The sequence below is a fragment of the Nycticebus coucang genome, chromosome 3 (genome assembly GCF_027406575.1).
Source record: "Nycticebus coucang isolate mNycCou1 chromosome 3, mNycCou1.pri, whole genome shotgun sequence".
Lineage (NCBI taxonomy): Eukaryota > Metazoa > Chordata > Mammalia > Primates > Lorisidae > Nycticebus > Nycticebus coucang.
The window spans coordinates 123135187-123629740 of NC_069782.1; the positions used below are offsets into that span (position 1 = coordinate 123135187).

The 494554-nt window shown below is 41.3% G+C and overlaps 5 protein-coding genes, 1 non-coding gene and 3 pseudogenes across 12 annotated transcripts; 6 read left to right on the forward strand and 3 right to left on the reverse strand.

Annotated features, from left to right (window-relative positions):
* Positions 1–15980: 15980 nt before the first annotated feature.
* On the forward strand, positions 15981–27422 carry SLC35G1 (solute carrier family 35 member G1). Its single transcript, XM_053585179.1, has 3 exons — positions 15981–16242; positions 21132–21312; positions 24930–27422. The coding sequence occupies exons 1-3, from the start codon at positions 16065–16067 to the stop codon at positions 25666–25668; spliced, it is 1098 nt and encodes a 365-aa protein (XP_053441154.1). The 5' UTR covers positions 15981–16064; the 3' UTR covers positions 25669–27422.
* Positions 27423–57396: 29974 nt separating this feature from the next.
* On the reverse strand, positions 57397–58350 carry LOC128581109 (KATNB1-like protein 1; annotated as a pseudogene).
* A 37312-nt stretch (positions 58351–95662) lies between these two features.
* On the reverse strand, positions 95663–96702 carry LOC128581645 (interleukin-23 subunit alpha-like). Its single transcript, XM_053584735.1, has one exon. The coding sequence runs from the start codon at positions 96549–96551 to the stop codon at positions 95979–95981; it is 573 nt and encodes a 190-aa protein (XP_053440710.1). The 5' UTR covers positions 96552–96702; the 3' UTR covers positions 95663–95978.
* A 37508-nt stretch (positions 96703–134210) lies between these two features.
* Positions 134211–444765, forward strand: PLCE1 (phospholipase C epsilon 1). 6 transcript variants are annotated; one of them, XM_053583635.1, is made up of 33 exons: positions 134211–134231; positions 165625–167152; positions 266919–267207; positions 298775–299091; positions 347548–347693; positions 352246–352504; positions 354584–354789; positions 362559–363231; positions 368724–368906; positions 369862–369979; positions 370458–370611; positions 374889–375011; positions 375106–375242; positions 377572–377810; positions 379279–379340; positions 379426–379591; positions 384598–384705; positions 385733–385849; positions 387591–387749; positions 393280–393409; positions 397746–397867; positions 402242–402359; positions 407144–407275; positions 412080–412370; positions 418837–419000; positions 421463–421724; positions 424326–424444; positions 427389–427517; positions 430894–431103; positions 436623–436781; positions 439383–439601; positions 439936–440148; positions 443129–444765. In XM_053583635.1, exons 2-32 carry the CDS (start codon positions 165950–165952, stop codon positions 440122–440124), a joined length of 6903 nt encoding a protein of 2300 aa, XP_053439610.1. In that variant the 5' UTR covers positions 134211–134231; positions 165625–165949; the 3' UTR covers positions 440125–440148; positions 443129–444765. The 6 variants fall into 6 exon arrangements, with proteins under 6 accessions (XP_053439610.1, XP_053439609.1, XP_053439612.1 ...); XM_053583634.1 differs by lacking the exon at positions 134211–134231 and adding an exon at positions 134407–134546; XM_053583637.1 differs by lacking the exon at positions 134211–134231 and adding an exon at positions 134567–134773 and having other exon boundaries at positions 440051–440148.
* On the forward strand, positions 184960–188469 carry LOC128582538 (NADH dehydrogenase [ubiquinone] 1 alpha subcomplex subunit 9, mitochondrial-like; annotated as a pseudogene). The gene is made up of 2 exons (XR_008379066.1): positions 184960–185016; positions 187281–188469. The product of XR_008379066.1 is annotated as an NADH dehydrogenase [ubiquinone] 1 alpha subcomplex subunit 9, mitochondrial-like (transcript).
* Positions 216328–216774, forward strand: LOC128581198 (40S ribosomal protein S24-like). Its single transcript, XM_053583640.1, has one exon. It carries the CDS (start codon positions 216365–216367, stop codon positions 216728–216730), a length of 366 nt encoding a protein of 121 aa, XP_053439615.1. The 5' UTR covers positions 216328–216364; the 3' UTR covers positions 216731–216774.
* On the forward strand, positions 341185–341310 carry LOC128582895 (small nucleolar RNA SNORA51). Its single transcript, XR_008379315.1, has one exon. It is a non-coding gene; the product is annotated as a small nucleolar RNA SNORA51 (small nucleolar RNA).
* A 174-nt stretch (positions 444766–444939) lies between the features above and the next one.
* NOC3L (NOC3 like DNA replication regulator) lies at positions 444940–480534 on the reverse strand. Its single transcript, XM_053583639.1, has 21 exons — positions 480411–480534; positions 479194–479404; positions 476931–477063; positions 475752–475909; positions 475097–475153; positions 472309–472439; positions 469831–469992; positions 469496–469589; positions 467877–468052; positions 467000–467128; positions 461227–461358; positions 460141–460221; positions 459734–459834; positions 457891–457963; positions 457741–457804; positions 457572–457643; positions 456757–456938; positions 455264–455392; positions 454410–454507; positions 451804–451888; positions 444940–451468 (listed from the first exon to the last, which is right to left on the reverse strand). Exons 1-21 carry the CDS (start codon positions 480417–480419, stop codon positions 451337–451339), a joined length of 2409 nt encoding a protein of 802 aa, XP_053439614.1. The 5' UTR covers positions 480420–480534; the 3' UTR covers positions 444940–451336.
* Positions 472665–472824, forward strand: LOC128581199 (60S ribosomal protein L39-like; annotated as a pseudogene).
* Positions 480535–494554: the final 14020 nt, after the last annotated feature.

Consider the following 494554-nt stretch of genomic DNA (forward strand, 5'->3'; position numbering starts at 1 on the left):
ACAAGAGATGCTTGTTTACACAAAGTGTTCCTTTTCAGGAAAATCCTCCTGTGCACTTCTTACTTATTTGGAGATTGATTTTTTAGCTTCACCAAAAAATGATTATTTGGCTAATATATTTCACGTAATGTACCACAACTGTTACTTGTGAAGCTTTTGAGAGATGAATCAATTTTACTATGAAAGTTTAATTACTGGACTTTGGGTAGTATTTAGCTACACTATATATTATACTAAAAAGAAGAAATGTAACTTTGTTTCAAAATGGCCTGCTTTCCTGCCTTTGTATGTCTTCCAAAGATGCATTTTATAATTAATTAACAAAATAAAATATACTGGTGCGGCGCCTGTGGCTCAGTGAGTAGGGCGCCGGCCCCATATACGGAGGGTGGAGGGTTCAAACCCAGCCCCTGCCAAACTGCAACAACAACAAAAAAAAAATAGCCAGGCGTTGTGGCGGGCGCCTGTAGTCCCAGCTACTCGGGAGGCTGAGGCAAGAGAATCGTGTAAGCCCAAGAGTTAGAGGTTGCTGTGAGCTGTGTGACGCCACAGCACTCTACCTGAGGGCCGTACAGTGAGACTCTGTCTCTACAAAAAAAAAAAAAAAAAGGTTAATGTCAAAATAAAATATACTGCTTTTGAAGATCTTCACTTGTTTCTCCTCCTGGCCTTTATTTCTCCCTCCCTCTTCTTTAGCTCCAATCTGTACCACTCTCAGCTATTCTCTATCCATTTTCCTGCTGGAAACTTCATAATATTTCAGTAAGAGATAATGGCCCGATTTGTGCATATGAACCTGAAGAGAGATGATGGGTCTATTTTGATGTAATCTCTCATCTCATTTGATAGTAACTGTGTGATAGTCATTAGGGCTGCTCGAAATATCTAGCACTCTTCTTTCTGGCACATGGTAGGACTGTGTCTACCACCTCCCTTGAAGTGAAGTCTGATCATGTGACTTGTATTGGTCCATAAAATATGAGAAGTAATATGAATGTATTAAAAGCGTGCATAGGGCGGCACCTGTGGCTCAGTGATTCCACTCCTGGGTACACACCTGAAATAACTGAAAACAAGTATTCAAATAAAAACATATACACAATTCTCCATGGCAGCTCAGCTCACAATACCCAAAGATGGAAACAATCCAAAGTCGATTAACTGGTAAGAGGATAAACAAATGTGTATATACATACAATGAAATATTATTCTTGGCTTGGCATCCACAGTTTAGTGGTTATGGTGCCGGCCACATGCACCGAGGCTGGCGGATTCAAACCTGGCCCAGGCCAGCTAATCACCAATGACAATAGCAACAAAAAGTAGCCAGGCATTGTGTCAGGTTCCTGTAGTCCCAGCTACTTGGGAGGCTGTGGCAAGAGAATCGCTTAAGCCCAAGAGTTTGAGATTGCCATGGAACTCTACCGAGGGCGACACAGAAAAAGAAAAAAAGAATCATTCAGCCATAGGTAGTAATGAAGTACTGATTTGTGTTATAATATAAATGAAACTTGAAAATAATGTGTTAAGTGAAAGAAACCAGACACAAGACTACATATTGTGTGATTTTATTTATACGACATGTTTAAAATAAGCAAATCATAGAGGCAGAAAGATTAGTGGTTGCCAAGCTTGAGGGGGAGGGAATAGAGAGGAACTGCTTAATGGATAGGCATTTCCATTAGGGGTGAAAAAAAATTTCTGAAACTAGATAGTGATAATAATTGTACAACATCATGAATATATTTAATGCCACTGAATTGCACACTTGGTTAAACCATATTTTATCACAATTTTTTTCTTTTTTTTGAGACAGAGGCTCAAGCTATCACCCTGGGTAGAGTTCCATGGTGTCATAGCTCACAGCAACCTCAAATTCTTGGGCTTAAGTGATTCTCTTGCCTCAGCCTCCCAAGCAGCTGGGAGTACGGGCACCTGACAAAATGCTCGCCTATTTTTTGGTTGTTGTTGTAGTTGTCATTGTTGTTTTAGCTGGCTGGCCCAGGCAGGGTTCGAACCTGCCAGGGTTCAAACCTGTGGCCAGCGCCCTTCACACCGAGCTATGGGTGCCACCCTTTATCACGAATTTTTTTTTTTGAGACAGAGCCTCAAGCTGTCGCCCTGGGTAGAGAGTGCTGTGGCATCGCAGCTCACAGCAACCTCCAACTCCTGGGCTCAAGCGATTCTCTTGCCTCAGCCTCCCAAGTAGCTGGGACCACAGGTGCCCACCACAACACCCAGGTATTTTTTGGTTGCAGCCATCATTGTTGTTTGGCGGGCCTGGGCTGGATTCGAACCCACCAGCTCGGGTGTATGTGGTTGGCGCCTTAGCTGCTTGAGCCACAGGTGCCGAGCCTATCACAAATTTTTAAAAAATAAATACGCACACACATACATAAATGTGTGTGGTGCTCCAAGGTAGCCATAGAAGTGTGAGTTGATATGGAGCATCTATCAACCTAATTATAGCATCACTCAGAATTAACCTTTTATTGTTACATTACATGTTATAAGACTATAACCTAGTCCATCTGGACTGATATAAACTATTATTTTGTACTTGGTTTGCCTAATCTTTTCTTGAGCCTCCTTTGTGCCAGGCACTGGAGGAACAAAGATCACCACAAGCAGCTTACAAACAAGCAAATGGATCAACATGGTAACCGAGAGACGCTCTGCGGCACAGTGACGCCATTATAAAGGTAGATTATGAGTTAACAGTGAAATCACAAAGACTGGGAATGCAGAAAATCCTACTCAAGACGACAACACCAGAATTAAATTTTAAGAGATACATAGTTTGCCAGGTAAAAGAGAAGCTCATTCCAGACTGATAGAAGAGCTTGCCCTCTGTGTAACATATAGGCATGAAACACTTGGCAGGTGACAGGAAATGACACTTGTCAGATAATAAGGTGTCAGGTGATGAGGGCTGGAGATGGGCTTGAGAAATTGTCAAGAGCGTCCAGTGTGGCTTAAACCTGTAGCTAATCCTTTCTAACCTTTGCATCAACCCCATACATGGAAAATGAAAATGCATATGGTACCCTGGGCTGCAGCAGGCCTGCTTAGCCTTGGCTATGCTTGGCACACCTTAATCCACTCTAGCACAAACCTTGTGGGAAGCACTGCTACTGGTAATGGAGAGTCAGTGAAGATCTTTAATCTATGGAACAATATATCAGATTCACATTCTAAATCAGGAGTGTCCAGCCTGTGGGCCTGAGGGCTGCATGCTGATTTTTGTTTTGTTTTGTTTTTGTGAGACAAAGTCTTACTTTGTTACCCTTGGCAGAATGTCATAGCTCACAGAAAACTGGAGCCCTTAGGCTCAGAGGTTCTCAACCTGTAGGGGTCGACCCCTTTGTAACAATGAAAATACAGCTAGGCAATAGGAAGGTTGAGAACCACTGGCTCAAGCGATCTTGCTTCAGCCTCCCGAGTAGCTGGGACTACAGGCACCCGCCACAACACCTGGTTATTTTTAGAAGGGAGGTGTCGCTCTGGCTCAGGCTGGTCTCCAACCTGTGAGCTCAGGCAATCCACCCACCTTGGCTTCCCAGAGTGCAAGGATTACAGGCATGAGCCACCACATCCAGCCTGCATGCTGACTTTGAAAGAACTCTTTTTGCATATCTGTGGTGTTGATATTACCAAAAGTATGCATGGACTTTTTTTTTTTTTCTAATCAGCTTTCATCAGTATTTCTATATTTAATGTGTGACCCCGGGCAACTCTCATTCTTCCAATGTGCAGCAAAGAAAAAAACGAGTTAAAGAAAGATGGAGACTTTACCTCTTTCATGTTTACATGGATGGAGCTGGAACATATTATTCTCAGTAAAGTATCTTAAGAATGGAAGAAAAAGTGTCCAATGTACTCAGCCCTACTATGAAACTAAGAATATGGGGAAGGGGAGAGGGAAGGGAGGGAGGGGGGAGGATGGGCGGAGGGAGGAGGATTGGTGGGATTACACCTGCTGTGCATTTTACAAGGGTATATGTGAAACTTAGTAAATGTAGAATATAAATGTCTTAACACAATAACTAAGAAAATGCCAGGAAGGCTATGTTAACCAGTGTGATGAAAATGTGTCAAACGGTCTATAAAACCAGTGTATGGTGCCCCATGATTGCATTAATGTACACAACTATGATTTAATAATAAAATAAAATAAAATAAAGAGGTTAGACACCTCTTTATCTATATCATGGTTTGGAAGATAGAACATTATGAACAATAAGGTTGAAGTCATAAATATCTGTGAGGAGGCACTGGCAATAATCCAGAGAGAGATGGCAGGAGCCTAAATCAGAAGAGGAGGTATGAAATTAAAGAGAGTAGACAGATTCAAGATACAGTTGTAAGGCAGAATTAACAAGCCTTATGACTGGCTGGGTAGAGGGTGATGGAGATAGAGCCTAAAAAAGCTCCCAGCCTGAGCGAATGGCAGTGGTTCCACTGGGAAGGAAACAGAGGGGCAGCAGTCAGTTCAGTCGGGAACAGGCCGAACTGATGCCAGTTGGGGTATCTGATTGGTGGTTAAAACTGGGGAAGTGAAATATTGGCTCAGAGAGAGGACTGGAGTAGAGCTGAAGATATTCATATCATGGGTGGAGACTAGTGGTAGTTAAGGCCAGAGAATGGCGAAGTTGGCTGAGAGAGGACATAAATAAGACTTGGAAAGGGCTAAGGGCACTTAAGGGGAACTCTGAGGCAAGAAAGCCTGTGGGAAATAGGACTGGCATTTCTTTGATGCATTATAGGATCTTCTCAATTGACTCAGCACTGAGAACCTTGAAGAGAATGACTCTTTTTAATCTTTCTAAATCTGTCTAAATGATCTATAAAGGCACCTCTGGGAATTCTGGAAAATTAGTCCCCTAATACAGGCTGACTTCTTTTGTGAAACTGAATATTTAAAAAAAAGTGCATCAGGGTGGTGCCTGTAGCTCAGTGAGTGGGGCGCTGGTCCCATATACCAAGGATGACAGGTTCAGACCCAGCCCCGGCTGAACTGCAACCAAAAAATAGCTGGGCGTTGTAGCGGGCGCCTGTTGTCCCAGCTGCTCGGGAGGCTGAGGCAGGAGAACAGCGGAAGCCCAAGAGCTGGAGGTTGCTGTGAGTCCTGTGATATCATGGCATTCTACTGAGGGCGGTAAAATGAGACTCTGTCTCTACAAAAATAAATAAATAAATAAATAAATAAAAATTGCATCACTTAAAGTAATTTTGATAGAGTCAAAATCATGGCTCTCTCTAATATATATATATATATATATTTTTTGTAGAGACAGAGTCTCACTTTATGGCCCTTGGTAGAGTGCCGTGGCCTCACACAGCTCACAGCAACCTCCAACTCCTGGGCTTAAGCGATTCTCTTGCCTCAGCCTCCCAAGTACCTGGGACTACAGGCGTCTCTAACATATTTCTACAATGTATTTTCTACTTACAAATCCATGCTTCTCCCTAGTCTGAAATCTTCAAGGGCCCTGCAACCCTACTATCTAGCAAGGTACCTGGAGCACAGGACATAGTTGATAAATATTTGTGAATTAAAATGAATTTGAGGCTATGTCTCTTGGATGGTGTGGGTCCATGCCCTACTCTGCGTATCTCGGTGCCTTGCCTCGGAAAATTGAGGAAATCAAGCACTTTCTGCTCACGACCAGACAAAAGGATGTCAAGATCAAGAAAAAATAAGGGTAATATGAAGTTTAAAGTTCAATGCAGCTGATACTTTTATACCTTGGTCATCACAGACAAAGAGAAGGCAGAGAAAATGAAGCAGTTTCTGCCTCCTGGTTTATCAGTCGAGGAGCTGAAATGAACGAGACATGCTGATCTGAACTGCATTTAATTTTTTTTTTTTTTTTTTTTTTTTGAGACAGAGCCTCAAGCTGTCGCCCTGGGTAGAGTGCTGTGTCATCACAGCTCACAGCAACCTCCAACTCCTGGGCTCAAGCGATTCTCCTGCCTCAGCCTCCCAGTAGCTGGGACTACAGGTGCCTGCCACAATGCCCTGCTATTTTTTGGTTGCAGCCGTCACTGTTGTTTGGCGGGCTCAGGCTGGATACGAACCCGCCAGCTCAGGTGTATGTGGCTGGCACCTTAGCTACTTGAGCCACAGGCGCTGAGCCTGAACTGTATTTAATTTTTAAAAATTAAAAAATTATATATGAAGTTGAGTTTTAGAGTTCAATATATACAGAGTATTACATAACGCTTTTGAAACTCAAGTCCAACAATATCTCTGAGGTTTTGCAATGGAAATATGTTAAATGGGCAAGAGATACTACAATTCTAAATGTGGTGGTGCCCTTACAATAGTCAACATCGATAATGATGCATGATATATTTGTACAATACAGTGTCATAGAGAATGAATCAACTAAAGGTATAGTCACGGGGCTGAATCTCACAAGTATGTCAGTGAAAGAAGCCAAACAAAAAGAATGCATATTGTAAACTTCCACCATATAAAGATCAAAAACAAGCAAAACAAATATCTGGTTTAAGGAGTCCAGATAGCAGTCAGCTTTGGAGGGATGTAGCGATGGGAACAAGAGGGACGTTTCAGAATCGGTTACCTTCTATTACCTGATCTGGGTGCTGTTTACATGGGCATGTTCATGTTGTAAACATTTACTGAGCTGCACACTTACGATTGTTATACATTTAGAAAACATTTACTTCACAAAAATAATTATGGAACATGATACTACAAGATAAGTTATAACATCAAAGAATAATCTCTAACTGTAAAGTAGGAGTATAACATTAAAAGAAAGCTGTTGGACTACACTAACTGACCAATAAGAAAGGAGAGTGAAAGGAAGAAGTCAGTGGGTTTCAGAAGATGTGTTATTGGCTGGGCGTCCGTGGCTAAAGCGCCAGCCACATACACCTCAGTTGGCGGGTTTGAATCCAGCCCGGCCTGCCAAACAATAATAATGGCTGCAACCAAAAAATAGGCATTGTGGCAAGCACCTGTAGTCCCAGCTACTTGGGAGGTGGAGGCAGGAGAATCGCTTGAGCCCAGGAGTTGGAGGTTGCTATGAGCTGTGATGCTACGGCACTCTACCCAGGGCGATAGCTTGAGGCTCTGTCTCAAAAAAAAAAAAAAAAAAAAAAAGAAGAGGGAAACGCCATCTTCCAGTAATTCACCAAAATGACAAACACAAAGGGAAAGAGGAGAGGCACCAGATACATGTTCTCTAGGCCTTTTAGAAAACATGGAGTTGTTGGGTGGTGCCTGTGGCTCAAAGGAGTAGGGCGCCAGCCCCATATGCCAGAGGTGGCAGGTTCAAACCCAGCCCCGGCCAAAAACTGCAAAAAAAAAAAAAAACATGGAGTTCTTCCTTTGGCCACATATATGCGCATCTACAAGAAGTTGATATAGTAGACATCAAGGGAATGGGTACTGTTCAAAATGGCATGCCACACAAATGTTACCATGGCAAAACTGGAAGAGTCTACAATGTTACCCAGCATGCTGTTGGCATTGTTGTAAACAAACAAGTTAAGGGCAAGATCCTCGTAAAGAGGATTAATGTTCGTATTGAGCATATTAAGCACTCTAAGAGCTGAGATAGTTTCCTGAAACGTGTGAAGGAAAATGATCAGAAAAAAAAGGAAGCCAAAGAGAAAGGTACCTGGGTTCAACTGAAGTGCCAGCCTGCACCACCCAGAGAAGCCCACTTTGTGAGAACTAACGGAAAGGAGCCTGAGCTCCTGGAACCCATTCCCTATGAATTCATGGCATAATAAGCATATAACATAGCACACAGGAGCACCAGTGGACCCATGTTTTTAGGTGCAAGAACCTATTTATTCCCCATGAGCTCATGGCATAATATGTGTACAGCATAGCACGCAGGATAACCAATAGTCCCCATGTAACAGTGATACAAGGTGCTGGAACCTATTTCCCACGAATTCAAAAGTCAATCAACACTTTGTCACAGGGTGGCGCCTGTGGCTCAAGGAGTAGGGCGCCGGTCCCATATGCTGGAGGTGGGGGGTTCAAACCCAGCCCCGGCCAAAAACCACAAAAAAACAAACAAACAAACAAAAAAACACTTTGTCACATTCAATGGCAAGGTGCCTCCCTGAGCTACTGGAACCTCTTCCCCTATGAATTCATGGCATGGTAGATACAAATAATAGCGTAAAAATGTTTCTTGTTCATTCACTACAAGTGTGTGTTTTTTTCCCCCAAAGAAGTATTAAAGCAAATTTTAATGTGTCCTAAAAAAAAGAAGATGTGTTATTTATAGGCTGAAGGCTTGAAGGGTTGCTGATAACTTGTACATCTGAATAGAATCAAAACCCACAGTGGCCATACTGTTTGATAACAATTCAATTTCTGAGCTTTCAGTGCAATGATCACCAGAGGAATCTTCCTTTCATTAGATCAAAACTCTGAGGATGGAGGACTTCTACTTTGTTCATAATGGAGTAACTGCCACTAGATTAGCCCCTGCGTCACAAATGAAATATAGAGAGATAAGAGCAACCTATTTAAAAATGTGTGCGTGTGTGTGTACATATATATATATTTTTTTGAGACAGAGTCTCACTTTTTCACCCTTAGTAGAGTGCTGTGCAGTCATAGCTCACAGCAAACGCAAGCTCTTGGGCTCAAGCGATTCTCTTGTTTCCAATTGGTTTTGCAAAATCTAAGACTGTGAGCAAGACCTCTGCCTCTAGTATCAGGAGATCTTTGGAATCTAGAGAATCTTTACCATAAAGATTAGGCCTGGAATTGCCACACCTTATATATACATTCTCCTTGGAGGACAGTTTTCTGATCTCCTGCACATACAAAACTCACATGTCATTCTCATGATTCTCCAGGTCTGTCAAGCAGAAAGCAAGACTTATGCTAAAGATCAGGGCTCAGTTTCCTCTACAGTGGAGAGGCCTCATTAAATACCCAGGACATTCATTAGAGACCCCAGAAAGTACAGGTACTACAGATAAAAACAATCTAACCATAAAGTAAAAACTACCCTAGACCTATCCTAGAAGAGCTTAAATTTAAGCTTTGAAAAAATCATACTAATCATACTGATCTGCAAGTAAATTAACCATACGCCCAAACAAGGCTCAATACTCCTTAAAGGAAGAACACAATCTAGACTCTATCCAGCAACTAATTTAAGAAAATCATTAGACATTTGAAGAAGTAGAAAAAGGTGACCCGTACCAAGAAGGAAAATTGGTCTTGTCTTGGGTCCTGTAGCTCAGTGGCTAGAGCGCTGGCCACATACACCAAGGCTGGCGGGTTCTGGCCCTGCCCGGCCTGGGCTAGCTGAACAACAATGACAACTACAACAACAACAAAAAATAGCCGGGCATTGTGGCAGTCGCCTGTAGTCCAGCTGCTCAGGAGGCTGAGTCAAGAGAATTGCTTAAACCCAAGAGTTTGAAGTTGCTGTGAGCTGTGACGCCATGGCACTCTACTGAGGGTGACATAGTGAGACTCTGTCTCAAAAAAAAAAAGGAAAAAAAAATTAGTCAGTATGTAAAGATCCAGAAATGATAGAATTAGCAGACAAGGATTTTAAAACTATTATTATAAATATATCCAGTGATTTCACGGAAAACATGAACACAACAAAGAAACAGAAAAAATATTTTAAAAGATCCAAATGGAAGCTCTAGAATTGAAGATAATAGTTTCCGAAATGAACACGGGAAACAGAAACTATCCAAACTGAAGCACAGAGAGAAAAGAGGATAAAAAAATAGAGTTTCAGTGATCTGTGAAACAAAATCAGTTAGTTTAACTTTTGTATGACTGTAATATTGGAAGGGAGAGGGGAGCAGAGAAAATACTTGAGGAAACAATGACTGCTAATTTTCTACATTTGATGAAAAATAGCAATCCAGAGATCCAAGGAGCTCAATGATACACAAAGATATACTACAAACCGATACATATTGAGGAAAACCAATCATAAAAAGCTGCCAGAGGAAACAGGGAAACCGAGATACTGATATTACTGACTTCTCACCAGAGACAAGTCTAGTCAGAAAAAAATAGAACAAGATTTTTTTGTCTTGAAAAGGAAAAATATTGCGTAAGCCCAAGAGTTAGAGGTTGCTGTGAGCCGTGTGACGCCACGGCACTCTACCCGAGGGCGGTACAGTGAGACTCTGTCTCTACAAAAAAAAAAAAAAAAAGAAAAGGAAAAATACTGTTAACCTATAATTATATATATAACAAATGCATTCCTCAAACATAAAATAGAAATACTTTTTTTTTTTTTTATTGTTGGGGATTCATTGAGGGTACAATAAGCCAGGTGAAATAAAGACATTTTTTACACAAACAAAAAGCTCACAGAATTAGATGTCAGTAGATCTGCTCTACAATAATTTTTTTCTTTTTTTTGAGACAGAGTCTCACTTTGTCACCCTCAGTAGAGTGCCATGGCATCATAGCTCATAGCAACCTCAAGCTCTTGGGCTCAAGCCATCCTCTTGCCTCACTCTCCCAAGTAGCTCAGACTATAGGCACCAGCCACAACACCCAGCTGTTCTTTTGCCTGGTTATTATTATTATTATTATTTTTTTTTGTAGAGACAGAGTCTCACTGTACTGCCCTCGGGTAGAGTGCCGTGGCGTCACACGGCTCACAGCAACCTCTAACTCTTGGGCTTACGCGATTCTCTTGCCTCAGCCTCCCGAGCAGCTGGGACTACAGGTGCCCGCCACAACGCCCGGCTATTTTTCTGTTTCAGTTTGGCCGGGGCTGGGTTTGAACCCACCACCCTCAGCATGTGGGGCCGGCGCCCTACTCACTGAGCCACAGGCGCCGCCCTGCCTGGTTGTTTTTTACAGAGGAAGGTCTCACTCTTTCTCAGGCTCTCAAACTCCTGAGCACCGGCAGTCCACTTGCCTCAGCCTCTCAGAGTGCTAGGATTGCCAGGTGTGAGCCACCACGCCTGGTTTTCTACAATAATTTCTTTTTTTATTTATTATTGTTATTTTTTATGGCCGGGGCTGGGTTTGAACCCACCACCTCCAGTATATGGGGCCTGCACATACACAACTTCCTACCCCTTTAAGCCACAGGTGCTGCCCTTCTACAATAATTTCTAAAAGTTATTTTTATTTTTTAGAAACAAGAGTGTTACCCTGTCACTCACACTGAAGAGCAGTGGACCAATCATAGCACACTGCAGCCCTGAACTCCTGGATACAAGCAATCCTCTTGCCTCAGCCTCCCACGTTGCTAGGACTACAGGCACATGCTGTCACACCTGGCTAATATTTTTATTTTTATTTTTTTGTAGAGATAGTCTCTTGCTATGTTGCCCAGGCTGGTCTCAAACTGCTGGTCTCAAGTAACCCTGCCACCTTGGTCTCCCAAAGTGCTGGAATTACAGGCATCAGTCACTACAACCAATCCAAGAAATGTTTTGAAATTCCTCAGGCTGGGCAGGGCAATATGGCCCATGCCTATAATCCTAGCACTCTAAGAGGCCCAAACTGGTGGATTGCCTGAGCTCACAGGCTGGAGACCAGCCTAAGCAAGAGTGAGACTCCCGGGCGGTGCCTGTGGCTCAAAGGTGTAGGGCGCCAGCCCCATATGCCGGAGGTAGCGGGTTCAAACCCAGCCCCGGCCAAAAATGGCAAAAAAAAAAAAAAAAAAAGTGAGACTCCCTCTCTAAAAATAGGTAAGTGTTGTGGTGGGTGCCTGTAGTCCCAGCTACTCGAGAGGCTGAGACAAGAGAATCTCTTGAGCCCAAAGAGTTTAAGGTTGCTATGAGCTGGGCGGCACCTGTGGCTCAGTCGGTAAGGCGCCGGCCCCATATACCGAGGGTGATGGGTTCAAACCCAGCCCCGGCCAAAATGCAACCAAAAAATAGCCGGGCATTGTGGCGGGCGCTGTAGTCCCAGCTACTTGGGAGGCTGAGGCGGGAGAATCGCTTAAGCCCAGGAGTTGGAGGTTGCTGTGAGCTGTGTGAGGCCACGGCACTCTACCGAGGGCCATAAAGTGAGACTCTGTCTCTACAAAAAAAAAAAAAAAGGTTGCTATGAGCTATGCCACACAGCACTCTATTGAGGGCAACAAAGTGAGACTCTGTCTCAAAATTGAAAAAAGAAAAAATTCATCAGGCTGAAGAAAAGTGATACCATATAGAAACTTAGATCTGTACCAAAGAATGAAGACTATCAGAAGTGGTAAATATCTGAGAATATGTAAAAGATTTTTCTCCTCTAGCCGGGCATTGTGGCGGGCGCCTGTAATCCCAGCTGCTCGGGAGGCTGAGGCAAGAGAATCATGTAAGCCCAAGAGCTGGAGGTTGCTGTGAGCCGTGTGACGCCATAGCACTCCACCGAGGGCTATAAAGTGAGACTCTGTCTCTACAAAAAAAAAAAAAAAAAAAGATTTTTCTCCTCGTTTTTTAATCTTTTTAAAAGATAACTGACTTTCGGGCAGCGCCTGTGGCTCAAAGGAGTAGGGCGCTGGCCCCATATGCCGGAGGTGGTGGGTTCAAACTCAGCCCTGGCCAAAAACTGCAAAAACAAAAACAAAAAACACTGACTTTCTCAAACAATATATTACAATAACAATGTATACGTTTAAAGAACCTTAAAACCTGCTTTCCCCCTCCCCCATCCTTTAAGCTATTGCTATAATTGGAATATATTTATATACATGTAGTATAAATATGAATACACATATACAACATGGAGGATGAAGGAAATATCGACCCTGGCAAAATCAGACTAGCTTTTAGGCATTTATTATTTTGCAAACAGTAGTGGTAATCAGGAGTCTAATTCCTCCTCCCATATTTAGAAGTCTCCTGCTGCTGCCAAAGTGATGGTGAGGATCTTGGACTTTCAGCTACTAATGGGGACATGTAGAACCTACCTGTCTTCCACTTTCAGCCTTCTTCCTTCTTGACACTAGAACTATGGGACAGCCACCCCCACTGTGGTTACGTGGCATCACAGTGAGAGCTCCTGTTCTCAATGGAAGATTAAATCACTTCAGAAGCAGCATAGGTTCAGGTGGAACACTACGTGATTTTGCATACAGAAGCAATGTTCTTTCATGTCTTGTCAACAAGTTCTGTCCATTCCATCTCCTATCCACCTCAAAGACAATCCTCCCCTACCTGGGGGCCAGAATCTCATCTAGACCACTGAAATGGGCTCTAAGCTGGTCTGCCACATTTCAGAATTTCTGCCTCATTCTTCATACCACGGGAGGGAGGCATCTACTCTCACCAACTTTATGTCATTATCACCAAAGTTCTGAAATAACAATGTTCAAGGAAGATCTTTTTTTTTGTTTTTTTTGTCTCACTTGTGCCATGGCATGGCGTCATAGTTCACAACGATTCTCTTGCCTCAGACCCCCAAGTAGCTGGGACTGTAGGTGCCCACCACAATCCCTGGCTATTTTTTTAGAGACAGGGTCTCACTGTTGCTCAGGCTGGTCTGGAACCTGTGAGCTCAGGCAATCCACCAGCCTTGTCTTCCCAGAGTGCTAGGCTTACACACGTGAGCCACCCCACCCAGCATGTTCAAGGAAGATCTTATCCATTTCATCTCTGTTAGGTGGTGCAGTAGAGCCTGACTTCTAACTTCTAGTCTGATCCATACTTTCTTATTGGTTGCCTTTTATGTCTACAAGGCTCTTATTGGTTTAGCTAAGCTGAGAGAATGCATATGACTGATACTATTCATATATCAAGGTCAGCAGTGGAGGGGAATAAAAGGGATGATTTTGGTTTTGCAGTTTATTCACTGCAAAACCAAAATCATCCCTCTACCCTCCATCACCACAATCAACCCTGGCAGGGTACTCAGTGTCTTCTCTTACTCTTCTTTTTGAGGACAGTACTGAAAGTGGAATAGTCAGAGTACTTCTTTCTCAAACCATCATGCTTCTTTCTTCCTTACTATACTTCTAGCCACCATCTTCACCACCTGAAGAGGAAGACTCTTCAAACCCTCCCCATATCTAAATCTTAGAATGTAATAGGGAAACTTGACTTTCCAAACATTTAGAGAAGTTTCCTGATTCCTTCTTATTACAACTTACCACCCTGCCCTGAAATTTCTCCACCTAAAACACAACCACAAAAACTGTTACATATATTTTTGTAAGCAGTGTAAAATTCTTTTTCAGACAAGGTAAAGGTATATGTTGATTAAGTTAGAATTCAGGTGGCCATCCGTCCCAGTATTACCAGGACAGTCCTGGGTCATGCCTATCACCCTGCATAATTTTTTTTTTTTTTTTTGTAGAGACAGAGTCTCACTGTACCGCCCTCCGGTAGAGTGCCATGGCGTCACACGGCTCACAGCAACCTCCAACTCTCGGGCTTACGCGATTCTCTTGCCTCAGCCTCCAGAGTAGCTGGGACCACAGGCACCCGCCACAACGCCCGGCTATTTTTCCGTTGCAGTTTGGCCGGGGCCGGGTTTGAACCCGCCACCCTCGGCATATGGGGCCGGCGCCCTACTCACTGAGCCCTAATTTTTAAAAGAGCTCCCTTTTTCAATCTTAACAAAAAAAAAAAAAAATAGAGTTCCAGCCTGGAGGATAAAATTATATGTTCACTTTTGTTAAAAATACACTTTGTGGCCGGGCACAGTGGCTCATACCTGTAACTCTAACACTCTGGGAGGCCAAAGTGGGAGAATCACTTGAGCTCAGGAGTTTCAGACCATCCCGAGCCTCCTCTACCAAAAATAGAAAGAAATCAGCCAGGTATGGTGGAGGGTACCTGTAGTCCTAGCTACTCAAGAGGCTGAGGCAGGAAGATCACTTGAAACCAGGAGTTTAAGGTTGCTGTGAGCTAGCATGGCACTTTAGCCTGGGCAAAGACTCTGTCTCCAAAAAAACCCCGAAAAACAAAAAACAAAAAAAACCCTTTATTTTCCAGGTGATGTTATGCTGTTGCCCTCATCACTTCATTTTGTTTGCATGACCACTCTGAAAAGTAGGAAGGGAAACATCTTATCTCTGTTAAAGAAAGGAAGTAATCAAGGCTTCATGGGTACAGTGGTAACAGAGGTCACACACTCAAGGCCAGAACCTAGGGTTCCTGACTTCAAGTTCAGTGCTGTTTCAGCTGTGAACTATTATGTGCAAATACCTGAGTAAAGACAAACTTGACCCTCTTGTTGGGTAATGTGCTTGCAATTGGACTTAGAACAGTTTAGCCATATTCATCCTTTCCCATATTTAAAGCAAGCAGAGAGCTGAAAGAATTACCTAAACATAAAGAAGCTGTTAGTGAATCCTGGGGCCAAGTAGTATACATCTTCGATTTTACCAAGTCTAACTACATCAGATTATTTGAATCTTACATTTGGCCAAATTAGGATGTCCCCGTTAACAAAACAAGAAAACTGAAGATCAATAAAGCTATCAACTATTGCAAAGAACAAATAAATGGGTTCTGCCTATTTCTCTCTGATGACACAATAATTCAATAATTCTTCTTGTTTTTTTCAAAACTTCTAAAACTAGAAAAATATACCCTCCTTGGCACACGGGGTGGGAGTGGGGCCTTAATCATTTAAAGATAGACACGGTGCTTTGTAAGGATCTCCAGGGAGTTCCAGAGGTGCTGAATGTGGCGCCAGGTAAATAGTCTGCCCCAAGAAATGGCCACCGGACCCCGGGAAGCTTGGATTTGGCGCCCAGCGTCCCACCCTGTCTGTGCAAAGACAGGGAGAGGTCCAGTCTGCCTCGGAAAGAATGACTCCAAGCCTCTCGCCCGCTTACCCTGGCTGCAGCACAGGAATAGCCGTCTTTAGGCCGGCTGTGGCTACCGCGGCCTCACCTGGGAGGCGGGGTAGGAGGCTCCGCTAGCCGAGGTAGAAACCCCCGCAGGCTGTAGGAACGTGAGCGGCCCCGGCCCCCACCCTGCGGAGGGGAGGGTTGGGGAGGGCGCGCCGGCCGCGTGCGCATGCGCGGGGGGTGTGCATAGGCCGGCGCCCGCCGGAAGAACTGCGCAGCCCAGCAGCTGCTGCTGGCGCCAGACGCCGCGCCGGCAGCCAGGAGAGCGGGGGCTGTGAGATGCAGCCCCAAGACAACGCCGGGGCCGCCGATCCGCGGGGTCCCGGGTTGCTGATGACTGACGATGCATCCCCGGGGACGAGCGAGGAGCCGGCGGCCGCCGAGGCGGCGGGGGCGCCCGTCCGCGGCAAGTGCTGGCTGTGCGGCTCCTCACCGTGCGGCTCGAGCGCCGAGCCGGGTGAGTGCGCGGGTCTAGCCTCAGGGGCCGGCGGGAGCAGTGCCCGTCGCACCCCTTCTCTACCCTGCGCTGAGTTCGGGAAAACCCTGGAGCGCTCTCTCGGAGGGCTGCAAACTAAAAGTCCCGGCGGCCCCGCCGGCACCAAGACGGGAGAAAGTTTCTGATTGTGTTTGCAACCCTTTGGGGATTCTAAGGCTACTTCTGTAATGAATGCTGTGGGCAGGGGACTGAGGAGTCAGATTGCAGCCTGGTGTGTCCTCCCCGAGGTCGTAGGTAGGGGGTCAGTGAGAGAGGACTGTCCGGCAGTCGTCCCGAGGTTGAGAGTAAGATCATGAAAAGTGGTCTTGCTGTTAAACTGCTTTCCCAAGAAGGAATCGAGTCTAGAAAAATGTTTGTTCCAGAGCCTTAGAAACTTGGAAAGGCAGAGATGAGAGGGACCACACTGATTCTTAACCTTTTGAGGGAAGTAAGGACTTTTTCGCAACAGTCGCAAACCAAGGCATACCTTGTTAAAGGGTTCACGGTCCCGTCCCCAGAACTAGGGAACCAGCACGAACCGAACCCGGATCTTGTTCAGCCCCATCCCTCGACAGATGGGGAAAGTGAGGCCCAGAAAGGTGAGGGCTTTTTTTGGTTTTGTTTGTTTGTTGTGGGGGTTGGGGGGACGCAGGTCCAGGGAGAACCAGGGTTAGGATTCCAGCTTGCCAGAGATCGGCCCCAGGGCCCTTTCCACTGGCCACAGTGCTGCTTCAAGCACATTCCTCCTTGAACTTGACCGCCCACCTGGAGCAGCTTCCTGAAAGAAGAGGGGAATAGGCCGATCTCCTTTTAAGACAGAGTTACAGTCTGTACTCTCTTCCTTTGAGTTTCCTGCCCTGGATTTCTATGCCTCTCGCTTCATCCAGTTTTCCTTCCTCCCTTTATGCGCTTTCCGGATTTAGAGAGACAACCCTTAGGAAGATGACTTTTGCTCCATTTCTGTACTAAATGCAGAGATGATCAGCTTTCTGATCATTTAGGCTTGGGCTAGTGACCCCTGAGCAGGGGTTATCCCAAGCTGGATTGACCAGATATGCAGCCTTTGAAGAGGTCAGTTTCTCACCTATCAACCTGTGGCTGAATGTCATTCTGGTGGCATACTGAGTCACTCCATGCAGACTCTTAAAAGTTTCCCCTTTTTATGAACCAAAGAGGAATATTGCACACTCAGTGCATGGCAAAATGACACACCCGTGTAAGGAAGTGCAGTTAAGAATCTTGTGGCTTGTTTTAATTTCTTTTTTTTTTTGAGACAGAATCTCACTATGTCACCCTCAGTAGAGTGCTGTACTGTCACAGCTCACAGCAACATCTAACTCTTGGGCTTCAGCAATTCTCTTGCCTCCGCCTCCCAAGTAGTTGAGATTACAGGTGCCCGCCACAATGCCCGGCTATTTTTTTGTTGCAGTTGTCATTGTTGTTTAACTGGCCCAGGCTGGGTTTGAACCCACCAGCCAGTATGTATGCGGGCGGTGCCCTACTCACTGCTATGGGCACCTGCCTGGCTTGTTTTAATTTCAAAGAAAGTTACTAACAGTAAGACTCAGTAAAAGTGATTGTATTTGATTAGATAATGTTCGGAAAAGAAGATTGCCATAAAAACATTGAACTATTGTACTGCTGTCATCAAACTTAGTGAAAGTATCGTTTTAGCCTCTTATTTTAACTGGTTATCAAAACAAAGCTCATTTTCAAGTTCAGGTTGAAACTGTTACCCGTTTTTCTTACATTCTTGGATGGCTTTAACCAACAGGGTACAGCTTTCCTAAGACATCTATTTATTTTATACAGGAACAGTGTGGATATTGGACTCAAGCTAAGAGATGCTGTCTTAGGCTTATCCCTCAAAACCTCACGAAAGGTAGTAGTGGTTTTCGAACCAGTGGAGCTTTTTTTTTTTTGAGACAGAGCCTCAAGCTATTGCCCTGGCTAGTAGAGTGCTGTGGCATCACAGCTCACAGCAACCTCAACTCCTGGGCCCAAGTGATTCTCTTGCGTCAGCCTCCCAAGTAGCTGGGACTACTCACAACGCCTGGCCATTTTTTGGTTGAGTTGTCATTGTTATTCGGCAGGCCGGGCTGGATTCTAAACCACCAGCTCTGGTTATGTGGCTGGTGCCTTAGCCGCTTGAGCTGCAGGCATGGAGCCCAGTGGAGCTTTTTTAGAGTTACAGAGATTCTGTTTCGGTGGGTCTGATTTAGGGCTTGGGAATTGAATTTGTAAAAATTACAGAGGTGATTCTAATTTCTCAGCCATGCCTGTGAATCACCAGCTTAAAGCAGAGGATAGAGAAGCTAAGCAACTTTTCAGTTTTCATCTAAGTCAGGAAACAACACTTAATTTGAGTTAGAGTTGCCAAATTATTAGATATTCTTACAGTGAGATATAAACATGGAACATAAACAAATTCCTCTTTGGATTATACTAATCTCTGGTTCATCTCCTTTGATAGAATTGAAATAATTATCCAGTAAGAGACTGAGGTTTGCCTAAGTAGAACCCGCCCTCACCCTCATTAACAAATCATCAGCTAGGCCTTCTAACTGTACCATTAGGCCTTCTAACTATACCATTCTGAAAGCATGAACCTTAAGTGTTTATAGGCAAGAAAATATGGGCGGTACCTGTGGCTCAGTGAGTAGGGTGCCAGCCCCACATACCAAGGGTGGCAAGTTCGAACCTGGCCCAAGCCAAACTGCAACAAAAATATAGCCGGGCGTTGTGGCGGACACCTGTAGTCCCAGGTATTGGGGAAGCTGAGGCAAGAGAATCACCTAAGCCCAAAAGCTGGAGGTTGCTGGGAGTTGTGATGCCACGGCACTCTACCAAGGGCGACAAAGTGAGGCTCTGTCTCTAAAAAAAAAAAAAGAAAGAAAGAAAACATGCACATGTTTTAAGAGAAAGATCAAGGTCAACAGTGTAAAATTACATTTTAAAGTTAAAAATCCATCTCAGAAAATAGGTTTTAAAAAAAGTAAATATATCTTGTTCAGTTAAAATATTCTTGGAGAAAAGTTTAGTTTGGAAAAGATACTTAAATATAGACCAGGGAGATGTTTTCTGTCCTTGATCTTCTTGTTCTATCTGAGGGTGGAGGTTTTATACATGGGTTGTTTTTTTAGAAAAACTGTTTTATTTGGAAGTGAATTCTGAAATTTCAGAGGCCAAACTCTAAGGTTAACCACAGCCTAGGCATGTATTTTGTGGTGCTTAATATGAAAGTCTTCTAAATCTTCTTTCTCAAGAGCTGAGTGGGTAGATGTAGTTTTTTCCTGCAGCATCTGAGCACATAGGTACAGAACAGAATGCAGAAGATTCCAGCACTTACATTAGAATGAAGAATGCCAACTCCAAAGCAGTCTCTTCAGCTATGCACCTAGGACAGTGGTTCTCGCCCTTCCTAATGCAGCAAACTTTTTAATACAGTCCAAAGGGTCATGACCCACAGGTTGAGAACCCCTGACCTAGGAAGAGGTGAAGACCTCTTCACCAAAGATGCTGAAAATGGCATCTTTGACTACAAAGGCCAGGCTGTAAATGGTCCCAGCTATGTATCATCATACTTTGCTCCTAATTTGCAGTGATTTGTGGGCAAAGGTATCTCACTGACATGAGGATATTAAAATATATTACCTGGTGTTTACATTTATCAGAGAATAGCATTCAAAAAACATTATTAAGCCATACTGTTTATATCAGAAGAACATCAAAAGCCCTCAGGTTGGAATGATAATCCTAGTTTTCCTACCATTGCTCTTGTCTGCACATCTTTTGGTTCCGCTGTGCTCTTGATCAGTTGTGTTTCCCTCTTATCCTCTTTTAGTTCCAAAAAGAAAAAATATATGTACGTGTCTATTCCTCAGTGTGTGGCCTTTCCTTCACAGAGTTCTCAGTTTACCCTGGTCTGCTTTGCTGCCTTCTGTGTGACAGGGGAGGAGGATTGAAGCAGGTTCTATTCCTTTCTAGGAAACTAAGCCATAGGAAGTGAGTAAAAAAAAGTTTAAAGCTCACACAGATTGTCATTAACAGATTGAATACTTGATGCACTATTTTGTTCGTTCACATCAAGCCAAGAAGTAGGGATCAGATGGCAGCGCTAGAGAGGTAGATGCCCTTGCCCCTGCTCTCAAGGTTTGTGCCCTAAACGGGAAGACGAGTCGTGAACAATGAAAAGTTAAAACACAGATTTGATTAACAGTTCAAAATCGCAAAACAGAAAGCCTTCCCAGATTATGGTATTGCCAATAGCATTAGACTTTTGCAGCTTTCAATGAAGTTCTCATATTCTTTTTTCATTCATCGAATGTTTATTTAGGATCTTTGATAGATCAGGCACGGACAAGAGCAGCTGAGGTCCTAGCTGTGGAAGTTTGTGGGAGAAGTCAGATAACGAACACATAACTATGTAACACAGAACTATGTTCTGTTCTTTCCAGAAAAGCACACTTTTCTTCACTTTCCCTATTGAGGTAGTGTAAGATATTATCATTTGAAAGTATTTTTCACTTGCCATCTCGACAGATGTTTCTTAAAAATGGTTCTTGCCATCTTGGCAAGCTTTCTACTTCTTGACATATAAATGAGGGATGATTCTTCAGGGAGCCAAAGGAAAATCTAGCTTATAGGGCAAAATAGCATTTTTAAAATGTAGGTTTAAATTGTTGCCCTTGACTATGGTTCCTCATAATTCATGGGCAGGATGGTACAGGTCCAGAGAATGGATATGCCTAGGAGGTTACACTTGTTAGTCTGTTAGTCTTTGATACTGTTCCATTTTTCTCAATTTCTAAGTGAAAATGACAAAACGTACACTTGGAAGCAAGGACTAACCAGAATTTAATCTTTTTCAGAAGCCAAGAAGAAAGCACCCTGTCCTGGACTTGGCTTGTTTTACACATTATTGTCTGCCTTCCTTTTCTCATTGAGCTCTTTATTTGTTAAAAAAGTGCAAGACGTCCATGCTGTAGAGATTAGTGCGTTTCGATGTGTGTTCCAAATGCTAGTTATTATTCCTTGCTTAATTTACAGAAAGTAAGTATTTCTTAACTACAAAGTAGAAGATACTAATAAATGTGTGTAAATCTTGACCTGCCTAAATCATTTACTCTACAGTATCTAATTTAACTCTGTCATAGATTGGCCAGGCCCTATACCCCTTGAATCTGCTCAATGAAAAGTCACAAGGGTCCACCCACAGAAAATTCTACCGTAAGCACAAACCACATGCCCAACAAAGGGGGAAAAAGAAGTTGAGTTATTTACCACCCCTGTTTTAAAAATAGAGCTTTCTTTGTTTTATTTATTTATTTATTTTTGGAGACAGAGTCTCAAGCTGTCACCCTCGGTAGAGTGCTATGGCATCATAGCTCACAGCAGTCTCCAAATCGGGCTCAAGTGATCCTCTTGCCTCATTTTTTTCCCTATTTTTAGTAAAGATAGGGTCTCGCTTTAGTTCAGGCTGGTCTTGAACTTGTGAGCTCAAGCAGTCCACCTATCTTAGACTCCCAGAGAGCTAGGATTACTGGCCTAAGCCACCTTGTCCGGCTTATTAGAGCTTTCTTTGAATAATTTCCCACATCTTGTACCACCCTCCCTCCTTTCCTTTGGTATAACTAGCGTTCAGAAGGAAAAAAGTAAATGAAAAGAAGTAATAGTGTCTCTAGTGTCAGAGGTATCTTTAAGTAGAACAGGCTGTTCTTTTACCAGAGCAAACAGAAGGTTACAGTAATAATATTTAGGTCTTCCCCAGAATGTGAAAGTGTAACCTTAAGCAAGGCTTTTTTCACTACTGTAATATTAAGTTTCCTCGTCTGTAAACAGAAAGGAATGATCTTTCTGTCCTCTATCCTGCATGCTGGTTGCAAGGGTGAGATGACATTTATTATAGGGCAGAGTGCCTTGTATAGAATGTAAAAAATATGAAAACTATCTCTATTCCCTTCTCACTGTTTTCCTCTTCTCCTCCCCTTTGCAACCCTTTACCGTCCCCAGGTTAAAATTATGCCTCCCTCTACCATTATAACCTCCACGTATCTCAGTGGACTTAGAACCCTGGTAGGAAAACCAGTTGGGTCCCTGACTCTTTGGGCAAAGAAGCTTAAATCCCAAATTGAAAGTTTTAGTCATTTGCCACCAAAGTCACCTTTAAAGTTACCCATAACATGGTATAGATTCATTTAGAATAGTTTCATTCCCTATCCTGAGGATTTGGTGGAAGAAGTGCAAATCTGCTGAGATTAATGTTGTCAGAAATTCTTTTATAAGTCTGGACATATCACAGTATTCTAGAAAATATGGTAAGACTTTAGAAGTTTCTAAGGTTGCCAATAGAATACTGATGCTAAAGTCTTTCTGAGGGTGGCAATAGAACATTGATGCTAACATAATCCATAATCTTCTCCCCCATTTTGCAATAAAGGTATTGTCAGAGGAAGGACATTAAAGAATTTTTCTTTTTGAGACAGAGCCTTACTACGTTGCCCTTGGTAGAGTGTCGTGATGTCACAGCTCACAGCAACTTCCAACTCTTGGGCTTAAGCGATTCTCTTGCCTCAGCCTCCCAAGTAGCTGGGATTACAGGCGCCCGCCACAACGCCCGGCTATTTTCTTGTTGTAGTTGTCGCTGTTCAGCAGGCCCGGGCCGAGTTTGAACCTGCCAGCCCTAGTGTATGTGACCAGCACCCTAGCCGCTGAACTACAGGCACTGAACCAGTAAAATTTTTCTTAAAATCCCTGGTCCTGGGCGGCGCCTGTGGCTCAGTCGGTAAGGCACCGGCCCCATATACCGAGGGTGGCAGGTTCAAACCCGGCCCCGGCCAAACTGCAACCAAAAAATAGCCGGGCGTTGTGGCGGGCGCCTGTAGTCCCAGCTACTCGGGAGGCTGAGGCAAGAGAATCGCTTAAGCCCAGGAGTTGGGGGTTGCTGTGAGCTGTGTGAGGCCACGGCACTCTACCGAGGGCCATAAAGTGAGACTGTCTCTACAAAAAAAATCCTTGGTCCTAATCTGTTTTGACCCTTTTATGTTTGACCCTTTTTGACTATTTTTCTTAAAATCCTTGGTCCTAATCTGTTTGACCCTTTTATGCTATTGTAGAAGACTCTTAACTTCTCAAAGTATGGGCCAAGCGTGACTGTGCTTTCATTTCGAACTCCAGATACCCAGGGGTGTCCATGCCAGGCCTAGATGATATCCTAAAGAAGTCCAGCCCTGGCACAGATCAGCAGGTTGCACCTAGCCAGGAAAATTACCCAGAGTAGGTGTTTAGTTAAATATTTAATTGAAAAATATTTGAATAGTATTAATTACACTTTTCTAAACACTGCATATTCTTTTTCAGTGTTTTTTTTGTTTGTTTGTTTTTTAAGAGATAGAGTCTCACTTTGTCATCCTCAGTAGAGTACCATAGCATCATAGCTCACAGCAACCTCCAACTCTGGGGCTTAAGCCATTCTCTTGCTTCAGCCTCCCGAGTAGCTAGGACCACAGGCGACCACCACAACGCCTGGCTATTTTTTGTTGCAGTTTGGCTGGGCTGGGTTTGAACCTGCCACCCTGGGTATATGGGGCCAGTGCCCTACTCACTGAGCCATAGGCACCACCCCTTTTCAGTGTGTTTTAATGAGAATAATGAGAAGTCTCACATTCAGTGGCTAAAATACATTTTAGCATTGTTTCAACTTTTTTTTTTTTTTGCTGTTTTTGGCCAGGGCTGGGTTTGAACCCTCCACCTCTGGCATTTGGGGCCAGCGCCCTACTCCTTTGAGCCACAGGCACCCCGTTGTTTCAACTTTTACAGAAAAGCTCATGACATTGAGAATGCACATTAGCCAGGATCAAGTTTCCTTATCTAGGACAGCTAAATCTTGAAATTGTGCCTATTATAAAAATGATACATTTTCGGGGCGGCGCCTGTGGCTCAGTGAGTAGGGCGCCAGCCCCATATACCGAGGGTGGTGGGTTCAAACCCAGCCCAGGCCAAACTGCAACAAAAAAATAGCCGGGCGTTGTGGTGGGCGCCTGTAGTCCCAGCTGCTCGGGAGGCTGAGGCAAGAGAATCACATAAGCCCAAGAGCTGGAGGTTGCTGTGAGCCGTGTGATGCCACGGCACTCTACCGAGGGCAGTAAAGTGAGACTCTGTCTCTACAAAAAAAAAAAAAGATACATTTTCATCATAGAACATTTGGAGAAAATAAATAGAAGAAAAATTACCTATGAATTTACCTATTAAGGTATAACCATTATTAACAGTTTATTTTCTTTTTGTCTTTTTTGCAAGCATAAATATACATAGTACAGAAAATAGTATCTATATTAATTATAATTATGCTATTTATGTAGTTCTCCTGTACTGGTTTTGCTTTTACTGTGAGCACTTTAATGTCATTAGCTATGTTTATAACACTTTTTAAAAGGTATATAATATTCAGTTGTAGATACTATAATTTTCTATTCTCTTTTTGGTACTTTTAATATAATGTTTAATTAAAAATTGTAATTTGCCCAGGAGGTGGAGGTTGCTGTGAGCTGTGACTTCATGGCACTCTACCAAGGGCGATAAAGTGAGACTCTGTCTCTACAAAAAAAAAAAAATTGTAATTTAAAAACAAAAATTTCATTTAATGTGCATTTCTTCATTTGAATTTACAGAACTGGGTTTATTGGCCCAAAAGATCGACGAATTTTCCTCGTTCTCAGAGGAGTCCTTGGTTCTACCGCCATGATCCTTATATACTATGCTTTCCAGACAATGTCCCTCGCTGATGCCACAGTTATCACATTTAGCAGTCCAGTGTTTACATCTATATTTGCTTGGATATTTCTCAAGGAAAAATATAGCCCTTGGGATGCCCTTTTCACCCTGTTCTCAGTCGCTGGAGTGATCCTTATCGTGAGACCACCATTTTTGTTTGGCTCCAGCTCTTCAGGGATGGAAGAAAGCTATTCAGTTCACGTTAAGGGAACGTTCGCAGCAATTGGACATGCTGTACTTGCTGGAATGACGCTAGTTATCCTAAGGAAAATGGGAAAATCTGTGGACTACTTTTTGAACATTTGGTATTACGTAATATTTGGCTTCTTTGAAACCATCATTGTTCTCTTTATATTAGGAGAATGGAGTTTGCCTTACTGTGGGTTGGACAGGCTGTATCTCATACTAATTGGCCTCTTTGGTTTAGGGGCTCAGGTTTTTCTTACAAAAGGACTTCAAATAGAAAAAGCAGGGCTAGTAGCAATAACGAAGACAATGGATGTAGTCTTTGCTTTTATCTTCCAGATTATTTTCTTTAATGATGTGCCAACATGGTGGACAGTGGGCGGTGCTGTCTGCCTAGTAGCAGGTAGTACCGGAGCAGCCCTTCATAAATGGTACCAGAGTTCCAAATGAACATCATTGCTGGAATAACATTTTTTTCATGTATATCATCACCTAATTCAGACACACCTGGGATATTGTCATATACTTTGATTATATTTAATAAATTTCATAAATAATGTACCATTTTTTAATATGGTATGTCTTTAGCTAAGAATAGCTAGTCTATTTGGTCTAGTAAATTTGGGGATGGTAGCTTTTTTTTTTTTGTAGAGACAGAGTCTCACTTTACTGCCCTTGGTAGAGTGCCATGGCGTCACATGGCTCACAGCAACCTCCAGCTCTTGGGCTTAGGCGATTCTCTTGCCTCAGCCTCCCGAGCAGCTGGGACTACAGGCGCCTACCACAACGCCCGGCTATTTATTTGTTGCAGTTTGGCCGGGGCTGGGTTTGAACCCGCCACCCTCGGCATATGGGGCTGGTGCCCTACTCACCAAGCCACAGGTGCTGCCCAGCTTTTATTTTTTTTTTTGGAGACAGAGTCTCAAGCTGTTGCCCTGGGTAGAGTGCCGTGGAGTCACAGCTCACAGCAACCTCAGACTCTTGGGCTTAAGTGATTCTCTTGCCTCAGCCTCCCCAAGTAGCTGGGACTACAGGTGCCCACCACAACAGGGGCCCCCGGCTATTTTTTGTTGCAGTTGTCATTGTTGCTTAGCTGGACCAGGCTGGGTTTGAACCCACCAGCCTTGTTGTATGTGGCTGGCCTTGTAACCACTGTGCTACGGGTGCCGAGCCAGGGAGGGGTAGCTTTTGTTTTTATTTTTTGTTGGGGTGGCATTGGTGAGAGAAGAGCTCAATGTTTGAGAACAAACCAAAAATTTTAATGACTCTAGTAATTTTTTAAAATCTATTTTTGGTACTAATAGATTACGGTGGGGAGGAAATTATTGATACTCTTAGCATCATAAAGTCTTAGAATCTTACTGATGATGCTGCTATAATAGGTATTGTGTTGATAATTCATTTGCAACATAATTCCATTTAGGAGGCCAAAGCTGAAACTTGTGATAGGTGCCTATAATAATATAAAAGAATTGGCCTTATTTTCAAGGATTTTATAAATGATTATAATATTTGTAGTTCATTTGTGCCTTTTCATTTTAATGCTGGAATTTTTATTATAAAACCTCTTTTAAAAGTCTTTAAAACTGCCAAATTTGGCTAGTAATTTTCTGGTTTAGTGGTATTAGCAACTGTAGTAATTACCATTCTGTGATTTTAATTGTCCTGTTTTTTTGAAACTGCACTAAATTTTTCTTAACATTCCAAGATTTCAGATCTTTTAAATCACAAGGAGAAATCTTGGCATGACCATAGTGCACATTTCTATCCTGAAGGATTTTATCTTCACTAGAAATGTGATTTTCTATAAATTCTCTTTGAATTTATAGTGTGTTGCCAAATAAAATTTTCTCAGGATCTTATTAGGTTGAACCATATGAAATACCCAAGATTTTACCATTTTAACTTAACAAAAACCATCGTTTCATATGGTTCACCCTAATAGATGCCTCCCTTTCCCTCTAAATCAGATACTTAGAGGACTGTGGACTGTATGTTTTTCAAATAATGTTTAAAGAACAAAAATGCTATTTTAAGATTATTTTTATAGTTATGGAATTACATGTAATAATGCTTCATGTTATACATTAAATGGAAAGATATCTGAATCCATGTTTGAATGTCATAGTTTCTTATATAAAAAAAATCACTATTCTAGTATATCAGCATGATGTTAAATGTCAGTGCTGCATCATGATACTAACATCGTGAATTCAAACAACACATTTTATATCTGGAACTTCATCAGGCCAACACTTCTGCAGTTAGAATTTAATATTTAAGAAAGCTTGGGAGGTTAGGACTTAGGGAGTACAGGCAAATGATTCTTTGGCACAGTGAACCCTTTTGAGACAGAATCTCAAGTTGTCACCCTGGATAAAGTGCCCTGACATCATAGCTCACAGCATCCTCCAACTCTTGGGCTCAAGAGATCCTCTTACCTCAGTTTTTCTATGTTCAGTAGAGACAGGATCTTCTTTTTGCTCAGGCTGGTCTCGAACTCGTGAGCTCAAGCAATCCACCCACTTGGGCCTCACAGAGTGCTAGGATTACAGTGTGAGCCACCACGCCCAGCCTCATAGTATCTATTATTATCTTTTTTTTTTTTTTTTTTTTTTGAGACAGAACCTCAAGCTGTCATCCTGGGTAGAGTGCTATGGCATCACAGCTCACAGCAACCTCCAACTCATGGGCTCAAGCGATTCTCCTGCCTCCACCTCCCAAGTAGCTGGATGTACAGGTGCCTGCCACAATGCCTGGCTATTTTTTTTTTTGGTTACAGCCGTCGTTGTTTGGCCTTCCCTGGCTGGATTTGAAACCCCCAGCGTGGCTGGCGCCTTAGCCGCTTGAGCCACAGGTTCTGTGCCTTTTTTTTTTTTAACCTGTGCCTTTTTTTTTTTTTAAGTCAGAGTATCAAGCTGGTGTCACAGCTCACAGCAAACTCAAACTCTTGGGCTTAAGTGATTATCTTGCCTCAGGCTCCCAAGTAGCTGGACCACAGGCGCCCACCACAGTGCCTGGCTATTTTTTGTTGTTGTAGTTGTCATTGTTTTTTTTAGCTGGGTTTAAACCCACCAGCCTTGGTGTATGTGGCAGGCACCCTACCCACTGAGCCACGGGCGCCACCATCTATGTTTTCGTAAGCCTGATGAGTTGAAAGGTTATAGGCTCTTTTCCCACCTTCTCATCACAATTTTTCCAAAGCAAAAATGAACTTGGCTTTTACGATTTATTTCTTGTTGAAAAAGAATCTTTTCCAGTAGTTCCAAGGGGGGATTTTTGGCTTGCCGATTTTTATCAAATGCTATACACCTGCCAAATTCTAAATGAAGTCTATTTGGGTGAGTCCTCTCTATCATAACTTTGAACTAATTTGTGATAATGGAATTTAGACTTGCAAAGGCATCATTCAGCATATATCTTAGATAATTAAAGAATTAGAGGCTTTACAACTCAAAGTATTTTAGAAATCATGTTGTAGAGCAGTACTCCATAGGAGGGTTGATAGGAGGAGATGTGCCTTTTCTGGATTTCCTTGGCCTTCTTCCCTCCCTTAGTTCATGATAAAACATTGAAAGTAAACCACTCCTTGAGCTACCTAAGGTGAATTAACTTTCAGGAAACCATCTCCCAATTCTTTTTTTTGCAGTTTATTTTTTGGCCAGTGCTGGATTTGAACCCACCACCTCTGGCATATAGGGCCAGCGCCCTACTCCTTTTAGCCACAGGCACTACCCTTGCACAACGAAAGAACATTTGGAACTTGAAAGTTAAATCCCTTTAGGCCTATACACTAGAATTTCAATAGTGTGGTTTAAATACTTGAATGTCACAGTATATGACTAAGGTTGGAGAAAATGTTTCTTCTCCCAACTGTTACAGGGTATGATTCTTTTTTTTTTTTTTTTGGCCGGGGCTGGGTTTGAACCCACCACCTCTGGCATATGGGACCAGCACCCTACTCCTTAAGCCACAGGCACCACCCTACAGGGTATGATTCTTAAACACTTATAAATGTCCAAGTTATATACAAGGATGTGTATCACAAAAACTATGGGCATGTATATTTTGCAAACATTGTAGTTTCTATATCTTGAAACGTAAAATATTTTCATTAATTGTTTTTATTTTATAATTACTAATAAAATAATATGAAAGAAACCAATATGTTTGCTGTGATGTCATCTCAAGGTTTAAACTGTTTATCTGGGGCTTCCCACTTGGGTTACTCCCTCTTCCATTTATCTATCTCTTTGATCTTTTTTTTTTTTTTTTTTTGAGACAGAGCCTCAAGCTGTCACTCTAGGTAGAGTGCCATGGCAGCAACCTCCAACTCCTGGGCTCAAGCGAGTCTCCTGCCTCTGCCTCCCAAGTAGTTGGGACTACAAGCACCTGCCATAACGCCCGGCTATTTTTTGGTCACAGCAGTCATTGTTGTTTGGCAGGCCCAGGCTGGATTTGAACCCACCAGCTCAGGTGTATGTGGCTGGCACCTTAGCCATTTGAGCCACAGGCGCTGAGCCTGTCTCTTTTGTCTTTCAATAAACTCTGTCCTTTCGCTTAAAACAATAAATATAAACTGTTTATCTGTCCCTCTTACACTGTCGCATCAAGTCAAACCTCTCCAACATAAAGGCACTAATCAGTTCCAGTGAGCCCTTCATTCTTCTAGCCCATTCTTGAGCCCATTCTTGAGCCCATTCTTCTCAACCTGTAGGCTGCAACCCCTTTGGACTGTATTAAAGGTTCAAGGCTTTAGGAAGGTTGAGAACCACTGTTCTAGCCCCTCAGAGCTTGGAGCAGCTTTGAACTCTGTCCTTTTTGTTCCCACAGCAAATCTGTTACTAAATCCTGGAGTGTCTGTCTGGTCTCGTGGATTTGTTCCTTCCTCACTGTTTCTACACTGCCCTCTTCATCTAAGACATGCCGTCTCACCCGAATTAACACAACAGTGTCCTGGTAGAGTTACCTTCTAGACTTTCCTCCACTCCGATTTTTATCTCAGTGCCAGATTAATCTTCCTAAGGCCCTGCTTTCATAATTACCCCAGTTCTCATAATTCTGCAGTGAGCCTATTACACACTACAATGCATCCAGATTATCCATCTGGCCCTATTCCTACTTTTCCCACTTCTCCCACATTCCAACACAAATTTGATAGATCAGTCTTTAACTCCTACATTTGCCAATAGAGCCGTTCTTCTTTCTTCCCCTGGCATCTTTTTATTTATCCCCTGTGGCCTGTTAGTCTCAAATGGCTCAGCTTTAGCTTTTATTTTTTCCAGTCTCCAGCTTCTTCCATCCACATAATCCACCTTGGAAGAGTGGATAAAGCATTGGATTGGGAGTCTGAAGGTCTAGTGTGGTTTTATCATTTCCCAGCTGGGCAAGTCAGTTAATGTACAAGAGTCTATATTTTTCATTTGTTAAATTGAACAATAGTACTTCTCTCTGGTGGGCACCTGTAGTCCCAGCTACTCAGGAGTCGGAGGCAAGAGAATCAGTTGAGCCCAGGAGTTTGAGGTTGCTGTAAGGTATGACACCACAGCACTCTACTGAAGGTGACAAAGTGAAACTCTGTCTCTAAAAAAAAAAAAATAGTACTCCCATCCATCTTACAAAGGAATGCCATAGAAGGACTTGTAGACCACAAAGAAGGATAGAAGTATGACAAAGAATTGTGGTCAGTACTGTAGAACTGAGGATTCACTCTCCTTTTCAAAATGATGCGTACCCTTAGGATCCTTACTCTGGAGCAGCCTCACTGGGAATTGTAGGAACATGTCTTTCAGAGTGCAACCCCCATTTGGGCTCTTCCTACTAGCATGAAATTCTTTTGTTGGACAGCTTTCATTTCTTGACTGATATTACTTGGGGCTGCCAAGGGTCTCCAGTACTTTTATGCATAGGTATTACCATTTTCTAGTTCTGGCTCTGGCTCTGGCCCTATGTGGGTCTTACACTTGCTTATGGTAATGGTCTTACAGTTGGGTAATGCACCTGATTCTCTGCATTTCCCATGTCCTGTTCTCTATACTCAGCAAGATTTTTCTAGTCTCCTATCTATTCACCCAATAAGTGTAATTAGTCTCTTGAGGGGATTCTAGTGAGAAGAGAGTCAGACGTCCTTGATGACACTTTGGCCTTTGATCTAGGTTTTTATGAATCTAGGTCAGTAGCGGTCATAAGAATTTGGTTTTTAGGCTACAGGCTAGACAAAAGAAGCCTGGATACTACACTAAGCAAGCCTTTTCTTTCGTCCTTTCCTTCCTTTCTTTTTTGAGACAGAGTCTCAGCCTGTCTCCCAGGCTAGAGTGCCATGGCCTCAGCCTAGCTCATGGCACCTCAAACTCCTGGGCTCAAGCAATCCTCCTGCCTGAGCTTCCCAAGTAGGTGGGACTACAGGTACACACCACCATACCTGGCTGATTTTTCTATTTTTTAGTAGTGATGGGTCTTGCTCTTGGTCAGACTGGTCTTGAATTCCTGAGCTCAAGTTATCCTGCCTTGCCCTCTTAGAGTGCTAGGATTATAGGAGTGAACCACCTTGCCTGGCTCCAAGTACACTTCTGTGGCCTATTTGGTGCCTTAAGTCAAATTCAATACACCTATCATATTCACTTAGAATTCTGCAAGATGCTTTGATTAACAGAGATAGATCCAAGTTTTCGCCTTTGTTTGTTCTTTTGAGACAGAGGCCAAGTTTTAGCCTATTTGAACACTAAGTTTGGAGCTAGACTTGGGGAATAAATTCACAGAAAGCCCATAAACCTTGGCACTGCCCATCATATGGAAATTGAGGGGTGGGGTTTTATTGCTGGAGGGTAAGGATCAAACATACCTGGTAGGTATCAAGGCAGGGCAGGAAATGTACCACAGAACACTAGTCCACAGGCAAAGGTTTCACTGAGTTCAGGAAATAACACTACTTGGGAAAAGAGCTGGAGCTTTTCTACTAAACATTTGTTCACTCCATAATCCACGATTTTTTTTTTTTTTTTAGACAGCCTTAGGCTGTCGCCTTTGGTAAAGCCTCCAACTCCTGGGCTCAAGCAATTCTCCTGCCTCCGCCTCCCAAGTAGCTGGGACTACAAGTGCCCGCCACGATGTCCAGCTATTTTGGGGCTGACAGCCAGCACCAGCTTGTCAGTGACATGAGTATGCACGTGGGAGTAGCCCCTCCAAGCTGCGGGGTGAGCTGCCCCAGCTGATGTTGTGTGGGACAAAGGCAAGGCTCCCCCACCTCCACATCCTGAGCTCTGCTCAAATTGTAGATACAATTTTATTGTTTTTAAGCCACTAAAATATAAATAAAAATACAAAAGACATACTCATCTTGAATATGTATGTAGCAAATCGCACATGATCAGAATTACATAAAGCAAAACACCTCAAAATAACAAAAATCAACAAAAGGTAGTACCCTTTCAAGGGCTTAACTCTGACTGTGACAGATAAAGTTGTCAAAAATTAAATGTAGAGAAGATACAAATTAAAAACATAATGAGGTTAATCTAATCTGACTATTCTCAAAATATGGTAAGAGACCTCTAGGAGTCCTCAAGACCCTTTTAGATATTCCCAGTATCAAAACCCTTTAATGATAATACTAAAAATGTTATTTGTCTGTTTCATACTCATTTTCTCATGAGTTTACAGTTTTCCAGAGGTTTGAATACAGAAGCAGATAGAAGAATCCAGCTTTTTTTTTTTTTTGTAGAGATAGAGTCTCACTTTATGGCCCTGGGTAGAGTGCCGTGGCATCACACAGCTCACAGCAACCTCCAACTCCTGGGCTTAGGCGATTCTCTTGCCTCAGCCTCCTGAGTAGCTGGGACTACAGGCGCCCACCACAACACCTGGCTATTTTTTTGTTGCAGTTTGGCCGGGGCCGGGTTTGAACCCGCCACCCTCGGTATATGGGGCCGGCGCCTTACCGACTGAGCCACAGGTGCCGCCCAGAAGAATCCAGCTTTGATCCATTAAGCCAGATTTGCAACAATATGAAATATTTCCACTTTTCAGGGCAGCGCCTGTGGCTTAACGGAGTAGGGCGCCGGACCCATATGCTGGAGGTGGCGGGTTCAAACCCAGCCACGGCCAAAAACAGCAAAAAAGGAAAAAAAAAAAAAAAAAAGAAATATTTCCACTTTTCTCACTAGTTTTTTTTGAAACTAGTTATTTTGGGGAAAATAGTTATTTTTTATTAAAATGTTGTTTATGTTAACATATAATGGAATTATTTCTTAAATAAATTTTTAAAAATTCAATTTTGCTTTTAAATATGTCAGATATCAATATAACCCACACAAACAAAAGCTCTTTGGAGTCTTCAATAATGTTTAAGAGGCCAGGCATGGTGGATTGCATCTGTAATCTAAGCACTTTGGGAGACCAAGGCAGGAGGATCTCTTGAGGCCAGGAGTTTGAGATCAGCCTGGGCAATTTAGCAAGACCCCATCTCAAAAAAAAAAAAAAAAAGAAGAAAAAAGGTTACCCACATGCAGTGGCATTCACCTATAGTCCCAGCTACTTTGGAGGCTGAGGCAGGGGAACCACATGAACCTGGGTGACAGAACATCCTGTCTCTAAAAAAAAAATGTTTAAAAGTGTAAAGGGGGGGGCAGCACCTGTGGCTCAGTGAGTAGGGCACTGGCCCATATACTGAGGGTGGAGGGTTTGAACCCAGCCCCGGCCAAACTGCAACAAAAAATAGTCGGGCATTGTGGTGGGCGCCTGTAGTCCCAGCTACTCAGGAGGCTGAGGCAAGAGAATCGCCTAAGCCCAAGAGGTGGAGGTTGCTGTGAGCTGTGATATCACAGCACCTAACCGGGGGCAACAAACTGAGACTCTGTCTCTAAAAAAGAAAATGTAAAGGGGGTTCGGCTCCTGTAGCATAGTGGTTATGGTGCCAGCTATTTGCACCCAGGCTGGTGGGTTCGAACCCGGCCCAGGCCAGGTAAACAACAAGGACAAGTGCAACAAAAAATAACTGGATGTGTGGCAGACGCCTGTAGTTGCAGCTACTTGGGAGGCTGAAGCAAGAGAATCACTTAAGCCCAAGAGTTTGAGGTTGCTGTGAGCTGTGATGCCAGAGCACTCTATTGAGGGCGACATAGTGAAACTCAGTCTCAAAAAAAAAGAAAAGTGTAAAGGGGTATAAGACCAAAGAGTTTGAGAACCATATACTTAATATTAAATATTAATATTTAATATTAATTAAATAATTATTTTAATTAAAAAAATTATCTGCCTCAAAGAGCACAAAGAAACAAAAAGCATACTAATTGGTCCATGGCCATAGAAAGTTGGCTGTGTTATTATGCTTCCTATTTATATGCTTTTTTTCCCCTATTTATATGCACTTTTTTTTTTTTGCAGTTTTTGGCCAGGGCTGGGTTTGAACCTGCCACCGCTGGCATATGAGGCCGGCGCCCTACTCCTTTGATCCACAGGCGCCAGAGTGCTATTTTCTTGTTGCAGTTGTCATTGTTGTTTAACTGGCCTGGGCCAGGTTCCTACCTGCCAGCCTCAGTCTCTGTAGCTGACACTGTAACCACTGTGCTATAGGCTCTGATCCTGTATGCACATTTTAGAAAAGTCAGAAGACTTTGATACATTGCAGCCTATGGGCATCAGTACAAATTCTATGAAGGGCAATTTGGCAGCATCTATCAAATTTACAAATGCACACATTTTTTTCACCCAGAAATTCCATTTCAGCAAATTTATTTATTTTTTAATTTTAATTTTAATTTTTACATATACATGTGTTAATTAGGTTTCCATTTTTTTGCCTCCACAAAATTAAAAAGACTTAAAATTTAATAACAATAACAATGCTTAAGATAAGGATTAGAAACAAAAACCTTGTAAAGAACAAACGAAGATAAATACATTCAGAAAAGGAATCAGACGATTGCTATTTCGATGTAGCAATTGTCAGCAATTTATTTTATACACATACTTGCTGATGTACAAAATGACATGTTCAAGATTCTTCATCATAACCTTATTTGTAATAGCAAAAAAAAAAAATAAAATAACCGACCTGAATGTTTTTTTTTTTGTAGAGACTCTACAAAAGTGAAGGCTCACTTTATGGCCTTCAGTAGAGTGCCGTGGCCTCACACAGCTCACAGCAACCTCCAACTCCTGGGCTTAAGCGATTCTCTTGTCTCAGCCTCCCGAGTAGCTGGGACTACAGGCACCTGCCACAACACTTGGCTATTTTTTGGTTGCAGTTTGGCTGGGGCCGGGTTTGAACCCGCCACCCTCGGGTGGTATATGGGGCCAGCACCTTACCGACTGAGCCACAGGCGCCATCCGACCTGAATGTTTCTTAATAAGATACTGGCTGAGTACATATCCCAAATAAAATATAATGCAATTAAAAAATAAATTAAGGAAAAGCAAGGAACTCTCCCTGCAGGCATATGGAATAATCTCAAAGACTATTAAGTGAAAATTCATGGTAAAATTTGTGCTCATTTGGATAAAAGGGGGTAAATAGAATATTCCAGGAGGATCCACAGCAACTGTCAACACTGTTGCCTTTGCCAGCTGAAGGGCAAAGTGGGAGATTTTTCCCTGAATCTTTTGACAAAGTTTGAACCATGTGGATATATAACCTAGTCAAAAGTAAAATGGAAAATAAACTTGGAAAAAAAATTAAAGATTACTTGACAAAAAGGGAAGAAGAGGCTCGGTGCTTGTAGCTCAAGCAGCTAAGGCACCAGACACATACACCAGAGCTGGCAGGTTCAAATCCAGCCCAGGCCTGCCAAACAACAATGACAACTACAACCAAAAAATAGCTGGGTGCGTTGTGGCAGGTGCCTGTAGTCCCAGCTACTTGGGAGGCTGAGGCAGGAGAATCACTTAAGCCCAGGAGTTGGAGGTTGCTATGAGCTGTGAGGCTACGGCACTCTACCCAGGGCGACAGCTTGAGGCTCTGTCTCAAAAAAAAAAAAAAAAAAAGAAAAAGAAAAAAAAAGAAAGAAAGAAAAAAGAAAAGGGAAGAAGAAAAGGAGTAAAGGAGAGAGAAAGATCCAAAGACAGAGGGATGTCCATACATACACACAGAGAGAGGTTTACTGCCGCAGTCCAGGCTATCGGCCTGGCTCACCTTACTGACTTCTTTTGTTGGCTCTGCTTTCGTCTCATCCCATCTACAGACCACACATTAATTCCTGTATACTCCATGATTGGAGAAAATACAAAACACAGAACTAAATATTAGTTTTCTTGTTTTTTTAGACAAGAGTCTCACTTTGTTGCCCTTGATAGAGTGCTGTACCATCACAGCTCACAGCAACCTTCAGCTCTTGGGTTTAGATGATTCTCTTGCCTCCACCTCCTAAATAGCTGGGACTAGAGGCATCTGCTACAAGGCCCAGCTATTTTTTGGTTGCAGTTTGGCCAGGGCCAGGTTCGAACCCGCCACCCTCGGTATATGGGGCTGGCGCCCTACTCACTAAGCCACAGGTGCCACCCTGAATTTTAGTTTTTTAATAGAAATATGTCCTCCAAGATTCCAGAAGCACTGCCTGGCCCTGATTCAAATGTTTGCCTTTCCACAGCACCAAAACAGTTTTTACTTGGAAAGGACACTAACATTTACTGAGTAAGTCCTATTCAGGCCAGAAGCTCTATGTTTGTTTGTTTGTTTATTATTTTTGAAACAGAGTCTCACTTTGTTGCCCTCAGTAGAGTGCTGTGGCATCATAGCTCACTGCAACCTCAAAGTCTTGGGCTCAAGCGATTCTCTTCCCTCAGCCTCCTGAGTAGCTGGGACTACAGGCACCTGCCACAATGCCTGGCTATTTTTAGAGACAGGGTTTCGCCCTTGCTCAGGCTGGTCTGGAACCTGTAAGCTCAAGCAATCCACCTACCTTGGCCTCCCAGAGTGCTAGGATAACAAGCGTGAGCCACCTCGCCAGCCCCTCCCCCTGCTTTCCTTTTATTGATGGGGATTCATTGAGGGTACAAAGAACCAGGTTACATTGATGGCTTGTGTCAGATAAAGGCCCTCCCATAATAGTGTTCTGCCCCCAAAAGGTATATCACCCCCCTTTATTTTTAACATTAAAAAAAAAAAATCAATAGATTTAGGCATTACAAATGTTTTTTTTTTGGAGTTTCTGGCCAGGGCTGGGTTTGAACCAGCCACCTCTGGCATATGGGGCTGGCGCCCTAGCCCTTTGAGCCACAGGTGTCGCCCACAAATGATTTTTTTTTATTACAAGAAGATTGATTGCCTTGGACTTCACCCCAAAGGTTATGGATCAGGAAAGGGCCCACAAAGCTCAGAAGAATGGCACTAATCCCAGCTGTAAGGTGTGCAGCTGAACCAGCCCTTCCTCGTAAAGGCAAGAAGCATTTAACACATTGATTAGAGAAGTGGAAAGAAGTTGTTCATGAATTGCCCCAGCCAAAAAATTCTTTGAGAAGCAATGATGTGATGAACAAAGTGAAAGCAAAAATCAAACTACAGTAACCAGAAAGATAAGCGAGTTTGAATATTAACAAAGGGCAGAGTTGGTGATATGACAATAATCATAAACTTCTCAGATAAACACGTGCTTTCAATAAAGTGAGTGGACGTGGGTGCCACAGGTCTCACCTGTAAGGTTGCCCTTGGGAGGAGGAAGAACTGGAGCCTGGAGCCAGGTCATTACTAACCTGGATAGACTTGGCAGCGCCCGTAGCTCGGTGGGTAAGGCGCCAACCACATACACCCAGGCTGGCGGTTCCAATGCAGCCCGGGCCTGCTAAACAACAAGGACATCTGCAACAAGAAAATGGCAAGGCGTTGTGGCAGGCGCCTGTATGTAGAGGACGCCAAGAGCCAGACGACCTCTGAGCAAGATGATTTGCAGCTGGGAGGCAGACCCTCAGGCGATTCGTCCGCAGGTGCTCCTTGTGGAGAAAGAGCCCGAGCCCATGGTGATCCTTAGTCATTATCTAATACTCCCCTCACCTGTCTTGTGCTGTCTCAAAAGGCTACTGCGGAGGTTGCTCGGGGCTATCCTGCAGTCAAGATTAGCGCGCCTCCTGCAAGCTTGTACTTCTAATTGGAGTCATGCCTGGTTCCTGCCTGCTGCGATGGAGACCAGGGCCATAGGGGCCAGTAGAGGCTGCGACAATTGTAGGCCCAGCTACTTGGGAGACTGAGGCAAGAGAATCGTGTAAGCCCAAGAGTTGGAGGTTGCTGTGAACTGTGACCCCAGGGCACTCTACCAAGGGCAACATGTGAGATTCTGTCTCAAAAAAACAAAAAACAAAACCCTGTATAGACTATGGGGAAAAAGGGAAGTAAACTAGTGCAAAACCCAGGGTCACAGCGGAGGAAAAGGATGTTGCAACCATTCATAGGATTGGAACATTCCTCTCAGCAGAGCTTTGCATGAGTTGCTAGGGAGACTCAGCTGCTTATAAGTGTTCAGCTGGCACTAACCCAAGAAAACTAGAGTCCAGATGAGCATATAAATAATCCTCGGTAAAATAAGGACACCTGCTTGAATTTATTTAGTGTTTATATTATTCCTTTTCTGTATTTAGTGTTTACCCTTATTTATGAAAGCCATTATTTGGGTGGCTTTGTCTGCGTGTGTGAGTTTTCTTCAGTGTCTTCACTTGGCAAATATAAAAGTGAACAACTTTGTATTGGTCCCCCAGTTTTATTATTTAAAAAAATTTTAGTGGCGGGCGGAGCCTGTGGCTCAGTGAGTAAGGCGCCAGCCCCATATACGGAGGGTGGCAGGTTCAAACCCTGCTCCGGCCAAACTGCAACAACAAAAAAATAGCTGGGCATTGTGGCGGGCGCTGGTAGTTCAGCTACTGGGAGGCTGAGGCAAGAGAATCGCCTAAGCCCAAGAGCTGGAGGTTGCTGTGAACTGTGACACCATAGCACTCTACAGAGGGCAACGGAGTGAAACTGTCTCTAAAAAAAAAAATTTAGTGGCATATACAATAAAAAAAAAAACTGCTTAAGATCCCATTTGTTTCTCTCTGGTATAATTTCAACTACTTGCTCAAACTCAGCTCTAGCCCCTCAGCATATAAATATACACAGATTCCTTCCTATTAAATCAAACAAAACAAAACCTTCCTTACACTTTGCTCCCTTCTTTTCTAGGTACACTTGAGCCCTTGTTTCATCTTTATCAACCTTTCTTCACTATTTTTCCCCCCAATTTTTCACACTGGCAAGTTAGTATTAAATAACTGTGCCATATTTTTTATGCCCAAGTAAAGATGAATTAAAATCAGTTATATTCAGTTTTAATGTTTTCTCTTCTGGTTGAGTAACTACGAAAATAGTCTTGCTTTCTTTCTATTTAATCCCCTTGGGAGGGCACAGTAGTTCAGCTTCATTATGTGTTAAATGGGCCTTTGTTGGCTACTTTGGGGACATGGCCAAGTTTATATGCTTCTGTATAAGAGAAAAGCTCCGTTCCAAACTGGCTTACAAAACTTCGCTTTTCTTTTAACTTCTTATTTGACATCATTTCAGAATTACAGAAACACTGCAAGAATTGTACAAATAATTCTTCTTATCTTTCACCCAGATTCCTCAAAAGTTAATATGTGAGAGTAGATTGAAACCATGCCATTTACTCCTGTATTAGGGTTCTCCAGAGAAACAAACAAAAATTTATATGTGGTATACAGAGGATGCCAAAAAATGTATACATACACATTTTAAGAAAGGAAAAATATGTATGAAGATTGTAATACATATTGACTTCTGCAATTACAAGAGATATAAAATACATTATAGAAGATAAAAATGTTGAGCGGAGCCTGTGGCTCAGTGAGCAGGGCGCCGGCCCCATATACCGAGGGTGGCGGGTTCAAACCCCGCCCCGGCCAAACTGCAACAAAAAAATAGCCGGGCGTTGTGGCGGACGCCTGTAGTCCCAGCTACTCAGGAGGCTGAGGCAGGAGAATCACCTAAGCCCAGGAGTTGGAGGTTGCTGTGAGCTGTGTGAGGCCACGGCACTCTACCGAGGGCGATAAAGTGAAACTCTGTCTCTATAAAAAAAAAAAGAAGATAAAAATGTTACCAGTATATATTGAATAGTATAATTTTAGTATAGTTTTTTCCTTTCTTAAAATGTATATACATTTTCGGCACCCTCTGTATATGTGTGTATGTATATATTTACACACATATTTACACACACTTATATGTGTATATATATATATATGAATGAAAGAAAATCGGGGGAGGAGGAGGAATATAGATTTATTTTAGGTACTGTATTTTATGGGATCAGGTTATGGGATTGTGCTGGCAGGTTGGGAATTCATAGGGCAAGTTGGAAATTCAGGTAGAAGTTAATGTTACAGTCTTGAGTCTGTTGCAGTTTTGAGAAGTCCTTCTTTTTTTTTTCTTTTTTCTAATTTTTTTTTTAGAAGTCCTTCTTTTTCAAGAAATCTCAATCATTGTTCATAAAGCCTTCAACTGATCAGACAAGGCCCACCAGCATCATAGAGGTAATCTCCTTTACTCAAAGTCTACTGAGTTAAATATTAACTCACTTCTTCAAAAAAAGTCACAAAAACCTATCCAGCAACATCTAGACTGGTGTTTGACCAAACTGGGTGCTGTAGCCTAGCCACATCAACACATGAAATTAACCATTACACTCCTATGTGTGTATATATGTATATTCTTTAAAAGAACATCCCCTCAATAATCACAGTAAAATTTTCAAAATCAGGAAATTATCATCAATATAATGCTATACTGACCTTATTCAGAGTTTACTAATTTTCCCAATAATGTCATGGAGAACCACTCCTTGCAATCTAGACAAAGTCAACAAGAAAAATGTTTGAAAATCAGAGACCACAACCAAGAAAAGAATTTCAATTGTAATACAAAGTAACTATAATTAAGAATTGTTGATTTTTTGGGCGGCGCCTGTGGCTCAGTCGGTAAGGCGCCGGCCCCATATACCGAGGGTGACGGGTTCAAACCCAGCCCCGGCCAAGCTGCAACCAAAAAATAGCTGGGTGTTGTGGCGGGCGCCTGTGGTCCCAGCTACTCGGGAGGCTGAGGCAGGAGAATCGCTTAAGCCCAGGAGTTGGAGGTTGCCGTGAGCCGTGTGAGGCCACGGCACTCTACCGAGGGCCATAAAGTGAGACTCTGTCTCTACAAAAAAAAAAAAAAGAATTGTTGATTTTTTAAATAAACTTTTCTTTCTTTTTTTTATTGTTTGGGATTCATTAAGGGTGCAAAGAATGAGGTTACACTGATTGCATTTGTTAGGTAAAGTCCCCCTTGTAACTGTGTCCTGCCCACATGAGGTGTGCCATAATCTGTGACCCCATCCCCCTCCTTACTCTCCTCTCCCCATCCCTCATTCCCCTACCCTCACTTTGTATTAGATCATCTACTGACTTCATATTAAGAATTGCTGATTTTTAAAAAAGGTTTCTAATTAAGGAAATAAAAAGTTGGCAATTTTCTGATGGACACTTTTTCTTTTTTATTTAGAGACAGAGTCTCACTTTGTTGCCCTCGGTAGAGTGCTTAGAGTGCTGTGGCATCACAGCTCACAGCAACCTCCAGCTCTTGGGCTTAAGTGATTCTCTTGCCTCAGCCTCCTGAGTAGCTGGGACTACCGGCACCTGCCACAACGCCTGGTTATATTTTTTGTTGCAGTTTGGCCAGGGCCAGGTTTGAACCCGCCACCCTCTGTATATGGGGCTGGAGCCCTGCCCACTGAGCCACAGGCGCCGCCCTTTTTTTTTTTTTGAGACAGTCTCACTATGTCGCCCTCAGTAGAGTACCCTGGCATCACAGCTTATGGCAACCCACCACAACACTCAGCTATTTTTTGTTTGTAGTTGTCGTTGTTTGGCAGGCCCAGGCTGGGTTCGAACCAGCTCTGGTGTATGTGGCCAGTGCCCTAGCGGCTGAGCCTTGTTTTTTGTTTTTAATTTGGTCCTTCAGTCTGGCACCTGGCTGGAGATTCCATTTTTTCTCATCTGCTCCTGGAACTTGTTTTTCTGATTCTCAAATTCTTTATTTTTACTGAGCTCACCTCTACTTATAAATAGGGTCAGGTCTCTCCCATCTTCAAACCAAACAAAATCAAACAGACCCTTCCTTAACTCCAGCATTTCTCCTTTGTTGTCATCCTACTTTTTCCCATCAAACCTAGGTTTCTAGAGACCCACACCTGTCTTATTTTCCTCCCCTGCCATCCATTTCTCAAGAGTACTAGACACTCTTAGCTGTTTACCCAAGTCCATCTTCCTCCCCAATGTTTGGAGAAAGTGACCCCAGCCCAACCTGAACGGCCAAGGTAAGGGTAAATTTCAATTAGTGTCTAAACCATCCATGTTATCCAATTCTCTTGCAGTGATTGGCTTAGAAAGGAGCAAAGAAGCCAATTCTGGTCAGTGAGGCAGGAGAGAGAGTATGCAGGCAACACCTCTGGGAAAGAATTCCTCCTCACAAAGAGGTTTCTGACAAGAATGTTTCCTGTTGGTAGAAGGAGGTAATGCTAGAGGTGTTTCAACCTCCTGAAACCAAGAGGACATGTAGCCAAAGGCAGCCGACTGATAAAAGTCAATTGCACAGGCAGACATGGTTAATCAACATTTTGCAAGCTAGCAGCCAGTTAATTGGAGAATTATATAGTTATTTCTCCCCCCAGAATTCAAGGTAATTAAAAACTTTATTTTCAATTAAAAAACTTTTTGAAACTAATTTTATAAAAGCATTATTTCTTACTTATTCCCTTCTGCTTTGCTATTCTTTGCAAATGCACAGTATTTGTTACATAACTAAAGTTATGTAAAAAGACATACTGATGGATACCTTGAGAATTTAGCCACTGAACACCATAAGTAAAATAAAATTCCAAGTAGGCACAGAAATGAACTTTTAAACAATAATTCATTTGCAAGCTGAAAATGCCCTGGAATTTATCAGTTAATGGCAATGCTAATTTAGTTGTGACTCCCAACCATTCAATTCAGTATGAGTGCCTTTAATGAAATATCTTTGCAAGCTTTTGAGCACTTTCTTAAATATAGTCCTTTTTTTTTTTGTGTGTGTGTGGTTTTTGGCTGGGGCTAGGTTTGAACCTGCCACCTCCGGTCCCTATTCTTTGAGCCACAGGCGCCACCCTAAATATAGGCCTTTTAAAGGCTGCCCAGCAGGTTGGTCTATGATTTTTCAGCAAAGATATCAATAATAGTTCAAACAGAAAAGTTTTTAAGATTCAGAAATCATTAACAGGAAAGTGATTTTAATGAAATGGTTAAGTAGTTCTCATTATCAAAGAATGTTGATCGGGAAGTCTGCCTGGACTACACTTAGGCAAAAATGAATTGAGGCTAGTGGTAGTGGTGTAGAGCTCAGTTTTCCCAGTAGGTGTCGCTATAGTCAGACAATATATTTTAGAAAATCAAAAAGAAAAAGGTGATCTACCCCAGAGTCTAGGATATGCGGGCGAAAAAAGCAGACAAGATCTTCTACGTCTAAATATGTGCTTTTCATTTTAACCTGATAAACGTTTGCTGAGTAAATTAATGAATAATCAATGTATATTAATTATTCTGCCCTGAAATCTTTGTGATTGAGTTACATTCTTAGAAGAGTCAGAGGAATCTTTAGAGTTTGCGGAATAAAAATGGTCTCTAAGATGTGAGCAGACAAGTGCAGAAGCAAACAACTCTGTCCAGATTCTGTTTATGAGAAGGGGCATGAGGATTCCAGCACCTCAAATGCACAAACAAACACACCCTACCCCTTGCCAGGCATGAGCTAGGTTCTACTAGAAACAGGAGTGGTGTGGAGCCCATGGCCATGTGTCCTGGCCTCCATCATGAAATGGGAGGGGCAGGATTTCTTGGCACCAGGATAGATAAAAGTTCTAAAATCAGGGTAAAGGGCCTGAGAAACACTTCCCACTAGCTCTCATTCAACCTTTACCTTCCTTGTCTTAAAACTGAGGTTGGCCTACATGTGACATAAAGAGATTAGGAAAACAGTTTGCAAACCTGGCAAATTAGAACATGTTTCTTTCTCTATTGTACCTTAAAAGGCCTGCTAGAGAACTCTACAATATAACCCAAATGTTAGCATGCTTTCTCATAAGCCATTTTCTTTCCTTGAGCAAAAGCATGGAACATTTCTTGAAAGCAGCGTTTCTCAACCTGTGGGTCGCGATCCATAGGAACTGTATTAAAGGGCCACGGCATTAGGAAGGTTGAGAACCACTGCTTGAGAGGTTTGATATGCTGATTATATATGACAATCCGTATTATAGCTATTTTGAGCACTTATTAAGTGGCATATTCTGTGCCAAGTTCCTACTTTGATTTAATCCTCCCAAGAACTCTGTGAGGCAGGAATTTTTATTATCCTCCTTTTTAGAGATGAAGCATCTGAGGAATGGGGACAGAGAGGTGAAAAGTTAAATAACTCGTCCAAGAGTTAATGAGTGGTAGGACCAAGTTCAAAACTAGCCTGTGGGCGGCGCCTGTGGCTCAGTGAGTAGGGCGCTGGCCCCATATACCAAGGGTGGCTGGTTCAAACCTGTCCCAGCCAAACTGCAACAAAAAAATAGCTGGGCGTTGTGGTGGGCGCCTGTAGTCCCAGCTACTCGGGAGGCTGAGGCAAGAGAATCACCTAAGCCCAAGTGCTGGAGGTTGCTGTGAGCTGTGATGCGACAGCACTCTACTGAGGGTGATAAAGTGAGACGCTGTCTCTAAAAAAAAAAAAAGAAAGAAAAAAACTAGCCTGTATGGGGCACTTTGCCGTGCTCCTTTCTTTGTTCATTATTCCAAGGCACTGACTCTAGTAAGGTTCTGACTGCTAATAAAGTCTAGAATCCATGTTTAAGTTAGAAAGGTTGATTTTTGCCTCAATCACTCACTTTTTTTTTTTTGTGAGACAGAGTCTCACTGTGTCACCCTCGATAGAGTGCCATAGCATCATAGCTCTCAGAAACCTCAAATTCTTGGGCTTAAGCGATTCTCTTGTCTCAGCCTCCCAAGTAGCTGGGACTCCGGGAGCCCACCGCAACTCCTGGCTAGTTTTTGGTTGGAATTGTCATTGTTATTTGGCAGGCCCCGGCTGGGTTTGAACCCGCCAGCTCTGATATAGGTGGCTGGTGCCCTAGCCGCTGAGCTACAGGCACCAGGCCAATTATTCACTTTTTTTCCCATTTCTTTTCCTTTTGGTAGAGATGGGGTCTCACTACCTTATCCAGGTTGATCTCAACCTTCTGGCCTCGATCTTTCCCGCCTCACCCTCCCAAAGTACTGGGATTACAGGTGTGAGCTACCACGTTTGGTTTCTTTTAGTATCTTAATTAGTGAACCATTCCTATGAACCAGGCACACTGCTTTGGGCTAGGACAGTGGTTCTCAATCTTCCTAATGCCAGGAGCCTTTAACACAGTTCCTATAGGTTGCGACCCACAGGTTGAGAACTGCTAGGCTGGGAGAACATAAAGGCAAGAAAGCTGGCTGTCCTAAAAGCATATATAATTGACTGGGAGCAGACACTGGGGCATTTGGACATGGGAGGAGCTTGGACAGGGAAGGTCACCCAGTATCTGTCTTCTCTGTACGGTTTAGGAGCCTCTGTGGAAAATGGAAACGATTTGGAACAGCTGCTGTGAGGAATGTGCTAGGTTAAATAACGTGTCTGGAGAAGTGAGGGGGTATTTCAGGATCCTTCTTTCCATGCCTCAGAATTAATGGAGCTTATTTTCTCAGATTTTCCAAAATAAAGTTCCCCTCTGGCTAGAGCTCAAGCTTGAAGAATTTCAATACAGAATTGAATCTATCTAGTCTCTTGAAAAACAGTCAGCACTTGGGTGGCACCTGTGGCTCAAGGAGTAGGGCACCGGTCCCTATATGCCAGAGGTGGCAGGTTCAAACCCAGCCTCAGCCAAAAAACCACAAAAAAAAAAAAAAAAAAGAGAGAAAAATAGTCAGCACTTAACATTTTTTATCATTGAGGAGGAGGCCAAAACGCTTACGTGATCACTGTTGATTATTCAATTTGATCTTTGTTAATGTTATCCTGTTTCTGAAATAAGGAGGCAACCAAGTGAGAAATGTTTTCAAAGCCACAATTCGGGAGTCTCTCTGAACTCATTCTGGTGTTGGTGGTTGGGGGCACCCGATTTAAGAAACAAAACAAAACACCACAATTTGAACTCCAAAGACAAAGCTACAATTAGGGACATCTGCTGTGTTTGTTAGTATCGCTAGGAACATGGGTTATATTGCCCTGACCCTTGCATTTTGAACAGTGTCATTTGCTCGCTCTGAGTTTCTTCATAAAAGGGTAGATATTTTCTGGCTCCGCCAGCATGTTTTCATTTCTGCCTCCATTCCACATAAAATATTTTGTTAAATTATCTCATTGCACTTTATGTTTAGAAATCTTCTCTTTAAGACATTCCATCTTCCCTCTAGCGAGGGAGGTAAATTTGGTTGAGTATTAATTACTAGAGACTCAACTCTTCCTCTATACACTTTGGCAAAGAACAGGTAGAAAATATTACTCTGGAGAAATTACAGGATAAATATCTCTAAATCAAAGGTTTAGTAACCATATTTACAACCAGCATATTTTTCCAGAATAGCTGTCAAAAACTGTATAAATTCATTATTAAAGCCCCAAACAAGGAGAGAAACTGTACCAAAAAGAAAACATAAATGGCTAGTAAATATAGGAAAACATTCAACTTTATATGAAGAAAGGTAAATTAATCAAGCAATGAATTCCTCTTTTCTCTTTACGTCAGTATTCGAGGTTTGTTTTTATAAAAAGTGTACTCAATGTTTGTAAATGGGTTCAAATTACAGATGGCAATGTGGTTAGGAGTATAAATGTTTTTGAAAATAAATTTGCAATACATATCATATTCTGTAGCCCAGTAAATCCATTTCTAGAACTGTTTTCCTAAAAAAAAAAGAAAGGGCAGTGCCTGTGGCTCAGTGGGTAAGGCACCGGCCCCATATATCGAGAGTGGCAGGTTCGAACCCAGCCCCGGCCAAACTACAACAAAAAAAATAGCCAGGTGTTGTGGCGTACGCCTGTAGTCCCAGCTACTTGGGAGGCTGAGGCAAGAGAATCACCTAAGCCCAAGGATTTGGAGGGTGCTGTGAGCTGTGACAACACGGGACTCTACCAAGGGCTAATAAGTGAGACTCTGTCAAAAAAAAAAAAAAGAAAGAAAGAAATTTGAGACACAGAAAAGAAGTTTTACATAAAGGCAATCCTTTTAGGCTGGGTGTGCATGGTGGCTCACATCTGTAATCCTAGCACTCTGGGAGGCTGAGGCAGGCGGATTGCTGGAGATCAGGATTTCAAGACCAGACTAAGCAAGATCGAGATCCTGTCTCTACTAAAAATAGAAAAATACACTGGATGTTGTGGTGGGCACCCATAGTCCCAGCTACTCAACAGGTGGAGGCTCATTGAACTTGAATTAAAAAAAACAGTCTTTTAAATAATTTAAATAATAAAAATATAAATATTCCCTTATTTAGTATATTGGGTTAAAAAAACTACCTTCATGGATTAGAATCTCAGCATCTCTTTTTTTTTTTTTTTTTTTTAAGAGAGTCTCACTTTGTCACCCTTGGTAGAGTGCTGTGGCATCACAGCTCACAGCAACCTCCAGCTCTTGGGCTTAGGCAATTCTCTTGTCTCAGCCTCCCAAGTAACTGGGACTACAGGTACCCGCCACAACACCCGGCTTCATGCATCTTTTCACAAGTATGTTTATAAAGATAGAAGTAAAGAGAAATCTCCTGCAATCCCATTACTGGGCATCTACCCAGAAGGAAAAAAATCCTTTTATCATAAGGACACTTGTACTAGACTGTTTATTGCAGCTCAATTTACAATTGCCAAAATGTGGAAACAGCCTAAATGCCCACCAACCCAGGAATGGATTAACAAGCTGTGGTATATGTATACCATGGAATACTATTCAGCCATTAAAAAAAATGGAGACTTTACATCCTTCGTATTAACCTGGATGGACGTGGAAGACATTATTCTTAGTAAAGCATCACAAGAATGGAGAAGCATGAATCCTATGTACTCAATTTTGATATGAGGACAATTAATGACAATTAAGGTTATGGGGGGAGGAAAAGCAGAAAGAGGGATGGAGGGAGGGGGGTGGGGCTTTGGTGTGTGTCACACTTTATGGGGGCAAGACATGATTGCAAGACGGACTTTACCTAACAATTGCAATCAGTGTAACCTGGCTTATTGTACCCTCAATGAATCCCCAACAATAAAAAAACAAAAAAAAGGAAAAAAAAATAAAAAAAGGAAGAGAAATCATTGTGATATTATATTAAGTGGAAAATCAGAAAAATAAATATAAATATATATAAAGTATCTGTGCACACATACACACATATACATGTATATACATACATGTCTTATAAAATAACTAAATGATCTCTGAGGACCCATGTAGGATTCTATAAGAAGAGAGAGTTATGTATCTTTACCAGTGTATTGTCATCACATAAGTTACCACTGTCCAAAAACTATAAAACGATGCCAGTGCCTCTTGTATTGGGGAAGATTCCTCAGAAGCTGAGCCTGAGACAGAAGTTGGCTATGTGTGGTTTACGGAGCATTCTCTTCCGGAAAAGCTTATGAGAGAAACAGACTAGGGAGTGGGGAGAGGTAAACAAGGACTGATTTCGGGTAAAGTCTAGTCTTGGCGTGATCTTAGGGGTGCTCTGGAGCATAAATCATGCCCCTACATTGTCAGTGATTCCCGTCCCCAGAGCAATTCTGGGAGAAGACTGGGAATTTGTAAGCCATGAACAACCCAGCATAGAGGCTTGAATTTCTTCTCTGAATGGTGTTTTCCTGGGTAAAATGAAGGGATTGAATTAAATCAACAAAGTGTCCTTAACCTGGGCCCGGGAATCTCCAGGAATCATATCCAAAATTCAGCCTTCCATTCAGTTTTTTAGGATGAAGATGCATAACTTTTGTAATATTCTGTAAGGAGAGGCTGAAACAAGAATCTGGCTTCTAAGTTTCTTTTTATTCCGGCACCGATTAGGAGAGTGAGATGAGATTCCCGTCAAAAGAGGAAATTAAAAACATCTGATTCTTTGTGCTCATTTTAGAAATATAATAGAATTCATTAAACAAGGATTCTTTGGTCATACTTTATCCCAACCCCTATTCAGTTTAGAAAAATTAAAGGCAAGCTGCCAGGACCCGCTCACTTTCACAGCTCTATCTTGTCATCTCCACCAGTGACAGGTGAGGGATGTTATCCTCTTTTGAAAGAGGAGGAAGACGAGGTGCCTGTGGCTGACTCATTCAAGATCCCACAGCACCCTCTTGTGGTGTGCCAAGTGGTCAAGACTTGCTATGGAAACCAATGTGTTTCAAATGTCTTGGGAACATTTCTTGAAATATGTTTTGTTTTAAAAAACATGCCCAATTTTTCTCTTTCAAAAGTGATACTTTAAAATTCATCAAGCAAGAACATGGAGAAAAACACCTGTACACTGTTAGTGTGGAAACAAATTGGCCTGCCACTATGGAAATAGTTTGGAGGTGTCTCAAAAAATTAAAAATGAAAGTTCCATTGTGATCCAGAAATCGTACTTCTGGATATGCATGCAAAGGAGTTGCTACCAGATTGCAGCGTTATTCACAGCAACCAAGACATGGAAGCAACCTAAATTTCATGAATAAATAAAGAAGATGTGGTGTGTGTGTGTATGTAACACCCAATGGAATATTATTCGGTCTTCATAAAGAAGGAAATCCTGCCATTTGTGATAACATGAATGGACATGGAGCACATTATGTGAAGTGGAGTAAGCCAGACACAGAAGGACAAACATTGCATGATACCACTTATGTAAGGTATCTAAAATAAGCAAACTTACAGAATCAGAGAGTAGAATGGTGGTTTCCGGGGACAAAGGTGAAGGGAGGATGTGAAAGCATTGGTCAAAAGGTACAAAGTTTCAGTTATACCAAATGAATAAGTCCCAGACATCTGTACAGCATAGTGCCTATAGTTAATACTACTGTATTGTGTACTTAAAAATTTGCTAAGAGGGTGGATTTTATGTTAAGTATTCTTTTTCTTTCTTTTCTTTTTGAGACAAAGTCTCACTTTGTGGCCCTTGGTAGAGTACTGTGCCATCACAGCTCATAGCAAACTCAAACTCTTGGGCTTAAGCCATTCTCTAGTCTCAGCCTCCCAAGTAGCTGGGACTACAGGCGCCCACCACAATGCCCGGCTAATTTTTTAGTGACAGGGTCTCACTCTGACTCAAAATGGTCTTGAACCTAGGAGCTCAGGCAATCCACCCGTCTCAGCCTCCCAGAGTGCTAGGATTACAGATGTGAGCCAGCACGCCTGACTGTGTGAAGTATTCTTATTACAAGAACAACAACAACAATAATAATAATAATAAATAAGGACAGGAGGAAACTTTTGGAGGTGATGGATATGTGTATGGCATAGATCCTGGAGATGGCTTCATGGATGTGTATTTATCTCCAAACTCATCAAGGTGTATCCATAAATATATACAGATTTACAATAAATAAATCACAGCAACAGTCATAAAGGACTATACCTATGTGTATTTCAAGGACTGCAATTACATTTCTCTCTGATCATATTTTCAAACCAAGAGTCTGTATAAGGCACCAATATCTGAAGTTTTGATTCCTTTCTTGTACGTCAATCAGAGATTTCATCATTAATAAACTTCCATATAGTAAAAAAGAAACAGCAATGCAGAAATGTATAAAATATAAATGGAAGGCTCAGCCCCCAAATTTATATTCCTAGACTTTTTAAAAACTTGAATCCTATAACAGATTAACATCCTTAGACTTTAAATAATAGGTACACATAGATATTTTTGTTTGATTGGTAAAGTTTTATAAAAATGTAATCATATTGTATCCTCTGTCCTTAAACTTCTGTCCCATTAAATAGTGTATCATGGGTGGCACCTGTGGCTCAAGGAGTAGGGTGCCGGCCCCAGATACGGGAGGTGGTGGGTTCAAACCCAGCCCTGGCCAAAAACTGCAAAAATAAAATAAAAATAAACAGTGTATCATGAAAATTTGCTCAGTTAGAAAATACATACCTCACTCATTTGAAAAGAGTAATAAAAACAACCTGTGTGTATGTTACAGAGTAATATGTTAATTTGAACCACCAGATTAAATCATTTTTGTAAACAACGTGGAGTGAAACTTCTTCTGCCATCTTGGAGCAATTATTTGAACTGCCTGTAAACTGATTACAGAGGTTGTGGCTTTGCCCTGTTCAAAAAAAACCTTTTTTTCGGGAGCTTTTCAGAACTACTTCCATAAAATTGTTCAAACGAGCATGCTCCCTGAGCCCTGGGGCTGTCCTCTAGTAAATGTGGGACAAGGTTTGGGACCATCTGCTTCGTGCAGGTGCTTCTCACATCATAATTATAAGCTGAGCAAGAGCAGCAGAATACACAAGCTGCTTTACCATGACGGTCATGTGTGTATGTAGTTTTAGCTCTTATAATTTTGGTATCTTACCTGTCTGATCTTCTATACTTATTACAGAGTTTTTATAAGGTTTAAGTGCTTATGGTTTAGTTTTAATTTTTTTTTTTTGAGACAGAATGTTACTATGTCACCCTGGGTAGCATGTCGTGGCGTCATAGCTTACAGCAACCTCAAACTCTTGAGCTTAAGCAATTCTCTTACCTCAATCTTCCAGGTAGCTGGGATGACAGGTGCCCACCAGCACACAAGGCTAGCTTTTCTGTTTTTAGTAGAGACAGGGTCTCACTCTTGCTCAGGCTGGTCTTGAACTCCTGATTTCAAGCAATCCTCCTGGCTCAGCTTCCCAAGTAGCTGGTCCTACAGGAGCACATTGCCATATCCGGCCAATTTAAAATTTTTTTTAGATCTGGGGTCTTGCTATGTTGCCCAGGCTAATTTTGAACCCTTGGCTTCAAGTGATCCTCCTATTCTGGCTTCACAAAGTGCTGGGACTATAGGCTTGAGCCACCACATCTGCCCAGATTTTAATTTTATAAATGTTATTATATTGCTAGAGAGGTGAAATAAGTAACCTAAGAACTAGAAGCCAAAATATCTATATAGATAGACATATAGACGTATCATTATTTAACAAATCCCATTAAAAGCAAGAAATTTAAATAGCTTCAAATTGAGCTAACTGAGTTCAACTTGGCAATGCAGAAACATAATTGTACCAAACTTACAGTGCAGACAATATTCCAGGGCTGAAATTTCAAACATTACATTATTTTATTTAACGAGTAAAACATATTAAATGTGGTGGTTTTTACTTGACTGTGACAGGCACTGAGTATTTGAATATTTTCAAAATGGGTTTGTTGAATGTCTCATCCTGTTTCAATATATATCTAACCAGTGCATCAGATCAAGCCGAAACAGTAAAGCACGGTAGTTAATGGTTCCAACTCTAGAGTCAGACCAACCTCGGTTTGAATCCTAGCTTGATCACTAATTACCTGGGTGACCCTTGGGCAGATAATCTCACCTTTCTAAGCTTCAGTTTCTTTACATGTGCAATGGGTTTATTAGCTCTCATTTTATAAGGACGTTACAAGAATTAAATAAGATAATGCAGTAAAGAGCTTAGCACAATGCCTGAAGTTGACTAAGTGTAAGGATTATTAGTGTTTTAAACAAAGCAGAAGCAAAGGCCACCCAGGACCGAAGTGAAGGGCACTCTTTCCTGAGGTCTTGCCAAGCCACAGGAGCTTGTCAGGACCTCCTTGTCACATCCACCTGACCCCCATGTCCTGTGTTCTCAGCCTCTTCAGTGTGTGTGCCCACTCCCAGGGCATATCCCCTTCTAGGAAGGAGAGGTCCCTCATCGTACTGTTTCTTTCTTTTGTGACATCTGCATGAGAAAGGGCAAGAAGGGCTTCAGACTGAAGTACAAGAAAAGCCAGTAGTAACCGAGAAGCATCCTGCTATGGTCTCTAAAGAAAGCGACCAGGGGGCCCCTGATGCCGACCTGACCTGAAGAAAGGTCTTAATTTCTAGGCTAAGAATTTAGAGAGAGTTTATTGTTTTATTTTTTTTATGAAAGTGATATGTATATCTGGTTTTAAAAATGTACAGTTTAGAGAAATGAAATGTTATCTCCTATCCCCAAGTATTGTGAGTCCCAGTTCCTTGCTACTTTTTACCTGCTGGTTTCTAGGGGTCTTTGATGGTCACCTCCATTGGAGTTGGATTCGAATGGAACAATCTGATTAAAGCTTTTGTAAAGTCTGGAGTCAGGATATACTGAACGCTGGGGAACAAAAGTATTCTGTGTCCTGTGAGACCACTGTCAGCATCAGGAATGAGGAGAAATCATCCCAACAGAATTTGGAGATGAAGTTCTGAAATAAACAATAAGCATGCCACAGTCGAAGGAGCTAGAAGGACCAAGGGAACTTCTTAGTTTACATCATCTTACCTCAAGCACCCCCAGCATGCTGGGGTACAGCAAGCAGAAGACCATCAAAAACAGGACAAATGGGGCAGCACCTGTGGCTCAAAGGAGTAGGGTGCTGGCCCATGTACCAGAGGAAGTGGGTTCAAATCCAGCCCCGGCCAAAAAACGGCAAAGAAAACCAAAAAAAGGACAAACACCCACAGCTGGTCCAAGGACAAGGCTTGGACACCAGACCAGGAACTGGATCTCTTCACAATCAGGCACCTGGGATGGTGACAGAATGAATTTGGCTCTGAATGGTCCAGACCTGGCAGCCAGACAGATCCTTTGAGAGGAAAGATAGGGAAGAGTCTACCTGGTGGAATGCAGGCTTCTCCCAGCCAAGTTAGCCACATGCTAACTGGGAATAAACCAGGACTCCATTCCTCTTTCCGTAGACATACCAGCCAACTTGTGACTTACCTAGCAGGAATCTGGAAGCTGATTAAGGAAATGAAAGCAATCCAAGTTTATTTCATTATGGCCCTATGCTAGCAAAATAAATCTAGATTATCATTATGCATTCCTACCCACAAGGGGGAACAACTTGGCATGGATTGCAAGGTATTTAATTATAATCTAAACATATTATGACATTCAGTGTTTTGTTTCATTATGCCTTCATTTATTGACATGCCAACATAACCAGAAAATGTTTAAAATCCCTGCCAGTCCTTCGTCTCAGCTTCCTGTATTTCTAGGAAAAATGAAAATTAGCTCCACAGGAAAAAAACAGTTCACTTGTAGAAGTAGCTTACATGTGATATAGAAAGCATAGTAAATACATAGGAGGAATACTGAATCTCTGTGATTCTAAGTGTTTTTCTAAGCCTTTTGCTTCTGGTTAGGGTTTCTTCCCCTTTCTCCTTCTGGACAGCCCTATTCTTACTTAAATAATTGTACTAGGGATGTGTTCTAATTACTAGCTTAACTGTCTGTTTCTCCCAGTGATCAGTGAGCTCCCCCCAATAGCAAAAGACTGCAAGAATTTCCTAGTGATGGCACATCCTCACAATGAAGATGACTGTGCTGCGGTAAAAGAGAAAAGGAATCATCAGGCATCGGGGAAATAAAAATGAAATCGACATTGCTAGGCTGCCATAATCAAAAGGTCAGATAATAACAAGTGTGAATGAGAATGTAGAGAAGTCAGAACCCTCATATGTTGCTGATGGGTTTGTAAACTGGTGCAGCCACTGTGGAAAACAGTCTGGCAGTTCCTCAAAAGACCAAATGTAGAGTCACCATAAGATCCAGATATTTTCCTAAAGTATACACCCAAGAGAATTAAAAACACACACCCACATAAAGACGTATGTGTGAATGTTCATAGCAACTTTACTTATAACACCCAAAAAGTGGAAACAACTAACCAATGAATGAAACAATAAAATGTGTTATATCTAGACAATGGAATATTATTCAGCTATAAAAATAAATGAAGTCTGGCTCGGTGCCCTTAGCTCAATGAGTAGGGCACCAGCCACATACATCGAGGCTATCGGGTTCGAGCCTAGCCTGGGCTTGCTAAAACAACAATGACGACTGCAACCAAAAAATAGTTGGGTGTTGTGGTGGGCGCCTATAGTCTCAGCTATTTGGGAGGCTGGGGCAAGAGAATTGCCTAAGCCCAAGAGTTTGAGCTTGCTGTGAGCTGTGACGCCACAGCACTCTACTGAGGGCAATGTAGTGAGACTCTGTCTCAAAAAAAAAAAATGAAATAAATAAATAAATAAGTAAATAAAGTCTGAAACATGTTACAACATAGATAAACCTTGAAAATACAATAAGTGAAAGAAGAAAGTGGCAAAGGATGACACATTGTTATGATTTCACTTATATAATAATAAAAGGTCCAGAATAATATTGGATCACTGTTAAATTTCCTGAGTTTGATAGTAAGACTGCCTTAATTCTAAGGAGATAATACTTTAGGGGTAAAATTGATCTTTTCAACTTACTGTAAAATGTCTCATAGGAAAAAGTAAGAATAAGTGTGTGTGTGTGTGTGTGTGTGTGTGAGAGAGAGAGAGAGAGAGAGACAGACAGAAAGCCCAGATGTGTGTGTGTGTGTGTGTGTGTGAGAGAGAGAGACAGACAGAAAGCCCAGATGTGTCAAATGTTAATAAAAAGTGAAGTTTTCAGATTTTTAATTTTTTCTGTTTTTTTTTGTTTGTTTGTTTTTGTTTTGTTTTGTTCTTTGAGACAGAGTCTCATTCTATTGCCAGGGCCAGAGTGCCATGGCATCAGCCTAACTCACAGAGTTAGGCTCAATCTCACCTCAAACTCCAGAGTTAAAGCGATCCTTCTGCCGTAGCCTCCTAAGTAGCTGGGAGTAAAGGTGCCCATCACAATGCCCAGCTGATTTTTTTTCCTGTTTTTAGTACAGACAGGAGTTCTTCCTTTTGCTTAGGCTGTTCTTGGACTCCTGAGCTCAAAGGATCCTCTCGCCTCCGTCATCCAGAGGGCTAGGATTACAGGTGTGAGCGACTGTACCCGGCCTCAAATTTTTAATTTGTAAAGAAAAGAAGTTACCCCATTCAAAACTGTATCTCCATCACTTCTTAGTATGGTTAGTCCTAGAACATAATTGATGCTCTCTCTATATTTTTTAAGTGCTTAAATAACAAATTTCAATCAGGGCTTTTTAAATTGCAGGTGATAAGATATCCAGGTCAAATTGCCTACACAGCAAAGGAAGTCAGTACATTTAACTGCAAAATCAAAGCGCATACTTGCTTTGGACATAGCTGGATCCAGGTGCTCCATCAATGCGATCAGGATCTGGACTCCTCTCTCTCCCTCTTTCTCTCTCTGCCCTGTTTTCCTTTGTGTTGGCTTTACTTTCTGCTGTGGTTTGAACGTGTCCCCCAAATTTCATGGGTTAGAAAATTAATCCACAAATTTTTTTCCAGTGTGGACAAAAATGTTTAAGACTAATTTTTGCTATAATGTTTTTTTTTTTGTAGAGACAGAGTCTCACTTTATCACCCTGGGTAGAGTGCCATAGTGGCACACAGCTCACAGCAACCGCCAACTCCTGGGCTTAGGCGATTCTCTTGCCTCAGCCTCTCTTGCCTCACCTGGGACTACTGGCAGCCACCACAACACCCGGCTATTTTATTTTATTTTATTTTTGTTGTTGCAGATTGGCCAGGGCCAAGTTTGAACCCGCCACCCTCGGTAAATGGGGCCGACGCCCTACCCACTGAGCCATGGGCGCCACCCCTGCTATGTTTTTAACTTTCAGTCTTTTCAATGTAAGAAAATAGCTGCACACAATTGCATGTTTTTTTGTAAAATAAATTTTTAAAAAAGTGAATGATTGGTCTTTGTGGTTTCTAGTAGTAAGTTCTATCCTTTTTTTTCATATAGTATAAATCGTATTTTTATGCAGGATAACATTAAGATCTGGTAGTTCTTCCATGTTACCAAATAACCACATAAATCCCAAATGCAGCAAATGTGAACCAACTTCCTAGTGCACCTTCATTCACCTCATTGAAGTTGAAGTTGCTCCTTTTGATATTTTTGAATTTCAATATGAAGCAGATTGGTAGGGTTTCATTAGTGGTTTCATTATGAGGCTTTTAAAATGAAAAATAGTTCACAGTTCTCAGAGGAGACCTTTTTGTGTAAATCATGGTCTAGGGACGTTTCGAATAACCAAGTGTTCTTTAATAGGTGAAATCTCTTCATGCAACTATAATAAATAAGCATCTACATCCTTGGCTATATTACCAGAATATCCTGGAATCAAAGTGAGATGGTTTTCTTGTTCCCATAATCCATTTAATTGTTGTTTTAAAATTTGAATGTTTCCATCATTTGTAATTTCTGTTTCAGATGACAGTTCTGACCACCATCTTTTTATGACTGCTTGAAGCCAGTTTGAACCAACCATTACACATTTTTCAAATTTTCTTTTAAGCAGTGACTTTATTAGAGGCAACAAATCTACACGGCAGCCAAAGGAGATACGTTGTTTTACTTCCTGTAAACTATTAATGAGCACAGGAAGGCAATCAACCACAACTCCAAGGTCGTCTATCCTCACCAAATAAGCTACAAGTTCATAAACTCTTTTTCCAGAAAGTTAAAACTACATTTAATCTCAAATTCCTCTGAGCAAACCAGAGCCATTGTTTCATAACCCTGAGAAACGTCAGGAAAAAAACCCACTGTATTTTGATGATGGACTTTCTGTTTGTGAAGAACTAGAATCACTGGGGTTAATCAGTTATGTTCGACTATCATGGCATAATTTTCAGGCAAGTGGCCTGCATAAGCCAGTTCATTTTCTTTATGTTCCATGCCACAGCCCCTACTTCAAGGGGATTGTTTTTTCTGTAACAAAGACTTGGAAAGGGATGATGAACTTTCCTTTCTGTGATAAATCACCTTATGCAGTTTATCCGGGTGTTTCACAACTGTTCTATTTATGTAAGCAGCCAACTGTTTTGGAGATTTCTTAACTTACTTCATGTTCTTTTTAGTGAAATTAGAGAACCCATTTTCTAGGAAGATCAATGGAATGATCCTCAAGATTATTACAGAAGTTCTGTTTTTTAACATTGTAGGTTTCAGAAGCCATAATCTCTTAAAATATAGGCACTTCATGGTACCTCCAGCCCTCAGGCTACCCCTTTTGGCTAAGACCCACTCAGACTCATTCAAACGCTGCTTGATGAGAATAGCTACCTCTGTGATCTTAATCCTCAAATTTATATGTTGATGGTATTTGGAGGTGAGAACCTTTGGGAGGTAATTAAGTTTAGGTAAGGTCATCCGGGTGGGGCTCTATGAGAACAAAAGAGAGACCTGAGCTGACACACTCACTGCTGTCCTTTCTGTGTGTGACACCTTCTACCATGCTGTGATGCAGTAAGAAGGCCCTCACCAGATTCAGCCCCTCCACATTGGACTTCCCAGCCTCCAATTAATTTATTAATTAAATTTTTTTTTTTTTTTTTTTGTAGAGACAGAGTCTCACTTATGGCCCTCGGTAGAGTGCCTTGGCCTCACACAGCTCACAGCAACCTCCAACTCCTGGGCTTAAGCGATTCTCTTGCCTCAGCCTCCCGAGTGGCTGGGACTACAGGCGCCCGCCACAACGCCCAGCTATTTTTTTGGTTGCAGTTTGGCCGGGGCTGGGTTTGAACCCGCCACCCTCGGTATATGGGGCCGGCGCCCTACTGACTGAGCCACAGGCACCGCCCTAATTAATTTATTTTTGAGACAGAGTCTCAAGCTGTTGCCCTAGGTAGACTACCATGGCATCATCATAGCTCACAGCAACTTCCATCTCTTGGGCTCAAGTGATCCTCTTACCTCTGTTTTTTATATTTTTAGTAGAGACTGGGTCTCGCTCTTATTCAGGATGGTCTTGAACCCATGGATGCAAGCAATCCACTCGCCTCGGCCTCGCAGAGTGCTAGGATTACAGGGGTGAGCCACTATGCCCAGTCTCAATACAGTTATTTATAAATTACCCAATCTGAGGTATTCTGTTATAGCAAAAGAAAACAGACCAAGACTCTCTCTCTTAAACTAACTCGCCATATGTGGCGCCCTGTAGCTCTCTAGTGCAGCAGAAGCAAAGATTTTTTTTTTTTTTTTGAGACAGAGTCTTACTTTGTCGTTCTGGGTAGAGTGCTATAGCATTATAGCTCACAGAAACCTCAAATTCTTAGGCAGTGCCCATGGCTCAAGGAGTAGGGCGCTGGCCCCATATATCAGAGGTGGCAGGTTCAAACCCAGCCCTGGCCAAAAACTGCAAAAAAGAAAAAAAAGAAACCTCAAATTCTTGGGCTCAAGCGATCCTGTTGCCTCAGCCTCCCAAGTAGCTAGGGCTACAGGCACCCATCACAATGCCCAGGTAGGTTTTAGAGAGCAGGTCTTGCTCTGGCTCCAGCTGGTCTTGAACTCATGAGCTCCTGCATTACACCTGCCTCAGCCTCCCGGAGTGCTGGGATTACAGGCGTGAGCCACTGCGCCTAGCCAGAAATAAACTTTTTTGTTCAACTGTTTCACCTTCCCCTACTAATCTCATTGCATTGACTTGTCAGAGAAGATGAAAAATGCTAATGGGCAGATCAGAGCCCTGTTACCTTCACCCAATCCACTTGAAGTAAGAGGAGAGTGAGTGTAATTCTAGTGAAATCAGGGGCAGAAGGAGAGAGATTACATGCTAAGCCAGCAAGGGCCAGAGATATCTACGTTGGAATCATTGTGTGAACCAAGACACAAGAACCCAAACACTTCAGTTGCTTGTCTGAGCTATCTTGGGTCAGGGCCAAAGGCTAAACCAAAGGTAGGCAATCACTAGTTCCCAGGCCAGACCTGCTCTTCATCCTCCAAGAAGCTTTGAGGGGATGGTGTTTGCAAGTGCAATCTGCAAGCCTTGCAGAATGAGCAGCCTCAAATCCTCTTGCAGAAAGACAAAGTCACACAGCGCCTCAGAGCATCATCACTGAGAAGAGAAGCACAGCCCATTCTTTCTTCTTCTTTCTCTCCTTTGCTTAGCTTCTCTATGAGGCTTATGACATGAATTTGCCAGTCACTGCAAATTCTAGGCACAAAGTGAACTTCTAAAATCCAAGCTATTTCTTCTCTGAGGTGGGTTAACTTATACTTCAAAACAAAAGGTTGCAATCTGAAAATCAAAGTAAAGAAAGTTTCTTTATTCTCCTTTCAAAGAACAGTGATGAGAAGTGATTACTTAATCTAATGCTCTCCATCCTATTGGTTAGAATTAAATCAGTTTAATCCAACTTGGGACATATTTAGATACTTACTGTGTTCAAGATCATTTGGGGGGATGCTGTGGGATTCTGAGAAGTAGACAACCTGTCTCTTTGTCATCAGGAAGCTCTTCATTTTAGTCAAGAGGAGAATTTCCATGCTGGAGACATTCACTAAGGATCTATTAGGTTAACAAGTAAGAAATGTCTGAGTTCGACAGTTAATATCTCTGATATTTCACTTCGACAATTCTTGTTTTATTTTTTATTCTGAAGATACATCCTGATTCTTTCAAGCTTATGTTTTGGCTAGTGATTATACATTTCAAAATTTTTTTAGAGCAATTTTTGTGAAACCGTGGAAAGGTCAAAAATTCGTGTTATTTTTGAATGAGTTCCATTATGGAACCAATGCAGTGCAGACAGATTGAAATATCAATGAAGTGTTTGGGAAAGACGTTTCATATTTAATGACTTATTACTAGACTCTCTAGGTGCCAGAGGTGTGGTGAAACTTCTGAGTTCCCTGCAATTGTGTGAATTCAAGGGAAGTAAGAATCGAGGAAGATTAGAATGTGAGCTCAAAAGGTCAGGGATTTCTGCCTATGCCGTTCACTGATACGTCTCCAGGCTTAGAAGAGTGCCTAGCAGAAAATTAGCTTTGATAAATATGTTTTTTTTTTTTTTTTTTTGTAGAGACAGAGTCTCACTTTATGGCCCTTGGTAGAGTGCCGTGGCCTCACACAGCTCACAGCAACCTCCAACTCCTGGGCTTAGGCGATTCTCTTGCCTCAGCCTCCCGAGTGGCTGGGACTACAGGCGCCCGCCACAACGCCCGGCTATTTTTTTGGTTGCAGTTTGGCCGGGGCCGGGCTTGAACCCGCCACCCTCGGTATATGGGGCCGGCGCCTTACCGACTGAGCCACAGGCGCCACCCGATAAATATGTTTTAAGTGAAAGAATGGGCTGAGGAAAAAGCCCAGAAAAAGTATCAGAGAAAGTGGGAGGGAAAATGAAGGTTGGGTACGATTTAATGAGGAGGAATAGTGACAGAAAGGGTTTGGGGAAGGCTTAAGAAGACATGAGCTGGCAGGGTGAGGCAAATCCAAGCCACTTTGGAACAAATGATGATTCATAACTGGCACAGAAGGAAAGGTGAATGAGCAGCAGGTGCTACAAACACAGAAAATAGTTCAGGGCACTGGGGACAAATCACCAGCCTATGGGCCAAATCCAGCAGACAGTGTTTTGTTTGATCTTCCTGCTGTGGTTTGAACCAGTCCCCTCCAAAATTCAGGTGTGGCCAAGGTGACACGATTAAGAAGTGATTAAGCCACGAGGGTTCCTCCCTTCAAATGGGATCATGGCCTTTATAAAAGAGGCTTCACGCTGTCCCCAGCTTGTTTGCCCTTCTACCTTCTGCCATGTAAGGATCCAGTGTTGCTCCCCTTTGGAGCGTTTAGCAGCAAGGCACCATATTGGAAAAGGCAGCAACTCTCGTCTGACAACTGAACCTGCTGGTCCCTTGATCTTGGACTTCATAGCCCCTCACGCTATGAGAAAATAAATTTCTATTGTTTATAACTTACCCAGTCTCAGCTGGTTTTGTGATAAAAACACAAAGGAACTAAAACTTGTTACTATGTTGTGAAAACTGGGAAATTGTATATGGCATCTAGATTTTTAGCTTCTATTGAAAATTAAAAAAATATTGGCCAAGCACGGTGGCTCATGTCTGTAATCTTAGCACTTTGGGAGGCTGAGGCAGGTAGATCACTTAAGCTCAGGAGTTTGAGACCAGCCTGAGCAAAAGCAAGATCTCTGTCTCTACTAAAAATCGAAAAACTAACCAGGCATTATGGTAGGTGCCTGTAGTCCCATCTACTCAGGAGGCTGAGGCAAGAGGATCACATGAGCTCAAGAGTTTGAGGTTGCTGTGAGATATGATGATGCCACGGCACTACTCTACCTAGGGTGACAGAGTGAGACTCTGTCTCAAAAAAAAAAAAAATCTGGCAACACTGAGCCCACATTCTCACGTGGACAATTGGTTTGGCAAGAGCTAACCTTGCAGAGAGGGAACATCCTCTTCAGTTCACTGCAGCACCCACCACTCCCAGTTTTCTTACACTTGGCCCAAGTCTTTCATTCACATGATCTGTGGGTTCTGTGGGCACATAAGCTGTGGCCAGTAAAGGGGAGCTTGAGTACTTCCCACAGGTTCCTCTGAAAATCCATTTAGCAGCTCCCTCTTTCTTGGTTTTTCACACTTTCCTCCTTCTGTCTTTCTGTGTTGCTTTCTATTGTCAGAAAACTTTTTAGTAAAAATTTAAGTAAAATCTTATTCATTTTTTATAGAGACAGAATTTTGATCTATTGTGCAGGCTGGGCTGGAACTCTGGGGCTCAAGTGATCCTCCTGCCCCAGCCCCCATGGTAGCTGGGACTGTAGGCCTGTGCTACTGTGCCTGCTATAAGAAAATGTTTAAAAATAAATAAACTCAGAAATGTGGCAAAATAAATTTACATTTAAAAACTGTAAAGAGGAGAAGAGCTGCGCACGACCGTGACCTGCGCCTGCCTGGACCTTGGTAACAGCTGCGCTGCGACCCCCGACCTGCGACCTACATCTGTCGGGCCTCCACACGCCCTGACCAGGAACTGCAGGAGCCATGCAACCCCGCATCCTCCTCCCTATACCCTCCCTGCCTCCACACGGGCCTGCTCGTCTGGCCAGGGACTCTGGTAGCCACGTGCCCTCCAGAGCCCTCCCTGCCTCTGCCTGGAGCCCTTCTCCTGGCCAGAGACTGCTGGAGCCTTGGGCTCTCTGTGCCAAAGTCACTGGGTGCCAGGCACTCCCAGAACTGTGTGCACCACCCCTCGCCCTGTTTCTGGATCCGGGTGTGTCACACTCCGTAGCTGCTCCCACAACCAGAACTCCCTGGCTGGGGCAGCCCCAGAGGAACTACACAGGGTCACTCCCTACAAAGATCCAGCAACAATAGAGTGATCCCGCTGGGGTCTAATCTTGGAGAGACACCTCCCCAACTCTGAGGACAGCCAGAGGCAACGGTGAAAAACATTCATGAGGCAAAATCAACAGAAAAACTCTGGCAATATGAATAGTCAGAATAGATCAACTCCCCCAAGGATCAATGGGGCAGACACAGCATAAGATCTCATGTACAAACAAATAGCTGAGATGTCAGAAATCAAATTCAGAATCTGGATAGCAAATAAGATCGAATTAGAATTCCAAGCAGTAACCCAAAAGATATCTCAAGAATTCAATGAATTCAAAGACCAAATGACCAAAGATTTTGACACATTGAGACAAGAAGTTGCATCCCTCAAAGATCTGAAAAACACAGTAGAATCCCTTAGTAACAGAATGGAGCAAGCAGAAGTAAAGATTTCCGACATTGAAGACAAAGCTTTCCAATGCTCCCAAACTCTCAGGAGGGCAAAAACAGATCACTCTCTCAGAGAGCTCTGGGATAATTCAAAGAAAATCAATATTCATCTTATAGGGATCCCTGAAAGCAACAAAGTGGCTTCACAAGACACAGAGTCTCTTCTCCATGAGATTATGAAAGAGAACTTTCCAGACATGCCATGAGATTCTGAAATTCAGATAGCAGACAGTTTCAGAACTCTAGCACGACTCAACCCAAATAAGACATCCCCCAGACACATCATAATCAATTTCACTAAAATTAATATGAAGGAGAAAATTCTGAAAGCAGCCAGACGAAAGAAAACCATCACCTACAAGGGCAAGAATATTTGAATAACTGCAGATCTCTCTGCTGAAACCTTTCAATCTAGAAGAGGATGTTCATCGACTTTTAATCTCCTAAAACAAAATAACTTTCAGCTAGGATCCTGTACCCAGCTAAACTGAGTTTCATTTATGATGGAGAAATTAAATACTTCAATGACATTCACATGTTAAAGAAATTTACCATAGCTAAACCAGCTCTCCAGGATATACTCAGACCTATCCTCCATAAAGACCAGCATAATCCTCCATCACAAAAGTAAACCCATCCAGAAAATTTTGATCAAATTCCAACTTCCACAGTTGCAAAAGGATTAAAAATGTCCACTGGACTCTCGAAAGGCTTATCAATATTCTCATTAATGTGAATGGTTTAAATTGTCCTCTAAAGAGGCACAGATTGGCTGACTGGATATAAAAACTCAAACCAGATATCTGCTGCATACAAGAATCACATCTTACATTAAAAGACAAATATAGACTCAAGGTGAAGGGATGGTCATCTATATTCCAGGCAAATGGAAAGCAGAAAAAAGCAGGCATTGCAATCTGTTCACAGATGCAATAGGCTTTAAACCAACCAAAATAAGGAAGGATAAGGATGGACACTTCAGATTTGTTAAAGGTAATACTCAATATGATGAGATCTCTATTATTAATATTTATGCACCCAACCACAACACACCTCAATTTATAAGAGAAACTCTAACAGACATGAGCAACTCGATTTCCTCCACTTCCATAGTAGTTGGAGATTTTAACACCCCTTTAGCAGTGCTGGATAGATCCTCCAAAAAGAAGCTAAGCAAAGAAATTTTAGATTTAAAGTTAACCATTCAACATTTGGACTTAACAGACATCTACAGAACATGTCATCCCAACAAAACTGAATACACAGTCTTCTCTTCAGCCCACGGAACATACTCCAAAATCGACCACATCCTAGGCCACAAATCTAACCTCAGAAAATTTAAAAAAATAGAAATTATTCCTTGCATCTTCTCAGACCATCATGGAATAAAAGTTGAACTCAATAACAACAGGAATGTGCACACCCATACAAAAACATGGAAACTAAACAACCTCATGCTGAAGGATAGATGGGTTATAGATGAGATTAAGAAGGAAATCACCAAATTTTTGGAACAAAACAACAATGAAGACACGAATTATCAGAACCTCTGGGATACTGCAAAGGCAGTACTAAGAGGGAAATTTATAGCATTGCAAGCCATCCTCAAGAAAACGAAAAGAGAGGAAGTTAATAACTTAATGGGATATCTCAAGCAACTGGAGAAGGAAGAACATTCCAACCCAAACCCAGCAGAAGAAAAGAAATAACCAAAATTAGAGCAGAATTAAATGAAATTGAAAACAAAAGAATTATACAACAGATCAATGAATCCAAAAGTTGGTTTTTTGAAAAGATCAATAAAATAGATAAACCTTTGGCCAAATTAACCAGGAAAAAAAAAAGTAAAATCCCTAATTTCATCAATCAGAAATGGTAATGATGAAATAACAGACCCCTCAGAAATTCAAAAACTCCTTAACGAATAGTACAAGAAACTCTACTCTCAGAAATATTAAAATTTGAAAGAAATCGACCAATACCTGGAAGTACACCAACTACCGAGCCTTAGCCAGAACAAAGTGGAAATGTTGAACAGGCCTATATCAAGTTCTGAAATAGCATCAACTATACAAAATCTCCCTAAAAAGAAAAGCCCAGGACCAGATGGCTTTACGTCAGAATTCTACCAAACCTTTAAAGAAGAACTAGTACCTATACTACTAAATCTCTTCCAAAATATAGAAAAAGAAGGAATAGTACCCAACACATTCTACGAAGCAAACATCACCTTGATCCCCAAACCAGGGAAAGACCCAACAAGAAAAGAAAATTATAGACCAATATAACTAATGAATATTGATGCAAAAATACTCAATAAGATCCTAACGAACAGAATCCAGCAACACATCAAAAAAATTATACACCATGACCACGTTGGATTTATCCCAGGGTCTCAAGGCTGGTTCAGTATATGTAAATCTATAAATGTAATTCAGCACATAAACAAACTAAAAAATAAAGACCATATGATTCTCTCAATTGACACAGAAAAAGCTTTTCATAATATCCAGCATCCTTTCATGATCAGAACACTTAAGAAAATTGGTATAGAAGGGACATTTCTTAAACTAATAGAGGCCATCTACAGCAAACCCACAGCCAATATCGTATTGAATGGAGTTAAATTGAAATCATTTCCACTCAGATCAGGAACCAGGCAAGGTTGCCCATTGTCTCATTGCTCTTTAACATTGTAATGGAAGTTTTAGCCATTGCAATTAGGGAAGAAAAGGTGATCAAGGGTATCCACATAGGGTCAGAAGAGATCAAACTTTTACTCTTCGCAGATGATATGATCATATATCTGGAAAACACTAGGGATTGTACTACAAAACTTTTAGAAGTGATCAAGGAATTCAGCAATGTCTCAGGCTACAAAACCAAAACCCATAAATCTGTAGCCTTTATATATACCAACAATAACCAAGCTGAAAAAACAGTTAAGGACTCTATTCCTTTCACAGTGGTGCCAAAGAAGATGAAATATTTGGGAGTATACCTAAGAAAGGATGTGAAAGATCTCTACAAAGAGAACTATGAAACTTTAAGAAAAGAAATAGCTGAAGATGTTAACAGATGGAAAAACATACCATGCTCATGGCTGGGAAGAATCAACATTGTTAAAATGTCTATACTACACAAAGCAATATATAATTTTAATGCAATTCCTATTAAAGCTCCATTGTCATATTTTAAAGATCTTGAAAAAATAATATTTCACTTTATATGGAATCAGAAAAAACCTCGAATAGCCAAAAAATTACTCAGCAATAAAAATACAGCAAGAGGAATCCCGCTACCAGACCTGAGGCTATACTATAATTTTTTTTTTTTTTTTGTAGAGACAGAGTCTCACTGTACCGCCCTCGGGTAGAGTGCCGTGGTGTCACACGGCTCATAGCAACCTCTTAACTCTTGGGCTTACGCGATTCTCTTGCCTCAGCCTCCCGAGCAGCTGGGACTACAGGCGCCCGCCACAATGCCTGGCTATTTTTTTGTTGCAGTTTGGCCGGGGCTGGGTTTGAACCCGCCACCCTCGGCATATGGGGCTGGCGCCCTACTCACTGAGCCACAGGCGCCGCCCCACTATACTATAAATTGATAGTGATCAAAACAGCATGCTATTGGCACAAAAACAGAGAAGTAGATGTCTGGAACAGAATAGAGAACCAAGAGATGAATCTACTTACTGTTATTTGATCTTTGACAAGCCAATTAAAAACATTCAGTGGGGAAAAGATTCCCTATTTAACAAATGGTGCTGGGTGAACTGGCTGGCGATCTGTAAAAGACTGAAACTGGACCCACACCTTTCACCATTAACTAAGATAGACTCTCACTGGATAAAAGATTTAAACTTAAGGCATGAAACTATAAAAATACTTGAAGAAAGTGCAGGAAAAACTCTTAAAGGAATTGGCCTGGGTGAATATTTTATGAGGAGGACTCCCCAGGCAATTGAAGCAGTATCCAAAATACATTACTGGGACCTGATCAAACTAAAAAGCTTCTGCACAGCCAAGAACATAGTAAGTAAAGCAAGCAGACAGCCCTCAGAATGGGAGAAAATATTTGCAGGTCATACCTCCGATAAAGGTTTAATAACCAGAATCCACGGACAACTCAAACGTATTAGCAAGAAAAGAACACATGACCCCATCTCAGGTTGGGCAAGGGACTTGAAGAGAAACTTTTCTTTTTTTTTTGGTTTTTGGCCGGGGCTAGGTTTGAACCTGCCACCTCCGGCATATGGGACCGGCACCCTACTCCTTGAGCCACAGGCGCCGCCCCTGAAGAGAAACTTTTCTAAAGAAGACAGATGCACAATCTACAGACACATGAAAAAAAGCTCATTATCCTTAATCATCAGAGAAATGCAAACCAAAAGTACTTTGAGATATCACCTAACCCCAGTAAGAGTAGCCCACATAAAGAAATCCCAAAACCAGAGATGCTGGCGTGGATGTGGAGGAAAGGGCACACCTCTACACTGCTGGTGGGAATGCACACTAATACATTCCTTCTGGAAGGATGTTTGGAGAATACTTAGGGAATTAAAAATAGACCTGCCATTTGATGCTATAATTCCTTTACTAGGTTTATACCCAGAAGACCAAAAATCACAACATAACAAAGACATCTGTACCAGAATGTTTATTGCAGCCCAATTCACAATTGCTAAGTCGTGGAAGAAGCCCAAGTGCCCATCAACCCACAAATGGACTAGCAAATTGTGGTACATGTATACCATGGAATATTATGCAACCTTAAAGAAAGATGGAGACTTTACCTCTTTTATGTTTACATGGATGGAGCTGGAACATATTCTTCTTAGCAAAGTATCTCAGGAATGGAAGAAAAAGTATCCAATGTACTCAGCCCTACTATGAAGCTAATTTATAGGTTTCACATGAAGGCTATAACCCAACTATAGCACAAGACTACGGGGAAAGGGCCAAGAAAGGGGAAGGGAGGGGGGAGGTTAGGGTGGAGGGAGGGCAATGGGTGGGGCCACACTTATGGTGCATCTTAGAATGGGTACAGGCGAAACTTACTAAAGGCTGAATACAAATGTCTACATACAATAACTAAGAAAATGCCATGAAGGCTATGTTGAACAGTTTGATGAGAATATTTCAGATTGTATATGAAACCAGCACATTGTACCCCTTGATTGCACTAATGTACACAGCTATGATTTAACAATAAAAAAATAAAGAAAGAAAGAAAGAAAAAAAAAGTAAAAAAAAAAACTGTAAAGAGGAAAAATGGAGACTTTACAGCTTTTGTATTAACCTGGATGGAAGTGGAAGACATTATTCTTAATAAAGCATCACAATATGGAGAAGTATGAATCCTATGTATTCAATTTTGATATGAGGACAATTAACAATTAATGACATGGTGGGGGTTGGGGGAAGGGGAGAGCAGAGAAAGAAGGAAGGAGGGAGGGTGATGGGGAAAGGAAGATCAGAGAGAGGGAAGGAGGGAGGGGGTGGGGTCTCAGTGTGTGACACACCTTTTGGGGGCAAGATACGATTGTAAGAGGGACTTTACCCAACAAATGCAATCAGTGTAACCTAGTTTCTTGTACCCGCAATGAATCACCAACAATTAAAAAAAAAAAAACTATAAAGAGGTGGGAAAAAATGTTTTACCATGATTGGCCTCAAAGAATTCTCTTGGTTGTGCATTAATTGGAATACTTTTAAAGGAAAGACAATTGATTATTCTCCCCTGGTCACCCCCTACCTCCAAAGTCCTACAAAGTCCTTTAGGGACTTTGGTATGAATATTTTTGTTATCTTCCTTCTCTAGTATTTTCAGAAACTTAACACATGCTGGACATGGCAGGTGCAATTCTAATTTTAATGTGAGTGGGAGTCTGCCTAGCCAACTATTTCAGAAGGGCTTTGAGAATTGTATCAGAGCATCAAGCTGGTCTGGGAATTGTGCTGCCTTAACAGCAATCCCTCTGGGCATAAGTCCATTGAATGTCGGCCTCATCCTGGCTGGGTAAATCCCTATGAGCTATGAGTGATTAAAAAAAGAAAAAAAAAAGTCAGCACCTGCTCCAGCTTTGGCAAGAATCCTAAAATAGAGCAACCATCTCCCATGAAAGCTGACTGTCAGTGTTCGCAGCTGCTTGCTTCCTTATCAAAAATCAATTTCTGTCATTTATTTATTATTTAATTAGAGACAGAGTCTCACTCTGTTGTACAGGCTGAAGCACAGTGGTGTGATCACAGGTCACTGCAGCCTCAAACTTCTGGGTTCAAGTGATCCTCCCACCTTAGCCTCCCGCATAGTTAGAACTATAGGCACATGCCACTATACTCAGCTAATTTAAAAAAAAAATTTTAGAGGCTCAGCACCTGTAGCTCAGAAGCTAGGGCACCAGCCACATATTCTGGAGCTGGTGGGTTTGAACCCAGCCCAGGCCTGCCAAACGACAATGACAACTCCAACCAAAAAATAGCCGGGCGTTGTGGTGGTCACCTGTAGTCCCAGCTACTCGGGAGGTTGAAGCAAGAGAATTGCTTAAGCCCAAGAGTTTGAGGTTGCTGTGAGTTGTTATGCCACAGCACTCTACTGAGGGCGATACAGTAAGACTCTGTCTCAAAAAATAAATTTTTTTTTTTTAGAGATAGGGTCTTGCTATGTTGCCCAGGTTAGTCTCAAACTCTTGGTTGAAAGCTATCTCCCACCCAGCCTCCCAGAGTGCTGGGATTACAGGCATGAGCTGCCATACCTGGCTAATTTCTGTGTCTTCTATTAATATAACATAAATAGGATGGCTTTTCTCCCTTTCTAATTCACTTTTCTTCTTGACTGAAAGAATCTTTTTGAACATTTTTGTGTCAATGTGAAGCTAATGGGGAAGATTTTATTTTGTTTTTCCCTGTCAAAAGCTGTTGACCCACTGGAAAAAAAAGGAATCCACTTGTAAAATAAAACTTTCTTCAGTTGGCCACTTTTTTTTTTTTGAGACAGAGCCTCAAGCTGTGGCCTGGGTAGAGTGCCGGCCATAGCATCACAGCTCACAGCAACCTCCAACTCCTGGCCTCAAGGGATTCTCTTTCCTCAGCCTCCCAAGTACCTGGGACTACAGGCGCCCGCCACAATGCCTGGCTATTTTTTGGTTGCAGCCATTGCTGTTTGGTGGGCCCAGGCTGGATTCGAATCCACCAGCTCAGGTATATGTGGCTGGCTCCTTAACCACTTGAGCCACAGGCACCGAGCCCAGTTGGCCACTTTTAAAAGTTAGCACAGAGCTTACTATTTCTTGTTTTTGTTTTCTTTCGAGGGCAAAAATATACACAGAAAGGTAAAACTTTTTTTTTGGAGATACAACAATAGATAAAAACGGGCATCATGGCTCAGCGCCTGTTGCTCAAGCAGCTAAGGCGCCAGCCACATACACCTGAGCTGGCGGTTTCAAATCCAGCCCAGGCTGCCAAACAACAATGACGGCTGCAACCAAAACATAGCCAGGCATTGTGGTGGGCGCCTGTAGTCCCAGCTACTTGGGAGGCTGAGGCAGGAGAATAGCTTGAGCCCAGGAGTTGGAGGTTGCTATGAGCTGTGATGCCACAGGACTCTAGCAGGGTGACAGCTTGAGGCTCTATCTCAAAAAAAAAAAAAAAAAAAACGGGCGTCAGTTTAGTATATTGGTACACATAAAGACAGAGAGTGAGAGGGAGGGGAAAGTGACAAGAGAGAAGAGAAGAAAATGGAGTTAATGAGGGTGTAGTCACAGACAAGAAAAGATGAAAGCTGAGCCCTGTTCAGACCCCTAGCATAACCCTTGTCCCTAAATTCATCTTATATCCTAACTCTGCAGATGCCACATTTCCTCACCTGGTCCTTGAGCCTCCAGAACAACTAGTTTATTATTCTTTCTGTTCTCTGATGCCTCAATAAAGCCTATTCTGGGATCTTCTTTCCCCAAATTTGTTTCCATTCCCTCAAGAATAATGAGCACACTCCAGGAGAAATCTCCCTACAGTAGGTTATTCATCTGAATTGTCCATATTTTTTTCTAGAGTGTGTATAATTTTGTTGGTTGCATTTTGGATGGCTCATTTTTAGGAATCCAAAAAAGTACATTTCCTAGCACTTTAAATTCATCCATTCAACTAGCATTTCCTGTTTTCCTGTTGCCTTCTGAGAACCTGAGGACAAACGGACTTAGGAGGGCATTTCTCACCTCCCACAACATCATTCTCTAGGAATCAGACCACTAGCCATTCTGTCAAAATATCTTGCATGTTCCCCTGTTATGTCTTCTATTAAGCAAATGCAAGTTGTCAATAGTGAAGTTAGCTAAGCAGAACACTTTAAAGGGGAAAAATAATTGTTCCTTAAACTTCACTGTTTTTTGCTTGAGAACTTTTTAGAATGTGTGTGCTTTTCAAGTAGTTTGATTTGAAACGTAAAGGGAGAAACAAATATTTAAAAATTCGTTCTGAAAAACAAGTCAGCATTAAAGTAAACTTCATCACTTCCTTCCTCCCACCTCCCTTTCCACCCTCCTCAATTCTGCAGTGTCTCTTAGCACAAAGCGCTGTGTGGAGAGCGAATCTAAGAATAGATAAGTGAATTTCAAAGTCCGTGAACTCTGTAACTTATTTTCCCTCCGTCTGTCCTTTGGTTTAGGCAGGGACGAGAAGTCGGCTTCCAGTTCGTCTCTATCACTGGTCTCAGAACCTTCCAGTTATATTAGATAATCCTCTTAGGGCCTGGCATTCTTAGTGTCAAATACAATTACTGGTTAATATGACAGCTGTCTCTTGTCTTAAAGAAAGTTTTTATAAGATTTGCCAAGACCGGATGAAGACTAGACCCAGCAGCCCTGGGCCTGAGAGCACTCGGCTCCTTCCTGGCCCTTCACAAGTTCTTATTTTTATTTATTTATTTATTTATTTATTTATTTACTTTTTGTTGTTGTTGTTGCACTTTGGCCGGGGCGAGGTTCGAACCCACTACCCTCAGAATATGGGGCTGGCACCCTGCCCATTGAGCCACGGGCGCCACCTACCTTCATGAGTTCTGATAGTAACACATGGGCAATGCTCCCAGCAGGCCTGGGTGAAGGGTACCCCTGCCCTGGTTCGGTTTGTATTCTGAACCTTAAGTTTAGCAGTAAAGACAAAAATCCCTTAAAAACTCTTATGAAACCAGTTAATTTTCTAATCTATTACAGGGACAGTAGAGTGAAAAATCATGCCACGGCTCTGCTCAAAACCTTTAGTGGCTGCTCACCTCATTCAGACCAAGGCCCCAGTGCAGTGGCGTTCAAGTCTCAGTGTGTTCCTATCCCACCTGGCTAACTCTCTAACCTCCCACTGCTCTCTCTATAGCCATGTGACCTTCTCGCTTTTCCTCTAGTACAGTGATTTTTAACCTGTGTGCTGAGAACATTTTTTTTTTTTTTTTTTTTGCAGTTTTTGGCTGGGACTGGGTTTGAAACCACCACCTCCAGCATACGGGGCTGGTGCCCTACCCCTTTGAGCCACAGGTGCCGCCCAAGAATATTTTTAAAGATCATTCATTAAATTACCTTTTCTTATTTATTTATTTGTTTGAGACAGAGTCTCACTCTGGCACCCTGACTAGAGTGCTATGGCATTATAGCTCACAGCAAGTTCTTGGGCTCACGTGGTCCTTTTGTCTCAGTTTTTCTATTTTTAGTAGAGAGGGGGTCTCGCTATTGCTCAGCCTGGTCTCAAACTCCTGAGTTCAAGCAATTGCCCACCTCGGCCTCCCAGAGTGCTAGGATTACAGGCATGAGCCACTGCACCTGGCCTCATTAATTAAATTATTATTGAAAGAAGTTCAAAGCACAGTATATTCTTTTTTTTTACTCTTTTTTTTGATCAATGTAAGCATGACACAGAAGTTTAACTATAGGTTCAAATGTGCCATGAGATTAAAAAGTTTGAAAAATCCTGCTCTAGTAACTCAATATTTATTATTTATTTATTTTTGAGACAGACTCTCACTATGTCACCCTGGGTAGAGAGCTGTGGCATCACAGCTCACAGCAACCTCAAACTCTTGGGCTTAAGCAATTCTCTTGCCTCAGTCTTCCAAGTAGCTGGGATTATAGGCGCCCACCACAATGCCAGGGTATTTTTTGGTTGGAGTTGTTATTGTTATTCAGTAGGCCTGGCTCGGGCTCGAACCCACTAGCTTTGGTGTATGTGGCCAAAGCCCTACTCACTGAGCTATGGGCACCAAGCCTCTAGTAACTCAATATTAACGGGTTGTAAATGTTTTGTTACTAGGATACCTTGTGTAATGCTGAAGTCAGGGATTTTAATGTGCCTATTACCAGAATAGTGTTCGTGCAGTTGGGTAATGTGATGGCTTCAGATTTGTTCTTTTTGCTTAATATTGCTTTGGTTATTCAGGCTCCTTTTTGGTTTCAAATGAAGATTAGGATTATTTTTTGTAATTTGTGAAATATGCTGTTGGTATTTTGATGAGGATTTCATTAAATCTGTAAATAATTTTGGGCAGGATGGACATTTTAATGATGCCATGAGCATGTTATTCTACCTGTTTGTGTCATCTACAATTTCTTTTTCTTTTTTTTTTTTTTGTGACAGAGTCTCACTTTATTGCTCTCGGTAGAGTGCTGTGGCGTCACAGCTCACAGCAACCTCTAACTCCTGGGCTTAGACGATTCTCTTGCCTCAGCCTCCCAAGTAGCTGGGACTACAGGTGCCCACCACACACCCAGCTATTTTTTTGTTGCAGTTTGGCCGGGGCTAGTTCTAACCTACCACCCTCGGTATATGAGGCCAGCGCCCTACCCACTGAGCCACAGGTGCCGCCTTTATCTACAATTTCTTTAACGAGTGTTTTGCAGTTCTTCTTGTAGACAGCTTTAAGTTTTGGGTGTTTTTACACTGGTGAGTATCTGTTCTGCTTCTGCCATGTATAATGAACATTTGAGTATTTCCTACAGGGCAGGCCTATTGGTGACAAATTCCTTTAGGGTTGCTTGTCTAGAAAAGTCTTTATTTCTCCATCATCTATGAAACTTAGTTTTGCAGGATACAAAATTCTTGGCTGGCAGTTGTTGTCTTTAAGAAGACTAAAAATGGGCCAGGGCTTACACATGTAATGTAACAGAATGTATACACTATCCAGGTGTCTTATTTGGTATGTCAACCTTTACACATGTAATCCTAGCACTCTGGGAGGCCAAGAAGGGTGGATCACCTGAGCTCATGAGTTTGAGACCAGCCTAAGCAAGAGTGAAAAAGTAGCCAGGTGTTGTGGCAGGTACCTGTAGTCCCATCTTCTTGGGAAGCTGAGGCAAAGGATCACTTGAGCCCAAGACATTGAGGTTGCTGTGAGCTATGATGCCACAGCATTTTACTGAGGGTGACAGGGTGAGACTCCGTCTCAAAAAAAAAAAAAATGGGGCCCTGATTTGTTCTGGCTTATAAAAGTCTCTGCTGAGAAGTCTGCTGTTAGTCTGATGGGTTTTCCTTTATAGGTTAATTGTCAGCATCTCAATCTTTTACTCATCTCAGGACCTGTTCATTTGCTATCTCCTCTCTCTGGAATGCTGTTCTCCCAGGTGTCCATAGTCTCACTTACTCAACCCCTGCAGTCTTTGCTCAAATGCCACTTTATCCGTGAGCTTCTCTGACCAACACTTCTACCCCACTATTCCCCATTATCCTAAAAATAACTGTATTGAGCCATAATTCACATCCCATACAATTTTCCCATTTAAAGTATAATCACAGAGTTGCGCATACATACATCACTACTCGATTGCAGAACATTTTCATCATCCCAAAAGGAAATTCTGTACTCTTTGGTCATCATCACCCCCCACATATGAATTACCCTGGTCTCCCAACCATAACCAACCACTCTAATGTATTTGCCTATTGTGCACTCTTTGTATAAATATAATTATACAATATGTAGTCCTTTGTGACTGGCTGCTTTCACTTAGCATCATGTTTTTAAGAACATCCATGTTGTTTGTCTTCTTTTTTTTTTGAAACAGAGTCTTACTTTGTTGCCTTTGGTAGAGTGCTGTGGTGTCACAGCTTGCAGCACCCTCAAACTTTGGGGCTCAAGCAATCCTCTTGCCTCAGACTCCCAAGTAGCTGGGACTATAGGCAGCCCCCACAACGTCTGGCTATTTTTATTTTTTTTTTAGAAAAGGGGTCTCAATCTTGCTCAGGATGGTCTGGAACTCCTAAGGTCAGGCGATCCACCCTCCTTGGCCTCCCAGAGTGCTCGGATTACAGGCGTGAGCCACTGCGCCCAGCCTTCCTTGCTTCTTCTTGGCAAATAATATTCCATTGTATGGATATACCACATTTTATTTTTTCGTTCATCAGTAGATGAACATTTGAGTTGTTTTCACTTTTTGGCTATTATGAAAAATGCTGTTAAAAACATTTGTGAACAAATTTTTGTACAGATATATGTTATCATTTTTCTTGAATAAATAACTAGAAGTGGATCTCCATTATTTTTATTTTGCTTTATTTGAGCACTTGTTAGCACCTGATATATATTTCCTTATTTCCTGGTTTACTGCCTACCCATCTCCCAGTAGAATATAAACTCTATGAATATAGGATCTTGGTCTATTTTGTTCACTGCTTAGAATAGTGCCTGGCACATAGTAGCCATGCAACCAATATATTTTTTGTGAATTATTCAAAGAATGCTGACATTAGGGCAGATTAGTCAAGTGACTTCCCTTTGACCTCCGATCTTCCCCTGTAAAATTTTGTATCTATGTGAAACCAGAATGTATACACTATCCAAGTGTCTTATTTGGTATGTCAACCTTTACAGTCTGTTTGGACAACAACGGTGCCATTGCTGATTTAAATTTCTTTCCCTTTGTATTTTATCAGATATAGCTAGGTTGGGCTTTTAAAAACTGAAAACCATCTCTTAATTACTTTACATTTTTTATGATATAGGCATTAACTAGAAGACTAAAATAAACTATATCAACATAATATTTATTTATTTTATTATTATTTTTTTTTTTGTAGAGACAGAGTCTCACTGTACCGCCCTCGGGTAGAGTGCGGTGGCGTTACACCGCTCACAGCAACCTCTTAACTCTTGGGCTTACGCGATTCTCTTGCCTCAGCCTCCCGAGCAGCTGGGACTACAGGCGCCCGCCACAACGCCCGGCTATTTTTTGGTTGCAGTTTGGCCGGGGCTGGGTTTGAACCCACCACCCTCAGCATATGGGGCTGGCGCCCTACTCGCTGAGCCACAGGTGCCGCCCTATTTATTTATTTTTAGTATGTTCCCGTTTCACATAGACACAAAATGTATCCATTAACTGACTTAGAGAAAGGATAAGTAAGGTGGGGGAGAAAAGCCTCGCAGAAAAGCCTCGCTCAGACTCCGGCTGTACCTTTTACAGTAGGGAGCCACAGTCTACATTTCAAGTGCTCACCCTTAGAAGCTGCTACCTCTTCTTGTGTTTTCCCTAGTCTGCATATACTAGGGTTGCCTGAAATCAGATAAGTTTCTCTATAATTTTTTTTTATCCATAGATAAGATGGCTCACGCCTATAATCCTAGCACTCTGGGAGGCTGAGGTGAGTGGATTACTTGAGCTCACAAGTTTGAGACCAGCCTGAGCAAAAGCAAGACCCCCGTCTCTACTAAAAATAGAAACACTGGAGCAAGAGGATTGCTTAAATCCGAGTTGGAGGTTGCTGTGAGCTATGAGGCCACGGCACTCTACTCAGGGCACCAGAGTGATACTCTGTCTCAGGAAAAAAAAATTGCATTTTGGCTTGGCACCTGTAGCACAGTGGTTACAACTCCAGCCACACACACCGAGGCTGGCAGGTTAGAACCCGGCGCCCGCCAGCTAAACAACAATGAAAACTGCAGCCAAAAAATAGCCAGGTGTTGTGGCAAGCACCTATAGTCCCAGCTACTTGGGAGGCTGAGGCAAGAGAATTGCTTAAGCACAAGAGTTTGACGCTGAGAACTCAAATGTATTAGCAAGAAAAGAACAAGTTATCCCATTTCAGTGTGGGCAAGGGACTTGAAGAGAAACTTCTCTGAAGAAGGCAGATGCGTGGCCTACAGACATATGAAAAAATGTTCATCATCTTTAATCATCAGAGAAATGCAAATCAAAATCACTTTGAAATACCATCTAACTCCAGTAAGATTAGCCCACATCACAAAATCCCTAAATCATGGATGTTGGTGTGGATGTGGAGAAAAGGGAACACTTCTGTACTGCTGGTGGGAATGCAAACTAATACGTTCCTTTTGGAAAGATGTTTGGAGATCACTTAGGGATCTAAAAATAGAACTACCATTTGATCCTTCAATTCCTCTACTAGGTGTATATCCAGAAGACCAAAAATTACTTTATAACAAAGATATTTGCACCAGAGTGTTTATTGCAGCCCAATTCACAATTGCTATGTCATGGAAGAAGCCCAAGTACCCATCGACCCATGAATGGATTAATAAATTGTGGTATATGTACACCATGGAATATTATGCAGCCTTAAAGAAAGATGGAGACTTTATCTCTTTCATGCTTACAAGGTGGAGCTAGAACATATTCTTCTTAGAAAAGTATCTCAAGAATGGAAGAAAAAATATTCAATGTACTCAGCCCTACTATGAAACCAATTCATAAACACCCACACTTTCATATGAATGCTATAAACCAACTACAGCCCAAGATGAAGGGGAAAGAAAAGGGGAAGGGAATAGGAGGGGAGAGGATGGGTGGAGGGAGGGTAATTGGTGGGACCACACCTATGGTGCATTTTACAAGGGTACATATTAAATCTACTAAGTGTAGAATATAAATGTCTTAACACAATAACTAAGAAAATGCCATGAAGGCTATGTTAACCAGTTTTATGAAAGTATTTCAAATTGTATATAAACCAGCACATTATACCCCATAATTGCATTAATGTACACAGCTATGATTTAATAAAAAAAAAAAAAGAAAAAGTTTGAAGTTGCTATCAGCTGTGATGCCACTGCACTCTACCGGGGGCGACACAGTGAGTATCTCAAAAAAAAAAAAATTATTTTATTTTATTTTATTTTATTTTTTTGAGACAGCCTCAAGCTGTCACCCTGGGTACAGTGCTATGGCATCACAGCTCACAGCAACCTCCAACTCCTGGGCTCAAGCGATTCTCCTGCCTCTGGCTCCCAAGTAGCTGGGACTACAGGCACCCACCACAATGCCTGGCTATTTTTTGGTGGCAGCCGTCATTGTTGTTAGGTGGGCCCAGGCTGGATTCGAACCCGCCAGCTCAGGTGTATGTGGCTAGCGCCTTAGCTGCTTAAGCCACAGGCACCAAGACAAAAAAAATTATTTTTAACCAGGAAGTTTATTCCTTGATTTGGCATAATTCCTCAAGTGCTGGGGAGCAGTGTAATAAGAGAGCTAAAAGTCTCTTTCTTCTCCTACTTTTTTATTTTGTTGGTTTTGCTTTTGAGACAAAGTCTCACTCTGTCATCCAGGCTGTACAGACATTGCTCACTGTAACCTTGAACTCCTGGGCTGAAGCAATCCTCCCGCCTAAGCCTCCTGAGTAGCTGGGACTGTAAGTACAGACCACCATGAGCTGGCTTCTTCTCGCCTTGATGTTAATGGGCAAGCTGCATGCCTGTCTCCCATGTATCTTAGTTTCCTCATTAGGAAGATAGTAGGTTTAGAGTTTAGACCCCAGTTTCTTCCCAGCTTAAGCTTGGCTGTCTGCAGAAGTTAGAGCAAACCAAAGTAGACAAGAAGCCAAAGGAATGAGAAGTTCTTTTGTACAGAGGCCTTGTTTTTGCTGGAGAGATATGCTTGCAAAATCACTGGCTGTGTTCCTGGACCAAATACTCCAAAATGTACTTTGTCAGGAGAATTTTCTATGATTAAGTCCCAGGGACAATAATACATAATCTGCCTGCTACACGATTTTAAGAAAGCACTTAAAAGAGAGAGCAAAATGGACCTGGGAGGTAATACACAAATGCCTCACAGGTAAATGTTTGCCTCTGATGGGCCAGGCTCTGAGCAGGAGGGGTTAACGTGTTGTCACCTAACTTGCTCTGGGTCTCAATGAGATAGGTGTCCCTGGCTTGGTTTCTTTTACAAATGAGGAAATGTAGACCCAGAGATGTTAAAAAAATACCTTGGCTAGGTATACAGCTACAAAGACTTGACATTCTTTTGACCTGATAAAAACTCCAATTACAGGCTCGGCACCCGTAGCTCAGTGAGTAGAGTGCCAGCCACATACACCAAGGCTGGCAGGTTCGAGCCTGGCCTAGGCCTGCTGAACAACAATGACAACTGCAACCAAAAAATAGCCAGGTGTTGTGGTGGGCACCTGTAGTCCCAGCTACTTGGGAGGTTGAGGCAAGAGAACCACTTTAGCCCAAGAGTTTGAGGTTGCTGTGAGCTGTGACGCCACAGCTCTCTACCAAGGGGGACATAGTGAGACTCTGTCTCAGAAAAACAAAAACAAAAAAAAAACTCAAATTATATAGATTATATTTGTGATGGATCGAGAACGTTATCTTGGGCAGTGAAGTGTACATATGTACTGTGAGATAATAGATGCTAATAATTACGATAATTCCTTTCAGAACCCAAAAAGAAGACACTTTCTCCTCCTGTGACTGTAGTATTTTATGGGAAATTGAAACATCCAAACTAATTCCTTCATTTTCAATTACTGAATATAAATCAGACAGCACTTTATTTATTTATTTATTTATTTTTGAGACACTATGTTGCCCTGGGTAGAGTTCTGTGATGTCATAGCTCACAGCAACCTTAAACTCTTGGGCTCGAGCAACCCTCTTGCCTCAGCCTCCCCGGCAGCTGGAACTACAGGTGCCTGCCACAATATCTGGCTAGTTTTTCTATTTTTTTTTTTCTTTAGTAGACACAGGGTCTTGCTTTTGCTCAGGCTTATCTCAAACTCCTGAGCTCAACAATCTTTCTGCCTCAGCCTCCCAGAGCGCTGGGATTACAGGCATGAGCCACCCTGCTCTGCCCACACAACATTTAAAAAAAAAAACACAAAAAATCTTGTGACATTTGGAAATTCTGAGAGGTGGTTTCAAGAACATTTAGGTAAATAAATCATCCACATTTTTTACAGGATGGGGGAGGTTCCAAATGTTGAAAAAAATGCTCTCTTCCCCATTCATCCATAACTACCTCATAGACAGTTTCCTTAGTATAAAATCAGTAAGTAGACGACCAGGGCACTCACCGCATGTTACCTAAATTCCTGAGCTCTCAGTTTCCTCAGCTGTACACGCAAGGATAGAACGGAAAGGTCTGGGAGCTACTTCTCCACAGCTCTTGAATGCAATTCTGTGATGTAAATCACCCTTATAAAATAATTCTGTAAAATCTGTCAGAAAAGGAAATAAAAGCTGACTGTGCACTAGGTGAATCTATTAGTCACAAACAATAGAACCAGCTTTTGGTACTATAAAAAAATAAATATATAAGTGCTGAGAATTGAAGAAAATGTAGAATGAAAGGATAAATCTTAGAGAAGAACAGAGAGTTCAGAGGCTTTAGGGGGTAGAAACAAATAAGCATTGCCCTGGGAGGTAAGTAGGTTTGGCTGTTTAGATGTATTTTAACTTTTCCTGCTCTGCTCCACTCAAGTTTCAAGAAAGTGTTTGATTTACCCTCAGACTTCTGCTCAAGCCTTGGTCAAGGGAGGGACACTCTACATGTTATGATGAATCAATGCTATTTCTAATTGGAAGCGAATATTGGTTTCCCCAAGCAAAAATTTGGTATGGTTACCAGGAGGGAGTGGAGGCTGCACAGGCAAAAACAACAGATATCTATGAACCTGATGTCTGGAATTTGGCCTCGGTGTCCCCTTGGAGGGATCTATGATATGGGTTTGAGGCTCGGGGCAGATACAAACCATGAATAGACATGAAGATAAACCCTGGATCAAAGCTGTGACCCAAGTCAGGAAGGGGCAGGCCTGAGCCAAGGGAGGTGGATGACAGAGAGGGCACTTGGAGTTCCAAGGGGTTAGCAGCTGTATTTTCTGATACACACTTCATCTAGCTGCTTGCACTAAGAATGCACCACACGGTCAGTGGAATGGAATGTGGGGCAGCACCAGCCCCTCAGAAGCACACAGAAACCTGATATAATGGCTTCGGGCTAATGTGCAATTCCTTATGACTCTGGGACCCTGGATTCTGCCCTCCAGAGCTCTATGTCCTGCAGAATCAGGCTGGCCAGGCCAGGTCAGAGGATAATACCAGCCAAGACAGAGTGGTCAGGTCCAAACTGCACATTTAGGTGAGATCAGAGAAGTTAGTTGAGGCAGGGAGAAACTGCCCCATTCTCTTTCCTAAGTGGGGGCTCACTCTGCTGTCGGAGCACCTGAAAGGGGAACTGGTCTAGGCTGGAAAGCGGTGGTGTCAGAGGGGGTAGAGGTAAGGACTGTGATAGATGCATGCAGTACAAGCATATTAGAACCAATGTCTGGGCCAAAGGAGCAATCTCCTATTCAAGTTTGAGACTGGTCAAAGTGAGGCAAGAGACTGGAAGCTGAGATCAGAAACAGGGCTGGAAACAGTGGGAAGCAGGAACTTGAGCAAGTTCAGGATGTGGACTGTATGGCTCAGGGGACAAAAGCCTTGTTCTCATTGGGTGCTGGTCACCTGACAGGAGCAAGACAGCCAATAAGATTATTTAATAGTATAGAGTTGGGCTGGAAGAAAATAGGCAAATATTTTCCTGGGCACCTGGCCCAGAGAGGTCAGTCACCTGAAATGAATTGCAGGCAGGACATAGAGATGTGGAGGGCAGAATCCAGAGTCCCAGAGCCAGAGAGCCACCCAGATGGGCACCAGCCAGGAAGACAGACCTTTATTTTCAGTGCAGAAATCCTCTGAGTTGGGATACCGGGTCACTGGCCTTGGTGGTAATGTTTATCAAATGTGAGCCATTGTCTAACTGGGCAAGTGTAGATGCTTAAAAGATAAGAAAGCTTTCCATAAAACAGGAGTCCTCAGCCATGGCTATGCTTTGGAGTCACCCAGGATTTAAATAGGTTGATAGTTCACCTGCACCAAAAGCCTAGTTTATTTAGTCCGAGGTGCAGCGTGGACATCAGAAGACTTTAAAAGTTTCCCAGGTGGTCCTGATGAGCAGTCAGGGCTGAGAAGAACATTGCTTAGGACACCAGGACTTCATTGAAAACTAGGTTTCTTACCCAAAAAAATCTTGGAAAAATACATAATGTGTGTAACATTCTTTTGGAGATTTAATAAATCCTCAGCAGTTTTTCAGTAAAATACCCTTTTCTCCGCTTTATTAGGATAACATTTACGCCCAGTAAAATCCTGGATATTAAGCGTATCGTTCAATGAATTTCGATAAATATATACACCTTACAGTTGGTGAATCTGGATAAAGAGAGTGCAGAAGTTCCTTGTCCTAGCTTTGTGACTTTTCTGTAAGTTGAAAATAATATATGTCAAAATTAAAAGTTACCCAAAAAGTGTACACTTGTGTTACCATCACCCAAATCAAGACAGAACATTTCCAGCACCCCACCAAGTTCCCTTGTGCTCTTTCCAGTCCTCCTGGCCCCTTTTCCAGAGGCAATCATTATTCTAAGTGATTTTGAACACCACACCTTACTTTCACCTTGTATTTTATATAAATAGTATCATATACTAAGGACTAATGTGCGCCTCCTTCTTTCCCTGAATATAATATTTCTGTTGTTTTGTGAATTAGTAGTTGGTGTTTGTTGTGTGAACATTCTTTGTACCAGTCTTTTTGTGGATATGCTCTTTCATTCCTCTTAGAGGCAGCAAGGTTTTCAGTGTGTGGTATTAGATAATATATATAAATACACAGACACTGAAAAGTCCATCTATGAGTGGAATTAATGCTGCCAATAAGTTTAGCGGCAAACTCTTTCCCAAAGCAATTACAGCATTTTATATTCACAGCTGGCTCTTATCTTTGTGGATGGTTGGTATTTAAATCTTTTCTTTAGTCATTATAGTTGATTTGATGTGGCACCTTACTATATAATGATTTTAATTTGCATTTTCTTGATTAACGATGATGTTAAGCACCCTTTCATGGGCTTATTGACCATTTATATATTTTCTAATGTGAATTATCTCTTCAAATATTTTGCCTAATCTTTTTTAGTCTGGGCCTTTTCAATTGTTTATCTTTTTATCATTGATTTATTGGAGTTCTTTATATATATTGTATATATGAGTATTTTGTTAGATATATGTATCATGAATATTTTCTTATTGTCTGGAAATTGCCTTGTCATTTTCTTTCTTTTTTTTTTTAAAAACTGTCTCTGAAAAAAATAAGAAGCCTGTTTTTTAATTAGTTGATGGTTTTTTTTTTTTGGTTTTTTTTTTTGCAGTTTTTGGCCAGGGCTGGGTTTGAGCTCACCACCTCTGGCATATGAGGCCGGCTCCCTATTCCTTTGAGCCACAGGCACAGCCCAATTAGTTAATGGTTTTAATTTTGCTAATGTCAAATTTTCCATATTTTTTATAGCCTGCTAAGAAATCTTCGCCTACCTCAAGGTCATGAAGATATTTTCCTACGTCTTCTTCTAGAGGTTTAACGGTTTTAGCTCCCATGTCGAGGTAAATCACCCATCAACAATGAGTTTTGCATTTTGTATGGTTGTTGGGCCATAAAATCTATTTCCGTATATAACATGTATCTCTATCCTCCAAATCTAACATAAAACACATTGAGAAATGAATATTTCCCTAGGGGAATCTGTATAACAGCCCCAACTAATAAATATGTCTGTGTACCCATCAAATCCACTTATTTCAATCTGGCCCAAATAAACAGGACATGAAAGACCAAGATTGTAGTAGACTCAAAGAGGTTGGAGGAGACTTTGACTCACCTGAGACAGAACTGTTTTCAAGAAGGCTTTCAGCCATAAATATTCAAAACATCAAAAATTAGCAAATATCAACACTTCTCCTAGCTCCTGATCAATGTTTTATTTGTGAGTCCTGAGACAAAGACTGTGCCTCATTCAGCTCTCTTATTTCTTAACACTCAAAACAGTTCTGGACATATGTTAAACCTTCAAAAAATATGTTTTCAATGAAATATAATATTTTATAAAGAGTATACATCAGAATTCCAAATTGTTCCTTCGATGGTGGGACTTCAAGTGACTTGTTTTCATTTTTTTAGTCTCCATTTTTGTTATTTTTTAAGCAGTGAATATGAATTACCTTTAAATTAAAAAAAATTCATATACATATCTGTATATATGTGTGTCTGAGACAGAGTCTTTCTTTTGTCCTGGAGAGTACAGTGGTGTCATCACAGCTCATTGCAACCTCAAACTCCTGGGTTCAAGTGATCCTCCCACCTCAGCCTCCCAAAGTGCTAGGATTGATCCTGTAATCCCATTACTAGGCATCCACCCAGGAGGAAAAAAAATCATTTTACCATAAGGACATTTGCACTAGACTATTTGTCGCAGCTCAATATATAATCACTAAAATGTGAAAACAACCTAAATGCTCACCAATCAGGAGTGGGTTAACAAGCGGTGGTATATGTAGATCATGGAACACTATTCAGCCGCTGAAAAAGATGGAGGCTTTACATCTTTTGTATTAACCTTGATAGAGTTGGAACATATTCTTCTTAGTAAAGTATCACAAGAATGGAGAAGCAAGAATCTAATATACTCAGTCATAATGTGAAGCCAGTAGACAATCTAATTCATACCCATATAAGAGAAAAACTTAAATTGATTCCAGGTGAGGGGCAGGGGAAGGAAGGCGCAGGGAGAGGGAGGAGGGAGGGGGGATGGGGGGTTATGGTGTATGGCACGCCTCTTGGGGGTGGGACACAATTATAAGAGGGACTTTACCTAACAAATGCAAACAGTGTAACCTAATTCGTTATACCCTCAATGAACCTGAAACAATAAAAGAAACTTTAAAAATGTATATTAAAATAAAAAATAAATAAACCAAAGTGCTAGGATTATAAGCACGAGCCACTACACCTGGCTGTAAATATATATTTTAATTCTTACTGGAAAGCACTGTTAAGTCTACAGAAAAGAAGGAATATTTAGTCTCATCATTTCTTTTTTTTTTTTTTTTTTTGTAGAGACAGAGTCTCACTGTACCGCCCTCGGGTAGAGTGCCGTGGCATCACACGGCTCACAGCAACCTCTTAACTCTTGGGCTTACGCGATTCTCTTGCCTCAGCCTCCCGAGCAGCTGGGACTACAGGCGCCCGCCACAACGCCCGGCTATTTTTTGGTTGCAGTTTGGCCGGGGCTGGGTTTGAACCCGCCACCCTCGGCATATGGGGCTGGCGCCCTACTCACTGAGCCACAGGCACCGCCCAGTCTCATCATTTCTTAAGTATCCCCCAAGTAAATAATCTGTTTTAATATTAACACTAAGACCTTTAAGGTTCTGCCTGAATTTAAGAAACTAACAGTTGATGGGACTAAGAGTCATCAAGTATGTTGTGCAAATGTTTACCAGCAGCAGACAAGGAAGTGTGTAACTGAGTGCTTTATAAATGGATGTGAGATACTGAATATTGCTAGTTAGGAACATTTGAATGTTTGATCAGCTTCAATATCTAATTTATCTTCAAACATCAAAAAACTTAGCTTCTAAAGTGATGGGTAAAGAATACTAATGGAGTTCATTGAAACTTTCCCATCTCAAGGAACTCCTTTTAAAAGTCTAGAATTTGAAAAAAAAAATGCTTAGCATTTCTTTTAAAAAACTTTATAATCTATACTGGCTCTAAGGTAACTAAATCACGTCAACATATTCTTCACGTTCAATCTGTCACTGTCGTAAACTATTTCAAATGTTATTAGATTTGGGTTTGCTTTTTTTGTAAGGCACTTCATATTATACTTATACTAACTACAAAACCCCGAGCTATCAGAAAATGCAATATAAAGAGGGTGCCCACAGAAAAACCTCAAACCTCAGTTAATAAGGGTGTTATTCTACAGGGCAGCTTATCACCATAAATGAAAGTTTTACAACCACGTGAGAGAGGATTTATTTTCCCTTTAGAATATTAAGCAATTTTCCTTACTTATTTATTTATTTTTTTTGCAGTTTTTGGCCAGGGCTGGGCCTGAACCCACCACCTCCAGCATATGGGGCCGGCGCCCTACCCCTTTGAGTCACAGGTGCTGCCCTCCTTACTTATTTTTTTTTTTTTTTTTTTTTTTTTTGTGGTTTTTGGCCGGGGCTAGGTTTGAACCTGCCACCTCCGGCATATGGGACCGGCACCCTACTCCTTGAGCCACAGGCACCGTCACTTATTTTTTTATAAACAAAACACACTTATAAATCTAAAACGAGTGTAGTAAGAATATGTATTTATCTGTCATTCTACTTAGTAAACTATATGTAATATAATCATTATTGGAATAGCTAAATGGTTGCTTTTTTTTATTAACATGAAAAATGAAGAGAGAATACTTTTAGATTCGAAAGGAATATTGCAGATGACAGATTTCAGTGATTGCTCCACCAGATCACAAAGGGCCAGTTCTACAGCAAGAAACTTGGGATAACCGGACAAATGTTTCCTTCCTATGATCCGGTGGATTAGAGGCAGGGTGACTGGGATCCACCGGGCTTGGGGTTACGTTCTCCCTCTTAGCCTGACTCTGTGACAGAACACCCTCCTGGTGCCCTGGGCTCCACTGTGGAATTTGTGGTCTTGCCCCTCAGGCCTTGACTATCTTAAAATGGCAAGAATAGCAGTAATATGAAGTCAGACATTTAAAAAGAGGACTGGCTGGCCCAGGCTGCTGGCAGAGAGAGAGATGAAGATGTTCTTGTCAAAAGCAGAGCAGGGGCGGCGCCTGTGGCTCAGTCGGTAAGGCGCTGGCCCCATATACCGAGGGTGGCAGGTTCAAACCCAGCCCCGGCTGAACTGCAACCAAAAAATAGCCAGGCGTTGTGGCGGGTGCCTGTAGTCCCAGCTACTCGGGAGGCTGAGGCAAGAGAATCGCTTAAGCCCAGGAGTTGGAGGTTGCTGTGAGCTGTATGATGCCATGGCACTCTACCAAGGGCCATAAAGTGAAACTCTGTCTCTATTAAAAAAAATAATAATAAAGCAGAACCAGGATCTTCTCCTGTTTCATGACTGTTAGTGCCCTACTAACATGACTGTTAGGCATCCTGTTAGGCATCCTATTCCATCCAGTGGAGTGGGTATGGGGAGCAGAATCGAGGAAGAATGCAGAGTGCTGAGGACCAGACTGGGGAGAGTTTCAGGATATACTTTCTCTGGATTGCAGCTCCCGAAAGGAGCCTTGTTTGGGTTCGACAAGCTCACCCAAGAGATCCATATACACGTCTTCTATAGTCTTTTGAATGCTCGACAAAAACACTGTTTCTCTGTATCACACAATACTTCTGACACCAAGATGTGTCAGAGAGTAGGCGGTGCCTGTGGCTCAAAGGAGTAGGGTGCCGGCCCCATATAGCGGGGGTGGTGGGTTCAAGCCCGGCCCTGGCCAAAAACTGCAAAAAAAATAAAGGTGTGTCAGAGTTTTCCCCACATCAACCAATTCTCCAATTCACTGGATACCAGAAGGGTGTCCTATGATGTAATTCAGTTCTGACACTATCTACCGAAAGTGAGAGGCTCAGTGACATACTTCAGATACGATAATGTCCTGGGCCTTCGCATTTACTCACCACTCATTCTCTGACTCACCCAGACCAACTTCCAGTCCCGCAAGCTCCATTCATGGTAAGTGCCCTATACAGGTACACCATTTTTTATCTTTTCTACTGTATTTTTATTCTACCTTTTCTATGATTAGGTATGCAAATACTAATCTTTGTGTTGCATTTGCCTGTAGTACCCATCATAGTAATAGGCTACGCAGATTTGTAACTTAGGAGAAATAGGCTATAATATGTAGCCTAGCTGTGTAGTAGGCTGCACCATCTAGGTCCTTGTAAATTAACTGTTTATGTTCACACAAAAAAACAAACCAACACCACTATTTATCAGAACATATCCCTAAGTGATGCCTAAGTACTTTCATTCTCAAATTACAGAGGAAGAAAGTCAGTTAGAAGGATATTAAGAGATACGCAAAATGATAAAACTAGTAGGTGGCAGAGTTTAGACTCGAATCCAGATCTTCTGATTCCAAATCCAGTGCTCTTTACTCTTTATCACAGGTTTTTTTTGTGTGTGTGTGTGTGTGTGTATGTGTGTGTGAGACAGAGTCATATTTTGTCACCCCGGCTAGAGTGCAGTGGCATCAGCCTAGCTCACAGCAATCTTAAATTCCTGGGTTCAGGCCAGGCTCAGTGGCTCACGCCTATAATCCTAGGGAAGCCAAGGTGTGTGGATTGCCTGAGCTCACAAGTTCGAGACCAGCCTGAGCCAGAGTGAGACCCCCATCTCTAAAAATAGCTGGGAGTTGTGGCAGTTACCTGTAGTCCCAGCTACTCGGGAGGCTGAGACAAGAGAATCACTCAAGTCCAAGAGTTTGAGGTTGCTGTGAACTATGACGCCAGGGCACTCTACTGGGCGACAAAGGGAGACTCTGTCTCAAAAGAACAAAAACCAAAAAAACCCAACTGGGTTCAAGCCATCTTCTCACCTCAGCCTCCTGAGTAGCTGGGACTCTGGGCACCAGCCATAATGTCCAACTAATTTTTCTATTTTTTTTTTTTTTTTGGTAGAGACAATGTCTCACTCTTGCTCTCAAACTCCTGAGCTCAAGAGATTCTCCCGCCTCAACCTCCCAGAGTGCTAGGATTACAGGCCAGAGATTTTATTTTTAATTAGAAAAATATGAAGCAGTACTATAGGGCAACAAAACTAGTTTTCATCCATACCTCATCATCTTGCTCTAAAGGCAATTCATGAAGAGAATTTCCAAAACATTTTTGAGCAATGGCAGCCTCATTAGAATGAGTGTGTGTTTTCCTAAGAAGTAAGTGCATGATTTTCCTATCTTTCCAGATGCATGGTTGGATTTTAAAGTCTCATTATTTTATTGCCACAACTGGTAAGACTTTAAAATGCTTACTAAGTTAACTTCCACAAAAATCATTAAGCAAGAAAAAATAGTGAAGGCATAAGCGATTTAACAGCTGTAAAAGGGAAAATTGTAAAGAACACCTAATGGGTATTAATATAAGAGAAAACCAGACTTGTGGGATACTTTATCTGGGAAAAGAAAAAAATGCTAACATAATCATATTGATACTTCCATGTTTACAGAAGCACCTCATCATACTTGGAGGTTGTATGCTAGAAATTACTCTCCTGTATAAAGAAATTTGAGAGGAGTGTCTGTTCATCTAATTTATTTTTTCTTTCCCATTTTTGGCCTTGGGTCATTTGTTCCATTATACACATCTTTCTGTGAGGTACAGTGACTAGATGCATGAAATCAGCCTGCAATAGGATTGTATCAAGATAAAAGTGTCATATGGTGTCATAATTGGTCATTCAATGGCTTGACATTATGGGTTAGAGAAAAAGTCAATTGTTAAATATTCAGGAATTTTGTGAGCCAGTTGTTGAACTGTTGATACTGGAAACTGTTCATAGTGGGAGTATTTACACCATGGAAATTAGCAAACATTACAGATGAGGGTTTCTCCTTACTCCCACCCAAGCCAATTTACCAGCATATGGTGACTTGGGGTAGGAGGAACTTCAGAGGGAGGCTGCTATTTAGAACCCTACAAATGTTGGAAACCACAAATTGTGATTTCTCTGTACCAGCAGAGAAGACCAAAGATTATGCCAACTCTCTGGTTACTTTGGATTTGATTTATAAATAGAGCTTTACTAAAGCTGGGAGAATAGGGTTGCATTTAAGGACATTACTATAGTGCTACACAAACGTTTGCAGCTACAAAAGAAATCCCAGTGCTCACGGTGAACTATTTAATTTGCCTTCCGGTTAAAATAATGTAAGATGATCACTGTGTGTGTGTAGGAGAAAAAAGACAAGTTACAGACTCCATATATACATATACTGTAATCAAACTTTAATGAAGAAAAATCGTTTTAGACATATATATTCTGGAAAAAATAGGCACTAAACAAATTATTTCTTAGGGGAGTGGGGATGGGAATTAGTGGGAATGTTTAATATCTTTATATCTGAATTGTTCTTTGTTCCATTCTTTTTTAAAATCAACATTTAATTTTCTTACTAAATAACTCTTTCAAAAAGAAATAAAAGAACCAAACGACGTCAGGTAAATTTTGGTTGTGCCAATCGTTTGATAATGGCCTGTTTCAAAGCTTAAAACTTATTTTCAAGTCTTAACATATTTTCTTAACTGACTTACCCCCACCAAAGATAAATGCATTAATTTTGGATAGAATTCTTAATTTTCAGTTATTGTATTTGTTTCAAAATGCTTTCTAATTTGTTCTTGTGTTGCATTTAGAGACATATCAATTGTACTGTAGGGATTGGTTAGGTCTTGGAAGCCCACCACTGTGTCCATTCGTGGGACCACTAATTCCAAGAGCTGAAAGCAGAGAGAGCTGGTAAAACTTAGTTCTGACAAACTGCTTTGTTCTTGTCAAGTAAATTTGTCAGTAGAGAAGCTTCTGGAGAACTTTAGTATCAAGGATGCTTGGTTATGATTTCTGGCGTATGATGAACCCTATGACTTTGGGCATGTCACTTAATCTTTTAAAGCCTCACTTGAAAATAGGGATAATACCATGATTGTGCAATTCATAGATATACATTTTCCCCTGAAATGAAGTGCGTCTATAACAAATGTGTCAGCTTCCAAGCTCAGGGTGGATACCCCAGTATAAGACATAAGTGACCTTTGTGAATATAGCTAGACTTCGACGGTTACATAGAAGGTATCTGTTCATTTGATATCATGACGTGAGTCATTTGCACTGGCAACACCACATGTTTATTTGTATTTCATTTTAAATAGCACTAAATGTACATTTACTTATTTATTTTTTTATTGTTGGGGAGTCATTGAAGGTATAATAAACCAGGTTACAGTGATTGCATTTGTTAAATAAAAGTCCCTCCTACAATTGTGTCTTGCCCCCAAGAGGTGTGTCACACACCGAGACCCCACCCTCCTCCCTCCTTCCCTCTCTCTACTCCTCCTTTCCCTCACTCCCCTAATGTACATTTATTCTAAGTAAAGTAAACCTTGTCTCTGGAGAACTGATGAAATCTTTATATTTTCCTATTAACTCACAACAGACGCTCTCTAACAACTGTTATTAAATTGATAGTCCTCGATTGATGACATATTATAATCAAGGAAAAGGGAAAATCATACGCAGAGGCTAATGTTGTTGAAGATGAAATGAGATTATGCTCATGAAATGTTTACCATAGTGCCTGGTACTTAGGAAACACTCCAGAAATGTCTTCATCGTTGTTATCTTCATCATCACACTTTACAACATACGAGTTGACAATAACTTTCCATATGGGTATTTTATTAACAGCCCCTGTGGTCAGGAAGGAAGGAAGGTCTGAGATGATGGTTCTCAACCTTGGCTGAACTTCAGAAGTACCTGCTGAGCTCTTGAAAAATATTAGCACCCTTATTATAAATTGTATCTATTAAATTAGAATCTCTAGGGTTGGGTCCAGGTATTTGAAATGTTATTAAAGCTTCCCTGGTTATTCTAATGTGCGTTATTTAACATTAATTGTTCTCAACCATAGCTACATAGGAGCAATAGGACCAGCATATCAGCATTTCAGGGGATGGAATTTAAGCTCCCAAATTTCTTTTCTAAGTGGTGGATCCTAAATATTAGAATCATTTGGGGTACTTATAATTTAATGCAGACTCATATGCCTCAGTCCCCCAAATTCTTGTTTAAATATGGAGTGCGTATTCTGCAATCTGCATTTTTAACAAATTTCCCTGTTTTTGCTATGCTGTGGAGTTTGGGAATTGCCAACTCTACATTCACCTGACTGGCAGTTAAAAGGCCAGAGAACTAGTCTTGGTACTGCTAACCAGTTCTCTAAAGATAGCTCCCCACTCTTGAAATGAGGAAATTGGACTGGATGTTCTTGGAGATGTCTACTGTCCCTTCTGGCTCCAACTTGACATTTGAATCATTAGTCCCTTGTAGGGACATGTGTTGCTCTGTCTGCTAAAGGCAGAATTCTAATGGAAACTGCCAGTCTGCTCATAGAATTCATCTCCTGGGCCACCGTAACTAAAAATAAGGTTGGATATTTTATCCAGCTGAAGCCATTCCATAGGAGTTTTGAACTTCAGGCCAGAGAACCAAATACCCTGGCTCTTCTCTGTTAACAAAAGATAAATTGTGTGTTGGGAGCCTGACCACAGATACCCATTTCCCCTGGCACAATTAAGGGATGACAGTAACATTCAGAAAAATCAAGATGAGGGATGGAGAGAATTCAGGACCAGTAAGAATCTCTTGTTCTAGAGCCTATAGCATCCTGTGGTTTGGTTACATGAATTAGTAAATTCTCAAGGTAGGTTTCTATTACTTGCATTGGACACCCCTGTCCCCCCAAAAACCAAATAGAAAATAAACCTTCCCAACTAAAACAACTTATCCTCACTAAAAATGATGCTTTCTAGTTTTGCAAAGTCTTTTGTGTGTATTGTATATGTATAACCATTGCCCTGTGAAGCAGCACCTACTACTTTCTTTAAAGATTGAGACATCATTTATTTGCCATAAAATTTACCATTTTAAGGTGACCAATTCAGTGGTTTTTAATATATTTTGCATTCACAAGGTATGTAGCCATCACCACTAATTCTAGAACATTTCATCACCCCAAAAGGGAAACCCCATCGTGGCCCAGCATGGTGGCTCATGCCTGTAATACTAGCATGCTGAGAGACCAACGTGAGAGGATTGCTTGACCTCAGGAATTTGAGACCAGCCTGAGCAAGAGCAAAACTCTGTCTCTACTAAAAATAGAAAAATTAGCCAGGCATGGTGGTGCACACCTGTAGTCTCAGCCACTTGGGAGGCTGAGGCAAGAGGATCACTTGAGCCCAGGAGTTTGAAGTTGCTGTGAGCTCTACCTGGGGCAACAGAATGAGACTGTATCTCAAAAAAAGAAAAAAAGAAACCCCACAGGCAGACCCTCATCATTCCCCCCATGTTCCCACCCCTTAGCAACCACTCATCAACTTTCAGCCTACTCTCATTCTCCATGTAAAGGTGAGGAAACAAGATCTAGAAATTCTAGTGGTTTTCTTTCTTTTTTTTTTTTTCTTGCCAAGGATAATAAGAAATTTAATGCTTATTTGTTGCTCAAATTTAAGCTCTGACATTCTCATAATGACACATAAAAACGGGCGGCGCCTGTGGCTCAAGGAGTAGGGCGCCGGTCCCATATGCTGGAGGTGGCGGGTTCAAACCCAGCCCCAGCCAAAAACCACACACACACAAAAAAAAAGACACATAAAAACATACAACAACAATAATGAACACCAATAAGCAAGACACTATCACAGATCTAAAAGAATACGGCTATGAGATGCAGATATACCAAGGTTATGAAACCTTCCTAAGTTATTTTTGTAGTGCTGCTAATGTCAGCACCCAGTGGCAAGTTTGCAAACATGGTTTTCAGAACACGTGTAATATCCATTTTTGTCTATCTTTACTTTTGCTCCTTTAAAGTCAATGGTATCTGCAATGAGAACTGCAACTCCCAGTTTCTTTGGGTTTTCAATGGTATAAAATAATATTGTTCTCCAACCTTTTACCCTGTGTGTTGGTTTCTTTTATTTTGGAGGTTAGATGCATTTTCTGAAGATAGAAGCTACTCAGCTTGACTTCTTTTTGATCAATCAGCCAGTGGGAAGTTCAAGCTGTTCACGTTTATTGAGAGAATTGACAAGTAGGCTGGATTTCTATTTGTCTTGTTATTGGGGACTTTGTTTCATTGTTTCACCACTTGAGTCATTAACTATGAAAAGCACACAAACACATGAATTATAGGTATCACCAAAGGAGGTAGTCTTTTCCTTTGTCTTTTAGTTACTAGGTAGCTTTACTTTGCTGGGAGTCCATTGTATTAGTCTGTGTATAGTACAGATCCCTTCCTTCAGGGCAGGTCTAGTAATCACAAAGTTTGCATGCCAGGAGAAGATTTGATTTCTCCATCAAATATGAAACTTAGTTTACATGATAATGAATGCTAGGTTGGCAGTAGTTGTGTTTAGGAGGATTGAACATAGGAACCCTCTTCTGGTTTGTAAAATTTCTGCTGAGAAATCAACTCCCAAGTAGAGGGGACTACAGGTGCAGCACAGATGCTAACCTGATAGGGTTAGCCTTGTAGATCAGGTAGTGCTTATGCTTGACAGTTTATAGAATTTTTTCTTGCATTTTGACTTTGTCCAGGTTAATTCCAATCTGTCTACAAGATGCTTTACTTCATTTGAGTCATCCTAGAGTTCAATAGTCCTCTAGTAGCTGTATGTCTAAGTCTCTGGTGAGGCTTTGAAAATTTTCAACTATTATAAACTTTCAACTTGAGCTTCCATGTTTTTGGCACTCATTTGTTCTCCTTTGTTCACACACTTGCACAACATCCACAGTCATGTATCTCTCTTCAAGATTGCTCTGCTTTTGCTCTTCCCTTTTGTGCCTCTTTGATTAGGTTAGCTCAAGAGTCTTTTTTTTTTTTTTTTTTTTAGCCACATAAATAAATCTTTATTGAAAAAAATACACCATCCAGAATAAATATAATAAATAATCCTCCTCCCCAAACTGCTCCCATTGGGATAAATAATCCCAAAATTTCCCTTCCCATCTAATAAATATTCAACCTTGTCAGCATCATAAGTCAGTCAGTATTGGTAATTTTTCAAATATGCAAGTCCTATTATAGTTAATGGACTAATTAACTGGTTGGCTCACAGGGGTCTGGGATGGTAGGTTTTATCTTGGCATTGCTGAGCCATGGAAATCTGAGTGCCATCCTTAAGCTGCTGGCTTCAGGGACTCAGGGTTGCTGCTCCATGGGCAAAGACCCGGGCAGCTACAGCCACAAAGGCCTGGAGGCTGCGAAGGATCTTGAAGTGGAGAAGGAGACGCTGCCATGGTTTGCTACGAATGGGGCTTGGAGTGTGCTGAGGCTCCCAGTGGTGACCTTCAGGCTGCAGGAGTTGGCTGAGACCCAGTAGAGAGGCATGAAGCTGGCCCACAGGGCCATCAGGGAGCAGAGGAGGCTCCCCTGTGAAAATATCTGATCCTAGTAGCTTCTCATAAAAAAGCAGAGCTTGGTGAATCCTTTGCAAGCAGAACTGACTGTTGTCCTTGAGTCCTTGGGGATCACAACCATCCTCACACTGGATATGGGGAACATCATTTGTAGTCTCTTCATCTCCCTCTTCTCTAAGTAGATCCATGTGTCCCACAGGTGGATGTGCACTCCAGGCCAGAGTGCAGAGCTTCTGTGAGAGCTGCTGGCCTTGGGCCCAGGCAGGGCTGCTGCCCCCAGGCATAGCCCGACCCTGAAGAGTCCAGGGCAGCAGCAATAGCAGCATCACAGCTCTGCTTCCCAACATCTTGTTGCCTGCTTCTCAAGTCTGGATGGCTCTCTGCCTTGCAGCCTTTAGAATTTCTGCCCACTTCAACTTGCTCTGAGCCTGATTCTCTGTTCTGTGTCTCTGGTTTGGTTCCCCCTGTTCATGGAGAGTTTCTGAGCTGCTTCCTGTTTTTCTCCCTTTAGCTCAAGAGTCTTGTCTTCAATGCATGGCATTCTTTCTTCTCCCTGATTTTAATCTGTTGTTGAAATACTCTGTTGTATTTTGAAATTTCCTGAATGCCTCTTTCAATTCTTTAAGATCCATGATATTTTTCCTAATTTTGTCCAGAAATTGGATTTTACAAAAATCCAGAAATTACAGAAAAACAGAGTGATTGTGTGGGATACCAGGAGCAGAAAAGAGAAGCAGAAACAGAAATCAATAAAGAAAACAGGGTCAACTCAAGCCTCATATCCTGGGGTTAAATGATGGAAAGTGAAAGAAAAGAAAGAAATAATAAATAAGGAAACCACGCATCGGAGAAATCAGTTAAAGAACCCTGAAAACATGAACAAACAGGAGATAACAGCTCTTCCAAGACATCACAACAGAGCTACTACAGGGAATTCTAACCATAATGAAATGGTTGAATGATTTTTTACAAAAATCCAATTGGTGATTTTGTTTTTAATTTCTTCTTCTTTTTTTTTTAATCCAAGTAGCAGTAGTTTATTTTGTTTCTTTTTTTTTTTTTTTTTTTTGTAGTTTTTGACCGGGGCTGGGTTTGAACCCTCCACCTCCAGCATATGGCGCTGGCGCCTACTCCTCTGAGCCACAGGCACCACCCCGATTTTGTTTTTAATTTCACTTGTTCTGTGTGACATTCTTTTGATTTTTGCTGGTTTTCAATTTTCTCTCCAAATCCCTTAATTTTATTCGGCATCTGTATTCTGGATTCCATTTCTATCATTTCAACCATTTCATTATGGTTAGATTCTCTGTAGTAGCTCTGTTGTGATGTCTTGGAAGAGCTGATATCTCCTGTTTGTTCATTTTTTCAGGGTTCTTTAACTGATTTCTCCGATGTGTGGTTTCTTTATTTATTATTTCTTTCTTTTCTTTCACTTTCCATCCTTTAACCCCAGGACGTGAGGCTTGAGTTGACCCTGTTTTCTTTATTGATTTCTGTTTCTGCTTCTCTTTTCTGCTCCTGGTGTCCCACACAATCACTCAGTTTTTCTGTAATGATATCTCTGGAGTGGTCTAAATGGTGGCAAATGTTTTTTCCCTCTTTTCTTGAGAGAGGCTGCAAAGGAGCTTCTACTAGACTACCATCATGGAGGCTATATTTTTCATGCCTACTTTTAACTTTTTTTTTTTTTGTGGTTTTTGGCCGGGGCTAGGTTTGAACCCGCCACCTCCGGCATATGGGACCGGCGCCCTACTCCTTGAGCCACAGGTGCCGCCCCTTCATGCCTACTTTTAAAAAATTAAATGTTTTCTCCCAGGCCTTTATTCCTCATACAAGATATCCTTGTCTTCTCAGACAGCAATGTCAGACTGTTTTTACATAAGACATGCTTCCTCTAGGACTGATTTCTCTAAACCACGTGACAAGACAAATCTCATGCTTTATTAAGGAAAACTTCTTATTACTTAAGTGACAACTTTTGGGGCATAAGATTTTTGTAAAACTGTTTCAACAAAGAGAATTATTTTGCTGCCCCAAGCATTAGCAATAATTATCCTTAGAATACATTTCCCAGGTATCTCATGCAAAGGGATCATCATAATTATTGTCTTATGTTATTATTATCCCATTTCCTTTTTTGTGGACATGAGTTTCTTATTGTGGTTAATGTCTTTTATTAAATGTTTATCCCCAACATTGTAGACAAGTGTGGTCCTCCGTTGTAGACAACTGGTCATAACCTTCACAATTCAAGAGCTGGCTGAGGCTTTTTCACAAAGTAGAGCATTGGAAGAATACTGGATATCATGCTCTTCTTCCTCATGCAGCTCTATCCACAGCTTAAGTCTGCTTTCCACTAGGCTGGATCAAGGGCCACAATGTCCTACTGTGTCCTGGCAGAGAGAATAACTACACCACTAGGCCGACTGCACAGCTTCCAGTCCCTTCAATGCCCTTAAGGCGTTGTTCTGTTTCTCTTCCAGTGAGTTTTCTTCTAAAATAACAGAATCTCTTGGAACCATCTCCAAGTGTCCTTCTACAGAACTTCTTTTCTTTTCTTCTGATCTGGCTGCTTTTGCTTTCTTTTTGAGGGACCACCGATTTCTCAACCACATGGTGGATTGATGAGTTACAGAATCTATTTGCAAATCCCACTTTGGGTGTCCTTTTTTGTATAAGCCAAGTGGCTGCTGGCCTGCCCCTGTGAGGAACCAGGAATTCCATAAAGGCCAGACTTATTATATAATAAGAAAGCTTTTTCATTTCTTTTCTTTCTCTTCTCTTCTCTTCTCTGCTCTTCCCTTCCCTTTTCTTCTCTTCTCTTCTCCTTTAGCTTGAAGCTTGCAATCAGGATAGAAAACTTCAGTGGATATAAGCATAAAGTATTCACAAATATGAGAAAAAGCACTGTCCAAGAAGCTCACTGGGATATCCAATGGGTAGTACCTGGAGAGGATGAGCCAGAATAGCTAGTCCTTGGGCAAAGGTTTAATCTTGAGGGTAAAACTTTCTCAGTGTTTTGGTTTGTGGTGCTACTCCTGTCCACTTTAATCCTCATGATCAAACTCTGATGAATAAGGTTTTGTCCCTCTATTTGCAAAGAGTTATACAGTTTTAGACAATCCTCTTCATCCCAGCCAGCAGATTCCTGCACACTAAGGTTAGACATGTTAACCTTAACAAATTCAAAAGAATAGATATTATCTGGTTTTCTGAAGGTCTTCTATCAGGCCAGACCTGGACTTAGAACCTGCTAAATCATTCTGCCTCCCCTTTCTGGACATATTTATGCCCAGTTTATTTCCCCAAGTTATTATGTGCACTTAATACTATAGATAGGGGTAGAGATCAAAACAGCCACTTGCAAATTGTTGTAGTCCTTTAGAAATAGTTGGTTTGTTCTGAGAGATTAGTTCACTCAGATGTAAATCCTTTAATTTTGTTAATGTTAGACTTTCTTTTTATCTTTTTTGAGACAAAGTCTCACTTTGTCACCCTTGGTAGAGTGTCATGGCATCACAACTCACAGCAACCTCCAACTCTTGGGCTCAAGCAATTCTGTTGCCTCAGCCTCCCAAGTGGCTGGGACTACAGGTGCCCACCACAAGGCCCAGCTGTTTTTAGAGAAGGGGTCGCACTCTGGCTCAAGCTGGTCTCAAACCTGTGAGCTCAGGCAATCTACCCACCTCGGCCTCCCAGACTGCTAGGATTATAGGCATGAGCCACCGCACCCAGCCAATGTTAGACTTTTTTTTAAACTTTATTCAAATTAATAAGAAGGTACATTTTTTAGGTTACATTGTTCTCACTTCCAGGGTAAGGTCCATTTGTAGAAGAGCCCCTCATTCAGGGGGTGTGTTATACGCCCTCATAATGTGCACATTAGGTGAGATCCCACCTCAAGCCCTCCCTCCTTCTGCCAAACGTCCTCCTCTTCCTGCATCCCTCTACCCCCGAACTGGACTACATTAGTGTTTTATTATTATTATTATTATTATTCGCAGTTTTTGGCTGGGGCTGGGTTTGAACCTGCCACCTCCAGCATATGGGGCCAGCGTCCTACCCCTTTGAGCCACAGGCGCCGCCCAGTGTTTTATCATTTTTATGAACATGTAATTATTTATATATTGATTTCATATTAGTATGGAGTACATTGGATATTTATTTTTCCATTCTTGTGATACTTTACTAAGAAAAAGGTATTTAAACTCCATCCAGGTAAATGTGAAAGATGTAAAGTCTCCATCTTTTTTAATGGCTGAATAATATTCCATGGTGTACATATACCACAGCTTGCTGATCCATTCATGGGCTTCCACGAATTGGCAATTACGAATTGAGCCACAATAAACATTCTAGTGCAAATGTCTTTGTGGTAAAATGATTTTTGTTCTTCTGGGTAGATACCTAGTAATGGGATTGCAGCATCAAATGGAAGGTCTACTTTTAGATCTTTGAGGATTCTCCATACTTCTCTCCAAAAAGGCTGTATTAGTTTGCAATCCCATCAGCAGCATAGCAGTGTTCCCAATGTTAGACTTTCTTAATGAAAAAAGATCACTTTTGTTTAGTTCTTTTCCGATGGAAACCCACTTAACTTCCCAGGAAAGAAAAAAAAATGGCTTTTGAAGTTAAACCAATTGAAATGAAATTGACTTTCTGGTAAACCTAAGGAAGAAAATAAGTTTTAGTCCCCTTCAGAGCCATGTATCTTAAATATAGTAATTCTGCTTTAGTCTATTAAGCCTCTGATCAAGACAAATAAACCTTACACAAAATTAAGACAGACTTCAATAGGATTAGAAAAGGGAAGTCAGAGAGGATATGTGGATATTATATTCTGAATAATTTGGAGTTCAAACCAACCTGAAGGCTTTCCTTTTAGCAGATACTATTTTAACAAGAATAATTGCCTATGACTGCTTTAATGTAATTCCAGAAACCAATAAATGGCAACCTAATTGGTAGATGATGAAAGACAATGACTTGGGGAAACTAATTTGTTTACATGCAGCTTTTGTCCAAGTTTAGCTTTATGGAAAGCAGTCAGAAATACTCAGACTCTACTTTAGGAGTAAAAATTCATTTAGGGGTACACACCCATATAGTTGGGCATATGTCTCCCTTTGTGGCCCCTCTTTCTATGCCGGGGCATCTATTTTTGTCAATGTAGATAATACCAGGCTTGCACACCCCAGCCTTCAGAGGCCCTCAGGGTAAAGGGCTGGAGAACAGCACGTCCCCAGAACAATTGGGGAGCCTGTTCACAGTTTTGGCTGCCTGTGTAGCTGCCCTGCCAGTCTGTCTGAAGCATTTAGGGAACACCCAGTCTTTGCAGAAGCTTGAACTTGGTTCTAGAGAACAAAAATGAATAACAAATTTTTCCTGAATCTGAGAACAGGGGCCTTCACTCTCCTGTCTAATTTTCCCGCTGCATCTGTACCAGGTCACTGCTCTTTAGCACCCAGCAGACAAATGTGCTGGAAGGAGGGGAAAGGATAGACTCCTTGGCACCCCAGCCTGGAGATGCTGAATCCAGTGGTCTCATTAACTACTAATAGTTAAAATATGGTCATCTTCTGTTTGTTTCACAAAACCACAGGGGTGGTCATGCCTCTGTGCTTGGTCCATGCTATGGCTCTGCTGGAACATTCACATCTCACATCTGCAGGGCTGACTCCCTGTTGGTCCTCTAGACGGAGCCTGTGCTGGCCTTCTGGAAAGTCTTTCCTGACTCCTTCATCTGCAGTCTCAGTTCAGTGCCCTCCTCAACGCTCCTCCTCTAGTGTTCACCCAGTCACTCAAGTCAGTTTTGCATATTCCTATTATGATAACCGCTGTGCTCTGTTGTTGTCTTAAAAAAAAAAAAAAGACTCCATGACTCCTGGCCAGGTGTGGTGGCTCATGCCTATAATCTTTGCACTCTGAGAGGCCAAGGTGGGAGGATCTCTTGATTCAGGAGTGTGAGACCAGCATGAGCAAGAGCACGACCACATCTCTACCAAAAATAGAAAAACTAGCCAGGTGTCACAGAGGGCAACGTCATCCCAGCTACTGAGAGGGCTGAGGATCACTTGAGTCTAGGAGTCTGAGGTTGCTGTGAGCTAGGCTGATGCCACTGCATTCTAGCCTGGGTGATAGAGTGAGACTCTGTCTCAAAAAAATAAAAATAAAAATAAATTTAAAAACATGACTCCCTTATTAGACAGTTTCTTTAGGAGCTGCCCTATTGTATTCATCTCTCTATTCCTTGGACCTGGTCTCAGACTTGGCTTATAACAGGCATTTCATTGACTCAAAAATATTTACTGGGCACCTACTGTGTGTCTGGTACTATGTACGGTGCTACAGGTAAACAGCATACAGTGTTTGCTGAATGAACAGTCTCCCATCTCCTGGCTGTTTGTCATCTTCTGCAGTGCAGTGGGAACGGGAGCTTGCCAGGTAGGTTAGGTACCAAGGCCTGAATGCAAAAGATGAGAGTCCCCCCCCACCATTAATTTACATTTATAGACTGCTCCTCTGTATGCCATGTACTGTGCTTAAGGAATCTGCACACTTATCCTTTGGTTCTGGTATCATCTTTACCCCATTTTATAAATAAGAAAACTAAGGTTTCTTGTACCCTCAAGGAATCCACCCTCCCAAAAAAAAAAAGAAAAAAATCATTTTATCATAAAGACATTTGTACTAGACTGTTTATTGCAGCTCATTTTACAATTGCCAAAATGTGGAAACAACCTAAATGCCCCCAACCCAGAAATGGTCTAACAAGCTGTGGTATATGTATACCATGGAATACTATACAGCCATTAATAGATATGGAGACTTTATATCTTTTGTGGTAACACCTTCTTCTTAGTAAAGCATCACAAGAATGGAGAAGCAAGAATCCAATGTGTTCTATTCTAATATGAAGACAGTAGATGAACTGATACCTGGTAGGGGGGAGGGGAATGAAGGAGAGGGAGAGGGGAGGAGGAAGGGTATGGGGGGGGTCACAGTGTTTGACACACCTCTTGGAGGCAGGATGCAATTATAAGAGGGATTGCACCTAACAAATGCAATCAATGTAACCTAATTCTTTGTAACCTCAATGAATCCCAAACAATAAAAAAACAATAAATAAATTTAAAAGAAAAAAAATAAGAAAACTAAGATACAGAAGATGTCACTTGCCCTAGGTCACGGGGCTGGTACATGTAGCCAGAATCCAAAGCCAGGCAATTGTTACTAAATACTGCATTACTGGTGGGGCATGGAGAAGAGGTTGTCTTTTTCTGATCCCCATGAATGGAACTTCTTTTTCTTCCTCAAAGTGGTGTCTTTCCTGGGCTCTGAAAGCCAGCCCCAGCCCGCCACACTGTGCCATGGAGCATAGTAGCTACATGGGGCTCTAACCCATTTAGTAGGTGGCATAGCATGATGGTTAAGAGCTCAGTCTCCAAACTATTCTGTATGTGAGCCCTACCTCTACAGTGTCCTAGCTCTAGGACTTTGAGTGAGCCTTCTAACCTCCATTTTCTCATCTGTAAAATGGGGAGAGATAAGCCTTCCCAGCTTGCCAAGGACTGCCCCAGTTTTAGCTAAAAGTCCTACATCCTAGGAAACTCCTTAGTTTTAGGCAAATCAGGGCAGTGGATCACTTTAGGACAGCTGTTTTAATTCAGGGTTCATGAGACCCAATCAAGTTCAACATTATCAAGCACGGCCATTGAGTAGTCTCATGTGATAGCTCTCACACGCTAGCCTACAGAAGAAACAGCTGAAGGGCTTCTTAAAACACACATTGCTGGTTCCTACCACCAGAGTTTCTAATTCAGTAGGTCTGAAGTGGGGCCTGAGAGTTTGCATTTTAAACAAGGTCCCAAATCACACTGATGTGGCTGTTCCTGACACCACACTTTGAAAAGTACTAGGTCTGTGCATTTAAAAATCAACATATTATTAGCAAAGATAACTGTACTTAAATAAAATTTAAATTTTAGCTCTCATGATGAGAAAAGGTAAGATTCTATAAATATTTTGGTTTATCTGTGCTCAACCTCAGGGCTATTTAAATGCCTCAGGGCATTTAAAAATCAACATATTATTAGCAAAGATAACTGTACTTAAATAAAATTTAAATTTTAGCTCTCATGATGAGAAAAGGTAAGATTCTATAAATATTTTGGTTTATCTGTGCTCAACCTCAGGGCTATCCAAATACAATTCAAATTTTAGCTTCCATGAAGAGAAAATTCTATAAATATTTTGGTTCATCTGTGCTCAACCTCAGAGCTACTCACATCGATGTTAATACAAAAATATTGCACAGAAAGATATGTTAATGGTTGTACTAAGAAAATAAGCTCGCAAGTTTAACCAATAAACATAATGAAACAGGTTCCTTAGAGTTAATCTTTAACATGGTAATATGAGATATAAATTTCAGAGAGAGATGTTGCGCTTCCCAAACTTCTTTTTTTTTTTTTTGTGGTTTTTGGCCGGGGCTAGGTTTGAACCTGCCACCTCCGGCATATGGGACCGGTGCCCTACTCCTTGAGCCACAGGCGCCACCCATTCCCAAACTTCTTGACAACAGAAATCTTTGCTCTCCAAAATCTGGAAGATATTGTTTTTTACAATAGAGAAATCATTCTATCAGTATTAAGGCAACATTTAAAGCCCTGATTTCTTATGAACTAAGTAAAATCAAATTAATAGCACATGTTTTTGAAAGTAGTAAATCATTCTTTTTTACATAGTTTCTATAAATCACTATATGCTTCAAATTTTACATGAGTTCTTGATACATATTTTTTTCATTGCCAAAGAAGGCCTTTGAAGCAATCTTCACTCCTGCAGAGGATGCCCTTTGGGATGGCTGTATGACTTAACGCAAATCTGCCCTTCTCTGAGAGTGGTACCCAACGGCTATCATGTCACCATACCCTCATAGCAGCCCTAGTCCAGGGTGGTCTCCTGAACCAAGGTAGGCTGATCCAGCCTGAACTGGAATTGAGTATGAGAAATTGAATTTAAAAAAATTGTGAATTATGAGACAAAGGCAATGAAGCCTTTGGAGCTTCTCATATCAAGGGCAGAGTTCTGGTAAGACGTTCTCTGTGTCTCAGTTTCTCCATGTGTAAAATGCGGCAGGTAACAATACTTACCTCGTGTAGCTGATGTGAGGGTTGAATGAATAAACAACACAAGTGGAGTTCTTAAGCAGTACCTGATGCGTAGTAAGAGTTTCCTAAGCATGTTGTTCCTTACTCTGAGTGTTAAGGTTCCCTAGAGATAACTAGGCTCCTGGCTTCCCTGAATCTTGATGGTTCAACTTCTCCTTGGCTTTCAGAATATAATGCAGTGTCCTTTCAAAATATTTCTCTATGGCATGTGATAGGCACAATAATGACCTCCCAAATATATCCTTATTCCAATCCCCAGAATCTATGAATTTGTTATATAGCAAAAGAGACTTTGTAGCTGTGCTTAAATTAAGTATTTAAACATGAGGAAACAATCTCAACTAATCTGGGTGGACCTAATGTATGTTATTTATCAGGGAATGAGGGAAATGGGAAAGTCAGAGAAGATATAATGAGAGCAGGGTCAGAGAGAGATTTGAAGATGCTGCACTGCTGGCTTTAAAGATGGGGGAGGGACCACGAGTTGAGGAATGCAGGTGGTCTCTAGAAGCATAAAAGATAATGGAGTGGCTTCTTCCCTAGAGCCTCTAAGGAAAGCATCACTGCTAACTCTTTGATTTTAGCCCGGGGAGACTGATTTTGGGCTTCCGATCTCCAGAAATTTAAGATAATAATATTGTGTTGTTTAAGCCACTGAGTTAGTGGTAATTTGCTATAGCGGCAATAAGAAACTGATACACTGCATAAACTCGCCAAAGCTGAGTTCCGTTGCTCATAAAATAAACAAACAAAAGCTTTCCCACAGCACTTCTGCAGTCACTGGAAGAGGCTGAGGCCTGGGCGGAGCTTTAGCAGGTGATTCTTCGGATCCCTCCGGCATCTCCTGGAATCATTAGGCGGTATCCTACTCATGGCTGGGCTGGTTTGGAAGATGACTTTACTCAAATACCTGGCACCTTACCTGAGATAGTTGGAAAACTAGGTCTTTCTTCCTCTCCCTGTAGTTTCAGGCTCTCCCCCAGGATCTTCCTAGCAGCCTACATGGAAGCTCTGAGCTCCAAGAGTGAATGTTCTCTGAGAAGCACGTTAAAGCTCTAAGGCTTCTTATGAGCTAGTCTTAGAATTCTCAGGTCACTTCTGCCACATTTTACTGGTTAAGGACTATAGACTTGTCTCTCCAAAAAAGGAGAAACTAAGGATGGAAGAGGCCAGACTGGAGATGCTGTCACCAGTGTGGGGAGAAAAGATGCTAAGATCAAAACAATAGGAGCCTCCAAATGAAGGTGTAGAAATCAGCAAGTTGAGAGATGAGAGAAGAGCAACCTCCATACCCAACCTACTCAAAAACCCCTGCATTAAAGTGTAGGTATATAGCTTAAAAGATAGTATCTTTTAAATATGTCAAGCAGGCTCAGCTCCTGTAGCTCAGCAGCTAGGGCGCCAGACACATACACCAGAGTGGTGGGTTTGAATCCAGCCCGAGCCTGCCAAACAACAATGACAACTACAACCCGAAACTAGCTGGGCATTGTAATGGGCACCTGTAGTCCCAGCTACTTGGGAGGCTGGGGCAAGAGAATCTCCTAAGTCCAAGAGTTTGAGGTTGCTGTGAGTTGTGATGCCACGGCACTCTACCCAGGGCGACAGCTTGAGACTCAAATAAATAAATAAATAAAGCATTGAATGAATGGTAACTATGAGTTTCATTCTTTATTGTTTAAATTTTTTTAGCAGTGTACTGATAAAATAACAATATCAAGAGAAATAAAAACATTCAGGATCCCATCGCCACTAGCACATAGTTTTGAGCTTTCTCATTTCCTCCCAGTCCATGTCCTTGGCACACATATTTTTCGCATGGTTAGCTAATTTGTCATTTGATCTTTAGAACATATCCTTAACCAGCATATGCTAAAATATGGTTTCCTGACAAAAGTTTATGCAGAAATAAATTTAACTCTGTGGAGATTTTTTTTTCCTTATTGTATAAACTGGAACAGTTTCATATGACTTTAAAGAAATCATCTATACTTCTGACAACTTAGTGCAGTGAATTAATGTTTACATATTACAGGTTAGTCTTTCTTCATATGTATTCATGGTTTTATTTTCGAAGTTGGAATCACACAGTTTTGCATTTATTTATTGTATTTTTTTGAAGAACTAAATGCTAGCCATAAACTGTTTTTATTTTTGTTTTTTATTTTAGGAAGTCTTTAAAACCCTTGTTTAATGCTTGCATCATGGTGGAGCATCATTCCTAAGCCGAAGCTTCATTGTTAGACACTTACATGGTTTTCATTTCTAATTTTCAGTTTTTTACTTTTGTCGGCCAAATTCCTTGAATAATAACTATGCTCAGGAAAATGACCACGTCAGCCAAAATGTAGGTGTTGTTCTGGTTGATAAGCACAGCTGCAAGCCAGCCCACATAGGTTGAGCCGGTGGCCATGCTACAGGGCTACAGGCAGTTTGTCTGTACCAGCTTCCCCATGACCTTGGCAGTGATGAATGTTATTTTTTTAAAAAACCACACTGAGGTGGGAAGAACTGGTTTAATAAGTGTGAAATGGTATTTGTTTTTCTCAAACTGTTTACTTTTCTATTATTACTTTCCCCAAATTTTATTTTGAATTTTTTTTAACTTATAGAAAAATTGAAAGAGCCTCGTATCCTCTTTACCTAGATTCACCCTTGGTTAATACTCTGCCAAATTCATTTTCTCTCTTCCTTTTTCTCTCAGCATACACAACACACAATTTTTTCATGCTGAACTACTTGAAAGTTGCATGATACTTTACCCCTAAATATGCTGTCTGTGTCTCTTGTGTAACCTGAATAGCTATTATCAGACACATCATATACAAGAAATTTAACGTGGATATAAAACAGTATTGAATATATAGTATATAATATGCAAATTCCCCTAATCATCCCAAAGTGTCTTTTACAGTTGTTTTAAATCTCAATTCAATCAGGATTCACATTTCTTCACGCTCCTTTTGCCTGGAAAAGTGCTCGGGTGTATTTTTAACTCTTTCATGACACTGACTCTTTTTTTTTTTTTTGGCTGGGGCTGGGTTTGAACCTGCCACCTACGGCATATGGGACCGGTGCCCTACTCCTTGAGCCACAGGCACCGCCCTCTTTTTGGAGAGTCCTAGCCGATTCTTTTATAGTATGTCCCACATTCTGGGCTTGCCACATTGTATTCTGATAATTAAATTCAGGTCAAACATTTTGGTCAAAAACACTATAAATGGGCCAGGTGCAGTGGTTCACACCTATAACCCAAGCACTCTGGGCGGCTGAGGTGGGAGGATCCTTGAGCTCAGGAATACAAGACCAGCCTGAGAAAGAGTGAGGCCCCATTTCTACTAAAATTAGAAAACTTAGCTGGGTGTTGTGGCAAGCACCTGTAGTCCCAACTTGTCAGGAGGCTGAGGCAGGAGGATCACTTGAACCCAGGAGTTTGAGGTAGCTCTGAGGTAGGCTGATGCCACAGCACTCTAGCCTGGGCAACAGAGGGAGACTCTGTTTCAAAAAAAAAAAAAGAACGCTGTAGATGTGCTTCTAATTGTACTTCCCATCACTCCTTATCAGGAGGCATGCAATGTCAAGTTGTCCAATTATTGGTAATGCTAAATTTTATCCCTGGGTTAAAGTGGTATTAAAAAGCACCTTTTCCCCTTTGTAATTAAAGAGACCCTTGGAGACTGAATATCATGCTCCCCCAAAACATTTCATTCCGAGAATTTTGCAATCTATTGATGAAAATTCCTAATTAATTATTACATTATTTGGGGCACACATTAAATGGGGCACACATTATTTGGGGGCACACATTAAATTATTACATTATTTGGGGCACAAAAAATGATGATTTCTAACTTAATTATGATTCCTTTTTATATAGCAGCAGATAGTCATGTGTATAAATGAGCTATATCCGCCTTTAAAAATATCAATGTGAATTCATGGATTCTTTTTTAGATACAATATTATATCCATTAACATTTTACTTCCTTCTGAAGCCCAAATTGTCCACAATTTGGCCAGTAAGTGCTCCTTCAAACTGACCCCTGTGTCCTTTTGACATGTCCCCATTAGTCTTTCAACACTTCTTTGGTTTTTGGCATAACAAGATATTCCAGGCTCAGCTTGTTCTTTCATTAACCTAGACCTGGAGTGAGCAATTTGCCCAAGAAAACCTGGTTCCTTTTAATGGGAAATAGTAGTTAGTAACTAAGACCTAGTTCAGGGGCATCTAACCTGCAGCCAGTGGGCCACATGCTGATTTTGTGAGGGCTTTTTTGGGTTATTTGTGGTGTCAGATATTATGAAAAGCATGCCCAGAACTATTTTTGCTGATTAGCTTTTATTAGTGTTTGTGTATTTAATGTGTGCCCCAAGATTGCTCTTGTTCTTCCAAAGTAGAAAAAAAATGTTGGACACCACTGACCTAGGTGGTCATCTTCCTCATTCCCTCAGGGTTTGATTGCTTTTAGCCCTGTCTGTGGACAGAGCTAATGTTTGTGTGTGTGTACGTGAGTGCACGTGTGCATAAGCAGCTGGGTATAGCAATAGATACAACCATGACTTAACACTGATACCTCTAATTCAATACAGCATCACAAGGTTCATCCTCACTGTCCTATACTCCATATTTGTATTTCCCTTCTATCATAGTGAGAGTCCTGGTTCTCCAAATTGTCAATATATTTACTTTGTCATACAATATACACTAAATAATTTCAGTTATTATATCCATACTACTACCAAAATAAAACCTAATAAGTAAAATTGAAGTTTTTTTTTTTTTTTTTTTTTTTTTAGACAGAGTCTCACTTTGTTGCCCAGGCTATAGTGCCATAGCATCAGCTGGTCTCAAACTTCTAAGCTCAATCGATCCTCCCACTTTGACCTCCAAAGTGCTAGGATTACAGACATGAGCCACTGCGCTTTGCCAGTTGAAGATTTTCTTTTTTTTTTTTTTTTTGTGGTTTTTGGCCGGGGCTGGGTTTGAACCTGCCACCTCCGGCATATGGGACCAGCACCCTACTCCTTGAGCCACAGGCGCTGCCCAGTTGAAGATTTTCTTGAAAAATATTTATGTCCTTAGAATATGAGGTATGACAATTAAGTTCGCAAACTCATCCTAGAAAAAGTGCTACATACCTCATTGCTGAATATCACTATAGTTATGTCGAAGTCCTCCCCTTGGGAAGCTATGCACTGAAGCCAGCCTAGTCCACTCCTCAAATCAAATTTGGAACTCTTTCTGGAATGGCCATCAAAGCCATTATGGTCATATATGGTCATATTATCTTTGATGTCCTGAATGTCATTAAAATGTCTTCTTTTCAATATTTCCTTTCTCTTCAAGTAAAGAAAAATATCAGTGGGGGCAAGATCACATGAATAGGGAGGGTGTTCCAATACAGTTAGTTGTTTACTGGATAAAAACTCCCTCCCAGTGACGTGTAAGCTGGTACATTGTCGTAATACAAGAGCCACACCTTTCTCATGCTGAGATTTGTGGTTAAGATTTTCCTAACTGTTTTCCTATCAGTGTTTACTTGGTCTGTTATGCTTCTCACAGTCAGCTGAAAATTTTGACACACAATTTGATGAATTTTTGCAAGGTTTTGGTCAGTTCTCCTCACTACTGGGCACCCTGAGCTCTCTTCATCAGTGACACGTTCTCTCCCTTAGAAACATTTTTAATGCATTTGTACACTGCCATTTTCCTCATGGCAGTGTCCCCATAAATTTGGACTGACAGCTTTTACTTCTGCTTTTACTTCTATTCTTGCTAAATTTAATGAGCAATTTACAAATGTTTGTTTGTTGCTCTAATTCTAGCCCTGATATTCTCACGACCATAAACAAATACACGAAACAACAATAATGAACGTCACTCAGCAAGACACTGCCACACATTGACACAAACACAACTGTGAGATACTGATACACCAAGGTTATGAAACCTTATCAAGTTGCAGGGACAGTGCTGTCAACATAAGCACATGGTGGTAACTTAATCGTCAGCCCTCGTATAGCCCACTGACGGTCTACTATTACAGTATTATGTTCAAAAGTTTTTTGGATTATTTCCTTTTGTGTGTGGCTATACTATCAATTTAGCATAGATTTGAATTTATTTATATCCATTTGTATTCAATTTTATAGTTTGTGTTTTCCACCACGTTTACTTCGTTTTATTTTTTAAAAATGTAGACCATTTATATGATTCAAAGGTGGAAAACCATATACCAAGTATGATGGTTAAATTGGTGGCTATCAGTGAACCATGCCTTCTGGCATTCCTACTGTGCTGTTGTCTCTCACACTGACCTGGATTTGGCCATGGGACTGGCCTTGATCAGTGGGACACCAGCAAGCATGATCAAGTAGAGGCTTGATTAGCTCTTGCACCGAGGCTTCTCTTCTGGGAATTCTTCCTCTTGGAACCCAGCTGTAGGGAATCTGGGTGATCCCGCTGGAGATGAAGGCCTAGTAGAGAGACTAGGGAGAACGGGACAGCCATGGAGAGAGAGGCAAAGTGAAGGCCACCGGAGGCACCGCAGCTGGAATGTCCACTGAAGACAGCCTGCAGGAGGGATTCCAGCTGCCACTGCATGGAGCGAGAGCACCGCCAAGAATGTGAGAAGGTACAGTCACTAAGCCCCTAAATGTGGGGTAGTTCATTACACAGTCACGGATAATAACTAAAACAACGGATAAAGAATTCTCAACCTTGAAGCAGGAATCCTATGTACTCAATTTTGATATGAGGACAATTAATGACAATTAAGGTTATGGGGGGAGGAAAAGCAGAAAGAGGGACGGAGGGAGAGGGTGGGGCCTTGGTGTGTGTCACACTTTATGGGGGCAAGACATGATTGCAAGAGGGACTTTACCTAACAATTGCAATCAGTGTAACCTGGCTTATTGTACCCTCAATGAATCCCCAACAATAAAAAAAAAAATTCTCAACCTCATCTGTTTCATATTGGTGCCTAAACCATTATCACAAACCTTAGAGGCTTTCAAAATCGAAACCATGCAACAAAACTTTAACATGTCCCCTGACCAGCCTAGCCTATCCCTATCTCCTCACCCAATTCATGTCACTGCACAATCTTTCCTAATCACTAGGCTTGAAGTTTCCAGGAACCTCTCTGAATGCTTAGTTTTCCAGCTCATCCAATGGGATAGGGAAAGCATGGTCTCTGGGGGCTGTTCACACAGGTGCTGCTGTCTGGGGGGAAATCTGCTTCAGAAGGATTGACGTGAATTCAGAGGGGGATTTACCTGAGCTGTGTGGGGAGCAAGAATTATTGCTGAAAGAGCCAAGATCACCTTTGTAGAAATTGTCCTAAAGGTCAATTCCAAAGATGAGGACATGAACTGAAATGGAAGAGTGAGCAGCCAGGAGAAAGGGATTCAGAAGTAAAGTAGCAAATAGCAAACTCATGTACAGGTAACTCCCTGCTTGGGGACAAGAGATTTGAAGGGCTTCAGCGGTCATAGAGTCTTGTCTCCCTGGTGCCATGTTGAAGGAACACCAGATGCCTTTTCTGCTGGCTTGTTCACACATGCCAAGTAGACACCCAAGGCCAGGAAGGTGGCTGTGTGCAGCAGCCTTCCTCTGAGGAGAGAACACTGCCACTGTCATTGCTGTGGGCCCCTGACACGGGACTCATGAGGGTTCCAATCCCCTGCCTTCAAACTATGAATACTTAGAACAGACCATTGTCCCGATAAGTGAGACTAATTGCCATGTATTTGTGATTTCACTTGCCTAGTGAACTAAGAACACCACAGAGGACTGAGCAATGACAAAAATAATCATCAAAATAGATATTATCTTCTGTGTGAAGGTGTTTTAACACTAATATTCCCTCTGTCTCTTTTTTTTTTGCTCTAGAAGGACAAATAAGTTAATCTTCAGAGTTCCAGAGTTGGGGGATGCTCCAGGTTCTACTTAGGTCCTCTCTTTGTTCCATGCTAAGGGCCTCACAGATGGAAGGCATTTCTCAGGATGCCTCCCTATGCATGGTTCAGCACAAGGTGATTAGTAAGGAGTTTTTAAAGTTTATTTCTTTTCAACTATATCACCCTATTTTAGTTTCTTTATAGTCATTTTAACAGCCTGATATATTTGCCTGTGTATTTGTTTATTGTCTGGCTCCTGTTGTGTTGTTTTCCTGTCTCCTGGGATAGAGGAATGAAATGTCATCTCCACAAATGTTGGTTGAAAGAATGAATGTGGGAATGAGTGAAGACCAAGGTGGAATCTACAATTTAAAGGCTCATTACATGTATGCTCCCAATTAAACCTACTCCACGTCAGCCTCTCTTCCTGGCATGCCGACCTGTCAACGCATTAAATTCTCACCACCTGCAGTAGGAGGCAAACATTGTTACATGCATTTAGGAAACTGAACCTCAGGTAAATGAAGTTGCCTGAGGTCACACAGCAATTAAGAGCAGAGCCAGAGTTTGGGCCGAGGCAGTGAACGTCCAGGCTCACCTTAACTATGATTCTGAATCTCTTTATCAAGGATTTGTTCTGTGCCAGGCACTATTCTAGTTACGGATACCAGTGAACAAGCAAAGTCACTGACTTCATGGTGCATTCAATAAGAAAGAGAGACAGAAAGTAATTGAAACAATAAATCAATATATGCTACTGGTAATAAATGCTATAAAAAAGTAAAATATAAAATAAGGAAGATAAAAGAATGCTAGGGAGTGGAGGCTGTGGGGGTTGCCATTTTAAAATTTAGCATGGAAGAGTGCACTGATTAGGCCACATTTGAGCAGAGACCTGGTGCATGTGGGATGAAGCTATGGAATTATCTGGGGGAAAAGTAATCACAAAGGCCAGGAAGGAAAAATAAAAGTCCAATGTGTTCAAAAACAGCAAGTAGGTTTGGCTGGAGCATAGCAATGGAGGGAAAAGCAAAAGAGACGATGAGAGGGAGGCATCAGGGGAAAGGTCATTTAGGACCTTGTGGGCTGAGAGTGACTTCAGAGCAGGACAGGAGCCCCTGAATGGTTCTGAGTAGCATGGTGCCATGATTGGACTCACACTTTGAAAAGATCATTCTGGCTACTCTCTGGGGAAGAGATGATAGGGGTAAGCGTGCAACAAAGACCAGAGAGGATGCTTGGCAGTAGTGTAGGTGAAGTGCTGCTCTGGTGAATGCTCTGGTCTCAACGTGGGTGATCCCCAAATCCACATGTTAGAAACACAATTATTTTTATGCAACAGGGGGTAATGCAAGAGGTGGGAACTTTATGGGGTGATTAGGTCATGCCCTTATAAAAAAACTCAAGGGAGGTAGCTTGTCACTTCTGCCATGTGAGGAATGACCCTCACTACATCTGCATGCATGTTGACTGTGGACTTCTCAGCCACCAGAACTGAGAGCAGTGAATTTCTGATGAAGTACCCAGTCTAAAGATTAGTTATGGCAGCCTGAATGGACTAAGACAGTGGCTCTACCCAGGGGAGGTGGTGAGTAATAAACACCATCTTTGGAGCACATAACTGAGCCTCACTGCTTGTTTGCTAGTGTATCTTTAGTCTTAAAATGCATCACTGGGGCAGCGCCTGTGGCTCAGTTGGTAAGGCGCCGGCCCCATATGCCAAGGGTGGTGGGTTCAAACCCAGCCCCGGCCAAACTGCAACCAAAAAATAGCTGGGCATTGTGGTGGGCGCCTGTAGTCCCAGCTACTCGGGAGGCTGAGGCAAGAGAATTGCTTAAGCCCAGGAGTTGGAGGTTGCTGTGAGCTGTCTGAGGCCACGGCACTCTACCGAGGGCCATAAAGAGAGACTCTGTCTCTACAAAAAAAATGCATCACTGACCAACAGGTGCATCCATAGAATACATGAAGCCTACCTGTAGACTTCTCAAGTGCCCATGGCAGGAGTAGAATATCCTAGGTCAAGGGAAGTATATAGTCAGAGTAGTATCTGTATATTGGCTGACTTACTAGACTGTGTTTAGCTTAATTAATACAGATGAATAATGAAAAACTTTAATGAACTATGGCAGAGCCTCTAGCCTCTAATAAATCTGAGCAAGACTATTCTTCTAACAGTGGAATTATGTCTGGCGTTCAGATCAAATTGCATTAACTGTTGCCTCCGTGTACTCAATGAAAAACAGAAGCATGAATCACATTTCCATTTGCAGAAGTAATACTTTTTGGTACTGTAGTAAAGCCTGTGTCTAGCTAGACCTCAAGAACTGACTCCTCTTAGAATTACCACGGTCAAGAACTGATCCTTGGTTTTTAGGGTTCAGAGATTCAATGTGGTCAGTTGACCTGACGCCATTCAGGGGCTGAAGGAGGCTCCTGTCCTCACTGAGGGTGTATAAGGCCCAAACCAGAAGCCATGATGGTGTATGCTTGTGGGAGCCAGAGTCTGAAGAGAATGTTGTGAGATGTCAAATTAGCTTAACCAAGGTGCTACAATCAGCACCGTGGTGCTCAGGAGACAGTGGGGTGATCGAAGAGACAAGACAGTGTGGTCACTAACTTAGGGAGTAACTTCCTGGTTCAAATCCTGATTTGAACTGCTTACTAGCTGGGGAAATCACTTATTTTTCTGTGCCTACATTAAGAGAGCTAAAATATATGAAGTATATAAAGTAGTGCCTGGTATATGGTGTTATATGACAGCAATAACTTACGTAAGGAAAGAACAAAAGTAAGGTAAATCAGGACAGCTACCAAGGGATCTGATCAGAAAAGAACTTGGTATTTTACAAGGCAAGGCCTGAGACTAACTCTCCCTGGTTAAGGCTTGTCTGAATAGAGGCCTCCTATCCCTGGAACCTGTGAATATGTTCTCTTACCTGCCAAAAGAGACTTTGCACATGTGATTAAATCAAGGATCATGAGGTGGGGAGATTATCCTAGATTATCCACGTGGGCTGAAGATCATCACGAGGGTCCTTAGAAGAGGGAGACAGGAGGGTCAGAGGAGGAAATGTGACAATACACGCAACAGTTGGAGTGATCAGGGTCATAAGCCAAGAAATGTGGGCAGCCTCTGGAGGCTGGAAAAGGCAAGGAGACAGATCCTCCCCAGAGCCTCCTCAGGAGCCAGCCCTGCTGACACCTCAACTGCAGCCTAACGAGGCTGAACTTGGACTTCTTATCCCTAGAACTGCAAGATAATAGATTTGTGTTGTTTCAAGCCACTAAGTTAGTGGTAATTTGTTATATTGGCATTAGGTACAGTACTTCCATTTTGCCTTGGGTAGGAGTGGGGGGTACTTCCTGAGAACACAGAGTGAGGCGTCCAAATCACCCCAGCAAGCTTTGTCCAAGGAGCTAGGGCCACGCCTGGCCACTTCAGTCATTGAGGATGGTGTTTGTTTTACTTTATCCATCAATTAAATCAATAGTAAAGACCCTACCAAAAATATCACTGATTAAACAAAGGAAATTATGTATTCAGAGTATATTTAAGTATATAATAGTTTATGCAGTAGCTATAGTCCATCAAAAATGTATACATCAGTGTTTTGTGAAATGTCATTTTTGGGGTACTTAAGTCATGTTTTTAATCATTAATGGAACTAGTGATTTAAAAATATCATGCAGTGAATCCTTTTGAAAAGTCTGTATTAGCAGTCTACCATTCTTTTTTTTTTTTTCAGACCATGTCTTGCTCTGTTGCTCAGGCTAGAATGCCATCACATCACCCTCACTCATGGCAATCTCAAATTCTTGGGTTGAAGTGATCCTCATGTGTCAGCCACCAAGTAGCTGGGACTATAGGCACCCACCACAATACCCTGCTAATTTTTCTATCTTTCGTAGAGATGGGGGTCTCACTCTTGCTCAGGCTGTTCTCAAACACCTGAACTCAAGGATCCTTCCACCTTGGCCCCCCAGAGTGCTAGGGTTGCAGGCGTGAGCCACCACACCTGGCCCAGTCTAATTTTCTCAATTTACTAAAGTCAAAATTTTAATTGGTTGAATTGGGAGCATGCTGGGAATGAGCCTTTAAGTTGTAGATTCCACCTTGGTCTTCACTCATTCACACATTCATTCTTTCAACCAACATTTGTGGAGATGACATTTCATTCCTGCCTCCAGCCTAGGGGACAGGAAAACAACAGGATAGTGACAGGAGCCAGACAATAAACAAATGCACAGGCAAATATATCAGGCTGTTAAAATGACTATAAAGAAACTAAAATAGGGTGATATAGTTGAATAGAAATAAGCTTTAAAAACTCCTTACTGATCACCTTGTGCTGAACCATGCATAGGGAGGCATCCTGAGAAATGCCTTCCATCTGTGAGGCCCTTAGCATGGAACAAAGAGAGGACCTAAGTAGAACCTGGAGCATCCCCCAACTCTGGAACTCTGAAGATTAACTTATTTGTCCTTCTAGAGCAAAAAAAAAAAGAGACAGAGGGAATATTAGTGTTAAAACACCTTCACACAGAAGATAATATCTATTTTGATGATTATTTTTGTCATTGCTCAGTCCTCTGTGGTGTTCTTAGTTCACTGGGCAAGTGAAATCACAAATATATGGCAGTTAGTCTCACTTACCGGGACAATGGTCTGTTCTAAGTATTCATAGTTTGAAGGCAGGGGATTGGAACCCTCATGAGTCCCGTGTCAGGGGCCCACAGCAATGACAGTGGCAGTGTTCTCTCCTCAGAGGAAGGCTGCTGCACACAGCCACCTTCCTGGCCCTGGGTGTCTACTTGGCATGTGTGAACAAGCCAGCAGAAAAGGCATCTGGTGTTCCTTCAACATGGCACCAGGGAGACAAGACTCTATGACCGCTGAAGCCCTTCAAATCTCTTGTCCCCAAGCAGGAAGTTACCCGTACATGAGTTTGCTATTTGCTACTTTACTTCTGAATCCCTTTCTCCTGGCTGCTCACTCTTCCGTTACAGTTCATGTCCTCATCTTTGGAATTGACCTTTAGGACAATTTCTACAAAGGTGATCTTGGCTCTTTCAGCAATAATTCTTGCTCCCCACGCAGCTCAGGTAAATCCCCCTCTGAATTCACGTCAATCCTTCTGAAGCAGATTTCCCCCCAGACAGCAGCACCTGTGTGAACAGCCCCCAGAGACCATGCTTTCCCTATCCCATTGGATGAGCTGGAAAACTAAGCATTCAGAGAGGTTCCTGGAAACTTCAAGCCTAGTGATTAGGAAAGATTGTGCAGTGACATGAACTGGGTGAGGAGATAGGGATAGGCTAGGCTGGTCAGGGGACATGTTAAAGTTTTGTTGCATGGTTTCAATTTTGCTTTTTTGATTTTTGACCTATAAAAATCCTATTTGTTCATTATATAGCAAATTACATAGTTTCTGTGTTTTTAATTGTTTATGATGCTTTATTCTGCAGAGATTTTAACAATTTCTCTATTTTCAAATTTCACTCAAATTCCTTCTATTGCTCTTAGAAAGCCCCTCCATGCGATTAGACAAGTTAGCAGTAAATACCATTTTATTTTGCATTTTTATGCTAATGGTTTCATTCTAACATTTCGCTATTAATTCTGAAATTCATTTAATGTGTATGTGTGTGCGAGGTGAGGTTATTATTTGATACTTTTCTAAATAGCCAGTTTCCCAGTGCCATAGTTTAACAATCTATTTCTTTCCAATTGGCTTGTAATATTTATTTTATTATTTATTATATCTATAGATATTATATGTTCACTTATGTGTGTAATTGGGTCAGTTTTAAATTCATCTTTTCTATTATTTTATTCAGTTTATCAGTATTGTGAAAGTTTCAAACATACAGAAAGGTATAGAAAGTAATGAATACTATATACGCACCTCCCAGAATTAACAAATAATTAGCATATCTACCTCAGATACTTTTAAAATTATTGAACTTCATTCTTCAATAAAGCATAAGATAGAGCAGTTCACAGGAAAATTGAATGGAAGATACAGAGATTTCCCATTTATTCCCTGTCCCTACACATGAATAGCCTCTTTCACTCTCAATGTCTCCCACAAGCATCGTATACTGTTTACAATCAAGGAACCTATATCAACACATTGTTATCACCCAAAGTCCATTGTTTGCATTAGAGTTCACACTTGGTGTTGTACATTATATAGATTTTACAATAAATGCATGACATATATCCACCATTATTGTATCACATAGAGTAGTTTCACTGTCCTAAAAATCTTCGGTGCTCTGTTTATTCATCCCTCACTTCACCTTAAATCTTTTTTTGTTTTTTTTTTTCACTTTTTTTTTTTTTATTGTTGGGGATTCATTGAGGGTACAATAAGCCAGTTACACTGATTGTAATTGTTAGGTAAAGTCCCTCTTGCAATCATGTCTTGCCCCCATAAAGTGTGACACACACTAAGGCCCCACGCCCCTCCCTCCATCCCTCTCTCTGCTTCCCCCCCATAACCTTAATTGTCATTAATTGTCCTCATATCAAGATTGAGTACATAGGATTCATGCTTCTCCATTCTTGTGATGCTTTACTAAGAATAATGTCTACCACTTCCATCCAGGTTAATACGAAGGATATAAAGTCTCCATTTTTTTTAATGGCTGAATAGTATTCCATGGTATACATATACCACAGCTTGTTAATCCATTCCTGGGTTGGTGGGCATTTAGGCTGTTTCCACATTTTGGCGATTGTAAATTGAGCTGCAATAAACAGTCTAGTACAAGTGTCCTTATGATAAAAGGATTTCTTTCCTTCTGGGTAGATGCCCAGTAATGGGATTGCAGGATCGAATGGGAGGTCTAGGTTGAGTGCTTTGAGGTTTCTCCATACTTCCTTCCAGAAAGGTTGTACTAGTTTGCAGTCCCACCAGCAGTGTAAAAGTGTTCCCTTCTCTCCACATCCACGCCAGCATCTGCAGTTTTGAGATTTTGTGATGTGGGCCATTCTCACTGGGGTTAGATGATATCTCAGGGTTGTTTTGATTTGCATTTCTCTAATATATAGAGATGAAGAACATTTTTTCATGTGTTTGTTAGCCATTCGTCTGTCATCTTTAGAGAAAGTTCTATTCATGTCTCTTGCCCATTGATATATGGGATTGTTGGCTTTTTTCATGTGGATTAGAGTTCTCTATAGATCCTAGTCATCAAGCTTTTGTCTGATTGAAAATATGCAAATATCCTTTCCCATTGTGTAGGTTGTCTCTTTGCTTTGGTTATTGTCTCCTTAGCTGTACAGAAGCTTTTCAGTTTAATGAAGTCCCATTTGTTTATTTTTGTTGTTGTTGCAATTGCCATGGTAGTCTTCTTCATGAAGTCTTTCCCCAGGCCAATATCTTCCAGTGTTTTTCCTATGCTTTCTTGGAGGATTTTTATTGTTTCATGCCTTAAATTTAAGTCCTTTATCCATCTTGAATCAATTTTTGGGAGTGGGGAAAGGTGTGGGTCCAGTTTCAGTCTTTTACATGTAGACATCCAGTTCTCCCAACACCATTTATTGAATAGGGAGTCTTTCCCCCAAGGTAAGTTCTTGTTTGGTTTATCGAAGATTAGGTGGTTGTAAGATGTTAGTTTCATTTCTTGGTGTTCAATTCGATTCCAAGTGTCTATGTCTCTGTTTTTGTGCCAGTACCATGCTGTCTTGACCACTATGGCTTTGTAGTACAGACTAAAATCTGGTATGCTGATGCCCCCAGCTTTATTTTTGTTACTAAGAACTGCCTTAGCTATATGGGGTTTTTTCTGGTTCCATACAAAATGCAGAATCATTTTCTCCAAATCTTGAAAGTACGATGTAGGTACTTTGATAGGAATGGCATTGAATAGGTAGATTGCTTTGGGAAGTATAGACATTTTAACAATGTTGATTCTTCCCATCCATGAGCATGGTATGTTCTTCCATTTGTTAATATCCTCTGCTATTTCCTTTCTGAGGATTTCATAGTTTTCCTTATAGAGGTCCTTCACCTCCTTCGTTAGGTATATTCCTAGGTATTTCATTTTCTTTGAAACTATGGTGAAGGGAGTTGTGTCCTTAATTAGCTTCTCATCTTGACTGTTATTGGTGTACACAAAGGCTACTGACTTGTGGACATTGATTTTATATCCTGAAACATTACTGTATTTTTTGATGACTTCTAGGAGTCTTGTGGTTGAGTCTTTGGGGTTCTCTAAGTATAAGATCATGTCATCAGCAAAGAGGGAGAGTTTGACCTCCTCTACTCCCATTTGGATTCCCTTTATTTCCTTGTCTTGCCTAATTGTATTGGCTAGAACTTCCAGCACTACGTTGAATAGTAAAGGTGACAGAGGACAACCTTGTCTGGTTCCAGTTCTAAGAGGAAAAGCTTTCAGTTTTACTCCATTCAGTAAAATATTGGCTGTGGGTTTGTCATAGATAGCTTCAATCAGGTTTAGAAATGTGCCACCTATGCCTATACTCTTCAGTGTTCTAATTAGAAAAGGATGCTGGATTTTATCAAATGCTTTTTCTGCATGTATTGAGAGGATCATGTGATCTTTATTTTTGCCTCTGTTAATATGGTGGATAACGTTTATGGACTTGCGTATGTTAAACCAGCCTTGCATCCCTGGGATGAAGCCTACTTGATCATGATGCATGACTTTTTTGATGATAAGCTGTAATCTATTGGCTAGGATTTTGTTGAGAATTTTTCCGTCTATATTCATGAGTGAGATTGGTCTGAAATTCTCCTTTTTGTTTGGGTCTTTTCCTGGTTTTGGTATCAGGGTGATGTTTGCTTCATAGAATGTGTTGGGGAAGATTCCTTCTTCCTCAGTTTTTTGGAATAATTTCTGCAGTACAGGAATAAGCTCTTCCTTGAAGGTTTGATAGAATTCTGGAGTGAAGCCATCTGGACCAGGGCATTTTTTAGTTGGAAGCTTTTTTATTGTTTCTTTGATCTCAGTGCTTGAAATTGGTCTGTTCAGGAGGTCTATTTCTTCCTGGCTAAGTCTAGGGAGAGGGTGTGATTCGAAATATTGATCCATTTCCTTCACATTGTCAAATTTCTGGGCATAGAGTTTCTGGTAGTATTCAGAGATGATCTCTTGTATCTCTGTGGGATCAGTTGTTATTTCCCCCTTTATCGTTTCTGATTGAGGTTACTAGAGATTTTACTTTTCTATTTGTAGTTAGTCTGACCAATGGTTTATCTATTTTATTTATTTTTTTCAAAAAACCAACTCCTTGTTTCATTAATTTTCTGAATGATTCTTTTGTTTTCAATTTCATTGATCTCTGATTTGATTTTGGATATTTCTTTTCTTCTACTGAGTTTAGGCTTAGATTGTTCTTCTTTTTCCAATTCCATAAGATCTCTTGTGAGATTGTTGATGTGCTCTCTTTCTGTTTTTCGAATGTAGGCATCTAAAGCGATGAATTTTCCTCTCAAAACTGCTTTTGCAGTATCCCACAGGTTTTGGTAGCTTGTGTCTTCATTGTTGTTTTGCTCAAGGAAGTTAATGATTTCCTGTTTTATTTCTTCCTGCATCCATCTGTTATTCAACAGAAGATTGTTTAATTTCCATGCCTTTGGGTGGGGTTGAGCATTTTTGTTAGAGTTGAGTTCCACCTTTAGTGCCTTATGGTCTGAAAAGATACAAGGTAAAATTTCAATTCTTTTGATTCTGTTGATATTTGTTTTGTGTCCCAGGATATGATAAATTTTGGAGAATGTTCCATGAGGTGATGAGAAGAATGTATATTCTTTATCTTTGGGGTGGAGTGTTCTATATGCGTCTATCAAGCATAGTTTTTCTAGGGTCTCATTTAAATCTCTTATATCTTTGTTTAATTTCAGTTTAGAGGATCTGTCCAGCTCTGTAAGAGGTGTGTTAATGTCCCCTGTTATGATGGTATTATCAGATATCATATTGCTCAGACTGAGTAAGGTCTGCTTCAAGAATCTGGGAGCATTTAAATTGGGTGCATAGATATTTAGAATTGAAATGTCTTCTTGTTGTATTTTTCCCTTGACCAATATAAAGTGACAATCTTTGTCTTTTTTGACTTTAGTTGCTTTAAATCCACATGTATCTGAAAATAAGATTGCAACTCCTCTTTTCTTCTGAATTCCATTTGCCTGAAAAATTGTCTTCCAACCCTTGACTCGGAGGTTTAATTTGTCTTTTGAAGCCAGGTGTGTTTCTTGCAGACAGCAAATGGATGGCTTGTGTTTTTTAATGCAGTCAGCCAATCTATGTCTCTTCAGTGGGGAATTCAAGCCATTAACATTTATTGAGATAATTGATAAGTGTGGTAGTATTCTATTTGTCTTATTTGGTAAGAGTCCATTGCTTAGTTTTATCTTTTGCATCAGTGTGGAGATTAGGTTCTGTCCTTTGATTTCTGAGTTCTTACTTTGCTGCTGATCCATTGTGGTGGTCAGTGTGCAGAACAGGTTGAAGTATTTCCTGTAGAGCCGGTCTTGTTGTGGCGAATTTCCTCAATGTTTGTATATCCGTAAATGATTTGATTTCTCCGTCAATTTTGAAGCTTAGTTTAGCAGGGTACAGAATTCTGGGCTGAAAATTGTTCTGTTTAAGTAGATTAAAGGTAGATGACCATTGTCTTCTTGCTTGGAAAGTTTCATTAGAGAAGTCTGCGGTCACTCTGATGGATTTGCCCCTGTAGGTCAACTGGCGCTTACTCTTGGCTGCTTGCAGAATCTTTTCTTTTGTCTTGACTTTGGACAGGTTCATCACAATGTGTCTTGGAGAAGCTCGGTTAGAGCTGAGGCGACCTGGGGTCCGATAGCCCTCTGAAAGCAGTGTGTCAGAATCTTTGGTGATGTTTGGGAAATTTTCTTTTATAATATTCTCAAGTATGGCTTCCATTCCTCTGGAGCATTCTTCTTCCCCTTCTGGAATTCCTATAACTCGTATGTTGGAACGCTTCATAAAGTCCCATAATTCTGACAGTGAACGTTCTGCTTTCTCTCTCTTCTTTTCTGCCTCTTTTACTATCTGAGTTATCTCAAGAACTTTGTCTTCTACCTCTGAAATTCTCTCTTCTGCATGGTCTAACCTGTTGCTGATACTTTCCATTGCATCTTTAAGTTCCCTAATTGACTGTTTCAGTTCCTTCAGCTCTGCTATATCCTTTTTATATTCTTCATATCATTCATCTCTTATTTGATTCTGTTTTTGGATTTCCTTTTGGTTATTTTCCACTTTATTAGCAATTTACTTCATTGTTTCCATCATTTCTTTCATTGTTTTCAACATGTGTATTCTAAATTCCCTTTCTGTCATTCCTAACATTTCTTTACAGGTGGAATCATCTGCAGTAGCTACCTCATGGTCCCTTGGTGGGGTTGTTCTAGACTGGTTCTTCATGTTGCCTGGAGTTTTCTGCTGATTCTTCCTCATGAGTGATTTCTTTTATCTGTTTCCTTGCCCTAATTTTCCTTTCACTTCCTCTTGCTCTTTAAGTTCTTGTGCCTGTGGAAGTTGTGGGCGGGTTTAGACGGATTGAACACACGCGACCACTTGCCGGTTTTCCACTGTTTTAGTCCTCCTCTTGGGGTCCAGAAGTCTCTCGCTGACTCCCTGTATCCTCATAGGAGTGATGATAGGCAGTTCCCACCAGCCAGAGATGCGTGGAGTCCTATCTCCCCAAACTCACAGTGCCCAGATGCAAGGAAGCTGTTACTCGGCCGCCATCTTGCTCTGCCTCCTTTTTTTTTTTTTTTTTGAGGCAGAGTTTTGTCACCCTTGGTAGAGTGCTATGGTGTCACAGCTCATAGTAACCTTCAACTCTTGGGCTTAAGCCATTATCTTGCCTTAACCTCCCAAGTAGCTGGGACTACAGGCACTGCCACAACGCTGGCTATTTTTTGGTTGTAGTTGTCATTGTTGTTTGGCAGACCTGGGCTGGGTTCGAACCTGCTAGCTCTGGTGTATGTGGCTGGTGCCCTAAATGCTGAGCTACAGGCGCCGAGCCCCTTCACCCTAAATCTCGACAACCACATATCTTTTTACTGTTTCCACAGTTTTACCTTTCGTAGACTGTCATATAGTTGGAATCATGCAGTATTTCACCTTTTCAGACTAGCTTCTTCACTTAGTAATGTGTATTTAAGCTCCCTCTATGTCTTTTCGTGGCTTGAGAGCCCATTTCTTTTTAGCACTAAATAATATTCCATTGAATGCATGGCTGTGCCACAGTTTATTTATCCATTCACCTGTTGAAGGGACGTCTTTGTTGCTTCCAAGTTTTGACAGTAGTGACTAAAGCTACAGACATCTGTGTGCAGGTTTTTGTGTGGATATAAGTTTTCAGTTTATCTGGGTAGATATCAAAAGTGTGATTGCTGGGTTATATGGGAAGAGATAGGCTTAGTGTTATGAGAAACCGCCAAACTGTCTTCCAAAGTGGCCGTATCATTTTGCATCCCTACATGGCTGCATTTTTCCCAGAAATTGATAAGCTGATCCTAAAATTCAGATGGAAATGCAAGGGACCCAGATAAACCAAAATAACCTTGAAAAAGAAGAACAAAGTTGAAGGACTCACATGCCCTGTGGCAGCCATTAAATACATTTGTTTAAAAAAGAAATAAAAAAATCAAGTTCCATTTCATCTCTTTTAAAAATTGATGGCATAAAAATTATTACTGTATCACCATGTGATCTTTCACTTTCTACTGTAATTCTAGTTATGTTCACCTTCCCTCATTTAATTCACATAATAAACCTATGAAATATATACTATTGTAATTCCTACTTACACAATAAGAAACTGTGGCACAATTATAACTATTGTAATTTACTCAAATTTCATGACCAGTTGTAAAAAAAATGCAGGCCCCCAGGCATTCTGACTCCTAAATCCCTATTCATCACCACTACTACTCTAAAGCAAGTGAACAGCAGCCCAATAATACAATAGTATTATGTACGTACAATAATAATAATAGAATGGCTTGTAGTGGTAATAATGGCGGTGTAATACAATAATAATAATAGTAATGCCCCTGTACTTTAATAATAAGTTATAGAAACTATTGTGCTCCTTCTTTTAATGCGTAGATTAATAGGAATGGTATGGTTATTTTGACCTTTTAATCAAATCAGCAACCTTTCCATTTTAATAATTAATCCACTACACTGCTTAGCAATAACTGGAGCTTTCATTAGAGCAATGCCTCCCGCGAGTCCCATTATTCTCACTTTATACTTGTTCTGATAGCTGAGTAACTGAAGCCTAATGCTTTCCGAATGAATGGTGGCATCTGGCCTTTCTCTGAATGCTCATTTCTACTTGTGTTGCTATCATAATCACCCTTCCCTTTGCTGCAAAGCCACTTGGGCATGCAGTGGACTTTTGCTTTGGAGGCATGGTCATAAGGGTGAACACAGACTCACAAAATCAAATTAAAAAGTTAAGACAAAAGTGACACTGTGTGTAAGAGACTACATAAACAGTAAGACCAGTGGCTAGTATAAAGATGCTGTGCCAAAGAACTGCTCATGCTCTGCAGGTTTGTTTACCCGTGTGGAAGAAACTGGTTTCTGAATTATTAATTTAATTATTTAATTATAAATTATCCTTATGGGGAGCCTTGGAAGCCTGTTCCTAAGTACAGAATGCTGAAAGTTGGGTCATCTGTAACCCATGGACTGCCTATATTAGTAAATCGTGAATAAAGTCAGGCTGAGAGTTTAGTTGTACATGTAAAAACAGATGTAAGAGGTAGTGATTTGGAGGAAAGAAGAGAAATTAAAGTACATAGAAAGGGCTAGAATAGTAGTTCTCAACCTTCCTAAAGCCACAACCCTTTAATACAAGTTCCTCATGTTGTGGTGACCCCCAACCATAAAATCATTTTCATTGCTATTTCATAACTGTAATTTTGCTGCTGTTATGAATTGTAATGTAAATATCTAACATGCAGGATGTATTTAGGCGACCCCTGTGAAAGGGTCATTCGACCCCCAAAGAGGTCTCGACCCACAGGTTGAGAACCGCTGGGTTGGAAGGGTATGAGGAAAGATGAATGGAAGAGAGAGGCGGAGTCAGAATAGAAATAGGATTTTAGGTGCTCAGGAGGACAGGTTTAGAACACATTTTGCAAATGTTGAGCTCCGGTTGACAGAGACATTCTTTTATACGCTGCTTGCAAAGTCTTTGTCAGGTGAGATAGAAAGCACAGGGTTAGAAGCTAAGTGAGAGTGAAAACGATGCATCCACCTACAAATGAAAGCAGAAGAAGAGAAGATTATGGTGAGTGAAGGGAATGTCAGAGGTGAGACCTTAGAGGGCTAAGGTGTTAACCTCATCTGAAAACTAGCTGCTGAGTTTGAGTAGAAATAAGAGCACTGAGGCAAGAAGTTTCTGGATGTACTGAGAACCTGTCCTTCTGCAGGTCCTGTTTTCCACCCTGGGATACCACGTATACAAGTCCCTGCCCGCGTGGAAGGCACTGTATGTTCCCAATGTTGGAAGGGAGCGTGGACATGGAACTCCGTTAGAATAATGCCAGAAATAGCCCAGAGAGGAAGGTAAGAGGTAGGTAAAGTCTTTGGTGGAGACAGAAAGAAACTGAAACAGGCAAGTGGCAGAAATTTTGAAAGAGGAAGGCAGTGAGAATAGTGGTGGTGACAGCAGCAGGAGAACTAGCCAGCCCTTCCTCCGGCCTTGTTAACTGAAGGAAAAAATATAGCTTTCCCCGTAGCAGACTCAAGAAATGCTGTGGTATTAGATAGAGCACGGGTGTCCAACCATTTTATTTCTCTGCCACACACTGAAAGAATAAGAGTCGTCTTGGGCCACGCATTAAATACACAAACACTAAAGCAAGCTGATGAGCAAGAAAAAAAGGGTCTGTGCATACTTTTTGTGATATCTGACACCACAGATAAGCAAAAAAGTCCTCACAAAATCGGCAAGTGACCCACATGGGAACCTCAGGGTGGAAGGAACTATTCTGGTGTCCAGGGAAGGCTGGGGTCAGAGTGATGACTCTGGAACCTGAGTTCAATCCAGATGCCTGTGTGACCTTGGGCAAGTTACTTAACTTTTCTGAACTTCAGTTTTTCTCATCTCTAAAATAGAAATGATAATATTATCTACTCACAGGTTTTTTTGTGAAGATAGCTACAATAATATATAATGTATAAAACATTCAGCACAGTGCACGGCAAACCTTCATTGATTCTCACCCTTCTCAGATCTTCACTGTCTTCCTTTCCTGGTTTAATTCTATAATTTAATTTATATCATTATAAACACCCCCTTGCATATATCCTAAAACCTTGACCTTTTCTTGTTTTGTTAACAACCCTGGATAAAACCAACTCTCTATTTCTTTTTTTCTTTTTCTGTACCTATTCAGCTAAATCTGGCTGAAGAAAAATGTATTCTACAGTTACAAGACTGGGTTGACTTTACACTGATGACCAAAATTGAGCACTTAATGCCTGGGATTATATTTTCTCTATTCCTACTTTCCTAGATGATAATTTCATACCTTTTCTCTCAAACTTTCTGCACTTCGTACCCTACCTTCAGTCTCACCTGATGACTTTGCTTACCATTTCATTGGGAAAATAAAAAGCAAGCAAAAGAAAACTTTCATGAGCTTCTACTAACTCTACCTACCTCCCAACATCCATAACTGTTGTTCTAGTTCCTAAGGCTATGTAATGAACAACCCCAAATTGGGTGGCTTTAAAGACTGACCATTTATTTTGCTCCCAAAACAGCGATCTGGGCAGGGCTTGGCAGGGATAGCCTTGGCCTCTTCCACTTACTATTGTGGTGATGGCTCAAATGTTAGTGATAGGAACACCTTGAAAGTGGGCTCACTTTCAAATCTAGGGTTGACACTGGCCGTCAGCTGGGGTGCTAGCTGGAAACATCAGCTGGAACATTACATGTGGATTCTCCGTGTGGCCTGGGCTTCCTCACAACATGGCATCTGTGTTCTTAGGGTGAGAGTTCTGGAGAGAGAAAGCCAAACAAAAGCTGCCTCTATTTCCATGACATAGCCACACAGCAGCCCTCTACCTCATTGTATTGGTTAAGAAGTGTGTCACTGGCCTAGGGTGGTGTCTCATGCCTGTAATCCCAGCACTCAGTGAGGCTGAGGTGGGAGGAGCACTTGAACTCAGAAGTTTGAGATCAGCCTGAGCAACGATAAAATCCCATCTCTATAAAAATAGAAAAATTAGCAGGGCATATGGTAGATGCCGACCATCCTAGCTACTTGGAAGGTTAAGGCAGGAGGATGTCATGACACCAGGAGTTTAAGGTTGCAGTGAGCAGTGCCATAGACTGAGACCATGGCACTTTAATCTGGGTGACAGAGTTAAAAAAAAAAGAAAAAAAAAGGAAGTGAATCACTGAGTCTGCCCTGTGTTCAAGAAAATTAGACTACACCTATCAGTGGCAAGGTAAGGTTCTGGAATAAGATATGGGACTACTGGTCACTTTTGGAAAATACGTTGTTTTCTCTCATGTTTCTTTCTTTTATTTTTGATATACATATACATAATGAAATGATTATTGCAGTCAAGCCAATTAATTTGCAGATCATCTCACAAAGTTTACCCCTTTTGTGAGTGTATGTGTGGTAAGAACATCTAAATTCTACTATCTTAGTATATTTCCAGTATTTTCCTAATTATTAATTAAAGTCCTTATGCTGTGCTTTAGATTTATAGATTTATTCATCCTGTAGAATAGCAACTTTGTACCCTTTGATCCCTATCTCCCCATTTTCCCAAACAAGATGATGTTTCTCAACCGAATACTCTTTTCCTTTATGTTCCATGACATTTTAGGGGTCCCTTTCTTTAAGGAACATTTTTGATGCTGAAGGACAATATATAACCTTAAAATCTACCTCAGAAGCTGGATGCAGTGGCTCACACTGCAGCAAATCCCAGCACTTTGGGAGGCTGAGGCAGGAGGATAGCTTGAGACCAGGAGTTCAAGATTAGCCTGGGCAACATCTTGAGACTCCATCTTTACAAAAAATTAAAAAATTAGGTGGGCATGGAGGTATATGCTGTAGTTCCAGCTACTTAGGAGGTAGAGGTGGGAGGATTGCTTGAGCCCAGGAGTTCTAGGTTACAGTGAATTATTATCAAGTCACTGCACTCCAGCCTGGACAACATAGTGAGATGCTATCTCTAAAGAAAGAAAAAAAAAATTCAAAACCACACCTAGAGAAGCCTCCAGCTCCAGTGATTTTGCTTTGAGATTTCGGTGTAGCTGAAACTTTTTTTAAAAATTTGTGCTATTATATCTTTTCAGAGTGGTTCCTTCAAACAATGTGAGCCGGACCTTCCTTTTGCTAACAGTAACTCTGAACCTGGTATTATGACAAGATTTCTGAATGTTTCAAGAAAAAAAGGACATGATTGCAAGAGGGACTTTACCTAACAATTGCAATCAGTGTAACCTGGCTTATTGTACCCTCAACGAATCTCCAACAATAAAAAAAATAAAAATAAAAATAAATAAAATAAAATAAAATGACACAGATTATCTGGGCAAAAAAAGAAAAAAAGGAATGGGTTTCTGTCAAAACATCAACAAGATATTTGGAATATTGAAAAGAGAACATGGTGTTTAGATATCATAAGCATAAATAAAAATAAAGTTCTGGATTTCATTTCTTTAGTTAACAAGTCTTATACGTTCTAAGTGCTTCACATACATTGGTTCATTTCATCCTCAAGATCACCCCGAGGAGGAGGTAGAATTTACAGCAGAGGAAGAGGCGGCACAGAGAGGTAAGTCATTGTCTGAGGGGCTCATTCTTGGGGAGTGGATCTGAGATTCTGACTCCAGTGGTCCCACACAAGGTCTGTACCCCGGCACAGGCTTTGTGGAGAGAGTATGTTAAGGATGGTCATTTCTCGCTTTGCTGCTTACCATTCCATTTCTTAAAATGATTTATGACTTACATCCCCTCAGGATCTCCTTCACCCTTGCTCCCAACCACTTCACACAGGTAGAGGTACCTACTGCATTACCAGGCTGGTTGTCTTTCCTCAACCACAAACTACCCTAGGACACCTAATCTCATGTATGAGATAACACCAAATAGCTTGTTTTGGCTCTCTCCTCACTGTCTAAACTCACTAGCTTATTTGCAGAGAGCTAGTAAGCCTGGTATAGTCAGATGCATTGACTTTGAAAGGAAGAAAATGGTAACTCTGACAGCTAAGCTCTGGCTTGTCCTTTAATTCTTCCATGGCTTTCGAGGATACCCAGACGTCTACTGGAAAATTCCCGTGCTTGACAATTAGCAGCTATTTAACAAGGATCAATGTAGTAGTCAATGATGCCTGTACTGACTCCTCAGTTCCCAGCCTAAGGGTTTGTTTATCCATGGGTTAACTGATGGCTGGCTTGTTGAGTGTGGCAAAAGGCCAATCCTTTTTCTGTACTATGTGCAGCAGTGGGTGTGGGGCCTCCTATTGGCAGCCACAACCATGAAGTCAGAGACCACCCCCTCATCTGAAAATTACAGAATAGGGGAGGCAGAAAGAAAGAGGAGAGATGATTCCATTTCTTAAAATGATTTTATGACTTAAATTCTCTAGTCCCAACATTTATCGCATATAAATCAATTTCCATTGAATGGAGACTATTATATAACAAGCTCAAAAGAGATGTGTGCTTTCTTCTGAAATTTCAAACATAGATGCGCTATATTTAAATAAAGTTTCCACAGCATTGTGTGTTGGGGCTGTTGTTGACTATGCAGAATGGTCTTGTGTAAAGAGATGCATAACTTAGTTTATTGAAGCTGAATTTTCCATGGAAATTATCCAGGGCTCCCCCAATTCTCAGGCGCTTTATCTGACAGTCTTTCTTCCTGGAGATAATGGCTGGCAGCAACCCACAGCATGGAGGTTCTATGGTGCACTTTTGAAAAAGTCTTGAATGGAGCCATTGTTCCCCGGAGATGGTCTGTGTGTTTCACTGAACAGAGAGCAGGGTGTAAAAAAGGCACCTTGTGTGCAACTGTTGGCGAGGTTGGGAAGTGAATTAAAATCTCCAGAAAGTCTGGGCAGTGCTGTTCAGAAGAGCAATGAACCCTCTGCAAGTACTGTTAGCTCAGACATTCCAATGCGGTGAGACAGCCTCGGGACACGACTCCCTCGACTCCCTCCGGTCTCATTCAGAGAGGGAACAAGGGGGCCAGCAAAGGCCATTGGTCTGAACTTGCTCTCTTCCCAAAGATTTAGGGAAAGCACCCCTTTCAGAATTGGAGCCACGCTGATTATGACACTCAGATAACTTTCCTACTCAAGGAACATAGATTTGCTGTGGTTACTAACGGTGCAATGACTCATTTGGAGGATTCAATGTTAACTGCTTGATCATCCACCAGTTTGTAACCATCTAATTCCCATGTGCCAAATTGAAAAAAAAAATATGTCTTTGGGGGCTCCAAGTCATTGATGATGTTTGATATTACTGGCTTCATTAAATGAATTATAAAACCATAACATAATACTGTATATTAAGTAAATAGCCCACCATTTTTATTGTTAATGATGCTACTTTTCGCCTTTCTCTCACCTGTCCAGGTCAGTGTAGACTCAGGGTCCGGAGTAAACGACCTCTTCTCTCTGCTCTAATGCAGTGATTTTTCAACTAGTTTGCCATGAGAGGACCTTAGGTGTGCTGTGAAAATTTTTAAAGATCATAAATTATTTTCAAAAGAAGTTCAAAGATCAGTAAGTATATTCTTTTTTTAGCTCCTTTTTTTTAATCAACATAATCTAAGTGTGCCACAGAATTTTAACTATAGGTTCGAGTGTGCCATGATACAAAAAAAAGGTTGAAAAACACTGCTCTAGTGCTAAGATCCCAAATTGTTAATGAACAAAGAATTTTCGTAGAGCCCTCTGCAGAGACCCTTTGGAAACTAGCTCTCAAGAAAGTCGGTAATGTTATTTTATTTCATTGAAATTCTAGTGGTGAGAAAATACAAAACAGTTTAAGGACCAGGCTGGCAGATTTTTCTTATAGGCAGAATTCTTTGGCCCTCCTCTGCATTCTTGCTCCAACCTCTCCTGTGCTCTGGAGGCTCCAAGGAGGGGGATCACTTTTAAGAGAGACCTGAAAGAAAGGGTCAAACTTGAGCAGGAGGAAAAGTGTGCGGGAGCAGGTGATAGGGGCTCAGCCTATAGACTGGAGTGGGGGAGACAGCCTGCGGGGTGGTCCATATCGGCCCGGGCACGGTGGGTTCGTACAGCCACAGAGAGTTACTCTGGAGGGCAATAGGGTGCCCATGAAGTTTTCTGCCTGAAGTCTGTAGAAGAGGATGAATAATATAGCTGTGGTTTGAAGGATTAATTTGGTCTAAGGGCGCGGACAGATAGGAGGGGTTATGGGCCACAGAAACGAGTCCTGATTGGATGAAGGAGAGGTCAAGCCCTCAGAAGGGTCTTCCAGTTATAACAAGTAAAAAAAGAGGGAGGCCCCGGCTTAGGGGCAAGGGGGGAGGAAGAGGAAGATTTGATTTCTCCACGTCCCAAAAACGGCTCCGGGAGCTGAGGCGGCTCTGGGCAGAGTCTGTAGTTTCTGGAGTCCGTGAAAACGTCTAGGGTTGCTTCAGCAGTGAGAGAGGGCTGGATTTGGAGCCCACAGACCTGAATAGCTACTGTATTATCAGCAAAAAGCGTCTCTCGGGAATCTGGCACGGCGAATGAATGAACTGACATGTGACTTACTGTCATCTACTAGAGTGACCTTGGTCGTGCCATTTAACCGTGGTGATCCGCAGTTTCCCTATCTGTCCACCAAGGATGGTCCCCTGGGGGTAACGTGACATTAAATTGCAGAGGTGTGCAGAGTTCCTGTCCTCCCCGGAGCCGGGAGACCCAGGCTCTCCAGCTCCCGCGCAGGTCTGAGCCAGAGGACCGCTCGGAGGGGCCGGGGTCAGGGGGCTGGGCGGGGGCGGGGGCGGTGGCCGGGTCCTCCCTCCGCGTCCTCCTTCCCCGCGCGGCCGGAGCCAGGGGCGGGCTCGGCACAGGCCGCTCCCCCCGGCCGCCCGGAGGCCCGCGGCGGCGCTCGCGGCCTCTCACCGGAGCGGGCGAGTTCTGGGAAAGCCCGGCCCAGGGCGGGGGCCCCGCTGCTGCCCGCGCCGCCACCGCCGCCGCGGTCCGGGCAGCGCGTACAGCTCGGCCGGCGCGGAGCGAGGGACGGAGCGGGCGCACCCGGTACGCGGGCGGGCGGGCGGCGGGGCCCGGCGGGAGGGCGGCGGCGGCGCGGCCCGGGCTCTGCCTGCGGGCGCTCGCCTGGTTATCGCGCTCCTGGGCGCCGGCTCTGCTGCTGACACATAGTAGCGGGGACACCCGACGCCGCCGCTAGCTACAGGCGCGCGGACGGCAGGTCCCAGAGGGGCGCTGCTCTGGGGGCCACCGGTGCAACTGGCCGAGGAGGAAAGGTGAGGCGGCGGCTCAGTAGCTCGTTTCCTGAGGACTGAGACGGGGAGAGATGGGCTGTTTCTATCAGAGGGCTGTGGACCCGCCACGAGGAGCAGCCTAACTCCGAGTACCTGGCAGAGGAGCGTCCTCACGCTCCCAGGGGAGACCCGAGGCAGGCGACCCCTAGGGGAGGCAGGCCAGCCTCCGCAGGGGCTGCAGGACACCCTGAAGTGTGTTCCTCACTCTACAGATAACGAGTCTCAGGTCGCCACTTCACGTGGTGTGCACGGTGTAGAGGCGGCACAAAGAAAAAAATATAGTCTTTCTGTGGCAGTACCTGGCAACAGAATTTCAAAGAAAGTTCTCAAGAGATTGTTCTTGGAGAGATTTGTGTACATCAAGTCCTAGAAAATACTGGAACTGGTTCCACTCTAACTGGTAACTGCAAGAATGGCCACGTCTTTTCCTTGAAGTCCTTTAACTCTGCACTATCTGGAGCTGGGAGTCCTGGGTCATGGCTAATGTTAAGTGCATGGTGTAAATTTATTGCACCCCCCCTTGCTCTGTAAATAAGCCCTGAGGCAGTTAAACTGACTCAACCAATTATTCAGCATAAGAAAGATCCCTCATTTAGTGATTAATCAGCCTTATTTTAAATAATGAGCGCTCTGAATAGATGTGAAATAAGATTTACTTCATCTTGAAGTTTGTAATTTCAGTTGCATTCTGCAACATTTGCCTGTAGGTCATTTAGATCCCTGCAGAATTGATGTGGTTCTCTTAGGAACCTTACTTGGTAGGGGTAAAGGTGGGGCCACTGCCACAGAATACAGACAGCCAAGGCCAAGAATGCTGAACTCCACTAGGGAGATTTTTTCTTTTAAAGGCAGGGTCTGACTTTGCTGGCCTGGCTGGAGTGTAGTGGCATAAGCTTACCGCAGTCCCACCTCAGCCTTCCAAGTAGCTGGGACTACAGGAGCCTACCACCATGCCTAGCTAATTTTGTTTGGTTTTATTGTAAGTTTTATTTCATTCATAGCTATGAAATCTAGCTGTGTTGCTCAGGCTGGTCTAGACTTCACTCCTGGCCACAAGTGATCCTCTTGTCTAAGTCTCCCAGAGTACCTGGAATACAGGCGTGAGCCCACCCTAAGGAGAATTTTTGAGAGCCTGAGTTGGGTGGCAGGAGCAGTTCCCCGTAGATACTTGTCCCGGTGCCCAGTTGTCACTGGGGTGAGAGTGGACTATCTCTAGGTTATTGTATGTAGCCATGTCTGCACGAATACTTTTCTAAGAATTAGAAAAGTGAGGATATTTGGCATCTAGAACATCTTTTCCTCTTCCTAATGGCCCACCCTCCCCACGTTCACTAAATTCTAATCATCCTTCAAACCAAGTTATGGTGTTGCTGGAAGGCCCTCCCTGAACCCCCAGTCTGTAATAGCCACCTCCACCTCTGATTCCTGCAACATTTTGCCTTGAGAGGCTTTATCTGTTCTCTGCCTTCTGTGAGAGTTAATTATATGTGGACTTCTCGTTTTGCCTACTGAAGGCATTACTGTGGCTTTCTCGGCACGATACTTCACCGAAAAGGCTCTCTAGTAAATGGGGGCCAGTATTGAATGTTAAGACCTTGGCTCTATAACTTAAATATCTATTTTGGAGAAGCAAGGGACTTAGAGGAATGTATAATATTCACCATTAGTGTTATCCCTCATTTACAGCCCTGTAGATGAAATTCTGTTTATAGCCAGGAGCCATGCCTAATACTCACCTTTGGTCCATGTCTTCGGGCCAAATAAGAGGTGAGATTGAACTAGAAGGACATTCTTCCAGTCCTTCTAATAGCATCAGCTCTTTGGATGATCTCCAAGTTTGATCTACATTGTTAAAAATTATGTAGGGTTGTTAGAGAAGCTAGAATCTAATGAAAGTGGCTCCCTCCCTCCCTTTCTTTATTCTTTTCTTTCTTGTCTTGCTTTGTTACTCCAGCTAGAGTGCAGAGGTGTCATTGCTCACTGCAACCTCTAATTTCTGGGCTCCAGTGATCCTCCTGCCTCAGCCTCCCGAGTAGCCAGGACAACTAACGCTTGCCATTGTGCTTGGCTAATTTTTCTACTTTTAGTAGAAAGCTGGTCTTGGCCTCCTGAGGGTTTTCTTTTTCTTATTTGAAACTATTATTAGTCATATTCTTGTCTGACCTTTGTTGTATACTTTGTAAAATGAATTTTATGTGCAATTTATTACCTACAACTTTCTGAATGAGTAAGGGAAGATTAATAAGAACTGTGCATGGTGGAAGAGTTTTCTAAAGCAAAGAGCAGGGAATGTTTCCTACACAACAGGAGGCATTTTCCCAGAGCAAGGCCATAGTGTTTGTGTGTATGGGGGAGGCAGTCTCTTCTTTCCACACTTGGCTGACAAGCAGTCTATCTAGGACAACAACTGCTTCAGTCCTGGATCATTCTCTGTCCCCCTGGACTACTTCTGCTGTGGAAAAACAACAATAACAAAATATTCAGAGCTTCTGGGTTCAGAAGAAGAAGCCAGAAAAAGCAGAAACAGTTAAGAGTGTGAATTTGTTTGTTGAAGTTGCTTTCCTCCCGATGTCCAGTGGAGCTGTCTGGACAAGTGGTGGTTTGATTGAGGGGAGTAAAGGTAGGTGATTGGAGAGCATGGTGCTGTTGGAGGAGGGCTGGGAACTATTGAGAGGGCTTAGGGAAACATGTGACCCCGATGCGTGGGGAGCAGAGAAGGAGAAGAGAGTTGGAGTGGAGACTAGAGAAGGAGAGGAAGAAGATTTCAAAGATACACTTTGCCCTGGGCCAACCATGGCGCCTGAAAAGGTGAACAGAACTCTCTCTAGCATTTTATGTTCCTCTCCGCTCCCTGGGTGCAGACTGCAGCCTTGTTTTTATTGGTGCTGTAATTCTGCTGTCTTATGACTTAAGTAGATTTTCATGGGCCAGATTGGGAACCCAGCCCCCTACAGTGGCACCGTCCAATATGGTAGCCACTAGTCACATATGGCTATTTAAATTTAAATTAGTTAAAATGAAATGAAATTAGCCATATTTCAAGTGCTCAGTAGCTACAGTGTAGATAAAGAACAGCTCCATTATTTGAGAAAGTCCCACTCTAGAGAACTTTTCTAAAGGATTAATGCCTATTAATCTCCAAAGTGTACTGGTTTGCAAACCAAATTTACTCATAAATTTAAAGTTTCTTGTTGATGATCTCCTATTATGTCTACTTAGATGGAAATAAAAGTAGAAGTTGTTGTTGGTGACACTCGTATGATGCTTCCTACATGCCAAGCACTTTATGTCAACTCACTTAATTCTTACCTGTTAGGTAGTAAGTGTGAGAGCTCTTTTGTCTTATACTTTTAATTCCAAAATCAAAAAAGCTCTGAAAACAGTGGTTTTAATAAGTTTGGCTTAGTTTGAACTGATGTGGGGTTAGGATAGTTCTTATTTTTCTCACTTGGTGAGAACTACTCATACCTTTTAACTTCAGAAACAATGGCCGTCTTTGACTTGTTGCAGATCTCATGGAGGGGTTATTTAATATACGGCATATTCATTCTCTTACCATCACAAAATTCAAAACCCTGGCTGGATGCTGTAGCTCAAACCCATAATCCCAGCACTCTGGGAGACCAAGCCAGGAGGATTACTTGAGATCAGGAGTTACAGACCAGCCTGAGCAAGAGCAGGATCCCATCTCTAAGAATAGCCGGGCACTGTGGTGGGTACCTGTAGTCCCAGCTGCTCATGAGGCTAAGAGAAGGGAATTGCTTGAGCCCAAGAGTTTGAGGTTGCTGTGAGCTATGACGCCATGCACTCTACAGAGGATAACATAGTGAAACTCTGTCTCAAAATAAAATAAAATAAAATAAAAACAAATTAAAAAATTAAACAAAAAAAGAAAGAAAAAAAACCAAAATCCAAAACCCTTCTGAATTACAGTTGACTCTTCAGATTTTGGATACAGAACTATGGAATAACATTGTTATGCCCATTTTGAAGATGGAAAAATAAGGCATTGAAAGGTTAAGTACCTTGCAAACAGTCACAGCAAGAAGGTGCCAAAGCCAGGATTCAGTCTAAGCCCCTGGCTCCAGAGTCCATTCTCTTGTCTACTGTGCTATGGATCCTGCATCAGCCTCTGGGCTGATGACCCCAAACAAATGACTGGCTTTTTTTTTTCTTTTTTTTGACTGAGTGAAGCCTAATAGCTTTAACTCAGCTCGTTAGAAAGTTTCAGATAGACCTCTAGCTAAATTGTTTAGCAGTGGAAGTTTTGAAATTCTACAGATACTTAAATCACCATGATAGGTGTGCTTAGCAATCACTTACTTTGCCCCTTTCCACTCTGTGCCATTCACTGGATTTCGAACTATTCACTGTGTAAGAACTGGTAGGAAAAGAAACCATTTAAGTGGGCACTGGTGAAACCTGTGGCACATGGGGACTTGTGTATTCATAACTGCTGTGGGGTGGAGGGCGGGGGTGGCTTGGTCTTGGTGTAGACTAACTGTTGAGCTATAGGTGGGGCCATTCTGGTGTTCTATCAGGGTTCTGAGCCTTCCCAGCAGGGTTTCTGAGTGTCTGCACCAATCTGTCTCAGAAGTCTCGCCAGGGAAACTGAGAATCCCTCTTTTCTTTTGGGAGGTTGACTGGAACTGTAGGTCTGGTCTGGGCACAGGAATGGACTTTTCACTTTCCCTCCCTAAGCAGTGGCAAGCCTAAGTGGTGTCTGTTCTTGGCTTTTTCATCCAAACCTGCTTTTGAGGGAATTCTTGAGTAAACCCCAAGCTTTCTTCTTTGAATATAAAAAAGTGGTCTGCTGTCTCTACAAAAAAAAAAACAAAATGTGGTCTGGATGCTATGCCATCCTTTTAGCATGGCCTCCATAGGAGACCCCCACCCCCCGCCCCATCTCTGTAGCAGGGGAGCACACATACTTCTTGTGGCACAGTATCCAAGGCCCCTAATGGCCTTGGTGCCCACCCCAACTCCAGTTGTTATGTCTTAAGGTATAGAGCCCAGACACTCTATTGGTCAAACACAAAGGCTCTAGAATCAAATTTACCTGGGTTATATAGACTCTGCCACCTGTTAGCTATACCGTTTTGGACAAGCAATTATCCTTACTGTAAGATGGTAATATTAAATAGTAATTTTACAGGGTTGCTATGAGGCCTGAATGAGATAATTCACCTAAAGTACTTTGCTTAGTGCCAGATACATCCTAAGGGCTCAAAAAGTTAGCTACTAATGTTACTGTTTTCTTCCCCAAGTCTCTCCATCTGCAATGTTAGGCATTAGGGAGGTATGTGTGGCAGGGTGGGTAATAGCCTCCTAAAGCTGTCTAAATCTGAATCCCTGCAACTTGTAAATATATTATTTTACATGACAAAAAGAACTAAGCAGGTGTGATTAAATCGAAGATCTTGAGATGGGATTATGCTGGATTAGCTTGGTGGCCCAGCCTCATCTGGAGGGTCCTAATAAGAGAGGGGCAGGAGTCATGGGCCACAACTCTGGAAGCTGGAAAAGGGGAGATGATGATTCTTCCCTGGAGCCTCTGGAAGGAGGATGGCCGTCCTGACCCATTTTAGACTTCTAACCTCCAGAACTGTTACGATAACAAATTTCTGACTAAACCACTGGAAACTAATACAGTGTGGAAGAGAAGAAAGTAGTCAGGAGTGAAATTAAAGCTAGCAAAAGAAGAATCCAGTAGGCAACATTTAGTGAGAACTTTGGGCTGGGTACTTTGTACTAGGTGCTGTTTGTAAGTACTTTGTACTAGGTGCTGTTCTAAGTACTTTATAGGTACATGTATTAGCTTGTTTGATCCTCACAACCATCTTCTGGGCAAGGTACTTTTATTATCTGCATATCACACATGAGGAAACTGAGGCACTGAGAGGTTAAGTAATTTGACCAAAGCCATACAACTAGTACGTGGAGGAGCTTGGAGTCCAAGCAGCCTGGTGCTCCTCTCATCCGCACAACCCCCAAAGGCAGGCATCTCTGGCTGTTGAGTCTGAAAGGTCACCCGCTGAATGGAACGTGACTGCATGCAGGGGAAAGGCAGTATTGCAATCTGTGAGAAGGAGGGCAGCGTGGTGGGGTCCCCCCAGCCCTGTTTTCACTATTGCCCTCTCCTAAGGCTGGGGGAGCAGTTCCTGCAGGCCTCCCTGCTCCCACCTCTGCTCCTGCAGCCTGGCTGCTTGCTCACCACAGACCGCTTGCCCCAGCGCCTGCTGGCTCTGATTCCCACTCTGCCTGTTTATTGGATTTGCCTCCTTTCTGACTCTCTGCTCCAGCACTGAATTCCACCTCCTCAGGGGCCCTCCCGGGCTCAAACTTGAGCTGGTTATGTCAGGGTCCAGATTGGGAGAGCCTGGTGGGACTGCCCGTGGGGTTATTCTTTTGTCTTTTTCCATTGATCTTGTTGGCTGTTGTCGGTGTTTAAGCTGGGATTCTTCTGTCTCTCAAGCACATAATTCAGGGTTGATATTGGTTTGGATCAGAGATTTTCAAACTGTGTTCCAGCAGTGTCTGGGGCCTCTGCAGGGTGAGGGAGGTGCTGAGAAATGAAGTGCTCAGCCTTTCACTCCACTTTTACCAAGCAGCCCTGCCGTTACCTGTCTTATGTACTGAGGCTCTGGCTTAGATTGTGCATGAAAGAGCAAAATCCAAAGCTGGGCACTAAATGTATGATTTTTAGCTTAGAGACTGGAATGTACAAGAAGTATAGCTATTTTTCCCCTCATTTTCTTTTACTAGTTTCAGATCTGGAGTCACATTGCTCGGATTTGTTTATATATGGCCTCCACATAACCTGGTGATCTTGTGCAAGAACCTTGGCCTGAGGGGTAATTGTAGTACCTACCGAATAGGTTGGTGTGAGAATTAAATGAAACTATTCATGTAAAGGGTTTAAAAGAGTACCTGATATAAAATAAGCATTCAACATATATTAGCTACTTTGATGATTCTTCTTGTTACTGAGTCTCTCAATTGAATGACAGAAAAAGAATTTTGCTTCATCTCTTCTTGGGGTTCTCACATAACCTCACCCCACCCCTGTACCCCAAAGCAGTGAGCCTAAGGCCACTTGCTTACATGGGGGAAGAAGCACATACCTGGGGAGAATGAAAAGAAGCATAAAGAAGGTGACTAATTGCTACAAAAAAAAAAAAAAAAAAGAAGGTGACTAATTTTGACAGGGCTATTTGTCAACATTACCAGACAGTGTCATCAGTGATGCTTGCCCCAAACCGTCATCTCTCTCCTTCATAGTGGTATTTGTTGCTGGCTCTGTGGTTATATGGTGGCCCCAGGGAAATGTGCTCTATTTGTAAAAACTGAGAGATCTCCTTCAGATGGGGGTGATCAGGGGCGCATACAATCCAGAGCTGAGACAAAACTTAGCTAGCATTTGTGTATTTTGTTTTGTAGAGCATTGTAATAATAAAACAGTAAGGCTGCTATAGTCAGAATTTAAAAAGGGGCAGAAGCAGGGGAGACTGTTTTGATGACTTCATTTTAGGTTTATACTATATAATATTACTGACTATGGAAAATCCAGGGAATGGAAAAAAAATCATTTGGGAAAAAGCATGTGACCAAGTACATGCTGTATACATCTGGGATTAAAATATCCTATAACATGGTATAATTTGGCTATCGCTGGAGTTGTTTCAAATTATATCATTTCTAAAGAGAGTTTTGATTGATTTGTTATTAACAGCATGAACTCAGATTTCATTGATTGAACATATTTTCGCCTATAAAGTGGTTGCCTGGCAGAATTGAAGCCCTCTATATTAGCCCGTTTTGTCAATCTCAGAGCAGTAGATTGTAATTGATAGTAAATTCAAAAGTTAAATACTTTTGGCATGAAGTTGTATCCCCCACCCCCGGCCCCACCCCTCACCACCACCAAAAGGCAGAATGATTTTGGATGAAAGGTCAGAGTTTGAGCAGTTTTGTTAACTGCTGGGGTCTGAGCTGATACACTTCTCCCCTGCTGCAGGCTAATTTGTTCCTGTCTCCAGCCAGGCTTACTGTGCTTCAGGTTTTTCTTTCATCGTGGGGTTTTAAAATTCACAGAGGTAGGGATTGCTAGAGCTAGAGGTAGTTGTGAAAGAACTATGCTCCATTATTGTTTGAATCTAAGAAAAGAAGTCAAGAACTTCTCAAGCTATGCATGGAAGCTGTGTATGGCTGCAGAAAGAACTCCAAAAATGAATTTCCCATGCCGTCAGTGCAACATAACAGTCAGACAATCTTGTGGATTCTCCTGTGACATTTCTTGGATCTAGGCCTCTTGGATCTACTGCCCTTTGCTTGCTGAGAATGGTCCGGACATCTTCAATGCCAAGTCATAGGATGGCTGACAACAGGTGAAGGGTGTTCCTGTCACAAGTAGACAAACTCAGATCAAATTAGTCACAGAGGATAAGAGAGAGTGCTTATTTCTAGCTATGCTATCTATTTCTAATGAACTATCACTAGCTAAGCAGTCAGATTTAAAATATGTCACCTATTTAGGAAATATTTGAAAAAAAGAATCTTTAAAACAAATTTGTTTTAACAATTAAAAGGTCTATACTTGATTTTTAAATTATTAATGAAACACACATATGTTTATAATTGGTTTATTAACTTTTTGATTGTATGCTATGTCATCTAATAATTAAAACTGGGAAATAGAAAGGAGAGGGTCTGTTTGGCCCTCTTATTTTTGGAGTTGAAGAAATTCATCTCCTAAGACACCCAAGGATTTGTCTAAAACTACCTAGCTGGGAGCAGCAGAGCCTGGACTTTTGTTTTCCTAAACAAAATTGAGATCATACCATAAATACAGGGTAGCCACAAAGTTCTTGTGCAATTTAAATAATTAAATATTTAAATTATTATTTAATATAATATTAATTATTAATTATTATTAAATAATTAAGTATTTAAATTGCACAAGAACTTTGTGGCCACCCTGTAGATCATACAGTTTTGGATCCTGGGTTCCTTGCTTAACATCCCATCATGAAGATATTCCCAAGCCATTGAACGTTTCCTAACCTTGATTTCAGAGGCTGGGTCTTCTTCATGTAGTTCCATAGAGGATTACCCATTTCCTTGTCTGGACTTTCAGTTGTTAGTCTCCGCTTTTATTTCTATTAAAATAACTCTTCATAGCCCAGCTCTTGTTCTTTCTTTACAGAGTTGCATAAGAGAAATTACTAGGTCAAATGGTAGAACTTTTTAAAAGACTCTTAATATTGCCAAAATGCTCTTTAAAAATGTGCCAATTTATTGTTCTTCTAACATTGTACTTACTAGAGTGGTCTCTCTATGCGGTATCTCCATGAGAGACACTAGTTTTGTGATATCTCTTTTTATTTTTCATTTTGCTAGTTGGTAAGCAAAACTTCATATTTCAGAGTTTGAATGTGCATTTCTTTGATTAATAGTAGTGAAACATTTTTAAATAAATGTTAAATTTTTACATTTTAAAATGTCTTTATCATTAATTTGCTTTTTCTTGGTTAATTATTTAATTATGTTCTTTGCCCATTTGTCTTTTTTTAAACTTGGAACCTCTTAAAGAATTAAGGATATAATATTGTTGTATCATATTTTTTGACAGGTATTTTCCTATTTTTGTCATTTGATGCTTTTTTCCCCAACTAACATTTTTCCCCAGCTAATATTTTTGCCTGATTACAAAATAAAATAATACAAGTTAATTTAGGATAATTTTGGAAATAGAGAAAAGTATAATAGAGAAAAAATTAAAAATCACCTACAGGCTCAGCACCTGTAGATGAGTGAGTAGGGCACAGCCACATACACTGAGGCTGGCAGGTTCGAGCCCAGTCTAGGCCTGCTAAACAATAATGACAATTGTAACCAAAAAAATAACCAGTGTTGTGGCAGGTGCCTGTAGTCCCAGCTACTTGGGAGGCGGAGGCAAGAGAATTGCTTAAGCCCAAGAGTTTGAGGTTGCTGTGAGCTGTGACGCAAAGGCACTCTACCCAGGACGACATCGTGAGACTCTGGCTCAAGAAAAAAAAAAAAATCACCTACAATTCTACCATCTAGACCAGGGGTCCTCAAACTGCGGCCCGTGGGCCACATGAGGCGGTGTGATTGTATTTGTTCCTGTTTTGTTTTTTTACTTCAAAGTAAGTTATATGCAGTGTGCATAGGAATTTGTTCATAGTTTTTTTTTTTAAACTGTAGTCCAGCCCTCCAATGGTCTGAGGGACAGTGAACTGGCCCCCTGTTTAAAAAGTTTGAGGACACCTGATCTAGAGTAATTACTAACATTTGATGTGTAGCTTTCTAGGTTTTTTTTTTCTTTTTTCTTTTCCTTTTCTGTGTGTATTTGTTTATTCTCAAGTTGGGACCAGGCTGTCATATTTTATAACTTGCTTTTTTACCTAATATTATTCATCATAATATAGCAGATTGTGTTTATCGCTGCTATAGGATACTAAATATAAATATTAATAATCATTTTTAAAATGTTTATCATGCTTCTTAATGTATAGAAAATTTTAATTTTTGTGTGGCCAGATAGATGTGTGTCCTCTCTGATGACTACTTCCATGGCCCCTAAATTTGTATTCATTATCCACTTTTTTGGATCAACTATATTTTCAGCTTTTTAGACTTTCAAGTACATTAGTCTTTTGTCCATATGTTATAAGTTGAAGACCAAACTTATTTTCTAAATACTTAACTAATTTTCCTATATTACTTACTGAATAATCTGACATGATTCCTAATCATATATTGTATATTCTAAAGTCACTTTTAGATCCAAGGTATTCATCAGTAAATTTGTGAGTACCACACTGTTTTAGTTATGTTAGCCTTATTACATGTATTAACATCTCACAAGGCAAATTCTCTCCCACAGTATCTATTCAAATTTTCCTTTATTTTCATTGTTTATTCTTGCAAATTAAATCTTAAGACATTTTGTCAAAAATGTCAGAAATCCATTGAAATTCTGATTGGCATTAGAATACATTTATATGTTGTTTCAAGAAGAATTTATATAGTTACACTATTTAGTCTTTTTATTCCAATATGTTTATTGATTTGCTTAAATGTTTTTATATCAGTCAAGTTTTATAGACTTCTTCATATTAATTTTCTATTTTTTACTAAACATTTTATATTTTTTATTTAATCTTAATTTTTTTAGTAGATTCTTCTGGGCTTTCTAGGTAGAAAATTATATGATCTACAAATAGTGATTATTCCCCCTTTAAATCAGGAATTCCAGAACATTAATAATGAAGGGTGAGGATAACAGACTTATTTTATTCCTGATTTTAATGGAAATACTTTTCATATTCATTTATATATAGGCATTAATATGATGTTGGCTTTTGGTTTAAAATGGCTTAAATTACTTTAACGAAGTAGTCATATATTCCTGGGTTTGAAAAAAAATTAAAGGAAGTTGAATTCTATCAAATGCCAAAAGGTGGTCTGAAATGATTGTATGCTTTTTCTCATACTTGACCTACTGATGTGTTATATCATGTTAGCCAATTTCCTATCATTAAGCCATATTTGCAATCTTGTGGAAGTTTATTATCATTTCATTAATTACATTTCTAAAATAGAGATGTTACGCTAGAATTCATTTAGGTTTTACTTTGGATTTTTTAAAAAATTAGGCGTATTTTAGCCATGATCATCAAAGGCCAAAATTAAAATTAGCCTGCTGCTCCTGAATGTGCACAGATTGAATTTCAGGAGACCCCTTATGCTTTTCTAAGAGTGACAGGGGCAGCTTCAGATGTGGTAAGGAGCTAGAGACACTATTCCTGTGACTAAGGAAAATAAAGTACACACCATGAGTTAGTTAATTGGAGCTTATGCTCTTGTGACAAGTTTTGGTGTTAATCACGGATGGCCTCTAAAATTGCCTTCCTGCAAGATAAAAATAGAATGACTTCTTTTTTTTAGAGACAGAGGCTCACTTTATCACCCTCAGTAGAGTGCTGTAGCATCACAGCTCACAGCAACCTCCAACTCCAATCGTTTAGGCAATTCTCTTGCCTCAGCCTCCTGAGTAGCTGGGACTACCGGTGCCCGCCACAATGCCCAGCTATTTTTTTGTTGTTGTTGCAGTTTGGCCGGGGCCATGTTTGAACCTGCCATCCTCAGTATATGGGGCCAGCACCCTACTCACTGAGCCACAAGTGCCACCCAAGAATGACTCTTCTCTTCTCAGAATCTTTTCTTTTTTATTTTCTTCTTTCGTGAGGACTCACTTTGTTGCCCAGGCTGGAGTGCAATAGCAGAGACATGGCTCACTGCAGACTCTGACTTCTGGTCCTCCCACCTCAGCCTCCCAAGTAGCTGGGACTACAGATGTGTGCTATCACACCCTACTAATTTTTTTTAAACTTTTTGTAGAGGTGGGGTCTTGCTGTATTGTCCAGATTGGTCTCAGACTCCTGGCCTCAAGCTATCCTCCTACCTCAGCCTCCCAAAGTCCTGGGATTACAAGCATAAGCTACTGCACCTGGTTTTCTCTTCTTTTTAGCTTACATGGGACACTCTCATTTTTGTGCTCCCCTCAAGATAGGCAGAATTGGCGCTGTATTAAAAGGCATAATCCTTGAGGATTCCAGCCACAGAATGTGGACCTCCTTTTCTGGAGTGAAAAAATGTTAATAACCAGTAGCAAACCTGAAAGACAAACCTGTAAGCAAAGCTTGGGCCTCCTCTTTATTTTAGAATTAGTTAAGCTCTAAGTCAAGTTTTAGATAGGTAAAAGGTTGGGGGTGGAAGTATTCCTAAAGCATATTGAAAGGAAACGTGAAAGCAGGCATAAGACTTTAAAAATGAAATGCAAATGTGTGAAGACCGTGTTTGGCAGCATTAGGACTCAGAAACTGACCCAAAGATTTGCCTACTGTGTGGGTATATTTGTAGAGAAGCCAAGGGAAGGAAGTCTGAGCCTCAGAAAGGAGGAGGTGGCTGGTTGCCTTCTGCACATTCTTGTTTCTTTACATGTGACCCCACACTCCCTGTCTCCTTGTTTTTTTTTTCTCAACAATCTTTTCTCACCCATTCAACATTCATGCATTTGACAGTCACTTTGAGTCACTCCTCTGTGTCAGGCATTGTGCTAGCTGATGGGGGACTGGAGAGCAAAATCCCTACAGTGACTGCCCACCTGAGCTCACCTGAGCCAGACAACGCAGGTGAGAACCTAACAGTTTCTGTAATTTGTGAAAGAAGCCGGCCACATACACTGAGACTTGTGGGTTCAAACCCGGCCCAGGCCAGCTAAAACAACAATGACAACTGCAACAACAACAACAAAAGAAATAGCCGGGTATTGTGGCGGGCGCCTGTACTCCCAGCTACTTGGAAGACTGAGGCAACAGAATCGCTTAAGTCCGAGAGTTTGAGGTTGCTGTGAGCTGTGACGCCATAGCACTCTACCCAGGGCGACAGCTTGAGACTCTGTCTCAAAAAAAAAAGGAAAAAAGAAAGAAGGTGTTGCTAACTCTTTGTCTTTCTCAATATTTCAGACATTAATTCATTTATGGAAGGGCAGCATAAAGCATTGTAAGCGAGGACTTGTTTAATACTGTAAATTTTGACAGTATTTTGTTTAAAACTCTGTAACATCACTCATGAGAAAGAAACTTCTTAGTTTCAAAGTGGCATTTTCTTTTGTAAGACATTTCTATCTCTGTTCCTTCCTTTCTGAACAAATGTCTTTTTAATTTGAAGAATTCTGTAAGCAAGGACTGCCGGGACTGAGGCTACACATGCCCAGGAATAAGCATCAAATGTATGAGACGGGCAGGAATGCTCACCTTGTGACTGCTTCTATTCAGTGCAAAGGCTCAGGGGACTACGTGGGAGACTGCTCAGGACATTGGTTGCTGTTGTGTACTAAGGAAGCCCTTCAGGTTCATCTGGAGTAACAAGTTCACATAAGTGCTTGCTCTACGATTGATTTATTGCTGTTATTCTTTTTGAGATTGAGTACTTTGGTTCATTCTGTAAAGAGGGCATTTACTGCCTCCTAATTATATACCCAGGATTCCCCTCAGAGATCTTTCTATCCAGACTGGGCATGGTGGCTCATGCCTGTAATGCTAGCACTTTGGGAGGCTGAGGCAGGAGGATCACTGAGGCCAGGAGTTCAAGTCCAACCTGAGCAACATAGCAAGTTTCTATCTCAACAAAAAATTTTTTGAAAAAATTAGGTCAGTGAGATGGTGTCATCTGTAGTCCCAGTTACTTGAGCTATTTGGAAAGCTGAGAAATGAAGATCATTTGAACCCAGGAGTTGGAGGTTCCACTGAGCCATGATCTTGCCATTGCAGGGCAGTAGAGTGAGACCTTGTCTCAAATGAAAGAAAGATAAAATGAGAGAAAGAGGAAGAGAGAAAGGGGGGGAGGGTGGGAAAGAAGGAAGGGAAGGAAAGGAAGAAATAGAGCATGTAAAATTTATTGTTGTGTTTGACACTGTGATATAATCTATAGTTGCAAAGGCAAATTTGGAACTAGAATGTGAAAGGTCCTTAGTGCAGATTAAGAGGCTCCTTCCCTTCCTTCTTGAAAAATAAATCAGCAATTGCTTTTTCATTAAAGGATTTTTCTTTACAGATATATTCAGGATAATATTTGTCCTCACGTAAGCTGCATTTTAAAGGATTCAATTTATAAACAATCGAAAAAATTTCATATTATAATTATTACACATGCCAATAATAACAATAGCAGAGAATCCTATATCCCAAGCACTGTTCAAAGTATTTTATGATATTGTTCATTTAATTAATTCATAATAATGCTACGATGAAGGTGTTACCTTTACACTCAGTTAAAGATGATGGATTGCACAGCTAGTAAATGATTATTTTGGTCTCCATGACCCAGCTCTTACCCACTTTTCTTTTTTGTTTTTTTTTGTTTTTTTTTTTTCTTTATTGTTGGGGATTCATTGAGGGTACAATAAGCCAGTTTACACTGATTGCAATTGTTAGGTAAAGTCCCTCTTGCAATCATGTCTTGCCCCCATAAAGTGTGACACACACCAAGGCCCCAGCTGTGAGGTTCTTTAGAAGTTATCTGGCCATTCTCAACCTTAGTTTCAAAGTCCCTAAAATTTGGGGGTAACATACCTCTTTCCAAGAGGGGTTATTGCAAGGAATAAATGAGAAGGTATCTTAAAAGCATCTAACACTAATTTTTTTTTTTTAAGTTACTTCCTTTAGTGTTAAGGCTTTGGAAAGAGATCTGTAGTCACAGCCTTGTTCTTGGTTCGGCCAACTTTCACATTTTTATCAGATACTTGGAGGAAAGCATGAAGCCATATTTCCCAAATTTACAGATGACTCAAAACTAGTAAGATAGCTAACACAATAGATGGTGGAATGGAGACTCACAGTGACCTCAAAAGGGGCTGGTATGTTGGTTCTTCTAGTAGGTGGACCAAAGCAGCCAAGAGTAAGGAGACCACCTGAAAGTGATTTTGCTAGTCCAGGTGATGTATAGGAAAGATCTGGACAGGGATAGTGTCAGCAGCATAGAAAAGTCTCCAGAATGTGACAATTGACTGAATGTTTAGGGGTGAGGGTATGGATAAAGAGGGCCAGAGATGACTGGAAAATGTCTTCTCTGGGTTTCTGGGGGAAAGAGCTGCTAGTTCATAGGAAGGAGGAAGTTAACTGGAAGAGGTGAATTAGGGAGAGTGGTTTATAAAGGGTGTGTTGGTGCTACTCAGCAGAAAGTGGAAAAGTCAGGACTGTAGCTCAAGGGAGAGGCTGTGTCTGGAAAGAGCTTTGGAAGTCATCCACATAGAGGTGATAGTTGAAGCCTGGGTGGGAGGGTATGGGATGGCCAAGGAGTGGCCGGTGCTGTTCAGAATCATTAGCATTGTTGGCCCTAACTTGAGATAAGCAGGATAAACAAACCCTTGCCCTAGTGGGAACTAGTTCTGCTGCCTTCCTAGTGCTAGTATTTAACTCATGAAAGCAAAGTCCTACAGGAGGAAAAAAATCCCCTATAATAATTTCAGGTTTTTTAGAAAAATCTCATTTCTGATATATTTTTAATTACACAAATAATATGCAAATACATTCTTGTTTGTAAGGAATGTAAACACTATGGATAAAATAAAAGTCCCCTATTAATCCTCATCAATTCCTACTTTCTTTTTCTGAATAAATCACAGTTCCTGGGTTTGGCGGGTACTCTTACAGACATTTTTTCCTGTGCATTTACATAGTTACACACATATATCCCATCACACATAAAGATAATACTTTTGTTTTTGTGTCTGTGGTTTTGGGTTTTTTGGTATAAATGGGCTTATACTGTTTTGTTCTTTTAAATGGTCTGGAAGTCTTTCCGGGTAAATTTCTCTAGATCTAAGTTATAAAAACAATAAAATCTATTTTCCAGGATATGAATGTACCATCTTCTATTTAATCATTCCCCATATTGATGGAATATACCTGGTTTCCAACTTTTGCGTCCATCCATCCTAACAAGGATCTATTTCTAGGAGGCTGATGAGCAGAGGCTGCAATAGTTTAGTAATCAGTAAGCCAGGAGTTTACAAGCTATCTGTGGCAACAACAATCACCTAAGGAAGAAAGGAGGCAGAAAACGCTACTTCTTAACACTAGTGTTGTGGTTTACAGGAAGGAGCACTTGCTCATTTGGGGGATGCAGAGTAGGTGAGAGAGGCTGAGCCATGTGTGCTCGGATTTTGCGAGTGGAAACATGGTGTGGGCTGGAAATGAACTCTAAGAACTGCCTCTTGGTGCCCTAGTCCCATCATCCCCAGGGGTCAACTACTAATATGCCATTGACTGCTTCTGATTGGACATTCTGTGTCCTGCTCAGCCGCCTGCTGGGCTCAACCTTGCCAGGATCCTCTCTGGGCCATCAAACTGAAGACCTGGAGACTGGGCAGGAGGAAAGTCATGTGCTGCTGACATGGGACTCTGTCCTCCTGTTTTCCAGCTTTTGCATCTGTTCATCCTAACAGGAATCTACTTCTGGGAGACTGCTGAGCAGAGGCTGCAGTATTTTAGTAAACAGTAAGCCAAATCCCTCTGGCCAACACTGGAAGGATTGATTTGGGTTTGAGAACATTTTTCTTTTATAAATATCACCTAAATCAGCAGTCCCCAACCTTTTTTGGCATCAGGGATCAGTTTCATGGAAGACAGTTGTTCCACAGACGGGGCTGGGATTAGTCTCATAAGGAATGTGCAACCTAGATCCCTCGCACAAGCAGTTTACAGCAGGGTTTGCGCTCCTATGAGAATCAGTGGGACAGGAAGCGGAGCACAGGCGGTGATGCAAACCAGGGGAGCAGATGTAAATACAGATGAAGCTTTGCTTGCACATCAGCTCCTCGCCTCCTGCTGGGTGGCCCAGTCCTAGCACAACACCGACTATTACCAGTCCACAGCCCAGGGGTTGGGGACCAAGGATCTAAATGAATATGCAAAGATTACAATTCTCACTTGGGAGCTCCTGAAAATATATCCCTGTGTGAGACATTGGCATACTATTCCTTTTTTTTTTCTTGCGTGTATGGGATTGAGGCAGCCCCTCTTCAGGACAGCTGGGAAAGGGAAGGAAGTATACTCACTCTCTCTGTCTCATATCTTCTGAGCAAATTTGGGGCTTGGGTATTTTATGTAAAACACCAGGGCTCTACTTTTCCTTCTCTTCCTTTCCACGGCCTCACTCAGGGCCCAGAGGAGGCTCCACTCCGGGCTAAGTGCCTGGCGTGGAGCTGGTTCTCCTTTGTCTTTGTACCTCTCTGTTCAGCACCAGGGCAGCGGCTGCACGGCCCTGCCAGGAGTTGAGGAGGCTGCACCTTCCCAAAGCAAAACTGCCTGGTGCACAGCCCTCCAGGCAATTCTGCAACTCCATGAAGTAGCCAATGTTCTCCAGCACATAAATTAGTCAGGCTACAGTTTCTTCCCTGGGTATCTCTCTCAGTTCCTCAAGCCCAGCTCCTCACAACTCAAATGCTTCTTGCTTGCAACACTGCAGTCTGGTTTATATGTTTAGGTTCACCTATTTCTGTTCCCAGCCCAGCTGGACTGGCCCTCTGGGCTACTGGATTGAGGAATGGACTCTCCTTTGCAGGGCCTCTGTGGACTGGTGTTTGAAGCTCAGCCTGCAGGAGGGTGGCCACCACTTGCCTCTCGAGGTGCATCTCCTAATGCTCTGCCTGCCTCCATCCTCTTCCCAGCACACTGGATGCTCCAGCCCCAAGGCCTTCAGGACTTGGAGCTCCCAGTGTGCTATCTTTCCATTGCACACTTTGCAACAGGCTGGTCACTCATCCCCCAGCCCTCTTTCCTCTGTCCTTCAAATTCAGCACAGGCATCTTCCCTCTAGAAAGCCTTCCGTGGCTAGCCCCAGGAAGGGGGGCTAGAGTCAGGACATTGAGTTTGAGTTTCCAGTTTAGTATCTTTTTCCTCCCTCCACTGTGGAGTCTCCTCTCTTCCCCCAGGGCTGAGCCCAGGCCCTGGAATATCCTGGGCACTCAATGGGTTCATGCTTGTTGAACCCACCTGAGCTGGAACATGGGTGTCTTTGTGGTTCTTCCCCTAGGTTTGCCTTCCTGAAAGATCGTTAACTTCATAAATGCCATCTTCTTATTTGCATCCCATAATGTGAAAATTCCCTGAGAGGCTGCTGGTTGTGTTCTGTTTGAATAGAGTACCATCATTTTTAGATTTTGTGAAATCTAAAATGTGAAATGTGAAATTTAAATGGTTGTGTTCTGTTTGAATAGAGTACCATCATTTTTAGATTTTAGACACCTCTTTGCCTAGCAGTGGTGTGGAGAAGTGAGGAAGGAGCACACCCCGTGCCAGGGTCTCAGAGGGGGCTTCCTAAGGCCCTCGGGCTCTTTGAATGGATCTTCCCAGCCAAGCCCCACCCTGTATGTGACACCTTCCCTCTTCCAAGGCCCTTTAGCATAACCTGATCTCATTTGACCCTCTTGCAGATCACCTTGTGAGAAAGAGCTGATGATACAAAGTGAAACAAATGAGGCAGATTCACTTAGTGATTTACAAATATTTATTGATTTCTTACAATGTCTCAAGTGAAGAGGCCTTGAGAATAGAGCAGCCGGTTTTCAGCTCCAGGAAGTTCTGATTCTGGTCAGGGGAGGCAAACAAGTAACTAGTGTATGGATACCACATGAGTATGATTTCCAGAGGTGGTGCATGCTAAGAAAACAAGCAGGCGGGGTGATATTACAGGAAGTTGTGGGTGGCGTGGAGGTGGGGCTGATTTCAAGCAAGCGAACCCTTTCTAAGGAGGTAACATTTGAGCTGCACTTGGAAAGGTGAGACAAAACCAGCCAGGCTAGGGATGCCTGAGGTTCTAAGGGACTATTGATAGTCCCTGGAGAGGGCTTTTTCCTTCCTTCTCTATCCTGTCCACAGACACCCAGGAGTTATGTCAGGGACAAGAAGTTGCTTGCTGAACTCTAGGCAGGCAGGGCCTGAGGCATATTATTGTGTGCTGGGAACCCCACCTGTAGCAAGCACGGGCTCTGTCCTCTCACCTTGAGTATAACAGGAGGGACCGCTGAAGACCAGCTCTGTACTACCTTTTAACTTTCAGGAGTCCCTTTCTTTAGAGGTCCCTTAGGATGAAACTTCTCCTCTTTCTAGGTCAGTCGGAGTGGTATCAGAGACACCTTCCCCAAGACAGCTAAGAGGTTAGTGTCCTGCCATTTTAAAAATTGTGGGAAAATATATATAACATAAAATTTGCCATTTTAAACTATACGGTTCAGGCTGGGTGTGATGGCTCACACTTAAAATCTCAGCACTTTGAGAATCTCAGGTGGGAGGATCACTTGAGGGCACTAGTTCAAGACCAATCTGGGCAACATAGCAAGATCCTGTCTCTACAAAAAAACTTTTTTCCCTAGCCAAGTGCCATGATATGTCTCTGTAGTCCCAGCTACTCAGGAGGCTGAGGCAGGAGGGTCATTTGAGGCCAAGAGTTCAAGGCTGCAGTGAGCTATGATGACGCCACTGCCTTCCAGCCCTGGCATCAAAGTGAGACCCTAACTCAAACAAAAAAGTGTTTTATCTTTAGATGTCATCACGTTTCAGGAAAGCAACTGAAGCCTATTAGTCAGGGTAGAAAAGAAAATATGCCTGCAGCAATTGAGAGGGAATTAAAAACTCTTTTTAAAGGTAGATTCAGGTAGAGAAGTTCCTGAGATGAAGTAAGTGATTAGTAGTATGCAGTACATCTGTTGCTTAGCTATGGGAAATAAAAAAAATGAGGCTTAGGTGCCTGTCCCAGATATTTGTCACCACCCAAGTTGGAAACAGGTCAACCAGTGTTGTCTAAAGAATGTTCCGCATGGTCAGTGACCTGGGATTTTGAGAGTGTTGCTTATAGATACTGGTCATCAAAGCTTCCTGAATACAGTGGCTCAATAGAAAGGAAAGTGGAGGGGTCTTGAGAATGATAAAGAGGACACAGAAGTGGAAATGAATAGGCCAAGTTTAGGGAATAGGGAGCTACACTGCCCCGGCTGAGGTGGGTGTGAAATTGGTGGATTGGAGGGGCTAGTGTTCATCAGGTCAGCCTCACCTGACTCTGTTTAGCTTAATTAAATATAAAACATAACTTAAACCTTGCAAATTTCCTTTTAATAGATATCAATTAGATCCATTATAGTAGTTTTATGGACCCTTTATACTTGGAGCTCAGCACGGGTCTGGCACATAGTAGATGTTTAAAAATTATTTGCTGAATAAATGAATGACTCATACCCTTTGGTTGACCAGCTTTTGGAAGACAGATTGAGCAATCTGGAAGTTGTTATATGTCCAAGGATGAAGTAGTGTTTACAATACATAAAACAGGTGAGAGTATGTGTGATTTCAGAGGGGCAGGACTGTATGCTTTTCCATGATCTTCTTTTTAAAATAACATTGAGAACCTTGAGAAAAAGATCGTTGCTGTTTATATAGGTTTCATTATGTCCAAAAGTTATTCCTTTAGACAATATATTATTATGGATTGCTATATTTAGACAATACAATACAATTAGATTGAGTGTCTCTATCCAAAAATGCTTGGGACTAGAAGTATTTTGGATTTTATTTTATTTTTTTCAGATTTTGAATTATTTGCATATGAGATATCTTGGGAATGGGACCCCAAGTCAAAACATTCTTTATACACATAGTTTGAAAGTAATTTTATACAATATTTTAAATAATCCTTTGTATGAAACCAAGTTTTGACTGCATTTTGATTGTGACCGATCATATCAGGTCAGGTGTAGAATTTTCCACTTGTGGTGTCATGTTGTTCAAAAAGTTTTAGATTTTGAAGCATTTTGGATTTTAGAGTTTTGGATTAGGGATGCTTAATCTGTATTTGATCTAAAGAAGCAGGATAAAAATGGAATATGCAGTATAATTTTAATTCTGTAATTGAAATTGTGGGGGGGAAATTTGGAAAGAAGGTCTAACAAAACTAGATCTTACTGATGGTATCGTTTCTTTTATCAGCCTTTTCCCTTTTCCCCCCATATTTTCTACACTAAATGTATTACTTTTATAATCAGAAAAATATAGCATGTGTTATTTGTTAAAAAGTTAGTGTGTAGATCGGGGGTGGAGACAGGTTGGGGGAGAGGGGATTGGTGTGCTCCCACCCAACAGTAGTCACAGTGTAAGAGTATATGACACCTCCTGGGTGCAGGACACAACAACGGGGACTTTACCTAACAAGTGAAAACATTATAACATGTTTGTACCCTCATATTAATTTGAAAAAAAAAAAAAAAAAAAAAAAGTGTGGGGCAGTGCCTGTAGCTCAGTGAGTAGGGCGCCAGCCCCATATGCCAGAGGTGGCAGGTTCAAATCCGGCCCCAGCCAAAAACTGCAAAAAGAAGAAAAAAAAAAAAGTGTAGATTATGGTACAACACTTTTACCAAAGCCTGCTTTTACTTTTAAATCTCTGGCATCCATAAAATAACTGATATTTGAAATAATGACAATGATACCAAAAAATGTACTTAACCAAGTATAATACTACACCCTCCAAGTCCTGAGATTTGCTCCCCCAACAACACCTGTATATACCTCAACATCCCTGGTCCCTCCCACCCTCTACCCCTTCCAGAGTCTCAGGAATGGCCTGATGACAGACGAGGTCAGAGCAACCCTGTTTACCTCAGACTGTGAACTGTGCAAAGAGCTCTGTGTGTTTTCCTTGCGGTTACACCATCCTGAAAAACAGCAGACACACGAAGGTATTGGCCTACAGATTAAACAAATTAAAAAACAAAAAACAACACCCCTTGTTGGCTTTATTTTTCTTTCAATCAGGTAAGAAGTGTGAAGAATATTGTATCTCTCCTTTGGTGAGGACCTCTAAGTGGGTAAATCAGAGGCACAGCTCAAATGAACTTTGAGTTGGAACCAGGTGTTCTATTTGCATTTTCAACTCTACCCAAAACAAGCCAGTAGAATGACATCAACTGTTTGAGTCAGCTGTTGGCTTGGGCATGCACCCAGAATTTTATGTCATGGGTGGGCATCTGTGAGGAGCAGGAATAATTTTTTAAAGCCTTGTTGACTGTAGGGCCACTGAAGGCCTTTGTGGGTGCTGGTGTTAAATCCTGTATAAAAAAGAATGTAAAGATGTAGAAAGAAAATGGCTAGAAATGATCATCTTATACTTTAAGTGTGTGGATTTAAAAATGCTTCCCATATGCTAGGGCTTTGTCAGAGAATTACTATGAGACTGGAGAGTTATTTAGTCTGGAAAAGGATCTACTTGGTATGATGATGCAATATAGAGATATCAGATGTTGGGATCCCAAGCGGAGGGCTGTAGCAGGCACAGCCATGAAGAAAAGAGTTTGCAGAAGCTGAATCATATCTTCTTTGGATTAAGTCAGGATCATTTTACTGAGAAACTGTAACGTGAGAATGTGTTACGGTAGTAGAGCCGTTCTATTATGTTTATCTCATCCAGAGTGAGTTTTCATCACATGTATTTTTAATTCTTTGGAAAGATAATTACATTAATTGAAGAAACATTTGAAAAAACATTTAGCAAATAGATGAGTTGATGTTGCCTATCAATTAATTTAAAAATTTCTGGTAATGTGAGATAGACTTTAGTTACCCCAGCTATGTGATGGTAATTAAGTGTTCAGGGAAGGTTGGTTGTATTTTTAATGGATGGGATGTGTAACGCAGGCCTTCCCACTTTTCCCTTCCCCTTCCTTGCCAGGCTTCCAGAACGTGCTGCCTTGACCTCGTATGACAACTGTCCTGTGCCTGTTCAGGATGATTCTACTGCTTCTGCTGAGGTTATGCTTAGCAAGGGCAGACTAGCTTTCATGAGCCAGGGCCAGTCCGTGATCTTCCAGCTCAGCTCTGAGAAATGACCCAGCCTCTTCCACTGCTCTGTTTTCTCCCAGCCAGATCCTTTTTTACAGACTATGATCTTCTCTGGGAAGTCTTCACTGATGGCTTGAGGTCATGCTGATTTCTTTCACCTCTATCTGCGTTTTTGATCTGCTGCACAATCAGTACACACACTATTCAATGATTTCCCCACCTTTTAACTGCCTGCTATTGAGTATTTTATGGTATTAGTTTATTTCCTAATTTTTTTCTTTACGTCTCTTTATTAATAACTATAATAATGATTTCCCTGTGGGCAGGGATGGCGCCTTTCTCTTCTTGAGAACTCATGTGCTACCTTGCACATGGGCTAAACCGACAGTAAACCCGTAGGATTTTAAGAATCATTTAGCTGCCTGCACTGGGTAAAGTAAGTAAAATGATCATATACCAACATACCAATAATATTTTACATAAAGCAATAAATGTACAAATATATGAGTCTTTATTATTACAGTCCCAGGGGGTGATTTAAAAGAAATAGTCATGATCCTACCTCAGGAAGTAATATGTGATGACTCTGGAGAGGTTAAGATACTTTTTATAAGAAATTACTATTTCATAGGAGTATTGTGAGAATTACATGAGAAATTATTTTCTCCCACTTTACAGATTGGGAAACTAAGCCTTAGCGAGACTGGATTGTCTCAGATGAATCCGTTAAGTGGTGGAGGTAGGAGACAGATGGAGTCCTCCATCCTGGTACTGCGTGTATTCCTTTGAGATTTTCAGTATCATGTTCAGTTGAAGGCTGTTCACCACTCAGAGGTGCCCATCTGAGGGAGCAAGTTCGACTGAAATGCAACCTGTGGTCCACTTAAAAAGCTGATATGGAGTAAAGTATATAGTTGGATGGTTGTACATCTGTGGAACCAACTCAATCAGGAGAGAGAGCATTTCCAATGTTTCTCAGAAAGTACCTTGGTGACATTTTGTAGTCTTTCTACTCCACCCAGCCTATCTCCAGTAACATGTGAACTGATTCTTTGAACTGATTCTTTCTCCGTAGCTTAATTTCACATGTTTTAGAACAGTGCCGTTCTTCAGAACTTTATGTAATGATGGAAATATTCCCCATATCTGGACTGTTCAATATGGTTGCCACTAGCCACCTATGAATCTTGGAAGACTTGAAGTGTGGCTAGCACAACAAAGGTGCTGAATTCTTTTTTTTTTTTTTTTGAGACAGAACCTCAAGCTGTCACCCTGGGTAGAGTGCTGTGGCATCACAGCTCACAGCAACCTCCAACTCCTGGGCTCAAGCGATTCTCCTGCCTCTGCTTCCCAAGTAGCTGGGACTACAGGCGGCTGCCACAACTCTTGGCTATTTTTTGATAGTTGTCATTGTTGTTTGGCAGATTGGGAAAGGGTTGGATTTGAACCTGCCAGCTCAGGTATATGTGGCTGGCGCCTTAGCTGCGTGAGCCACAGGCACCGAGCCTGAATTCTTAAATTCTACTGGCTAGTGGCTACTGTATTGGATAGCACAGGTCTACTTCAAAGAAAAGGAATCACTCAGTGTCTGGCTTCTTTTACGCAATAGGATGTTTCTGAGATTCATCCACGTTTGTTACATAACCAGGAGATCATTAAGAATATTTTATGAATATACTGTAAGTTGTTTATTCATCTATTGATAGAATTTTGGATCATTTCTAATTGGGGCTATTATGAATACAGTTGCTGTAAACATTTGTGTACAGATCTACCTGTGGATGTATGTTTTTATTTTTCTTCTACAAGTGTAATTTTTAGATCATAAAATGTATGTAACTTGTGTTTTACAAGAAACTTTCCACCTGTTTTCCACATCATATTCCTACTTGCAGTGTTACAGTTGCTCCACTTTCACACCAACTTTGGCATGGCCAGTTATTTTCATTTTAACCATTCCCGTGAGTGTGAAGTACTAGCTCATTGTGATTTTAATTGGTGTTTTTAATTGGTATTTGTGATGACTAATGATGTTAAACATCTTTTCATGTGCTTCTAAGACATTTGTATTTCTTGCTTTGTAAGTATCCAAATTTTCGCCTGTTTTAAAAAATAGCATAGTGTCTTATTATTTAGTTGTAGGAGTTACTTGTGTATGCTGGATGCATATTCTTCATTAGAAGAATTATTTGTATTACAAATATTTGTATTACAAATATTTTCTGCTGGCTCTGTGCCCGTAGCACAGGGGTTACGGCGCTGGCCACATACACTGAGGCTGGCAGGTTTGAACCCAGCCTGGGCTAACACAGCAGTGGCAACTACAACACAAAGTAGCCGGGCGTTGTGGCGGGCGCCTGTAGTCCCAGCTACTCGGGAGGCTGAGGCAGGAGAATCGCTTGAGCCCAGGAGTTTGAGGTTGCTGTGAGCTGTGACACCACAGCACTCTGAGGGCAACATAGTGAAACTGTCTCCAATATATATATATTTACCATTCTATGGTTTCCCCTTTCAAGAGCAGATGTTTATAATTTTGATGAAGTTCAGTTTACCAATTATTTTTCTTCTGTGGTTTATGTTAAGCTTTTGTGTTCAGTCTAAGAAATTTCTTTTCTTTTCTCTTCCTTTCTTTCTTTGAGCCGGGATCTCCCTCTGTCGTGTCAGTGTAGAATCATCATCCCAGCTCACAGCACCATCATGCCTGGCTTAGTTTTCTATTTTTTGTAGAGTTGATCCAGGCTGGTCACAGACTTCTGGCCTCACCAATCCTGCTGCTCTGGCCCCCCCAAATGCTGAGATTACAGGTGTGAGCCACAGGCCCAGCCCAGTCTAGGACATTTTTGTTTATTCCAATACTGTGAATATTTCCTCCTGGATTTTTTTTTAGAAGTTTTGTAATTTATATTTTACATGTAAGACAATGGTCCATTTTGAGTTAACTTTATGAGTGTGTGAGGTAGGGATTGAGGTTCATTTTTTCACACAGAAATTTTTTGGATCCATCACAATTTGCTGCTAGGCCATTTACATACATTATTTTGTGTGAAATGTCTCTTGAAGTGTTTTGCTCATTTTACATTTTATTTTATTGGTCAATTGAGGCCTAAAAAATACTTTCTCTTCATTTTTAAAATTTCAAAATATTAAAGGGATCCAAATGTTTATAACTCTGAAGGATGTCTTTTATAACTCTGATGGATGCCTTTTATAACTCTGAAGTGCACCCATCACCCAAATTGCCCATTTAAAAAAAAAGAAAAACTTGTATTGCTCACTTGAGTTATAAGTTTTTATATATATATATAAATATATATATAAAAAAGTTATATATATATATACATACACAGAGTTTTTATATATATATATATATATATATACATACACAGAGGGTGCCCAAAAAATGTATACACATTTTAAGAAAGGAAAAAACTACATTAAAATTGTAAAACTCAATATGTTCTGATAACAAGAGATGAAGACAAGTTACACTGAGTACCTCTTGTAATTGCAAAGTCAAACGTGACTTGAGTCTCGGAGCTGTTCCAGGAACGTAGAGTACGGAGTACCTGTGAAAATCCTTCAGTTTAAAGCTTTATGTTCTTCAGGGCCTCTGGATCCATGCAGGGGCCATGATGAGCTGGGGGGGCGGGATGTAGGAAGAGCTCCAGGAAAGGCTGAAAGAAAGTAATGGTGATGGGCAGGTGTCGGGCAAAGGAAGGCTGCAGAAGGAAGATGCCACATCAACCAGTGATGAGTCCGCAGGTTAGTCAGAAAATAGTGGGAAGGGAAATGCATGAAGGAATTCCATGCTAGGCTGGCTCGATAAATGGCACAAAATCCAGTGTGGCTGGATAACTCTTCCTAGTGGATTGGTCAGAGATGAAACTGGAAAAAATAGACTAAGACTCAATCCTGGAGGGTCTAATACCTTCTTAAAGTCTCTGCTGCCCAATCCCTGTTTTCATCTTTTTTTTTTTTTTTGTAGAGACAGAGTCTCACTTTATGGCCCTCAGTAGAGTGCCGTGGCCTCACACAGCTCACAGCAACCTCCAACTCTTGGGCTGAAGCGATTCTCTTGCCTCAGCCTCCCGAGTAGCTGGGACTACAGGCACCCGCCACAACGCCCGGCTATTTTTTGGTTGCAGTTTGGCCGGGGCCGGGTTTGAACCCGCCACCCTCGGTATATGGGGCCGGCGCCTTACCGACTGAGCCACAGGCGCCGCCCCCCTGTTTTCATCTTATAGAAGATATGCATCTATGTGTGGATGAAGTTACATATGCATAACTTTAAGGTCTCCATATTGTTGTACTATAACGAAGGAGAGGGAGTCCTGTGAGTATCGCACCATCACAATCCTATCTGCCTCCACTCATGGCTTTGTCTATGACCCATATTTCAGGGAGAGATGGGGCGATTTGCATGATGATTAGAGTCTGTTTTCAGGGAGGATCTTTCCTTGTGGGAATAACCCATTATGGACAGACGTTTTGGTGATCCTCCATTTTGCTATATTGGCAGCCTTATAAATGAGTTAGTCAAAAAATATTTATGTAGCTTTTCATCCATATATCCGTCAACTCCTGATATATCTAATATACACAGAGTATGAAGATTAGGATGTCTGAGTTTTCTACATCTGAAGTCCAGCATTTTGGTCTCAGAAACTTTTCTAATAAAGAGAGTTGAAGGCCCAAAGGGTTAAATCTTTGTGGTCTTGGAAACAGACTCAGATGAGTACACCAGGGCCTTTGGGGAATGTTTTAAGAGGTTTGTTTCCTTGTGAGTTATGGAATTTCCATCATAATAGTTCAGAGAAAGGAGGTCAGGAGGGAGTGGAGCAGCAGATACTCAGAAGAAGAAAAAGTGAAGACTGACTCATTACGTACGGTTTATGTGTGGGTGTGTGTGTGCACACCATGTGCGTGTGATAAGGAGAAAGGGAGGAAAGGATTGTGTAGGCAAAACATTTTCTTTTAATCCCTTTTTAGAGTGGGCTTGTGGAAGAGAATGCATACCTAAGTAACTGGTGGTTGGTTGTCATACACAGGTACTGGAAAGGATTCTATAAAACTCTAAAGACACAAATAGGACTATTAAATTCTATTCCCAGCTTTGATGGTTACTTCAGTGCTTCTTTTCCATGATGGTGAAATTACTGAGCAACTTTTACTTTTGTTTGGACCAAATCTTCTCCCAAGACCTCAGTTTTTCTACTTCTTCATCTTTTGTTATACTGTTTCCCCTACCCAAAGACTCTTTTCCTCTCCATAGATATGAGTAACTGCCACCTCACTGTAAAGTCTCCACTCAAATTCTCCATCCTTCAGAGCTTTACTGATCTCTGGGCCCAGAGCCCACAGTCAAGGGGAGAGGATTTAGGTTCTACCGTTTGAAGGGAGGCATATCAGAATTTGTGGACACATTTTAAAACCATCACACTATCTTGTAGGGTTGAGTGAGCATTATATTTAGAATAGAACCTGTACATCAACAGAATGTTTCCCTCCCTTCATCTACCTTGAATTACTTAGCTCATGGGTGACAAAGGACAGATTAGCTGTCAATCAGAAGGCTTGGGCTTGAAAAATGTCTAGAAAAATAGAGCAAAGATATTGAACTCAGGTTAGTTCCGTTCATTATTAAAATTATCTGTGTAATTCTTGCCATGAAAAGTTGTTAATGGGACACTTGGAATTTTAAAAAGCAAGTTAGAACAGCACATTCACTGTGTAGTTATATACCTATATCTCTATGTGTATTGATACATAGGGAGTTTGGAGGAAGTTCTTCAAGGTATTGAAAATAGTTATCTCTGGGTGGTGTGATTTGTGTTAAGTTTAAAATTTTTTTCCCCTTGTTTCTCCATTGTTTGAATTTTTTTTACACTGAGCATATATCTTTAAAAATAATAGAGTCATTTTCCAAAGAAAAGCAAAAAGAAAACAAGTTGCGAGGAAGACATGAAAGGTAGAAAAGGTTAGGATGTTGAAATAGGACATTGCTGCTGTATGTGGGCTGATTGCTCCCTGTAAAGAATCTGATTGCTAGAGTGTCCTCTGATCCTTCAGGGTGGTTGTGGAGACCTGCATATGCTAGCAGCAGGAAGAGACTGTGTTTGTACTTGAGGGAACATATATTTAAGGGAAGAAGGGGAGGTTGATTGCTCTTTGGGAACTGAAGGTACAGGAGAAGCAAAGGGGAAGGGAGACATCCATTTGTGTGGTAAAGGGCAGATGCAAGGCAGAGCTGATGCTGACAGCAGAGCACAACTGCTGCCCAGGCGCCTTGGGAACAGCCATACCTACAAGGAATGGAGCACTCATGGTCCCATAGGTATAATGGAACTTCCCACATTGGATGGAAATGTCTTTGATTTCTCCTATGAACAGAGCTACAAGCAGCTACTGGCTATTTATCCCATAACACAGAGCCCAACATAGAGCAGGTTCAATAATTTGTTTGGAGAATAAATGTGAGCTAAACTAATTTTTTTTTTTTTTTTTGAGACAGAGTGAGACTCTGTCACCCTGGGTGGCATGCCATGACGTCATAGCTCATAGCAACCTCAAACTCTTTGGGCTCAAGCAGTCTTCTTGCCTCAGCCTCCCGAGTAGCCAGGACTAAAGGCATCCACTACGATGTCAGGCTTTTTTTTTTTTTTTTTAGTAGAGACAAAATATTGCTCTTGCTCAGGCTGGTTTCAAACTCCTCAGCTCAAGCAATCCACCTACCTTGGCCTCCCAGAGTGCTAGGATTATAGGTATGAGCCACCACACCCAGCCTAATGATGAATTTTTTCAATTTGGTGTGTGTGAAAAAGTTTTTACTTCATTTTCATTTGCAGAAGACTTTTTGTTGGGTGTAGAATTCTAAGTTGACAGTACTTTCTCTTTTAATACTTTAAAGATTTTCTCCACTCCCTTCTGACTTACATTGTTTTTAATGAGAGGTCTGCTGTCATTGTTATCTTTGCTCCTTGTTACTTAATATGCCTTATTTCTGCAGATTCTGTGGCCTCTCCGAAGTCTCAACTTTTTCTCTCTATTAAGTAGGCTGTTGGGTTCTAAGTTCCCTTTCCTTGCCCTGTGGCCTGGAAACTTTCTAAGCAGTAAGCTAGCACATTTATAGAGATTTATTTTGTGCAATGTCTAAAAAGCCATTGTTGCTTTTTCTTTCTGATTTTTATGTTTTTTTAGTTATTTAAGGTGGGACAATACTTCTGGACCCTGTTACTCCATTTTGTCTGCAAGCAGAAGTTCTAAAATATTCAACCAGAAGCACAAATGCTTAAGACATTAAAAACTAACTTCTAACTGTAAAACTCCTTTCTCAGAATTGGTCTATAGCTTAGAATTAGGAGTTCATTTTTTTAAAAAGTCATTTTCTGCCAGTGTTTGACATTGTCCCCTTTTTTACAGGGAACTGGAGACACATTCAAACTGGATTTTTGAATATTGCAAGTTAATGATGAATCAGAAGTTTCAGAATGCAATCCTGAATAAAAGTCTTCCAAAAAATTTGCTGCAGATGACAGAGGAAAGAAAATCGATCTAGCACCTTAAAATCCTGGTATAGAAAAGAAATATTCATGATAGGAGTTACGACGAGGAAAGTTTATTTGGTTTTTGATGGACCTGAATTGGATGTGCAATTATTTTTATAATCATCCATGTTATAAAACCTTGACATGATTGCCAGGAAGGAGAAACAGAGCAATTGCTAAAACCTGTGTGTTGGTCCAAGATGACTTCTGAAGAAATGGCCGCTTCTGTTCTCATACCTGTGACTCAAAGAAAAGGGATTTCTGTCCAGTCAGCTGCAGATGAAAGTAATGGAAAGTTCTCAGACATCACTATTCCAATGGCACATACCGTCAGGCAGAGCCGACCGACTTCTACTGTCTCACAACTGAACAAACTTGAAGAGGAATCTTGCAGCAGAAACTTGCCCAAGCTTCTCTCAATAGCAAGGGAGAAAATAGTGAGTGATGAGAACAGTAATGAAAAATGCTGGGAAAAAAGCCTGCCAGATTCTGTGACAAACCTTAACATTAAGTGCAGCAACATGCTGAGAAACCATCAGTGTGGCCTTCCTCAGAGCCAGTTTGATGAAAGATGCAACTCTGTCCCAGAGGAAGGCCTGTGCTTGGAAACTGGAAGTCCTTGTCCACTGGAAAGAAAGGTGATCCCTGAAATTCAACTGGAAATAGATGGACCTCCCATGGGTGTTAGTCCTTTAGGAAATCAGTCTGCGATCCTAGAGACTGGCAGAGCCCTCCCTGACAGCAGCGTGGCAGTATTGCATTTTCATTACGAAGCTGACAGAGGAATGTCAGACACTTTCTGTACCCTATCAGAAAACTTGATTTTGGACAATTGTGGAAATTGTGTACCACTGCCTAGTGTCGGTGGAGAGCAAACGAAAAACTACATGGCATATACTTGTCAACTAATGGAACTGGCCAGAAACTGTGATAATAAGAACGGGCAGCAGCAGTGTGATCCCTGTGACACTCTGAATGACAGATACTTCTGCTTCAAAGGTTCTTGCCCGAAGGTCGGCACGATATGCCCAAGTGATGGCTTGTGTAGGGAAGGCTTTACTGACAGTCCATCTGCCAAGACCTTTCTAAGCCAATTTGAGGATTTCCCTGATAATTGTGAAGATGTAGAAGATGATTTTTTAAGAAGCAAAAAGGAGCGGTCCACCTTGTTAGTCAGGAGATTCTGTAAAAATGACAGAGAAGTTAAGAAATCGGTGTATACTGGGACAAGAGCCATTGTGAGAACTCTGCCTTCTGGCCATATCGGGCTGCTTGCCTGGAGTTACATTGATCAGAAGAGAAATGGTCTGTTACTGCCTGGTGGGAAAATAATGGAACCCCTGTCAATGGTGGAGATGAGGAAAGGTGGGAGCTGGCGTCTGTCAGAGCCCCAGTGGTATCCGGTAAGAGTTCAAGTTTCTTTTCATCATTTCTTTAAACATTTTTTTAAAATCCAAATTTATCTTCTTGGAAAATTTTAAGATTTGTTAAGTTATTCATGAGGTAAGCATTTGTAGTTATTGGAAGATAGACTCTTAGTTCATATCAAGGTTAAGTTGATTCTGCAACAATATAAGTAAGTCATAAAATACATGTAGATGTGTTATTGGGAAGGGAAGAATTAGGAGATTTTCTGGGAGTAGAGAATGGCTCCATCTATTGTGTGTGTTCTTTGGAGATAAATGCCTCGATTCTCTTTATGGTGTAGTTCATTATTATTTTTAGGTTTCCAGACTTAAAGGAACTTAGTTTTGTAACCAATGGTCTCAGTTTTCTTCCCTCTTAAACTTCTTTTGCCACAAAGCCCTTTGGCAAGTGAGGAAGCCTGTGGACTTAGAATAATGCTTTTAAAAACATCAAGTGAAATAGAAAGCATTATAAAAGGGTTGATTGTGTTGATATACATTCATCAAGACATCTTTTGAAATTGTGATATGGCAATTTAAATGCTTCTTTCATTAACCCACTGAATTATTGGGATCTAGAAATATTGATAACTACCCGTCATTTCAGTTGGCCTTCCATATTCATGAGTTCCATGTCTAAGGATTTAAAATAATCAAAAAGTAGTAAGAGCAAATAACAGTGCAACAATAAAAATAATGCAATTAAAAAACAGTACAGTGTAACACTATCTACATAGTATTCACTGTATTGGGTGTAAGTAATCTAGTGAAGATTTTAATATATACGGGAGGATATGTGTCAATTTTGTGCAAATACTATGTTTTCTCATACAAAGGACTTGAGCAGCCTCAAATTTTGGTATCTGAGAGGGGGAGGTCCTGGAACCAATCCCCTTCAGATGCCAAGGAACAACTATAGTGATAAATGTAGGTAGGGAATGGTTAGCCTGAGACTTTCTCAATTTTAGCACTGTAAATCCCACGTCCTGGGCAACCCATCAGTCCTGCAACCAAGGCAAACCAATGCAGTTGGTCAGCCTTGAATATTAATATTTTATGAGATCTACCACAACTGTTCAAGACCACAGCTGCTACTACTGCTGCTGAGGTTTGTCACCTATATTCATAATCAAAGGAAATGCTAACCTTCCATTTGAGATTAATGAAAATAAAGATTCCTTTTTCTTCTCATCCAAATGTCCAGGCCCTCTGAATGCCATCCACAGTTCCCCCTTGTTAAGAGTCCTGTTCTAGAAAAGCTTTATCAGGCCACCTGCTCTCAGACCTGATCTTTGTATCTGAAGACAGTACCAAGTGTCCTCTCAGTATTTTTCTCATCCTGGCTAAATGCTCTGGCATCCTTCAGTCATTCCCTATCTGAAACTCTTTTTAGGACTCTTAACATTCTGGTTCTTCACCATTTCTTTAAAAGCTGGTACTAGAAATAAACTCCCCATCTAGGAAAATATCTCCTTTATTGAAATATAACTGATATATTTTTACTCTCACCCTCCTCACCATTGATCATGATAGCTAAAATTTATGGAGCATTTAACATGTGCCACATATTGGGCTAAATAGTCTATAAACTCGATGTCCTCCTATCATCTCAGCTACCTTATGATGTTGTTGTGATTATTAACCTCATGGTATTGCTAAGAAAACTGATTCCCTAGGAAGTTATGTACCTGCTCCAAGGACACTTAGGTAGTAAGTCATGTAACTAGGGTTGTAATACAGGAAGCCCATACTCTTTGGTATTTTCTAAAGATCTATAAAGGAATAAAATTTAGAGTAACCTTTTAAAAGAACAGAACAATTCTGTTCATATCAGCTTCTGTTGATGGAGTAGCCCCAGTCTTTGACCATGGTGCCTCCAATTGGGTCAAGCGCAGTACAGGGATTATAACTTACAGTCGGCATCCAGACCCTTGCCCGGATGCCTTGAATCCCAGTTGCTGGTGTAGAGCACAGTGTGAGTGTGTTTTCAGGGTTCCCTGATGATTCTAAGGACTCTGTGGAGTTGATATCATTAGCTAAGAGTTTAAACTGAGCTCTTTGGGTTTTGATCAGGACAGTACAGGAATATTTGCTCCGCCCTAAAGACCTGGACACTGCCTGGGTTGTCAGGAGCATCATGGCTGCCCTGGGATTGAACATGAAAGCCTACGAGCCCCTCTCTGTACTGTGAACCCCTCACCCTAGCCAGTGTCTGCAGATTCCTTTCTGTATCTCCTCACCTGATTCCATCTGAAACCTGAATCGCAGACAAGGTGCTTGTCACAGGCCTGCCTGTCCTGTTCTGTGCTGTGATGGCTTGTCCAGTCCAGTATTTCACAAAGCTGCTGCTGAGAGCAGATATTATCTCACTTAAAAATGCTGCAGCTTTTAGATCATGTATATGTGAACATTAAAAACACAACAGATGTAAATATAGCAAGGTGAGTGGAATTAAGCCATTTCAGAACCCTTGTCATAGTTTCCCAGTAAGGGATGAGAATCTGGGATAAATTTCAGGATAATTTTTGGCATGCCCCTGCTTTCCTCCAGTTTATGCTTTCTGCTGTGCTGCTGCTGTTTCCTCCGAGTACGTTCACTAGTCCCCAGAACAAACCTGTTCCTTCCTATTAGTCAGAGGCCCTGACTGGGCTGGTTAACTTCCAGTGAAAAGGACCAAAGTCATGATGCAAATGTCTCCTGCCTACTTCTTTATCTCTGGAGGCTGGGAGAGGTTGGCACACCTTTGCCAGAGTGGGCTCCAGCAATTCTTATTCCCTCTGCTGACCAGGCTAGGAGGAGGCTTTTGCAGCTGGGGACAGGCTGACTGTCCTGTCCTTTCTTGAGGGGTATTTCTGAAAGAGAGAGGCCTTTCTGAATGTAAAAACGATACCATAACAAATTAATCAGTATTTTCTAAAGTATGATATTCTGTACATTGTTTTTTTAATTTAGAATCTGGTGGAAATTTTCAAAAGTTGCACAGATGAATTTTGACCACTTCCCCCAGCAACTACTTTCAAAAATGCAGAACTTAATAGTGTGCTTTTGACTCTGTGCTCTAATTATTTTAGGTGTGTCCCTCTTGGTTTCCCAATCAGATTATTTGTTTGTTTGTTCATTTGGTTATAGAACTGGGGTTTCGGTATGTTATCCAGGCTGGTCTCATATGCCTGGCCTCAAGAGATCCTCCCACCTCAGCCTATGGAGTAGCTGGGATTACAGACGTGAGCCACTGGTTCAGATTATCAATGAAGGGTTTCTTTACTTTATGATGCAAGCATAAGGCCAAAAATATACACAGAGCAAGGACAATTTCATGCTTAGAAACACAGTTTCCAAAGTTAGTCACCCTGAATTTAAACAGTGACCCTGACTCTGCCACTGACTGGCCACTGAACTCTGGAAAGTTGTTTGACCTCTTTGTTCCTGATTACCTGATACATAAACTGGGGATAATGGTGTGATCCTAAGCATTAGATGAAATGCTACCCTCAGCACAGTGCCTGCAAGGAGAGAGCACTGCGGTCCTCACTCTGGCCATTCATTTTATGCTTTGTCATAGACATGTTCCCACCTTGTTCTGCTCTTTGGTGGCTCCTCACTCAGGTTACACAGGTACACATTTGCATTCACGTCTCCCAATCAGTCATGTGGTAGCTTGAACAATCCTTCCCACGCCTTTAAAGAATGTGTTATTTGTCCAATTAATTCCTTGGCCTCACATTTAAATTTTTTTTCTTGAATATTTTGGTTGAAATGACCCAATTAATTGATATTTGCACAGCTGTGTAGAGGAGAGAGGAATGGAAGACGTTAATGAGGATTAATGCTCGCTGACTATGTTCATGTCTTCCTCCTCCTCATGAAAAATTAAAACTGTACCTCTTGTCCAGTTACACTCATCCTCCCTCTCTTCAGCTTTCTATTTATTTGGCTCAGTAAGACAGGCTATTTTGGCAAGTGGCTAAAATCTTCAGATTAAACTTGGTTAAGGGTGTTTTTACTTTTAAAAACGTCTCACCCTGTCTGAATTTTAGGGAGTTTTGATACCTAGAGTTAACTTAAATATGTGAGAAGTTCCTGCTTCTGCCCTGCTGGAATTGCTCATAACACCCGAGTTTCACGTGAACTCAGAGAAAGAGGGCCAGGGCAGAAATTTCACCAGCTTCTGTGTTTATACTTTATATATTTACCTTCCTTAATCCTTAAGAGATTTTACTATGTAAGAATATGGATAGCAAAATTAAAAAAATACATTTCAGATAAAATAAAAATTTTTTAAAATGAATTAAAAATAAAGATTTTTTTAAAAACCAGAATAGAAAAACTAAATTAAAAAGATCAGAAGGAGCTTCTAGATTGCTGCTTCGTATTCTTCCTTCTAAAATGTCTTTCTTCTTTATACTTTACTCACAAGTATAGAAAATTGAGCATAAGGAGCAATGATAGTTTTTTTTAGTGTTTCACAAACATACCCTTATTGGTGTATATGTCCTTGATTCTATATCATCTCTCTTTGAAATGGAACTTAGGAGAGAGATAATAGTTATGTGCAACGGGACTAACAATAATCGGTTTGTCTTCTTTTATGGAAGATCAAACATCCCCGCAGCCCCGCTGTCCCATATTGTAAGGGATGGCGGTTGAAGTAGCAACATATCTTATTTTCTGGTCTAGAAATTTGATTGCCCTGGAGCTCAGATACAATTTGGACCTTGAAATAATTAAAATTTGTGAGTGCTTAGTCTCAGCTCGAAGCCCATACTTGGTGACATGCCAGGCCACTTCTTCCATTACAAAGGGACGGATTGAGTTCGTGACATGGGTATAGGATGATTCTGGCCCCTTCCTGCTGAGCACAGTAACAGGGAATCGAGTTCCTACTCAGCTCCTATGCAGTTTAGTCACGTCTAGTGCATCAGTGGAAAATGTGACGCTGTCAGAGGCCAGCTCTTGATGTCTGGACTACTTTTCCTCATTAGCTGCATTGAGGCAGTGTGGGATACGCTTCCTTCCACCTCTCTGTAGTTATCCCAGCTCTGTGGCTAGGATTTGGTATGGAATGGAATGACTGTCGCTGGCCCTGGACTCTGGAGTAAGGCTGAGTGGCCACTGTTATTCTTGTGGAAGCCTTGGGACAGTATCAGTATTAGGATAATTAATCTTTTCTTTTCCCCAGGTGTTCTGTATAGTGGGAACCAGCAGCTGCAGAGGTCTAATCCCTCACCGTGGGCCACGGTTAGTACGTGGCCTGGAAAGAATCAGAGCCAGTGGTAAGGATAAGACCACGAGCTGGAGCCCTGATCCTGCCCACACCCTGCATTTGACAGGGGAGGGACTTGGCTGCCCAGAGAATGACCTCTGCAGAGTCATGAGCTGTAGGGGTGTTCTCCTTTGTGGGTGTTGATTTAAGTACAGTGACCCTGTAGGGCTTTTAGGCATCCTAGGGTGGTGAGAGGTTTCGCCCCTGGTGACCAAATGATTCCCCTTCCCAGGATTTGAAGCATCAGTGTGTGTGTATGGTGGGGGTATCTGGTGACCGCTATGTCTAGATTAACTGGTAGCTCAGGCAGAGCCCTCCTTAGGAAAAGCTGCTCTCAGGCAATGGGCTTATTTTCTGGTCCTAAAGAGCTCCATGACACCCAAATGGTGTCCCTTTCAGTGTCCTTTGTTCTAGTGGCTGACCTGGGCATGTTCAGAGCCTCACATGAAACAGCTGCTGCAGAGCTCAGGTATCCAAACCCTAAACCCCAGTGCTCAGTCCCCTTCCCTGAACCCTAGGCCCCCTCTCATTCAGGCCAGCACTCCTCAAACCCTCAGAAAGCTCTGCACAAAATTACACTAGCCTTCAGCAACACAAAGCCTTGCAATCATTTTTCAGGAATAAGGAGAGCCGGTCCTTTGAAACACAGTAGCAGATCTCCTTGGAGAGGAGGAGAAATGCTTTGATTTCTTTTTCTTTTTCTTTTTTAATAGGTTTATTGATATATAATTCATATACCATACAATTGACCTGTTTAAAGTGTATAATTTAATGTTTGTTATATATTCTCAGATATGTGCAAGCGTCCCCACAGTCAATTTTAGAACATTTTCATGACCCATACCCTTTAGCCATCACCCTCCACCTCTTCACCCCTTCCCATTTCCCCAGCCCTTAGCAATGGCTAGTGTTATTCTGGACTTTCATATGAATGGACTCATATATAGGATGTGGTCTTTGCAACTGGCTTCTTTCACTTAGCATAATCTTATATTGTAGCATGAATCAGTAATTCCTTTGTACTGCTGACTAATATTTCATAGTATGGACATGCTACATTTTGTTTATCTATTCATCAATTATTGGACATTGGGCTGTTTCCACTTTGGGGCTATTGTGAATAATGCTGCTGCAGGCATTTGTGAGGATATATGTTCTCATTTCTCCTGGATATATACCCAGGAGTGGGATTGCTGGCTTATATGATAACACTGATCTTTTAAGGAACTGCTACATCGTTTCCCAAAGCAGCTGCACCATTTTACATTCCCACCAGCAATACAAGAAGGTTCTGATTTCTCCACGTCTTGACCAACATTTTTTATTGTCTTTTTGCTTACATCCATCCTACTGGGTGTGAACTAATTTTTCATTGCCTTTGTTTTATTTGCATTATCCTGGTGGCAAATGACGTTGAACATCTTTTCATCTGCTGTTAGCCATTTGTATATCTTTGGAGAAATGTCTCCAATAACATTTATTTATGAGAAACCCTTTGTCCACTTTTAAATTGGGCAAATTTTTAAATCAAAAATATTTTTATTTTTGAGTTCTTTATATATTCTGCGTTTAAGTCCATTATCAGATATATGATTTGCAATGTATATTTAGAGATAGGTATCACTATAGATATAATGAAAGTCAAGAAAGTCATAAAGGATGTTTAATTTTCCTGCATAGTGAAACCTGTTAAACGTGTTCATTGGACACTGATCTCAGTCTTTCTCATGTTAATGCCAGCAACAACTTTCTTTTTTTTTTTTTTTTTGGCCGGGGCTAGGTTTGAACCTGCCACCTCCGGCATATGGGACCGGCGCCCTACTCCTTGAGCCACAGGCACCTCCCGCCAGCAACAACTTTCAAATACAACTTCTTACCTTCTTTTTCTTGCATATTTTCCCCAGGACTTTAGTCTGTGTAGCTTTTCTGTTTCTCCCTTTCCCCTTTCCACTTAAATGTTTTATTATATGGATTAATTTTCTTCTTATTTGAATTCAGCACCCCAGAGCAGTAGCTGGGAATCAGATTGTCAGTCTGCAAACTTGTGCATCACAAGGAAGGCATCCAACACAGTGATGGCCGAGGAGGAGGTCAACACCTCACAGTAATGTGCTCCATTCTGCCCAGGAGCAAGCTGGGCCAGCACTAGGGTAAGACCCCTCAGGATACCAAATTTAAGGGGGCACGCTCTCTCTCAGTGTTTCCCAAGGGCCAACCCTGTACTTATTAGTGAGTGCCTCCTTAAATTATGAGCACTGGATCCTAGCCCTAGACTTGGGTACAGGGGTCTAAGGGAGTCTGTGGTTTAGAAATGAATATCATCTTCCTAGTTGAGAAACAGCCTTGACTAAACCTTAACACAGATGCTCTTAAAAATACAAGCTAAGGATGGCTTCTGCATTTTTAAATGGTGAAAAAAAAAAAATCAAAAGAATATTTGATGACATGGGAAAATTATATACAAGTCAAATTTCAGTGTTCATAAATAAAGGTTATTGGAGCACAGCCTCACTCGTTGCTTTGGGTATTACCCATTGCTGCTTTCACACTGTAACCGCAGAGTAGCTGCAACAGAGACTGTGGGACCTGCAAAGACTGAGGTATTTATCATCTGGTCCTTTACAGCTCAGAAGATCCCTCTCTACTTGGCTAACGCCTATCCAGCCTTTAGGCCTGAGCTTAGTTCCGCATTCTCTCAGTGGTCTTCCCTGCGAGCCCCCCACTTGCAGCCTGAACCCCACTCCAGAGTTCTCTGACATTCAGTACTTCCTGAATGACTCCCTGAATGATTAATGAAGGAAGTCCATTTCCACCCACTCCTATGTCACCTTCTTTCCTTCCCTAGACCCAAGTGCAGGCTCATTCGCTGTCCTCCCAGACTCTCAGAACTTAAAACCAGCTGTTTTATGTAATACCAAGGACAGAATCAGGGGGTTCCTTTGAAATTCAAAAGTCTTTTATCAGAGATCCATGACTGTCACCTCCACAGACTTGGCCTGAATGACAAAGAAGGGTCATGTTTGCATCTCCTTATCTCAGTGCCCCACTTCAACTGGCTGTTACAACCCTTGGGAAGTTTCCAGACATTTTGTGAACAAGGGAGGCCTGAGACTGTCATGTGCTGCATTGGGCCAGGGAGAAGGAAGTGCCCCCTCCAGACCCTAGAGCTCATCCCTGCCTTTCAGAGCCCCAGTCCTTCCCTGGCAGGGGTGTGCACATGAACCAGAGGGAATCTAGCCTCTGTCTCTCAGTGGCAGTCAGGGCTGGAGGTGAAAGGAGGGGGACAACTTGCTGTGGTTGTAAATTGGGAGATTGTTCATGGGGTTTGGGAGGTGTTTGGCCAGTTCCTTTGGACCATTTGATCCCAATACTCTCCACAATAGATCGAGACAGCACCCCCCCCTTTCTAAAAATACCCAAGTACCAATTCCAGCTCTGCCATTAAATGATTGTGTGATCTTGAACAAGTCACTTTAGGTTCAAGGATTTTTAGTTCCTTTGGGTGTAAGAGAATGAGGAAAACATATTCATTGCCTACTATGTGTCAGACACTGGGTATATGCTATGCAGAGTCATTTAATGAATTAGGAATTACACATTTCCTCTCAACTCTAAAAGCCTGCCAGTCCATGGTTTCCTGATTTAAATCCTGACCCTGGATTTTGGGTTGAGTGACTATTCTACCTACCCCAGCAGTACCTCCTGAGATTTGATTTGGAGTGAATCTTCACCTGGTGTAGCAGGAGGGCAGTGGAGAGATGCTCTTTCACCATTGGCCAACCCCAGAAATGCCTGTAGAAGTCAAACTAATGCCCTTGCAGGGCACTTACTGGGCAGCAAGCACTTGGCTTCCCAGACATCTTGTCTTTCCTTTCCTCTCTTTTCTTCCTAATAGCAGCTGTGTACAAGGCACATGCTACAAACATCCCCATTTCATACTCGGAACAAGTAATGTGAGCAAGGTCACCCCGTGTCTGGACTTGAACCTGGTCTGTCTTCCTCTAAAGTCCGTGCTCCTTAGAAGTTCCTCTGGAACGGTCTGATGCAACTCACCCCTATAACTTGGCAGAGGTGCTGTTCTCTTATTAAATGTGCAAATGTTGAGCTGGATGAGTCCTCGAGCTCTTTCTCTCTTCAAATGTAAGCTGGGTGTGACTTTTGGATGAAATGAGAGATGTGGGGAACAATACCAATTCTTAATGCGAGGGGTGTGTTGTCTATTGAAATGGCTGAGACTTATTTTTATGACTCAGCCTGCTAGGAGGAGGAAACCAAGCCCAGAGGTTTGAGCTTTTTACAGAATTGCTGTCAGTTAGAAGTACCGTCAAGAAGTTTTATTAGTAAGTAAGCGGGAACAAAGTCCAAAGCAAACTGCACATATCTAAGTCAGAATGCACAGCTTATTCACAATGATGCTGAAATAGGCCCCAAACGACTAGGAACAAAAGTGAGTATTTTTCTATTTTAATTTAAAGTTTTCTGGGATCTTCAAGAGTTCTGACCAACTGACCTGAGTATGAAAAACATGACTGTTTCTTTCCACATTCACACCATTAAAAGGAAGTTTTCGCTGACTTCACAAGGTCATGAGGCAGGAGAAGCAAAATTGAGCTGGTTGTATTCAAACTTGGCAAACGTTATCAAACCTCCCTGCAGTTAGAGCTTTTCCCCTCCCTCCATACTCTAAGGATTCAGAGTGAGCTACCTGGAGGAAAAGGATACACAAAATTACTGGGAGGCAGCGAGACAAATCTAGAAGCAACCTGATTCCCTCAATGCTGTAAGCATCGAGTTGGACCTGCTTCCTGAAACCCAACTCTTTGGTTTCCCTTTCGTGGTGCTGGCATGAGTGAATAATAACTTCATTTTCAATTTGGGATTAGATAAGTTTTATCACTGACACCTACTTCGTCTTATCCCTAGGTTTTAATAGAATAAGGAATCAATTTGTTAGTAGACCATGCTGAGAAGCTTAGCTTCAGAAAGATTTAGCACCAAATTATAAATGGTGACACTTTAACAGTGAGTGTGAGGTGCCTTGAGAGCCAGCCTGTGGGAGTTTGGCAGCTAGAACGCCCCATGGCTTCAGTTTTTCCAGACTTCATTTCCATCAAATAGTAATTCCTTTGCCTTGAAAAACTGTTCCAGAGCAAGGGAAAAATTCATTTGAGTTCTAAATTGTTTAGTAGCAAATGCATTATTTTTCTCTTTAATGAGACCAAGAAAATGGTCTCAGGACCAGCTAGTTCTCTTCATGGCCACAAACCGAATGTGGGCGCTGTAATAATGGTGTGACTCTGGTCTGGCTGAGGAGGATGCAGTTATTATAGTGACCAGATTTTCCAAATAAAAAAATTGGGACCTTTTTATTCAGAGGAAAGAGGGGCAGAATATTTGAAACTAATACTGATCCAGGAAATCCAGAGTGAGTGTTCACAATATTAAAGAAAAAGTTCGTGAACTAACCAGTGCAAATCTGATTGTTGTCTTAGCATGAATGAGTTGATAGTGGTGGCAAAGAGCCATTGTCCACATGTAATGACAACACGTTATGTGAGTGTTTCTCTGAGTGGTTTTTTTTTCTGTATTTTTACCAAATACATTTAGTAGCTACCATCCTGTGGAAGTGTGAAGATGAGATAGATTTATTTTAAATACCAAGACATGCTCAGCTAAATAAGGGATACTCCTTTCCAAGGAATCACATTGCAAGGCAGCCCCTATTGTCCATTTATGCTGCCATTATGCAAAATGTCTTAATCTTTTGAGGTTGGATTGAGATTTTAGAAATAATTCAAAGATCCTGGTCAATGCTGGTTTAGGTCAGCATTGATGTGTGCTCTTAAGAGGATAGGACTAGTTTTACTGGGGATCTTCTAAACTGACTGGAGGTAAAAGGAGTTAAAATTGTAAGTTCTGTATTCAATTCGAACTTGAACACAAACTCAACCATTGCTTCACAGTCTTGGCCACTGCTCTCCTTTAGTGTTGATGGACAGTTCAGAGGTGCCCACAAACTCATGCTGACACTTTGGTTTAGACTGAGCCCCATGGGCACAAAGCTCATGCCAAAGGGCAGGTAGGAATCGGCCCCATCTCCCACACCTTCCTTGGCTAGGTGGCCTTCTACAGGACACAAGGTGCCCAATCATATGTGGTGGTCCTAGGTCGTATGACATGGAACAGAAACAGTAGAGCTACTGAAGCCCAACACTATGATTGTTTTTGTCTTGGATTCATACATTTTATGCTCAGTAGAGTCTGTTGAATTTCAATGGTCTGAAATACAAACAAATTAAATTGTGACTGTAGACTAGTATAGCCTCTATGTGAAGCAGTATGGAGATACCTCAAAGATCTAAAAGTAGTCCTACCATTTGATCCAGAAATTCCACTACTAGGTATTTACCCAAAGGCAGGGGAGGGGTCAAAAACATTTTATAAAAAAGATCCTGGGCGGCACCTGTGGCTCAAAGGAGTAAGGTGCTGGCCCCATGTGCTGGAGATGGTGGGTTCAAACCCAGCCTTAGCCAAAAACTGCAAAAAAAAAAAAAAAAAATCCTTACACTTGAATGTTTATAACAGCATAATTCACAATTGCAAAGGTTTTTTTTTTTATTAAATCATAGCTGTGTACATTGATATAATCATGGGGCATCATTCACTAGTTTCACAGACCGTTTACCAAGTTTCATATATACCCTTGTAAGATGCACCGCTGGTGTAATCCCACCAGTCCCCTTCCCTCTACCCACGTCCCCCCTCCCCACAATTGCAAAGATTTGGACACAACCCAAGTGTCCAACAATACATGAGTGGATTAATAAAATGTGGTATATGTATACCATCGAGTACTACTCAGCCATAAAAAGAAAAATGATTTAATATCTTTTGTAACAACCTGGATGGAATTGGAGACCATTTTCCCAAGTGAAGTACCGTAAGAATGAAAAAAACAAACACCATGTGTACTCAATACTAAATTGAAACTAGTTGATCAACACTTACGTGCACATCTGGAGGTAAAACTTAATGGAAATCAAGTACGTTGCGGGGAGGCAGAGGAGTTGGGTTAATTTACACCTAACTGGTACAACACACATTCTGGGTGAAGGGCACATATAATTTTAACTTAAAATGTACAAAAGCAAATTATGTAACCAAAATGTGTGTACCCCTGTAATATTCTAAAATTTTAAAAAATAAATGAGTCTAAGTGAATGATTTTCTAGGTAAATATAAAATAAGTACTTGGTAATTATGAACTAAAGTTTTTGAGCTGGGCCGTCTTTTATAACTTTATTCATCCCCTCATTTTATGGGTAAGGTGCCAAGGCCCTAGACAGGTAAAGTGACTTGACCAGGTTCACATAGCTAATGATGGAAGACCCAGAACTAGAATCTGGATCTCTATACTCTGTCTCCTCATCTCTAAAGTAGAATTTAAAAAATATATAATTTTCACACAAATAGCCATGTCACCTGGAAGGTGCTCTGTTAAAGTCAACTGATTCTGAACCCTAATGCCTTTAGGCCTGGGATGCATAGATTCCTAAGACACAGCACCAGCCTGGAAGGAGTTCTTGGTGGATGGACGCAGACATGCTGGAGATGCCCCTCCTTTGCTCCACCACCGTCCCAGATTATAAATAATCTTGGCTCTGGGGTGGAGAGTTTATCAGATTTGTCTCGCTTGCTCTGATCCGTACTGGTTTTCATGGCTTATCCTGTCTTCAGTTCTTTAAGAAGCTGGCTCATCTTTTTGCAGTAACATTGTCAGTTCTTTAAGTACTCAACAATGCCCTTTTTAATTGGAACGTAGCCAGGCTTTGTGAGTTCATTTCTCCCTTTAGTCTAGTTTCCATCCTTCATTTGGCAGGAAATTCTCTCTAGTTAATGACTGAAAGTTCTTCAAAGCGTACAGAGCAGCCGTGGGATCCCTCCCAATCTCTCAGGAGGATATTTTTCCCTTGTTCTTTTTCTCTTATTTATGGCAAGCAGAGCCAAATGCAAGACATTGAGCCCAGCAGGAAGGGCCAGACCTGGCCCAGGAAGGTACAGTCTGGACTGCAAGGAATTGAGCCAGGAATTCTAGGCTCATAAAACATCAGCACTGGAAGGGCCTAGACACCATCAGGTCCAACTATTCATTTTACAGAGAGGGAAACTGAGGCTGAAAAAGAGATGATGGTTTTGTCTGCTTAGGTGTCAATTTTAGAGCCAAGCTTAGAATCTAGGTTGCTTGCTCTCAGGCCACTTTCTTGCCCTATGCCAAGATGTCAAACACTGTTTCCAACCCACAGGGTGTGGAAGTGAACTGATTGAATTGTAACAGCTAAATAATTGAGGACTTAAGGCTTTATAGTGGTTCGGTGTATGAGTTTAGGAGCCAGCCTGCATGGGTTCAAATTATGACCCTGCATTTACTACTTTGTGACCTAATTCAAGTTTCTTAACCTCTCTGTGCCTTTATTTCTAATGGGGGGATAATAATTATCCTACCTCTTAGGGTAGTTGTAAAGATTAACAGACTTTTAATTTTTGTTTTAGTATTTAATTTTAACTTAATTTAAATATTTTTAGAGATAGGGTCTCACTCTGTTGCCCAGGCTGGAGTGCAGGCGTATGATCACAGCCTTACATACCCGGGTTCAAGAGATCCTCTCACCTCAGCCTCCAGAGTAGCTGGGATTATAGGTATGTACCACCATACCTGGCTAATTTTTTGTTGAGATTGGGTCTTGCTGTGTCACCCAGGCTGGTCTTGAACCCCAGGCCTCAAGTGATCCACTTGCCTTGGCCTCCCAAAGCACTAAGATTATAGGCATGAGCCACCACACCCAGCCACACTTGGCCTATTTTTGAACATTATGTAAATGAATTCATAATAGGTAATATTTTGTTCATCTCCTTGTACCCAATATGTGTGAGATTCATCCATGTTATTGCATGTTGTTGTAGTTTGCACATTCTCATTGCTACTTCGTGAAATCCTTCTCCTTATCCAGTCTATTGTTAGCAGTCATTTGAGGTTGTTCTGTTTGAGGCTATTATGAATAGTGCCATTCTATTTCCTACCAGCCTCTACATCCTTGTCTGAGCTGGATCCCTCTTCCTGTCTTGCCACCATTCATTCCACTGTTTAAGATCCTGGCCGTTTTAGAAAGCCTGGATATGTATGTCCCATCCCTTTTGTGAAGTGTGCTTGGACTATCCCCATCTACCATGTTCTTCTCTATCAGGGCATCTAATTTTGTAGTTTATGAGTTGAACTCTAAATGCAATACTCAGAAGTTTTTCTTGCAAAAAACGTTTCACAAATAATTATCTAATTATTAACTAACAAATAAGACCTAAAGGTCTCTAACTACTTGCCAGGAAGGAATTTGAGAAATTTTTTCTAGACATACAAACACTGAGTTTACTTCAATTCAAAGAGATAATTGGGGAAACCAACTTCCATTTTCTTTTTTCAGAAGAAAGTGTAGGCAAGATTCATAGCATGATGTGATGGAGAAAATGATCAAAGTTGTTGACTTATGTTATGCTTCTGCCCTTCACTGTTGCCAGTTTATGGGCTGGGATGCTTGGAAGAAGCTGAAGCAGAATATTAATACCTGGTTTATTTTAATGCCATCAAATCACTAGGCAATGGAAACTTGTTGACAAGATCTCTCCCCAACTGCTTTTTCAGATTAAGGACTTTGGGAGATCAAAGGCTCTTTGAATTAACAGTGGTTTGAAATGAATCATTTTCTTACTAATTGGGCAAGATATCTGAATATACACATTTTGAATTAGAAAATATTAAGGCAAAAGCAAAATCCAAACCAAACAAAACTTTCAGAGTTACTTATAAGGTATTGAAATTGCAAAGAGATTTGCAGTTTTTGATGAATAAGAATTATACGGAAAGGCTCAGCTCCTGTACCTCTGCAGCTAGGGCGCCAGCCACATATACCAGAGTTGGTGGGTTCAAATCTGGCCCAGGCCTGCCAAACACCAGTGACAACTACAACCAAATAATAGCCGGGCCATTGTGGCAAGTGCCTGTAGTCCCAGCTAGTTGGGAGGCTGAGGCAAGAGAATTGCTTAAGCCCAAGAGTTTAAGGTTGCTGTGAGCTGTGACGCCATGACACTCTAGTGAAGGCGACATAGTGAGACTCTGAAAAAAAGAACAAAATTATGCTGGAAGATTGTGCCACCTGCTTTGGTCAAATTAGATGATCAAACACCTGCTTGTTCATTGTAGCTTATTGTTAAGAAAAACTGTTCCATCCAAAAAGAAACTATGCTCGCCAGAAGGATACATCATTCCATACATTTTGTAGATAAGCATAGACATCCCAAACTAGCAGATTTCTGATTATGTGGTCAAACACTGGGTGATGTTGGAGGCCAGCAGCCATTATAAAAGTGGATCTAATAAAAAAATAAATTAAAAAAAAGTGCATTCTTTGTCCTGAGATCACAAAATCTGAAACTTAAAGTCACTATGAGTAAAGCAAGCCTGGATTCAGAATTGAAATGTGCTGGGACCAAACATAATTTAGAGTTCCTGAGCCTCCTAAACGTGAGTGTTCTCATCAGCAAGATGAAAATCGAACAATGACAAGCAGCCTGACTACAGACCCTACAGGCAGGCTTTGGATCGTCCAACTCACTACTTGGATAATTTTTTTGTATTTTTAAAACCTTATCTCTTTAACGTGGCTTTAGAAAAAAAACAAATAACAACATACTTCTTATAAAGAAATGTTGGTATCTAAAATTTTAAAAGTGATCACTTTCTCCCTTCCTAATTTCTCCCACACCTATACCAACCCAAGTTAATTGTTCACTGGCTCTGGTTCCACACCTTTTCCTATGAATTTTTTTTAAGTTTCTTGATGACATGAGTTTCTTATTTAATTTTATAATCCTTTCTATCCAGAATAGTGTGTTGCCCAAAACAAGTTCTCAGCACATACTTACTTGACTCATGATTGATTACATAGGGATTAGAGGAGAGAATGCCCAAGTTGAAACCAAAGACTGGTGAGAAACCAAAGCCATGTTTTCAAAGTTCCAATTCAGTTACATTTGATGAGAAATATTACTAGTGACCTTTAAAGGAGTGCTCTGATTGCTATTTTTCTATTTCCCCCTTCCTCTTAAATACCAACTCACAAAGAAATAATAAGCAAGTCCTTGAGAAAAGATAAGCTTGTGTCCTTTGCCCCCTCCTTACGGCATGAGGGACATGTGGGCAGGGAAGGCTGGGGAAGGCAGGAGAGGTGCCCTAGCAAAGCAATAGATAAATCTGTTACTTCGTATTGCCTCATTGTAAATTTTGCTGTCGAGTATTTTTGTTGGCAATTTCTTTTACAGATGTTTTTGGAAAAAGTTGAGATTATGCTGGTAAAAACATATCTAGATGCCACATTGCAATTTAAACATATATTTTATTTCCTTATGCACAAAGACAGGGAACTCGTTTTCTCTCTTTCCTTTTTTATTGGAAAAAAAAAGAAATGAGGAAAGCCCAATGTGTCTTTTTCTACTTGGTTGGACTGAAAAATTAAATATTGCTTCGGGAGTCAGGGTAGTGAGTATCGTATCTCATTTCAAGTTAACCGATAGTTGCCTTTAAACGTAAAGAACAATGACTTTTTTAAGAATTAAAAAAAAATGTACAGTCTTAAGGTTTGCTTCATTTTATTTCCCCAGGGTTTCATTTTTATTTTATTATTCTCTGACTCCATGACTAAATGTCTATTTGGTGCTTGAAAATTAAAAAAATTCTGGACTAGGATAAGCCACTTGTCTTCTTTGATTGTCTTAGATATGCTTTTATATCCTCCTGGTGAACCTGAAGCGTACTGTCCCAGAGAGCACTTTTTGAAGGGAAAACTTTTGGAAGGCCCTTCATTTCTTTGAGTTTTCATAATAGTGGAATGTGTTAGGCAGCCTAGTAAGCAGTTAAGAGCTGGGGTCTGGAAGGAATCCCGGCTCCATCGTTAACTAGCAGTGGAGCCTTTAGCACTTTATTTGAGCTCTCTAAGCCTGAGTTTTTCTCACCTGGAAAATAATAATGAAAATAACACCTCATCCAGAGAGTCATCAGGATTGGGTATCTGAAAAAGCACTAAACATGGCACATAGAAACTAAACAAATTTTAGCTGCTGCTATTGTCGTTACGATCTCTACGAGACTACTAGGAATAATGAATGGTGGAGTTCTGTAGTACAGGGACATTGTACACATTATCACAGTTTTTATTTACCAGCACACATGATGTTTCACTTTGCTAAATGGTAGTTGTTTATAGTCGCCTGCTCTTCTATGTTAGTCTTTACATGGATTAGTAGACGCTCAAGCTGCCTTGCATCTCTTTAACAGCCCTCCAGAAAGGTTTATCAAATGGTACTGGGAAGTTATGGGTGGAGGGCTTGGATCCAGCCAGCTCCAGAGTCAGGGGTTGGTTGAAGGAGAGCTGGGGCTAGGGTTTGGGATTTTGCGTTCCACCCAGGAATGGGAGCTGCCAAGGTTCTAGTCCCGATGGTAGGAGCCAGCCTTCTGGTCTCTGAAAAAGTAGAACAGATTTGGAAAACAGAAGTTAGTCCATATTACAGGGTGGCCAGAGTAGTTTCACTTTTTTTTCTAGAAACTATTTTAAATTATGAAAAGTAGAAAGTTTAGAACTTGAGATTTGGATCTGTAAAGTACCAGCATCCAGGTCAAAGAAACAGGCAGTAAGAATGTCAGTACAAATTATCAGAGCACCAATGGGAAAAGGCAAGTCTGAGAGTTGGGACATAGGTAAGAAAGTCTTACAACGTGAGAGGTGGGGATAGTCAGCTCTGGGGCTTCAGCTGTGGGTGAAGTCAGCATTGCTGACCTTCCAGCCAAGAGGATGAAATCACTAAGCAAATTGAAAAAAATGCAGGTTCTCTGTACAGTTCTGTAAGTGAAAAGATGGCAGATCCTCCTGGCTGAGCTCTGGGCTCCAGAAAGGGTTTGGAACAAGAGAAGCCAACATGGAATCCAGCCCCACCGTTGCTCCTCCTCACCTCTGCTGGTCAATGCTATCTTTACCTGGCTTATCTTTACTAACTCTTTAGTTCCTTTATTCCCCCCCAAATCTCTGCTTTCCTTTGATTTCAGTGAAGAATTCCAGATGTCTCCATTATCATCCTCAAACATAACTATTCAATAATGTTGACTGAGTCTGGGCACAGTGGCTCTGTCGATGACCCCAGCACTATGGGAGGTCAAGGTGTGAGAAGCACTTAAAGCCAAGAGTTAGAGACCAGCCTGGGCAAGGTAGCAAGACCCCCATCTCTAAAATAAAAATGACAATAGTGTTGACTTAATACCTTCTGAATCTCTAGCACTTGGATAGGAAGGCTGATTATGATCTTTGTTCACTGCATCAGGCACTTTTGAAACCCTTCCCCATACCCTATAAAACATTTAAAATAGCACTCTTGCGTTATAGTTCTGAAGGGATTTTGATAATTTGGAGTTATTTAAATAAGTTATTTGGTTTCTGTGATTTTGATTGCTAAGTTTCTAAATAACCACGCGAGAAACTTACAATTAAGTAGTTCACATAATGTTGTCATGGGGGAAATTTCATCTATTGGTCTTGATATTATAGTTTTTCTTTCATATTTCAGCTAATAAGTTATTTCTTTGATTCTTAATTTTTCTTCAAGCCCTTAAAAAGTATTTTTTTTTTTTTTAGTAGGAGTACTTTGCTGAACAAGACAAAACAATCACTGTTTTCTGAGGTAGAACTGATGGTCTAGGGGGGGCTATTCTTTTGTCATGGTAATTAAGGACATACCAACAGGAGAGAAAAGATGATCAGGAAATATCCATAGAGAGCCCCTCATCTCTCCATACTCCTGTAAAATAGCAGAAAATGAAAAGGTACATTCGTGGGGGTCTGTTTGGTGAAGGAGACAGGGTAGCAATTACCTGTTTTTCCTCTCTCTTCAGTATTCACCTAAATATAAAAATATATTCATCAAAATGAAAAGAAAAGAAAAGCAGTCCAAAAATGGAAGCAGTTTTCCTACAACTTAATGAACTAATCAAGAAACAGTTACTCAATCCAGGGGGACTATAGTAATAATTCCCATGTCAGGTAAATGAGAATAAATGAACTCAATGTCCCTCTCCCCCCACAGAAAAATTAAATATCTGTTCAAGGCATTTCATATGAATGCTTATATTCCTGTTGTAGTCATCTATCAATTTGAATTATCCAAGGACCTTTGAATCCTTCTTGAGATGCTGCCCAGCTAAATAGTGTGCCTTCCAGTGGGTTCTGTAGCCGGACCATTGTGTGGACATCTGCAGAGTAAGGTCGTTTTTTGTAGTGAATTCTTCCCTATGTCCTTGGGGTCGAAACTCTCTGAAAGCTAAAGATTTATTCTTTTGGTTTCACTTTGTAAAAACACCCTATGCTTCCACTTTATATCAGTTCTTCTTAGATTTTATCAATGTTGAAAAGAGAGGGTTAGAAAAAGAGAGAAGGTTGGATTAGATAAGTGGTTTTCAAACGGGGCTGCAAGAGCCCCTAGAATTTATGGTTTTCTTTGTCATACACCGTGAAATTCTGTTCTTTGAAACATAAAATAACTAGACGTATCATTACATACTAAATTAGATACCTCATTATTCGTTTAAAATTTTTTTCAGACTTTAATATTTTATACATCCATTCTAGAAAATTGAAAAGACAAAAAAGGCTGGGTGGCGCCTGTGGCTCAAGGAGTAGGGCGCCAGTCCCATATGCCGGAGGTGGCGGGTTCAAACCCAGCCCCGGCCAAAAACCACAAAAAAAAAAAAAAAAAGAAAAGACAAAAAAGGAGAAAAACTCTTGGGTTGTTCTGAGGCTGCCAGTGTCATATTCTGCCATCACTGCAGTAGCCACATCCGTGTTTCATGGTCCACCCAGGTGCCATCTTCATTATGCCCTCATACCTCATGGGAAAGGAGGGCGTTCCTCGGTCAGTGGCATTGTGGCAACTGTGTTTGGAGCAACAGGATTCCTGGGTCGATATGTTGTCAACTACCTTGGACGTATGGGATCACAAGTGATCATCCCCTATCGGTGTGATCCATATGACGTCATGCACCTTCGTCCCATGGGTGACCTGGGCCAGCTTATCTTTCTGGAATGGAATGGAAGAGATAAAGATTCTATCCGACGAGCAGTGGAGCACAGCAATGTGGTCATCAATCTTATTGGACGAGACTGGGAAACCAAGAACTTTGATTTTGAAGATGTTTTTGTGAAGATTCCCCAAGCCATTGCTTCCAAGGAAGCTGGGGTTGAAAAGTTCATTCATGTTTCCCATTTGAATGCTAATATTAGAAGCTCTTCTAGGTATTTGAGAAATAAGGCTGTTGGAGAGAAAGAAGTGAGAGATGCATTTCCAGAAGCCATTATCATAAAGCCATCTGACATCTTTGGAAGAGAAGATAGATTCCTCAATCATTTTGCAAATATCCATTCCTTTATTGGTGTACCTCTTATTTCCTTGGGCCGGAAGGCACAGAAACAACCAGTATATGTTGTAGATGTATCAAAAGGAATTGTTAATGCAGTTAAGGATCCAGATACCAAAGGGAAAAGCTTTGCTTTCTTTGGGCCAAATCAGTACGTCCTTGTTGACTTGGTGCAGTATGTCTTTGCTGGGGCTCACAGGCCGTTCCTCCCGTACCCTTTGCCACGGTTTGCCTCAATGGATAGCAAGATTCTTTGAAATGAGCCCATTTGAGCCTTGGACAACGAGGGACAAAGTGGAGCAGAGTCACATCTCAGACATGGTATTACCTCACCTGCCTGGCTTAGAAGACCTTGGTATTCAGGCAATACCACTGGAACTCAAGGCCATCAAGGTGCTGCGGCGTCATCGCACTTACCGCTGGTTGTCTTCTGAAATTGAGGATGTGAAGCCACCCAGGACCATCAACATCTAGTACCCCCTGAGCACTTGGCATTGGTGTCATTTGGGTTACCTGGCCAGTGGCCAGCCTATATTCTTTAGAAAGTTCTGTACATAGGGAATAAGTTCTTCCCTCTATTAAAACATCTGAGGATTAAAAAAAAAAAAAAAAAGCTGAGGCAAGAGAATCGCGTAAGCCCAAGAGTTAGAGCTTGCTGTGAGCCGTGTGACGCCACGGCACTCTACCCGAGGGCGGTACAGTGAGAATCTGTCTCTACAAAAAAAAAAAAAAAAAAAGGAGAAAAATGTTTATAAGAAAATCTATAATCCAACCACCAAAGGATGCCCCATGTTAGTATTTAGTAAACTTCTTTCCAGTCTTTATTCTATGCATGTACATTTTCCCCACAGAAGTTGAGTCTTTTCATGTTTTTCTTAGCCTTAAAAATAACATTATTGAGATAATTCACATAGCTTAAATTCACTCCTTTAAAAGTATACAGTTCGGTGATTTTTAGAACATTGGGTCATTATGTAAGTTTTGAGATACACAGAAATCAAGAAACGTAAAATCCATGTAGACAAAAACAAATGAAGCCCTCCCAGCAACCCCAAGCAAGTTGAAACTTGCATGGATGAATCAGAAAAGACACTGTCAGCTGTGTTCCTTAGAACTGAAATAACGCACCATAACACCGTCTCAAAACTTTGGCAGTGACCCACATATTCAGAGTTGTGCAACTATAACTGTAATCAATTTTAGAACATTTTCTAAAGAGAAACTCAATACCCATTAATAGTCACTCCTGTCCTCCCCTCCTAGTCCTGGCAGACGCTGACCTGCTTTCTGCCTCTGTGGATTTGTGGATATTCTGGACGTTTCGCATAAATGGAATCACATAATATTGGCCTTTTGTGATAGGCATTTTTCACTTTGTGTGTTTTACAAGGTTCACACGTTCCTAGGTTTTATCCATGTTGTAGCATACACACAGTGTTAGTGCTTTATTCCTTTTTATGGCTTAATACTATCCATTGTGTAGATATACCACTTTTTACTTATCTACCTGTTTCTTCCTTTTGGCTATTATGAATAATGTTGCTGTGAACATTCACGTACAAGTTTATGTGTGGATACATGTTTCAATTCTCTTAGGTATATATACCTAGGAGCAGAAATGCTGGGTCATTTGGTAATTCTATGTTTAATATTTTGAGAAATTACTAAACAATTTTCCAAACTGGCTATCCCTTTCTTGTAATGTTTCATAGGCTTCTTTTTCATCTAACATTATATCACAATCATTTGTATATGTTATTGAATTTTCTTTGGACACATTTTAATATTTGACCTATACTCCATCCTATGGTTATGTAGGCAAATTAATCATCTCCCTAATGTTGGACATTTTAAATTATTATAAATGATGATACAATGACATCATTTGTATGTATCTCTTTAAGAGCAGTGGTTCTCAACCTGTGGGTTGCAACCCCTTTGGACTGTATTAAAGGTTCGCAGCATTAGGAAGGTTGAGAACCACTGTTTTAGAGTAAATTTGGTCAAAGGGTATACACATATTTAAGATTCTTGATATTTAATGCCACATTTTTTCTCTGTGCTTCTACCAAACTGTGTCCGTGGCCTTTGTCATGTCCTTTGTTTTTCTAGTGAGAACTAAACAAAACCTGTATTAGTTTTCTATTGCTGCATAACAAATTATCACAAGTATAGTGGCTTTAAACAGTAGGAACTTATTATCTGAATTTATGAAACAGTAGGAACTTATTATGCTGTCTGTGAAAGAGAAATCTGCCTTGGTGGGACTGTATTCTCTGCTCAGAGTTAAAACCAAGGTATTAGCCTGGGCTGCAGTTCTCATCTGGGGCTCAGGGTCACCTTCCAAGGCCTGGTTATTGGCAGAATTCACCTCCTTCTCATGCTTTCTATTCATTAAAATACTGTCTTTTTCTGAATTATGAAAAGACACCCTGTCATTTACGTTTAGTGGTTAAATTCCTAAATTCTGTAGGAATGACATTTGAGAACCAGTGAAGTAGATTAAGTTTAAGATTCTTGTAAACATATTTTATAATTCCCCATCTGTATGACTATGGTTTTGCAACAGAAAACTACTGTAAACTGAATTGGTGTAACACAGCCCTTCAGAGAGAATCTCTCCAATTGACAGTGACAAACAGACTTTTTTTTTTTTTTTTTTTGTAGAGACAGAGTCTCACTGTACCGCCCTCGGGTAGAGTGCCATGTGACGCCAGCAACCTCTAACTCTTGGGCTTAGGCAATTCTCTTGCCTCAGCCTCCTGAGCAGCGGGACTACAGGCGCCTGGCTACAAACAGACTTTTTTTAATGGAGTGTTAACACTTTCTTTGCTGTTACTATGTGTTAAAATTCTTCTTAAAATTGTCAAGTGCTACATAAACATTAGCTATTATTATTCTTATTGTGTGTATTTGGGGGGAGCTTGGTGTAATCTCTCAGCTCCCTTCCACTTTCAGGATTGCACCTGTCCCTGGAATTAGAAACTTCTCCAGCAGAGATGACAATAGCTATAACAACCTGTCACAAGTGTTCTGTGGAAATGTAGGCCTACATATTTTTTGTTGTTGTTGGGTTTGGGGTTTTTGTTTTTAGATTATGTTTTACACTCCCTCCATGCCCCTCTGGAAAGTCATGGGCATGCGAAGAGTTCTTCAGTAAAAAAACTTGTTTCAGGGCAGTGCCTGTGGCTCAAAGGAGTAGGGCACTGACCCCATATACCAGAGGTGGCAGGTTCAAATCCCGCCCCGGCCAAAAAAAAAAAAAAAAAAAACTTGTTTCAATTAGCAGACCAAGTTTTCCCAGACCACAGCATGAGCATTCTGATTTATGCATCTCCCCCACCCCCCAATCCCCCTGCCTTCATTAATCAGGTTTCAGGTTAAGCAGAGTTGAGTCATCCAACAGCTAGGTGATAACTACAAGCCTGACGGTGTGAATTCTGCTGGTCCTGAACAGATCATCTAATGTGCCTAGGATGCTAGCTCTGCCTTGGTGAAATGAGAATGGGGAATAAATTGTGTTTTAAAGCCACAGTTGTAACATTCTGGGATTCTGTCAATTCCTTTATCATTAAAATATAAAGGAAAAATTTCTCATAAATACAAGCTTGCCAAAAAATAAAATAAAAACCATTCCAAAACAAAAAAAAAATTAAAGTTACCTGCTGGACCTCTTGGAAACAATTGGATTGTGGGACTCTTTCCTTGAGAATTTTTCAGCAGTCATGTAACATGACCATATGCACATATGGGCATATAGCTTGTGTGGTCTGTCTAAAGGACGATTCCGATATGTTCTCCTATGTGTCAGGCCCACAAGGTTAATGACAATATGGAAAACAAAGGGAGAGAAGTTTGTACAGATAGTCATGATGGAAAGGGAGAAGATTAGACGTGTAAAGAGAACAAGTGAGAGCCTTGAATGACATGGGGTGACAGGCAACTCTTGTTAGTTCACGAGGAGAGGAATGACGTTATGAAAGGTGTGATTTTAGACCAGTTGCTTGGGCTGTGGTGCACAGGATAGACCCTAAGAGAAAATTGCCCCCAGGGCCGGGACTGAGGCATTGACAGCAACATGGGGCGGTGCCAGGTGCCAGATTGACATCTGGAGAAATGTAGAGGAAGGGATGTTGGAGCATGGTGACTTGTGAGGTCTGAGTGTTGGGGGAGGAGGAATAGCAAGTGACATCTCTGGAGACTGCAGAGGAGGAAGGTGGTATAACTGGAGGAACAGGGGATGTATGCAGAAATAATTTAGAGGCAAAATGACAATTTTCACTAGTTACGTTAAGAACTGGAGGGGCAGCAAGGCAGCCAGATATAGCCGGCTGGATGAGCACTTTGGGAAGTAGCCGAGAAAATGATCAGAAATGTGTGTTATGTGCTAATCTTATTTGCTCATGTACGATTGCACTGGGCAGTGCCCGCGTGCTTCCTTTAACACAACTTCTACCTTCTTTGAGGGTGAGTTTTTGCAGTGCTTCAAAATACTGACATTCGTATTGCTTTTCTAGTTGCATTCTACAGAGTATTCCCAAAGGTCATCATACATGGGAAAATTAACAAACTCATATTTTATATATTCACATATATTTAATTTCAGGTGAATACAAGGGTACATACAATTAGGTTACATTAATTGCTTTTGTAGGGTTAAAGCCTGTTGTAGTTGTGTCCTTCACCTAGGCCGTGTGCTATATACCCAGGAAATAAACTCGGAATGGACCCAATCCCTTTCCCCAGTCCCCCTTGAATTAGTTTCTCTCTCATGTGAGGATGTAATTTTTAATCTACTAGTTTCAAACTGATACTGAGCACATGTGATGCTTATTTTTCCATTCTCGTGATACTTTTTGCCTAGAATATTCTCCAAATCTGTCCACATTGTTACCAAAAATACAAAGTCTCCACCTTTCTTATGGCAGAATAGTATTCCGTGGTATAAATATACTACAGTTTATTAATCCAATTATGTGTTGGATGACGCTTAGGTTGTTTCCACATCTTTAAGATTGTGAATTGTGCTGCTATAAGGATGTTTGGGTGCAAATGTCCTTAGTTTTTATATTTTATTTATTGGTCAACAAGTGGACAAATGTTATATTTTGTAGAATTTTGTGATGAATATTTTGTAAATAAAGGTGCATTTAGCTACAATCCCCGTTTTCCTTGTGCATGTATGTGTGGTGACCGTGGGACACGCTGTGTTTATCTTTCCGTGGACACAGTCAGTGGTCCTTGTTTCAGTTCACGTGCTCTATATTCACTTCCTGCTCCTGGATGGTGTGTTTGAAGAAAGGGCTTAGTATGGTGAGATCTGGTGCACTGTTAAATTAGGCCAACTTATAGTGGGAGTGTTATCCATGCTTTCTGTTTGCTTTCATTAAAGGGCAGCAAAAACCAATATCCTCCCGGGCGCCTCTTTGATTTCCATGATTTAATGGCATGTGGTGTGTGGGTCAGAGCGCAGGTGGCGTGGAAGGCAGCGTAGCTCTGCAGGGAGGCTGCTGTGGGCTGGTCTTGGTCAAGTTACTTTCCTGTCTAAGCTACATCATTCTCAGCTGTGAGTGGAGATAATTGTGTGCTACCTCTTTCCTTATAGGTTTGTAGGGTTTGCGTGAGGTGATACGAGTGAGGGTTTAGCACAGTGCACGGCACCTAAGTTATCAATAAGGAAGGATTGCTATTATTGGAAATGAGACTACGTGAGGTCTATAATTGATAGAACTGGTTAGAAATTTTAATTATATAGAAGAGAATAAAGACATAAAAATAAAAGAATGTCAGAAGGGCGGCGCCTGTGGCTCAGTCGGTAAGGCGCTGGCCCAATATACCGAGGTTGGCGGGTTCAAACCGGGCCCCTGCTGAACTGCAACCAAAAAATAGCTGGGCGTTGTGGCGGGCACCTGTAGTCCCAGCTACTCCAGAGGCTCAGGCAAGAGAATCACTTAAGCCCAGGAGTTGGAGGTTGCTGTGAGCTGTTGAGGCCACGGCACTCTACCGAGGGCCATAAAGTGAGACTCTGTCTCTACAAAAAAAAAAAGAATGTCGGAAATAAGATTAGCTTGCTTTAAATATCTGTTTCTTAGTTATGGGAGCTTGGCAAGACTTTACTTCCCTGAAGAAATGAGTACTCTTGCGGCTTGCCTTACAAGAAAATTACAAGGATTAGTGCATTCATACTGAACTTCTGGACTCTGATTGCAAAGTAGGAAATAGTTTTTGCAGCTGTGATACATTAATGTTAGCATGAGCTCACATGTGATACATTAATGTTAGCATGAGCTCAGGCACAATTACTGGACTTAGTTTTATTTTCTGTCAGTTTTTAACTTTTTAACTTTCAGTGTTCAGTTTTTAACTTTGTGTTTTAGTCTCTGTGTGAGACAAAAATCAAAATGGTAAAGAACTTGCCTCCTAAAGATTGAATGGGGAGGAAACTGGGGGGCAGGGCGCTGGGTGCTAGCATGTCAAGTTTCAAGAAAAGCTTGTTTTTTGTTTTGTTTGTTTTTCCTGGTCTGAGCAAACTTTCCACAAAAACTTGTTTCTCACTAAGACAAACTTGAGAAACCAGTTGTGTAGAAACTTTCTAACAGGTTGCTGATACAAAGGAAGCTCCTCTATTGGGGATGGAAACTTAGCTTACGCAGGTGATCGCCAGGGAAAGGGAAGAGATGACAGCAAACCAGCATCGCCTGGAACTGCCGATGGGGACTGAAGTTACTGAGGACCGGGGCCCTGAAGGAAGGTATGCAGCACCAGTGAAAAGCAGTGATTAACATCGCATCAAACAATGGCCGGTTTTCTCACGATGAGCATACAAACAGAAACTGGCTTCGCGTGATCAAGATTTCCCCCAGAATTTTCTAACTATTTTCTGATCAGGCAAGTAAGGGAATGAAAGTTTTAGGCAATAGTATCTAAATTGTAGCACATTGAAAGCTCAAGTACAAAAATTAGTTTTTTTTTTTTTTTACATGCCTGTGACACCATTGGAGGGACAGCTCAGAGTCACAGACTCCTGAGCCAGACTGCCCGAGATTGAATCCAGGCTCAACCTCACCATAGCTGTGTCTTTGGTCAAGTTTCTTGACCTTTTGGGGCCTGTTTCCAAATCTTTGAAATGGCAGAATAGTAACATCTACCTCGGAGGAGTTGTTGGGATTAAAAGAATAAGTGTGGGGGGTTGGTGAGTTCCCACGTAATGGATACAATGTAGGGGTATATGGTACACATCCTGGGTGAAGGACACAACCACAACCCAATTTGCCTTACAAATGCAAATAATGTAACCTAATTGTATGTGCCCCCATATCAATCCAAAAAATAAAAGTTAGTAGAGATGTGATGCCAAGAAGGCCACCTGATGTACAGAGGAAGCGCTTGGTGCCGCTTAGCTATTACTATTTTGATAGCTGTTGGTTAAAGTTAGGGGTGTTGGGCTCAGATGGCCTGAGTTTGTGTCCCAGCTCCCCTGCTTGTGAGCTGATCTTACACAAGTTACTCAACTTCTCAGTCTTTATATTTATTTCATGGTGAGACTTCTTATACCTACTTTATTAGACTGCTGTGAGAATGAAAGGAGAATTTTCAGAGCACTTCATAATTCACATGGTGCCTGGCAACACTCCATAAGTGTTAGCTATTGTTTTCTTGATTTTTCTTGTCTTTACATTTCAAAGACAACATGATTAGCTCTCAAGTAGAAAGTTGGAGACTCTGAGCGACAGCTTCTGAGGGCTTATCTCCACCTTCCATTGCTGGGAGAACTTTCTTGGATTTTGTGTTGGTAACTGAACAGTGAGCCCATTATCGTCTTTCTGAATTCCCTTTCCAGACCATGGTGTTCTATGGCTGATCTTGGCAATACATCAAGTTCCAGGAAAGTACATGAATCATCATGGGACTCTTTAGTCTGTTCCTGAACTTCATACAAACATGTGATTCTGTTAGCAGATCTCTTCCCTGCTAACAGAAGAAGGTATCCATCTTCCCTGATGCTTTCTCTTCCTTTCTTCTCACATCTCACCCCCTGGTATGTCCTTCCATGGCTTCCTCATCACCCCCACCACCCCCACCATGCCCAAGGCTCCCCTGCTGTTGCCTTTGGGCCAATCCCCAAACATATCCCACCCTTTCCTTCCTGGCTCCTCTCCCAGGCACTTCTTTTTACCTCTTTTTCCTGTTCTCTTCAGAACACCTGCTTGGCCACGAGCAAACCCTGCACACCTGTGCCTGTTCACCGACCTCCCTTCCTCCTTCCCTTACAGCAGTTCCTTCCTATACTCGGCTGTCTTCACCTGAGGCGGCCCCACCTCCTACACTGGGAAAGGAGAGGATTTGGCTTTCTCTTTGCCCTGTGCTGGGAGTAGATGACTGAACTGCCAACTTCTCCTTGACTCTCACAGGACATTCATGTCACCTGAGGTCCCTGCTATGGTATTGCCACACCTCATTTCCACCATCCTAGACTGAATACCTGGAATAGAGCCTGGATCAGAACAGGCATTCTAATACATGCCAAGGAAACAGAATGAATGAGCACTTTCTACCTGCTCTGACCTCATTTTATTAGGCTTATTTATTGATTCACTGAATAGACTTTTATCCAGGTGCTTGGGGTGACTTGCCACGGGAAGTACAGTGGTGAACAGGAAGAGGTGCTCCCTCCCCTCTTGCAACGTCTCATTTAGTGGGAGGAAGATATATTGCAGAAATAAGTTAATTATAGTTATATGTGTTTGGGGGAAAAAAGGCAGGGTTTTCTGGGGCCTCACCTGTAGGAGATGAGGGTAGTCGGTAAGGGCTTTTGTAAGGGGAGAGGTTAAAATCTGTACTAGGAGAAGGAACAATTAGTTAAGTCAAAGTAGGTGGGAGGATGAGGGGAAAGGGTTTTCCGGGTAGCATTAATAGCACGTACAAAGGTCCTGGGGAGGGAAGGAACACGGCACATGTTGAAGGGAATGAAGGAAGACCAGAGGCAGAGGTTCAGGAGCAGGAGTGGGTGACAACAGGTGAGAGGGCTGAGATGAGGGCGAGGGCCAGGCCTGGGGGCTTCCACACATTTTGTCAGCCTTGATATTTCTTGACATCATAGCTATCAACTCTACAAGTGCTTTCTTGCCCTGCATGTCTCTGTACATTATACATCTCTATCCCTATAAAAACTCTGTCCCTTGTGTCCAACTCAGAGTCATCACACTGATAAGACTGGAAGAAAATAAGTCATGGTGAGGCAGGCCTGTTGAATGATTAAGAACATGAGTTGGCCAGGCATGGCCGCTCAGGCCTGTAATCCCAACACAGGAGGGAGGCCAAAGCAGGAGGATCACTTAAGGTCAAGAGTTTGAGACCAGCCTGGGAAATAGAGAGACCCTGTCTCTATTAAAAAAAAAAAAAAAATTTGTTGGGCCTGGTGATGTGCACCTGTAGTCTCAGCTACTTTGGAGGCTAAGGCAGGAGGATCACACAGGAGTGGAGGCTGCAGTGAACAGTGACTGTGCCATTGTACTCTAGCCCAAGCAACAGACAGACCCTATCTCAAGAAAAAAAAAAAAAAAAAAAAGAGCATGAGCTTTCTAGTCAGAGCTGTGGTTCAGATCTCCAAGGCTTGTCACCTTATTGCTGGTGATCTTGGGCAATTTACTTGACCTCTCTGTGCTTCCATCTGAAAATGAGGATAATAATCTTTACCACATGGATTTGGTAAATATTAAATAAAGTGAATGCAATAAAAGCGCTGAGAACAAAATTGGGTTGTATGACTTGCTCACTGCATGACTATGCATGTTGAAGGTCAAGGCGCATTTAGAGCCCCTGGGCAGTAAGTAAGAAACAAAGTAGCCCCAAGCCCTTTTTCTGTGGCTTCTTGCCCTTTCTTGGCAGAGCCCCAAGCAATTCTGGGAGAGAAGAGTTCAGTTTTCTTTTCCATTTTTTTTCCTTTTTTGTGTTTTATTCTGTGACTGCTTTCTAAGGATTTGTTCCAAAGACTTTCTCATTCTTTGTTCTCCTCTTAAGAGTATTTGACATCCATATTCAGTGCTGGCCTCTGCTTCTTCAGCCAACATTCCTGAGGGAGACTCTAGTCTGGTCTTCTGCTGGCTTGTCTCCCTATGTTTTCATTTCCCATCCCAGCTTCTCATTCAACTCCTGCCCTTATCTGCCCTGAATTCTTTTTTTTTTGGTTCTTGACTGGGGCTGGGTTTGAACCCGCCACCTCTGGCATATGGGACCGGCGCCCTACTCCTTGAGCCACAGGTGCCGCCCAAGGGATTCTGGATTCTCATCTGCCCTTGTGACTGGGATCTGGTTGTCTTGTACGGCTTGCTCTCCCTGTGACCTCCTGGCTCTGGAGCTGCTGCGCCTTCCTGACATTTGCTATCTGAGAAAACCCAAACCCTATTTTCTAGACCTAGGCCCAGACTCAAATCCAGTCTTCTGTTGGCCTCATGCTCTATAAATAAAGCCTCATGCTATTGCTACCTTTATTTCTTCCCAGCTAAGATAGGAAGCTTGGATTACCCTCATCAACTCTGGTTCAACATACTGAAGACAGTCCACCTCGACATGCTTCATTCTCTCTGTACTTTAGCTTTTTCAGGCATAAAAATTATTGCATTGTATTTGCCTGCCCCATGAAATGATGATATCTTGTAAGACAGCAATTGTCCTTAATTATTTGCGTCTCCTGCACTTGTTCAGTCCCTGCAAAATAAAAGAAGACTTTTATTTATTTTTTTTTTGTAGAGAAAGAGTCTCACTGTACCGCCCTTGGGTAGAGTGCCGTGGCGTCACATGGCTCACAGCAACCTCTAACTCTTGGGCTTACGCGATTCTCTTGCCTCAGCCTCCCAATCAGCTGGACTACAGGCGCCCGCCACAACGCCCGGCTATTTTTCTGTTGCAGTTTGGCCGGGGCTGGGTTTGAACCCACCACCCTCGGCATATGGGGCTGGCGCCCTACTCACTGAGCCACAGGTGCCGCCCTAAAAGAAGACTTGTAATCAATGGTTTTTGAAAGTAATTGGAAACTGTCCTGCCAGAAAAGATAAGCTCAGCCTGCACCATCAAGGAAGAGTAGGACCATCAGCTGTTAGAAAGGGACAAGGACCTTAGAACAACTCCACAGATGTATTTCAGCTTCAGATGACGTTTCCGTGGTCAGCTGATAGAGTCAGTGAGGTGTCCTCCTTCTGCTTCTAGATACCATTACGGCACAAAAATTCTTATGTTCACAGCCTTTCCCCTTCCTTTAACCTGATAAAGTCTATGTTTGCTTTTTTAGTGTCCTATTTGCTCTCTCTTTTTTAAAATGTAGTATTCAAACGTATTAGCAAGAAAAGAACACGTGATCCCATCTCAAGGTGGGCAAGGGACTTGTAGAGAAACTTCTCTAAAGAAGACACACGATCTACAAATACATGAAAAAAAGCTCATCATCCTTAATCAGAGAAATGCAAACCAAAACTACTTTGAGATATCACCTAACCCCAGTAAGAGCAGCCCACATAACAAAACCCCAAAACCAGAGATGTTGGCGTGGATGTGGAGAAAAGGGAACACTTCTACACTGCCAGTGGGAATGCACACTAATACGTTCCTTCTGGAAGGATGTTTGGAGAATACTTAGAGACCTAAAAATAGACCTGCCATTCGATCCTATAATTCCTTTACTAGGTTTATACCCAGAAGACCAAAAGTCACACTATAACAAAGACATCTGTACCAGAATGTTTATTGCAGCCCAATTCATAATTGCTAAGTTGTGGAAGAAGCCCAAGTGCCCATCGACCCACGAATGGATTAATAAATTGTGATACATGTATACCATGGAATATTATGCAGCCTTAAAAATGGAGACTTTACCTCTTTCATGTTTACATGGATGGAGCTGGAACATATTCTTCTTAGCAAAGTATCTCAGGAATGGAAGAAAAAGTATCCAATGTACTCAGCCCTACTATGAAGCTAAATTATAGCTTTCACGTGAAGATTACAACCCAATTATAGCACAAGACTATGAGGAAAGGGCCAAGGAAGGGAGGGGGGAGATTTTGGTGGAGGAAGGGTAATGGGCGGGGCCACACCTATGGTGCATCTTAGAATGGTACAGGTGAAACTTACTAAAGGCAGAATACAAATGTCTACATACAATAACTAAGAAAATGCCATGAAGGCTATGTTGAACAGTTTGATGAGAATATTTCAGATTGTATATGAAACCAGCACATTGTACCCCTTGATTGTACTAATGTACACAGCTATGATTTAACAATAAAAAAAAAAAAGTAGTATTCTGGCCAGTATTCTGGCTCACACCTGTAATCCTCTCATTCTGGGATGCCAAGGCTGGAGGATTGCTTGAGGTCAGGAGTTCAAGACCTGGTGCCTGAGCAAGAGCAAGAGTGAGACCCTGTCTCTACTAAATATAAAAAATTGGTGGTGCCCGTAGCTCAGTGAGTAGGGTGCCAGTCACCATACACCAAGGCTGGAGGGTTCAAACCCAGCCCGAGCCAGTTAAAGCAACAATGACAACTGCAACAACAACAACAAAAATAGTCAGGCATTGTGGTGGGCACCTGTAGGTGCGCACCAGCTACTTGGGAGGCTGAGGCAAGAGAATCGCTTAAGCCTCAGCGATTAAGAGTTTGAGTTTGCTATGAGCTGTGACGCCCCGGCACTCTACTGAGGGCAACATAGTGAGACTCTGCCTCAATAAATAAACAAACAAACATAAGAAAAATTAGCTGGGTCTGGGGGTATGCGCCTGATCCCAGCTACTTGGGAGGCTGAGGCAGGAGCATTGCTGGAGTCTAGGAGTTTGAGGTTTCAGTGAATTATGATGATGCCACTACACTCTAGCTGAATGACAGAGCAAGATTCTGTCTCAAAAAAAAAGGCAGTATTTGTATTCTGGCTAGCTGAGAGAGAAGCTAAGCTCATCTGTTGAATAATAGACTCCCAAGAGAAAAGAAGAAATACAGGCATCACAAAGATCTACAAAGAGATCTTGTCCTCCTCTTGAGAGACAGAGCAAACCTGGGGGAGGTCTTTTGCAGAGAGCACTCTACAGTAGCTAAAGGGTCAAAAGCAATTGAAAGGGGAGGGAATGTGCTCCTCTGTTCTCCTCTGTTGTTCTCTAAGAAAATCAAATAAAAGTTTAATTTGTGAATAAACTTCTTTTTTATTGCTTTATCCCTTGCACCTGCCATAATATTTAGCATATAGAAAGCTCTCAATGTTTATCAAATTAGTTCTTAAATATTTGTTAGAATTGTATCCTTCAGCACATGATACGCCCAGATTGCAGGCCCTGTATTCACAGCATTCACAATGTTATGAGGCTGGAGGAACTATTGAAATCTAAAGTCTAGTCTGGTGGAGGTATTAATGAAGAGACAGGGGAACACATAGCAGCCTACCCCCGACTTCACAGTGAAACAGCCGTGCCCTCATGGGCAGCGTTAGTTCAGGACCAAGGACAGCATCCCTTGGCTGCTCCCCTCACATTTTAGCGCTGCTACTCCCACACTTGTGTGGGATTTCAACATCCTAGGCCCCTTGTCTTTCTATGACACCTGCTCTGTACCCTCCCAACTGGGGTCAATCCAGTTCCTGCCTTCTCCATTTCTAGACACAGCCTGCCAAGTACTGCTGGAGGGAAATGACAAAATGAGGCCCTTGGATGACACGTGGCCTGTTGTCCCAGTTCCACCAAGCAGTCCTAAAATGCCCCTTGTCATGACTCTCTGCTTCACGTCCACGTGGCTATGCCAAACCTGTGTCAGTCCAGCTGCCCACTCCTTTGTTTTCCTGTTTAGTCTCCATGTATGATTTTGCCTCCTATGTCCTTGAGCAATGGAAGTTCTGAGGTAAGAATTTCTTTAACTTCCTTTTTATATTCACTTTGCTTTCTTTGTCCACCCTCAAAGGAAAAGGTGACCTTTGTACTCTTTAAAGCAAATCCCTCTACCTCTGATTCTGATTGCCTTTCCCAACCCTCCATCCCCTTGGACCGGACCTTGTTCCATTAGATGTTCTGCCCCTTCTTCTGGATCTCTATTGGGTTCTGTCCAACATGCTGGTCAGTGCTACTGGACAACTGTGAGGTTCCATCATAGTCACAAGGAGTCCTATTTAAAGGTATAGATTTGGGGGTCTTATTTCTAGGCCTAGTGAATCAGTCTTTGGGGCCCTAGAATCTATGCATTTAACAAGGGTTCCTGGTTTGGGGAGCATTGTTAAAAGCTCTGCCTTTATTCTTGCTAATCTAAACCATCCTCCACCCAAGAACCAGGAATACTTCTCCATAATGCAAATCTGTTCGTATCATTCTCTAATAGAAGCTCCAAGAGTTTTTTTTTTGTAATTTAGTTATTTTGAAATGTACTCTTGGTCCCAGGTTACAAATGTCTTACCACAAAAAATAATTGAGGTGATGATTACAATAATCAGTTTGCTTTAAGCATTCCACATTGTATACCTTATCATCACATAGTGTCCCATAAATGTATGATTTAATAAAAAATTAAAGGTTTTTTTGTAAGTCAGTCTCAGGGCAGGATACACAGGGCATATCAAAATGGACACTTTGAAAAGAGTTTAATAAAGGTGATATTTACAAATGAGGGTCTCAACAGTACCCAGGCCCGCAGCAGGGAGCCGGAAAGGAGAAGTGAAAGGTGTAGTTGCTTCTCCAGAGTTAGCGGGCTGCCCACCCAGACCTGTAAGTAGTGGAAAGAGGCAGCCAACCTACAGCAAGTGTCAAGAAAGGACGGAGGAAAAGAAGTACTCCTCCCCCTTCAGAACCGGCCACTGCTGCGCACTGGATGCGGGTCCGGAAACCTGTGACACAGCACGTATTGCTCAGTCACCAGCATGTGGAGCAGGCAGAGGCGGCGGCGTGTGGGTCTTGAGAGGGGGAGCATGGTTCTAACCAGTGCTCATAGGATATGGGCTAAACCCTCCTGCTGGCATGTACTTCCTTTTCCGTCAGGCTTCTTCCTCCTGCCTCACGCCCTCCCTGCAGCCTGTGCAGATACAGGGCTGTCCCAGACGGCTTCCTTGCTTGTGCCTTTGCTCCATCCCTTTGCTCATGCAGCCTCCTCCATCTGAATGCCCACTCTGCCTGCATGTCCACTGACAACTACCAGACTTTCTGCAAACCTAAACCGAAGTTACCAGGGTAATTGCTCCCAGCCTACCCGACATTTATCCATCATCCTAATACAGTCAGCTCTCAGTATCATGGGCCCCACATCCATGGATTCAGCCAGACATGGATAGAAAATATTCTGGGGAAAGACAAACAATAAGAAATAATACGACAATAAAAATAACAAATGGGGTGGCACCTGTGGCTCAAAGGGGTAGGGCGCTGGCCCCAAATGCCAGAGGTGGCAGGTTCAAACCCAACCCTGGCCAAAAACTGCAAAAAAATAAAGTTTAAAAAATAAATAAATAAAAACAACAAATGGATAATATATTTAACTATTTAAAATGGCATTTACATTGTATTAGGCATTATAAATCATCTAGAGATGATTATATGAGTATATGGAGGGGTCAAGCACATTGGCTTATGTCTGTAATCCTCAGCTATTTTGTATGTAGCTGGGAGGCCAAGGCAGGTGGATTGCCTGAGCTTAGAAGTTTGAGATCAGCCTGGATAAGAGCAAGACCCTATCTCTAAAAATAGCTAAGCATTGTGGTGGGCACCTATAGTCCCAGCTACTCAGGAGGCTGAGGTAAGAAGATTGCTTGAGCCCAAGAGACTCAGGTTGCTGTGAGTTATGATGCCACAGCACTCTACCAAGGGCACAGAGTGAGACTATCTCAAAAAATAAATGAATAAAGTATATGGGAGGATGTGCATAGGTCATAAGCAAATAGCTATTTTATAGAAGGGACTTGAGTATTTTGGATTTTGGTATCCTTGAGGGTCCTGGAACCAGTGCCCCGTGGATATTAAGGGATGACCATTACCACATATGAATTCCTCCTATGTGCCTGGCTCTGAGAAGTTTGCATGTGTTAATACAATCCTCATAACAACTTTATTATCCCCATTCCACAGATGAAGAAACTAAGGCACAGAGTGGTTAAGTAAAGTTGCACTGGATTACCTAATCATTGGTGAATCCAGGATTTGAAGCAGGCAATGTGGCTCTACACTGCTTAACTGCCCTGCCACAGAGTCTCACCTGTGGCATCAGTGCCACTAGACTATTAATTTGTGACATGTCTCTCCTACTAAATCATAAACTCACCAAGGATAGGATGGGTTTTTTTTTTTTTAAGCTTTTACTCACCACCCCGCTCACCCTGCCCCCATGCTTAGCACAGAGCTTGGCAAACAGAGGATATTCAGTAGAATGAGGGGCATAAAAGAGTGAAAGAAAAGTATTCTTTCATAAACATCCCCTCTTTCCAATTGAGAGGGTTATAACTCAGAGAAGCCCAGTCACTTAATAGCTTAATTTCAATCCAGGGTCTGCCTGACTACAAAAACCTACCTTTTCCCCTGACCACATCAGGCTGTTTTAAAGAGGAATACAAAAGTTTTAATGCTATACAGTTGCTCCCAAACAAAAATATGACAAGACACTTGGTTCATCTCATGGAACTTAAATAACTCAGATAACCTGAGAGTGAATGCTATTGGAGGTCAAAAGCCAAAATAGAAACTTTGTCCAGGAATAAGAGGTGAGAACAGGGGGTGGGAGGATAGGGGACAGGGAGAATGTTCTGGTCAGACTTCCAGCTAATTTCCAAAGAGTTGGGAATTGAAGGACCAGGGTTCTGGAAGAGAGGATAGACATTTGCAGTAAAATGTTTTGACAGCATCTGACCTAATCCTTTGCCTTTTTAAAGCCACACTTGAATAAAAGAGGGTGGCTGTGATTTAAGGAGTGTATCTTCTGAGGAATGAGTGGGGTCTAACCAAAGCCAAGTCCATAAGACAGTTCTACAAGGGTACTAAAGTATTACTAGAATGTATTGGAAATAAAGTGGCAGTGAACTCAGTATCCATAGGCAACTCCTAAAATGACCAGGGAGGGAGGATTTTATCTTTCTCAGGAAGTCTCCTTCCTTCCAGTAAAAACAGTTTTAAAGCATGCCCATCGGGGCTGGCCAGCCTCCAAGGAGTGAGGGTGGCTACAGGATGTACACTGTAGCCACAGCATCAGCATCGACACAGCAAATGATCAGCTGTCACCAGTAGGTACTATCACCCAATTTTGAAACTGAAAAATACATGAATAATGACATATCTAAATTTAAATCAGCTAAGTTGACTAGCTTAGAAGAATGTATGCAATCAATAATAAATCCTTTATTTTTAAACAAAGTGTGAGGTGTATATCTTCTCATTACTAGAGGAGCAGTTTGTGTTGCAACAGATAAACGTCGAGTGGATATGTTAAGAGCATCAGTGGAAGGGCTGCCCAAATGTCTGGTCTTCCTTTCCCTGAGCCCACACCCTCTGCTGGGGCTCCATCCCCAGGAGGAAGAGCTGGCTCCCCTCTCTTTCCCAGGAATGTTGAGCCCCCGGCAGGCTAGTTTGTTCTCCTTCCAGTGCCTCTCAGCCATTCCCTCCATCCCCTTTCCCACTTTCCTCTCTTACCTTTTTAGCCTAGGCTCTAATTGCTGACTCAATTAGTAAGTCAGTTGCCTCTGAGGCATTTTCAATGCAATCTTTACTCAAAAAAGATTTGCTTTTTTGAGTAAAACTTCCAACCCTGTTCACAATTCAATGCCCCTACACATTAAGCATTTTCCCTGACTATTCCTGCTACTCCTTTAATTAGGGGAGTTTCCTCCCTAGTCTCCAAACACAGAGGATCTAGGCTCACTGTTGAATCTATGCTTTTAAGCCCTGACTCCTCAGATTCCATCCCTCCACCACCACCCTCAGGTTTGGAGGAGTCACCGGGAAACATGCCTTTTACCCTTAGGTTGGTTCACTGAAAAGATCAACTCACAGTTATGGTAGATTGATAAGAGAAAGCATTATTTCCAAATACCATGCGCGGGGGGTGGGTGGTGGGTGGTGGTGGTATCATGGTATAATACCATGGTATTGATACCATATCAATATCAGTGATAGTCAGTGGCTTTTAAAGATGCCTTTTAGAAGGGAGGGGAAAGAGTGGGAAAGCATAGGTGCAGCATTTGGTTGCTGGGGGAATGTGTGTTGATGGGTGGAAACTGATTTGCAGATTAACCTGAGACAGGTCTTGTGCTTCAAATGACCTTAGGGCCAGGTCTATGTGATAAGGAGTCCAGCAGCCCCTTTTCTGATTCTAAATCAGGTTACTGAGGTTTTATAGAGGAGAGGCCGGTGCTTTCTAATCAAAAGTGGCCTTTTCACTGAAAATATTCTTTATACCAAGGAATCATTTTGGGGTGAAATTTCCTTAGCTCCTTCAGGTTCCATTCCTTTTTCTCTGTTTTCCTTTAAATCCTCCCCATCTTTAGGACCCTGTGTTTCTATATTGCATTCCTTGACTGTACTGGCCAACATCAATCCTTTCCTCCCCATGGTGACTGTGCACATACTGTGTGCCAGGCACCATGCTGGACACTTCATACCCACTGATACTCTTAATCTGGCCCACAAGTCTAGAAGGAGATATTACTGTCCCCTTTCACAGATGGGCAAAGTCAGAGTTAGGGATACTAAGCAGCTTGCTCAAGATCAGATAGTGAGTGCTGGAGCTAAGACCTGGGCTAGGATTTAGTCCTGTGAAACTAACACCTCTTCTGCCAGGACGTAGCCAGCCAGCTTGGACATGCCCAATTCGCAGACTTGAAGGGCTGGAAGGGGGGTTGTTCTCACCTCCTGCTTCCCTGTACACTTTGAGGCTGTCCTGGCTAGGGATGGTCTCCTCTGTGCAGTGGCATCACTTTGAGTCTGGCTTGTGGGAGTGTGTTACCTAACTCCTTCCTCTCTGCCCACTCACCTGAGGCAGTCTTTCGGCAGTGTGAACCCTCCCCCAGGTACACTCACACCCTCATTGCTCTCCTCCTCTCTTTGTGACCACTTTGACTTTGCTCTCTCCTTTGCATTAACTCTTGCCTTCGTATTTTTGAACCCTCTTTTCCCTTTCTCACTTCACTCCTTTGAGTAGCTTAAAAAACTCCAGTGGTGGCTGAGCAAGAGAGCCGTGCTCCCAGGGCGTTCAGGGTCCCTGTCATTCTATCTGGCTTTTGCTCCCAGGGCTCCCACTTTCTTGCCCTCCGGCAAGTGGCTAAAACTCTCCTCAACTCCCTCATCTATGAAAGGCACATGAAAGAAGTCAGGGGCTGAAATGCAACACTCCTTCAATGCTTGGCTGTTATTATTTGAAGTTGAATCTGACCATTCTGAGACAGGGTCCATGGACTCTGCACTGCCTCTCCTGTTTACACCACTTCACCCTTATTAACTTCTCAGTTATCTGTGTGGCATTTCCATTTTTTTTTTTCTATTCTCCTCCAAATAAAGCAGTATTTTAAAGTATCAACACGGGCGGCGCCTGTGGCTCAGTGAGCAGGGCGCCGGCCCCATATACTGAGGGTGGCGGGTTCAAACCCAGCCCCGGCCAAACTGCAACCAAAAAACAGCCGGGCGTTGTGGTGGGCGCCTGTAGTCCCAGCTACTCAGGAGGCTGAGGCAGGAGAATTGCTTAGGCCCAGGAGTTGGAGGTTGCTGTGAGCTGTGTGAGGCCACGGCACTCTACCGAGGGCCATAAAGTGAGACTCTGTCTCTACAAAATAAATAAATAAATAAATAAATAAAAAGTATCAACAATGACACTACTTGTATTATTATTAGGTTACATTTTTATCCCTAGAATTGCAATAGAGTTTACTGTTTTCATTCTTATGTTATGATGAGGATGACTGTGACTGGGGTCACCCAGTGGCCCTCTTTGAGCTCTCTCCACCATATCCATCACCCAACAGAAGCATCATGAGCAACATGGACATTAATGAAGAGCCCGTAACCCTGATGGGGAGGGCGCTTATACCACCTTCCCCTCAGTAGCAACTTAAACTCCTCCTCTGGCATTTCCACCGGCAGAGTCTCCTCTGCCAGTGAGCACCAGGAATTTTCGTTTCCTGACCACCGCCAGCCTTCCTGCCCCAGCTCATCTCCCATATCCAGCTCCCCTCCCCTCCCAAGACTTTTTGAGCATTTTTTTTTTTTTTTTTAGACAGAGTCTCAAGCTGTCACCCTGGGTAGAGTGCTGTGGCGTCACAGCTCACAGCAACCTCAAACCCTTGGGCTTAAGCAATTCTATTGCCTCAGCCACCCAAGTAGCTAGGACTACAGGTACCTGCCACAATGCCCGGCTATTTTTTCATTGCAGTTGTCATTGTTGTTTAGCTGGCCCGGGCCAGGTTCTAACCCCCCAGCCTCATTGTATGTGGCCAGCCCCCTACCCACTGACCTACTGGAGCTGCCCATTTTTGAGCATTTTGTAGGAGTATAACCTCTACCCCTACCCCCAAGCAGTTCATCCTAGTTTATCTTTAAATGACCATCCTGGAAAAATCGTTTTTTTCCCGTATTATTTAGATGTTTTATAGACTAGCATAGGTTACTAATCAACATTTTATACGTGTATTGCCTTTTCTCCAGGCAAACGTGTTCTAAATGTCAAGTAACCGACTGACTTATAAACTTCTAAATCATGTGCCTCAAGTCACGTGGAGCTCAGTGATGACTGGACATTGTCGGAAAGGGCTTCATGGAAAGCGGGTCTTTATTAGACCTTGAGGAGTTATGTACCAGATGGGACAGGCCGATTCTAGCTGAAAGAGTGAAGATACAGAGGCAGAATGGAGAGCAAAGAGTGAAAAGAGGCATTGAGAAGAAAACACACTGGGAGAGTTTTTATTGCACAATAGATAGAAATCAATTCACTGGTTCGCTTTGTTTCACCCTTCCCTTTCACTTTAGTGTTTAAGTCAGGGGCAGCATCCTGGATACACGAGCAGCCAAACTACCCACTGCGCCCACGGCAGATGTCACCAATCACCACGACATGGGCCACAGATCCCTAACAGCATCTCAAGTGGTTCTACCAGTTAGTTGGTCAGAGTTGGCATGTAGTATAAAATCCATTTACTATTTGTGTCCTGAGTTTAGTCAGTCTGGTAATTTTTGTCTCTAAATGGGACTGCTTTACTAAGTAACTTTATTAAGAAATGTAAATAACCATTTGTAACAGCATTAATGTAATTTGTTCAAATATTTTTGATACATTCTTGCCAGGATATGCATCTCATAGTGATACACTAAAACTCTAATGCTTAAATATATTTGCTTTTAGGAGGTGAAACTAGTATAGTGATGTTAATTGCTTTATTTCTTCAGTTCCCCCATTTTGCATGAATCCATTTTCCAGAGCTTGGTATTGACTTTATAATTTTTTTTTTTTTTTTTTGTAGAGACAGAGTCTCGCTGTACCACCCTTGTGTAGAGTGCGTGGCGTCACACGGCTCACAGCAACCTCTAACTCTTGGGCTTACACGATTCTCTTGCCTCAGCCTCCCGAGCAGCTGGGACTACAGGCACCCGCCACAACACCTGGCTATTTTTTTGTTGCAGTTTGGCAGGGGCTGGGTTTGAACCCGCCACCCTCGGCGTATGGGGCCGGCGCCCTACTCACTGAGCCACAGGCGCCGCCCCATAAACAATAATTTTTATAATACTAAGTGAGACAGCTATATCAATCTGTTCTGGTCCTATCAAATGGACAATGTGCATTCACAACATGGGTTCACACATCATGTTTTCTGTTGACATCGGTAGGATCTCAAGTGTCTGGTCTTCCTGCCCATGGATTCCCCTCTCTGCCTGCCTTCATCCCCTTCTTTCCTGGGCTTAATCCTTATCTTTGAAGAACTGGAGCAAGAGTCATCTTTTGTGTGAGCTCTCTCCTGAATCCCCACACCCACCCTCATGGTTAGCCTCTCTCCTCCCTGTTCTGTAGCACTTTGTTTTTGCACCTGTAGCTGACTGGCTGGCTAGTTGGAGATCTGCCCACCTCTCTGGCTAGACTAGGAGCGTCTGGAGGGCAGCATGTGCCTTGTCACTTTCTTCTGCCCATCATATAATACCACGCAGGCACCAGATAAATCTTTTCCTAATGATTGACTCCCAGTGAGATGTTTTTGTTAAGAGCACTAAACCATTTCAAAGTAGCAGGCTAGTAGAATTTTCGTTTTCTTTGAATATATTCATGTCTATGCTGATTTACTTAAGAACGTATAATTGGTATAAAATTAGGTGACAAATCCATAAATGTGGATTTGGGGAGTTACTTATGTTGGAAGACTGAATTTCACTCCCTGACTACTTCTACTGACTCAGCTGCTGGCATTCTGTTATTTGAAATAATCACATGAAAGCACTGGAATTGGTGTCTAGCTGTTTCCAGCTGAGCCTACCCTTCACCTCCTGAGTGAAGGGAGTATTTGGATCATCTGGCTGAAAACATGCCTGTCATGAGACAAATATGCGTGCCTCTCAGTTATGACAACAGATGGTATCCTCTTCCTGAGGGAAGAGGGATAGGCAGGGAGTTTTGGGAGGCCTGCACCATGACCTGGGGTGAGGGAGTGGCGCCAGATGTGTCCTGCTGTCCAGCTCTCTTCCTCTTGAGCATCAGCCTTTGCCTTGGTTTTCCATACAGGGCATGGGTGGAAGTCAGTAGAATTGTTGAGTAATAAAAATAGCTACTATGGAATCGAGCACTGTGCAGAATACACTAGCTCCTTTAATCCTGACAACAGCCCATATTGGAGGTGATACCATATAGGAAGAAGAAATGGCTGCTTGGAGAGGTGAAATGACATGCTCAAGGTCAACTGCTAGTAAATGGAAAAGTCCGATATTCGAATCCAGGTCTTTCTGACCACAGGGCCATCGTGGGTTTTTATTTGTCCTCCATGCAAAGCTGCTTTGGTCATAGCTCTGGAGGCCCTCACACACAGGCTAAATTTAAAAAAAAGGGAGAAGATAACCTTATTAGAGACAGTGTTTAGGAGGATGTTAAAGTACATGATGTATTTTCTTGAGAGAATTCTCAGCCCAGAGTAAAGGCAAATGCTACAAAAACTACACAATGGTTGAACTGATCAGTATGTTGAGATCTTTTAAATGCAATTATGCTTATCTACTCTCAGGTGATTTCTGTGATGTTACTTTATTGCCCTACAATTCAGAGAACAAAGGTCTTACAGGGTTGGAACAGTTCAACGTGAACATTTGAGGGCTGTATTGCCTTTTCTAAACTGTGCCTTGTCGTCTTTTTTCCTACCAGTAGGTGGAAATAGAACTGAATCTTTCAGCTCTTGGCTCTTGCAGTTGAATCCTGGCAGGATTCCCTTAATTTCTGCCTCAAAGGAAAAAAAGGAAGAAACGAACCCCCAGATCAGAAGTTAGGAGTGTGCAGTTGAAGGACTATTACGTGTGTTTTGCCGTCAGACTGTGGTACTTCCAGTGTGATGGTCAGATAATGGTTTCAGCCTCTCAGAGGGCCCGGATGCTGCAAGCTGCAAGCAGCCGCCAGTTGCCATGGGTGCCCCGGGGACAGTGCTGGACACCCCTGTTGAGTGGGGGCTTCTCCCCAGCCTGACCACATATCCTCTTCCAAGACTTTTTTTCTAGTTTTAAACCTTGCCTTACTGTCAAATTGTGTAGTATATTTTCAGAAACTACATTTTTGAAATTAAAATGTACCAAATGGAAACAGCACATAAATGGATGAAATAGAGGAGTTCCCCCCCCCACCCCACGGTCTCCTCACCTTCCCGGTATGCTCACTGGCATATTTTTGCATGGCTATCTAGGCTTTTTCTATAACATAAACAATGACTTATCTCTATTTAAATAAAACCAGCATCCAGTAATAAATGTTACTCTGCCTCTTGCTTTTTACACTTATGATGTATCAGGGCTGCCGCGAATGCGATTAGCCCAAGTGGTTCCCGACTAGGTGCAGTTGTACCCCCAGATCACACTTGACAAGGCCTAGAAACGTTTTTTGGTTGTCACAACCGGGCTAAGAAGATGCTACTGGCATCTAGTGGGTAGAGGCCAGAGACGTTGCTGAACATCCTACGATGTTCAGTACAGCACCACTCCTCCCCTCCCCCCGCAATGAATCATTTGGCTCCTAATGCCTGGTGCTGAGGTTGAGAAGCCCTTTGCGAGGTAACCTCATTCTTCCAGGGGGAGCAATTCTATAACATGAATTTCTCATCCTCTCTTAATTTGTTTTCTTACTGGTAGTCACTTAAGGTTTTTTTCCAACTCATTGGTATTCAAAGTAATGTTGCAACATACATTGTTTTACCTGGAAATTTTATGTCTGCAAAATAAAGACAAAACATTTGAGTATAGGGCTTTATTTTTTAAGTAAAAAGTGGCTTTTTCTACCCCCACCCCCTAATTCATAGGTCTAAACAGCAAAAGACCTAAAAACCAAAGTTTAAAATTCACAAGTACACATTTTGATGGCAAAACCTTATTTGAACTTGTGTGAGGCTATTTCATCTTTATGCCATTTGATAGAAATATTTAGACATCTTGTTGCAGAAATATTTACTGGATTATGGCATGCTACCTCAGTCTCTGATGGTATTGTTACATAATATGGGGATAAGCACCTGATTTTTTTTTTAATCTGAAAAAATTTGAGTTCCTTTAGAACTTTTTAGGTTTTTGATAAACATTGGCATCTGATAAAATTATTGGTGTTATAATAACATTTTGCTCCAGGGGTCTAATATAGTGATGTGCAGCATTTAGTCCTTAATCATCCTCATGCATTGGAATGAACAGATTGTGGTGACTTCAATGATTTTTTTCAGCATCTAAAACCCCCTTTCTTTTCTGGGACTCACTTTGTCACCCTTGGTAGAGTGCTGTGGTGTCACAGCTCACAGCAACCTCTACTCTTGGGGCTTAAGCAATTCTCTTGCCTCAGCCTTCCAAGTAACTGGATCTACAGGTGCCTGCCACAATGCCCGGCTATTTTTTGGTTGCAGTTGTCGTTGTTTGGCAGGCCCAGGCTGGATTCAAACCTGGCAGCTCCGGTGTATGTGGCTGATGCCCTAGCCGCTGAACTACAGGTGCCGAGTCCTAAACCGCCCCCCTTTAAAGGTAATTTTAGTTCTGGAAAGAAAAGCTACATGTTTTCAGGTTATGATCTTTGCCTTGTGATTTTTCATGCAAATTAGTCCCTAGGAAAACATGAACTATTGTCTTGAAAATCAGTTGTTGCTATTTAAAATATTGGTAATAGCTACAACTTACTGTGTGCTTACTATGTTTCATGCTTCGCACATTACCAGTGCTAACCTTCACAACAAGGCCTCTAGGAGGCAGTGTTTTTATCTTCATTTATCTTAAGAGAATGGGCTTCTGGAAATTGAGGACTTGTGCAAAGTAACGTCTCTGGGAAGAGGTAGAGGACCCAAGCCTGCAGTTGTATGTGCTGCAGCCCTCCCTGGTGTTTTTCCAATTAACTTTCCCCCAAGGTGGAGAGTTTTAGTATTTCTATGTTGGTGGCACTAAAATATTTGAGAAAAAAAAAAAATTAGTCCCAAGTTGCTTTTTCTGTCAAGGGGCTGCACTTGGATTAGAGGGCAAATAGGCAAATGTCCCTCAAGTGAAGTAGATGTTTTCATCACTACATTAGGAGAAAGTGGCTGAAGCAAATCCGAGGTCACAAAGCTCTCCCACCAGAGAACTCCAGCACCGAGCGTCATTTGAGATGAAAAAAACGTGAATGTCTTCCGTAGAGCCTGGATTTGATGTGCTATTAGGAAAAAGCTTTCAATTACATTTATTTCTTTTGGTTTTATCCCAAGATGATGTCAGTTTTCATTAAGAAAATTGCAGGTGTAGAAACTATTATCTTCTTTTCTCTATAGCGCAGCCAATCCAAGAACCCTCAGGAAAAATTCTTGCCCCAAGCCAACTGGAATGTCTGACTCCTGAATTTTGTGTGTGTGACCAGCTTAGGCAGAGGTAGTGTCCAGGAAGTATGTTTCTAGGCTAATTTTTTTAGCTGCCTCTGACATGATCTGCTTTGCCGCATCCTGGCTCAAGCGATTTCTCTAAGCAGCGGTTTCGCAAGGAACATTCCTAGTCCCCGGCACAGCCTCCAATGTTCCTGCCCCACTGTATCCTCTGCAATGCAATCTAACTGACTTGTTTTTAGATTATATACTCAAAACTTTTAAAATGGATTTACTACAGTAACAGGGAATCCCAGGCTGAGACTAGGCACAGACCAGTTAAGTACTCCACTTCCTTTGCTTGCCAGGCTTTTATTGTTGCTTTCAGATATCTTCCAACTTTTCACCCATGGTCCTTCACCTTTGGTGAGTTCTCTCTGGTTCCTTGGTCTTTGAGAAAGATGTAAGTACACAATCCTTGATCCCCCATTGAAATGCCCTTTCTCTCAGCACCCCCAAACGTTTCCTGGAGGTTGCTTTAGATTCCACACTAACACGTTTGAGGTCCAAGCTCCTTTCTGTCTCAGCCCTTTGCACATGCTGGTCCCACTGTCTTGGACACACTTCCTTACCTAGCAGCCTATTTTTACCTGTCATTAACTTCAGTTTATGTTCTTAGGGAAGCCTTCCTAGACTACCACACACCTTCCCCTAGCCAAGGTCAGCTGTTAGTTGTGATTATTTCATAAGTCTGTCTCTACCATGGGATTGGACATGTGGTTAGTCCAGGAACCAGATAAACCTAATTTGTGCAGTGAATGAGTAAACAAGGCCTAAACTTCCCAGTCAGCTCCTCTGCTTTAGACTTTTTTTCTAGACCAACATTTTCTCTAGAATTTATACATCTTTTGACAGTATTCACTGTCATTTCTGCTAGTTCCCATTCTGGGCACTGCCTGCCCTCTCAAAACCTGACTTATTCAGGCACTTCTCTGTTCTGTTTTGCCTCACTATCTAATCTCTCAGATGAGTGAAAGATTGAAATTTGAGATTACCTAATATGTCTAAAACAGGTTTTAGAAACAGCTGTTATGGATATTTCAAGAATACCACTAAATACAGCTACAGCTTACAGTAGCCACTTACCCAGTGCCCAGACCTTCAAGTGTCAACATTTACCACATTTGCCTCAGATACTTTTTGGAAAGAAAGAAAATGTTACAGAGACAGTTGAAAGCCCCACCCTTTTCTCTCCCCTCAGGGTAACCACTGTGGATAATTGCCAATTGCTGGAAAACATAACTGGAATGAAATAGAAAATTTGGCATTTTGGCCAGTATTATGGGTGGGAAATATTTTCTCTTGATTTTGTTTATGTTTTCCTCATTATTAGTAAGGCTAAAGGTTTTTCATGTTTATTGGCTACTTGGGCTGCTTCTGCGAATTACCTTTTATTTCTTCTGCCGCTTATCTATTTGGCATTTATCCTTCTTGGTTTATAAAATTTCTGTATATTTGAGTTATTGTTTGGCTAGCTGTATGTGTTGCAAACACCAATTTTTTTTTTTTTTTTTTTTTTTTTGAGATAGTCTCACTACGTTGTGCTCGGTAGAGTATTGTGATGTCACAGCTCACGGCAACCTCAAACTCTTAGGCTTAAGAGAGTCTCTTGTCTCAGCCTCAGCCTCCAAGTAGCTGGAACTACAGGCGCCTGCCATGACACCCCGTTAGCAAATACCAACTTCCAATCCATAACCTGTCTTTTCACTTTATATTATCATGTGTTATATAGACATTTTAAATTTCAATGTGATCTGATTAACATTTTCCTTTATAATTTATGCTTTTTGTATTTTAAGACATCCTTTCTTATGCTGAAATTATAAGGACACTTTCAAAGTGTTTTGAATTTTTTGTTTTCACATTCTGATCTTTCATTTGTGTGGAATTTACTTTTGTAACTTGGTAAAAATCCAATTTTAACCAAGCTACCACCTATAAATAAAGTTATATTTATTCCTTTGCTATCTTTATACCTCATTTGTTTTTTCTTGTCTTATTACACTGCCTCATTTCTCTGGTGTAGTATTAAATAGACAGGTCCTCCAGCATATGCCAAATCCTTTTAAGTTGATTACACTAATAACCAATAATGTAGGTGTGTGGCAACTTTATAGCTGGGGTGACTGGAACTAAGGGCAGTTAAGTAGCCTTTCCAGAGTCACACAGCTAAGAGGCAAGTAACAGAGCCTGAATTTAAACCCGTGTCTGAGTGACTTCAAAGTCTCAGCTGCCTGTACTGCCTTACAGATGACTTGGGGGAAAGGTATTCCTTCCCACCTTGCCTCCTCATGTCCTGATCTTTTATTTCCAATGAGGAAAGAAAATTTTATTGATGCCAAAGAAGCACTTGCATTGGCCCGAGGATCGCCCGCCATCATGAACAACACAGGTAACTATCCAGACCAGGAAGTTCATGACTAACCGACTACTTCAGAGGAAACAAATGGTCATTGATGTCCTTCACCCTGGGAAGGCAACAGTACCAAAGACAGAAATTAGAGAAAAACTAGCCAAAATGTACAAGACCACACCTGATGTCATCTTCATATTTGGATTCAGAACTCACTTTGGTGGTGGGAAGACAACGGGCTTTGGCATGATTTACGATTCTTTGGATTATGCAAAGAAAAATGAACCCAAACATAGACTTGCAAGGCATGGCCTGTACGAGAAGAAAAAGACATCAAGAAAGCAGCGAAAGGAGCACAAGAACAGAATGAAGAAAGTCAGGGGGACGGCAAAGGCTAATGTTGGTGCTGGCAAAAAGGCGAAGGACTAAAGACTCTACAGTGATGTTATCTGCAGCCATTGTATAGATGTTTTCACAAGAGGATTAATAAAGACTTTTCATGTAAAAAAAAAAAAAAAAAGAAGCACTTGCATTGTGTCTTGAACAAAACTAAGACTTTGTTAAGACCTGCTAAGAGCAGATTAAAGAACCTTATAAGTGAAACAGTTCTTATTCCAGATGTTATAAGCATCCACTTAGGTAAAATAATCACATCTTGGTGGAACTCAGAAAAAGGGAGTAGATCTTCATTGTAACGTAACATTCAGAGCAATATTAGCAAGTGACGGAAATATCTTCTCTTCCCTGGCACCCCCCTTTCTTCCCAGCCTTTCTTCATATAAAAAAAAAAAAAACAAACCCAAGGCCATGTACAAAGATCTGCCCAAAACAAGGTAAAATAAACAGATGAAAAAAATCAGGGCAAAGAGAATAAATACGGTGAAATATAAAATAATTCTTACATTCGTGTCATGTGCTAGAGTTTGGCCACAACATAACCTTAAGCTTCCTAGCAACTGAAGCAAGAAAACCTGTCCAGTTACACAATTCACAGTGGGCATGAGATGAAAATAGAATAGTTGCCAAGGGGACACTCAGTGTTTCCTGATTCTAAGACTGGAGAGATACTTCTGCGGCGGCCCTCTGTGATGAAGTGGACAGTGTCCACCAGCATCTTCTCCTTGGTGGGAAGTGCACCTTGCCTAACCACGCACCCCCATGCCACCCTATGCTCCCCAAGTAGCCACCATATCTTATTTATTCACCATATACCAGATCCCAGCACAATTCCTGAAACAGACTAGGCTTTGTAATGTATTTCTTGAATTAATGAATGTTATTCGCCACACCCACCAATAAAAACCAATATCTGAATGCAAAAATCATTTTTCTATGTATCAGCAAAGAACAATCTAGAAGTGAGATTTCTAAAAGTTCTATTTCCAACATCAACCAGAAACAAAATACTTGTGAGTAAACTTATCAAAAGATGCAAGACTTAGGTACTGAAACTATAGAACATTGTGGAAAAGTCAATGGCAAAACCTTTGAGCAAATTTATTAAGAGCAATTCTATGAAGTAACAATCCTAGATTCTTAGGTTTGTGGCTTTTGATCATCTGACTTGATCAAAACCTATAATTTAAAATTTTAAGAGGAATCTTTGGGCTGAATATACTTATGGCAATTCTCTATGATTATTTCTTTTTGCAACCAAGCTCCTGAAAAGGATTGGTAGAGAGTGAGAGTTTATGTTATCAGTCAAGAATCTGGAGTATGTTTGTTACATGTTGCCAATAAAGAGTGCTGCTAGGAATTAAGGTGGGCTCAGATAGATAGCATTGCTTTGTGCATTGGAAAGGTCTATATTGTGTAAAACATCAGGATATATGTGAAAGATAGGAAACTGCCTCAACTGTTTAGCGGTATATAATTCATATTAAAGACCCTTAATACTACTCATTCCAACCATTAATCTGTATTCTAATATCTAAAAAAATGTGATTTTCGTCAGCTAATCTTTATTGACCCCATACTATATGCCTGCCACTTTTCTGAATAACTCTATAAAGAAGATAATAATAGTATCTTCTTTTATAGAAGAGGAAACGGATGGCTGGGAAGGTTAAGCCACTTGCCCAGCATCACAACTACCATGTAACAGAGCCAGAAACTGCACCCTGGTCTGGATACCCACCTGCCCTGCTGTGCTGCCCCTTGGTAGCAAAGAACAGTTTCCTGTGATTGGCTAGAAGTATTTTCTCCCTTAGATACGGTATATGGATGGACTTTGGGGACCTTGTGTTGATTCTGTACTCAGGACGCAGCATTTAGAGGATTGTCCCAATTTCAAGATCATCTTTCCAGAGAATCTCCCAGAACGTGAGGCTAACCAAGTATAATCTGTATGACATTTGCCAAGTGCTGGCCTCAGAAAATTTATTGCGTCAGCAGGGGCCTAGACACAAGCACAATAGCCATACTCTGTCCCTGCCTAGCAAAGACTTAAGTTCTGTGAAGGTAACAGTTTGTTGTTAAGAAAATTTGGACCCTGGACTCAGTGGACATGATTCAAGTCCTAGTTTAATAAGAGAATTTTCTGCATGGTATTATTGTAAGGATTAACGGAGGCTATCACTTGGGGCACTTAGCACACCCATGGGGTGCTTGGGAAGCTTTTAAGAATGGCAGCTGTTATATTTGCATCCCTCTGTGAGTTGGCAGCTTCCTGTCAGGCTGGTCTCAAACTCCCAGCCACAAGCAATTCTCCCACTCCAACCTCCCAAGTAGCTGGGACTAGAGGTGTTGCCAGCATGCCAGCTTAGCCTCTAATTCTATTTATCCTCTTCAACTTTGTTGTAACCGTACATGATATGCGTATTTAATTCAACACATTCTCCTTCCCATGAGAATGGCTTTGTATAATGTGTTTAATCTGCCTATTGTACTGCAGTCTTCAACAGTAAAATTCAATTCAGCCTTCAAAACTTAGCCATTCGTAATATGTTATAGCCCTTCCTAGCTCTATATTTTAGGTGTCTGTGGCCCAAAATAAAAGCTTCTTTACTTGCTTTAAAAAAAAAAATAATAATAGCTGTTAAAACACACAATCTTTTAACAACGGTCTTGGTGGGTAAGGAGTGCAATTTGACAAGCAGCAGTAGCCGCCAGCAGTTTACACTGAGACCGGCTCTGTGCTGCAGCGCTGCCTAAGGCCACCTGGAAGCTCTCCAGTCCGGACTTTGAAAATTTTAAACATTTTTCAAATTTATTTTTAACCGAACTTAAAGAAAAGGGATTCCCACAGTGTGAAGGAGGCTGCTGCAGCTTTGGCATTTCCCATGGGGAAGAGGCTGAGGAAGCTTTTTGTTGTGGAAGAAGAGGGAAGAGGGGAGTTTGAGATGGAGGGAGGACTGGACTGGACGCTGAGTCTGGGCTTCAGCCAACTGTCCCTCTAGCCCTCCAGACCACTCTTTCTACTTCCGAAAAACCAGAGGGATAGACCAAAAGTCCTTTCCAGAGCTGACCTTCTATGTAACAATTTAATGTAAGCCTTCAGCCTGGGGCCATTCAAGCCTGGAGCTGTGGGAAAGAGGTTTCTTTGGTTTTGCAGTTTTTGGCCAAGGATGGGTCTCAACCTTCCACCTCCAGTATATGGGGCCAGCACCCCACTCCTTTGAGCCACAGGGGCCACCCGAGGTCTCTTTTTTATACAAGTTGAGGGTAAGGCTTTGTCCTTTATGTTACTGGGTGCCCTGATATCCCACCTTTAAATTCTTCTTAAAACATGGAGCCCGGGAAAAAGGTTTTCCTGCTGTCTGAACCCTTCCACTCTTTCTCACTGGATGTCAGTGATACACCTCAGGATATTTTCTCTCATCCCATTCACCAAGAACCTCAGAGCTAAATGCAATGATCAGCAATGGTGGCTTCCCTCAAACAACCTTAGAACTGAATGTTTGATTTTATGCACTTTAATATAGAAGCTACATCAAATCCTCTTGTGGCATTAAACAAGGGAGAAGTCATCCAGGCAGAACGACGAAGTAGAAGCAGACACGCGTGAATACTCCCCATTGTCAGCTACACCCTTCCCCATATCAGTGGCTCCTTCTCCACTCCAGCAAGTCTGAAATTATAATACAACATTACCAACTTAATACATCTTAAGGGCCTACTCTCCAGACACTGTTCTAAATGGGTTATATGTGTTTCCTCACTCAATGATTTTGTGTTTGGGGGGTACTATGACTATTTAAAAATGAGGACAGTGAGGCAGGCTAAGTAAACTGGCAAAGTCTTGCAACTAGGGAGACGCCGTCTTCTCCCTTCACTAGTGATGGACGGGCAGAATGGGGGGAGGCTTTAGACTCCCAACTTCCTTTGGCCATTGCGATTCTTGTGGCAGAGAGGCCTTGTTCATCTTGTATGGGCTTGTTTATGTGGCTAATTAGTGAGCCAAGCACAAGCAAACAACAACTAGGGAAAAGACAAGGCATGGGAGGGAGAAGCAGTGGCCATAAACGACTGGAGAAACCTCTCTGGCTTCTGACTGTCCTGAGATCTACTCTGAATTCCAATTGCTTCTACTGATTTAAGGAATCTGGGGAGTCTCAGAGGCATCAGCCCATTTTTTTTCGAGTGTTTATGGGGTAGGGAGATGGTTGGGGGAATCTTGCTGGGGCATCCCAAGTTCCTGCACACTTAGGTCTGTTGTGTGGCCATACTGGCTACAGGGCACTCAGCGTGTCCATCGACGTGCCCTGCCCACCAGATAAGGTTGTAAGGACATCCTCCATTGCCTGACTTCCAGAGCTGGCACTAAAGGAGAAACAAGTCAGCCCATTTGGCCACAAATCCTAAGCAGTTCCCATGCGGTGGAGTCTTCAGGACCTTCTTACTCCTCTCAGTGCTGACTGCAAGAACGGCCACGAGTAGGGGCAGGATGGGAAATTGTGGTAGCCAGTTGTGTCTGGGCTGATCGCCCAGGGCCTAGGCTGGCCTGGCAGACACACTGGGTAAGCTCAGTCTTAATCTGGCCATTGGGCTCGGGTGGGAATCTGTCCACAGTATCGAAGTATAACCAAATGCAGGTATCTCAGTATATGCAGGTGTCTAAGTAGAACCAAATGAGTAAGACAGTTTTCAAAACCATGTAGCTTTGGTACATTCAAAAGTAACTCTCAGTCAACAAATATTTGTTGAGCCTCCCCGTGCCCAGCTCTGTGCCAGATGCTCGGGGCACAGCACGAGGAATCTAATCAGGGACCTGTTGATAGGGAGCTCACGGCGAGCAGGCAGCCCACGGCACTGCAGGCTGTGGCTTCTGCTGGGAGCAAGTGCTGTGCTGCAGAAGTCTTGTCTCTTAGAATCGCTTTGGGTGGCTCAGCCTTTAATCTTGAGATGGTATCATTGCTCAAAACATTTTTCAAACTGCCCTTTAGGAATTGCCTTTGGAGCTGGTCGGGGCCACACAGGAATATTCATCTTACTGTTTTATTTTATAGCCACACCTAGCTTGTGACCAAAAATGGCCCTCTTTATTCCCAGACTTGGCTCTGATTGACTTGTCTGTGAGCCAAAATTACATCCACCCTCTAAGGATGGATATTACCACCACCGAGCATATTAGCAATAATTTCTCACTGTTGTCCTTCGTATCTCTGTTTAACACTCTGCCCATTCCCCCTGTGGCAGAATTACCTCCTTCTGTCTGTTTTCTCTGCTGGGCTGGGGAGCTGGACCACATGGCTACCCCCTCCGCAGTACCCAGCATAGAGCAGATGGTCACAAATGTGTACTACCTATAACTGAAAACGCAGGTCCTGAGCAATCTAAAGAGGGGCCGCGTAACGGGCTCTGGAATCTGTCAGGCTAAGCTCCAATCCCTTTTTGTCCTCTTGTCCCCAGGCATGGCCCGATGCAAATCCTTCATTCCCTCTGATCCTCCATTTCCTCATATGTGGAATAGGGATAATACTTGTTCCAAGCCATGGGGGATTGGGAGGATTTTATCAGGAGAAATGAGAATGTAGTGCCCAGTGCCTAAATGGAAGTGATTATTTTTATTGTCATATTAGGATGAATTCTCATTTGGATGTATAAATTCTGATTTAAAAAAATAGTTCACCCAGCAGTTTGCATAATTTAAACATCATTTGTGATGGAGAATTCATGCTGGAAGGAGCCCTAGAGTCTGGCTGAGCCCAACCTCCTAATTTTATTGTGATCTAGAAAGGGAAGTAGAGTGACTGAGGTCACCTGCCTGTTTCATGACAGAACTGGGCCAGGCCAGAGCTCCTTTTACATGGCATTTGATTCATGCCCCTCCATTATTTGGAGATCCCATCTTTCTGGTAAAAGCCTTGCCTTGGGGCCAGGAGCTCTAAATCCTAGCACGCCTGGGCAACAGTACCCAGGGATCTGGGGTATGCCTTTGGGGAAGTTATAAGCACATGCTTCCCCACACCTTTGTGTTGTAGCACTGTGCCTCTCTGCAGAGTGCAGAGCACACTGTGGTTGTGTGTGCAGAAAGCTGATGCGTGGTTAAGGAGCAGGCCAAACGAGCCTGGTGCCATTACCTACCAGCTTACCTCTTCCCAACCTCTGAGCTTTACTTCCTCCTCAGGAACAATCATAGTATCTACCTCACCCGGTTGTGTTGAGAGTTAAGTGAGGTAATGCATGAAAGTGCTTACACTTTCATATTTACTGTGTGCCTGGCATGATAAATAATTTTTTTTAATTTTTTAAATTTAATATGATCAGTAACACATCCCAAACCAAACAACCTACCTTTGGCATCCCCACCAATCAGTCTCAAGCTAACCCCCAATCTGCCAGAAAGCCTTCCCTGGTCTCAGTCCCCAGCAGGTACTATTGACAGACTCTCTGCCTTAATCCTGTGTCATCCAGCAGCAACTTTCAGATCTTATGTCACCCCCAGTCAGAGACCTGATAGCAGGTGCCCATCAGGAACGGGGCTAAGAATTCCTGCAATTTCTTGTTCATTGACAATTGTAGAAGAAAAGAGGGGCAGTGCCTGTGGCTCAGTGAGTAGGGCGCCTGCCCCATATACTGAGGGTGGTATGTGCAAACCCGGCCCTGGCCAAACTGCAAAAAAAAAAAAAAAAAAAAAAAAAAAAATAGCTGGGTGTTGTGACAGACACCTGTAGTCCCAGCTACTCGGGAGGCTGAGGCAAGAGAATTGCCTAAGCCCCAAAGCTGGAGGTTGCTGTGAGCTGTGATGCCACCCTACTGAGAGCGATAAAGTGAGACTGTCTCAAAAAAAAAAAAAAGTAAGAAAGAAAAGGTGACCACTGGCTTAAACGAACACTGCCTTTCTTGGGAGTTGTCTTTACTTTGAAGGCATTAGACCTTTTGGGGGCTCTGGGGTCCTGTAGCATGGCAGGAGCCCACATTCCTGGAGGGCTGCCTTGTTTTATTACCCCCTTGATACTAGGTTCTTTTGCACATGAATTACAGTTTGGGTTCTGTTTAGTACTTTTTTTTTTTCACTTGACTAAAGCAATGGGTATTTGGGAAGTTCTGAGTTTCTATTTGGAAAACATGGTTCTCTTGATGAGTCAAGAATAATCCAAATAAGCCTAGATTTACAAAAGCCTGATTAATAAAAAAACCCAAGGGCAGTTTTTCTTTTCATGTAGAAAAGTTGTATTTCACAGTGGCGCTTGCAGTGCCCCGACTCTGGATCTCAGCCCTCCCTTGACTCTGGATATTACATCATTTCATTTCAGCTAATGTAACTCTTGGCACCCTGCATGTTGCAGGATCTTTCACTATGATTTGAGATTGGGCTTCGTTTGGTGGGCTGTTGTGGTGATTGATGGTTTCATAAGGAAGTGCAGGAGGAAGAGGCTTTGCAGGAATGGAAGAGGTGAGGCAGCTCCATGTGAGATTCTGCAAAAGGATTAAGATTTGGCACTGGGCTTGGTTTCTGTGCAGCCTCTTAGGCAGAGAGCCCCAGGAGAGGGAAGCAGGCTGTCAGCTGTGGCTTTGCACACTCTCAGCCTGCCTTGAAGGTTGGTTGGCTCTTCCCTCTCTCTGAGGTACCCAATTTTACCTTGTTAAAGGATGGATGTGGATGCTGGAGGCTTACGGAAGACCAGGTAAGGGTTTTTGTCTAAGAAATCCCCGTTTTCTTAATGCATGGGATCCTGGGGGCCTGTGCTTTTACTAGAACCATTATGCAGTGTTAGCCAAAATATAATTCCTCTGAGACATTTTACAAAGAAGATCAGAAGTTTCTTTTCTTAAATTTCTAAAATGTTTAAACCCAAAATGTTTAACTATAGAGATGCAGAGTTTTCTTCCTCTGAAATGACAGTTTTGAGATTATGTTTTGCATTTTAATCTACAAGATCTTCAAAAGTATCTCGAGGGTTTTACATGTTTTTGTTCCTTTTGAGATGGCCTGTAGTATATTATGCATCAGCATTTAGTGTAAATAAAACTTCTAATTCATTGTATTCTTCTGGATACTAGCTTTTGACCAAGTCGCTCTTTTTTACCTTGTGGCTTTTGTGAATATGATAGTGGTAAGAAATATCTGAAAGTATAATTTTTAAGAGAAAGACTATACTCAGAAGTATATTTGATAGCATCTCAGATTGAAATAAGCTACAGGGTTTTTGGTGTTTCAAATACACTTTAAGATTTCGATGTAAATGGCTGTAGTTTATAGGAAAGGTGATAGTTTATCTGCGTGATTATTTACTCACAAGCATTAAAAGCATATTAGACTTTTAGTAAGGTCAGCTCAAGAAGAGATCTCTGAAAGAGTAGTTTTCTGCCCACCACCAACTCAATTGCAAATTGTTTCTTTTATGGAAAAAAATAAATCTGGAGTTAAAAATAACCAGAATAAAACTTGAAAACTGTTTTGTTTCTCTGTATTTGGCTAACTTCATCGCAAAGTACTGTGTTTAAGGAATTTAAGCTATGAAGACTACTCTTGAAATGGCTCACACAATCCTATCTGTGAATTTTCATAACTGAGAGCCTGTGATGTTTTATGAATATAAGGATTAAAATTTTCAATTAAGTGTTCATTCCTTCTACAACTCTAAAAGATGGATAACAACCCTGAGAAAATAACATGAGAAAGTGTGTTATTTTTTTGACACAAACGCATTTTTCCTGTATCCAAAGTAGCATGGGAAGTGGGGCATTTGGCACATCTTATTTCATGCGGGTGGGGGTGTCTCGGCAGCAGTGAATAGCTGTGACTGTTGTGGCAGACAGGTGGATGCAAGGATTCCTGAGCACTTCCATTTACTGAAAGTAAAATGTTTTCCTTAAATGGAGGAGACTCTGGCTACAGAGTGGGTGAGAGGTCTATACATCCAGTTCTTACTGATTTTGTTCAATGAACCCTTTTGGTTCATGTAGTTCTTCATTTTTCTTTAGGGAAATAGACTGGCGGTAGAGTCTCTCGCCATTTTGACCATTACATTTTCTTTTCATAGGATGGCTAATAATAATGGGGTTTTTTAAAACTTTTTTTTTTTTTTTAGTGGGAGACTTTCAAACTGAGCCTCAAGCCCAGCTTATTAGAGTATGGAAAGAATGATTTCTTTAGAAAAAGCAAATCATTCCAAGGGTTAAAACATGCAAACTCTTAATTGTTCTGTGTCCATTCTCTACTGTTGAAGAATCTAGACAAACTATTGTTAAAAATGTTTTTCATAGTTGAACTTTAGTGTGGTAATAGGAACCCATGATGTTGGCTTAACTTTACTCATTGTCACACAGTATTGATAGATATCAATCCTCAATATTTTTAGAAGACTGAAAATATAATAATGACCTTATCCTCATTCTACTTCTTCCCCCTTATGTGTCATTTTGGAGAGAGGGAAAACTGTGCAAGTAAACATTTGTAGACAAATTGCCAGGAATTATTCTTGCCATGAGTTATTCTTTCCTTCTTAATGGGTTCTTGATAAAGGCTTTGTTTTTATTTCTACTGAAATAGCAAGAGGTACACAAAATTGAAAAAAAATTCAAACAGTACAAAGAGGTGAACTATGAGGTGTCCATGGATTCTAGACACCCAGTTCTTCCCTTGGCAGTAAATGGTGCTTTAGTACTGTGCTTTTCAAACTTCAGTGTGCACAAACAGCAACTGCAGAATTGGTATAAACATAGCTTCCTGGGCTCTGCCTCAGGGAGAGAGAAGGAAAAGAAAGAGGTAGCTGTGGTCCGTAGCACCCAGAGACAGGTGGACCCACCAGTCCTAGTGAGAGCAGGAGACAGAAACAAGGAAAAAGACGACTTTTGAGTTTCTCAGGAATTGAAGCTGGCAAAAGAAGAGTAAGATGCCGGGGTCATGAAACATATCATTACAATAGTAGAGAAATCCAAGGAGCCTTAGTATGAAAATGCCATCAGGAAAGGCCCAATGCAGGGCAGTAGGGAAATAGTCAATAGAAAACATTGCAGTAGAAAGGGGTTATGGGCCACCTGACAAGGATAATGAGATTGAGCTGAAATAGGACTGGCCAAGCTAAAACAAATCAGGCCAATTAGTAATAATGAGGGTGTTTATTCATTTGTAGATTGGCAAAATACCTCCCTGGGATGAATTAGGACAAATGATCATTTCCTCCGTTAATGATTTTTATTTTAAAAAAAGGAAAAACACTGTAGAAAGTGCAGGGGAGTATTTGTATTTGAGCTGCTGTAATTATTGACCCTAGGAAGTGTAAGATTAATAGTCTGGTACAAGAACAGCAAACCAAGATAATGTATACATGATGAGAATCGAAAAAACATGAATAGTGATTATGAAAAATGTCAATAGGTCAAGGATCTTGACAAACTAATTTTTTACAAAGGTAACTACCAAACACCTTTTCAGAAACACAAGTTGTGACAAGATAGAAAATGTCATTTCTAGAGGTATGGCTGAGAACGAGGTTCTTTTCCCTACCCTGCTTTCTTTCTCCAATGAGAACAAACAACTGATTGTTCAAAACCCTGTACATGCCTTAATTCCTTTTACCCTATGGCTCTGGAGGTTGGGATAATAATTGTTAATTCCAGATACAGGTCAAAGAGGAAAGCTTAAGATGAAGATACTTCCTAAGAAAGACATCTTTAAAAAAAATAGGAATTTCAGTTGGAAAAACAGAAACCCACCTAGAAAGCCCAATAAAATGACCTACACATAATTTAAGGGGGATTCAGTAAGAAATTTATATGAAGGCAAAAGTAAGAGGGCCTTTTAAAGTAATTGAAGTGAAGGAGCTAGCCAAGGACTGAATAGAACTTTTGTAAATGATTAAAATATTCCTTGGAGTACATGAATAGAAGCCAGCAGACATAATGAAATATTTGCCTTAGGCTTTTCAGTAAAATATATTAAGATCATTTTTAGAAGTAGAGTTACTAGATCAAATAGTAAATGCACAGAATGTTCTAGATCTAGTGGACACTAGATATGGCTAACTCACAGGGACAGGTTGGCCATCATCCAAGAATTCTTAAAGGAATTCAAGGGTGAAATCATGGGGCCGATGGTGAAAGCAACTAATTTTTACTTTCAAAAGTCTAGCAACCCCCAAAAGATTGGTTGCCTGGTAAAATTGTTTTGGCTCCATCTCTCTATATTACATTATTTGAACATAAATCACAATATATGTGTAATATAATATAAAATAGGTTTTTGATAGCAGTGATTTTGAATCCCCAAACCCTGTTGTGTCACTGACTTGAAAGTCCGTGTAAACATTTCATTCTTGAAATTGTTGAGAATTACCAGCTCTTTACAATCATGTAAAACAAGCTTATTATAATTCATGTGAACTCAGTAGCAAAAACACAAAGAAACAAATGGGCAGTGACTTGGTGTTTCAAGAAAGTATTCATCTTACAGTGCTGCTTCACTAGAGTGGGAAAGAATCCCTGCAGCCTCAGAAACAGAAGCTCACTGTCCATTAATTAAATAAATGCCATGTGGAAGATTTGAAAACTAATCAGCTTTTGAGCTCCTACTGCACAGTCCTGCTGCCCGATTTGCCCGGTGGTCTGGCCCTACTCCCAGTTGTCACAGGCCTTCTCCCCCCCTTTCATGACCAGCCCTGCAGCCCAGGCTCTCTGATCGCTGCTTTGCTGCAGGTGGCCCCAGCTCCCCATCACCTGTGATAGCACTGCATGTAACGGGAGCAGAGTGGTGATGGGGCCTGGCCCAGTCAGAGGAAGGTGCAAATTTGTGCTGGAAAAGACAGAGCTCAGTACAGGGAGCTGGTCAGGGTCAACAGCTAGCAGGAGTAAACCAGAGACATGGAATGGGGGTGAAGGTCATTCGATCATTTAGCAGTTATTTTCTGAACTCCTAGAATGTGCCAGGCATTGTACTGTGGATACTAATATGAACAAGATATCCGTTATGAGAGAAAGAAATAAGTAAATGACAGCTGAGCAGAGTTTCTCAGCCTCAACACTAGTGACGTTTTGGGCCAGGTACTTGTTTGCAGTGGGGGTTATCCTGGCATTGCTGGGTGTTTAACAGCACATCTGGCATCTACCATAGATGCCAATACTGTTCCACCATGTGTGCCAAAAGTGACGACCAAAAGTATCTCCAGACATTGCCAAGTATCCCCTGGAAGCAAAATCGCCCCACTGGAGTAGGATAGGTGCCCAAACCAAGAAAGATGAGAGTCTGTAGCAGGTGCCTGAGGCAGACCAGTGGGGGAGGGGAGGCTTCCAGAGAAGTCATCTCAGAAGACAGCCATGGGGAGTAGCCTGTAGGTGAGAGCTGGGGGAGGACAGCTGAGGAAATGTTCCAGGCTGACCAGGCGCTGGCGTCAGTGCACAGCTTCCCAGAGGAGTGCTTTGAAAGTGATAATGATATTCAGCAAAAAGGTATGTAGCACTTTTTCTAGGATGAGTTCACAAACTTAATTGTCACTTCATATTTAGAGGAACTACCCAGGCCAGTGGGCCTTCCTATGGCCCAGATCCCCAGCCACTAGGATAAGCTTTTTAATGCTACAAGGCAGATTTGGACTTGAGTGACCTCCAGGTCTAAAAGGTAGGAGTGTCCAGCCTGCTACCCACAGGCCACAGGCTGATTTTGTGAGGACTTTTTTTGCTTATCTGCTACACATGAGAAGTATGCTTGGACTTTTTTTTCAGTCAGTTTTAGTTATTGTCTATGTATTTAATGTGTGGGCCAAGGCAACTCATTCTTCCAATATGTAGCAGGAAAAAAAAGGTTAGACACCCCTGCCCTACCATCTCTTATCTAGATTTTCAGATAAATTTGATTAGGTTTCCCTGCAAAGGTGCTTAAAGATTTAGTCAAGGGCTCCTGGTATACTGTGTTGAAAGATTAGGACCTGAGCTAAGGAGAACATCTCATATATTGAGGGGAAAGTGAAGCAAAAAATGATTTGTTTTCATAGTATTTGTTCATAAATGAATCTATTCATTCTTTAAATCAAGATTTACTGAGTACCCACAACAATGTGCCAACCACTGTGCTAAGTGCTGGGATATAGTGGTGGGCAGACAAGTCCCCTTCCCTTTGGCACCTTCAGTCCAGCTATAACCAGACCTATTCTAATGTGATTAGGAAAGGTATTCAAGGAGCTGTTAAAGGTGATAGGGTGGAGCTCAACCCTAGGAACTCCTGAGAGGGCCGTGTAAGTGGACAGGGACGTAACAAATGGTTTTCAAAATGGGCGATTCCAAGTAAAAACATCAAGCTTGGTAATCAGGAGTTTGCACAGAAAGGAGAAAGGTGAAAAGAGGGAAACTGTGAGAAGGGTGTTGCAAGAGTCCAAGTGTGCAGTGAGCGTGTACTTTGAGTCATGTTCCAAAGTACCAGTGGCTGCCTGGCCTGGGAACTGAGGGAGGGGAAAAGAGGCAAAGGTGATGCTGAGGTTTCTACCCTACGAGAGTGGGCGGGAGACAGCAGCAATGGTAGAGCTGAGACTGGAGGCAGCTTGTCGAGTGGAATGTGACACAGTTTGGAGCAGGCTGACCGGGGAGGGATGGCAGAGTGCCCCGGGTGAGTTGTCCTCACACTAGGTGCTTAACTCACTTGGACAAGTGCATTGAGGAGCCTGAGCAAGAGGATGACTTTCCATCTCAGTGGGGAAATGGAGCTCTCTTGGAAAAGTCATTGCAGAACAAAATAGGAGATCCTTTTAAACAAAACCTGGAAGCACAGGGGAAGTGGAAATGCCTCTGCTTGGCCCTGAGGAGGTTATCATGCAGTTGGAAGGACTTATGCAAATTTTCAAATACAGAAATAGAATCGTATAATGCACCTAACTTTAACCTTTCTGAACATTGCCAGTAATATTCCATCAGTCTCCTCCCAGGTGTATTTTCTTCTCCTGCTAGAGTATTTAAACCCAGATTTTGTATCATTTCATGAATACTTCATTACTTTTTTTTTTTTTGAGGCAGAGCCTTAAGAGTTGTTGCCCTGGGTAAAGTACCATGGCATCACAGCTCACAGCAACCTCCAACTCCTGGGCTTAAGTGATTCTCTTGCCTCAGCCTCCCAAGTAGCTGGGACTATAGCCATCTGCCATGATGCCCATCTATTTTTTGGTTGTAGTTGTCATTGTTTGGCAGCCCTGGGCTGGATTCGAACCCACCAGCTCTGGTGTATATGGTTGGCGCCTTAGCTGCTTGAGCTACAGGCGCTGAGCCTTCATTATGTATTTTTAACAGATAAAGACTTTAAAAAACATTATCATACCTAAATAAACAATTCCAAATTATAATTTAATACCAAGCCTATGTTTAAACTTCCCTGGTTGTCCCCAAAATGACTTTATACGATTTTTTGGAATAGGAATCAGATTAAGTCCAAATATTACACTTGATTAATAATGTCTCGAGTCTTTTAATCTATAACAGATCCCTGTCTTGTTTATACACTTATCAAAAAAATCTGTGGTGATTGTCCTCTAGGACATTCAGTTTTTTTCTTTTCCAGTTTTGGGCCAGGGCCAGGTATGAACCCACTACCTCCGGTATATAGGGCCGGCACCCTACTCCTTTGAGCCACAGGTGCCACCCGGATATCAGCTTTTTTTAGAACACCTCAAATTACTGTTTGAGATGTACTTCTTATAAGTACAACAGGCATAAAACCGTTGTGTGGCTCTGGAATTACCTTTGTTGTGATCCTCCCGTTTCAGGATTCTGAGCCCTCACAGCTGCTGCGCTCCTGCTTGTGAGGGGAGCCAGGAGCCAGGCTATGGGAGGGCAGCGGGTATTTTCTTTCGCAGAGGAGTATCACAAACACTGTGTGTGCAATGCTGTGCCAGGCCATCTAGGAAGCACAGGGGAAGTGGAAAGGCCTCTGCTTAGCCCTGAGGAGTTTATCATGGAGTTGGAAGGAAGATTACATGAAAATAGCAGATTAACATGGGCGGCTCAGTGTTTGGAAGTCAAATAAAGCTACATTTGGCCTGGACCCCAGCCTTGACACAGCTGTGTGATGTTGAACAAGTCACTTCACATTTTTTGAACCCAATTCCTCATCTTTAAAACAGGGAGGAAAAGCTGCATATTTTAGGGTTCTATGAAAAGCGGCAGCATAGGCCTTGGAGTTGGACTGTCGGAGGTTGACTTTAAGCCCCGCTTTCTCGTAACAGTAAGTACCTGCAGTCGCCGGGCGCTTTGTACCAGTCCTGTGCTCAGCACTTCATGTTCATCACCTCATCTTAGGCTTCTCATCAACCCTGTTTTGTAGATCACAAAACTGAGACTTAGAGAAGCAGTTTCCCCGTGTTTACCTACTTACTGAATTAGGGTTTGAACCCAAGCAGACTAAACTGCGAGGATAGATTACTTTTCCCCAACAGATTCAATCAAGCTTCAATATCCTTGTTTGTAAGGAGTGAGCTATTTTATGAAGTTATCATGAAAGTTAGATGAGATAAAATATACTCAATGGGTTCTCGTTATAATACATTATGGCTATGGTTGAACAATTCTGAAATATTAGATTGTACAGAACCCATCCATAAACATAACAAATATGGAAATTGGAAATATTAACTTTCTTGGAAGCCCTTATGGTGAAAGAGGGGGTGAGTAGGCTCCAGGGGGTCTGTGACCTCACAGGAGATAAAAATGTTCTAGGGTAGGGGAGCAGTCCGAGCAGGGAAACTTGATGAAGGGAATGTTTAAAATACCCATTTTAAATGTCCTCCCTTTCCTCAGTACAAGTGAGTGTTTAAATGTTGGGGAGAACACACAAGTGCATGCCTGGCTCCTTTAAGAAGATGTGTAGGAAATTATAAAAGGAAGCTGTGATTAGGAGTCCAATGCCCTGGGTGTCTCAGCTGAGACACCTGTGTGTGGCTCTGTGGTCTCAGCAGGCTATCGGCTTTTTTGCATTTCATTGTTTCCTCCCAGGTAAACTGGAAATCATGAAGGACTTCTATCTTAGGGTTATTTGGAGGATTGTGTGACATAATGTAAGGAAAGATAGTACCAGAGATACCCAGGGCAGAGCCAAGAGAAGCCAACAACTGGAGTCCTTCCACCCCCCACCCCCCCATGCTGCCCTCTCTGCGTCTATCAGGTTGCATCTTCCCTGCCACTTAACCCTTAAAGGGCAGCCAGGACTCTCGGGCACCATAGAGCAGGCCAGGCCACTAAAGCAACAGGGTGAAGATGCTCTCAGGGGCTTACTCCTTTCTGCAGAAACAGAACCTGAGACAAGAACAGGTGGAAATCAGGAGGAGAGAGCTTGGATGTATTCACGTGGGCCTGTTAATTGCTTTTGTGCCCCATATTTCCTCAAATGAGTTTATTTCCAATTTCTTGAAACATTTGGAAGTGGGCCACGTGGTCTAAAATATGTCTCATCTTAGGGTTTGGGATAGCCCTCGGGACTGTTCCCCACTTACGGTGCACATGTGCTCAGCTCCTGGGTCTCTGCAGGGAGGAAAGATTTTTAAGGTTTGAAGCCGGGGTGTGTGTTAGTTGTGTCTGGCCTTCCCTCGTGCTGTGTGCAGACCCTTGGGGAAGGTGGACGCAAACAGGAACGGTCTGTTGCAAGACTGGTGAGCAATCCCGGCTCAGGAGGGTGTACAAGGTGCTACAAGGGACACAGTGGAGAGGGCTCCCTGCCTGGACTGGGAGGCTCAGGTGGGACTTCCTGGAGAAAGCATCTAGAGAACGTGACTCAGCCGTAGTTACCAGGAAGAGGAAACAGCATGTGCAAAAGCCTGGACGTGAGAGAGGGCTATGAGCCCATGATGGATTTGGAACCTCTGTTGGGAACTCTTGCTGCATGCCCCTCAGAACTCTGCATGGAAGAAATGTAGTCTTGTTTGTCAGAAGCCTTGCCATGGAGCATCTGGCCCGGGCTTAGTGAAGGAAGGGGGCATGAGGCCAGCTAGGCACCAGACGGAGCACTTGCTAGCTGTCCCTGCCCTGTGTGAGGAGCACAAGGCTCTCACGCCTCGGGCCTCAGTTTTCTCATGAATTAAATGAGGGCCCAACAAAGTCCTTTCACAGTTCCTCAGTTCTGTGGCGCTCTGAAATTATTTTTAAAGCTGAGGGGGAAAAAAAAAATCTACTGAAAACAGATTTCAGTCCTTATTAGGTTGCAAAATGGGAACAGAGACAGAACCTGATATTGAGAAAGAATTCAGGAAACATTTGAGCAGAGGCATCTTTGATACTGAGTAGATAGACTTTAATGCAATGCTAGTCAATGCTGGCCTTGAATTTCCAACAAACAAGAAATGAAACGAAGGAGAAATCTGAAGAGGTGCAAACCCTCTTCAGAAGCAAATGAGCATTTGACTAGGGACCTCCCTTGGGTTGGTGAGTTGCTGGGTAAATATGGCGGCCAGAGGCTGGTGCAGGCAGGGAGACGTACGTCAGAGGGCCTGGGCTGGCTGGAGGGCTGGCCCATGTTGGTCAGGAGGTGGTGTAAGCAGAGGTGGTGGGCATAGGGGAAGATGGCATGTTGCCTCCTGCTCTGTGTGGAGTCCCTGGAGGCATCTGCTTGCGAGGCCGGAAGGCCATTTCTGGAGCTGAGTAGAAGCCAGCCAGCAAGGCAGAACTGGCACGTCTCCTGTGGAGTGGTCCTGTGATAGGCGGTGCCCACGTGGGACATGCAGAGTTGCCTGGAGACCTCCGCGGCCATGGGTCAGAGCCACTTAGGAAGCCAGGTGAGTGGGGCCGCAGACGAGTGGTTGTCTACTCCACCTGATAAGTCAGGCACTGACAAGGAATCCAAGAAAGGAGAGGAGATGGAGTTTTTCTCCTGTGGGATTATAACACGAGCCAGATGCACAGACTCAGGCATCATCACAACAACAACACTAAGCATCTGTCATATGCCAGACATTTGGCAAAGCCCATTATCCACATTATATTCAAACATCCCATCCAGGGGGAATTGTTTTTTCTATCCCCATTTTAGAAAAGAGATGAGCAGAGACACAAAGTGAGCTGAGTTTTCTAATCCTGAGCAGTCGTACTGATTTGCCAGTGTTCAAAGTCATGCAAAGCAGAAGCAACGCTATTGTTGAGTTATTAAACTTTTGCTATAGTAAAGGCAAAGACAATGCTTTTTGTATCTCTTTGGAGTACTGAGAACTCTTGAAGGGGAACAGTGCATTTGTTGTCTGCCCTCCTGGGTGAACGGTCTTCTGGGATTTAGCCCCTGGTAAGCATTTGAGTGACTTGTCCAAAGTCACGCGGTTTGTAATGGGAAGGGCCACGGCCAGAACTTGGGCTGTCCTGACTGCAGCCTCCACGGTGCTGCCCTAGACTGCACATTATACACACACATACTGCCTTGGTGGGTGGTAGAAGACGCCCACTCATTCCCAGGGGCTGGCCAGGAAGAAGACAGAACAGGACAGTCAGCTCTTTAACCAAAGCATCCCAACATGAATTATTCCTACAAAAAGCCTTGGACTAATAATAGGTAACCCCTCAGACATACTTTAAAATAGCTGCCTTGTTTTGAAATAAAAAAAATACAAAGAAAAATAGCGAGGCAAATGGCATGTTTTAAAGGAGTTCTCACTGGAAATGTTAAAAGCCAACATAAAAGCCAGCTAATAAACTGTCTATCACAATCCAAAGATAAATATACCTAGGCTTTCACTGGGGCACTTGGGACTGAATAGCTATTATGGTGAAATCGACTATTTAATGGGCACTGACTCTCATGGGCTTCATGCCTGGGTCTTGAGTATTATTCTTATTCCCCACAACCTCCTGATAAGATAGACACTGTTATTGTCATTATCACCATTTTCCAGGTATACAAACTGAGGCTTAGAGAGGTTAAGATTTTTTTTCAAGGTCACAGGATAGTAAGTGGCAAAGCTGGGCCTTGAACCTTGGGCCCGACTTCACTGTCTGTGTTCTAATTACTTATGCTACCAGACACCCTGAGGATGTGTTCCAAATGTTCCCTCACACTTTGATCCAGAAAAAGGGTCCCAAAAGATCACTTGTCCAGACCCTTCTAGGTTCGCGTCAACTTCCTGGTAACTACGGCTGAGTCACATTCTCTAAATGCTTTCTCCAGGAAGTCCCAGTCCAGGCAGGGAGCCCTCTCCACTGTGTCCCTTTTAGCACCTTGTACACCCTCCTGAGCCGGGATTGCTCACCAGTCTTGCAACAGACCGTTCCTGTTTGCGTCCACCTTCCCCAAGGGTCTGCACACAGTGATTTTAGCAGTCCTTGCAGAAGGTTTTCCATGGTGCTTTTATGAGCTGACTAGGATGAGCAGAAAGGAAGCGTCCTTTAGGAGAATCAATGTGCAACTGCTCTCAGCTGCCTGTGTTGCCTTGAACTACTAAGATTTCTTTTATAAACAGATATTTGGTTCTCACTACAGCAGGCACCATTCAAAACTGATAGTGGTAACATCCGCATCCCAGCTCTATGAAGGGAAAACTGAGGTAGAAGGGCCTAAGTAACTTGCCTGAAGTCACGTAGCTGGTGAGCAGCAGATGGGATCAGAGCTAGTGTTTTACTTGTGGGTTGCAGACAGTTGCAGTTTCTTCTAACCTAGAGTTATCTTCATGCTTTATTTTTCTCACACAGACAGTAAGCCTGAAGTTCATGTATTCCATGACCCTGGTGAGTAGTAGGGGAGAACCTAACTACTACAAGCCTGGGAAATGAGTCAGAGCCTGTTTATTTTGTGAAGATTGATTTGTCGAATAATGAACCCATGAAAGATGGCCTTCTGCAGCTTCTGTTTGCCACTTTGATATACCGTGATTTAATTCTTTTGATCTTCTAATCCATCTAATTTAAATACCCACAAATTCAGATATTACAATTTATAATTGGCCTTCAGCCTGCTGTCTGCATCTGGCACAGTGGACTCCACTGTGCTTCACCTCTTGTGTATTTGACCTTTCACTCTAAAAATAAGGGCCAGATGAATGCTCATAGTCCTTATAGAACAGATGCTGGTTTTACTAAATGAATGAGGTTTATACTTCAGAACAGCTGCACGTTAGGAACAGAATTATTTGAGTAACCTATTTTCAGACCTTGACGCATACAATTGGCTTATAATTCAACATGCGTTTTCTCAAAAAGGAAGAAAATGTAAACAGTCTCCTCATACATTATGCTGCACATCTGAATGCTATGTTATGATTTCTCTTTTGACTCTGGAACGTAATACATTGGTAATGGGAAAGGAAGTCCTGTTCATTTGCCTCTTAGTGATGACATGAGAAGTATAGAATATGAGAGCTGAGGAGGGCCCTGGAGATTATCAAGGGAGACCCTTTGTTTTATAAGAGGATTCCAAGACCCAGAAGTTCAGACTGTCAGGGTTCCTCTGGTCAGTGGCAATAAACCTGGGACAGAGCCAGGTTGCTTGACTCCAGGCCACCTGAGCTGGGCAAGGCTAGGATGAACTCTGAAAAGGTGCTGTTCAGAGTTCTGTCTCACCATCTGACCCCTCTGGCCTCAGTTACCACCTAGACATCAGGAGTCCTCTGTTATCTCAGGCCTGAGACATCTCCTCCAGGCTTCAGGCTTGCATTGTGTATCTGGGCCCTCATCACCACTCACCCAAACAGTACACAGCTGACAGGCCCCAGCCTTCCTATTCATCTCTCCACAAACACACACAGAAGGAAATTATAAGGCACAGACCCATCACGCCCCCAAAACCTGTCTTGATTATCTTGTCCTTTTCTAAAATGTGGACTGGTCCATCTCATTCACTTAACGTATCCCAGTCATATAGAATGGTGTCTGGCACGCAGAGGAGGCTCAATAAATACTTGAATGAATGAAAGGCTCCTCATTTCCTACTGAGTAAATGCATTCTTACTACTTAGCCTGGTATTTAAGGCCATTTATCAGCTGGCACTAATCTGATCTTGCTCACTTTTCCCCTTCTAGCCTCTGTTAATCAAAAAAAATCAAATTACTCTTTTAGGCTAATAGTTTATCAAGTGTTTACCCATAAATACTCAATTTGAGTGCTTATTCCAGCCCTTTTATAGCCTTTTCATGAATATTTTAACTCTTTCAATTAGACACAACAACCCTATATGATTAGTACTATTATTACTACTTTACAAATGAGGAAACTGAGTCAGAGAGGGGTTAAGTTACATCTCCAAGGTCAGACTTCTAGGAAGAGGCAGAGCTGGGATTCAAACTCAAGTAGTGGGCTTCACAGCCCACATACATGACCACTCTTGTTTTCCCATTGAGCTGTTTTTAGTTACAAATTTAGACAATATAGAAGTACATAAAATAAGTGACAATTCTTCACCCCTTCAAAAACATTTAGATGATCATTGTGTATTCTTCCAGATGGTTTTATGTTTATATGAATATTTATTTGAAAGCCAAAATTACATACATTACAGCTTGCCTTTTTAACTTACTGCATTTTGAGACCTTTTCCTATACGTTGCTGCATATATGACCACATCATTCGTTTTCACTGTTGCTTAGCATCCATTGTATAAACACACCATAATTTCATCAGTCTTTGCTGATGAACACTTAGGTTATTCCCAAGATTTTTCCCTTAGGAACAATACTGGAATGAACATCATTGTACATCTATGTGTGCAATGTTAAGTATTTCTATAATTTAGATTCCTAGAAATAGGATGACTGGTGGAGGCGGCGCCCATAGCTCAGTGGGTAGGGTAGGGTGCCAGCCACATACACCAAGACTGGCAGGTTCAAACTCAGCCCAGGCCAGCTAAAACAATGAAAACTGCAACAACAAATAGCCAGGCGTCATGGTCGGCACCTGTGGTCCCAACTACTTAGGTTTAAGCAATTCTCTTGCCTCAGCCTCCCAAGACTAAGGTTGCTGTGACTGTGACGCCACGGCATTCTACCCAGGGCGACAGCTTGAGACTGTCTCAAAAAAAAAAAAAAAAAAAAAAAAAAAAAAAAAAACTAACTGTGATGGATACTGATAAATGGCCCTCTCAAAAGGCTGTGTCAATTTATCCTCCCACAACTAGTGTCTTAGACTACCCTGTGTTTCTTTTTCCTCTGCCCCCCAATTCAGGAAGTGAACGCTAGCTCCCTCCTTAACGATATGATTCTTCTCTGCTTGTCATGCCTCTCTGAAGAGTAACGTATTACCTTTTCCTGAATCGCTTGGCTCTATCAAATCCTCCCAGTTCACTGGCGCTCTGTTCTCCCGCTCTCTCCCTTCCCCTTCTCTCCTTCCCCATCATTCTCTCCATCCCCCCTTCCCTTTTCTTCTGCTCTTCCCCTATCTCTCTCCCCCACCTCCCTCCTGTCCCCTGGGTTATGCAAATCCATAATGGTCTTATGCTACACTATTCATAGCAAGGGAACCAAGAGGCTACTTAGAGCAGAGTAAGCTCTGTGTTCCTGGCTGTGGTGGTGCTTTGCAAGGTGCCAGTTGGCGTTAATGTTTATGGTATTGGTATTTGGCTGTGTTGGCAAAGATGAGCCATCTTGACCTCCTTCGTGGTGACACAGCAATGAGTGTGATCAAGAAGGAGCAAAGGATTACAATGGAAGGCAGAACTGAAGAGCCTTTTAAATGGGGAAAATGAAAGAAGCATAAAGGCATGGCATTTGGTGGACCCATCCTTCATGCCACCTCCCTTGCTTTACATACATTATTGTATTTAATTCCCCAGTGAGAACAGACTAAACAGATTAGGAATGTTCCGTCTGGAAAGCTGGAGTAGGATGTGCACAAAGTTTCTCAAGTCATAAATAGTTCTAGCAGAACTATGTCAAAGATACCCCTTACAGTCAGAGCAGTGTGAGGTCAGGACAAGAGAAGGTAGTAAACGGTACTTCCAAACGGGGCTAGAAAATAGTGGACTCTAGCCAAAAGTGTGGTATAGATGCACAATTTAAACAGTTTTTTAAAGAGGTTTTAGAGAATGGAATGGTAGTGAACTACTACTGGATTTCTGGGGGGAGTGAGAATGCTTGGGGTCCCTAGCTATTTGTGTTTAGGCCAACGGGTCCAATCATGTGTACAGGCCTAGGGTCCATGGAGGTATCTGGGGAAGGGGGAGAAGAGGGCATTTGAGACTTCCTTCATCTCGTTAGACCAGAACCACTCTACTTGTTATAAATCTGAGCTTCCACATGGAAATTTCCTTGGGGGTGGGGGGTGGGGGCAGAGAAGTTCTGTTATTTAAACGAAGGAAACCAACTGCAAAACATGGCATTAGTTATTTGATTCTACTGTCACAGACAAGTCCTAGGCTGGCTGGACTGTTGGTTTAGCACACTGTGGTAATTTTTACCCATGGACCAAGGTTCTTCCATTGCTTCTCTTACCTCCATAGTACAAGGTGAAGTCCTCCAGCCCTGTTACCCATCCCTGACCCGGGTCTTAGGATGGGCAGGTGAGAGAAGACAAGTGCAGCAGCAAGAAGTGCCCCCTGTCCCTGAAGGAACATCTCAGTCCATTGGTGAGACCCCCTGACCCACCTTACCTCCAATAGGGGACACCTATTGGCCAGTGACTGCAAGTGTGTTACCTGCGTGTGGAAGGAAGTGGCAGGGAAGTGTTTTGCCTGTGAAGGAAGAGGCAGGGGAGCCACAGCCTCAGCCCTGGCTCAAGGGTCCCTCCCTCTGCACTGTCACCAACCTCCTTGTTTAACCCTTCCTCTTGCCTAGTCTTTCCCTTGGGCTTCTGAGTCAGAAGACAGAAGCTGAAGCCTCTACTTAGCTGTTTGCAGCTGTAAGGTTGTATAGCACCAAGAGCCTTTCTCTGAGCCTCCGTCTCAGCTAGGTTTCTGAAACAGCTCTGACCAGCTATTAGGAGGATTGACTAAGATGAGCAAAGCACTTCTCAGACGTGAACCTCGATACGTGGTGGACCTCGATATGTGCTGATGTACTTGCTGATATGAGGTCATTTTTTATCCCCACGCCAGGCATTGCTGATGTCCTGGTTCCCAGCTGGTGACTCCAGACTTGGCTCCTGCTATGATAACCTGTTCTTGAGCCACTAACTCACTCACTGAGACATCTGCCTGCTTCCTTCAGTCCCACAGCTCACCTTGTCAGAACTGGTTTCCTGTCCTTGGCCGTACCTGGGTTGACATCACAAACTACAGTACATAACAGTGATACCCAGTGACTCTGTGTGTATGTTGTTGCATTTAAAGAAGTACTTTCTCTTAAGATGACTTCAACATGTCATTTCATATTTGATAGTCTTCCTTTTCTGCAATTGAAAGGTAGTAATGTCAGTGACTTGCCCTAAGGCGCAGGTTTGCTTGTAAGTAGAAACCCTCTTCCTCTGATTCCCAACTTCGTACCATTTCCTGCCATCTTCTACATTTGCATATCAAGATATATTGTTTTTGCCTAGCAGGTGGCTCATGACTATAATCCTAGCACTCTGGGAGGCCAAGGTGGGGGGATTGCCTGAGCTCACAAGTTTGAGACTAGCCTGAGCCAGAGCGAGACCCCATTCTCTACTAAAAATGGAAAAACTGATGGAAGAGGATTGCTGGAGCTCAAGACTTTGAGGTTACTGTGAGCTATAATGCCATCTCACTCTACCTAGACCAACAGAGTGAGAGTCTCTCAAAAAAGATTGTTTTTTGCTTTGATTTATATGTAGTATAATTGTGTAAGTTTCCCTGTGAATCTGAAAGCAGGAAGAAAGTAAGAGTAACATCTCTTTTACAGCCATATTGTAATCAGCCACCAAAACGTCAGAAAACTATCTGGGTGTTAATGAAAAAATTTAGTTCTGACTTATTTTTGTTTCAAAATGTTATGGGTTTATTCTAACAGCCAGCTGTTAAGATGTTTGTCAAATCTATTGCATTCTCAAAGATCTAAGAACCAGAAAAAAATATGACAAAAAACTAAATTGCTTTAATGAAGAGAAAATGGCATTGTGCTTAGAGACAGACTAAATAAAATTTTGGCTCTAAACAGCAAATGCTACCATCTTAAGGACATACGAGTTGTCGCTCTGTGCCAAAAATCACAAGACCTGTACTTCTTGTTCTCATGATCCTCGGCAATGCTCTATTCAGAAAGTTCTGGGATGGATTTTTTCTTGTTTTTTTTGACGTTCATCATACAATGACTTTTATGGTTGTGGGTTTGGTGTATGTTTTTAGGATAGAGCAGAGATGAAGCTCAGGGAAACATTTCACCTGGGCTTTGATGTTAGAGAAAATCCTTCAGCAAATCATTTTCCTTTCCTTTAAGGGTTATCAAGGAAATGACCATACACATAGAAAATGGTTTAAATATGTATAATATATTTATGCCACATTCTGTGGCATTCTGTGGCATAAATATAACAGCTTTTACAATAGTGAAAACCTAGAAACAACTTAAATGAACACTGATAAGAGATGGCTAATGATACTGGTCTGGTCATGGGGAGGAATGTCACAGCAGTGAAGCTGAGGGCTGTAGAGCTCTGTGGTTAGATGGAGAAAAGCTTGATTAGCACATTACATAGAAAACAGTATAACTTATGCATGTGATGAAGACTACGTAAAAATACGCAGTGATAGTGTTCAAATGAGACCTTTTGCTTTTATTTCCTAATTTTTCTCTAGTGAGCATGAATTTTGATAATTGGAATGGGAAAAGAATATTTTACTGAAAATGGAAGCTTTATCCTTCACTGTTGGTAATTTTCAGTTTGATTTGGTTTGTAGTGCTGCAGAAGGTTCTTTTGATTTCTCCAGTGTTTCTCAACCTCAGCCAGTTATGGGATATTTAGCAGCAACTTTGGCCTCAAGACACATGATGCCATTAGAATATCCTCAATTGTGGCAACTAGAAATGACTCATGTTCCCAAATGTCCCCCACTCTCCAAGGGGGGTGGAGGCATAAAATCACCTCTGGCTGAGCAGCACTGCCCTAGAACCACATGCTGATGTTTTCCCAAGTGCCCATTCCCCCAGGAGACCCAGCGAGAGGTAGCAGTGGCTGCTCAGTTGTCCATAGTGATGGAGTGTGCAGAAATCCAGGAATTCATTCACAACCCACTTGTTTTCCAGAGCAGTATTTGGCTTCATAATGGCAGCGAGAAACAGGGCTCCTTCCAGCTGCAGGGTGGGATTCACTGGGAGGAATTCAGTCCCTTGCAGGCAGAGATGGAGTGATGAAGGGATCTGGCAAGCAAGAGGCTCCTAGGGTTCAGACACTCACAGTTTTGGTCACAGTAAGGAGGTAGGAGCCAGATTCCCAGCCTGAGATGAGAAAGCAGAAATGCAGTTGACTAGACATTGTGGTGCCTGCACCAGAGAACTGAAACTCTTTAAATTCCTCCTGACAGGGAGCGGGGTTTGTCCTCAGAGCCTGGGCCAGCACTCCACTTGCTGGTGGAAGGAGCAGAGCCTTGAATGAGGAAGTGGAAGGATGGGCAGCTACAGAGCACTGCCCAGGCCAGATGGGACTGGGCAGGACCTTGCATCTGGACCAAGACATTTATACTTGGTTCATGGAAAGGAGGGAGGAAAGAAACAGGCAGTTTTCCTATAGCAAAGATCTGTAGAAGTAGATTATAGAATGTGCTCTTTTTGGATTTTGAGAGGTAGTACTCAGTTGCTTTTTAAATGACAGTATGATGATCAATGGATAAAATGTAATTTTGACAATTTTATAGTGCTTGAATAATTATTGTTTCTAGAGGTTTATGGATGTCACAGTTTTGCTTTCATGACCTGTTGATCATATCTGATTTATATGAGGGCTAGTCAGGAACACAATCTCTAATCATAAAACTTTTCCTATGGGAAAATATATCTTCTTTCATGACAATCTATTTTATGACGTGCTTTCCAGAAATAATGTGTGGCAAAGTAGAGGTCTAAAAGTCGGTGTTTGTGAATTTCCATGGTTTTGTCTCCCTTAATGTAAGTTATTTTCTATCTTGTATTAGAGATATGTATTTAATAAAGTTTCAAATGTTCTCTTTAAAAAATGTGTGAAGCACAAGGAAGATGAATGGGTGATTAGTTGAGGGTAGGGGGTTCAGATGGAGTAGTAAACGTATCTCATGTCATAAAATAAGAGCATTCTATTAGATTGAACGATGTGAAATTTCCATTTTTATAGCTCAAAGCCATCAAATGTTAGCGATTTCATATGGCTCAGAGTAAAAGTAGCATTGACCATAAAGAAAATTTTTGTGAGATGAATGTCCTGGTTTTTATTGCCTTCTTAAAAATTCAGAGATTCATTTCCCTGAAGACAGAGTTGAAAATTTTGGCTGCGTATCGTGTTGGGCATGGCTGGAACTCAAATTATTCTAGCTTAGAAGGCTTGTTTCCATTGGTACAAGACTTCAACCCTGGCTGCTCATGGAATCACAGGGGAAATTTTTAAAGGATAATGGTCAATGGGCTCTACCCCAGACAGACAGGTAAGTCAGTATGTTGAGAGCCGTGTACGGCGGAGCAGGGGTCAGGCTTTAGTATTTTTTTTGTTCCCCATTTGACACTAAGGTGCAGCCAGATTTGAGAGACAACCGCACTAGAATTTCACTTTGAATAGTCTTCATAAAACTTTTCTATGCTGTAGAAAAAAACTACATCACTCCTGCTCCTGCTCTATCTTGCTTTGGACTGACAAGGTCTAAAGATGAAATGTGAAAATGTTTAATTTGAACCCATGTTTTTGGTTTTCATTCAAAGGACATTTATTGCATGCCTATTATGTGCCTGGTCTAATGGCTGGCTATTTTGGAGAAATAGATGAATGATGAGTCAAAGAATTTAGCCTCTATAAAGTCAGGATTACATGAAATGTCCAGGATAGGCAAATGTATGGATATAGGAAGTAGATTGGTTGTCTAGGGCTGAGGAGATTAAGGAAAATGGGAAGTGACTGCTAATGGGTATGGGACTTAGTGTCAGGGTGACTGAAAAGGTCTAAAATTGACTGTGGTGATTAACAACTTTGATTATCCTAAAAACCATTGGCTTTAAATGAGTAAATTGTAGGGAATGTGAATTACATCAACACCTTAAGGCCATGTGTATCCTTTGCTGGGAGAATTTAACACTGAATAGGGAATTAAGAGAAGTGAAGAATGAAGCTCAGGGCTACATGCTGCTCCTTTCAAAATTGACAACTTAAACAGGGGACAATAACAGAGCAAAGGAAAGTAAATCCTGCTTGGAGGAGTCAACTTACTGGCTATCTTCCAAGCAGCATCCAAGTGTTCAGAGGGAAGTAGGAGGCCGAGAGCCAAGCAGGTGTCTGGGACCTCCAGTGGGTAAGACAAGCACTTCCTTAGAGCGCCCTGTGTGTGTGTGACCCATCTAATCATCCCACAATTATCCCCGTTTTACCGCATTCAAACTGAGGTGCAGAGAGGGTAGCTGGGTCATACAGCTAGGTAAGCAGTGACATTGAGACAGCCTTGCAGAGTGGGAAGGATTCTGATAGGACTGTGGTGATGAGGACAGGGAGGTTACAGAAGGTAGGAGGCCTGGGTATTTGGAGGGACCCATGGCGACTGGCAGCATGTTCAACCGGGTTGATAAAGGGAGGATGAGCTCGGAGGGCTAGTGAAGAACTCTCCTGACTGTGCTAAGCAATCACCATGAAGGTGGGCATCACTGAAGATAATGGAATCAAAGCAGAGCTTAGAAGGCCCAGTTCAGTTCTCTGAATGCATGGCTGTGTATGTCTGGATGCTGTCTCTCTGGGTCTGCTCCCTGTGTCTCCCCTGGGATGTGGGTGGGCATTCCACAGACTTTCCATCCCACCTGGCATCATGACCTGGCCAACAGGGAGCAGCCACCAAAAGAGAAGTCACAACAACCTGGGAGAACTGAAAAGCCTCCATGGGACCTGCCTTAGGACCTTACATTCTTTGCAGTGATAGCCAAGTCCCAGCCCAGGGGAACGTCCCTAGCTCATTATGCTGAGAACATGTGGTATCAGACCTCCAAGGTGAACCCTCCAGACAGGAATGTCCCTTCACCCTTGACCTCCTTGCTCGCCCTGATGTAGGAGCAAACTGGGTTTCCCCACTTTTCTCTTCCTTCCCAGTGGGACAGTTGGGGACACGGGGAGTGACGTGCAGGGAAGAAGGAGGGACTGTGGGCTGTGTGCCCATCCTGCGTCTCAGGCTAACAGTCTGATGGGTCGGCCACAGTTTGCGTTTCAGAGCCAGCAACTTTTTACCTCCCTGAACACATGCTCCTCAATCTTCCCCTCTCAGCTTGTCCTCCCGGGGGCTCAGTTTATTCATGAAGATTTTTCCATGATAGTTTCCTGTCCAACTGCCTCTGATGCTTGGATCCTATACCAAACATCTCACTTATAGGTAGCTTTGTTTGGTATTATAATCTCCACATCACCCCTAAATCAGGAGTGAACAGAATAGTTCTCGTTTATTGTCCCCCTAGATCTCACTATAAATGATTCTATTGTGTGCTGTCTTTTTTTTTTTTTTTGACAGTTCTAGGCATCCCTGGGTTTTCACATCCCATTAACTCAGCCTTTCCCCAGTGCCTTTGGCTTCTCTGGACTCCGGGGGCCCCACTTGCCTGAATCCGTCACTTATCTCCTGCCCATCCTGCTACTTAACTGTCCTGATTAGCTGCCCTGCCTTGCCAGCCATCCCTGTCACGTGAGAAACACTTGATGAAGCAGGCGTGAGCCCCTGGTGAAGAAAGGTGATAATTCTTCTGCTGTCTCAAACCAGGGTGAACAGCAGGTGTCTCTGGAACACTTATCTCAGACGTGCCAGCCCCTCCATCTTTCCTCTATCCCTCACTTCAAAATCTTATCTTGTGATTCTCTCCTTATCAAATTCCTACCCTCACCCCATACACACCCACCCACACAGTCCTTTAACTCAGATTTCATTTATCCTCTTGTGCTAAACAGAGAGCACTTGGCTTTTATCTTTTAGATCTTATCTGAAAATAACTGTTTAACTTTATCTGTGACCTCTGATTTTGACAGTGGGGAAAGGATCTGTGGCATTGATAGAAAAAGGTTGCCAAGACTGCTATAAGAATTTTTAGGAATGTGAGGGTGAAACGTACAAAAGCTGATGATGAAACTTGTCGGATGAACTGATGGAACCCTGAACTCACCCCACCAGAGATGGCATACCCTCTTTCTTAACACAGAATGTTCCACCCCCAACAAGAGGTGCCTTTGCTTCTCATGGCTACAGGGTGAAGGATTGCAAGGGAGGGAGGGCATCCGAGAAAGAGAAAGAGCCTGCTGTTATCTCTGCACCCTGGACGTCCCTGAGCCTGGTTTCCAGCTGTTCCCCTCCATTCCCAACACCTCTGCCGCCTGTTTCATAGTAAATCATGGTCATATTGGATCATAAAGAAGCAAGAGTCAAGGCGGTCCTCAATTCATCTCTGTATGTGGGCTTTCTCCTCTGATCACAAGCACAAATAGAGCTCCCTTCCTCTCCTTCACTCACAAAGTGACTAAGAAAGGTTGGGGCTGTTGTAGTGAGGACAGAAGATTTCAGGTTGTTTTTAATTAAGGACAGGAGCATATTGCAAGGGTACAAGTCAAATTAACTGTAGAACATAAATGTTTTAACACAATCAAGTAAATGAGGTGAAAGCTATGTTGATTGGTTTGATGTAAGCACATCAGGTTGTATTAAAAAATCAACACGTTGTACCCCACATATGCATGAATGTATTCGTAATCTGTGTATATGACTTAAATATTAAGGACAGGGTCTCCCTCTGTTGTCCAGGCTGGAGTGTAGTGGCATAGTCAGAGCTCACTGCCACCTCATACTCCTGGGCTCAAGTGACACTCCTTTTGTAAAGATGGGGTATCACTGTGTTGCCCAGCCTGTTCAAACTCCTGGACTCAAGCAATCCTTCTGCTAAAATTCAAGGAATATCTCACAACTTCCACCTACGAGAAGGGGAAATGATCCTTGGAACACCTACAAGAGGTTGATCCCACTGGGTTGGTCATGACTATGCTTATATATACTGCTGTTGACGCTATAATTATGTGTAGTTGTAGCTGTAGAAGGTTCTTTATAAGCTTAGAAAATTGAGCCCAATTATTTAAGGATCCCCAAAGGCCAACAGTGTTGCATTCCCTAATGCCCTGTCTCTGTGACGCAGGAAGGAAACAGGCATTACAAGGATTAGAAAAACAAGCTTAGTAAATGTAGAATGTAAATGTCTTAACACAATAAGAAAATGCCAGGAAGGGTACATTAACCAGTATGATGAAAATGTGTCAAACAGTCTATAAAACCAGTGTATGGTGCCCCATGATCGCATTTATGTACAAAGCTATGATTTAATAAAATAAAAAAAGTACAAGCTTGCAAGAGGCAGGCTAACCTTAAGTACAGGGTAGCTCTGAGCAACCTCCACAGTAGCTATTGACAGGTGAGGGGAATATTAGCCAATGACTGAGTGCTCAAGGATTGCCACGGGCTGTGGCTCTCCAGGACTCCAGAGGATGATTAAGCTTTAACACCTAAGAATGAGTTTCCCAGGGGCCTGCCCCAAGCTGCAAATCATCTCAGAGGCCCTCTGGCTCTCGGAGTCCTCTACATTCTCCCCCTCTTGTGTGAGGGAGAAAATTTGATTATTTCACCAAGCTTTTCTTCATGGGGAAAAAAACAGAACTATTAGTGAAGTCGGGGTTTATCACAAAAAAAAAAAAAAAAAAACCGGAGGCCCGCAACATCATTAGAAATCTAAACTCACCTAGGCCTAGAGAATGGAGAGCTCTCTATCCAGCCCTAAGTGGTGGAACCCTGTAGCAATCCTTCCTCTCTGAATAGAAACTCCAACTGCGGTTAAGAAAAAGGGACGCTGACCACTCCAAGCTACTTCTGCTGAAACTGGACGATGGGGGGCCATCTAGAGGTTCCCCAGAGGTTGGTCCAGGGTTCACAGTAAATAGAACTCTATGTTAAATTTTCTCCACAATAAGTTTACTATAACTTTTTACTTTATAAACCGTGCAATATTCATTTCTACTCTTACAATTTCCAACACAGGATCACACAGATGGGGACTTTAATATTTTACTGAGATGAAGTTTTCCACTGTTAATCTCGAGCCCACAAATAGTAATATCAGCTATACATAGTTGGATGTGAGCATTTTGACCATCTGATCCTAAACAGGTTAAAGGCAATAGACTTTAAAAGACTGAATTTAAAGTTCCTATTCCTGTAAAAGTGACATTAACTATCTGTTTCGGCCACTCCTTGGGCCATTGATTTAAAGCTATGATAGAGACATCAGCACCAGTATCTAACAGGGCAGTAAAGGATGTATCTTTCAAGGTGAATATTAATTGAGGCCTATTCTTAATAGAAGTTTGCCAAAAAATACTGTTGTACTGCTCAGATTGTCGGTACATTTTTTATCAGTACTTTGTAATTTAATGTGAGGCAGGAGCAGCAATCGAGCAATCTTTTGTCTGGCTAAAATTTGGTTTGGTTGGTTTACCGAGATCGTGATCGGAATTTCTCCTAAAAAGTAACCTTTGACACTTGTGTGGACAGACACCCCATGAAATGCTTACTCTCTCCTAATAACCCGACAGTACCTGGGGGGAAGAAGACCACACATTCCTGTTTTCGATGTTTTTGTTCCCTTTATGGAAAGTAAAACATTATCACATGCTGGTAAGTCTAAAGCAGCAGGACCTGGGGTGGCACGTAGAAGGGATTGGACAGGCTTAAGTCGCTGGTGAGTGGGTAGAACTTCAGACCCATATTCTTTGCCTGGGCCTGACAGTTTCCTGCCGTAAAGGTGTTCCATCTTTGTCAAATTGAGAGGCATTCTCTCGCTCAATGGTGCCCTTTTCTACACCTGGGTCACATACCTGGAGGTTTACATGCTCCTTGTTTCTTAAAGAGCATGTGATATTCTTTTCCCTTTCCAACATTTTCTCATATGGCCTAGCTTTCTGCATTTATAGTATTTGATTTTAGCTGGAGAAAACTTCTCAGCTGATCTTCTAGCTGCCCAATCTGAGTTGCTATGCCAATATAGCATTTAATGGCTTCAATTATGAGATTATTCATCCCATCTTTGAACTGTTCAATGTGATCTTGTAACTGTTGTAGCTCATTTGCCATGATTTTTCTGACTTTCTGTAGGCCTTTTACCTTTTACAGCCTTTCCCTTTCAAATTAAACCTTTTATTGCCTTAAAGGGATAGGGGGCATCGATCGTTCCAAAGCTGCTTCCTGCTGAAAGTGGATGCTGGCATAGGGGAAGGCAACTAAAGGTTCCTTTCCCTAACTTAGTAAACTTTTGCAACCTATTCCCAAACTTCTCTTTGCTGTTTTGCTGAAGGCTTTTCTCAACCCTGAGTCTAAAGGCTTTTGTTTACTAAAGGTTCTTCTTACTCGGAGTTCTATCTTTTTGCTTTCCCTTTTGTTTCTAAAGGCTTTTATCAGCTTTTTTCCCTGGAGGACTTACTGAAACGTTATTCCAAGCCACTCCACAGAAGTAGAATTTGGAAAGAAAGTGCAGGAAAGAGGAAAAACTAAATGAGAAAGGCCTGTTGGCTGTCTTTTTCTTAGCTATTTCTTTTCCCTCTATGTATTTCTATTTCTCTTTTGTTTGTTCTTATTCTCCCTTCGGCCCACGTCTACTGAATCTCTGTGGCTTGTTCTCTATCCTGACAACTATGCCATTTGTCAGTGGCGTTCACTAGCCCACTTCTGACACCATTTATCCAGCCGGGACTAGCCAGGTCTCCAGTCCCCTTCTTATCTAGGTTACAGATGCACTATGTTACCTTGCTCAGGAACAATTGCTCTTAGGTGCCTGAGGGCTCTCTACTAGCAGGGGGGAGAGAGAGAGTGTCTTTAAGGGAGTAAAGCAGTTTTAGGAGAATAGAGTTTAGCAATCTAATTTAGCAGAGAGCCACCATACCGGCGGTTTGCAGGCAGGAGAAGCGACAAAGTCAGAGTGAGTGATCCGTGATAGAATGCACGCTTCCGACTGCCTTCTCCTGCAGCATCATATAGAGCTGATCTCGTGACTGTTAACACCACAGGTGTAGAGACTGCCAATTCACTAATACTCTCGTCTCGCGTGCTCTCGTGCTTGTTAAGACTGCTAAATCTCTCCCCATGCCCTTTTCACCAAGGTGTTCCATTATCCAGCTATACAGGTGTTTCTTATAACTCTCACTCCTCCTAGCCGGAGGCTATACGGACTGCTACACAACAGTATTTTAAATTGTTGCCAGAAACCCCGAGTGTCTGGAGACAGGGCACACTCTTAAGTCTACTTTTTACACAATAGAGCTTCATACCATTATTCTATATATAATCTTTTCACCAAAACACTGTCGCCTGATTCTTTCAACAAAAGACCTCTTTGTTTTGATAGCCAAGAGAAACCTTAAGCTCAGTAGAGACAACAGAACAGGCTTTTTAAATTACAAAATGTTAAGAGCTAAAATGCCATATTTTTGGAATGTAAATTGGAAGGTTTTTTATTTTTTATTTATTTTTTTTAATTTTTTTTATTAAATCATAACTGTATACAATGATATGATTATGGGGCATCATACACTCACTTCATAAACCATTTGACACATTTTTATCACAGTGGTTAACATAGCCTTTCCGGCGTTATCTCAGTTACTGTGCCAAAACATTTACATTCTACATTTACCAAGTTTCGCAAATACCCCTATGGAAGGTTTTTTAAAAAAAAATTTTAACTTTAAAAGAAGTTAGGTTCTTATTCTTCAATTTAAGTTTTTTTAAGTTTTAAAGTTTTTATTAATTTGAAGTGGGTTGTTTTTATGATTTTTATGGAGTATTTTTGGCATATAGTTCAATTCTTATCTGACTACAGGGTAGGCCCAGGTGAGGTAAAAGGTGATAACTTTCCCATACCCCTGAGCCCTCTGAAGGTCAGATATGCCATTCTTTGACATTCAATCTCTCAGAATGATGCTAGCCTTAAATATATGCACTCACACACACATAGCTGAGAGCCTCTGTAACAGGACAGAAATACTCATCCTCATGAACTTGGGTGCAATTCTAATGCCATGACCTTTTTTATTTGTTTGTTTTTTGGTAGTTCCTCCATATTTTGGGAACTCCTTAAAGGCTTATCTTTCCTATAAAATGTTCCATCTCTTTCCAGATCTATACCTCCAACTAGACAGGAAAAGTCCTAAGTCCCCACTCATCCTCTGGAAAGCTTCTGAAAGTTGTTAGTTATGTTGTGAGTGAAAAGTACAGGGTCTCTCTCCTATTCCAGCCTGGTAGGTAAAGTGCTCTTTGTCCCTTCTTACTACCCCATTTCCCCGAAAATAAGACAGTGTCCCAAAGATGGTGTGCTCCCAAAGATGCACTAGGTCTTATTTTCAGGGGATGTCTTAGCTTTCCTGTAAGTAGGTCTTATTTTCGGAGGATGTCTTATTTTCAGGGAAACAGGGTAGTTTTGGTTAATAACAAGGAAACCACCATGCTAAGAAATCTTAGAAGTGATCATCTCTATCCCATTGGTGCTTTAAGAGCAGAGACTGTCTTGTTCAGGTAGCACTGTCAGTACTTAGCAGTACTCTGGAAGGCGACGGATGTTCTCAGTCATAGGAGGTCTCACCTTTGTCTAGCTTTATGTATTTCCATTGTGTTTTGCTTAGGAAATGTCTGTGAATGGAAATGGTTCTGGGATAGAATTGCATCTAATTCTAAGGACTCAGAAGGGCTCAGTTTATCTCCCCCAAACCATTGCTCAATCTTTGAGCTTCAACCATATGGAAGCTAGTTTGCACACACTGTTTCCTCTATTTCCCCTTCTCTTATCCTCCTGGCTAACTCTTATTATCTTCAGTTTGTGTTTTACAGGTTACCTCCTAAGAAAACCTTCCATGTGTTTCTGAAGCACTTTGCGCTACACCATTGTAGAATTACATGCTGTAATTGCCCTTTTCTTGCCTACCTTCCCTGATACTCAGGAACTTTCCTGAGGACAAAAGGCTGCTTTATTCATCATTTTGTCTTTAGCTCCTGGCAAGCTATTTGGCACAAAATAGACATTCAGTAAATATTTATTGAATGAGTGAATGAACGGAGTCCAAGCAGGGAAGACATTCTTAGGCACAAATGTCTTATCCTTCAGAAATTATAATGCAGGCAAAGATTTCGTTCACGTCTGCCTTGAATGCTGGTCCCAGCTTCTCAGAGGATTCCCTCAGATGGGCACTTGGATGTGGAGCCTGGGATTCCCCATCCAGCTGGCCTGGCCTTCTATTCTGTCCCCTCCCTCACTTCTCCATCTTATCCAGGCCCCTGCTGCCTTTTTCTCTCTAGACCCAACAATTTCTCTGCCAGTTTTCTTGTCCTCCTGCCCTATCCCAGCTTGGTGATAATTCTGGTCCCTGGCAAACTGGTGATCGCTATTTACTTACCCACAAGCCCTGACAATTAAGTTCATGAACTTATCCTAGAACAAGTGCTACATACTTCACTGCTGAAAATCACTAGGATCATCTGTGAAGTACTCCCCTTGGGAATCTGTACCTGGATGCCAACGCCTAGTCCACCTCTCAAAGCACTTTTTCTAGGATGAGTTCACGAACTTAATTCTTGGCCTCATTTAGCTCCGATGGCCATTCCAGAAAAAGAGATCCAAAACCGCTTTTAAGGATGGACTAGGTGCTGGCCTCAGTGCACAGCTTCCCAAGGGGAGTACATCAAAGGTGACCATAGTGATATTCAGCAACAAGGTATTATAGCACTTTTTCTAGGACGAGCTAGCAAACTTAATTGTTTAACCTTGTCTATTCCATTTGCTGTGCCTGAAGTATGTTCACTAACAAGTTATGAAGTCTGGTTCTACCTGGGATGAAGCCTAGACAGCTCTGTCCTAAACAGCTCTCAGGTCTTACTGGGAGCTGTAAGGTCTTCACAAGGCTCTGAAGTGGGTTCATCATTCCTGCAGCAGCTCAGTTAATAAGGACCGGAGGTTCATCATGTTGGGTTCTGTTTGTAAGGGTGGGCCCAAGGGTGGCCCAACTACTGAGTTCCTGTTCCTCAGGGGATTAGGAGAGGAACGTCCCTAGATGCTCTCTTGTGACCATTCATTTGGCTCTCATGTGAATACTTCAAGAATTAAATCACTGGAGTTTTTCAGGAAATAAAATAAATATGGTGCATTCAATACTGATAAGCAGTGTCCACTAATAATTAGAGGAGGGTCTCTGCTTGTAGGCCCTGCTACTCGGCATTCCTTCCCCATTCCCATTCCCTTTCTTTGCCACTGCCAATGTTGCTCAGAAGATCCAGATCAAAATACAGTGAAAAGAAATGAAGGATAGAGAAGAGACATGGACAATGGGAATAAAGGGAAGAGAGGAAGGGATGGTGAGGAAGGTAGGGAGATCAGGGCAGAGAAGGAAGAAATAGGATGAGATTCCAAAGAAAAATGGAGGATACGCAAGTGAGGCAGACTAAGAAATTTTGGCAATGAAGAAACCATGGAGACAAGAGATAGTTGGAGAAAACACCTCCTGGAGCAACCTAGAGGGACAGAAGAGAGCAGGCAGTGAGGGAAAGGAAGAAACTTGGGCAGAGAGAGGCTCTGTAAGTCCTGGAATAACCAAGAACACCGGCAAGCTCTCATCTATTGACTACCACATACAGGCCAAGCGCTGTGCCAAGGCTTTGTATTTATAGCAGAATGAGTTTACTATCTCCAAACTGAATCCCAAGTGTGGTTGTCTGGGGATTTGTACACCAGAAAATACCCAGAAATTGGGGTGGCGCCTGTGGCTCAAAGGAATAGGGTGCCGGCCCCATATGCCCTGGCCAGAAACTGCAAAAAAAAAAAAAAAGAAAGAAAAGAGAAAAAAGAAAGAAAACACCCAGAAATCTCTGCATGAGTTCACATGCAGGAGGCCCAACCCACAAGGGCAGAGGCTGGCTCTGCTTCAGAGGCCAGTCCAGGTACCTAAACAAGGGGAGCTGAGGGAAAGGACAGAGGAAAGCTTATCCCTGAGCACAGGAGAGTCCCACCACCTTGGGAATGCCTGTGAATAACCAGGAGGAGTGGAAGTGGGTGGTGATGGATTCTGGGGGTGGGAAATTGTCTGAGGTCCTTCGACTACTAGGCATAGCTTTGGAGCTCTAAAGATTCAGGCACTCATGCTATTATGATAGCATTTTTAGGATACTCAGGGCTAGTGAAATTGAGACAAAGGAACTCCTTGCCACTGTACCTCTTTGAATCCTTGTTTATAACAACCTTGCTTATCTCAATTAAAGAAACACCAGTTCCTTTTTTCTGCTACTCAATGGTAGCACCAGGAGTACAACATGTTCAGGGTGATGCATCTCTTTCCATTCCATCCAGAGGCCTGGCACTCTGCTGACCCATCTCTGGTTGTCAGAGCAGTGTGTTCCAGGTCAGCCTCAGCCTCAAGCCATCTTCAGGCAGACAGGAGATTAAGAAAAGAGAAAGGAAATGTAGTGTTGGTCCAGAAGCAATGACCCAGGCAGAAAGTGGCTACTGGGAGAAGATAGAAGATAGAAGAAGATAGAAGCCGCACTGGTCCTCTCCAGTCTGGCAGAGGGAAGAAGGTTAGAGACCTGGACAAGGTGAGCAGGAATTTAGGCAATGAAGGGCTAGGGCACAGAAAGCCAAAAGCCTGGTCCTGTCCCCTTCACTTGTTGTGGACATGCAGCAGCCCAGAGCTCTAGGACATCAGGAACTTCCTGTTCCTTACAGCATCACACATGTGCAGCTTAGTAGGAACACTGCCCCTGAGCCTCTGAGCCAGGAATCACAGTCTACAGGATTTATGAAAGTTTTTGTTTTTGGGGTTTTTTTTTTTTTTTTTTTTGGTCTTGCAGGGGCTTTGTCCCCATGTGACTCATTAATTGACCCATGTTCCTTAGAGCTGCAAGGAGCCTGGTAGTTCAGGTCATTAAGTCCCTTCTGTGGGCCTAATTCATGACCTGACATCACAAGCCTAACAACATAATCCATTTGTCCTGATTTAATTTTTACTTTTCAAGAGGCTCCCTTGGCAGCCAGGTTTTCTCATTACAATATGATTCATCTGCATGGTAATTCCCATTAGAATTAATATCTCAGACATGATTCATCTTCGGAAATATTAAGCTGGAATCACCACTTACAGAAAGGCCTGTTACATTCACAGCCATGGGGAGTTCCTGCCAGAGATGTCCCTCACTCGAGCCAGCGTTTGTTGCATTTTGCCCTGTGCTGGACTCTGAGCTAGGAGCTGTGGGGAGTTTGGACATGAATAGGCCTTCGGTCCTGCCCTCAGTAGCTCCCACTCTAAAAAGGGAGATGATACAAATATACTGAAAAGTATAGTCAGAGATAAAAGTTACTTTGTTTTTTCTTAAAGTCTGAGATAGTGGTTTTCAAACTTTAGCAGGAATCACTAGGAGGCCTTGTTAAAACAGAGATTTCTGGGTCCCAGACCCAGAGTTTTTAACTCAGTAGGTCTGGGATGGGACCTAAGAATTTGCATTTTTAATAAATTCCTGGGTGATGATGATGCTGCTGGTCTAGTGGCCATGAGGACCGTGGCTCTAAGACGTCAATTATTTCTCCATTGCTTGCAGTATGCTAAGCAGTGTGCCCTGCGCGGAACAAAATGTTGAATGAGATGTGGTCCCTGCCCTTGTGGAAACTTACAGCCTTGTTAGGGAATAAACAGTAATTTCCATACTTTACAGAAAGTGCCACTGGAGTTTTGTATAAAGCATGATTACAGCATAGAAAAGAAGATAATTATGTCCTGCTGGAGCCCAGGGAAGGCTACCTGCAGGAGGCAAAATGTTAATGAAAGGGTAAAATATGGATTGGAAGAAGTTGTATAGAAGGGCAGTAGTGGTTATGCAATTCCCAAGTTACCAAGTATCCTCAGTGAAGATTCAGCTTACTCCCCATAGAAGCCTGTGGAATAGCTCTAGTTAATTGGCCCGGTCTTAGCAAAGCCTTTATTTTTGGCTCTCTGGAGTTCTGTTTGGTCAGTGTCTCGTGCATAGTCCGAACACTCTCAGTAGAATGGAATTTTCTGCTCAGGCTTTTGGATGGAATGTGGGATCAAGAGCAGAGGAAACCGCAGCCTGCTACCAAAATCCTTCTCCCTGTCCCAGCCACACAGCTCTCCAAACCATTGCATTGACCACCCCTTCCTAGAGCCTCAACATTTTTGTTGCATATTTAGGAAATTTGGCAATTCTTATACCATTGCATTTTGTGTACTCACAGACATTCATCAGAAATGAAATTTCCAGTATATTCAACCTTCTAGAACATGGCTTCTAGAATCCTAAATTAAAAAAGGGAAGGTCAATCCCAGGTACAGTGGCCCACACCTATAATCCTAGCACTCTAGGAGGCTGAGGCAGGAGGATCACTTGAGCTCAGGAGATTGAGACCACACTGAGGAAGAACAAGACTGTCTCTACTAAAAATATAAAAATTGGCATGCGCCTGTAGTCCCAGCTACTAGGGAGGCTGAGGCAGGAGGATGGCTTGAACCAGGAGTTTAAGGTTGCAGTGAGCTAGGCTGATACCATGCCACTCCAGCCTGGGGCAACAGAATGAAACCTTGGCTGAACAAAATAAATAAAATAAAAAAAGAAAAGGGGTCCATGAAAAGAGTAAAAGGGGTTTCTAAACCATAGCACTCTCTAAACCAGAGCTCTTCTACTACATAACATGAGAGAGGCCCTTACCGCGTTACCATTTATTAACTCTTAGTCAACACAGAGTTCAAATAAGTGCCGTTATTTTTCTAGCTCAGGATACCTTAAGAACCACATTATGGAGACAGTGAGGTTGCTATTAGAAGTAGATGTATGTCACTAGTGAGAAATAAGCATTGGTATTGAAGGAGAATACTGATAAGAGGGAGGGAAACTGAAGAACAGTAATGGAAAATGATGATGATCAAAGTAATCATCAAAACTAAGGTTAATGAATAACTTCCACCCCCTACTTAAAAGGTGAGGAAGCATAGATCATAGAACAGTAACACTAAGAAGGACCTTGGAGGTAATGTTGGCTGGCCCCTTCATGTTAAAGATAAGGGAACTGGGGTGGGAGGAGGGGATGGTGGTCATTTTCCCCGCATCACACAGTTCCCAACAGACTGTGGGTCTCTCCAGGGAAGAGTCTATCTTTTTTCATTTTTGAATCTTTGGTCTAAAGCATGTACTATAGTCTCTATAATTGAAATTCAATATTTGTTGAATTAAGTTGATTTAGAGAATATGTGAATCCATATCCTTGTTGTCTTTTCAACACCATGATCCATCCAGAGTATCATTTCTATGAAAAATTAGGATGGAAAATGGATCAGATTAAGTACTCTTGACTCTAATGATAGAATAATGCTAAACTATTGGCGAATTTCTCAGCATGGTTATTAGTCATTAAAGTCTCCTTTGGCTACACCTATTCTGAATATTTTGAAAAGATTAGATGCCATTTCATGTGATTTATGGATCTGGTGTTCAGCAAATACAGGTAACAATACAACTACTGTATCGTTCATAGATTCATCACATGGATCTGATGGCCAAAAAATTAGAGGATTCTAGTCAAGTTTTTGGTGAAGACATGGGATCAAGAGATTCATTCATTTAAGAACTATTTAATGACAGCCTATCATTAGGCTGCCATTAGACAGCCAGCCAGTCTTCTTGACACTGGAGATATAGCAGTGAAGAAGAGAAAGTTCTCATGAAGCTGATGTTCTAGTGGGAGAAAGAGAAAATAAACCATAAACAAAGAGAGATGGAGGGATAGTGACTACAATCACCCTTCTCTTGAAAGTGCTTCCTTTGACATCTGCAGTAGGATTCCCTGTTTGGTTTGATTAGCAGCCGTGGCTTAGAGGTGGACAGTCCTGATGCTAAGTCCCAGCTGTGTACACATTTGTTTCCTTATTTTAATTAATTTATTTTTTTAGAGACAGGGCCTCAGTCTGTCATCCAGGCTGGTGTGTAGTGGTGCTATCATAACTCACTGCAACCTCAAACTCCAGGGCTCAAGCAATCCTCCTTCCTTAGCCTTCCAGAGTGCTAAGATTAGAAATGTGAGTGCCAGCACCCCAGCCAGTTCCTTAATTTTAAATTAATAATAGTAGGACCTCTCCATAAAGCTATTCTGAGGTTGAATTGAAATCATGTCTCAAGGCTCAGTGCCTAGTTCATTTTATGCATTCAATAAATATAGCAATTATTATTATTGAGTCAGTGGATCCCTATGTAACACATTCTTCTTATTCAAAGATTTCAGAAGATATGACAACAGATCTTGGAACCTTATAATTTTTCACATCTCTGATCCCGGAAAGACAGCTTTGAAACAGAGCAAGTATGAAATTGACTCCCCTTTGACAATACCCTCTTTGACTCTAGCAGAAGTAAAGGTGAGGCAAAGCCCGTTCTGGCTGTACAGAGCTCTCCTTCTGGGTGAGGGCTGCAGATGTGAAGTGTCTGGCTGCTATATGCCTGTTAGTACATGAAAGTATTTAGCTTTGTTTCCATCTGAATTACCCCAGCTCTCTTCAGCCTCAGTGTGTTTGTTTTATTTTGTTTTGGGCCTGCACTTCATGTCCTAGTAGTGCTGGTTTCTACAAACCATCCCTCTTTCATGAGTCACAAGGAACTACAAATAATGCTTTTTAAGTGTTTATGAAAGTGTTGTCTAAGCATTAAACAGCTTTATCATGTCAAGGTCATTTTTCTCAGACCACTTCAGGCCATCTCATCCCCACAACCTGTTGTATGAGAAAAGCATAATTCCACGGAAAAGATCCATTTGTAGTTCACAGCAGTTGTTGAACCTAGGAACCATGAGAGGCACTGACTACAACCCCGAGCTCTCTCTATACAGCTTACATCTCTAAGAACTTAACAATGACCAAATGTAGTAACTTTGACTCCTTTTCTTTTCTCACTTCCATTAACTTCAGCAAGTTCTGTAGAGTCTATGTCCAAGCTATATCTTGACTATGTATGATAGTCTGCAATATTTTTATTAACTTCTTGTACTACTTCATTATTAATAACCCTTCCCCTTTATAAAGAAGCTGTTCTTGCTTAGCAGTTGGGCTCAGCATAATGTATGTGCTCAGTAAATATAAATCAATTGTTGACTGAATGAATGGACACATAACTGTTGAGCAAGCTTAGATGCCATGTTGTAAATGGTTGCTATATTTCAAAAAAGATGTGGCCCATATATGGCAGTAGCCTGTCTAGTTTTCAGCACTTTCCATTACCACACTAATCAAATGAGATAAAGCTTGTATGTATTTTTGTACTTTATAATTTAAAACCATAAATCTCTATGTCAAGGAAAAGTATTTGGTCCTTCCTTAGCCATGACTTGACTATTTTTGAAAGTAATTTAGGGTCACCATTAAGGGAATTAGCACAAACAAAAACAATAACTAGGACACTGTAAATGTTACTTAAACCTCTTGCCAGGTAACTATGTGATCTTGAATCCTACTCTTGGGCTGTGGGTGTGACAATGTGCTGTGTGATGGAGAAAGTGGACCACAGAATTAGAGAAAACTGGGTTTTAATTCTGGGTTAGCCTGTTACTCACTGTGTAAGGTTGATTGCATTTCTCTACCTCTCTAGGCTTACTTTTCCATCTACAGAATGAATCAACCTCCTAAGGTTAGTGGGTGGATTCAGTTGTTATATGATTAACATCCTGAGCATTGTGCCCAACTCAACATCTCTGTGTCAAATAACTTTTGCTTTGTAACAAAGCACTCCTAAAAGTTAATGACTTTTTGCAATAATCATTTCCTTAGCCCATGATTCTGTGAATTGGCTGGATAGTTCTTCTAGTCTGGCAACTGATTTCTGCTGGGCTTTCTCTGTGGTGTGGTTAGACTGTCAGTTGGTGATCTAGGGTGTCCTTGCTTTGTGTCTGGGTGTTAGCAGGCTATCAGCCAGGTGTCAGGAGTGACTGGGCCAAGGTCTCTTATCCTCCAGCAAGCTAGTTCAGGCTTCTTCACATGGTAGTTGTTGTATAAGTCCCAAAAGCAACATGAGAGAGGAAAGTCCAATGCTCAAGTTATTTTCTAAGACTCTGCTTGCATCATGTTTGCTAAATTTCATTTAGTTAAGCAAATCACAGTGCCAGCCCAGAGTCAGCGAAATAATTCATAGCTATTTGTGTATTCTACCACAATCATCTCTGTCACCATCATGATAAAAACTAATATTTATCGAGCATTTACTAAGTGCCAGGTGCTATTCTAATTATATTACATTTATCAAAGCTTATAATTCCAGCCACAACATTATGAGGCAGATTATATATTATTATATTCCCATACTAGAGAAAAGGAAACTGAGGCACAGAATGCTAAAGCAACTTATCCAAGGTCACACATCTGGGAAGCTGGGGAGCTAGGATTCAAACCAATGCTCCAGAGCCACACTCGTGACGCCTGGTCTCTGCTGCTTCCTCTTCACACTCTGCATCTGTGGGATTTTCCATGACTTCTCCTTTTTAGTTAGTGGGTGGGTCTTGTAAAAGATAATAACCCGAGTTTCACAAGCATATCTACCACCACTTTGTCCACACTTTAGCATTTTCATCAAGCACTTTGAATTCTGTTCTTTTAGTGTTGGTATGACAGGGATGTGTTAGTGTAGGTGTAGAAAGGCATTTTTAAATTTATTTATTTTTATTGTTAAATCATAGCTGTGTACATTAGTGCAATCAAAAGGTACAATGTGCAGGTTTCATATAGAATCTGAAATATTCTCATCAAACTGTTCAACGTAGCCTTCATGGCATTGTCTTAGTTACCGTATGCAGGCATTTGTATTCTGCATTTAGTAAGTTTCACCTGTACCCATTCTAAGATGCACTGTAGATGTGGCCCCACTCATTACCCTCCCTCCACCAAAACCTCCCCCCTCCCCTCCCCTTCCTTGGCCCTTTCCCCATAGTCTTGTGCTATAGTTGGGTTATAGCCTTCATGTGAAAGCTGTAATTTAGCATCATAGTAGAGCTGAGTACATTGGATACTTTTTCTTCCATTTCTGAGATACTTTGCTAAGAAGAATATGTTCCAGCTCCATCCATGTAAACATGAAAGAGGTAAAGTCTCCATCTTTCTTTAAGGCTGCATAACATTCCATGGTATACATGTACCACAATTTGCTAGTCCATTCGTGGGTCGATGGACACTTGGGCTTCTTCCATGACTTAGCAATTATGAATTGGGCTGCAATAAACATTCTGGTACAGATGTCTTTGTTATATTGTGACTTTTGGTCTTCTGGGTATAAACCTAGTAAAGGAATTACAGGATCGTATGGCAGGTCTATATTTAGATCTCTAAGTATTCTCCAAACATCCTTCCAGAAGGAACGTATTAGTGTGCATTCCCACCAGCAGTGCAGAAGTGTGCCCTTTTCTCCACATCCACGCCAACATCTCTGGTTTTGGGATTTTGTTATGTGGGCTACTCTTACTGGGGTTAGGTGATATCTCAAAGTAGTTTTGATTTGCATTTCTCTGATGATTAAGGATGAAGAGCTTTTCTTCATGTGTTTGTAGATCGTGTGTCTGTCTTCTTTAGAGAAGTTTCTCTTCAAATCCCTTGCCCACCCTGAGATGGGGTCACGTGTTCTTTTCTTGCTAATACGTTTGAGTTCTCTGTGGATTCTGGTTATTAGACCTTTATCGGAGGTATAACCTGCAAATATTTTCTCCCATTCTGAGGGCTGTCTGCTTGCTTTACTTACTATGTTCTTGGCTGTGCAGAAGCTTTTTAGTTTGATCAGGTCCCAGTAGTGTATTTTTGACACGCTTCAATTGCCTGGGGAGTCCTCCTCATAAAATATTCACCCAGGCCTATTCCTTCAAGAGTTTTCCCTGCACTTTCTTCAAGTATTTTTATAGTTTCATGTATTAAGTTTAAATTTTTTATCCAGTGAGAGTCTGTCTTAGTTAATGGTGAAAGGTGTGGGTCCAGTTTCAATCTTCTACAGGTTGCCAGCCAGTTTACCCAGCACCATTTGTTAAATAGGGAATCTTTTCCCCACTGAATGTTTTTAATTGGCTTGTTAAAGATCAAATAATGGTAAGTAGCTGGATTCATCTCTTGGTTCTCTATTCTGTTCCAGACATCTACTTCTCTGTTTTTGTGCCAGTACCATGCTGTTTTGATCACTATGGATTTATAGTACAGTCTCAGGTCTGGTAGCGTGAATCCTCCTGTTTTGTTTTTATTGCTGAGTAATGTTTTGGCTATTCGAGGTTTTTTTCTGATTCCATATAAAACAGAGTCTTATTTTTTCAAGAGCTTTAAAATATGACAATGGAGCTTTAATGGGCATTGCATTAAAATTGTATATTGCTTTGGGTAGTATGGACATTTTAACAATGTTGATTCTTCCCAGCCATGAGCATGGTATGTTTTTCCATCTGTTATCATCTTCAGCTATTTCTTTTCTTAAAGTTTCATAGTTCTCTTTGTAGAGATCTTTCACATCCTTTCTTAGGTATACTCCCAAATATTTCATCTTCTTTGAGACCACTGTGAAAGGAATAGAGTCCTTGACTGTTTTTTCAGCTTGGTTATTGTTGGTATATATAAAGGCTACAGATTTATGGGTGTTGATTTTGTAGCCTAAGACATTGCTGAATTCCTTGATCACTTCTAAAAGTTTTGTAGTAGAATCCCTAGTGTTTTCCAGATATATGATCATATCATCTGCGAAGAGTGAAAGTTTGATCTCTTCTGACCCTATGTGGATACCCTTGATCACCTTTTCTTCCCTAATTGCAATGGCTAAAACTTCCATTACAATGTTAAAGAGCAATGGAGACAATGGGCAACCTTGCCTGGTTCCTGATCTAAGTGAAAATGATTTCAATTTAACTCCATTCAGTACGATATTGGCTGTGGGTTTGCTGTAGATGGCCTCTATTAGTTTAAGAAATGTTCCTTCTATACCAATTTTCTTAAGTGTTCTGATCATGAAATGATGCTGGATATTATCAAAAGCTTTTTCTGCATCAATTGAAAGAATCATATGGTCCTTATTTTTTAGTTTGTTTATGTGTTGAATTACATTTATAGATTTACGTATATTGAACCAGCCTTGAGACCCTGGGATAAATCCCACTTGGTCATGGTGTATAATTTTTTTGATGTGTTCTTGGATTCTGTTTGTTAGGATCTTATTGAGTATTTTAGCATCAATATTCATTAGTGATATTGGTCTATAATTTTCTTTTCTTGTTGGGTCTTTCCCTTGGTTTGGGGATCAAGGTGATGTTTGCTTCGTAGAATGTGTTGGGTAATTTTCCTTCTTTTTCTATATTTTGGAAGAGGTTTAGTAGTATAGGTACTAGTTCTTCTTTAAAGGTTTGGTAGAATTCTGATGTAAAGCCATCTGGTCCTGGGCTTTTCTTTTTAGGGAGGTTTTGTATAGTTGATGCTATTTCAGAACTTGATATAGGCCTGTTCAACATTTCCATTTCATTCTGGCTAAGGCTTGGTAGGTGGTATACTTCCTGGTATTGGTTGATTTCTTTCAGATTTTCGTATTTCTGAGAGTAGAGTTTCTTGTAGTATTCGTTAAGGATTTTTTTAATTTCTGAGGGGTCTGTTGTTATTTCACCTTTACCATTTCTGATTGATGAAATTAGAGATTTTACTCTTTTTTTCCTGGTTAGGTTGACCAAATGTTTACCTGTTTTTTTGATCTTTTCAAAAAACCAACTTTTGGATTTATTGATCTGTTGTATAATTCTTTTGTTTTCAATTTCATTTCATTCTGCTCTGATTTTGGTTATTTCTTTTCTTCTGTTGGGTTTGAAGTGTTCTTCCTTCTCCAGTTGCTTGAGATGTCTCATTAAGTTATTAACGTCCTCTTTTTCTGTTTTCTTGAGGAAGGCTTGCAGTGCTATAAATTTTCCTCTTAGGACTGCCTTTGCAGTATCCCAGAGGTTCTGGTAATTCGTGTCTTGATTGTTGTTTTGTTCCAAGAATTTGGTGATTTCCTTCTTAATCTCGTCTATAACCCATCTATCTTTCAGCATAAGGTTGTTTAGCTTCCATGTTTTTGTATGGGTATGCAGGTTCCTGTTGTTATTTAGTTCAACTTTTATTCCATGATGGTCTGAGAAGATGCAAGGAATAATTTCTATTTTTTAAAATTTGCTGAGGTTAGATTTGTGGCCTAGGATGTGGTCAATTTTGGAGTATGTTCCGTGGGCTGATGAGAAGAATGTGTATTCAGTTCTGTTGGGATGAAATGTTCTGTAGATGTCTGTTAAGTCCAGATGTTGAATGGTTGAGTTTAAATCTAAGATTTATTTGCTTAGCTTCTTTTTGGAGGATCTATCCAGCACTGCTAAAGGGGTGTTAAAATCTCCAACTACTATGGAAGTGGAGGAAATCGAGTTGCTCATGTCTGTTAGAGTTTCTCTTATAAATTGAGGTGTGTTGTGGTTGGGTGCATAAATATTAATAATAGAGATCTCATCATATTGAGTATTACCTTTAACAAATCTGAAGTGTCCATCCTTATCCTTCCTTATTTTGGTTGGTTTAAAGCCTATTGCATCTGTGAACAGATTGCAATGCCTGCTTTTTTCTGCTTTCCATTTGCCTGGAATATAGATGACCATCCCTTCACCTTGAGTCTATATTTGTCTTTTAATGTAAGATGTGATTCTTGTATGCAGCAGATATCTGGCTTGAGTTTTTGTATCCATTCAGCCAACCTGTGCCTCTTTAGAGGACAGTTTAAACCATTCACATTAATTGAGAATATTGATAAGCCGGAAGGCATTTTTAATCTCTTTCTGGTTCTTTGTGGTGGGGGGGTGTTAGCAACAGTGATGGCAGCACAGAGCTTTGTTTATAGAGTGCTTCATCTTTATTTATTCAGACAAGTTTGGAAACCTGGACACAAGATAGTGATGGCAAATGATTACTTAATATATCCATAGCATTTATGTATATTTATTAATGTTTCATGGAAGTGAGTGCCAATACCTTTTGAGAGCAGGCACTGTGGCTTTCTCTTTGTATTTTTAGCAACCAGCCCAGATAAGATCACACAGAGGACACAGTGGAGGAGCTTGGGTCATGTTTGCTGCAAGTATCCATATCCAAGTCTTATTACAACAATATATCCTTGTCTCATTAAACACATTTGTTAGTGGGACCAGATCTCTAGTCAGTGGTGAGGACTTGCACCATGTGGAGAAAGTCTAGCCCCATCTAATGGCAGAAGTCTAGCCACTAACACTATTGTTACCATACAATCTATTGTTACCAATTTGTCCCATGTTATGGGAGATGCTGCAATTTCAGAAGTGTACGTAAACTTCCTTGATTTGTGTCAGTTGAAATAGTTCTGTTGGCTGACTCTGTCCCATGGCAAACAATTGTGGCCCCCTACATTAGCTACTTGTTGGCATCTTTCTATGGCATTATAACTGCCTGAAGGCTAGAGGTGGAAGGGGAGACACAGAACAAGGCAGGGACGATAAGAGAGGAATAGGAACGACTTCAGGAAAGGTGGGTACTAGTCTATTTCAGAGACTTCACAGAGGTCACAGAAATGAGAATAAGAAAAGATGTAGCAGGTGAGGGAGGAGAAGAAAGAAAAGGATTCAAAGACTTTGATCTCAGCTGATATTTGAAGGATTATGCCTAAGAGAGGAATAGAGACATTCTCTTTCCTAATGATCCTCTCATCCTCATTTCAGTTTGGGCATGGAGAAAAGATTTTCCATGAACTGGGGAAAGCTGAAGCTTTCCAGGGAGGCAGACAGATTGGGACAGTTCTTCAGTAGGGTCCCTAGGACAGAAAGGAATGGTTTGCCCTCCTCTCTCTGCAGAAGAGCTTTGCTCTGTTGAGGAGGAGGAGAAATTTGAGCCGAATATATTTTTGGTCAGTACAAAAATTGTAAGTGCTCTGTTTGATAGCAGAGTTGTTTGAATGGCCTAGTTCATCTACACACAGCTTTTCCAAATAAATGGTGTCTGTAGAATGTTCAGGTTAATGCATGAGCCCAGTGTTCGGGAGTGTTTGCACTTGGAGCAACTGAGCCTTCTTTCTTAATAAGTCATCTTGGCATTTTGTCAACAAGTTAATTTGCTTTTCTAAGAAACTAGATGAATACTTCCTGTACTTTGTGCTATTCACAGATCTACAATGCAGTGAGAAGGGGAAAAGAAACAGAAGATACAGTTGGATCCCTACTCCAGTTTTTCACAAACCTCTCAGCCTCTGAGACAGCCCATGGAAGGATTAGTATTGGTCCGTGCTTAAAGCCATGTGTCCGAGACACTGTATGTGAGTACCGTGCCACCCTCCAAAGGACTTCCTTATCTCAGTACATCACCGGTGCTCTGCTAGAAGCAACCACGTCTTTAGGCGCAAGAAGTGGCCTTCTCAACACTTTCGGAGGATCCATCGGACGAATGATGCTGAAAGGTAATATTTGGAGTTTTGCTTATAACTTCTCACCTTTGAGTACAGAGGAGAATCTAAGTTACCATGTAGACATCTCCCTCTGGGAAATTAAGTTCACATATCAGCGACTTTAAGTAAGAATAGCTGCTTTAAGACAATACAAAAAAAGTAGTTTCTTATTAAAATCCCTTAAAGCTAAAACATTCAAAATAATAATAATTAAAATTTTGAAATTTCTTTTTCAAAAAAGAAGTACATGGTTAAAATGCTATCTTTAATTTTTTAAAACAATTATTCAGCCAGAAGGTGGTTTCTCCTAATGGTAGTTGATGACAAGTGTCAATTACTGTGATCAGATGCTAGTCAACAAATATTGGCATTGTGGCCAAATTGAAAAATCATGGTTAGGAGCAGAGTGAAGTATAGATCTCCTTCATGCACAGAATCCATAGGTTCCTATTGGCCAGAAAGCCCAGCTTCCAGTGACTCCCATCTAAAGGATACACTAGGCAGGCATCCTGCTGAAAAATGAAAGCCAATGGAAAAAATGGGGTCCCTTAGTATTTGAACCTCCAAGTTATTTCCCATGAATAGCTGAAAGACAGGTCAGAAGTCAGAAATGGCAGTGCACCAAAGAATCTTGGAGATATGCACTGCACCACTGTCCCAAGCCACCTGGCAGCCTTCCCTGGCAGGACGCTGCCAGCCAGACAGGGACCAAGCACAGCAACGTTCCACTGCCTGGGGGTTGCCAACAGCACCGTCTAACATCTGGCCACTTGCCCCAAGGAGAGCAGCCAATGTCCCTGGTCAGGGCTAGTGGGCCAGTGACCTTCCTCCTTCATCATCACCTCCCCCACCCTTGCGCCACACACCCTGTGCAGACTCAAAAAGACCACCACAGGGTGGCGCCTGTAGCTCAAGTGGCTAAGGCACCAGCCACATACATCAGAGCTGGTGGGTTCGAATCTGGCCTGGGGCCACCAAACAATAGCAACTACAACCAAAAAATAGCCAAGTGTTATGGTGGGCGCCTATAGTCCCAGCTACTTGGGAGGCTGAGGCAAGAGAATCACTTAAGCCCAGGAGTTGGAGGTTGCTGTGAGCTGTGATGCCATGGCACTCTACCCAGGGCAATAGCTTGAGGTTCTGTCTTAAAAAAAAGAAAAAAAAACACCACTAGCCCCCTGTGTGTGCCATGTTGCCTGCCATGTTGGTTTGTTTCCTGGAGTTGTCTTAACTTCTGGGGATCAGTTATAAAATGATTAAAGAAGGAAAACACAACCTGTGAGAACATTGCCATTTGCACTTCCACCAGGAGACTAGTGGGAAGAAACTTGGCATCATGTATCTTTCATCCATTCAGCATATTTCTTTGAGCCCCTACTAGGTGCTAGGTATTGCAAAGGGAAAAAGACAGTGCCTACAGTTATGAAGTTATAGTCTCTAGGGCCAAACAATCCCTCTGCACAAGATTCAAGGTTCCTCCACTCAGACGTGGCTCCCAGAGACTGCCGGCCTCACATTCTCCCTCATGCTCCTCCAAGGAAATTGGACTAAGACTGACATCGGCCTTGGTGTCACTTCAGTGCTTATAACATACGGACCTCATCCTACTAGTTAATCAGCCTGTGTCTGTCAGATGCCCACTCTGCAGCCCACAGTGGGTAGGTGTTATGGGAGGTCCTAATGACGTATAAGCCAGTTTACTTGCCTTAGACGTTTTTATGATCCTAACAAAGAGACCAGATTTGCATGCCCCACACAATCAAAGAATAATGTGAAACTGCAGAGAGTTAAGTGCCTTATAATGTGGAAGTAATCTAAGTGTTCAAAGAGTTTGGAGAGGGAGTTAATGTTCTATATGAGGAACAGCTTGGCCTGAAACAGGAGACCTCAAACACAAACAAACAAAAGCCAATAAAAGCTGCATTCTTGTTTCTCCATTAATTGTTAAGGACAGATCTCCATGCTCCCCAACTGAGGCACACAGGCCTCTGGTTCTCCACAGACCTATGGGGAGAAAGGAGGAGGTTGTTGGTTGATGCATTTATTGCCTCGGCAAAAGCTTGACCTTGATTGCCATTTGCACTTCCACATTTGGAATAGAACCTCATAGATCAACATTCCCAGCTCTGAGACTCATTGGAGCCTCAGCTAGCATGTTATGTTAATGCTGGTGTTTTATGCAGGAGTTGGGAGTTTCTCTACCATTTTGTTTGCAGCTCTTTGGTGGCTTCTGATAACCTTGGGTAGCTCCTGCTCCTATCCAGGCTTATTTCTGTAGTTCTGGCTTGCTCTCTTAGAAACATTTTCAATTTCAGCATCTTCCCATTTGGTATTCAAAGTCTTTATGTGCCTTAGTCAAACATGTTTCTTCAACATGCAGTGGAAGGAAATATGCACCCCAAAACCAGGTGTGTTTCTCACCATAAAAGATTGTAAGTATGTGAGGTCAAGTGTACGTTTAGCTCAACTGAGTCATTCCACAACATATGCGTTTTTCAATACACTATGTTGTATATAATAAATATATACAATTTTTTTTTTGAGACAGAGTCTCACTGTGTCACCCTCAGTAGAGTGCGGTGGTGTCACAGCTCACAGCAACCTCAAACTCTGGGGCTTAAGCGATTCTCTTGCCTCAGCCTCCCATGTAGCTGGGACTACAGGCACCCGCCACAATGCCCGGCTATTATTTGGTTCGAACTCGCCAGCCTCAGTGCATGTGGCTGGCGCCGTAACCACTGTGCTATGGGTGCTGAGCTAACATATACAATTTTTATTTGTCAATTTTTTAAATTAAGTTAACAAAAAAGTAGATGGGTCTTTAAAGTCACTCACAGAGTATTCACAGAATCTCTAGGATCAGCATACTAGTGGGTATGAAGACATAGTGGGTCTTGAATTCCGATGGCCATATTCTCTCCCGGGGGACCTGGTGAACTTCCTGGCTGCTGTGGTTTGGTTCTCTGCTTCTTTTATTGTTTACTGTATCTCCTGCAGCTTAGATTTGGCCAACAGCTTTCAGTTCTGAATCGCCAATGAAAATCTATGGTGAGAGTATACTATACACTCAGTCTAAAGTTGATAAATGGGTTGTGTTTTATAAGTTCATTTCTCAGCAGCTATGTGGAACTTAGAATACTTTCCTAGAGAAGCAGTATTAAACATTTTGATTTGGTTCCCAGACTCTAGTCCTCAAAAACCTCTTTAACCCATAACACAATTGAAATCTGTACACCTCCCATGGAATAAAGAGAAAAACACTGTTGTTGGAATATTGAACATCAGCCTGCCAGAAAAAGCATTGGAGTTAAAGTTAAAAGTTTTATTTTTAGTTTTAGTTTTAGTTTTTAAATGTTTGTGTGTGTGGAGATGGGATCTTGCTAGGTTGTCCAGGCTGGCCTCAAACTCCTGGTCTCTCTTTTTTTTTGATACAGAGTCTCACTCAGTCACCCTGGGATTGAGTGTCATGGCGTCATAACTCACAGCAACCTCAAACTTCTGGGCTCAAGCAATCCTCTTGCCTCAACCTCCAGAGTAGCTGGGACTACAGGCATGTATGACCATGCCTGGTTAGTTTTCTTCTATTTTTTCTTTTTTAGTAGAGATGGAGATCTCACTCTTGCTCAGGGTGGTCTCAAACTCCTATGTTCAAGCACTCCACCTACCTCAGCTTCCCAGAGTGCCCAGGATTACAGGTGTGAGCCACCACGGCCAGCCTATGAACACCTGGTCTTAAGTGATTCTCCTTCCTTAGTCTCCCCAAATTCTTGGATCACAGATGTGAGCCAACCAGAGTAAACACTTCTATGGAGATTTTGAAAAGAATGTTTAGCCATTTCATAACTTTTAAATATTGGCAGCTATGGTTAATTATACTTCAAAACTCATATTTATATGGATGAATCAGAAGATTATCCCAGTAACCTTTTTCCTTCTTTCTTAAAATAGAATACTTATAAATGGAATGAGGAAGGGCAGGAGAGAGGACAAGTTTTAAATTCGTTTTTCCCCAGAGATAAAGGGAAAAGAAAAAAGTCAAAAGAATGACCTCTTCCATGAGAGAAATCATATTTGATTAAATGGAATTGAGAAGGGTAGAGAAAAAGGAAGGGGAAGAAGACAAAGGCTATATGATACTGCTTCTATGTGGTACTGGGAATAGTCAAAATCATAGAGACAAAAAGTGGAAAGGTGACTGCCAGAGCCTAGGCGTATGAGGAATGGGGAGGTAGGGTTTAATGGGTACAGAGTTTCAGTATTGCAAAATGAAAAGCGTTTCGGAGATCGGTGGTGGAGATGGTTGCACAACGGTATGCATGTACTTAATACCACTGAACTGTACACTTACAAATGTTAAGAGAGTAAATTTTATTATGTAGGGTGTATTTTATCACAATAAAAAATAATTGAGGAAAAAAGGAGGGGCATGTCATCCTAGGTCTATTAATCTGTTAGAAAGAACCGAGAAACTCCTCTTCTAGAAGCAGTTACTACTTCCAGATGGGGCTGCAGTAGCCTACGTTAGATGAGAACAAAAGAAGAAAATTTCCAACCAATTATCATGCATAAGTCAAGTCACAACTCAAGGCTTGATTGACCAGGGTTTTGTAGCGTTGCAGGTTTTCCATAGTCTATGGAATATTAAAGACAGAAAGACAGCCAGCGGTCAGCAATCAGTACACAAATATGCATTTTCTGACTTCGATGCTACCAAGGACGGTCTGTCTATTGAATTGAAAGTTTGCCCAATAATGAGAGAGAGATTTCTAACCTAAGGGCATTGATCCATAAGGGTGTGCCTGTGATTACAAGGGTGTGCCATCTCCTAATGCAAGCATGGAGAGCTTAGGACTTCCACAAACTTGACACAATTAAGATCTTTCTACTTCCTGGCTCTGTCCACTTCTCCCTCTCTGCATTAAACTTGTTAGAATTTGAGGACTATCACCGTACAGCATGGCAGTCAAAAGAATTATTGACATTTGTAATAAGTGGCAAGTTTCCAAATTCATCACCTGCTTTTTCTTCTGAATGTTCATCAGCAAAATAAACTGAAGAGAGCAAGAAAAAGATGAGATAAATTAGCCGGGCATTGTGGCGGGTGCCTGTAGTACCAGCTGCTCGGGAGGCTAAGGCAAAAGAATCGCGTAAGCCCAAGCGTTAGAGGTTGCTGTGAGCCGTGTGACGCCACGGCACTCTACCCGAGGGTGGTACAGTGAGACTCTGTCTCTACAAAAAGAAAAAAAAAAAAGAAAAGAAAAAGATGAGATAATTGATAGTAATGTATAGCACTAAATAGCAAAATTAGATAAATAAAATAATGAGAGAATTTGTCAAATAAAGTTTCTAAATTAAAGGACTAAATATTACATATAACCAGGATGAAACATGATTATTCACACTTAAATTATGCAGTGCAGAAGATAATTGTACTGTTCATTTTTTTTTTTTTTTTTGTAGAGACAGAGTCTTACTTTATGGCCCTCGGTAGAGTCCCATGGCATCACACAGCTCACAGCAACCTCCAACTCCTGGGCTTAAGCGATTACTCTTGCCTCAGCCTCCCGAGTAGCTGGGACTACAGGTGCCCGCCACAACGCCCAGCTATTTTTTGGTTGCAGTTCAGCCGGGGCCGGGTTTGAACCCGCCACCCTTGGTATATGGGGCCGGCGCCTTACCGACTGAGCCACAGGCGCCGCCCTGCACTGTTCATTTTTAACCAGGTTGAGTGTGCAGTATATTTGTATGGAATTACTATATCAATATTGGTCATATATAAGATAAATAAAATATTAACATGAAAACCAAAAATATCTTACAGATACAATATTTTTATTTGAAAATAAGAAATATTTTGTTTCTGATGGGAAAATGTAATAAGTTTTCAATTTGTTCTTTCACTACCTAAGTACGTATATTCTATTTGTGTCTTTTTCTAAAGTTAATAGCTACGTACATAAAAAGAAGTCATAGTAGGAATGTGCACACAGGTTGGAGCCATGTGACTTTACTTCATAAATAACTTAGTTTATAAAGGACATCTTAGTTGGGGCGGCACCTGTGACTCATAGGAGTAGGGCGCTAGCCCCATATACCAGAGGCGATGGGTTCAAACCCAGCCCTGGCCAAAAACTGCAAAAAAAAAAAAAAAAAGGACATCTTAGTTGACTTCCTCATAATCAAAACAATTACCCTACCAGGCAGGGAAGGGAAGTACATAGTTCTAATTCCAAGGTTTAAGTTTATTTAAATAAATATCCTGACTTAATAGTTTTATGATCTTGAAATTATTTTCTTGGTGTTTAAAAGTATGCTTTTATGTAATATAGGATGTGTTCTATACCCGTTAAACAACTACCTACTGTGAGTCTAATGCCATGTTGCCTGTCAGAAGAAGAGAAAAGATCATATCTGGAATTCTTAACTTATAAAACAATACTTCTCATTTCAGAGAAAATTTAATATTCAGTTTCAGATCTGCTGAAGTAGCCCTTACCACCTAAAGGGAATTCATAAAGTACTAGACTGTTGAGTTGCAGGTGGTATCAGTAGTTCTCAGGGCCAAGAAGTGTGGTGGGTGCAGGACAAAAACCCTGTGTCTCAGGACCACAGGTGGTCAGACATCGTCTAGGAGGGTGACTCCACACCCAGGTGTGATCCAAGATTATGACTTTATGCTAGCTCTGACCAAGGAATGTGACTCCACACCCAGGTGTGACCTAAACATGGCACAGAGTTCGAATGTAACCAGTTTGAGCTGGGGGACTGGTTCCATTATACTCTTTTATATGACCTAATTTTGCTCCCGTAAACTAGTTTGTGAAAGGAAAATCTTCTGTCCTATATCTAGGTGAAAGTTTTGATACAAGAAGGAAGGAAGAGGCTGGCAAGGTGGCTCATGCCTATAATCCTTAGCACTCTGGGAGGCTGAGGCAGGTAGATTGCTTGAGCTCAAGAGTGTGAGACTAGCCTGAGCAAGAGTGAGACCTTGTCTCTACTAAAACCAGAAAACTTAGCCAAGCATTGTGGCAGGCACCTGTAGTCCCAGCCAATGAGGAGTTGGGGTGTGAGTTGAGAAAAGATCACTTGAACCCAGGAGTTGGAGGTTGCTATGAGCTAGGCTGATGCCATGGCACTCTAGCCTGTGCAACAGAGTGAGACTCTGTCTTTAAAAGGGTGGGGGGGGAGAGGGGTAGTTACATGCTGATCAATAAATTCAGAAAGGTGAATGGTGAGGATAAAAACACCAGACAGGCGTTTGTGGTTTCTGCACTTTTTTCCTTTTTTTAGCTAGGACTGGGGTTGAACTCGCTACCTCCGGTATGTGGGGCTGGTGCCCTGCTCCTTGAGCCACAGGCGCCACCCCTTCATTTGGGGTTTCTGTATTTGAGCTGATCATGAAAATGTGAAGTCCTGATCCAGAAACTCGGAATAGACAATATTCCAGAAATTTATTTGCAAGATAGTTATGTGAAACACTGTGTCCAAGTAAATACCGCTGTTAGATTCCAAGGCTTCCCCCCAAAAACTTGGTGTATATTTAAAATGAAGTCCTTAAAGATGATTTTTCTTTATGTTAGTAATTAAACATTACAGAAAAACAAACTGTAATAAGACATTCTTGTGTTTATCCTGAAAGAGGCAGACTTAATTAGAGAAGGGTACAGAGCAGATGGATGACCCCAGGGAAATTGAGATACATGTGAATTGGAGGGTGAAGAGAGAAGTCTGAGAATAGTATTTAAAGCAGGAAAGTTTACCAATAAAAAAACAAAACTAAAAAGGATAACTTGCAAAAGTGGAGAAAGTGGGCCAAATTCCTCATCTTCCATTGAGGTGATTGAACACATTATTCTTTTTTTTTTTTTTTTTAGTCTCAATCTATGTATCTTTTATTTTTTTTTTTTTTTATTATTGGGGATTCATTGAGGGTACAATAAGCCAGTTACACTGATTACAATTGTTAGGTAAAGTCCCTCTTGCAATCATGTCTTGCCCCCATAAAGAGAACACATTATTCTTAAAGGGGAATGTATAAAATAGTAGGGATGTAAATGTTTTTTTAGAGTAGGGAGGTAGCTGCCAAAGAATCCACAGGAGTGGTTACCGCCAAGAGAGGGTTTTACGTTTCATCTTCTGCCCAACTATACTGTTTGAATTTTAATTTCCATGTGTACACAGTCCATTTATAATTTTTAAAAGGGTATGCAGAGCCTAGGTGAAGCTTCGGATGGATTTAAGGCCCTCCTGTCTAATTCTCTTGTTGTCAGCTGCCATGATGAAGAAATCACTTGGACCTCACATTCAAAGGAAAAAGAGGGCAGAAGAGGGGAGACTTAGGGCTTTGTTGAAGTAAGGTAGGGAGAGACTTCAAAATGAATAGGACAAGTGTTACTTTTTTTGCTCCATTAAGAATGTCAGTTTCTGGGTTGCTATGAGCTTAAAAGAAATTGAAGCTGTGCACCCTTCTGTCTTAGGTTTGAGTCTTTTTTTTTTTTTTTATTCTTGGGGATTCATTGAGGGTTCAATAAGCCAGGTTACACTGATTGCAATTGTTAGGTAAAGTCCCTCTTGCAATCATGTCTTGCCCCCATAAAGTGTGTGCTACGTTATCTTGAATAAGTGACTATACTTCTAGGCTTCAATTTCTGCTTCTGCAAAATGGGAATAAAAGCAACAACTTCATAGAGTTGTTTTAAGGATTAAGTGTGATAATGTATATAATAAACTTAGCAGAGTTTTGAGCACCTAAGATGTATTCAATAAATCTTATGTTAATGATGGCCAATCTGAGGAGGGCGTGGATGGTGATGATGACAATCATGATGATAATGATGACTGCCACCACTCTGTTACAGCGTGTTGACATGCCAGCCCCTTGCTGTTCCTAACTCCAATTCTGTGCTGTTAGCTCAATCATAGATGCACACAAGGAGAAAGTGTACTCTTCAGGTCGTCCTGGCTGTGGGCTCAGAGCACTAGCAACTCTGGGGCACTTGGGAGGAGGTATCAAGTAGCTGGGGGCCACTCATGTATAAGTCCTTTAGTGAGATTTTCTGTAGTTCCCATGCATTAGGCCATTTATTCATTCAATTCATTTAACGAGTATTTGTTAAGCATCTTATTAATACTATGGACCAAGGGTATAACAGTAAACAAGATGCAGTCTTTATTTTCAAGGAATTTACCTGCTAATGGAAGGTACAAACAAACCTGCAATTTTAGAAGGGTATAAATGTTATCGTTGGAGTAAGCACAAGGTACAGGGGCACAGAGAGAAGTCTCTGTACCATCTTGAGTGTCTAGAGAAATGCTTGTGAATAGGTTTTTAACCAGGGAACATAAGCCCTGACATATATAATGAAGCTTCTGTTGTTTCTACTTAATTCTACCTAATTCTTAGTTCTGTTGTCTCAGCTGGTATCATCTCTGGTCCCTCCAGCGTAGAAAAGATGCTAAGTATTTACTCCTGGTTTTAGGACTCTTATCTAAAAATTCTATGATTGCCACAAAATGTAGTGTTCCCCTTAAAATTGTACATTTTTATAAGGATGAATTACTTATTATAATAAAATCAAAAGAGATTTTTTTCAGTGCTTGAAATCAATCCTTTTGAGTGTTTCTAAATTGTTTATTTTTTTTAAAGATTAAAACTCATTTAAATGAGCTATGAAAATTCTTGTCCATGGGAACATTTATAGAACATAATGGAATATGTTTATAATCTGTTTATAATAACATGTGGGTCAGTAGCAAATATTTAAGAAGAAAAAAAAGAGAAGACTATCTGAGTCATTATTTAAACTTCTGTTGGAATTGAGTCTTCAGACCAAGAAATAATAAAGAAATTAAGAGCACAATTAAAACAGTAAAAGGGCATTTTTAAGGGTGTTTAGTTTTTGATAAACTGAATTCTAACAAAAGATATTTTACCATATGCAGGAAAGTCTAACATATTTAGTCAACTGGAAGTCTTGCTGACTTTTTATTTCATTATAACAAGAAATTTTTTTCAAACAATTTTTTTCTATAATGTTAATGCCACAGGTGATTTCATGCTTCAACACCACTAAGACTCTGCCTGTGAATTTTACAGTCCCCAGGAACACCTTGTGTGACAGTGGTGGCTGTTTTGCCCCTGTTTGTACCCAGAGTCACACTTTGGCATTAATAAGAGTCATGTAAAACCCATTTCAAACAGACCTTGGGAACATGGAGGGGAATGGGGAGTATAAAAGGTTTCAGAGACCCTGGCCAGTCACAAGATGTGAGTGAATAGACCACCAGGTCTAGAACCAAAATCCTTACGTGAGGTTGACCAACCAGTAGTGGCAAAGCCAGTATTTGACCCCAAATCATGTTCTTTACCACTAAAAAATATTCCAATATTATCTCCCACAAAGGGATCCTGTGTCATGACTTACACTGGGTGTGTGTGTGTGTGTGTGTGTGTACATACATACAGAACAACACAAAGCCCCAGGTTTGAACATAGGTCTATCTGACTATAAAACTGATAATTTTCCCACATACTTGCTGCGTCCTTGCCCTAGAGACCTCCAAGGACTTCAAGGATATCCGCGCAAGTAATTTCCTTCCATTCTTCAATAGGGGGATCTGTAAGGATAGTCATAACATAGTCATTCAAATGGAAAAGAAGCAGTAGTTTCCATTAGCTAATAGGCCAAGTAAATAAATGTATTCCACTCTGCAAAAGAAGCCACACAGTGCCTGGTCCATGGAAAGGGCTCAGAAAATATTTGTTGAATGAATGAAGGCATGCATCCAGGAACACCTGCACAACTCCAGCTAACACAGTTACTGTCTGAAACTGGGAAGGAATGTTTGAAGGTATCTGATTTCATACTGTGAGCGTCACCTACATCAAAAGTTAATTTATCTGCAGTGACTGCTTCTTAAGCATTATTTACAAAAATCATTTGGGCTGGTTCCAGCCCTGCCCAGTGTGTCACTGAAGGTAAGAGACAGAAGTTACCCCGTATGGATAGACACAAGGGACATTTACCCTTTGATCTTTACTGGCCATTGAGCAGGAAAGTCCTGCCCAGTTGGGAGGTGTTAAATGCTCCATAATGAGGCGGATGGCCAAAGGACCAAAGAATGATTCTCTCTGACCTATTTCTGTGGTCACCCCAAGTGCCATCACACCCCTGGGCCAGTTGGCAAGTGCTCGTGAGGGTCTCATTTCTATAAGGTAACCCACACTGTTGAGAAAAGAAGGAAGAGGGTGGCCACAATCTCTGCATCAGACCTGCTTTGGAGAGTCCAGGATTTCTTCCCTGAGCAAAGATGGGGGATGAATGTGCCTCCACTCTCCAGCCCTCAAGCCAGGAGAGCATTTCCTCTATACCGCTGGGAAAGAGCTTCTTCCCTATGGTTATGATATACCAGCACATGAAAAAAAGGTCACCAGTGGTGAAAATTCACTTGTTTTACAAACACTTATTAAATACCTACCCTGCCAGGGACTAGCAGTACAGCAGACTTTGTGCCCAACACACAGAGCTTAAAGACTAGAAGGGAATCAAGTAATAACAAAAATAAATGGCAAATTGTAACGATGGTACATGGTATAGGGGAAATGGACGTGACTGTGTGAGACCCTCTCAAAGAGAGATGTGACCCAGACAGAGAAGTGGTCCAATCAATGGGGCTGGGAGAATGTCTGGGCAGAAGTCATGTGCACAAAGGCCCAGCGGCAGCAGGGAGTATGGCGAGTTTGCCGTTGTGGTGGAGAGTGGGGAGCTTCTTCTTGCCAAGAAGACCTAGACAAGTCAGACAACAAGTGCTAGTAGGTTGTGGGTGCTCACAAGTGCATTTTAAATATTATCTAATGTAAGTCTCACATTTTTACATGTGAAAAGCCTGAGGCACAGAGAAGCAAAACAAATTGCCAGATAATACAGACTCCTGTTAAGGGCTGTCGAAGCAATGGGAGACCATCAGAAGGTTTTAAGCATAAGTAGTGACATGATAAAATTTGTGTTTCAGAAGGATGATTCTAGCACAATTCACAATCGCAAAGATGTGGAAACAACGCAAGTGCCCACCAACACATGAATGGATAAATAAAATGTGGCATATACATACTGTGGAGTGCTATTTGGTCATACAAAAATGGGGATCTAGTATCTTTTTTTTTTGTTTTTTGTTAAGACAGAGTGTCAAGCTGTCACCCTGGGTAGAGTGCTATGGGTCATAGCTCACAGCAACCTCCAACTCTTGGGCTCAAGCAATCCTCTTGCCTCAGTTAGAGGATCGTGAGACAGGGTCTCACTTTTTTCTCATGCTGGTCTTGAACTCATGAGCTCAAGCAATCTACCTGCCTCAGCCTCCCAGAGTGCTAGGATTACAGGTGTGAGCACTGTGCCGGCTAAGGGATCTATCATCTTTTATGACAACCTGGATGGAATTGGAAACCATTCTTCTAAGTGAAACATCACAAAAATGGAGGAACAAATGCATGCACTCAATACCAGTTGGAAGTAATCGACCAACATTTAAGTGATCATACATATGGAAGTAAATCTCAAGGAAATCAAACTGGGGGAGGGGAAGAAGGGCTGGGTAAATTCACACCTATTGGGTACATACAGTGCACACTATCTGTGTGAAGGGCATACTTAAAACTTTGGCTCAATCTGTACAAAAACAAAACATGTAAGCAAAATATGTACACCTGCTAATATTCTGAAAAGAAAATAAGTGCCTCATGTTTAAGCTAAAAAAAAAATGATTCTGATCAAAACAGAGATGGTTTCACCTGCATTGCCCCTTCCAGCCCTCTTTATACTCCACATAGAAGTATTTACATTTGAAATGTATATTTCATGGATATTAAGTCTGAATTTGAAATAAAGACCAAGAAGGCTTTAGCTGAAGCACTATGTAATTTTCCTGCAGAAGTGGAGAAAGGAGGAATGGCTGGTAACCCAGGTCTACACACTTCATTGGAACTGTATTCCAAGAAGTAGGACTTAGAAGGAGGCTTATGGTATAGATCAGAAAGGGTGGTTGAATATCTTCTTCCTTCAGGCCCAGGGAGACTTTTTTTGTGTTATTTTTGTTTTTTGAGACTGAGTCTCTATTGTCTAGGCTGGAGTGCATTGGAGGCATCATAGCTCACTGCAACCTCACACCCCTAGGCTCAAATGATCCTCCTGCCTCAGCTTCCTGAGTAGCTGGGACTACAGGTGCCCACATCATGACCAGCTAATGTTTTTATTTATTTGTTTGTTTGTTTTGTAGAGATGAGGTCTTGCTCTTGCTTAGACTAGTCTTGAACTCCTGGCCTCAAATGATCCTCTTCTCTAGGCCTCCCAGAATGCTAGGATTGTGGGCCTGAGCCACCACGCCCAGCCCCATGAGGACTATTATCGCGTCCGCCCCCCCCCACACAAATTGACTACCAGGAGTTGTAGCAATGCTTCGCTTTACTTTTTACAAGGGAAGCAAAAATTTGTTCTCACGAAACCAAATCCAGACTATGTATATTTCTCTTTGACAGCTGGGATGCTTAAAAATTGGGAAATTTTGCATTAAAATATAGAGTTCTGCCTTCCTGGTGACCCTGGACCACTATTCTCCTTTGGCCAGTGGATTGGCATTGACCCACGCTGACTACCCTGCCCCAGATGAAGTATCTCAGCTCCAGAACCCATACACCTGGCCCCATCCCTGGGTGGTTTCCCTCCCATCTTCGCCCTCATTTTTATCCTCGTCTAGCCCTAGGCCTGAAGCCACCTCTGGTTGTGAACCTTGAATTGTATTCTGAGATTCACGCACACATACCATTGGAGCACTTCAGGTCAAGGGTTTCTTCACAGGTAAACTGAGAGTTGGGACAAAGGAGAGAAAATCTCTAAACACACGCAGGTCATCTTTACACCGGCTTCTGGTTGGGGTCTCCCTGGGAGATACAGGCAGTGTTCCAGGCAGGGAAAGCAGGTGAGATAAAGTACCAGGGCAGGAATGTGCCTGGGAAACAATGAGGAAATGGTACAGTGGGTGTGAGAGGTAAGCTTCATTTGGTAGATGTGGTTACAATTCCAAGAGCAAGATGAAAATTTGGACCTAAAGTATTAGAGAGCCCGAAGGCTCTTAAGTAGGCTGAATTTTCAGGAAGTCAGACCGAACAGTAGTGCATTAGGGCCAATAGCCTGGAGACACCCTCCATACCATGGAGGGTGGTGATTAAAAACCTGAATGATTTTTGCTGGATTAGGAGTTGGTACACTCAAAATAAAAGGCCAGATGCCAGTGTGAGCCCACTTAGTTTTCACTGGTGCAAGGCACTGTTTACAGAAAAGAACTAGTCTTGAAAATTTAGCATCACCAGGAGAAAAATGAAATGTAATAAAAATTACAGTCAGTTAAGAATGGAGGCATTTTTACTATGACACAGCACCATTGTAAAAAATCTCCAAGCTCATGCCAAAGGGTAGTGTCTGCTAAACTTCTCCCCTGAGTCAGGGCATTTGAGCACTGTTGGCACAATTGGCTGGGCCAGTGAGGCTGGGAGCAAGACTTCCTCGGGGCTTACATAAAGCATAGATCTTGCCCAAATGTGGAAAACCTTTAGGGACATTAAAACCATTAGGGATCTGTAGCCCTGACTTGAACTGAGCAGAATAAACAAACCCCTGCCCAAATTGGAACTCACTGATGACTTTCAGAGTTATCCAAGGGGAAAGGCTAAAAGCCTTAAGGGTCTTTGAGTAGGTTAATGTCCTTTCAACTGTTTAACTCAAGCCTTCTGAGACTTGATATGTGCTTTGCTTTGTTCTTTTTGAAATGTCTTAACACCCCAGTTGCAAACCCACAAATGGATTGCATTCTAAACCTGTAACTTATATGATACTTTTTTTCCCTGCTAATGGGATATTAAAGTCCAAGTTAGACCTTGTGGAAGCCGGTTACAGATTCAGGAACTGGCTTGGAAACATTCCAGAGAGCATTCACATTTTCCATGGACAGGGTCTTGGTAAGTTCCCAACCTGCATTTCTATTTTCAATATCCTTTGTCACTCTTTCCGGCCTAATAGTTCAGGTTTTCTATATGTGTAGTGTCAAGTAACTTTGCGTCTCTCTCCCCCTCACGGTTAGGTGGTATCATTGTCAGATTCACTTTTGACCCCATTTTTTTTAAAAGGGGGAGGCAGATGAGAGAATTATGAGTGTTCTTTCATTCAACAAGTAGTCAATTTGGCACCTGCTGTGAGCGGGGCGCTATAGTAGACACTGTTTGGGGATAGTAGACATTGCTGGGCTGAAGAAGAATGAAACAATATCCTGATTCTCTGATGCTCACAATCTGTCAGACGTGGAGATGGGCAGAGAGAGAAAACCAAAGCCCAGAGCTGCTAAGAACCAAGCCCTACATGGTCACAAATCCAAAGCTTACAGAAGCACTCTCTGAATGAGCATGGAGCTGGCATGGAGCTCTCACCCTGCCTCTAGTTCACCTCCAGGAAACGTAATACAACATAGGAAACATCTGCAGAGTGCCTGCCATGACCCTGTTCGAGCTAGGGCTGAAAACAGTGAGAAAGCACTATTCTTAATGCAAAGCAGTCTATGAACCCTAGGCCACTAATCAAAGCAATCAAGTTCAAACTCAAATGCCATTTCCCAATTTCTGAGAGCTACATGCAGCTCAGTATCTACAAATAATACAAAACAACAAAACAATAGCAATAGTAATAACTGCCATCTATTGAATCAGGCAGTACAGGCCATAAACTCTTACATGCTTTACCAACCCCTCTGGGACGGAAAGTGTGTTCCCAGAACCAGCAGAATCTCAGGTCTCATCTGAGACCTCATGAGTCAGAATCTATTCTTTTCAGATAAAATCCTGGATTCACGTCTCAGTTATGCCATGTAATAGTTGTGCAACTTTAATCTTTCCTCTCCTGCCTTCTAGCTGTCATCCCTTGGTCTCATTCAGTTTCAAGATCAACTTTAACCTACTCCTAGCCATGGATAAAATGTCCAGGGGTTCTCTTGGGTGCCCACAGTCTGTAGTCGGTAATGGTCAAACCCACTCAGAGTGGCCAGAGGGGAGTTCTGGTTGATGACTGTTCCTTTAGAGAGAGCAGGGACACCCAGTTGGGTTCCTTCAGGTGAAGGGATTATGGAGTAATGAGATACAGTCCACCAGCTGTCCCAAAATATAATCTCCTGGTATTTTTTATATTTATGTCTGTAACTGTATACAAAAAGGAAATTGCCCTGAAAGAAATCACTGACCAATGTGTAATTAGAACTTCAAAAGAGTGAAGGAGCCACATGTCGTATGCGTATAAATGACCTATTTCTCTCAACCTTTGCCCACTCTCAGGTGCTTATAAACAAGCAAGCATTCACACCCTCCCAGTGAATGAAGGTGTCCAACACTCTCAGGCCTGCATGTTCATGTGGAAACACGCAGGCCTTCCACTAAAGGCTCAACTATCGTGATGAGTGTTATAGGTATGTCTTACGTAATCCTCAAAACAACCTGGTGAGGTAGAAATAAGATCCCCATTTCAAAGATGAGAAAACTGAGGCCTAGAGGCTAAGTTGCTACTCCTACCAATTTCCATTATTGAAGATGGAGTCTAAGAAGAGGGAAAATAGCTGGTAACTTTAGCCCATCTGTTGTCCTGAGCTATTCTCTTCTGTTCCCAAACTTGCCTGCCCCCTTCCACAAACCCAAGGCCTTGTGGCTAAATTTACTAGGTATCCTATTTTAGCAGACTGTTAGAAGATGACATGGTGACCCCACCCCTCTTCCCACTTCAGAAGTATTCATTCCAGCCACATAAGATATTTTACCTGAGAGGAATTTAGAGAAAATGATTGGTACTGTCATCTCTTAACTTCAGTGATGTTTTGTTCTCCCTCTAGCGGACAGCTCACAGGAAGTTGACCAGGTGGCTTGAAAGGTTAATTACAAGGTCATGCAACTAGAGACCGGCAAGGACTTGAACTTGCGTCCTTCCTACTTCATAGCCCAGGTCCCTGAGCACCCTCCTTCACTTGACATACAGTCCTGGGGAGGCCTCCAGTAGGAGGAGGCATCTATGCTGAATGAAGGTGTCCAAGACTCTCAGGCCTGCAGCTCTGGTTTACACAGTGAGCTGGCAGCAGTCCAGCAGGGAGGCCACGATACCAAGTGTGATAGCCTGGGCTATCTGTGTCCCGCTGAGGGGGGCCAATGCCTCCTTTGTCTATACTAAACAATCTGTACAATAACACTCAGGCTTTCTAGAGACAGGGAAACAGCTGCTCATTCAGGTCCTACAACTTTTATACCAAATCAGAGAGAAACTGGCCTCGAAAAGGAAATTTGCAGTCCCTCCCAGATCTGTATAAACCATGGGTATTTTTTGTACACATTTCATTGGGCTGCCCAATGTCCTCCCACCTCCTACTGCCATCCTGGTCATCATCTCACAGGGCCAAGTGGCCTTTCTAATCCCCTAGACTTTGGCCTAAGGGGGGTTTCTTCAGGATTCCTTTTAGTCTTTCACAGCACAAGACAGTCAGGAGACTGTTGCAAACATGCATGCAAGTGGGACTTAAGGGAAAACAATGAGAATTGTCAGAAAAGTACATATTCTGAAGACAACTCATGGGTGAATAGAGGCAAACTCAGCCCAGGACAAGGAAGAATAACAAATGCTTCCATGATTTTGGACCTGGAAAAGTGAAGGTAGTTAGATCCAGTATGGATGTCTTAATGCGGAGATGCTGGGACATTCGAGTAGACATTCCCAACAGAAGCATCAGGATTGATGGGAGTGAGAGGCCAAACCTGGAGTTGTACACTGGCAAGCCATCTGCTCAGCTATAATGATTGAAATGAGTTTATTTTTTCCTATTAAGTAAATGTGGAATGTAAATGTCTTGGCACAGTAACTGAGATAATACCAGGAAGGCTATGTTAACCACTGTGATGAAAATGTGTCAAATGGTCTATGAAGCTAGTGTATGGTGCCCCATGATCATATCAATGTACACAGCTATGATTTAATAAAAAAAATAAATAATAATAAAAGTGGGTTTGATTTTGTCAGTAAAAATCTCCTACTTACATCATCATAATCAAAAATTATTAAACATATAATTAAATATAAACCAGTTCCCATCTAGCCTTGTCCACTGCTAGATTAGGTACATCACATAGGTTGAGTTCACAGATTAAGTGTTCAGTGAGTACTAGACTTATAATAGAATTTGGTCATCAAGTGGAACACTGCACATCTATGACTTCCAGCATTTGGTCCCATTTTAGTTGAAAAGGGGAAATGAACAATTTTGAGTTCCCATAGAAATGGAACTCTGATATGCAAAGTACAAAAAATGATTAAAAGCATGGACTTTGGAATCACCTGGGTGTGGGTCAGAATTCTCACCTCACAACTCACTACCTGTGAATATTGGGGCAAGTTATTTAAGCTCTCTGAGTTTCTGCAGCTATAAAATGGAATACTAATTGCATATCAGAGTTGCTGGTAGGACTAGGTAAAATTTTTGCTAATAATATTCCTAACTGAGTAGCAGGTATTATAAATGTTAGCAAGTAACATTATCAGTACCATTGTGTTTTCTTTTATAGGGAAAAAAAAAGTTTCCAAGTCCATATGTGTTTTTTTTCATTAAGTTAAGTGACTTTGACCTACCTAAAGTCTGGTTCAGGTCATTTCTGCAACAATATGTTCTAAATCAGAAATATCATGCACTGGTTTTCTTTTAAGTCACAGAACTATGTTATTTGATACTTATGTTGTCAAGGGTTGAAATGTGATCATGATAACAAACAACAATAAAGAGTGCATATTTGACATTAATTTTTAAACATATGTATTTTCCCTCTTAAAAACAAACATGAATTTTAAAAATATCAGACTGTTTGTGATTTGAAGTCATGGTTACAGTCATGTCTCTCAGTTTGCCATCTGTACAGGCCCAAATGAGAGCCAGAATTACACAAATAAACAACGAATGTCAGTTGGTCTCATCCAAGCTCTTCTCAGTTACACTGTACTTAAGCAAGTAATATATTCATGTAAAAGTGAATATGGAGTTAAACATTTAAAAATTGATCAGTGGAATATACAGTATTAATAGAATAATAGACAAAAACCACATGGTTATCTCAATAGACACAGAAAAAAAAATATTTGACAAAATCCAACACTCTTATCGTGAAAATAGCATCAACAAAATGAGGAACAGAATGGGACTTCTCTAACATGATAAAGTGCAACTGTGCAAACCCACAGCTAACAAAGGAACACTTAACACTGTTGGTAGGGACTGAAAATTAGTATAACCTCTGTGTAAAAAAGAACTAAAAGTTTAAGTGATGGGGAGAAGTGGAGGGAAAGGGGAGAGGGATCAGGGAGGGGCATTGGTAAGTTCTTACTGAATGGGCACAGTGTAAGGTTATACAGTACACCCTCTGGGTGAAGGGCTCAACTACAACTTGAACGTAACTTAACAAATGCAAACACTGTAACCTAATCATTTGTACCCTTATTATTAATCTGAAATAAAATAAAATAAAGTGAACCACCATTCATTCAATCTAGCAATCCCACGAATGGGTATCTACCCAAAGGAATAGAAGTCATTTTATCAAAAAGATACCTGGATTTGAATATTTATTGCAACTCAATTCACAATGGCAAAGATGTGGAATCAACCCAAAAGCACATCAATTCATGAATGGATTAACAAAATGTGGTATTTGCGTACTATGAAATACTACTCATCCATAAAAAAGGGTGAATTAATGCCTTTTGCAGCAATTTGGATGGAACTGGAGACCATTATCCTAAGTGAAGTATCTCAAGAATGGAAAAAAAAAAACACAGGTACTCTCTAATAAATTGGAACTAACGTGTGCACAGAGGGAAGTAAAAGTCATTGAAAATCAAGCAGGGGAAAGGGGGAAGACAGGAAAGGCAAAAACCTAATGGGTATGATGAACACTATTTGGGTGATGGGCATAATAATAGCCCTGACTCAGGCATTACAAAAGCTATGTATGTAACAAAAAGATTTACACCCCCTTAATATTTTGAAATAAAATTTTAAAAAAGAAAGATATACAAATGACCAATTAGCACATAAGACGTTCACTATCATTCATCATTAAGGATTTGCAAATCAAAACCATAATAAAATACTACTTCATGCCCACAAGATGGATAATGTTGGGAGCAGGGGGAAAGTGTTGACAAGGATGAGGATATGGAGAGACTGGAGCCCTCTACATTGCTGGTGAGAATGTAAATTGGTGTGATCACTGTGGGAACACAGTTTGAGCATCCTCCAGATGCTAAACAGAGGAGTTGCCATATGGCCCAACAATCCAGTACTAGGTATATATCCAAGAGAAATGAAAACATATGTTCACACAAAAATTTTAACCAAATGTTTATAACAGCCAAAAAATGTAAACAACCCAAATGTTCACCAAGTAATGAACAGATAAACAAAACATGGTATATACATACAATGGAATATTATTTGGCCATAAGAAGAAATGAGGCGCTCATAGATGCCACGGCACTAACAAACTTTGGAATTATTGTGCTAAGTGAAAGAAACCAGTCACAAGGACCACACAGTCTGTGATTCCGTTATATGACATGTCTAGTCTTAGCAAATTCCTAGGAACTGAGAGTGGATTAATGGCTATCGGAGGCTGCTAATGTGAGAGAGGAACAGGGGAGCAGAGTGACTGCTGCCATGTACAGGGTTACACATTTATGGAGCAATGCACATGTTCTAAATTGATTATAGTGGCTGGGCATGGTGGCTTGCACCTGTAATCCTAGCACTCTCGGAGGCCGAGACAGGTGTATTGCTTGAGCTCAAGAGTTCCAAACCAGCATAAGCAAGAGTAACACCCCATCTCTAAAACTAGCAAGGCATTGTGGTGGGCGCCTATAGTCCAGCTACTTGGCAGGCTGAGACAAGAGGATGTCTTGAGCCCAAAAGTTAGAGGTTGCTGTGACCTATGATACCATAGCACTCAACTCCAGGCAACTGAGACTCTCAAATAAATAAATTAAATTAAATTAAATAGATTACAGTAATGGTTACTGAATTATACACTTCAAAAATTAAATTTTATGATATGTGAATTATATCTCAATTTTAATAAGAATGGGCATAAATAGCTTAGCAGTATTATAGCTTAAAAGCATTTTACTCTGAGACTAATCTGACATCTCGATGGGGTTTGCTGCTAATGCCAAGCTAGAAGGGATATGAATATTAAGAGAAAAGAAACTGGCTCATGTTCAGGACAGAGTGTGAGCATGATGGAAGATCCTAACCATTTCCAGAGCTTCCCACTGTCCCCAAAGCCCCCAAAGAGGCAGCAGCAGGAGCACAGGTGTACCCTGAAGAACAGCAAGGTGAGCCAGAAAAACACCCTGAGATGATCAAGAATCCCCCCACCACCACTAGGACAGAGAAGCCCTGACAGAACCACTCAACTGGAAGGAGCACCAACTGTGGGTGACCCACAGGGCCAGGCTTTCTTGACAGCAGCTCTAGCAACTGCTGCAGTTCCCCAGGTGGCCAGGCCACAGGAGGCCGTGGAGGCCATGGAGCTCGCATTGAGCCCACCTGCTGGACAGCACCCTCTCTCAGAGACCCCAGGTTCCCCCAGGGCCCAGGTTTCCAAAGCCTGCCTCTTTTCCACCCCTTGGGAATCTTCCTAGCAGGAGAAGCCACCAACCAGGCCTGGACCATGCCTAGAGGGCGTCTCGGCTGCCCCAGGCCCCATGCCAGGCCCATCCCCGGGTCCAGGCTCATTCTGTTGGGGGCAGAGACTGTCTATCATCTGTGTGTGTGTGTGTGTGTGTGTGTATACATATATATGAATATTGTATGTCACAACTATGCTCTTCACAGAGGGAAGAGCTGCAGAATGGCAGTTTTTTGGTGTGTTTTTTGAGGGGGTTAATTGGAGGATCCATCCCTACCGTGTGTGGGAAGATGATATGGACACTTCTTTTTATATGAACAGATGTGATCTTTACAATTTCTTTTTATTATGGTGGGCACCACACCAGAGGGTGCAAGTCGCAGGTTATGAAAATAAAGCAAAAGTTTCCATAGCCTGAAATGGTTTGATATATGACTAAGTCTCCTCATCTGGCTTGTAAGATGAAAGGCCCCAGAATTCCTTCCTCTTTTTCAAATGAGTTAATGATGATGATAAAATGGCTAACTATTGAGAGCTGAATATGTAGTAAACATTTACATGCGTTTTCTCATTTTAACTTCCCCTTCATCAGTATGACATGGTTGTTTAGAACGTACCCAGGTCATGTGGCAAGTCAGTTATCAAGCTGGGCTGAGACCCTATGTCTGTGCCAGACCCAAGACCTTGCTCATGACTCCTCCACTTTCCTCTTTGCTTCATTGTTTTCTCCTCTGGGGTAGATTCCATCCAGGAGCTTATAGCACCTGAGATTCTGACCATACCCCATGAAGGAGGCAGTGGAATAGAAAGGCAAGGCCCGGGGCTGGGTTTCAGGGGCCCTGAATGCTAGCTCAGCTTCGCCCACAGTCAGGTCCATGGCCTTGGACAAGAAGCTAGGCTACTCAGGGGCATGGTTTTCTGGTCTGTGAAATGTGGGAAATTCGCCCCAGCTATCTGTGTGTTCCTTCCAGCTTGAGCCCAGTCCTGCCTCCATCACTGTCTGATTGTCAGTCGTGTGTAGAGGGTAAAAGGAAGAGTCAGTGTAGGTGGTGATTTGGGGAGGCTGGGTTTTAGTGTCAGACTGATGTGTGCTGGTTCCATCACTGATCTCAGTGTAATGTGAGCAAGTTCCTTACCCTGTGTCCCTGCCTGCTAGTGGAAGTAATGACCCCATGGAGTGCTATGCCATCTGTAAGGACTGAGTGAGGTCTCTATACTGAGTGTGGTGCAATTCCTGGCACACTGTACTATTTTATTTATTTGTGAATATTATTTTTTTTTTTTTTTTTTTTTTTTTTTTGGTTTTTGGCCGGGGCTGGGTTTGAACCTGCCACCTCCAGCATATGGGGCTGGCACCCTACCCCTTTGAGCCACAGGTGCTGCCCCTATTTGTGAATATTATTATTGACTGTTATAAGATAGACACACAGAATGTCTTCGGGGTAATTAATGTACATTTAAATAGCTCAGCCAGGTCAGACCCTAGAGCTCAGGTGACATGCTTGAGCTCAGTTCTAGAACTACCCATATCTCTTGGGTGGGCTGCACCATAGGACTGTGTAGCTGGCTAAACAATGTGCCAATAACACTCCAGCCTTTCCCTCTTGTTAACTTTGAGTTATAATAATAATACCAGTTTCCACTCCAAAGAGAATACATTATACAGCTCATTATATGAATTTTGGCTCAATTTTTTTTCCACCCAATGTAATCAGAAATAGATAAACTATCAGTGAGAAATAACCGATAAAAGTTAGTTAAGGTGCTATAAAAAGAACTCCTGAGAATACTGCTCCCTGGAAACCTCCCAATACAGACAGGGAAATTTCTCTCTCTTTCAATGTTATTAATAGGCACATACAAAGATATATTTACAAGATTGATTATCACAGGGTTATTTATAATGGTAAAAAACTGTAAACATAACATTGACTATAACAGAGCCATTAAAAATCAAATACTACAAGACTAGTTTTAGAGTTGGGGAAACGTGCACTGCAACATTTGATTTTTTTAAATTAGAAAAAATGTAATTTTGTAAATACTGGGTATATTTGTAGGAAAATATAAAATGCTACCACAAAAAATTATTAGCAGAGATTATCTCTGAGTATAGTATTATTGATTATTTTAATTTTCTTCTTTATGCTTCTTTCTAATTTCTACATTTTCACAGTGAGTGCATATTTTTCTGGGACTCGGCGGGCAAAAGTTGTTTTAGTAATAAGAATTCTGTCAGACGTTTTTCTGCTCTGAAGCTCTTCAGAGCTTCTTCAGAGCTTCTTCTTCTTCTTCTCCCGTACATTATTATATCTGAGTATGTCTTAATTCGTAGCCTAGAAATACTGTTTTTTTTCCCTTCCTTAAATCCTGACTTAGAAATAATAAGCTTCATTGATTTTGTGAACTCATCTTTTTCACCTAATGTTGAAGACTAGCTAGACATGTTTGTTGCAAGATTGATTTTGTTACTTTGAAAACCAATAACAGATAATGAGTTAAAATCACAAATTAACTCATCTTTTTCTATACCCATCACTTTCCCGTTGAAAGCAATTTTCAGCCCTGCCTGAGATTTAGTATTTTTGAGCCAACTCTGAATCTCTTATAAAAAGAAATCAAGATCCTTCTTGCTGTATCTAATTTTATATTATTAGAATCATACCACTGAAGGGCTTTTACAATTGAGAATCTGATTTTTTTTAAGCAACTGTCTACAAAATTAATTCACATCAAAGGAAAAGGGATAGAGTAAATACATTAAGTTTTCTACTTTTTCCCCTAATTAAAACTTGAAGTAGCTTTTTAAAAATGATATTGTAATATTTATTGGGAAAAAATCCTGAAAAGCCAAAATGCTAAGGTTTTGTTTTTTGGATGAATTTTTTTCAGATATCATTTTGATCTATTTTGAAGATTATTGTTAACATTCATTACAAACAAGCAAAACAGAACTCTATAACATAAACATTATTATTAGTTTAGTACATACTGGACATGCAAACATATATCTACATTTATAGAATTTTTTCCCCTCTAATAGGATTATATTCCATTGTTATCAACTTTCTTTTTTCACCGAATTTTTTTGTGAAAGATTCAATTTCAATATGTAAAAATTTACCTCATTTTGTCTATATTTTTTGAAAGAATTTGTTGGATAATAATATTCTATAAGTGGAATTGCTTGGACAAAGGGTATGCACACTTAAAATTTTGTTTTTCCTTCCAAGAAAGATTATGCCCATTTCACCACCACCCATAGAGAATGGGAATGAAAGATAAATTTTCAGAAGCAGAGCCACATGGAAGTTGTCCCAGGTTTTGATAGGCTGTAATTTAAAGTCATATTTATAGGTTTGCTCAGCTGGCTTGGAGACGGGATGCTTTCTAAAGTCAGATTCCTATAAAGTATAATCTTGCCTAACTTGCCAATTCACTCCCTACCTAGAGGAGGGCTGTGTGTGTGTGTGTGTGAGAGAGAGAGAGAGAGAGAGAGAGACAGAGAGAGAGAGAGAGACCCCAGCAAATCGGGAGAAAGCATCTCCTCCACAGAAGACCCCTCAATGCTGAGTGTAATAGATCTTTGGAGTCAGAACTGGATTTAAATTCCAGCCCCATCTCTTAGTAGCAGGGTATCTTTGATCAAATTGCTAAACCCCTCTGACCTCTGTTTTATCATCTGTAGAAAGGAGACAATCATACCCACTTTACAGGGCTCTTTGTGAGAATTAAAGGTGTTACTTAATGCAAAGGGCTAATAAATAGTGGGGAGCAAGAGCTATGTTATTGGCTATTGTGGAGATGGTAGAAAGGATTAGAATGAACAAGCCAAGAGCATCTCGGAGGGTAAAGTTTTGACCATTTTTGAAGAAAACCTTGAGGAAATCATAGCCTTCCAGTTAATATATGCCATGTAACACTATGCCTTCCCCCACCCGCATCCTGGAGCCTTCTTTTGATACTTAGCATAGCACTTTTATCACCTTCCAATATGCATCATTACATGCATTGTGGTTATTGCTTATTATGTCCTCTCCTAAGATGTTCTGTATGAACAGGGATCTGTTTTTGTTCAGTAAATCCCGGTGTCAGTGTAGCCTGAAACAAAGCCTGGCACACAGTAGGCACTTGACAAATGATTGAATGAATTCCTTCTTAGCATTTCTTAAACCCATTTAGATGCATCGGCAGCTACTAAGGCTGGACCCTGGACACTGAGCACTCAGGCTCGGCTTGGGGGTAACGCAGGGTACTGAGCCCGGAGCCAGAATCTTCAGGTTCTCTCAGCCTTTGCCAATTCCAGGGCTGACCACTCACAAGCTGGATCCTTGGGCAAGTCACGTAACAACTTAATTCAAGCTTTATAAAAAAAATAAGATTAGCATTTCCTACCTGTCATGACTTTCTCACATTATGCAGAGATTATGTGAGATTATTTTGTAAACTCCAGATTTGCGTATGAAGCATAGCAAGAAAGACCACATGCTTTTGCTTTTGGTAGGGACCATAATAAAAACAGAGAAATAAATGGGAAGGGGTAGGTGTTGCTGGACTCCATTATAAACCCAAGGCTCTTGGATAGGATCAGAATCTGAACAAGGATTTAAAAAAAGAAAAACAAAAAAACTAACTTTGGAGGAGGAGTTGCCCAATGGCGCTATACCCCAGGGCATTAGGTGAACAAATACTAAGGATAAATGTTCAACAAGTTTAGAGGCCCTGCCTGGCTGTTTCTGGGCTGCACAATTTATGGACAGCCTCTGGGAGTGGCAGCTTATAAACAAGGTCAAGTGTTGTTGATCACCAGGAAGGAGAGAAGGAGGGAGCAAAGGAAGGGCAGGTCTCTGGGGCAGTAGGACTGTGGGGGGGGGGAGTCTTCCAGCTTCTCAGACAGCATCCCTCAGGCAAAGACTTGGCCTAGTCTTCTCCTCACTGAGGTAGGTGATGCCTCGATCCGCCCCAGACAAAGTGTCCAGGATGCAGTAAGTTTTGATCCTCCTATCGTCCATGAGACACCCCTTCTCTAATGCCTTACAGAAAATAAGGCTTCTTTCCTGATTTTCTACAGTGATGTTCTATCTGTCTTAATATAGGCTTTGGCAGTGGGGGGACAGCTTACAGTTTCCTAAAAAAGCCGCAGATCTCTCACCTTAGAGCCTTATGCAGGAGCCCAGCAACATGAAGGCCTGAGCTTTCTAGGAAGCACCAATCCCCCAAACTCCTCAGGCCCTGAGAAGTGCTAAGTGTGATGGGAAACATTTTGAAGAGACTCTAATTCCCATGTAAATGACTCAGAGAAAGACAAGGTTCAGAAAGGCTACTGTATGTTCTGCTAATATATTCCCCTCATGGGGATTATTAAATGCTTGGAGAAGTCCTGCAGTTAAAAAAGTGGGGAGGGGGGAAGCATGTTTAACTGAGTATTTCCCTAAGTTATTAACCAAGGAACCATGCTTTGCATAAATCCAGTGTAATACACATTGGATAATACTGATTTAAATACTAATGGGAAGGAACAGAGAGGGCACCTGAGTTTCTGTGTGCTATGTCACTATGCAGTTGAAATGTAATGGTTGAGGCTCAGCACTTGTAGCTCAGCGGCTAGGGCACCAGCCACATACACTAGAGCTGGCAGATTCAAATCCAGCCCGGGCCTGCCAAACAACGACAACTACACCCAAAAAATAGCCGGGCGTTGTGGCGGGTGCCTATAGTCCAGGTCCTTGGGAGGCTGAGGCAAGAGAATCACTTAAGCCCGAGAGTTTGAGGTTGTTGTGAGCTGTGATGCCCTGGCACTCTACCCAGGGAGACATAGCAAGGCTCTGTCTCAAAAAAAGAAAAGAAATATAGTGCTTGAAGTGATAGTGCCAGGATGACCAAGGATGGGAACTGCCTACTCTATGGGTCAAATCCTTACCTTTGGAGTTGGAAGAGGTAATTTTATGAGATCACTCCAAGTAAACTAGCATAGGAATTGCTTTATTCTAACTCAAAATCACTTGAGATGCATCTATAAGTCAGAACATCAATATCCTGAGTGATCAGGAACATGAGTCACTCACAGGAACATGAGTCTGGAGTCAAATAGATCCTGTTAAAATCCCAGCTCTCCAACTTAGCACTTATGTGACCTTCTGTGATCATGAATTGTTCCCTCATGAATAAAATATGGATAATGACACTATCTCCCAAATTAGTCCATATAAAGCACTTAGTACAGGGAGCTTTTGTTTGAGCAAAGAATCAGAATTTGAAGTTACTGTGTTTCATGGCAAATGGGTATTTCCAGGCTGTAACAGTCCAGAGAAGTAGCCTATCCCCCTATAGAATAACCATTAAGACCATGGGACTGAGAGCAAACAGCAACTGTAAACAAAGTGGATAATTTTATTTCTAAAAATGCTTTCACAAGAGAAGAACTGTGGTGTCCAGTGGGCTTTATGAACTTTGGTCCAAGGACAATGAGGAAAGATCGGGGTCATGGAATGCTAGGTCATTAATCCACCATGGAGTGGCGCATGTTGCAGAGAAAGCAGCCTGGGGGTGACTTACCGCAGAGCACTGGGGCAATGTGGCATGTGAAGAAGAAAGTGGAGCTTAGCAAAGATGAGGGACAGTGGAAAATGTTTTTAACAGCTGCCAAAGTATGGAACTTGGGAACAGAAAATTCTGTGCTGAGAAGTCTTCTGGATGTTTCTTTGTGGTCCATGATATGAAATCCCTCAGTAATACTGCTTTACAGAAACCTACATGAAAAAAATCTACATTATGCTTATACTGACACACATGGGGCCGCTAGATTTGTTAGGATTACCGACCAGTTTTCTTTCCTTTTTTTATTCGATTCTTTTAGCTCTCCTTTATTGCTGTTTCCCACCAGTTACTACACTCATCATTCATTGCAGTAGCATGTGACTTATCTCAGAATATACTGCAGTTCCCAGTACATCACCTGATCTTACATTTTTTACATATCATTGCGTTATCTCTTCTCTTACGTGTTGGGCAGATGGCTATTTCCTAAGACTTGGGAGTTCCTTTTGTTTCCTCTCCATAGTGCTATTGTTTGATCTTGTGTCTTAGAGTTGGCTATTTCTGAGAAGTGTCCCTATGTGTGCCTGACTTCCCTATAAGTAAATTATCAGTAGATATATCTGGATGTATCATAAATATCTAAAAACTACAGTCTTTTCCTATCATCAGGCCACATTCTGATTCAATTTTCAGGAAATCTAGTCACTTATAATAGCACATGAACTTTCAGAAAGTTGGAGAGTAGGCCACGTAGTCTGGATTTGAACATGTGCCTGATTTTAATTAGTTTTAAACATGATCTTAGAAAGATCCAAATATAATTTGGTAGTCCCACTTTTCTTTTGCTGCAGTAGATTTTTGGTAGTTTGGTCCAAAAGATGGATTAAAACGGTAAGAATCAATTTCTTACTCACTTGCTTGCCTTTCAGAATCAAAGAGAAGTGATCATTTGGACTCTCGATTTTACAGGGAGACGAAAAAGCAAGTTTTGCCTGGAACATGTTTAAGATAAGTCCAGACTTGCCTCACTGGACAGCAACGTTGCTCAAACTTTAAAGCTTTCTCTTAATATTTTTAGATTGTCACTGAAAACATTCCTCCAGAAGGGGAGCAACTCACTTAATTACATAGGAAATGCCATCCAGAACTTTTCAGAGCAATCCTCTAAAGTCAGTTGGGTTGCTTGGGGGCGGGAGTAAGTTGAGAACATCAGACCCCAACCATCAACAGACAGGCTACGATCAAAGAACCGGAATCTCTCATAATGGACCTGGTGTCCATTTTTCTGTTTTCTTATTGATTTGGACAAACCCTGCCGCCTGGTTTTTTGATTGGAAGATTAAGTCGCCATACTTACAGAGGAAGGGGGTCAGGGGCTGGGACTCCCTTGAAGAGAAGGTACATAATGAAGGGCATGGTAGCAAGGATTTGGAGTGTAAAGCAGAGGGAAGTCCTATTTGTTTGATTTTAGGGATAAAGGAAACCAAACATTTGGTTAGGCAAATAAGTCAGTGGGAAGAAAGATTGAAGGTGGAGATAACCACTGAGGCAAGTTCTGGAGGAGACAAGAATAAAATTAATCACAACCCAAGGTGGGCCTTGGAGCAGAGGAGGAGGCTCCTACTATTTTCGGAGAAGAAAGAGAAAGTAGGAGAAATACAAAGCATTTGAACTGAAGGGCCATCCTAGCCCATGGCCTTAATTGTCTCAGCATAGTAAATTAGGAAACAATTGAACAACAAAGAGGAAAGCCAAATTGGATTTGGAAGTGTGAAGAAAATAGAAAAGCTATGCTGCCAAGGAAAAGGAAATGAGTTGTTTAGGGAAAAATCAATAACTTCATGTCAAATTTGAAGCCACCCTGATGGCCTAGCTAGAGTTAAATAACAGAAATTAGCAATAACCTCATCACTCAGTGCATACTTGTCAGTGTCGTCATGTTGGCCCAGAAGCCCAGGACGTGAATGGATGGTTGCGTTTACCCAGGTCAGGAACTGGGAAGCACATGTGGTAGCAAGTCAGGGTGACTTGCGAGACAGTCTTTAGCGGGCAGGTGCCGGGTTAAAGTGCTGACCGTGGCACCAGACCAATGCCAAGGACTAGACATTTTCTGCAGACAGAGGAGGTGATAATTCCAGACTTTTTTGCAATAGAGTTTAAAAAAGAGTCACAGAATACTGATTAAGGAAGGTTAAACAAGGTTAAGGAAGGTATCCTCAGGAGGGTCCAGGGGGGATGACAGTTGTCTCCAGGAAGAGAATGTGACATGAATATGTAACAGCTCCTCAATTCAACTGACCACAAAACTGGTTTCTTTTGCATATACCAGATCATGCTTTGGGAAACTCTATTCTAGGGCTAATCATAGATTTCTAAGTTTGTTGAGTGAATAAACACAAGAATGAATTATAGGCAGTAAGTTAAGAGGCAGCCTGGTAGGGTATCAAAATAAAGAGAAGGGGGCGGTGCCTGAGGCTCAAAGGAGTAGGGCACCGGCCCCATATACCAGAGGTGGTGGGTTCAAACCCAGCCTTGGCCAAAAAAAAAAAAAAAAAAACCTGCAAAATAAAGAGAAGGCATGTTTGGCACCTCTAATTAAGAGAATCATTGCAAGCCTAGGAATTTCTCTCTTTGGTAGTTTCTATCTCATGCGCCTGCCACCCTCTCTCCTACATTTCTCTGCCAACTTCTTGCTGCCAGCTGTGGATGAAGGAGTCAGATTTATTTACTTAGATACATCTTCTTGTTACCTGTTCCTTCCTTACTTTTATAGATAGTTCAGTTCTTCCAAATACCCGAATAGATCTCAGTGAAATCAAAGTCTTTGAAGGCAGAGAATTGGAGAGCATACTGTGACACTTTGAAAACTTGTGTGCAGGGAGAGCCTGAATCCCCAGGTCCCCCGCACGTGTTCAGGCTTTCCCACCCCACTGGTTTCTGTCCTCTTCCATTTCAGTTGGCTGTTCCCACCCCCACCCTCATTCTTTTCACTCTGCTGGTTAGCAAAGGAGGGTAAGGAAGCAAAAGGTACTCTTCCAAGTGTTATGTGAACTGATCGGGGAATGATGCACTAGGCTAACGCTGCTTCTGAAAATGGAAAACCAAGTCCCTCTAGTTGCTCCTCCTCACTGTGGGAGCAGGAGGACAGGCAGGACAGATGCCAGAAAGGCTGGATAGCATAGAACTATTAACCAAGCAAAAGACTTGGCTAAGGAACCTACAAGAGTTTGAATGGCTCTCAAGTAAATATCTATTGTAGGTGGTACCAACCTTGGTATAACTGTGACTTTTGTCATTTCATTTCAGAACGCCAACCGGGCACGTCTGTGGCCAATTCCAATGCCCTTCCTTCAAGTGCAGCTGGGATCAGCAAGGAACTGATTGATCTGCAGCCCCTCATCCAGTTCCCAGAGGAAGTCGCCAGCATCCTGACGGACCAGGAGCAGAACATTTACCAAAGGGTCCTGCCGGTCGACTACCTTTGCTTCTTAACCAGGAACTTGGGTTCTCCAGAGTGCCAGAGGTCCCTGCCCTGCCTCAAAGCATCCATCTCAGCATCAATTCTTGCCTCTCAGAATGGAGAGCACAATGCTCTGGAAGATCTTGTGATGAGATTTAATGAGGTAAGAAGCCACTTCTGGGCGTCTGGGTATTTAAATCACCAGTAAGTGTTTTTAAGCATATTCCTCTTTTTAGGTTTGTCTGTTGCTGACATCTCATCTGTCTCGGTGTTGCCACTTCCTTGATGGCTGTGTTTCTTTCCAGGCAAAGAGTCAGATACCACATTGTCATGCAGACACCTCATTGCACCCCAACCTGCCCTTAACCCTAATCGACCTTATCTCTACTCCTTATCTTCACCAAGTTCACCAATCCTTCTCCCTTTGGACATCCAAACTTCCAATCCCCCATTGCCCTGCCCAATTCACACTCTTGTTCCCATGGGTGCTTCTAATCGCTGGATGTCTTAGTTTTGAATTTTGACAACATGATCCCTGGCCATATTCATCTAGCCCACCCATCTAACAGCTCACTTTGCATCCTCAATAGCTGGCCAGTCAAGACTCTGATGATGGTAGGAAATGTCCGTGACCACAGTAACATCCAGGGAATGCAGAAAGTGTAGAGGCTAAACTCAAACAGTTCTGTCCAGCCAGCCATGCCCTGAGCACCATTCTTCAGAGATTCATTATCCATAGGAATGGCCAGTACCCTCTGGCATTGTTGTGCTAACCATTTAGTATGTACCACTTATTTGCTCCTCACAACAGTCTTAGAGGGATATTGTCATTAGCCCCATCTTACCAGTAAGAAACTGTACACAGAGACGAAGTCATTTGCCCAAGGGTGCATAAGTAGTAAGTAGCAATCGTAAGATTCTAACTCACATCGGCCCCAGAGTAAGTTTTGAACCACTACATCTCACCTGCATCTTGTCATGTTGGGGGTTTAGAGGGTGGTACCTGTTAAAACTGCAGATTGCTAGTCCCACCCCAACTCAAGTAAGACCTGGGGCTCCACACAAGAGCCTGCAAAACTCACTGCCCCAATGTTGTTTAGTAAGATAAATCTGATGTTCCTTACTGATAAAAATAGGATGGAAAATGAAAGTTCCAGTAAATTGAGTAATTTTGTTAGTGCATTTTACTGTATTTCATGAATTATTTAAACATTCAGATCTATTTACTCTCACATCCTTAGAACCATATTCCTGTCTTTTTTTTTTAATTCAACCTGAACTTAAAAGTGAATTTCCAGGACTTGTAAAATCTAATTTTAAATTAAACTTGGATTTCTTCCATTCCCTGCCATAACCTTGGGAATCAAAGATGCATCAATGATTTCACTAATTCAAAGTCAGTGGTGATATGACCCACAGATGGGTTGAGGCATGCTTTAGACTATCTCTGAAAATAGTTTAACTAAGCAACTTCAGAATGTAAACAAAATTTCTGGGAAAACACTTAGACTACTTAAGAGAACAGTGTGTTTTCAAGTATTCTCAAGCATCTATTTTCATACAAATTACGGGTATGCTGATTAAAAATCGTTCTTGTATAGTTATTCCAGGCAGATCCCAAATGATCTCCACCAGGCAATACTGGGATACTACATTCTAGTTGCTTTAAATATACCTTAAGGTAGAAAAGTTGCATCATATCAGAAGAGAATTATTACATTCGGATTTTCACCTATGTAAAGCGGCCTTGCCTCCAAACCAGCATAGCTTTACATATTGTAAAGAAAAGAAAGAAAAGGAACTTACATTTATTTAATAGGGTGCTTTGGCCTGGACATTTTCACATTTTTAAATTCCATTTAATCCTTATGACAGTTATCATTATCCTGGTCATATAGACAAAGAAAATGAAGTTTAAACAACAAAGTAAATAATGACGGTGTTGGAGTGTGACTTTAGAACAAAATAAACATTTTTTAGTTCATGCTGATATAAATAAATCAGTATGGTGGGGTCAGGAGGAAGTACAGCTTTTACTTAGAAACAAATTCCAATTAATAAATGTAGAAGGAATGAGGGAAATAGAGAATCATCATTAGAACACTGCAGTAGTAATTGCTGCAGACAAGAACCACTGGTGATGTCACGACATTTAAGTATGATGAGAAACAGGATATTTGTATAGTCTCAAAGCATCTCTACACAAGTTATTTATTTATTTATTTTGAGACAGAGTCTTACTCTGTTGCCCTCAGTAGAGTGCCATAGCGTCATAGCTCATGGCAACTTCAAACTCTTGGGTTCGAGTGATCCTTTTCCCTCAGCCTCCCAAGTTGCCGGGACTACAGGCACCTGCTACAACACCTGGCTAACTTTTAGACATGGGGCCTCACTTTGCTTAGGCTGGTCTAAAACTCCTGACCTCAAGCAATCCACCCACCTCAACCTCCCAAAGTGCTAGGATTACAGGTATGAGCCATAACTCCACAAAGATATTTATTAATTAAAAATGGAAAGTAGAACAGTGGACAAACCCCGTAAATGTTGCCTTAACCAAGTGACCAGGGTTAACATGATCGGTAATGAATGAGATGTATCCACATGTACCTCCTCACACAATGGCTGCACTGACATCTCCATGACTGACTAAGTCTCTAGGGCAGTGATTTTTACCCGCTGTGCCATGAGAGGATCTTAAGTGTACTGTGAAATTTTTAAAAGTCAATAATCAAATTATTTTCAAAAGAAGTTCACAGCACAGAATAAATTCTTTTTTTTTTTAACTCTGTTTTTTTGATCAATGTAACTTAAGTGTGGCATGGAAGTTTAACTATACTCTTTTGATCAACATAATTCAAGTCTGCCGTGGGATAAAAAAGGTTTAAAATCAAAGCTCTATAGTGTTCTTGCCAAAAATGCACAATCTCAATCTAATAATCAAATATATATTATCTTATAAAAATAAAATATATATGCATTTATAAAATATATATATAAACCCCAAGTTGAAGGACATTTTGCTCTGCAAAAGTGTCAAGGTCCTGAAAGATGACAAAAAACTAAGGAACTGTCAAAGAGTAGAGGGGACAAGGAGATATGACAACTAAATGCAATGTGGGACCCTATTGGATCCTGGACTAGGAAAAAAGACACTGAAGGAAAAACTGGGAAAGTCCACTAAGGCTTATGGTTCAGTTAGTATTACTGCATCAATTTTAATTCCCTGGTTTTGAGAATTGTACTATGATTATGAAAAATGTTAACATTAGTTAAAGCTGGATGAAGGGTATACAGGAACTTTATGAATTATTTTTGGCAACTTTTCTGTAAATCTAAAAATAATCAAAAACAAAAAGTTAAAAAAAAACACACACACACAAAAATGATGATCTCAGAGAGGTTGAGTCATTTGTCCAAAGCCACACAGCAGCAAACTGGATATCAGAATCTGGATCTATATGTGTTCAAAATCTATTTCTTCTCATCCAACTGCCTCTCTCCATGTTAAATTATCAAGTTCAAGTTTGTAGTACCAGAACTGCAGTTTTAGAATTTAATTAACCTTGGTTCTCCTTTCCCCTTACCCTCTGTCTCTTTCCACTTTCCTAAATCTTCTGGGCATGTATCCTTCTACTACTCTTTATCTTTCTATTTTTACCCAGTTTTCTATTATTTAGATTTCTGCCATCACTCTCTCATTCAGGCATTCACTCCAGACAGTTATTGAGCACCTACTATGCACTAGCCTTCTTTTTGCTTTTCCATTGGTGTGCCAAACATATTTTTTTTTAAAAAAAGTAAACAATATATAATGAAAGTTGACATTACTAGCCCATTATTTGGATCTGTAAAAATTGGAGACACAAAATAAATACACTTTCCTCAGTGGAAGGAAGATGTGTATTCCTTGGAACATTATAGGATCTCAAAGACAAGAAGGAGAACATTGGCTTTGTTGCAGGAGTGCTAGTCACTTAAGGCAGAAGCACATACATTTATTCAGCCATTCAGTTCACATTTATTCAGCACTTCTTAGAAGCAGGGCACTGTGATGGACATGGACTAAGGAAAGTAAATAACCATCTGCAGCTACCAGGCATTGATACAAATAACTACCCAAAAAGGCAGAAAGCAAGTGCAGTGTGAGTGGTGCTGACGGTGTGGGCTAAGGTGTCCAGGTGGGTGAGCAGAGCTTATGCTTCTGAGCTTTGGCAGTTGAGACCGGGGTTTGAGGGCCAGGAGGAAAAGAAGGGGACAATCTCAGGGAAGAAAAGACAGTCCAAACAAGAGAATAACCACACAGTTTTTGTCATAAGCAACACTCATGGTTTAGGGAGTTAGCTTGCTCCTGATTACTAGCTTATGAGCTAGAAGTTTCCATATTCTAACAGCTCTCTGCACAATGACTTAACTATAATGTGGGGAAAGAAAAGAAAATTCCTGATGCCTCTTGGGCAATGTTGCATAATGTTCGTTCTTAGGAAAGTATGTTTAAAATGCAACTCCAAGTATGACCATGAAATAACTGAAAAGGTTTCGCTTACATTAAAGGCCGGGAGATAAATCGTTTAACATCAGTTTGGATTGTGGCTTAGAAGCAATGTTTCCCCCCATTCCCTTTTCTCCAGCCCTGTTAGGCTGTGGTGCACACTAGGGAAGCTTCTTAAAGGCAGTTTCTTTGTATCCTTGGGAAAAAAACAAAACAGAAGCTTGTGCAAGGAGTCAGTCGCCAAGTAAGTGGCAGTCAAGATTTGCACTGGGATGGGCTTTGCTTAATTTGAAAGACGGGTCTTCCTAAACCCTCCTAATCTGGACACCTCTCTATAGTCATATTCTTGACCTAAAGTTCCAAAAACCCAGTGTTCTCTCTGTCCTTTCAGGGTGAGCAGCCTCACTTCCTGGCCACCCACAAAGTCTCTTGCTTTGACACTGTGAAGTGATATGGTTCTCCTCTCCCGTCCCTTTCTTCCTCTCTCCAGCTTATACCTCTAGCCCACATTCCTTTTGATCTTATTTTTTTTTTTACTTCCTCTTAGAATAAATTCCCAAGCAATTTATCTTTTCTAGGAGGGACCAAAGGCATTTATTGTAGATAACTTTACCAAAGAGATTGTGTACTTTAACGCACGTAGCAGAGAAGAGATGAGAGGCAGGGAGGGACTGAGGTGCCTCCTTACGCCGCCCCCACCCCCACCACTATGTCCCCTTTTTCTCAAGAGGCACTGTAGTGGAACATGGAGTGAGCAGGGAAGGTTCTGGAATCACAGTTCTGAGTTACTGGTTCTCAGATCTCCTGCCTCTTCAGGACGGCCTCTGCTCTCACCCTGTCCTTCACCCAGTGATGGTCTCTGGGGTTGGAACTCTTCCTGGTACACAGCCACAGGGGGTCGGCAGGGTCTCTCACCCCAGGGACTATGGTCCATCCCCTGTCGCTGCCCACATCCCTGCTGGTGCCCTTTCGTTTAATAGACATTTGACATTTCTGGCTGGGACGTGACTTTCAAGGGGCCATAAGCCGGTTCACCTTTTCCTGTGTCCTGGAGAGGGCAATTTTTGCTTGTCACATGGTTCTTGGCAATACCTCTCTCATCTGGGCCCTTCTTTTGTACCAACTGGTCCAAGGGTCAGCCATGAGCCTGGATTGAGGCCCACAGTTGCACCGGGACCCAGCAGCCTCTGCAGGACTTCCGCCTGGCTCCACACCCCTGGTGTCTTTTCCTCACCCCACTTCCGTGTGGTCTGAGCATTCATCAACCAGCTTCCCTCAGCCTCACAAATTTGGGCAGCCCAAGTGACACTCAGTTGTTGCTTGTTCCTTTCATGTGGTAGGTGTTACCAGATGTCAGTTCAACAATTCAAAGGTCACCTCCTCTATAAAGACTGTCACAGGGCAGCTTAAGTCCCCAGGACGGAATGGTAAGAATAAATAAACCATCTGGCCAGAGAAGAGCTGTTTGAGCGAAGTACTTTAAGACAGAATCTCTTATACATACTTTGTAAGTGATGACAATCCCGTTGTCAGATTCCAGCATCTAAAGCCTGTCCTGTCATACCTAAGGAGAGACCATTACAGCACGGCACAGTAGCAGAAAGGATGGTCCCTGATAGTGATCGGGGCTGAGGACAGTGTCCTCATGTCCATCATGTGCCTTCACTTGATTGTTTTAGAAAAAATAACGTTTTTGAATTTGTATATTCAACGATGTTAAGAAAAGTTTCCGTCAACGCTCTCTCCCCTTTTATATTAATAAACACAGACAGCCAAGCAAATCATCTGTTTAGTGCTGCTATATAAACTTTCTTCCTCAAATCTGAACACTCAGGGGGTAAATTGCTGAAAAGCCCCCTCGGGAGTAGGAAAACTTGAGCTTACTTTGGTGAACCAGATTTCTGCTTGACAAAGCACTGTCCCCAGAGGTGCATCTCTGAGGGCAGATGTCGCATTCTATCCCAGGAACGCTTCAGTTCATGTTTCTGAGGTAACAGATATTCTACTCCAGAAATTTGTGCACTAAAAAATTCAGTAGGCAAATAAATCACAGACACTCAGCTGTGCAGGGCAGCACTCTAAGCACAAGATTATTTGTAAGTGGCACATCCATCCTAGAGCTGATCAATGGCAAATCATGTTTCATGGTTCCCAGCAGTCAGCACCCATGTGACTGTCCTCACCCACAGAAGCACACAGTAAACGGTGGAGCTGAGAAATGGGCGGGGGCGGGGTGATGGTGCCTCATCACTCAGGTGCAGCTCTGGAATCTGGCTGCCTCGCTGGACCAATCCACCTTCCTAGCTATGTGACCTCAAGTCAACTACCCACTCTCTCACCTTTAAGTGGGAATAGTAATGTACCTACCTCCAACGCTTTCTAAGAGTGTTAAGAGAGAGAATAGGTGTAAAGCACTGAACAGGGGCTAAAGACACAGCAATGATTCCATGTTACCAAAACACACCAAAATAACCGCATCTTCAGAATAACTAATGATAATAAATTCCATCATTATTTTATTAAATATTATTTTGATGATCATCCTCACTTAACAGATGCAAAAACTCAGTAAATGATCTTTGGCTTCAGAGCTCAAGTTCAAACCGGGTATTCTGGTTTCTAGAGCCAGTGTTCTCAGCTCATCTACATGTGCGCTTGCTCTTGAATCACAAGTTGGAGGAGGTCTTTTTTTTTTTTTTGTAGAGACAGAGTCTCACTTTATGGCCCTCGGTAGAGTGCCATGGCATCACACAGCTCGCAGCAACCTCTAACTCCTGGGCTTAGGCGATTCTCTTGCCTCGGCCTCCCGAGTAGCTGGGACTACAGGTGCCCACCAAACGCCTGGCTAATTTTTTGTTGTTGTTGCAGTTTGGCCGAGGCTGGGTTTAAACCCACCATCCTCTGTATATGGGGCCGGCGCCCTACCCACTGAGCCACAGGCACTGCCCCTGGAGGAGGCTTTTTGCTTGAACTTGTTTCTCTTACTCTGAATGAAACCAGTAGGATTCAGAAATTCTGTACGAGTTCATTGTGCAGAATCCCGTGGGCCTCCTTGTTGACTTTAACCCATGTGCTCACTTTCTTTTTTTTTTTTTGTAGAGACAGAGTCTCGCTTTATGGCCCTCGGTAGAGTGCCGTGGCATCACACAGCTCACAGCAACCTCCAACTCCTGGGCTTAAGCGATTCTCTTGCCTCAGCCTCTGTGCTCACTTTCTGATATTGAAAATGAAGTATCTCCTTTGAATCTGGAGACTGTGGCCCTTGAAATGGGGAAGACAACAGCTTCTCAAGATGCCTGAGAATATTAGAGCATTACAGATAAGTTGTTGTTTCCACAGCACCAGGCACAAGGTGGATTTCAGATTTTTGGCTTTTTAGGTTCTCATCTCAGGTCTAAGGTCTGCTTAACTACTAAATGCCTGAGAATCTGGGATTCAAAAAAATCTGAATTTTGCATTATTTTATTTATCTTTCTTGATTACTCTGCTGTACTGTTCCTCTAGTTTATTTCTTTCTTTTCTGCAGTTTTTAGCCAGAGGCGCTGCCCCCTTCAGTTTATTTCTATTTTACATGAAACTCATGCCTCTAACATGTGTGGTTTGAATTCAGATTAGGTTAATGTGATGGTATCAAGAGGGGAGGGGGTGTTTTGTGGGGGAGGTTGTTTGTTTGTTTTCTTTGAGACAGAGTCTCACTATGTCGCCCTCAGCAGAGTGCCGTGAAGTCACAGCTCACAGCAACCTCAAACTCTTGGGCTTACATGACCCTTTTGCCTCAAGCTCCAAGTAGCTGGGACTACAGGCGCCCACCACAGCTTCTGGTTATTTTTTTGTTGCAGTTGTCATTGTTGATTTTAGCTAGCCCTGGCTGGGTTTGAACCCGGCAGCCTCGGTGTATGTGACCAAGGCCCACTGAGCTATGGGCACCTCCAAGAGGGGAGGTCTTTTTTTTTTTTTAGAGACAGAGTCTCACTTTATGGCCCTCAGGTAGAGTGCCGTGGCCTCACACAGCTCACAGCAACCTCCAACTCCTGGGCTTAAGCGATTCTCTTGCCTCAGCCTCCCGAGTAGCCGGGACTACAGGCGCCCGCCACAACGCCCGGCTATTTTTTGGTTGCAGTTTGGCCGGGGCCGGGTTTGAACCCGCCACCCTCGGTATATGGGGCCGGCGTCCTACCGACTGAGCCACAGGCGCCGCCCAAGAGGGGAGGTCTTTAAGAGGTGATTAGGCCATGAGGGCTACTTCCTGTGAATGGGATTAAGGCCCCGAAGAAGGAGGCTTGACGTGTTCCTCTGCTTGCCTTTCTGCCATCTGAAGTCACAAGGTTTGAGGTCATCCCTTAGTGCAGATAACGGATAATTACAAATTACTTGAAATAAATTTAAATAAATGTGGTACATTGTTTACTCTCCCTCGCTTCCTTCTTTTTCTTCTTTCCTTTGAAATTTTAATTGTTCTTTCTTTTCTTCATTCTTCTTTCTGTATTTTTTCCCTCAGTTTTGGTCACAGTCCTGCAGTGGAGGATTTGGTTTTGAAAGTGTTAATATCCTGTGTCATTACTATGAAAGGCTAACTTAATTCTCTTAGCTGTCATTCTAAAAGCTCACATCATATCGTTAGGATTTGAGCAGCCCAGAAAGATAATCATCATAGCCACTAACTTATTGGATACCAATCCTGAAACTGATTAATGGAGCCAGTGGAAACTAATAAATAGCAAAATAAGAATTTTGTCATATTTGAGCAGTATTATTATTATTAGAAATAGTAAACTTGACTCTGGAGCAGAGCAGCCGCTCAAGACACATGTTCTTTGCTGTCAGGTCACAAGGACCCTAAACCCTATGGGGAAAACCAGGTAAGCTTAGTTGGAGCCTGAGTCCTTCTCCAGAACTGCATTAACTGACCCTATTAGGATGTTTAATTTAGCACTTTGAAATCTTAGAGATCTTTGCACATGCGAGAACCAAGGAGGAATGTATTTATGCTTCGCCGAGGATCTGCATTTGCCCCAAAGATTTAAACATTCATAAATCCAATTGCCTTCTCAATGCCTCCCCTTGGCTTTCTTCAGTCAACAAGATTTGAGGTCACAACTTATGTACTAACTGCTGTTTTGTGCACTGGGGATACAGCACGATCCAGACAGACAAAACCGCTGCCTCACAGAGCTTCCCTAACAGTCAGGTCTAACGCATTCCCAATACGGCCAGAACAGACCTGTTGACTTCTCTCTCCCCTGTGCACATACTACCAGCCTCGTCTCCACTCACCCCACGCGGCCCAGCCATCCTTCTCATCTCAGCAGCTTCAGCATCAACCCAGGTGCTCAGGCCAACCACCTGTGTGTCATCTTTGATTTTCCCTCTTTCTTTAAACCTCCAACATATTCAGCAAGCCCATCTGCTCTGCTTACAAACCACATCATGAACTGGCCTACTCCTCAGCTCAGCCGGGCTGGAGCCTGCCACCCGCCACTCGCTCCAGTCCTGCTTCATGCTGATGTACCCTCTAATCCGTTCTCCACCCAGTAGCATCTGAACCCAAAGCCCCAAAAGACAAGACCCTGAATGATTTTGCTCCAGCACAGACCTTCACGCTGGTCCTTGGACATACCAAGCTGGTTTTCTCCACACAGCTTCCAGAGTTGCTCTTCCCCCACCCAAGACCCTCTTCTCCTGGGTCTGGGTCGTACCTCAGCAGCTGCCTTCTCTTGATTATGTCCTAGCTCCAAAGTCAGGGAAGTCATTGGCTTTTTTTTTTTTTTCATCTCCAGACTAGAAACTTATCTGACGTGTTCATTGCTGTATCTTTGGTTCTTTGCAAAGTGGCAACTATCTGGGAGTGGCTCAGTAAATTAATATTTCATGAATAATGCTAATTGATAGGCACAATTATTTACTGTAATAGGTGCTAGTAGAAATACAAAGAAAAGCAAGACATGGTCCTTTGTTCAAAGAATTTACAACCTAATTCAAGACATATAAGACAGTCCAGGTATGGTGCCCACACCTGTAATCCTAGCACTCTGGGAGGGCAAGGTGAGTGGATGGCTTGAGCTCAGGAGTTCAAGATCAGCCTGAGCAAGAGTGAGAGACCATCTCTGCTAAAAATATAAAAAACTAGCTGGGCATGGTGGCAGGTCTCTGTAGTCTCAGCTACTCAGGAGGTTGAGGCAAGAAGATGGCCTGAGCAAGAGTCTGAGGTTGCTGTGAGCTATGACGCCACGGCACTCTTGCCAGGGTGACAGATTAAGACTCTGTGTCAAAAAAAAAAAAAAGAAAAAACTTGTAAGACATAAAATATCGAATAAATATACACATGGAGGCAAAAAGCAATGCCAAGCATTAACTAATGTGTGAGCAGAAATGCAGATTAATGGAAAGAGAACTATTCATCATTAAGTCTGGGTATGAGTTGGGGGTTCCACCACTTAATATGGTACCTGAGCACTACCTGCTCTGGATTACTCATCTACAAAATGGGGTAATTTTATCCAGTTTCAGCTGCATATTTCTCATCTATAAAATGGGACAATTTTATTAACTTCTGATGGTTATGGAGACATTTAAGGTAATATATATAAAATGAGAAGAGGATAGGTTCTCAGTAAGTGACCAGTGTGATTCGTGCCTAGAGAGAGACACAGACTGTGCATGCCAAAGGCTTCACAGCCCTGGAAGTTGGGAAGACTTTGCCAGACGCAGTTAAGAACTTTAGCATTGACGAGGTTTTGAAGAAAAGTTATGGACTCACATCATTCACCAAATGTAGGAGTCCCCCCCTTGCAGCTTCTTGCCCAGCTTTTATAAAAATTTAAAAAATGGGCTTAGCTCCATTTCAACAAGCCTGTTATGATGATGGAGCTCGATTTGTTTTAAAATTCTTCTTAAACCAAACTGAAATCTCCCTCCTTATAAATTATACCTGTCATTCCCTAGAGGAATAATACAAATTATGTCTTCCTTTGGTTTGATGCTCTTGAGTCTGGATAGTCCCATAGCTTCAAAACTTATATTATTTTTTCATATGTAAAATGTAGGCTCCCTAATCTTTTCTGAAAGGTTCCCTTCTTGCAGTTGATTTATTCTCCTGCTCTTAATGCCTGCTAAATTGATGACTTTTTTCCATCAGGTGTATCTGATTATTTGCCCAGCTTGTGGTCAGCTAAGGCTCCTAGGCTTTTAGGCTACAAACAACCATCGAGTTTGTCTATTCTCTGTGCGTAGTTTGTTGTGTTCGTTGTTTTCTTTCATGAGTATAACATTTTATACTTAAGTCTATTAAATTTTAATTTGGGCCATCAAAATAATTTTGAATTTTAGTGCAGCCATGTATTGAATTAACTGCCACTCCTGACTTTTTTTTTTTTGTAGAGACAGAGTCTCACTTTATGGCCCTCGGTAGAGTGCCGTGGCATCACACAGCTCAGAGCAACCTCCAACTCCTGGGCTTAAGCGATTCTCTTGCCTCAGCCCCCCGAGTAGCTGGGACTACAGGCACCCGCCATAACGCCCAGCAATTTTTTGGTTGCAGTTCAGCTGGGGCCGGGTTTGAACCCACCACCCTCGGTATATGGGGCTGGTGCCTTACCGACTGAGCCACAGGTGCCGCCCCACTCCTGATTTTTTTATATTCAGGTTTTGTAAATATGTGTCATGTACTATATTTATTCAAATTCAAATGTCAAATCAAATAGGAACGAATAGCCTTATAGCACATCACCAGACACTGTTTATCAATTGGCCTTGAGCCATTAATCCCCACTTTACAAAATATTTTTTTAAGTTAAATGTGATTCTCCTGACTCTACAGTCATCAACAAATGTTTCTCTATTTCATCTTTAAGTATAACTTGAGATACTCTGTGAAATTACTTCCTAAAACTGTGAAGCATAGTTGATATCCAAGTCAAATTACCCTAGCAAAAGGAAAGAAAAAATATAATTTGACAATTAACAATTGAGGATGTCATTTTCTTTCCATTTCTTTCTATGATGACGATGATGGAGAAATCAGTGATGGAGCTACTGTTAGTTCTGTGCCTCCCCCTGGGTACTGTGTCAAACACTTTATATACCTAATCTCATTTAGCTTTCACACAAGCCTAAAAGGAATCATAGTTTTATTTTACAAATAAAAAAACTAAAATTGAGAAAGGCTACACCATTTGCCCAATATCATATGGCCAGAAAGTGTCTAAACCCAGATGAAACTCAGGTTTCTGTGACTCCAAAGCCCAAAGTCTTTGTTATATTGCTGTACATCTAGTGTTGCATCTAGTTGCAAAATAAATACTTGTCATGGGAAATACCACGATTAAAGAAATGAAGGAGCACTGGGAGAGATGGCTCATGCGTGTAATCAAAGCATTTGGGGAGGTTGCAGTGGGTGGATTGCTTGAGGCCAGGAGTTCAAGACTAGCCTTGAGACTGAGCAACATAGTAAGGCTCATCTCTACAAAAAGCAAAAAGCGAAAGAATAGCCAGGTGTGGTGGTGCACACCTGTAATCCCAGCTACTGGGGAGGCTGAGGCAGGTGGATCATTTGAGCCCAAGAATTCAAAGTTGCAGTGAGCTATGATCATGCCACCACTGTACTCTATAAATCCAGCCTGAGTGACAGAGCAAAACCCTCTCTCTAAAAAATACATACATACGTACGTAAATAAATAAATAAATAAATAAAATGGAGGCATAAAATGCTGGTTTTAGAAGTAAGCTAGTGGGACCAGGGCACATCTCCCAACATGAGTTCTCTGGGGTATCTTTATTCTGTGGAAAAACTGTGCTCTGGGGGCTGAAACATAAGCTATAAGTTGGGCAAACAATGATAAGTTGTTCTTTTCGCTGCAGGACTTTTCATGTTATTTACTATTATGTACTGGGGACTCTCCCAATACTTGTGTATTGAGGGCCTGAGGTCTCAGTGCCTGTTACAGAGCACACTTTAGGGAACTGTGGTTGAGGAAGAAGGGGATCTGGGACTTAATACCACAGCCTCCCAAAGTGGCTTAGCCGCAGAGCCTTCAAGAGCCAGAGAAGTGTCAGGGAAAGGATAAGGATTCAGCCGCAGATCAAGGCAGGACAGATGCAGGGATGAGGTCTGGGTCTGTCCTGTCCCCGCGCATGGGCCTGGCCACATGGACTTACAAGGTGAGGTCCTAATCCCATGACTAGATTCCATAAGCCTCACTCGAACACCTCATACTTTAAAAGTTATGCAGATACCAAAACTGTGTGTAAATCATGACGGCAGAAAACACACAGGCCTGACCCTGGACAAAAATGCAGCCGAGAAGTTTGTTGACATTTCTAGCCACCACACTCCTGTTTCTATTCTCTAACACTCCCACCACCACCCCTTCCCTGCATACCCACAGCTGCCATGCGGCCCCATGTCCCTTAAACCACACCTCTCTCACTCCCCCTGAAACCCCCATTCATGTTAAAGTGGTCTTACCTTGTTATGAGTCATTCTGAAATTTGTAAAATATTTTCCCCAGTGTAAAGGAAAATTAAAATTGTCTTATATTTGTCATATTTGGGTCAATCAAAAATATAAATGCAACAAATATTCCCTAGAAGTAGAGAGAATATTTATAGTCCTTTAATTTAATACTTTCTAAGATATCCTCTATTGCTATATAAAATGCATTTTCTTAATTTTTAGCTGTCAAGGTCAACACCCAGTCCTGGAGGAAAATTTTAAAGTATACTTAAATTTAACTCATGTGCACATTTATATGTGTGCACCATGCCTTTACACACACACAAAGCTCTCTACATGCATGACCACACTTTACCCTTATCCAGTCCTTCTGGCTGTGACTCTTGGATTCCAACCCGTCATACTGACTCCACCTCCTGGGTCCCTCCCCTGTATCACAGCTGCTTTCACCCCTGCTGCCTGCACAGCATTTTGATAGACACTCCTACAGTGGCTTTTTCTAAAAATCGCTCTGCAGTTTAGTTTCTTCTTCTTCTTTATTTAGTTCAGGTTAATGCGAGAGTGCAAACAACCTGGTCTCAATATTTGCATTTGTTAGGTAGAATCCATCTCACGCAAAAGATGTGCCCAAACACCCCTACATTGTGCCCATTAAATAGGAGCATGGCAATCCCTCTCACTCCTCACCTCTCCTTCCTTCCTCATTCCTCCTCCTCCTCCCAAGTTGAATTGAGTTTTACTCCTATGTGGGTGTGAATTAAATCAACTACTGGCTTCATATTAGTATTGAATACATTAGAACCAGTTTCTTAACATGTGCAGAAGGAAAAGGAAAAAAAATTGACAGTCCAGTAGGTTTCAAAATCACCTTTGCAGTTCTTTTCTCCCTTGTTTATAAATATTCCCAATGTGCATTAGCATATTGAAGGCTCCAGGAGCCCAACAACAAAGAGACTTTCAATTCACCAGCATTTCTCAAATGTATTCAACGTGGAGCTTTCAACATGGAGCTTTATTTTCCTGATCTTTCTCCAGTTTTGCAGAACAAAAAGCTCTTTGAAACTACCAAAGAGGGGAGGGGATATTAAGGAGCAAAAGATGCACATGTGAAATATTTAAATTACCTAAGAGTTGACAAATATTCCAGACTCCCCCTACCACTCATAGACCTCCAGGCCCCTAAAGGCTGGACAGTTCCTGGGTGAGTTGATATGAATGGTCAGGAGCACGTGCTTTGATTCAGACACACAATCCTGACTCTATTACATATTAGCAGGGGGTTTGGCCAAATTACTTTACTTCTCTGAGCCTATTTCCTCATCTATAAAAGAGAACTTAGAGTAGTTTCCTCACAGTTTGTTGTAAAGGTTTAGTAAGATAATGAATCCTTATCTCAGGATAGTGCCTGGCACATAATAGGTGATCAACAAATATTAATTGCTATTTCCATTCTTTCTACTATTATCATCATCATCATTATTGTCATCTTGTGAGGCAATATCCAGTTGCACATGCAGGTTTTAGGGTGAAAGTAAAGTACTATCTTTAAATGGATGCCTGCAGGTAGGAGCCTGCAGCCCATGTACTAGAATAGGCTGCAGATACAGTTTTTGGAATTTAGAAGCTTCAAGAATCAAACTTGGGTAACATCCATTGTCATGGCAGATAATAAAGGAATCCAAGCCAGGCGGTGGCTCACACTATAATTCTAGCACTTTGGGAGGCCCAGGAAGAAACATCACTTGAATCCAAGAGTTCAAAACCAGCCAGGGCAATAGTGAGACTCCATCTCTACAAAGAAAATAGAAAAATTTACTGGCATCATGGCACATACCTGTAATACCAGCTACTCAGGATGCTGAGGCAGGAGGATCCCTTGAGCCCAGATGTTGGAGACTGCAGTAAGCTATGATAACACCATTGCATGCCAGCCTGAGCAACAGAGCAAGATCCTGTCTCCAAAATGAAAAAAAAAAAAAAAATGCGGTGAAAAGGAGAATGTGGGCATCACCAAAGAATCCGGCAGTGTGGGTGATGAAAGACCAATAATTAAGAATTTAAAAGATGAGTATCACGTTATCCTGAGCCAAGGAAGTTGAGCAGGGCACTAAGAGTTCATTCAGAATGGCAAACAGAATGGAATGACACAGCCCTGCACTCTTGTCCCCTAAACTGGGTACTCCTGAAGTGTTGCACCCTGGGTGGACATTTACAGAAGAAATTCTGCAGACCTGAGCAGAGGGGACACACATCCCACTGCAACAAACAAACAAAAGCACCTTGTACAACAGCAGTTTTAAAAACTTGAACTATTTCACCTAGATGGGAGAGTTCTTTTTTTTTTGCTGTAAATCCATTTTATTTTTTTTCTCTTTCAGAAGTAATAGAGTGATAGTTTGTTAGTAGATATGAAAGCTTCCATTACAACAGAGGGGGTCCCGAATGGGTTGACCCCATTTTTCTATTTAAACCTATAGTTTTTGTGGCTTTATTTGATTTATTGAACAGTAATATTGACATGCTTCTAATAGTCAAAAGTATGTAAAGAGATCTACTTAGTGAAATGTCACTATGCCATGATGGGAGAGTTCTAAGATGGTCAGGATAGGTAATTTCAGTATTTGAAGGGTTGCCATGAATTTGAATTATTCTTTGTGTCTTTAGCAGGCAGAACTAGGTCCAGTCATTTCATCTGGGCCTTAGAATAGGCTGCCTTCTGAGGTTGTGAGCTGCTTATAACTGGAGAAATTCTGCACAGAGCCTGGCTGGCTGGTTGCAGAGCTGGGAAGAAACTCCTTGGTTTTGATTGAGAGGTTGACCTAGGTCAAACCAAATCCATCCCACCACTTTTTTTTTTTACACATCCTGTGAGCTAAGAATGGTTTTTACATTTTTAAACAATTTTTTTAAAAAATCAAAAGAAGCATAATATTTTGTGATAGGTGAAAATTGCATGAAACTCAACTTTCAGTATCCATTAATAAAATTTTGTTGGAGCACAACCATGCTCCTTTGTTTGTGCGTTGCCCATGGCTGCTTTTATGCTACAATGGCAGGGTTGAGTAGTTGCAGCAAAGATCAAATAACTCACGAAGCCAAAAATATTTATCATCTGGCCCCTTACAGAAAAAGTTTGCCAACTGCTGATCAAGATCTTCCAGTGGTCTTTTTCAATTGGAAGATTCTGTGAGGGAGGAACGTTTTTGCCTGAGATTTGGGTGAGAGGTCAGGGATCTCTTGGAGACGGAGGACAGCACAGTGGTCGGCAGGGATGGGACACTGGGGTGCAATGGGGAGAAAATGTAGACATCGGGTTAGGGGATGCCTGTTGGAGAAGACGGACAGCAGCAAAGCCAGAATGATGCTCGTCAGACCAACACATACGGGGAAGATGTTTGGGGGGCAGGCTTGGTGTAAGTTTGTGGCAGAAAAGAGACATAAAAGCTTTTCCTGTGCTTGACGAGCCCAGCGGTACTCTTGGTATCTGCTTTATTTTACAGCACAGTTAAATATATCTGTTGTCATATCTCTCAGCAAGAGGGGATTTTCTGAATGTTCTTGTTTATAAATGTGCAGAAAATTTTTGCACAGAGAGTCATGCTTTTGTTGGCAAAAGAAAGTGAGCACTTGCTGATTTTCTGGCAATCCTAACGAAAATACTGAAGTGTATTTATACTCTGGGGGCCAAAATGAATTTCAAAATGACAGTGCTCAGATACATAACCAGCCCCGCTTTCCTCTACTGCCTCCACTGGGTTTAACAACTTTGTCAAATCCCTTCCTCTGAAATCCACTTCTACAAGTAAATTGAAGCTAATTCTCTCTACTGTCGTATAAACACAAGGCGGGCTTCCCTGCTGGGCATATGCAACAGCTGGGTCACCAACCAATGGACGAGATAAGCAGGCTAAAAGTGGTGTGAAATTGTCTTTTTAAAAAAGCTGAGGGTTTTTTTTTTTTATTGCATTTTGCAGTGATTTCTTTATTAACACCTCGTAATAGCCAAAAAATGTTTGCTTCACACAGTTTTAAAGTTAGAGCTATTCCAGTGGAACTTCAAGCTAGAGAGAGAAACTTAGTTACTGTTCTTATCCAAACAAGCAAGACACCTATGAGGTAGTCAATCCAAATGATGTTTTGTTATCTGTGCCAATGAGAGAACCAGCTGTTCTGCTAAGAAAAATCTACCCAGAACTAAATATCCTACTTTGGCTGATAGTTTTGCCATCCTTTTCTTGGGGAATTATGTGACGACGATTAATCACACAGCTACAGTCATTTGATTTTCACATTCATCTTTTGTCCTTGTGGCAATACTAAGAGGAATCTCTCTGCTTTTCTTTCTTTTTTTCTAATTTCCAGTTAATGTGGTGGACATACAACTAGGCTACATAGTTTGCTTTGTAAGGTTTAAGTCTGAGTTGTAGATGTGTCCTTCACCCGGGAAGTGTGCACGCCTGCACACCTATAACTCAGATTTAACCTTACGATAGCAAACTGTGTAACCTAATCCTGCTTTTCACTTCTTAGCAGCACCTTCCTCCTGACCACATGGCGTGCAGGCATTTCACCCAGCTCCGAAGCTTGTCTCCACGGGGTCTCCCCCTTTGTAGTCGTTCCTCCCTGGACCTCTAGCCTCTGGGAACCACTTTTCTGATTTCCCTCTATCCTTCTGCTTTTTCTGGATGTAGTATAAATTAAATCTTACTATAAATAGTCATTTGGGTCTGCCTTTTTGCATTTAGCTTGATGCATCGGAACTTCATCAATGTTGTGGCATGTATAGAGTATTTATGGTAGTATCCCACTGTATGCATCTACCATAGTTTATTTATCCATTGACCAGTTGAAGGATATTTGAATTATTTGCAGCTTTTTTTTTTTGTAATTATGAAGTAAGTCACTGAAAACATTCTCAAGCAGGTAAATATCTCTTGAATAAATACTACGTTCTGTTTGCAAAGTTGTACAAAACAGCTGTATCATTTGGCATTCACGACAACAACACGTGAGAGTTCCCAGTAGCTCCACATCCTCACCAGCACTTTTTGTTGCAAACATCAGTTCTTTGTTTGTAAATGGGAAGTGGGCCCTGCCTTACTACTCTCTCAGAATGGTTGCAAAGGTAGACATAGAATTGAAACAGCATAGCAGAAGCGCTTTGTGAACTGTCCAGTGCTATGCCCGAGTAAGAAATGCAGTGGCTTATGATGGTAACGAGCATGCCCACTCATATGGAAAGTGTGTTTCCCACATAAGCTAGAGATTTCATTTTGTTCCCCTACGTCTTGGCAAAGTGAGTTATGACAAGTCTAAAACAGCAAGAAAGTTTAGCCTTCGATGCATTCTGGAGTTTGTTTTGGCTCCAGTTTTTGAACTTTTCACAGAAACAGATAAATGACCAAGATGTAAATCATCAAGTGTGATTCAGTTTTGTAAAGAAAAATGACCCCATGTGATGGAAGTCAGCAGGAATGAAGTCAGCCCAACAGACAGCGTGATGTGCTATGGGAGAAATAAACGCAGGCCTGACCAGGCAGTGTCCCCAGGGCGAGGCAGTTAGCATGACTGTGCAGCAGTGGGGAGGGCTGGCTGTCTAACATGACCCCCGTGGGGACGGTGGCGGGTGCGGAACTGGACAAGTACAAATTTCAGCATTTTTCAAATTTGAAAATTACTTTTGCCCCTGTTAGAAACTAAAAGGTACAATACCCACAAGCAAGCCAAAACGTATCTCCTTAACATCAGCATGAACTGGTGTTCAGTGTGCTGTGAAGATGGCAACATCTATAGGCAGATGCGTACGCAGCTTTGTGTGAGGGCAGATGAGCAATGGGCACCCCAGCAGCAACCAGCCCACCTAGTTCCCAGATCTTGGTTTCTAATACCTTCTCCAATAAAAGGAGCCAGAGTTCCTTGAGAAATGACTGATTTTAGGACTAAGGCAAAAAACATATCATATGACCGTGAGCTTCTTTCAAAGCCATGCCAGACGGTAAGGACGTGCTCAAGCAGAAACCCAGTGACGGGGACATCAGAGAGACAGAGGAGCTGACTGAAGAAGGAGCTCCCTGTGGCCAGAGCCAGAACAGTTAGAGCAACCAAGTAAAGAGATAGTGTGTGTATATATATATATGTTATTTCAGATTAATGTGCAGATACACAATGTTTGCATCTGTTTAGGCAGAGTCCCTGTTGTAGTTGTGTCCCACACCGAGAAGGTGTGCCATATACCCTTACATTGTGCCCATTAAGTGGGAAAATACCCATACCCTTCCCTCCTCCCCCTCCCCCTTTCTCCTTCCCTGTCCCCCATCTCAAACTGAATTAAGTTTTTCTCTTAGATGTGTGTGTTGTTTTAGATTATCTGCTGGCTATTAGTATTGAGTACATTGGATATTTACTTTTCCGTTCTTGTGATATTTTACTATGAAGAATGTGTTTCAACTCCAAAGAAATACTATATGATAGCCAAACATGTAAAATAAATACTCATGAGTCTATACTGATATGATTGAATAAATGGGGGAGAAAAAGTAAATGAGTGAGAATACACAAATTTCTTATACAGAAGAATTCCAAATAACATGAATAGTTCATCCTCTAGGAGGTGGAGCATAACTCCCCACACCTTAAGTGTGAGCTGTGCATCGTGGTGTTCTTCCAAAGAGTATAATATGGAAAGCGACGGAAAATGAGTAACTTTACAGTGGGGAGAACCTGGCAGATATTACCTCTGCCAGGTAACAAAGGTCAACATTGTAGCGGCCCATCTAGCCTATGGCTAGGAGGAGTGAGAGTTATAAGTAATACCTGTATAGCTCACTAATGGAACACCTTGGTGGAAAGGGCATGGAGAGGGATCTAGCGCTCCTAACAAGCATGAGAGCTCGCAAGAGGAGAGCAGTGGTGAATTGGCAGTCTCTACACCTGTGGTGTTGAGAGGCATGGGATCAGCCTTATATCAGGCTGGAGGCGAAGGCAGTTGGGAGCATGCGCATTCTATCATGGCCCTGCTCACTCTGACTCTATCTCCTCTTCTGCCTGTAGAACGCCGGCACGGCGTCTCTCTGCTGAAGATCACTAAGCTCTGCTAAAGACTAAGATCTTTCTTTCTAAGAAGACTGCTTTTCTCTCTAAGACACACTCTCTCTCTCCAGCTAAAGTAGATAGCCCTCAGGCACCTAACAGACCTGAGCAAGGTAACTTAGCGGTCCGCCTCGGGAACCAAGTGAAGCCGGGCCGAGACCTGGCCAGTCCTGGGCCTGACAAGTGGTGTCCGAAGTGAGATGTGACACAACATCAGTGGAGAGACATCGTGTTGACAGGATGTTCCCTCCAGGCCATGTGATGAGAAGGGCACTTTTCCTCTGTGATCTTCCTCCCAGAAAACCTTACCACCAGTCTAACCATGATTAAAAGAAATAAGTCAAGTTCCAACTTAAAGGCATTCTACAAAATACCTGACCAGTGCTTCTCAAAAATACCAAGGTCATTCACAATAAAGAAAGTCTGGGAAACTGTTACAACCAAAAGGAGCTTAAGGAGACACGATGACTAAATACAATGTGGGATTCTGGATGGAATAGAAAAAAGATGTTAGGTCAAAACAGAGACATGGTAAATATGGAATTTAGTTAATAGTAACGTATCAATATTATTTTGTTAATTGTGACAAATGTACCATGCTAACCTAAGACATTAATAAAAGGGACATTGGGTGCCAGGTGCATGGGAATCCTCTGTACTATTCTTGCTATTTTTCTGTAAATCTAATAATATTCTAAAATAAGAAGTTTACCTTTTAAAAACATATCTCCTTTCACAAAATGTAGAGAAATAGAAAGACCTAAAATTTCATTTTTTATCTATACCACTTTGCCCCACTGACAAATATTCTCTGAAGTGTTTCAGTTTAATCTTGATGAAATTTTTAACAACATATGTTATTATAATGATTATATGACATTGAATTATCATATGAGCCTCAAGTGAAACATTGCTTATGATTGTTTTATTGATTTTCATTGAGATACTCGAAGAATAAGATGACCGTAGATCTTTCAGAGGAATTTCCTTTCCAAAACTTAAGGAAATATAAAGAAAGAATTGGTAAAAAAAAAAAAAAAAAAGAAAATCCAACAGATAACGATTCAAAATATCAAGCACCGAATCAAAGGCCACTCTTTTTGCCAAGTCAAAGATAAAATCCAGCTTGGTTTTAGTTTGGTTTCTTTGTTTGGCTGTTCTTCACCTGATTCTTGGTGTGCTTGTTCTCTTAAATGTTAGCTATTTAGTTTGCTTTTCAAATTCACAAATAAGAGCAACCATACAACTAAGATCGACTTACAAATGTTACAGAACACATATTTGTTTCCTATGACTACCATGTGTATGTCCACATAATCAACATCTGGACCATCTAGCTCCATCAGTCAAGATGTTTTACAAGCAGGGAAGACTCCCATGTTCCTTTTTATCAACTTTATATTTCGCTAACTACAAGTACTCTTCCCCTCACCCCACCCCCGCAAAGATAATAGTGATGCCTTTAAAGGATATGTAGCAGTTTAATCTTTTCATTGCTTTCCAGTGAATTTCCGGTAACAGAAAGTTTCTGGCAAGATGTTTTTACATTCAGATCCAGATCACTGTCTGTGACAAAACAGAGCCAAGAACTTCACCACCACCACTGCCCCCGTGGAAGCCGGCACTCCCCCGCTCAGAACCCAGGAGACTTGGGGCCTCCGGCCGCCCCGTTTGTCAGGGTTCCTTCTCCTTGGGCAGAGCCTGGAATCTCTCCCTTATTACTCTCTGGAGGCACTTTGCCACGTTCTGTGCTCACTCAGCCACTTATGGCTTGATGACGGTGTGAGGAAACCTTGGCCCCTTGGCTACAAGCTACATAAGGATGGTAAAGTGAGACAATGATCAGGTACAGAGGTTATTCATTGATTTGATTCATTCTGACATACATCTGAATCTGTCTGAGTCTGAAATCTGTCATCTCTGCAGCTACCTCAGCCCCAAGGAGTTAAGTCTATTCTCGGCCAAATTTACCCGGCACCTGTGTTATAATAGTCCTTTCTTACCTTTCATACATTCTCGGGTTTTTCTTTATGATCCTTGCTTGGTTGGTTAGGCAGGATAGCTATCGTCTGGCTATGACGGTCACTCTCATCTGACTTGTGATGGTTAATACCTACAACTGTTGAACACTAAGTCAGCACCGTGCTGTGGGCTTCACCTTCTACGTGAAGCTTCATTAAATCCTTTTCACAGTCCAGGGGTTCTTTCCATTTTATAGATGGGAACGCTGAAGCTCAAAGAACTTAGAAAACATGTGAATTCACACCAGTGGGAGAATTAGAATCCAGGGCAGTCGCTGTGCCTCCACACAGCGGTATTTTAGGTGGATAAATTATGGGTCCGTCACACTATCTGCTCCCAACCATGACCCCTCCTCCATGGCACTTATGAACCCCAGTCAGAACATCCTGAATATTTATCTGAGTGAGCATCTCCTGGGCCCATTTTTACATTGGCCATATATTTCCATACAAGGAAACATAAAGGTGCAAACAGGAATTTTTACTTTGTATCATTATTTTAGGCAGAAATTATTGTTTTAAACCCAATTGATCACATTTGGCTTGGGATTACAAACTACCATTTTTAAAACTTTAAAATGTAGAGTTCTTCATCTTGCATTAAACTTACTGTTTCTTTCCATTGGATGACCTCATACTCTGCAAAAAAAAAGTGCTACTCAGGAAAATTTTGACTTCTTTCTGTGTATGTATTTGTTTGCTTGTTTTGTTTTTCCCCCCACTCTGTTGTCTGGGCTAGAGTGCAGTGGCACGATTATAGCTCACTGCAGCCTCAAACTCCTGTCCTCAAGTGATCCTTCCACCTCAGCTTCCAAAGTGCTGGGATTCTGGCATGAGCCACCAGGCCTGCTACATTTTGACTTCTAAAATTATTTCATCCATAGCCCCATAATTATATCTGAAGTCTCATGTGGATTTGATAAGTTGCTGTAGTTGAGCCTCTATGCAGAAATGAAATGAGGAGAGAACATATCTTTCCAAGGTTGAGCTCTGCCAACCTTGTGCATTGATGATGATGGTTGGAGAGAAGAGCAAACAGACCACTGCCTGGGTTTCCCTTCCCAGCCACAGAATTGAAAGGAAAACATACTGAGTGAATTTCTACAACATGCAAAGGCAAGAGAAATACTAGTCTTCAATTTGAAACAGTTGCAGGTAACAGAAAGGGCAGGAACCTTGAGGGTTTTGTTTGAAATCTTCCACTCACTAGTTGTTTGTAACTCTTAGCAAAGGCAACCTCTCTGGGCCTTTTATTCCTTACTTATAAATTGTAAAAGGTCAGCATCAGACTGTTTGTTCTTTTTTTTTTTTTTTTTGGCCGGGGCTAGGTTTGAACCTGCCACCTCCGGCATATGGGACCAGCGCCCTACTCCTTGAACCACAGGGCCGCCCCCATCAGACTGTTTGTTAATGTCTGATTTATGTTTCTTCCTATTTGTAAAAAAGGAAAAGGGAAAATAAGAGTATCTGAGGAAGCTTTTTAAAATGGTAGAATAAAAAGACTAGAGTCATGCAAGAAAGACCATCTAGGCAAAGGAAACAGATGCCACTGACCAAAAAGTTGGTCAGAGCTTCCTGGCAACCTAGGCAAAAAAAGGTGCTATGATGGGTTATAGTATTCTCATTATCTAAAAAAGAGGAGGGGGGAAAGCACGGAAAAGAAGGAAAGCGAGAGAGGAGGTAAAGAAGCAGTGGCACACCAATCTTCAGAAAGTCCGAGCTGCCTTCTAGAACCCTGGGAGGAACGTCACGTATGTGTCCTGTAGAAATGACAAGAGCAGTTTTAAGGACAACAACATTTGCAGAAACAATTGCCCTTTGGCAATATTTCATATTGATCCGTAATGAAAAAGACATAATTAAAAAGCACGACCCTAAAGATATGATTGGGAGGCAAGGTAATCTAGTCCAGGTGTGTCCCTTACTGACCGTCTTATTTGGCACGGGAATAAAGCTTTGAAAATCTACAGAATAAACTCCCAGCATGACCTTTAAGATGTCTTTCTTGAAAAACAATTGCCTTAGCCAAGCTTTGGACAAGTATGACATGCTACAGACAGTTAGAAACTGAGATTCTTGGCAAGTCATTTTATATATAAAAGTAATCCAAGTTTGGAAAATTCTCTTCCCTTCTACTATTTTCCATTCCCCAGGGGACTCTCACCTGTGCACCTGCAGCGAGTGCCAAGAAATTTTATTATCATGCTGACCCATAATGGGAGAGGAAGGAAGGAATTTCATTTCCTACTGTAGAGAATGCTATGATGTTGGATTTTTTTTTTTTTTACAACAAACATGCATTACTTTCATTAAGAAAGATTAAACTAGGGACCTGAGGAGGTGAGGAGGAAGAGAGAGAAAGAAGATGAAGTACAGTTGCATACAAATAAATCTGAAAAGAATAAAGTTATGCATGAAAAGTAAAAGTGTCAGCCTGTCCCTGAGACATTGCTCCACAAATATTTCTTGAATCACTGAATAAATAGATCCTAGAAAAGAGGACCACCTGACAAGATTCTGAAGGCAGAGTTGCTAGTCGGCTACCTCCATTAGGAAACAAATGTACTATGGCTTCTTTAAAACGCTTTCTTGGGAGGAGGGCAGCATCCTAACACCCTTTGCAGGATGAGCATCCCAGATTCCTAATGGGTTCTTCTGTTCATCTGTCAACTAGAGTCACATGTCTGAGGCAGGCTGCCAGAAACGACAATTGGAAATGAGCACTTCCTCCTGTCATCAGTTGGCCAGCACTTGAGGTTGCTTCTTGAGGTCATTCCTGGACTATCAGATGAATATCATTTATCTGTTCATTCAGTCATTCATCTAGAAATATTGATTGAGTGTCTGCTATGTGCTGAGCACTGCTCTAGAGGACTCAGCAGTAAAAGAACAAATCAAAATCCCTACCCATATGGAGCTTCCATTCTGTTTAGATGAAGACAGGGGATAAGATAAATGAGATAAATATATGATGTGATAAGTGCCAGGAAGAAAAATCGAACAGGACAGAGGGAAGGCTGTGTTGCGGTGGGGGTGGCTATTGCAACCCGAAGGCAAGTGGTGAGGGAAAGCCTGACTGAGAAGCTGGTCTTTGAGTAAAGACAGAAGGGGTTGAGAGAGGGAGGGAGAGGGAGAACATTCCAGGCAGAGAGAGCGGCCAGTACAGATGCCCAGTGGGCAGTGCACCTGGCACATCTGAAGAGGCCTGTGTGGCTGAGGAGGGGCTGACCTGGAAGGGACAGGAGGGAAGCAGTAGGAGAGGGGGCCCGAAGGCCGGTCTGTACAGCCGAGGAGGTGTTTGTAAGTGCTTTCAGTATTACCCAAGATAAAACGGGAAGTCACTGGAGGGTTTATCTCATTCTATGTATTCTTTTCTGAATTGTTTCTTTCACTCAACCTTGTTTTGAAATTCATCCATATTGATATATTCACCTGTAATTGATTCATTTTTTATTGATCTACACTATTCTGTTAGTTGTAGCTTGGACCTGTGGATGCTTCCTGGCCACACATCAGCCATGAACAGTGGACAAATCTATATAGCCAGGGATTTGAAATTGTTGTTAGCAAATGTAGCAAAGTGGCTGGTAAAGCCTGCCTTTTCTTGTATAGAGCTTGACGGGCTGGACCAGACCAGTGGCACTGAAATGATGCTCTGAGGATCCCTAAGGAATATTCCTTGAAGAAACTCTGCCTTACTCCTTCCCCAGACTCTCTTCATGCGCAGCACCTCTGCTCGCTCAGTGTTCAATCTGAGCAGTGCCATACAGCCTTGGGGGCCCAAATTTCAAACTATATAAGAGACCTCTAAAGTTCTTTACAACTTTAAAGTTCAGCACTGTCTCTCTCTCTCTCGTTGTCTTTTAATGCTCACTTTTTCATTGGTAAATGTCTTAAAATATAAAACTTATTTGCATAATTATGAATTTATTAACCATCATATGTAGCTCAAACATACATACTGTTATTACATAATGGACACTATTAAACCATTTACAAAGGATGAACAGCCTTTCCATCTTCCCTTTCTCAGCATGGAGGAGCTGTGGGCAAGCCTGGCTCAGGTAGGGAGGAGTGTGGCAGGACATTGTCGGGGGCACATCGTGGTATGTCGGGGGCACATCGTGGTATGTGCCATGCCCCAAGCACTCACACGTACAGAGTGGTGAAGGGAACACACAGGTGGTGGACAGAGGAGAAGACCCAAATGGCTGGGAGCTTGGTCACTAAAATGATTAAGTATAGAAGTGAAATATATTTAGGATACCTGTATGAAAGCTAGGTTTCTCATTTTTAGAAAAGTTACTTACAACACAGAAAGGGGGAAGACTATAGAGAACCTTGAGATGTAAAACTGGAAATAGATTTCATTATAAACTTATGTTCTTAATATATGCACACATAAATAAGGGAATAGTTATATATGTGTGTCTATGTATGTATATTTTTTCAAGTTCTGTCTGATTAGGGGACCTCAAATCAATGACACTCCACTAGGAATGAGCACATTCATTACACAGATACTGGATTCTGAATACATCCTTTGCTAAAAAGAAACCAGGGCTTCTTAGAGAAATGGCTGATTCCACTGCTGGGGCAGGGAAAATTAAAGATAAATCTGAAACATCTTTTTATGCCAGAAAGTAAGGAAATGCTCAAACAATGGTGAAAACATGTCAAAAGGACCTAGGCAACACTTTGGGATAATTTGAGCTTCAGAATAAATGGATTACAATATAGTGGAAAAAATTATAATCCCTGAGGAATACCTCCTCACAAAATACTAATAAACTATGAGAGGGAAAATGGTGACTTTAGGGTGGAGATCTCAGGTAGTCAAGACCCCTGTTACTAGCTCAAAGGGTCTGCATCACATGCCCTGTGTGAGATGCCGGAGCAGAGCCCAGCCTTGTCCTGTGTGTTCCTGCCACGACAGCATCATCTAAGGCTGATTGTGAAACATTACATCCACCCAGGCTGAGAGCCATCCTATGGCATGTGAGGCCTATACTCTGCAATTACGTGAAGACATGAAAGACAAAGACAGAAGAAACCATTCCATGTTGGAAGAGATAGAAGAAAGCTGAGAATGAAATGCAGTGTGTGGCCCCCAGACCAGCAGCATCTGGGAACTTGCGAAAATGCAGAATTTTTGCCCTCCTGCCCTCACACACTGAATCATAATCTGCATTTTTATAAGATCCTTAGCAATTCTTATGCACATTTTAAAGTTGAGAATGGCCAGGGCCCTACATCAGTGGTTTCCAAACACAAGGTTTATCAGAATCACTCAGGAAAACTTTTCATAAAGATGGATTCATGTTCCACTACCAAGTATACTGAATTAGATGCCGAATGGTGGCATCCGCAAATTGAGCATTATTAAGAAACTTTCCCTGGTGGTTCTAAAACTGAGCTGCATTTAAGAATCACTGGGGGTCACTTCATACTGGTTAAGGGAACAATACCACAAGAGGACATTTCAATTCTAAATATGTGTGCACCCAACTTAAAGAATGCTCCCAGATTTATGAAACAGACCTTGAGTGTTCTGAGCAAGATGATATCCCATAACACCATAATAGCTGGGGACTTTAACACTCCTCTGATGGAACTGGTTAGATCCTCTAAATAGAAATAAGCAAAGATACAAGAGACTTACTTCACTGTGACCCTAGAACAAATGTGCTTAATAGAAAACACTATCCAAAGGAGTATAAACTCTTCTCATCAGCCAATGGAACATCCTCCAAAATAGACCATATCCTAGAATACAAATCAAACCTCAAAAAAAAAATAAAAATAAAAATAAAAATAAAAGAATTGAAATTATACCTTGTATCTTCTTAGACCACAAAGCAATAAAGTGAAACTCAATTTCAACAAAAACCCCAAAAAAAGGTATGGAAATTAAACAACTTTATGTTCAATGACAGTTGGATCATGGAAGAGGTAAAGGAGGAAATTGTTAATTTCTTCAAACATAATAACAATGAATCTACAAGTTACCAAAGCTTGTGGGATACTACAAAAGCAGTCTTAACAGGGAAGTTTATTGCATTAGATGCTTACATCTGAAAACCAGAGAGAAAGCATATTAACAAACTAATGAATCATCTTAAGGAGATTGAAGAAACAATAAAAAAATCTTCCAATAAAAAAATACCTTGGACCAGATGGCTTTTACACCAGAATTCTATTAAACCTTCAAAGAAGAGCTTATGATACCCATGCTGCAGAAACTATTCCAAAATAAAAAGAAATCTTCCCCCAATACATTCTTTGAAGCAAACATCATCCTAATACCAAAACCAGGAAAGGATCCAACTAAAAAGGAGAACAAGGGCAGCATCTGTGGCTCACTGGGTAGGGTGCCAGCCCCATGTGCCAAAGGTGGTGGGTCTGAACCTGGCCCCGGCCAGCTAAAACAGCTGTGGCAACTGCAACAAAAAATAGCCAGGCATTGTGGCGGGTGCCTGTAGTCCCAGCTACTCAGGAGGCTGAGGCAAGAGAATCACTTAAGCCCAAGAGTTGGAGATTGCTGTGAGCCGTGACACCATGGCACTCTACCAAGGGCAACAGAGTGAGACTCTGTCTCAAAAAAAAAAAAAAAAAAAAGGAGAACAATTTCACCAATAAATATAGATGCAAAAATACTTAACAAAATCTCAGCCAATAGGTTACAGCTGCACAGTAAAAACTTATACAGCACAATCAAGTAGGCTTCATCCCAGGGATGCAAGGCTGGTTTAACATACACAAATCCGTAAATGTAATTCACCGTATCAGTAGAAGCAAAAACTGGACCATATAATCTTCTCAATAGATGCAGAAAAAGCATTTGATAAAATTCAGCATTCTTTTTTCACAAGAACACTTAAAACTGTAGGCATAGATGACACATTTTTTAAACTGATTGAAGTCATCTATGACAAACCAACAGTTAATATCATACTGAATGGAGTAAAACTGAAAGGTTCTCCACTTAGAACTGGAACCAGACAAGAGTGTCCTCTATTGCCACTACTATTCAACCTAGTTCTGGAAGTTCTAGCTAATGCAATCAGGCAAGAGAAGGATATAAATGGCATCCAAATGGGGGCAGAGGAGGTCAAACTCTTGCCCTTTGCTGATGATTTGATCTTATACTTAGAGAATCCCAGAGACTCAACCACAAGACTCCTGGAAGTGATCAAGAAACACAGTAACATCTCAGGGTATAAAATCAATGTCCACAAATCAGTAGTCTTTGTATATGCCAATAACAGTCAACTTGAGAAACTCATCAGAGACACAATTCCCTTTATAGTAGCTTCAAAGAAAATGAAATACCTAGGAATATACCTAACAAGAGAGGTGAAGGACCTCTACAAAGAGAATTATGAAACCATAAAAAAAGAAATAGCCGAAGACATTAACAAATGGAAGAGCATACCACGGCTGGGAAGAATCAACATTGTTAAAATGTTTGTTCTTCCCAAAGCAGTCTACAGATTCAATGCAATCCTCATACCAACATCATAACTTTGAAGATCTGGCAAAAATAGTTTTTTTGTATTGTATGGAACCAGAAAAAAAAACCCATATAGCTAAGGCAATTCTTAGTAATAAAAACAAAGCAGGAGGCATCACCTTACCAGACTTTAGGCTATATGGCAATTTCACAGTGACAGCATGGTATTGGCACAAAATTAGAGACATACAGGCTTGGAGCCTGGAGCTCAGCGGCTAGAGCGCCAGCCACATACACCAGAGCTGGCGGGTTCAAATCCAGCCCGGGCCTGCCAAACAACAATGGCAACTACAAAAAAAAAATAGCCAGGCATTTTGATGGACGCCTATAGTCCCAGCTACTTGGGAGGCTGAGGCAAAAGAATCACTTAAGCCCAAGAGTTTGAGGTTGCTGTGAGCTGTGATGCCACGGCACCCTACTGAGGGTGATGTAGTAAGACTCTGTCTCAAAAAAAAAAAAAAGGAGACATAGACATCTGGAACCAAATAGAAAACCAAGAGATGGAAACAGTCTCTACTTGCCATCTGACCTTTGATAAACCAAACTAAAGCATACACTGGGGAAAAGAATCCCCATTAAATAAATGATACTGGGAGAACTGGATAACTATATGTAAGAGACTGAAACTTGACCCACACCAAAAATTGATTCAAGATGGACAAAATATTTAAATCAAAGGTAGGAAATTATTAAAATTCTAGAAGAAAACATGGGGAAAACCCTATCGAAAGATTTTATGATGAAGACTCCTGTGGCAATTGCAACAACAAAAATTAACAAAAGGGACTTAATTAAACTGAAAAGTTTCTGCACAACTAAGGATACAACAATCAAAGCAAATAAACAATCTTCAGAATGAGAAAATATATTTGTATATTATGAATCTGACAAAAGGCTTAGTAACTAGGATCTATATAGAACTCAAATTAATCAACAAAAAAGAGCTAACAACCCCCTCTACCACTGGGCAAGAGACATGAAGAGAAACTTCTCTGAGCAAGACAGATGAATGGCTAATAAACATATGAAAAAATGCTCATTATCCTTAATCATAAGAGAAATGCAAATCAAAACCACCTTGAGATATTGCCTAACCCCAGTGAGAATAGCCTACATCACAAAATCCCAGAGTTGTAGATGCCAGTGCAGATGTGGGAGAGGGGAACACTTTTACACTGCTGGTGGGACTACAAACTAATACAGCCTCTTTGGAAAGAAGTGTGGAGAATCCTCAAAGAAATCAAAGTAGATCTCCCATTTGACCCTGCAATCCACTCGTAGGCTTCTACACAGGAGAAAATAATCATTTTATCATAAGGACACTAAACTAGATTGTTTATCACAGCTCAATCTACAATCACCAAGACATGGAAACAACTTGAATGCCTATCAATTCCGGAATGGATTAACAAACTGTGGTATGTGCATACCATAGAATGTTATTCAGCCATAAAGAAGATGATGATTTTATATCTTTCGTTTTAACCTGGATGAAGTTGAAACACATTCTTCTCAGTAAAGTATCATAAGAATGTAAAAGCAAGTATCCGATGTACTCAATACTAATATGAAGCCAGTAGACTATCTAATTCTCGCCCACGTGGGAGAAAAACTCATTTCATTTCAAACTGGGGGGGAGGAGGAATGAGGGGGAGGGGAAGGGAGGGAGATTTGGGGTTCTCCCACTGAATGGGCACAATGTAGGGGTGTATGGCATACCTTTGGGTGTAGAACATAACTACAAGAGGGACTATTCCTAACAAATTTAAATACTGTGATTTGGTTGTTTGTACCCTCACATTAACCTGAAATTAAAAAACAAAATAAAGAATCACTGGGCTATAAATGGTATTGCCCTGTGCATAAGTGGCCAAAGCAGGGTTTGTTCCATTCAGGCCTCAAAACACAGTTTAGAGAACAAAGCTAATCATCATCAGGATTCCTGCTCCCAGCACCAACACATGACCCCAAACTAACTCTGCCATGCAGGGGTGGAATGTAAATAAATATTTCTGGCTCACATTTCAGTAGTTTTCTAGAACATTTAAGTGGATTTGAAAAATATTTTTTAAAGGATTGTTTGTACAAACATCCTACTCTTTCCAATCCTTGTTTGGCATAGAGTTTAATCAGATTTAAAATGGTCATAATTCCATGTAAGGTTGTATGTTTCCTTTTTTTTCAGGGAGTGTAAAACAGGACATCTGGGTTTTATCCGTAAAGCACTAAAACATGTCTGGCATTTTTAGGAAATTTGGGCCTGAGTTTATGTTCTACAGGTGTCAGATATATTTGATAGAAGGTTGGAGTCTACTCCTTTTAGAGTTAAAGGGAAAAAAAATGTATGCATACCCATTTTGTTTTGGATAATATTTGGCTAAAACACTTGGGTTTTGACTGTTTTATAGCCTTTAGGAAAATAGGAGAAAATAGAAACATTTTAGTCAATTTTATATGAAATTACCTAGTTTTCAGATATTCCTTGTTTTATATTATAGACTCAACTTTCATCACTCCTAGTTAAATTTCCTTTTGTTCTCTTATTAGCATCTATCGATTTGCCTGGAATATCTCATGGACATAAAGAGTATAGTCCTTTAATAACTTCCTCTCTGTCCCAGGAAAGAGACAAAAACATAAAAGTTGGGCCAGATGCAGTGGCTTATGCCTGTAATCCCAGCATTTTGGGAGATGGAGGTGGGAGGACCACTTGAGGCCAGGAGTTTAAGACCAGCCTGGGCAACATAGCAAGACCCTGTCTCTACAAAAAAACAAAACATAGAATTTGAAGCATGAGGCTGGCTACAATGTAGGTATATTCTATACATGAGAGTAAGAAATGATGCTGTTCAGCAGAGAGACCTGGGAAGGAGTGAATAGTGGAACAACAGGGGAAATGTAAACAAACAAACAAAAACCTGTAATTTCCAAGTTCAAAGAAACACCACATTAAATGCAGGTACCTCATAAAACTAAATGCCATGTGTGGAAATCATTAATGTTAGTAAAATTGGCTAGCATTTCTGCTGTTTGTAAGTACATAATGCATTTCCATATTGGCTCCGTTAATCCTACAATTCTGTAAGGTGGCTGTTGTTCATAGGCTTGCTTTAAATTGAAAGCACAGACGAAATATTAAGTTATTGGCGCAGAGTCACACGGTTAGTAAAGCTAGCACCTCCGACTTCACACCTGGGCTCCCTGACAGCATCAAGTACAGAATATTTGTACAGTCAACATGCCAAAAGCATGATCTTTTCATTTTAGTTTGGTTGGGGAGGCGTCACTTTCTAATACCCGAATGGTGCTTTTTGCTTTTAAGTTCCTATCATCTACATCCTAAGCACTTCCTATATTAATATTTTTTTGAAGCCTTCATTATTTCTTGAGCCAGATATAAAACACGTCTTTATCCCTCTGAGGTTAAAACTCACTCTTTCTCTAAATGAAAAGCAAGGCTGGCATTCGGCCTCCACTCCCTCTTGTCGAGGATACGTGTACACCTAAATTCCCAGGGCCCCTGGCTCCTAAGCGGGTCTATTCCTTTTCCTGACTTCCTTGGGCAGGCCTTCACTTCAGCCCACTCAGCAAAGTACCCCCCACAGTCCTTCCCCTCCTCTGAGGGTCTGACGCTCACTTCAGCTTCCCCAGTTCCAAGGTTTTGAATGCCTGCAATTCCTACCCTGGGTTGATGCCCACTGAGCTGTCAGGCAGGGTCTCCAGCCCACAGTCAGCAGCTGGTGAGCAGCGCCCCCTCCCTTCCTGAAACAGATCCTAGCGGCAGGAGAGGTTTTCCTGTGACCACTCCCTGTGTTGCTATCTCTAAAGAAGACAGACAGAAACTGCATCAGTGACTCTCCCCTACAAATGTGGCCAAAAGCCATATTCTCCTCCACCCTCTCCTTTCTGTAGCCAGCTCTGCAGGGCACAGCTGGCATCCGTCTCTGGCCCAGCATGTCCGAAATTATGTAGACAGGTCTGCCGCCGCTGGAAACTCTTGGACTCCACTCCACCTGCTGAGAGCCAAGCCATGGCAGGGCCTGCGCGGGCACCTCGTTTTTATGCCCCGACTCTCCTCCCTTTTGTTCCTTAGCTTTTGCCTAACTAGGACCCACTGCCACCCTCTCAGACTCCCTGCTGTCCACTCCCTCACCTCACATGGGTTATCACCTTCCTGGCATGCACCACTTCATGCCCCAGGTGAGCCTGCCCTGAGCACCTGTGGAGGGAGGGCAGGTGGCAGCATCAGATCCTCATCCAACATCAGAGGTAACTGAAGCCCAGCAGCTTATGACTAGCAGATATCCTGAGGTCTAGCCCCAGCACTGCCACTCCCTAGCTAAGTGACCTTAGTAAGTGACCTAACCTCTCTGGTCCTCTGTTTCCTCATCTATAAATAAGGGGAAAGGACTGAATAACATCTAAGGTCTTTTCTGGTTCAATATTCTAAGGTCCTTTGACTTATTAGTTGTCACATTACATATTAGAGTCACATGGCTGAAAGCTGGTCTGCTCTCTGGGCTATTTCCTCATGACAGCCTTGGCTAGAAAATAATAGTTGGCCTTAATCTCCTCACTTTGGATTATAAAGACAAATCTTTATTTGTGTCCTGGTTCTAGAATTCCTCTGATGACACATTGATTCTGGATTTGTGAGAGCAATCACAAAACCGTGTGCAGCTGTTTCTGAGCATTTCCGCCTCCCGCAGCTCACCCACCTGAAGCAGTTTCTAGAGATGAGGGTGTGTGTTCTAGACCTGCAGGTGGAGGGTCTCCAGAGACAGAGACACCCCCTGGCTATGTCCACTTCAAGCTATAAGAGCTGCGTTGCCAAGAAATCCTGCCATAGAAAAACTTGTAGTTACCCCAGCATTTCCTAAACTTATATAGCTCCCAGACACTTTTTGCACAAAATATTTAACATCTGGTAGGCCATGTCCCCTGGGACACAGGGAAACATAACCACAAACCACTGCTGACCTGTTTCTATCTGGGATCTTTGGAGCAAAAAGGGTTAATAGCTACTGGAATATTTCTTGAGTCACTACTATGCATCCATGAGACACATGAGAAGAATTCAAAATCCACGGATCAAGTGTCTGCCCATCAAGCTTTCAGAATCTAATGCTGCGTATGAATAAGCAGGCCAGTCAACAAACAAGACAAATGAAGTAACAAGCGCAGCGCAGGCACACAGCAGCCAGCCTGCTGCACGCGCGCGTTTGACTCCCTGAATTGAATTCCATGCTCTCAGCTGTCGGTCGCAAGTTCCTTTGCATTGCGCCAGCAGGACAGTTACCACTCACCAGTTACACAATCTCATTGCAGGTTGTTCATTGTTTATTTTTAATGATTAAGTAGTCAGGAAGGCGCTTCCGTAATTTTATTCTGTGCTGAATGTCCTAGAATCTTTTGCCTTTCATGAACGGCTCTGTTGCTTTTCACTCAGAATTGGAAGCTGCTCTTCCCCTGGAAAAGAAGACTTCCTTTTCACAAAGCAAGAAAGATGTCAAAATAGCCAGTGTCATGAGATAACTGTAAATGTGGCCCCTGCAATCCGGTGTACCTGATGGTCCCCTGACACAGGGCCTGGGTTCTTAGGGTGGCTGCCCTTTTGAAACCATCTGTGACCTCTGTATTTCCAAGATGCACCCTCGTACCCAGCCATGTCCAGGTGTCCTCACTTCCTCAGAGAGCCTCAAGTGAGATCCCTTCTGCAGCTCCTGCTCCCTACTCCTCACTGCCAACTGTCTTTAGATGCTCTAGTCATGTTCTTTCTCAACAGTTTTCTTGCCCCCTTTCCACCTTCTCTCTGCCTTACCATTCTGGCCTATTTAAAAGAAATAAGGGACCAGGCATGGTGCCTCACACCTCTAATACCAACAGTTCAGGAGGCCAAGGTGAGAGGATTCCTTGAGCCCAAAAGGTCAAGACCAGCCTAGACAGGACAGCAAAATCCCGTCTCTACCAAAAGTTAAAAACTTAGACATGATGGCACCTGTAGTCTCAGCTACTCAGGAGGCCAAGACAGGAGGATTGCTTGAGCCTAGGAGTTGGAGGCTGCAGTGAGCCTCCAACTGTACCATAGTCGCGTCACTGTACTCCAGCCTAGAGAGTGAGACCTTGTCTCTAAAAACAAAAAAAGAAAAAGAAAAAGAAAGCAAACAAACAAAGATCATTTTTTTTTAAGGATCTAATCCTTGGAAAGTGGAAAGTCCCCTCTCTGCTACACGGAGAAGGGAAGCTGGCACTGTAATACAAAGACCAACATTGTTGCTACAAGTGCTACATCTTGAAGAAGGAGCTGTTTATTATTATTTTTAATTATCATTATGAGTTGACATTTATTGAGCACATACTCCACTGTAAGTACCAGAGCCTTATATATATATATTGTCCCTTCTATTAATCACAATGCCTCTATGATACAGGGCAATTTTATTATTCCCTTTTTATGGGTGAAGAAATTGAATTTTGGAGTAGGTAAGAAACTTGCTCGAGATCACAGAAATAGTGAAAGGCAGAGCCAAGAAGTGACCCTTGGCTCTGAATCCAGTTTCTTTGGCTGCAAACCCTCTGTTGTTCAGTGTTACATATACTTTCCTCCTTCCTAGGCACTCACCCTTCTCCACATTAGAACAGAGAAGTTGAGATGGGATTCAAATTTTCATCAGATTTATTCCCTATCAAGTTTCACCCCTACACATATGTACTGCGCAGACAGCAAATCTAATTTCTTCTTAATGATCCATCACATCTACCAGTGGCCAGTGGAACCAGGATGGAATTGATCTTGGTGGGATGCCAGTATCCTTTATTTCTTCACACAGATTTGTCTTCAGGGGAACATTCACCAGCACAGACAAAACGCTTTATTTCCTAAAATTTTCTCCTTCCTGCTTGGTCATTAGTGTTAATTTGGTTGTCAGTCTCCTACTTGCTGACCCTCGGCATAACAGTGGCTAAGAATTTGTATTTCACTACAAATGAAAAATGATTTGCTGGGCTCACTTTTGCTGGCCTATGGCAGGTGCCTGCCTGCTCTGGGATCCAGTGGGATTCACAGCACATCTCCAAACCTCCTGGTCCCACCCCGTGGCCTGGAAGGCAATTTCACTCATCCCCTTTTCCCCAGCAGTGTGGACTGTGGCTGGTGGCTTCCCCTTCTGGGAGACTTGAGTAAGCCATGTTTCTCATCACTCAGAGAGACTCAGGATAGGTCCAGATCATTTCAGAGCAGATGACAAGTCCACCACTATCCTCATTGTCTGCTTCCCATTTACCTCTGGGAAAATGGTATCTTCTAGTCATAGCCTCCTATGTCATGGCTGCCTGCATATCCTTCCCCAGCACTCACCTTCTGAGCTGCTGGGGTGAAGAGCAAGCTGACAGGCAGTTATGATGGGGCTGTCACCCTGGGGTAAATGATCTTGCCTTCCTTCCCGTACTGTAGCCTCCAACTCAGGCGCTTGGACAGTCTTCTGAGAGAGGCGGTGCCAGGGAGATGGCTACTGTGGCTGCTGCTTTTTATGCATAACCCCAAACAAGAGGTTTTTGAGCACCTAACACTCATACCAGACCCATGCTTAGAAACAGGTGAGTGAAACAACACCTACCTTCAAGGAGCTCCAACTCCAGCGAGGACAGGGGTCACAGTGCGGTGTAATAATTGCCGAGGACCCATTAACAGAGTTCACAGGAGGCTTCTTGGGGAAGGTGACATCTGGGCTACATGGAAAGCAACTGGCTCTGGGGATCAAAAGTGAAGGAGGAATTAAGGACTGGGGCCAGGGTGGACTTCAGGAGCATTCCACCCTCCACGTGGAAATGTCTAGTTTGTTCTCGGATTTGTAAGACAATAGAGATATTCAAAGCTGGGAGCAGAGAGGTGGTGAGTAAAGCAAGATGAATGAAGGAAAACTTTTAGGGAGGGAATGTAGCATAAGAAGAGATTCAAGAATAACCAAGACAGAGCCATGAGAAACAATGTTCAAGAACCAGCTCATGCCACGAAGACTATAGTGTCCTGGGGCCCTGTAGCAGGGGTCCTGGGGGTGGGCTGCCTGAGTTGGGGTCCCACCTCCACCACCTATTAGCTTTGTGACCTTAGACAAGTGACTAAATCTCTTTCTGCTTTAATTTCATTTATAAAATTGGGATGACAATGTCAATATGCCTCATCAGCATGTTGCGGGATTAAATGAATTAATACATGTTAAGAGCATTTGGTTTCATTATTATTTCACTGATATCCAAAAAAGACAAGAATAGCCTATGACAGAGTCAGCCTCTCTGCCCACTGGCACTGCCAGGTTGACATCCTCCCAGTCAGGAGAGATGAAAAAGAGCCCCTGTGACAGCCAGGTCACAGCTGAGGAGGGACACCTCATGCTGGGCAGTGCAGATGCCACCACCTCCCGGGAGGATGAAGACTCTGTCTGCCCTGCTCACTAGATCCCTGGGTGTCCAGAAAAGTCACTGGAGCATGAGCTGGTTGAGGGTAGGTACTCAGGAATGATTTGCTGAATGAGTGTTTATTTGCTGACGTTCTCCAACTTAGCTTGAATAAAGAAACTGCAGAGACCAGGCATTCGGTGGTGGCAGTGGCTCGGGACCAGGTTACTTGAAGAACATCTCCTGACCTTCTCTGACCTCTGCTTGGAACACCCTGCTGTCTCTATGAGTGAGCTGCAGGGATGGACTCACAGGTCTACTCCCACACATTCTTTCCTCTTCCAGATGCTTTAATTTAGGGGGATCCTATCCTGTTCTGAATGTCTTAGAGACTTTAAAATTTTAAATGAGTGACAGGATAGGAAGGTTGGTTAAAAAAAAAAAAAAAAAAAACAATGGCTCAGACCCCATAGCACAGTGGTTACGGCACCAGCCACATACACCAAGGGTGGCAGGTTCGAACCGTCCTGGGCCACCTAAACAATAATGAATGACAAGTGCAACAAAAAATAGCTGAGTGTTGTGGTGGGCACCAGTAGTCCCAGCTACCTGAGAGGCTGAGGCAAGAGAATCACGGAAGCCCTAGAGTTTGAGGTTGCTGTGAGCTGTGACGCCACTACAACATAATGAGACTGTGTCTCAAAAAAAAAAACAAAAGCAGCAAGTGCAAACGCTGCATTCCCTGTGACTTCTTGGACTGCTAAATTCTATCTCTAGTGATGGAACGTGATCCCATTGCTCAGATTTTGGAGCTGGGCTCTTCATGGTCTTTGCTGAAGCATTTCTTTGCCTGATAGGTCTGGGTGGCTGCCCAGGGCACAAAGCTACAATTAATGTATGATTGGGTCTAATCTACTTAAGAGAGAAAATGTAAGATAGTAGAGCCTGGTAGGCTAAAAACACAGGTTTCTGATTTGGCTCATTCCTGGTTTACAGGTTATAACCTTGGGCAAGCCAGTTAGTCACTCTGAACCTCACTTCCTCATCCATAAAGTGAGAATTAGTATCAGTAGCAGCTATGAAGGGCTGAGAGCACTAAATGGGATGTGCCTCTCACAAGAGCAGGCCTAACACATTGAAGGTGTTGTATTATGCCAGGAAAAAAAGAAATTGATTCATAAATGACCCCGCAATAGGACCGGAATAGTTTGGAGCTAACAGCTCATTTATATCAAGACTTTTTATGTAAACTGTTAGTGATGGATTTTAATCATGAGGTGAGGCTTTTGAATAGCATTAATAATTGGTTTCACAATGAATGATCTATTTAATGCCATTAAGTATGGTAAGAGAAAAGATTCTGCATAGCCTTTGGCAATTCTCCAAAATCCATTTAACTAGAAATGGTATTTGCATTTCTTGATCAAAATATTTTCTCTAGTTGATTTTAAAACAGTAAATAACTTCAATGAATTTAGAAGACAATTTCTGAGTACGATATTTAAGGGAGTTTTAGGTGAAGAATTTGAGAATAAAGAATGATCTTTTTCAAACTATGGGCCAGACATTCTGCATACAGTAGGAAGATGGCCAGAATAACAAGTCTTTACCCTCAAGGAGCTGAAAAAAGATAAACGTAATATACACAACTGATTTAATTTCAAGGCAGAGGATGCTTCTTACTTACACTTGTTCTGGCAAAGTCACAGGCATGCAGTAACTGTGGAAAGAATAAGCACTACCATGGAGATATAAATAAAATGCTTTGAGAGGGCGACTGGGACCAAGAAGTGGTAGAAAAACCAGACTTCTAAAGATGGCAGCATACAGGCGGGTAAAGTTGGCCGGGTACGCATCTGGTCTCAATATCCAGCATGCTGCTAGTGTTATGCTTATGTTATTTTTTTCCACAAGGCTCCAAGTTACTCAAGGGCAAGTACCATGTCTGTATGTTTGCTGGTGCCCAGCACGGTTGGTGCACAAAACATGGATAAATACATGTTTGTTAGAAGAAGGGGCATCTCAAGCCAAGAGATGTCAACCAGTCTCTCCTAATAACATAGGAAAGGCAACTGTGGGCAGCTCCAAGCTCATAACTTTGCAGTTCATGATTCCAACAAAAAGATTGTCTCTTCTCCTGATAGCAAAAGCTTCCAGGAGAGCTCTAATTGCTCTGGCTCGGGTCATATACCAGTCTTTGCACAAGTCGCTGCGGCCACAACTGAGGGAAGGAGTGTGGTCAGCTCCATGTAATCTGCCTCAATTAAGATGGAGAGATGTCGGACAGCCAAAATAAAACAAACAAAACTCCCTATAATATTCACAGCCCAAAGAATCAGACTGAAAAATGGCACAGAGTCAGGATTAGGCAGAGAATAGGAAATGAGGCATGTAGCAGATTGGAATGTCAGATGGATAAGTGCTGGGCAACTTATTAAGAATTATTACTGGAGGTATAAATTCAGATCAGATGGTGCCAGCCTTGAAGGCTAAACGAAAGATTTAAAGTTTGTTCTGAAGACAAATGTGATGCAATTTGGCAGGAAGGAAAGGGAGTATAATCCAAAATCTGTTTAGGGCTTCTGAAGAAGCCAGTTTTGGGTACCTCCCTTTTCCCCTCTGTCTCTCCTTAGCAAAGAGTCATCACTGGACCTATGCCAAGAAGAACAAGGAATTCAAGAGATTCTTCTGCACCCACTTCACGTCAAGGAGACTGACTGCCTGGGCGTGGGAAACATGCTAGCTACTGTATCTTTGCTACTGAGATCTGGCATGAATAAGTCATAGCCTCTGTCTTTAAGGAGCTTACAGCTGGGGAAAATTGGTCTGGGACAAAATACTATAAAACTATCTATAGTATAGGTTGGGTATATTGGCTGATGCCTGTGATCCCAGCACTTTGGGTGGCTGAGGTGGGAGGAATATTTGACGCCAGGAATTCATGACCAGCCTGGGCAACATAATAAAATCCCATCTCTACAAAAAATAGAAAAATTAGCCAGGTATAGTGGCATGCCTGTAGTCCCAACCACTCAGGAGGCTGAGACAGGAGGATTGCTTGAGCCCAGAAGTGTGAGGCTGCGGTGAGTTATAATGACTCCTCTACACTTTAGCCTAGGCAACAGAGTGTGATCCTTTCTCAAAATAAATAAATACACACACACATAGCTGAGTGCAGTAACATGCAACTTATAGGCCCAGTTGCTGAGGGAGGCTGAGATGGGAGGATTGCTTAAATCCAAGAATTTGAGGCCGAGCTGGACAACATAGCAAGACCCCCATCCCTGAAAATAAAAATAGACCTCCTGGTGCTTACCACAGGCTGTGTTCTGACTGTATGGAAAGAGGAGGCAGAGTAAAGCTACCCTATGTACACCCCAGCCCAGGCCCCATGCCTGGTCTGTATTGTGAATGGGGGAACATGGAGAAAGAAAAAAATTTTTAAATGGAAATAAAAATAAATAAAATTAAAACTATTCATATATTATTAGGCAATTATAATAGAAAAAAATGTTGTTTTCTTTCTAGCAAAGTAGTGGAGAAGCCGTCAGAGAAGTAACATGCAAGTTATTCTTCTGTTAGGAAAGGACTGTGCTCCGGACACAAACCCTTTCAGGGCAATCACATATTCTTTCTGGTTCAGCCTTGTCATTTTTAGGAGGTGGGACTTAAAGATGTCACTCTTCCAGATTTCTATATTCTGTTACCTGAAATTCAGCCTCTCTACAATGCCAGTAACAATATACTAGTAGTGCTATCCTAGCACCAGCAGCAGCAGTCACGTCAGTAAACATTTAGTGTGCCCTTGCCTGCATACTAAGCCCTGTGTTGCGATCTTCACCTGTAATCCCCAATTTTATTCCCATTTTACTGGAAAGAAAATTAAGGCTCAGAACAAGTTAGATAGCCTTTCTTTTTGTACAAGGAAACCATGACATTGGGTGTGTCCATCCGCCTCCAGAGCCCGTGTCTCCACCGCCATGCTCTGCTTCCTCCCTCAGGCTGCTTTTCCTCCTTCCAAATGGGTTGCAGTCCCAGTGTCCAGTACCGTCAGCTCCATGAGGCCAGAAAGGGTGATTTACAGTACTGTGCTGATTCTACAGAAATGGTGTTTGAGCTCTGACTCAAGGACTTGGGGTACAGAAAAAGGACAAATTTCAGTGCATGTAAGAATCCCCGGAAAGACCAACCCAGGAATGGATTAACAAGCTGTGGTATATGTATACCATGGAATACTATTCAGCTATTAAAAAAAATGGAGACTTTACATCCTTCGTATTAACCTGGATGGACGTGGAAGACATTATTCTTAGTAAAGCATCACAAGAATGGAGAAGGATGAATCCTATGTACTCAATTTTGATATGAGGACAATTAATGACAATTAAGGTTATGGGGGGGGAAGCAGAAAGAGGGACGGAGGGAGGGGGGTGGGGCCTTGGTGTGTGTCACACTTTATGGGGGCAAGACATGATTGCAAGAGGGACTTTACCTAACAATTGCAATCAGTGTAACCTGGCTTATTGTACCCTCAATGAATCCCCAACAATAAAAAAAAAAAAAAGAATCCCTGGAAAGATTATCTAAAAATGCAGATTCCTCAGCCCTATCATTAAAGAGTCTGATTTTTAGGTCTGAGTAAGGTGTTGGAATCTTCATTTGAACAAATACCCAATCACCTGGCATCTCCAGTGATTCTGATGTCAGTACTTTACATTTGAGGAGCGCTGCCTGGCGGGTGTGTGTGTGTGTGTGTGTGTGTGTGTGTGTGTGTGTGTGTGTGTACATACGTACGTGCCCTCATGCTCTAGTTCAATGGTGATTGTAGTAAAGCTCCATGGAGGGCAGGTATGGATGTGCACTACACGTAAAATACTTGAAAATGGCTTTTTCCAGACTCGTGTTGTCTTTTATAGATTTCATCATCTGATCCCAACCTTTACAGCAGAGTGACCAGACACTCGTTACAAAGCATCATCTTTCTATGAAAACTGCTCAGCACATTCAAAAAGCTCTTTCTGGCAGAAAGTCATTTGTCTCCTTTTTCTGGACCTGGGAACAGTGCTAGGAAGTGTTCAGGCCTTTTCCCAAATATACTCCCTGAGCATTTGGAGGCTGAGAATCCTCCCTGCCCATAGCCTCCTGGGACTCTGCCTGGCCCGCCTGTTGGCTGGAGGCACTAAGCATCCCCAGGCTAGAAATGTGGGAAAGATGGTCTCTGTCCTTGAGGTCTTGCCTGCTGGGGGACATGGAACAGACCCACGTGAAAGAGTCAGGCACAGACATACAACAAAAATAAACCAGCTGCAGATGTACACGGCAGTGAGAATCCAAGCACAGACGTAATTCTGGACTCAACGACCTACATTAAGCCTCAGAGAAACAGGAAGAAATTGAACTTAAGGTATTGGGTGAACCATCAGAAAAGCCTTCTTAGAGGAGAAAAGAGTCATTCATTTATTCACGCACTCGCTCATTCACAGACTCTTTTAGACTTACAGAAGGCAGATCCTGACGGTCCACTGACATAGTCACTTACCTGGGCACAGAGCAGCCCCTGCATTTGCCTCCATGTGAACACAGTGCTAAATGTACACTGGGGTCAGAATGACATGGGGGCACTAAAGAACACATAGCGTGTGACATAGTTCAGATGGAAAGTCAGGGAAGTTCTTCTGAAGAAAGTGATGCCCTCGTCAGATTCCTGAAGGCAGCCTCATCCCTTCCTTTAAGGGGCCAGGGCACAGGATCAAAGGAGGCTCCAGCCTTCTGGCTCACCCAATTTCTTTTCCCTTCCTTGCTAATGGCTCATTGTGTGGATACCTCAGGCCACAAGTTCAAACTCTGCCCACACCCCACCACCACGGCTTCCCTGCCCCTTGACCTGCATTTAGTCCTAGGGATTATGGTCCACCCTCAAGAAGACTGATCCAGATAAATGGCCCTTGCAGGGCAGAAGTGGGCTTGAGGTGCTTGGGCCATGGATTTGGGAGGCCTGAGCATACATGGGTGAATGATCTAGAAGTGAGCGCACAGCTATGGATGGACGTATCCCTCTATCCCACAAGTGGGTGAGAGCCCATGTGGGGCCTTCTAAAGCATGGGGCTCAGGGCAGGATCCTAACTGCCTAAAGATGAGTAGGAGTTAAATTAATGAAAAGCTGGGGAGCTCACGCTGGTACTAGGTATGGTGGCTCACACCTGTACTCTCAACATGTTGGGAGGCTGAGGCAGGAGGATTGCTTGAGCCCAGGAGTTCAACACCAGCATGGGCAACAGAGTGAGGCCCCCAACTTAAAAAAAAAAAAAAAAAAAGCTAGAGAATTGGGGAAGGCTTCCGTAGAAGGAATAATCAATATAAGATCCCTGAGATGGGAAAAGCCTGGTTTACCTTCCCAAAAGGGGCATGGGGGAAAGGTGAGGTGGAGGTGGGAATGGACAGCGGCCTGGTAGGCCAAGGCAAAGATTTGGCTTTGCAGAGGGCACACACAACAAGACTTGGTGGACCAGGGAAAGGCCATTCTGAGAGGTGCAAGAACATTCCTTCCAAACTGAGCTAGTGTGACACCGATAAGGTATTTGATGTGAGAAGAAAGAGCAAGCTGTTGCATTTGGCAAGGACTCCAAGAACTGAGAAAAGCAAAAGAAAAAAATTATTGGGAGAGGGGTGATTGTAGAGGAGTTGTGGGCATGGGCCAGAGGGTCAAGGTTATCTGGGTGAGCCCAGAGCCTTCCCAAAGAGGAAAGGCTTCTCCCTTCTTACGCTGTGCTGACTACTGAAATAAAGCAGAATAATCCTTCATAGTTAGCACCTTTCTGCTCTAGGCACACTCCCTAGGCCTAAGCCACAGCAGTTCGTACAATTTTTCTGGTTTCCTGTGTGATTTCAGTCTTCTAAAATTCCTTCTGGATTGGCAACACATTCCATTTTCCACTTAGTAAGTATGACCACTTTTTATGCTTTGGCCAACATTTTGACATTGTCACTGAATTTTCATGTCCTTTTTATGTCATTTATTATTTCATAGTTAGCAATGACACTCTTATCATTTAATGCCTATAAAATTATGAATACATTAGTGCATAGTAAGAATTGTCCCCGAAGTTTATAAGCAGATGTTGGGAGAAGTGGTGGTTATGGTAACAGTGCTTACATAATCTCAACAGCCAAAGGCCCTGGGGACTTAACGCTAGGCAATGGAACAGTTGGATTAAATTAGGTTTCCATGTGAAATATGGTATCGCTATTTTTTTCCTAGCATTGTGGGAAAGTATATGGAAAATGATTTGACTGATAGGAAATAAATCTGGATGCACAATCAGGATTGAGACACAAACCAAGTGGTGATCTCTGCCTGCTCTGTGAGGCAGGCCTGTCCAGGGGAAGGTGAGTTAACCCTTTCTAGTCACTGGACTAGTAAGTCACTGCATGATCCTGAAAGAACAGTGACTTTCCAGAGACTCTGGTTTGCCATCAGCAGGAAGGACCCTAGAGCCTTGGAAAGCATGTAGCCAGAGGCCTGGACTACTAGTGAATTTGGGTGACCTTGAGAAACTGTTTTAATTTTTCAGAATCTCATTGTTATTTGTGAGAAGAAAGGTTTGAATTTCCAACTCAAAGAGTCAACAGGGTTACGATTCTGAGTTTTTCTGAAGACTTCCCATTATAGGACAGAGCTCATCAAAAGCATGTCAGACTGAAGGAAGAACTGGACAGAAGCACCAGTAACATTCAGTCTCTATTGGCAAAACAATTTTGATGATCCAGGGTTTTAAAAATGTTACCAGGTACAGGACAAGACATAGATATGGTGAGCAAGGCATTCCTCATAGCCACAGGAGAGGGTCTGGGAATCCCAGAGGGTTCCTAGGATGACTTGAACCAGGGCTTGTTCTGAATTCCAGATCTGTTCTCTTGATGCTGCCTGAGAGCACAGTGAAGTCCAGAGCAGATGGAGAGCAGAGGCTCCTGAGGGAAGCCCACTGGGCTCAGGGCTGGCAGGAGGCCTATCACATTTACTTCGGCCTATTGTGGAAGGGAAGAGACAGGTTACTCCAGTGCTCCTTTTGGGGATAAGATTATAAATCCTGTTTTATCACTAGAATGCCCTCTTGTCACTATTCCCCTATTTATTTCTGTGTAGAGATAGGAATAAGATATTAGCAGCCTTTCATCGAAAAACAATACTTTTTGTATTTTTCATTTCTTTAATCAGATTTTGGTTCCTTTCTCAATATCTACTCCTTTTATTCCAGCTCTATCTTCAACTGCACATCCCCAAATTGAGTACTTAGGAGGACCCACCCAGAGCCAAGTTTAAAGAAACTATTGCCTTTCATTAGATGAAATAGCACTGGACTGGGAGTCCCAGTTTTAATATCAGCAAGGACTGTGATCTCAGAAAGCCACTTCTCACATGAGCCACAGAGTCTTTATCAGGAAGAGTGGGATTGGACTGTTCTCTGTGGCTGCTGCCAACATGAAATGCCTTTTATTCTTACCATTTTATCGATTCACGGACAGTACGCCACTGACCTTAAACTCATTGCCTGTGCTTTTCATGGGTCACCATGAACTCTCTGTTCAGGCCGCAGACTCACTCACAGCATAGAAAAGAGTTGTTGCCCTGGTCTCAGCATGTTGCTGAATCAAGAGTAGCTAATAGGCCCACATGGGATCAAGACCAAGACCTTGGTCTATTAACAACTGACCTTATGGATTCGAATATTAGCTAGGATGGTGAAAGTAATTTAGATGAACACTGGTGTCCAAGCACCAATAGAGGGGCAGCAACAAAATTGTCATAGGGATGAAGCATCTTAGTGATTTAGAGGCTGCATATCATAAGGGGGGTGTAGATTTGCATTCTTATTAAATATTATACTCCAGTCTGTGTAGTAGAAAAAACAAATCACATCAGCATAACTATGCCCAGAGCTGGAAAGCAGTGGAATTCATGTATTCTCATTAGGCATTTAGTGAATGACTAATAGTGCAACCTCTGGAACAGACCCTCTAAGTTCAAATCTAGGCTTTTCCACACATTGGGCAAGTCTCTGAGGATAACCACAGTCCCTGACTCTTAGGACCATTGTGAGAGGTAAATGAGGTAAAGTAGGTAAAATGCTTAGAATGATTCCTGGCATATAACATGTGCTCTATAAATATTTGTTGTTCTCTTCATTTTGTCATTTAAAGAGCAAAATAGATAATACATTGTTAAAAGAGTGTTCAAAAATGTTTTATTTTTTCATTTGATATTGTATATTTTACTACTTGATAAATGTGTTTAATTTATGGACTAACCATTCATTTCATCTAATTTTGATGTCCATCAGTCAAATTTATTTCCATCAAAATCATCCTGAAGCCTTATTTTCTTATAGTACCATGGACTTGTTTAGATCAAAAGGGCTTTTGTGAATTGCTCTTTTCAGCCTCCTTGTTTTAAAGATGAAGAGACACAGAGAGATTAAGTGACTGTCCCGGAATCCTTTATCAAGGCAATGAGGGAGCTAGGGTTTCTCTTGAGATCTTTCAGCAAGGTCCTTCATTTCCTACTGCCAAATTGATTTTTTCAAAAAAGTTTTCTTGTGGAAAACAATTGTTATCAAGTTTCCAGGACTCAGTGTCAGTGCGTGCCTCTCTCTGTGTTTTCCAGGTGAGCTCCTGGGTGACGTGGCTCATCCTCACGGCCGGCTCCATGGAAGAGAAGAGGGAAGTCTTCTCGTATTTGGTTCATGTGGCCAAATGCTGCTGGAACATGGGCAACTACAATGCTGTCATGGAGTTCCTGGCTGGCCTCAGGTATGGTCAGTGGGGAATATGGTTGTCTTGGTGCAGTGTCCTTTTGGCACTGAATGAATTTGCCCGGGTATAACCACATTTACCAAAGCCAGGCAATTGGTAGTAATTTTCTTGAGAAACGTATTACAGTCTTCCAGTGACACAAGCCCCATCCCTCAAATTCAGCTGCTGGGAGCCACTCATGATTCCAGGCCAGACTGAGTAAAGTTACCCGGTTGCATAACCCCATCAATCCCATCAATGTCCCCTCTATTCCCCTTCCTGCCCCATAAATGCTGCTATTGTCTGTTGCTTCCCATTTCTGCCTTATCAATTGTTCTAGTGCCAGCAGCTCCTGACCACGACTGCTTCAGGTACTGACAATGGTTGACACTGAACACAGACATCCAGTGATGTTGGCCTCATCATTATTGAACACTTGGTATATTTCAAGCATCAGGCTAAGAATGTTCCCTGTATTATATTTTTTAATCTTCACAACAGTTTTTTGAGGTAGCTACTACTATTATTCTGACATGATACAAAAGAGAAAGCTAAAGTAAAGAGGAGTTAAGTCGTTCCCCCACGGTCACCTGGCTTGGCTAGGACTGCAGGCAGCCTTGATTCAGAACCTGTGATCTTGACCTTGAGGATATCCTGCTCTTTTTATCCCATCTCTAACAAGCAAATAATGAAGTCACCATTCTGTCAATCAAGTCTCCCACCTTATCCATTCATCCTTACTCCCCTGGCATAAATAACTGTTCTCACTCCTGTGGGAGGCAGCATGGTGTCTGAGTTGTCAGGTCAGAAAACAGGGAATCAAATCCTGGCTCTCCTGAGCAAGTTCTTTGACCTCATTGAGCCTCAGTTTCTTTGTCTATAAAATGGGGATAATACTAAAAAGTGCCAGCCTCTTTAGATAGGATTTGGTGAAATTATATAAAGTGTTCAGCTTATGTGCCTCTCATATAGTAAAACTCCATAAAAAGAAACTATTGTTATTGTTTCCTGAGACTGACCATCCAAATAAGGGTGCTCACCACAAATGGATCTTACTTTATAGCATTATCAAGATTCTTCTTTAATTCTCCAGGTATAATTTTTGTACTTTTAATTGTTTCCTTAAAAGACCTAGGGATTAGTTACAGGAGGCAAAATGTACAATGTCTGTAGGAAACTGAAGTCATTTAACAGCAAGGATGCTCCCTTTCCCCATCCAATTGCTTAAAAAAAATAAAAACATAACTCTGCCTCTGCAATCATTCCATCATAAAAACATCTGGCAACTTGTCTCCTGTACATATTATTCCAACCAAAGAACTATCATCCTGGAATACTCCAGGTAAAATTACATAAATTATAATCCTTATGTAATTCTACATAAGGATTCTAGGTTGGGGAGGGAGATGAAAATTCCCTGAGTTAATTTTTTTATCTTTTGAACTTTCCTAACTGGGGATAAATGCCAATGATCACGTCATTGATGTTTGCAATAGTCATGCAAATGCCCCACACATGGCTCAAAAGAAGGAAAAAAACAGAAAAACTATCTGGAGAACAGGAGGCCAAATTCAGATGATTTGGCTTCTCTTTCTGATAAATTTTCTACAAAGAACCTGTGTTATATTTCTTTTAAGAAAAGAATGATCATATTGTGATAAATAATTCCACTTTAACGATGCTTATCATCTGTGTTTGCATGGAAGTTGGTGCTGGCAGTGGCTGGGGACGTCAGTTCCTGTCCCCATGGATGTGACTGCCCTCACATCATAGTGGCCAACTCCTTCCAATGTGAATGATCGAAAAGAACTAGCAGAAGCTTCAGTGGCTCTTATGCCCACACCTCGGAAATCACACACTGTCACTTCTGCCACATGGTCTAGATCACTAGAGACTGTCTTGGAGGCTGGCTGCCATGTACCATGTACTAGATTATCTTGATAGAAGACAATTTTAAGCTCTTGATGGCCTCAAAATGATGCCAGAGGCCTAGGCTGAATATGATTTTCTGATCTAACTTAGTTTGAATTGAAAATCCAAAAAGGCCATAGAGCCAGGTGATTCTCTTAGACAACAAATAACCTCAAACCAGGCTAGACCTCAACCCTGATCCCTGTGTATTTTTCTCTTACACTTCAGACCCATTGCCACCTAGTTTGATGTTCCTATATTTGGCTTAAAACTAAACTGGTCTTCACCGGTAAATGATAAGTTCTTTTGTTGGAATAATGTGTACAGGAGACAAGTTGGATGGGAAGAGGGAGCATCCTTGTTGTTAAATGACTTCAGTTTCCTACAGACATCGTACATTTTGCCTCCTGTAACTAATCCCCAGGTCTTTAAAGGAAACAAAAGTACAAAGATTCACACTGGGGAGGAGAGGGGAGGAGAAGGGGCTCAGGGAGCGCAGGGTCTTACTTGACTGGAGTAGCTGTGATCTATCTGGCCTTGGTGCGCTCACCGAGATCCACATGGGGGAGCTCTCAGGGTTTCTTTTTAGTTACTCCTAACACCCTCCTTCCCCACTACTGCACCATTTCCTGGAAAAATGCAACATACACTTCGGGCCTTACTCCCGGGTGCTAGCTCTGGAAGTCCTGTCCTCACAGGCTCTTTCTGCTAGGGTCACCTCATTTGGCAGGTAGCCCTTCAAGATAGCTCAGGTCCAACCTCTTTCCGCAGTGTCCACTCCTGCCTCCCAGGACACAGCTTTGCCCTCCCAGCTCTGCAAGCACAGGACACATCCCCTGGGCCTTCCCTCTCCCTTTGCCATCAGACAGCTCCAGCCAGCCTCGCATCTTTAGGAAAGAGTCACGCGCCAGCCCACAGACTGCTCAGGACGCAAGACGTATCCCCAGGGTTTACTTAATGTTCCCTGCACGTGGTGTGATTTTCCTCCTTCTTATACATGGCCTTCCCATGAGTCTCCCTGAAAAAATATTCCCGACTTTTCTGCTTAGATCCAGTTCCTCTGCTTAGGCCAAAGGAGAGTGGGAGACCATTGTGGGCAGAGCAATTTGGGCGCCCTGGTGAAAACCTGAAACCTCTCCTTCGAAGGTGGGGTACAATGTCACCTATTGTTCTCAGCAACACTTTCAGAATACTTTAGAACCAAGTCCCCACCAAAGGGGCTGGTGGCTTAATAGCAAAGCTTGATTCAGTAGGAAGCAATTCTAAAAAGAGGCCAAAACAACAGGCTTTGTGTACATCACTAAGGGACTGACTTAATCTAAAGATAATATTTAAAAGATCAAGAGGAGTAGATGGGCCAGGTTTTCCACAGGCAGCCCTCCATAAATATTTGTACAAGCACATTACCCACCCTGTTTCCCTCTTGGCGGTAGCTGCCAGAAAAGTTCAAACCTACACTCCGTGCCCAGCTTCCATAATTAACTCATCCCGTGTGCCCATTTTTGTTATCTGTCCTCTTTAACTTCAGGTTTGTTTGTTTTTTATTAAATCATAGCTGTGAGTATTAATGCAATCATGGGGTACAGTGTGCTGCTTTGATATACAATTTGAAATATTTTCATCAAACTGGTTAACATAGCCTTCATGGCATTTTCTTAGCTATTGTGTTGAGACATTTATATTCTACATTTTGTAAATTTCACATGTACCCTCGTAGGTGTGGTCCCATCAATTACCCTCCCTCCGCCCATCCTCCCCCTCCACTCCCTTTCCCCTTTTCCTATATTCTTGGGCTATAATTGGGTTATAGCTTTCATGTGAAAACTATAAATTAGTTTCATAGTAGGGCTGAGTACATTGGATACTTTTTCTTCCATTCTTGTGATACTTTACTGAGAAGAGTATGTTCCACTTCCATCTATGTAAACATGAAAGAGGTAAAGTCTCCATCTTTCTTTAAGGCTGCATAATATTCCATGGTGTACATATACCGCAATTTACTAATCCATTTGTGGGTCGATGTGCACTTGGGCTTCTTCCATGACTTAGCAATTATGAATTGGGCTGCAATAAACATTCTGGTACAAATATCTTTGTTATAATGTGATTTTTGGTTTTTTGGATATATACCTAGTAGAGGAATTATAGGATAATTCCTATAATTATCCTATAAATGGCAGGTCTATTTTTAGATCTCTAAGTGTTCTCCAAACATCTTTCCAAAAGGAACATATTAGTTTGCATTCCCACCAGCAGTGTAGTAGTATTCCCTTTTCTCCACATGCACGCCAACATCTCTGGTTTTGGGATTTTGAGATGTGGGCTAATCTTACTGGAGTTAGATGATATCTCAAAGTAGTTTTGATTTGCATTGCTCTGATGATTAAGGATGATGAGCATTTTTTCGTATGTCTGTAGGCCGTGAGCTTGTCTTCTTCAGAGAAGTTTCTCTTCAAGTCCCTTAATTTCATGTTTTAATTTACAAAAGTAATATTCATATTATTTTGGAAAGTAGGTAGAGATAGGAAGTTTAAATAAATATTAACAAGTGAAGAAAACTTAGAAGATAAAAAGAATGAATTCAGATGGAATTTAGGCTATTTAATGCAAAGTATATTATTTCTCCTTCAGTTTAAAAAATGTCCTTTACTTGCAACAGGTCAAGAAAAGTTTTAAAAATGTGGCAGTTTATGGACCAGTCTGACCTCGAGACCATGAGGAGCCTGAAGGATGCCATGGCTCAGCACGAATCCTCCTGTGAGTACAGGAAGGTGGTGACTCGGGCCCTGCACATCCCCGGCTGCAAGGTGGTTCCATTCTGCGGGGTGTTTCTGAAAGAGCTCTGTGAGGTACTTGATGGGTCCTCTGGCCTCGTGAAGCTGTGCCCGCGATACAACTCCCAGGAAGAAACTTTAGAGGTGAGTCCTTCCAGAACCATGGTGCTCTGGAGTCAAGCTTGCCACCTGTCTCCTCAGGCCCGTCTATACGTCTATACTCACTGAAGCAAGAAGAGATCATTTATGGAACCCTCGGTTAATAATTGTAACGTTGTGTCTGAGTAGAAAATAGGTCTTTGAATTTTCTGGAGAAAAGAATGCCAGCTAGCATCGTTTGGGGCTTAATCCTGTTGCGTTAGGCTAGATGAATTAGGTTTAATGTGTCAGTGCAAAAAGAAAAGGATACTGTTATCTGACTGTTTTTAAAAATATTGACAGTTTTGGGGCGGCGCCTGTGGCTCAGTTGGTAAGGCGCCGGCCCCATATACGGAGGGTGGCGGGTTCAAACCCAGCCCCGGCCAAACTGCAACCTAAAAATAGCCGGGCGTTGTGGTGGGCGCCTGTAGTCCCAGCTACTCGGGAGGCTGAGGCAAGAGAATCGCTTAAGCCCAGGAGTTGGAGGTTGCTGTGAGCTGTGTGAGGCCACGGCACTCTACCGAGGGCCATAAAGTGAGACTCTGTCTCTACAAAAAAAAAAAAAAAAGTGAGACTCTGTCTCTACAAAACAAAAAAACAAACAAACAAAAAAAAATTTACAGTTTTTTCTTCCTGGGTGGGAATGTATGGATTCAGAGAGTAAAGAAAATTGAAAGCATTAACTTTTCCACATCAGTGGGGGAAAAGAAGAGAGAAGTAAAGGCTGCCTTCTTTCCAGCCTCTGGGGGAAGACGCTGGGGAAGCCGGTGCCTTCCCCAGAGACAAGCTCCCAGCTCCTGTCACAGGTGGCTTGATCTTTCCAGGCTCCTTGCTTCTCATTCCTGACTTTCAGGGCAGAGAGGATGGTGTGAGCTTTGACTCAAGGAATCGTGCATTGGAGAGAAGGGGCATTGAGACCCTGGAAGAAGATAAGGAAAGCTCCCTCTGGCAGGGTGTCCAACCTGCCACCTGTGGGCTGCATGCAGATTACACAAGGACTGCTTCGTTTATCTGTGGTGTCAGGTGTCACCAAAAGTATGCAAGGGACCTTTCATTCTGCTCATCAGTTGTCATTAGTGTTTGTGTATTTAATCTGTGGTCCCTACCAACTCTTCTTCTTCCCATGTGCAGCAGAAAAGAAAAGGGGTTGGACACCCCTGCAAAGTGTTTCAAAATGAAAGGACGGACTAAAATGGAAAGAGCTCTGTGGGGATTTTGAGGAGTTCCTTACCTGAAAGTCCCAAACCCCACACTGAAACCTAAGCTCATTCTTGCTATGGTCACAGAACCAACTGCTAAGTTTTCGCTCACACACCCACACACTCCCCACTCCCCTTCTCTGCGGGAGTAGGAAGACTCTCCTCAGACTTCAGCCTCCTCAGTGTCCCCCAGAACAAAGGCCTCAGCTGGTATCAGGAAGACATGAGAGCCCCTGACAGAGATATGGGCCACACCACCAGCATCTTCTGGTTTCTGAGCTGGGATTAAAGAGCAAGAAATGGAGGAGAAAGCTTACAGGAAGCCTCCCAGGCCACGCCCAGTCTAGCTCCACAGCTCCTGGCCCAGATGCAGCTCTGGCTTCTGATGGGAGGAGCTTCCTGACTGACAGCAGTGCCATCAGTAAAAGTTTAAAAACCCCTAAGACGCCAAACATCACCTTTTCTCTGTGCTTTCCTTGGGCCCAGTCCTTTTAACCGGTTCCACAAAATAGTACAGTTCGGTCATGGTTTTTCTCAATTCTCACTACAAGGATAAAATAGCCCTGCCCTTCCTCTGAAAAATGGCTAATCTTCTCCTTAGGGAGCCCTGAAATAATATTGCTTTTTGTGTTTTAAATTCGGAGTGGAGTGTTGGTTCCTAGAGGGATTAAAGTTGTCTCAGTGGAAACAAGGGTGAGTTTTGATATTTCATGTGGTGAAATGAAAAAAGAAATATTTTTCCTGGAGGTTCTTGTTTTCTTTCCCATAAAATAGGCACAGAAGCCATTACTTATTACTATTATGATTTCGTTTCCCTGGCCAAGTAGGTTATGTAGACATAGTGTGTTGAGTTGCAATAACAAATCCTCCATATATTTTTCTATAGTTTGTTGCAGATTACAGTGGACAAGATAATTTCTTACAACGAGTGGGACAAAATGGCTTAAAGAATTCAGAGAAGGAGTCCACTGTCAACAGCATATTTCAAATCATTAGGAGCTGCAGTCGGAGTCTGGAGGCGGAGGAGGAGGACAGTCCCAGTGAAGGAAGCAGCCCCAGGAAAAACTCCTTGAAGGATAAAACCCGATGGCAGTAAGTTTTACGTAGTGAAACGGGGGAGATGCTCATTTCTTTTTTCCTGTCAGTGAGTCTTTTTTCCTACTTCGATTTAGTTTCAGAGACACCTCATAAAAACTTACTACTTTTATCCGTAAGCCACGATCTTTGACCTGCTAACTTCACCAACTCGGAATTAGAATTTACCTTTCTCATGCTGCTGCTTTGTTCTAAAATTACTGTTCATAAGTTAACTTCTTACCATCTATTAGCCCTTTTTAAAAAATCTAGGGCTATCCTACCATTTCTAAAACTTCAACAAATTTAATTTTAGAATTAGAGCTCTAGTCTTTATTTCAGGGTTTCTGTAATAGTGGTTTATATTAACTTCTGGGTGGGATACGAGGATGGGTATTAGAATATTTTTAAGTTAACTATGCTGATTTAGTAGGTCTGAAGTGATGCCTCCAAATCCATATTTTTACCAGCTCCCCCAACTTCTGGGTGATTCTAAGTCAGGGATTCAGGATTTCACTTTTAGAAACACGGCTTTCTGAGGAGCTTTAAAGTTAGCCTGGCTCAGACAGGGCACATGCAGCTTGGTAATTTCTCAGTTGTTCCTATTGCTGTTTATCAGCAAGCGTTGCACTCCAGCCAGACGTGCTTCCGCACAACAAAGTGAAAAGTGGGGAAGTCAGGGGGCTTAGGGGAGCCCTTGCATTTCTTTAAGGCCTTTTATTCATGCTGAAACCTGACCCAGGTGGAGAAGTCCTTCTGAACCATCCCCAAACTGTTAGGTCTACTGGATTTGATGTCTTTGCTGTGAGAGGTTTCATTTGCAGTCACTATTCGTGAGTCATTCAGTTTTCTTGGAGTCTTCACACATGTGTCTGTGTATTTGCAAGCGATACTGTTTGTTCTGCCAACCCTTTCCCGACTGGCGTGTGCCTTCATTGTGAAGAACAGCAGTGTCTTTAGAAAATAATTTCTGTGAGGTTGTAGTACTTAGATTCCATGGTGAACGCAGAAATAAACATCTTGTACCTGAATTTGTAATGCTATTATATGTTAAGGAAGTATAAATTCCAGACTCCAAAGTCTTTGGGCTTCTTTTCAAACCTTTCTTCTTAGCTCAGTCCCTCATTGAGGACCCAGGTGCTCAAAGATCAATTGTTATTTCCCTTACCATAATGTCTTGGCCCTAAAATTCAAGTGTCTCACAAACATCTTTTACCACATCCTTTTAGTTTTGTTGTTTTTAATTTATGTCTAATCACAGATGGTTTGAGAGTTTCCTCACTAGCAGGTTACTGACATTAGTAGCAATCTGTATAGAGACGAGAGGACCATCCACAAATAAACACATCCTCAGGGGAAGTATCTCAGTGCCATTTACGTCCTTAATCTAGACCTATCTCTCTCTACAGGTATCTGTATATACATCTACCTCTTCCCACAAGCGATTCCGTAGATGCTTATAAGAATAAAAGTGAAAATTTGAGGATATTAAGGAAAAGGAAAATGAAGATAGAAAAAAATAAAACATATGAAAAATACATAATATACAGTCTGGCAGTGACTAAATTTTGTTTTGAGATTCTTAGTAGCCAAAGGAAAGAGGAAATCATAATCTGTTATGGATATTATATATCCCTGGGTAGGTGACCCTTAACCTTACTAAGCCTTAGTTTTGTCATCTGTAGAATGGGAACAATTCTACTGATTCATAGGGCTGTTGTGAGGACTACATGAGACAAGGCACATCAATAAAGCCAATGTGTAGCACATTGTAAGTGCCATATACCTGGTGGCTATGGCAATTGTCTGCCATCGTCCCCTTCAACTGCCAAGCAGACGTTCTGGAGATTCCCGCACTTAGGTGAGGGCAGTGGTCACCATTTCAGAAGCACCTCTAGGTCATACTCTCCTCCTGTACTGGAGAGAGTTGTTTACTGTGCATTCCACCCTCACTGTGTCTCCTTAGAGACTTGCCTGGAAGATAATCCAACCGCACAGGGATAGAAAACGAGAAAGCTCTGCTCGGGAGGCTGAGGCAAGAGAATCGCGTAAGCCCAAGAGTTAGAGGTTGCTGTGAGCCGTGTGACGCCACGGCACTCTACCCGAGGGCGGTACAGTGAGACTCTGTCTCTACAAAAAAAAAAAAAAAAAAACAACAAGAAAACGAGAAAGCTGGACCAGGCTCCTATAATCCCAGCACTCTGGGAGGCCAAGGCAGGAGGATCGCTTGAGCACAGGAGTTAGAGACCAGCCTGAGCAAACCAAGACCCTATCTCCACTAAAAATAGGAAAACTAGCCAGGCTTAGTGGTGGGTACCTGTAGTCCTAGCTACTTGGGAGGCTGAGGCAGGAGGATCACTTGAGCCCAGGAGTTTGAGGTTGCTGTGAGCTAGGCTGATAGTAACCAGCATTAACCACATGTACACATGCATGCATGTGGATCCCCCCAATAATAAAATGCTGGGAAGCCAATCAGTTATGCTACATAGAGGACACTGCAGACAAGTCCCACCCTTACCAACACCCACCTCCAGCATCCTTCATGCTTCAGCCCAGCCCAGACCTTGACACCGTCTCATTCTCCTCCTTTGCTGGGGATACCTGGGACCCTCTGTTTCTCTTCCTTTCTGTCCTCTTAGCCAATACCTGAGACCCTGTTACTTGGATTTATAACAAAGAAAAAGCTATTCCCCTACTTTCTGTGCAACATTCACTTTAGACTTATTTATCACTTAAATTCCAACTTGAAATTTAGACACCATTTTCACAGAGAAACAGTATTTGTATAGATGACTTTGTTCTATAATTTGTAAATGCAATCCAAACAATAATAATATCAGCAGTATTTAAGAGACTGATATTCATTTAGTGCCTATTTTTAACCAAACACTGACCTAAATACTTTCCATATATTAAACAGTTTAATCCTCACAATATTTCCATTTCACCCAAGATCTCACAGCTGGAAGGGGCTGAATTTAAGTTGAGGAGGGCTGGCTCCAAAATCCACAGGCCACTCAGATAGAATTTAGAAACTGCCTGTAGTCAAGGAAGGTGCTAGGTTAATTAAAAGCAAGAATTTTCCAGAAGAGAGCTTTAAAAACACTAGACTTTATGACAGAGAACAGCTTTAGCACGTCCTTTGGAAAGGGTGTAGATTTTCTTCTTTAAAAAATTAAATTTAGACTTGTTTATCACCTGGTGATTCAAGTTCAAGTAATTGTGTTAAATCTGCAGGAAGTAATAACCCTTACAAAGAAAATGTATAACCAGGTTGACAAATACTATTTTAGCTCCTAATATAAGATTTTCACCAAGGAACATTAGAAAAGTGTTTATCTGTCAATTTATGGTTTCCAACTGGAGGATAGTGTAGGACCTCTTCAGGAACGGGATAAAAACCTTCCTTCTGATTTCACTCCTTGGTCCTATCCTGAAGGCCTATGACCTAAGCTTGACAAGGTGATATCTTTGCCATTCAACCATATCTCTGGTCATTGGTTACCATTATTGAGTTCTTAAATAACTGTTAATATTCCACTTCATTGTTTCTTGTAAACCCACAGTAAATTATCTCCTGAGAAAATCAAGCACAGAATTACATAGAATTCACTGTATCAACTAAGAGACAAAAGCTACTAGTTTCCTGCTGGCAATGAATTTATTTCATTACAAACAATTGTCAACTTTATTTTGAGCATTAGTCCCTGGAAGATTGCTTTTTAATGGAATTATTACCATCTGGCATTAGTTCCTTTTGAGTTCTAAAATAAAAACTGATGCCAAGAAAGACAGGGTCCCCTCTCTCCCAGCTTATATCACCTCTGAGCAGCAGAAACAGGCTCCAGAAAAGCCTTTTGATTTTCCTTTCCAAACATTATTTTTCCTAAAGCCTGTAGTTTTTCACTGAAAATGGTTGACTTAGCTCAGAACTCAAATTAAATGAAATATGGTAAACACCATTTCTCCAGCTAAATTACAATCAAAGTTCTATGTCCATATTAAGACACTTGCATGTTATACTTTAATGGGCACAGATGCTGCCAGTGGAATTCTATTTGCTCTTCAAAAAACAACAAGAAGTATGACCTGGTGAAACGGAAATGGTCTCAGAAGAAAGCCCCACTAGAGGAACAGCTGGGCTGATTTAGCCTAGAGAAGAGGATGTGAGGAAGGAGAAGTGGAAGGAATGAAACCTCAGTCTTCCTATATTTAATTATAGCAGTGTACTTGATTGAGCCAGATGCTGTGCTGAGTGCTTTCCAACTATTATCTTATTTCATCTTTACCATTACACTGAAGGATGGGCATTGCTTTTTTGTCATTTAACAGATAAGTACGGTGAGGCTCAGAGAGGTTGAGTGTTTTTAATGAGGTCACCCAGCAAACAGGTGGTAGGGCTTAACGTAAAACTCATGGGATGCCAGAGGGCATGTTCCTGATCACCATATTATATGTCGGAAGCATGTGTATAAGTATTGGTTTTCTACTGTTACTGAGAGCAATTTCAGTGGGATAAAGGTAAGTTAGACACAAAAACTTTCTTTTTCTCCACTTTTTATTATGAAGTATAACATTAAAAAAGGACATAAATTATAATTTATTTGCACGTAGCACCAAATCTTGGTTTCTAACACCATTCTTCAATAAAATGGAGCAAGTTTACTTGAAAAAAGGACCGGGCAGAAATTATACAAGATAAGCCTGGAGCACCTTGTTGTGTCAGAAAGTAAGAAAGTGCTCAAAAGAAAACACACAATCATGGGAGTAAGTAAAAGGAACACAAGAGCCAATTGGAAGAGTCTCAAGGGCCATAGCAACAAAATAAATGAAGTAGTATTAAATTATAACCCACGAAGTATTAATAAATGTCTACGAGTTTATATTGATAAAAGTAAGTGATATATAAAAATTATAAATAAACATATGAGGGAGAAGAAAAAGATAGCCCATGCAGAAGAATTCAAAAGATAGCCCATGCAGAAGAATTCAAATAACTTATGTAGATTCTTCACCCTCAAGGAGTTGCAGCGCAACTTCCCATTCCTTTTTTCTTTTTTTTTTTTTTTGTGGTTTTTGGCCGGGGCTGTGTTTGAACCCACCAGCTCCAGCATATGGGACCGGCACCCTACTCCTTGAGCCATAGGCTAGTGTAATGGTATCATGCAAGATTCCCATTCCTTTTTTCTTTTCTCTTTTTTGTTTGTTTGTTTGTTTGTTTTTGGAGATAGAGTCTTGCTCTGTCCCCCAGGCTAGAGTGCAGCAGCACAATCACATCGGACTATAGCCTTGAACTCCGGGGCTCAAGCAATCCTCCTGCTTCAGTTTCTTTTGTAGCTGAGACTATAGGCGTGCATTGCCACGTGCAGCTAATTTTTTAAATATTTATAGAGGCAAGATCACCCCCTGTTGCCCAAGCTGATCTCAAAGTTCTGGCCTTAAGCTATCCGCCTGCCTGGGCTTCCCAAAGGGCTGGGATTACAGGTGTGAACCACTGTGCACATCCTATTCCCCATTCCTTAAGTATAAACTTGGCATAGTGACTTTCTTCTGAAAAGTATAGTATGGAAAGAAATTTAAAAAAAATAATGCTTTAGAGGGATATGGCAAGCACTACGTCAGCCAGCAGGGACGAGTCACAGTGACAATACATGCCTTCGGTGTGGTGTGATAAGAATGGCACTTCACCTCTGTGATCTTCCTCCCCGAAGCTCATAATACCGATCTAATTATGAGAAAAACATCAGACAAATCCTAAGTGAAGGAAGTACCAAATGCCTGACCAGTACTCCTCAAAAATGTCAAGATCATCAAAAATAAGGAAAGAAATCATTATGGTCAAGAGTAATCTAGAGTGCCCCAACAATTAAAAAAAAAAAGAGTAGCCTAAAGTGACTTGACAACTAAATGTCACGTAATAGGTGGTGGGAGTCTGGAAGAGAAAAAGTTCATTAGGTAAAAACAAGGACATATGAATAAAGTATGGACTTTGATTAATAACAGTGTGTCAGTATTTGTTGATAAATCATGACAAATATATCAGACTAATATAGAATATTAATAATAAAAAAAACTTCATGTGGGGTGAGACTGTCTTTGCAATTTTCCTACAGATCTAAAGCTAGCTTAAAATAAAGTCTATAAAAAAAAGTACTTGAATAATTATCAACAAATATGTATGTAACTACCGCCCAGAGTTATTTCCAACACCCATAATTCTCTGTTTTCCTTCTCAATTATGCCACTACCTTTCCTCATGGGGAAAACTACTATTATAAATTTTCTAGTAATGCCATCCTGCTGTACTTTGTAGCTTTTCCACTAATATACATTCCTAAGCAGTAGGGTATAGTTTTGCTTGGTTTTAAAATTTAAACATTTATATAAATGTAATCATACCATACGTATTCTTGAATGTCTTACTTAAAATTTGTCTGTATCATTATGTATAAGTTGTCTATCACGTATTTATTTTCATTGCTGTATGGAATTGCACTGTATGAATACCCTAAAATTTGTGTGCATATTTGATTGTTGCTGGATATTTAGGTTGTCTCTGTTATAGAGCTCTAAAGAGATTTTATGGCCATTAGATTTGTGGAATGCTAAAATTTCATATTTCTGATAGACTTTTAAAAGAATGTCCATTTAGGTGGGGCAAGGAGTTTGAAAACAGGAATGTGTGAACAGGCGACCTTGTTCGGCGACCAACTCTAGACTGAGGAGGGTGAACAAGCCCAGGGCTGCTGCCTTTGCCTGGCTAAGAGGCAGTAGGCTGTTCAAGTAACTCAAGATAATGAGAACCTCCTTCCCAGAGACATATGGAGCAGCCTATGGAGCAGCTCCTTCACAGTTTATCCAGCACTTTGCTAAGTTGTCTGTGGACCAAAGAGCAAAACCTTGATCTTGCGAACAACTATTTCTGCTTTGAAGAGAATGAGTCTTTGGGGCAGGTTCCTGCCTGGGGGGGCATATTCAAAAGAGGCAATGAGTCTCCCTTGCCTTTTCTCCTCCAGGCTCTTATAATCCAGGTTCCTGGCGCAGGGAAGGGAACTTGCTAAATTTCCCAGCAGGCTAGCATTTTATCTGCACACACACACACAGAAAGAGAAAAGCTTAGGTTGTCAAAGACAGCTGGGTTCTTATCCATCACCCTTATAATATTTCCCAGTGAGGGTCTTTGAACTAATAGTATTTTATTTTTAAAACATGTTATTTCTCTGACCACCGTTAAGCTTGTTTTTACCTATTTTAGCCCCAGTGTATTCAGGTCATGACTTTCATATATGATTTATTGGAAGGCAAACAAGTGTAGGTATAGACAGACCAGAATCTCACCTTGGTTAGAACTCTTTTGAGCTGGGTGTAGCCCTTCAGCAAGTTGCTTCTCCTTTCTGAACCTCAGTATCCTCATAAGTAAACAAAAATAAATAAAACTTAACTTTTCAAGTACATTGGATTTAGCACAAAAATGTATGTAAAGTATGCGGCACAATTCCTGACACGAGGAAAAACTAATACACAATGAAGATTATTGTTGATAATAAAAATATGATAACTCATCTAGCAGTTCTTTCCTAATTATGCCTATGGTCAGAACCCTTTCTAAATATAAAGTTTTAGATACAGTTATAAAATATTGCTCTGTAACATTTAGCATTTTATATTTCCTATGCTAATTTGAATTCATAGTGGATGAAAAGTAGAGTCCAGTGTCAGTAACAGGCATTTGGGTTGTTCTTGCTTCTAATAATAAGACAGACCAAATTTGTGTCTCTTTCTGTCAGATGTATAATTGGAGGTTTGCTGGATTCAGAGAATGACATCTTCGAGAAGTCCAAAGACTATGACTCTCCTGGATCAGAGAACTCGCAGGCCTTTGATCACGGCACAGAGCTCATCCCGTGGTATGTGCTGTCCATCCAAGCTGATGTGCACCAGTTCCTGCTGCAGGGGGCCACGGTCATCCGCTACGACCAGGACACCCACCTCTCTGCCCGCTGCTTCCTCCAGCTTCAGCCTGACAATAGCACTTTGTCTTGGAAAAAGCCTACCACTGCCTCCCCAGCCAGCATTAAAGCAAAACTTTGTGTGCTTAGTAACACAGCTGAGCCTGGAAAATTCCCGACACTGACCAATGCTGGATTAAGTGGCCTGGTGGAGGGGGTCTTAGATCTGTTTTCAGTGAAGGCCGTATACATGGGACACCCTGCCATTGATATACACACTGTGTGTGTTCAGAACAAACTGGGCAGCATGGTTCTGTTGGAAACTGGGGTAACATTGCTCTATGGGCTTCAGACCACGGACAATAGATTATTGCACTTCGTGGCACCAAAGCAAACGGCTAAAATGCTCTTCAGTGGATTGTTGGAGCTCACTAGAGCTGTGAGAAAGATGAGGAGGTTCCCTGACCAGCGACAGCAGTGGCTGCGGAAGCAGTACGTCAGTCTCCGTCAGGTAAGAGCTGTGGCCATCCCTCTTTCCTCGGAAGTGCAACTCTCAAGAGCACACACTTGGCAACTAGACCACCAGGTTCCTGCTCCGAGCTCTGCCACTTACTGCCTGTGTGACCTTGGGCAGCCTTTACTTAAACTCTTCAGTTTCCTTATCTATAATAAAGTACTTGCTCATAGGGTGGCTTTGAGATTTAACTAACATATGTAAAGTCCTAGCATAAATTCATAGGTATAAAATAGTATCTGTTCATAGTAGGTCTTATTATTTTGTATGAGAATAGTGACCACTATGATGCTCACATCTGGAGGGAAACCATTTTCACTTACTCAAGGTTTCAGGTGGAAACACTGTAATCACTACTCAGGAGACTGTGGCAAGAGAATCACTTAAGTCCAAGAGTTTGAGGTAGCTGTGAGCTGTGATGCCACGACATTCTACCCAGGGTGACATAGTGAGACTCTGTATCAAAAAAGAAAGAAAGAGAGAGAAAGGAGAGAAAAGAAAGAAAGAAAAAAACACTGTAATTAGGCAGGTGCTTGTAGCTCAGTGGTTAGGGCGCCAGCTGCGTGCACCAAAGTTGGTGGGTTCTAACCCAGCCAGGGCCTCCTAAACAAAAAAATTGGCCAAGTGTTGTGGTGGGTACCTGTAGTCCCAGGTACTCAGGAGGCAGAGATAAGAGAATCGCTTGAGCCCAAGAGTCTGAGGGTGCTGTGAGCTATGAAGTGAGATTCTATCTCAAAAAAAAAAAAAAAAAATGAAAACACTGTAATCTGAATGCTTTCATTATTAATTGGTGACTAGCTGATTCATTGAAAACCTTCCCTTTAGAAACTGAAGTTCTGATTCTTCACCTAACAGGCTATGTGACCCTTGGGAGTGATTTAACTTACTGCACATTGCTGCCTAATTATAGAGTTTTTAAGGTGAAAAGAAACTTCCTTAACTGTGGAGTAATCCTTTTTTTTTTTTTTTTATATTTTTTTATTGTTGGGGATTCATTGAGGGTACAATAAGCCAGGTTACACTGATTGCATTTTACATGGAGTTCTTCCTCATCAGGTTTGTCGTAGCAACAGCCTTCATAGGGAGATTTTTAAAGCCATTTGCTTAAATTGAGTGAGTTTCTTGTTTACTCTAAATTATCAGGTACTTGAACACTCCAGCAAAGGGTGGCAACAGGGTTGGGTCAGAGGAGATGGTGAGAAGAGACAGGAGCATAACCAGAGCAGGTTAAGAGGAAAAGAAGGTACAGATGACTTGCAAATCGAGTCCTCACTCACCAGCAGGTGACACTGTTGAAATCACGTTGTCATAAGAATCGCATCCAAGTGTTCAGTTTTTCTTTTCTATATTTCTTTATCTTGGCAGCAAAAAAATGATCGTTTAAAAGGTGTTTAAAACAACACCTTTTATTGGTGTTACAGAACAAATAGATCTATGTATAACTGAAATTACTCAAATGGCTGATTTCATGTACTTTTCACAGTTTGACATGTTTCTGACAATTAAAAACATTTGTCCTCCTGGGAAGTTAAACCAGGCATTGTACATAATGTCCCTTCTCTCCTTTTTTCCCCACACCCACACGATGATTATGAGTAGAGATCATATCCTGAATAACTAACTCGATTAATTAATTATAAGTGGATAGGACCACATACACTTTTATGCTAGTATTACATAGCACAAAGCCACTTTTAGTTACTCATCTAAAATGAAAACCAAAATATCTACCGCAAGCTTTCTGTGCAGTCGGCTACTTGGAAGAAAGACCTTTGGGTGCTATTATGAATATTGACTTTTAATCACAACTCTTTCTCAGACATAGAAACACACTCACAGACATACCCCAAAGTCTTTGAGCTCAGTAACAGTCCCTATCACAAGACTGTGTTGTTTAGTTTCTGCATTTACCTCCTTCTCAAGCTTATGGCATAAGTAGCTGGATGACACAAAAGACATACTTGGTTTTTCATGCACCCCTACAGCCTTCAGCTTTTTCTGAAGGAGGCTCCAGCTGAGACCATGAAGCAGATGAAGAGCTGAGATTTGCTGCTGGGACAGAGTGACCTAGGAAAGACTCAGTCCCATCCAGCCCCTCCATCTCTGTGCAGGAGTGAAGTCCAAAGTGACCCTCAGTCACTTCTGAAATGTAGGCGATGTTCTTCCTCAAAACACTGTTCTATGTGGGCTGTTTAAAAGCCAGGCAATGTGCCTTAGAAACAGACACTCCAGATTTCTTTCAAAGAAAAAAGTAGAAAAGGCCAACAAACTTACCATTGTTTCATCTTAGAAACCAGCTCCCAAATTGTCTCAAGGAGCATCAAAAAGAACAACAGGTCGGGGAGATCTTTTGTTCAATGCCACTCCTGATGACTTCATACATGTCAGCAAATTAAATCCTCTGAGATGCCCCAAACTACCAAAAAAAAAAAAACCTATTAAAATATATCTATAAGGTAAAGAAATTTGTGAGAAGTCTTTTGGGTTTTTCCAAACTTCTGTTAACAGCTCTAGAAGAGCATTTTATTGCTTTATTCCCAGTTTGGGAAAGCTTATATAGATTCTAGCATTCCCTTATGTAGTAAATGTATGTGAATTTACTTTCAAATACTATAAGTATTTTAGTACTAGCAAATGTAAATTGATCTGATGGAAATACAGTACAACCTCTGTAAGTTGACCGCCCAAGGGACTATAACAAAGTGGACAACATATGGAGGTGGTCAACATAAGGAACTAGGTCTGTTGTACCGATATGTACATGTGGTGTGCATCTGGTCTGTGAAAATTAGGTCAACGTAAGGAGGTGGTCAATGTAGGGAGGTGGTCAGCTATGGAGGGTCTATGAGAGTTAACAAGAGATAATGCAAAAGACAGGAAGAAATAGTAACATTTGGAGTGGAGCCCAGGAAAAATACAGATCAAAGACAGTAAACGGTGCAGAGCTGCTGGTGTGGGATGTGGGATAAAGACACATCATGAGCTTTGGCTTGAGATTATTATGGACAGAGCCGAGGGCCCATAATCCTGGGTATTTGGAAGGAGCTCTAGGAAACTGAAGTTAAATACAGGGTTATCAAGTAAATGTCTTTTGTTAGAGACAACAGAAACAAGATTTTGGCTATCTTCAGAGGAAAAAAAAATTTTACTCCAAGGATGTAGATTAGTTTAACAGTCTTCAAAATGTCCTGTGAAAAGGTATACCTAGAGGTAAAAGTTCATGGATTTTTTTTAAGGCATCTACTTCCTAATCTTTGACTTCCACATGAACTGTTTTCTAAAACTGAGCGTGTGCCTAGGTTGATCCTTCATCCATCCAAAACAAGTTTATTATTTTATGTAAAATGAAAGAAAGATTCAAACTGCATTTCAGTTCCCAGAAAGCTTCCTTTAAAGATTAAACAAAAGCAGCTTGCCTTTTCCTGGCCTAAACACATTTCTGTTAAGGGTAAAACTTGGCCCAAGTTGGGATGTTCTGAAATTAGAAAAACCAAAGCCATGGAGATTAATGGTGCTGATTCTTTTATGTGTAAACTGTACTAGGTCTGTTAAATTTTTAAAGAGATGTTGGTTAAAATCCATAAATAAATTTTTTACAAAACTTCTTTCAGATTCAGAGTATGTTATTCAATAAGGTAGTTAAAACCCATTCATTGTACTGTGTCATCAAATGTTTACTCCCTTTTAGAGTCACTCATAGTGACTTATTGGCCGGGACTCTCTTCAGCAGGCCTGCTGAAGGGGAACTGATCTCGTTCCCGTTCTCTGCATCACTGTATTCAGGAATCCTGTTCCGGAGGGAGATTCTGATTGGCTTCAGCATTGGTCAAGGGAGGATATTCCACTTTAATCACTGACCTATCAAGACTATATCCAGTGGAAAAGAGATAGTTAAAGTAAAGTAGGAGGTATGGTTAGAGAAGAGAGAAATAGATAACAGACAAGCATAGGTCACAAATGTTCCAGTACAGGACATCACCAAAAGGTTTCTATGTTAAAAAGCTACTCAGCATCCTGGGAGCCATCACAGGACGCAGGAAGTAGGAACCCACAACCCAAATCATAGAATCAGATAGCTATTGAACATTAGGGTGAAGGAGTAAGTACACACACCAAAAGCCTCTTTATTCTTTGTGTATGATCTGCAACAAAGCAAAATCTATTTGCCAGAACTTCCTTGGAAATGCAAAGGGAGGCCAGCTTTCAAGCTTTTCAGAGAGTAAAGACAGTAAATGGGAATTAATTTTAAAAGAGCCTTATTATACAATGTGTGAAATGCATCAATATCATCTTAAGTTCATGTGCAACTTTTTTTGGTGGGGGGGCTGCCTTTTTTTATTTTTAAGAGATGATGTGTCACCGAGGATGGAATGCAGTGGTGTGATCATATAACCTTTAACTCCTGGGCTCAACTGATCAGCCCATCTCACCCTCCCAAGTAGCTTGAGACTACAGGCGTCTACCACCAATTCCAGCTAATTTTTGTTATTTTTTTATTTTTGTAGAAATGGGATCTTGGTGTGCGGCCCAAGCGGATCTTGAACTTGCAGCTTCAAACAATCTTCCCACCTTAGCTTCCCAAAGTATTGGGATTACAGACATAAGCCACAGCACCTGGCCTTATTGTGGTCTCAACTGACTTTCCTTTTCTCTCTTTTTTTTTGTCTTTTTGCATTTTTTTGGCCAGGGCTGGGTTTGAACCCACCACCTCCAGCATATGGGGCCAGCACCCTACTCCTTTGAGCACAGGTGCCGCCCTTTTCCTTTTCTCTTATCCGGAGAATTAATGACTAGTTTAACTAATAAATTCCTGCTGTTATTTACCCACTTACAAGGTACACAGAGCTGCCTTATGAGCATAGTCATGGCAAACCGCTGCCTTCCTCTGGAGTATGTTTTTGCTGCTCACAGCACTATGTCCGGCTTGCGTGGTGTTCTGATTCCTATAGGTTCTCTATCTTTGGATTCTGGTCACTTAAAGGATAGCAGCCCAACTATTTGAGAAGCTCCCCAGGGCCCTGCAAAGTGAATTCCATGCATTCCACATACCCTATATTTCAAGTCAGACTGCCCCAAGTATCCAACTTGGTGAAAATCTACCTAGCACGATGCAATAACAGATGAATGGAACTCAATTTTACTTAAATAGACTCAAACCTACCTCCATACCCCAAGACCTACAAAGCCCTAATTTGCAAAGTAAGTCTTAATGAAAGTTCCTACATGGTAGTTCTGGAATATAACATCTGAAACCGGAAAGAGAAATTTTTGTCCCCTAGGTGACGTGTTCAAGAGCAGAACAACATGAGACACGATGAAACCCTAGCAGAGTCTTGAGAGTTATAAAACAGAGCCCCTGTGGGCCGGGCCATTATTCCTCTGTGGCCGTGTGTGCTCTTCCCCCTCTGGGAATTCACTGGAAGCTGTTAATATATTTATTTCCCCAGTGCTTGCTGCTTCCGTGTGTTCAGCGTGTGGTTCTTTTACAGGAGGATGGGCGGTACGAAGGCCCAACTTTGGCTCACGCTGTGGAGTTGTTCGGTGGCAGACGATGGAGTACTCGAAACCCCAGTCCTGGGACATCAGCAAAGAATGCCGAGAAGCCCAACATGCAGAGAAACAACACCCTGGGTATAAGCACCACCAAGAAAAAGAAGAAAATCCTCATGAGGGTACAGTGTGACTTGTTTATTAAGCATCAAACCCAGTCTTCCAGGACCATTGTATGGTCTACATCATACAAACCACTTCATGCCATTTGAGTTGGGGATAAAGTGAGGTATAAAACAAAAGATACAAGGCTCTACCGTACATCTCTCAGTGCCAGAGCCAGTGCTGGGAACCAAGTCAAAATTCATAGAAGGACACAGCCAAGTGAACACAGTGCAGTCTGAAGAAGAGCCATTGTTGAGTCATCTGCCAAGTCCTATGGGAGCAGAAAGAAGGAAAATATAGGGATGCAAGGCAACGGCAGAGTAGTTGAAAGATGGGTCTTGATGGGCATATAGAAATTTACCAGGAAAAACACAGGAGAAAGCAACCCCAGCAGAGGAGACAGCATAGAAGCATAAAAAATTTGGCTTGTTCAGAGAAACACAAGCAGTCCTCCGTGGCTGGTGCACCGGCACTCGCCGAGGGGGCAAGGAAGGGTTGGAAAAGAATAGGAATCACATTGTAAAGGTCTCAGAGGGCCCAACAGCTATGTGCAGAACACATTTAAAACATATTGGCACTGTGTATTATAAATTACATTATATAATATTTATTATCACTATAACATATTTGTTTCATGGCTATCTAGAAAAAGTCCCATGCTTTGCATATGGGAGACCTTGATGCTAAAGTTGAACTTTATCTGCTTCACAATTCTGTCCGTACACAGAGATTCCAGGGTTGTGTCCGTCCTCTCGTCTGCCTCCCTCCCCCAGGGAGTGCTGCTCTAGAGTGAAGAACAAGTGAGATAATACATCGTGAGGACACTTGACCAGCCTTAGTGTAGGTCTTCCCTGGTTTCACAGGGGGAGGCTCTGCTGAAGGTGGGAGGGTCAGAAAATAGAGACTGCCTGAACCAAAGCAGGGATGGGCAAGAAATGCAGCCTGGGAACCATAGCAAGCTTTGTGTTTCAGGGTGAGAGTGGAGAGGTCACTGACGACGAGATGGCCACTCGGAAGGCCAAGACACACAAAGACTGTCGGGGCCGGAGCGGTTCTGATCCTCAAGACATGAATGAACAAGAAGAATCAGGTAAAGCAGCATGTTCACATCTGAGATTTTTGACTTCTTATTTTATGGAGAAAAATGTGTATAGTTTTAAATTGTGATTTAAGCAATTGGGCATTCTTAACAAAACCCTTTATCTTAACCAGATGATGAAATCCAACAGGTACTTCTGCAAGCATAGCGTCCTTGGAAGAAAATTCTCATGAATTAATTTGCTATTGCTGATGTACATGGGATGTCCTGACCATACCCAAGACCAACTGACTCTGCTTTTCTTTGTCTGGGACCTGAATATTATGTATTTTTGAAGCTCCTCAGTTGGTTCTAATGTGTAGCCAGTTGAGAATTCACCGTCTATTAAAAAAAAATATTTTGATGTTCCTCGTATAGAAATCAGCTGCATATATTGATTTGCTCGGACATCCAGAAGCTTCTTTGCTTTGCATTTGGTTTCTGAGGGAAAGTATAACCTGAGTCATTGTCTCTTCTTTCATCCTCACAGAGGCGAATGCCATCGCTTGCCCACCCAACCCCCTCCCTTCCAGAAGAGCCCACTCTCTGACCACGGCGGGGTCCCCCAACTTGGCTGCTGGGACACCATCTCCCATCAGGCCAGTGTCCTCCCCTGTGCTGTCTTCAAACAAGAGCCCATCCAGGTGCGGCCTTAACATGATAAAACAGGTCCATTCACATCACTCCAGCTGTGTGGGAGGGCATAGTCTTCCCGTCATCTCTCTAAACACTACCTCAGATTTTGACCTACAGTTAGATTGAAAACTGAAAAACCCCAAATTTTTAAATGATCCTACTTTTCCTGATTTTATATTTCTACCTTCTCTCATTCTCTCAAGGGTCAGCAGTAGTAATGAAACCGAAGCTGTAATTCTCTAAATCATATTGTCCAAAATATGATTTAGTAATAGTAAAATAGTAGCTAAAATAGTAGCCACTAGTGGAACACATTATTCATAGTAAAGCATCAGAGAATGGAGAAGCAAGAATCCTATGTACTCAATTTTCATGAGGATGGTCGATGACCTAGTACATGGTAGGGGAAGGGAAGAGCAGAGAGAGGGAAGGAGGGACGGGTGGAGGGAGAGGGTGGGGGAAGGGAAGAACAGAGAGAAGGAAGGAGGGCGGGGGTGGGGGAAGGGAAGAGCAGAGAAAGGGAAGGGGGGAGGAGGGGGGGTCACGGTGTATGACACACCTTTTGGGGGCAGGACACAATTATAAGAGGGACTTTACCTAACAAATGCAATCAATGTAACCTGGTTCCTTGTACCTTCAATGAATAAATTAAATAAATAAATAAATAGTAGCCACTAACCACATGTGAGTATTTAAATTCAAATTTCAATTAATTAAAATTAAAGAAAATTTAAAATTCAGTTACTTAGTCACAGAAGCCATATATATATATATATATATATGTTTTGGAAACTCTACAGTCTCACTCTGTTGCCCCAGGCTAGAGTGGTACAGCATCAGCGCGGCTCACCGCAACCCCAAACTCCTGGGTTCATGTGATCCTCCTGCCTCAACCGCTCAAGTAGCTGGGACTACGGGTGTATGACACCACTCCCAGCTAATTTTTCTATTTTCAGTACAGTTCTCACTCTTGCTCAGGCTGGCCTCAAACCCCTGAGCTCATGGGATCCTCCTGCCTTGGCCTCCTGGAGTGCTTGCTCACAGGTGTGAGCCACATGCTGGGCCCACAGCAACCAAATTTCAAGTACCCCATAGCAAATGGCTGATGGTAACTATCCTGAATGATGCTGGTTTCTATCATTGCAAAACATTCTATTGTTCCGTAGGATAGCACTGCCCTGAATGAAGAATAGATTGTTTTAGTGTAAGCTATTTGACCCTTTCCTAAAATTAATAAAATATAGAGGGTGCCAAAAAAAGTATAGACATTTTAAGAAAGGAAAACATTTTAATAGTCAAGTCACATTTGACTTCTGCAATCACAATAGGTGCCAAAATCTTTTGTTATCAGTATATTTTGAGCATTACAATTTTAATACAGTTTATCCCCTCTGTATACTTAATACCTTTCTCATTTTTAAGTTACTCATGTCTGGAGAAATGAGTGTAGTATTACAACAAGTTGGATATGTTATTAATTCTAAGGCCACGCAAGGTCCATCAAATTACAGATTTGAAACACCTGCCTTCTTAGAACAAGAAAAGGACCCAGAATGCCACTTTATCTCCTATTCTCCCACTTTGAAATTTAAAAAATAAGGAGGTTCCAGAGATAAAATAGGCACTCTTCACTTTATCATACTAGAAGGAAGAGGAGGAGAAAATGGGTCTGAGCAGAAATCGGCTTTAGAAACGGTAACTTTGGGCGGCGCCTGTGGCTCAGTCGGTAAGGCGCCAGCCCTGTATACTGAGGGTGACGGGTTCAAACCCGGCCCCGGCCAAACTGCAACCAAAAAATAGCTGGGTGTTGTGGCGGGCGCCTGTAATCCCAGCTACTCGGGAGGCTGAGGTGGGAGAATCGCTTAAGACCAGGAGTTGGAGGTTGCTGTGAGCTGTGTGAGGCTACGGCACTCTACGGAGGGCCATGAAGTGAGACCCTGTCTCTACAAAAAAAAAAAAAAGAAACGGTAACTTCACACACATAACCACCAACCAATCTCTGTTTCTCTCTCTTGCTCTGCCTCAGTCTCAGAAGCTTGATACTGATCAGTACCCTACAATAAATTATCTTTTAAAGGGAAGAATTATTTCACAGTGTAATGAACTTATAATCTATGATTCATCCATTCAGATTCTACAATTGGTGAAAATAAGCCAAGAATAAAAGGGAATTCTTTGTACTACTCTTGCAACTTTTCTGTAATTTAGATTTATAACAAAACTAAAAGTTACAAAGAGTAAGATTATTTCTGAATCTACACAATTATATTAAGATTATATGTTGTTTTCAGCCTATGCAGTATCCTGGGTAAATAAAAGAGCAAGATAATATGAATTAAATGGCTTTCCTCTTTATTTGTGTCATTCATGAGTTGAAAAAGAAAGGACAGAATAAGGGAGAAAAAATCTTTTAGAAGAAAAGCTAATATACCAGGTAGAGGATCAAAGGGCCAACCACAGGAAGACGGGGTCAGTGCCAACTCTAGTGTTATAAAACACTAGAAGAGACAAGGCAGCAGAAGAAAAATCAGCCCAAATGGTTAAAGGAGAAAGACTGAGTCCTAAGTCTTGTAGTTGAAATAGTGGACAAATAGTTTAGGAGTCAGAGGGAGATGGGTTCCTACAATCAATAGCTGGACCTGCAACTAGAAGGAAGACAGGGAAATTACTTGCATAAATTCAAATGTTGAAGCCACCTTTTCCCTCTTTCTGAACCTTCACTTTATGTATCTCACACCACACTGAGGATCAACAACCCACAATTTATGCCTAGAAAGTGCTGTAAATCGACTGAGTAATTCCATCACTCTGGGAGATCCAGGTAGGAAGATTGCTTGAGCTCGGGAGTTTGAGACCAGCCTGAACAAGAGCAAGACTCCATCTCTACTAAAAATAGAAAAATAAGCCAGGCATGGTGGTGCAGATGTAGTCCCAGATAGATACCCAAGAGGCTGAGGCAGCAGGATCTCTTGAGCCCAGGAGTTTGAGGCTGCAGTGAGCTATGAGGACACCACTGCACAAGACGTGGGGCAACAGAGCAAGAGTCTGTCTCAGAAAAGAACAGAAGAGTGCTATAAATCTATCAGTTGGTAGTATTCTTTCACTGAGGAGAAGTCACCTTTAAATACAACACAAAATAATCTTCCTTGAGTACACATGGTTAGCAGGATTGAGAGTAGACTGTCTAGGCCTTATGCTGTTTTCTATACTTACATACATATTTAAAATACTTTAAAAAATTTTTTAAATGCAAGACAAAAAGAGAAAATAAAGGAAGATTCTGTTCATTGATTTAACTAAAAACCATAGTCAAAACATTTCTCATACTATTCTGTCAGGGAATCAGTATAGAAAATAAAATACAGGCTCAGTGCCTGTGGCTCAAGCGGTTAAGGCACCAGCCACATACACCTGAGTTGGCAGGTTCGAATCCAACCCCGGCCCACCAAACAATAATGACAGCTGCAACCAAAAAATAGCCGGGCATTGTGGTGGGTGCCTATAGTCCCAGCTACTTGGGAGGCAGAGGCAGGAGAATCACTTGAGCCCAGGAGTTGGAGGTTGTTGTGAGCTGTGATGCCACGGCACTCTACCCAGGGTGACAGCTTGAGGCTCTGTCTCAAAAAAAAAAGAAAAGAAAAGAAAATACATTGTGAAGCAAGGAGGCTGAATTTTTGACCAACTTGACTAAATTTTTATATTCAATTTTTATATTGAATAGATGCAGCCTTGGCGGGTACAAATATAGTCCTAGGCAGAATTGGCTTCTTTCCAATCTTAATATTTCTCTAACTCACATTTTCCATTAATCTTTAAAAGCTCTTCCCTGTTTTCATCTAAAAGCTGGTTAAGAAAGGAAAAATATTGATGCACGCGAAACTTCTTAAATGTGTTTCTACAATTTAGAATGTAGAAAACTATATGCTTTATTTCCCATAGATTAGGATTGAATAATCTTGGACTTTTTTTAAAAAATATTTTTCTTCAGAAAAACCGAGTAATTTTGCCTACTGATCTGTGATTTCCAAGAATTGTTCTAATTAGTAGAGAAATACTAACCTTACCCTCGTGCTCTTATTAAAGAGGCTGGAAATGAAGTTGTTTCAGTATATGTCTGTTTTGTTTCCTCTGACACACTATAGATTAAGAGAAGTATGGGAAGATAACCTTAAATTACTTGCAATCCATCTTTTTGCTCGTAGTACTAATCGGAGAACATCTGGTGGGGCACAGTGACAAAGTAGCCCTGCCACTGAGCCCATGAAAGCCTTTTCTTTTTTTGCAGTGCTTGGAGCAGCAGCAGCTGGCATGGGCGGGTCAAAGGAGGGATGAAGGGATTCCAGAGCTTCATGGTATCAGACAGCAGCATGAGTTTTGTTGAATTTGTTGAGCTGTTCAAATCATTCAGGTACAGCATATGCTTCCAAAATTCTTGCTCTTGCTCAGCCCCAGTCTCTGTAACGATACTCACGTGAAGTGTTCTCCATTCCCCCTCCACTCAGTGTAAGGAGCCGCAAGGACCTGAAGGATCTCTTTGACCTCTACGCGGTGCCCTGCAACCGATCAGGCTCTGAGTCAGCCCCACTCTACACCAACCTGACAATTGATGAAAACATCAGTGATCTTCAGCCTGACCTAGGTTTGTTTACCAGTTTAGGATCTCCCTTTGAGATCTTTCTGTCTAAAACACAAAGGTCAGAAATGCAATCACACATGGCCCGCAAGGCATGTTGTTACAGGAGCAAGATGAAACCCTTATAGAAATTATTTCAAGGTGTCCTCTGGTGTCGTGAGGGCAGGTCCTTGGCATTTGGGACAAGGAGATTCATCATTGTGGGGTTCTGTCCACGTATTGCAGGACATTTAGCCAACAGTGCTCTCCAATCATGTCCCGACCATTTCTAAAAGTCCCCTAAATATATGATGTGTCACAGCTGAGAACTCCCATTCTCTTCCGTGCCTCAAGGCAGATAGGAGCTCAATCCCAGGGCGGAAGTTGTCTGCCCCTTGACAAGGAGAGTCTTTGTGACTTAAGCAGAGGACTTCTGACTGAACATCCAGCTGTGTCTCCTATTGTATAGACCATAATGTCTCATTCATCTACCCCACTCACCATTACCACCATGCATTTCTTTAACCACTCATGCATTTTAAGCCTATCATTTATGTCTTCTGTTCTTGCTAGAAATTATAAACACAAAAAAGCAAAAGTAAAAATCTTCTGTTTCATGTGGTTGCTTCATAATTATTTGTAAGCTTATGGTGTCCTTGAACTAAGACTATTAATTATTGCTCAACTTTAGTCATAAACTGTGCATAACTATGGATTAGCCAAGTAGTTACACTTTTTAAAAGTTATTGGATTTTTTTTTTTACAGCAATTTTAGGTTTACAGAACAATGAGCTGAAAGTTCATAGCTCCATTCTACCTTTCTCCACCCTCCCCCGCAGCCACAGACTTTCCTTGATTAGTAGTAACTTAATTTGTGTGGTACATCTGTTACAATTCAGTGAATACTGACATATTATTATTAACTGAAGTCCATAGTTTGTATTAGGGTTCACTGTTCACAAGTGGGAACCTGTGGCCTTCTAGATCTTCAAGTGCAGCCTTATAACAAATCCAAATTTTCAAAAACAAATTCTTTTATAAAAGGGGTTTAGCAGAGAAAGATGAAGCTTTTCTTGCCTGCTTTGGTGCTTAAAAAAGAACATTCTTGAAATCAGAAGACCATAGGTTCCCCACCCTTGCACCCAGGAAATCAATCACCTGTGTTCCACTTTTTCATTCCTCCCTTCCTCTTTCCAAATCCCTGGCAATCACTGCTCTCCATAGTTTTGCCTTTTCTAGAAGGTTGTACAGTTGGAATCACACAATAGGTAGCCTTTTCAGACTGGCTTCTTTCACTGAGCAATATCCATTTAAGTTTCCTTCCTTAGTTCCTTTTTGCAATTTGATAGCTATTTCTTTTTACACTGAATAATATTTCATTGCATAGATATGCCAGTGTGTTTATTCATCCATCTACTGAAGCTTATCTTTGTTGCTTCCACGTTTTAACAGCTACAAATAAAGCTGCTATAACATTCACATAAGTGATGTAAGTTTTTAAATCATTTGTGTAAATACTTTAGAGTGCAATGGCTGCATCATATGGCAAGCCTATGTTTAGCTCTGTAAGAAACTGCACAACTGTCAGTTATCTATCCCAAAGGCTAGATAAAATGACTTCCCATTCCAACTTGGTGTGAATATGGAGTGATGTGAACATTGCGAGTGGGAATCTAAGTGGTACAGCCACTTTGAAAGAAAGTATGGCAATTTCTTCCTAAACTACACATATTCTTTACTGTCCAGCAGTCGCACTTCTTGGAATTTACACAAATGAGCTGAAAGTTTATAGTCAAACAAAAACTTACACACAAGTGTTTATAGATATAGTTTCAAAGTACAAATAAACTATAATTTTAAGGGTTCATCTTCACTCTTTACAGTCATAAAAATGTAGTTATTCTCAAAAACCAAAGTCCAAATTTGGCCTCCCGTCCCCATAGAATCTACATTTAGTTCCTATGGAACACTGAAGTTCATATGATGTCAAGATCATCCACCTAGCTCTATCTTAGTTTCTTTTGTTGATTAATTGACAGTTGGTTTGGTTTTATTTGGTTGGTTGGTTGGTTGTTTTTTGCAATTTTTGGCCAGGGTCAAGTTTGAATCCGCCACCTCTGGTATATGGGGCCGGTGACCTACTCCTTTGAGCCACAAGCGCCGCCCCCTAATTGACTTTTTTATTCTCTACCTATACAAAGCCAGGAATAAGCACTCATTTGCTGGCTGGTTTACATATTTTAGGAAAGAGCTTCTCCAATGTAATAATTCCAAACACCATTACACATATCTCCAAAATAAACCTTGTGAAAGATGCTGGCTGTCCTGTCCATGTACTTTGGTGGTTCCATTTCAGATTTGTTGACCAGAAATGTCTCGGATTTGGGGTTATTCATTAAGAGTAAACAGCAGCTGTCAGACAACCAGAGGCAGATCTCTGATGCCATTGCTGCTGCAAGTATCGTGACGAATGGCACTGGGATCGAGAGCACATCTCTGGGAATATTTGGGGTTGGCATACTCCAGCTTAATGACTTCCTAGTCAACTGCCAAGGAGAACACTGCACGTACGATGAAATCCTCAGCATTATCCAGGTTTGTGCCTGTTTCATGTGTGTACCTGCGTGTTACACCTCTGTCTATTCTAATGGTTTGCTGCTAAATATTTACTCTTTCTATACCTCTTTCCAAAAGTCTTAAGTCTGAAATAGAGATTTACAAAAAAATAATAATACTAACAAGGGTATAAGCATTCTCATTGAACATGTAATTAACCTACATCCCAGGCCTTCTCTGACTCTTATAAGGAACCAGTACATAATTCCTTTTTATTATTCTAGCATGTGCAAGAAAATTAGTCTAAGTTTTCAACCTCGATAATCATTTAGCAAATATTTTTTAGTTCCTACTATGCTGGCTGTGTTCCAGGAGCTGGGACTATAGACATGAATAGGATGAAAGGTCCTCAATGGCGTTTTCATTCTAGCAGGTGAGGCAGACAATAAACAAATAAAGATACAATATAATTTAAATAATCATGGGCTTGAGAAAAATATTGAACACAGTAATGGGATGGCATGAGGCAGGAGGGCTGAGGGGAATAAGCAGAGGCCACTATGAAGAGGCGGCTTTGGGACTGAGCCCTGGGTTTGTCACCAAAGCAAGGAACCAGGAAAGAGCATTCCCAACAGGGAGCAGCAGGAGCAAAGACTAAGGCAGGCATGAACTGTGGGTTTAGAAGGAACCACAAAAGAGCTGTTGTAAGGGAGTTGCAGAAGCCAGACAGAGAATGACAGACATGGGTGCCCACAGTTGTGCAGGGGTCAAATCATCGGGGCCTTTTAGAAAGTGTTAAAGAGATTGGCTTTTGTCCATGTAAAATGGGAAGCCATTGGAAATTTTTGAGTGGAAAAGGAACATGATTTGATCTATGTTTTAAGGGCCCACTGGAGAATTAACTGTGCTGGTGACAGAGTGGAAGCCGAGGGACCGGTTAGGAGGCCATCACAACAACCCAAGCGAGAGATCATAATGGTTTAGAGTGGAGGGTGGCCAGAGATAGGGACAGTGAGACTGTTCAGAGTTAGTCTAGGTTTTCAACCTCCCTATCACCTGATTGAGAATCAGTGTATTAGCTGTCCAAAATGTGAGATTGTTACCACACTGTGGAGTGCTCACTGTGATATTGAGTAAACTTGGTACTAAGTGCTCTAGGTGAATCATCTCGGTTCGTCTTCCTCCAACTCTGTTATTATTCCCATTTTCACCTGGATGAACTGATACAATCTGTTTTCATATAAATCAGCCTTGTTCTTGTCTCTTATTCCTTCTTTTTCTCTTAAGTAAATATGCTTAGTATAATAAACTCACATACAATAAATGTTTTCTTTTGGACTAAAAACTACCTCTTACCACTACACTACTAAATTAGTTCAAATATTTAGTTTAGATGTTTCCTGATGAAAACAAAACAGCTTTAAAAAATGGTCAGATGGCTTTTTTCCCCTTTTAGTTTCCATTATCTAAATAACTCTTTCTTTTTTGTTGTTTTAATCCCTTGCAGAAGTTCGAGCCTAGCATCAGTATGTGTCACCAAGGTCTAATGTCATTTGAAGGATTTGCAAGGTAACTTTTAAAATATCTTTTGCCCATCATTTTAGAATAGTATACATATTTCTTACGTGGTCTTAAGAAAATTTTTTTCAACTAGGTTCCTGATGGATAAAGATAATTTTGCCTCAAAAAATGATGAGTCACAGGAGAACGTTAAAGAATTGCAGCTACCCCTCTCCTACTATTACATTGAATCTTCGCACAATACCTACCTCACGGGCCATCAGCTCAAAGGAGAATCCTCAGTTGAACTCTACAGCCAGGTACTGAGAATGGCACTTGGAACCTGGTCTTCATTAAACTTTATTATTTACATAACCCCAATGTCACAAAACCTGACCCCAGACTCCTTTGAAGAGCTTTAAGAGAGTAAACTCATACAGTGAAATGTGAGAAACCATGATGTGTGGGAAAACTGGCTATACATACAGCAGTTATTTTTTTTTTTATTTCTTTTTGTTTTGCTTCCCCCATCTATACTTAACCTTTATTCTAGGCAAAAAAAAAATTTTGTTTGAGACTCATAGCTTTTAGATCCTAGTTAGTTTGACCTACTCCTACTAAAATTAGATTTTCCCATGGGAAAATTATCTAATCTTTTCACTACATGCTAAATAAATCAATATATTGTAGTGGGAAAGCATAATAGAAAATGCAACTTTCTACAAAGGCTTATTCCCAAAATATTGTTTGTTTGGCTTTGTAATTTGTTAGACAATCAATTCATCCCTATGGTAACCAACTAAAGAAAAACATCTGGGGCGGCGCCTGTGGCTCAAAGGAGTAGGGCGCCAGCCCCATATGCCGGAGGTGGCAGGTTCAAGCCCAGTCCAGGCCAAAAACTGCAAAAAAAAAAAAAAAGAAAGAAAGAAAAAGAAAATCTGTACAGACTGTAGGCACTATCCCTACACATTAAATTCATGGGAATGTTCTTTGAAACTCAGAAGGAAATAGCCAGGTGTTGTGGCCAGCACCTGTAGTCCCAGCTACTCAGGAGGCTGAGGCAAGAGAATCGCCTAAGCCCAAGAGCTGGAGGTTGCTGTGAGCTGCAGCACTCTACTGAGGGTGACAAAGTGAGACTCTGTTTCTAAAAAAAAGAAGAAGAAGGAAAGATAAAGAAACTCAGAAGGCTCTCTGGACTAGAAAAATCACATCCTTTTGACCAAAACAGCCAACACTCAAGGATATGCATATCTGTTGCCTCTCTGTTACATCGTCTGTAACTTTCTCACCTATTCTGTTTTCTGAACTCTTATCAAGGATTAATCAGGAAGGAGCTGGGCTGGTCCGTAGAATATAAGTACATGTGAGTCCAAGTCTGAAAATTATATTGTTTACACAACATTAGTAGCAATGAGTTTCCTTAGTTTTCCAGATTAGTCCAGATATTCCTCGAAGCATGGGATAAATTTTTGTCTCAAAGTTTGTTTAGGATGGAATATGCATTTTAAACTCTGGGAGGTTACTGGGTTTTTGTTTTTATGTTAGAGACAGGGTCTCAAACTGTTGCCCAGGCCGTAGTACAATAGCATGATCATAGCTCACTGCAGTCTCGAACCCCTGAGCTCGAGCAATCCACCTGGCTCAGCCTTCTTAGTAGCTAGGACTACAGGCATGTTTTACCACACCTGGCTAATTTTTGTATTTTTACTTTTTGTGGGGATGGGGTCTCTTTATGTTACCCAGGCTGATCACAAAGTCCTGACCTCAAGCAATCCTCCTGCCTCAGCCACTCAGGTGCTGAGATTATAGGTGGCCTTAAACTCTTGTTTTCTAAGGGACCTTTATAATAAAATAAAGATGTGTCCTTAGACCATAATTTTCAAAATAGGTCTGTCCAGGGGCCTCATCCTCTAACTAACTGAGATGAGCAAGCAGTGGGGTGAAGGGGATCCCTGCCCAGGCCTCTGCAGCTGACCTAGTTTCCTCTCTGTGTGCTTTACATAGGGCCCCTATTTCTGCAGTGAATTCCAAAGCTAAAAGAAGTTTGAAATCCGTTGTTCTATGGGAAAGAAATGAAATATGTGTATAATTATAGATACTATATATTTCACACACACATAGATATATACATACACATGTGTGCATCCATACATATCATATACCCATGTATGCGTGTGTGTATGTGTATATATCTCCCAGGAAAATAAGCGAGAACCTATGTACTAGCTTTAATTTCTACTGCCGCACCCCCGGCATCTAGCCGGGGTGAAGTGGCGCTGTCCGCATTATAAAATGCGTGAGTAGGTGGTATGTGCTCCCCGGAGCGAAACCCCCAGCACCCCTGGTTTGCGACAGCAGCGCATAAGTTGCCTAGCATGCCTTTGTTTGAACGTAATGACTCACGAGGTGCGGCATAAAAGCCTAAAAAACCTTTGCTCTGAAACCTGTCTGTTCAGTTGAATGCCTGATTATTGCCTGATTGTCTTGAGAAACTAAGAATAAACACAGTGACTTACTGATCCACAATTAAACACAGCAAGTATAGCTGTGCTGAACTCAGTGGCTCCAAGAGAGCCTACACAACAGCACGTCCCTACCATAAATGTCAGTGACTTGAGACAATGCAGGCACGGCAAACAAGATGTTCCAACATGACACCTCCTGCAGTAAAACTTTACTTAGAAAAACATCTTACTTCACTAATTTTCATATGTAACACAAATCAATAGAGTAGGTTAATGTTTAACAAGCAATTAACTATGAATCAAAATATAGTTACTAATTAGAGTAAAAATATATAGAAGTAGTCAAACATTATACATAAAAGAACATGTTCAGCTGTTTTTAAAAAGAGATCATAAGAAACTGAGACCAATTACAGAACTAAGAGAAGTCACAAATCTTAACATTCCTAGATAAGGGGAAGCAACCAGGTGTTACTAATGAAACCACCTCCCTAGAACAAAAACCTTGAAAAAATAAACCACCTCCCTCCAAAAAGAAAAACCTTGAAAACATATAGTACATGATAAACCACATATGGAGACACAAAGATAATTGGAGACACAAAGATAATTTACAAGCATAAACAAAATAATGATTACATTGTTTTAACCCTGGAAAGAAAATGTATAAATACCAGACTTAAAAATCAATAAAGTGCAGCTGCTTTGTGTAGCAATCTGTCATTTCATCCTGCGTCGACCTTTCAATCAACCTGTGCCGTTCACCCTGAACACCCTCAGACTGAGGCCCATCAACTGGCGGTCCGCGACATTCTACTTCACTTTCCTGTTTGATTTCAAAGAGTTTTTTTTTTTCTTTTTTCTTAAGAGAGAGAGTTTCACTTTGTTGCCCCCGGTAGAGTACAGTGGCATCACAGCTCACAGCAACTGCCAGCTCCTGGGCTTAGGCTATCACAGCTCACAGCAACCTCCAGCTCTTGGGCTTAGGCTATTCTCTTTGCCTCAGCCTTCCAAGTAACTGGGACTACAGGTGCCCACCGCAACGCCTGGCAATTTTTTGTTGTTGTTGTTGTTACAGTTTGGCCGGGGCCGGGTTTGAACCTGCCACCCTGGGTATATGGGGCTAGCACCCTACTCACTGAGCCACAGGTGCCACCCGATTTCAAAGAGTTTTTAAATTCCTTAACATGGCACCCCAAGCAGAGATTATCACAGCTTTGTGTTTTTGTTTTGTTTTTGAGACAGGGTCGCCCATGGTGGCCTGGGCTAGTGTGCTATCACAGCTTTTGAACAAGGCATGAGAACTCTTCAAATAGATTCACAGATGTGATGAAACCTCACATGCAGGGAGAGGCCTTTTACTTCATTGCTAACCACTCTCCAGCCTCCCTCAGCCCCCTAATTACCACCTCACATTTATCTGTGGGGGAGATAACCCCTGTTCCTCTCACCTGGGATTTCCAGCCTAGCTTTCCTTTTCTAGCCATAAATGGAGGCCTAAAGGTCATGGTGAAGACCTTTGGTTTTTTCAAATGTACCTTTGAAAAAACATCTCATCTGTTGCCAGTTGCTGAACATTCTTCCCAGTCTGGAAGGTTCACCACAGAGAGGAGCCTTGTGTTCCAGCTGCTACATTACCCAGCAGTCTCCACCAAGGGAGTGTACATCTAGGTATTCCAGCTGCTGGGCCACAGACTGTGCTGTGTAATGGGAGGAATCTAACAAGCATCTCATACAAAAAGAGTAAAGTGAGAGGCATTCCAGTCTCTTGAGTTTTGTTGCAGAAACTCTATCGGCCACTAAAACTAGTAATGTCTATTCTTTCACATGGAAATAATCATGTGGATTCCTTTTTAGAGACAGAGTCTCACTCTGTTGTCCCAGCTAGCGTTCTGTGGCACCAGCCTACCTCACAACAACCTCAAACTCCTGTGTTCAAGTGATCCTCTAGTCTGAGCCTCAGCCTCTTGAGTAGCTGGGACTATAGGTGCCTGCCACCACACCTGGCTAATTTTTCTATTTTCAGTAGAGACAAGGTGTCACTGTTGCTCAGGCTGGTCTCGAATGCCTGAGCTGAAATGATCCTCCTGCCTCAGCCTCCAAGAGCGCTAGGATTACAAGAGTGAGCCACTGCACCTAGCTAAATTATGTAGATTTTTTAATCAGTGGGTAGGCCTATTCCCAGATAGATCAACTTATTGGCTTAGGTTACCTTTCCATTATGTGATAATTTTTAAGGTAGTATACAGATAGAATCTATGGCAGGTGTGGGAGAGGGAGGTTTATGGGTTATTTGCCATCTCTGCTTTGGCTGCTGTTTTGGGCTTAGACAGCCAGGCAAACCCTTGATGACCCTTGCTTCTACTCTCCCACACGCTACATGTTCGTAGCAAAGATACTTGTTCGTGGTTGAATTGAGGTCTTAATGGAGGAGATTTTATCCTGTTCAGCTTGATAAAAATGTGTCATCGCTGCATTAAGGAATCAGTGGCCTTATGTCCCTGAGCTGCAATATCAGCACCTTCACCTCCACTGACATCTACCCAGGTAGAACACTTACCTGGCACAGTAATTGCAAGATGTGCCCTTTCAAGGAACCAATGTTGTTAGGAAAATGGCCTTATGTTTTTACTACCAAATTTCACCTTCCATTAATATTCAGCTCTGGTAAGCATTCTTTCCACCTTAATTTGTTCTATTCCTGCCTCACCCAAAATGCAGTATTTATTTTAAGTCATATGCCCTTCCGCTCTAACCCTGAGTGTGAATGCTGACTGACGTGTAGAACTATGTGCTGAGTTTAGTTTGAGGCTTTATCTCCAGGTGCTTATCTGAGGTGGATTCACTCATTGATCACACAGGTCCTCTTGCAAGGCTGTCGGAGCATCGAGTTGGACTGCTGGGATGGAGATGATGGAATGCCTATCATTTATCATGGACATACACTGACAACCAAGATCCCCTTCAAGGTAATGCTTCACAAGTTTTCTTCAAATCAGTGACTTTACCAAATGATACCTTTATGTGGAGGACCCTTATGCTGGGTCTTAATTACTTCCTAAAAGTATCTGCAGTATCATTTGGAATGTGCACATGTTCATTTTTCTAGGAATTGATCTAGAACTCTCATTAGATTCCCATTCAACCAAAGTTAATAACCATTACCTTATATTAATTAGCATGTAGTAATATTGTTGCCATTTTTACATGATATAATGATATATAAAGGCAGGGACTGTTCTCTTGCTATAAGAATCACAGGTTATCTGCCCTGGTATGATGCTGACAAAGGCCAACAGCAGGTGTTAGGAGATGATTAAATAATTAACATTATGAAGTATTGAGCATCAGTTCCACCAGGGAAGATTGGCCACCAGGAAGACTGGTCTCATCGGATTATTGTTTTTCAAAATCCAAGTAGCATATTAGTTTGGTTGTGCAGTTACTAACTTCATTCAGAAGGTCTAAGGCTGTGAAACATCATTTTTTTCCTGAACTGTGACCAGTCTGGGAAGAAATATTATTTTCATCTTAGATGTAGAGATCGTGGCTAAAATGCATTTTCTCCTTAACTCGTTTTCCTATGCAGCACTCTTAAAACTCTTGTGGTCTAATTGCTGGGGAGATAACTTGATAATTGTGTTTACATACACACACAAATACATGTGATATGTCTTATTTGATACTATAACTAAAATAGTGTCTTCTACCTACACTATACTATATATACTTATATATAATTATTACATTCAACATAGTAATAGCTGTTCCTTACAGTATATGGAGGAGACACCATCTAAAGAGTTTAACGTGTTTACATACGATACCCATATCCTGTTGCTTCATTTGAAAATACCTTTGAAAAGATAAAAACCACCTTCAGCCAGAGTCTGCTGCATGCAACAGTTGAGATGCTTTCTGTGGCTGTAAGTACCTTCCCTTCTGACCACCCTGGACGGACACCTAGATGCTAATGAGCTGTTCTGACTCTCACAGGAAGTGGTTGAAGCCATCGATCGGAGTGCCTTCGTCAACTCCGACCTGCCAATCATCATATCAATAGAGAACCACTGTTCACTGCCTCAGCAACGAAAAATGGCAGAAATTTTCAAGGTGAGCTCTCAACTAAGAGGCTGGCCCCTGCTCGCCCTTGTTGTGCAATTGTCATTGCGTTTCACATGGGACCCCCGTGTTCCATGCCACGGCTGGACCTCAATTTAAAATAGCATATGAGGGGGCATTGCCAGTGGTTCAGTGGAGTAGGGCGCTGGCCCCATATGCCGGAGGTGAAGGGTTCAAACCCAGCCCTGGCCAAAAACTGCACAAAAATAAAAAAATAAATAAAATGGCATATGAACTTTACTGACATCCTGTATATTCAATCAAGGTCCCACAGGCCTGAGAAATGGGATTGTGCTAGGGGGTTGGGCCCTCTCTGGAATGGTCCTTTTTAGCCGGAGCAATATAAGCATTGTTCTTTAGTTTCCTGGCTCTTCCCAGAAAGCCTTAAGAGATAGGCTTCTGGTACCACCAGTCAGGGATGGGAGGATGTTACCTGTGAGTTGTATGTGGAAAAGCCAAAAATATCTCAGGGTATGCAAGTCAGATCTTCTTGTGCCCATGATACAGTACTGAGATCTAAATTAGCAAAGAGCTTAGACTGGCCAGGACAGTTGTTGTATGAACAGTCATCCCTTTCTTATACAAGAGAACTCTAATGCACGCAGATTTAGAAGCAAATATCCGCTTACACTTCCCTCTCCTCAATGGTAGATGCATTTGTGGAAGCAGTGGGAGGAAAGGACATAAACAAAAGGATGTGTCCTCAAATACTAATGCCAACAAAATTAGCCTTTCCTATTGCCTTGGCCTAATCTTTGATTTTTGTTCTTTTTTTTGTGGAGATAGAGTCTCACTTTATGGCCCTTGGTAGAGTGCCGTGGCCTCACACAGCTCACAGCAACCTCCAACCCCTGGGCTTACGCGATTCTCTTGCCTCAGCCTCCCGAGTAGCTGGGACTACAGGCGCCCGCCACAACGCCCGGCTATTTTTTGGTTGCAGTTCAGCCGGGGCTGGGTTTGAACCCGCCACCCTCGGCATATGGGGCCGGCGCCCTACCGACTGAGCCACAAGTGCCACCCTGATTTTTGTTCTTTTTAATTAGAAAATAACTAACAGCTGCTCAGGAGGCTGAGGCAGGAAGATCACTTGAGCCCAGGAGTTTAAGTCCAGCCTGGGCAACATAGCAAGATCCCACTTTAAAAAAAACACCTAGAAATAGAAATTGCTGTATTTTCTCTGCCCTCACTCTAATAAATCATCCTGTATCTACTCTCCCTTCCTTCACCCCCCTCCTTTAGAGACACTGCTTTGGAGATCAGTGCTCAAAATCTTTGTGAGAATTGTGTCTGTGGTTTTTTATACCAGGTGGAGATAAATTCTCCCTGTTGGCTTTCATCTTTGTCCTCACTTCCCAACCCCTCCAAGGTCCCTCTTTGTGACTTCGTATCTTCATCTGAAACATTCACCTACAGCCCAACTGAATTCTGAACCAGCTTCCAACTGAATCTCTGTTTTCTTCATTAATACATCAGACCCTAGAACATTTTCCTAAATAAAGCAGGTGTCAACTGCTGAGTGACCTAGATCTCTCCTCCTGTCCTTCTAAACACCGCCTCCTTCCAATAAGAGACTGTGGGGAGGAAGAGAAAGCAATTTTCCTAGCTCTTCTTCCCAGGAGTTTTGAAACAATTCAACCACACTGAAATATTTAGTATATTTATAAAATATAAATATATTTATCAAGCATAGATAAAAGACATTGATTGTGTGTTTTCCTTTATTCTTTTGTAGACTGTGTTTGGAGAAAAGCTGGTGGCTAAATTCTTATTTGAGACTGATTTCTCAGATGATCCAATGCTTCCCTCGCCTGACCAACTCAGGAGGAAAGTGCTTCTTAAAAACAAGAAGCTAAAAGCCCACCAGACACCAGTGGATATCTTAAAGCAAAAGGTATTCCCCTCTTGTTAAAGGGTCATGAGCGGCTGTGCGTTTAGAACAAAGAAGTTAGTGTCATGCTGACCTTTCAGATGACCTTTTGGGTAACCAGTTTTTTGTTTGTTTGTTTTGTGGTTTTCAGCTGGGGCTAGGTTTGAACCTGCCACCTCCGGCATATGGGACCGGCGCCCTACTCCTTGAGCCATAGGCGCCACTCTGAGTAACCAGTTTTAAAGAGTTTTAAAGTTTCCTAAAATGATTAATTTGACTTTTGGCTTTTCGTTTCATAGACAACAAATTCTCTCATCCCACTCACCTAAAATTTAGTTTGTGGAATTGTTCCCACAAGGAATGTTTAATTCACCCTGAGTAGAATGATGTGTGACTCTTGTGTCTGGAACTGAGCTTCAAAGTTGTCAATCCCACAGTGGCTGCTACCCTGTTTCCTCGAAAATAAGACATCCTTCGAAAATAAGACCTACTTACAGGAACAATAAGGCGTCCCCTGAAAATAAGACCTAGTGCATCTTTGGGAGCACACCTTAAAATAAGACACTGTCTTATTTTCGGGGAAACAGGGTATAAACCCCTCTGTGGGGGGAACCATCTTTAGGGGAAGTGCTTGGCGTGTGGTCCATAGTGGAAGCCCAGTAGTAACAGCCCTGTGATCACAGGGTACTGTGAAGGCACAGTGGCCCAGGTGCTCTCGCCCCACCCACAGAGATCTGTGAACCAGTTCAGGTCAGGACACTGAGTCCATATGCAGGGCTGCGCCTACTTATCCTACAGCTACAAGGGCACTGTTGGCCCTAAACTATCACTTTTGAAACTAGCTGACTCTAGATTTGTTCTCAGACCAGACTTTTTTTTTTAAATGTTAATTTTTTCTATTTTTTAGAAATAGTTTTTTCCTCTGTGCCAAGCTGGAGGGCAGTGGCACAATCATAGCTCACTGAAATCTTGAATTCCTGGGCTCAAGGGATCCTCTTGCCTCAGCCTTCCAAAGCACTTGAATTACAGCCCTGAGCCACCGTGTCTGGTCCAGGCTGGCCTAGTCTGGTCCAGGCTGGTCTATTTTTAAGAGACATGCACATAGATGTTGAAGACCCAGAAACTTATTCTTTTAAAAACATCCCAACTTGCATATTCTTCAAGTCCTTGTGTATTCTAGAGGTACACAGTCCCCAACCCCAGGCTGCTTCCAGGGACCAGGGATCAACATAAGGGGACATAGATACTGGACAGCTGGAAGTGGCGAGGACAGGAGTGGAGTGTGCATGCCCATAAATGAACAATTCTGATTAAATTCTTTTTAGAACATTGCACCAGCCAAACAAGGCTGGTCTGGAGGTGAAGTCAGCCCCAGCAGCCACCAGTGTGAGACACCCCCGCCCCCTCAGGTCTGCCTCTGTCCAGATCCACCCTCTCAGAGTTGCTCTAGGAGGCCTGTCTTTTGCCTGGCTTCCAGAGGCCCCAAGACCGATGCTGATGATCCTCATTGAGAAGTTGTTTAACTAAAATGTTAGCCAGGGTTCTCTAACTGGCCTTCCTCCCACGCCGCATCAAGGACTGAGCACACAGCAGTGGGCACGTTTTCATCTGCAGCACTGTCCCTCCATGCTGTTTTCTTGGTCCCTGTCCTCACAGACTGGGTTTGAGGACTGAATGCACACATATCTCTGTGCTCTTCAAGGTATATTTGAATGTCCCTGTCTTCGAGGTCATTTGGAGTGACTTAGGTGGCTTCCCTTCTACTAATGAAGGGATCATGTTGTCACAGAAACCTTTATGTTGAGCAGGAATCTTCCTTCCTATTCCTCCTTCTCCTTGGCTCTGCCTCCCCCTGTAGCTGTCATTTCACATTTAGAAACAATAATGTGTTTCCCTACCAGCTTTTCTCTTCTCTAACCTCTATTCCTCACAGGATAGGGTTGCTAAGACTCTTTGCTTTCCATTAAGAATACTTTGGATATTCTTAACTTTGTGGATGGTCTTTAATTTATTAATCTCAAAGTGTGATTTCAAGAACTAAGTCAGTACTCTAGATGGGAGATCACGGCATGAAAACAATGAAATCATCACCTCCCTTAGTTTAAATTTTCAATCTCGGTTAATGTAGCCTCTGGTTGTTCTCACTTTTAAGATTGTTTAGCACACACTGGGCTCATGTTGAGCTTATAGAAAACAAAAACAGTTCAGTTATTTTCATATAGACTGTTCTTAGGTCTGGTCTTTTCCATTTTTTCCAGGTTAACAATAAATTAACAAATTTTAACCTTTGTATGTGGGAGCTTTATAGTTATCTCTAGTAAATTTGTTCTTCCTGGTTTGGGTATATTGTGGCAGTCTACAAAGATTTTTGTGATTTTTTTTTTCTGTCCATTTACACCAGGTGACAGGCACTATGCTGGGTACTGGGGGGACGGCCACTCTTCTCTGACCCCCCAGCTCTGACCTCCTAACCTGTCACTTTTATTCAAGGGTTGGAGTCCTATTTTTTTTACCTCAGAAGAAGGGTGTCAGCTCTTCTCTGCCCATTTAGCCGCCTCTGCCATCTTCTCTTTGGGCCTTTTGGGGGCCTTGGTCCTCCACTTTCTGGCACTGCTCTCCATGGCTCTCTGAGTGGTGTCCTTCTGCCACTGTCCTGCCAGTGGCTCTGCCCAGCTCTTTCCTCATAGTCCCCAGAACTCAGTCTTACCTGGAGTACGCCCTGAGTTCTCTTATCAGTGATAAGCAGACTTGCTTTTGTGGCTCACTTGTGCCTCAAACACATGTCTCAAAGCATTGAAGAATGCTAATTCTATGAGACAGTCTAAAAAAAGAAAGAAAAAAAACTTCTGGTTAAACAAGCAGAGACATACTGCACTGGAGCTCTTGGAAGAATCATGATGCTTTTTAATGTATTAAGTGAAGGCTATGTGAAACTTTGTTGTAGGAATGTGTTTGGGTTTAGTTAAGCTACTGTTTCCAAGCTTTCATTTTTGTTGTTACTGTAATTTTCAGTTTTTCCATAACAGCTATTGATATTCACAGAGTTACATAAAATCCACTTTGAGAGGCTTGGTGGCTAGGGCGCCAGCCACATATACCAGGGCTGGTGGGTTCAAACCTAGCCCAGGCCTGCTAAACAATAATGACAGCTACAACCAAAAAATAGCTGGGCATTGTGGCTGGCACCTGCAGTCCCAGCTACTTGGGAGGCTGAGGCAAGAGAATCACTTAAGCCCAAGAGCTTGAGGTTGCTGTGAGCTGTGATGCCACGGCACTCTACCAAGGGTGACAAAATGAGACTCTGTCTCAAAAAAAAAAAAAAATCCACTTTGAGAAATCTCAGCCTAAACAACGTCCAGGTGTATGGAATGGAAGAGATTGTAATATATTTTGTCTAAATGCAGATATAGCCTAAGGTGTATATTTCTTATATATATACCTTTATTATAAAGGTGATATTAATACATTTCAAAAACATTTGAGAATAGAGAATTATTTTAAAACACATATAATTCCGAGATCAAACACAACCTACATTGCAGGAGTTCTTAACCTTGGTAATAGCCACAGAGAGAAACCAAGGAGTCCATGAGTGTAAATGGAAAATAATATATTACATCTTTATTTTCACAAACTTCTAACTGATACTTAGCACTTCTTTTCATTATAAATGTAGAGAACAAAGCACAGTAACATTGGCAATACCTGTATTTTTGTCACCAATAGAAATGACAGATTTTTCATATTACTTCAAAGTTGTTGCCAATGTCTCTAAAAATTATGTATGCTTATCCTATTTTTAAAAATGCTGCTTGACACGCCACCATAGGTCAAGGAAAAAAACACTTTTTTTGCTGTGTTAATAAAGAAATGCATGGATTCTAATAGCACAAATTTGTTTTTCTTTCTTTTTTCTTTTTTTGAGACAGTCTCGCTCACAGGAACGTCAAATTCTTGGGCTTAAGCCATTCTTTTGCCTCAGCCTCCCAAATAGCTAGGACTACAGGCTCCCGCCACAATGCCCATCTAACAAATTTGTTTTTCTAACATTTAATAACTGTATTCCACCTTGTTTCCTGCCTTTGTAATCATTTTATTTTATCCATTTAAAAATATCATTCTGGGCGGCGCCTGTGGCTCAGTGAGCAGGGCGCTGGCCCCATATACCGAGGGTGGCGGGTTCAAGCCTGGCCCCGGCTAAACTGCAACAAAAAAATAGCCGGGCATTGCGGCGGGCACCTGTAGTCCCAGCTAATCAGCAGGCTGAGGCAGGAGAATCGCCTAGGCCCATGAGTTGGAGGTTGCTGTGAGCTGTGTGACGCCACGGCACTCTACCAGAGGGCCATAAAGTGAAACTCTGTCTCTACAAAAAAAAAAAATATATCATTCTAAGAAGGGACCACACCTCATCAGACTGCCAGAGGAGTCTGTGACACAAGAACAAGGGAAGAACCCCAGCCATATTAACCTTTAATGTCTAGCCTTTTAGGAATGTCTTTGTGCTTTATATACATGTATAAAAAAAGAATACAGAATTATATGTATTTTTACCTATGTATATATTTAAATGCATAGATATATATGTTCCCACATATAAAATAGATAATTTATATAGACATACACACATGAATTGTGTATGTATATAATATATGTAATATACATATATATTATAATCAATATGTAAATATTCAACACATTCCTTTATTCAATAAAGATATATCAATTATTTTTTCACATCTCATTCTTTTAAGTGAGTATACCAGTGTTCATTGACCTCATTCTTCTGTTGTTGGACCTTTAAGTTGTTTCCTGCTTTTAGCTCACACGAGTATCCTTTCCCGTATTGCTGATCATTTCCTCATGCTAGGTGACAGGACCCGTATTGATGCTTATGTCTTACACCATCACCGGATGTCTTACAGTGAGAGACTTACACTGTGATGCCCGTAAATCACGGAAGCACATCATGTCCCTGGCCACACACATGAAGGTTCCTAACATTTCTAGGCCTGTTTTGTTAATGTGATTTATAGTTCATGTAGAGTCTGTTGAAAAAACTCTCTTTGTTTATCTATTTTTTGTTGTTTTATCAACAACTATTTTTGTTTTTTGTTTCTTTATCCACAGGGGTTCAAATATTGTTCTCAAGGTCTGAGCCTATAGGTATTTTGAGAACTAAAAAAAAAAAATTGATTTCCTAGCAGAGATTAACCTTTCAAAAACCGATGGGCTGCTTCACATTCTTCAGTCATTTGGGATTGAGGTTGTTCTCCAAAGCACCAAAGGCTTCTCTTGGAGGGAGAAGCCTCAGGGAACCTGGCACACAGCTTCCTTGTGATTATTTCTAAAAACTCCAGGACTATTCCTGTAGGAATGTTGGCATTCACCCAAGTGTTGACCCTGCATTTTAAGTAAACTAGATATTTTTTTCTCTCACAAATGATGAAAATAGGTTAAGCCACTTTTAATGGCTACGGTAAACATTGAGTGGTAATTTTAAAGGCTATAAATAAAAGCTTAGCATTTGCAGTTTTTAATTATTGCTATCTTACAGGCTCATCAACTAGCATCCATGCAAGCACAGGCTTACACTGGTGGGAATGCTAACCCCCCACCTGCGAACAACGAGGAAGAGGAAGAGGAAGAAGATGAATATGACTACGACTATGAATCCCTCTCTGATGGTAAGAGAAGCCAGACCCTGTGCTGTGTGCAGGGAAATGCTTAGATGATTTTTCATGGCTTTTTTTCCCCAAAAATAAACCTGGAGCTCCAGAGATCAATAATTCAGATGATTGGGTGGTGCCTGTGGCTCAGTGAGTAAGGCGCCAGCCCCATATACTGAGGGTGGTGGGTTCAAACCCAGCCCCGGCTGAACTGCAACCAAAAAAATAGCTGGGCGTTGTGGCAGGCGCCTGTAATCCCAGCTGCTTGGGAGGCTGAGGCAGGAGAATCGCGGAAGCCCAAGAGCTAGAGGTTGCTGTGAGTCCTGTGTACATCATGGCACTCTACTGAAGGCGGTAAGGTGAGACTGTCTCTGCAAAAAAAAAAATAATAATAATAATTCAGATGATTATAATATTGTCCAAGAGTTTCTGAATCTGGTCACTGAGTGAGGACCAAGATGAGGAAAAAGGATTCTGTTAGCCACCACAGCCACCACTCAAGGCAAGATGAGGTGGGTGCTGGAAGAAGCAAGGATTTCTAGAAGAAAGGATGGAATTACAGCATCTTCAAGTTTGCAGTTTCTGGTGGCTGATGCTCTTGGCAAGAATGGTGGACAATGGCTGAATCCTTTCTCCCTCCTGCACTGCCTGCAGGGGGCAGCATCGCCACTCGGAGCTCGGCTCCTTCGTGCTGCTCTCACACTGGCATTCCAGGAGTTTGGAAAAGGAAGGAAATGCATTTCCCTTCCTCCCTGGTTCTCATACACAGTACTAAAAAAGTCAGTAGGTCATTTCCTTCTGGCCCCACCAAAGAGAAAAAGCATGGGTGATAGCTAATGCCACAGTACAAAAAAATCACAGGGATGATGTTAACTACGGATTACTAGGGAAGGATTCTTCCCGCGTGAGAATGAAGTTTCAAATGTGTTTCATTTGCACTAAATTCATGTCATTTGCTGGAGACTGCAAAATGTTTTCTCAGGTACCATTGCTGATAAATTGTTTTTGAGAGACGTAGTATAGTCTGAGACTGAGAAAATGTCAAGGTTCCCATTTACATAGACATAATATATGTGAAATATATTTTTCTGTGTAGAATAATTGTTTTGTTAAACATACAAATATTCTCAGATGAGCAACCATTTGGTGTCAAGAGAACTGACAACCACTTAGGGTTGTTGCCAGCCATGGTTCAGTTTTGTGAACCTCCATCACTGGTTATAAGGCAGTCTCTTTCTACTCCCAAATACAATACAAGGCTGTGTGCATTTTATATTTGTCCTTAGTGATAGTTGATTGCTTCATGCTATCAATTAAAAGCCAATTTACTTGCCCTGAAACCCCATAAGATAATACAAGAAGCACATCTCATCAGAGAATAAGAGGAAGAAAATTAAAAGGAATCAAGACAATTTCTTTGCAGCCTATACCTGAAAAGTCATGGGAATATGAAATTTTTATATTGATTCATTTTCCCCATGGATTTCTACTACAGTCATGATTATGTCCTATAGAAAAACAAATTGATTTGGATGTGAAATGAAAAACACTCCTGAGAAATCAACTAATCCAGATGTCGTTTGCCCCAATAAGAACTTAGTCCACTAGAAGATAAATTTATATTCTCTTTCATGAATGACTTCTGTACTTTTTCTGAACTTTTGAGACCAGGAAAGGAGAGAGCTTTAAAAAATATCGTTATAAATGGTTTTTTATTTCCAAAGGACAAAATGAACAGGTCAGAGAAGGATCTTTCTGGTTTATTTTCAGTTGGGAAAGTAAAATTTAAGACTATACCACCAAATTTCTAAGATAGTTCCATGGATTTTTTAAAACCCATGTGCAGGCTCATTGCCTGTAACTCAGTGGTTAGGGCGCCGACCACACATACCGGGGCTGGCAGGTTCAACCCCAGCCCGGGCCTGCTAAACAGCAATGACAACCTCAACAAAAAAATAGCAGGGCATTGTGGCGGGCACCTGTAGTCCCAGCTACTTGGGAGGCTGAGGCAAGAGAATCGCTTAAGCCCAACAGTTTGAGGTTGCTGTAAGCTGTGATGCCATGGCATTCTACCAAGGGTGACATAGTGAGACTCTCTCAAAAAAAAAAAAACCCTTGTGTTGATGAGGAGTCTCCATCAGACTCTGCTCCAGTGGGCTGTGAGACCAAGGACCAAGGCAGTGTCTTTTCACCACTTTTGGCCTTAGAGGTCTCAGATGTGTAATAAAAAGTTTCTGAGAAGCATTTAGTGACGTTCTCCCCCACCTCTAGCACTAACATGTGTGATCTGTGACAACTTAAATCCACTACCACCACATGAGTATTTTCATTTCACCAGAAGACCCCTCTGACTGGCCGATTGCCAGACAGGCTTTGTCGTTATTTGGTGACCTATTAGAGCCTGTCCTGTTAAGGCTTCCACATGCAACTGTTAAACACTTCGTCGGCCACTCACCTTTGAAGGTGACTGTGATGCCTCACGCATCTCTGTGCTTTTCTCTGTCATCTCCACTTCTCCAGCGGGGATGAAAAGATAATACAAACCTCCCTGCTGTGGGGAGACCTGTTACCAGCTTCTTAGGGGGACCGCAAAGGTCTCTACACTTCTTGTAATGAGAATCAGAGGGAAGCTGTGACCTGTCACCTCAGAGGACCTGTGGCCCTCCCAGGCATCCCAGGTTAAGAACTCATCTCTAAAATCAGGATGCCGAGTTTATCTCTGTGACAGCTCTAGTCCTCAGTTTTCATACCCATACGATGAAGGAATTAGTATAACATCCCTTTTGGCTATAATAATGAGATGATGCCTAGCCACAGAATTATTACAAGAAAATCCTAAGGAAGTTGCAAAGGAGGGTCATACATTTTGGGAAATTGCTACTCTGCCTTTTGGATAATAAATTCTTATTGAGTTTTTATTTTATTGAATTTAATGAAAAAATTATAGATTTTTTTCCCCAAACTTATTGTTTACCAGTGACTAGTTTTGAACATATACTGGAGCACAAATATGAGTTTACAAATGAATGTAAACATACTCTATGACAATGATTGCATGATTTTAACAAGTCAATTGATTTCTATTCATTTGAAAGAAAGACATATTGGGAGTGTTACAGCAGTCAGTAGCTGAAATACGTAATGTGAATGTAGTGAATGTAGCAACCCTTTGCATGATTCATGTAACAATGTTTGCATTTCCAAATGCTAGCCCTTGCATCTCTTAATAGCTAAAATATTGAATCTATATATACAGCATTCCTTGTTTCATTTCTCTTGAAATCTAAGCTGTTGTTATTTATGCTTTGCTCCATACTTTCCTTTAGTTTATCTGGCCTTTTGTCTGAATTCTCCTTACTTTTATGGCCTTTCTCATTCTGTTTTTCTGTAGCAGATGTCCTTACTGCCTCCCCCGCTCCTAACGGTCAGGAAGGTAAACACCATTTGTACTGGGAATTTTAACTGCATGGATGTCAGTACTCTGTTACCAATTTCTTAAGCCTGATTCGCATGAAATTGTGACACTTCTATGTATATAAATGTAATGAAAGTACATATCTTGTTTACTTCTTGCAGCCTGCATGGAACTGATTTGGTATAAGGATATTTTGATCTAAGCATTTATGGTCTGATGAGATAGTAAACCTTGAGTAAGAAATTACCTTTCTTGGTTTTCATTTTAAAAGAGCATAATCATGATATACCTCTAACACCTTTAGAATCATTCTGAATAGAAATGCAAAGAAAAAAAGGAGCAAAGTATAAGATTATCTCTTGTGTTCAGATGTATTTTGATTCCTGTTCTTATGATTATCACTTAGTAAATTAATAACAATCATTCAAAACTTTGCTTCCCTGTTAATTGTAAATGTGAAAGCTTTCCATTGCACACAATAAGTCTCCGCTTCCCCCTTAGTTTTGACATTTCTCAAGGCGAAAGAAGCAAATAGCTTCATTTCAAAATGAGAATGATTGCATCATGTATATACCAGCTAGAAGTTCTTCGGCCTCTAAATCCTTCCTAAATTAGTGTGCTTTCAGCTTCGTGATGCAGGATAGCATCTGTAATGTTTGCACAGTTTAGATCACCTGTATGAACATGAGCATTTTCATTTAGATAATGTCTATGTGGTACCAAAACTACAAGTAAATGAGTCAATTAAATTGAAAATAAACATACCAACCCAATTTTTAAAATTATGCTTCAAGTCATCCTTTCAATAACAAGTAGCCAGAGCTTCATTCTTGCAAATAAGTACAAGTATCTGATGTCTTCAAACTGATATACATGTAGCTAGCTCGTAAGTGTGTTGTTTGGTTCTTTTTCACTGTAGCTTTTCTAATTCATTTTCAGACAACATTTTGGAAGACAGACCTGAAAATAAATCAAGTAATGACAAGCTTCAGTTTGAGTATAGTGAAGAAATCCCCAAGAGGATAAAGAAAGCAGATAACTCTTCTTACAACAAAGGAAAGGTGGGTGAATGGTTGCTTTAAATGACACTTGGACCATGGGATACTCTCGTCAGTTTCCAGTGGGATTTCACTTCCTCCCTATCCTTTCCCTTCACTTTTCCCCTCACCTTACCTTAGGTCAGGGGTCCTCAAACTTTTTAAACAGGGGGCCAGTTCACTGTCCCTCAGACCATTGGAGGGCAGGACTACAGTTTAAAAAAAAAAACAAAACTATGAACAAATTCCTGTGCATACTGCACATATCTTATTTTGAAGTAAAAAAAACAAAACAGGAACAAATACAATATTTAAAATGAAGAACAAGTAAAGTTAAATCAACAAACTTACCAGTATTTCAATGGGAACTATGGGCCTGCTTTTGGCTAACGAGATGGTCAATGTTCGGTTCCATATTTGTCACTGCTAGTCATAACAAGTGATGCAAGTGTGCATCAGTTAGTCTAGATCTGGTTGGAGATTTCAGATGTTTCATTCTGGAAAAAGTCTGTTCACAGACATAAGTGCTGCCAAAGATGGTTGCCATTTTGAGTGCATGGTTCCTGAGGTTAGGGTATGTCTCAGAGGGGAAAGATGCATAGAAATTAGGAAGGCTGCTTGACTTGAATGTGTCTTTCAGAGAGTCACAATTCTGCAGTTCAGCCAGTTCCATTTGGTAAATCATATCCACATTTTCAATGTCAATAGAAAATGGGTTATGGAAAAGCTGTATGTCCTGTTCATGGAGATGAAGCTCTTTAAATCTAAATTGGAACTCCTTTTGCAACTTTTCCAGTGAATCCACACATGTTTTGTTTGGGGATGCAACAAATGGTTTTTCCGCTAACAGATTTTGACGGCAGAAATTTTCCTCCTTCACTTGTTTGATGAAGAGGCCTAATTTTACTTCAAGGGCTTTCACATGTGATTGCATATCACAGATGAGCTTCCCCTTTCCTTGAAGTTGCACATTGAAACTGTTGAGTAGCTCAGTTACATCTGTCAGAAAGGCAAGGTGCCATTTCCATTCTGCATCATTGAGCTCTGCTACTTCTTTGTTTTTTGAAAGCAGAAAAACTGTAATCTGTGGAAGTAACTCATAGAAATGTTTCAAAACTTTCCCTCAACTCACCCAACGAACTTCGGACTTGTGTGTGGTACAGAACATCTTCATAGGCAACAGACAGAAATTAGCTCAGACAGAAATTCCTGAAATTGTCTGTGGTTTAGTGCATTAGCTCTAATGAAGTTAGCACAAAATACCACAATTTTCATAACAGAATCCCACTTCAATGATTTACACACAGCACTTGTAGGTGGATGAGGCAGTGTATGGCTATTGGATGAGAATGGTTATGTTTGTCCATCTCTTGGTTAATGTGAGCAATTACTCCTTTCTTAGACCCCACCCTGCTAGGAGCACCATCTGTTGTCACACTGGCTAGTTTTGCCCAGTTCAGCTCCAAACCATTCACAGTTTGGCAAACTTTTTCATAGATATCCTGTCCTGTAGTTGTTCCTTTGAAGCTTCGCAGTGCAGCAAGCTCTTCTGTGACTTTGAAATAGTCATTCGTCCCACGAATAAAAATTAAAAGTTGTGCAGAATCATGAACATCATTACTTTCGTGGAGTGCCAAGGAAAAATAGGAAAGTTTTTTTGTCGAGTTTTGCAAATGCTGATGCAAATTGTCTCCCATTTCTTCAATCCTTCGTGTAATTGTAGGTCCTGAAAGACTCACTGTACTAAATAAATCGACCTTCTCTGGACACATCTCTTTGGCAACAGAAAGAAGGCATTCTTTGACAAATTCTCCTTCCACAAATGGTCTGCCAGTACACGCTATTAGCTTGGCAACTTGAAAAATTGCTCGCAGTGATGAAATATTTAGCTGCTTCTGCTTCACAAAAGTATTTTGCTGAGTTGTCAATGCATTTTTCAGTTTTAATATTTTACCTTTTCTCACTTCTCCAACCAATCATATTTATCTTTATGTTGAGTTTGATAGTGTCGACACAAATTGTATTCTTAACACAGACACTATATTCTGGCATATCAAACACACAGCTCTTTCCTTATGCTGTATGAAAAAGTAATCACAAGTCCATTGTTTTTTGAATATCATACACTCCGACTGAATTTTTCTCTTTCTTGATATCATTGTTTCCTAGGGATTCCAAATTGCTATTGGTAAAATACCAATATATATATACAGTGCTACAAAAACAATATACCAGCAATAACTTTGCAAACACAGAGAAATATAGACTGCACTGCCCATGAATGCAGTCTGATCAGTGTCCATCAATGCAGCATTGCCAGTCCACATCATTTCAGCCTCGCCAGTGCCCATATGGTGGAACTCTGCTTTTACCTCAGGCTCACACTGGTGCGGTGTGGAAACCGGCATGATTACAGAGCCAGTTCCTCCACCACCTTTCCAGTTCACACTACCCTGTGTGAGCTGCGCTGCAATCTGTGAACTCGCACAGGCATCTGATCGCATGGGTGAGAAGACCCATGTGATCAGATTCCACTGCAGGAATAAAGAAGGCACATATGCCTTTTTTCTTCTGAATCTAATGCAAGTTCAGCCATACAAGCATGTGGCTGAACTTGCACTGCTCAGAGATCGCAACAGTGTGAACTGGAGCTTACACAGCACATAACATACAACATCATACACAACTGAATAGCAATCAGAATATAAATGCAGGGGAGTCGGAGAGTTTGGCTCACATTCCACAGATGCGCACTGCGGGCCTGGGACGAGTCAGCTGCTAAGTAGGACAGGCAGCAGCTGCAAAAACACCCTGCAAGCCGGATGTGGCCCGCGGGCCGTAGTTTGAGGACCCCTGCCTTAGATGCTCAAGTTCATGTGCTATTATGGGACACTCATTTCCATTTGCAAAAGCCTGCTGACGGTTTATGTGCAGCAGGCACTGATGTGGCACAGGAGGTGGTTTAATGATGGAGACAGACACGTAAACAGTGCTTGTAGGTAAATGCAAGGAGTCGTGATCACATTGTGTTATCAGAGAATCAAGAACAGGCTCTCAGGAAAAGTGATATTTAAGAAGGAAGATTTAACCAAGCAGACAAAAACAGGGCATTCAGGCCAAGAGGACAGCTTGATATGTTAAGGGAACTGCAAGAAGTTTTAAAAGCATTTGGGGTGACCAAGAAGATAAACGGGGCCAGATTGTGAAGTGTTAAAAGAGAAATGACATTGCAAACACACAGATAAATGAGATACTCAGATCCTACCCTCAAGGGCCTCCCAGCATATATAGACCCTGAGCAAATCTTTAGATATAGTTGTCAAGATATTATTGGAGAACAGAATAATAAAATGTGTTCAAAACATTAGCTTAAAAACAGTGTTTTTCAACCTTTTTTTTTTTTTAATCTCACAGCATACTTGAACCTATAGCTGAACTTCTGCAGTACATTTAAATTACTTTAATCAAAAAAGTAAAAAAAAAAAAAAAAAAAGGCGGCGCCTGTGGCTCAGTGAGTAGGGCGCCGGCCCCATATGCCGAGGGTGGCGGGTTCAAACCCGGCCCCGGATGAACTGCAACCAAAAAATAGCTGGGCGTTGTGGCGGGCGCCTGTAGTCCCAGCTACTTGGGAGGCTGAGGCAAGAGAATCGCTTAAGCCCAGGAGTTGGAGGTTGCTGTGAGCTGTGTGATGCCACGGCACTCAACCCGAGGGGCATAAAGTGACACTCTGTCTCTACAAAAAAAAAAAAAAAAGAATATGCTTACTGAGCTTTGAACTTTTTTTGGAAATAATTTAATTAATGGGGCGGCGCCTGTGGCTCAGTCGCTAAGGCAGCGGCCCCATATACCGAGGGTGGCGGGTTCAAACCCGGCCTCGAGTGAACTGCAACCAAAAAATAGCCGGGCACCTGTAGTCCCAGCTACTCAGGAGGCTGAGGCAAGAGAATCGCTTAAGCCCAGGAGTTGGAGGTTGCGGTGAGCTGTGTGAGGCCACGGCACTCTACCGAGGGCCATAAAGTGAGACTCTGTCTCTACAAAAAAAAAAAAAAAAAAAATTTAATTAATGATCTTTAAAATTTTTCACAGCACACTGATTGAAAATCAGTGCTATAGAAGATACACAGTCAATCTTTGATTTATTGAACAGAGGGGCACTGACTATTCCACTCGTAAGACAATGGACTGTGCACTGAGGGAAGATGAAGAATGAATTAGGTTTATTCCTTGCCCTCAGAAAGCTTTTACTCTAGGAAAGCTGTCAGGACATGAGTGTGGATAATGAACCGAGCAAGGCGAAACACACTGATGACGCCAGAGAAGTACAAATATGGAGCTTTGGGAACTCAGAGGTGGGTGGCATAGACCTTCCATGTAAAATGGTATCATTTTCCTTGATAGGTTTATGACATGGAACTGGGAGAAGAATTTTATCTTCCTCAGAATAAAAAGGAAAGCAGACAGATTGCACCCGAGCTTTCTGACCTTGTCATCTATTGCCAAGCAGTAAAATTTCCAGGTAAGAGTGGCTAATAATGATCTATAACATTTAAAGATCCCAAAGATAAAAGTATGCTATTTATTTAATTGGGCATTGTGAACAGTCCCCAAATAACCAAATGGTGTTGCTGAAATTATCATTATAATACCTTCTAAATACTTTTGTTATTATAATTTGTTTTGATGCTCATGAAGAAAAATACCACAAAATATTCATTTTCCAAATCACATAGTGTCTTTTCATAATAGTTAATAGCAATGGTAACAATAATATATTCATAATACTGAATGACTGAAGTGTATTAAGTACTTGCCAGGGTTTGCACTAAGTATTTTGCATACATCATCTTTTGGACCATTTATGATTCCATGAGGTAAGTGGTATTATTCCCATTTTTAAGTAAAACCAAGTTTAAAAGAGATGAAGTAATTTGCCCAGGGTTTCAACTGATTCACAAAAGTGTATCAGTCAAGTCTCTTGTTTGAAAATGGCAAAAATTGACTTACGCAAAGAAGGAAATGTGTTGGCTCATGTACTGAGAAATGAAGATACAGACTTTCAGGTGCAGCTTGACCTAAGGCATATGCTGTTTCTCTCTCTTTCTTATTCTGCCTCCACTGTGTTGGTTTCATTCCATTTATTCCCTTTGTGGTTGTAAGAGGGCTACAGCAGGTGGGTACTGGATGCTTCCAGATTCAATGTCAGCATGGGAGTCTCTTCCAGAACTTCCAGCAGAAGATTCATTGCCACTAAGTCCTTTCCCCAAATGTTAACCAATCACTGTGGCCAGGGGTGCCCTGCTCTGTCAGTCTGGAGCCCTTATCACATGCTCCATCCTTGAGCTAAGTAGCAAGGATAAGGTCATTGGGCAGAGACCTGGGCTCTTAGTTACCGTGACCCGTGACTTTGGCCAAGGCAAATCCCCTGTGAACCTTAGTTTCCTCACTCAAAATTGTATTTTAATAGAATCCTGGTTTACCACATTTGTTGAAATCTCTAGAATTATCCAGACAACTTGATTAAAATACTAATTCTTAGGACTCTACTTGTAAAACTATTGGACTTTTATAATAACACTTAAAACTTAAACACATTGTACAACTGTACATATACATTTTCTTTCTTTATATCGTTATCTTACTCTATTTTAAAAATTTTTTATTTTACTTTTTTGTTAAAAACTAAAACATTTCCAGGTACAGTGGCTTATGCCTGTAATCCTTGTACTTTGGGAGGAGGAGGCGGAAGGATTGCTTGAGACTAACCTGGGCAACATAGTGAGACCCTGTCTTTATGAAAAAATGTAAAAATTAGCCAAGCATGCTGATGGGTGCCTGTGTTCCCAGCTGCTCAGGAGGTTAACACATAAGGATCACTTGACCCCAGGAGTTTGAGATTACAGTGAGCTATGATGATACTACGGCACTCTAGCCCAGACAAAAGAGTGAGATTCTATTGAGAAAACAAAACAAAAAAAAAAACACAAACACACACATTACCTAGGCCTCCCCAGGGCCAGGATCATCAGTATCACTGTCTTCCATCTCCACATCGTCTCGCTAGACAGTCTCCAGAGGCAACAACACACACAGAGCTGTTACCTCCTATTATAACCTTCTTCTGAAATACCTATTGAAGGGCCTACCTGAGGCTAGTTTATAGTTAACTTTTTTATTTTTATTTTTTTAGTCGTCTAAAAATGATTACCTTCATTTTATTAAATAATATGCTTATCTCACTATTTCTTTTTCTTTTCTTTTTATAGTTAACTCTTTTAAATATATGAGTTCAAGGAGTACGCTCTAAAATAATGACAAAAAGTATAGTATGCTATATACATAAACCCGTAACGTATCATCATTATCAAGTACTATGTACTGTACGTAAGGGCACACACTATACTTTTACCTGACTAGAAGCACAGTAGGGTATTGACACCAGCATCACCACAAACACATGACTCATGTGCTGTTAGAAAATTGACATGGCACGAGGTGATAGGAATTTTTCAGCTTCATTACAATTCGTTGGATATATGGGCCATCATTGACCTAAATGTCATTACTCAGCTCATGACTGTACATCATTTGTCTAGTCTAGTTAGGGAGTTGATTTCACAACCCCCAAGCAAATTAGGATTTCTGAGAAAAGATGTCATCATATGCTCTGGAATCAATTTATTCTTTTTTTAAGAATTTTTTTCCTTATGGAGTCACTGTCTCACTATGCTGCCCAGCCTGGCCTCAGACTTCTAGGCTCAAGATACCCTGCCGCTTCAGCCTCCTAAATAGTTAGAACCACAGGCGTGCACCCCTATACCCAGCTTTGGAGTCAGTTTATTCTTATACGCCCATCAGGCTTCTGCTAGGTGATCATCTTAAATTTCCATCTTGAAGCTTTAGCCATCATCAGATGTTTCAACATCTGTGTCTGAAACCAAAACGTTTTCATTCACAACCACAAGAAAAACACGGATGAGAAGAATCCAGAAAATTAGAGGACCTCAGCTGAAAAAGAGGCAGCCACTAAACCACGTGTGTTTAAATCTGCACTCTGTCTCTCAGTGACCTTGACTCTGATAGGTATGAAGCTTCTGTGCACCTTAAATTCCTTATTTATAAAGGATGTGTAACAGTCCTAACTTGTAGGTTGCCATAAAAATGAGCAATAAAGTATATAATGCGATTAGCATACTGTCTGGAACAGAGCTGGCTTTCTGGAAATGTCTTTGTCATCAGTAAATGAGCCAGCAAAGTGGATGGCAGTTCTTTGTTGCTCTTTTCAGTTGTTTTTCTGGATCCTTCCCGCAATCAAAAGTCCTTCCCCTTTATCGATTGCCCAGCCCTTGTTATCTTGCTTCCTCTCCCCACCCAAGAAAACAGCCACACTCTTCACAGAAGAGCTCACATACCTCTGGCAGATATTGACAGGTGGCAGGATGTTATGTGGAATCCCAGAATGAACACAGTTCCTCACTCTGGTCCCTCGTCAGTTTTATTTAGGATAAGATTGTTAAATAATTGTGTTGAGAGCAAAATTCACACAAAATATTAAGATCAGGGCATGAGGCGCGGTGCCCACAGCACAGTGGTTATGGTGCCAGCCACATGCACTGAGGGTGGCGGGTTCGATCCCGGCCTGGGCCAGCTAAACAACTGCAACAAAAAAATAGCTGGGCTTTGTGGCGGACGTCTGTAGTCCCAGCTACTTGGGAGGCAGAGGCAAGAGAATCGCTTAAGTCCGAGAGTTTGAGGTTGCTGTAAGCTGTGACGCCACGGCACTCTACTGAGGGCAACATAGTGAGACTCTGTCTCAAAAGAAAAAAAAAAAGATCAAGGCATGAGAACTCAATAGTCAATGTTTGTGCATTCATGCTGTTACAAGTACTTCCGAAGAAAAAACCTAACTTAGAAGCCCCATAGTAAGCTATAGTAGTAACAGCTGGTATGGACGGAGCACATCCCTACACAAGACAAACAGCTAAGTATATAAATGTTGTGTACATATACTAATCCAAAATGCTCCCAACTTCAGAACATTTGAGGACCAACGTGACGTTCAAAGAAAATGCTCACTGGAGCATTTCAGATTTCAGATTTCTCAATTGGGGATGCTCAACCAGTAAGTACGATTCCAAAATCTGAAAATATCCAAAATCTGAAACACTTCTCTTCCCAAGCAGTTCAGATAAGGGATAACCTGTATGTATATGTTATCTCCATTATTTCTGAGTACAGCCCTTTTACAGATGAAGAAGGCATGGTTCAGAGAAGTTAAATAACTTGTGTGAGTTTGCACTGCTAAGAACAGTGTTTAATCCAGCTGTATCTCACTCCAAAGTCTATGCTCTTAGACACTACTCTACCCTGTCTCCTCAGATGATGTTCTTGAACAGTATATTTTCATCTCAAAGAAGGCCTCCTGAATACAGTATTAGCTTAAAGAATTACACTCCAAAGGCACAATTATGACCGAGGGAAGAATTTAGAAGCAACTCTAGTTTCATTGGTGCCTTTAAATCACTCTTCTTGTTTTGGAACCAGGTTTGCATGATATGTGTTGATATCCTCATTCAACAATTATATATTAAGTTCCTGCTGTGTACCAGCCACCATGCCAGACATGAAGGATCGAGGGCAGTGGTTCTCAACCTTCCTAATGCTGCAATGTATTTTCATTGTTAAAAAGGGGTCACAACCCACAGGTTGAGAACCACTGATCTAGGGAGTGGTTGGACCAGAAATGAGAAAATGAAGCCATGAAGCCTCATTATCATCATAATATATTTTCCCACTTAATCTTCAGACTAACCCCGTGAGTGAGTCCCTGTGTAAAACTGTTTTGTAGATAAGGAAACTGAGAAACAGACAAGGAAGTGTTAAATTAGGCAACTGAACTAGACAACATAACACTAACGCTCAAGCTCATTCATAACTATTGCTTCATCTCCCCGAATGGAATAATTAGCTTCTGATAATTTAATATTGACTACAGCACATTCTTTTCATGCAATTTTTCAAATTTTTTCTGATGCACCATCAACTAAGTGTGTGTGTGGGAGATGTGATTTTTGTGGTCATTCTGTAAAAAGCATGCAGTCTTTGGTGCGTTTGCCTACAGATGAAAACTTTGCTATATTGCCTGCAATACTGTTATTAATGGAGCTAAAACTGCTAGTAGATCTCCTTTACCGGGTTCCAAGGGTGTAGTAGGACTTCAAAATAGACATTAACAGGGATGGAAAATGTTGAGTTCCCTTGCTTGTGGTTTTTGGCTTATTTATTTTCATTTTATGGGAACAGGCCTGTCAACTCTGAATGCATCTGGCTCTAACAGAGGAAAAGAAAGGAAAAGCAGGAAGTCCATTTTTGGCAACAATCCGGGCAGAATGAGCCCCGGGGAGACAGCATCATTTAACAAAACATCTGGAAAAAGTAAAGTCACCTTCTTTTTTTTTTTTTTTTTTTATTAAATCATAGCTGTGTACATTAATGCAATCATACACTGGTTTTATAGACCATTTGACATATTTTCATCACACTGGTTAACATAGCCTTCCTGGCATTTTCTTAGTTATTGTGTTAAGACATTTATATTCTACATTTAGTAAGTTCCACATGTACCCTTGAAAGATGCACCGTAGGTGGAATCCCACCAATCACCCTCCCTCCCCCCATCCTCCCCTTCCCTTCCCTCCCCCTCCCCCTTCCCCATAGTCTTAGGTTATAACTGGGTTATAGCTTTCATATGAAAGCCATAAATTAGTTTCATAGTAGGGCTGAATACATTGGATACTTTTTCTTCCATTCTTGAGATAGTAAAGTCGCCTTCTTACAATATCTTTGCTTGATTCTGCATGCTGGAGAATTTAGATATTTTACTGTCTAAGCACCTCCCTTGAATTTTTTAGATTTTTTTTATCTTCATGAATGTTCATATTCTCTAAGTGTCATATAAATTTTTAATTGGTAATTCACTCTTTTAGCTTATTAAAAATAGCATTTCACTAAAGATGTTCTAATAGTGTTTCCCTCAAAAGTAATAATTAAAAGCACCTTGGAACATTCTGCTGGTTTCTTGGAAGTGCTGTCTTTACCATATTACTCCAGAAGAGATATCCATTTTATTTCTAGTTTTTATTATGAAAGTAATAAATTACCACAGTTTAAAACTCAAACAATACAGAGTATTACTAAAGTTCCTTTCCATTCTCAATATCCCAGCATTATTCCCCAGAGGCAACCTCTATTAAATTTAGTGTGTTTTGTTCAAGAAAAATAAGATCCTTTCTAAGATAATCCAAATGGAATACAAGCATACCTCAGAGATATTGCAGGTTTGGTTCCAGATCATGGCAGTAAAGCAAAAATACAATAAAGTGAGTCACATGGATTCCTTTGGTTTCTTAGTGCATATAAAAGTTATGTTTTCACTGTGTTGTCTACTGAATGTGCAATAGCACTATGTCTAAAAAAAACCACATACCTTCATTTAAAAATATGTTATTACTACAAAATGCTAGTGATCATCTGAGCTTAATGAGTCATAATCTTTTTGTTAATGAAGGGTCTTACCTCAATATTGATAGCTGCTGGCTGGTCTCGGTAGTAGTAACTGAAGATAGGGGTGACAGTGGCAATTTCTTAAAAGAAGACAACAGCCAGCATGGTGGCTCACACCTGCAATCCTAGCACTCTGGGAGGCTGAGGAGGATGGATTGCTTGAGCTCACGAGTTCAAGACCAGCCTGAGCAAGTGTGAGACCCCGTCTCTAAAAAAAATAGCCAGCATTGTGGTGAGCGCCTATAGCCCCTGCTACTCAGGAAGCTGAGGCAAGAGGATCACTTGAACCCAAAAGTCTGAGGTTGCTATGAACTGTGATGCCATGGCACTCTAGCAAAGGTGACAAAGTGAGACTCTGTCTCAAAAAAAAAAAAAGACACAGTGAAGTTTGCCTCTTCAATTGATTCTTCCTTTCACAAAAGATTTTTCTTTAGCATGTGATACTGTTTGATGTGTAGCCTTTTACCAGAAGAACTTACTTCAAAGTTGAAGTCAATCATTTCAAACCCTGATGCTACTTTATCATCTAAGTTTGTGTAATATTCTAAATCCTTTGTTGGCATTTGAACACTGTTCACAGCATTTTCTCTAGGAGTAGCTTCCATCTTAAGAAATCAGTTTACTTACTCATTCTTAAGAAGCAATTCCTTATTTATTAGTTTTATCATGAGATTGCAACAATTCAGTCACGTCTTAGGCTGCACCCCTAGTACTCCTGCTATTTCCACCACATCCGCAGTTCCTTCCTCCACCGATGTCTTCAACTTCTCCAAATCATTCATGAGGGTGGAAATCCACTCTTCCAAAGTTCTGATCATGCTGATATTTTGACCTTTTTCCATGAATCATGAATGTTCTTTTTTTTTTTTTTTTTTTTTGTAGAGACAGAGTCTCACTTTATGGCCCTCGGTACAGTGCCGTGGCCTCACACAGCTCACAGCAACCCCAATTCCTGGGCTTAAGCAATTCTCTTGCCTCAGCCTCCCGAGCAGCTGGGACTACAGGCGCCCGCCACAACGCCCGGCTATTTTTTTGTTGCAGTCTGGCCGGGGCCGGGTTTGAACCCGCCACCCTCGGTATATGGGGCCGGCGCCCTACAGACTGAGCCACAGGCGCCACCCAATCATGAATGTTCTTAATGGCATCCAGAATAATGACTCCTTTCGAGAAGTTTTCATTTTACTGTTCCATATCCATCAGAGGAATCACTACCTGTGGTAGCAATCACTTTATAAGATGTATTTCTTTCTTGTTTTTTTTTTTGTTTGTTTGTTTTTTTGAGACAGAGTCTCACTATGTCGCCCTCAGCAAACTCCTGGGCTTAAGCAATTCTCTTGCCTCAGCCTCCCAAGTAGCTGGGACTACAGGCGCCCGCCACAACGCCCGGCTATTTTTTTTTTGTTGTTGTAGTTTGTAGTTGTCATTGTTGTTTCACAGGCCGGGGCTGGATTCAAACCCACCATCTCCAGTGTATGTGGCTGGAGCCCTAGCTGCTGAGCTACAGGTACCACGCCTAAGATGTATTTTTTATATATGACTTGAAAGTTGAAATTACTCCTTGGCCTGCAGAATGGATATTGTGTTAACGGGTATGAAAACATTAATCTCCTTGTACATCTCATTAGAGATTTTGGATGACCAGCTATACTGTCAACTGGCAGCAATGTTTTCAAGAGAATCTGTTTTTCTGAGCAGAAGGTCTCAACAGTGGGTTTAAAATATTCAGTAAACCATGCCATGAATAGATGTGCCCGCATCCAGGCTTTGTTGTTCCATTTATAGAACACAGGCAGAGTAGATTTAGCCTACTTCTTAAGGACTCTAGGATTTTCAGAATGTCAAATGAGCATTGGCTTCAACTTATAGTCACCCACCGCATTAGCCCCTAACAAGAGTCACCCTGTCCTTTTAAGCTTTGAAGCTGGGCACTGACTCCTCTCTTGCTATGAAAGTTCTAGATGTTATCTTCTTCCAGTAAAAGGCTATTTTGTTAACATTGAAAATCTGTTGTTCAGAGTAGCCACTTTCATCAGTGATCTCAGCTAGATCCTGTGGATAACCTACTGCAGCTTCTCCATCAGCACTTGCTGCTTCACCTTGTAGTAACCTTGTACTTCTATGTTATGAAGAAGGCTTCTTTTCATAAACCTCATGAACAAACCTCTGCTAGCTTCATCCTTCTCTAGCTTCCTCACTTCTCCCAGCCTTCATAGAATTGAAAAGAGGGCCTTGCTCTGGATTAGACTTTTGCTTTAGGGAATGTTGTGGCTGTTTGATCTTCTTTTTTTTTTTTTGGAGACAGAGTCTCACTCTGTTGCCCCAGGCTAGAGTGTCATAGCTCACAGCAACCTCAAACTCTTGGGCTGAAGTGATCCTCTTGCCTCAGCCTCCCCAGTAGCCCACCACAAGACTCATCTAGTTTTTCTATTTTTAGTAGAGATGGAAATCCTGAGCTCACGTGATCCACCCGCCTCGGCCTCCCAGAGTGCCAGGATTACAGGCATAAGCCACTGCACCTGGCCCTGTTTGATCTTCTATCCAGACCAATAAAACTTCCTCTACATCAGCAATAAGGCTGGAGTAGCACTTTTACTTTCTTTCAAGAACTTTTCCTTTACATTCACCACGTGGCTGACTGGCACAAGAAGCCTAGTTTTTAGCCTATCTCGGCTTTCAACATGCCATCCTCACTAATCATAATCATTTTCTAGCCTTTTGATTTCAAACGAGAGACATAGGACTCTTCTTTTCACTTAGACGCCTCTGTAGGGTTATTAAATGGCCTAATTTCGATATTGTTTTGTTTCAGGGAATAAGGAGGCCTGAGGAGAGGGTAAGAGACGGGGGAATGAATGGCTGGTCGGCAGAGCAGTCAGAACGCACATTTATTAATTGAATTGCTATCTTATGTGAGTGCTGTTTCTGATGCCTGAAATAATTACAACAGTAACAGCAGACATCACTAATCACAGATGACCCTAATGGATATAATTATAATGAAAAAGCTTGAAACTTACCAAAATGTGACACAGAGACACATTGGAAAAACAGCACCAATGGACTTGTTCAATGCAAAGTTGCCAGAAAAAAAAACTTCAATTTATTTATAATTTTTTTTAACAACTTCAATTTATAAAAAAAAACCACAATAACTGCAGAATCAAGTGAGGTATGCTTGTATAACCAAACATACTTGTATAACTTTTATGCTTTGCGTATGATTTTCTGTATATACATCTACATTACTCTCTTTCATGATTGCCATACTCCATTGTATGAATATACTGCTATTGATTTAACCACTTCCAAACTGATACACTTGGGTTGCTTCTTGTTTCTGTTTTGTTTTGTTTTTTCTTATCGAAAAAATACTGGAGTGAACTTCCTTGTACATGTGTTTGTTGTGTATTTGTACAGATATACCCACAGGACAGAGGAAAGACTAAGGCAAAGGACTTTCAGGCTTTTAATGTAAAGTGGTGTTGCTGTATTCATTTTAAAACCAACCAGCCACCATATTGTTTCAAGGTGGTGAACTAATTCACAAGGAAACCCCCAATGTGTTCTGATGTATTTCCGCGTTCCAGTTGTTTGCCAGGAGATTGTTCAGGTTAATCTTTCTAAACTATTTAAAGCTTTTAACACTAATCTGAGGCTAATCTTTTGGGGGGTTTAGGTTCCTGTGAAGGAATTCGACAGACCTGGGAGGAGTCTTCTTCCCCTCTCAACCCAACCACGTCCCTCAGCGCTATCATTAGAACTCCCAAATGTTATCATATCTCGTCACTGAATGAAAATGCCGCCAAACGTCTGTGTCGCAGGTATTCTCAGAAGCTGATCCAGCACACCAGCTGCCAGCTGCTGAGGACTTACCCGGCCGCCACACGCATCGACTCCTCCAACCCGAACCCCCTCATGTTCTGGCTCCACGGGATACAGCTCGTGGCGCTCAACTACCAGACCGATGGTAATGGGCGTGCATGCTCCCCTCTCTCTTTTGCATCTTATATTTCAGTAAATACGTCTCCAAAAATAATGTTTTTTTCAAAGGGACAAGATTCCAGACTGGGGCACACCATGTGAGGGTTAAAAAAAAAAAAAAAAGATGATGGAAAACAGAATAAATTTGATACTGAATTGTGCCCCTCATTTTTCTTGAGTTAAGGTGATAAAAAATAACCTTGAAGGGGCCTATGTGTCTTCTGGTCCTGCCTCTTTTTTGTTTTTGTTGTTTTTTTTGAGACAGAGCCTCACTTTGTTGCCCTTGGTAGAATGCCACGGCATCATAGCTCACAGCAACCCCAAACTCTTGGGCTTAAGCAATCCTCCTGCCTCACCCTCCCAGGTAACTGGGACTACAGGTGCTCAACACCTGTAGCCAGGTGCCCAACACTTGGCTATTTTTAGAGACAGGGTCTGACCTTTGCTCAGGCTGGTGTTGAACTCCTGAGCTTAGGCAATCCACCCACCTCAACCTTCCAGAATGCTAGGATTACAGGCTTGAGCCACCATATCCAGCCAGGTCCTGCCTCTTTTTAAAGCACTTTTTAAAGTACCAGCCTGCTCTTGACCAATCGGTGCCCATTTCATTTTTAAAGATTTTTGGGGGGCAGAGATTTCCTAACATCCCTGAGTTAACTTGTCTCAGTATGCCATTTTGCTTGCAATCAAAAGATAGTGTTGCTCCAAACACTTTGCAAATTAAAACCATTTTAGCTTCTTATCCCTTTGCAATTGAAGTGAATAATGGTCTCTGTTCTGAGAGTAGCTACCAAAAGGAAAACAAGTATGTGAATTACATGAACAGAATTAAGTAGGGTTCACATTTCTCCACTCTTAGTGAGACCCTGACATGAGGCCTAAAACTCCAGAGCAAAAGCTAGCACTTATTGCGTGCTTACTGTGCCTCAGGCACTATGCTCAGTTCTTGATCCCTATTATCTCATTTAATCTTCACAACAACCCCAGGAGGTGAGTACCTTTCTGAGAAATGGGAATCATCCATTTCTCAGATGAATAAACCAAGGCACAAAGTGGTTAATTTGTTCAAGGAATGTTTCCTTGAAACTCAATCAAGAACCACAGTCTTTCCTCTTAATAGTCAAGCAGCAAGCAGCCCTTATCATTGGTCTCATGTGAACCCAGTCCTAACAAATCAGCTGAACCACAAACCATAGCACCACCCGTCTCCAGCTGAGGTCAAACCACACAGCTTTAGCTCTGGGCCTAGCTGTCTGCCTGCTACTCGTGCCAACAGTGCCCATTTGTGGTTCACCCCAAAGGCATCTGGATAGAGATACTGGCCAGGTTTTTTGCCCTTGTTATGTTTGCTTCTTTCAAGTGAAATAAGATGATGCAAGTAAAGCACCATCCTTAGCCTGGTGCCTTTTTAGGCCTTTGTGGAAAGCATTGTGCAAACAATAACTGTCATTATGTGTATTTGGTAAGGCAGAAAACAGTATACTTTGGACACACAAATGGAAATAAATACTGAAATACCTTCAGCATTGTAAACATTTTATTTTCTATTTCTTTATTAGCTTCCACAAGTAGCTTGTGGATTCACATCTCTGGCCCATCTGTAGCTCTGTGTCCCCTGGTGCTGTTGGTTATTATGATACCAAAATATTTTAAGTAAACTGAAATAACTATCAAAACGTTTTCTCAAGGAAATGGAAGTGCATTTCGTTTTTGGACATGGCCTTTCCCCTGAATCCAAGATTGTTGCAGACATACTGGCTCCGCTGAAAGCAGAGGGAGTGGCAGCTGGAGGGGACGGAGGGTGTTGCCCCTCTTCAGGTCACCCTACAGTCTGACAACACACAACTCATCCCTATGGGCCTTGCCTGCCCCTCAAATCAAGCTGACGGTATATGTTCATGTTGCACCATACAGGGGAGGCAGACGTGTGTGTTGTGTGGTTCATCCTCAAGTTTCTCTGCATCCTCCTCAAATGATCCTCTTCCTAGGCCTCCCAAAATGCTAGGATTACAGGTGTGAGCTACCATGCCAGGCCTAATGATCACATTATCTATGATGACTTTTCCATCCCTCAAGTATAGGAGAAAATATAATGAAAAATACTGTCTACTCAATACAGGATATTTTTAATGACTAGAAGACCATAAAGGCCATTAATGATATGCTTGATCTACCATTAAGTAGTAGATTCAGAAGAGTAACAGGGATATACTGATTTGTGCATATGCTTTCCCTTGATTAGAGCAAAGGTTTCCAAATTATAGCCCCCAATGAAGTTCGGGAACCACCCCTGGGAGACAATAAAAAGGCTAGAATTGAGGTCCCACCTTTATTTCAAACTGAGGAGCTCTACTTAGATACGTTTTACATATTGGGTCACCAAATGAGATCTTAGTTAAGAAAAAGTGCTTCAAAGTTTTGAAAAGCTATTAGGATAGACACAGTGCTAATGGAGTCAAGCTTAAAACCCAAACAGAGTAGCCATCATAATCATAACATAACGGTTTCTATTTATTAAGCATCTGCTATGTGCCAAGTCTCATTTACCATAAAGACACTCCTATCACAGGTACTGTGTATGGCTCTGTAGTAAAGATTGGGAGCTATGGGTCAAGCCATCCAGGTTCAAATCATAGCATCCACCTCTTATTAGCTATGTGCCTTGAACCTCGAATGTTTTCATGTCTTAGTGCCTTAGTTTCTGTGTCTATAAAAATAGAGATTCTAAGAGAATTTACTTCATGGATTATTGGGAGACATTTGCGCACACAAAGTGCTCAGAATGAGGTCTGGTGCTTACTGAGAGTGCAGTAGGTGTGAGCTGCCATTGCTGTTGTTAGGAAAATTTATCCACTTCACACTTACTGCCCCCATGTGAGCTTGTTGGCTTCACTCTCTTAGCCATCTTCTCCATACCTGTGTTCCACTGTCACAGATGGCCTGGGAAGAGAACTTTCTTCCCCTGCAGGCGAGGCAGCACGGCCTCAGTGAATCAGTCACATCAGGACTAGAAAGGCCCTGAGAGACAGGATCCTTCACACTCATTTAACAGATAGGGATATAAGGAGCTTTCATACACAAGTCACTACATAAGCTTTGAAACAGGCTGTTATGTCCATTATTTCATTTCCAAGAAACTCAGTTGACAGCATCCTTTCTAATTCACCCATGCAAATTTCAACTTGCTTCATTTATTGGTGTTGCTTGGAGGGCTTCATTTGTTTCCACCGATACAGATTTTCCATTTCTTTTTCTTTTTTGTTTTTGTTTTTGAGACAGAGTCTCGGTTCATCACCCTCCATAGAGTACCATGGCCTCACAGCTCACAGCAACCTCCAACTCCTGGGCTTAAGCGATTCTCTTGCCTCAGCCTCACAAGTAGCTGTGACTACATGTGCCCACCACAATGCCCCACTTTATTTTGTTGTTGTTATTGTTGTTGCTGTTTTAGCTGGCCGGGGCCGGGTTAGAACCCACCACCCTCAGTATATGGGGCCAGCGCCCTACCCACTGAACCACAGGCGCCACCCAGATTTTACATTTCTTGATTTTTGTGTATCTCAAAACTTTTGGGCTCGGCGCCCATTGCACAGTGGTTCAGAGCCAGCCACATACACTGAAGGTGGCGGGTTCGAACCTAGCCCGGGCTAGCTAACCAACAATGACAACTGCAACAAAAAAATAGTCAGGCACTGTGGTGGGCATCTATAGTCCCAGCTACTTGGGAGGCTGAGGCAAGAGAATCACTTGAGCTCAAGAGCTAGAGGTTGCTGTGAGCTGTGATGCCACGGCAATATACTGAGGGTGACATAGTGAGACTTTGTCTCAAAAAAAAAAGATAAGAAAAATCAAACTTTTGTACCTCTGAGACATCTTGCCCCAGGAATTTGTGCACATGATCCTGGCCAACTCCAAATACATGGGAAAATCTTACAAACAAGATATGTGGGGGCTAACTTCTTGTTGCTTCAAGGCACTTACCACAATTTGCCTTGATGTTGGTCCATGTAGCAAAGTTCATTCTGCACATGGAAGGAATCTATCAGAGGGAACATTCATCAGGTATATCTCATAAACTTTTAGCTTATTTGTTCAGACTTGTACCATCAGATGAGCATTTGAGTCTGTAAGACCCTGAAAATAGTACAGGAATTCAATCATTCATCAAAGAACCATGCCAGATAAAATTTGGCCACAGAAGAACCAAAGCCTTTGTGAACATTCCTGAGGTTTATGATTGAGGGGATTGTGGACATGATGGGAATCATATGTGATGATGTTTTTTGTATTTAACTCCAATTTTTTAAAACTGAAGTAGAAGTACTATCATTTATGTGTTGAAATCAAGGTTTCAAGGAAACACAATTTTTTTTGGCTATTCTCCTATTCTTTATTTTTTTGGCTGGGGCTGGGTTTGAATCCACCACCTCCGGTATATGGGCCCAGCGCCCTACTCCTTTGAGCCACAGGCGCCGCCCTATTCTCCTATTCTTAATTGCATAATGAAGATTTTTCTCTTACATTTGCAAAGCAAGAATTGGCCATACAGTCCAGGCGAGGTGGCTCATGCCTGTAATCTAGGCACTTGGGAGGGCAAGGCAGGTGGATTGCCTGAGTTCATAGGTTTAGACCAGCCTGAGCCTGAATGAGACTTCATCTCTAAAAATAGCTGGGCATTATGGGAGGCACCTGTAGTCCCAGCCACTTGGGAGGCTGAGGCAAGAGACTCGCTTAAGCCCAAGAGTTTGAGGTTGCTGTGAGCTATGACGCCACAGCACTCTACCAAGGGTGAAAAATTGAAACTCTGTCTCAAAAAAAAAAAGAATTGGCTATACAGTTGTCTGCATGGTTTGATGTTTGGAGATAAGAAAATGCCATTATTTCTTTCCAAAACTCAGTATAAAATGAGGTGCTATCAGCCCTTTGCATCCTTGGGTTCTGCAACCATGCATTCAACCAGCTGTGGATTGAAAATATTTGGGGGAAAAATAGATGGTACAGACTTTTTTTCTTATTACTATTATTCTCTAAACACTAAAATGTAACAACTATTTATAAACTAGTTATTTTGTATTAGGTACTATAAGTTATCTAGAGATGATTTAAAGTATACAAGAAGATATATGTAAGTTTTATGCAAATACTACCTCATTTTATATAAGAGACTTGAACATCCATGGATTTTGGTATCCTTCAGTAGTTCTGGAACCAATCCCCTAGGGATACAGAGGGAAATCTTGTGTATTTCATAAGATTTTTTTCAGATGGATATGGTAAATTTTTATTTTCAAAAGGAGTTTATAAGTGGCAGAACCAGCCTTGAAGTGCTAACACTGGGCCTGTTTAGATTATAAGCTCCCAAAAACCAGGGTTGGTTTTGTTTTTTTTTTTAGAGACAGTCTCACTTTGTCACCCTCGGTAGAGTGCTAGAAGGTCACGGCTCACAGCAACCTCCAGCTCTCGGCTTAGGTGATTCTCTTGCCTCAGCCTCCCGAGTAGCTGGGACTACAGGCACCTGCCACAACATCCAGCTATTTTTTTGTTGCAGTTTGGCGGGGGCTGGGTTCGAACCCACCACCCTTGGTATATGGGGCTAGCGCCCTACTCCCTGAGCCACAGGCACTGCCACGGGGATTTTTTTTTTAAGTAGAAAAAATTACAAATTGTAGTTTATTTAAAAGAAAACCCATTATCAGTTTCCAGGGTAAGACAAATTGCTAGAGAAGAACAAGGTGACCCAACATCTCTTTGGGAGGGATTCATAGAGACTCTGCTTTATTATGCCAGTGATGCTGCGTGCCTGTCACCAGCGCACAATGGTACATCAGGGCCTTGGGACAGGGTGTGTTTTTGGATACCTTAACCATTAGTCCAGAATTCTGTCTACATTCTTTATTTACTTGGCAAAACTCTAGTGATGATCAAATATGCAAAAATAAATCTCAAACCAACCATAGATAGGGTACAAAAATTCCACACCCTGAGAGTCTGAATGAGTTACGTTCTACTAGATTGATCCATTAGCATGGCTGGTACCAGAGGGAAGTCATTTGGTGGCAACTCCCTTGGGAAGGATCCCGAACATCTCAGAACTGACTCCCACAGCCCTGTTCCCAGGCATTCCTCCCTCCACAAAGTGGGCAACACAGAGCAAGCAGGCAAGCCTGTCGTGAGTGATGGTGGTGTCTCCACAGCAGGTGAGGAGGATATAGAGAGAATGGCTTCACGGGGACAGGTGTGTCTGCTCAGTGCCCCAGATGCTGGAGAACAGGCATTTTTATCTCTTGTTACCGGGGGTGTACATGTATCTGCTACCTAACACAACCTGGCACACAGTAGGAACCCAGCAGTCTATGGAATGAATGAATGGATGCAAAGTTCTTTTGAACTTTAAATTTATTAGATAAGACTTCAGTGACAAAGTAACAAGCAGTAATGACTTTGTTTTGCAGATCTCCCTTTACATTTAAATGCTGCAATGTTTGAGGCTAATGGTGGCTGTGGTTATGTCTTGAAACCTCCTGTCCTGTGGGACAAGAACTGTCCAATGTATCAGAAGTTTTCTCCACTAGAAAGAGACCTGGGCAACATGGACCCTGCCATCTATTCTTTAACTGTAAGTATGGTCCCACTGTAAGGATATAAGCCTTCATAAATAGGAACTGCTTGTGAATTCAAGGCATTGTAAAGCTGTTATGTCACAATTTGGGTCAGGCAGCTTTAGATCCCCAAAATCAGTAGCTGTGGTTAGGTATGCCATCACCGGGCACTGTACTTGCCAACACCCAGTAGGTGGAGTTAGGAGGTCCCTGCTTCACCTGATGTACTGATGATGGTAATCCTGTCGTCCAGGGTCCACAGAATCATAAATACAGGCATGTCTCATAAAAGTGGAGCTCCTGTTACATCTGCTCATTTGAAGCTCCAACAAGTTCTGTGATCAAACCGGCATCAATATACAAATATGATTAAGTATTTTTCCTGTATTGTTTAACCTTTTTTATTCCTAAGCCTTTCCTTGCTCCTAATTTACTTATTGTCAAAACTTCACAGCCTTCTCTTAAAAATAGAGACCTGGTAGCTCTTCACTCCATTATCCTTCCCTGTTCTTTGGCTCCCTTTTATCTAACCGAGAAGAAAGTGGGAGGGGCACAGGAAAGAGAGGGAGCACCTAGATTTGCCTGTGTGTGTATTACCCAAACTGCTTTTTCTTTCCCTAAGGCAATAGGGTAGTAAATATAGGGTAGTAGCTTGAAACTACTAAAGTGTTAAAAGGGTAGTAACTCTTTTTCTATTGTTCATTTTAACCAGAGTGTACTTTCATCTGTTTACAGGAAGCTGTGAATTAATTTTTAACAACATGGCTGTGACTTACTCCAAAACTGAATTATCCAAAGAAAAAAGATTTTGAAGTTATAAAATATACTGCTACATCATTTTTTTTTTTTGCTATATCATTTTTAATAGAACATTAGTTAACAAATTTGTGGTTGCATTGTATAAAGTCTTCTTTTATCTCACATGGCTTGACACATCAAACTTCATCTTTTTTTTCTCTCCAGAGTCTTATTTTGATTACCCTTGGTAGAGTGCCGTGGCGTCACAGCTTACAGCAACCTCCAACTCTTGGGCTTAAGCGATTCTCTTGCCTGAGCCTCCCAAGTAGCTGGGACTATAGGCGCCCGTCACAATGCCCAGCTATTTTTTTGTTGTTGTTGTCTTTGCTGTTGTCATTGTTGTTTAGCAGGCCCAGGCCAGGTTTGAACCCACCTACCTCAGTGTATGTGGCTGGCTCCCTAACCGCTGAGCTATGGGTACCAAGCCTTTGGGTTTTTGTCTTTTTTTTTTTTTTGAGACAAAGCCTCAAGCTGTCCCACTGGGTAGAGTGCCGTGGCATCACAGCTCACAGCAACCTCTAACTCCTGGGCTCAAGCAATTCTCCTGCCTCTACCTCCCAAGTAGCTGGGACTCCAGGCACCTGCCACAACGCCTGGCTATTTTGGGGTTGCAGCCATCATTGTTGTTTGGCGGGCCCAGGCTGGATTTGAACCCACCAGCTCAGGTGTATGTGGCTGGTGCCTTAGCCACTTAAGTCACAGGCACCAAGCTGCCTTTGGGGTTTTTTGTTTGTTTGTTTGTTTTTGTTGTTGCTGTTGTTTGTTTGTTTGTTTTTGAGACAGAATCTCAGGCTGTTGCCCTGGATAGAGTGCTGTGGCATCATAGGTCACAGCAACCTCCACCTCTTGGGCTCAAGCAATCCCCTTGCCTCAGTTTTTCTATTTTTAGTAAAGACAGGGTAAAACTTTTGCTCAGGCTGGTCTTGAACTCGTGAGGTCAAGCTATCCACTACCTTGGCCTCCCAGAATGCTAGGATTACAGGCGTGAGCCGCAGCGCCCAGCCCAAACTTCATCTTAATTGCTTGGTTTTTTAAAGATATTTGAACATTTTGACAATTGAAAGCTAAGTGAATGCTGTTGATAAAATAGGCTTTTCCCATGATTCCAGCCATGTGATTACAATCCCTTTTTTGTTAATCATTTTTATTTTTCATTAATTTTTAAAATAGTTTTATTAGTCATTCATCTTGTCCATTCCAGTATTGTCTTTTTTTTACTGAGGGAAGCAGTGAGGTGTAGATTTGTTGTCCCCAACCCCTGGGCTATGGACCCGTACTGTTAGGAACCTGGCTGAACATCAGGAGGTGAGCGGCATACAGGCCAAGCTTCATCCGTATTTACAGCTGCTCCCCATCACTCACATCACCACCTGAGCTCTGCCTCCTATCAGATCAGTGGCAGCATTAGATTATTGTAGAAGAGCAAACCCTATGGTAAACTGTGAATGGGAGGGATCTAAGTTGCATGCTTCTTACGAATACCTAATGCCTGATGATCTGAGGTGGAGATTTAATGCATTTGAATCATCTCCAAACCATCCCCCCCACTCCTGTTCCATGGATGAACTGTCACCCATGAAACCTGTCCCTGTCCCCCAAAAGGTTGGAGACCACTGGTATAGGTTGTCTTTGTTTCATTTTCATCCTCAGTTATTTTGATCTTTTTTTCCCCATACGTCAGGTTGTCTCTGGCCAAAATGTGTGCCCCAGTAACAGCACGGGAAGCCCATGCATTGAAGTTGATGTCCTGGGCATGCCTCTGGACAGCTGCCATTTCCGCACAAAGCCCATCCATCGAAATACCCTGAACCCCATGTGGAATGAGCAGTTTCTGTTCCGGGTTCACTTTGAAGATCTTGTATTTCTCCGTTTTGCAGTTGTGGAAAACAACAGTTCAGCAGTAACTGCTCAGAGAATCATTCCACTCAAGGCTTTAAAACGAGGTAGAATATAATTGTCCGCATGTTAATAATTGTAGCCAGGTGATGGAGGCTAGGATTTCATTATACTCTTCTCTCTACTTTTGTGCATTTTCATATTAAGAAGTTAAAGGCTCAGCACCTGTAGCTCAGTGGCTAGGGCCCCAGCGACATACACCGGAGATGGCAGGTTTGAATCCAGCCCAGACCTGCCAAACAACGACAACTACAACCAAAAAAAAAAATAGCTAGGCATTGTGGCAGGCACCTGTAGTTACAGTTACTTGGGAGGCTGAGGCAAGAGAATCACTTAAGGCCAAGAGTTTGAGGTTGGTGTGAGCTGTGATGCCACGGCGTTCTACCTAGGGTGACATACTGAGATTTTGTCTCAAAAAAAAAAGAAGTTAAAATAAGAAACAAAAGAAAATATAAATTTGAGCACTTTTTAATCATGTCTCAAAACAGGTGTTTCATTTATACTTTTAAAAAAATATCTGAGTTATTGGCAGCATCCCTCGTAAAATACAGCCTCTCCTACCTCTGCCGATGTTGAGAGCAATGGTTATGGACTCTGATTTCCACACAGCCCTTTTCAAATAGCACCCACAGCACCCCTGGAATTTGAAAACAGGGATTGCAATAAGGAGGAAATTGCGAGGAGGAAGAGGTGCGGGTGTGGTAGTGGTGTGAGTGAGCTCTGGTTGGAGTCGGGGCCTGGTGGAAGCCCAGCATTCGGTGTTAGAGGTGTGTTCGGTGCAGGCGGGGAGTGGGTAGTCCTGAGCAAAGGCTGGAATTGTTGGCTTGTGGATTGGCTTTGTTGCAGCACTCTGTGTGCAGAGGAATCACCTCGACTCCCTGTAGTAACATACAGATCCTGATACAGCAGGTCTGACGAGTTCCTGGGGATGCTGGCTCTGCTCTTCTACTTTGAGCACCAAGATTCTAAGTGCGTACTTCCTCCCACAGCCATACGCAAGCTGAGCTCCACGAACATTCTCCAGTCTCCTACTTTGGGTTCTTTTCCTATTTCCCTTCTCCACTGTGCACTGGACATATGACTAGTCTGCTCACCTGCCATAACAGAAACCCCAGACCGGGTGGCTTAAACAACAGAAATGCAGTTCCTCACAGTCATGAAGGCTGGAAGACCAAGGCGGAGGTGTCGGCAGGTTTGGCTTCTGCTGCAGCCTCTTTCCTTGCCTTGCAGATGGCACCTTCTCACTGCATCCTCACGCTGTCATCCCTCTGTGTTGTCTGTGTCTAATCTCCTCTTCTTATAAGGACACCAGTCCTACAGGATTAGGGCTCACCCGAAAGACCCCATTTTAACTTTATTACTTCAATAAATGCCCTCTCTCCAATGAGGGTGTCCAACCTGCAGCCTGCTGATTTTGTGAGGACTATTTTTTTGCTTCTCCATGGTGTCAGATACCACGAAAAGTGTGTATAAACCTCTTTTTTGCTAATCAGCTTTCATTAGTGTCTGTGTATTAAATGTGTGGCCCAAGACAACTCTTACTTTTCCAATGTGAGGCAGAGTTAAGAAAATGGTTGGACAGACCTGAACAGTCCCCTTCTGAGATACTGCGGGGTTAGGCTTCAACATGTGATAGGGAGGTGGGGCATGGAGACAATTCAGCCCATAACAGTTCCTATAGAAATGTGAGAAAACAGAAAGCAAAAATAATTTTTTAATGCATCTATTTTTCCACCTCACCAATACACTAATCACGTTTAGTATACATCTTTTGCAGGCTTTATTTCCGGCCCACATATATGATACATGAGCATACAAATATGGTTTTAACAAATAGGCTTTGTGTTAATCTTAGTGTTTTGCAACTTACTGGTTTTCACTTCCTAACAGACAGTAAGCAGCTTTTCATGTTAATAAGTATAAATCTACACTGTGACTTATACTGGCTGCATATTATTCTATTTTATACTTACATACACACCCTAACTTCTATGAGCAATCCTCTCTTGTCAGAATATTTTATTATAGTTAAGGCGCTGTAAGTGGAATATTTAAAACAGGAACTGTGGATGCCTTGCTATCAAAATGAGCAGGTTTCCCTACTATTTTTTGTTTGACTTCAGGTTTTCTGTTCCACTCTAAGTTAGAAACAGTACCAGAACAAGTTAATTACCCCTGGGGGCAGCGCTGTCCTGGTGAAAATGTGCCTTTGGGTTGCACACATGCTGGTTGACATCCTCACTCATTTTAAGGCCATATTTCTTCCTGTCGTTTATCGTTTATTGATGTCCATGAAATAGCTTCTTTTTCTTTTTTTGTTTTTTTGAGACAGAGTCTCACTATGTAACCCTCATTAGATGCTGTGGTGTCACAGCTCACAGCAACCTCCAACTCTTGGACTTAAGCGATTCTCTTGCCTCAGCCTCCCATGTAGCTGGCACTACAGGCGCCCGCCACAATGCCTGGCTATTTTTTGTTGTTGTTGTTGTCATTGTTGTTTAGCAGGCCCAAGCCAGGGTTCAAACCCGCCAGCCCCAGTGTATGTGGCATGCGTCCTCATCACTGAACTATGGGCACCAAGCCATGAAATAGCTTCTTTTTTTATAGTGTGTGGTTAACAAACTTTTCCTAATTCTGCCTTATTCAAGGATATCGACATCTTCAGCTGCGAAACCTCCACAATGAAGTCTTGGAAATCTCTAGTTTATTCATAAACAGCAGAAGAATGGAAGAAAATTCCTCCAGCAGTACCATGCCTGCCTCTTTGGTATTTAAATTCTATTTCACTCAGGTTATTTATGGGGCTTGCCTGCACTGAAGGTGGGCTTTCTTGTGGTACTACAAAGCGGTCAGTGAGAGTTATTAGGTAGCCATGGAAATAATAATAATAATAATAATAATAATAATGGCTGACACCTGGCACTTTACATATATATTAACTTGCCATGACTGCAGGAGGTGGCTATTCCTCTCATCTCCATTCACAGATGAGAAAGGTAAGAGCTAAGTACATCTGAAGTCACACAACCAGCAAGCAGCGACCAGGATTTTAAACCAAAGTGCTTGCCAGGAAAGTGAGCCAAAAATAATACAGTGGGGAAAAGACTTATTAAGCAAAGCCTAACAGGAAGCATCTCAATACTTTGAGAAACTTCCGTTTAAACTAGGAAAATCTTTTGGTTCTTCAGCAGATCAGGGGCAGATGTCCCAAGGTTGAGTAGGGTGTAAGTGGGCCATCGTGGCTGTTCCTACTGTCTTGGTCCTCGTCCTTTCTCATGTGGCTTGTGCCGTGGGTTCCTAACTGGTTTCTGTTCTTCTGGGTTGGTGCCCATCTGTCTTTTATGACCTCCCAAACAGATAAATTCAAAACCTAAAGTCCAATTATGTCATTCCTCTGTTAAAAGTCCTTCACTGGTTCCCCATTGCTTTCAGGTTAAAGTTTATACCAAAGGGAGCAAATTCACCTGTGAGGAGGTACCAATGGGCTGATGCAGCAGCACGTGCAGGTGCTGGGCAGAGCGCTCGGGGGTCATTTAGGGAGTGGCTGTTTCCTAGAGGTCAGCTCCAGCTGCTTGTTGCCATGAAGTGTCACCAGATCTTTTGTTTTTTTTTAAGAGAATCAGGACATCTGTATTTTTGTAAATGTTGGTAACTATTTCACCTTTTAAAAAATGTAATGTAGATTAAACTATACTATTAAAATGCACGCAAATCATTTTAGTATTCAAATCATACCTCAATACAACTAATTAAATGAAAACATTGTGCAAATATTTGATAGCACAATAAAGCAACCATGGTCGAGAATGAGTTGCTATACTTTGAAATAAGCAAAAGAGTGGATCTGGAAAGTTCTTGACACAAAGAAATGATAAATGCTTAAGTGATGGATACTCCAGTTACTCTGATTTTGATTATTACACATTGTGTGCTTGTATCAAAACATCACATGTACTCCATAAATACGTACAAACTATTATATACCTATAATAATTAAAAATAGGCTAGGCACAGTGGCTCATGCTTGTAATCTCAATACTTAGGGAGATCCAAGGTGAGAGGACAAGTTGAAGCCAATAGATTAGCCTGGGCAACATTGTAAGACCGTGTCTCTAGTAAAAAAGAAAATTTTTAAATTAGACAGGTGTAATAGTGCACACTTGTAGTCCTAGCTACCCTAGAGTTCATGCAGGAAGATCACTTGAGCCCAGGAGCTCAAGGCTAAGGTGAGCTATGATCACATCACTGCATTCTAGTCAGGCAACAAAGTGAGACCCTATCTCAGAAAATAAATAAAATTAAATTTTAAAAGCCAGGCTTTGTTGTTCATGCTTATAGTTCTAGCACTTTGGGAGGCCAAACCTGGAGGATCACTTGAGGCCAGGAGTTTAAAACCAGCCTGACCAGGAATGAAACCCTGTTTCCACAAAAAATACAAAAATTGGCCCAAGTATTGTGTCACACACCTGAAGTCCCAGCTACTTGGGAGGCTGAGGCAGGAGAGTCCCTTGAGCCTAGGAGTTTAAGATTGCATTAAAGTATGATGACACCATTATACCCTAGCCAGAGTGAGGGTATAGACGAATAGCTACCTCCTGTCTCAAAAATGAACAATTGTTTTAAATAGAAAATTAATTTAAAAGAGAAAACTAAACCTGCATTGCCCAAGCATAACAAAACACCCAACCTTTCTTCCCCTCCTCAAATAAAAATAAAGTGCATGTTCAACAAAATACTTCAGCCCTGGGGTCGTCATTTTGCCCATTTTAATCTTAATTTTAGCCCATTAGATAAAGCCCTGAATGACTGTGCTTTGCTTTCACCTACAGCTTTATTCTTCCAACACATCAGTCACAGAACTCTTTGAGGTTCCCACATGCCCTGCTTTAGGTCCCTTCTAGGTCACATATGCTACATCAATTTGGGATTCTCTCGACTTATTCTTCATCTGCTAAATCACACTGGGGTCCTCCAAGATTTAGCTCAAATGATACCATTTTGGTTTCCCCCAAACCTGGGATAGGTCCCCTCCTCTAGATTCCCAAGGGACTTAACCATGCTACTTACAATTGTCCGCTGTCTCCTGTAGCTGTCTCATTGGAATGGGAGCCCTCTAGGGTAGAGATAATGGACTGTTTGTCCCTGAGTCCCAGGGTGAGGAACAATGTCTGATTTACTAAAAGCCCTCCATAAGTGATTTCACATTTAAGATGATAAATGAATGAATATATCTTAGTGTACAATGTGTTCAAAGAGTTGTGAGCTGCAAACCTACCCAACTCTTTCTCACAGATCTACTTTTTGTGTATAATTATTTGTGTCCCTGGACAGTGAGCTCTCTAGGGACAGAACATTTTATTTATCTTATCATCCAAACTTCAGCCCCGTGCCCTGAAGAAAGATGGAACTCAATAGATATTGTGAAAGATCAGCTCATAAGATTAATATACATGTCAGATAATATCAGTCCCTAATTATGACACTGTGATTTAAAAATTAATTAATATTTTGGCAATATGCTACTAAATATCCTTACTAAACTATTGAGGAAGATGTACCATTGCCTCTCTACCACACTGAAATGTATTGGGTTGTCACTTTTTGCATTTATAAGTCCCTATACATTCTTCTAAGTACTAGCACTTCTGTATTGAATGTAACCTAGAAATGTTTCTTAGAATGAATGAAGAAACATGTGATCTTCTTTACAGATGTTTAGCACAGAAGAAAGAAAATGTTTGCAGACTCACAGAGTCACGGTACATGGGGTTCCCGGTCCAGAACCCTTTACTGTTTTCACTATTAATGAAGGCACCAACGCAAAGCAGCTTCTCCAACAAGTAAGTGCACTGAGCCTGTGTTTGGGAGAATCCAGCGTCTAATATGCATGGATGTGATGTGATGTGTGTAAACATACACAGATACACCTAAGTTCAAAGCCCATGTTGATGATATGCCTTTTGATTATTTGTAAATGTATTATTCAATGTTAAGATCCACCCTAAGAATGATTTGAGGGATTTTTTTTTTTTTTACAGTTTTTTGGCCGGGGCTGGGTTTGAACCCACCAACCTCCAGCATATGGGGCCAGTGCCCTACTCTGTTGAGCCACAGGCGCCACCCAATTTGAGGGATCTTAATACCACTAGACAGGCTGCCTTAACCCGCAGAGAAAGAATTCTTAACAATTCCTCAGCTACATAAAACACTGGGCTGGGGGCGGCACCCGTGGCTCAGTCGGTAAAGCGCTGGCCCCATATACCAAGGGTGGTGGTTTCAAACCCAGCCCCGGCCAAACTGCAACCAAAAAATAGCCAGGCACTGTGGCGGGCGCCTGTAGTCCCAGCTACTCGGGAGGCTGAGGCAGGAGAATCGCTTAAGCCCAGGAGTTGGAGGGTGCTGTGAGCTGTGTGAGGCCACGGCACTCTACCGAGGGCCATAAAGTGAGACTCTGTCTCTACAAAAAAAAAAAAAAAGAACACTGGGCTGGAGAAGGATAAAGACCTAAGTGAATGGCTCTCCAGCCACAGCCATGTATCCTCTTTCTTCTTCCTCTTCTACTTTTTTTTTTTTTTTTTGAGACAGAGTCTCACTCTGTTGCTCTAGGCTAGAATGCCATGGCATCAGCCTAGCTCACAGCAACCTCAAACTCCTGGACTCAAGTGATCCTCCTGCCTCAGCCTCTCAAGCAGCTAAGACTACAGGCACCAACCATAACACTGGCTAACTTTTTATTTTTAGTAGAGAGGGGGGTCTCACTTTTGCTCAGGCTGGTCTCGAACTCCTGAGCTCAAGCAATCCTCCCACCTCAGCCTCCCAGTGTTAGGACTCATCTTTCTTCTTAACACAGCTTATTAATCAATCAGAATTTGCAGAAGCTGAATGAAGTCCATTATCCAAGGAGTTGGACCAAATTCTCCATTCTAAGGCCTTTCTGTACATGTTGAGCACCCACCTTGCTCCTCTTCCCATGGCAGGTGGCCTGGCCTTGGAAGTCTGATCACTCTGGTGGTGTAAAGAGACATGGAGAGCCTAAAACCAGAGAGTGGCCTGAGCTCCTTCATGATGCCCCACCTCTGCCCCAGATCCCCCCTGGGCATAGAGCCAGTCACGAAGAGAAGTATCCAGAAGAGGGGGGCCAGCTCCTCAAAAGGCCACGACAGGGCCCTTGTGTAATTTTTTTCTGTCCACACTAGCAGTGCTACCTTTGCTCGGCATGACAGCCTAACATCCTTGCAGATGATTTTGTCCTTAACCCATTTCAGAATTCCTTTCCCTCCATGGTATAGACAAGGGGAACAATGACCAAGGGGAGGGATCCTTGAGCTTCCTCCGAAGTTAGAGTATATGATGAGATATAGCTAGGATCATGTAATGTATAGAGGAATTAAAACCCAACTGAACAACCAACAGGGTAAGAGCTAATAAGTGGCTCTGTCCTTTGAGGGCACTTCTCTGTTCTGCCCAACATTTTATAACTGACTTAAGTAAAGTCAAAGAAAGTAGTTTAGTGGTGAAATTTCATAGAGTATCAAACAGAAGCTACTGCCAATGTTTTGTTGTTTTGTTTTGTCTTAATTCATCCATCCATGAACATCAATGTCCACTATCACAGAGTACTGCTGAGGTTTTTTTTTAAAGCAGGGAAGTCTTTCCCTGAGCCACCCATGAAAAGCAGCCCATTACTTTATTGTCACCATGCAAATAAATACATGGATATAAAGCAAAATAAACACACAGATATAAAGCAGCAAAGTTCTTCACCACGACCAAACTTTCCTTTGAGTTCAGTCTTCTGTAGTAACCTGTATAATATGAGTGAGAAAGAATACATTGGTAAAAGTAAATATATGTGTGTGTACTTTTTTTTTTTTGGAGACAGGCTGTCGCTCTGTCACATGGATTAGAGTGCAGTGGCATCATCATAGTTCACTGCAACCTCAAACTCCTGGGCTCAAGTAATCCTACCTCAGCCTGTAAATAGCTAGGACTATAGGCATACACCACCACACCCAGCAAGTGCTTTTTCTATTTTTTGTAGAGACAAGGTCTCACTCTTGGTCTTGAACTCCTGAGCTCAAAGTGCCTTGGCCTCTCAAAGTGCTGAGATTATAAGTGTGAGCCCCTGCACTCAGCAAAAGTAACTACAATGATTGCTCATCTTTACTGAGATCTCATAATGTACCCATGTTATGTGGTATGCCTCAAACATAAAACAAAATTAAACATTGTTACTATTTCAATTCCCATTTTATAGGTGGAAACTGAAGTTAAGTATCTTGCCCAACACCTCACAAGGAGCAAAGGCAGACTGCAGACTCAGGTCTGCTTGGTTCCAGAGGCTTGTCTCAGTTGCTTTGTTTGACTGCACAGAGTCAAGAGAAAGAAAGAAAACAACCTTTTAGGCATATTGTCAATACTTTATTAAAAGGAGATAGGCACAGTTGCTTACACTTGTAATACTAGCACTTTGGGAGGCTAATGCAGGAGGATCACTTGAGGCCAGGAATTTGAGACAGGCTTGGGCAACATAGCAAGACCTCATCTCTATAAAAAAATTAAAAAAAAAATTAGCTAGGGCTGGTGTCATGTGCCTGTATTCTTAGCTAAGTGGAAGGCTGAGGCAAGAGGAGCACTTAAACCCAGGAGTTCAAGGCTACAGTGAGCTATGACTGAACCATTAAACTCCAGCCTGGGCAAAAGGGTATAAAACTCTGTCTCTAAATAAATAAACAAACAAATACAAAAAGAGAATTCCCAGAACTTATATCAGAGGAGAACTTAGCCCTGTAAACTTTCCATGAGAAGATGATTATTTCCAATGTAAGAAGAACAGATTATCTTAGTAAATACTGTATTAGGTTCTTTGCAGTTAGTCCTATGTTGCAAAATTACAAAGGGCTAAGTTAATGGAATGAAAAACCTAAATTTTTTAATTCAGCAGGAACTCTCATTCCAGCAGTGGGAAAAATAGTTATGCGTCTGGGAATTATGAATAAATTGTGTCATTGCCCAGAGTAGACATAAACAATCCTTTTTTAACATAAGAGAATTCTTAGATCTTCCAAAAAGAATTATACAACACCATAGAGTAAGTTCCACTTGTAAATTGTACATCAAACCTACCTGAACACCATGAAAATAGTTGTTTTGAACTTAAAAGTTTTGTTTCCCTTCTCAGAGGTGTGCTTAAATTTGCCTTTACTTTTTCTTTAGATTTTGATGACTGAACAAGATGCCAAACCTATTGCCACTGACTATTTTTTGATGGAAGAAAAATATTTTATATCAAAAGAAAAGAATGAATGCCGGAAACAACCATTCCAGAGAGCCATTGGTCCGGAAGAAGAAATCATGAAGATTTTAAGCAGCTGGTTTCCAGAAGAAGGCTACGTGGGCAGAATTGTTTTAAAAACCCAGCAGGAAGTAAGTGTGTCTAGGAACAGCCTACACAGCAGCAGCTCAGTCTGTGATTAACCATTGCCAATCAACACCACCCTCAAATTCAGAATTTTCTTGTGATTGTAACTATTCTTCTCAAGTAAATGTGGCTAAACAATTCAGCACACGTTTGGAAACATTATCTCCAAGTTACAGAAATTCAGTCTAAAAACATCTCTTGTAAGACAAAGGGAGCAAGAACTTTAAAAGGATTCCTTACACATGTCCTCAGTGGGTCCAGTATTTTTTTATTTTTTATTTATTTTATTTATTTTTTCTTTATTATTATTATTTTTTTTGTAGAGACAGAGTCTCACTGTACCACCCTCGGGTAGAGTGCCATGACGTCACACGGCTCACAGCAACCTCTAACTCTTGGGCTTAGGCGATTCTTTTGCCTCAGCCTCCCGAGCAGCAGGGACTACAGGCGCCCGCCACAACGCCTGGCTATTTTTTTGTTGCAGTTTGGCCGGGGCTGGGCTTGAACCCGCCACTCTCGGTATATGGGGCCGGCGCCCTACTCACTGAGCCACAGGCGCCGCCCTACTTATTTTATTTTTGAGACAGCGTCTCACTCTAGGTTGGAGTGCAGTGGCATGATCATAGTTCACTGCAGCCTTGAACTGCTAGACTCAAGCGATCCTGCAGTCTCAGCCTTCAGAGTAGCTGTGGCTAAAGGTGTGAGCCACTGTACTCGGCCCAGTATTTTACTTATATGTGTGAAAAGATATTGTTGATATCAGATGAGGGTCACATTAGTATATTATGCAAGGCCTGTAAAAATTTTGCATTTTGGGATTCATTGTCTTCCTGTTGGTGCCTGCTAAAGTTTTAGCTAATTAAAACAAGAGAATTTCTTTGAAAATATTTTATAACTTCACACAAAGTAAGAATAACCTCTTGGCCTTGGTCAGAATTAGTCACGCTTTGTATTATGTGCACTAATATCCTCATGATCATTCCTAGGAAGGAAATAATGCAAGAACATTGAAGGAATCACAGCGAAACCTGCCCTTTTCCCTTGATCTAGTTCACTGAAAGACCAGCTCACAATTACTGTAGATTAATAAGAGAAAAGTTTATTTCCAAATACCATGCATACAGGGGGAACCACAAGAATGATTTCCCCAAAGTCTCAGTGATGGTCAGTGATTTTTAAAGATGGCCTTTTAGCAGGGAGGGGGAAGAGTGTGGAAGCATGGGGATGGAGGGGATAAGTGTGGATGGGTGGAAACAGATTGAATTGTAGATTTATCTGAGAGACAGTTTTCCTGCTTCAAATGACCTTAGGGCCAGCTCTATTCGTATGCAATAAGGAAGTCAGTAACCTTTTCTGATTCTAAATCAGGTTACTTAGGGTTCAAACCCGGCTCCGCCAAAACTGAAAAAAAAAAAAAATGGTCTTTTACCTTAAAATATTCTTTATAACAAGGAATCCTATTTTGGGGTGAAATTTCCTTAGCTCCTTCACCATGATGACTCCAAATTGGTGGCTCCTGCTTGACTATTGATGGAGTGCCTTTTTCCCCCCATGAATAAACTGGTAAGACCCTACTAACTTACTGACATTTTTTTTGAATTTCAGGTTAATGTAAGGGTACAACCAGGTCAAAATATTTGAATTTGTTAGGTAAAGTCCCTCTTGTATTACTGCCATTTAAAAAAATAACTGTAAGGTCATTGCTTCAGTATAAACAACTGTGCTTTATAATATGTTGATAATCAAGCATCAAATTAGGTCATTTTAACAATTTGATTAAACAACTATTTATTGAATACCAGTATGTGCCAAGCTCTATTCTGGGCAACATGATCTGCGCCTTTGGAACACCTAATAGAGCTTGACTGGTAAAATGTCCATCCCAGACCATGCTTGCTAGGGCACAGGGGAAAGAAGAGAGAACCGATTTTCACCATTACTTTTTCACTCTCCAGTCACTATGAACAGCCTCAACAAAGTGCCAGCATCACCTCTAGGGACCTGAGCCACCATCTCCTCCCTAACCTTGCCTTAGACCATAAAAAGATTTTTAATTTAAGCAAAAAAAAAAAAAAAAAATGTAATCGTCTCCCCAGCCTCCCCTCCCTGTCAGACATACAAATTGCTGAGACAGAGAACAAGCAGTTCTAATAAAAATCTCTTTATGAGAAAATAGCAGAGGGCTGGACTTCTGAAGCCATCTTTAATGTCTCTCTAAATTTTTTTTCTTATTCCTAGTTGTCTTGCCTCAGTATGTCTGTGAATAAGTAAACTTTTTAACCATGTATTTGCCTGATGATTTACAGTGTTTAAATCTCTCAAACACCCACTACGATGAATGATCTCATGATATAACAAAACACATTTTATACCTAAGGAAACTCGGTCGGAGAGGTTAAGTCATGATAGGGTCAGAAATGGAAAGAACCCAAGGGCTATGCTGTGCTGCCCGGGCTGGAATTGTGTCAGTCCCTGTGGATCATTCCCACTCAGCACCGTGGAAGGAGCAGGGAAGGGGCCAGCTGTTGAGTGTCAAGGGACTTCATGCCATGGTTAGAAGCAGTGAGGAGGGAGGGATGCCTGTGTGCAATGTAAATGTTTATGGCAACAGGCAGTAGAGACCTCAGGAACAGATGCTTAGTTAATACTGGTAGAAGGAAACAGTTTGAAGAAACAGAGGGACAAATTAGAAGGGAAGGCCAAGCCTTTCTGATGAATAAAATACAGCTATGTTCTACTTTGTTGGGAAGAGGTTTTTGAAATGACTGAAATACTGTATCTCAAAAGATAGGAGATTACATTAATGGGTCTAGGTTCACTTGGTGCATAGTGATAGTAAGTATTTACTACTGGGACAAATGAATTCAGCAATTACTGAATGCAGGAGGGCACTATTATACATTTTTTTAATTTCAGATTAATAGGGTACAAAGTTTTAGATTACATTGTTCTCACTTCCGAGGTAAAGTTCCAGTTAGAAAAGAGCCCCTCACCCAGCGGGTATGTTATACACTCTCACAATGTGCACATTAAGTGAGATCCAGCCTCATGCCCTTCCTCTTTCTGCCAATTGTCCTCCCCCCTCCCACTTCCCTCAACCCTTTAAGAGGGCACTATTATATCTGGTAGATTTGAGCTATAAGTATTTCCATTCATTTTATTCTGTGGAACTAATAAAATACATAAGCAGTTTGTTCATGTATTAAAAGTCTCCAAATTGCTGTGACCTCTGTTCTCTCCTGTCTGCCTTTTAGAATTTTCTTGTCTTTTAAGCTGTCAAACTGTCAGGTACTACATCTTCCTGTGGTCAGCGTGCAGTGCTCTGACTGTTACTGTATTTGAAATAAGGCAAAATGGGAGTCCCTCACAAATCAGATGATTAATCCTCAACAGGTCACCTAGCTTCTGTAAACCTCACTGCCCTAATTTGTAAAATCCATAATAGAAACTACTCTACTTGACTCAAAAAGTTAATCATGAACCTCATGTCAAACATTTAGACAAGATGTAGAAAAATGTTTAGTACACAACGTATATATGTGAGAGCTATTGTTATTATCTTCTGTTCATAACCTGTGACTTCTAACTCATGTGGCTGAAAACTCCTTAAAAGTAAATAAGCTCTGAGTGAGGCTAAGGAGCCCTCTTATAAATAATGCATAGTGCTTTCTTGTTGGGATGTTAGAAACTTCTGTGTTTTTGTTTCTTTTTTTTTTCCCTTCTTGCTTCCTAACATGGGAATTTCCCCTAACCTTACTCTCTGATTAAATACATTATGATCAATGAACTGGCAGAGTATGCAGCCACATCCAACTAAGCAGCAAGCTGTCTAGGAATGGACATAAAATGAGCACGCTCTTAAGTGGGAGAAAGTTAACAAATTGTAGAATGGTCTATGTAGGAGAGTAAAGTCTGATTACATTTTATGTAATAAAAATAGACAATAGCTCTTCTCTTCCTCACTCCCATTATATAGTGAATAGAGTTCAAAAAAATTCATGTGCCATGGTTGCACAGTTGACGGAATGACTGGGGCAGGCCGGTGTAGATGTCTGGCTAGCGTTAGGAGCCAATACTTTCTGGGGCTGGTTACAGTTTGGTGCCATCTGGTGGCAGTTATCCATTCTGACTTTGCTATCAATGGAGACCATTCTGGGTCATCTGGCTGATTGGAATTTACAGGAGACTGACAGCAATTCACAGATTCTTTGGGTTAGCAAGCACATTTCAGTAGCCTGGTCTGGGAATCTAAGGCTAGGTCAAGAATCCTCAGGATAGAATTTTCTTGCAAAATCCTTGCTTCCTGAGATGGGGTTGTTCTATTTTCTTGCTTTGTTTTCCTTCCTCTTTATGTCCTCCTCTCTCAGAAAATAAATGACAAAAGAACAGAAGCCATTTGACAATCACGTGATATCTAAATTCACATAATCTTAGGACTCTGTTGTATATATTTACTCACATACAGAAAAATACATTTGTATATCCATGGCCAATGACTAGATTCACTGAAAGTCAATTCACTGGCAATTAACCTGGTGACCAATTCCCATAATTGTTGAGTTTTGTTTTTGTTTGGTGGTTTTATAACTTTTTTAATGTATCTGACCATTATTAGTTTGTTTTCAATCACACTGACTGTAGATTTTTGAAAGTTGTAATAGGTACATAGGTAACCAAAATATAAAGCTTGTTTGATGAATCTTCATCCTTATTATTTTCATCTTTATTTTCTGGACAACCACACATGGATATGGTATGGGACATTCCTTATTCCTTTGGCCCAGACAGCTTTTGTTGAGCCTGGTATAAAAGCACACATCTGGATTCCCATCTCCTTCATGGCAAATTTCTGGATCTGAGATCCCCACACTTCCTGAAGCCCACTCCATGGATGTGCTTGTGAATGTTGATGGTGTATTCTTGAGTCACCACCTCATTGATGGCAGAATGGCTCTTCTTCTTACCACCCTTTCTTTGCAGGAGCCATTCTGCTAGGCCCAAGTTGGAAAGGAAGAGGGGGAGGGATGAAGGAAGCAGTGGTTTGAGAGTTTTAATGTTTGTTTCAATGTGGCTTACCTCCAGCCATTGTTTCAGCCTTTTCACTGTGGGTTTTGTTATCGTGTCTGAGTGTCAATTTCACATTTTACATTTCTGATACCCAGCATTTCTTAAATGCTCAAGATCTGTGTCAATGGATAGGATTCCTTTTAAATGCAATTTACTGTGTTCTCATTTGGTTTTTGGTAATTGGAAAAATGGTATATTGTCTTTCTACAAATTTATCTAGAGTTCATTTGGACTCTCAAAATCCATAGCTACTAGGAACAGATAAATTGGCATGTTCTGGCTCAGACCTATGGGTCTGTCAACATCAGCAGAAGTACAGAACTTCCTTCCTATCAAAAGACAGATCTATCCTTTGGAATAGTTGAGGAAATAGTAACTGCATATAAAATTTGCTAGATTTTTTTCCTTTATTCTGCATCATCTTACCACTTCCTCATACTTTTTTCTTTTGTAACAGAACCTAGAAGAGAAAAGCATTGTTCAAGATGACAAAGAGGTGATCTTGAGCACAGAAGAGGAGAGTTTCTTTGTCCAAGTACACGATGTTTCTCCAGAGCAACCTCGAACAGTCATCAAAGCACCCCGAGTCAGCACTGCCCAGGATGTCATCCAGCAGGTAAAAGCCTCGCCCTCACCTCAGTTCTTTTCTCAGTAACAGTTATGGAGATAAATCAGATGTCTGTGCATGGACAATGCATCTTAGAATGAAGTTCTAGAACAGAGGGGGCCCAAAAGGGAGAGTATATCCCTTGAGGCTGGGAAATATTAGCTCATTCCTTCAATAGATACTTAGCACCCAAAATGAAACTGTGTCTCTATGAAGACTAATAATAATGGATTTAGAATGTGGCTCTGCAGAGTGGCCCTTTCATTGTCCCAGAAATCCCTGAGCCAATGCCTAATAACCATCTCTCAAGGATCCTACAGAGGACAAGCAGGAGGCCACTTTGTGACCCTCTCCCCTCTGCTAGGTCATGCTTCTCTGTTTACATGGTTTCAGAGAGTTATGTTTACTTCCTTCATAGCCTTATCGTTTTCGCATTCATGAAACACCTATTTGGGAAGTGACAGGCCATAATGGTTAAGAGCACAGACCCCAGATCAAACTGCTCTAGGTTCAAATCCCAGCTCTACTTCTCACTAAGGTCTTGAGCAAGATCTCTGATCTATGCTTTAGTTATAGTGGTATGCTGATAAACGGGCTCTCTTTAAGAAAAAAGAAAGCCCGAATTTATTTCTATTGTGTAAATACTCCTCCCACATCTGATTTCCCTGGCCGGTTCTAAGTGGCTCCAGCACACTACTATGTGGTAAATTGGATAACATGGAGATAGTATAATAGTATTTAATTCACAAGGTTGTTGTAAAGATTAAGTAAATATATGTGAGGCATTTGGTACAATGCTAGCACGTGGTAAACACTAAGCACTATTTACTATTCTTTTTATGTGATAACTTGGTTACTATTAGTTTCCAAAGGGCCCATACTTCTATTTCTTTTGCTTATCTTTGTCTCCCCAAAGTAAAGCACAATATCTGAGACATAATAGGTCCTTGCCAAATATCAGACGAATGCCTAAGTTCAGAAATGAAAAATGCCTTGTACCAAATGAAAAGGGAAATCGGGCGACTTCGAAAATTCCTTCAACATCCAAGACTCTATGACAAAGAGAGCCTAGTGGGACAAAGAGGCTGCTGAGGGGCAAGATTCTGAGTCTCACTGGCTATGTGACTTGTGTCCATGAGCTTTCTTATGTGGAAAAATTTGGCTCAAGTCTTTATTCTGTTACTTACAATCTGGGTATACTCTGGAATCTGCATAATTTCTGTTAAGTTTAACATCCTCATTGAAAATGGGGCTAATGATACCTAAATCATAGACTATTAGCAAGCTAACTGAGGTTATGCGGGAATGTATAGGTAGCTCTGAAGATTAAGTTCACGAACTTGCCACCATGTGCTTATGTTGGCAGCAATGTACAAACAGCTCAGTGAGCTTTCATAATCTTGGCAGATCAGTGTCTCACAGCTGTGTTCATGTCAACATGTGGTGGTGTCCTACTGTGTGTTCATTATTATTGCTCCATGTTTTTGTGTGCCATCGCAAGAATGTCAAAGCTGGAATTAGAGCAATGAACGAACATTAAATTTCTTATTAAACTTGGCAAGTATGGAAGTGAAATCAGGCACAGGTTAGTCCAAGTTTATGGGGATAATGGCATGAAGAAATGACAGTGTACAAACGGATTAAAAGTTTTTCTGAGGGAGAGAAGACACTACTGATGAAGAGGTTGAGGTGGCCAAAAATGAACAGAACTGATGAAAACATTGCAAAATTTCATCGAACTGTATACATCAGAATCATCAGCTGACTGTGGAAGCATAGCAGACCAAGTAACCACTGGCAGGAAAACAGGAAATCTTAACTGAAAATCTTGATATGAGAAAGGTGTGTGCAAAAATGGTCCCGAAGGAGCTCGCTGATGCACAAAAGCAAAGCAGACTTGAAGTTTGCTGAGACCTTTTGGAGAACCAAGACAATGTTTTGGACCATGTTCTCACTGGTAATGAAACATGGGTGTACCAATACGACCCTGAAACAAAGTGTCAAAGTGCACAATAGAAGTCAGCCAATTCTTCCCAACCAAAAAGTTCCAGCAGTTCAAATCAAGAGTCAAAACCATGTTGCTGGCCTTTTTGATATCAGAGGGATTATTCATTATGAATTTGTACCAATTGGACAGTTAACCAAGTTTACTATTTGAAAGTGCTGAAAAGGCTGTGTGAAAAAGTTAGACAAAAAGAATCTGAACTTTTACACCATCAACTCATGGCTCTTGCATCACGAAAATGTACCACCTCAAATAGCACTGTCTGTGAGGGAGTCTTTAACCAGTAAACAAAAAACTATATTGGAACATCCTCTCTACTCATGTGATCTGGCTTCCACTGACTTTTTTCTTTACCCAAAGATAAAGGAAATATTGAAGGAAGATGTTTTGATGACATTCAAAATGTCATTCAGGCTGTCAGAACATCAAGAAAATGACATTCAGGACATCAAGGGTAATATGACAGCTCTGATAGCCATTCCAGAAAAAGAGTTCCAAAATTGCTTTGAAGGGTGGTCTATAGTACTTTGAAGGTGTCTGTAGTGATATTTAGCAATGTTGAAGATATCGTGTCTTTATTCATTTGATCATAACTTATCTTTCAGACCTTATGCAAAGCCAAATATTCCTATAGCATCTTGAGCAACCCCAACCCAAGTGACTACGTGCTTTTGGAAGAGGTGATGAAAGATACTACCAACAAGAAGTCTTCTGCCCTGAAGTCCTCTCAGCGGGTCCTTTTAGATCAGGAGTGTGTGTTTCAAGCCCAAAGCAAGTGGAAAGGTGCAGGAAAATTCATTCTTAAACTAAAGGAGCAAGTGCAGGTAAAACTTAAGTTACTTTGGTCTCTTCATAAATATCTGATATTCATAATCATATCATAATCATATTTGGGAACTAGTGAAAGCTAGGAGAAACTTCCTGAGTCAAGGAATAGAGGTGGGAGAAAATTGCTTGTTTTTACTGTGTGGAAAGAGGTGTGCCCCTAACCCCAACGGCGGTTAAGCAGTCCTGAGATGGGACTCCCTCAGCCCTTCTTTCCAAAGCTCTATTTACTAGAGAAAGACAAGGAAAGAGCTCTTTTTGACAGTGTTGTGACTGAAGACCTTGAGTTTAACCTAATACCTACCAATGGAAGGTTCTTTTTTCCCCCAACAGGCATCCCGAGAAGATAAAAAAAAAGGCATTTCTTTTGCAAGTGAACTCAAGAAGCTCACCAAGTCAACTAAACAGCCCCGAGGACTCACATCACCTTCTCTGCTTTTTGCCTCAGAAAGTATTCAAAACAAGGAGGAGAAACCTGTGGGTGGCTTGTCCTCCAGTGACACAGTGGATTATCAACAGTGACTAAAGGCAGCATGCTTTGCCCAGGTATGTGAAGTCATTGCACCATTCTGCAATAGGGCTCAACTCAAACTGCTTTTGAAGACAGTTAGTACAGCATTTTTTATCTTTTCTAAGTGGAGGATGTCTCCCAAGGCAGGTAGGAAAAATACCTTAAAATAGGAGAAGGTCTCTAAAGATACATGTAACTTAAGTCTTTCTAATTTAGACTTCCTTATTTTGTAGACAACTAAGTAAAGGCCCCAAGAAGGCAACCAACTTGCCCAAAGTACCACAACAGCCCATTTCATCATAGAATTATTAGTAAGTCACATGTACGTTCTTTATGGGCTTCATCCAGCCTTTATTCCTTTGGATTTCTGGTTTTATGTTGTCTAATTTAGGTTTGATTTATCCTTAACAACCTCATCTCCTTTAGCCTCAATTAAAAAAATAAAAATCTGGCATCAAGGATGTGATAGTTAAAAAGTAAACAAAGTAACGTAACAGCATCCACCTTGAAAATGCAGTAAATTTAGGGTTTCAATTGCTAGACCACAGCTTGGTATTTACATGCCAAGTAAATTTCATTCTAGCTTGAAGCAAATTATTTACCTGGGACATGGATAAAGGCAAGTGAGGGAACCAAACATAAGTTTCTTTTCATTTCGTTTAATGAACCTAAGGGATCATTAAAGCCATTTTTCACCTGTCCTATTGTAGTTCTAAGATTTTGAATTCACAAGAGACCAGCAGCAAAGTGAAGGCATTGCTCCTTATATTACAGAGCTTTGCCATCTGTCTTTATCACAATCAAGAATTTTTCACATAAAATTGCAAAATTTTGATGCTCACAATTAAAAAATTCACTGGTACCTCTTGTCAAGAGCCTCTGTCAAAGCCAAATTTGATTTATAACAACTCCAAAACAAGCCCAAAACATTGAGACCATGTTTCTACTTTTAAGGAGCAACTCCTAAAGCAACGTGGTGCCGCCTAGTATTGCGAAAATTCTGCAGGGCCAGATACAGAAAACCATCTCCTCCAAAATATCTGTATAATCCAAGAGATTCAAGGCTGTTGAATTTCTGTATGCAAAGACTCATCAGTGTAGGGTGGCGCCTGTGGCTCAGTGAGTAGGGCGCCAGCCCCATATGCCGAGGGTGGCGGGTTCAAACCCAGCCCCGGCCAAACTGCAACAAAAAAATAGCCGGATGCTATGGCGGGCACCTGTAGTCCCAGCTACTCGGGAGGCTGAGGCAAGAGAATTGCTTAAGCCCAGGAGCTGGAGGTTGCTGTGAGCTGTGTGATGCCACGGCACTCTACCAAGGGCCATAAAATGAGACTCTGTCTCTACAAAAAAAAAAAAAAAAAAAAAAGACTCATCAGTGTACATGGACCGGTGAAGCTCTGAGGACTTCGGCACCCTTCTTTTGAGATACATCTCGTATCTCAATTTTTTAAGTTTGAGACTCACTTTTTTCTGCCCCAGTGTTGCTAAGACAATCAGCGCCTCTTCCAAAAGCCCAGTGAGTTTTATGACTGAGCACCAATGTTGAGTGCTTCCCCCTTTTAGAAAATGACTCACCATTATAGAGGATCTGTAAGCAAGCCATTAAGGACAGTGATCGAAATTTAAAATATTTTTCATTATCTAGAATTTAGTATCAAATAAATCATAGGTGTGATGTTATACACACCTCTATGTTGTTACTTCTGTAATGACAGAGTGAAATCAAATTATGCTAGGGCTGGTAAATTAGTCGTACTACTCTATGCATAAAATGCCCTCTGTGTACCAAAAGATTACATTAAGTACAACTCCACAAGAAAGTTGACTTAGAAATAATATGTATACTATAATAAATATGCCCAATTGCTTATATTTTCAGAGAATGGGGGAGAGTGATAGTAATTTAGATGATTGCCTTTGTATTCAATTTTCCTGTATCAAGCATTTAGAATCACTCAGCTGTCTTCACAAAATTGCCTAAAGCTGGGGAAGCTCCTCTTTGAAAGCAGCCACTGGTGGATTTGTAGGGATTTACATCCCATGTTATGACCTCCTTCACAATGGTGTTTCCAAGGAGTATTTGTTAAAAAGGGGTAGGGGGGTGGCGCCTATGGCTCAAAGGAGTAGGGCACCAGCCCCATATGGTAGAGGTGGCAGGTTCAAGCCTAGCCCCAGCCAAAAACTGCAAAAAAAAAAAAAAAAAAAAGTGGGTAAGGGGCTCAGGACCCATAGCTCAGTGAGTAGGGCACAAGCCACATACACTGAGGTTGGTGGGTTCCAGCCGGGCCCGGGCCTGCTAAACAATGACAACTGCAACCAGAAAATAACTGGTTGTTGTGATAGGCGCCTATAGTCCCAGCTACTTGGGAAGCTGAGGCAAGAGAATCACTTAAGCCCAGGAGTTTGAGGTTGCTGTGAACTGTGACGCCACAGCACTCTACCGAGAGTGACAAAGTTTTGAGACTCTGTCTCAAAACAATAAAGTGGGGGAGGGAGGGACTTTCTGTATATGCTCATAAAAAAAAAAACTTTAAGTATTTTGCCACTTGCTGAGTGACATAACATTTCATTTTATTTGTCATAAAATGATTGTTTCTAAAGTTTCAATAACAATCCAACAATTTCTAAATAAGTAAATATTCATATGAAGTAGGAGATACATATAAATTTAAGGGATTCCCCCTTAAACAATTTATTTGAATGTGATTTTCAGATTAATGTGAGGGTGCAAACAAGTAGGTTTCAATGTCTGTATCTGTGAGGTAGAGTCCCTTTGAACGTGATTGAAAAAAAAAAACCTTTCCAAAGAATGTGGTGTTCCAGGGCAGAAATAGCCTAATAATGTTCTACCTCCCAGGAACGTGATGTTCTAACATTGTGAGTTCAAAGAAAAGTCTCTTCCTCAAGCTCAGCCCCCAGAACTATACGTTTCAGTTGGTTGAACCCTTGCTACACTGTAAATGTTTGTTTCTTCATTTTTAATATACTAATAAGCCTACCTATTCAACATTACAGGTGAAGATCTTTCAGCAAGAAGTAAAGTCAAGAGCGAACAAGGTGGAAACAAATATAATTTACTCATTTTCATTAGACTTAAAACTGGAAATTGATGATTTTAGAACTGCAACCTTCTTCACAAGAGAGGTCCATGCTGAGGACAAGCAAAATGGCATAGGGCCAAGTAGCTACCAATCAATTTATCGATGAATGAAGCGCAGAAGCCCTGGAGATTGCCATTTTACAAGTGTCAGAAACTGGGAAAACATCGCTAAACTTGCAGTAATTTATTTAGAACAAGGGTCAACATTCTTTGCCTATAAAGACAGGGTGATATGGTCCCTGTTGCAACTAGTCCGCTCTGCTGTTGTAGTGCAAAAGCAGCCACAGACAATACGTACAGGAGTGAACGTGGCTGTGTGCCAATAAAACTTTACTTTATGGACGCTGAAATTGGAATTTCACATCATTTTCACGTTACAAATATTCTTTTGATTTTTTTCAACCATTTAAAAATGTAAAAACTATTCTTAGTTCAAGGGCCACACAAACATAGGTGGCAGGGTGGATTTGGCCCAGGGTCCATTGTTTGTCAATCTGACTTAAGAGAACTCAGAACAGAACGCACAAAAGTCTGAAAACAAGAATGCTAGTTTAGTCACATATTTTGCAGCTGAGAAGCAGAAACCTGGGCCTTGTAAATGTGAATGTCCCAAAGATTCAGTAAAAGCAATTCAATTTAGTTGCTACATTGTGTACCATAGTATATTCTTCTTTAAAATTTCTTTTTACATATAGAAATATTTGGTTTTTTTAAAGGTTGTTGCTTATATATTCACAGATTATTCCATTTTTGGTTTTCACTAAATGAACTTAGAATGATGTATAATTTTAATATCTACTGAGTTATGGTGTCTTAAGAAACCTAACCATTTTTTTTTTTTAACCTAACCATTTTTTAAAAGCAAAAGTAGACTGAGTTGGTGTTTAAGGTAAATTTATTTATTTTGCAAGGTTTGAACTGACACTGTACTTACCTATTTATTATACATAGCTTTCTTGATATTGCTATGGTTTAGAGGCATTAGTAGTTCTATTTGAAGACAAACCTCTATAAGAAAAAGTATGCTCTGAACATCTGAAATGGGTTAGACTTTCATGTAAAATAGTTTCATCTTCATTTCTGATTAACTGAAGAGCTAATCACAAATGAAATGATCCAAGTCATACTTATCATTTAATGTAAATTATTTTTAAAATCTCACTGTACAGGGCAGTGCCTGTGGCTCAAAGGAGTAGGGCTCCGGCCCCATATGCCAGAGGTGACGGGTTCAAACCCAGCCCTGGCCAAAAACTGCAAAAAACAAACAAACAAACCAACCAACCAACCCTTGCTGTACAAAAACTATCAACTAAATGTAAAGGATTCTTCTTATTGGTATCAAGCAAATTATGATTTTGAAAGTAAAATATGTATTCCTCTAAAGTAAAACCCAAACTTATTTATTGGTTTCATTAAATTTTAAGACATTTTTCTTCGAATTATAAAACATACTAAGAATCCTAACCTTTGCTCTGAGTTTTTTTTTTATTGAAATATAAAAATGAATAAAACAGCCCGTCTTTTGCATAATTTAAAAACAGAAGTGTTAAAAATACACCACACAGGGCGGCGCCTGTGGCTCAGTGAGTAGGGCGCCAGCCCCATATGCCGAGGGTGCCAGGTTCAAACCCAGCCCCAGCCAAACTGCAACTAAAAAATAGCCGGGCGTTGTGGCGGGCGCCTGTAGTCCCAGCTGCTCGGGAGGCTGAGGCAAGAGAATCGCGTAAGCCCAAGAGTAAAGAGGTTGCTGTGAGCCGTGTGACGCCATGGCACTCTACCTGAGGGCGGTACAGTGAGACTCTGTCTCTACAAAAAAAAAAAAAATACACCACACAGCTCTCATGTCATTAAAAGTTCTGAGTCAAAGCCTTATAACACTAGAACAAATACCATTTTCTTGTCAACAGAATTCAAGCTATGTCAGTTTGATATAATTTGTACAGTACTACAGGTTTCCTTTTCAATCATATTAGTCTAGAAAAAATGCACAATGTGGCCCCCTTTAAAAAAGTATTCTGGAACTTTATCAAGCCTCTATAAACTAATAGGCAAAGTGGTTGGCTTACCATGTCTTGAAAACTGAATACTTGTCTAACTAGCTAGAGCCAAAATGAACACTATGCAGGGTTAATGAGATAAAAAGCAAGACTGGTTTCCCTAGGTTTATCATTTGGCTTTGACACTTTCTTTAACATAGATGATCTGGCTACAGCAACAATCTGAAACTTACAAAAAGACTGAATGTGAGAATGGTTGTTTAGCAAGTAAAAAAAACCCAGCCTGTTGCCTATGTTGCATCCCAACTTGGCTGTCATCAGGTTTTGAGGTAAAAGTACGTTCATTCTATTTGTGTCTTTGGATTTTAAGGAAGGACATATTGGTTAAAAACATAAAGGGCCCACTCTACTGTTATATTACAAATTGCAGGCAGAATGGGGACCAAAGACCTCGTTCTTGGCAAGGGTAAACACCCCTAGAAAAAAGGGAAAATAAAAAAATAAGCTGAGCAAGGTGGAACAAAGAGAAGTCAGCTAGTTTACCTTTAAACCAGCTCCTGCTAAATATCTTATCTGAGCAGTTTCCTGGAAGCCTGGCCTATAGGCGATATAGCTTGGCATCACCCTTGCCGGGTCTGTGAACGCTCTTGAAATAATGGCCGCAGATGAAGCTGTGTGCAAGGCCAAGCAAGAAACATTCACTAGGCCATCCCCTGCTCAGTCAACAGCCAGAGCCCTGTAATATGGATAGGAGGGCTTATATCCCTATTACAGAGGAAGACGCCTCTGTGGTGGTGATGAGAGGACAATTCCTCTTTCACACTAATTCTTCAGAGGGGACTGATGCCAGTGGCGTTTTACTTCACAGTGAACTAGCTGAGATTAACACACACACACACCCAGGAATCTGCGTGTGTGACCACAGACAAGAGGCTGCCCCCACACAAGGCTCAGGTTCTGGATTTCTCAAGACTCCTCAGACCCTTAAAGTTAATGATTATAGAAACAATAAGGATGCTTGCTAAGAGAAACTGCTGAAGTCTTTGTTCCCTTTCTCAGCCTACCCTCTGGGCTAATGAGTAAATAGCCTTCAATAAAAGCTGAGTGGAACACTCAGGGCCACTCATAAGAACCCCACAAATGGGCACTGGTCCCCTATGCTCCCACCTTTAAAATTATATTCTGTGTGTCTTACCTCTTTGTCTCTCATTGTTTCTAACTTTACTTTTCCCCAGTCAATGGCAGCCAAATCCACAGGTCTCAACAGACCCTGCCCTGAGGTGGGACCCCGGCAATAAATGATGAGCACAACCTAATGTTTGCTGAAAATATAAAATTTTAATTTAAAGCTTATCTGAATTATACATCTATATTAGCATATACAATGAAAGAAATTATCCCTAATAGCCATTAGGGCTAGACACACTCACTACCATTTCATACTCTTTAGACTATAAGACATCTGGGTAACAAGCACTTACCAGTAAAGCTAATATGGAAAAGAATTTAAATATACAAACTCAGTGTATTAGAATATTTTAAGAAGTATCACTGGGCCAGACCTGGTAGCTCATACCTATAATCCCAGCACTCTGGGAGGCTTAGGTGGGAAAACCACCTGAAGTCAGGAGTTCAAGACCAGCTTGAGCAAGAGTGAGACAACATCTCTACAAAAATTAGAAAAACTAGTCTGCTGTGGTGATGGACACCTGTAGTCCCAGCTACTCAGGAAGCTGAGACAGGAAGATCACTTTAGCCCAGGAGTTTAAGGTTGCTGTGAATTACGATGAGGACACTGGTGTACTCTAGTCAGGGTGACAGAGCAACTGAGTCTTTAAAAAAAAAAAAAAAAAAAAAGCAGCAGGGGCAGCACCTGTGGCTCAAAGGAGTAGAGTGCCAGGCTCCATATATGGAGGTGGTGGGTTCAAACCCGGCTCCGGCCAAAAACTGCAAAAAAACAAACAAAAAAACCAGCAGCAGCCTCACTAGATGTAAAAAGAAAGGAAGTGACTTCTGTCATGCAGGTGGTACTTTCAAAAAATCTATCTGTGGCTTGGAGCCCATGGTTCAGTGGTTAGGGTGCGGGCCATATACACCTGAGCTGGTGGATTTGAACCTGGCCAGGCCTGCTAAACAACGACAACTGCTACGAAAAAATAGCTGGGCTTTGTGGCAGGCGCCTGTAGTCCCAGCTACTTTGGAGACTGAGGCAAGAGGACTGCTTAAGCCCAAGACTTTGAGGTTGCTGAGCTATGACGCCATGGCACTCTACTGAGGGTGACATAGTGAGACTCTGTCTCAAAACAAAAAAAAAAAATCTATCTGGCAAGAATTAGTATAAGATAATGCAAGATTCTTGAGAGTGTTAAGGGAGTTAGGGATAGCTAGGGATAAATCTATAGGAAGTAACAATACTAACGGTTGAAGTAAAGCCTCTTTTCCTGTCATGCTTACTAAATAAAAATTTACAAATTTTCCACTTGGGGGTAAATTGAGTCTAGACTCAACAAAATCCTACTCAAGCTACATGAGTTACATGTAGCTTGTTTTTAATCAAACATGCTTTTATAAAGGCCTCCTAGCTCAATGGCCCTGGAGACATTGGAGGCTTACTAACAATATGTATGTATGTATGTATGTACTGGTTTTCCCCTTTTTTAACTCCATCTTTCCCTTCCTCTTTCATCTCCCCTTCCAATACAGACCTCTCTTCCTCTACCCAGACACCCACAGGCCTCATTTAATTCTGAAAAATAATCAAGATTTGCTCTCTGATCCAGTAAGACTGAATTAACTCTGAAACACAAAGTTCCACAACTATGTTCCCATACCAATAAAGGACAGTAGGATTCAACTGCCTGTTACCTTCAATTTATATTGGCGGAATAAGAGGCTACAGGGGAAGTACTCCCAAAGTGGCAGTTTGACACCTTTTAGTCAGCAGTGAGGCCAGCAAAGGTGAGCCACCAAAAGTTAGAAAAGGGAGATTGCCTCTTACACAAAACGCAGACTTTGGTCAACATTTGCATGATCTATTGGTAATAATCTATGTGTGCCATTTCTTTTTTGTTGTTGCCGTTTGGCTGGGGCTGGGTTCGAACCCGCCACCCTCGCTATATGGGGCTGGCGTCCTCCTCACTGAGCCACAGGCGCCACCCTCTCTGCCATTTCTATACATCTACTTTCTAAAAGCAATTCTTGGCTGATAGCTAAGGATTTTCACCTAGGAATATCTGAGCTAAGTTATCTTTGAAATACACACTGAATCTCCATGATTACCAACCTATTCTTTTCTTTTTGTAGAGACAGAGTCTCACTTTACTGCCCTCGGTAGAGTGCCGTGGCGTCACACGGCTCACAGCAACCTCCAGCTCTTGGGCTTATGTGATTCTCTTGCCTCAGCCTCCCGAGCAGCTGGGACTATAGGCGCCCGCCACAACGCCCGGCTATTTTTTTGTTGTTGCAGTTTGGCCGGGGCTGGGTTTGAACTCACCACCCTCAGCATATGGGGCCGGCGCCCTACTCACTGAGCCACAGGCGCCGCCCCCAACCTGTACTTACATATGTCTTGGATTCAAAACAAACTATGCTCAAGCCTGCCACCACGCAGGCCTCTGAAACTTTCCCGATTTCAGATGACATAGGTTTCTGAACTTTTGAAATAAGTCACTCGGACTCTGAATTGGATAATGTTGCATTTAAAAAAAATGTAGTGTTAATAATTTATGAAAAATCACAGAAGACTGAGGCTATATCTTATGCCTATCATTACCCTATGTCACTTTTAAGTACCTAGCATTGTGCTAAGTATGTAGTGGATGCTCAGTATCTGTCTAGCTAAAAAGAAATTAAAGCTGTAGCTTAGTATAGACTCAAGGTAGGTGTGTATGTGATTACTAATGACTGTAACATTTAGTTCTGAAAATGAAGTTCATCAATACAAGGTTATATAAACTTATGTACAAATATACTTTACCCTCAAATTCATATAGGATATTCAGATACTAGTATAATTTTATGGTCCCACTGTGATTCTATATAAGCAAGTAAAAAGCATAATACAGGCATGAAATACCTGCTCAATTTCTAATGTTTTGCCTTAACAAAACAGTCTCTGCTGCCAAATTAAGGTACAAATGTATTTGTATGTTTAGAAAATAAATTATTGTCACCTGTATTGGTCACTTGTGCTCTGATGGGAAGCCACTAATCCTAGCACTCTGGGAGGCCGAGGCAGGAGGATTGCTTGAGTTCACAAGTTTGAGAGCAGCCTGAACAAACACGAGACCTTGTCCCTACTAAAAATAGAAAAACCGAGGCAAGAGGATCGCTTGAACCCAAGAGTTGGAGGTTGCTGTGAGCTATGACTCCATGGCACTCTACCCAGGGCAACAGCTTGAGACTCTGTCTTCAAAAAATAAATAAATAAAAATCACATATAAGAATATGCTAAAACACTGATTTGTAGTTAGGCAGATATACTCATCCTCCACTCTGCTGGAATGGTAAAGGAATTTTTTGTTTTCATTTATTTCATGAGAAAAAAGAGCTTAAAGCTCCAGACTAAAATAATTGGCTGCTATGGCTTTGAAGCAATAAGAGATCTATTTAATCAGATTGCTATGCATTTTTTATAAAAAATTCTCTCATCACAAAAATAGTAAGCAGAGAAAACAGTTGTTTTATTCAACTATTCCAGTAGAGAATAATTATAACCTGATTACTAAAACATGTATTTTTTTAGGTTATTCCTAGAATTTGGGAATAGCTATTACATAAAATTCTCCTTTATAAGAAAAGGGATTTTTATCTGTTAAGGGTGGAGGGAGCCCCACACTGGTTCCCCAGAACAGAATGGTAAAGTCTTAGATTTGGTTCTTCTACCCTGGTGCAAGTCTTTCCCCATCACCCTCCAGGGCATGTGAGAAAATGCAAAGAACTTCAAATAGAATCGAGTCACATTCAAACTTTCTTCAAAAGTAGCCATAGTAAACTCTTATGATGATTCTTTTTATTTTTGGGGGGAAAGAGTCTCACTCTGTGCCCTGAGTAGAGTACGCTAGCATCACAGCTCACAGCAACCTCAAACTCTTGAACTCAAGAGATCCTCTTTTCTATTTTTAGTAGAGATGGGGTCTTGCTCAGGCTGGTCTTGAACTCCTAAGCTCAGGCAAGCTACCTACCTTGGCCTCCCAGAGTGCTAGGATTATAGGCAGGAGCAACCAGGTCTAGCTTGATGATTCCTTTTTTAAAAGGCCTTGTTAGGTTACTTCTTGAGCCATATCAGCAAAAGCCACTGAACCTAAATTCTATTTCAAGCTATTTTTTTTCTCAAAAATCTTCACAAAGGCAGCACCTGTAGCAGTGGGTAGGGTGTCAACCACATACACACAGGCTGGCGGGTTTGAACCCAGCCTGGGCCAGCTAAAATAACAATGACAACTGCAACAACAACAAAAATAGCCAGGCATTGTGGCAGGCGCCTATAGTCCCCGCTACTTTGGGAGGCTGAGAAAAGAGAATCACTTAAGCCCAAGAGTTTGAGGTTGCTGTGAGCTATGATGCCATGGCACTCTACCTAGGGCGACAGTTTGAGACTGTCTCAAAAAAAAAAAAAAAAAAAATCTTCACAATAATATATTTACTCAAATTTAAAATCTTTCTTATTTCCATTATACTGTTGTAATAAAAATAATATTTATTCAGTTTTAAAGAGTAGTTATAAAGAATATTAAATGGTAACAAGTATTCTCATGGTCTTGATTTTTCTGTGCTCTATGTTCTAAAATTAATACATCAACTGGATTTCAGTAAGATCCAGTCCAAAGATTTTTTTTAACTATAACTTACTATGGGTACATGAAGTTTTAAAAAGGCAACATGTTAATAATAGAAATTTCCAACTATTGGGGTGGGGGAACAGCTTTCAATCTCCTTAATGAAATAACATTTTTAGAACGGGGGCAGAACTACTATACAAAAGGTAATTCTTCCTCCCCTTCCTAATCATTCTTAGGAAGTTTTCTTTGTATAAAAAGAAAAGGTCCTAAGTTAATAGCTTATTATTTTTTTTTTGGATCTGCACACACATATATACACAAGGAAGTCCACTGACTCTTCATTCTTCTACAATTGCAGTGATGTTTCCAAACATTTGGTGAAATCCAAAGGCAACTGAGTAACGACTTCATTGCAATGTCTTTTGACCAACTGATTTAAATCTTCATTCAAAAAGGAATCCCCTTGTAAATTTTTACCCTGGAAAAATATTAAAAGTACAAGTTAAAAGTTACTTATGCCATAAGCAAAAGCCAAGTTGTGAGCAAATTTGAAAAAGACAGTATCTAACACCAACACATGAAACATAATAATGACAGATGCTTGGTCAGGTCTTAGACATATCCTCTATTGAATGAACAACCTCATTACACTTCGAAAGAATTCCAACCCCGTGCATCCCTCCTACCATCAACTCCTACACATATACATATAAAAATCTACCTATAAAATAAAGCAAAAGCTGGAATTAGTTACTGAGACATATTTAGTTTTAATTTCATCTTTAAAAAAAAAAAAAGAAAACCATCACATACCTTAATTTTGGAGGCTGAAGACTGAACAGGAGGATTAAACGTCATTGCTGCCATGCTATAGGCCTCAAACAGTTCCACAGCCGATCTATAACCACAAATTGAGAAATGTAAAGATACCACTAAACCTGTGTGCCTAAAAAAAAATTAGATTATACCCAGAAAATGACTTATTATTCTAAACCCACATATTAAGGTATAACAGTCCTGCTTTTGAAACCAAGCAACCTACTCACTTAAGAGAAATCCTAAATTCTCATGTAATGTCAACATTATTCAACTAAATCCACCTCAGAGAAGTCTGGTATATACTTAGAAATATAGGCAAGAAACACAGAGAGAAAGCTAGGCCAAAGACCTCTGGTTTAGTGTAATCAAATCCTCAACTAGTTATGTGAATGACATGTAACTAAGTCTAACTTGGTCATGGCAGCCAAAGGAGTAAAGCATGGAGGTATCCTCCATGGACTCCAAATATAGTTCAATCCTTTAGCTGTTGGCCTAGATGAAAAACAAAGAGAGCACATTCAGAACAGAATATACACCTATGCCCATAGCACGTAAAGCAGTCCTTAATGATTTGGAGTTAATTCACATTCTCCAAAAGAACAGGCAAGGGCCTACAAAGGTTATGATGAGGCTCACATCCCAAGCTCTGTTCTCCAGAAGAGCACTATGAGTCTCCTTTCTCAAGCCATTCGTTTAAACCCATTCCTCATTTCCTCCATAAAAAGAAACATCTGGCATAAAAGAGGTAAATGTTCAAGAATACTAAGGGAAACATACCGGAAAATGAATATTAAATAGAAGAGTGGCAAAGAACCATCTTTTCCCTTTTCAAAAACAAAAGCAGGGTAAGGACGGGGGATAGGTGGGAAGTAAAAGGGAAGGAAAAGGTAAGTTACCATTTTATTATTTAATATTACTAAAAGTTATTTCTATCCTACACAGAAGAAAAGGATTTGGGGGGCCAGGCACGTGGCTCATGCCTGTAATCCCTCTGGGAGGCCAAAGTGGGTGGAGTGACCCACAGGTTTGAGATCAGCCTGAGCAAGACTGACCCCATCTCTAAAAATAGCCAGGCATTGTGGCAGGTGCCCGTAGTCCCAAGCTACTCAGGAGGCTGAGACATGAGAATTGCCTAAGCCCAAGAGTTTCAGGTTGCTGTGAGCTATGATGCCACAGCACTCTACCGAGGGTGACAAAGTAAGACTGTCTGAAGAAAAAAAAAGAAGTCATAAGGGCTCCTCCCTCCTGAATGGGATTAAGGCCCTTATAAAAGAAGCTTCATGCAGCCTTTGTCCCTCTTCCCCTTCTGTCTTTTCTGCTATATGAAGATTGTATTTCTCCTCCCCATAAGATGGAGGAATGAGGTGCCATCGTGGAAGCAGAAATCAATTCTCATCACTCATCTAAACCTACTGGTACCTTGATTTTAGACTTGCCTGCAGAACTGTAAGAAAATAAATTTCTGTTCATAAATTGCCCAGTATCTGGCATGTTTTTACAGCAGCATAAACAGACTAAGACACAAAGGTATCTTTTATACCATTTTCTCTCCTTTTCTGTATAACTGAAGTATTCCCTGACTTTATGCAAAAAAAGATAACTGCTATTTTTTCAGCTTTTCTGTATTTGTAAAAATTTTCAAAAGAAAAAGGTCAGATAGCCAAGTGTGGTAGTACCTGCCTATATTCCCAGCTACTCAGGAGGCTGAAGGCACGAGGATCCCTTGAACCCAAGGGTTCAAGGCTGTAGTGGGCTATGATCACAGCACTGTACTGCAGCCTGGGCAACACAATGAGACACTGCCTCTTCTAGAAGACCCTACTCAAGCTTCATAAGGTCATGAGGTGCTCCTGCCAGGGTACCTCTCTCTTTTCTTCTCTCTCCCCTCATTTTCTCCCATTCTTGCCGTAATAGAATCATTCAAAATAAACAAACAAAATCAAAGAGAAAGGAAAGAAAAAGAGAAAGCAAGGAAGCTCACTTTGGTTGACTTGTGGTTTATCTTCACGTGAAGCAAATACGGCGATATATTAGTAATTGTGGAACCGGAGTGATTGTGGCATATAAGTATTCACTACACTATACTTTCTACTTTTCTATATGTATGAAACTTTTCATGATTTAAAAAACATGTTTTAAGTAATTATTAAAACTAATAAAATCGGGCGGCGCCTGCGGCTCAGTCGGTGGGGTGCTGGCCCCGTATACCGAGGGTGGCGGGTTCAAACCCGGCCCTGGCCAAACTGCAACCAAAAAATAGCCGGGCGTTGTGGCGGGCGCCTGTGGTCCCAGCTACTCGGGAGGCTGAGGCAAGAGAATCGCTTAAGCCCAGGAGTTGGAGGTTGCTGTGAGCTGTGTGAGGCCACGGCACTCTTCCAAGGGCCATAAAGTGAAACTGTCTCTACAAAAAAAAACCAAAAAACAAAAAACTAATAAAATCATAGCTTTATAACAATTTGGGAATAGAAAGTAAGAACAAATCCAGATACCTAACTAGCATTCTGTATTTTGTGATATATTACTTCATAAAATAGACTTCTCATAGTAAATGGCTATAAGTTGAATTGTGAAGTTTTGGAATAAGGCAATGCTAATACTACCTTCGACTCAACTCTGGTTTGAGGGCTTCAGAGCCTTCAGAAGGGGCTCCAGCAATCAGGTGAGATGCAAATTTCTGCACTATGGGATGATAATATCTCTGAAGAGGAAACAAGTCAACCACATTTTGTACAGATTAGTACTTTGCAAAACAGTAGCTACACCAAAGATTTTAACAAAATCAAACCTTTTTAAAAAAAACCAAAACGTTAAAAAACAACAACAACAAACATGTACAGTATATGTAATTTATTAGAACCACATACCTACAGAAAGAATATTGTCTTTGTTAAGGGGATTAAAAATCTGATGATCAAGTTATTAGCAACATAGCATTATCTTGCTTTTACAGTATAAAAAGAAAAATTAAAAAGAAATTTCTGTTTCAGAGTGAAAAAAGTTAGTTTACCATCAGTTACCTGATAACTTTTCTACAATTCTCACTTTAATGTTGTCCATAATGTAGGATCACTATATAGGCAAAACCACCTTAAAACTGGGCCTACTGTCATATCCTTGGATAGGCCTTAACACAAAAGTACTTGATAACAAATCCTCTTCTAATCTAAATAGTGTTAGGGAAAGATTTCAATAAATATTCCACAACTTTGCCCCACACAAATGTCATCGTTTTCTGCTTCCTTAGAAAATGTATCTCAAAAGCTTACAGAATAGTAAAAGCAAAATAAAATGTAGTATTTTAAAACAGGAATTCTATAAAAGCCAACCTTAGGACAAAATATGTAACACAGTTAAGTACCCTGGCAATAATAACTGTTCAAGGAAAAACTGGAAAAAAATTGATCACATATCAAATAAATAAACAAACAAAAGAAAACTCCAGGGCTACTCTTACCTGAAGTGCATGCAATTCCCACAGAGCAGTGTTCTGGGCGTTACAGTACTCGGGCTCATCCAGCTCAGGGAGGAAAACTCCACTTCCCTGAGATTCACTGTCAAGCAACAAATCTGTTTTGGGGAAAGTCTGCAAAAATGTCCCATAAAAAGAAGGATTAATTAAGTTAACATTATTAATTTAATAGATCTCATTTGTCAGTGCTTGTATGTCTGTTCAAACTGATGGTTGTATAAGAACTATAAGCATAACATCTTTATACCTAGTTTTAATAAAACGATTTAAATTGATACCATATGAGAGCAAGAACTACAAAAGAATGTTTTGTCTTAGCCTGCTTTGAAGAGAATAATTTTATCTAGTAAAAGAAAATACAAATTTTATCTAGTAAAAGAAAATAAAAATATTCTTTTTGCAATCTCACTTTCTACAATCTCACTTTTAGTAAGAATCTTTCTTACAGAAATACTTACATCAGACACATGTATAAACATTCACTATAGCATCACTGTAACAGTAGGAAAATAAATAACATACATCCATCAGGAGAAACAGAAAGAAGCATAAAAGCCAAACGGCCTAGACTGGAATCGCACCTCTCTCACTTACTACTAGTACCACTTTAGACAAGATACTCATCCTCTCTGGATTTCAATTTTCCCATCTGTAAAATGGGGACACTAACAGTAGCTACCTCAGAGTCATGAAAATTAAGTGAGTTCATTTTTATAAAGAATTTCTAACAGTGGCAGGGACATAGTTAGAATTATCTATGTTAAGTGTTTGTTAAACAAAGAACTAAATAAAATTTATGGTCATTAAAGAGTAATGATATTTGCAATGACATAATACGTCCACCACGATTTTGATGTCCTTCAAAAAAAATAGTTGTAGGCCAGGCACCATAGCTCATGCTTATAATCCTATCACTCTGGGAGGCTAGGGCAAGAGGATTACTTGAGGTCAGGAGATCAAGACCAGCCTGAGAAAGACCAAGATCCTGAATCTACTAAAAATTGGAAAATTAACAGGGCATGGTGGCACTTATCTGCAGTCCCAGCTACTTGGGAAGTTGAGGCAGGAGGATCACTTTAAGTCCAGGAGCTTGAGGCTGCAGTAAGCTATAATGGTACCACTGTACTCTACTCAGGGCAACAGAGTAAGACTGTCTCAAGAAAACAGGCTGTAGAATGATAACATAGAGTATAATCTATTTCCATTAAAAAAGGTTATCGTTTATGAGTGTGTGTTGTGTATGTGTTTATACATAAATTTTAGTAAAGTCTGGGTGTCTGGATGGACACTCACCTAACACTTCTCCAGGGGAATTTAATAGCTACAGAATGCTTTCTCTTTTGTTATACGCATGAATTACATTTGTAATTAAAATGATAATGTAAAACAGAAAAAAAGACATGCATCAAACAAACAAAAAAAAATGACTGTACTATTTCTATAAGAACTTAGATCTAGTCATTTGTATCACTACTTACATGCATTAATATTCTGGTAGTTGCTAAAATGCCAATGCTTGAATTTGGAAGAACATGAAGAGCTAAGGTACAAAGGCGCTTGATGAAGGCAAAGGCTCGCTGCTGAGAAACTTGCTTTCTGCGCTTAGTCAGCATGACATCAAGGCACTGGAGTACAATCTCAACACCTTCATTGGTAGCACCTAAAACAACAGACACATTCTTTAAGGCTGTTACGTTACTTTTTCACTTAACTCCAGAAAACTCCAAGATGAAATACTGCACTGTCCCAAACTATTTCCCTAACCCTTGATGGTAATGTTGTATCACCAAGGAGATGCACTGGGCTGTATTTACTGCATTTCCAATCAATTCCACAAGTTCTCTCTCTAGGTAAGATTAAATACAGAGGCATGGCACTAACAGACCAGCAAGTTATGTTCCAGATCCTATTTCTTGTTTGTCATTCACTATAATTCTGGTTATAACATATTCTTAAAATATAAATATATAATAAGAAACACTGCCAGGCATGGTGGCTCACACCTACAATCCTAGCACTGCCTGGGAAGCAGGGGTGGGTAGATTGCCAGAGCTCATGGTTTGAGACCAGCCTGAACAAGAGTGAGACCCCATCTCTAAAAAAAAAATAAAAAAATAGCCGGGTGTTGGGGTGGGCACCTGTAGTCCCAGCTACTCAGGAAGCTGAGCAAGAGAATCACTTGAGCCCACGAGTTGGAGGTTGCTGTGAGCTATGATGCCACAGCATGCTACTGAGGGTGACAAAGTGAGACTCTGTCTCAAAAAAAAAAAACCCATCATCTAAACATACATACCTGCATGTAACTTGAACAGTGTTTTGTAGAGATGTGTATAGAATTTCATTGGATCAATATTCAGAACATCACCTATGAAATGACAACAAAACCCAATTAGGTATAGTAGAACCTCCAAAGGTAACAAAAAAAAGGCAAACAAAACTTCTTTGAGAAAATATTTTGTTACCTTGTCCAGAAAGAATATGAAAAGCAGTCTGGACACAGTGAAGACTTTCCTGATAGCTTAGGTCCTTTAGGAACAAAAAAAAACAGGTATTAAGAATGGGAATTATCATTTATATCTTTAAAGAAGTAATTCTCTAATAAAGTTACTTACTCCAGATTCAATGAGAGTATGAAGAACTACTAACAAATCATCAAAAAATTCCACATTTATAAGGTGAGCAAACCTAGAATCAAACAAAACTGAGTTAAGAGATAATTTAAAAACAGAAATAAAGCAGGTTAAAATTAAGCTTGACTTTAGAACTTTAATATTCCTTATTTTAAATGTTAGCTAAGCTGGAGACAATGGCAATTATTGGGCTGGGCGTCTATCAGTAGAGTGCCATGACGTCACAGCTCACAGCAACCTCCAACTCTTGGGTTTAAGCAATTCTCTTGCCTCAGCCTCTTAAGTAGCTGGGACTACAGGCGCCTGCCACAATGCCCGGCTATTTTTTTTGTTGCAGTTGTCATTGTTGTTTAGCTGGCCCGGGCTAGGTTCAAACCCGCCAACCTGGGTGTATGTAGTCGGCACCATAACCACTGTGCTACAAGGCATGAAGCCAAAATAATCCCTTCAATTTTAAGGACTATATTACCATATATGGAAATGCATCCCTTTGCCAAACAGCTCTGGTCATTAAAAAGTAGTTTCTTACGATGAACAGAACTTGCCTTTTCTCTATCTTCCAGCCACCAGTCTTATTTCTAAATCTATTTCTAAAGTTGTGCTATCCAACTTAAAATGTAGCTAGTCCAAATTAAGAATTGCTCTAAGTGTTACATAACACCAATTTACAAAGATACATTATGGAAAAAAAGAATGCTAAATATCTCGTTAATGCTTAATACTGTTTATATGTTAAAATAACTTAGATAAATTAAATTTAATAAAATACATTACTTTAGCAACAGAAAATTTGAAATAGCATATGTAGTTCACATTATATTCCTATTGGATAGCAATGTTCTACAACAGCAGTCCCCAACCTTTTTGGCACCAGGGATGGTTTCATTCAAAACAATTCTGGCACAGATTGTGTGTGTGTGTGTGTGTGGGGGGTGTGTGTGTGGGATGGTGCATAGGAGGTGGAGCTCAGGAGATGATACAAGTGATGGGGAATGATGGAGAACAGCTATAAATACAGAGGAGGCTTCACTCATTCACCTGCCACTCATCTCCTGCTGTGTGGCCTGGTTCCTAACAGGCCACAAACCAGAACCTTTTTGGCACCAGGGACCAGTTTTGTGGAAAACAATTTTTCCATGAATGGGGTGGGTAGAGATAGGACAGGAATAGAGTAGGTGGGGATAGGGCAGGAGTTCAGGCCATGATACTATGTGGCCCAGTTCCTAACATATTACCCAGGCCCCAGACCAATACTGGTCTGCAGCCTAGAGGTTTAAGACTGCAGTACTACCTAAATAATTGTAGAAAGCTGTCATGACAACCATTACTCTGGCTAAGATGTACGACAAGGTCATCAGTGTGGACAGACTATACAAAAAGATCTTAGCAAGAATGGATTACACAGAACTAGAGAAATTATTTGCAAGCTGGGTTAAAATTGACTTACGAGTCATTTGCATGATCCACCCAACCAATAATGATGGATAACTTACTACACAGTGTAAAAAGAACCAAGAACTGAGATGAACCTTAAGGACACCTAGAATTTAGTAAGCAAAAGGAAGCAGTTAATAAAGGAGATTTTAATAATTAAAAAGTTTGAGATGAGAAAACCAAAAAAGCCCACGTTATACACAGTTTCTAAGACTGGTGACAAATAAAAAACAATTGAGAACTGAGGACATGGGTCATCATCAGTAAACCCTATTTATCACTTGTTAGACTTTTGGCTATGATCAAGTGAACTCTATTTAAAATCATGGTTACTTTGGTTGTATCTATTTAGAAAGAACCTAAAAGGTTTCAACCTATATAAAGCCCTTACTTGGCAAGGCCTTCTAGAACGGCTGGCAGGAGAGGTGACCTCTGGGCCTTCTTCAATATTCTGAAGTAGGTTACAAACACAATATTCAGAGTCTCCGTGTGCTGGCCAAAGAAACAGACAAAATGACTTTACGATAAGCTTATATGCTTTCTTGTATAATTTCCAAAGTGCAACCTTCTTTGTCCCTTCCCACCATTCAATCTATGGAATTTTAATAAAATAATGTACATAACCTGTGATTTCATAAAACTAGTACTAACCACATTATAGTGTCCTGCACATCATAAAAATCAAACATCTAAGCCTCATAAATAAACCAAAATTATACAACTAGAAGTTGAAACAATGTATTTCTAATTAAAATCATTTAACATTTTAAAAGCATAACAGAATATGAGACTACCCACCAATTTAAGTTTTTTCTCAGTACTCTCTGAAGCTTCTGCCTCCCGTAGCTCTCGTTCTAGTTTCTCTTCTGCTTTTTTCCACTGAAAATAGAATGAAAAAGAAAATCTGAGTATACATATGTATATACGCATGTTTTCAAAATTTATTATACTCATTCAAGGATGGATATCCCTGGAAATTTTTTTTGGTTGGTTTTTACAAGCAAATTAATAACTCTAATAAACTGTTTAGAGACATTTTAGGAAGTGATAACAAGAATAGTAATGATGAGTGTGGTAGTAACAACTAATGTTACAAAGTACACCCAGCATTAGGAACTCTTGCACCATCTCATTTCAACTGCACAACGCCCTGGGTAGGTTATCTATTATTAACCCCATTTCTTTTTTTTTTTTGTAGAGACAGAGTCTCACCTTACCGCCCTCAGTAGAGTGCCGTGGCGTCACACAGCTCACAGCAACCTCCAAATCCTTGGGCTTAGGCGATTCTCTTGACTCAGCCTCCCAAGTAGCTGGGACTACAGGCGCCCACTACAACGCCCGGCTATTTTTTTGTTGCAGTTTGGCCGGAGCTGGGTTTGAACCCGCCACCCTCGGCATATGGGGCCGGCGCCCTACCTGCTGAGCCACAGGCGCTGCCCTAACCCCATTTCTTAAAAAAAAAGAAAAAAGGAATGTTTTCAAAGTCTCAGTAAATAAACAAGGGGCTGGAATTTCAATCCAGGTATAAAATACAAACCAATAAAGAAATATGATTCAATTAACAGAAACTCACTTTGCTGCCAAATTCATATGAATGCATCCTTTCTTTTAAGGAAGAAATCTGTTTATCATAATTCTAAACTGATCTAAAAGGCTTGCCTGGCAAAAATATCTTTCCTCTCTTTACCAATAATTATCAGTTCAAATTGATTTAAGAAACTATTTCTTTGCATTAACTAGGAAAACAAAATTCTCTAAATATTAGATTTAAAATTTTTTATATTTGATTTAACCATGATATTTACCTGTGCCTGTGTTATGATTTTAATATAAATTAAATAAAACAGAATACTTAAATGAAACAAAAAAGAAAATAAAACAAACCTTTCTCTGCATTCTTGATAGATTCTTTCTCTTTTCCTTAAAAGTCATAAACTTTTTTGGTTTATTAATGTCTTCTGTATCTTTTTTCACTTCTACTTCCTTGATTCTTAGGCACAAAAATGTTTTTAACATCTAATATTTAAAAAAAAAACACAAATACACATTTTAACATTTTTATTGCCTTCAAAAACTTTATATAGAAAAGCACTTTAAAATGTTATTTCCTTTACTCATGCAAAATATCTCTGAAAACACATTTTACACAAACTTCTATTATCTTTTTGCTAATCATATTCAGTAACCTATACTTAGAAATACACAAAAGCATACTAGTAACGTTAGTTAAATATACAAAACTTTGTTTGCAGTTTAATGGATGGGATTAGGAAGAGTAAACAGGACTCGGTGCCTGTAGCTCAGCAGCTAGGGCACCAGCCACATACACTGGGGCTGGCAGGTTTAAACCTGGCCCAGGCCTGCCAAACAACAATAACAACTATAATAAAAAAACAGCCAGGCATGTGGTGGGCGTCTGTAGTTCCAGCTACTCGGAAAGCTGAGGCAAGAGAATTGCTTAAGCCCAAGAGTGTGAAGTTGCTGTGAGCTATAAATGCCACAGCACTCTACCAAGGGTGACATAGTGAGACTCTGTCTCAAAAAAGAAAAAAAAAAGGGAAGAGTAAACAAGCAAAAGGTTTAAACCAGTACCAAACCTGGTTCAGTTTTGCAGTTAACAGTGCTCGTCTTCTTCCTTTTCTCCCAATAAAAAATAGCATGAAGACTACAATTAATAATTGGAAGATAACTTATTTTCCTATAAGCCAATGGTTCTCCAATTTTAGCAAGCATCAGAATCACCTGGAAGGCCAGTTAAATCACAGATTGCTAGGTCCCAGTCCCAGCTCCAGGATGGTTCTGAAGTGAGCCCCAGAAATGTGTATTTCTAATTCTCAGCAGATATTGATCTATAAAGACCAAAATAAGAGCTATTGCCTTAAGCCTTTCAAAAATTCAGGAACCAGTTTGGAAATTGGTGTTTCTTGGTGTTTTTTTTAGCAACTAGTCTCATATTCAAACACAAAAGACAATTTTTACAAAATTGAAAATCCTGTAATTTTTTTTTTTTTTGAGACAGAGTGTCACTATATCACTTGGGTTCAGCAATTCTCTTGCCTCAGCCTCCCAAGTAGCTGGGACTACAGGCACTCGTCAAAATGCCTGGCTACTGGGCGGCGCCTGTGGCTCAGTCAGTAGGGCGCAGGCCCCATATACTGAGGGTGGTGGGTTCAAACCCGGCCCTGGCCAAACTGCAACCAAAAAAATAGCCGGGCGTTGTGGCGGGCACCTGTAGTCCCAGCTACTTGGGAGGCTGAGGCAAGAGAATCGCTTAAGCCCAGGAGTTGGAGGTTGCTGTGAGCTGTGTGAGGCCACGGCACTCTACTGAGGGCCATAAAGTGAGACTCTGTCTCTACAAAAAAAAAAAAAATGCCTGGCTATTTTTTTTTTTTTTTTGGTTGTAGTTGTCATTGTTGTTTGGCAGGCCCAGGCTGGATTCGAACCTGCCAGCTCTGCTATAGGTGGCTGGTCTCCTAGCCGCTGAGCTACAGGTGCCAAGCCAAAAAATCCTATACTTTCTCTGGAAAAAAATACCGTATTGACCTCCTGCACACAGCATTCCTGGAATAAAACCTGGAGAACTACAGATTTTTACTATTTTGATGTTCCAATATGCACACATGGAAGAAAGCTGAGTATGTTGAATTACAGAGCTAACAGCACAGAATGAAAGCAAGGAATGACTAAAGGCACAGAGTGAACCTGAGGTCATTCTGGGTATCAGAAAGATCAATTTTGAATATTTTGTAGGTATTCTATGTGATCATAAAATAACACCCACTAATGAAAAATAACTCCAAATTAAAGGATATATTTTTATTCTAGCATTACTAAAATCTAAGAGTTTCCCTATGACTGAGTTTCATGACCATGTCTCATTAGATAATGAGTAACTGTGTAATTCTAAATAAAACTTCTGAATATTTCTGTTTCTTATGCCCAATATCTATAATTTTAGTCATTCAACTGAAATCAGTTTTAAAGAATAAAAGAGAGTTCATGTCAAAGGACTGTGAAATTAGGAAATAAAACAGTAGCAAATATCAGCTTAATAGCCAATACTACATACTAAAAATAAATTTAATAAAAATACCTAAGAGTTGGCTGGTCCGAAGGCAGTGAGTTATCTCACTTGATTGTTCACTGTCAGTTACAGATTGAACTCCTTGTTCTACTCTTTCCTCCCTTCTCATTACTGCACTTGACTAGTCTTTAAATAAATAAATAAATAAATAACCTAAGAGCCAAATGAAGAAAACTATAAGACTTCACTTAAGAATGTAAGTCTTGGGGCAGTGCCTGTGGCTCAGTGGGTAGGGTGCCGGCCCCATATACCGAGGGTGGCGGGTTCAAACCTGGCCCCGGCCAAACTGCAACAACAAAAAAATAGCTGGGCGTTGTGGCGGGCGCCTGTAGTTCCAGCTAAAAATAGCTGGGCGTTGTGGCGGGCGCCTGTAGTTCCAGCTACTTGGGAGGCTGAGGCAAGAGAATCGTTTAAGCCCAAGAGTTTGAGGTTGCTGTGAGCTGTGACACCACGGCTAGTGAGACTCTGTCTTAAAAAAAAAAAAAAAAGAAGAATGGAAGACTTGGACAAGCATGGTGGATCATGCCTCCAATCCCAGCACTTTGAATGGCGAAGGGAGGAGAATCACTTGCCAGGAGTTTGAGATCAGCCTGGATAATATTAGGAGATCCCATCTCTACTACTCAGGCAAGGCCAGAACGACTGCTTGAAGCCCAAGGGTCTGAGGCTATAGTGAGCTATGATCACACCACTGCATTGCAGCCTAGACAACTGGGCAATAGAGCGAGACCCTATCTTTAAACAAAAAAAAAAAGAATGTAAGTCTTAAATAAATTGCAAGACATTATACAGGATATTCCTGAATAGAAAAAAAAAAAAAGTCGATTCTTTAAGTATTTTTATTCCCCTAAACCAATCTACATACTGAATCAATTCTAATCAGATTCTTTGCAAGAACTATATTTGGAGAAGTAGTAAAAAACTGATTCTAAATTCCATCTGGAATAATATAAAAAAATAACTAAGACTACAAAAATAGTGGCTCATATCTTTTATGAAGTATGCCCATTCTGATCAGTATTATCCTACCAGATACCCAAATAAACTATCAATATAGGGCTACATGAATTAAGATAGTACTGTACTTTTAAGGGACTAACGTAATATAACAGAAGAATCCAGAAATAAAATTTTGTGCGTGTAGGAATTCAGTATGTAATAAAGGCAGAATTTTAAATCTGAAAATGGAAGATGATGAAATAACTGCTTGCCTATTTTAAGTACATACATAATATAAATATTTAAAATGTATTAAACTATATATAAAATATATATTCATTACATAAATATATATTAAATCTGCAGTCATACCACACACAAAGATGTCAAATGGTTTAAATATTTAAATATAAAAATTAAAATTCCAAATCTTCTGGACAGAGAAAATCTATAAATCTAGAGGTTGAGTAGGCTTTATGCATGATAAAAATATAGCCTCACACATAAAGCTCAATACAAAATTAAAAGGAAGAATAACAAAGAGAAAAATCTGCAACCTACCTGAGAAAGAAGTGATATCCTTAATATATAATGTAAGCCCAATAAACACATAATTTTGTTTCTTTTGTTACTATTTTATCCCTAGGACCTAGAATAGTGTCTAGCACATAAGAGATACTTATAAAAATGAGTATGTATTAAAAAATTGGGCCGGGTGTGGTAGCTCAGGCCTGTAATCCTAGCACTTGGGTAGGCTGAGGCCGGTAGATCGCCTAAGCTCAGGAGATCGAGACCAACCTAAGCTAGAGCGAGACTTCATCTCTAAAAATAGCCAGGGGTTGTGGTGGGTACCTATAGTCCCAGCTATGTGGGAGGCTGAGGCAAAAGAATAGCTTGAGCCCAAGAGTTTGAGGCTGCTGTGAGGTATGATGCCATGGTATTCTACTAAAGGTGACAAAGTCTTTCTCCAAAAAAAAATTATCACAAGTCATTAAAAAAGATAAATAAGGAGAAAAATTGGCGAATAATACAAAAAAAAGCAAAAATTTCGAGTAATAAATATATAGAAGGAAACAAAATCTCACTAACAACAATATACAAGTAAATACTGTATATATGTAATATATATAGCCTTTCACCAACCAGACTAACAAAGACTAAACAACATTCTAGGTAGCAGGAAAATGACATCATTAGCATGACATCATTAACATATGTGATAAAATGTTTTAGAAGACAACCTGGCATTCTCTCTCAAGTTCTCATTTTTCTTTTCTTTTCTTTTTTTGTAGAGACAGAGTCTCACTCTATCGCCCTCAGTAGAGTGCTGTAGCATCGCAGCTCACAGCAACCTCCAATTCCTGAACTTAGGTGATTCTCCTGCCTCAGCCTCCCAAGTAGCTGGCACTACAGGCGCCCACCACAACGCCCGGCTACTTTTCTGGGGAATTCGGCCAGGGCTGGGTTTGAACCCGCCACCCCCGGTATATGGGTCCAGCATCCTACCCACTGAGCCACAGGCACCGCCTTTTCTTTCTTTCTTTTTTTTTTGAGACAGAATTTCCCTTGGTCACCTTTGGTAGTGCCGTGGCTCTCTTAGCTCATAGCAACCTCAAACTCTTGGGTTCAAGTGCTCCTCTTGCCTCAGCCTCCCAAGTAGCTGGAACTACAGGCATCTGCCATACTGCCTGGCTATTTTTTAGAGACGGGGTCTTGCTCTGGCTCAGGCTGGTCTCGAACCTATGAGCTCAGACAATCCACCTGGCTAGGCCTCCCAAGTGCTGGGATTACAAGCGTGAACCACCACCACGCCCGGCCTCTCTCTCAAGTTCTTAGATCTAGTATCTACACTTTAAAAATTTAATTCACAAAGTACACAATATGAAAACAATAATAAGGCCAAAATGTTCTCTTTAACATTGACTATAAATCAGCAAAACAAAAAAACCTAGAGAAATCACTTAGCTGTCCATCAAGTAATAGGCTATCCATTCATATAATGGAATACTACAGTAGACATTAAAAACAATGAGATAGGTGGCATCTGTAGCTCAGCAGCCAGGGCGCCAGACACATACACCAGGGCTGGCGGGTTCAAACCAGGCCCAGGCCTGCCAAACAACAATGACAACTACAACAACAACAAAGAAATATAGCCAGGCCACGTGGCAGGCACCTGTAGTCCCAGCTACTTGGGAAGCTGAGGCAAGAGAATCGCTTAAGCCCAAGAGTTTGAGGTTGCTATAAGCTGTGATACCACAGCACTCTGAGGGAGACATAGTGAGACTCTGTCTCAAAAAAAATCCAATAAAATTAAAAACAAACAAACAAACAAAAAATGGGACAGCACTACATATTAAGTTCACAATATATAAAATAAAAGTTCCAGAACAGTTTTCATAGAATAGGCTCATTTTTTCCTTTAAAATATAAGCAAGAATATATACGTATATCAGCATAGAAAAATATCTGGAAGAAGAATACATGCCAAACTGTTAATACTGCTTACAATTAAGGAGTTTGCATACTTTTACTTTTTACACTGCTATAAAGAATAAATTCCTTTTAACAGTTGAAAATTAGCTTAGTAACTTAAAAACCAATAAAGTGCAAAGTAAGAATAGAAAAACTTACCTCTGGCCTAACGTCATAATTTCTGCCCTTCACAAAACCAGAAATTACTTTAATTACACCAAGAGAAGCTTGGCCTAATTTATCTTGTTTGAAGAGTTTCTTTACTGCCTCACAACACATTTCAGATATCTGAAAAATAAAATGTTACACTCAACTACTGTTTCTCAACCTCTGCACTACTGACTTTTTGCATGAGATAATTCCCTATTGTGGGGGAGCTGTCCTATGCATTGTAGGGTGTTTAAAAGCTTTCCTGGTCTTTACCAACTAGATGCCCGTTACTATCAGTCAAGACATTCAAAATGTCTGCACTCATGCCTGAAATCCCAGCACTCTAGAGGATCACTTGAGGCCAGGAGTTCAGAACTAGCTTGGGCAACACAGCAAAATCCTGTCTCCACAAAAAAATTTTAAAAATTAGCCGGGCATGTGGCTCACGCACACCTGTAATCCTAGGACTCTGTGACGTTGAAGCTGGTAGATTGCTTGAGCTCAGGAGTCCAAGACCAGCCTAAGCTGGAACAATATCCCATCTCTAAAACTAGTCAGGTGTTGTGGTGGGCACCTGTAGTTCCAGCTACTTGGGAGGCTGAGGGCAACATAGTAAGACTCTGTCTCAAAATAAAAAAAATAAAAAAATAAAAATAAATGTCTGTAGACATTGCCTAATGTTCTCTGGGGGGTAAAACAGCTTCCTGTTGAGAATCACAGCACTAAATTTATGTTTAAATAACTTTCTTAAAGAGGCAGAGTGTAATAAATTTACACTATTTTCTCAAGAAATAACAGCCTCAAAAGAAATTGACAGAAAAGACAAATCATATGTTCTATAATTTTCTCTTAAAGACAACAGCAGTAATCCTTTAGAACAACCTACCAATTTTGACATGTCATTCATAAGTGGGACAATCAATACAATAATGTTGTTGTGGAAGTTAAAATGAGGTAGCGCCACCAACAGCTCACACAGGCACTTCACAGCCACTTCTGCCAGTCCTTTGTATGCTTTCAAGGAAACTACATTACTTTTCTTCAGCTTCCTTTGCTTCCAATCTAATAATCAAAAGATGATGGTGGTTATTCACTTTATTGATTGGTCAAAACTTAAGCTAACTGGTTTTCTTATACAATGAATGTACATTTTACCACCAAAAAAAAAACCCTTAGAGACTTCATAATGATTCAGTCTGCTTAGAAAAGATCCAATACAGAGGCTATTAGCCACATGTGGGTGGCAACTGAGCATCTGAAATATGTAGATGCTCAAATATTCAAAATTAAGGCATGTTGTAAGTATAAAATCACACATCAGATTTTCAGCTTAGTACCCAAAAAATGAGAATGTAAGACATCACACTAAATTTTAAAACCGATTACATATTGAAATGACAATTTGGATAGGAAGTAGACCACTTCCCTATACTCTCCACCTCCTTAAGTGAACCTAATTTAGTACAGTAGGCCTAGTTTCTTATGTTGACCATCTCTGTGTGTTGATCAATTATTACAGTCCCTTGGGGGGGGGGGAGTTAACTTACAGATTTTCTTCTGTGTATAAATTACTATTAAAATCAACTTGCTTTTACTTTTTTTCCAGTCTAGCTACGTCTTTTTAAATGATATGTGTGCCTCATGTTGTATTTCTATTGGACACAATGGTCCCAGGCCCTATCAATGGGAGAACAAATGCTAGTATGTTCCAGATGGGCCACTGGAGCACAGATGCAATATCCATGCCACTCAACCCCACTCAACAACTATATACCACCATCATGTACTCAGTGGGCCAACAGAATTTAGTAGACTTTTCCCACCTGATAGCAAATAGATGATCCTTAGTAAATTACCTGATTAAATGAACCCAGCTAATCCAAATGAAAGCTCCTGGCTTAGGCAACTCAATCCCTTTTCCATCCATACCTCAATTTTTCCTATGCCCTTCCTTTTCTGAGGAAAAAGAGTGTAATAGAAGAATTTATTAACCTGAATAACTGACTCATTAGTACATTTTCAAGGGATTCAAACATCCATTTGAAGTTATCATTCTCTCCAACCACCATGTCTCCAAATAAAAAACAGAATAAATCCTAACAATGCATAAATTCAACAAACATACAACTATTTACTAGGTAAAAGACTGCAGCAACAATAACATTAAAAGCTGATAAAATAATACTGCCTTGTACATGCCAGGCATAGTTCTAAGCACTTTATATCTATAAATTCAATTACTTCTCACAAGAGTCCTATAGAAATTAAGTGCTATTGTTGCCATTTTATAGACAGAAAAACTAAGGCACAAAAAGACCATGTAATTCTCCCATCACGTAAGTAATAAGTGGTGAAGCCAGAACTTGGATGCCCAAGAAGTCTACCTCTAGACTCTGTCCATGTCCATCCACTATACCTGCCTCTCACTATACAACACAGGATACTATACAGTTCAGGTTTGTGATCAAAAGTATGCTACATGCTTTCAAGACATGTTTAACATACCTTTAACCATTTGCTCCAGATTTTCCAAATAAAATTTGTATTGGCTAACCAGGCCTTCTTCAAATTCTCTCAACTTTTGAGTTTCCTTGCGGATCTGAAAAGGCCAAAAAGATCAATCATTTTTTAAAATCAGAATATTAAAAACCAAAACTTAGCATAAAATATGAGTGCCTATGCCTATTACATGCCCAATGTTATAAAACAAAACAAAACAAAAAAAGTACTGTTTCTCCCATCTCTAGGCCTTCAAAATTTTTGGCTTACTTTATATAACAATTATATGTAACATAACAAAAAAAAAAAACAAACCTCAAAACAATTATATGTAACATTACCTTGGAAGATTTTTCTGCTTCTGTGAGAGGTCGGATTTTATATGAAGGAGTAATGTCTTTAAATAACTCCATTAGAGAAACAATCACCAGCTTTCGGACAGTAACAGCCACATCAGGATCCTGTTCCATCAGCATGGAACGTAATTCTTTCAATTTTTTAATCTATCAAAGAAATAACTTATTGGAAGTCATGGCAAAACAATTATGAACAAAAGACAAGAGTCCTGGCTGGGCGCAGTGGCTGATGCCTGTAATACTAGCACTCTTGGGAGGCTGAGGTAAATGGATTGCTTGAGCTCTTGTACAAATTCCAGACCAGCCTGAGCAAAAGCGAGACCCCATCTCTACTAAAAATAGAAAATCTGAGGCAAGAGAATCGCTTGAGCCCAAGAGTTTGAGATTGCTGTGAGTTATGATGCCACAGCACACTATCCAGGGTGACAGCTTGAGAGACTGTCTCGAAAAAAAAAAAAAAAAAAAGACTACAGTCCTATGTCTGGCTGGCACAAGTGCAATTCACACAATGACTGAGTTTAGTCAACCTATACAGAACTCCACATACTGCTCACATTACCCACAGATAAACCACTAAAGTTATGAGGTAATTATATTTTTGTTATAGTTAGAAAAATACAGACTTTAAAAAAATAGTTTAAATTTGTTAATTTATCTATTTTTAGAAATTATTTTGAGTTTTTCTAAAGTGTTCTGTTTTTCTAAAAACACTTTTTGAAATATATTAAAATATTATATACATAAATAAAATACATTAATCACATACGCATGAATTAGCTAGGAATTAAATATAACATAGCCACATTAACTTTGGCTTCAATAAGACTCATATACAGATAATATCTATGATGATGCAATGCAAAATTAAAAAATTAGTTTCAATGAGTATGTTTTGATGAACTACTACTGTCTAATGGAGTAACAACCAAAGAAGCATTGCTAGGAGGACAAATACACCAACACCTATTTGCTATCCCTAAATTGTGTGAATGAGCATAAGCCTCCAGAGTGGAAGCCCTGCGTTCTAATCTAATGGCTATTCAAGTCTGGAACAAATCACTTAGGGTTTCTTTCCTTTTTTTTGTAACAGAGTCTCACTATGTCACCCTCAGTAGAGTGCTGTAGCATCATAGCTCACAGCAAAATCAAACTTTTAGGCTTAAGTGATTCTCTTGCCTCAGCTTCCCAAGTAGCTGGGACTACAGGAGCCTGCCACAACGCCCAGCTCTCACTTAGGTTTCTTAAGATTCAATTTTTCAGCTAAAAAAGAGATCAACAGCTCTTATCTCTAGTTTTATAATGAGATAATACAAGAAATATTCCAAATCCACACCCTTATTCTGCTCTAAATCTTCTCTTCACTTTATTAGAAAATGACAAGTTCTACACCAAAGCATATCCACATGAAATTTCTTTCACAACTGTAAATAATCTAATCATTCAATAAACAAATACTTGTCATAGTAGGATTCTAGGAACATTAATACAACTATAGTAATAGTTATCACTTTACATGACTTCATATATTTTTACCCTTTAATCCTCACAAAAAAGTTTTGAAATAGATACAATCCTCTTTTTCAAGATGAAAAAAGTTGAGTCTTGGGTAAAATGACATAACCAAAGTCTCACAGACACTGCTAGCAGGACCAAGAATAAACCTTAGGTTTCTTAGGTTCACGTATTATAACTCATTACTTTCCACTACTACACATGGCCCAATAATTCATAATTCCGGCTCTACTGCATTGAAAATATTTTCCAATTACAAATAGCCCTAAACTAACTTCACTGACTTCTGTATAGTATGCTTCTTATTAAAAACTCTATACTGCCTATAATCCCAGCACTTTGAGAGGCTGAGGCAGGAGTATTGCTTGAAGCCAGGAGTTCAAGACCAGCACAGGCAACACTGTGAGACTTCATCTCTACAAAAAATTAGTGAGGCATGGTTGCATGTGCCTGTAGTCTCAGCTACTTGGAGGCTTAGGCAGAAGAATCATGTGAGCCCAGGAATTCAAGGTTGCAATGAGTTATGATCACACTCCTGCACTCTAGCTCAGGCAACAGAATGAGATCCTATCTTAAAAAAAATACCAAACACCCACCTTAATATATCAGTAGTCAAGCAAATCTGCAAGCAGGTTCCTCCTCTCTATATACAATAGATTTTTATAGACTAGAGCACTTTTAGAGTTATAACAGTTAAGTCCATACCGTCACATGACGATGAGGAAAATAAGACTCAGAGAACTTCAATGACTTTTCTAAGATCACAAAAGAAATTAAGTTCAGACAGGATTAAGCTAAGATTCTGTCTACTCCCTTATTCTAACCTAGCTACTAAGATTATTTAGTGCTTCTCCTTTTAGTTCATGCTTATAGGAAACAAGAGACTTTTCATATATTAGACATTTATACCACACTTAATAAAAAGAGGCTAAAGAAATTAGTACTACCTACATTACTTTCTGGATCTGATAATACAGCAGATGCCAAGGCTGCAATATGCAGTTTCTTCTCCTGTAGTTTCTTCTTTCTCTCAATCAAATGTTCTTCTATGGTCAGCTCTTGAATAGGATCCTCAATGATCTCTGAAACAAATTAGATTTTCCCTAAAATATTTCTTTATTTAAAAGTATCCAAGAACTTTAATTAGTAATTTTAGTAATTTTGTCTTTATTACCAAAATACACCATCCTCTCAACAATCATGTAAGACAGGTACTATCATTAGACCTATTTTTTAGATAAGAAAACTGAAGCTCTCTCTCTCTCTCTACTCCACTGTAGTGTGTGTGATTAGTCCCGTTTGTCGCCATGTCCTCTCACAAGACATTCAGAATCAATTAGTTTCTGGCCAAGAAACAAAAACAAAAATCGTCCCATTCCCCAGTGGATTTGAATGAAAACTGGTAATAAAATCAGGTACAACTTGAAGAAGAGCAGACACTGGAGAAGAACCAAGCTGAGTCTATAAGGAATTGCACATGAGATGACACATACTTATGCTGTATCATGGTCACTATCATCTTACCGTATCAAGCTGAAAAATATTATCAGTTGGACAGCTGGCCACGTTTCATTGGGAAAATGAGTTTTCTCTTTGTTTATATGCTCTTCACTAATAAGCTGGTGCAGTAATAAATATGTGAGACCTTTTGTTTGAAGTAATGTTTGTGAAGCCCTGAGTTCCCCCTCCCCCAGTAGATCCAACAACACTGTCCAGTAGAACTTTCTGCAATGACAGAAATGCCCCTAGCTATCAAGTACTCGACATGCTCAATATGAATTTCACTTTATTGTAATTTAAAAAAAAAGAAAACTAAGGCAAAGAAAGTAACAGAAACAGGATTCAAACCCAGGCAGTTGATACTAACTTCTATTCTAATAAACCCATAATAATTCATATAAATTGCAGGCATCCTCAAACTTTTTAAACAAGGGGCCAGTTCACTGTCCCTCAGACTGTTGGAGGGCTGGACTATAGTTTAAAAAAAAAAAAATGAACAAATTCCTATGCACACTGCACATATCTTATTTTGAAGTAAGAAAACAAATACAATCACACCGCCTCATGTGGCCCGCGGGCCGCAGTTTGAGGACCCCTGAATTAAAGGAAAGGACATTCTGACTTAGTCTTTTTATTAAAGTACAGATTTTCTCCTTTGTTTTCAACTCTATATAGTACTCAGAACCACAAAACATGTCCACCTTTTAGAAATTCATAGGAAACTAGATTTAACAAACACAAGCATAATCTGTAATAAGCCTATGATGGATGACAGTTGAACAGGTGACTTGTAATCTCATTTACATTACTAATGAATGAGGGGTGCTAAGCACAACTAAAATTTAACCACTTTTTTTCTGTCACAAATTCCACACTAAGTTTCAAACAACAAAATTTGTTCTTTCAGTTTAACTCTGATTAGTTAAAACTGTTCTAGATATTAGAAACTCACATTCAATTATCGAAAATAGACACATACAAAGTATAATTGCTCTACAAATAAATCCAAAATGACTTCATACCACAGCATCATTTTTGTAACTTAAGGCTAAAAAGTTAATAGTTATCTGTAGGTAGGTAGGTTCCTCCCTTAAAATTAAAAAAAATAATAAAACTCAATTAATAAGACTCTTCACATATGCCTAGATATTACAAATATAGTTATGTAAATTTTTCCTTAGAGAAAAAAACAAGGCCAGGCATGGTGGCTCATTCCTGTAATCCCAGCATTTTACAAGGCTGAGATGAGAGGATCACTTGAGACCAGGATTTTGAGACCAGACTAAGCAACAAAGAGAGACCCCATCTCTACTAAAATTAGCCAGACTGGGTGTGGTGGCTCAGGCCTGTAATCCTAGCACTTTGGGAGGCAGAGGAGGGTGAACTGCTTGAGCTCAGGAGGTTGAGACCAGCCTGAACAAAAAACCAAGACCCCCATCTCTACTAAAAATAGAAAAAACTGAGGCAAGAAGACAGCATGAGTCCAAGAGTTGGCAGTTGCTGTGAGTTATGATGATGCCATGGAACTCTACCCAGGGGATAGCTTGAAACTCTGTCTTAAAGAGAAAAAAAAAAAATTAGCCAGACTTGGTGGTGTGTACCTTTAATCCCACTACTCAGGAGGCTGAGACAAGAGAATTGCCTGAGCTAAAGTGTTTGAGGTTGCGATAACCTATGATGATACCACTGCACTCTAGCCTAAGCAACAAAGTAAGACACTGTCTCAAAAAATAATAACAATTCTAATAATAAAATAAATTTTAAAACCCAAAAAGCCAGGCACAGTGGCTCACACATGTTATTCCAGCACTTTGGGAGGCCAAGGCAGGACTGCTTTGAGACCAGCCAGGGCAAAATAGCAAGATCCCATTGAAAAATTAGCCATGTGTGTGCCTTATGCCTGTAGTTTCAGCTACTCCAGAGGCTGAGGCAGGAGATCACTTGAGCCTGAGAGTTTGAAGCCACAGAGAGCTATGATCACACCACTGCCCTCTAACCTGGGTGACAGCGTGAGATCCTATGTCTAAAAACATTTTTTTAAATAAAACAAACAGACTCAAATTCAACATGATGAAACTCTCAAATATGGAAAAATTTTCAAAATACCTTTGACTGATAAGAGCAGTGCTCTAAAGCGTACATTACAGATTTTACCTAAAATTAACTCACATTTACTATTGTATCAAAAAATGTAATTCTCAATTAACAATCTGCTAACTGTAAAGAAGCATCCCATTACCTTCCTCAAGCACCATGTCTTCTTCTTGATCCTCTTCTTCTTTGTTACTGTCAATAACTACATGGAAAATGCATATATATTAAAATATTTATGCATGGGATAACATAACTGTTAAAACTAAAAAAGCAAGGAAGCAATTATCACAAAACTAAGTACAGTAATAACTTTTATGGAGAGATAGCAATTAGTAATTGAGGAGAGCACAGGGAAATTTCTGAATACTGACAATATTTGCTTCCTGCCTGAATGAGTAGTATGGGTTTATGCTTTGTAATAAATCATGTAACTTCCCATCTTTGATTTCTGCACTTTCTGCATGTTTTTTTTCCACACATGCAAAAAGATACAAACAGAAATTAAGCTAATTAAGAAGAGTTAAATGTTCTAATTTTAGAAAAAATAAAATTTGGTGAAACAGACTCTCTGAAAAGAAAATCACCTGAACCTCAAACCTTAAGTTGTCCTCATAGTACAAATGGACATCAGTTATTCTAGCCAGAAGCATCAAGCTTGCTATATGACTCATTAAAGCTGCCCTCATTTTGTAGATGACAGGAAAAAGTCAAATATGAAATTAAATTTTGAATGAAAACAAAAAACATGGTATTAGTGAAGAGCTGAAAGTTTAATTAATACACAAGCTGATTAGCTTCACCTGGCTTCTCCCTGGTCTGTGGGATTATACCACTTTTATCTTTGATAGGAAGCAAATGAATCAGTTCCTTCTCTGGTTCGGTCTGTAGAGTTCTTGGTATTTTTTCATATTTATCTATAACGCGCTCATGCTTTCGTTTCCTGGTATGAACAGGTTCACTACAGAAAAAAAATTCAATTATTAGTCTCCGTGAATCTTAAAAAGGTACCTTTAAAACAGAGACCTATCATTTTCAAAACACAGAAGGACAAACTGCAAGCTAATCTTCAATAGTTGTAAATATATTATCACTTAAGACCAGTGGCTGGCACATAGCAGGTACTCAAATAGCAAGTGCATAAATAAGTTGGGTAAATAGCCTAACACAAAGTACAGCTACAGCTATTTTCCCTTTAGATGCAAAACAAAGGTGAAAGTTACAACAGATTCTTTTCAAAGAACATTCCATAGATCCAAGGGAGATTCTTTTACTTTCCCAAAATCTTTCAGACCATAGCATGAAGTTTGGAGTTAAGATTCAAGTTTAAATTCCTGATACTTACAAATCAAAAAACACCAGTTTCCTCTCTAGAAATGGAAATAAGACCTACATAGTAGGGTAATGAGGACTAAGTGAGATCATGGTCATAAAGAACTCAGGACTGGGCTCAGTGCCTGTAGCTCAGTGGCCAGGGTACCAGCTACATACCCTGGGGCTAGCCAGGTGTTGTGGCAGGTGCCTGCAGTCCGAGCTACTTGGGAGGCTGAGACAAGACAATCACTTAAGCCTAAGAGTTTGAGGTTCCTGTGAGCTGTGACACCACAGCTCTCTACCAAGGGTAACACAGTGAGACTGTCTCAAAAAAAACAAAACTTATCATTGTATACAGTTATGATTTAATAAAAAAATTAAAAAAAATAAAAAATAAAAAAAAACAAAAAAAACAACAACTCAGGAACATTCTGCCAATGCCTCAAACTGAGAACAGCATTCTTCCCCCATTCTCTCTACTTCACTATTTAGACTCAAAAGATGTAAACTAAGTAAAATCAGTTCCTCTTTTACTTAGGAAATAAACTTAGCAATAGAGTACAATGCTCAGAGATAAACATCTTAAGCTAACCACCAAAGCTAAAATTTAGGACAAAATTTTTAACATCGAAAGGATGTAAATAATTATAACCCAAATGCAGTATTACCTAGAAGAAAGATCTCTTGTTAGAAAAGATGCTCTTTGTCCTAAATCCTTCATTAACTGTAAGTCATCTTCATCCATCATATCTAATGGAAGGGCTTCCTCTTCTTCCTCCTCTTCCCTCTCAACCCTTTTACCTGTTCCACACAAAAAAAAAAAAAATCACAAATACTTGAGATTTACAACTTTGCATTTTTGTGTCTATAACAGGAAAAGCTTATTTTTTTCTAATACCTTAGCCCAATGCTTCTAAATGGAAGCACTACTTATTTTGATTTCTAAGACTCTGTACACTTCTGGTATTCTTCCTAATCCTCTGGCTCTTCCTCAAACTCCTTTACAGATTGTTCTTCCTCCACCATTTCTTAAACATTGGAGCTCTTTAAAATTCTGTCCTAGGTTCTTTTATTCTCATGCTACCAGTCCCCATGGTGATTTTACCCAAGTCTAACATTTCAACTACCATCTACACACTGATAATTCCCCAAACCATTCTCTCTACCCCAGGCCTTTCAATTGAGCCTTATACTTGTATGTCCAACTGTCTGATAGACTTCACTTAAATGCTAAATTTCACTTAGCTGCTAAACATGTAAGAATGAAGAAATCTTTTGCTTTTCTTTTTAATATGCAACTATTAACATCATGCTTTTTAGATAGAAGAAATCTTTAAAAATATCTAACTCAACCATCTCACCACTCCCCCTCTCCCTTTGTTTAGAGATAAGGTCTCACTAGGTTGCTTGCCCAGGCTAGACCCAAATTCCTAGGCTTAAGTGAGTAACCCGGGACTTGCCCAGCTAACTACCTCATTTTTTACAGATGAGTACCTAAGGGATGAAGTAACTGACCCAGGCTACATTGCTACTAACAAAATCAGGAGAAAAGGCTCAGTGCTTATAGCTCAGTGGGTAGGGTGCTGGCCACATATACCAAGGCTGGCGGGGTCAAGCCTGGCCTGGGCCTGTTAAACAACAATGATAACTGCAACCAAAAATGGCCAAGTATTGTGGCGGACACCTATAGTCCCAGTTAATCCAGAGGCTGAGGCAACAGAATCACTTAAGCCTAAAAGTTTGACATTGCTGTAAGCTGTGATACCACAGCACTCTACTGGAGGTGACATAGTGATACTGTGTTTCAAAAAAAAAAAAAAAATCAGGAGAAAAGCCAAAATTTCCTGACTTCTGATCCAAAGTCCTTTTATATACTACAGTAAGTTGCCAAGGGATTAAACTAAAAATATCAGGATTAAGAGAATAAAGTAGACATGATTAGACTTAATAGTTATTTAATAATTAGATATAGTCAAACATGAATACTCTAAAAGTACCAATAAAGTTGTAGAACTAGCCTGACTCAAAATAGTCATATTCCTTTCTTGAATACTCCAGAGTTCTTAATTTTAGAATAACCATGACGATTACAACTCAATTTCACTCCAAGTTTCTAAGGGAAAAAGAATGCCAGAAGTTCAGAAAGGAAGTGTACCTTGGTGACACTGCTGCTCTCTCACCAAGGCTGAAGTGTAGTGGTGCAATCATAGCTCACTGCAGCCTGGAACTCCTAAGCTCAAGCAATCTTCCCACCTTCGCCTTCTGAATAGCTGGGACTACAGCCTTGTATCAGCATGCCCACCTAAACAAGCAATGTTCTTACCTTAGCTAACTGCCAGAGAATGAGATCAGTGCATTTATTTACAAGGCTAATCTGAGTTTGTTTTCCCAAGTATTGCATCTTCAGGTCTACTTTCTAGACAAATTAAAAGTAGAGGCTAGTTCTTCCTCAAAATGAATACTGTATTAAAATGTTTTCTCAGCTCAATGCCCATAGCACAGTGGTTAGGGCGCCAGCCACATACACCCAGGCTGGCAGGTTCAAAACCAGCCCGGGCCAGCTAAACAACAATGACAATTGCAACAAAAAAAAAGTTGGGTGTTGTGGCAGGTGCCTGTAGCCCCAGCTACTTGAGAGGCTGAGGCAAGAGAATTGCTTAAGCCCAAGAGTTTGAGGTTGCTGTGAGCTGTAACGCCACAGCACTCTACCAAGGGCAACATAGTGAGACTTGTTTCAAAAAAATAAAATAAAATAAAAATAAAATGTTTTCTCATACTGACTGTGATAAAAACATATAAGACTACTATCCTTACCTATTCTTAGGAAGATCTAAGAACATGAATGGTTACTAGAAAGCAAAGTAATTCTCATAAAGAACACTTTAGAATAAATCAATAGAAACCAGAGCCCACAAATGCTTTCACAATTACCTGGTCCACGTTTATCCTTTGGGTCCTCCAATGGAATTGGTTTCTTAGACACAGCATCTCTTACAGCTTGCCTTAGTTTCCTCTGTTCTTTTCGGTACTTCTTGAGAGCGCTTTGTTGTTTAAATTGTTTATTTTTTAGCTTGTTTTCAAGCTTGACTTTACTAGTTTTTAGCAACTTGCGAAAGCTTGGAAGCTGTTTCTTATTTCTTCTCTACAAAACAATTAGCAGAAGGAACACTACACACCCAGAAATTTTAATTATCTTATTTTTAACATCAAGTTAAAGAAACTGATTATAAGTTTGATCAGAACCAACTCCACCATTTTTATTCTCACAGCCATTGATCTTGCATATAAGGGCTAAAACCAAACTATAGCATTAATCTTACATAAAGGCACTAGATCACCTCTTATTAAACCTGGAATCTTTCTGTAAGCAGAATCCACAGCTACTCAAAGGGATCTAAGACCCCTCCCCCAGAAAAGGTTAAGAAACACTACAGTGGTCAACCATCATAGTTTAACATCTGTAACTTAACACATTCAGAGGAAAATGCTGGCTGTTTTTAGTAACAACTGATATTTACATACGTTTTGCCATTCACAAAGTGTTGTAACAAAAGACCACCAGGAAACTAGTACAGTATTGACTACTGTTATCCTCACATTACTGATGCAAAAGCTAAGGCTAGAGAGATTATGCAACTTGCCAAAGATCCCTAAACTACGTAGAGTAAAACTGAATTCAGATCTTTGGATCCCACCTCTCTTGCCGGTACCCCTCATCAGAAATCCAAATCCCAGGACCAGCTCTAATTTTCTGAATCAGGGCAAATTATTTGCTTTCTTGTCTCTTTATAGGAGGGAAAAGGACTGGCCTCCGGTAGGTATCATTGGTCACATCATATATATCCTGCTTCTTATCTGTAGAAAAGATTCGAAAGACGGTCTTGAAGACCACTTCAAAGTCTGAAATCCTACGGATGCAAAACTCTGTTACTGTTTCTTCGCTGCCCCTGAAGTCATCCGTGCGCACACAGGAGGAGATGAGAGGTGCGCTGGGGCTAAGGGCTGGGCAGCTGACAGCGCACAGAGCGGGCAGGGAGCCCGGAATTTGACCACCGCCCCCTATGCGAGGGTAAAATCCTGCTGAAAGCTAAACCCTGGAAGTCACAGGGGCCCGAGGCTGTGGAGAATGGGCTTCTGAGGACACTTACTGCCTTCATCCTTACGCCTGAAAGGAGACCCGACTTGACAAGATCACCGGTTGCAGGAGTAATCCAGATATCCCAGAAAACGAGGCACGTGCGGAAGGCGCGCCACTTCGCGAGCCGGAAGGAGACTCTAGCCCCGCCCCATCCTCCGCTGCCGGAAGTAAAGGGCAGGACTTCCGTAGGCAGTTTCTGGAGCGCGTCCTCCTGGTTTTGCCGCTCTTTGCTAGCGGCGCCGCGGCGAGCGCGCACATACGGGCACGCGCGAAACACCCAGAGGCGCTGGAACCGCGGCTGAGGGAGAGAGAGGAGGGTGTCTTCTACAGGTTTCTGATTCTTTGATTCTCGCCCCATTTTCTTAAAAATTTGGAGGAAATCGGACTCCTCCTCTCAGAACGAGAGGACTTGAATTTTTAATCACCTTACTGCATTTTGCTTATCTCACCCGGTTAAACATACTTGTTTCCGTGGTCTTTTCCTTCCGTGCAGACTAGAGCACAGAACTTACTTTGTGTGTGATGCCCATCCCTGCACGAGCACTCGGGGCCTATTGGTGGAAGAGAGACTGATGTCTCTTGCCTTCCATCATTCAAAAGTCTGTGATTCTTTTTTTTGCAGTTTTTGGCCGGGGCTGGGTTTGAACCCGCTACCTCCGGCATATGGGACCGGCGCTCTACTCCTTTGAGCCACAGGCGCCGCCCAAAAGTCTGTGATTCTTGATATTCTGTTCTGAAATATTTTTTGCTTTAATTTTAACCACTGTCTGATAGGGATTACAGTGAGACTCGTGTGCATTTCAATTTTTTTTTTTTTTTTGAGACAGAGTCTCACTTTGTCGCTCTAGTAGAGTGCCTTGCCGTCATAGCTCACAGCCCTGGCACTGAGTCTAACCTGGTCTTAAGGAGGTGAGGAAAGCCAACAGATGCTCAAAGAGTTCTGAACCCCTTGGATGGCGTTGGTCTAAATGAGGAGAGGAGCCAATTTCTGGATCCTACCCCAAAAAGCCAGAATGCCCTTCTATCTGGCACTATTCTACCTCCCTCCTAACTTCTGCCCCTTTGCTCTCTTCTTCCACAGTCTCAGAAACAGCCAAACCTGTCTCCTCTGGAGTATTACGTCATCAAACAAATTGAAAACATCACCCTGTGTTCTTCCTAATGCTTGAATTGCTTCCCAAACATATCAGTATATTCACAGTCATTCCCAACCTTTCCAAATTCCTTCCACTCTCTAAGGATGAGGCATCCCCATTCCAATTCAAAACCTGCTCCTCCCAGCTTCATCAGACTATTACTAATTATTCCTTCTTTCCTGTGTCCTTTCCCCTACTCTTTCTCTCCATGATAGATGCTTCCCTTCAACCAGTAAGCATTCAAATCTCTTCCATCTTTAATGTTTTCTTATAACTCAGTGCCTGTAGCTCAGTGGTTAGGGTGCCAGCACATACACTGAGGCAGGCAGTTCAAACCTGGTCAGGGCCAGCTAAAACAACAGTGATAACTGCAACACAAAAACAGGCAGGAGTTGTGGCAGGCCCCTGTAGTCCCAGCTACTGTTTGGGCTGAAGCAAGAGTTTGAGGTTGCTGTGAGCCATGATGCCACAGCACTCTACTGAGGGTGACATAGTGAGACTCTTGTCTCAAAAAAAAAGAAGAGAAAATGTTTTCTAATAAAATAAACTTAACTCTTCTTTTTTTTTTTTTTTTGGATCACTGTGTCACCCAGACTGGAGTTTAGGCTGCAACTTATCTCCTTTAATTGTTTTGTATTTTTCCTTCCCTACTTGCTCCTATTTTCCTTCCCTACTGCTCCAAGAGTAGTATTCTCTTGGTGTCACCCCTTTTTCTTTTCTCTGTTATCATAGCCAAAGCCTGTGCTAGCTTTTTTAGGAATTGCATCATACTCTTGGCCCATTTTAAGTTTATAATCAACTAAAATCTCTGGGTCCTTTTTAAGCAATTGTTGCAAGCTAAATCTCTATCTTGAATTTAAGCAGTCTATTATTTGAAAGCAAACTTACAAATGGAAGTTTACATGATTCCTACTAATTTAGTCTTACTAATTTATTAATTCAGTTGTCTCTAGCTTTGTGTCATCTCCCATTCACTCAATGCACTGATAAGTCCAGGTTGGGCTGTAGATATTTTAGATCTTTCAGAGGTTTCCTGGACACGAGCTGAGAAGGGTCACTAAGCTATCTCAAACTAACATCATAGGGATTGTGCCCAGAGATTCCTATGAGCTGTTTGGGGAGGTATTAAGAAACTATCTGGGGTGGCGCCTGTGGCTCAATGAGTAGGGCACCGGCCCCATATACCGGAGGTGGTGGGTTCAAACCTGGCCCCAGTCAAAAAAAAAGAAACTATCTAACTCTGCCCATGACATTGCACTGAAACTGATCTCATTAAGGTCACCAAGTACCTCCAAATTGTTGTGTGTTTTATCTGTGCACGCTGAATTACATCATTTATTTCTTATTTTATGTCACTTGATCTCTGCTGCTTTTGATTCTACCCTATCTGCTTTCTCATATTAGAATTCCCTTGGCTCTCCTAACAGCCTTTTCCCCAAGTTTTTCTCCTACCTCCATTCTTTCTTCTTTACTTTGATACAAGTGACTCTCCGGTTCTCCTCTTAGCCCACTTTTCTGCTTCTCTTCTTGCTCTACTTGCTCTATCAGCATGATTTCATCTCTCTACCTATTGCAAAGAGATTTTGTTCAGCCCTTATCTGTCCCCCAAGCTTCAGTCGTACAGCTGACAGTTCCATGTCACGATAACCATGGAACTTTACATCAAGGTCTTCAAAAATGAACTATTTTTTCACATTTACATTGTCCAACATTCCCTACTTCTTTCAGTTACCCACAGCTAGAATCCCAATATCCTAGAGATCTTTGGAAACAAGCCAGGGATTTCATGGTCATTTACCATATTACAATTCTTTAATTCTCTTTTTTTTTTTTTTTGAGACAGAGCAGAGTCTCACTATGTTGCTCTTGGTAGAGTGCTATGGCGTCACAGCTCACAGCAACCTCAAACTCCTGGGTTCAAGTGATTCTCTTGCCTCAGCCTCCTGAGTAAGCTGGGACTATGGGTGCCATCACAACACCCTGCTTGCTCAGGCTGGTCTCCAACCCATGAGCTCAGACAATCCACCCACCTCAGCCTCCCGGAGTGCTAGGATTACAGGCGTGAGCCACTCATGCCCAGCCTAATTCTTCCATTTTCTATAAACAAATCAGTTTGACATTAAGGATTGTGGTGTTCCAGTCCCAGGAGATAATTTGTATAAGTTAAGTAACTATATGAATGTTCGCCACTTTGTAATATCTGTTTAGGCAAAGCAGCAGCCCACATCTCAGAATCCCAAATTAGAAAACAAAAGTTGTTAATTGGTTGTCATCACCATCAGTCATCTTAGACATAAAAGAGGCTGCCCCACTCAACTTTGCTCACCCAAAGCTACCCTTGGGGAAATTAGGAAAAGCCTCCATTTCCTCAAGATACTTTATTATCATCAGAAAAGAAGACAAGTTTATTATCTCTACAAACTGTGAATGACGACCCTAGAGTTGTGCAAGATATAATCCTCTAATGGATTGAGGATTGACCGTACTCAAACCCTTTGTCTTTTTCCTCCTAAGATTCAGGGAGAAAAGGAGTCTAGAATCTATGTTTAGACTTTTGAGATAGTGTGACAGTTAAGGGAAAAAACCTCACCAACAGAGTTAAGAAATAACCATGGATAATATTTAAGTATTACTTAAAGTTACCTTGAGTACAAAATAAAAGGTCTTTGATAAAAATGTCAGTCTTGTAGAATTCTAAATCTTCCAATCACTGATTTATTTATTTGTTTATTTATGTATTTTAGAGACTGAGGCTCCCTCTGTTGCCCAGGCTAGAGTGTAGTGGTACAATCATAGTTCACTGTAACCTCGATCCTGGGCTCAAAGGATCCACCTACCTCAGCCTGCCAACTAGCTAGGACTACAGGTGTGCACCACCATGCCCAATTTTTTTTTTTAAATTTTGTATAGGCAAGGACTTGCTATGCTGCCCAGACTGGTCTCCAATTCCCGAGCACAAACGATCTTCCTACTTCAGTCTCCCAAAGTGCTGGGATTAAAGGCATTAAAGACATGAGCCACTGCACCCAGCTGTCATTCACTGGGTGAATAAAAATAGCCTACTTATTAATTTTGGCCCTGTTATCAGAGTATAGAATATAGTTGTATGACTATCAATGTGCTCCTTTCTAGAAATAACCAAATATAAGGAGATATGCCACTTCTAAGAGGTACTGATGATTTTGTGCTTTTTTTTTTTTTTTTTTTTGGACACTAGCTCACTGCAACCTCACACTCCTAGGCTCAGCAATCTTCTTGCCTCAGCCTTCCAAATAACTGGGACTACAGGCACAAACCACCATATCCAGCTGTTTGTGATATTTTAGGAGTTCTTTATGCCATTGCGCTACTTGATGACTATTCTCCACAGAACTGTATAAATGTGGACAATATATCTGTACCTGATTATTTGATTAGAATTGGATTCCAACCCAATATATGTGTTTTGGAAAGATTGTGTCTTCTGTCTTCCTCTCCATGGCTAATTACCTTAAACAAATGAAAAGCCTAACTCAGGATTGCTTGAGTTCAGGAGTTCGAGATTGCAGTGAGCTATGATTGCACCAGTGCACTCTAGCATAGGCAAAGAAAGACACTCTGTCTCAAAAATAAATAAACATAAAAATTTAAAAAAGCCTACATTAGAATCAAAGTTGATATTTCATATTCTTTATGAAAAATTTTTAAACAGTGCCATATTATAAATGTAAATCCTCACAATCCAAACATAAAGAATTTGAAAATATATATGTCATGGTCCCTATCTTCTGCTGTTAAAACACAGTCAAGAATGGCTCAGTGCCCATAGCACAGTGGTTACAGCACCAGCCACATATGCTGAGTCTGGCAGGTTCCAACCTGGCCCAGGCCAGCTAAACAACACTGACAACTGCAACAAAAAATAGCTGGGCATGGTGGGGAGCACCTGTAGTCCCAGCTACTTGGGAGGCTGAAGCAAGAGAATCGCTTAAGCCCAAGAGTTTGAGGTAGCTCTGAGATGTGATGCCACGGCACTCTACTGAGGGCAACATAGTGAGATTCTGTCTCAAAAAAAAAAAAAAAAAATATATATATATATATATATATATATATATATATATATATTCAAGAACGCCAGGCATGGTGGCCAACACCTATAATCCTAGTTAGCACTCTAGGAGGCTAAGTTGTGTGAATTGCCTGAGCTCATGGGTTTGAGACCAGCCTGAGCAAAAGCAAGACCCCATCTCTAAAAATAGCCGAGCATTGTGGCGGGCACCTATAGTCCCAGTTACTTGGGAGGCTGAGGCAAAAGGATCACTTGAGCCCAAGAGTTTGAGGTTGCTGTGAACTATGATGCCACAGCACTCTACCAAGAGTGACAAAATGAGACTCTGTCTCAAAAAAAAGTCAAAATACATATATAGTTGAGAAACATAATTATGCATGACCAAACAGAGAATAATAAAAGAGATTGTGTAAGAGCTAAAAGATAAGGAAAGCTGCTTTAAAGGAAATGGTAGAGCAATATACTTAAATGGAACTTATGGAAAGGACAAAGTTCAGATAGATGGGATAATATGTTCTAAGCAAGGTTACACAGATAGTGCAAATAATTTATATTGTGGTCTACCAAAAATTTAAATAACTAATAATTATTAGTTTTTAATTATTAAAATCATTAACAAGAAAAATAATAACACAAAAATAAAATAATGTAGCAGATTGTTTCATTTCACCAAACCCGCAGCTGGAGTCATCCCAAAAGTGGTATCTAGGGAGTGCCCCAAACCATTTGAGACAAGGCTAGTTGGGATTCCATAGAAAGAAGCACTAAACACCAGGGTGACCAGTCCAAAGCATTTATCAGGAAATTTACAGAGTTTTGCACCCATCCTCAAGACAGTCAGTGAGGGAAGAGAGGTATTCTACCTAAGTATGTATGTAACAAGGGTGTCAGGATAAGGAGTTTATGGGGAAGGGGAATAAGGAATTTAATTGGCTCAGGGCTGTGGCCAGTTCCTTTGAGTCTTGTGAGCAACACCCTAGATACCTTTACCAGTTCTGGGAATGTTCAAGGCCTAGGTTTGGGTTCAAACATGCTGAGAAAAACCTACAGCTATCAAGGCGCTCTAATTTTTGGTCAGGATGCAAAAAGAAAGCAGAAGTGATGGGGAATCCTATACAGATGTTGGTGTTTCACCTACATCCCCTTTGCACTTTCTGTTCTATACCTGCTGAAAAAGTCCTTTGCAAGCACTTGAAAATTTTTACTTTAAGGACTATCTATTTCTGGACCCCTACAGGGCAAGCCAGAAGTGCCAAGTAATTTCCACCACAGGAAGCAGTCTTCAATCAACAAATGAGAATGAAAGGATACATATATCAGTTGTGGTAGGCTGAAAAATGTCTTCTGAATATATGATGCCCAGATCCCTGGAAACCTATCAATAATATATTAAGTGGGTAAAGGTGTGATTAAGTTAAGAATCATAAAATGGGGAGATTATCCAGGCAGGCAATTATATGTGTCCTTTTAAGAAATAGGCAGAGAGGTTCAGGTGTGATGGCTCAGGCCCGTAATCCCAGAATTTCGGGAAGGTGAAGTGGGAGGATCCCTTGAACCCAGGAGTTCAAGATTACAGTGAGCTATGATCGTGCCATTGCACTGAAGCCTGGGTGACAGAGTGAGACCCTATCACTAAAAAAGAAAAAGAGATAGGCAGGAGGTAGAAGATTTCACATAAAAGAAAAGGCAAGTTGATGACAGAGGCAGACTGGAATGATAGTCAAGGAATGCTGTCAGTTCTTGCCATCAGTCAGCAGAAAGGGGAAGAAACAAGGAAAAAAATGTGCTTGTAGAGCCGTGCCCAGTGCTATAGATTTCAGACTTCTGGCTTCTAGAACCGTGTGAGAATAAATTTGTGCTGTCTTAAGCCACGAAGTTTGTGATAATTTGTTGCAGCAGCCATAGAAAACAAATGCACCAGTATTTATATAAATAAATATACCAATCTCTTTGCTTCTCAGATGTAGGACAACTGTCTTGTCTCCCAAACATTGAGTCCCACCTACAGAGATAACCCACTCATCAGCACATTGTATTAGTGTCCTTCTCTTCCTAGTCTCACTTCCCCACCCTGCTCTCAGTGGTTTCTGGACTCACCTTCAGAATAAACCATTTTAACTCAAATCCTTATGTATGAGTTTCCAACAGCTGTCATAACAAAGTACCACAAATTGGTGGCTTAAAATAACAGAAATTTATTCTCTTACAGTTCTGGAGACAAGTCTGAAATCAAAGTGTTGACACAGCTCCCTTTTAGAGCTCTGAAGTAGAATCTTTTTCATGCCTCTGCCCTTGTTTCTGGTGACAGCTGGCAATCCTTGGCATTCTTTGGCTTGTAGAATCATCACTCTAATCTCTGCATCCTCCGTGTATATAGCATCCTCTGTGTATCTCTGTGTCTTCACATGGCCATCTTTCCTCACATAAGGACACTGGTCATACTGGATTAAGGGTCCATCCTAATAACCTCATCTTAACTTCATTATATTCCCAAAGACCCTATTTAGAAATAAGGCCACATTCATAGTTACTAGGGGTTAGGATTTTATTTTATTTTATTTTATTTTACTTTTTTGTGACAGAGTCTCAAACTGTCGCCCTGGGTAGAGTGCCGTGGCATCACAGCTTACAGCAAGCTCAGACTCTTGGGCTTAAGCGATTCTCTCACCTCAGCCTCCCAAGTAGCTGAGACTACAGTGCCTGCCACAACACCCAACTATTCTTTGTAGTTGTCATTGTTGTTTGATGGGCCTAGGCTGGATTCGAACCTGCCAGCTCCAGTGTATGTGGCTGGCACCCTAGCCGCTTGAGCTACAGGTGCTGAGCCCAGGGGTTGGGATTTTAACATCCCTTTTTTTTTTGAAGGAGGACACAGTGCAACCCATAGCACCCTGACTCAAGATCTCAAGGTCAAATAAGATAATGCCATACTTGCCTGGCAGGGGAGATACCATGATCACAGAAGATGCTAGCCTAAGACAGCTGTCACTTATTTAGGTACTTTTTATGTTTCCCTACACATAAATTATTTCCTTTTACCTTAAGTAATCTTATGAGATAAATATTAGCTTCAATTAATTAATTTATTTTTACTTAATGAATCAGATGATTAGTTAGTAAAGTATAACAAAGTCTATGTTTGCACCAGGTGTGAAATGTAATAAGATGACAGTCCCATCAGTGGGAGTAGTTTTTCAGCAAAAGGGGTCAAATATCATTAGGTCTTTTCCAAATCTGCAATATTATAGATATGTGGAAAATTAAAGAGAGATTTTACGTAGTACTAGGCTTATATGGTCTTTTTTATGTAAGATTTTTGTTGATAAACTAAAATATGACATTTCTTCTTTCTTTACTTACATGGACTGTTCAGACCTATTCTTTATTCATTAATTGCCTTTCAAAATCCCTAGGGAAGAAATAGATGCCATGCACAAAGTCAAGTACAGTTTCTGATAGTCCCTTGGGCACTATCCTCACCCTCCTCTCTGTACCAGATGCTGCAAGGAGCTCTCTGTGAAAGAATGGTCTGTGAAACAAGAATGTATTGTCTCTAGGCCTCTATTCTAAAGCTTCTGGGAAGTATAGCTGAACAGGGAGGAGACTGTCATCTAAAATAATAGATATAACAACATCTAAGATATAATGTATATCATCCTCACTTATTCTAATATTCTCTATTCCACCTATCACCAAAGCTTAAGTCCTACTTCTGTTGTTTTTATTTGTTTGTTTGTTTTGAGACAGGGTCTCAAGATGTCATCCCCAGTAGAGTGCTGTGGAGTCATAGCTCACAGCAACCTCCAACTCGGGCTCAAGAGATCCTCTTGCCTCAATTTTTCTATTTTTAGTAGAGACGGGTCTCGCTTTTGCTCAGGCTAGTCCCGAACTTGTGAGCTCAAGCAGTCCACCCGCCTCTGCCTCCCAGAGTGCTAGGATTACAGCCATGAGCCACCGAGTTTGGCCAAGTCCTACTTCTGGTTCCAAACTTGAAAATACTTCTGCACATAGTCTTTCTTGATACAGTCAGTGCAAAAAAAAAAAAAAAATTCTCCACATATGCTCCAAAGACCTACTGGATGGCATTTGTTCTGATTGCTTTCCTACATTTTCCAAGCTGAAGCTGATGATTATACTTAAAATTCACTTGGGTGAATAAATGGATACATAAATAAACGGGTATCTTTAAGATTAATGAGAAGTCTGAATGATCCAGAATATTTCCTCCAACATGTGTCACACCAAAAGAAGAAAAAGATCTGCCTTAAGGAATCTCTTGAACTCTTTAGGGACAAATGAGTTCAAGTGTTTTTAATATATAAGAATTTTAACATTGAAGGGAAAAAAAAGGAATTGATGGTTTCTGAGGGTGGCAAAAAATGAGAAGTAGAGGAAAGGAAGGAAGGAAGTGAAAGAGGCTTCAAAACATAATATAGAGCGGCACCTGTGGCTCAAAGGAGTAGGGTACCGGCTCCATATGCCAGAAGTGGCGGGTTCAAACCCAGACCCAGCCATAAACTGAAAAAAAAAAAAAATACGTACATACACACACACACACACACACACACACACACACACATATATATATAATATAGGGTGGCCATAAAGTTTGTGTGCAATTTAAACTAGCATGAAATTTATGAACTTTATGGCCACACTGTGTAATGAATAACATACTGTGTCAGTTCAAGTATGTGTATGAGATGTCTGTTGCTGTTTAAGAGAAAAATTACCATAAAACGTAGCAACTTAAAACTATAATAAACATTTATTATTTTATACAGTTTCTGTGGATCTGGACTTTAGAAGTGGCTTAGTGGCAGTGTTACGGTTCTGGAGACTGCAGTCTAGATGTTGGCCAAGGCTGCAGTCACCTGAAGACTTTACTCAGGCTCAAGGATTAACCTGCTAGAGGGCTCACTCATTGGCAAAAAGCTTCAGTTTCTCATTATGTGAACCTCTCGTGGGACTACTTGGGTGCCCTCGTGACAAAGCATCTGGCTTCCCCCAGAGCACATTATCCAAGAGAGAAAAAGGGGAAATCTCTAATATTTTTTAAGAAGTCATCCTTTTTGCTATTCTGTTTATTAGAAGGAATTCACTTAATCTAGACCACACTCAATAGTAGGATTACTAGACTTTACTGCTTGAAGGGAGGTGTATCATAGAATTATGGACATATTTTAAACCGTAAGTGTTGGGTTCAATGAACATTTATTGAGCATCTCTATTGGGATGTGGGTAGATGCTAGAATTAAAACATATATTTTCTTACTACTAAAAAAATAGGAATTTTTGTATAGGTAGACAAGAGCCAATTTTAGAATACAGGACATTATAGGGCTATAATAGGTTTAAAGCTAAAAGGATATGAAAGTGAAATTTAAATCAGGGACAGAATGAGGAACTAGTTTTATGCTGAGCGGATGAGAAGTTAGTTTGAATTCTATATGGCTTCCTATTCATAAAACTTAGTAGGACCTGCACTGAAAGCTAAATATCAAAGTACAGAGATAGTTACTTATTCTGTCCTATAACCCCCAACACCTAGGGCAGTACTTTATACCTAAGAAAAATCAGCCAGTATTTACTGGGTTGTTGAGTTGAATTTAACTGATGAATTAAGATAAATCTCAAGTATAGACCCATCTGCCCCCATTGGATTGCTGTACCAGAGGTGTCCAACCTGTGGCCTGCGAGTTGCATGCTGATTTTGCGAGGAATTTTTTTGCTTATCTGAGGTGTTGAATATCATGAAAAGTATTCATGAATTAATTAATTAATTTATTTATTTATTTAGCTAATCAGCTTTTTTTAGTGTTTGTGTATTTAATATGTGGCCCAAGACAACTCTTACTCTTTCAATGTGTGACAGAGGAAAAAAAGGTTGGACACCCTGTATGCAGACTTGAAATACTGTGATTCTCCTGGGCGTTTTCTGTTACCTTTTTCTTTGACTTGGTCAGCTCTTTATTCTAGAATTTAATGTAGTCATGGAGGCACAGACTTGAGTATCATGGACCAAACTCTGCCATTGGAATTGTTTATTGGGTTAAAACACCATGTGTGTGTGGGGGGGGGGAGGGCGGGGTGAGAGAGAGACTTTTAAAATAGATTTTTCAGTGCCTATAGGTGGAGCACACTCTGTGAACTTTCTATTTCCCCACAGGCCCCACTATTTCCTGTTGTCTAATATCTGTCAGCCTTTTTAGTCCCTAGGCACTTGAGTGTGAGACCCATGCATCTAGATTTTAAATCTCAGGATCATACTATTAATGTTAGTCCAGCCTATTGTTACTCCATCCCAAGAGTGAGCTGCTGTTTGCTGTAGAATTACTTTGGCTTTAGATCAAAAGTACTTTATTTTGGTAGCCCTCTCCCTTTTTAGATGAGTGAATATCCTCCTGTGTTCTGGTAACTTCATTTTTTTCTCTCTCCCTTCTTTCCTTTCCCTCCTAGTTAGCATTCCTGGTGAATTTTCTCTCTTTCTTACTTTCCTCAATCCCTGCATCCTATATGGTTTATGGAAAAAGGCATTAACACTGAGTCAGAAACTTGGTTTTTACTCATTTTAAAGAGTAAGGCCTTGTATAGCGGCTTATACCCATAATCCTAGCACCATGGGAAGCTGAGGCAGGAGAAGGATGGCTTAAGGCCAGCCTGGGTAACACAGAAAGACCCCAACTTTACAAAAACTTAAAAAAAAAAAATTAGCCAGGTGTGGTGGCTACTTGGATGCAGTCCCAGCTACTCAGGAGACTGAGGCAGGAGGCATGCATGAACCCAGGAGGTCAAGATTGCAATGAGCTATTATTGAATCATTGTACTCTAGCCTGGCAACAGAGTAAGACCTTCTCTCACAAAAGAAATAATAATAATCAAATAATAATAGTTAAAATAAAATAAAATAGAGAGATAATGTATATAAAGTACCTGGCACACAAAAAGTGTGATAAACTTGAATCATTCCTCCCTCTTTTATCTGGCTAATAATTTCATGACCTTCTGTGAGGCTATTTGCATAGCCCTTCCATTTTGAATCTCTTTTCCTGTCTTTATCCTTCTCCATTCATCCATTCATCCTTTTATTAATTAATCTATTGTACAATTATGAATTGACCACTTACTCTTTATCAGCCACTGTGTCAGGGGCTGAGAAAAAGAATGACCATTCCTGCCATTGTTGAGCTTATGGTCTATTAGTGGGAAGCAGATAGTAATGAAAGAACCACACAAATAGATGTAAAATCAAAAATTTTTTCAGTTGTAATAAATGCCTCGAAGGACAACATATAGTGTTGTGACATCTCATGATAAAGAAAAATGGCCTGGTCAGGGAGGTCATAGGTGGCTTTTCCTGAAGAAATGATGACAACTGAGATCTGAAGGAAACAGAAGTTAACTCTGTGTGTGCGCGTGAGTGTGGTGATTTTGGTGGTGATTAGAATTCTAGCAGATGGAACAGCATGTACAAAGTCCTGTCATCAAAGGGAGCACAGGTTTCTCTACTAGTCAGTGTTTGCCTCTCACCTTTTTCCTCTTTCTCTCCTTCAGTTCTTTCTTTCTCCTTACTTTCAAAGGGTTAAGTCAATAATTTCCTCAGTTTTCTGACACATTATTATCATTAGTCCATGCAAAGACCCTCTGTTGCTTTTTAAAATTTATCTATATATTCAATTAGATCCCCTTTCAGCAATTCCTTTCTCTTCTTTTCCATAGGTAACCATTTTAATGCATTTAACAAAGATTTTTAAAATTTCTGTTCTTGTGAAAATATATGATTGACTTCTGTATATATGTTTTTAATCTATTTAAATGATATTGTTTATTAATCTCATTTCTTTTTCATTTGGCATTTCATATGGTTTTAATGTTCTTTCAAACTGCTCTGTGGATATCTGATCTGTTGTTTCTTATTGTTGTGAACCATTCTCCATGGTGGTTCATCTACCACCTATTACATATTTATTTCAATTTTGGATTGTCTTCAATCTTTTACACCTCAGACAATGACAAAAACTGCACTTACATACTGTAATTAACATCTTCCTATATATCCTCTTAGGAACCTGTGAGGAAATTCCTTTGAATGGTATAACCAGGAGCAGAATTGCTGGGTCATAGGTTATGTATGTACTTGATTCGACTAAGTCATAGAAGCTGGATCTCCTGAATACCTACAAGTTATCAGAGGTTTTTTGTTAAATGGTTACTTCATCCCCCACTGCTTTCTGTCAGAGTATTCTAGACTCCTATAAATCAACATTATGTGCTTCCTATGATGTGTTGAGAAGGACACAACATCACTTCTATGTTTAAAGATTGAGGGATATCTTACAAAATAATTGGCCTGTATTCTTCAAAAGTGTCAACTATATGCAAGATTAGCTAAATAATTTATAGAAACCACTTCAAATTAACATGTGAGGTTCCTTCTTTGACAATGATTAAGAATTCAAGAAAGTACCTGAAAAGCATAAAAGCAAACATGCAGACCCCACACAACTGCACATGTGGCATGTCCGTGGAGCTGGCCCTGAGGTTGTAAAAGACAAAAACTGAAAAAATGTCCTGCATTAGGGCAGCCCCTGTGCCTCAGCGGATAGGGCGCTGGCCCCATATACTGACGGTGGCGGGTTCAAACCCACCCTGGGCAACAAAAAAATAGCCAGGGGCAGTGCCTGTGGCTCAAGGAGTAGGGCACTGGCTCCAGCCCTGGCCAAAAACTGCAAATAATAATAATAATAATAATAATACTAAAAATTTAAAATGTCCTGCATTATAGGGGCATGGAAACTAAATGGAATGACTGACCTGCACCAGATCAAGAACATTACTTGAAGAAAATGAAAAATGTAAATAAGGTCTATAGAGTAGATAATAGTATTTTATCAATGTTAATTTCCTGAGTTTGATTATTGTAATTATATTAGATGTCAATATTTGAGAAATCTGAATGAAAAGCACATG

Bases quoted from the DNA above. Each gene is read 5' to 3' on its own strand.
- SLC35G1 (XM_053585179.1), top strand. From the start codon at position 16,065: ATGCAGCCCCAAGACAACGCCGGGGCCGCCGATCCGCGGGGTCCCGGG. The intron at 16,243-21,131 runs GTGAGTGCGCGG...AATCTTTTTCAG, and splicing joins CGGCTCGAGCGCCGAGCCGG to AAGCCAAGAAGAAAGCACCC. The intron at 21,313-24,929 runs GTAAGTATTTCT...TTGAATTTACAG, and splicing joins CCTTGCTTAATTTACAGAAA to AACTGGGTTTATTGGCCCAA.
- LOC128581645 (XM_053584735.1), bottom strand. From the start codon at position 96,551: ATGTTGGGAAGCAGAGCTGTGATGCTGCTATTGCTGCTGCCCTGGACT.
- PLCE1 (XM_053583635.1), top strand. From the start codon at position 165,950: ATGACTTCTGAAGAAATGGCCGCTTCTGTTCTCATACCTGTGACTCAA. The intron at 384,706-385,732 runs GTAATGCTTCAC...TGACTCTCACAG, and splicing joins CAACCAAGATCCCCTTCAAG to GAAGTGGTTGAAGCCATCGA. The intron at 412,371-418,836 runs GTAATGGGCGTG...TTTGTTTTGCAG, and splicing joins GCTCAACTACCAGACCGATG to ATCTCCCTTTACATTTAAAT.
- LOC128581198 (XM_053583640.1), top strand. From the start codon at position 216,365: ATGACTAACCGACTACTTCAGAGGAAACAAATGGTCATTGATGTCCTT.
- NOC3L (XM_053583639.1), bottom strand. The intron at 477,064-479,193 runs GTAATTGTGAAA...TGTGTGGAACAG, and splicing joins AAAGGATAAACGTGGACCAG to GTAAAAGGGTTGAGAGGGAA. The intron at 457,805-457,890 runs GTAAGTAACTTT...TTGTTCCTAAAG, and splicing joins ATACTCTCATTGAATCTGGA to GACCTAAGCTATCAGGAAAG.